General features: G+C 43.8%; 1 protein-coding gene across 2 annotated transcripts; it reads left to right on the forward strand.

Annotated features, from left to right (window-relative positions):
• The first annotated feature begins 49,253 nt into the window (after nt 1-49,253).
• On the forward strand, nt 49,254-445,251 carry LOC121534708 (protocadherin-1-like). 2 transcript variants are annotated; one of them, XM_041841294.2, is made up of 6 exons: nt 49,254-50,000; nt 69,092-69,920; nt 84,774-86,960; nt 169,118-169,186; nt 340,777-340,996; nt 444,368-445,251. In XM_041841294.2, exons 2-6 carry the CDS (start codon nt 69,120-69,122, stop codon nt 444,421-444,423), a joined length of 3,333 nt encoding a protein of 1,110 aa, XP_041697228.2. In that variant the 5' UTR covers nt 49,254-50,000; nt 69,092-69,119; the 3' UTR covers nt 444,424-445,251. The 2 variants fall into 2 exon arrangements, with proteins under 2 accessions (XP_041697228.2, XP_041697235.2); XM_041841301.2 differs by lacking the exon at nt 169,118-169,186.
• The last annotated feature ends 131,465 nt before the right edge of the window (nt 445,252-576,716 follow it).

Below are 576,716 nucleotides of genomic sequence, written 5' to 3' on the forward strand. Positions count from 1 at the left end.
GCGTTCTCACGCACGGAGTCCCGATAGGAAAGGTGTCCTCTCACATCCCAGTATTCACGGATGCGTCCCTGACGGGATGGGGAGGGACATGTCAGACCCAAGCGATAGGAGGTGTGTGGCCTCATTCAGGTCGTCATATCAACCTCTTGGAGTTGGAAACGGTTCGACTGGGTCTGACCCACTTTGCGTCTACCCCTCGGGGTCGCGATGTGCTGGTCTGGTCAGACAACCGGACCACAGTAGCTCACATAAATCGCCAGGGAGGAGTCAGGTCTCCTCCTCTCCATCGGGCGGCAGAGGAATTGTGGCTGTGGGCTCACGAGCACCTTCGCTCATTGAGAGCAGCACACATTCCGGGCTACTTGAACGTAGGAGCAGACCTCATGTCAAGAGGGGGTCCTCGAGACGACGAGTGGTGTCTGCATCCGGACATTGTTCTTCAGATTTGGGAACAATTCGGGAGAGGTGGACCTATTCGCGTCACGCGTGAACGCGCAATGTCCTCTGTGGTTCTCTCTGAGGGAACAGGACGAACCGCCACTGGGAAGGGACGCATTTGCGCACCAACCGTGGCCGAGAGTTCTCCTGTATGCATTCCCTCTGCTGTCCTGCATTCTCCCACTGCTAGCCAGGGTGAGGTCAGGGGGGCTGTCAGTGATACTGATAGCGCCCGATCGCCCGGGGGCTCCTTGGTTTGCGGAGATGAGTCAGATGTTGATTGCGCCACCTTGGCCAATTCCACATCGACGGGACGCGTTGTCTCAGGCGGGAGGCACGATAGGGAAATTGCCCATAATCGGCCAACCACTGAAGGCCTGGCTGCTGAGAGGGACAGGCTAGAGCGCTGTGGGTTATCTGATGCAGTGATCAGGACCATACAGGGTTCACGTGCCAGTTCCACTTCTAAGATGTATGCCAGTAGATGGAACGTGTTTTCACGATGGTGTGTCACACAAGGTGTAGACCCCATGAGCTGTCAGGTGGAGAGTATTCTCTCTTTTCTACAGCTCATGTTTGATAAGCAAAAATCGCCTGACACTATTAGGGTGTTTGCAGCAGCGATTTCAGCTTGTCATGAGGGGTTTGGCAGAAACAATGTCTTTAGCCACCCTCTAGTGAAACGCTTCCTATTAGGAACGCGGCGACTTAGGCCAACACCTAGAGTCACGCTTCCTCAGTGGGATTTGGCTTTGGTACTCGAAGCGCTATGTAAGTCGCCGTTCGAGCCATTGAATCAAATACCCCTCAAGATGCTGTCTATGAAGACAGCACTGTTGCTCGCTTTGACTACAGCTAAGCGGGTCAGTGATTTGTGTGCTCTTTCGACGAGACCTGACTGCCTGGCCATCAATGGTGACCTGAGCAGAGCAGTGTTACGTCCTAACCCGGCATTTGTGCCGAAGGTTATTAAGAGTTCATATAGGTCACAGACCGTGGAGCTGTGGGCTTTTTCTCCTCCTCCTCATAGAGAGAGGAGTGAGGAAAAGCTCCATCGCCTGTGCCCGGTACGCGCTTTGGCGTGTTACGTCGAGCGCACAGCAGCGATTAGGTCATCGCCTCAGTTGTTTGTGTGTCACGGTGCGGCTGCACTAGGTAGACCACTTTCAAAACAGCGGTTGTCTCACTGGCTTTGTGAAGGCATTGAGACAGCTTATGAGGCAGCTGGGCGGCAATTGCCTCAGGGTATCAGAGCTCATTCCACTCGTGGACTAGCGGCTTCTACTGCCCTTTTCAGAGGAACAGGGGTAGAGGATATCTGTAGAGCAGCATCCTGGTCGACGCCGTCTCCATTTATCCGTTTCTATCTCTTAGATATGTCTTCTAACTCTCTGGCTCGATCTGTACTCAGCGTGGCTGAAGGGAGATCTTGAGCAAGAAAGAGAGGAGAAGCAGAACTGTGGACACAGGTTTCCATCAGGTCCGCTTTGGTTAGGAAGACGTGTTTTTGACAGATATGTTTTCTAACTCTTTGGCTCGGTCTGTACTCAGCATAGCTGAAGGGAGATCTTGAGCTAGGAGGAGAGGAAAAAGCAGGACTATGGACAAGGTTTCCATCAGGTCCACTTTGGATAAGAAAACATATTTTGTGGCATGACTCCTGACTGACAGGTTCAGTACAGTAGAGGCATGTGTTGATTGACAGAATGTGAGGTCATCTATCTGCTTGTTCAGTTTAGTATGACCCATGTTTTGTTCCTGTCCACTAATCTCTGGGATTCCATTGAGTGAGTGAGGCGGTCTACCGCGTTCACAATGTAGAGTGACACTTGGTGTCATTCCATTAGTGGTCGGTAGTGTTTTCACAGGATATTGAGGCACATCTATCTGCTAGTACAGATTAGTATGGTTTCTATTCTGGTGATCTGCCCACTAGTCATTGGCATTGCCATTGGACTAGGTGGGGCGGGTCTTTAACCGATGACACGGTATATTGTGACGCCCGTATGGGTTTTTAGTTGCAGTACTGTGGGACTTGGTTGCAGCCATTGCTAGGCCTGACCTTTTCGTTTCGATGGGACGTGTTAGGCTCGGCAGGGAGTACATTTTGGAGCACTACGCTCCGCCTTAAACCACTAGGAGCAGAGCTCCCCTATGGGGCGGAGCTCCACGATATAGAACGATTAGTTACCGGAGTGTAACTCCAGTTCTATGAGTGGAGCGGAGCCCCATAGGACTTAAGGCCCTGCCGACCCTCTCTAGTCTCGCTGAAGAAAAATATCTCGGGAGGCTGATTGAGGGGAGGCATCCCCTCTTATAGGGACACCTGTACTCCTATTGGCTGCAGGTGTATGCATACTTTTGTCTCAGGCTGATGCTGCCTTAGGGCAGAGGGTAAACCACTAGGAGCAGAGCTCCCCTATGGGGCTCCGCTCCACTCATAGAACTGGAGTTACACTCCGGTAACTAATCGATCTATTGTGTATTTAACTTGAATTGATGGGTGATGATTATTGAAAAAAAAAAAACTCGCCCTCTAAGGACATGAAATAAGGTTGAGATGGCATTGTCCAGGTCCTGTTGACGGGAGGAGATTCTATTGAAGCAAATTCATTGTGATTTCACTATACCTTTGAAAGTGTGTTTTGGATGGTAGCTGTGTTTATGGAGTAGAGCATGTGTATCTTTAGGTGAGTAATGTTTTCTGTGTTGCATTGTTTTGGTTGAAGAAGGCTGTTGTATCCAAGAAATGTACTTCCATTGGATCTATTGTGTATTTAACTTGAATTGATGGGTGGTGATTATGGAGAATATTAATGAAATCTGTGAAAAGTGTGATGTAATTGGGCCAAGATCCTATGATGTCATCTAAAATAGAAGGTGGGTGGGAACGGGCACTTTGCCAGTACCTCTCTCTCCAATTCAACCATGTAAATGTTTGCATATGCAGGTGCAAATGTCTTACCCATAGTTGTTCCCTCCACTTGTAAGTAGTGCCTACCATTAAACATGAAGTCATTGCTCGTCAGGCTGATCTCTTATAGTTCTAATATGTCGTTGTCCGGTCTATCCCTATCTGGAAACCTATTGAAAAGTGTTCTATCTGCCTCTATCCCTACTACTGTGTTCAAATTGGTGAATAAGCTATCTATATCAATGGTAAATATATATATACACACACAGTGGGGAGAACAAGTATTTGATACACTGCAGATTTTGCAGGTTTTCCTACTTACAAAGCATGTAGAGGTCTGTAATTTTTATCATAGGTACAGTTCAACTGTGAGAGATGGAATCTAAAACAAAAATCCAGAAAATCACATTGTATGATTTTTAAGTAATTAATTTGCATTTTATTGCATGACATAAGTATTTGATACATCAGAAAAGCAGAACTTAATATTTGGTACATAAACCTTTGTTTGCAATTACAGAGATCATAGGTTTCCTGTAGGTCTTGACCAGGTTTGCACACACTGCAGCAGGGATTTTGGCCCACTCCGCCATACAGACCTTCTCCAGATCCTTCAGGTTTCGGGGCTGTCGCTGGGCAATACGGACTTTCAGCTCCCTCCAAAGATGTTCTATTGTGTTCAGGTCTGGAGACTGGCTAGGCCACTCCAGGACCTTGAGATGCTTCTTACGGAGCCACTCCTTAGTTGCCCTGGCTGTGTGTTTCGGGTCGTTGTCATGCTGGAAGACCCAGCCACGACCCATCTTCAATGCTCTTACTGAGGGAAGGAGGTTGTTGGCCAAGATCTCGCGATGCATGGCCCCATCCATCCTCCCCTCAATATGGTGCAGTCGTCCTGTCCCCTTTGCAGAAAAGCATCCCCAAAGAATTATGTTTCCACCTCCATGCTTCACGGTTGGGATGGTGTTCTTGGGGTTGTACTCATCCTTCTTCTTCCTCCAAACACGGCGAGTGGAGTTTAGACCAAAAAGCTCTATTTTTGTCTCATCAGACCACATGACCTTCTCCCATTCCTCCTCTGGATCATCCAGATGGTCATTGGCAAACTTCAGACGGGCCTGGACATGCGCTGGCTTGAGCAGGGGGGACCTTGCGTGCGCTGCAGGATTTTAATCCATGACGGCATAGTGTGTTACTAATGGTTTTCTTTGAGACTGTGGTCCCAGCTCTCTTCAGGTCATTGACCAGGTCCTGCCGTGTAGTTCTGGGCTGATCCCTCACCTTCCTCATGATCATTGATGCCCCAAGAGGTGAGATCTTGCATGGAGCCCCAGACCGAGGGTGATTGACCGTCATCTTGAACTTCTTCCATTTTCTAATAATTGCGCCAACAGTTGTTGCCTTCTCACCAAGCTGCTTGCCTATTGTCCTGTAGCCCATCCCAGCCTTGTGCAGGTCTACAATTGTATCCCTGATGTCCTTACACAGCTCTCTGGTCTTGGCCATTGTGGAGAGGTTGGAGTCTGTTTGATTGAGTGTGTGGACAGGTGTCTTTTATACAGGTAACGAGTTCAAACAGGTGCAGTTAATACAGGTAATGAGTGGAGAACAGGAGGGCTTCTTAAAGAAAAACTAACAGGTCTGGTGAGAGCCGGAATTCTTACTGGTTGGTAGGTGATCAAATACTTATGTCATGCAATAAAATGCAAATTAATTACTTAAAAATCATACAATGTGATTTTCTGGATTTTTTGTTTTAGATTCCGTCTCTCACAGTTGAAGTGTACCTATGATAAAAATTGCAGACCTCTACATGCTTTGTAAGTAGGAAAACCTGCAAAATCGGCAGTGTATCAAATACTTGTTCTCCCCACTGTATATCTGTGTTGTAACAGTGTTTGTGTCGCACTGCCCGTGACGTAGTATAAAATGTGTCTGAATTTTCTAATTATATTTTTAACTATTCATACATTATTCTTGCGCAATGTGACTTTCATTTAAATGTCGTATACATTTTCGGATTCTATTAAATAATTGATGTAACAGATAAATTCTTATGTTACAGAAACCGGAAAAGTTGTGAACTATAAACGTGGCGCCATTTTTTATTTTTTTCCTAACCCTAACCGGTTGATTCTTTATTAATATCTTCACCAACATCTTTCTAATTGATGTGTAGAATGATATGTACACTCATGATGACATACATAATGCTGTACTGCATCAGAACATTCCAATTCAATGTCTGAAATTTGTTTTTTTGTCCTAACTATTTAAGCTTGAAATGTTTGTTTCTTAAGATTTAATAATGTCCCCTTACTAAACCTTCACGTCAAATAACGTTAGACTATGTTAATCTATTCTTGATTAAAAAATCATCAAAGTTTGTGAAAAAGTCGACTGTGGGTGGCGCTATTGAGCACCCCATGTGCACCAGGGGTATGGGATTGCATAATTATGTCTGATTGATGCAAAATATTATTTGTGCCAAGCCATAAGACTGAGCTACGAAAAACAACAAAAATCTTTTGGGGGGGATTCCATGACCAGACCTGACCTCTTCCAAAGGTTTCCTGGTGGTGTATAAAGGTTCATGACAGAAAACAAGTGTATGTATAGAAATGCTTATGGAAACGTTGTTACATCGATATTGGCGCTTCTAGAAGCTCAAATAATAGACAATGTAAACATTCAACAGCCTATATGTGGCTTTTCAACCCCTATACCCATTACCCGCATGGCCTTATAACCGCACCTCTATTGCCATGGTCCTTGGCACATCATATTCCTATTCCTAATAAGCAACAATGATGAAAAACTCCAACCAAACAATTGGCCAAATCAGGAAGAACAAAGGAAGACAGCGCATGCGTTGCTGTATTCAGCACCGTTGAATGGACAGCACTTCTGCTTCATCTCCACTCATGAGACGGGTAATAGCGGTGCTCCGTGGTGCTGAAATGTACAGCGCCTCTGTCCAGTTGGCAAGGGATATTTCCCGTTTTAGGGAATTCTGACATGCTAAAGGCACTGTTCAGTACACCCCTCATCCAATAGACCCCAGCTACTGAATTTAGGATACTTGTTATGGTATAGGGGATGCATCTGTTACATACCGTACGTCTCTGATATGGTCAATATCAGCATTTTGCTCTACTTACTGTGAATGTCTAGTTTTAAATGTGGTACTTGGTAATAATGCTCATTTAACTCTAGCAGGGGTATATCGCCCCCCTCAGCTCCTCCTTGTACTCCATGCAAATTATCTGATATACTGTCTAACTATGCAAACTCTGAATTACTGATTTTGGGAGATTTTAACCTGGATTGGCTTTCAACAGTATCCAATAAATTAAAAGACCCGGTTTTAGCCCTTGCTTTTTTCTCTTCTATTGTTACCTCTATGTCTGATAAACATGGCCCGCTTAAGAATCACAGAGTAAGAAACCGAACCAGTTATTGGTTCTCTCCTGAATTGTCAGGTGTTTTTCTGCAAAAGAATCGGGCCTGGGCCTTGGCGAAGAAAACAGGTACTCCAGCTGATTGGCTGTTTTTTAGGCAATTGAGAAATAAATGTACTGCAGCTTTCAAAAAGGCAAAATCAAATTACTTCCTTAATGCTATGACAGATTCTGCAGGAGATCCTGCAAAATTCTGGAAAACCATTAATTCACTGAAACGGGGGTGTCACGGTTCAGACAGACGACAAGAGGACCACAATTGCGTCACACCAGAAAGTTTATTTAAACTTAAGGGAAAAGGGAAGTAGGGAGTGAGTGAAGGCTCCAGGGGTTATCCCGTCCAGTGTGCTGGGTCTGTGCCTCCCCCCAGTGGCAGCGATGCGTCCGATGACGCCGGTGGTTGGTGGTCCAGAAGTCCTGGGGGGGGAGGAAACACAGACACAACGGGGCGGATGAAAACAGGCAGAAGTACAGTTCAAGGGAAATCCAAATACGTTGTAGCAAGGCAGAAGGCTGGTCAGAGTTACCGGGGTCGAAGAGTAGTCAGGAGTCGTAATGGCAGAAAGCAGGTCTGGTTTTCCTGGGGCAGAAGAGTATCCAAGAATCAGGCAGGTCCGGGGTCACAAAACAAGGGTGAGCCAGAAGCGTGAGCACACAGGTTCGGGTGTGAGCTTTGCAGACGATCTGACAAAGGAGAGCTGAAAGACGGGACTTTAAATACTGGGAGAGGTTAGTGGGTAATGCAGCGCAGCTGGCAGAGTAATTAGAGCCGAGCAGAGCAGGGACAGGTGGAGCTCGTTAGGCTGAGTAGAGAGAGAGAGATGAGCAGAGTGGAAGATAGTGGAAACACATTAAGGTGGTAACCCGGTGGAGTGAGAGGGCTCATGACAGAACCCCCCCAAGGGACGGCCCCAGAAGTCCCAAGAGCAACACCACGCCGGGCGGGAGGAGGGGAGCCGGAGGAGGGCTAGAACTCCTCCGAACGGTCCGAGCGAACGCCCTCATCCTCGGAGGAAGCCGGAGGGCCGTGGTCGGGAGATGGGACAGGTCCCGAGACAGGATCAGGCACAGGACAGGAAGCCGAGCGGGCAGGACGGTTAGGGATCCCTCTGGGGCGGCCCCTACGGATTGCAGGTTGATCAGGATGCCGTTGGTGGAAGGCGGTGATGAGAGTCCTATCCACAATCCGACTAGCTGGCACCCAGGTCCTTTCCTCAGGTCCATAGCCCTCCCAGTCAATGAGGTACTGGAGACCCCTACCCCTCCGTCTGGACCGAAGCAGGCGGCGGACGGTGTAAACCAGACCACCATCGACGAGCCGTGGAGGAGGAGGACAAGGCGCAGCAGGGACCAGCGGACTCTCATGAATGGGCTTAATCTTAGACACATGGAAAGTGGGGTGCACCCTCATGGAATTAGGCAGTTGGAGCCGGACAGCAGTTGGGCTAATCACTCTTATGATAGGGAATGGGCCAATGAACCGAGGTGCCAACTTCTGCGACTCCACCCTGAGTGGCAGGTTCCTTGACGACAACCACACCCTTTGACCAACATGGTAGGTGGGAGCAGGGATTCTCCGACGGTTGGCCCCGGTAGTGTAGCTGGCAACGGATCTGAGAAGTGTGGCTCGGGCCTGTGACCAGGTGCGGCGACATCGACGGGCAAACGCAAGTGCAGATGGGCAAGTAACCTCCCCTTCCTGACTGGCAAATAGAGGAGGCTGGTATCCATAAACACATTGGAAAGGGGACATACCGATGGCAGAGCAGGTCAGAGAATTGTGTGCGTACTCCACCCATGTCAATTGCTGCGACCAGGAGTGGGGGTTGCGTGAAGTCATGCATCGCAGTGCCTTCTCGAGCTCCTGATTTGCCCGCTCTGACTGCCCATTGGATTGGGGATGGAATCCGGAAGTCAGACTGACTGTGGCTCCCAGCAGGTGACAGAACTCCTTCCAAAAAGCGGAGGAGAATTGTGGACCACGGTCAGAAACTACATCCTTTGGCAGTCCGTGGATCCGGAAGACGTGTTCCAGGACCACCTGGGCGGTCTCCTTGGCGGTTGGGAGCTTGGGGAGGGGAATGAAGTGTGCCATCTTGCTGAATCGGTCAACTATGGTGAGAATGACGGTCTTGCCCCTTGAAGGGGGGCAGCCCCGTGACAAAGTCAAGGGCGATGTGAGACCAGGGACGTCTGGGCACAGGCAGGGGCTGCAGCAATCCGGCTGGGGGCTGGCAGGACGACTTGTGTTGGTTGCAGATGGGGCAGGCTTGGACGAATTCCCGTACATCCTTTCTCAGAGCGGGCCACCAGAACCTCTGGGCGAGCAGGTTGTAAGTGCGGGTGGAGCCAGGGTGACAAGCTAGGCGGGAGTCATGTCCCCACTGAACGACCTGGGACCTTAGGTTTTCGGGGACAAAAAGGCGGTCAGCTGGGCAAGTGCTGGGACCGGGCTGGTTACGGAGAGCTTCCAGCACCTGTTCCTCAACAGCCCAGGTCAGAGCTGCTACGATGCAGGGACTTGGCAGAATCGACACAGGATCCTTGGAGGGGTTGTCATCCTTCTGGAATTGACGGGAGAGGGCGTCTGGCTTGGTGTTGCGTGATCCTGGCCGGTATGACAGAGTGAAATTAAACCTGGTGAAGAACAGGGCCCAGCGGGACTGCCTGGAGTTCAACCGTTTGGCCGTGCGGATGTACTCCAAGTTCTTATGATCGGTCCAAACGAGAAATGGAATGGTGGACCCCTCCAGCCAGTGACGCCACTCCTCCAAGGCAAGCTTCACAGCCAGCAGCTCTCGGTTCCCTATGTCGTAATTGCACTCAGAGGGGGACAACCGACGTGAGAAAAAGGCACAGGGATGGAGCTTCCTATCCTCCGCAGCCCACTGAGAAATCACAGCACCAACTCCCACATCCGAGGCGTCCACCTCCACAATGAATTGCCGGTCCACGTCAGGCATCTGGAGGATGGGAGCGGAGGTGAACCTTACCTTGAGGGTACTGAAGGCCTTGTCGGCTGCTGGGGTCCAGGTGAAGGGTTGCTTGGTGCTGGTTAGAGCAGTGAGAGGGGCAGCAACGGTACTGTAGTTCCGGATAAACTTTCTATAGAAGTTAGCAAACCCCAGAAACTGTTGCAGCTTCTTTCTGTTCTCCGGAACTGGCCATGACGTGACTGCTGATACTTTGGCAGGATCCATTTGGATACTTCCCTCTGCCACTATGTACCCCAGGAAGGCCACCGTCTTGACGTGAAACTCACATTTCTCTGCCTTGGCGTAGAGGGAATTCTCCAGAAGACGATGAAGGACTTGCTGGACATGGCGGGTGTGTTCAGACAGGTTTCTGGAGTAGATTAAGATGTCATCCAGGTAAACGAAGACAAACTTGTTTAACATGTCCCGCAGTACATCATTCACTAGAGCCTGGAACACAGCAGGAGCATTGGTGAGGCCAAAAGGCATAACCAGATACTCGTAGTGGCCTGTTGGTGTATTGAATGCGGTCTTCCATTCATCTCCCTCCCGGATCCGCACTAGGTGGTAAGCGTTTCTGAGATCCAACTTGGTAAAAACAGTGGCTCCCTGGAGCAACTCAAAAGCAGAGGTGAGCAGAGGGAGAGGGTAACGGTTTTTCACTGTGATGTCGTTGAGTCCCCTGTAGTCGATGCAGGGGCGAAGAGATCCGTCCCTCTTCCCCACAAAGAAGAAGCCAGCACCAGCCGGAGATGAAGATGAACGGATCAATCCTGTGGACAGAGAGTCATTGATGTAGTCCTCCATGGACCTTCTTTCAGGAGCAGACAACGAATAAAGACGGCCCCTTGGAGGAGCTGTTCCAGGGAGGAGGTCGATGGCACAGTCGTACGGTCGGTGAGGGGGCAGAGATGTGGCTCTTGCTCTGTTAAACACTTCTCTGAGACCATGGTAGCATTCTGGGACATGGGAGAGGTCAGGGGCGGAGTTAGTAGGTACTGGCCGAGGGGGTAGTGCGGCAGCAAGCAGGCAGGTTCGGTGGCAGTCCTCTCCCCACTCCCTGATCACCCCGGTCACCCAGTCGAGCTGAGGGTTGTGCCGGGCGGAGCCATGGGTAACCCAGGATGAGGGGTTGGCCTGGAGAGGGGAGCAGGTGAAACTGGATAGTTTCTTGATGGTTTCCGGACAGACCCATCAAGACCGGGGCCGTGACATGAGTGACCGATCCGAGTAAGTGTCCGTCCAGTGCCCGGGCAGGAATAGGAGGTGTCAAACGGAGGTTCTCCAGTCCCAGTTGGCGTGCCAGCTTGATGTCCATTATGTTGGCTTCGGCGCCAGAATCCACCAGAGCAGCCAGGGTGTGAGTCGAGTCAGAGAGGCGGAGGTGAACTTGCAGCAAGGGTTTGCGGTCGGAGGACTGGATGGTCATTGAGCTCAACCGGACTCCCCCTATGCCCGGTGAGCTTCGGCTTTTAAAGGGCAGGTTACCACACGATGTCCATCACCTCCACAATAGAGGCAGAGGTTTGAGGTGAAGCGGCGCTGGCGCTCTGCAGGAGTGAGAGAGGCTCGCCCAATCTCCATAGGCTCAGACTGATCAAGCTGACTTGGGTGAGTGGCAGTAGCTGACAGGAGCCCAGTCGGATCTCTCCGAATGCCGGTAGTTGGTGGACCTTGGCGCCCCCTCTCACGACGACGGGTCTGTATCCTTCTGTCGATCCGGACAGTCAGTGCGATGGCTTCATCAAGAGTGGAAGGCAGTTCATGGGAGACCAACTCGTCCTTGATATAGTCAGCCAAGCTATGGAAGAACGCGTCCACCAACGATGGTGTGTTCCAAGAACTTCGTCTTGCCAGGGTTCGGAAGTCGATGGAATGGTCTGCGACTGTACGTCTGCCTTGTCGAATACTGAACAGTTCACGAGACGCCTCTGCGGTTGGTGAATCCAGGTCAAACACCTTCAGCATCTCCTCAGCAAACAGGTCGAAGGTTGCACATGCGGGGGTTTGACGTTCGAACTCTGCTGTTCCCCAGAGTCGAGCTCGGCCCGTCAGGTGAGTGATGGCATACCCGACCCTAGCCCCCTCCGTGGCGAAGGTCCTTGGCTGCAAGGAGAACTGAAGTCGGCAGCTAGTCAGGAATGGCCGGACCTGGGTAGAATCGCCGTTGAACCGCTCGGGGTTTCCAATCTTGGGTTCGGGGCAGCGGCTGAAATGACCGGGGCAGGTAACTCGGAGGCAGGGCTGGTGGGCAGACTGGCTGGGGTAAGGTTGGTGAGGAGTTGGATGATCCTGGCGAGTTGTTGTTGCTGCTGCTGGGACTGCTGCTGGTGCTGCTGGAACTGCTGATGCTGTTGGTAGCCGACCTGAAGCAGAGAGGTGATGTCGCCGCTCATGCGGCCTAGCTCTCTCTCAGTGTGTTCCAGGCGTAGCATGGCGGTGGGTTGCTCAGGTTCTTCGGTCTCCATGTCGGGGGAAGTGTGCGCTGAGTCCATGATGGTCAGATCGTACTGTCACGGTTCAGGCAGACGACAAGAGGACCACAATTGCGTCACACCAGAAAGTTTATTTAAACTTAAGGGAAAAGGGAAGTAGGGAGTGAGTGAAGGCTCCAGGGGTTATCCCGTCCAGTGTGCTGGGTCTGTGCCTCCCCCCAGTGGCAGCGATGCGTCCGATGACGCCGGTGGTTGGTGGTCCAGAAGTCCTGGGGGGGGGGAGGAAACACAGACACAACGGGGCGGATGAAAACAGGCAGAAGTACAGTTCAAGGGAAATCCAAATACGTTGTAGCAAGGCAGAAGGCTGGTCAGAGTTACCGGGGTCGAAGAGTAGTCAGGAGTCGTAATGGCAGAAAGCAGGTCTGGTTTTCCTGGGGCAGAAGAGTATCCAAGAATCAGGCAGGTCCGGGGTCACAAAACAAGGGTGAGCCAGAAGCGTGAGCACACAGGTTCCGGGTGTGAGCTTTGCAGACGATCTGACAAAGGAGAGCTGAAAGACGGGACTTTAAATACTGGGAGAGGTTAGTGGGTAATGCAGCGCAGCTGGCAGAGTAATTAGAGCCGAGCAGAGCAGGGACAGGTGGAGCTCGTTAGGCTGAGTAGAGAGAGAGAGATGAGCAGAGTGGAAGATAGTGGAAACACATTAAGGTGGTAACCCGGTGGAGTGAGAGGGCTCATGACAGGGGGAATTCTGCTGTTTCTCTTCCTAAGCAAATTATCTCAGACTCCTGTATTCTAAGTGAAAAAAATTATATTTGTGATGCTTTTAATAAGCATTTAATCTCTGCTGGTTTTTTATTTGAAAAGAAAAGTGGCCATTGTGGTACTGGCCAGTTAGTTGATTTTTCGTCTTGCTTTTCAACTGTTACTCTGAAAAATTGTAACCCTGTTTTTACTTTCCAGAAAATAACTGAAGCAGAGGTTCTAGCTGCCCTGTGTGCCATTGATACTAAGAAATCCTTAGGCCCTGACAATTTAGACCTGTACTTACTTAAGTGTGCTGCACCTATCATTGCTGGTTCAGTGACACACATTTTTAATCTAACATTAAGCACAGGACATATCCCTAAGGTGTGGAAAGCAGCTTTTGTTCTGCCATTACATAAGGGAGGTGACGGTAGTGATTTGGATAACTATCGACCCATCTCTAGGCTCCCTTGTCTGGCAAAGATCCTAGAATCTATAGTCAACAAACAGTTACAATCTTTTCTTTCTGTTAACAGTATTTTTAGCCCCAATCAATCTGGTTTTAGATCTAAACACAGTACCACATCGGCCACTGTGCTTGTTGTAAATGATATTGCAAATGCCTTAGATGATAGAAAGCACTGTGTTGCATTGTTTGTAGATTTGTCAAAAGCTTTTGACACTGTAGACCATGCTATCCTTTTGAGTAAGCTGTCATCTATAGGACTGAGCACTGATGCCTGTCGATGGTTTTATGACTATTTTAAAGATAGAACTCAGCCCGTCATGGTCGACGGGGTCAAGTCTGACCCCTTACAGTTACTTAAAGGGGTCCCTCAGGGTTCAATAATTGGCCCACTATTGTTCTCACTTTATATAAACAACATTGGTGATGATGTCAGATATTGTAAATTCCATTTATATGCAGATGACACAGTGATGTACTCTATTGCTCCAACAGCGGACCAAGCTTTAATGCAGTTGGAGTCTGATTTTAGGATACTACAGGGGTCTCTTTTACAGCTTAAACTTGTTTTAAACGCTAAGAAAACAAATGTCATGTTTTTTTCTAGGTCTAAACTCTCAATTAGAAACACTTCTGTAATCACTAGCTTGGATGGTACTCAAATCAAACAGGTCTCTGCATATAAATACTTAGGGGTATGGTTAGATGATAGGCTTTCTTTAAAAAAAACATGTTACTGAGTTGGGAAAAAAGCTCAAATTCAAGATAGGGTTCCTTTACAGAAACAGGGCTTGTCTGTCCTCCGTAAATAGAAAACAAATTGTGCAGGCTACTTTTATGTCCATTTTAGATTATGGTGATATTATCTATATGCATGCATCGGCAAACACATTAAAACCACTGGATGCTATTTACCATTGTGCACTCAGGTTTATCACAGGTGATAGTTACAAAACTCATCACTGTATCCTATATCAACATGTGGGTTGGGCCTCTCTATCTGTGAGGCGAGAGCAACATGCTCTCTTGTTTATTTATAAAGCACTTCTTTTAAAACTACCTCCATATATCATAATTAATTTCCACTAGATATACTAATTTTAAAACCAGATCACAGATGTGGATTACATTAGAGACGTCTGTGGTCTCCACAGAGTTGGGTAGGACTGCCTTCAGTTCCTTTGCACCTTATTTATTTAACAAACTGCAGATCCAACTTAAGTTAGACACTCTGGTGTCCCTTGCCCATTTAAAAAATGTTATGGAGGATCAACATGATGTTGTCTGTGATTGTTTCTGTTGAATTGTGTTTTTGTTTTGTATGTTTGAAATGTTCTTGTCTGTATGTCTAAAACTGTACATGTCAACATGTTTACACAGGGCACAGCCATAAAAGAGATCCAGGTCTCAGTCTGTTTTTCCCTGTTAAAATAAAGATTTAAAAAAACAAAGTAAAATCATATTAGTCATCATCACAACATTAGTACATCACATTATATATCATCCCCATCCTGTAATTCTCACAGAACCCCCTTTATTTCGGCAACATTTTTTTTCAACAGTTTCCCTGGATGTCCCTAGTCTTGCTCAACAAAACATTTGATCTGTCATCTCTACTTTTTAAGTCACTGCAACAAAACGATTTTTGAGGTGCATTTACAGTGGGGAAAAAAAGTATTTAGTCAGCCACCAATTGTGAAAGTTCTCCCACTTAAAAAGATGAGAGAGGCCTGTAATTTTCATCATAGGTACACGTCAACTATGACAGACAAAATGAGGAAAAAAAATCCAGAAAATCACATTGTAGGATTTTTTATGAATTTATTTGCAAATTATGGTGGAAAATAAGTATTTGGTCAATAACAAAAGTTTCTCAATACTTTGTTATATACCCTTTGTTGGCAATGACACAGGTCAAACGTTTTCTGTAAGTCTTCACAAGGTTTTCACACACGGTATTTTGGCCCTTTCTCCATGCAGATCTCCTCTAGAGCGTGATGTTTTGGGGCTGTCGCTGGGCAACAAGGACTTTCAACTCCCTCCAAAGATTTTCTATGGGGTTGAGATCTGGAGACTGGCTAGGCCATTCCAGGACCTTGAAATGCTTCTTACGAAGCCACTCCTTCGTTGCCCGGGCGGTGTGTTTGGGATCATTGTCATACTGAAAGACCCAGCCACGTTTCATCTTCAATGCCCTTGCTGATGGAAGGAGGTTTTCACTCAAAATCTCATGATACATGGCCCCATTCATTCTTTCCTTTACACGGATCAGTCGTCCTGGTCCCTTTGCAGAAAAACAGCCCCAAAGCATGATGTTTCCACCCCCATGCTTCACAGTAGGTATGGTGTTCTTTGGATGCAACTCAGCATTCTTTGTCCTCGAAACACGACGAGTTGAGTTTTGACCAAAAAGTTCTATTTTGGTTTCATCTGACCATATGACATTCTCCCAATCCTCTTCTGGATCATCCAAATGCACTCTAGCACGGGCCTGGACATGTACTGGCTTAAGCAGGGCACTGCAGGATTTATGTCCCTGGCGGCGTAGTGTGTTACTGATGGTAGGCTTTGTTACTTTGGTCCCAGCTCTCTGCAGGTCATTCACTAGGTCCCCCCGTGTGGTTCTGGGATTTTTGCTCACCGGTCTTGTGATCATTTTGACCCCACGGGGTGAGATCTTGCGTGGAGCCCCAGATCGAGGGAGATTATCAGTGGTCTTGTATGCCTTCCATTTCCTAATAATTGCTCCCACAGTTGATTTCTTCAAACCAAGCTGCTTACCTATTGCAGATTCAGTCTTCCCAGCCTGGTGCAGGTCTACAATTTTGTTTCTGGTGTCCTTTGACAGCTCTTTGGTCTTGGCCATAGTGGAGTTTGGAGTGTGACTGTTTGAGGTTGTGGACAGGTGTCTTTTATACTGATAACAAGTTCAAACAGGTGCCATTAATACAGTTAACGAGTGGAGGACATAGGAGCCTCTTAAAGAAGAAGTTACAGGTCTGTGAGAGCCAGAAATCTTGCTTGTTTGTAGGTGACCAAATACTTATTTTCCACCATAATTTGCAAATAAATTCCTTAAAAATCCTACAATGTGATTTTCTGGAATTTTTTTCCACAATTTGTCTCTCATATTTGACGTGTACCTATGATGAAAATTACAGGCCTCTCTCATCTTTTTAAGTGGGAGAACTTGCACAATTGGTGGCTGACTAAATACTTTTTTTCCCCACTGTATGTAATATTTTGCCATTGAGTAAAAGTTGTATAGGCTAAGGATAGCCAGTATGCACATATATAAATCTTACCAAACATTGTTTTTTTGGGGCAGACAGAAATAGACATTTCCCGTAAGGGGGGCGTTTTCCCCCCAAGTTACCCTCATTTTATACTTCACAAACATACATTTTCATGATGTAGTGTTCAAAATCTGCAGTAGACAAACAAATCTGTAGGTTAACACCAAATGGTTAAGTGGTTATGAATTCATAGCAGTCGGATTAAGTAACAGTCGCATACATTTTAACAAATGAAAAAGATCCTATCAAAAGTAATGTGAGCATTAAATTGTGGAAAACAATGACTTTATAAGAACGTGAATTGCAATGGGAAGCATGCATTTATAGATGAAACACTGATTACGTTTGGTGAAAAAGTAACCGCATGATTTGGTGTGCTCTACTTGAAAATATGCTTAGAGTTTTGAAACCGCTGCCTGTTTGATGATTTGTTGTTGTTTTCCTTGCGATGATGGCTCTCTGTGGCCTTGGTGAACAGTACTTCTGATCCAGTAGGTGGCGCTAAAACCCCTCCCTTTATGACTTGAGTGATGAGTTGACTTATTCCTTATAGCTCCTAATGAAGTTAAGCTCCGTGTTGGCAACATTACATTACTTCTGATCCAGCAGGTGGCAATGAAAGCCCTCCCTATATGACTTGACTGACCATATAGTTGACTGACTCCTTATAGCTCCTAATGATTTTAAGCAGAGTGTTGGCAACATTACTTCTGGTCCAGCAGGTTGGTGGGGAAATCCCTCCCTATATGAGTTGACTTATTACTTTGAGCTTCTAAATGGGGTTAGGTTTAGGTTAAGGGGGGTAGAGTTGGGAGAGTAGGGTTTAGGTGGGGTTAGAGTTAAGGTTAGGGGTTTGTAGTCCTGTGTAGCTCAGTTGGTAGAGCTTGGCGCTTGCAACGCCAGGGTTGTGGGTTCGATTCCCACGGGGGGCCAGTATGAAAAAATAAAATACAAAATGTTGCACTGGATAACAGCGTCTGCTAAAATGTAATGTGGTTAAGGTTAGGTTTTGAATATGATTGTGTTTTAGGTGAGCTAGTTTGCTTTCCGGTGCACAGGCCTATCTCATATTTATCCCCCTCCCTGTAATAACACATCTGTTATTTTGTATGTAATACTAATCCAATTTTATTGGTCACATACACTGTCCGGTCTTCCTTGGCTGAGAATATCCTGGTTGTATTGGATTGTATTATATTAGGAAGTATTTTATTTAGTTGTTTTAGCCTCGTAGTTTAGTTAAACATATTTTTAATGTATTTTTTTGGGTCATTTAGCAGACGCTCTTATCCAGAGCGACTTACAGGAGCAATTAGGGTTAAGTGCCTTGCTCAAGGGCACATCGACAGATTTTTCACCTAGTCGGCTCGGGGGTTAGAACCAGCGACCTTTCGGTTACTGGCACAACGCTCTTACCCACCGAGCTACCTGCCGCCCTAATGAATTTGAGAAGCAAGCCATACTATAGCAGGATATCACAACCCTACACATACAAGCAGTCTCACCTATACAAACCTCCAGATGAGGAGTCTAGGCATCCTGCTAAATTATATTTCAAACTCATACAGGCAACCCAACACATGAGAAGGCCCCCTTAAAACCCATGCATTTCCTAGTGGCATGATGAGACAGGTGCATCGTGTCACCAACTTCATCAAGCCATCCTCATCCACAGACCTCACCACAGCAGAACTATCACAGTACAAACACCAGTGGATGCACAACAATATGCACAATCACCCACACCATTACACAACAAATGAACACATCCAACACTCTCACACTGACCATTGCAATGGGCTGGGCACACAAGAGGTACAAACATAAACTGACACCCACCACCATCACCACAGCTGAAACTACTTTGAAACTTCCTCAGGTCCCCCCGTCTCCCAAACAAACAACTACACGGACCCACACAATACCAGACCAACAACATACATCTCCAGCAATAGAATACACCCCACTACAAACTTCCCTGCCAACAGGACCAAATCCAGCTTCAACCCCAGTGCCCTCCCTCTCCTCAACTGAGGAATTTGCACCCGTTATCAATGCCTCTTCCCATCAAAAACACAGCAATCATACATTCGGGCACTATCCCTGGGCAGACAACCGGCCCTGAGTGAAATCTGTAACTCTCGCAAACAGACTCTCTCTAAAACTCATCTCCACTCTCCACATCCACTTTCCCTGTTTCCCCCCTCTCCAACCAAAAAGGAGAGGGAAGAATAGCAACCCCTATAACTACAGATACGAGATGGATAAGTCCAGTGGGTCCCCCTACTCCCCAAGCAGCCACCCCTATCATAGGCCAGGTTCACCACACAGTCAACAGTCAAACAGAAACCTGTACACCTACACCCCTCAAACAAAACACTGGCCGGGAAAGGTGGCTCAAAGTGGAGGAGAGATTGACTTCATCACTACTTGAATTTATGAGTGGTATTGACATGTTGAATGCATCGAGCTGTCTGTTTTAAACTACTAGCACACAGCTCGGACACCCATGCATACCCCACAAGACATGCCACCAGAGGTCTCTTCACAGTCCCCAAGTCCAGAACAGTACTACATAGAGCCATTTCTACATGGAACTCTGTTCCACATCAAGTAACTGATGCAAGCAGTAAAATTAGATGTAATAAACAGATAAAAATACATGTTATGGAACAGCGTGGACTGTGAAGCAACAACTTCTTGTCCGAATGATTTTGTGACTATTCTCTTGTCCGGATCCTCTCATATGTAGAATAAGACCGATTTCCCAAGCCCCATGTTATGGAATTGGCACAAGCTTTATATTGGTGGAAAGAGGGGATTGAGGTGCAGCCACTACAAGGTAAGTCTCTAGCATATACACACGGGGAGCTATTCAATATCTAAAATTATGTCACCGTGTGACGCATGGGTGCGTCAATCGACTCTAGGGTTTTTTAAACATCTAACATCAAATGAAGTGCATATGATGAAACATTATGAACATTCATATTCAATCATATTCAATTTTCATTGACGTGAGACAAGCATTGCATGCTTGTTGAGTAACATTATGATTCCGATATGTCTTTTTAAAGGGACGGGGTCCTGAACAACATGATCACACAAAAGAACGCTCACAATGGTCGAAAATCAGACACAGAAAACCGCATATTCAAACGTCCGTTTTAGACGTTGATAAGCAGGTTAACCTTCAAGCTAGCAACTGGTTATTTAGCAAATTGGTTAACAAGTGGTAAAGTTAGTAAGTCACTTAAGGTTATGTTTATAAGTCGCCTTGTCCAAGCCAGAATGGCCCATAGGCAGCACGCCCGTGTAGCTCAGTTGGTAGAGCATGGCGCTTGCAACGCCAGGGTTGTGGTTTCCATTCCCACAGGGGACCAGTATGAAAATGTATGCACTCACTAACTGTAAGTCGCTCTGGATAAGAGCGTCTGCTAAATGACAAAAATGTAAAATGTTGTGTTTACAACAGAGTTACTCGTCCACAAGGGGCACCAAAAACAACAACACGCCAGGATTTGTACCACTGCCACTTCTGGACTGCGAGCCCAGGGCTCTGTCTGACAATCAGTCTATTATTCTTATGGTGATTGAATAGGGAGTACTGAACGCACTCCGTAATTATTGATTCGCTATAATGCCTTAGTAAAGCATTTATTAAACTTGACCAGCAAAGATAACATTATTGCTTGTTCACAAAGCAACCCCCCCCTCCCGTCACTCTCCTATAAGGTGAACAATATTCACGTCTAGAGGTTAAGCTGACCCGCCTAGCTCTGAATGTTTGTGTGTGTGTTGGTCTGAGTGTGCGTGTGTGCTTGCTTGAGAGAGAGAGCAAGAGAGAGCGAGAGATAGAGAGAGAGAGAGAGAGTGTGTCATTAGCACAATGAATAATCCATTGTCATGAGAATTTATATCTCTAATTCAACCTAAACTTGAATCATTACCAGGGGTTGTAAAGCTCTGGTTTTAATCATAAATGATTCAAGGTCCACAACCAGCAAGAATGATCTGTATATTTAATCATGGAGAGCTCTGCCGCCCAAATACATACATACAGCTTTATACCCCTTGACACACAAAGGCACTTTGCTCCGCCCACCTTTAGGAGGCTTTTTTAAACCCGTTTTCTCAGTCCCCTTCACCCTGGAATGTTTAGTCCCGCCCACCTCTGTTAGTGGGTTGCCACTACATTATAACTCTAACACCGTCACACATTTATACTGTATTTGGGGTGAAATCCTTTAGTCATTATTCTTAAAATACTAAATAATCTATCAATCCACCCCTTTGACTAAATGTTTTCACATTCAGGATAAATGTATTTTACAAGCACGATTAATCTCAGAGATTACGTCAGAACTAATAAACATTTCATCCAATGGCGGACTTTCAGTGTCAAAATCCTTGTCATCCACCAAGCCTGGAGGATCGTTTTTCACATTCCCCTGGTCAGAGTCCGGTGTTGGTCCATCTCTCATCATTGTTGAGATACTGCAATTCACCAACGCCTGACTCACCAATCCTCGGACACAGGGAACAAGACAACAACCACATAATACAAGAATACCCATACAAACACTGACCGCTCCTAAGATGGTGGCTGCTATGGTTTTCCATTTACCAAACATTTAATCAAACCACCCCAACTTCTGAGTTCTCAGTTCATTCTTCACTTAGTGCAGTTAATTCTGCAAGAGCTCTGGTGACTGTCCCATCCAGTGTGGTGTTGTTAGGGATAAATGTGCAACAATGGCTTATCATTCTATAGACACTTTCTGCCTGATCTAGAGCCAACCTCCACTAAGTAATGAGTGGGATGGCGGATAATTGCTCGGAGATCCCCTTTACTGCATCTCTAGTCTGGTTAATAAATCGTTGTTGGTTGTAATAGATATAATTTATCCAATCCACATTCTTGTTTATTGTCACCCACCAGAAAAATGTTGTGGTAAAACCCTCCCATATTTGATTCATAGCTTTGTATTCGTCTGGAACACACCTGGGGATGCCTATACCATGTATCCAAATTGGGCTATTTCCTTCCTGACCTATATTTCTTCTCCTCCTGATTATTCTTCCTGTCACTGGTCTTTGATGACTAATTCTTACAGGTTTGGACCAACAATACTGGGCCACAAGTACCCACCCATCCTTCTGGTAATGTCTGTCGAATGCTCCCTTTGTTAGTACATGCCCACCACACATCAGTCAGAGGGATGGTAAGGTTCATAATTAAAAAAAAATCTCTCCCCTATCTAAATCAGTCAATTATCTCATTACAGCCATCAAAATCACCCAAGTTACGGGTGCCATTTCTATGTCTGTAACACTGGTATTCACCAGGAGTTAAAGTGAACCTAGGTGGGTTGGCCGAGTAAGTCAACTTTGCTAGCCCAATCCCTGTTCAATTGGCCTCTTTAGTTACCTTTACTATTGTTACTACCATCTCCGTGGGGATGTCGTTATACCTTCTTATCCTCCATCTGGACGTCCAGCCCCCCCCCGTCTCATCTCTCCTTCCCCCAGTATGTCTAAACACCTGAGCCCAGGAACAATCCGCAGAGGGAGCTGAACATAAATACAGTGGGATTTTATAATTCCACGTTGCTTGCTTATTGACATGTACCCCACCCGTTGGCTACGTCCCTAACCTTTATTTTGAATCCTACAGTCTGCCCTTCTCTGACTCCCATTTTGTAAGCCTCCCGTCCTTGACGGTCAGTATGTCGGGTCGCTTCCCTTCTCTTTTACTTCTTAACAATGGTAAGGGCATAGCGTAATTGGTGGTGGATCTTGACATATCAAGACCATTGCCGAGACTATGATGCAGCTCAAGTTATCCATATTCCCCAAAACAGCCAACCCTCTTCTGTCCTCAGTCTTTCTGCTTGGTACTACCCCATACTCACACCCTGAGAACACACTACAGTGATGATAGGTCGAGGTAGGAGATCTTCGTTAACAGAGGTGATCCCCAGACCCTATTGGTTCCAGTTCTTCTCTTTAACTCTGTGTGTGTTCAACGGTGTTGGCATGTGGGCCTACCTTTTTGCAGTGGGTAACGTTGACCCAAGTGGCTCTCTCAGCTATTCTAATGGCAAAGGCAGTGACCAATATAACCTGATAGGGCCCTTCCCAACAGGCCTGCTTCCAGTTTTACTTCTTTAGGGACTGGATGCTCACCAGTCACCTTGTTAGATAGAGTGGGTCACCTTCTCCTTTAGTTCACCTGTGGGGCACAAAACCTCTGACATACGGGTGTGGTTAATAAACTATCTTCACAAATGTTCAGCTTCTATTCCTGACTGCATTCTCTTTCTAGACTGTATCTAAAAATCTTATTATTTTTTTTTTTTTAAGTATTTTGTCCTCTCCTTCGTATATTATTTAATCCTACCATTAGCCTCTTCCCCCCTCTTGACACACAGTTCTGCTCATGTGTCAATCCTACCACCTACCTAAACAATCACTTAGGTAATTTATCATCCAATTGCCATCCCTTATTTATTTTGGAGACTGTCCCTTGCTTCTTTATTGCTCCTCCCACTTCCTTTGTCTTTTATGGCGGCTAAATTCGACTTTCATTCATTTCAGAATCAATTAGTAATCCAATCAATCAATCTCTTATCTTGTAAAAACACTTATGTTTAGTTCAAACTCTGTTCTACCCCGGCTCTCCCGGGCTTGACCTGAAGACTGATGGTTGGACATGACAGGTCCATATTTAAATCTTTCAAACCTAACACAACCCCCCGTCATGCTGTAATCAATCAAGAAGATAGCAAAGGAGAGACATGTTTTAGCCTGAACTCTGCTTAATCCTGGTGCCGCTCCCTTCACAATGTTTGAAGAGAGACAAAAGACAGCCATGGATTGAAGTAAGAGCAAGCACTTCGACCCTAGGTCACCTAAGTCTTCTGCCTAGCAACAAAGAATAAAAAACTCTATGTTCGTGATTAACCCAGTTATATCTAATAGCCCACCAAAAAAAAAAAACCCCATCACCATCTTTAAACCACGACCAATGTCATATCCCTCTTTACTCTCTACCATTTGGGTAATATCCCTGATATATGTAGGAAAAGCTAAGACTGTTTGGGAAGTGAGCAACATCATAAATTGTTCTTCCTCCTCAGAGTTCCAAATGATTTTACCATGGGCTGCCATTGCCTTCCCATAGATAAGATCACTTAATTTACCAGTATGCAGTACATAATGGAGTACCCAAGCTTTACAGCAGTCTATCATTCCCCCCCCCCCAAAAAAAAGCTCACTTTTATGACCTAAATACTGCCTAACTTCACTACTGCTCCCCCTCGCCCTCGGCAACATTCCAATGAGATAAGCTAATCTCTTTCTCCTGGTTATACATTTTGTTAACCTTCAATTACCATCTAAAGATGGTAGTACACACAAAACATGATACAGATATCCCCAGTCCTAACCCATCAATAATGTTTGTATCAATCTAATTCCTCATAACTAATCCATAAAACCACTCAAAATTCCTCGAGTATACAATTATTATTTAATTGATGGGTTTAACTGCTACATGTGATCTCATCTCAAATGATCCATTATCAATTATTTGATCAACCCCCTAGGAAAATCTGTCTCCCCTTCTATTGTTCCTGTTGAAGTGCTAAGTCAATAGTAGCCAATTCAAACACCTCACAATTTGGATCAAAGGGTTCTACTCTTTCTCCCTCAAGGACTAGTCACGCCTTCTCTTCCTCACGCTCAAAGCTGGGAAATATACGTCTGTTAGGCTTCTCTCTCTTTTCTTTCCTTCCTCCTCCCCTAGGCCTGCATTGAAAAGAGTTATGGCCTGTCTTACCACAGTATCTGCATGGGGCCTCACACTCTCTTGCGAAATGCCCTCCTTTGTTACAGTTGAAGCAATCTACCTCCCCCGCTGTAGCATTCACTTTTCCCTGCCTTATACCCGCTATTTCCCCAAGAGTGACCATTAGGTACTCTGCTCCTTTCTGCTCTTTCTTGGCTCTGTCCTGTCTGTTATTCTGCTCATGATGGATTGCATGTCTCTCTGAGGCTATTACACAATTCAGTTATTTTTACCTTTATATTCCTAATTTACTATTACTCTAATCCAGGGGTGTCAAACGTACGGCCCGCGGGCCGGATCAGGCCCGCAAACGGGTTTAATCCGGCCCGCGAGATGATTAAAAAAAATAAAATAAAAAATTTTTTTAAAAAATGTAAAATTATAAAAATGCGCTGCAATTTTTCAATAAAATAAACTGCTGTTCCAATTGCGTCCACTGGATGGCGCAATGGCAATTGTGTTAAGCAAGCAAACTGTTTATACCGGGGCAGAGCAAGTAGGTCAAGCACGTGCAGCCAATGAGCTACTTTGTTTTGCCCGCGATATTTATTACGGCTTCTACTTTTAACATTATGTGCTTTGGCACCCTCATTGCCCCAATATGTCTCTGTCAAAAAAGAGAAAAGTGGACGCAGAGTGCAGAGTGTTCCAAGAAAAATGGTCATCCTATTTAATCACGGAATTGAATGGGAAAGCTGTATGTTTGGTGTGTTCAGAGCATGTTGCAGTGCTGAAAGAATATAACCTTCAGTCGCCACTATGTGAGTCTTCATGCCGACAAATATGACAACTTTCAAGGACAGCGGAGATGAGAGAAGGTGAATGAACTGTTGGCGGGTCTGAAGAAACAGCAGTCTGTGTTTACTTACAGCCGAGACATCAGTGACGCTGCAGTGAAAGCTAGCTACCTCATTGCTAATGAAATCGCAGTGGCTTCAAAACCATTTAGTGAGGGTGAATTTGTAAAAACATGCATGATGAAGGCAGCGGAGATTGTGTGCCCTGAAAAGCGGCAGGCTTTTGCAAATATCAGCCTGACAAGAAACACAGTTGCAGACAGGATTTCCGATCTTTCAGTGGATTTGGACAGCCAGTTGAAGCAAAAAGTAAAGTCATTTATTGCGTTTTCGGTTGCAATTGATGAAAGCACGGACATTACAGATGTTGCACAACTGGCCATTTTTTCATCCGCGGAGTTGATGACACATTGACCGTCACCGAGGAGTTCGTGGAGTTGGTGCCGATGACAGATACAACGACAGCAGCTGATATTTTTACCGTACTCGTCGGCGCGCTGGACAGGGTCGGAGTGGACTGGTCCCGCGCTGTCAGCCTGGCTACAGATGGTGCGCCCTCAATGATCGGGAAAAAAGCAGGCGTTGTGACAAAGTTCAGAGAGAAAGTGCAATCTGCAAATGGAGGACGTGATTTTTTTACTTTTCACTGTATTTTGCACCAGGAGGCTTTGTGTTGCAAGTCATTAAAGATGGATAACGTCATGAAGGTGGTCATCCAAACTGTTAATTTCATCCGATCCAGAAGCCTGAATCACCGTTAGTTTGACAGCCTTCTCAGAGAGAAAGACCACATCTATGGCCTGCCATACCACACTGAGGTAAGATGGTTAAGCCGAGGTGCTGTGCTGAGGCGTTTCTTTGATTTACGAGAAGAAATTGAACAGTTCATGGAAGAAAAGGGCAAACCAGTGTTAGAATTTCATTCCGCAGAATGGATGCCGGACCTTGCATTTATGGTGGATGTTACAGAGCACCTGAATAACTTGAACAAACAGCTGCAAGGGCGCAACAAAGTTGTCACGCAGTATTATGACAGCATACGTTCTTTCAAGTTGAAGCTGTCATTGTGGGAGACGCAACTTGCCGGTGGTGATGCAGCTCACTTCCCCTGTCTAAAAAATTTGTGCGTGACCCAACATGTGGCAGACATGAAGCGGTTCAAAGATAAAATAACGGGACTGTTACGGGAGTTTGAGCAACGCTTTCAGATTTATGTTTATATGTTTTTATGTTGACGTGCTATTGTTTTTAATTGATTTTATTTTATTTGTATATTTAACCTATTCTTGACTCTGTGGTTCTTGCACTTGTTTGGGGAACAGGATTTCATTATTTTTATCTACATTTCTGCCTGAGAAATGACACCCTGATATAGTTCTGTGATCTGTGATATACTTCTGTGAATCACTGAGGCATTGTGTGTTTGTGTGTTCTTTTTCTTTAGAATTTTCAAATAAACTTGACGTGTTTTATGATTAATAGTGATGTTGTGCTTGTACTATTTTGGACACACTGTCCTCAGGCTCCAGCTTTATGTTGTATGTTGATCGTATTAAAACAAAGAAAACAATCTGAAGTTGTTGTTTTTAAGTTATATATACCATGATTTTTCCGGTCTGGCCCACTTGGGAATAGATTTTCCTCCATGTGGCCCCTGAGCTAAAATGAGTTTGACACCCCTGCTCTAATCATTGCAACCTGTTGCATTGATGTTCTTAAAATATAAACCTATTGTTTAATAACTTCATACTTATAACCAATGTTTATTCAATCCATCTTCCTAATAGTAAAAACGATCTCCCCTTGTTCATGTACCGAAACCAAATTATTTTTTTAGAATCCACCACTTATTTTCATACACCACTGTTGTTACTCAACCTATACAATAGAGTAATAACCATTTGAATTAATCAAAGCACTTCCTTCCAGTCAAGTCTTTAGACCTCTACTTGATATTTTCCAGCTCAATCTAACTCGCTGGACTGTCTCTATTTTTTCCCGCTAACCAGAGCCATAAATTATTTTCCTTTGTCCTCAACTCAATTTCCACAGCTCTATCGCCATTTCAGTTCGCTATTCAATTTTTAAAAACTCTCTTCTCTCTGATTAGGCTCTAATTAATAAAACAAATACTTGCTATCGTTGATAAGCATACATGTAATTATATTCCTATCCTTTAAACTATGTACTGTCTCTCACCCCTTCTTCCCCCCCTGCTCCTTCCTACACAACGGGGGAGGCGCGGGGACCTGCCCTAACATATTTTCATAGACCTTTCTAGAATACTTCTACTTAAGATATCTAATTCAACCTTTCACATTTCTCAATCCACGTAATAATCTAGGTCTATAGCCCCAATGCGAAAGCTTTACACACTGTCCCTACCTGGGTTCAAACCAGGGACCCTCTCCATACATTGCCAGTCACCACACACATTCCGCAATGCTTTCAAAGCATGCCAAACAACCTCTTCCATGTCGCACAACCAGCCACGTCATCACTCCCGACTAGCCAGCCCTTTCATCTCAAACACTAAATCCCCCAGTAGCAAAAATAAAACACACTCTCAAACAGCATTCTGCATTTTCCTCTATCATCGGTTTAAACAAATATTAATAATTAATATGCCATTTAGCAGACGCTTTTATCCAAAGCGACTTACAGTCATGCGTGCATACATATTTGTGTATGGGTGGTCCCGGGGATCGAACCCACTACCTTGGCGTTACAAGCGCCGTGCTCGACCAGCTGAGCTACAGAGGACCACATAAAAAAATTAAAATAACATAACAACATTAACCATCCTCTATTGCTGTAGTAACGTCTTGCTTGGTTCAGTTTATTTATTACGGAGTGTCCATAATACTTCTCTATTCTCAGTAGTTTAACTCCCACCTCATTCAGTAACACAAAAACTCTCTCCCCGCACCTATTTCAGCCGCCGAATTCACTCATACACACAGACCTCACCTTATGCCATTGAAATGCCAAATAAACCATAATAGTTCAATGGAACCCTCTGTTGGCTCTCTGCTATATTATACATTACTTCTATACCCACATTAGTCATTTAGCAGACGCTCTTATCCAGAGCGACTTACAGTTAGCGCATACATTATTTTATCGAACCCACAACCCTGGCGTTGCAAACGCCATGCTCTACCAACTGAGCTACATCCCCTGCCGGCCATTCCCTCCCCTACCCTAATTGTGCGCCGCCCAATGGCTCTCCCGGTCGCGGCCGGCTACGACAGAGCCTGGATTCGAACCAGGATCTCTAGTGGCACAGCTAGCACTGTGATGCAGTGCCTTAGACCACTGCGCCACTCGGGTCCGATTACCCATTAAACCTTATCACATGATCAAACAACGGCACAACCTTAAACTCATATGGGGCGGCAGGTAGCCCAGTAACCAAGAGCACCGTGCCAGCAACTGAGAGGTCGCCGGTGCCAATCCCCGAGCCGACCAGGTGAAAAATCTGGCGATGTGCCCCCGAGCAAGGCACCCAACCCCAATTGCTCCTGCAAGTCGCTCCGGACCAGAGCGTCTGCTAAATGACCAAAAATGCAAATGTAAATATTCTCTACTTTCTCACCTACGTTTGGGTGAGAAATTTCATACGTATATATTGTTAGAAATGTATAGGTACCTCTCAAATAATCGCTTCGTGGTGTTTTTAGCCAATTCTTAATCGACACAAATCACTTCTTCAAACATTTTACCCGTGGAACCAAAAAATAGACTGTCATTTCCCGGACATTGCCCTTTCCCTCCCTGGCCAAATGTTCCTCTTTGTTCTCTTTACTGGCCTCCCTACTCTGCCCCCCCTCTTCCCGCCCTCCCAACATTTCGGCTTGGCCGTCATATGGTGGGGGAGGAGAGGGGATCACTCCTAATTTTCTCCTACACATGAAAACGTTATCATCTGGCCTTTCTTTCCAAGCCTGTTCTACCAAAACTGGATATAACCTTTCTGCTCTCTGCTCTGGGGGAGGCACTGAAACCTCAATTTTTACGTCACTTTCTCTTTGCATATCTAATATTTTTTTTATTCATTATTTAATTTAAAAAAAAAAAAACTTTGTCCTTCCTCTCTCCTTCGCGCTTCCAAAAGCCATACCCTTCTCCCAAATGGATCCATTAAACATATTTCTTCGATCCCCCGTTAATTCTCGGACCTCTTTAGAATATTTATTTCCCATGGTGGAAAAATAAGAAATCCCCCCGTTTAGTAATAATTCAATCCAGAATTATTTTCCTGGGACTTATTATTAGGTGCGACTCTTGAGCCAATGTTTATGATCTGCTTTTGTAATTAACCATTTAAATTATCCAACCCGTAACCCAGTTTCATGAAAGGGATCGGACAACAATTTTTTTCTCACGCGACCTATTTTAGTTCCTTCCTTGAAACAATGATCACGTATTTCGATGGATCATTAAGTCTCACACGTATACAACCTTATACGCTTTTTTGCTAACACTATCCGTAACCTAGAGGTTGTAACTGCTCCAGTTTCATGAAATAGACAGAGTTAGAGCAAATCCCCAGTTGTTTATGCGATTTTCGAATATTTAATGTATCTATCTCACACAACAATAATTATCCCCCTTTCCTGTTTATATTGTAAAGACTGTATCTCGTACAATCTCAATATTAACTAGATTATTTTGGTAATAGCTATTCACCTAGGGTCAATTCCGGACCCCCCTTCCTTCCTTTAATAATTATTATTTCCTTTGAGATTTTGGTAACTATTCTCTGCCCTTCACAAGAATTACTATTCTTATACAAGTTCAAATAATTACACCAAAACCATGAATAAAAATTCCTGACCTCCTCCTTGCAGTCGGGATTAAATGCTTTTTCAATCTCGTTAACGTCTTTATCGTTCATAAGATTCATCACCGGCCTGTTTATAACCTTAACGTCGAAGGCCAGGACTATTCTCCACGGATGCTATCATCCGCCCGTGCACGGTTTCGGTGTCCTTAGAACGACAAAGACGTATTTTTGAGCTCCGCTTGAAGGATCACCGCTCTGGTTTTAATCATAAATGATTCAAGGTCCACAACCAGCAAGAATGATCTGTATTTTTAATCATGGAGAGGTCTGCCGCCCAAATACATACATACAGCTTTATACCCCTTGACACACAAAGGCACTTTGCTCCGCCCACCTTTAGGAGGCTTTTTTTTACCCGTTTTCTCAGTCCCCTTCACCCTGGAATGTTTAGTCCCGCCCCCTTCTGGTAGTGGGTTGCCACTACATTATAACTCTAACACCGTCACACATTTATACTGTATTTTGGGTGAAATCCTTTAGTCATTATTCTTAAAATACAAATTAATCTATCATCCATCCCCTTGTTTGAGTTAATAACTCAGGAGAAACTGGGGATCATATCGGATCGTTGTTTGTTCTGTGATAAGCTGAAGAAGCCTGTTATCTTAGCGGCCAGTGCTAAATTAGCCTGTTTTGCTCTACTGATTTGAATCTCCTACCGGGGTGCTTCTTTCGCCCCTATACCAAAAATGAGGTTACTAGGAATATTGTGAGTTTGATGTCGCTGCTTTGTAACAAACCCAGAAAAAAACAATTATTCCAAATTTTCACACATTTTTTATTCATTTTATTTTATTTATTTAACTAGGCAAGTCATGCCACAATGCAAATCTAATGCCAGTAATAACCCTAACATGTAATTTATATATATATATATATATATATATATATATATATATACACAGTGGGGGAAAAAAGTATTTAGTCAGCCACCAATTGTGCAAGTTCTCCCGCTTAAAAAGATGAGAGAGGCCTGTAATTTTCATTATAGGTACACGTCAACTATGACAGACAAAATGAGGAAAACAAATCCAGAAAATCACATTGTAGGATTTTTTATGATTTTATTTGCAAATTATGGTGGAAAATAAGTATTTGGTCAATAACAAAAGTTTCTCAATACTTTGTTATATACCCTTTGTTGGCAATGACACAGGTCAAACGTTTTCTGTAAGTCTTCACAAGGTTTTCACACACTGTTGCTGGTATTTTGGCCCATTCCTCCATGCAGATCTCCTCTAGAGCAGTGATGTTTTGGGGCTGTCGCTGGGCAACACGGACTTTCAACTCCCTCCAAAGATTTTCTATGGGGTTGAGATCTGGAGACTTGCTAGGCCACTCCAGGACCTTGAAATGCTTCTTACGAAGCCACTCCTTCGTTGCCCGGGCGGTGTGTTTGGGATCATTGTCATGCTGAAAGACCCAGCCACGTTTCATCTTCAATGCCCTTGCTGATGGAAGGAGGTTTTCACTCAAAATCTCACGATACATGGCCCCATTCATTCTTTCCTTTACACGGATCAGTCGTCCTGGTCCCTTTGCAGAAAAACAGCCCTAAAGCATGATGTTTCCACCCCCATGCTTCACAGTAGGTATGGTGTTCTTTGGATGCAACTCAGCATTCTTTGTCCTCCAAACACGACGAGTTGAGTTTTTACCAAAAAGTTCTATTTTGGTTTCATCTGACCATATGACATTCTCCCAATCCTCTTCTGGATCATCCAAATGCACTCTAGCAAACTTCAGACGGGCCTGGACATGTACTGGCTTAAGCAGGGGGACACGTCTGGCACTGCAGGATTTGAGTCCCTGGCGGCGTAGTGTGTTACTGATGGTAGGCTTTGTTGCTTTGGTCCCAGCTCTCTGCAGGTCATTCACTAGGTCCCCCCGTGTGGTTCTGGGATTTTCGCTCACCGTTCTTGTGATCATTTTGACCCCACGGGGTGAGATCTTGCGTGGAGCCCCAGATCGAGGGAGATTATCAGTGGTCTTGTATGTCTTCCATTTCCTAATAATTGCTCCCACAGTTGATTTCTTCAACCCAAGCTGCTTACCTATTGCAGATTCAGTCTTCCCAGCCTCGTGCAGGTCTACAATTTTGTTTCTGGTGTCCTTTGACAGCTCTTTGGTCTTGGCCATAGTGGAGTTTGGAGTGTGCCTGTTTGAGGTTGTGGACAGGTGTCTTTTATACTGATAACAAGTTCAAACAGGTGCCATTAATACAGGTAACGAGTGGAGGACAGAGGAGCCTCTTAAAGAAGAAGTTACAGGTCTGTGAGAGCCAGAAATCTTGCTTGTTTGTAGGTGACCAAATACTTATTTTCCACCATAATTTGCAAATAAATTCATTAAAAATCCTACAATGTGATTTTCTGGATTTTTTTTTCTCAATTTGTCTGTCATAGTTGACGTGTACCTATGATGAAAATTACAGGCCTCTCTCATCTTTTTAAGTGGGAGAACTTGCACAATTGGTGGCTGACTAAATACTTTTTTCCCCACTGTATATATATCAACAGTTTTAGAACACCTACTCATTGTAGAAAATAGTAAAAATAAAGAAAAACCCTTGAATGTGTAGGTGTGTCTTCTTAAATGTTAATTTGTGGAATTTCTTTCCTTCTTAATGCATTTGAGACAATCAGTTATGTTGTGACAAGGTAGGGAGGGTATACGGAAGATAGCCCTATTTGGTAAAAGACCAAGTCCATGTTATGGCAAGAAAAGCTCAAATAAGCAAAGAGAAACCACAGTCCATCATTACTTTAAGACATGAAGGTCAGTCAATCCGGAACATTTCAAGAACTTTAAAAGTTTCTTCAAGTGCAGTTGCAAAAACCATCAAGTGCTATAATGAAACTGGCTCTCAAGAGGACGACCATAGGAATGGAAGACCCAGAGTTACCTCTGCTGCAGAGGATAAGTTCATTAGAGTTACCAGCCTCAGAAATTGCAGCCCAAATAAATTCTTCACAGAGTTCAAGTAACAGACAAATCTCAAGATCAACTGTTCAGAGGATACTACGTGAATCAGGCCTTCATGACCGAATTGCTGCAAAGAAACCACTACTAAAGGACACCAATAATAAGAAGAGACTAGCTTGGCCCAAGAAACACGAGCAATGGACATTAGACCGGTGGAAATTTGTCCTTTGGTCTGGAGTCCAAATTTGAGATTTTTGGTTCCAATTGCTGTGTCTTTGTGAAACGCGGTGTGGGTGAACGGATGATCTCCACATGTGTATTTCCCACCGTAAAGCATGGAGGAGGAGGTGTTAGGGTGTGGGGGTGCTTTGCTAGTGACACTATCTGTTATTTATTTATAATTCAAGGCACACTTAACCAGCATGGCTGCCACAGCATTCTGCAGCGATACGTCATCCCAACTGGTTTTGGCTTAGTGGGACTATCATTTGTTTTTCAACAGGACAATGACCAAACACACCTCCAGGCTGTGTAAGGGTTATTGGACCAAGAAGGAGAGTTATGGAGTGCTGCATCAGATGACCTGGCCTCCACAATACACCGACCTCAACCAAATTGAGATGGTTTGGGATGAGTCGGACCGCAGAGTGAAGGAAAAGCAGCCAACAAGTGCTCAGCATATGTGGAACTCCTTCAAGACTGTTGGAAATGCATTTCAGGTGAAGCTGGATGAGATAATGCCAAGAGCGTGCAAAGCTATCATCAAGGCAAATGGTGGCAATTTGAAGAATATATATGTTGATTTGTTTAACACTTTTTTGGTTACTACATGATTCCATATGTGTTATTTCATAGTTTTGATGTCTTCACTATTATTCTACAATGTAGAAAATATAAAAAAATTAAGAAAAGCACTTGAATGAGTAGTTGTGTCCCAACTTTTGACTGGTAGTGTATGTAAACCAGACCATTTAAACGTTATATTTACAAAGAAAATATTACAAAATGTCAACCATGTATTTATTTTTGAAGCTGTTGAATACATTTGTCTGTAATATGCTTGCAGTCTTTGTGACCATTTTGAGAAACTTCTCTGAATCATACTTGACAACTTAATAATACATGATATGTGACACATTAAGTTCTCTAGAGCCTGTAAAGTACAAACACTATTGTGACCCATGGGATTAAATGGGTTGATGTAATGCCACAAACGACCAACCATTTAAAGGAAGTCTGGAGGTCCATCCCACATTAGTGCTGGATTAGCCAAGTCCCATCTTGCAGGATGTGGCTTTCTCCACATGCATGACTCCGCCTCTGTCAGAACACTTAAGGGCTTATTGCACCTTATTTCAAAAGTGAACAGACTTTCTTAGGTAGTTTAGAGCAGGGGGGTCAGTTGGGTATGGCAGGACATGACCGTCACCATACCCAAGCTCATATCTAAAAAGTCAGGCGCGAGAGGTAAAATACCGTAGTCCAGAGTTTATTCCGTTTACATAAACCAAATGCCCCAAGCGTCAAACGAAACAATTACAAGGGAAAACATCCACCTTGGCATAAACACAATGAAATATTAGCTCAACCGAGCTACACGCTCTCACAACAAACAATCACTCACAAAGACAAGGGGAACAGAGGGAACACTTCTACACATACTAATTAGGGGAATGAGCACCAGGTGTGTGTGATTGACAAGACATGACAAGTGGAGTAATGAGAATGGGATCGGCAGTAGCTCGTACTCCGGTGACGACGAACGCCGAAGCCTGCCCGAACCAGGAGGGGGGGCAGCGTCGGTGGAAGCCGTGACAGTCCTTCACGTCATAGTGTGTTACCAATTGTTTTCTTGGTGACTATGGTCCCAGCTGCCTTGAGATCATTGACAAGATACTCCCGTGTAGTTCTGGGCTGATTCCTCACCGTTCTCATGATCATTGCAACTCCACGAGGTGAGATCTTGCATGGAGCCCCAGGCCGAGGGAGATTGACAGTTCTTTTGTGTTTCTTCCATTTGCGAATAATCGCACCAACTGTTGTCACCTTCTCACCAAGCTGCTTGGCGATGGTCTTGTAGCCCATTCCAGCCTTGTGTAGGTCTACAATCTTGTCCCTGACGTCCTTGGAGAGCTCTTTGGTCTTGGCCATGGTGGAGAGTTTGGAATCTGATTGATTGATTGCTTCTGTGGACAGATGTCTTTTATACAGGTAACAAGCTGAGATTAGGAGCACTCCCTTTAAGAGTGTGCTCCGAATCTCAGCTCGTTACCTGTATAAAAGACACCTGGGAACCAGAAATCTTTCTGATTGAGAGGGGGTCAAATACTTATTTCCCTCATTAAAATGCAAATCAATTAATAACATTTTTTACATGCGTTTTTCTGTATTTTTTTGTTGTTATTTTGTCTCTCACTGTTCAAATAAACCTACCATTAAAATTATAGACTGATCATTTCTTTGTCAGTGGGCAAACATTCAAAATCAGCAGGGGATCAAATACTTTTTTCCCTCACTGTAATTCTCGGTCAGGCAGCGCATTGTACGACCGATACCTGGATGACCAGAGGAGAGTGACGTGTGTGCCCAGTAAATCAGACAATCACGGTAAGCGCAGGCACGTACTGAAGCCCAGCTGGACAATGCGGTGGAGATGGATCAGTGCGTAATGCCTGCGCTATATCTGCGTCCATCGCCCATACTACCGGCGCCACAATGCATGAGGCCGGGAGTATGGGGGTGTTGTCTCTGGGCCTCTCCTTGTGTCATACAGCTGAGCCTTCACATTCTTCGTACCTGGAATGTATGAGAGTGTGAAATCAAACCAGGTGAAGAAGAGGGCCCACCTGGCCTGCCGAGGATTCAGCCTCCTCGCTGTCCGAATGTACTCCAGGTTACGGTGGTCTGTCCAGATGAGGAAAGGGTGTTTCGCCCCTTCGAGCCAATGTCTCCACACCGTCAAAGCTCAGACAACAGCCAGCAGCTCCCGATCACCAACGCCGTAGTTCTGCTCCGCCGAGCTGAGCTTCTTAGAAAATAAGGCACAGGGGCGGAGCTTGGGTGGCGTACCCGAGCATTGGGATAATGAAGCTCCTATCCCTACCTCGGACGCATCCACCTCCACCACGAACAGTATTGATGGATCGGGGTGAGCCAGTACCGGGGCTGAGGTGAAAAGACACCGCAATCTACTGAAGGCCAAATCAGCCTCAGCAGACCAGCGGAGCCGGGACGGCCCACCCTTCAACAAGGAGATAATGGGAGTTGCGACCTTGCCAAAGCCCCGAATAAACCTTTGATAGTAGTTGGCAAAGCAAAGGAAGCTCTGCACCCCCTTTACCATGATTGGAGTCGGCCAATTACAAACGGCTGCAATGCGGTCTCCCTACATCTCCACACCTGTGGTGGTAATGCGATATCCGAGGAAGGAGATTGACTGCTGGAAAAACTCACACTTCTCTGCCTTGGCATAAAGAACATTTTCCAGCAGTCGGACAAGTACCTTGCGAACCAGGGACACATGCTCGGCGCGCGTAGCGGAATACACCAGGATGTCATCGATGCAGACCACCACACCGCGATCAAGCATGTCCCGAAACACCTCGTTCACAAAGGACTGGAAAACTGATGGAGCATTCATAAAACCGTAGGCCATCACCAGGTATTCATAATGCCCCGAGGTTGTGCTGAATTCTGTTTTCCACTCACCCCCTGCCCGAATACGCACCAGGTTGTAGCACTCCTGAGGTCTAATTTGGTGAAAAAGCAGGCCCCATGCATTGACTTAATCACTGAAGGAATGAAGGGAAGAGGATAACTAAATCGTACTGTCACATTATTCAGTGGTCGATAATCAATGCACGGGCGTAAACTGCCATCTTACTTCCTCACAAAGAAGAAACTTGAGGAGGCAGGTGAAGAGGAGGGACGTATATACCCCTGGCGCAGGGACTCGGTGATGTATGTTTCCATAGCCTCCGTTTCAGCCTGTGACAGGAGATACACATGACTTCTGGGAGGTACAGCGTCTACCCGAAGGTTTATTGCGCAATCCCCCTTCCGATGAGGTGGTAATTTAGTTGCTTGCGTCTTGGAAAATGCGAGTGCCAGATCATGGTATTCGGGGGAATGCGCACGTTGGGGGTACCGTCTGGACTTTCCACCGTGGTCGCACCAACGGAAACACCTAGACACCTACCCGGACACTCACGCGACCACCCCGTAAGAACCCTCTGCAGCCATGAGAAATTGGGGTTGTGAAGGGCTAACCACAGGATACCCAAGACTACAGGGTAATTAGGAGACTCAATAATCATAAATGTGATCTGCTCAACATGCGTCTCCTGCGTAATCATGGTGACTGGTACCGTAACTTCCTTAACCAACCCTAATGGTCGACTATCAAGTGCTCTGATTGGGAGTGGAATGGTTAGGGGAACCAATGAAATGCCTTGACGGCATGCAAATGCCCTGTCCATAAAATTCCCAGCTGCGCCTGAATCGACTTGTGCCTTACACTGGGAACCTACCAAGTGATCGGGAAAGGACATAGATAAAGTACAGCGTGCCGCAAATGGCTTTCAACAAGTTTGGGTGTTCGTTACCTGGGGTGATGCTTGAGTACCCTGCCTACCGCCTCCAGACCCAAAAGAACGTTGACTGCGACGTGAGTTGGATTGCTCCCCCCATCTCCATCTGCTCGGGGTCAGTCGTTCGGAGTGGGAACGGGCAGACCCCTACCAGGACGTCCTCTGGATGCTAGCAGATTGTCCAGCCGGATGGCCATGTCCACCAGTTGGGAGAACGATAGCATGGCATCCCGGCAGGCTAGCTCCCGTCGGACGTCCTCCCTTAGGTGGCACCCGGACCCCGCGTCCGGAACTCCAGCGCATAGTCCTGAGCGGTCCTCGTCCCCTGCCTCAGATGAACCAGTCGTTCGCCCGCCTCTCGACCCTCAGGCGGGTGATCAAAAATGGCCCAAAAGAGGCGAGCAACCTCCCCATAGTCCTCCAACATGGTACCTCCCTCATTCCACACTGTGTTGGCCCACTCCAGGTCTCTCCCACAAAGGCAGGAAACGAGGACGGATATCTTCTCCCACTCCCGGGGCGCCGGCCTGATGCTCAAGAAATACAACTCCAGTTGGAGTAGGAATTCCTTACATCGCGCTGCCATCCCATCAAACGCCGGTGGCCGGGATATCTGAATCCCTCCAGGGGCTGGGGTGTAGGTGGCTGGATCTGGACGACCAGCTGGTCTCGATAGATCGGATCCTCTCCTCTCCAGGCGTTGTACCACCTGAAGAACCCGATCCATCGCTTCCCCCAAGCTGGCCAACATCGAGGAATGCTACTGGACCCTTGCCACAACTCCAGGCATGCGGTCTTCTCCTGCTGACTCCATTTCAGATCAGGTGAGTGAATCTGTGACGAGGTGTGAATGAAGGAGTCAGGCGCAGGAGGTAAAATACCGAAGTCCAGAGTTTATTCCTTTTACATAAATCAAACGCCCCAAGCGTCAAACGAAACTATTACAAGGGAAAACATCCACCTTGGCATAAACACAATGAAATAGTAGCTCAACTGAGCTACACGCTCTCACAACAAACAATCACTCACAAAGACAAGGGAAACAGATGAAACACTTATACACATACTAATTAGGGGAATGAGCACCACATGTGTGTGATTGACAAGACATGACAAGTGGAGTGATGAGAATGGGATCGGCAGTAGCTAGTACTCCGGTGACGACGAACGCCGAAGATGCCCGAACCAGGAGGGGCAGCCTCGGCGGAAGTCGTGACAAGAGCAGAGACTTTGCCAGACAGTTTGCTTTGTTGGTCAGCTGTTTCGGCAGTGTGCTGATTGCTTTGAATTTGATGTTGGCTATTTAACGTTGCCTTGTAAGCCTCACGGCCAGCTGTTATCTAGAATTTGATGAGAGTCCACCTGTGATCAATTCAATTGATTGGACATGATTTGGAAAGGCACACAGCTGTCTATATAAGGTGCCACAGTTGACAATGCATGTCAGAGCAAAAACCAAGCCATGAGGTCGAAGGAATTGTCAGTAGAGCTCCGAGACAGGATTGTGCTGAGGCACAGATCTGGCGAAGGGTACCAAAAATGTTCTGCAGCATTGAAGGTCCCCAAGAACACAGTGGCCTCCATCATTCTTAAATGAAAGAAGTTTGGAACCACCAACACTCTTCCAAGAGCTGGCCGCCCGGCCAAACTGAGCAATCGGGGGAGAAGGGCCTTGGTCACTCTGACAGAGCTCTGGAATTCCTCTGTGGAGATGGGAGAACCTTCCAGAAGGACAACCATTTCTGCAGCACTCCACCAATCAGGCCTTTATGGTAGATTGGCCAGACGGAAGCCACTCCTTAGTAAAAGGCACATGACAGCCCGCTTGGAGTTTGCCAAAAGGCACCTGAAGACTCTCAGACCATGAGAAACAAGTTTCTCTGGTCTGATGAAACCAAGATTGAACTCTTCGGCCTGAATGCCAAGTGTCACGTCTGGAGGAAACCTGGCACCATACTAATGGTGAAGCATGGTGGTGGCAGCATCATGCTGTGGGGATATTTTTCAGCAGCAGGGACTTGGAGACTAGTCAGGAATGAGGGAAAGATTAACGGAGCAAAGTACAGAGAGTTCCTTGGTGAAATCCTAATCCAGAGTGCTCAGGACCTCAGACTGTGGCATAAATTCACCTTCCAACAGGACAGCGACCCTAAGCACACAGCCAAGACAACACAGGAGTGGATTTGGGACAAGTCCTCCTGACCGTACCCCTCCAACTCCACGAGGTGCTGAAGGCCGTACCTCCCCCACCCGACGCCTTGAATCCAGGATGGAACGGATGGAGTATGCCGGGCCCCCTCGATGTCCAGAGGAGGCGGAGGGACCTCCCGCACCTCAGACTCCTGGAGCAGACCAGCCACCATCGGCCTGAGGAGAGACACATGGAACGTGGGGTTAATACGATAATCTGGTGGGAGTAACAACCTATAGGTAACCTTGTTTATCCTCCTCAGGACTTTGAACGGCCTCACAAACCGCCCATTAGACTCGGGTGAAAACCAGAGGTCAGGCTGACCGAGACCCCCAGACGTTCCATGAACGCCTTCCAGACCTTTGATGTGAACTGGGGACCCCGGTCAGACACTATGTCCTCTGGTACTCCATAGTGCCTGAAGACATGTGTAAACAGCGCCTCCGCAGTCTGCAGGGCCGTGGGGAGACCGGGCAGAGGAAGGAGGTGGCAGGCTTTGGAAAAGCAGTCCACAATGACCAGAATGGTGGTGTTACCTTGAGAGAGGGTAAGATCAGTAAGGAAATCAATACTCAAGTGGGACCATGGCCGTTGTGGGACTGGTAAAGGCTCTAGCTTACACGCTGTGAGGTGCCTAGGTGCCTTACTCTGGGCGCACACCGAGCAGGAGGAAACATACACCCTCACGTCCTTAGCCAAGGTAGGCCACCAGCACTTTCCGGTCAGGCAGCGCACTGGACGACCGATACCTGGGTAACCAGAGGAGGGGGACATGTGTGCCCAATAGATCTACGGTCACGGACAAGAGCAGGCACGTACTGCAGCCCAGCTGGACACTGAGGTGGAGAGGGCTTTGTGCGCAACGCCTGCTCTATATCCGTGTCCATCGCCCATACTACCGGCGCCACAATGCAGGAGGCCGGGAGTATGGGTGAGTTGTCTCTGGGCCTCTCCTCTGTGTCGTACAGCCGTGACAGCGCGTCTGCCTTCACGTTCTTCATACCCGGGATGTATGATAGTGTAAAATCAAACCGGGTGAAGAATATGGCCCACCTCGCTGCCTGGATGAACTCCAGGTTACGGTGGTCCGTCCAGACGAGGAAAGGGTGTTTCGCCTCCTCAAGCCAGAGCCTCCACACGGTCAGGGCTCGGACAACAGCCAACAGCTCCCAATCACCAACGTCGTAGTTCTGCTCCGCCGGGCTGAGCTTCTTGGAGAAGAAGGCACGGGCGGAGCTTGGGTGGCGTGACCGAGCATTGAGATAGGACCGCGCCTATCCCTACCTCGGACGCATCCACCTCCACTATGAACGGTAGTGATGGATCGGGTTGGGCCAGTAACGGGGGTGAGGTGAACAAACCCCTCAGGTTACTGAAGGCCCTGTCAGCCTCAGCAGACCAGCGGAGCCGGGATGGCCCACCCTTCAACAGAGATGTGATGGGAGCTGCGACCTTGCCAAAGCCCTGGATAAACCTCCGATAGTAGTTGGCAAAGCCAATAAAGCGCAGCACCGCCTTTACCGTGGTTGGAGTCGGCCAATTACGCACGGCTGAAATGCGATCTCCCTCCATCTCCAAACCTGAGGTGGTAATGCGGTATCCGAGGAAGGAGACGGACTGTTGGAAAAACAGACACTTCTCTGCCTTGGCATAAAGGTCATGTTCCAACAGTCGGGGCAGCACTTTGTGAACCAGGGACACATGCTCGGTGCGTAGCGGAATACACCAGAATGTAATCGATGTAGACCACTTCACCGCTTCAAGCATGTCCCGAAACACCTCGTTCACAAAGGACTGGAAGACGGGTGGAGCATTCATCAATCTGTAAGGCATCACCAGGTATTCGTAATGCCACGTGGTTATGCTGAATGCTGTCTTCCACTCGTCCTGCTCTCGGACACACACCAGGTTGTACGCACTCCGGAGATCTAATTTTGTGAAAAAGCGCGCCCCATGCATTGACTCGATCACAGATGAAATGAGGGGTAGAGGATAACAAAATCGTATCTTCTCCTTGTTCAGTGATCGGTAATCAATGCAAGGGCGCAGACCTCCGTCTTTCCTCTTCACAAAAAAGAAACTCGAGGAGGCGGGCGTAGTGGAGGGACGTATAAACCCCTGGCGCAGGGACTCTGAGACTTTTGCCTCCATAACCTCAGTTTCAGCCTGTGACAGGGGATATACATGACTCCTGGGAAGCACATCCTCTACCCGGAGGTTTATCGCGCAATCCCCCGCCCGATGAGGTGGTAATTTGGTCGCCTGCGTTTTGGAAAATGTGTGTGCCAAATCAAGGTATTTGGGGGGAATGCGCTAGACACCTACCCTGACACTCTCGCGACCACCCTGTGAGAACCCTCTGAGGCCATGAAAAGGTGGGGTAGTGGAGTGCTAACCAGGGATACCTAACACAACAGGGAAATCAGGAGACTTTTCGTGACTTGCTCGTGATAAGTCTTGTGTGTAACCATAGTGACTGGTGCTGTAACCTCCCTAATGAACCCGGACCATAATGGTCGACTGTCAAGTGCTCTGATGGGGAGTGGAATGGATAGGGGAACCAATGTAATGCCTAGACTGTGTGAAATTACCTATCCATAAAGTTCCCAGCTGCGGAAGTTCCCAGAGTCCGGAACTCCAGGGTGAAGTCCTGCGTAAAGATAACCACTTTACAATGTTTTTTTTTTTTTTTTGGGGGGTAGAAGGATTACTTTATCCTATCCCAGGTATTCCTTAAAGAGGTGGGGGTTCAAATGTCTCTGGAAGGTGGTGAGTGACTCCGCTGTACTGGCGTCGTGAGGGAGCTTGTTCCACCATTGGGGTGCCAGAGCAGCGAGCAGTTTTGACTGGGCTGAGCGGGAACTGTGCTTCTGCAGAGGTAGGGGAGCCAGCAGGCCAGAGGTGGATGAACGCAATGCCCTCGTTTGGGTGTAGGGACTGATCAGAGCCTGAAGGTACGGAGGTGCCGTTCCCCTCACAGCTCCGTAGGCACGCACCATGGTCTTGTAGCAGATGCGAGCTTCAACTGGAAGCCAGTGGAGTGTGCGGAGGAGCGGGGTGACGTGAGAGAACTTGGGAAGGTTGAACACCAGACGGGCTGCGGAATTCTGGATGAGTTGTAGGGGTTTAATGGCACAGGCAGGGAGCCCAGCCAACAGCGAGTTGCAGTAATCCAGACTGGAGATGACAAGTGCCTGGATTAGGACCTGTGCCGCTTCCTGTGTAAGGCAGGGTCGTACTCTCTGAATGTTGTAGAGCATGAACCTACAGGATCGGGTCACCGCAAGCGAAGAACGACAGGCTCTTCGCACTCTGGGAGGAGGACACAACGGAGTTGTCAACCGTGATGGCGAGATCATGGAACGGGCAGTCCTTCCCCGGGAGGAAGAGCAGCTCTGTCTTGCCAAGGTTCAGCTTGAGGTGGTGATCCGTCATCCACACTGATATGTCTGCCAGACATGCAGAGATGTGATTCGCCACCTGGTTATCAGAAGGGGGAAAGGAGAAGATTAGTTGTGTGTCGTCTGCGTAGCAATGATAGGAGAGGCCATGTGAGGATATGACAGAGCCAAGTGACTTGGTGTATAGCGAGAATAGGAGAGGGCCTAGAACTGAGCCCTGGGGGACACCAGTGGTGAGATTACGTGGTGCGGAGACAGCTTCTCGCCACGCCACTTGGTAGGTGCGACCGTTCAGGTAGGACGCAATCCAATTGTACTGGTGCATGTGTGATCAAGTGTGTGTTGCTTGTGTGTTTGCCTTTTCAATGGCAGAGCTTGTTTTCAGGAGGCATGGTGTGGGTTGTGTTTGCGAACTCATTTTAGCTCACAACAAGCTTGTAGCATAGCTAATACTAGACAGAAAAATGCTGCAAAGCTCAATGCGGAAGAGGAATACATGTCAAGTTCTACACTCCATAAACTACTCGATCAACAAAAAGAGTTCTATAAAGATTTAATAGATCTGCAGGAAAATAACTAAGTACTTCCTGCAACTCTTTTTGGATTCTACCAGTAAAAGGGTTGATGATCTGTTTAAGGATGTCATGGAATTTAAACACAGGAATTTACGCAGCCAGAGGTGGAGGAGCTATAGGGCGCGAATGTCACCAGCCAGATCACATTCAAAACCATGTCTTTAGGATTTTGCAATTTTCCAAACAACACTTGACAAGCACTCTTCCAAAGGAGACCACCTCGAAAACCAATTGAAGCGCAATAACATTTTACGTAAAGACTGAAACTTGGCATGAAACAGAAGTCAAGGCCAAGAAACTCTTTGCAGATCAACTCAAACTGGACCCTAAACTCATAGAGTTGGAGAGGATACAAAGGAATGTCACTTTCTTCCCCGATGGACAGCCCAGATCTATAGTTGTGAAACTGCTCTGGTTCAAAGACATGGACGAGATTCTCAGGAGAGCCAAGTGCCTGAGGGAACCAAAATCTTAAATCAATGAAAACTTATCCGAAAAGGTATGCCTCAAAAGAAAGGAACTGCTGCAACAACTAATTGAAGAATGAAAAAAAGGCAACATCGCATACCTGAAGTATGATCAGCTGATTCCCCCCATGCCAATGGCAAATGATTTGACACACACACCCACATACACACACATACAAATATGTATTCTACTTTGTTAATTTGTTTCACCTAACCTCATGACCAAAAACACACGTTGCTCTAAATGTCATAACCCTCTGAAGTCTTAAGTGGTGTTATGGTGACTGTGTCAATGTGCATTCCATAGGAAGTGCATCCCTATTGATAAAACTTACACAAATGTATGGTTGTATTGGACATGTGAGGCATGCACTTCTATGTTTCTGTTCCATTCTCTGGATGATTTTGACTGTGTACCTCTCTTAATTGGGCAGGAAATCAACCCTGATAACATGATCTTTAACCCATTAGATATTAATGAAGCAAACAATAAATATAATGATTGTATTGATCCAGATTCAAATTTCCTGAGATTTACCAGAGATGAGTCTATCACTTGTGATTACTATAATGTTAAGCAATTTAACAACCAGCAGTTTATCTAATTCCAAGACAAGCTTATTTTCTACTTTCATTTGAACGTTCGCAGTCTTCCTAAAAATCATGACCACCTTGTACATTATCTGTCTTCTCTCAGTCATGAATGTTCCATTGTTGCCCTTTCAGAAACATGGCTGACTGAAGAGACAACCATGCTTAATGACATGTCTCCTTATAATGTTGTTCACCACTGCAGAACCTCAAGAGTGGGAGGAGGAGTGTCCATTTTTGTTCGTAAACATTTTCAATTATTTGTAAGAGAGGACATCACACTTATATCTGATAACACGGATGTTCAATCTCTTTTCATAGAAATTCCCTCCTGTTAATTTTTGGGTGGTAAAAAAGTGGCAATTGGACACCCAATTCTGCCATTGGTTGTTATATTGATATCCTTGCATGGATTTGATAAATAATGAAGATAAAATGTATTTTCTATTGGATGATTACAACATAAACTCATTTAAAACTGAGAACCACTTACTGACATCTGACTTTTTGAATACTTTATACAGCAGCTATCCGTATCCCCTCATATATAAGCCCACAAGAGTGATCAGTTGACCTGCCACCCTTATTGATAATATATTTACAAATTCTTTGAATAATGTGGCTAATACAGGTATACTTTATAGTGACATTTCTGACCAGTTTCCAATTTCCCACTTCTCTTTGGCAGCTGGAAATGAACAGATGGGAATGATTAGTAGTATTAAGGGTAGAATATTTAACAAAAGTGAGCGCTTTAAGATGTTGATTGATGATACTTCATGGAAAAATGTTTATAATCAGGCCGATGTGGAGTCTGCTTACCAGACTTTTCTCACATTTTTCAATTCTATATTTCACCAATGCTTTCCCTTAAATAAATCACGGAAGAGAGCAGCAGATGGGTTCTGGAAACCTTGGTTTACAACCGGTCTCAAAAAATCCTCAGTTATAAAAAACAAGTTGTATAAGAAGTTTCTCACAAATCCCACTCCCCTGAAATCTGCAAATTACAAAAAGTATAAGAAAACATGTACTCACCTACTTCGGATATCCAAAAAAACCTCAAGCCTTAAACTTGAAAAATCAACAATCAACTATTGAATAAGAAAAAGGCATATATAACTATCCTATCTCAATTTATTGTTGAAAATAAGACCTATAGTGATCTTGATGTTATTTAATGTGAATTTGATAACTTTCTTTGTGAAAGTGGGTTCCTCTCTGTCAAAGAAAATAGAGAAAACTAATGGAAATCCTTTGGATTACATTAAGGGACATTTCCCTTTGTGTTTTTGAACGTAGCCCTGTCTTTCATTTTTGTTAATTGGTTTCACCTGTTTTAGTTACTCCCCTGGTCTCATCAGCTCGTTATTTAGTTCAGTTCATTCTGTTTGTGCCTTGTGAGGTATTGTTCGTTTTGTCTCCAGAAAGCCTTTTCCTAGCTCGTTTGTGAGAACCAGTTATAACCTTCAGTCCTAGTTTTTGAATCTCCTGCCTGTTTGCCTTCCTGTGTATGACCATTGCCTGCCTGTGACCATGATTCCTGCCTTCTGCGAAGGCGAAATAGACACCTGCCACGCTCTGTGCGCGAATCTACACCTTATTCTCCCTTAGTATTCATTACAAGTACCAGTCAAAAGATTTAGAACACCTACTCATTCAAGGGTTTTTCTTTATTTTTACTATTTTCTACATTCTAGAATAATATTGAAAGCATCAAAACTATGAAATAACACATATGGAATCATGTAGTAACCAAAATAGTGTTAAACAAATCAAAATATATTATATATTTGAGATTCTTCAAATAGCCACCCTTTGCCTTCGCATTCTCTCAACCAGATTCATGAGGTAGTCACTTTGAATGCATTAGATTTAACAGGTGTGCCTTCTTAAAAGTTAATTTGTGGAATGTATTTCCTTCTTAATTTGTTTGAGCCAATCAGTTGTGTTGTGACAAGGTAGAGGGGGGTGTACAGAAGATAGCCCTATTTGGTAAAAGACCAAGTCCATATTATGGCAAGAAAAGCTCAAATAAGCAAACAGAAACGACAGACCATCATTACTTTAAGACATGAAGGTCAGTCAATCCAGAAAATTCCAAGAACTTTGAAAGTTTCTTCAAGTGCAGTCGCAAAAACCATCAAGCGCTATGATGAAACTGGCTCTCATGAGGGCCGCCACAGGAATGGAAGACCCAGAGTTACCTCTGCTGCAGAGGATAAGTTCATCAGAGTTACCAGCCTCAGAAATTCCAGGCCAAATAAACGCCTCACAGAGTTCAAGTAACAGACACATCTCAACATCAACTGTTCAGAGGAGACTGTATGAATCAGGCCTTCATGGTCGAATTGCTGCAAAGAAAACACTACTAAATGACACCAATAAGAAGAAGAGACTTGCTTGGGCCAAGAAACACAAGCAATGGACATTAGACCAGTGGAAATATGTCCTTTGGTCTGGAGTCCAAATTGGAACATTTTGATTCCAACCGCCGTGTCTTTGTGATACGCAGAGTAGGTGAACGGAGGATCTCAACATTAGTTTCTCCCACAGTAAAGCATGGAGGAGGAGGTGTTATGGTGTGGGGGTGCTTTGCTGGTGACACTGTCAGTGATTTATTTACAATTCAAGGCACACTTAACCAGCATGGCTGCCACAGCATACTGCAGCAATACGCCATCCCATCTGGTTTGGGCTTAGTGGGACTGTCATTTGTTTTTCAACAGGACAATGACCCAACACACCTCCAGGCAGTGTAAGGGCTATTTTACCAAGAAAGAGAGTGATGGAGTGCTGCATCAGATGACCTGGCCTCCACAATCCCCCGACTTCAACCAAATTTAGATGGTTTGGGATGAGTCGGACCGCAGAGTGAATAAAAAACGGCTAACGGGTGCTCAGCATTTGTGGGAACTCCTTCAAAACTGTTGGAAGAGCATTCCAGGTGAAGCTGGTTGAGAGAATGCCAAGAGTGTGCAAAGCTGTCATCAAGGCAAAGGGTGGCTACTTGAAAGATCTCAAAAATAATATATATTTTGATTTGTTTAACACTGTTTTGGTTACTACATGATTCCATATGTTGTTATTTCATAGTTTTGATGTCTTCACTATTATTCTACAATGTAGACAATAGTAAAAATAAAGAAAAACCCTTGGATGAGTAGGTGTTCTAAAACTTTTGACTGGTCCTGTATGTTGGGTATATTTTGTATATTTATGTTGTATATACAGGGCACATTCGTAAAAGAGCCTTAGGTCTCAATACGTCTTCCCTGTTAAAATAAAATAAAAACTGCTGGTCTTGGTAGATCTGTTTTTGTACTTGCTATGACCACACCAGAGACTCAGTCAATATTTTCCCACATCATTCCCATTTGGTCCTGCAGGTGGTGCTACAAGAACAACTAACTCCTGCTATGCTCTCCCGCGATGTCACTAACATTACATTTACATCATTTAGCAGACTCTCTTATCCAAAACAACTTACAGTTAGTGAGAGCATATATTTTCACACTGGTCCCCCGTGGGATTCGAACCCACAACCCTGGCGTTGCAAGCGCCATGCTCTACCAACTGAGCTACACGGGACTAGCATCAACATCCAGCATCAGTGTTTCTGTCAGTTGAGGCTGTTGAGGGGAGGACGGGTAATAATTATGGCTGGAATGGAGTCAATGGAATGGTATCAAACACATCAACGATGTGGTTTCCATGTTTCAATTGACTCCATTCCAGCCATAATTATGATCCGTCCTCCCCTCAGCAGCCTCCACTGGTTTCCATCTCAGCTCATCTTATGACAGCGTGTTACTTACCAACCTGAGATCTGTATACTCAGTGAATGAGTGCAGTCTACAAAATGTATAAGTGAGAGAGGTAGCCTACGATCAAATATGCATGTAGGCTATGTGATTGCTTGGATTTAGTTGACATGACTAGTAGCCTAGGCTAGCCTATAATTTTATTGAGGACGATTTGTCAAAATATTTAAATAGTTATGGTATAAAACGTTGTTCCACTGCCTTCAATGAATGATAGACACGGTGTGTCAGTGCTGAAATATGTGTCGGAGTTCATACTGGACCGAGATGAAGGTGGAATGATACCAAAATAATAAGAGATATAGGCTATGGTTTTACTGTTCGTATCATATATAATTACATATTTCGAAAATGTGCAATGAGAAAGATAATGTTTGGAAATCTCTAAACAGGACTTGCTTCCCTCTGCCTTTTTGCTGTATGTAGTATTTCGTATATATGTGTGTGTGAATGTGTGTGTGAATATGTATGTGTATGTGAATGTGTGTGTGTGTGTGTGTTTGTGTGTGTGTGTGAGAGAGAGAGAATTGCTTTTGAAATCACTTCACTCTCACACGCGCATCTTGCAGCGGCGCGAAGTGAGTGGTGGAGCAAACGAACCCGAGGCAGCCCATAGTTGTGTGACTGTAAGAGGGTGACTTACAGAGGACCAAAACGCTGGCAATTAATGTACATATTGTGGTTTTATCCTGTTTTTTTCCCCTCCATGGCATTTCACTTTGGAACCCTCTGCTACGGGAACATATTGAAGATGCTGTCATTTTAGTGTAGCAGTGGTGAGAATGTTCCAAACTAAGCACGGGATCCTGCTGTGAAACTGGTCCGGAGACCTTCTAATCTTCTATACTGGGTTGTTTCCGTATCAGATGATGGGAGAACAATCTGATGCGTGGCACTTCGGGTTCACCAAGTTGTTTTCTGACGGCAATTGGCAATTAATCCAACACACACGATTGTACAGGGAATTGATATCCGGGGGACCATCGTTGGATTTGAAGGAATAACCTTCGTTGGCCGATCCAGTGGAATGTTTTTTGTTATTTTTACAGGGAGTGCATTGTTAATGTATTGTGGATTCCTAATTGTGGGGAGATATTGAGGGCTGAAGTGGCTTCCTTCAGGAGCGGAGAGAGATCGACGCGTCTAGCCCGGCTGAAGCGCTCAGATCTGGGATAGCCTACTGAGGAGTTATCATCCATCCAAGGTATGAACTTCACTGTCACAACTCACAGCGCTCATATTATTATTTTATTGACAGTAAACACACACATATTATCCCTACCAGTCCCTTGGGTATGCGATCCATTACGCGCAACAAATGATATCCAGGTCCAATAGTGTGTATTTTCCAATTAATTGGGAACGGTAACATTATAATAACGACTGGGGGATATGTATAATGAAATATTCCACAAACGTGTGGAGATTTCGCTCCGTTTCATTCTGAGAGTGAATACTTGTTTGCTTTCCGACCGTGGGCTTGTGTGTTGGCGGTTGATATTCACCGCATGATCTTTGCACTGATGACTACTGACGTGAGATGTTTACCCCTACACTACTGGTATTGATTTCTCTATGAGGGACAGTGACCCCGTCTACCGTCGAAAATTACCATTCCATATACAATATGTCATAAATGAGCTAAAACTCACCACGAAATCTCTCCCTCTGGGGTCACGAAATGCGCTTTTTATGAGGACCTTCCAGTGAGGAATATTTTAAATAAATATATATTACTTGCCTAATGATGATTTTTTTGGTGGGGATACCTCAGCCCAACCTAGACAAATAGGCACATGGCTTGAACGTAATATGCGAATAGTAAGGTAATAAATATTCAATATTACCATTCCAATATATCAGCAGAGAATAGCCTACCCAGCAATATACTATAGTTTGAAGAATCTTAAATGGATCAATTGTAAATGTCCATTCATTTCTAAATTAGTTACTTTAAAAAAGTAGTTGTCTATTATAATTTATAAAACAGTCATATGCTTATGGGTAGCCAATGCGCCCTTCCAATTGAAGCTCTTGTAGCACCTGTAGCTTTTACACACTTTTTCAATGCACATTCCCTCTTATTCAGCCTAGGCCTCTTTATCAACAGGCAGTATGCTATAGTTTATAGCTAAATGGCAATATCTGATCATGACAGCCACACTGGCTGTGACATTACAGGGTTATCCGGTCTTTCTGGCCTCTCCTGTTCCAAGCTGTCTCCTTCCACAAAGGCGTCTAACCTGCTTTGCAATAGATGGTCTTGGCATTTACGCAAGTGAGAGGATATACTGTTGAAATATTACTGATGAATAAAGACACTTAATTGTTGAAAGTCTACAGACATGCAGTTGACATCTTACCGAGAGTATGTAGAGCATCTACAGATGGACTTTCCAAATAAAGTGTTACCCCAGCCTTCGCTGTGTTTTTGCTGGTGACTTTATTGTGGTTTCGTGGTGCGGGACACATGAAACGATGGTGTGGGACACATGAAACCATAGAGATGAAACTCACACCTCTGAGTAGTATCTCACTTAGGATGATATTGATAAAGGATTGTATGGGGAGATTGAGGGCGCATCGACACATCATTCGGTCGTTTCATGCAATTACCTCCTCTCTTCGCCCTATATAATTTACATTTTAGTCAATTAGCAGACACTCTTATCCAAAGCGATTTACAGGAGCAATTAGGATTAAGTGCCTTGCTCAAGGGGGGCACATCATCAGATTTCTCACCTAGCCGCTCAGGGATTCGAACCAGCGACCGTTCTGTTACTGGCCCAACGCTCTTAAACGCTAGGCTAGCTGGCACTCTAATTTGGCTACCATAGCTACCATCTAATTTAAGCACCTCAAAATAAATTGTCTAAACTTCGACGTAGGCCATGATGGGCAAAAACTGCACTTTATTAGCCAACCACGACTTACCCAAGCCTACCACTGTAGTCCAGCATAGGCTAGTGAAAGATGAAGCAAGCATTTGGGGGAGAATGGTTTCGGGTTCAAGGATATTCACCAAGATTATCTGCCCGCTGGTAAAATGCCAAGCTCCCCAGCTCGTCTGATTCATTTGCATGCGGGGATCACGCAATCAAAAATTATTAGATGCGAGCTAACAACGTATTTCTATTGACGTTGCTTAGGTTTAGGCCTACATAGCCTACCAGAAAAGATGTCAAAAACATGAACGTGTTGCTGGATTTTAAACTGGAGGCCTACGGTGTAGGCCTAGATTGGTCAAGCAAAATATTGTGGACTATTCCATAGAATTTACATACTCACAAGCAACAAAGTAACACAGGCCAGTTGGTTATCGTCAGCCCACCTGGTTCCATGTAGGTTGGGTTATGCATAAGCTTGATTATCAACACAATTGGCCAGTACTTCAATATCACGTGCCAAGTGGGAATCTGGGGTCGTTACAAGAGCCTGGCTCATTCAGTGTGTGTTTTCCCTTGAATGTCAAGAATCTTGCCTCATTTGAACCGTGAGTATTTTTAATAATTTCTGTATTTATTAACAGAGTAGGGTAGCCTATAGTTGTTTGCTCATATTATTGACAGTGTTCACTATGTAGCCAATTAGCCTTGAACTATTGTCGACCTACCAAAGACACTTGTGACATGTTGCAATGGAATGAGCAGGGAATGCAGAGAAAGGCTAAACTCAAAAAATAAATAGCACTTGTGTAAAATTAAAGATCTGAGTCGATAGGTTCACTGAAGCCGTAGGCTTCTTAGCTGTGTGCCCTAGACCTCATGAGAATGGGTGTGGTGGATAATGTGTCTATGCTTCAGACTATGCATTTCCATGGCCTGTTTTGGGTTCAGAAAGTCTTATTCCAACTGTAAACATAGTAAATGTGACTTCCAATTCGATATATTGCGATTTTTTTCTACCTACCCTAATTTCAACAGAATTAGACCATGTAGGTAAACAATGGATAGAATCATTGCATTCATTCAGATTCTAGCAGCTATAATAAATATGTTTTTAAAGAGATCACATCATGACTTCTGATATAGGCCTACAGATGTAGGATCTTAATTTGATCACTCTTTTGTTGCTGAGAATTTGTTACTGAGAATTGCAGGAAATGCAAACTCGTAGTGTATTGAAGGTTTAAAAAGGCTTCTAAAGTTTGTAATTTCCATTTTAAAATGTCAGACTTGATTTGCCCTAACGAAAAATTTATCAACACCTACAGAAAAATTCCATTAAGTATAATTAATATATTAATTCACACTTCCAATTGCTGAGGGATTATACCTAGGTGAACAACATCTAGCCTTCATGGTTTGACTATATGCCGCCTTGCCTTCATTTGGTGTTATCTAGCGGTAGTCAATGACATACACATACTAGAGCTAGGGCACTGGCTCTTTGGATCACAGAGGAGGAACATCTCGATGCAATTAAAGACTTTAAGTCTGGGAAAACTCCAGGGTTGGATGTCATACCAGTTGAGGTATACCAAACATTTAAATATACTCACCATTATTAGCATGTTTTAACCACTCCTATGTAAATGGTAGATTATCAGACACTCAAGAAGAAGGTCTGGGAAATATAAAGATCAAGTCCATTTAAAAAAAATTGGAGGCCCCTTACACTTCAGTGTTGTGGTGCAAAAATTCTAGCCAAATGTATAGCACATAGAATAAAAAAGGTATTGTTGGACATTATTCATTCTAATCAGACAGGTTTTTTATATGGACGATACATTGGAGATAATATAAAGCAAGTACTGGAAACAATAGAATACTATGAAAAATCTGGGAAACCAGGCCTACCATTCATAGCAGACTTTGAAAAGGAATTTGTACAACTGGAGTTTATATATAAATGCCTGGAGCATTTCAATTTTGGAGAATCTCTTATAAAATTGGTTAAAATAATGTATAGTAACCCTAGGTGTAAAATAGTAAATAATAGCTATTTGTCTGAAAGTTTTAAACTGTCTAGAGGAGAAAAACAAGGTTGTCCACTATTGTCATATTTATTTATTATGGTCATCGAAATGTTAGCTATTAAAATCAGATCCGACAATAATGTCAAGGGATTAGAAATCCAGGGCTTAAAAACAAAGGTGTCACTGTACGCTGATAATTCATGTTTTCTTTTAAATCCACAACTTGAATCCCTCCACAGCCTCATAGAGGATCTATATACTTTTTCTAACCTCTCTGGATTACAACCAAATTATTATAAATGTACTATATTAGGTATTGGATCACTTAAAAATACAACTTTTACATTACCTTGTAATTTACCAATAAAATGGTCTGGTGGTGATGTGGATATACTCAGATTACATATCCCAAATGAAATGAATGATCTCACTCCAATATATTTTAATTGAAAGTTAGCACAAATAGAAAATATCTTTCTACCATGGAAAGGTAAATACCTATCTATTTGTGGAAAAATCACACTGATTAACTCTTTAGTATTTTCCCAGTTTACCTATTTGCTTATGGTCTTGTCTACACCTAGCAAACAGTTTTTTTTTTATTATATGAGAACAAAATATTCAATTTTATTTGTAACGGCAAGCCAGACAAAATTAAATGGGACTATTTATATCATGAATATGAATTCGGAGAACAGAAATTATTAAATATTAAAGCATTAGACCTATCACTAAAAGCTTCAGTCATACAAAAGTTATACTTAAATCCGAACTGGTTCTCTAGCAAATTAGTAAGATTGTCTCACCCAATGTTCAAGAATGGCCGTTTTCTCTTTATTCAGAATACAACCTCTCCCAAATATCACTATTTCTAAAACAAGCCATAGAAAGTTGGTTGCAATTTAAATTTAATCCTCCAGAAATGGCAGAACAAAAAATGACTAAAATGTAAAAATGCAACAAATATTGTGGTTAAACTCAAATATACAAATTATTTTTTGAAAAAATGTTTTAAAACGGTATACAGTGGGGGAAAAAATTATTTAGTCAGCCACCAATTGTTCAAGTTCTCCCACTTAAAAAGATGAGAGAGGCCTGTAATGTTCATCATAGGTGCACATCAACTATGACAGACAAACTGAGAAAAGAAATCCAGAAAATCACATTGTAGGATTTTTAATGAATTTATTTGCAAATTATGGTGGAAAATAAGTAATTGGTCACCTATAAACAAGCAAGATTTCTGGTTCTCACAGACCTGTAACTTCTTCTTTAAGAGGCTCCTCTGTCCTCCACTCGTTACCTGTATTAATGGCACCTGTTTGAACTTGTTATCAGTATAAAAGACACCTGTCCACAACCTCATACAATCACACTCCAAACTCCACTATGGCCAAGACCAAAGAGCTGTCAAAGGACACCAGAAACAAAATTGTAGACCTGCACCAGGCTGGGAAGACTGAATCTACAATAGGTAAGCAGCTCGGTTTGAAGAAATCAACTGTGGGAGCAATTATTAGGAAATGGAAGACATACAAGACCACTGATAATCTCCCTCGATCTGGGGCTCCACGCAAGATCTCACCCCGTGGGGTCAAAATGATCACAAGAACGGTGACCAAAAATCCCAGAACCACACGGGGGGACCTAGTGAATGACCTGCAGAGAGCTGGGACCAAAGTAACAAAGCCTACCATCAGTAACACACTACGCCGCCAGGGACTCAAATCCTGCAGTGCCAGACGTGTCCCCCTGCTTAAGCCAGTACATGTCCAGGCCCGTCTGAAGTTTGCTAGAGTGCATTTGGATGATCCAGAAGAGGATTGGGAGAATGTCATATGGTCAAATGAAACCAAAATAGAACTTTTTGGTAAAAACTCAACTCGTCGTGTTTGGAGGACAAAGAATGCTGAGTTGCACCCAAAGAACACCATACCTACTGTGAAGCATGGGGGTGGAAACATCATGCTTTGGGGCTGTTTTTCTGCAAAGGGACCAGGACGACTGATCCGTGTAAAGGAAAGAATGAATGGGGCCATGTATTGTGAGATTTTGAGTGAAAACCTCCTTCCATCAGCAAGGGCATTGAAGATGAAACGTGGCTGGGTCTTTCAGCATGACAATGATCCCAAACACACCGCTCCGGGCAATGAAGGAGTGGCTTCGTAAGAAGCATTTCAAGGTCCTGGAGTGGCCTAGCCAGTTTCCAGATCTCAACCCCATAGAAAATCTTTGGAGGGAGTTGAAAGTCCGTGTTGCACAGCGACAGCCCCAAAACATCACTGCTCTAGAGGAGATCTGCATGGAGGAATGGGCCAAAATACCAGCAACAGTGTGTGAAAACCTTGTGAAGACTTACAGAAAACATTTGACCTGTGTCATTGCCAACAAAGGGTATATAACAAAGTATTGAGAAACTTTTGTTATTGACCAAATACTTATTTTCCACCATAATTTGCACAAAAAAAATAAAAAATAAAAAAATTCATTAAAAATCCTACAATGTGATTTTCTGCATTTTATTTTCTCATTTTGTTTGTCATAGTTGACGTGTACCTATGATGAAAATTACAGGCCTCTCTCATCTTTTTAAGTGGGAGAACTTGCACAATTGGTGGCTGACTAAATACTTTTTTCCCCCACTGTAATATTCGTAAATTATATCATTGGTAGGACTGGTGGAGTTATGTCCCATATGCAGCTAACGAAAACATATGGAAATGTCTGCTCCAAAATTACAACCAAATAATTGCAGCGTTACTGCAAATATGGAAGAGGAAAGTGGAAGGTGGAAAAACTTGTCTGTCGGCCCTGCATTAAAGAACATAATTGGATAAAGAAAATCGTGATAAATAAAAAGTATACCAGTTTAATTTCAGGACCAAAGGATTACCAGCCATCCCATATAGATTGCAAAATAGTTGGGAAGAGATTTTTGACGTACCAATTCCATGGCATAGTGTTTATAAACTGATAAACAAAACAACGCCGTATTCAGAATTTATAATTTTTCCATTTATATTATTATACAAATTTCTTGCTACCAATAGAATGTTATTTATATGGGGGATACAATCTTCCCAGCTCTGCAGATTTTGCTACGAAGTGACAGAATCATTAGATAATTTGTTTTGGTACTGTCCATTTGTAGCTTGTTTTTGGACACAGGTCCAGGAATGGCTGAAGGATTGCTATATTTACCTGGAGCTAACCCTGCAGATAGCACTACTGGGTGATCTGAAAAGTCATAGTCAATCGATCAATAATATAATAATACTTTTAGCAAAAATGTTTATTTACAATCTGTAGAAACAATGAGAATAGAAGGGTTCAGAACTTTTGTGAAACATCACAGTACAGTAGAAAAATATATGGCAAATAGAAATCCAATATGGATGGTGTCTGAGAGAGATTGGAGGTGTGGCTACAGGTTTTCGAGCATGAACTGCCTTTTGAAGGTCATGCCACAGCATCTCAATAGGATTCAGGTCAGGACTTTGACTAGGCCACTCCAAAGTCTTCATTTTGTTTTTCTTCAGCCATTCAGAGGTGGACTTGCTGGTGTGTTTTGGATCATTTTCCTGCTGCAGAACCCAAGTTCGCTTCAGCTTGAGGTCACGAACAGATGGTCGGACATTCCCCTTCAGGATTTTTTGGTAGACAGCAGAATTGATGGTTCCATTTATCACAGCGAGTTTTCCAGGTCCTGAAGCAGCAAAACAGGCCCAGACCATCACACTACCACCACCATATTTGACTGTTGGTATGATGTTCTTTTTCTGAAATGCGGTGTTACTTTTACGCCAGATGTAATGGGACACACACCTTCCAAAAAGTTCAGCTTTTGTCTCGTCAGTCCACTGAGTATTTTCCCAAAGGTCTTGGGTATCATCAAGATTTTTTCTGGCAAAAATGAGACGAGCCTTAATGTTATTTTTGCTCAGCAGTGGTTTTCGTCTTGGAACTCTGCCATGCAGGCCATTTTTGCCCAGTCTCTTTCTTATGGTGGAGTCATGAACACTGACCTTAACTGAGGCAAGTGAGGCCTGCAGCTCTTTGGATGTTGTTGTGGGTTCTTTTGTGACCTCTTGGATGAGTCGTCGCTGCGCTCTTGGGCTAATTTTGGTCGGCCGGCCACTCCTGGGAAGGTTCACCACTGTTCCATGTTTTTGCCATTTGTGGATAATGGCTCTCACTGTGGTTCCCTGGAGTCCCAAAGCTTTAGAAATGGCTATATAACCTTTTCCAGACTGATGGATCTCAATTACTTTCTTTCTCATTTGTTCCTGAATTTCTTTGGATCTCGGCATGTCTAGCTTTTGAGGATCTTTTGGTCTACTTCACTTTGTCAGGCAGGTCCTATTTAAGTGATTCCTTGATTGAGAACAGGTGTGGCAGTAATCTGGCCTGGGTGTGGCTAGAGGAATTAAACTCAAGTGTGATAAACCACAGTTGAGTTCTGTTATAACAGGGGGGACAAACACTTTTTCACACAGGGCAATGTAGGTTTGGATTTTGTTTTCCCTTAATAATAACAACCTTCATTTCAAAACTGCATTTTGTGTTTACTTGTGTTATCTTTGACTAATATTTAAATTTGTTTGATGATCTGAAACATTTAAGTGTGACAAAAATGCAAACAAATAACAAATCAGGAAGGGGGCAAACACTTTTTCACACCTTTGTATATGTATGTATGTGTATGTGTATGTATGTATGTACAGTTCTATGATAAAGTATTTGCCCCCTTTCAAATTTGCTCTACTTTTGCATATTTGGGATACTGAATGTTATCAGATCTTCAACCAAAAGCTAATATTAGATAAAGGGAACATAAGTGAACAAATAACACAACAATTACATATTTATTTCATAAACAAAGTTATGCAACACCCAATTCCCCTGTGTGAAATAGTAATTGCCCCCTTACACTCAATAACTGGTTATGCCACCTTTAGCTGCAATGACTCCAACCAAATGCTTCCTGTAGTTGTTGATCAGTCTCTCACGTTGTTGTGGAGTAATTTTGGCCCACTCTTCCATGCAGAACTGCTTTAACTCAGTGACGTGTGGGTTTTCAAGCATGAACTGCTCGTTTCAAGTCCTGCCACAACATCTCAATTGGGATTAGGTCTGGACTTTGACTAGGCCATTCCAAAACTTCCAATTTGTTGCTTTTTAGCAATTTTCATGTAGACTTGATTGTGTGTTTTGGATCATTGTCTTGCTGCATGACCCAGCTGCGCTTCAGCTTCAGCTCACAGACGGATGGTCTGACATTCTCCTGTAGAATTCTCTGATACAGAGCAGAATTCATGGTTCCTTCTATTAAGGCAAGTCGTCCAGGTCCTGAGGCTGCAAAGCATCCCCAAACCATCACACCACCACCACCATGCTTGACCTTTGGTATGATGTTCTTACTGTGGAATGCAGTCTTTGGTTTTCGCGAGGCATTACTGGAACCAGGTCGTCGATTTTTTTGTTGTTATTCTGTCTCTAACTCTTCCATTAAAATTATAGACTGATCATGTCTTTGTCAGTGGGCAAACTTACAAAATTAGCAGGGGATCAAATTATTTTTTCTCTCACTGTGTGCGAGAAAAAAAAACATATGGGGGATTGGAAGTGATGCAGACAATTACGTTGATGGAAGTTACAATCTATCTGCAATGTTAAAGCTGATCTATACCCTCAAAAGGTATAATCCATATATTAATGCTCAGTTCCTATTGCTGCAGGATTATACCTAGGTAAACAACATCTAGCCTTCATATGATTTCACTCTATGCCGCCTTGCCTTCAATTGGTGTTATCTAGCTGCAGTCAATGACATACACATACCAGAGCTAGGGCAGATTTGTATGATCTCCATAATTCCACTGGCTCTTTGGATCCTACTAAGGTGAACAATATCTAGCCTCTCAACCAGACACAGTGTTCTGGTTCCACTGTCTCTTTGGATCATACCAAGGTGAACAACGTCTAGCCTTCATATGGTTTGGCAAAAAGCAGTCCGTTGGAACGGTTAGACCACAATCATTCTCACTGCAGTTTATCTCATAGGCTAGACTGTGAGATAGAGACACTGTATCCTACTCACCTAGACTAGAGTCTTCCAGCCCTATACTGTACATTCTGCCAAACCACAAGAGACAGCTTCCCATCTCCTCATCACCCCATCAAATATTACACTAGCATACTGCTAGTACAGCGAAATAATAACAACAATATGTGGTGGTAAACTATGTCAAAGCCTGAAATTGTCCCTGATATTTTGTTTCCACCAGCAGCCACACATATTGTCCCAGCATGTTGAGTCTCACTGCACACCATCCTAGCATGCCATATCTCTGTCAGCCATCAACAGTGAGTGGTGTAGTGGAGCGCTTTAGTCTTCATCCGCCCTTAGCAGCAGCCCTGGCTTGGTGATGCTGTGACTTTGTGGATGACGCTATCCCACTATGCTCTGCCTCTTTGACCGGCAACAGTTTGCCTACTTCTGAATAAAGGGGAGAGCCAAACAATAGAGTTGAATGAAATCATTGAAGTAATCCCCTCTGTGCTATGGGGTTTTGGGACCGCCCATTCAGCATGGAAAGAAGCCTCCGTCCATGAGTCCCCAGAGCGGAGAAGAGAATCGGGCCGATTCTGCTGGACAATGGCCTGGCTGGATGGGCCGTCCAGAGTTGGGTCCACCCCCCCCTCACTTCAAACTGGAACAGATAAAAAGCCAGTGTATAAAAATGGAAAGAGTCATGTTCTATGTAATTGGTACAATGTGGTTCATGTAAGATGTACAGAAATGTGTGTGTTTGCCTGGAATAACCTACGACTTCTCTCTGTGTGGACATGACCCTGGCTGTCTGTATGGGTTTTGTTTGTGTGTGTGCATTGGGGAGGGGGGGGGTACTCTACTTATATTGTTGCCGGTAACATTGTAATAATAGTTGCTCACTTACTCCGAAACATATAAGCAAACGTTTAATTTGTTTGCCTTGAGATCTTGTGAGCAGTTGGTAAGCAATTCCTGTGTGGTGCAGTAAAAAGCCTGGTTCACCCTGTAATAGTGAGGTTACACATTAACCAGGGAGGGAAAGATGCAATCGTCCAGTGCTCTCTCACAGAGTCAATCATTCCGCTAGCACGTCTGGAACAATGCCACTTCTTAACCTCCATAAATGTCACTGTGTAATTTGATCCTTGAATTATTCGGCCTTATGCACATTCCAATGAGGGCTCGAGTGAAGTGTGTGAACGGCTTCTCGTTACCATGACGCAGCGGCATCGCAATGGTTAATTACTTGGCAAACTGGTCAGCTTGCTGTGTGTCTTGCTGTTTCTTCTGCAACTGCTTTTATGTCGCTAAATTACATTATGAGATTACATCCCAATATTACACTTTATATACATCACAGAAGACTGAAATATAAGAAAACCATCTGACATAGAAACACCGGCTATTCGTCTGTAATTTATTTTATTTTTTATTATGAAATTATGAAAAATATTACTAACATTCCACCCATGAGGACCACTAAAGGGAGATTTGGTAATTTGACTGCAGGAAAGAGAGCCAGAAAAGCTCAGTCAAGCACAGATAAAGTAAATGTATTTGAAATTATTTAAAGTAGTATTTGAACCCAGGTCTGGTAGCTAGCTGGATGGTTGAGGGAAGGTTGCTGGGGGGTTAGGATATGAATTCCTTGCCACGGGTTTGAGGTAAAACCTTAATACAATGATTGTATGCAATGTCAGCGGGAGGCCTTGGAATAGCAATTAGCCCGTTAAATCTGTTAACCTCCTTCAGTGTGGAAGCGCAATGCTCTCCAAGAGAAAGGAGGGAGAGAGGAAGATGAGAGGAAGGAGGGAGGAGAGCAAAGGAGGGAGGGAGTATAGGAGGGATAAGGTAAAAGAGAGATCTAGAGAGGTGAATCAAAGGAGGGTGGGAGTATGGAGAGACAGAGGGAGAGAGAGAGACAGAGAGATGTACAATGAGGGGATTTGTAATGGGTCTTTGTGAGCTGAATTTAGCGTGCAGCAAGCTAGCAGAGGACACAGCATCACAGGTGTAGGGCACATGTGTGGGTGTAATACCCAGTGCACAAGTCACAATGCCTTTTCATTCACAAATCCATTGGTTTCTATAATATTCACGTTGATAGAAATGGAACGAGGAAGCTACTAGTTTCCAAGGCATCCTACAACAGCAGAGGTCTCTCTCTCTCTCTCTCTCTCTCTCTCTGGCTCTCTCTCGCGTGTGATCTTCAGAATTGTCACGCGTTGCTCAGACACACATCTCTCCAGCACTGCTAATGAGGGAGGTGGGGAGAGCCGGCCTGTGTTGATCTATTAGCCGAAAAGCAGCCAAATGGCACACTATTCTCTATGTTGTACACTACTTTTGACCTGTGCCCGTAGCACTATGTAAGGAATAGGGTGCCATTTGGGACTTAACCCCAGTCTCTCACAGCCCCTTGCCCCATCCATCACAACGAAACTAGTCAAACCCCACACACTTATCATATCTCATAATATGATAATACATATTTACTACATATGTATTTACAGCCTAAAGGGTCATGTTAAACATATCTGTTACAGTGGCATAATGATACATGATTAGGTGGACACTGATGCTTCTTTCTAGTTTGTTATCTATCACCAACTCTGGCCTTTCTAGGTTTTCACTAAACAGGTCCATGATGAAGTCAGTTGGTTGGATGGGTTTTTAGTGGTGGCCTGTGTTTTTCCTCACCAGCGGTACAGAATTCAATGCAGCCTGTTCTCCCAGGCCTCCTCGGAGGGTTGAGAAATGTCTGTGGCATGACTGACTCGCTGAGAGGCGGAGACGAAAGCCCAGGTATTTTGTACCTCTGAAAAGCTCTCCACACTCTACCACACACACAAACACAGACGAGTACACAAGTACACATACATTGACACACTCAAACTACACACACACACACACACACTTTATAATTCTGCCTGTTTGGAGACCCAGAATTAGACAGCAGAACTGAGTCTCTCTCTCCCACTTGCTCACCCTTGATCGTAGATTGCAGCTGATGTTCCGTACGAGTCTCATTAGTGCATCTCTCCTGCCTGGGTATGAGTAGCATTCTGTGGGTATGCACTTGAGTACCCTATATGTCATTTATTGTGTGTGTGTGTGCACGTGTGTGAGAAAGAGTCTCTCTCACGGTATACTGGTTCAGGCTGTGGGGTTAAGTAGAGAGATCTCTCTCTGGGCCTCTGATCCGCCCCAACTCTGCATCATTAGAGTTAGAGTCAGAAAGTAAAGGATAGAGGTAGGGAGAGATAGAGAGAGGGAAAGAGAAGAGAGAAAGATAGAGGGAGAGAGAGAAACAGAAAGGCCTAATGTTCCACAGCCGTGATAGGGGCCTCTGCAATTAGCACAGCGGACAACATCAAGTACCGTGACCTTAAACAGAAATCTGTTTTATTAAATGTAGATACTTTGTTCATCTTATTCTCTCTATCCCTCTCTATCGCTCCCTCCCTCCTGTGCATGTAGAGGTTGGTACTGTGGCTGTCGAGCAGAGGGGGTTGGTTGTCACGGCGCTGCCCTCTCCTCTTTTCCCCTTCAACCCCTCTTCTCTCTTCTCATGTAGTGTGTGATGAGTTTTGAAACGGGGAAGAAATGTTAATAGCTGAAGTGGCCAGTGGAAGATTTAAAAAAGCACTGTCTCTCTCTCTCTTTCTCCTATTATTTTGCCTCATTAAAAAGACACCAGGGGACCAGACTTCCAGGAAATTAAGGTTTATTTTCCTCTTCTCTTATTTTTGCAATGCACACACACATACTGTACTCACACTCACACACATACAGTGGGGAGAACAAGTATTTGATACACTGCCGATTTTGCAGGTTTTCCTACTTACAAAGCATGTAGAGGTCTGTAATTTTTATCATAGGTACACTTCAACTGTGAGAGACGGAATCTAAAACAAAAATCCAGAAAATCACATTGTATGATTTCTAAGTAATGAATTTGCATTTTATTGCATGACAAAAGTATTTGATACATCAGAAAAGCAAAACTTAATATTTGGTACAGAAACCTTTGTTTGCAATTACAGAGATCATATGTTTCCTGTAGGTCTTGACCAGGTTTGCACACACTGCTGCAGGGATTTTGGCCCACTCCTCCATACAGACCTTCTCCAGATCCTTCAGGTTTCGGGGCTGTCGCTGGGCAATACGGACTTTCAGCTCCCTCCAAAGATTTTCTATTGGGTTCAGGTCTGGAGACTGGCTAGGCCACTCCAGGACCTTGAGATGCTTCTTACGGAGCCACTCCTTAGTTGCCCTGGCTGTGTGTTTCGGGTCGTTGTCATGCTGGAAGACCCAGCCACGACCCCTCTTCAATGCTCTTAATGAGGGAAGGAGGTTGTTGGCCAAGATCTTGCGATACATGGCCCCATCCATCCTCCCCTCAATACGGTGCAGTCGTCCTGTCCCCTTTGCAGAAAAGCATCCCCAAAGAATTATGTTTACACCTCCATGCTTCACGGTTGGGATGGTGTTCTTGGGGTTGTACTCATCCTTCTTCTTCCTCCAAACACGGCGAGTGGAGTTTAGACCAAAAAGCTCATTTTTTGTCTCATCAGACCACATGACCTTCTCCCATTCCTCCTCTGGATCATCCAGATGGTCATTGGCAAACTTCAGACAGGCCTGGACATGCGCTGGCTTGAGCAGGGGGACCTTGCGTGCGCTGCAGGATTTTTAATCCATGACGGCGTAGTGTGTAACTAATGGTTTTCTTTGAGACTGTGGTCCCAGCTCTCTTCAGGTCATTGACCAGGTCCTGCCGTGTAGTTCTGGGCTGATCCCTCACCTTCCTCATGATCATTGATGCCCCACGAGGTGAGATCTTGCATGGAGCCCCAGACCGAGGTTGATTGACCGTCATCTTGAACTTCTTCCATTTTCTAATAATTGCGCCAACAGTTGTTGCCTTCTCACCAAGCTGCTTGCCTATTGTCCTGTAGCCCATCACAGCCTTGTGCAGGTCTACAATTTTATCCCTGATGTCCTTACACAGCTCTCTGGTCTTGGCCATTGTGGAGAGGTTGGAGTCTGTTTGATTGAGTGTGTGGACAGGTGTCTTTTATACAGGTAACGAGTTCAAACAGGTGCAGTTAATACAGGTAATGAGTGGAGAACAGGAGGGCTTCTTAAAGAAAAACTAACAGGTCTGTGAGAGCCAGAATTCTTACTGGTTGGTAGGTGATCAAATACTTATGTCATGCAATAAAATGCAAATTAATTACTTAAAAATAATACAATGTGATTTTCTGGATTTTTGTTTTAGATTCCTTCTCTCACAGTTGAAGTGTACCTATGATAAAAATTACAGACCTCTACATGCTTTGTAAGTAGGAAAACCTGCAAAATCGCCAGTGTATCAAATACTTGTTCTCCCCACTGTATATACACACACCTCAACGCATTGTTAAACAGCTATGACTCAAGATTGCAGCAGAGTGATGGAGGCATGTATGAGGAGGAAGAGGAGGAGGACAAAGAGAAGGCAAATCGGTCATTCCACATTTCTTCTTTCAGCATGCCAGACCATACACAGTGTCTGAGGAGAGGGATGGGGGGGGGGCGATTAGAAGTCATCCTTTCAAAAACAAGGACGTGAGAAACTCCACAGATTAACCCCCGGTGACCTGCCTCCTTCTCCCCCCGGTTGCAGCAAGCATTAGACTTTCCACACGCAGAGAAAATATAATATACATGAATTACAGCCAGGGGAGAAAAGGGAAGGGGAAAAAACTGCCAGCTACACACAAAAAATGCGAGTTTCTCACGTCTTTGTTTTTGAAAGCAAAGAACCCTTTTGTGAACTGTAAAAATACATTGAAGAGCTCAAAGGGTTATTTAAGTCATTATGATCCCACATAGAACCATCAACCTTCCCAAAGAACCCTTTGAGCTCTTCAATGTATTTTTGGAGTTCACAAAAGGGTTCTTTAGCTTTCTTAGGGGCGTGGTTTACGTACAGGTCTTTTTGTGCAACCGTGACTGAGAGTGTTATTCCTGTTTATGTAATGTGTTGTTTTATGCCTTTACATATTACTGTATATATGATTATGGCTAGTGACGGTGCCTTGTGAAAGACTTACGTATGGCCGACTAAATCAATCATTAGTCATCAATTCTCTCCTCAGGGACCCCCAGTTGTTCCAGAGGTAGCTCACTTGATATAACTTGTCAATTAACACAATAATTAATATCTATGGAATTTTTACAACATAATATGGCTGACCAGAATAAAAAACCCTTTATGGTTCTTCAAAATGCTCCACAAAGAACCTTTTAGATTGAGAAATGTTCTTTATAGAACCACTATCCATAAAGGTTCTATAAAGAACCATGAAAAAAAGGTTCTATACAGCCCCAAAAAGGGTTGTAACTAGGGCTGTTGCGGTGACCGTATTACTGCCACACCGGCGGTCACGAGTCATGAAGGCAGTCAAATTCCATGTGACCATTTAGTCACAGTAATTAGGCTTCTCCATGCTCTGATGTTGCTGCTGGTCATTAGTAGCCTACCAGACTTGCCAACTGCCTGGTACTCAGCACTCTATTGTCCCTCTAATCACTCTGACATGTAATCAAAAAATCGAATCAAACACTTCATGAGAGCCGATGAGCTCATGTTGCGCAACATTTCTACAGGCTATGCAATTGCGTGAGAAAACAGAGTGATGGCCTCTACTAAAAAGAGGAGGATCCCTTCAGCTTTCTATAGGCTAGGCCTACTACTGTATATTTATTTCTCAACTTTCCTAATATTAAGCACATTGCTTATATTTACAACACGAGTATAGCCTATCTGGCTGGCATGAAAATGAACCACGGGAAAAGCGTCATCCATTCGCTATTTAAGTGCATAGATTACAGGTATTTTTTCCCGCTGCCCCTGTTTCGATACAGGGGCTGTCACGCCCTGACTCTGGGGACTCTTATTTGTTGAGTCAGGGTGTGATTTTCTATGTTGTATTTTCTATGTTTGGATCTAGTATGTTCTAGATCTATGTTGGCCGGTGTGGTTCCCAATCAGAGGCAGCTGTCGCTCGTTGTCTCTGATTGGGGACCATACTTAGGCAGCCTATTGGCACTAGTGGGTTGTGGGATCTTGTTCCGTGTTAGGTATGTTGTTTGTGTACCTTGGACTTCACGTTTCGTTTGTTGTTTTGTCGTTGTGTTTATTAGTCAAATAAACATGTATGCATATCACGCTGCGCCTTGGTCTGACCCGTTCATGAACGAACGTGACAGGGGCATGATAATGGTCCATTCTAAATCAAAACAAATTTCACACACATATTATTTAGTATATGTAAAGACAAGATAAAATCAAGAATAGTCCGGTGTAGAGCCTAACATAAGCAGCGAGTGGGTTTCAAGTTTGGGGAAGATAATTTTCACCATAAAAATGCACCTTTATAAAAAAAGCATTACATGCATAATTGCATTTGCGGTCACTTTTGATAATGTGAAGAAATAGCCTGATAGTTTATCAGCATTTTAAACTGAACGTTCTGATCTGTTGCATCAGCCACATTGTGTAAAAAGGTTTTTTGATGCTAGTGGTTGTATTAATTTGGGAGGTATCACATCCCACAACTGTCCCATAGTTGGCTTGGGAAAGTATTAACCCCCCTTGGAATTTTTTTCTAGTGAAACAAACAAGAAATAGGACGAAAGAAACTGAACACTTGAACGTGCATAACTATTCTCCCCCCAAAGTAAATACTTTGTAGAGCCACCTTTTGCAGCAATTACAGCTGCAAGTCTATTGGGATATGTCTCTATAAGATGGCACATCTAGACATTGGGATGTTTGCCCATTCTTCAAGACAAAACTGCTCCAGCTTCTTCAAGTTGGATGGGTTCCGCTGGTGTACAGCAATCTTTAAGTCATACCACAGATTCTCAATTGGATTGAGGTCTGGGCTTTGACTAGGCCATTCCAAGACATTTAAATGTTTCCCATTAAACCACTCGAGTGTTGCTTTAGCAGTATGCTTAGGGTCATTGTCCTACTGGAAGGTGAACCTCCATCCCAGTCTCAAATCTCTGGAAGACTGAAACAGGTTTCCCTCAAGAATTTCCCTGTATTTAGCGCCATCCATCATTCCTTCAATTCTGACCAGTTACCCAGTCCCTGCCGATGAAAAACATCCCCACAGCATGATTCTGCCACCACCATGCTTCACTGTGGGGATGGTGTTCTTGGGGTGATGAGATGTGTTGTATTTTCCTTGATGGCCAAAAAGCTCAATTTTAGTCTAATCTGACCAGAGTAACTTCTTCCATATGTTTGAGGAGTCTCCCACTTGCCTTTTGGCGAACAACAAACGTGTTTGCTTATTTTTTTCTTGAAGCAATGGCTTTTTTCTGGCCATTCTTCTGTAAAGCCCAGCTCTGTGGAGTGCATGGCTTAAAGTGGTCCTGTACACAGATACTCCATTCTCTGCTGTGGAGCTTTGCAGCTCCTTCAGGGTTATCTTTGGTCTCTTTATTACCTCTCTGATTAATGCCCTCTTGCCAGGTGAGTTTTGACGGGCGGCCCTCTCTTGGCAGGTTTGTTGTGGTGCCATATTATTTCCATTTTTTTATAATGGAGCTCCGTGGGATGTTCAAAGTTTAGGATATTTTTTATAACCCAACCCTGATCTGTACCTCTCCACAACTTTGTCCCTGACCTGTTTGGATAACTCCTTGGTCTTCATGATGCTGCTTATTTTATTTATTTTATTTTTGGTCATTTAGCAGACGCTCTTATCCAGAGCGACTTACAGGAGCAATTAGGGTTAAGTGCCTTGCTCAAGGGCACATCGACAGATTTTTCACCTAGTCGGCTCGGGGATTAGAACCAGCGACCTTTCGGTTACTGGCACAACGCTCTTACCCACTAAGCTACCTGCCGCCCTTACCCACTAAGCTACCTGCCGCTACCTGCCGCTTGGTGGTGCCCCTTGCCTAGTGGTGTTGCAGACTCTGGGGTGTTTCACAACAGGTTTATATATACACTGAGATCATGTGACAGATCATGTGACACTTAGATTGCACACAGGTGGACTTTATTTAACTAATTATGTGACTTCTGAAGGTAATTGGTTGCACAGATCTTATTTAGGGGCTTCATAGCAAAGGGGTGAATTTATATGCATGCACAACATTTACGTTATTTATTTTCTTTAATTTTTTTAAACAAGTAATTTTTATCATTTCACTTCACCAATTTGGTGGAATGTCCGAACCTTTGTAGAAGATGAGTGAGGCCTTTTCTAACCATGTTTGTTTGTTTTTTCTTTGTATTTTTTTTCATCTACAGGCCGAAGCTGTGCCAGTCGAGCGGAGTAATGGCGCTGAGGTGGGGTGCCACCCTGGTATTGGCCGCCATGCTGCTGGTTTACTGTGGCGCCTCCCCCACCGACATTCTCTACCGGATGCGCGAGGAGCAGCCTCCCAACACGTTGATCGGCAGCCTGGCATCGGATGAGGGCCTGCCTGACTCGGGCCACCTGTACAAGCTGGAGGTGGGCAGCCCTTACCTTCGTGTGGATGGCAAGACGGGTGACATCTATACCACGGATAGCCCCATTGACCGTGAGACGCTGCGGGACTGCCGCAACTTGTTCGAGGGCGACAAGTGCTTCCTGGAGTTCGAGGTGTCCATCACGGACCTGATGCAGGGCCAGGGACCGCGGCTGATTGAGGGCCTCATCGAGGTGCAGGACGTTAATGACAACACACCCCAGTTCGCCTCGCCCATCCTCACACTGTCCATCCCAGAGAACACACACATCGGGGCCGTCTTCTTCATCCCCATGGCCAGCGACAAGGACTCGGGCCACAATGGCGTGGCCGAGTATTCACTTAGTGCCGGGCCTAACGCCGACCAACTCTTCAGCCTACAGGTGGCCGAGGACACGGATGAGAAGTTGCCGCAGCTCATCGTCATGGGCAACCTGGACCGCGAGCAGAAAGACTCATACGACCTTAACATCCGCGTGGTGGACGGGGGCACACCCCCGCGCGCCAGCAGTGCCCTGCTGAGGGTCACCGTCACCGACCAGAATGACAATGCACCCAAGTTCGAGAGGAGCCACTACGAGGTTGAGCTGGCCGAGAACAGCCCAATGGGACACTCAGTTCTGCAGGTACAAGACACACATATACCTACAGCACATACACACAGACTATTTCATTTTTTTTTTTTTTTACAGTTTAGTCATTTAGCAGACCAGAGTGACTTACAGTTAGGTTGACATACACTCATAGACTCACTCACTCACTCACTCATTCACTCACTCACACACTGTCTCTCTCTCCCTCTTTCAGAGCATTTCAAACATGAAAATAACTGCCATTTCTTGCTGTGGGGCCAATTATTTTAGTAAAAAACAAAAACAAGTAGATTCAGTCCTTTATTTATTTATTTATTTATTTTTTAAACAGCCTTTAAACTCAGACTTTGTGGTTCAGCTATTCAACTCCCCACACCAAATGTATTCTTCACAAATGAGATCTGGTGGAGAGACTGGGTGAGAGAGGAGCTGTTGAACTAACTCTCACTGACATCCCAAGAGCCCGGAAGCCCCTCAAACTCCACTTGACAAACACCCTTATTACATAAGGCTCCCTCTTTCCCATGGGGCCCGTGCACCGATGCAAAACAACAGGGTTAAGGTTAAGAAAATTATTAAACCAAATCATATTCTCCTCAGCAAATAAATTGTTCTTCCTCTTCCCTCTGTCACTTAAACATCAGCTTTAGAAAACACTATTGAATTATTGACAGGTTCTGAGAATTGCATATTGGATTGCAATGCAAACACAGCCGTTAACGTGAGCCCTACAGTTGGCCGGGTTCCAGGAGCAATTTGAGGCAAAGTGTCCAGGCATGAAATTGGTATAAATACTGTTCATCTCTTAGTCAACAATTAGTCCATGTGATCATGAGCGTCTCAAGAGTATTTACTTTCATGATTATCTTGCTAAGGGAGCAGTGGCAATTGAAAGGCAAGGGAAGAAAAATTGACTAATTTGATGACTTAAAGGAGAAATCCACTCCAAAACTATCTTTTTATTTATTTTTTATTAGTCAACTGTTGATACAGTCCCAAAATGTTTTGCATGTCAGAAGTCATGTTTTCAAGATATAGGATTTTCAAGAAGCAGTGTAACTTTCCACATCATCATGATGCTGAATTTTGCATGTGTCAAGTTACACTTTGCTTCTTGAAAGTCCAATATCTTGAACACTTGACTGCTGACATGCAAAACATTTGTGACTGTATTACCAGTGGACTAATGGAAAAAATACAAAAACATTGTTTGTGAGTGGACTTTTCCTTTAAACAGGTCAGACGTGTCAATCAAGCATTTCTTCTTCCTCAATGGAAGTCTCTTCAAATTCCTGTTAACGATTCCCTTATGTTCCGGGTCAATTTGATGTAATCTTTCCACCATGACCCTTCATCTACTTACCTAAGTATGGGTCTCAAAATTGTAAAACATGTAATAAAAAACAGTATAATAATAATAGACCCAGTACCGGAAAAGTGAAGTCCATGATGTTCTGGGAAAACTGGACCTGCAATTTGACCCGTTCTATTTGACCTTGACCTTGGTCAATATACACTACATGGCCTCCTGCTCGTCGAACATCTCATTCCAAAATCATGGGCATTAATATGAAGTTGGTCCCCCCTTTGCTGTTGTAAGATCCTCCACTTTTCTGGGAAGGCTTTCCAATAGATGTTGGAACATTGCTAAAGGGACTTGCTTCTATTCAACCACAAGAGCATTAGTGAGGTCAGGCACTGATGTTGGGCGATTAGGCCTGGCTCTTAGTCGGCGTTCCAATTCATCCCAAAGGTGTTCAATCAAATCAAATCACATACACATGTTTAGCAGATGTTATTGTGGGTGTAGCGAAATGCTTGTGCTTCTAGATCCGACAGTGCTAACAAGTATATCTAACATCTAACAGATATCTAACAAGTAATATGTAACAATTTCACAACATATACCCAATACACACAAATCTAAGTAAGGAATGAATTAAGAATATATGCATATATACAGTACCAGTCAAAAGTTTGGACACACCTACTCATTCCAGGGTTTTTCTTTATTTGTGCTATTTTCTACGTTGTAGAATAATAGAGAAGACATCAAACTATGAAATAACACATATGGAATCAAGTAGTAACCAAAAAAGTGTTAACCTCTTAAGGATCTGACCTTTTTTTTTCAATTTTTGCCAAAAATGACATACCCAAATCTAACTGCCTGTAGCTCAGGACCTGAAGCAAGGATATGCATATTCTTGATACTATTTGAAAGGAAACACTTAGAAATTTGTGGAAATGTGAAATTAATGTAGGAGAATATAACATATTAGATCTGGTAAAAGATAATACAAACAAAAAAATGTGCATTTTCTATTATTTATTTAGATCCATCATCTTTGAAATGCAAGAGAAAGGCCACAATATAATATTGCAGTTTAGGCGCAATTTAGATTTTAGCCATCAGATGGCAGTAGTGGGTGTGCAACATTTCAGATTGATCCAGTGAAGCATTGCAATACTGGACTGTATTTTCGACATAAAGTCGAAAAATACAACAGAAAATATATATACAGTGTGTGCAAATGTAGCAAGTTATGGAGGTAAGGCAATAAATAGGCTATAATGCAAAATAATTACAATTAGTATTAACACTGGAATGATAGATGTGCAAGAGATAATGTGCAAATAGAGATACTGGGGTGCAAATGAGCAAAATAAATAACAATATGGGGATGAGGTAGTTGGGTGGGCTAATTTCAGATGGGCTGTGTACAGATGCAGCGATCGGTAAGCTGCTCTGACAACTGACGCTTAAAGTTAGTGAGGGAGATAAGAGTCTCCAGCTTCAGAGATTTTTGCAATTCGTTCCAGTCATTGGCAGCAGAGAACTGGAAGGAATGGCGGCCAATGGAGGTGTTGGCTTTGGGGATGACCAGTGAGATATACCTGCTGGAGCGCATACTACGGGTGGGTGTTGCTATGGTGACCAATGAGCTAAGATAAGGCAGGGATTTGCCTAGCAGTGACTTATAGATGACCAGGAGCCAGTGGGTTTGACGACGAACATGTAATGAGGACCAGCCAACAAGAGCGCACAGGTCACAGTGGTGGGTAGTGTATGGGGCTTTGGAGACAAAACGGATGGCACTGTGATAGACTACATCCAATTTGCTGAGTAGAGTTTTGGAGGCTATTTTGTAAATGACATCGCTGAAGTCAAGGATCGGTAGGATAGTCAGTTTTACGAGGGCATGTTTGGCAGCATGAGTGAAGGAGGCTTTGTTGCGAAATAGGAAGCCGATTCTAGATTTAACTTTGGATTGGAGATTCTTAATGTGAGTCTGGAAGGAGAGTTTACAGTCTAACCAGACACCTAGGTATTTGTAGTTGTCCACATACTCTAGGTCAGACCCGTCGAGAGTTGTGATTCTAGTCAGGTGGGCGGGTGCCAGCAGCGTTTGATTGAAGAGCATGCATTTAGTTTTACTAGTGTTTAAGAGCAGTTGGAGGCTACTGAAGGAGTGTTGTATGGCATTGAAGCTCGTTTGGAGGTTTGTTAACACAGTGTCCAATGAAGGGCCAGATGTATACAAAATGGTGTCGTCTGCGTAGAGGTGGATCTGAGAGTCACCAGCAGCAAGAGCGACAGCAATGATATACACAGAGAAAAGAGTCGGCCCAAGAATTGAACACTGTGGCACCCCCATAGAGACTGCCATAGGTCTAGACAACAGGCCCTCCGATTTGACACATTGAACTCTATCTGAGACGTAGTTGGTGAACCAGGTTAGGCAGTCATTTGAGAAACCAAGGCTATTTAGTCTGCCAATAAGAATGCGGTGGTTGACAGAGTCGAAAGCCTTGGCCAGGTCGATGAAGATGGCTGCACAGTACTGTCTATTATCGATCGCGATTATAATATCGTTTAGGACCTTGAGCGTGGCTGAGGTGCACCCATGACCAGCTCGGAAACCGGATTGCATAGCGGAGAAGGTACGGTGGGATTCGAAATGGTCGGTGATCTGTTTGTTAACTTGGCTTTCAAAAACTTTCGAAAGGCAGGCCAGGATTGATATAGGTCTGTAACAGTTTGGACCTAGAGTGTCACGCCCTTTGAAGAGGGGGATGACCGCGGCAGCTTTCCAATCTCTAGGGATCTCAGATGTTACGAAAGAGAGATTGAACAGGCTAGTAATAGGGGTTGCGACAATTTCGGCAGCTCTTTCAGAACATCAGCTGTCTGAATTTGTGTGAAGGAGAAGCGGGGGGGGGGGGCATGGGCAAGTTGCAGCGGAGGGTGCAGAGCTGGTGGCCGGGGTAGTGGTATCCAGGTGGAAAGCATGGCCAGCCGTAGGAAAATGCTTGTGGAAATTCTCGATGATTATAGATTTATCGGATGGTGATAGTGTTTCCTAGCCTCAGTGCAGTGGGCAGCTGGGAGGAGGTGCTCTTATTCTCCATGGACTTTACAGTGTCCCAAAACTTTTTGGAGTTAATGCTACAGGATGCAAATTTCTGTTTGAAAAAGTTAGCCTTTGCTTTCCTAACTGCTTATGTATATTGGTTCCTGACTTCCCTGAAAAGTTGCATATCACGGGGCCTATTTGATGCTAATGCAGTGCGCCACAGGATGTTTTTGTGCTGGTCAAGGGCAGTCAACTCTGAGGAGAACAGGGGCCATATCTGTTCTTAGTTCTGTATTTTTTTAATGGGGCATGTTTATTTAAGATTGAGAGGAAATTACTTTTAAAGAACAACCAGGCATCCTCTACTGACGGAATGAGATCTATATCCATCCAGGATACCTGGGCCAGGTCAATTAGGAAGGCCTGCTCGCTAAAAGTGTTTTAGGGAGCTTTTCACAGTCATGAGGGCTGGTCGTTTGACCGCGGACCCATTACGGACGCAGGCAATAAGGCAGTGATCGCTGAGATCCTGGTTGAAGACAGCGGAGGTGTATTTAGAGGGTAAGTTAGTCAGGATGATATCTATGAGGGTACCCATGTTTACGGATTTAGGGTTGTACCTGATAGGTTCGTTGATAATTTGTGTGAGATTGAGGGCATCTAGTTTGGATTGTAGGACGGCCAGGGTGTTAAGCATATCCCAATTTAGGTCACCAAGCACTACGAGCAATGAGGATAAATGGTGGGCAATCAATTCACATATGGTGTCCAGGGCACAGCTTGGGGCTGAGGGGGGTCTGTAGCAAGCGGCAACAGTGAGAGACTTATTTCTGGAAAGGTGGATTTTTAGAAGTAGAAGCTCAAACTGTTTGGGCACAGACCTGGATAGTATGATAGAGCTCTGCAGGCTATCTCTACAGTAGATTGCATCTCCACCTCTTTTGGCAGTTCTATCGAGACAGAAAATGTTGTAGTTGGGGATGGACATTTCAGAATTTTTGGTGGCCTTCCTAAGCCAGGATTCAGACACTACTAGAACATCAGGGTAGGCGGAGTGTGCTAACGTAGTGAATAACTCAAACTTAGGAAGTAGAATTCTGATGTTAACGTGAAGAAAACCAAGGCTTTTATGGTTACAGAAGTCAACAAATGATAGCTCCTGGGGAGTAGGAGTGATACTGGGGGCTGCAGGGCCTGGGTTAGCCTCTACATCACCAGAGGAACAGAGGAGGACTAGAATAATGATACGGCTAAAGGATTTAAGAACTGGTCTTCTAGTGCGTTGGGTACAGAGAATAAAAGCGGCAGATTTCCGGGCTTTGTAGAAAAGATTCAGGGCATTATGTACAGACAAGGATATGGAAGGATATGAGTACAGTGGAGGTAAACCTAAGTGTTGGGTAACAATAAAATATATAGCATCACTGGAGGCACCGATAGAGCTGGTCTCGGCGTGTATGGGGGGTGGAACAAAGGAACTATTTGAGGCAGTTTGAGAGGGACATGGGGTTCTACAGTGAAATTGTATAATAGGAACTAACTGGAACAGCAATAGGCAAGGCATATTGACATGGGAGAGAGGCATAAAGCAATCACAGGTGTTATTAGAGAGAGCTAAGACAACAACTGGTAATGGCGATAAAGTTTGGGCTGAGGCTAAACAGAATAAACAGGACAGGGTACCGTGTAAAGGAACAGTCCAGCAGGCATCAGCTGTGCAGCTGAGTGATCATAAGGTCCAGTGAACAGCAGTTCAAATTGGTGCTTCAGCACAGCGAGAAGGAAGCACGGTTGTAGTTTGTGTGTGCTAGCGGGCCGGGGCTAGCAGATGGATCTTTGTGGTCGTCGCAACGGGAAGCCTGTTGAAACCACTGACGATTACATCGGCAAACCAGTCGTGATGGATCGGCAGGGCTCCGTGTCGACTCTAGGAGGTCCCGTCCGGTTGACAGAGAGGTAGATAGCCGGGAGATCTGCTTGACTCAAGGCTAGCTCAAGGCTGATTAGCTAACAACAACGTTCATTTGGTTGGAGCTAGCTAGTTGTGATTATCCAGTGTTAAAGGTCCAGTGATTCCGGCAGAAAATCCGATAGGTTCTGGGTCGATAACTCGCTGTGCAGACAGTGCAGACTGGCCGATAACAGTCCAGACTAGAGCTGGCTGGTAGGTAGTGCAGGACATGGACAATGGAGAAAAAGCCGCTAACGGTGGCTAATAGCAAGTAGCTAGTTAGCTGGTTAGCTGGCTACTCCCGTCCGGTAGACAAAGAGGTAGATAGCCGGGGCTAGCTCAAGGCTCAAGGCTAACTGGTGCTACGAGGGCACACCTGTTAATTGAAATGCATTCCAGGTGACTAGCTCATGAAGCTGGTTGAGATAATGCCAAGAGTGTGCAAAGCTGTCATCAAGGCAATGGGTGGCTATTTTGAAGAATCTCAATTATAAAATATATTTTGATTTGTTTAACACTTTTTTGGTTACTACATGATTCCATATGTATTATTTCATAGTTTTGATGTCTTCACTATTATTCTACAATGTAGAAAATAGTAAAAATAAAACCCTTGAATGAGTAGGTGTGTCCAAACTTTGACTGGTACTGTACAAATATGGACGAGCGATGTCAAAGCGGCATGGAATAAGATACAGTAGAATAGTATAGAATACAGTATATACATATTAGATGAGTAATGCAAAATATGTAAACATTATTAAAGTGGCTAGTGTTCCATTTCTTAAAGTGGCCAGTGATTTCTAGTCTATGTCTATAGGCAGCAGCCTCTAATGTGCTAATGATGGCTGTTTAACAGTCTGATGGCCTTGAGATATAAGCTGTTTTTCAGTCTCTCGGTCCCAGCTTTGATGCACCTGTGCTGACCTCACCTTCTGGATGATAGCGGGGTGAACAGGCAGTGGCTCGGGTGGTTGATGTCCTTGATTATATTTTTGTCCTTCCTGTGACATCAGGTGCTGTAGGTGTCCTGGAGTGCGGGTAGTTTGCCCCTGTTAATACGTTGGGCAGACCGCCCCACCCTCTGGAGAGCCTTGCAGTTGTGGGCGGTGCAGTTGCCGTACAAGGCGGTTATACAGCCCGACAGGATCCTCTCAATTGTGCATCTGTAAAAGCTTGTGAAGGTTTTAGGTGCCAAGACACATTTCTTTAGCCTCCTTGAGGTTGAAGAGGCTCTGTTGCGCCTTTTTCACCACATTGTCTGTGTGGGTGGTCCATTTCAGTTTGTCAGTGATGTGTATGCCAAGGAACTTGAAGCTTACCACCTTCTCCACTGTGGTCCCGTCGATGTGGATAGGGGGGTGCACCCTCTGCTGTTTCCTGAAGTCCACGATCATCTCCTTTGTTTTGTTGACGTTGAGTGAGAGGTTATTTTCCTGGCACCACATTCCCAAAGACCTCACCTCCTCCCTGTAGGCTTTCTCGTCATTGTTGGTTATCAAGCCAACTACTGTTGTCTGCAAAGTTGATGATTGAGTTGGAGACGTGCTTGGCCACGCAATCATGGGTGAACAGGGAGTACGGGCAGAGCACGCACCCTTGTGGGGCCCCAGTGTTTAGGATCAGCGAAGTGGAGGTGTTGTTTCCTGCCTTTACCACCCGGGGGCTGCCTGTCAGGAAGTCCAGGACCCAGTTGCACAGGGCGGGGTTCAGACCAAGGGCCTCAAACTTAATGATGAGCTTGGAGGGTACTATGGTGTTTAATGATGAGCTGTAGTCAATGAACAGCATTCTAACGTAGGTATTCCTTTTGTCCAGATGGGATAGGGCAGTGTGCAGAGTGATGGCGATTGCATCGTCTGTGGATCTATTGGGGCGTTAAGCAATTTGAAGTGGGTCTAGGATGGCAGGTAAGGTAGAGGTGATATGATCCTTGACTAGTCAATGGGGTTGAGGTCAGGGCTCTGTGGAGGCCAGTCAAGTTTTCCACATCGTTCTCGACAAACCATTTCTGTATGGACTTCGCTTCGTCCACGGGGACATTGTCATATTGAAACAGGAAAGGGCCTTCCCCAAACTGTTGGCACAAAGATGGAAGTACAGAATCGTCTATAATGTCATTGTATGCTGTAGCATTAAGATTTCAATTCACTGGAACTAAGGGGCCTAGCCCGAACCATGAAAAACAGCCACAGACCATTATTCCTCCTCCACCAAACTTTACAGTTGGCACTATGTACTGGGGTTGGTAGTGTTCTCCTGGCATCTGCCAAACCCAGATTTGTCCGTCCGACTGCCAGATGGTGAAACGTGATTCATAATTTCCACTGCTCCAGAGTCCAATGGTGACGAGCTTTCCACCACTCCAGCCGAATTTTGGCATTGCGCATGTCACAAGCTGGGCTTGAACTCAGGTCTCAGATGTGGAGAGTTGGGTGTTCTACCCCTTAGCCACAGAGGAGGTATAGTAGGACCCAAACGAAACACCCAAGGCAATACTCCAGGCAAAGTAGATTTAATATAAAAAAGGTATTCTTTTGCACTTCAAAAATAATCCAACAAAAGTTCTTCTCAGAAAGAGGTATACTAACAGAGGTACAGTAAACAAAACAGGAGGACCAAACAAAATAACTCCACGAGGGGAGAAAAACAAAATAAAGATAACTTAGAAAAGCTTACTCGGAAAGACTCTGTGGGACACAGCAGGAGACACATAGCCAGGACTCAAAAACCAAGTGAGGAACAAGGGGAAAAAACACAGCTAAAATACTCTAGGGGAAACAAGGCACAGGTGACCTGGATAAAGCTAATAAGGACACACGAGGAAGAACTAAGGCAGAGGGGAACACAGATGACCTCTAGAGGCCCGGAGACAAACAGGAGGCAGGAAGCTGACAGCGCATGGGGATCTTAGGCTTGTGTGCGGCTGCTCGGTCATGGAAACCCACATCATGAAGCTCCCGACTAACAGTTATTGTGCTGACGTTGCTTCCAGAGGCAGTTTGGAACTCGGTAGTGAGTGTTGCAACGAGGACAGACTATTTGTACGCGTTATGTGCTTCAACACTCACTGTTCTGTGAGCTTGTGTGGGCTACCACTTCGCGGCTGAGCCGTTGTTGCTCCTAGACGTTTCCATTTCACAATAACAGCACTTACTCCATTTAATCCAGACAGCACACCAGATAGAGTGGGGAAAAAAAGTATTTAGTCAGCCACCAATTGTGCAAATTCTCCCACTTAAAAAGATGAGAGAGGCCTGTAATTTTCATCATAGGTACACGTCAACTATGACAGACAAATTACCTGTCCACAACCTCAAACAGTCACACTCCAAACTCCACTATGGCCAACACCAAAGAGCTGTCAAAGGACACCAGAAACAAAATTGTAGACCAGCACCAGGCTGGGAAGACTGAATCTGCAATAGGGAAGCAGCTTGGTTTGAAGAAATCAACTGTGGGAGCAATTATTAGGAAATGGAAGACATACAAGACCACTGATAATGTCCCTCGATCTGGGGCTCCACGCAAGATCACACTCCGTGGGGTCAAAATGATCACAAGAACGGTGAGCAAAAATCCCAGAACCACACGGGGGGACCTAGTGAATGACCTGCAGAGAGCTGGGACCAAAGTAACAAAGCCTACCATCAGTAACACACTACGCCGCCAGGGACTCAAATCCTGCAGTGCCAGACGTGTCCCCCTGCTTAAGCCAGTACATGTCCAGGCCCGTCTGAAGTTTGCTAGAGTGCATTTGGATGATCCAGAAGAGGATTGGGAGAATGTCATATGGTCAGATGAAACTAAAATAGAACTTTTTGGTAAAAACTCAACTCGTCGTGTTTGGAGGACAAAGAATGCTGAGTTGCATCCAAAGAACACCATACCTACTGTGAAGCATGGGGGTGGAAACATCATGCTTTGGGGCTGTTTTTCTGCAAAGCGACCAGGACGACTGATCCGTGTATAGGAAAGAATGAATGGGGCCATGTATCGTGATATTTTGAGTGAAAACCTCCTTCCATCAGCAAGGGCATTGAAGATGAAACATGGCTGGGTCTTTCAGCATGACAATGATCCCAAACACACCGCCCGGGCAACGAAGGAGTGGCTTCGTAAGAAGCATTTCAAGGTCCTGGAGTGGCCTAGCCAGTCTCCAGATCTCAACCCCATAGAAAATTTTTGGAGGGAGTTGAAAATCTGTGTTGTCCAGCGACAGCCCCAAAACATCACTGCTCTAGAGGAGATCTGCATGGAGGAATGGGCCAAAATACCAGCAACAGTGTGTGAAAACCTTGTGAAGACTTACAGAAAACGTTTGACCTGTGTCATTGCCAACAAAGGGTATATAACAAAGTATTGAAAAACTTTTGGTATTGACCAAATACTTATTTTTCACCATAATTTGCAAATAAATTCATAAAAAATCCTACAATGTGATTTTCTGGATTTTTTTTCCTCATTTTGTCATAGCTGACGTGTACCTATGATGAAAATTACAGGCCTCTCTCATCTTTTTAAGTGGGAGAACATGCACAATTGGTGGCTGACTAAATACTTTTTTCCCCACTGTATGTATATTATTTTACTTCTCTAGGGGTATAATTATTTTCTGGAGAACCTTATTTGATTGATTTTTACCGTACATTCTTTCACTCTTTATGCGATATACACTGCAGTGAACACTGGAAGAAGAATTGTCACTGAATTACCACAGTGAATTATTTTAATGTTTGTTTATGTGTCAATTAATCCCATAAGGCATGGGTTGCCAATTGGCGATTTGACACGAAAATAATATGTCATTCATACAGTTGAACATGGCAGCTCTAGCAGGGCAGACATTTGACGAACTGACTTGTTGGAAATTGGCATCCTATGACGGTGCCACGTTGAAAGTCACTGAGCTCTTCAGTACAGGCAATTCTACTGCCAATGTTTGTCTATTGATATTGCATGGCTGTGTGCTCAATTTTATACACCTGTCAGCAATGGGTGTGGCTGAAATAGCCAAATCCACTAATATGAAGGAGTGTAACTTTTGAGGCTGAGCAACACAGGTCTGAAGTCAATTTGACCAGCAATTTGACCTTGGCCTACTTAACTTTTGAACAGTGTGTCCTAGAAACAAGACATTTTCTGTACAGGAATGGTGCTACCATTCTGATCACGTATATTATGCTCAGAGGCTGAGCAACACTGATTTGAAGTCAATTTGAAGTCAACGTGACCATGACCTTTGGCCTTGACTTTTGTGCTAGAGACAAATGGTCTTCTGTGCAGTAAAGATCTATACATTATGATCACAAGGATATAAGTATGCTTTCCCTGTGATGTTCAGAGGCCGACGGATAGTGGTCAAAAGTTTGGCTAAAAATAGGCTAAACATTTCATAAAATGCAATCATTTGATTGATTTATGGATTTGGTACAGTATTCTTTTGAACAGTTGGGTTTATCAACTCAAGGGGAAAAGCATATGAAAGAGGACATTCTCTGCTACTGGAACATACATTTGTGGAAGTTATAATCATATATTTATGTACTTAACTGGTCAAATTGTCCCAGAACATAAACGGTGAAGGCCGAATTGAACATACGTACCAATCAAACGTTTGGACACACCTACTCATTCAAGGGTTTTTCTTTATTTTTACTATTTTCTACATTGTAGAATAATAGTGAAGACATCAACACTATGAAATAACACATATGGAATCATGTAGTAACCAAAAAAGTGTTAAACAAATCAAAATATTTTATATTTGAGATTCTTCAAAGTAGCCACCTTTTGCCTTCATGACAGCTTTACACACTCTTGGCATTCTCTCAACCAGCTTCATGAGGTAGTCACCTGGAATTGATTTCAATTAACAGGTGTGCCTTGTTAAAAGCTAATTTGTGGAATTTCTTTCCTTCTTAATGTGTTTGAGACAATCAGTTGTGTTGCGTCAAGGTAGAAGGGGTATACAGAAGATAGGCCTATTTGGTAAAAGACCAAGTCCATATTATGGCAAGAACAGCTCAAATAATCAAAGAGAAACGACAGTCCATCATTACTTTAAGACATGAAGGTCAGTCAATCCGGAAAATTTCAAGAACTTTGAAAGTTTCTTCAAGTGCAGTCGCAAAAACCATGAAGCTCTAAGATGAAACTGGCTCTCATGAGGACCGCCACAGGAAAGGATGACCCAGAGTTGCCTCTGCTGCAGAGGATAAATTCATAAGAGTTACCAGCCTCAGAAATTGCAGCAACTGTTCAGAGGGGACTGTGTAAATCAGGCCTTCATAGTCGAATTGCTGCAAAGAAACCACTACTAAAGGACACCAATAAGAAGAAGAGACTTGATTGGGCCAAGAAACATGAGCAATGGACATTAGACTGGTGGAAATATGTCCTTTGGTCTGTTGAGTCAAAATTTCAGATCTTTGGTTCCAACCGCCATGTCTTTGTGAGACGCAGAGTAGGTGAACGGATGATCTCCGCATGTGTGGTTCACATCATGAAGCATGGAGGAGTTTGTGTGATGGTGCTTTGTTGGTGACACTGTCAGTGATTTATTTAGAATTCAAGGCACACTTAACCAGCATGGCTACCACAGCATTCTGCAGCGATACGCCATCCCATCTGGTTTGCGCTTAGTGGGACTATCATTTGTTTTTCAACAGGACAATGACCCAAAACACACCTCCAGGCTGTGTAAGGGTTATTTTACCAAGAAGGAGAGTGATGGAGTGCTGCATCAGATGACCTGGCCTCAACCCAATTGAGATGGTTTGGGATGAGTTGGACCACAGAGTGAAGGAAAAGCAGCCAGCAAGTGCTCAGCATATGTGGGAACGACTTTTGGAAAAGCATTCCTCATGAAGCTGGTTGAAAGAATGTGCAAAAGTGTCATCAAGGCAAAGTGTTGCTACTTTGAAGAACCAAAAATATAAAATATATTTTGATTTGTTTAACACTTTTTTCGTTGCTACATGATTCCATATGTGTTATTTCATAGTTTTGATGTCTTCACTATTATTCTACAATGTAGAAAATAATACAAATAAAGTAAAACCCTTGAATGAGTAGGTATGTCCAAAACTTTGACTGGTACTGCAGGAAGGGTTAAGTTGAATGAATTCTGTTTTTTCTCTGGCAAGGATGAAATGGAATTAGTGTGTTAAAGGATAGTTAATGTTATAAAGATTACAGAAGTGGATCTTGGTGTGTAAGGTGGTAAGGTGTCAGGTGTGATGTTAAGTGTAACAGTGACACTACAAGGTTTGGTTAATCAGTTAAAGGGAATTCTTGGTTTACCATTCTCATTTGCTCAGTCCATTTACACCAGATATACTCACATACACATATATGTATACTGTGTAATAATGGGCCTATAATGGGAATAAAATACATTAGGATCCTTATGACCAAATTCACTGAGATGACATTCCCCCATGTGTAGGTAACAGAGATGTCTTGCTTGTGTCGTAATGTATTACTTCCTCTAATCCCACATGAATAAATACTAAAGTGTATACTATTGTACCAATACTATAGTATCCACTGTAGTGTTTTTGCTGACTTTGCTTTAGTTTAAAACACTACAGTGAAAACTGTGGTATACCGTAGCATTTACAGTTTACTATAGTATACATACTGTAGTAAAATAAAGAGTAGTATGTACTATAGGTATTACTGTAGTGTTTTTGCAGACTCTAGTATACTGTAGTATTTATTGTAGTGTTTTTGTCGACTGTAGTATACTGTAGTATTTACTGTCGTTTTTTGGGGGACCGTATTATTTACTAAAGTGTTTTAGTTTTATTATCTTTGAATAATAATAGAAGTGGGGTGCACATTTTTCATAACCTATAGGTAGGTAGGACTGGGTTCAGCACTTCTGCTCTTTTCTATAACCTGTAGGGAACACAATATGTGGTCTATAGCATGTAGATTTCTCAGTTACGGGTGGCACGAATTGGGATATGGAGGAGGGGAATGGGCTGGCTATATGCAAATGAAATACTGTAGTATTTACTGTAGTAAAACAAATGTAGTGTTTTAGCGGACTGTAGTGTTTTTGCGGATATTTCTGTAGTGTTTACTACAGTGTTTTTTTGTGGATAATAACTATTTACTATAGTATTCTACAGTATACTACAGTTTACTACAGAATTCTATATTAAGTACTGAAGTATTCTACAGCAAACTGTAGTATGTCTTATGTGGAATGCAAGTCTGTTCTCAGTAGCCTATGGGAAATGTCTTGTTTTGGCAAGGATTACAAAGGCAGGACAAAGACAATACATTGCCACCAATCCCTTTTGATAATGAGAGGAACATTAACACTCTCAGTAATTTAGCTGCTCACTCCATTAGCTGCCAATGACCCATGTGACAATCACTAGATGTTTATGTGGGGCTGCGCATGCTTAGTCCAAAGCTATGGGAAGAATCAATGCTTTGATAGAATCTAGGAGTGACTTTAGAGGTAATTACATAAATTACAGGGAATACAATTGTTTTGTGGTTTTGAAAGTGGTAGGTTGTAGAAGCTAAAGACTCATCTTTATGTGTGTGTGTCCCCAGGTGAAAGCCAGCGATGCTGACATGGGCACTAATAGGGAAATCGACTACAGCCTGCACCAGGCCTCCGATGCCATCCAGAGACTGCTGCACATCGACATCTCCACAGGCATCATATACGTCAAGGGCCTGGTGGACCGAGAGGAGGAGAACTTCCTCAAATTATTCGTGATAGCCAAGGACCGCGGCCCCAACTCCAAGAGCTCCAAAGTCCTGGTGACCATAAACATCAAAGACCAGAATGACAACGCACCCTCCATCGAGATCCGCGGTATCGGCCTAGTCAACCACCAAGACGGCGTGGCCAACATCTCTGAGGACATGCCCATCGGCACGCCCGTGGCACTGGTGCAGGTGTCGGACCGCGACGAAGGGGAAAACGCAATGGTCACCTGCGTGGTGGCTGGGGAAGTCCCCTTTCGATTGCGGCCCGCCAGCGAGTCAGCCAACGACCGCAAGAGGAAGTACTTCCTGCAGACAACGACCCTGCTGGACTATGAGCGCACCAAGGACTACAGGATTGAGATAGTAGCAGTGGACTCTGGAAACCCCGCTTTGTCCAGCACCAACTCCCTGAAGGTACAAGTCACCGACATGAATGACAATGCACCTGTCTTCTCCCCCACCCTGTTCGAGGTGGATTTTGCAGAGGAGAACAAGCCAGGCGATAAGGTCCTGGATGTGTTGGCCACGGACGCGGACAGTGCCGCCAACGCAAAGCTGACTTACAGCATCATCATGGATTCGGCCACTAAGGGTCTCTTTGAGATCGACCCCAAAACGGGAGAGGTGCGCGTGAGGAACACGCTGGACCGTGAGCACAGGGAGCACTACGAGTTCCACGTGGCGGCGGCCGATATGGGCACGCCTAGGCTGAGGGGGACGGCCACGGTGGTGGTCAAGGTGCTGGACCGTAACGACAACGACCCCAAGTTCATGTTGAGTGGCTACAGCTTCTCCGTCTTGGAGAACATGCTTCCGCTCAGCCCCGTCGGCATGGTGACGGTCATCGACGCAGATAAGGGCGAGAACGCCAGGGTGCAGCTATCGGTGGAGCCTGACAACGGCCAGTTTTTCATCCAGAACGGCACAGGCACTATCCTCTCCAGCATCTCCTTCGACCGCGAGAAGAAGAGCACCTACACTTTCCGCCTCAAGGCTATTGATGCCGGTGACCCTCCCAGGTCCTCTTACGTGAGCGTGACTATCAACGTCTTGGATGAGAACGATAACGCCCCCTACGTCACCAAGCCCTCCAACTCCTCCTACAAGTTCCTCCCACCTCTCACCAACCCTGACACCAGCGTGGAAGTGGTAGAGGCCGAGGACATCGACACAGGACCCAACGCCGAGCTGGTCTTTAGCATCACCGGCGGGAACCCCTACGGACTCTTCCACATTTCCCCCAACAATGGAGAGATCACCCTGGCTCAGGAGTTCACCCGCAAGCACAATGGGCTCCACCGTCTGGTGGTGAAGGTGAGCGACAAAGGCAAGCACCCGTGCCACACCACCACCCTGGTCCACATCTTCATCAATGACACCATGGGGAACATCACACTGATCGAGTCTCTGGTGGGTCACAGCCTCTACACCCCTCTGGACAGAGACATTGCCGGGGACCCCAACTACGCGCTGGCCCAGCGCAGCAACATCCTGTGCGGCAGTCTGGCGGGCATCGCCGGAGTAATTCTGGTCATTGTGGTGGTGGTGGTAATCCGCCATCGCCTGCAGAAGGACACCAAGAGTGGCTACCAAGCAGGCAAAAAGGAGAGTAAGGACCTGTACACTCCCAAAGCAGGGCCCATGAATGGCAAGGGCAAAAAGAGCAAGAAGGGCAAGGCGCACAAGCCCGCCAAGTCAGTGGAGGAGGACAAGGAGGCCAGCCTCCAGAAGGGCCTCAAGTTCAACCTTATAAATGATAATGTCAATGACAGTCCCCGGATCCACCTGCCCCTCAACTACCCCCCGGGTAGCCCCGACCTGGGCAGACACTACCGCTCCAACTCCCCTCTGCCCTCCATCCAGCTGCAGCCCCAGTCCCCCTCCGCCTCCATGAAGCACCAAGCCGTTCAGGACCTACCTGCCACCAACACCTTTGTGGGCACGGGTGACAACAACTCTACAGGCTCTGATCAGTATTCTGATTACAGCTACAAGGCCAACCCGCCAAAATACAGCAGCAAACAGGTAGGCGACTACTTCGTAAACATGGCAGGGTACAACAGGAACATTATGTAGACCAACAAGGTTTGGTAGACATTGACTGAGATCTGCTTCCAAAGTTACACTGATCACTCTTTCTCTCACAGCGACCATGGCATTACCTTTCCCCATTTAGGGAAGGCTTGCCTTTTCATCTCTCTTGTTTATTTATATTTTTTGTTATGTTTGTCATTAATTTTTTTCCACTTTAAAATGGACTCACTACACTTTAACACTAAGAAAGAAATATATTTTTTTTATTACATTTTATCGCACCTTTTCTGGAGGGGGGGTAAATGAAGGAGCTTATGTTGTTTTTTATTGTTTTTATTTTACAAGAGGCATATCTTTGATTGGGGACCTACACTGCCCCACACAGAGTCAATCCGTATATTTGAATGTGTTTGGAGAAATAATTTGGTTTTAAAGACCTTCTTTATGGCAGGATTCTATTTCCCTTCACACTGACTTTGTTCAATTGAGTTTGACAAAGAGCAAATGTGAATTCCTCAGACATGTTTATTTTCTGTTGGCTACCATTGGAGAGTAACAGCTTGGCTTAACTGCTCTTTTCACTGGGTTCAAAACAATTAAGGCCACAGGAGGTTGGTGACACTTTAATTGGGGAGGACGGGCTTGTGGTAATGGCTGGTGCGGAATTGGTGGAATGGTATCAAATACATCAAACACATGGTTTGATGCCATTCCATTTGTCCGTTCCAGTCATTATTATGAGCCGTCCTCCCCTCAGCAGCCTCCACTGACTAAGGCCGTTCAGCAAAAGGTAGAGAGCCAAGGGGGAAGAAGGGAGAGGGGGAAGGGGAAGGACAAAAAGAAGAGCACACTTAACGACAAGGGAAGTTCCTTTCAGACCCCTCGTCTTATTTTGAACTCTGCCACTGCACATCCTCAGGCCATTGAAATATGACTTTAATTAGTCCCTCTTCATTTACTGGGGCTTAAGTAAATTCTTTGCACAGAATAACAACAGGTCATTCAGGCCCACTCGTCTGTACACAGAGAGTGCCTTGCTTTATTTAATGTACATACAGTGGGGAGAACAAGTATTTGATACACTGCCAATTTTGCAGGTTTTCCTACTTACAAAGCATGTAGAGGTCTGTAATTTGTATCATAGTTACACTTCAACTGTGAGAGAAGGAATCTAAAACAAAAATCCAGAAAATGACATTGTATGATTTTTAAGTAATTCATTTGCATTTTATTGCATAACATACAGTGGGGAAAAAAAGTATTTAGTCAGCCACCAATTGTGCAAGTTCTCCCACTTAAAAAGATGAGAGAGGCCTGTAATTTTCATTTTAAAAAATCCAGAAAATCACATTGTAGGATCTTTTATTAATTTATTTGAAAATAAGTATTTGGTCAATAACAAAAGTTTCTCAATACTTTGTTATATACCCTTTGTTGGCAATGACACAGGTCAAACTTTTTCTGTAAGTCTTCACAAGGTTTTCACACACTGTTGCTGGTATTTTGGCCCATTCCTCCATGCAGATCTCCTCTAGAGCAGTGATGTTTTGGGGCTGTCGCTGGGCAACACGGACTTTCAACTCCCTCCAAAGATTTTCTATGGGGTTGAGATCTGGAGACTGGCTAGGCCACTCCAGGACCTTGAAATGCTTCTTACGAAGCCACTCCTTCGTTGCCCGGGTGGTGTGTTTGGGATCATTGTCATGCTGAAAGACCAAGCCACGTTTCATATTCAATGCACTTGCTGATGGAAGGAGGTTTTCACTCAAAATCTCACGATACATGGCCCCATTCATTCTTTCCTTTACACGGATCAGTCGTCCTGGTCCCTTTGCAGAAAAACAGCCCCAAAGCATGATGTTTCCACCCCCATGCTTCACAGTAGGTATGGTGTTCTTTGGATGCAACTCAGCATTCTTTGTCCTCCAAACACGACGAGTTGAGTTTTTACCAAAAAGTTCTATTTTGGTTTCATCTGACCATATGACATTCTCCCAATCCTCTTCTGGATCATCTAAATGCACTCTAGCAAACTTCAGATGGGCCTGGACATGTACTGGCTTAAGCAGGGGGACACGTCTGGCACTGCAGGATTTGAGTCCCTGGCGGCGTAGTGTGTTACTGATGGTAGGCTTTGTTACTTTGGTCCCAGCTCTCTGCAGGTCATTCACTAGGTCCCCCTGTGTGGTTCTGGGATTTTTGCTCACCGTTCTTGTGATCATTTTGACCCCACGGGGTGAGATCTTGCGTGGAGCCCCAGATCGAGGGAGATTATCAGTGGTCTTGTATGTCTTCCATTTCCTAATAATTAATCCCACAGTTGATTTCTTCAAACCAAGCTGCTTACCTATTGCAGATTTAGTCTTCCCAGCCTGGTGCAGGTCAACAATTTTGTTTCTGGTGTCCTTTGACAGCTCTTTGGTCTTGGCCATAGTGGAGTTTGGAGTGTGACTGTTTGAGGTTGTGGACAGGTGTCTTTTATACTGATAACAAGTTCAAACAGGTGCCATTAACACAGGTAACGAGTGGAGGACAGAGGAGCCTCTTAAAGAAGAAGTTACAGGTCTGTGAGAGCCAGAAATCTTGCTTGTTTGTAGGTGACCAAATGCTTATTTTCCACCATAATTTGCAAATAAATTCATAAAAAATCCTACAATGTGATTCTCTGGATTTTTTTTCTCAATTTGTCTGTCATAGTGGACGTGTACCTATGATGAAAATTACAGGCCTCTCTCATATTTTTAAGTAGGAGAACTTGCACAATTGGTGGCTGACTAAATACTTGTTTTCCCCACTGTAAGTATTTGATCACCTACCAACCAGTAAGAATTCCGGCTCTCACAGACCTGTTAGTTTTTCATTAAGAAGCCCTCCTGTTCTCCACTCATTACCTGTATTAACTGCACCTGTTTGAACTCGTTACCTATATAAAAGACACCTGTCCACACACTCAATCAAACAGACTCCAACCTCTCCACAATGGCCAAGACCAGAGAGCTGTGTAAGGACATCAGGGATACAATTGTAGACCTGCACAAGGCTGGGATGGGCTACAGGACAATAGGCAAGCAGCTTGGTGAGAAGGCAACAACTGTTGGCGCAATTATTAGAAAATGGAAGAAGTTCAAGATGACGGTCAATCACCCTCGGTCTGGGGCTCCATGTAAGATCTCACCTCGTGGGGCATCAATGATCATGAGGAAGGTGAGGGATCAGCCCAGAACTACACGGCAGGACCTGGTCAACGACCTGAAGAGAGCTGGTACCACAGTCTCAAAGAAAACCATTAGTAACACACTACGCCGTCATGGATTAAAATCCTGCAGCGCACGCAAGGTCCCCCTGCTCAAGCCAGCGCATGTCCAGGCCCATCTGAAGTTTGCCAATGACCATCTGGATGAACCAGACGAGGAATGGGTGAAAGTCATGTGGTCTGATGAGACAAAAATTGAGCTTTTTGGTCTAAACTCCACTCGCCGTGTTTGGAGGAAGAAGAAGGATGAGTACAACCCTAAGAACACCATCCCAACCGTGAAGCATGGAGGTGGAAACATCATTCTTTGGGGATGCTTTTCTGCAAAGGGGACAGGACGACTGCACCGTATTGAGGGGAGGTTGGATGGGGCCATGTATCGCGAGATCTTGGCCAATAACCTCCTTCCCTCAGTAAGAGGATTGAAGATGGGTTGTGGCTGGGTCTTCCAGCATGACAACGACCCAAAACACACAGCCAGGGCAAGTAAGGAGTGGCTCCGTAAGAAGCATCTCAAGGTCCTGGAGTGGCCTAGCCAGTCTCCAGACCTGAACCCAATAGAAAATCTTTGGAGGGAGCTGAAAGTCCGTATTGCCCAGCGACAGCCCCGAAACCTGAAGGATCTGGAGAAGGTCTGTATGGAGGAGTGGGCCAAAATCCCTGCTGCAGTGTGTGCAAACCTGGTCAAGACCTACAGGAAACGTATGATCTCTGTCATTGCAAACAAAGATTTCTGTACCAAATATTAAGTTCTGCTTTTCTGATGTATCAAATACTTATTTCATGCAATAAAATGCAAATTAATTACTTAAAAATCATACAAAGTGATTTTCTGGATTTTTGTTTTAGATTCCGTCTCTCACAGTTGAAGTGTACCTATGATAAAAACTACAGACCTCTACATGCTTTGTAAGTAGGAAAACCTGCAAAATCGGCAGTGTATCAAATACTTGTTATCCCCACTGTATGTGGGGTCGTTAAATGCATGCTCATAATGAGCTTTCCATGTCAGGTGCGTGGTATGGGACCTTTATAAGTAATGGTGTTGAGGCTCCGGCAAGCTGTGAATAATGTCACATCCACTTTGAAACGAGAGGCTCTGAAAAGAAAGAACAGGAGGCCGAGATAGTATCCGTTGGAGAGTATACCAAATAAAAACAGCATTGCTTTGTTCATATGGCCTCTTTCCAATGATTTCGGAGACAATCGTATGAGGTAATAATATGCAAGTGAATAACAAACAATTTTTGCTGTTGTATTTTTGTTTTTGTTTTACTCATCATGTGTTGTTTGTTCTGATTGCAACATTTCCCTGTGTGTGATTTATACTCAAATGGAGCACATTCATTTTCTGTGCCTAACTGTGGCACTCAGTTTTCCTTGTTAGTGATGCCTGCATTCACCAACAAAATGCACACACACACACGCACGCACGCACGCACGCACGCAAGCACGCACACACACACACACACACACACACACACACACACACACACACACACACACACACACACACACACACACACACACACACACACACACACACACACAGACACAGACACACAGACACACAGACACACAGACACACAAACACACAGTCTTGTGCAGCTAACCTTGTGGGGACAGTCCCATTCTAAATCCTATTTTCCCTAACCCCTAACCCGTACCCTTACCCTAACCCTATCCTTATCCTTAACCCTAACCCTAAACCTACCCTATCTTCTAACCCTAACAATAAACCTAATTCTAACGTAACACTAATTCTAACCTTAACCCTAAACCCCCTAGAAATAGCATTTGACCTTGTGGGGACCAACACAATGTCCCCAGTTGGTCAAATCTTACTTGGTTTACTATTCTTGTGGGGACTTCTGGTCCCCAAACGTATAGTTAAACACGTCCACACACACAAATACACATACACGCACACACACACACACACACACACACATTTAAATACAGGAGGTCGTACTGTTTGCCAGTAGAGTGCCCAGGAGGCATTGCGGTTCAGTGTTCCATGTTGCTTGTGTACCATCTGTGAGTTCAGCTGTATTTATAGCTGCAGTTGTCCCTATTTTGACAATACATTTTCCTTTTGCCTTAGTTTTTATTTCACCCATTTGTTTGCAAAAATAATGTACCATGAGAAATTATTGTACACCGTTTTTTACGACTACATTCAATTTTATTTCAATAAAAATGTTGTTAAAATTAAGAACTCACACTCTCTGTGCATTCCATGGGCATTGGGCTTGAGCTAAAGTAGTATTTTGGGCCGGGCCAAATGGCGATTCAAGTTACAAATGGGAATGAATGCTTAAGGTACAGTATCCCATTTTCATTTCCATCTTTCTTTGTTAACAACCTTTAACATTCCATATAGCTTACAAGCTAAATTTCACCATGGATTATATGGGTTTGACTAACAGCTCCACAATAACTAAAATGTAAATGTAATGTAAATGTACTCACCAGTGTGCACTAGCCACTGCACTTATACTTTACATTTATGACTCCCCTCTCCCAGTTAGCATTTTAACTTTAAAATTTCAAAGAAACACAATAAGGTGAACATTTATAAAGCCTTGACCTCACTCTAAATGCTAAATTAGCTCTTATAACTGCATTAGCCTACATGCCATTTATAAGATATAAACCTTAATAATTAACTTTTTTGTTGCTGCTGTTTTTGTCTTTCTGTGTTTGAGAAGTAAATCTCTGACATTTTCAGTTAAATGAAATCCCTATTCCCCATCCCTACCCAAGCTGCATTTCCCCCTCAATATGGAATGTAGACTGAGTTGACAAAACATGAACACCTGCTCTTTCCATGACATAGACTGACCAGATGAAAACTATGATCCCTTATTGATGTCACTTCTTAAATCCGCTTAAATGTAGATGAAGGGAAGGAGACAGGTTAAAGAAGGATTTTTAAGCCTTGAGACATTGTGTATGTGTGCCATTCAGAGGGTCAATGGGAAAGAAGGGGTCCCGTGTGGCTCAGTTGGTAGAGCATGGCATTTGCAACGCCAGAGTTGTGGGTTCAATTCCCATGGGGGACAGTTTCCCATGTGTTTCAAGAATGGTCCACCACCGAGGACATCCAGCCAACTTGACACAACTGTGGGAGGCATTGGAGTCAACATGGGCCAGCAGCCCCGTGGAACGCTTTCGACACCTTGTAGGGTTATGGTCAGATTTGCCAAATGGAGGGCGAGCTTTGTGTGTGAAGTAAAGGTGATCTAGAGTTTTTTTTTGCCTCTGGTTGCACAGGTGAAATGCTGGTAGAAATGAAGTAAAACAGATTTCAGTTTTCTGCATTAAAGTCACCGGCCACTAGGAGCGCTTCCTCTGGGTGAGCATTTTCTTGTTTACTTATGGCCTTATGCAGCTTGTTGAGTGAGATCTTAGTACCAGCATCAGTTTGTGGTGGTAAATAGAAAGCTACGAAAAATATAGATGTAAATAGTATGGTCTACAGCTTATCAGGAGGTACTCTAACTCAGGTGAGCAGAACAGCGCACCAGCTGTTGTTAATAAAGAGACACACAACCCTTCCTCTAAGCTTCACCAACGCCACCTTTCTGTCCTGGCCGATGAATAGAAAAAACAGCTAGATTTAAATGTACCATGTCCTTGTTCAGCCACGACTCGGAGAAACATAGGCTATTACAGTTCTTCAGATCACGTTGTTTGAATAGTCTCGAATGGAGCTCATGCAGTTTATTCTACAGTGATTGCACGTTAGCCAATAGAATGGAGGGTAGAGGCGGTTTATCCACTCTCCGACGTAGTGTCGTCAGGTATCCCGCACGCCGGCCTCTATAGCGTCGTCTCCTCCTTCTATGAGTGTCGAGGATTTGGGCCTGGTTCATATCAAACATTTCTGAAAAAAATCTAATGGTGCATTCTAACAGCCAGACTTTTTGGCAAGTCCCAACAGTTTCCCAAATGGCTGAGAATTTTAAACAAAAAACAGTGGAAAGGGGATCATGTGCTGACATAGAGGGGTCAGGTGTTGACATAGAGGGGTCAGGTGTTGACATAGAGGGGTCAGGTGTTGACATAGAGGGGTCAGGTGTTGACATAGAGGGGTCAGGTGTTGACATTGAGGGGCCCATCACACATTCAGAGTGCGGGTTAAGGGCGAGAGGTTGTCAAAGAAACTGTCTCCTGATCCTTTTGGTTCGATAGGACTACTTGTACGCCAGCGGCTACTTTAAACCCCCCACCCAGCCTAAAAACAAACACACCTCCTGTACCCTCACACTTACCCACCCTCCCAACCTCCCAGAATTGAAATTCCTCCTGCATCCATGCTGCCTAAGCACTGTCGATTCTGCCCTCAGCTTGCACGGTCACCATGGAAACGGAATGACCAGGGTGTTGTGTGTATGTGGGCTGACTCACGGAGCTGTGCGGCGTAGGTGGGGAGGGGGAGGTGGAGGGGAGAGAGACAGAGCTCTGCCTTAGCTCTCTGTTATGCCCTCATACCCAGTGCCTGTCCCTCTAATGCTCACATCATTACATCTCCTGTGGTCGTCACACAGAGATAATCAAATCATCCCTTTTCAGTCACTCTTAAATACACAGTAGGATTTTAATAGAAGAATACTGTACCTTGCGTGTTTGGGTTTTTCTCTCTGTGCTCTGCCCTTTGAGGGAGAAAAAATAGTAGGGGATACTGCAGCCTTAAGCAGTGTGTGTGTGTGTGTGTGTGTGTGTGTGTGTGTGTGTGTGTGTGTGTGTGTGTGTGTGTGTGTGTGTGTGTGTGTGTGTGTGGACGTGTTTAACTATACTTGTGGGGACCAGAAGTCCCCACAAGAATAGTAAACAAACAAAAAGTTGACCAACTGGGTACATTTTGGTGGTCCCCCACAAGGTCAAATGCTATTTCTAGGGGGTTTAGGGTTAAGGATAGAATTAGTGTTAGGTTTTCGGGTTAAGGTTATGGTTAATGTTAGGGTTAGGGTAAGGGTATGGGCAAGGGTACGGGTTAGGTTTAGGGTTAGGGGTTAGGGAAAATAGGATTTTGAATGGGACTGAATTGTGTGTCCCCACAAGGTTAGTTGTACAAGACTGTGTGTTTTTGTATGTGTTTGTATGTGTGTGTGTGTCTGTGTGTGTGTGATGCATCAGCGGTGCTTTTTGTTTGTGCTCACTGGCATTCCTGTCTTGGTGTAACTACGTGGCTTATAGCCCCACCAATATCTGTTTAGTCACAAGCTGAAATAGGTGTTCTTGTTCGTCAGAGTTTGATGGCTACAGAGATGCATTTGGACAACTACTACTTGTGGTCGCGGAACAGTTATTTCTTGTCTGCTTTCCCTTTTTAGTTTTTGTTGAAGTGGGTGTGGGAGTGATGGTTCCCGAAGGCATAATGGTGTACTGTAAAAGCACAGAGAGAAAGAAAGGAAGAAAGAGGGAGTATTTGACATGTGACATGTGTTTCCCTCAAATTGGGTCTGAAGAGCCAGAACAATGGTGAAGACCCACCGTCTATGCTTTAGACTGAAATGAAAATCTTCCTCCCTCCGAGTGGGCCTGAGAATGAGGGAATATTAATGCCCTCTCTCTCTCTGTCCATCCCTCCTGCCATCCCTCTCTCATTCACAGATTTACTGCTGTCCATTAACCTACCCCTGCCTTTCATGGCAGTCATTTCCCAAACGCTCAATCACTCTTTCTCTCGCTCTCTCTCTGTAATTTCCCCTTCTGTCACAGTGGTCAGGCCACCTAGGGCAAAAAAAGTACAGTGTCACCCTATTCATCTAAGAAGGAAGTAAATTATGCAAATGAGTCCAATGGCAGATGGTATGACAAGCCCTTGCATAATGTCCAGAGAGTTTTTAAGGCTGTCTGTCTCAGACCTGAATGTCAGACTTATCTCCCCGTTGGTCGGTTTAGCCAACGTTTCACTCCCTTTTTCATGAATCCCTCAATGAGCGTCCATCCCTAGTTAATCTTCAACTCAATGAGACTGTGATCGACATTCAATGGTGACTCACACAGGCACAACAACACAACAGATCTGTAGGTGTAGATAGATAGGAAAAAAACAAGCGAGGGGAAAAATGACCACCACAAAAGATTTGGGAATAAGAAAACTGACCAACAAGTTTTTGTCGACAATGCCGGGCTAAATACAATAAAAGGAACCCAATTTTAAGGAGCAGAATCCCGTTAAGAGTCTTATTGTTTTTCTTTTTTCGCCAGCGTTGGTCTCTTCTGACTTGGCGTGACACTGATGAGATGAGAATCATTAGCCTAGCAGTGCTCCCCACCTGTGCCAGCCCCCAGACTGATAACATATTTTGTGTGCATTTCATAGGAGAAAATTACACAAATTTTAGCACCGCCGTGGCTCTTTGTGCCTGGCAGTTTTTCATCTGTAATCAGGGATACCCGAGCCCTTTGTGTATGTGTGTCTATGTATACATTACAGTACGTGCGCTCCTGTGTGTGTATGCATTATGCGTGTGTATGTATGCTTGCGTTCATGTGTGTGTGTCTTGTGCACAGGGCTAGACTGGATAGAGAGACAAGACAGGTGAATTCATAACACAACTGAACACAATTCCCTTACTGAGGGCCTCATTCACCTTTTGACCTCATTAACAAACAACAGTATAGGAAGGTCAGGGTTATTAGCCTGCTCACGGTCGACAGTCAACAGCTCACAAAAGATGTCTCTTCTGTCAGGATAGCATGGTGATTGGTGAAAGAGACTAACAGACAAAGTCCCTTGGTTTTAGTAACACTACTACAGTCAACGGCCATGTTAAACATGATTGCATTCCAGACCTGGGATCAAGTACTATTTGAAATTCTTAAATACTGCTCTAGCTTGTCTAGAGTGCCCGATGGGAGGGTTTTAAAGTTTTGGGACTATAATGTTGGTCAATTAAGTCAGGCAAGCTCAATCAATCACAGTCAAATAAGTTGCAATTAATTTGAATAGTATTTGAGCACAGGTCTGCACTTACCGCCATGTTAATCATTATGGCATGCCTCCATTTGAGAGGATGTTAGTCACATATACAGTTGAAATCGGAAGTTTACATACACCTTAGCCAAATACATTTAAACTCAGTTTTCACAATTCCTGACATTTAATCCTAGTAAAAATTCCCTGTCTTAGGTCAGGTTTATTTTAAGAATGTGAAATGTCAGAATAATAGTAGAGAGAATGATTTATTTCAGCTTTTATTTCTTTCATCACTTTCCCAGTGGGTCAGAAGTTTACATACACTCAATTAGTATTTGGTAGCATTGCCTTTAAATTGTTTAACTTGGATCAAACATTTCGGGTACCCTTCCACAAGCTTCCCACAATAAGTTGGGTGAATTTTGGCCGATTCCTCCTCACAGAGCTGGTGTAACTGAGTCATGTTTGTAGGCCTCCTTGCTCACACACGCTTTTTCAGTTCTGCCCACACGTTTTCTATAGGAAAAGGTCAGGGCTTTGTGATTGCCACTCCAATACTTTGACTCTGTTGTCCTTAAGCCATTTTGCCACAACTTTGGAAGTATGCTTGGGGTCATTGTCCATTTGGATGACCCATTTGCGACCAAGCTTTAACTTCCTGACTGATGTCTTGAGACGTTGCTTCAATATATCCACATCATTTTCCTTCCTCATGATGCCATCTATTTTGTGAAGTGCACCAGTCTCTCCTGCAGCAAAGCACCCCTACAGCATGATGCTGCCACCCCCGTGCTTCACGGTTGGGATGGTGTCTTTCAGCTTGCAAGTCACCCCCTTTTTCCTCCAAACATAACGATGGTCATTATGGCCAAACAGTTCTATTTTTGTCTCATCAGACCAGAGGACATTTCTACAAAAATCTTTGTCCCCATGTGCAGTTGCAAACCGTAGTCTGGCTTTTTTATGGCTGTTTTGGAGCAGTGGCTTCTTCCATGCTGAGCGGCCTTTCAGGTTATGTCGATATAGGACTCGTTTTACTGTGGATATAGATCGTTTTGTACCTGTTTCCTCCAGCATTCAGTACCTTCAGGCGTTTGGAAATTGCTCCCAAGGATGAAGCAGACATGTGGAGGTATACATTTTTTTTCTGAGGTCTTGGCTGATTTGTTTTCCTTTTCCCATGATGTCAAGCAAAGAGGCACTGAGTTTGAAGGTAGGCCTTGAAATACATCCACAGGTACACCTCCAATTGACTCAAATTAGCCTATCAGAAGCTTCTAAAGCCATGACATCATTTTCTGGAATTTTCCAAGCTGTTTAAAGGCACAGTCAACTTAGTGTATGTAAACTTCTGACCCACTGAAATTGTGATAAAGTGAATTATTAGTTAAATAATCTGTCTGTAAACAATTGTTGGTAAAATTACTTGTGTCATGCACAAAGTAGATATCCTAACCGACTTGCCAAAACTATACTTTGTTAACAAGAAATTTGTGGAGTGGTTGAAAAACAAGTTTTATTGACCCCAACCTAAGTGTATGTAAATGTCCGATTTCAACTGTAGGTATGTTAATAGCTCCTGATTAAGTCTTTTAGGTTATTTGTACAGGCATGTTAGTTGTCTTAGGACCATTTTGAACAGAGCCTTGACTCCTATAGCCCTCTGCAGAAAATACATCTTCATGTTCACTTGGGAGTTAGGAAGTATGTCTGCTAATGGCGACAGACTCACTGTCCACCTACAACAGATGGTCTTTCACATGACATAATCTAATGCCACCATGCCTCTCTCGCTCTCTCTCGCTCCTGCGATTGTCAATTACTTTCCATCTTCCATCCTGTCGGCGGCACTGGTTGCCATGCCGCTCCTTGGAGACTGTACACTTCACAGACACACTCCACTACCACCCCCACCACGGTGGAGGCTTCTCAGAGGAGGAAAGGTAGGACCATCCACATCAGGTGAATTCCATAAAAATAAAAATAGTGAAACATTTATAAAGTTATCATTTTTTAGACGAAACTATATAAAATATATTCAAATGTCACCAAATAATTGATTAATACACACTGTTTTGCAATGAAGGTCTACAGTAGCCACAACAGCACTTTGTAGGGTACCACGATGGTGTAGCCGCAGGACAGCTAGCTTCCGTCTTCCTCTGGGTACATTGAATTCAATTCAAAACCTAGGAGGCTTGTGGTTCTCACCCCCTTCCATAGACTTACACAGTAATAATGACAACTTCCGGAGGACATCCTCCAACCTATCAGAGCTCTTGCAGCATGAACTGACTTGTTGTCCAACCAATCAAAGGATCAGATAATTAATCATGTACTGAAAGCATAAGCTACAGCTAGCTAGCACTGCAGTGCATACAATGTGGTGAGTAGTTGACTCAAAGAGAAAGACAATAGTTGAACAGTTTTGAAAAAATGTATTTCTAGCTATATTTTGTCATTTCTTTTTCCCATTTTCACTTTCAATTACTAATGCAGCTAGCTAGTTTAGTCTACCTAAACACCTGGCTCAAACAGAGAGATGCTATGTTAGCTAGCTGTCTATGACCATCCAACACGGAAACTCTTCCAAGTCACGGTAAGCTTTTGGTTTTACTATTTTATTTCCACTGGGGCCCGCCAGTGTAACTGCTAAACTGCTTACTGACTGTACACTGTACTGCATGATTGTAACAGGTTTACTAACGCGTTAGTTCTGTTAACTATGTTGACTATGACGTTATAATGATGTAGGCTGTGTGTAGCAGTTATGATATTAAGGTTTGGCTTGGAAAATATTTTTTGCTTGGTCACAGACAGCTGATGTGCATTGAATTCCATAAGCAAAGGGAAAAGTTGAGAGGAGGAGAGCACGTAGATGTGAGAAGGAATACAATGAGCTGTTTGTATGTTGCTGCTATGAAAGTGAACTGTGTTTACGTGTGATCAAGGGTGTACGAACAAATATGAATGTATATGAATGTATGCACTCACTACTGTAAGTTGCTCTGGATAAGAGCATCTGCACTGCCCCACCATCCCTGTGACTCACACATACTCACACACTCCCCAGAGGGCCTTCATGCACACCCTCGATTGTCAGCTAGCATCTGCTGGAATTACGTCTCGCCATCCTCCCCTCTCTCCCATTCCTCACTTTTCCCTCCCTCCCTCCCTCCATCCAAATGCCCGTCTGGTGACAACAGCTGACTTTTACAGGGGCCTAAGAGCAGGAAAATAAACATGCGTACATATTCACCCATGGGACCTTAGCAAAGAGCCTTGAATGATCATCATAATAATCGTAAAAATTAGGATTCCAATAAACCCGGGCTACTGTATTCTGCCATGTTTACACCCTCCACCTTACAAAGAGGAGCCAAAAGACACTGTCAGCTCTGTGGCGAAAACATGACGCACAGTGAGGTGGAAAAAAATGACCTCCTTAATAATTCTCCTGTAAATTAGGGTGGTTTCTGTTGAGTTTAGGGTATAGTTCTTGCTCTTCCAGTTCACCGCACACATCTTCTGCCAGCGTGAGGAATTCACTCGCCTCGCGATCTCTTTCCTTTCCTTCTTTGTTATTTCTGTTCTCGTATTAATTTGAGAGCGCAAGCACGTACCTCGTAAATGTATTTAATTCAGAACGGGAGGGGGGGGGGGGGTGAAGGAGTGGGGTATATTGCGAAGTTTGTGGGGACCTGTCAATTGGAGGAGACAGATTGGGTGAACTTTAGCTAAGTCTAGCTGCTCAGTCACCCAGTTAGGACTACCTTATCATATTCTAGCCTTAACTGATTATTTCTTGTCTCTTCTTAGGGCGGACAGGGGATCAGCAGTGTGCGCACACACACACACACACACACACACACAGAGAGATGCTCTAACACACCGAGATGAACAGACTCTTCATGTGTCACTTCTTATGTCACTGTGGTGAATGCACACACATGCTGACATACACACTTGAGTAACCTTGCTTGCTTTTAGATGTAGCTACACTCCAAGGACATAGAGTGACATTTAACTGTCAAATCTAAATGCACAGACACATATACACATTTCATACACTGAGTGTACAAAACATGATGCTCTTTCCATGACATAGACTGTCCATGTGAATCCAGGTTAAAGCTATGATCCCTTATTGATGTCACTTGTAAATCCACTTCAATCAGCATAGATCAAGGGGAGGAGACAGCTTAAAGAAGGAATTTTAAGCCTTGAGACAATTGAGACATGGATTGTGTTTGTGTGCCATTCACAGGGTGAATGGGCAAGACAAAAGTGCAGTGGGTGATTTGGATGGAGTCAGGCGCAGGGGGGTAAATCACATAATAAATTGTTTATTCGGTAAATACAGCAGTACGCAGCTATGTGTAAAACACTACAGTGCGGTAAAACAGAGCATTAGAGAAAACAAGCACAAGGGTGAATATCCCGGCGATACAAATATATATAGCTCCACCGAGCTATCGTCACCTCCACAATAACCAATCACACACAAAGACATGGGGGACAGAGAGAATACTTACACAGGTACTGAAATGAACCAGGTTTGTGTAAAAATAAGACAAAACAAATGGAATGATGAGATGAGGAGCAGCAGTGGCTAGAAGGCCGGTGACAAAAAATAGAAGTGCTTTTGAACTGTGAATGGTAGTAGGTGACAGGCGCACCTGTTTGTGTCAAAAACTGCACCGCTGCTGGGTTTTTCAAGCTAAACAGTTTCCCGTGTGTATCAAGAATGGTCCACCACCCAAAGGACATCCAGCCAACTTGACACAACTGTGGGAAGAATCGGAGTCAACATTGGCCAGCATCCCTGTGGAATGCGTTCCACACCTTGTAAAGTCCATTCCCCGACGAATTGAAGCTATGCTGAGGGCAAAAGCGGGGGTGCAACTCAATATTAGTAAAGGCGCTCTTAATGTTTTGTACAGTATATACAGTGGGGAAAAAAAGTATTTAGTCAGCCACCAATTGTGCAAGTTCTCCCACTTAAAAAGATGAGAGAGGCCTGTAATTTTCATCATAGGTACAAGTCAACTAGGATAGACAAAATGAGGAAAAAAATTCCAGAAAATCACATTGTAGGATTTTTTATGAATTGATTTGCACATTATGGTGGAAAATAAGTATTTGGTCAATAACAAAAGTTTCTCAATACTTTGTTATATACCCTTTGTTGGCAATGACACAGGTCAAACGTTTTCTGTAAGTCTTCACAAGGTTGTCACACACTGTTGCTGGTATTTTGGCCCATTCCTCCATGCAGATCTCCTCTAGAGCAGTGATGTTTTGGGGCTGTCGCTGGGCAACACAGACTTTCAACTCCCTCCAAGATTTTCTATGGGGTTGAGATCTGGAGACTGGCTAGGCCACTCCAGGACCTTGAAATGCTTCGTACGAAGCCACTCCTTCGTTGCCCGGGCGGTGTGTTTGGGATCATTGTCATGCTGAAAGACCCAGCCACGTTTCATCTTCAATGCCCTTGCTGACGGAAGGAGGTTTTCACTCAAAATCTCACGATACATGGCCCCATTCATTCTTTCCTTTACACGGATCAGTCGTCCTGGTCCCTTTGCAGAAAAAACAGCCCCAAAGCATGATGTTTCCACCCCCATGCTTCACAGTAGGTATGGTGTTCTTTGGATGCAACTCAGCATTCTTTGTCCTCCAAACACGACGAGTTGAGTTTTTACCAAAAAGTTCTATTTTGGTTTCATATGACATTCTCCCAATCCTCTTCTGGATCATCCAAATGCACTCTAGCAAACTTCAGACGGGCCTGGACATGTACTGGCTTAAGCAGGGGGACACGTCTTGCACTGCAGGATTTGAGTCCCTGGCGGCGTAGTGTGTTACTGATGGTAGGCTTTGTTACTTTGGTCCCAGCTCTCTGCAGGTCATTCACTAGGTCCCCCCGTGTGGTTCTGGGATTTTTTCTCACCGTTCTTGTGATCATTTTGACCCCACGGGGTGAGATCTTGTGTGGAGCCCCAGATTGAGGGAGATTATCAGTGGTCTTGTATGTCTTCCATTTCCTAATAATTGCTCCCACAGTTGATTTCTTCAAACCAAGCTGCTTACCTATTGCAGATTCAGTCTTCCCAGCCTGGTGCAGGTCTACAATTTTGTTTCTTGTGTCCTTTGACAGCTCTTTGGTCTTCGCCATAGTGGAGTTTGGAGTGTGACTGTTTGAGGTTGTGAACAGGTGTCTTTTATACTGATAACAAGTTCAAACAGGTGCCATTAATACAGGTAACAAGTGGAGGACAGAGGAGCCTCTTAAAGAAGAAGTTACAGGTCTGTGAGAGCCAGAAATCTTGCTTGTTTGTAGGTGACCAAATACTTATTTTCCACCATCATTTGCAAATAAATTCATAAAAAATCCTACAATGTGATTTTCTGGATTTTTTTTCCTCAATTTGTCTGTCATAGTTGACGTGTACCTATGATGAAAATTACAGGCCTCTCTCATCTTTTTAAGTGGGAGAACTTGCACAATTGGTGTCTGACTAAATACTTTTTTTCCCCACTGTACATTGGGGAGAACAAGTATTTGATACACTGCCGATTTTGCAGGTTTTCCTACTTACAAAGCATATAGAGGTCTGTCATTTTTATCATAGGTACACTACAACTGTGAGAGACAGAATCTAAAACAAAAATCCAGAAAAACACATTGTATGATTTTTAAGTAATTAATTTACATTTTATTGTATGACATAAGTATTTGATCACCTACCAACCAGTAAGAATTCTGGCTCTCACAGACCTGTTCGTTTTTCTTTAAAAAGCCCTCCTGTTCTCCACTCATTACCTGTATTAACTGCACCTGTTTGAACTCGTTACCTGTATAAAAGACACCTGTCCACACACTCAATTAAACAGACTCCAACCTCTCCACAATGGCCAAGACCAGAGAGCTGTGTAAGGACATCAGGGATAAAATTGTAGACCTGCACAAGGCTGGGATGGGCTACAGGACACTAGGCAAGCAGCTTGGAGAGAAGGCAACAACTGTTGGCGCAATTATCAGAAAATGGAAGAACAAGATGACGGTCAATCACCCTCGGTCTGGGGCTCCATGCAAGATCTCACCTCGTGGGGCATCAATGATCATGAGGAAGGTGAGGGATCAGCCCAGAACTACACGGCAGGACCTGGTCAATGACCTGAAGAGAGCTGGGACCACAGTCTCAAAGAAAACCATTAGTAACACACTACGCCATCATGGATTAAAATCCTGCAGCGCACGCAAGGTCCCCCTGCTCAAGCCAGCGCATGTCCAGGCCCGTCTGAAGTTTGCCGATGATCCAGAGGAGGAATGGGAGAAGGTCATGTGGTCTGATGAGACAAAAATAGAGCTTTTTGGTCTAAACTCCACTCGCCGTGTTTGGAGGAAGAAGAAGGATGAGTACAACCCCAAGAACACCATCCCAACCGTGAAGCATGGAGGTGGAAACATTTATTTGGGGATGCTTTTCTGCAAAGGGGACAGGACGACTGCACCATATTGAGGGGAGGATGGATGGGGCCATGCATCGCGAGATCTTGGCCAACAACCTCCTTCCCTCAGTAAGAGCATTGAAGATGGGTCGTGGCTGGGTCTTCCAGCATGACAATGACCCGAAACACACAGCCAGGGCAACTAAGGAGTGGCTCCGTAAGAAGCATCTCAAGGTCCTGGAGTGGCCTAGCCAGTCTCCAGACCTGAACTCAATAGAAAATCTTTGGAGGGAGCTATTGCCCATCGACAGCCCTGAAACCTGAAGGATCTGGAGAAGGTCTGTATGGAGGAGAGGGCCAAAATCCCTGCTGCAGTGTGTGCAAACCTGGTCAAGACCTACAGGAAACGTATGATCTCTGTAATTGCAAACAAAGGTTTCTGTGCCAAATATTAAGTTCTGCTTTTCTGATGTATCAAATACTTATGTCATGCAATACAATGCAAATTAATTACTTAAAAATCATACAATGTGATTTTCTGGATTTTTGTTTTAGATTCCGTCTCTCACAGTTGAAGTGTACCTATGATAAAAATTACAGACCTCTATATGCTTTTGTAAGTAGGAAAACCTGCAAAATCTGCAGTGTATCAAATACTTGTTCTCCCCACTGTATATACACAATACCAGTAAAAGTTTGGACACACCTACTAATTTTTGGGTTTTTCTTTATTTTAACTATTGTGAAGACATCAAAACTATGAAATAACAACATATGGAATCATGTAGTAACCAAAAAAAGTGTTAAACGAATCAAAATATATTTTATATTTGAGATTCTTCAAAGTAGCCACCCTTTGCCTTGATGACAGCTTTGCACACCCTTGGCATTCTCTCAATCAGCTTCACCTGGAATGCTCTTCCAACAGTCTTGAAGGAGTTCCCACATATGCTGAGCACTTGTTCGCTGTTTTTCCTTCACTCTGCGGTCCAACTCATCCCAAACCATCTCAATTGGGTTGAGGTTGGGGGATTGTGAAGGCCAGGTCATCTGACGCAGCACTCCATCACTATCCTTCTTGGTCAAATAGTCCTGTTGAAAACCAAATGATTGTCCCACTAAGCCCAAACCAGATGTGATGGCATAGCACTGCAGAATGCTGTGGTAGCCATGCTGGTTAAGTGTGACTTGAATTCTAAATAAATCACAGACAGCGTCACCAGCAAAGCACCCTCACACCATCACACCTCCTCCTCGCTTCACGGTGGGAACTACACATGCGGAGATCATCTGTTCACCTACACTGCGTCTCACAAAGACACAGCGGTTGGAACCAAAAATCTCTAATTTGGACTCCAGACCGAAGGACACATTTCCACCGGTCTAATGTCCATTGCTCGTGTTTCTTGGCCCAAGCAAGTCTCTTCTTCTTATTGGTGTCCTTTAGTAGTGGTTTCTTTGCAGAAATTCAATCATGAAGGCCTAATTCACATAGTCCCCTCTGAACAGTTGATGTTGAGATGTGTCTGTTAGTTGAACTCTGTGAAGCATTTATTTGGGCTGCAATTTCTGAGGCTGGTAATTAATGAATTTATCCTCTTGACATTTTCAGGATTAACGGACCTTCATGTCTTAAAGTAATGATGGACTGTCGTTTCTCTTTGATTATTTTAGCTGTTCTTGCCTTAATGTGGACTTGGTCTTTTACCAAATAGGGCTATCTTCTGTATACTTCTTCTACCTTGTCAAAACACAACTGCTTGTCTCCAACGCATTAAGAAGGATTGAAATTCCACAAATTAACTTTTAGCAAGGCACACCTGCTAATTGAAATGCATTCCAGGTGACTAGCTCATGAAGCTGGTTGAGAGAATGCCAAGAGTGTGCAAAGCTGTCATGAAGGCAAAGGGTGGCTACTTTGAAGAATCTCAAGTATAAAATATATTTTGATTTGTTTAACGCTTTTTTTGGTTATTACATGATTCCATATGTGTTATTTCATAGTATTGATGTCTTCACTATTATTCTATAATGTGAAACATAGAAAAAATAAAGAAAAACCATGGAATGAGTAGGTGTGTCCAAACATTTGACTGGTACTGACTATATAAGTCAACTAACTGTACAGTACAGTACAGTATGAAGACATGACGCTAACCCTTTGCTGGCAGTCATCTGTGGCATGCTGTATACATGGACATGAGGACCAGAAAGAGGAGGGGTGAGAGCACGGCAGAAGACATGTTGGCGTGCGTGCGTGTTTGTGTTTGTGTGTGTAAGAGAGAGAATGCGCAGAGAGGAGATGTAATCTGCACTGAAGGAACAGGCCCAGTGCAGACGTTAACTAATGGACTGACGGCATTTCCACTCCCCCCATCCTCCCATCCCTGGCACCTAGTCAGGAGGAGAGCAGATTGAAGCAGAAATAATTAAAGAGTGGCACAAGGCTGCGTCTCGTATGGGCAGAGGAGGAGAGGAAGTGACCCATCCCTACTTCGCTAAATCTATCCACCTTCTCTAGGTAAACCCCCCACTCCCCTGTGTCTACCAATGCTGGTGTCTGCATCTGATCTTTGACTTTTGTTAGCGGTGGCCCCTGTGTGGTGTGTGTGTGTGTGTGTGTGTGTGTGTGTGTGTGTGTGTGTGTGTGTGTGTGTGTGTGTGTGTGTGTGTGTGTGTGTGTGTGTGTGTGTGTGTGTGTGTGTGTGTGTGTGTGTGTGTGTGTGTGTGTGTGTGTGTGTATGTGTGTGTGTGTGTGTGTGTGTGTGTGTGTGTGTGTGTGTGTGTGTGTGTGTGTGTGTGTGTGTGTGTGTGTGTGTGTGTGTGTGTGTGTGTGTGTGTGCGTGTGTGCGTGTTTATGTGTGTGTGCGGGTGTGTGTGACAAGACAGGGTTGGTAGCAGGTGGCAGAGCTCCGAAAAGGTGCATGCTCGTTGCCTTGCCCTGCAGTGAACACATGTTGTCTAGGGTGGAGCTCACACACACACACATGCACAAACAAACAAACAAACCCACGCACACGATAGTGCACGTAACAGTAGGGTTTGTGTGTGCATTTTTATATGTCCAATATGGCTTAGGAAGACAAATGCGTTGCTCAAGCTAGTTTGTCTGTGTGAGCCTGGTTGTGTGTGTGTGTGTGTTTGTTTACGTGTGTGTGTGTGTGTTTTCGTGTGTTTTCGTGTGTTTTCGTGTGTAACAGCTTAGTAAAAAATTAAGCACAAGCTGCTTCCCACTCTTCCTTCTCCTCTTCCTTCTCCTCTTCCTTCCCACTCTTCCTTCCCACTCTTCCTTCTCCTCTTCCTTCTCCTCTTCCTTCCCACTCTTCCTTCCCACTCTTCCTTCTACTCTTCCTTCTCCTCTTCCTTCCCACTCTTCCTTCTCCTCTCCATTCTCCTCTTCCTTCCCACTCTTCCTTCCCACTCTTCATTCCCACTCTTCCTTCTCCTCTTCCTTCTCCTTTTCCTTCCCACTCTTCCTGCTCCTCTTCCTTCTCCTCTTCCTTCCCCCTCTTCCTGCTCCTCTTCCTTCTCCTCTTCCTTCCCACTCTTCCTCTTCATCCTTTCCCCTCCACAAACAGTGCTAACATATACAGTCGCTCACTGCATGTTGTTCCTGAGTACTTGAATGTGTGTATGTGGTGTGTGTGTGTATATTGAGACAGGGACTCAGCTTGTGATTCCATTCAACTTCATTTCCATCGCCGGAGCAGGTGGAAAAACTACACAAAGCAGCTCAATGACGCCATTTACATCAATTGGAAAGGCTAAGAATAAGAAAACACACACACAAACACAACTACAGTGCTTTGCAAAAGTATTCATCCCCCTTGGCGTTTTTCCTATTTTGTTGCATTACAACCTTTAATATAAATTGATTTTTATTTGGATTTCATGTAATACACATACACAAAATAGTCCAAGTTGGTGAAGTGAAAAAAAAAAAAAACTTGTTTCAAAAAATTCTAAAAAATTAATTACGGAAAAGTGGTGCATGCATATGTATACACCCCCTTTGCTATGAAGCCCCTAAATAAGATCTGGTGCAACCAATTACCTTCAGAAGTCACATAATTAGTTAAATAATGTCCATCTGTGTGCAATCTAAGTGTCATATGATCTGTCACATGATCTCAGTATCTATACACCTGTTCTGAAAGGCCCCAGAATCTGCAACACCATTAAGCAAGGGGCACCACCAAGCAAGCGGCACCATGAAGACCAAGGAGCTCTCCAAACAGGTCAGGGACAAAGTAAGCAATTACAGCTGCAAGTCTCTTGGGGTATGTCTCTATAAGCTTGGCACATCTAGCCACTGGGATCTTTGCCCATTCTTCAAGGCAAAACTGCTCCAGCGCCTTCAAGTTGGACGGGTTCCACTGGTGTACAGCAATCTTTAAGTCATACCACAGATTCCCAATTGGATTTAGGTCTGGGCTTTGACTAGGCCATTCCAAGACAGTTAAATGTTTCCCCTTAAATCACTCGAGTGTTGCTTTAGCAATATGCTTAGGGTCATTGTCCTGCTGGAAGGTGAACCTCCGTCCCAGTCTCAAATCTCTGGAAGACTGAAACAGGTTTCCCTCAATAATTTTCCTGTATTTAGCGACCATTCCATCATTCCTTCAGTTCTGACCAGTTTCCCAGTCCCTGCCGATGAAAAACATCCCCACAGCATGATGCTGCAACCATAATGCTTCACTGTGGGGATGGTGTTCTCGGGGTGATGAGAGGTGTTGCGATGGCCAAAAAGCTCAATTTTAGTCTCATCTGACTAGAGTACCTTCTTCCATATGTTTGGGGAGTCTCCCACATGGCTTTTGTCGAACACCATGTTTGCTTTTTTTTTTTTTAACAATGGCTTTTTTCTGGCCACTCTTCCGTAAAGCCCAGCTCTGTGGAGTGAACGGCTTAAAGTGGTCCTATGGACAGATACTCCAATCTCCGCTTTGGAGCTTTGCAGCTCCTTCAGGGTTATCTTTGGTCTCTTTGTTGCCTCTCTGATTAATGCCCTCCTTGCCTGGTCCATGAGTTTTGGTGGGCGGCCCTCTCTTGGCAGGTTTGTTTTGGTGCCATATTCTTTCCATTTTTTAATAATGGATTTAATGGTGCTCCGTGGGATGTTCAAAGTTTCAGATATTTTTTTATAACCCAAACCTGATCTGTACTTCTCCACAACTTTGTCCCTCAAATACTTATTTACCTCATTACAATGCAAATAAGTGTATAACATATTTGACGTGCGTTTTTCTGGATTTTGTTGTTGTTATTCTGTCTCTCACTGTTCAAATAAACCTACCATTAAAATGATAGACTGATCATTTCTTTGTCAGTGGTCAAACTTACAAAATCAGCAGGGGATCAAATACTTTTTTCCCTCACTGTATAAAATGTTTGACATACGTTTTTCTGGATTTTTTTGTTGTTATTCTGTCTCTCACTGTTCAAATAAACCTACCATTAAAATTATAGACTGATAATTTCTTTGTCAGTGGAAAACGTACAAAATCAGCAGGGGATTAAATTACTTTTTAATTCTGTCATGGAAATAATACATATTCCTCTTACCAAGTCATTTATGGTTTCAATGCCTTTAGTTTTCCAAGTGGACCAATTTATCAATGAATTCTGAAAAGCTATTCAAGGTTCACATAGAATTGGATGTAAAACTTTCCTTTTTATTCTATGAATTTTATTAGGCCATATAAAGTATTATGTCCAACAATGAAAATTCTACCAAAATATCAGATATTTCAAGCCTCATTATCCTTTATTCTTTAAAAGTGTTCTTAAACTGTGATTACACTATGATTTTGAACATACAAAGCAACTGGGAAACGTCCATGGCAGGCACTAACTTTGTTTCCATTAATTAATGATTTTTTTGTTGACATTTAGAAAGTTTGCATAGAAAATAGATGCGACGTTCGCCTACTAGGGTGAGTTTCCATTGAACTATCTGCAGTGTTGAATAAAAATGAAGTGATTGAAGTGTTTCCATTACTCATTTAGGCAAATTGCATATTAATAAATTGGTGACAGCCTGTTTGCCCTCCTAACTATCTATTTCATGTCTCAGGTAGCTTGCGAAAGCCAACATGGATAGAATGCAATAATTGACTAATATTTGCCATATTATAATAATTATCATATGCTAACATATCACCACGGTCCATGGCATGGTGAAACTTGCACTCCAATAGATCTGAAATAATTGGATGGTGAAACTTGCCAGCCAACCAGAAAAGCAAGGCGAAGCAATTCAGGTATTTGTGAACCATGTCCTGCAAAGAAACATTTTTATATTGAGAAAAAAAAGGGTTTTGCAAGCAGTATGCATTTTAGAATTAAATGTGGAAGGGAGCTTTATAGTTACGTGATGAAATCATGTGCCCCGCAATCATAATTCGAAAAACACAGTTTCCATCATGTGTAAAAAATTTCGCAAATAAAGAAAGTTTGAAAAAAGAAAAATCGACCCCTGTCGAACGGATACATTTTTTGTCAATCTTTAGAACGTTTCTCCTATACAGTGGGGGAAAAAAAGTATTTAGTCAGCCACCAATTGTGCAAGATCTCCCACTTAGAAAGATGAGAGAGACCTGTAATTTTCATCATAGGTACACGTCAACTATGACAGACAAATTGAGATTTTTTTCTCTCCAGAAAATCACATTGTAGGATTTTTAATGGTGGAAAATAAGTATTTGGTCACCTACAAACAAGCAAGATTTCTGGCTCTCACAGACCTGTAACTTCTTCTTTAAGAGAATCCTCTGTCCTCCACTCGTTACCTGTATTAATGGCACCTGTTTGAACTTGTTATCAGTATAAAATACACCTGTCCACAACCTCAAACAGTCACACTCCAAACTCCACTATGGCCAAGACCAAAGTGCTGTCAAAGGACACCAGAAACAAAATTGTAGACCTGCACCAGGCTGGGAAGACTGAATCTGCAATAGATAAGCAGCTTGGTTTGAAGAAATCAACTGTGGGAGCAATTATTAGGAAATGGAAGACATACAAGACCACGGATAATCTCCCTCGATCTGGGGCTCCACGCAAGATCTCACCCGGTGGGGTCAAAATGATCACAAGAACGGTGAGCAAAAATCCCAGAACCACACTGGGGGACCTAGTGAATGACCTGCAGAGAGCTGGGACCAAAGTAACAAAGCCTACCATCAGTAACACACTACGCCGCCAGGGACTCAAATCCTGCAGTGCCAGACGTGTCCCCCTGCTTAAGCCAGTACATGTCCAGGCCCGTCTGAAGTTTGCTAGAGTGCATTTGGATGATCCAGAAGAGGATTGGGAGAATGTCATATGGTCAGATGAAACCAAAATATAACTTTTTGGTAAAAACTCAACTCGTCGTGTTTGGAGGACAAAGAATGCTGAGTTGCATCCAAAGAACACCATACCTACTGTGAAGCATGGGGGTGGAAACATCATGCTTTGGGGTTGTTTTTCTGCAAAGGGACCAGAACGACTGATCCGTGTAAAGGAAAGAATGAATGGGGCCATGTATCGTAAGATTTTGAGTGAAAACCTCCTTCCATCAGCAAGGGCATTGAAGATGAAACGTGGCTGGGTCTTTCAGCATGACAATGATCCCAAACACACCACCCGGGCAACGAAGGAGTGGGTTCGCAAGAAGCATTTCAAGGTCCTGGAGTGGCCTAGCCAGTCTCCAGATCTCTACCCCATAGAAAATCATTGGAGGGAGTTGAAAGTCCGTGTTGCCCAGCGACAGCCCCAAAACATCACTGCTGTAGAGGAGATCTGCATGGAGGAATGGGCCAAAATACCAGCAACAGTGTGTGAAAACATTTACTTTAAATTTACGTCATTTAGCAGACGCTCTTATCCAGAGCGACTTACAAATTGGTGCATTCACCTTATAGCCAGTGGGATAACCACTTTACAATTATTATTATTTTTTTATTTTTTTTTTGGGGGGGGGGGGGGTTAGAAATATAACTTTATCCTATCCCAGGTGTTCCTTAAAGAGGTGGGGTTTCAAATGTCTCCGGAAGGTGGTGAGTGACTCCGCGGTCCTGGCGTCGTGAGGGAGCTTGTTCCACCATTGGGGTGCCAGAGCAGCGAACAGTTTTGACTGGGCTGAGCGGGAACTGTGCTTCAGCAGAGGTAGGGGAGCCAGCAGGCCAGAGGTGGATGAACACAATGCCCTCGTTTGGGTGTAGGGACTGATCAAAGCCTGAAGGTACGGAGGTGCCGTTCCCCTCACAGCTCCGTAGGCAAGCACCATGGTCTTGTAGCAGATGCGAGCTTCAACTGGAAGCCAGTGTAGTGTGCGGGGGAGCGGGGTGACGTGAGAGAACTTGGGAAGGTTGAACACCAGACGGGCTGCGTCATTCTGGATGAGTTGTAGGGGTTTAATGGCACACGCAGGGAGCCCAGCCAACAGCGAGTTGCAGTAATCCAGACGGGAGATGACAAGTGCCTGGATTAGGACCTGTGCCGCTTCCTGTGTAAGGCAGGGTCGTACTCTCCGAATGTTGTAGAGCATGAACCTATAGGATCGGGTCACCACCTTGATGTTAGCGGAGAACAACAGGGTGTTGTCCAGGGTCACACCAAGGCTCTTCGCACTCTGGGAGGAGAACCCAATGGAGTTGTCAACCGTGATGGCGAGATCATGGAACGGGCAGTCCTTCCCCGGGAGGAAGAGCAGCTCCGTCTTGCCAAGGTTCAGCTTGAGGTGGTGATCAGTCATCCACACTGATATGTCTGCCAGACATGCAGAGATGCGATTCGCCACCTGGTTATCAGAAGGGGGAAAGGAGAAGATTAGTTGTGTGTCGTCTGCGTAGCAATGATAGGAAAGGCCATGTGAGGACATGACAGAGCCAAGTGACTTGGTGTATAGCGAGAATAGGAGAGGTCCTAGAACTGAGCCCTGGGGGACACCAGTGGTGAGAGCATGTGGTGCGGAGACAGCTTCTCGCCACGCCACTTGGTAGGAGCGACAGGTCAGGTAGGACGCAATCCAAGAGTGAGCCGCGCCGGAGATGCCCAGCTCGGAGAGGGTGGAGAGGAGGATCTGATGGTTCACAGTATCAAAGGCAGCAGACAGGTCTAGAATGATAAGAGCAGAGGAGAGAGAGTTAGCTTTAGCAATGTGGAGAGCCTCCGTGACACAGAGAAGAGCAGTCTCTGTTGAATGACCAGTCTTGAAACCTGACTGGTTTGGATCAAGAAGGTCATTCTGAGAGAGATAGCAAGAGAGTTGGCAAAACCTTGTGAAGACTTACAGAAAACGTTTGATCTGTGTCATTGCCAACAAAGGGTATATAACAAAGTATTGAGAAACTTTTGTTATTGACCAAATACTTATTTTCCACCATAATTTGCAAATAAATTCATAAAAAATCATACAATGTGATTTTCTGGATTTTTTTTTCTCATTTTGTCTGTCATAGTTGACTTGTACCTATGATGAAAATTACAGGCCTCTCTCATCTTTTTAAGTGGGAGAACTTGCACAATTGGTGGCTGACTAAATACATTTTTTCCCCACTGTATCTTCCGTTTCCATTGCACATCGCAAATATTTATTTAGGTGACATTGCTTTTGTCGACTTATCCTGCTTCAATGGAATGGCAGGTTTATTGTTGTCACCTTAGCTAATTCTGAAGACGGATGCTGTACCATCATTGACAGTAGATCAGTGGATCTTGCAAGCGCTGACCATAAGTATCAGAGTTTGATAAGTCTGACACTGTGGCTGTAACTGTGGCTGTTTTGACTTGTGAACCGTATATTTTCTGTAACACCTGATAGTCACTATATGGTTTTTGTTCATCTACCCCTAAGCCCCCTACGTTGAATCTGAGAACTGCCAGCACACAGCTGACATGAATGAAGGTTGTCCACAAAAGGAGTTGCGGTGTGTATGGTATTTGTAATTTACCCCTTAAAATCATATTCTGCCTTTCCATTGTGTAGGTTGTTGTCTTACAGTTTATGTAGCTTGTGTCATTGGGGCTAATTATTCTGTTATTAGTTACAAAACAACAAAAATGCAGTTGTGTATTGCTGCTGTTTGCCTGATATCCAACAGTTCATGATAAGCTCTGCTGACCATGAGAACATTTTGCTGAGAAAATGGGTTGAGGCATACTATTTAGGCTCAGAATGACATGTGGCCCATTGTTTACCTTGTTTCCTGGCAACAACCACATGGGTGTTTCAAAGAGCTGTCAGTCTAGGCGAGCTCATGAATATAAGCTCCCCACACACTCAGCATGTTCTTTCAGGCTTCCTGATAGTTAGAGATCAGAGAAAAGGTCAATTATTTTCAATTCTGAGCATTTTAATAGTATAAAGATACTATGGTTGATGTTTTGGTCATTCAAAGGCTATTTTTACTTGGGAAATAGGATGACTGTGTGGGACATTTAAAACATTCTGCCCACACCTCTACAGAACTATGATAAAATTTGCCATTGCCCTTTCTTTTAGAAACTGACATAGCCCAGTTCCAACATCTCCAAATCATACAGCAAATTAGGGCGTTTTTGTAACCATTAAAGGTGAATGGAGGGCATTTTCCAGGGGGGTTGTACTGCTCGTTCACGAGGGCAGAAATATATTATGGCTATGATTTATCAATGAAAACTGTCGCGTGCAACAGTTTGATAAATCCCAATAATTTTGTTGTGGAAAATTCAATCCAAAGATTAAGACAGAGACCAATTCATGATATAATAGAACAATCTTTAATACAAGCAGCAGCAGGGGAGATCTATCTCTGATTTCACAGGAAATAATTCAAGGAAGAAATTGTTACATGTCCCTTATATATTGGGAGGTGATAATACAATCAATTGTTTACACAACAGTAATTTCAATACAAGCAACAGTTCTGGAACACAATGGCCTTGTGTTATTGTGCAGACATACCAGAGTATATGAAAGGCATAACATCACAGTCCAACACAGAACATATCCCTTAAGAAGTTACAATAGCTCACCCCACAATTTGTTGTGCAAGCAAATTCCAGAATCTCCACGTACGCCAGAATTTAGTGAGAAATTTACGCAGGTTGATAAATGAAGCCCCTGGTGTCCCAGGTCTGAATCAGTCCCTGATTACAAGGGCAGGCTGAAAACCAGCTGTGATGTGGACTTAAAGGGGAACTGCACCCGCTGATTTGGCCTTGGTTTTGGCTTGCTCCTCAAGAAATGCTGGCGGCCATGACAGAAGCCAAACGTTAGTTGGCTTTGGGGTGTGGTTTGATGTGGGTGTGTCCTTGCCACCACCAAGACACACCCATCTGTCAGAAAATTGCCCACAGCTGTTTCCCCCCACCCAATCACAACAAACAAACCTCCTGCAGAGGGGTATACTACAAAGCAGGATAAATGAGTTAGCCAGCTAACTTTGATAAACAACCAGAAATAACTACAGATTTTTTTGTTCATTAAGAAATCGAAACTTAGATATGTGTTTTTGCTTATTGAGTCAAATAGACCACGCTCATTTCAAGCTTATCTTTCAAAAACATTTAACGTTATTTCAGAATATTTAGGCAAGTTAGCTGGCTAACGCATTAATTCTGCTTTGTAGTTGAGTTCAATAATTACAGGCAGATGTTTGGTGAGATGCCGGAGGAAGCTTTGAATAAGCAATATGAGAAGAAGGCAATTGCTGATCTCATGTAGATATTCTAAAAGAAGTGTTTTGATAACTTTCAAATGTAGTAATAGGTCCATGTAGAATAAATAACCCATTAGATAACACCATAGAAGCAGTGTTTTGCTAATTTAACAGTGTGCACCTTTCATCTTTCATTGTCAATCCCAGCTGATACAGATACTGTGCCTATCGGCATTTTGTCTGGTGGTAATGGGGGCTACTAATCTACACAGCTACGGTACAGAGAATGAGTGGATCACACCATCTACTCACCACAGTGATTTCACCCTTGCCGTTAAGGGGCTCCAGAAGGAGGAGGGAAGCCACTACGTGCCCACCTTCCTACAGACAGCAGCTCAGACCACCATCGACCAGGCCGCTGCCAACCAGACCACCCAGACTGCCACTGCAAGCTACAGAGAGTGGTACGCTGCCCAGAGAGGACCTGCACGGTACGATTACCACTGCTCTTCAGGGAGTGGGGGTGGTGGAAAACCCCAAACCCGGAAGGTCTGAGGTCTGTAAACTCTCCAGCTTCCCTGCCAGCATGCTCCAAGGTCCTGCATAGGAGCTTTGCCTCAACGAACATGCCAGTTCACAGAAAGGCTGATGAAGTCCTCATCGTCTGTCACCTGGCCCATTCAGGCATAAGTGACTGTGTTCCGAGAACTAAACACCTGCTGAGTTACCAGTATGGACAGTGACAGTCAAAACTGTTTGTATTTGTTTTGATAATTGAAAAAATTGGAGTTTATTGCTCTAGGCCAGTGGCCTATCCACATAAGGGTACTTGATCAAAATCATGAGATGGTAGGTCTATTGGTAAAATATACATGAGGGGTTACTTCAGGGGTACTCAGGTCAGAGCGAAATTTGGTGGTACAGTAACTGAACAAGTTCGGGAACCACTGCTTGCCACAACAAAATGTTTGAATAGTTATTTACTCAAGAAAATGCAGCTTTTCATTTGTTATTAATTAAACAAAGCACCCCCACACCATCACACAAACAGCTCCATGCTTCACGGTCGGAACCACACATGAAAAGATCATCCGTTCACCTACTATGCGTCTCACAAAGACACAGCGGTTGGAATAAAAAATCTCACATTTGGACTCATCAGACCAAAGGACAGATTTCCACCAGTCTAATGTCCATTGCTCATGTTTCTTGGCAGAAGCAAGTCTCTTCTTCTTATTGGTGTCCTTTAGTAGTGGTTTCTTTGCAGCAATTTGACCATGAAGGTCTGATTCATGCAGTCTCCTCTGAACAGTTGATGTTGAGATATGTCTGTTACTTGAACTCTGTGAAGCATTTATTTGGGCTGCAATTTCAGAGGCTGGTAACTCTACTGAACTTATCCTCTGCAGCAGAGGGAACTCTGGGTCTTCCTTTCCTGTGGTGGTCCTCATGAGAGCCAGTTTCATCATAGCGCTTGATGGTCTTTGCGACTGCACTTGAAGATACTTTCAAAGTTTTTGAAATTGTCCGGATTGACTGACCTTCATGTCTTCCAGGTGACTACCTCATGAAGCTGGTTGAGAGAATGCCAAGAGTGTGCAAAGTTGTCATCAAGGCAAAGGGTGGCTATTTGAAGAATCTCAAGTATAAAATACACTGCTCAAAAAAATAAAGGGAACACTAAAATAACACATCCTAGATCTGAATGAATGAAATAATCTTATTAAATACTTTTCTCTTTACATAGTTGAATGTGCTGACAACAAAATCACACAAAAATGATCAATGGAAGTCAAATTTATCAACCCATGGAGGTCTGGATTTGGAGTCACCCTCAAAATTAAAGTGGAAAACCACACTACAGGCTGATCCTACTTTGATGTAATGTCCTTAAAACAAGTCAAAATGCGGCTCAGTAGTGCGTGTGGCCTCCACGTGCCTGTATGACCTCCCTACAATGCCTGGGCATGCTCCTGATGAGGTGGCGGATGGTCTCCTGAGGGATCTCCTCCCAGACCTGGACTAAAGCATCCGCCAACTCCTGGACAGTCTGTGGTGCAACGTGGCATTGGTGGATGGAGCGAGACATGATGTCCCAGATGTGCTCAATTGGATTCAGGTCTGGGGAACGGGCAGGCCAGTCCATAGCATCAATGCCTTCCTCTTGCAGGAACTGCTGACACACTCCAGCCACATGAGGTCTAGCATTGTCTTGCATTAGGAGGAACCCAGGGCCAACCGCACCAGCATATGGTCTCACAAGGGGTCTGAGGATCTCATCTCGGTACCTAATGGCAGTCAGGCTACCTCTGGCAAGCACATGTAGGGCTGTGCGGCCCCCCAAAGAAATGCCACCCCACACCATGACTGACCCACCGCCAAACCGGTCATGCTGGAGGATGTTGCAGGCAGCAGAACATTCTCCATGGCGTCTCCAGACTCTGTCACGTCTGTCACATGTGCTCAGTGTGAACCTGCTTTAATCTGTGAAGAGCACAGGGTGCCAGTGGCGAATTTGCCAATCTTGGTGTTCTCTGGCAAATGCCAAACGTCCTGCACGGTGTTGGGCTGTAAGCACAACCCCCACCTGTGGACGTCGGGCCCTCATACCACCCTCATGGAGTCTGTTTCTGACCGTTTGAGCAGACACATGCACATTTGTGGCCTGCTGGAGGTCATTTTGCAGGGCTCTGGCAGTGCTCCTCCTGCTCCTCCTTGCACAAAGGTGGAGGTAGCAGTCCTGCTGCTGGGTTGTTGCCCTCCTACGGCCTCCTCCACGTCTCCTGATGTACTGGCCTGTCTCCTGGTAGCGCCTCCATGCTCTGGACACTACGCTGACAGACACAGCAAACCTTCTTGCCACAGCTCGCATTGATGTGCCATCCTGGATGAGCTGCACTACCTGAGCCACTTGTGTGGGTTGTAGACTCCGTCTCATGCTACCACTAGAGTGAAAGCACCGCCTGCATTCAAAAGTGACCAAAACATCAGCCAGGAAGCATAGGAACTGAGAAGTGGTCTGTGGTCACCACCTGCAAAACCAGTCCTTTATTGGGGGTGTCTTGCTAATTGCCTATAATTTCCACCTGTTGTCTATTCCATTTGCACAACAGCATGTGAAATTTATTGTCAATCAGTGTTGCTTCCTAAGTGGACAGTTTGATTTCACAGAAGTGTGAATGAGTTGGAGTTACATTGTGTTGTTTAAGTGTTCCCTTTATTTTTTTGAGCAGTGTATATAACACTTATTTGGTTACTACATGATTCCATATGTGTTCTTTCATAGTTTTGATGTCTTCACTATTATTCTACAATGTAGAAAATAGTAAAAATAAAGAAAACCCCTTGAATGAGTAGCTGTGTCCAAACTTTTGACTGGTACTGTATATGTTGACAGATAGTGACACACATATAACAACTTCAATTCAATATACAGTATGTAACAAAAGGTTAATGTATGTCAGCAACATACAGTGTATATCAATATGTAACATACACATGACACACATTGCTATAAATAGTCCCCATAAACAGACTAATGGATTAATACTCGTCAGACCCCATATTTGACTAGTCACACAGAGCGCAGGTCAGACAATTCCCTTGAAATGCATGGCAGCTGCTGCCGTGGAGCTTACACCCGGATATTGGGCCAAACCAGGTACAAAAGCCCTTATTTACTGGTTAATCCTCTTAGCGACCGGTGCTGCATCCATATCTCAAATGGAGCTTAGCATAGATTAACCAGGGGAAGATCCTCTTTCTGATATTTAGCTCTTCTAATCGTTGCATTAGAACAAGAGGATGGGAGCCCCGGTGGCCGTGTATCAGTGTGTTTGGGTGTGCTTGGTTAACTGTGTGCATGTGCGTGTGCGTTTGATGATGGGGGGCAGAGTAGGTCTGTTTTAGCTCTGGCTAGACGACCTACCAGTAAGGTGTTTGGACAGTAAGGTCTGTTTGGGGCAATAATGTTTGACTGATGAATGAAATGTAATAGCATACAGACAACCAAATATAGCACAGGAACTGGACAGAAAGATGAACAACAGCAATAAAAAGAAGGAAATGTCTCTCTGTTTACTGTTTGCTGCTCGAATATGTGAGTTTTAATTAAGCTTACTGACTTTGTACTTGTATCTCTAAGCCTCATTACAAATCAAGTTGGAGAGCAGCTGATAGCTGATAAAGGATGACTCTCATAAGGAACAAGGTGAGGATTTAGAGCTTTCTGAGGTATGGAGAATTGAGCTTTGGTGGTTTGGAAGTTGGAGTGCCCTGTAGGGCTTCATCGTCAAGACATACTTTAAATAAGATGAGCTCGGGTCCCTTAGGGACTCCTTTCAGAGTGGCTTTAGAATGCAGTAACCTGGGATATAAGCCAGAATGGAGAACCTCCCCATCATCCCACCGACTGAGCAAGATGCTCTCCCAAAGTTTAATTAGAATGCATGGGACTGCAACTCTGCCCCTTCCATCCATATTCCTCCTCCCTCCTTGCCTCCATCTCCATCTCATCTTCTCTTTCTTGCATAAATGGGTGTGTCTGCACAGACGTAAGATTGCTGTGACAGATGAATGTGCTGTGGCTAAGCTGGTATAATTTTACTTCCCTTTATAGGACATTGGGTGCCCATGACTTCCCTTAGATGTGAGTAAACACTCTTAAAAAAAAAAAGACTGAGGAGAAAGTAGAGGGAAAATATAACCCCCCGTCAAACGAAAATAATCACGACCAAAGAAAATTTAACTAAGGGACAATTTAAATATGCCAACAACTTCAAAGTGTAAGATGTTTTTTGGACATGGAGTAAGGAAATGTAATTGCCTCTGAAAATCCCAAGGTTTGCTTGTACGTGTCTGTTGGGGAGATAGAAAACAAGGGGTGGCCATTGAAGTCGCCTGTCTGCATAAAATAACTTGCACTGTATGACTTGGCAGGAGAGACACATGGTGCATGGATTAATGTCTGATTTAAGACTTTATTTATCATTTTGGTTGCTTCGGAGAAGAGGTGAATAGAGCACGAACAGTCGTCAATACTAATGTGCTGAGCAAAAACACTGAGATCGCAGCAAAGTCTTCTCTTTTGTCAAGACAGATTTAGATCTTCTCAGATCCCTTCCCCTCTTTCAATCTCTCTCCACCACCACACCTCTCTTTCTCTCGCTGTCTCTCTCTCTCTCTCTCTTGTGCCTTCTTGCCATTCCTTGAGTAGTTAAAGGCTAATTAAAAGCAAAACAGTGTTTGCTGAAGACAAGGTGTCAATATGTGAAGTAAACAACGTGTGTGATAATCGGGTGGAACAGCGCAGAGGAATGCGCTGTCTCATCCTGGAATATCCAAGGCCTGACGTCATCTGCCTTTGGCCTAAAGAGCAGGAACCTGGACATTGTCATCCTACAAGAAATATGGTATAGAGGAGATGGGCCCACTGGTTGCCTTCTAGGTTACAGAGAGCTGGTAGTCCCATCCACCAAACTACCAGGAATAAAACAGGGAAGGGACTCATGGGGTATGCTAATTTGATATAGAGCAGACATAACTCACTCTATTAAATTAATCAAGACAGGAATATTTTACATTTGGCTAGAAATTCTAAAGGAAATTATCTCAACAGAGAAAAATTTATTCCTGTGTGCAACCTATATCCCCATACTTTACTGAAGACAGCTTCTCCATCCTAGTGGGGGAGAGCAATCATTTCCAGGGCCAGGGACATGTACTAGTCTGTGGCGACCTAAATGCCAGAACTGGACAAGAACCTGACACCCTCAGCACACAGGGGGACAAACACCTACCTGGAGGTGACAGCATTCCTTCCCCCATATGCCCCCCCATATGCCCCCCCCCCAGACATAACTACGACAACATAACCAACAAAAATGGGTCACAACTCCTGCAGCTCTGTCACACGCTGGGTATGTACATAGTCAATGGTAGGCTTCAAGGGGACTCCTACGGTAGGTACACCTATAGCTCATTTCTTGGCAGTAGTACTGTAGACTACTTTATCACTGACCTCAACCCTGAATCTCTCAGAGCGTTCACAGTCAGCCCACAGACACCCCTATCAGATCACAGCAAAATCCAAGTCTACTTGAACAGAGCAATCCTCAAATCATGAGACATCAAGCCAAAGGAATTTAATACTATTAAGAAATGCAATAGATGGAAGGAAAGTAGTGTGGAAACCTATCAAAAAACAATTAGGCAACAACAAATTAAATCCCTTTAAGACAACTTCCTGGACAAAACGTTCCACTGTAATAGTGAAGGTGTAAACTTTTCAAGCAGACAACCTAAGAAAATTAACAATGACAAATGGTTTGATGAAGACTGCAAAAACCTAAGAAAGAAATTGAGAAACTTATCCAACCAAAAACATAGAGACCCAGAAAACCTGAGCCTACGCCTTCACTATGGTGAATCACTAAAACAATACAGAAAGACACGTCAGAAATCAGCTCAATGTAATTGAGGAATCCATAGAATCTAACCGCTTCTGGGAAAATTGGAACACACTAAGGGAGATGCATGGATAATCCACTTCTCCAATCTTTTTGGCTCTATAAACAAAGAAAAAAGAACAAACAGCCAAAACATATACATGATCAAATACAAATCTTAGAATCAACTATTAAAGACTACCAGAATCCACTGGATTCTCCAATTACATTGAATGAACTAGAGGACAAAATACAAAAAGGCCTATGGTGTTGATGGTATCCTAAATTAAATGAAAAAATATACAGACCACAAATTCCAATTGGATATAGTTAAACTCTTTAACATCATCCTCAGCTCTGGCATCTTCCCCAATATTTGAAACCAAGGACTGATCACTCCAATCCACAAATGTGGAGATAAATTTGACCCCAATAACTGCTGTGGGATATGTGTTAACAGCAACCTTGGGAAAATCCTCTGCATTATCATTAACAGCAGATTCGTAAATTTCCTCAGTGAAACAATGTACTGAGCAAATGTCAAATTGGCTTTTTACCAAATTACCATACGACAGATCATGTATTCACCCTGCACACCCTATTGACAAACAAACAAAACAAAACAAAGGCAAAGTCTTCACATGCTTTGTTGATTTCAAAAAAGCTGTTGACTCAATTTGGCATGAGGGTCTGCTATACAAATTGATGGAAAGCGGTGTTGGGGGAAAAACATATGACATTATAAAATCCATGTACACAAAGAACAAATGTGCGGTTAAAATTGACATAAAACACATTTATTTTCACATGGCCGTGGGGACAGACAGGGATGCAGTTTGAGCCCCACCCTCTTCAACATATCAATCAATGAATTGGTGAGGGCACTAGAACAGTCTGCAGCACCCTACCTCACCCTACTAGAATCTGAAGTCAAATGTCTACTGTTTGCTGATGATCTGGTGCGTCTGTCCCAAACCAAGGACGGCCTACAGCAGCACCTAGATCTTCTGCATAGATTCTGTCAGACCTGGGCCCTGACAGTAAATCTCAATAAGACAAAAATAATTGTGTTCCAAAAAAGGTCCAGTTGTCTGGACCACAAATACAAATTCCATCTAGACACCATTGCCCTAGAACACACAAAAAGCTATACATGCCTCGGCCTAAACATCACCGCCACAGGTAACTTCCACAAAACTGTGAACAATCTGAGAGACAAGGCAAGAAGGGCCTTCTATGCCAACAAAAATAACATAAAATTCGACATACCAATTAGGATCTGGCTAAAAATACTTGAATCAGTTATAGAACCCATTGCCCTTCATGGTTGTGAGGTCTGTGGTCCGCTTACCAACCAATAATTCACAAAATGGACAAACACCAAATGAATAGATGGTGAATAGAGCCTCAAACTTCCAACCTCCCTTCTGTTGTTGTAAGGTTAAGGAAGGGAGAGGCAATTTAGATGCCAGCACTAATTTATCTCTCTGGGCATAAACCTAAAGAAAATATTTCAGTGGACACAAACTTTTACTGAATAGGCCTATAAAGTAAGTTTGTTTCATTGTCTTTTTTAAATGTATTTTTACAAGGGCTTCTATAATGAAACACTTGATAGAACGATAGACACATACTTTTAATTAAACTCATTCACAGTAATTTGCTACCTCTTTGGGACAGCATTAAAGGTGACCTTTACAAAAGAAATAAAACTAAAAGAACATGATATCCAACATCTGCATTGTTAAGCACTGCCAAGGGTAGTACCTGTTATAGTGTGGACACTATATCAATAATTACATTGAATATGTGTTGTACTTACCTGCAATATAGTATGATTGCTATTCATGTGTGCATGGTTATTATTGGCATTGACCGTGACCTTTCCACTTTTGATGATGTCATCACCAAGAGTCAGATCTGTACAATGTGATTCTACCACAGGTTGAGTGGGCTGTATCGTTCTGCTGTTTTTGTACCATTTGTACACCTTTTATTTATTGCGTTTAAAGTAAAGGAAAGTAATATTGAAATGGATGTTGGCATTCCTTGTCAAGTTACTACATCTTTTTGGCGACGAGGATAAAACTTTATCAACATGTACAGGGCGATGTGCTAGCTAGCTAAGTAACAGTGGAGGTAGTCAGTTAGCTAGCTAGCTTAATGAGCGACGAAGAGCAGGTGCCGCTGGACGGAAACGCAGCAAGTGAAAATCGCTAACGAGGATCAAGGACAAGTTGGCGTTATAATGGCAATGTTTGGGACTATCACTGAGTTTGTGGAAGAGAACGAGGACTGGACGGAATATATGGAAAGGTTGGGACACTTTTTCTTGGCAAATGGAATCACAGATGAGGCTAAACAGCGCTCTATTCTCTTGAGTGTGTGTGGGGCTAAAACCTACAAGCTAATGAGGAATTTGGCTACACCCCAGAGACCGGGAGAAATTGCTTTTGGGGATCTAGTTGTTCTCGTTCAGACTCACCACAATCCAAAGCCTTCAGTGATTGTCCAGAGGCTCAAGTTTAACTGCCATTTTCGGGAAAACAGGTCAGTCTGTTGCTAACTTTGTTGCTGAATTCCGTGAACTCTCTGAACATTGTGAGTTTGGGGCTATGTTAGAGGACATGCTCTGTGACAGATTAGTCTGTGGCATTAATGAGGACAGCATACAGCGCCGGTTGCTGGGGGAAGCCACACTGACTTTCAAGAGAGCATTGGAACTATCTCAAGGGATGAAGATGGCCGCTAGTAATGCGAAACATTTTCAAAAGGCCAACAGTGGAAGTTGTGCAGTGCATCAGGTGACAAAAGTGGTGGCAGGAAAAAGGGGAAAAGCAGTGGAATGTTTCAGATGTGGAGGAAAACATTATCCAAACAACTGTAAGTTCATGGATACTGTCTGTCACAATTGCAACAAAAAGGGAAATTTAGCTAAAACATGCAGGGGTCCTAGGAGCAAGCCAGAGGGTGGGCGGACTGGGCAGTCAGCAGCGCACCACCTAGAGAGCACAGAGGAGGTGGAAGAGCATTGTTCCTACAACATGTTTAATGTGAGTGAGCCGCGTGCAGAGCCTATCTATGCTACAGTGGATCTATGCTACAGTGGAGGTAGATGGAAAGCAGATGAGGATGGAGGTTGACACAGGGGCCTCTGCCTCTGTCATCAGTGAGGAGACCTACAAACAAATGTGGGGCTCAAAACAGGCTTCTGCCCTCACACCGGCAGGAATCAGACTGCGTACGTACACCGGGGAGACCATACCATTGCTGGGGGCTCTAGAGGTGGACATTGCATACAACAGCCAGGAAGCGAGAGCACGGCTCCTTGTGGTGAAAGGGAATGGGCCTAGTTTACTAGGGCGTGACTGGCTAAACAAAATACAACTGAACTGGGGTGAGATAAAACACACCCGAGTGACTGAGGATGTCATTCAAAAGTACCCAGAGATTTTCAAAGATGAACTGGGCACACTGCAGGGCACTGCAGTTAAGCTGTTTGTGGATCCTTAGGCCGAGCCTCGCTTTTTCAAGCCCAGGACAGTGCCTTACGCCATGAAAAAGAAAGTGGAAGATGAGTTGGAGCAGCTGCAGGAAACAAACATCATTACTCCCATTCAGTTCTCCCGCTCGGCAGCTCCAATCATTCCCATTCTGAAAAGTGACGGCACGGTGCGTATATGTGGGGACTACAAACTCACCATCAACAGGGCCTCTAAGCTAGACGCTTACCCGCTGCCGCGGGTGGAGGACCTGTTCGCGATACTTGCAGGAGGCAAGACGTTCTCAAAGCTTGACATGAGTCACGCCTACCAACAGCTCTTCCTGGATGAGGACTCAAAAGAGTATGTCACAGTCAACACACACACAGGCTTGTTCAGGTACAACCGCTTGGTTTTCAGAGTGGCATCCAGCCCAGCCATTTTCCAGAGGACAATGGACAATCTGCTGCAGGGGATCCCTCATGTAGCAGTGTACCTGGACGACATCCTGGTTACAGGGGAGACGGAGGAGGAGCACCTCTACCATCTGGACCAGGTGATAAAGAGAATCTCTGAGGCAGGGCTGCGCCTGAAGCGTAGCAAGTGCACATTCCAAGCACAGAGTGTGACATACCCATGTCACAAGATCACAGCGCAGGGTCTGTGTCCTGTGGAGGACAAAGTCAGGGCAATCAAGGATGCTCCAAACCCCAAGAATGTGTCCGAGCTTAGGTCGTTCCTGGGCATGGTGAACTACTTTGGTAAGTTCCTCCCTGAGCTGTCAACAGTGTTGGCTCCACTTTATCAGCTGCTCCACAAAGACTGTAAATGGAAGTGGAGGCCAGCACAAGAGAAAGCTTTCAAGGAAGTGAAAGCACTACTACAATCAGCACAACTTCTGTTTCATTTTGACCAAGACAAAGAGATCATCCTGTCATGTGACGCCTCGCCCTATGGCGTCGGGGCAGTACTCTCTCATTGATGGAGGACGGGTCAGAGAAACCCATTGGATTCACATCACGTAAGCTGACGAGTGCTGAGAAGGGTTATTCACAATTAGACAAGAAAGGCCATAGGGCCTTCAGCAAGGATACAGCGCTGGGCCCTCACACTGTCAGCTTACCAGTACACTATAGTGTATAGAGCGCTCAGCAGTCTCCCGCTATCTTAAATGGAAAGATTCTATGTTTTGAATCCGGTGTCGTTTTGCGTATCAGTTCATAAACACTATGCCATGGGATCGGTACGTCAAAAATCTCTTCCCAACTATTTTGCAATCTACAGAATATGGGACGGCTGTCAATCCTTTGGTCCTTAAATGAAACTGGTATACTTTTTTATTTATCACAGTTTTCTTTAACCAATTATGTTCTTTAATGCAAGGCCGACAGACAAGTTCCTTACTTTCTCCCCCTTCCACTTGCCTTTTCCATTTTTGCGGTAAGGCTGCAATTATTTGGTTATAATTTTGGGTAGAGCAGACATTTCCATATCTTTTTGTTAGCTGCATGTGCGACATAACTCCACCAGTCCTATCGATGATATCATTTACAAAGATTATACCTTTTTTTATTTTTTATTAAACAAAAAAAAATGGTTTTTTGTCAATTAGTATATTTGAGTTTAACCACAATATTTGTTGGATTATTTGTTCTGTCGTTTCTGGAGGATTAAATTGAAATTGCAACCAACTTTCTATGGCTTGTTTTAGAAATAGTGATATTTGGGATATTATTTACTTTTCAAATAACTGAAAGGGAGCGGTTGTAATCTGAATATTCTTGAACATTGTTCACAATTCTTGAACATTGGGTGAGACAATCTTACTAATTTGCTAGAGAACCAGTTCGGATTTAAGTATAACTTTTGTATGACTGAAGCTTTTGGTGATAGCTCTAATGCTTTATATTTAATAATTTCTGTCCTCTGAATTCATATTCATTATATAAATAGGCCCGTTTAATTTAGTCTGGCTTGCCGTTCCAAATAAAATGGAATATATATTTTTTCATTTAATTTAAAAAACTGTTCGCTAGGCGTAGGCAAGACCATAAGCAAATATAGTTGGGAAAAAAAGTATTTAGTCAGCCACCAATTGTGCAAGTTCTCCCACTTAAAAAGATGAGAGAGGCCTGTAATTTTCATCATAGGTACATGTCAACTATGACAGACAAATTGAGAAAAAAAAATCCAGAAAATCACATTGTAGGATTTTTAATGAATTTATTTGCAAATTATGGTGGAAAATAAGTATTTGGTCACCTACAAACAAGCAAGATTTCTGGCTCTCACAGACCTGTAACTTCTTCTTTAAGAAGCTCCTCTGTCCTCCACTCGTTACCTGTATTAATGGCACCTGTTTGAACTTGTTATCAGTATAAAAGACACCTGTCCACAACCTCAAACAGTCACACTCCAAACTCCACTATGGCCAAGACCAAAGAGCTGTCAAAGGACACCAGAAACAAAATTGTAGACCTGCACCAGGCTGGGAAGACTGAATCTGCAATAGGTAAGCAGCTTGGTTTGAAGAAATCAACTGTGGGAGCAATTATTAGGAAATGGAAGACATACAAGACCACTGATAATCTCCCTCAATCTGGGGCTCCACGCAAGATCTCACCCCGTGGGGTCAAAATGATCACAAGAACGGTGAGCAAAAATCCCAGAACCACACGGGGGGACCTGCAGAGAGCTGGGACCAAAGTAACAAAGCCTACCATCAGTAACACACTACGCCGCCAGGGACTCAAATCCTGCAGTGCCAGACGTGTCCCCCTGCTTAAGCCAGTACATGTCCAGGCCCATCTGAAGTTTGCTAGAGTGCATTTGGATGATTCAGAAGAGGATTGGGAGAATGTCATATGGTCAGATGAAACCAAAATATAACTTTTTGGTAAAAACTCAACTTGTTGTGTTTGGAGGACAAAGAATGCTGAGTTGCATCCAAAGAACACCATACCTACTGTGAAGCATGGGGGTGGAAACATCATGCTTTGGGGCTGTTTTTCTGCAAAGGGACCAGGACGACTGATCCGTGTAAAGGAAAGAATGAATGGGGCCATGTATCGTGAGATTTTGAGTGAAAACCTCCTTCCATCAGCAAGGGCATTAAAGATGAAATGTGGCTGGGTCTTTCAGCATGACAATGATCCCAAACACACCACCCGGGCAACGAAGGAGTGGCTTCGTAAGAAGCATTTCAAGGTCCTGGAGTGGCCTAGCCAGTCTCCAGATCTCAACCCCATAGAAAATCTTTGGAGGGAGTTGAAACTGTGTTGCCCAGCGACAGCCCCAAAACATCACTGCTCTAGAGGAGATCTGCATGGAGGAATGGGCCAAAATACCAGCAACAGTCTGTGAAAACCTTGTGAAGACTTACAGAAAACGTTATACCTGTGTCATTGCCAACAAAGGGTATATAACAAAGTATTGAGAAACTTTTGTTATTGACCAAATACTTATTTTCCGCCACAATTTGCAAATAAATTCATTACAAATACTACAATGTGATTTTCTGGATGTTTTTTTTTCATTTTTGTCTGTCATAGTTAACGCGTACCTATGATGAAAATTACAGGCCTCTCTCATCTTTTTAAGTGGGAGAACTTGTACAATTGGTGGCTGACTAAATACTTTTTTCCCCCACTGTAGGTAAACTGGGATAATACTAAAGAGTTAATCAGGGTGATTTCTCCACAAATTGACAGGTATTTACCTTTCCATGGTAGCAAGATCTTATCTATTTTTGCTAACCTTCTATTAAAATGTATTGGAGTGAGATCATTTATTTCCTTTGGGATATGTATTCCGAGTATATCCACATCACCATCAGACCGTTTTATTGCTAATCTACATGGTAATGTAAAAATGTAATTTTTTTGTGATCCAATACGTAATATAGTACATTTGTCATAATTTGGTTGTAATCCAGAGAGGTTAGAAAATGTATCTAGATCCTCTATGAGGCTGTGGAGGGATTCTAGTTGTGGATTTAAAAGAAAACATGAATCATCAGTGTACAATGACACCTTTGTTTTTAAGCCCTGGATTTCTAATCCCTTGATATTATTGTTGGATCTGATTTTAATAGCTAACATCTCGATGGCCATAATAAATAGATATGCCGATAGTGGACAACCTCTCTCGGTTCTTGTTCCAGTACTGCATCACGCCACAAACAACAACAGGACAGGCTCCAGTGGAGATGTTTAATGGGCAGAAAGCCAAAAGCTCACCTGGATCTACTGCGTCCGGACATCAAAGCACGAGTGGAACGGAAGCAGGAGAAACAGAAAGAGAGACATGACCACCACGCGAGGGAGAGACAGTTAAAACCCAATGACACTGTCTATATCCGCAACTTCACAAGCAGCCAACGCTGGTTACCAGGTATCATTCTGAGTCAGAGTGGTCCCGTCTCCTTTGTGGTCAAACTGACTGATGGTCGAGTCATGCGCAGACACCAGGACCACCTCCGCCTGCGCCATGACAAAGACAAGACCATGTTTTCAGACGGAACAGCTGTGGGTGGTAGTATACAAGTTGAAACCCCACAGGAAACAGTATCTGATTAACAGGGGCATTCAGTGGTTCCAGCAGAGGGAAATGGACATTCTCTCACAAACACCCAACCCGCTCCTGTGCCCTCAGACACAGCTTCACTGGGATACGCCTTACCTGTGTCTCATGGCACACCAGGAGTACTGCGCAGATCACAGTGTAGTCACAAGCCTCCTGAAAGACTAACTCTGTAGTTGAGACTGAGAGACTCGTAGTGTTAGTGTTTGTTTAGAGCAGCAGACCTAGTTGAAAAGAAATAAGGACTGTCATTTTTTTGTTTTGTTTACATTTACAGTAACACCAGCAGAAGTTCTACAATGTTGAAAAGAAAAGAAAACACTGATGTGGTTTACTTGTTAACCTTATGTTTTCCTGTGTTATAGTGTGGACACTATATAAATAATTACATTTAATATGCATTGTACTTACCTGCAGTATAGTATGATTGCTATTCATGTGTGCATGGTTTTTATTGGCATTGACCGTGACCTTTCCCCTTTTGATGATGTCATACCCAAGAGTCAGATCTGTACAATGTGATTCTACCACAGGTTGAGTGGGCTGTATCATTCTGCTGTTTTTGTACCGTTTGTACACCTTTTATTTATTGGGTTGAAAGTAAAGGAAAGTAATATTGAAATGCATGTGGGCATTCCTTGTCAAGTTACTACAAAACCTCTCTCTCCATTCCTCTCTCCCTCCCTCCTCCTTCTTCGGTCTCCTAGAGCAACTGTGTGTTATCAGTAGGAGGCCTACATAAAAGGTCAAGAAAAGGCTTTCTCTTTTTGTTCCATATTAATTTCTCATTCCTGGTTTAATTGGTCTTAATTAGAACATCTAGAGGACTCAAAGAAAACCCATGCACAAAAAACACAAGGCCTTTCAAAATCCACACCGACAAAGACGACCACTTCAGCGCTATCTATCGCCTGAAGGAACCTCTAAAGGTCAGACTATTGTCATCCCAGTGACCGTCTCAGACAAAATTAGCATTCATCAACCCCTCTGGTCTTCAACCTGTCTTTCTTTCTTCTGAGGACGCTTGGGAAGGATAGAAGTCAATGCTCCTGTTTTCTGCAACTCGACGCTTCAATATCGTTAGCCCGCCTTGCCGACTCCTCGTCTTGTTTCCCTTTCTCAGTTCCACCTGTTTTGTTCTCTCTCTCTCTCTCTCTCTCTCTCTCTCTCTCTCTCTCTCTCTCTCTCTCTCTCTCTCTCTCTCTCTCTCTCTCTCTCTCTCTCTCTCTCTCTCTCTCTCTGTCCATCCTATTGTTCTGTCATTTAAAAAATGTGTTTATCTCTAGGTGCTGTCTCTTCCCTCTCTGTGTCTCTGTGAGTACTTCATTCAGGTGGCCCTTTCTCAAACCCTGGAAAGCCAGGAGAGTCTAAATGCATTGCAGCGTTTCCTCTTTTTCTGTTGTTCTTTTCGATTGATGGCGACTTAGGGGTGGAAAAATTGAGCGGTCTCAGGCGAGGGGGGCCTTCAATCAGTAAATAAATGTGGTGTGTGAGAAGTGGAGTGGATGCCAGATCCCAGGCTGAGGCTCTACCTCTTGTCTTTCCTGTTACAGGGCCTTAAGCAGGTGTTAGTGAAGCGTGGCCTTCGAATCCCGGGGCCCCTCGTGGTCTGCTCTCCTGCTCCCGCTCCCGCTCTCGCATGTTTTGTTTATCTGCTCACATGAAGGAAGCACTATAAGAGCAATACAGAGGGTTCCGATATGATCTGTGGTGAGCTATTTAGAAAATGTGTGTTTTCTTCTGTTTTAAAGTCTTTGCCTCTTCCCTCATTTGGTCTGTGCTGTGTGTGTGTGTGTGTGTTTGTGCGCGTACGTGCACGTGTGCGTATAGGCCAAAGAATAAGGATAAGCGGTATACATATCATATGTGGAGCTCAGGGAGAGGCCACTCACTGTGTCACTTCTAAATGAGAATTTCCATGTCATTTGGCAAATTCAATTTCACTGTGATAAGGCTGTGGCTGCACACACAATAAGATAAGCCAAAGACATGGACCACATTCTCTCTCTCCCTCTGTCATGCTTTGCCTCTCCCCCCTCTCCCTCCCCCTGTCTCGTTCACGCTGGCCCCTCCATTTCCAATCCTCTGCTTGACCTCCTCTGATGCTCATTTCTCCCCTGCTCCCTCTCTCCCCCCCTCCTCCTACCAGCTTTGTCATTTCATCTCACCCTTCCCTCTTTCCCCTTACTATAAATAAATCCCATACATTTGCTGTGGCCTCTGAATGGGAAAAATACTTTGGGAACCTAAGCGTTATTTTCTTTAGGTGAGGGTCGAAAAGACACACCTCTGACCAACTCGTTACTTCCTTCCCAATGGCTTGTGATATCTCCTCCCCGTCTCTCATTGTCCCATACTCAGGAGGACACCTGCACAGATGCTAATGTCCTAACACCAACCAATGCTAACATGTTGCTACAGTAAATCTTAGCCCCATTTATGAATAAAAACAAGATAATTGAGAAGACACAATGGCACAGCATGGGACCTTTTTAGAATTCCAAAATATAAACAATTAAAAGATGAATTAGAGAACATGTATTAGAATGTGTTTCAACCGTACTCCCTGCTACTGCTAGGAGTAACATGCATCAGAATGAGTAGCAACTGTGCTACCTGCTACTGCTAAGAGGAACACGCATCAGAATGAGTAGCAACCGTGCTCCCTGCTACTGCTAGGAGGAACACGCATCAGAGTGAATAGCAAACATGCTCCCTGCTACTGCTAGGTGGAACACGCATCAGAGTGAGTAGCAACCGTGTTCCCTGATACTGCCAGGAGGAACACGCATCAGAATGAGTATCAACCGTGCTCCCTGCTACTGTTAGGAGGAACACGCATCAGAGTGAGTAGCAACCGTGTTCCCTGCTACTGCTACGAGGAACACGCATCAGAATGAGTAGCAACCGTGCTCCCTTCAACTGCTAGGTGGAACACGCATCAGAGTGAGTAGCAACCATGATCCCTGCTACTGCTAGGTGGAACACGCATCAGAGTGAGTAGCAACCATGTTCCCTGATACTGCCAGGTGGAACACACATCAGAATGAGCATCAACCATGCTCCCTGCTACTTCAGGAGGAACATGTGTGGTGTCGAGACAACGATGCTGATATGCTGTGTAGACAAGATATCCGTTTGACACTGTACTTGATTATAAAGGTTTATTATATCAAAGGATCCAGCGTCAATTTACAGATTTCTGCAGAAATCCGGAGAACAACTAACCCAATCTAAAAAAAAATATTCTCCCCGTCCTTTGTTGAAACATGGTATTTATATCCTATGTAACATAAGATGGGTCGTTTTTGATAGACCAATCCCTGGCCTCCACATATCTCCAAATGTCCTCTATTCCAAGGAGCCCCTGTAATAATGCTTTCCAGATGTTTCAGCAAAGCAGAGTAAAGTTCATCTATCACACCATTTGCAAACGTCAGCCAAAATTATAAACTGTTCAGACACTACTCACGCATCAGAGTGAGTAGCAACCGTGCTCCCTGCTACTGGTAGGAGGAACATGTATCAGAATGAGTAGCAACTGTGCTCCCTGATACTGCTAGGAGGAACACGCATCAGAGTGAATAGCAACCGTGCTCCCTGCTACTGCTAGGAGGAACACGCATCAGAATGAGTAGCAAGCGTGCTCCCTGCTACGAGGAACACGCATCAGAGTGAGTAGCAACCGTGCTACCTGCTACTTCAGGAGGAAAACACATCAGAGTGAGTAGCAACCGTGTTCCCTGCTACTGCTAGGAGGAACACGCATCAGAATGTGAAGCAACCGTGCTCCCTGCTTCTATTAGGAGGAACACGTATCAGAGTGAGTAGCAACCGTGCTCCCTACTACTGCTAGGAGGAACACGCATCAGAGTGAGTATCAACCTTGCTCCCTGCTACTGTTAGGAGGAACACGCATCAGAGTGAGTATCAACCTTGCTCCCTGCTACTGTTAGGAGGAACACTTATCAAAGTGAGTATCAACCGTGCTCCCTGCTATTAGGAACACGCATCAGAATTAGTAGCAACCATGCTCCCTGCTACTTCAGGAGGAAAACACATCAGAGTGAGTATCAACCGTGCTCCCTGCTACGAGGAACACGCATCAGAGTGAGTAGCAACCGTGCTACCTGCTACTGCTAGGAGGAACATGCATCAGAATGTGAAGCAACCGTGCTCCCTGCTTCTACTAGGAGGAACACGCATCAGAGTGAGTATCAACCTTTCTCCCTGCTACTGTTAGGAGGGACACTTATCAAAGTGCGTATCAACCGTGCTCCCTGCTATTAGGAACACGCATCAGAATTAGTAGCAACCATGCTCCCTGCTACTTCAGGAGGAAAACACATCAGAGTGAGTAGCAACCGTGCTCCCTAATACTGCCTGGAGGAACACGCATCAGAGTGAGTAGCAACCGTGCTCCATAATACTGCCTGGAGGAACACACATCAGAGTGAGTAGCAAACATGTTCCCTGCTACTTCAGGAGGAACACACATCAGAGTGAGTAGCAACCATGATCCCTGCTACTGCTAGGTGGAACACACATCAGAGTGAGTAGCAACCATGTTCCCTGATACTGCCAGGTGGAACACGCATCAGAATGAGTATCAACCATGCTCCCTGCTACTTCAGGAGGAACATGTGTGGTGTCGAGACAACGATGCTGATATGCTGTGTAGACAAGATATCCGCTTGACACTGTACTTGATTATAAAGGTTTATTATATCAAAGGATCCAGCGTCAATTTACAGATTTCTGCAGAAATCCGGAGAACAACTAACCCAATCTAAAAAAATATATTCTCCCCGTCCTTTGTTGAAACATGGTATTTATATCCTATGTAACATAAGATGGGTCGTTTTTTGATAGACCAATCCCTGGCCTCCACATATCTCCAAATGTCCTCTATTCCAAGGAGCCCCTGTAATAATGCTTTCCAGATGTTTCAGCAAAGCAGAGTAAAGTTCATCTATCACACCATTTGCAAACGTCAGCCAAAATTATAAACTGTTCAGACACTACTCACGCATCAGAGTGAGTAGCAACCGTGCTCCCTGCTACTGGTAGGAGGAACATGTATCAGAATGAGTAGCAACTGTGCTCCCTGATACTGCTAGGAGGAACACGCATCAGAGTGAGTAGCAACCGTGCTCCCTGCTACTGCTAGGAGGAACACGCATCAGAATGAGTAGCAAGCGTGCTCCCTGCTACGAGGAACACGCATCAGAGTGAGTAGCAACCGTGCTACCTGCTACTTCAGGAGGAAAACACATCAGAGTGAGTAGCAACCGTGCTACCTGCTACTGCTAGGAGAAACATGCATCAGAATGTGAAGCAACCGTGCTCCCTGCTTCTACTAGGAGGAACACGTATCAGAGTGAGTAGCAACCGTGCTCCCTACTACTGCTAGGAGGAACACGCATCAGAGTGAGTATCAACCTTGCTCCCTGCTACTGTTAGGAGGAACACGCATCAGAGTGAGTATCAACCTTGCTCCCTGCTACTGTTAGGAGGAACACTTATCAAAGTGAGTATCAACCGTGCTCCCTGCTATTAGGAACACGCATCAGAATTAGTAGCAACCATGCTCCCTGCTACTTCAGGAGGAAAACACATCAGAGTGAGTATCAACCGTGCTCCCTGCTACGAGGAACACGCATCAGAGTGAGTAGCAACCGTGCTACCTGCTACTGCTAGGAGGAACATGCATCAGAATGTGAAGCAACCGTGCTCCCTGCTTCTACTAGGAGGAACACGCATCAGAGTGAGTATCAACCTTTCTCCCTGCTACTGTTAGGAGGAACACTTATCAAAGTGAGTATCAACCGTGCTCCCTGCTATTAGGAACACGCATCAGAATTAGTAGCAACCATGCTCCCTGCTACTTCAGGAGGAAAACACATCAGAGTGAGTAGCAACCGTGCTCCCTAATACTGCCTGGAGGAACACGCATCAGAGTGAGTAGCAACCGTGCTCCATAATACTGCCTGGAGGAACACGCATCAGAGTGAGTAGCAAACATGTTCCCTGCTACTTCAGGAGGAACACACATCAGAGTGAGTAGCAACCATGATCCCTGCTACTGCTAGGTGGAACACGCATCAGAGTGAGTAGCAACCATGTTCCCTGATACTGCCAGGTGGAACACGCATCAGAATGAGTATCAACCATGCTCCCTGCTACTTCAGGAGGAACATGTGTGGTGTCGAGACAACGATGCTGATATGCTGTGTAGACAAGATATCCGCTTGACACTGTACTTGATTATAAAGGTTTATTATATCAAAGGATCCAGCGTCAATTTACAGATTTCTGCAGAAATCCGGAGAACAACTAACCCAATCTAAAAAAAAATATTCTCCCCGTCCTTTGTTGAAACATGATATTTATATCCTATGTAACATAAGATGGGTCGTTTTTTGATAGACCAATCCCTGGCCTCCACATATCTCAAAATGTCCTCTATTCCAAGGAGCCCCTGTAATAATGCTTTCCAGATGTTTCAGCAAAGCAGAGTAAAGTTCATCTATCACACCATTTGCAAACGTCAGCCAAAATTATAAACTGTTCAGATACTACACACGCATCAGAGTGAGTAGCAACCGTGCTCCCTGCTACTGGTAGGAGGAACATGTATCAGAATGAGTAGCAACCGTGCTCCCTGCTACTGCTAAGAGGAACACGCATCAGAGTCAGTAGCAACCGTGCTCCCTGCTACTGGTAGGAGGAACACGCATCAGAGTGAGTAGCAACCGTGCTCCCTGCTACTGCTAGGAGGAACATGTATCAGAATGAGTAGCAAGCGTGCTCCCTGATACTTCAGGAGGAACATGCATCAGAATGAGAAGCAAACATGCTCCCTGCTACTTCAGGAGGAACACGCATCAGAGTGTGTAGCAACCGTGTTCCCTGCTACTGCTAGGAGGAACACGCATCAGAATGAGTAGCAACCGTGCTCCCTGCTACTGCCTGGAGGATCACGCATCAGAGTGAGTATCAACCATGCTCCCTGCTACTGCCAGGAGGAACACGCATCAGAGTCAGTAGCAACCGTGTTCCCTGCTACTGCTAGGAGGAACACGCATCAGAATGAGTAGCAAGCGTGCTCCCTGCTACTGCTAGGAGGAACACGCATCAGAATGAGTAGCAACCGTGCTCCCTGCTACTGCTAGGAGGAACACGCATCAGAATGAGTAGCAACCGTGCTCCCTGCTACTGCTAGGAGGAACACGCATCAGAATGAGTAGCAACCGTGCTCCCTGCTACTGCTAGGAGGAACACGCATCAGAGTGAGTAGCAACCGTGTTCCCTGCTACTGCCAGGAGGAACACGCATCAGAATGAGTAGCAACCGTGCTCCCTTCAACTGCTTGGAGAAACACGCATCAGAGTGAGTATCAACCTTGCTCCTTGCTACTGTTACGAGGAACACTTATCAGAGTGAGTATCAACCGTGCTCCCTGCTACGAGGAACACGCATCAGAGTGAGTAGCAACCGTGCTACCTGCTACTGCTAGGAGGAACATGCATCAGAATGTGAAGCAACCTTGCTCCTTGCTACTGTTAGGAGGAACACTTATCAGAGTGAGTATCAACCGTGCTCCCTGCTACGAGGAACACGCATCAGAGTGAGTAGCAACCGTGCTACCTGCTACTGCTAGGAGGAACATGCTTCAGAATGTGAAGCAACCGTGCTCCCTGCTTCTACTAGGAGGAACACGCATCAGAGTGAGTATCAACCTTGCTCCCTGCTACTGTTAGGAGGAACACTTATCAAAGTGAGTATCAACCGTGCTCCCTGCTACGAGGAACACGCATCAGAGTGAGTAGCAACCGTGCTCCCTGCTACTGCTAGGAGGAACCCGCATCAGAGTGAGTAGCAACCGTGCTCCCTACTACTGCTAGGAGGAACACGCATCAGAGTGAGAAGCAACCGTGCTCCCCACTACTGCTAGGAGGAACACGCATCAGAGTGAGTAGCAACCGTGCTCCCTACTACTGCTGGAGGAACACGCATCAGAGTGAATAGCAACCGTGCTCCCTGCTACTGTTAGGTGGAACACGCATCAGAGTGAGTAGCAACCGTGTTCCCTGATACTGCCAGGAGGAACACGCATTAGAATGAGTATCAACCATGCTCCCTGCTACTGTTAGGAGGAACACGCATCAGAGTGAGTAGCAACCGTGCTCCCTGCTACTGCTAGGTGGAACACGCATCAGAGTGAGTAGCAACCGTGTTCCCTGCTACTGCTAGGAGGAACACGCATCAGAATGAGTATCAACCATGCTCCCTGCTACTGCCAGGAGGAACACGCATCAGAAGGAGTAGCAACCGTGCTCCCTGCTACTTCAGGAGGAACACGCATCAGAGTGAGTAGCAACCATACTCCCTGCTAAAAAGGTTGAAGGGGGAGGTAGACAGTCGTGAAGGAGAGGAAAGTCCTTGTTGTACATTCATCCAGTTGCATAGGTGTGCTTATGCAAAGCGGGCCTTATTGACAAGTAAAGATGGCTAGCAGATGAGTTAGCACGTGGTTAAAGCTCCATTAATTGTCCTAATTTTGTCTTGGACTCTGTCGGAGGTATGCTAACCTTGAGCTTACTCATGCCAACTGTCTTTGCTTAACAAACTTGTTAAATCACTGTGTATCATTTAATGTCATTACTGATGCAAAAACTTGGCTACTATAGGCCTGGCTTAAACACACAGTGCATATTTGAACAGGGGATATACTGTACTGTTACTGTACATGATGACTCAGTTGTCTCTATTTGCCTCTTGACTGTGTCTCTGTCTTGCTCTGTCTCACTCGTTTGTTCTTTCCCTACATCTTTCACATGCACACACACACATACTTTCGCTCTCTCACTCCCTCTCTCTCTCATATTTCCAATTTAGAGAGATTACCGGCCCGGGCGCGCCATTAATGGAGCCAAAATAAGCCTTTGAGAGCATAAACTTAACTCAGCATAAATATGTCATCGGTTGTGGTCACATTAACACACACACACACACACGCCCTAATCCAGGACCCTCAGAGTGGGGATGGATGTGTGTCACTCAGTCTCAAATCCCTGAGCGTGCACACACGCGCACACACACACACACACACACACACACAAACACACACACACAGTCTTGAACAGCTAACCTTATGGGGACAGACAATTCAGTCTCATTCAAAATCCTATTATCCCTAACTCCTAACCCTAAACCTTACCTTAACCCAAAAACCTAACCTCAACCCTAACCCTAAACCTAGCTCGTAACCCTAACCCTATAACTAACTCTAGCTCCTAACCCTAACCCTTAACGTAATTCTAACCCTAAGACTAATTCTAAACTTAACCCTAAACCCCCTAGAAATAGCATTTGACTTCGTGGGGACTAACAAAATGATCTCAACTTGCTGTGTGTTTGTTGTGCTAGACTGAACACTACTGAGAAAAGGTCCTAAAAATCAGACCAACCCTTTCAAGTTAAACCTTCCTCTTTTGACCCTATTGTCTTCTGCCCATACCTTAAAAATGCCAGCCTCCTACTGATCTAAATGGCAAAAAATAATATAGTTAAATAATATAGTTAAATCATCTAGGCTGAATGCCACATGTTAACTCCTTCCTGAGTTAGCATCCGCTTTTTGCGGATGCTAACCAATGCTAACACATTATGCTGTAAGGCACTGGCAGGCTATAGCTAACCCATGCCAACACATTCTGCTGTAAGGCACTGGCACTCCTCACTCCTCTTTATCTTCTTGTACCTCTTCTCCCTTGAAGGTGCAGAGGTGGCGGTTCCTCAAGAGAAGGTATTTTGGTTTGGGTAGGTTTTAATAGTCACAGTGGGAACAACATTCCCTATACACTTCCTGATGAACTCAGTCACCGTTTGCATGTATAAGTCATTGTTATTCTCAGAGGCAACCCGGAGCAAATCCCAGTCCGTGTGATCAAAACAATCTTGAAGCATGGATTCTGATTGGTCAGACCAGTGTTGAATAGACCTTAGCACGAGTACTTCTGGTTTTAGTTTCTGCCTATAGGAAGGGAGGAGCAGAATGGAGTCATGATCTGATTTTCCGAAGGGAGGGCAGGGCAGGGCCTTGTACCCATCCCGGAAGTTAGAGTAACTTTGGATTCTCCTATGTCATTAAAAGGGGTATAATGTTTATTTGCTGTAACATGGAATGTGTGTATTTCACCCAAGGCACTGTATGTTTGGAACCTACAGTCTACGTATTTCATCCTAGACAGTTAAACTGTTTTCTGTACAGTAGAAACATGCTGTGGACACCTACTCAGACCGAAGCAATCATCCCAGAGGGGATCCTGCGAAACACACGGTTGGCGAGAGAGCGAAAGATAACTATTTTGACTGTGAACTATTTCGGCCTGATGGCCTCAGCACTGGTGTCAAGAGATACTTCGACAACCATCCATCCCGGCTCCTTCCCATCCTAATCGGAATCCAAATGGGCAGGCAACATAGACATACAAGTAATATTACCCTGTTACATTCTTCACCTCCTCTGAAAGTGGCGTTGTTTGTAAAGTGGTGGATGTTATTGAGTATTGTAAAACGGCATGCTCTTGTTAGGGATGCTCTTGTTTGGGTGTGAGGCCTTGAACAAGTGTGTGTGTGTTATTTGTGCGGGGAGAGGGAAGAGATGTTACACTAAATTGGTTGAATAAGGTGCAAACATCTTCAGGCAGATGAGCTCTGTGCTAAGCGTGGCTCTGAATGGTTCAGTATCACGAGCTGCAGTGTGTGTGTGTGTGTGTGTGTGTGTGTGTGTGCGCGCATGTGCATGTGTGTGTTCTCTCAGTGAGGGCACTCAAGATTACATCCTGACAGCTGACAAGTCGCCACAGGACACCCAGCACCGTGTTTGTGTGTTTGATTGTACTATCCTTGTGGGGTACAGAAGGATAGTATAAGTGGGAAATACGGACAAGTGGGGACATTTCGCCGGTCCCCACAATGAAAAAGGCTTTTTTAGGCTTAGGGGTTAGGTTTAGGGTTACAATTAGGGTTAGAGGGTTAGAATTAGGTTTAGGTGTAGGGTTGGGGTTATGGTTAGGTTTAGGGTTCGGTTAAGGGTTAGGTTTTGGGTTAGGGGTTAGGGAAAATAGGATTTTCAATGGGAATCAATTGTTTGGTCCCCACAAGGATAGTAAAACAAAAGTGTATGTCTGTCTGTGTGTGTGTCCATCCATCTGTAGGTGGTTAGGTGTTAGGTGAAGAGTGAATTATTCACTCATTAATTTTGTAATTACACCTTTGCCCTAAGGACTGAACTTTGATTTGTCTAGGGTCCTCCACATGACTAAAAACCTGCATGAATTACAGTAAATTACAAGATGCAACAGTTGGGTTCAGAGCAGAATATTTACTGACTGGCTATTTGACCTTTGTCCTTTGATTTGGAGGTGAGAGTGTTATTGTATTTTGTATTTATTAAGGATCCCCATGCCAAGGCAGCAGCTACTCTTCCTGGGGTCCAGCAACATTAAGGCAGTTATATACAATACAAAATATTACATGACATTACATTTCATAACACTTTCACAACAAATTAAGTGTGTGCCCTCAGGCCACTACTCTACTACCACATAACTACAATACAAAATCCATGTGTACATGTGTGTAGAGTGAGTGTGTTAGCATATGTACAGTGGGGAAAAAAAGTATTTAGTCAGCCACAAATTGTGCAAGTTCTCCCACTTAAAAATATGAGAGAGGCCTGTAATTTTCATCATAGGTACACGTCAACTATTTGGACGTCAATTATGGTGGAAAATAAGTATTTGGTCACCTACAAACAAGCAAGATTTCTGGCTCTCACAGACCTGTAACTTCTTCTTTAAGAGGCTCCTCTGTCCTCCACTCGTTACCTGTATTAATGGCACCTGTTTGAACTTGTTATCAGTATAAAAGACACCTGTCCACAACCTCAAACAGTCACACTCCAAACTCCACCATGGCCAAGACCAAAGAGCTGTCAAAGGACACCAGAAACAAAATTGTAGACCTGCACCAGGCTGGGAAGACTGAATCTGCAATAGGTAAGCAGCTTGGTTTGAAGAAATCAACTATGGGAGCAATTATTAGGAAATGGAAGACATACAAGACCACTGATAATGTCCCTCGATCTGGGGCTCCACGCAAGATCTCACCCCGTGGGGTCAAAATGATCACAAGAATGGTGAGCAAAAATCCCAAAACCACACGGGGGGACCTAGTGAATGACCTGCAGAGAGCTAGGACCAAAGTAACAAAGCCTACCATCAGTAACACACTACGCCGCCAGGGACTCAAATCCTGCAGTGCCAGACGTGTCCCCCTGCTTAAGCCAGTACATGTCCAGGCCCGTCTGAAGTTTGCTAGAGTGCATTTGGATGATCCAGAAGAGGATAGGGAGAATGTCATATGGTCAGATGAAACCAAAATATAACTTTTTGGTAAAAACTCAACTCGTCGTGTTTGGAGGACAAAGAATGCTGAGTTGCATCCAAAGAACACCATACCTACTGTGAAGCATGGGGGTGGAAACATCAGGCTTTGGGGCTGTTTTTCTGCAAAGGGACCAGGACGACTGATCCGTGTAAAGGAAAGAATGAATGTATCGTGAGATTTTTTGTGAAAACCTCCTTCCATCAGCAAGGGCATTGAAGATGAAACGTGGCTGGGTCTTTCAGTATGACAATGATCCCAAACACACCGCCCGGGCAACGAAGGAGTGGCTTCGTAAGAAGCATTTCAAGGTCCTGGAGTGGCCTAGCCAGTCTCCAGATCTCAACTCCATAGAAAATATTTGGAGGGAGTTGAAAGTCCATGTTGCCCAGCGACAGCCCCAAAACATCACTGCTCTAGAGGAGATCTGCATGGAGGAATGGGCCAAAATACCAGCAACAGTGTGTGGAAACCTTGTGAAGACTTTCAGAAAACGTTTGACCTGTGTCATTGCCAACAAAGGGTATATAACAAAGTATTGACAAACTTTTGTCATTGACCAAATACTTATTTTTCCACCATAATTTGCAAATAAATTCATTAAAAATCCTACAATGTGATTTTATGGAGAACTTGCACAATTGGTGGCTGACTAAATACTTTTTTTCCCCACTGTATGTGTGTTCATGTTTATGTGCCTGAGTATGTCCCTGCTGTTCCATAAGGTGTATTTGTATCTGTTTTTTAAATCTGATTCTACTGCTTGCATCAGTTACCTGATGTGGAATAGAGTTCCATGTAGTCATGGCTCTATGTAATACTGTGCGCACCCCATAGTCTGTTCTGGACTTAGGAATTGTGAAGAGACCTCTGGTGATAAAGTCAATTTCTCCTCTACTTTAAGCCATGAGAGATTGACATGCATATTATTAATCTTAGCTCTCCGTGTACATTTAAGGGCCAGCCGTGATGCCCTGTTCTGAGCCAATTGTAATTTTCATAAATCCCTCTTAGTGGCACCTGACCACACGACTGGACACTAGTCCAGGTGTGACAAAACTATGGCCTGTAGGACCTGCCTTGTTGATAGTGCTGTTAAGAAGGCAGAATAGCGCTTTATTATGGACAGACTTCTCCCCTTTTTAACTACTGTTGCATCAACATGTTTTGACCATGACAGTTTACAATCCAGGGTTACTCCAAGCAGTTTAATCACCTCAACTTGCTCAATTTCCACATTATTCATTACAATTGAGGTTTAGGGTTTAGTGAAGGATTTGTCCTAAATACAATGCTTTTAGTTTTTAAAATATTTAGGACATACCTTTTTCATGCCACCCATTCTGAAACTGACTGCAGTTTTTTGTTAAATGTTGCAGTGATTTCACTCGCTGTAGTAGCTGATGTGCATAGTGTTGATTCATCCGCATACATAGACACACTGGCTTTGCTCAAAGCCAGTGGAAGGACATTAGTAAAGATTGAAAAAAGTAAGGGGCCTAGACATCTGCCCTGGGGCGAATGCCTGATTCTACCTGGATTATGTTGGAGAGGCTTCCATTAAATAATACCCTCTGTGTTCTGCTAGACAGGTAACTCTTTATCCAAAATATAGCAAGGGGTGTAAAGCCATAACATACGTTTTTTCTGCAGCATACTATGATCGACAATGTCAAAAGCTGCACTGAAGTCTAGAAAAACCGCTCCCACAATGTTTACGAAGGGTTGGTAACAGGCTCATTGGTCGGGGACTTGAGCCAGTAAAGGGGGCTTTACAATTATTGGTCGCGGAATTACTTTTGCTTCCCTCCAGGCCTGAGCACACACACTTTCTTCAGATTTCAGATTCAGATCAACTTTATTATCCCACCAGGGGGACATTCATTTGGTCAAGTGCTTAAAAAGACGGTACATAAAACATGAAAAGACAGAAGTTACTCAAAATAATTAATTCAAAGTGCTGTAGCTACACATTTAAAGTGAAAGTGCAATATGCTGTATACTGGAGGGACCAACAGACTATCTATTATACAACCTAATGGCTGTTGGAATAAAAGAGTCCCCATATCTATCTGTTTTTATTTTATTTTGAAGAAGTCTCTTTCCCATTGTACGGCTGCTGCTTTGACATAATTTTGAGTGAAGGGGATGAGTACTGTCCTGTAAAATGGTTGAAAGTTTTAGGAGGATGAGTTTTGTGTACAGGTTGGTTGATCTATACAAATTATCCTTCCCGCCATCTTAATCAAGCGCTGAAGCTTGACTTGGTCTTGCACTTGCATCTTTCCAAAGACACATATCAGACCAAAGGACAGCACACTCTGCAGGACAGATTTATAGAACATTTGTAAGGTATGGTGGTCGACATTAAAATGGTTCAGTTTGCGTAAAAAAACATTATCTGTTGCAATTTCTTTGTCTTTGCAAAGGTACAGTCAATGAATTTCAGTTTATTGTCTATTTCGATTCCCAGGTACTTATATGTGGTCACTCTATCGACTGATCTTCATAGGGGGTAGTGGAGTTTTTTTCCTTCTGAAATACATTTTCCATCTCTTTTGTTTTCTTAATGTTTATTTCAAGAATGTTATCTGCAAACCACTGGATGACTTTTGCTGTTTCTCTGTCAAAACCTTTGTGATGAGTACTGAGTATACGAAGAGGCAGGACGCAGATGCAGGAATAAAAAAGGTCAAGGTTTACTTAACAATGACAAAGAGAAATAACAAAGATAGAGTAAACGACACAAAGCTAAACAATCACACACAACATCATCCAGAACAGTCCAGGGCTAAATAGGGGTGGTGATGAGGTGCAGGTGTGCTGGAGGTGATTAGGGTGCATTGGGTTTCCATTCCGGTGTTGCCGAGGTGATGCACTCAGACCGGCGGCTCAGTAGACCGGCGAATCAGAGCGCTGGAGGGGAGCAACGGGAGTAGACGTGACAGTACCCCCCCCGGACGCGCGGCTCCAGCCGCTGGACGTCGCTGGCCAGGAGGACGACCGACGGTGGAAGTCCCAAATTAGGTTGGGGTCCAGAACGTCCCCAGCCGGAACCCAGCCCCTCTCCTCAGGACCATACCCCCCCCCAGTCCACCAGGTAATTGACCTGTCCCCCACGGAACCTGGAGTCCAGCAGGTCCCTCACCGCATACGCCGGACTCCGGTCAATGTCCAGGAGCGGAAGAGGCATACCCCGGGGGACGGCATCAGCCAGAGGACCAGGAACCACCGGCCTGAGGAGAGACATGAAAAGTGGTAGTGAAGGGGAAGGGGCAGCCGGTATGATACCTCATTTATCCGCCGGAGGACCTTAAACAGCCCCACAAACCAGGGGCTAAGTTTCTTGCAGGGCAGGTGGAGAGGGAGGTTTTTTGTGGACAGCCAGATACGATCCTCAGGCTGGAACAAAGGGGCCTCACTGCGGTGGCGGTCGGCTTGGTCCTTCTGACGATGAATGACCCTCTGGAGATGGACATGGGAGGCGTCCCAGACCTGTCCGGCCCTGTGGAACCATTCGTCGACATCGGGCGCATCGGTCTGGCTGGGTGTCCAAGGGGCCAGGGCCGGCTGGTACCCCAGGACGCACTCGAAGGGAGTGAGCCCCGTGGAAGAGTGAATGAGGGAGTTCTGGGCATATTCTGCCCAGGGAAGAAATCTCACCCACACACCCTGCCGGTCCTGACGGTGGCAACGAAGAAACCTCCCCAGCTCCTGGTTCATGCTCTCCACCTGCCTGTTCGACTGAGGCCTATACCCGGAAGTGAGGCTGGCCGTGGCCCCGATCTTCTCCAGGAAAGCCTTCCACACTCGGGAGGTGAATTTGGGTCCTCGGTCCGAGACGATGTCCTCCGGAAGTCCATAATGCCGGAAGACCTGTTGGAACAGGACCTCAGCGACCTGGAGAGCAGAAGGAAGACCAGTTAGTGGCAAAATACGGCATGATTTGGAGAACCGCTCTATGACCACCATGACTGTGGTGAAGCCGTCAGAACGTGGAAGGTCGGTGACAATGTCTATGGACAGGTGTGACCAAGGTCGCTGAGGCACTGGGAGAGGAACTAGTTTGCCTGCCGGGGCGTTCCGAGGTGTCTTTGCTTGGGCACATACGGAACAGGAGTTGACATAGCGGGAGACATCAGAAGCCAAGGTGGGCCACCAGCACAGTGACATTGCTTACTTACAAGCCCTTAACCAACAATGCAGTTTTAAGAAAAAATTGTATTAAGTAAAGAATAGATAAGTTAAAAATTAAAATAAAAAAGGAGCAGCAGTAAAATAAAATAACAGGTACCGGTACAGAGTCAATGTGCTGGGGCACAGGTTAGTTGAGGCAATTGAGGTAATATTTACATGTGGGTATAGTTAAAGTGACTATGAATAGATAATAAACAGAGAGTAGCAGCAGCGTGAAAGAGGGGGTGGGGTGATGGAACAATGCAAATAGTCCAGGTAGCCATGATTAGCTGTTCAGGAGTGTTATGGCTTGTGGGTAGAAGATGTTAAGAAGTATTTTGGACCTAGACTTGGCACTCCGGTACCGCTTGCTGTGCGTTAGCAGAGAGAACAGTCTATGACTAGGGTGGCTGGAGTCTTTCACAATTTTTAGGGCCGTCCTCTGACACCGCCTGGTATTGAGGTCCTGGATGGCAGGAAGCTTGGCCCCAGTGATGTACTGGGGCCATACGCACTACCCTCTGTAGTGCCTTGCGGTCGGAGGCTGAGCGGTTGCCATACCAGGCAGTGATGCAACCAGTCAGGATGCTCTCGATGGTGCGGCTGTAGAACCTTTTGAGGATCTGAGGACCCGTACCAAATCTTTTCAGTCTCCTGAGGGTAAATAGGCTTTGTCGTGCCCTCTTCACGACTGTCTTGTTTGTTGGTGATGTGGACACCATGGAACTCTCAACCTGTTGCACTACAGCCCCGTCGATGAGAATGGAGCCGTGCTCAGTCCACTTTTTTTTCCTGTAGTCCACAATCATCTCCTTTGTCTTGATCACGTTGAGGGAGAGGTTGTTATCCTGGCACCACATGGCCAGGTCTCTGACCTCCTCCCTATAGGCTGTTTCATCGTTGTCGGTGATCAGGCCTACCACTGTTGTGTCGTCGGCAAACTTAATGATGGTGTTGGAGTCGTGCTTGGCCATGCAATCATGTGTGAACAGGGAGTACAGAAGGGAACTGAACACGCACCCCTGAGGGGCCCCCGTGTTGAGGATCAGCATGGCAGATGTGTTGTTACCTACGCTTAACACCCGGGTGCGGCCTGTCAGGAAGTTCAGGATCCAGTTGCAGAGGGAGGTGTTTAGTCCCAGGGTCCTTAGCTTAGTGATGAGCTTTGAGGGCACTATGGTGTTGAACACTGAGCTGTAGTCGTAGTTGGCAATATCAGTGGGTTTTGTGATGAATGAGCAATCTTATTCAATGAAAAGAAATGTAATTTAAGGTGCTCCAATGCTTTTTACTATCATTCTTTATATTATTTATCTTTGTTTCACAGAATAGTTTCTTCTTTTTTTATTCAGTTTAGTCAGTCTTATTTGTAAATGTTTCAATTCCTCATCAATCCACGAGAATTTAAGAGTTTTTACAGTCATTTTCTTAATGGGTGCATGCTTATTAGTAACTGGAATAAGCAATTTCATAAATGTGTCAAGTGCAGCGTCTGTTTGCTCCTCATTACACATCACAGACGAGCAAATATGCTTTACATCATCAAGATAGGAATCACTGCAAAACTTATTTGATGACCTCTTATACACTATATTCGGTCCAGCCTTTGGTTTTCCTAGATAGGGCTACTATATTGAGATCATTATATCCAATGGATTTGGATACTGCTTTAAACAGATTTCTGTGGTGTTAGTAAATATGTTATCAATACATGTAGATGATATCATTCATGTGCTATTTGTAACTAACCTGGTAAGTTGACTGATAACATGAACCAGGTTGCAGACACAGTTTACAGTTTGAAGCTTTTTCTTGAGTTCATCCTCTCCACCTACCCGAGGACTACGACAGTGTCAGTTCCCGGCAGCTGTCGTACAGCGGTCGGAAGCAGCCTTGTAATGTCCTTTACTCGTGCTCCAGGATAGCACAGGGTTTTTGCCCCGGGAACCGAGATGTTTCTCACCATTGAGCTGCTGATGATAACACCTGGTGCAATGGCTGAGGAGGTCCAGACGTTCTTTCCCCTTAAGTGTTTTCACAAACCCCTCGAGGACCGAAGGGCGGTGGGGCCCGATAGACCCGAACCAGCTGTAGAATCCATCGAGGATGATGAAGGGGCCGGAGTATCAGACAACCTTACTGTCCGATGAGGGGGGCATCAGAATATGAGGTAGAAGCAACCGGAGAGGTTTACAGAACAGAGGACGAAGGCGCAGGTACCTCCGGATCCGATCTCGAATCGGAAGCCCCCAGGGAAGAAGGCGCCGGAACCTCTTGATCCAGGGCTGCAAAGCTGTTTTTAGTCCGTGTTCAGTCCAGGCTTACCATCGCCAAGGAGGCCCCCCTGTTCAGTTTGACACATGGAGATTATAGACCAGTGGCCTCTCTCTGGCCTCCCCTTAGTGGGCTGTCAATATGCTTACCTAACCTAATCAAAGGAGAGATATAATTTACAGAAATACAGAAACTTAATTTACATACTTACTCAACATCCTTCTTTCAACCCCTTCTCTCTCTCTCTCACACTATTTCTTTCCTCTCCTTTCTCTCTTGCTCTAATTTTTTCATTCCCACTGATAATACATTCCTCGCATAACTCTGACGGGGTTCAAATGTGGAAAATTAGATATCAGAAGAAACTGTGTGGGCCTGTCTTTGGGATATTATATTGTGTCACGTCTACTCCCGCTCCCCCCTCCAGCGCTCTATGTTGCCGTTCTACTAACCACCGGTTCTGGCAACCCATCATTACACACACCTGCACCTCATCGTTAGGCACACCTGGACATCACTGCACCTCTTTCCTGACTCCCTGCGTATTCGTTACAGAATTCTGCCTCATAAAATGGCAGCAGCAGCCAACCGAGACATCTCCCAGACGGTCGATGAAAAGGGAGACCTACATCACTAACACCACTGCCAGCTGGCACAACTGGGGACGGCGATGGATGAGGTCCTGCATGTTCTTCAACATCTAGATCTTCCTCAAGAGGCATCACCTCCAACGAGGATCCTCTACCATGAGTCGACCCAGTGAGCCAGCACCTCAGCCCATTCAGCAGTCCGCCCAGGTCAGCGATGCCCATTTGTACCACCCGGACAAATATGACAGGACTCCATTCAAATGTCGTGGCTTCCTCCTCCAGTACTCCCTCTATTTTGCTCATCAGATGGGAGCCCCCACCACCGAGAGGTCCAATGTTGCCACGGTTATTTCCCTGCTGACCAGGCGGGTGTTGGAGTGGGCTACGGCCATCTGGAAGAGAGGAGAGGAAGAGCTGGGTTCCTATGAGAGGTGCATGGCTCTGTTCAGAGGAGTCTTCGATCACCCACCGGAGGGCAGAGAGGGGTTGAGCGCCTACTCCAAGTACGGCAGGAAGGCCATACTGCTGTGGAGTATTCCCTCAACTTCCGTACAGTGGCAGCATCCAGTGGATGGAATGAACCGGAGCTCCGCACCTTATTCAGAAGAGGATTGCGCGAAGAGGTCCAGACGGAGTTGGCATGCCGAGACGACACCCTCCCCTTGGACGCACTCATCACAATTGCCAGCCGTCTGGATAACCTTCTTCGGGAGCGTTGGTACCCCCGTTGCCTCTCTCCCTCCTTCGGTGACAGTTCTGATTCAGAGCCTGAATCCATAGAGGTAGGGACCACATGCCTCCCCGCGGCTGAGCGACGCCGTCGGAGACAGCTGGGGCTCTGTCGTTATTGTGGTCAGGAGGGGCACCAGCTTCAACAGTCCACTAGAGCAGAGGGACAGCTCGTGATCATCTGTCTCCTGGGGTAGGCGTGAGTATTCTATCATCATCACTTTCCACCAAACCCTTTTACGTACCGATTTCACTAGCTGGTGGTCCCTCATGTGTTTTTTCTACAGGCCCTTGCCTCCTCCCTGAACATAACCTCATACCCGCTCTCCTCTCCGTTACCGGTTCAAGCGCTGGATAATTGACCACTGGGATCTGGGCAATCACACACATCACAGCACCACTCACCATCACCGTGGAACCTCTGCACCAAGAAAGCCTTCCCTTCCTCATCATCGAGGCACCCATACACAAAGTCATCCTCGGCCTCCCGTGGCTCCAATGCCACGACCCCACCATCTCCTGGTCGAGGATGGAGATTACAGCCTGGGCACCCAGATGTCGGAAGACCTTACCCTGTGGTTCCAGGTTGTTTGAGAATCCTGTGGTTCCCTCCAGGCTAACATCCCAGAGTTTACCAGGATCTCCGGGTGGTTTTATCCAAGATCCGCGCAACCTGTCTCCCTCCTTATCGCCCATGGGACTGTGCCATCGACCGGCTAGCAGACGCTGGATGGCCAGACTACGTCTACCTCCTGTCGATGGCTCAAACCAAGGCTATGGAGGAGTACATCCAGGAAGCTCTCCAACAGGGTTTTATCAGCCCATCCACCTCCCCTGCGTCAGCAGGCTTCTTCTTTGTGGCCAAGAAGGAGGGTGGTCTATGTCCGTGTATCGACCACAGGAGTCTCAACTCCATCACCACCATGTACCGCTACCCTCTCCCGTTGGTACCGGAATGGAATGGAAGATGACCTTCAGCACAATGTTCCATCGGTGTTCCAGGCATTCATGAACGAGGTGTTCCGGGACATGCTTGGGCATCAGGTGGTTGTGTATATCGATTACATCCTGATCTACACGGTCACCTTGGAGGATCACATCGCCCACGTCCGGGTAGTCCTGGGACGCCTCCTGGAGAACCACCTGTACGTCAAAGAGGAGAAGTGCCAGTTCCATCAGGCCGCTGTCTCCTTCCTGGGATACCGGATCAGCCTGCAGGGAGTGGTTATGGATGAAAGGAAGGTCGAGGCAGTCAGGTCATGGCCAGTTCCACTCACCATAAATGGACTGCAACAGCTTTTGAGGTTTACCAACTTCTACCACAACTTCATTAAAAACTTCAGCTCCATTGCCTCTCCACTCACCTCTCTCCTCAAGGGTTGTCCCTGTAAGTTGATATGGAGTCCTGCAGCCGATGAGGCCTTCCTCCTTCTGAAGGGGCGTTTCACCTCCGCCCTGTTGCTGAAACACCCAGATCCTACGCTGCCATTTGTGGTGGAGGTGGATGCCTCAGAAGTGGGCGTGGCAGCTGTCCTGTCACAACACCAAGGTAACCCAAAACATTTTAATCCATGTGCATATTGCTCAAAAAATCTGTCTGCTGCAGAGAGGAACTATGATTTACATTTTAGTCATTTAGCAGACGCTCTTATCCAGAGCGACTTACATGAGCAATTAGGGTTAAGTGCCTTGCTCAAGGGCACATCGACAGATTTTTCACCTAGTCGGCTCGGGGATTAGAACCAGCGACCTTTCGGTTACTGGCACAACGCTCTTAACCACTAAGCTACCTGCCGCCAGAAGTTGGTGATCGGGAGTTCCTGGTGGTGAAGTTGCCACTAGAGGATTGGAGACTGACTGGAAGGCGCCAAGGACCCATTTCTCGTCCTTACTGACCATCGGAACCTGGAGTACATATGGACATTGAGGCGGCTGAACCCGTGCCAAGCAAAGTGGGCCCTTTTCTTCACTAGATTCTGTCACGCTGCCCAGGTTCAAAGAACATCAAGGCCGATGCCCTGTCCCGTCTCCACGATTCGGGAGAGGTCATTCCACCCTCCAGAATCATTGAACCTGTGCTTTGGGATGTACACATGGACATCCGCCAGGCTCTGGAGAGGGAACCCGTGCCTGCTACCTGCCCTCCAGAGCACACCTACATTCCCATGTAGGTAAGGGATTGGCTGTTGACCTGGGTACACATATTCCTTGTCGCTGGACACCCAGGTATCACCCGCACCATTCAATCCATCTCCGGTAAGTACTGGTGGCCCATCTTGGCGCAGGACGTCGCTCGCTACATCAACTCATTCTCCGTATGTGCCCAAACCAAATCTACCCGGCACGCTCCAGCAGGGAAGCTCCTTCTCCTTCCCGTGCCTCAGTGGCCTTGGTCTCATCTGGCCATTGATTTAATCACTGATCTCCCTTCTTCTGATGGTTACACTACTATTATAGTTGTTGTGGACAGATTTTCTAAATCTTGCCATTTTATCCCTCTCTCTGGTCTCCCTACCACTTTCCAGGTCGCTGAGGCACTGTTCCAGCAGGTCTTCCGGCACTATGGCCTTCCGGAGGACATCGTCTCCGTCCGTGGCCCCAATTCACGTCACAGGTATGGAGAGCCTTCATGGAAAAGCTGGGGGTCATGGTCAGCCTTACTCCTGGGTACTGGCCTCAGTCCAACGGGTAGGTGGAGAGGATGAACCAGGAGCTGGGGAGTTTCCTTAGGAGTCCCTGCCAGAACCGGCAGGGGAAGTGGGCCCGGTTCCTTCCCTGGGCGGAGTACGCCCAGAATTTACTTAATCACTCTTCCACCAGGCTGTCTCCCTTCCAGTGCATTCTGGTGTACCAGCCAGCCCTGACTCTGTGGACCCTAAGCCAGACCGAAACTCCTGTGGTGGACGAGGGGTTCCAGAAGGAGCAGGCAGACCACCACTGCAGTGAGGCTCCTGTGCTCTATCCTGGTAATCGCATCTGGCTATAAACGAGGAACCTCTCACTCCAACTGCCCTGCCGGAAGGTGGTGAGCCCCCAGTTTGTGGGGCCATTCAAAGTACTCCGAAGGTTCAAGTGGTTAACATACCGATTACAACTCCCCACTAACTACCGGATCTCACCCTCTTTTCACGTTTCCCTCCTCAGGCCGGTGGTTCCTGGTCCCCTGGCTGATGCCGCCCCCCATGACACCTCTCCGCCTTCCCTGGACATCGAGATGAACATCGTGGTGGACTGGGAGGGATACGGTCCAGAGGAGCGGTTGTGGGTTCCTGTGGACAACATCATCCGAGATTTCCACCTTTGCCGTCCGGACCGGCCCGCTCCTCGACCTTGGGGTTGTCCTCCTGGCCGGCGTCCTCCTGGCCGGCGTCATCCCACGGCTGGACCCGCGAGTCGGGAGGGGTCCTGTCATATCTACTCCCGCTCCTCCCCTCCGGCGCTCAACGTTGCCGGTCTACTAACCACTGGTCCTGGCAACCCATCATTACGCAAACCTGCCAACCATCATTAGGCACACCTGCACCTCATCATTAGGCACACAGGGACTTCATCACTTCCCTGACTACTCCCCCTTTATCTAGCACTCAGTTGTTATCACCCATCAGGCAGCATTGTTCCTGCGTTCATGTTCAGACGCTACTTGTTTGTGTATTCACTTTATGTTCATTCATATTAAACTCACCGACTGCACCTGCTTCCTGACTCCCTGCGTCTTTGTTACGTATCGGCGATCACTCACCAGCATTCCAACCACAAATTCAATTTCCCTGTATTGGATCCTTTGTTTCAACAAACAAGGAAGTTCCATTCATCCCGGGGGCTGCTCCAAGACGGCGACGCCGGAGAAAATGAATAATGAGTGTGCTCCTAGTCAGAGTCAGGAGGCATGTATACCATTAATCGCTTCCGAGTATATTACTCACTAACGTTCAGTCCTTGGACAATAAAGTAGACAAGATCACGGCTTGGAGTAACCCTGGATTGCAAACTGTCATGGTCAAAACATATCGATACAACAGTAGCTAAGATGGGGAGAAGTCTGTCCATAATAAAGCGCTACTCTACCTTCTGAACAACACTATCAACAAGGCAGGTCCTACAGGCCCTAGTTTTGTCGCACCTGGACTACTGTTCAGTAGTGTGGTCAGGTGCCACAAAGAGGGACTTAGGAAAATTACAATTGGCTCAGAACAGGGCAGCCCGGCTGGCCCTTAAAAGTACACGTGGATCTAACATTAATGATATGCATGTCAATCTCTCATTGCTCAAAGTGGAAGAGAGATTGACTTCATCACTACTTGTTTTTGTAAGAAGTGTTGACAAGCTGAATGTACCGAGCTGTCTTTTAAAAAAACTAGCACACAGCTCGGACACCCATGCAAACCCCATAAGACATGCCACCAGAGGTCTCTTCACAATCCTCAAATCCAGAACAGACTATGGGAGGCGCCCAGTACTACAGAGACCCATGACTACATGGAACTCTATTCCACATCAGGTAACTGATGCACGCAGTAGAATCAGATTTTTTTTTAAACAGGTAAAAATACCCCTTGTGGAACAGCGGGGACTGTGAAGAGACACACAAAGGTACAGACACACGCATTCAAGCACTAACACACGCACTCTAACACACATACATTGTAATATTGTTGTATGGTGGGATTATACATTGTGTATTGTAGATATGTAGTGGTGTAATAATGTTATATGATGTACAGTTTTTTCTTTGTTTTATACGTAATGTAAGTGCCTTAATCTGATGTTTGGTGTTTGTCACACAGAGATGGCCAGTCTTTCACACCATTGGCTCCTGCCTCTACTCCCCTCTCATTGCTAGACATAAATAGTGTTGGAAAGTGGGTGATCTAATCACCCTCGGTCCTTCTCGCTCTCTCCCTATCTCTCTGCTAATACCCATCTCCCCTCAGTTTTAAAATCCTCACAAATCTCTCCTCTTCTCATCTCACCCACTTGTGCACACACACATCTACACACACCCTCACAGTGACATTCCTATTCCTGCCACACACAGGGTTAGAAAAGTTGATGTGTCTCATGCTTTTAAGACCATTCTTCTTCCCCTATCTAATGACTACTCTAAGACCATTTCTAAGCTCACAAAAAAAAGGTATGCCAGGTTATGACAGATGCTACCCATCTTGATGACATGTTTACATTATTTTTATGAATCTTTTTGGTGGTTAGTTCAAGTAAAGTGTTAGTGCAAAGTATTAGTCCGGGCTCTGGCTGGGCCACTCATGGACATTCAGAGACTTGTCCCGAAGCCACTCCTGCATTGTCTTGGCTGTGTACTTAGGGCTGTTATGCTGTTGGAAGGTAAACCTTCACCACAGTGTGAGGTCCTGAGCGCTCTGGAGCAGGTTTTCATCAAGGATCTCTCTGTACTTTGCTCTGTTCATCTTTGCCTCGATCCTGACTAGTCTCCCAGTCCCTGCCGCTGGAAAACATCCTACAGGATGATGCTGCCACCACCATGTTTCACCGTAGGGATGGTGCTAGGTTTCCTCCAGACGTGACGCTTGGCATTCAGGCCAAAGAGGTCAATTTTGGTTTCATCAGACCAGAGAATCTTGTTTCTCATGGTCTGAGTGTCACGATCGTTGGAGGAAGTGGACCAATGCGCAGCGTGATGAGTGAACATACTTTTTATTTTATTCACCACACGAAACAAAACAACAAAACGATACGTGAAATCCTAGGTAACAGACACAAACCATACACGGAACAAGATCCCACAAACAGTGTGGCAAAACAGGCTGCCTAAGTATGGTTCCCAATCAGAGACAACAATCAACAGCTGATTTACGTTGCCTCTGATTGAGAACCACACCAGCCAACATAGAAAACACATCAGCTAGATAAACAACCTAGAACACAGACACATAGAAAACTACACACCCTTGCTCAACATAACAGAGTCCCAGAGCCAGGGCGTGACAGTACCCCCCCCACAAAGGCGCGGACTGCGATTGCGCCAAACATAAACGAACAGGGGAGGGCCGGGTGGGCATTCCTCCTCGGAGGCGGTTCCGGCTCCGGGCTTGACCACCACCCTCCAACAATTCCCCCGTAGCGCCCCTGGTCCGGTCTGGCCCTGCTGGCTGGAGCTGGACTGGACATCGGTGGAGCGGATTGCTTAGGCTCCGATGTGGAGCAGCTGACCGGTACCTGACCAGGCACCGGTGACCCAGGCACGGGCTGTGCCGGACTGACGACGCGCACCACAGGCTTGGTGCGGGGAGCAGGAACGGGCCGGACCGGGCTGACGACGCGCACAACAGGCTTGGTGCGGGGAGCAGGGACGGGCCCAACCGGGCTGACGAAGCGCACCACAGGCTTGGTGCGGGGAGCAGGAACGGGCCGGACCGGGCTGACGATGCGCACCACAGGCTTGGTGCGGGGAGCAGGAACGGGCCGGACCAGGCCGACGACGCGCACCCCTGGCTTGGTGCGGGGAGCAGGAACAGGCCGGGCCGGGCTGGCGACGCGCACCATTGGCTTGGTGCGGGGAGCAGGAACAGGCCGGGCCGGGCCGGGCTGGCGACGCGCACCATTGGCTTGGTGCGGGGTGCAGGAACAGGCCTTGCCGGGCTGGCGACGCGCACCATTGGCTTGGTGCGGGGAGCAGAAACAGGCCGGACCGGGCTGGCGACACGCACCATTGGCTTGGTGCGGGGAGCAGGAACAGGCCGGGCCGGGCTGGCGATGCGCACCATTGGCTTGGTGCGGGGAGCAGGAACAGGCCGGGCCGGGCTGGCGACGCGCACCATAGGCTTGGTGCGGGGAGCAGGAACAGGCCGGGCCGGGCTGGCGACGCGCACCATAGGCTTGGTGCGAGAGGCAGGCGACGCTCATCACAGGCTTGGTGCGAGGGACAGGAACAGGCCAGACCGCACTGGGAACACACACCACTGGCCTCACACGGGGATCAGGAACGGGCCAGACCGGACTGGCAACACACCTCAGTACCTCTCGCTGTGCCTCTACATCTTCCTTCCCTCTACTCGCCAATGGCTCCCGTAACCCGGTGGCCTTCTCTCCTCGTCCACTAACTCGCCCCTTATCTGCCTCCAGCAGTCCCGTCGTCCACGGTGTGAGCCCCCCCTAAACATTTATTGGGTTCGTCTCTCCCCCGTGGCTATGGCCTCTATGGCTCTCGCCAGACTCTCCAGCCTCTGCTCCCAAGTCCAACCTCTCTCCTCCTCACGCGGCTTGACCCAGTCGAGGTGGATATCCGCTAGAGTTACCTCTGGCGTTGGCTCCTGGACACACTGCTTGGTCCAGTTTTGGTGGGATCTTCTGTCACGATCGTTGGAGGAAGTGGACCAATGCGCAGCGTGATGAGTGAACATACTTTTTATTTTATTCACCACACGAAACAAAACAACAAAATGATACGTGAAGTCCTAGGTAACAGACACAAACCATACACGGAACAAGATCCCATAAACACTGTGGCAAAACAGGCTGCCTAAGTATGGTCCCAATCAGAGACAACAATCAACAGCTGATTCACGTTGCCTCTGATTGAGAACCACACCGGCCAACATAGAAAACACATCAGCTAGATAAACAACCTAGAACACAGACACATAGAAAACTACACACCCTGGCTCAACATAACAGAGTCCCAGAGCCAGGGCGTGACACTGAGAGTCTTTAGGTGACTTTTGGCTAAATCCAAGCGGGCTGTCATGTACATTTTACTGAGGAATGGCTTCCGTCTAGCCACTATACCATAAAGGCCTGATTGGTGGAGTGCTGCAGAGATGGTTGTCCTTCTGGAAGGTTCTTCCATCTCCACAGAGAAACCTTAGAGCAATGTCAGAGTGACCATCGGGTTCTTGGTCACCTCCCGACGGGTTCTTGGTCAAGGCCCTTCTCCCCCGATTGCTCAGCTTGGTCGGGCGGCCAGCTCTAGTAAACGTCTTGGGGGTTCCAAACTTCTTCCATTTAAGAATGATGGAGGCCACTGTGTTCTTGGGGACCTTCAATGCTGCAGAATATTTTTTGTTCCCTTCCCCAGATCTGTACCTCAACATAATGTCTCGGAGCGCTACAGACAATTCCTTCGACCTCATGGCTTGTTTTTTACTCTGACATCCACTGTCAACTGTGGGACCTTATATAGAAAGGTGTGTGCCTTTCCAAATCATGTCCAATAAATTGAATTGACCACAGGTGGACTCCAATCAAGTTGTAGAAACATCTCAAGGATGATCAATTAAACAGGATGCACCTGAGTTCAATTTCGAGTCTCATAGCAAAGGGTCTTAATACTTATGTAAATAAGGTATTCCTGTTTTTTATGTTTAATACATTTGCAAACATTTCTAAAAACCTGATTTCACTTTGTTGTTATGGGATGTTGTGTGTAGATTGCTGTGGATTTGTATTTATTAAATCAATTTTAGAATAAGGCTGTAACGTAACAACATTTCTAAAAAGTAAAGGGGTCTGAATACATTTGTATTATTTTTATTATTATTTTTTGCCCATTTACCATAGGTGCCCCCTTGTTTGCGAGGCATTGGACAACCTCCCTGGTCTTTGTGGTTGAATCTGTGTTTGAAATTCACTGCTCGACTGAGAGACCTTACAGATAATTGTATGTGTGGGGTACAGAGATGATGTAGTCATTCAAAAATCATGTTAAACACTATTATTGCACACAGAGTGAGTCCATGCAACGTATTATCTGTCTTGTTAAGCACATATTTACTCCTGAAATGATTTAGGCTTGTCATAACAAAGGGGTTGAATATTTATTGATTCAAGACATTTCAGCTTTTCATTTGTAATTAATTTCTAAAGGTTTGAAAAAACATAATCCAATTTGACATTATGGGGTATTGTGTGTAGGCCAGTGACATTTTTTTTGGTAATTTCATCCATTTTAAATTCAGGCTGTAACACAAAAAAAATTGGAAAAAGTCAAGGGGGTGTGAATACTTTTTGAAAGCATTGTAATACATACAGTTCATCAATTCTACATTTACCTTTTATGTAACTTTTCACAACGAATGGCCGACTTCTTTAGTCATTTGGCTATTTATTCCCCCCAACATTTTGGAGCCACGGCGCTAAGGCACTGAAAAAGGCAGTATATTAAGTGTTGCAATTTGTACCAGCCCTGAGTCATGTCCAATTTGAGAGTTCTCTCCTCTCCTCTCCCTCTCTCCTCTGCTCCTTTATCTCCTCCAGTTTCCACCATTCAGTCGGTCCCAGCGATGGCGGTGGAATCGCCATCCGTTTGTTTGCTAGTCAACCGTCAAAAGCTTTTCTCAAACAAGATCCCTCTGTAATTACACAGTGTAAATCACAGTGTAAACCCCCCCCCCCAAAAAAAAAAATAAGTCAATACTTTGTATGCAGTATGCTTAGGGTCACTGTCCAGCTTTGCAGCTCCTTCAGGGTTATTTTTGGTCTCTTTGTTACCTCTGTGATTAATGCCCTCCTTGCCTGGTCCATGAGTTTTGGTGGACGGCCCTCTCTTGGCAGGTTTGTTGTGGTGCCATATTCTTTCCATTTTTTAATAATGGATATAATGGTGCTCCGTGGGATGTTCAAAGTTTCGGATATTTTTTTATAACCCAACCCTGATCTGTACTTCTCCACAACTTTGTCCCTGACCTGTTTGGAGAGCTCTTTGGTCTTCATGGTGCCGCTTTCTTGGTGATGCCCCTTGCTTAGTGGTGTTGCAGACTCTGGGGCCTTTCAGAACAGGTGTATATATACTGAGATCATGTGACAGATCATGTGACACTTAGATTGCACACAGGTGGACTTTATTTAACTACTTATGTGACATTTGAAGGTAATTGGTTGCACCAGATCTTATTTAGGGGCTTCATAGCAAAGGGTATGAATACATATGCACGCACCACTTTTCCGTTATTAATTTTTTAGAATTTATTGAAAAAAGTTACGTGTTTCATTTCACTTCACCAATTTGGACTATTTTGTTTATGTCCATTACATGAAATCCAAATAAAAAATCCATTTAAATTACAGGTTGTAATGCAACAAAATAGGAAAAACGCCAAGGGGGATTATCACGATCGTTGGAGGAAGTGGACCAATGCGCAGCGTGATGAGTGAACATACTTTTTTTATTAATTCACCACACGAACAAAATGATACGTGGCGTCCTTGGAAACAGACACTAACCATACACGGAACAAGATCCGACAAATACTGTGGCAAAACAGGCTGCCTAAGTATGGTTCCCAATCAGAGACAACAATCAACAGCTGATTCACGTTGCCTCTGATTGAGAACCACACCGGCCAACATAGAAAACACATCAGCTAGATAAGCAACCTAGAACACAGACACATAGAAAACTACACACCCTGGCTCAACATAACAGAGTACCAGAGCCAGGGCGTGACAGTACCCCCCAAAGGCGCGGACTGCGACCGCGCCAAACATAAACCGAACAGGGGAGGGCCGGGTGGGCATTCCTCCTCGGAGGCGGTTCCGGCTCCGGGCTTGACCACCACCCACCAACAATTCCCCCGTAGCGCCCCTGGTCCGGTCTGGCCCCGCTGGCTGGAGCTGGACTGGACATCGGTGGAGCGGATTGCTTGGCTCCGATGTGGAGCAGCTGACCGGTACCTGACCAGGCACCGGTGACCCAGGCACGGGCTGTGCCGGACTGACGACGCGCACCACAGGCTTGGTGCGGGGAGCAGGAACGGGCCGGACCGGGCTGACGACGCGCACCACAGGCTTGGTGCGGGGAGCAGGGACGGTCCGAAATGGGCTGACGAAGCGCACCACAGGCTTGGTGCGGGGAGCAGGAACGGGCCGGACCGGGCTGATGATACGCACCACAGGCTTGGTGCGGGGTGCAGGAACAGGCCGGGCTGGGCTGGCGACGCGCAGCATTGACTTGGTGCGGGGAGCAGGAACAGGCCGGGCGGGGCTGGCGACGCGCACCATTGGCTTGGTGCGGGGAGCAGGAACAGGCCGGGCCGGGCTGGCGACGCGCACCATAGGCTTGGTGCGGGGAGCAGGAACAGGCCGGGCCGGGCTGGCGACGCGCACCATAGGCTTGGTGCGGGGAGCAGGAACAGGCCGGGCCGGGCTGGCGACGCGCACCATAGGCTTGGTGCGAGAGGCAGGAACAGGCCGGACCGGGCTGGCGACGCGCATCACAGGCTTGGTGCGAGGGACAGGAACAGGCCGGACCGCACTGGAACACACACCACTGGCCTCACACAGGGATCAGGAACGGGCCGGACCGGACTGGCAACACACCTCAGTACCTCTCGCTGTGCCTCTACATCTTCCCTCCCTCTACTCGCCAATGGCTCCCGTAACCCGGTGGCCTTCTCTCCTCGTCCACTAACTTGCCCATTATCTGCCTCCAGCAGTCCCGTCGTCCACGGTGTGAGCCCCCCCCCCTAAACATTTCTTGGGTTCGTCTCTCCCCCGTGGCTATGGCCTCCATGGCTCTCGCCAGACTCTCCAGCCTCTGCTCCCAAGTCCAACCTCTCTCCTCCTCACGCGGCTTGACCCAGTCGAGGTGGATATCCGCTAGAGTTACCTCTGGCGTTGGCTCCTGGACACGCTGCTTGACCCAGTCGAGGTGGATATCCGCTAGAGTTACCTCTGGCGTTGGCTCCTGGACACGCTGCTTGACCCAGTCGAGGTGGATATCTGCTAGAGTTACCTCTGGCGTTGGCTCCTGGACACGCTGCTTGGTCCAGTTTTGGTGGGATCTTCTATCACGATCGTTGGAGGAAGTGGACCAATGCGCAGCGTGATGAGTGAACATACTTTTTTTATTAATTCACCACATGAACAAAACAACAAAACGATACGTGACGTCCTTGGAAACAGACACTAACCATACACGGAACAAGATCCCACAAACACTGTGGCAAAACAGGCTGCCTAAGTATGGTTCCCAATCAGAGACAACAATCAACAGCTGATTCACGTTGCCTCTGATTGAGAACCACACCGGCCAACATAGAAAACACATCAGCTAGATAAGCAACCTAGAACACAGACACATAGAAAACTACACACCCTGGCTCAACATAACAGAGTCCCAGAGCCAGGGCGTGACAGGGATGAATACTTTTGCAAGGCACTGTAGGAATGTCAAAGGCACTATAGCTAGACACTTTAGCCGTTATCCTCTAAAGTGGGGAAAAAAGTATTTAGTCAGCCACCAATTGTGCAAGTTCTCCCACTTAAAAAGATGAGAGAGGCCTGTAATTTTCATCATAGGTACACGTCAACTATGACAGACAAAATGTAGGATTTTTTATGAATTTATTTTCAAATTATGGTGGAAAATAAGTATTTGGTCAATAACAAAAGTTTCTCAATACTTTGTTATATACCCTTTGTTGGCAATGACACAGGTCAAACGTTTTCTGTAAGTCTTCACAAGGTTTTCACACACTGTTGCTGGTATTTCGGCCCATTCCTCTATGCAGATCTCCTCTAGAGCAGTGATGTTTTGGGGCTGTCGCTGGGCAACACGGACTTTCAACTCCCTCCAAAGATTTTCTATGGGGTTGAGATCTGGATACTGGCTAGGCCACTCCAGGACCTTGAAATGCTTCTTACGAAGCCACTCCTTCTTTGCCCGGGTGGTGTGTTTGGGATCATTGTCATGCTGAAAGATCCAGCCACGTTTAATCTTCAATGCCCTTGCTGATGGAAGGAGGTTTTCACTCAAAATCTCACAATACATGGCCCCATTCATTCTTTCCTTTACACGGATCAGTCGTCCTGGTCCCTTTGCAGGAAAACAGCCCCAAAGCATGATGTTTCCACCCCCATGCTTCACAGTAGGTATGATGTTCTTTGGATGCAACTCAGCCTTCTTTGTCCTCCAAACATGACGAGTTGAGTTTTTACCAAAAGGTTATATTTTGGTTTCATCTGACATTCTCCCAATCCTCTTTTGGATCATCCAAATGCACTCTAGCAAACTTCAGACGGGAATGGACATGTACGGCACTGCAGGATTTGAGTCCCTGGCGGCGTAGTTTGTTACTGATGGTAGGCTTTGTTACTTTGGTCCCAGCTCTCTGCAGGTCATTCACTAGGTCCCCCCGTGTGGTTCTGGGATTTTTGCTCACCGTTCTTGTGATCATTTTGACCCCATGGGGTGAGATCTCGCGTGGAGCCCCAGATCGAGGGAGATTATCAGTGGTCTTGTATGTCTGCCATTTCCTAATAATTGCTCCCACAGTTGATTTCTTCAAACCAAGCTGCTTACCTATTGCAGATTCAGTCTTCCCAGCCTGGTGCAGGTCTACAATTTTGTTTCTGGTGTCCTTTGACAGCTCTTTGGTCTTGGCCATAGTGGAGTTTGGAGTGTGACTGTTTGAGGTTGTGGACAGGTGTCTTTTATTCTGATAACAAGTTCAAACAGGTGCCATTAATACAGGTAACGAGTGGAGGACAGAGGAGCCTCTTAAAGAAGAAGTTACAGGTCTGTGTGAGCCAGAAATCTTGCTTGTTTGTAGGTGACCAAATACTTATTTTCCACCATAATTTGCAAACAAATTCATAAAAAATCCTACAATGTGATTTTCTGGATATTTTTTTCCCCTCAATTTGTCTGTCATAGTTGACGTGTACCTATGATGAAAATTACAGGCCTCTCTCATCTTTTTAAGTGGGAGAACTTGCACAATCGGTGGCTGACTAAATACTTTTTTTCCCCACTGTATATCATCTCTCTCTTTATTTCTCTCTCTTTCTCTCTCTGGGCTGATAAGGAAGAGTCAATTGCCAACCATCATGTACATAGAGAAGTAGAAGTAAGAAAAATAAAGAAAAATATGTAATAAAGGTTGTGCACTCTGTCATGTACTGCTGTTTTTTTGATGTAGGGGTGTTTTGAGTGGCAATGTCCATTGTAATTGTGGATGATGGTTGGTGCTTATTGGTTGTTTTCTCAACATTGTTTTGTTGTTGGGTGAGGGAATTAATCTACTTATGACCTTGTATGGTGTGACTGGTGCCATGCTGGCGTTTCAGACACCACGCTAGCATCTGTACAGAGATTTCAATTTAAGACGGCTCCAGAAAGCACAGCTCCACTTCTCTCCTCTATACTTTTTTTTAAACCATCTACCACCACACGCCTTCGGAGGACACGTATCTTGTTTGTTTTTTACAGCTTTTCTGCTACATATACATACATTTTACATATACATTTTGCATACACATTTTACATATGTGGTACTTTTATATAAAGCAATCACATAACAATAACACATGACCAAACATAAACTCTTTAATCCCACCCCTCAGCCCCTCTCCGCCCATCCCTATCACGATAGACCTCTCCTCAACTCTCAACCATGAAAGACAATCATGCATGTTGTTGATATTAGTTATCTGTGTGCAGTTAAGGGCAAGATGTGCTGCTTTGTTTTGAGCCAGCTGCAGCTTTGCTAGGTCTTTCTTTGCTGCACCTGACCATATTGTTGGACAGTAATCAAGATGGGCAACGTGGTCTCTGAGCATTTCGTATTACTCTGTACGGTACGTAAATCCGAGACACTCCATTTAAGGAGTGAAAGGGTTACATGGAGAAAATCGGATCTCTCTGAAATGAAAATGGATGGCCCTCCCTTCAGCAAAATGTATTTTACCTAAACCCTCCATGAACACTTGAAAAAAAACAAGTTACCCTCCCCTATACCCAAAATAATAACTCAAATAAAGTGGATGGCAAAGAACATGTTTACCATTTACCCTCCCTAATTGGACAGACCAGAGGCTTAGATACACAGTTATATAATTCTTCTTCGTCCTGTAAAAAAAAAAAGGGTTATGGGTTCGCAGACCACCATGGAAAAGAGCCCATGCGCCTGTTATCGATGTTAGTGTTTTAAAATGTATTAAATAATTTTTACATTAACCCTCCAAAAAAATCATTCATTCATAAACCTTTTACATTTCCATATGTACTAGGACGCTAAGTGTTTGTTTCTTGGGCTTCAGGAATGTGACTGAAAAATGCCCCAGGTCTTGAAAAAGAAAACATGTAACTGATTGAAAGTATAACGGGGATATCGGTGAACATATTCCATGGTCAAGGCTATGACGGCACCAGTTCAATGAGTGGAGCTTACTCTGGTGTTCAAAAGCTCATATCAGACCGAGAGCCTAATGCTTCTTATGTAGTTCTTAATGAGTTTTCGTTTAGAAAATGATCTCTCCGCAGAAGCGACAGTAACAGGGATAGTAAAAACAGATTATCATATTTAGCCGAAAAAGTTATTGATGGCTTCAACAAAAAAAGTGGTTTGCAATTTTCATTCCTACTCATGAACCGCCGTTTGAGTTGTGTGGTTGCAATATCAACAGTCCCTTATCTCTGGTATATCTTGGCATGTATCATTCAAGACTAAGTTTAAATTGTGTGCAGCGCAATGGACATGTAATGCACAATGTCTCAGGAAAGACTGTCTGCGTTGGCAATCCTCAGTGTAGAAAACAGTTGGGCCTGCAACCTGGAGATCAGGAGAGTCTCTCAAGTTGGATTTAATTTAATTTAGGACTAATTTAATTTACCTTGAATATTGCAGCCCATTTGTGTAGGCTATTAGCCAGACAAAACCAGCTGAGTTCAACAATAAATAGTGGCTGAATTTATCCTCAAGCCGACTACATTTTTCCTAATTGTTAGGCTATTTGATGTGTAATTTTTATAAAAAGTTTATAAATAGCACCTAAATCACAGCTAAAGACGATATATACTGTAGCTATAGATAGTACACTGCATAATGAAACAATCCCTAGTAAGCTAGTGTTGAGGGTGGACTGACTGCATTATTTGGCATTACAGTGCCTTACAAAAGTATTCAACCCCCTTGGCATTTTTCTTATTTTGTTGCATTACAATCTGTAATTTAAATGGATTTTTATTTGGAATTCATGTAATGGACATAAACACTCTGGGTCTGAACACCTCCCTATGCAACTGGATCCTGGACTTCCTGACGGGCTGACTTCAGGTGGGGAGGGTAGGCAACATCACCTCCGCCACGCTGACCCTCAACACAGGGGCCCCACAGTTGTGTGTGCTTAGTCCCCTCCTGTACTCCCTGTTTACCCACGACTGCGTGGCCACGCACGACTCCAACACCATCATCAAGTTTGCTGATGACACGACAGTGGTAGGCCTTATCACCGGCGACGATGAGTCAGCCTACAGGGAGGAGGTCAGTGACCTGGCAGTGTGGTGCCAGAACAACAACCTTTACCTCAACGTCAGTAAGACCAAGGAGCTGATCGTGGACTACAGTAAATGGGGGTGGGCGAGCACACCCCCATCCACATCGACGGTGCCGCAGTGGAGCAGGTTGAAAGCTTCAAATTCCATGGTGTTCCTAAAGACTTAAAATTGTATAAACACACGCGTACAGTCGTGAAGAAGGCGTGACAGTGTTTGGCATGGGCCCTCAAAAACTAAAAAAGTTCTAAAGCTGTACCATTGAGAACATTTTGACTGGCTGCATCACTGTCTGATATGGCAATAGCAACGCCCTCAATCGCATGCCGCTACAGAGAGTGGTGCGGACAGCCCAGTACATATCTGGATCCGAGCTCCCTGCCATCCAGGACATCTACAGTTGAAGTCGGAAGTTTACATACATCTTAGCCAAATACATTTAAACTCAGTCCTCTGGTCTGATGAAACAAAAATAGAACTGTTTGGAGGAAAAAGGGGGTTGCTTGCAAGCCGAAGAACACCATCCCAACCATGAAGCACGGGGGTGGCAGCATCATGCTGTGGGGGTGCTTTGCTGCAGGAGGGACTGGTGCACTTCACAAAATACATGGCATCATGAGGAAGGAAAATTATGTGGATATATTGAAGCAACATCTCAAGACATCAGTCAGGAAGTTAAAGCCTTGGTTGCAAATGGGTCTTCCAAATGGACAATGACCCCAAGCATACTTCCAAAGTTGTGGCAAAATGGCTTAAGGACAACAATGTCAAGGTATTGGAGTGGCCGTCACAAAGCCCTGACCTCAATCCTATAGAACATTTGTGGGCAGAACTGAAAAAGCGAGTGCGAGCAAGGAGGCCTACAAACCTGACTCAGTTACACCAGCTCTGTCAGGAGGAATGGGCCAAAATTCACCCAACTTATTGTGGGAAGCTTGTGGAAGGCTACCCAAAACGTTTGACACAAGTTAAACAATATAAAGGCAATGCTACAAAATACTAATTGAGTGTATGTAAACTTCTGACCCACTTGGAAGGTGATGAAAGAAAGAAAAGCTGAAATAAATCATTCTCTCTACTATTATTCTGACATTTCACATTCTTAAAATAAAGTGGTGATCCTAATTGATCTAAGACAGGGAATTTTTACTAGGATTAAATGTCAGGAATTGTGAAAAACTGAGTTTAAATGTATTTGGCTAAGGTGTATGTAAACTTCCGACTTCAACTGTATATACCTCCATCACTCCAGTATCCCTGCACATTGTACATGTAATATTGGAACTGACACTGTATATAGTATGCTTAGTTACTTATTGTGTTCATATTTCTTCTTATTTTTGTATTTTTTTGTATTACATTGTTACTGATTATTGCATTGTGATCGAGATGTAGTTGTCCCTGATTGCACTGACTTTGCTCACAGCTGCTTGTTTGAAGAAGTGTAGTTACTGTGATCAAGATGTGGTTGTCCCACTGGCTATCCTAAGTTGAATGCACCAATTTGTAAGTCGCTCTGGATAAGAGCGTCTGCTAAATGACTGAAGTGTAAATGTAAATGTAGGGTTTTGAGTTTGCAAGAAAGGTATTTCACTGTACTTGTGCAGGTGACATTCACACTTGAAACTAGAAACTAGTAGTACAGTATTGTAGGATTATTTTATGAGATATTATTATTTTCTAAGTCACTGTTGTGTAGTTCTGAAATGTGTAGAATCAGCTGATGTGAATTGTAATGTTCATGCATGATCTAACTAGCAGCTAGCATCTGCTGTATTTTGATTAGTCAGATGTTGTTAATTGTTTTGAGCAATAACAGAAAGTACTTGAGTTGATGCATGGCATTAATTAATTATATCTGCCAAAGAGTAATCTGTTTTCATCCTGTGTTTGTCTATATAGAGAGTCATCTATCCACCATATAAAGAACCCTCAAACTACACTGGTGGCAATGAGTTGGATCAACACACAGTGAGTAAAGTCTCTGAACATATTTTCCACATCATGACACAGATAACGTGATTTGAGACTTTTGTGTTGTACAGTAATTGGTGAAACTTTAATTAAAGAAGGTCAGTGTTTGGTTGGTAATCTGCCTGTGGAGTGTTTGGCCCGTGCAGTGTGAGATCACTGGTCCAGATGGCTGTGTGTGTGTGTGTGTGTGTGTGTGTGTGTGTGTGTGTGTGTGTGTGTGTGTGTGTTAATGTAGCTTGCTTCAGCTTACTGTGATTAAGGCCCACTCTACTGTTTTAGTGCTACGTGCCTTGGCTCCACAGGGAAAGTAGATGGTAGGTCACACTCTGAAAGACACTCCACATAACCAGGGTATTTCTATCAGTGGCCTAACAGCCAGGAGAGGAAAAGTGTGTGTGTGTGCTTTCATTGTAGGGCCTATATGTTTCGAAATTGATTGCAGGTGTGTGTCTTAACCTCTTAAGGATCGGACCCTTTTTTAAAAATGTTCTCCTAAAATGACATACCCAAATCTAACTGCCTGTAGCTCAGGAGGCTAACTGCCTGTAGCTCAGGAGCCTGCTCCTGCCTATTGAAATCACTGGCCACTTTAAGAAATGGAACACTAGTTACTTTAATAATGTTTACATATCTTACACTACTCATCTCATATGTATATACTGTATTGTATTCTATAATATTCTACTGTATCTTTGTCCATGCCGCTCGGTCATTGCTTGTGCATATATGTATATATTCTTAAATTCATTTCCTTACTAGATTTGTGTGTATTGGGTATATGTTGATATTACTTGTTAGATATTACTGTACTGTCGGCGCTAGAAGCACAAGTATTTCGCTACACCCGCAATAACATCTGCTAAACATGTGTATGTGACAAATACAATTTGATTTGATTTGACTTGATTTGACCTGAAGCAAGAATATGCATATTCTTGATACCATTTGATAGGAAACACATAATTTTAGGGGTATGCTTGTCATCGTCAAGGACTAGGGAGTGTTTTTTGGGAAAAAAAGAAACGGAACAGAGCTTAGCAGAGGAAAAATCCTAGAGGAAAACCTGGTTCAGTCTGCTTTCCAACAGACACTGGGAGACAAATTCACCTTTAAGCAGGACAATAACCTAAAACATAAGGCCAAATCAACACTGGAGTTGATTACCAAGACGACATTGAATGTTTCTGATTGGCCTAGTTACAGTTTTGACTTAGATGGGTAAAAAAATATAAATATCAATTTTGAATTCAGGCTGTAACACAGCACAATGTGGAATAAGTCAAGGGGTATGAATACTTTCTGAAGGCACTGTATGGAAATATGTTTTATTGTCACATAAACCGGATAAGTGCAGTGAAATGTGTTGTTTTACAGGGTCAGCTATAGTAGTACGGCGCCCGTGGAGCAAATTAGGGTTAAGTGCCTTTCTCAAGGGCACAGACAGATTTTTCACCTTGTCGGCTCGGATTTTCAAACCAGCGACCTTACTGGCCCAACGCTCTAACCGCTAGGCTACCTGCCATTTTTAGAACATATTTAAGTTTTACCCTATATTACCACAACATTCTCATTGTAGCTACTTAAAGAAAGTTTGAATACATCCCCATTAAGTTCCTCTCCAGAATTAACATATGAGGACTGTATTGTAGGTGATATAGAGACACATATTATTTTATTCATAGGACATTTGAACAACATTCAATGCTCATATCTTTACAATCTGCAAATTATTTAATTCACACCATATTTTTACACTTAATATGGTGACAGTCTGTACATATGGAGTTTGAACCTGCAATGTTTGGTTCCCAAGCAAAGTCTTTCATCATCTGCGCCACCAGGGAAGGTCTCTTAAGTCTTATTTTTTCAGTATATAGCCATGGCAGTATGGTCAATCAGGAATTCCATGCTTCCCTTTAAGCCTTCTTAGACATAACCAAGGGAAATACTGTTAACTAGGTTATTCAACATCACTTCACCCATCCTCTTTATACAGTGAGGGAAAAAAGTATTTGATCCCCTGCTGATTTTGTACGTTTGCCCACTTACAAAGACATGATCTGTCTATAATTTTAATGGTAGGTTTATTTGAACAGTGAGAGACAGAATAACAACAAAAAATTCCAGAAAAACGCATGTTAAAAATGTTATAAATTGATATGCATTTTAATGAGGGAAATATGTTTTTGACCCCTCTGCACAACATGACATAGTACTTGGTGGCAAAACCCCTGTTGGCAATCACAGAGGTCAGACGTTTCTTGTAGCTGGCCACCAGGTTTGCACACATCTCAGGAGGGATTTTGTTCCACTCCTCTTTGCAGATCTTCTCCAAGTCATTAAGGTTTCGAGGCTGACGTTTGGCAACTCGAACCCTCAGCTCCCTCCACAGGTCTAGAGACTGGCTAGGCCACTCCAGGACCTTTATGTGCTTCTTCTTGAGCCACTCATTTGTTGCCTTGGCTGTGTGTTTTTGGGTATTTGTCATGCTGGAATACCCATCCAAGACCCATTTTCAATGCCCTGGCTGAGGGAAGGAGGTTCTCACCCAAAATTTGACGGTACATGGCCCCGTCGATCGTCCCTTTGATGCGGTGAAGTTATCCTGTCACTTTAGCAGAAAAACACCCCCAAAGCATAATGTTTCCACCTCCATGTTTGATGGTGGGGATGGTGTTCTTGGGGTCATAGGCAGCATTCCTCCTCCGCCAAACACGGCGAGTTGAGTTGATGCCAAAGAGCTCAATTTTGGTCTCATCTGACCAAAACACTTTCACGCAGTTCTCCTCTGAATCATTCAGATGTTCATTGGCACACTTCAGACGGCCCGGTATATGTGCTTTCTTGAGCAGGGGGACCTTGTGGGCGCTGCAGGATTTGAGTCCTTCACGGCGTAGTGTGTTACCAATTGTTTTCTTGGTGACTATGGTCCCAGCTGCCTTGATATCATTGACAAGATCCTCCCGTGTAGTTCTGGGCTGATTCCTCACCATTCTGATGATCATTGCAACTCCCTTTAAGAGTGTGCTCATAATCTCAGCTCTTTACCTGTATAAAAGACACCTGGGACCCAGAAATCTTTCTGATTGAGAGTGGGTCAAATACTTATTTCCCTCATTAAAATGCAAATCAATTCATAACATTTTTGACATGTGTTTTTCTGGATTTTGTTGTTGTTATTCTGTCTCTCACTGTTCAAATAAACCTACCATTAAAATTATAGACTGATCATTTCTTTGTCAGTGGGCAAACGTACAAAATCAGCAGGGGATCAAAAACTTTTTTCCCTCACTATATGCTGCGTACTTCTGGGCCCATATTTAAAAGGTATCCAAGACAGTGCTGAACACTTGCTTTTCAGATCATGAAAAATAAGATAGGGGGACAATGTCAAGTGTCTCAAAATAGTAATGATATTAGGTGCATTTTTTTGGTGGCCAATATTGTCAATCAGGACACAGAACAGTGTATTAGTTATTAACATGTTCCCATCCTCTTCATACATTATGTACTTGTAACACTGTACTTGAAAGTCTTTAGAAATGTGATTTTAGTTGCATAGAGCTTCCTTTACATAACTTGTATATTCAAATGCTTCTCAAATACAGACTAAGAACCTTCAAACCAAACAAACAAAAACAATTTAAACTTTTCTCAATTTAAAATCAAAACAAATACAGATGCATGCAATACCATTCTGAAAAAATGTATGATACATACAGTGGGGAGAACAAGTATTTGATACACTGCCAATTTTGCAGGTTTTCCTACTTACAAAGCATATAGAGGTCTGTAATTTTTATCATAGGTACACTTCAACTGTGAGAGACGGAATCTAAAACAAAAATCCAGAAAATCACATTGTATGATTTTTAAGTAATTAATTTGCATTTTATTGCATGACATACAGTGGGGGAAAAAAGTATTTAGTCAGCCACCAATTGTGCAAGTTCTCCCACTTAAAAAGATGAGAGAGGCCTGTAATTTTCATCATAGGTACACGTCAACTATGACATACAAATTGAGAAAAAAAAATCCCGAAAATCAGATTGTAGGATTTTTTATGAATTTATTTGCAAATTATGGTGGAAAATAAGTATTTGGTCACCTACAAACAAGCAAGATTTCTGGCTCTCACAGACCTGTATCTTCTTATTTAAGAGGCTCCTCTGTCCTCCACTCGTTACCTGTATTAATGGCACCTGTTTGAACTTGTTATCAGTATAAAAGACACCTGTCCACAACCTCAAACAGTCACACTCCAAACTCCACTATGGCCAAGACCAAAGAGCTGTCAAAAGACACCAGAAACAAAATTGTAGACCTGCACCAGGCTGGGAAGACTGAATCTGCAATAGGTAAGGAGCTTGGTTTAAAGAAATCAACTGTGAGAGCAATTATTAGGAAATGGAAGACATACAAGACCACTGATAATCTCCCTCGATCTGGGGCTCAACGCAAGATCTCACCCCGTGGGGTCAAAATGATCACAAGAACGGAGAGCAAAAATCCCAGAACCACACGGGGGGACCTAGTGAATGACCTGCAGAGAGCTAGGACCAAAGTAACAAAGCCTACCATCAGTAACACACTACGCCGCCAGGGACTCAAATCCTGCAGTGCAAGACGTGTCCCCCTGCTTAAGCCAGTACATGTCCAGGCCCGTCTGAAGTTTGCTAGAGTGCATTTGGATGATCCAGAAGAGGATTGGGAGAATGTCATATGGTCAGATGAAACCAAAATAAAACCTTTTGGTAAAAACTCAACTCGTCTTGTTTGGAGGACAAAGAATGCTGAATTGCATCCAAAGAAAACCATACCTACTGTGAAGCATGGGGGTGGAAACATCATGCTTTGGGGCTGTTTTTCTGCAAAGGGACCAGGACGACTGATCCGTGTAAAGGAAATAATGAATGGGGCCATGTATCGTGAGATTTTGAGTGAAAACCTCCTTCCATCAGCAAGGGCATTGAAGATGAAACGTGGCTGGGTCTTTCAGCATGACAATGATCCCAAACACACCGCCCAGGCAACGAAGGAGTGGCTTCGTAAGAAGCATTTCAAGGTCCTGGAGTGGCCTAGCCAGTCTCCAGATCTCAACCCCATAGAAAATCTTTGGAGGGAGTTGAAAGTCAGTGTTGCCCAGCGACAGCCCCAAAACATCACTGCTCTAGAGGAGATCTGCATGGAGGAATGGGCCAAAATACCAGCAACAGTGTGTGAAAACCTTGTGAAGACTTACAGAAAACGTTTGACCTGTGTCATTGCCAACAAAGGGTATATAACAAAGTATTGAGAAACTATTGTTATTGACCAAATACTTATTTTCCACCATAATTTGCAAATAAATTCATAAAAAATCCTACAATGTGATTTTCTGGAAAAAAATTCTCATTTTGTCTGTCATAGTTGACTTGTACCTATGATGAAAATTACAGGCCTCTCTCATCTTTTTAAGTGGGAGAATTTGCACAATTGGTGGCTGACTAAATACTTTTTTCCCCCACTGTAAGTATTTGATCACCTACCAACCAGTAAGAATTCCGGCTCTCACAGACCTGTTAGTTTTTCTTTAAGAAGCCCTCCTGTTCTCCACTCATTACCTCTATTAACTGCACCTGTTTGAACTCGTTACCTGTATAAAAGACACCTGTCCACACACTCAATCAAACAGACTCCAACCTCTCCACAATGGCCAAGACCAGAGAGCTGTGTAAGGACATCAGGGATACAATTGTAGACCTGCACAAGGCTGGGATGGGCTACAGGACAATAGGCAAGCACCTTGGTGAGAAGGCAACAACTGTTGGCGCAATTATTAGAAAATGGAAGAAGTTCAAGATGACGGTCAATCACCCTCGGTCTGGGGCTCCATGCAAGATCTCACCTCGTGGGGCATCAATGATCATGAGGAAGGTGAAGGATCAGCCCAGAACTACACGGCAGGACCTGGTCAATGACCTGAAGAGAGCTGGGACCACAGTCTCAAAGAAAACCATTAGTAACACACTACGCCGTCATGGATTAAAATCCTGCAGCACACGCAAGGTCCCTCTCTCAAGCCAGCACATGTCCAGGCCCGTCTGAAGTTTGCCAATGACCATCTGGATGATCCAGAGGAGGAATGGGAGAAGGTCATGTGGTCTGATGAGACAAAAATATAGCTTTTTGGTCTAAAGTCCACTCGCTGTGTTTGGAGGAAGAAGAAGGATGAGTGCAACCCCAAGAACACCATCCCAACGTGAAGCATCGAGGTGGAAACATCATTCTTTGGGGATGCTTTTCTGCAAAGGGGACAGGACGACTGCACCATAATAAGGGGAGGATGGATGGGGCCATGTATCGCGAGATCTTGGCCAACAACCTCCTTCCCTCAGTAAGAGCATTGAAGATGGGTCGTGGCTGGGTCTTCCAGCATGACAACGACCCGAAACACACAGCCAGGGCAACTACGGAGTGGCTCCGTAAGAAGCATCTCAAGGTCCTGGAGTGGCCTAGCCAGTCTCCAGACCTGAACCCAATAGAAAATCTTTGGAGGGAGCTGAAAGTCCTTATTGCCCAGCGACAGCCCCGAAACCTGAAGGATCTGGAGAAGGTCTGTATGGTGGAGTGGGCCAAAATCCCTGCTGCAGTGTGTGCAAACCTGGTCAAGACCTACAGGAAACGTATGATCTCTGTAATTGCAAACAAAGGTTTCTGTACCAAATATTAAGTTCTACTTTTCTGATGTATCAAATACTTATGTCATGCAATAAAATGCAAATTAATTACTTAAAAATCATACAATGTGATTTTCTGGATGTTTGTTTTAGATTCCGTCTCTCACAGTTGAAGTGTACCTATGATAAAAATTACAGACCTCTACATGATTTGTAAGTAGGAAAACCTGCAAAATCGGCAGTGTATCAAATACTTGTTCTCCCTACTGTAAATATACAAAAACAAATTCAGGTTCAATGCAATAACCTTTTTGAAATAAAAAAGGTAAATTGCAGCCATTTTTAAATCAATATCAAATAATTTCTGGGTAACAACTAAGTACCTTACTGTGATTGTTTTCAATAAAAAGGGTCCCAAAAAAACACAATAGCAAAGAGCAAAATCATAAAATACAGTTTTACAAGTACAGAGCATATGAAGAAGATGGGAACATTTTAATAACTCACATTCTTACAACATTATAGGAATGTCATCACAACTGATGAGTCACACCTGTAACATTCTCACCCACTTAATGAGTACAAAAAAAAACTGCTAAATAGCATACGTGCAATAAGAATTCACTCAGATTAGAAAAATATATATTACACAAGAAGTGTCACACAAAAGATTAGCCCTCATAAATAAAATGTACAAACAAAGTCCCCTTGAAAATAAAGTCCTCCAATACCTGCCTGTAGCTACCCCACATGGTGTCTAGGGCAGCCATTTTGTATTTTGCCATCCTCTGCTTCCTCTTTACCTGGTCAACCTGGGGCATCAGGCTTGTGGTAGCCCCACTCCTCCATTGGGCCGGCATCTTGACTGCCAGGCAACGATGGGTGTGACATCCAGCACCTGCCCATCCCGGTCACCTCAGTCCCACCGCTTACCCACTTTGAGTGGACTACTCTGTCCAGCTGTTTTCAGCCCCCACTGCAGTGACCTGTCCTCTTGGCTGGCACATCCCACTCAGCCTCACCAGGCCACACACCTCCAGACATGTCCTTAGAGCTGCTCAGCCTTCACCCTTAGGGCACCTTAACACACTCCAGGCAAGTTAGGTCACACAAAGGTCTCTCAGACCAATAGGGGATGGCTTCCTCTTCTGCCCCAGTTGCACCCAGAACAACCCATGGGAGAGATACATGCAGCTCAAGTCAATTAACCAATACAAAAGAGTCACACCTGTGACACAAATATTATCTGAATGTCAGCACAACTGGACAGTTGTTTTGGGAACCTACACCGCATAACCAAAGGTATGCGGACACCTGCTCGTCAAACATCTCATTCCAAAATCATTGGCATTAATATGGAGTTGGTTCCCCTTTGCTGCTACAACAGCCTCCACTCTTCTGGGAAGACTTTACACTAGATGTTGGAACATTGCTGCGGGGACATGCTTCCATTTAGCCACAAGAGCATAAGTGAGGTCGGGCGAGGATGTTGGGTGATTAGGCCTGGCTCACAGTCAGCATTCCAATTCATCCCAAAGGTGCTCGATGGGATTGAGGTCAGGGCTCTGTGCAGGCCAGTCAAGTTCTTCCACACCGATTTCGACAAACCATTTCTGTATGGACCTCGCTTTGTGCACGGGGGCATTGTCATGCTGAAACAGGAAAGGGCCTTCCCCAAACTGTTGCCACAAAGTTGGAAGCACAGAATCATCTAGAATATAATTGTATGCTGTAGCGTTAAGATTTCCCATCACTGGAACTAAGGGGCCTAGCCCGAACCATGAAAAACATTGGGGCAGGTAGCGTTCTCTTGGCATCCGGCAAACCCAGATTTGTCCGTCGGACTGTCAGATGGTGAAGCATGATTCATCCAGAGAATGCGTTTCCACTGCTCCAGAGTCCAATGGTGGCGAGCTTTACATCACTCAAGCCGACGCTTGGCATTACGCTTGGTGATCTTAGACTTGTGTGCGCTGGTCAGCAATGAAAACCCATTTCATAAAGCTCCCGACGAACAGTTATTGTGCTGATGTTGCTTCCAGAGGCAGTTTGGAACACAGTAGTGAGTGTTGCAACCGAGGACAGACGATTTTTACGTGCTACTCGCTTCAGCACTTGGTGGGCCCGTTCTGTGAGCTTGTGTGGCCTACCACATTGCGGCTGAGTCGTTGTTGCTCCTAAAAGTTTCCACTTCACAATAACAGCACTTACAGTTGACCGAGGAGCTCTAGCAGGGTAGAAATTTGACAAACTGACTTGTTGGAAAGGTGGCATCCTATGAAGGTGCCACGTTGAAAGTCACTGAGCTCTTCAGTGAGGCCATTCTACTACAAATGTTTGTCTATGGAGATTGCATGGCTGTGTTCTCGATTTTATACACCTGTCAGCAACGGGTGTGGTTGAAATAGCCCAATCCACTAATTTGAAGGGGTGTCCACATACCTTTGTATATACAGTGCATTCGGAAATTATTCAGACGCCTTGACTTTTTCCACATTTTACTATGTTACAGCCTTATTCTAAAATGGATTAAATTGTTAATGAAATATAATTTGTTATTAAAAGCATTCTTTGAATGTTTTTGGGATGTTATCATCCTAATGTTAGATAAAACCCTAACTACAACTTATTGGGAATCTTTGCTAATGTTCTTGGAATGTTCACGGTTTGCTGGGTGCTTGCTAATCAGTCTCATAAGGCCCAACTTCAGATGACCGGTAAACTCCAGAAATACCATCTTCAGAAATAATATTCCAATATCCTTTCTTCTCCATACTTCCTTCATTACTCAGCATACAATTTGTAATTGGATGCAACTTGTAAAATGTGTAGTAAATGCTTGGTCTGGGCCACTAGGAATGCCTTGAACGACATGCAATCCCTTGAAACTAACAAAGTTTCACAGCAAGTGAGAGAGAGTGAAAGAGAGAGGGAGACAGAGAAATAGAGAGAGAACAAGAATGAGAAAGAGGTGAAGGAAGTATCAAGAGGAAACTGCTCTCTCTCTCTCTTTCTTCCCCCTTTCCCCTCTCCCCTTCCGTCCGCAGACCTCTCACCCGTAACCGGCATAAAACAATAGCCGGTCTCTGGCATTTAGATGGTTTAATGTAGGATTGTTCTTCATTAACTATCCTTTAGTCCTGATCTGAGGGCCGATCCATTTGCTAATAATCTCCTGCACCTTGTATTATCCATCAATGTCTTTGTTCTCCTTTCGTAATGACTTTCTTCCCCTATAGCGCGGCCATGATTAGACAGTGTTTATGAAAAAGGAACGCACCGGGCTACTCTATGGGATCGATGGCAGTGCATGTTCAAAATATCAATCACTGTCTGCTTGCGTTAGTCGTGTGTTAGCCGCCCGCAAGCTAGGCTATCAGGTTAATCAGGGGGCTGAGAGCGGGCTCTGTTTTGGGCTGTGGACCTTATGAAGGGATGTCGGAGAATACGATTATTGTCAGATCAGTGTGAGTGTGTTGGGGTGAGGGCGTGAGTGTGTGTATGAGGGTGGGTGTGGTGGGTTGTGTGTGTGTTTCCAAAAGTGTGTTGTGTGTGTTGGGGGGTGGGGTATTTCGTGGTGGTGTTGCCACAAATTGACTCAAAGAGAAACCTTCAAAATGTGTGTGTTCGCTCGCAGCCTCATCACGGCCACGCGTATGAAAGGGACGCCTGTTTGCAGAGAGCGCCATTGACATTCCTCTGATAAGAGTTCCTCTTCCTCCCCCCTTTCTTTGCCTCCTCCCTGCCTCCTTCCCTCCCCCTATCTTATTAACCGTCGTCTGGGAATGCCAGGGATCTTTATCAAAACATTCCTTGCTGTCATCTCTTTCCCCTCAACCTGCATCCTCCGTGCAGTCCCTTGCTCGCTCCCCCCTCCTCCCTCCATCCCCCTCTCTCCGCCACACAGGCCCCTTATCAGATGCATGCTGGACGCAAAAACAAAGACCGCCATGCTTTTGCCTCATTATTTTGTAATTTCACAACCCAATAACTTTGCTTCTTGCACGCCCTCTCCGAAGAGAGAAATACGTCCCACGTCGCGATGTGAGGATGCTGAAAGAGTAGAAAACAGAAGAAACAAAAGAGAAAATGGAGAGAGCAAGACAAGTGGCATGTGTTCCAGGTTGGAAGGGGAGCTGTTGGAGAGGGGTGGAGGGAGGAAGGGAGGGAAAAAAGGAGGGAAAAGGGAAGAAAGAGGATGTGATGCGTCAGATCGCTTCTAGAGTCTGGGCCTATGATTTCTTGCATGAAGGTCGAAAAACAAATGATTTTGCCTCTCTTTAGAGGTTTGTGTTTGTGTGTGTGCTTCCATCAGCATTGAGGAGTAACGGAATACATGTAAACGGATGACGTTATTGATGACAAAAATACTATAACTGTAATCCACTACTTTACCAGCAAAAATATTGTAATCAGATTACAGATAACTTTGAAAAACTAGATGATTACTTCTAGGATTACTTTTAAATTTAGAAAGGATGTTTGTGAAAACATTCTTTATGACACCTTTCTGTTTTCTATGTCTTCTAATGTTGCGACTGCTGTCGGCATCCAATAATAAGCCTATACAGTGCCTTCGGAAAGTACTCATATCTCTTGACTTTTTCCAAATTTCGTTAGGTTACAGCCTTATTCTAAAATTGATTAAATTGTTTTCTTCCCTCATCAATCTACACACAATACCCCATAATTATAAAGCATTATCATAATGGGGGTGAACCTTCGCCCCAGTCTGAGGTCCTAAGCGCTCTGGAGCAAGGATCTCTCTGTACTTTGCTCCGTTCATCTTTGCCTCGATCATAGTCTCCCAGTCCCTGCCACTGAAAAACACCCCCACAGCATGCTGCTGCCACTCTACTCCAGAGGTGACGCTTGGCATTCAGGCCAAAGAGTTGAAACTTGGTTTCATCAGACCAGAGAATCTTGTTTCTCATGGTCTGAGAGTCTTTAGGTGCCTTTTGGCAAACTCCAAGCGGGCTGTCATGTGCCTTTTACTGAGGAGTGGCTTCCATCTGGCCACTCTACCATAAAGGCTTGATTGGTGGAGTGCTGCAGAGATGGTTGTCCTTCTGGAAGGTTCTCCCATCTCCACAGAGGAACTCTAGAGCTCAGAGTGACCATCGGGTTCTAGATCACCTCCCTGACCAAGGCCCTTCTCCCCTGATTGCTCAATTTGGCTGGGCGGCCAGCTCTAGGAAGTCTTGGTGGTTCCAAACTTCTTCCATTTAAGAATGATGGAGGCCACTGTGTTCTTGGGGACCTTCAATGCTGCAGAACATGTTTTGTACCCTTCCCCAGATCTGTGCCTCGACACAATTCTGTCTCGGAGCTCTACGGACAATTCCTTCCACCTCATGGCTTGGTTTTTGCTCTGACATGCGCTGTCAACTGTGGGACCTTATATAGACAGGTGTGTGCCTTTCCAAATCAATCATGTCCAATCAATTGAATTTACCACAGGTGGACTCCAATCAAGTTGTAGAAACATCTCAAGGATGATAAATGGAAATAGGATGCACCTGAGCTCAATTTCGAGTCTCATAGCAAAGGGTCTGAATACTTATGTACATTTATTTTTTATACATTTGCTAAAATATCTAAAAATATGTTTTTAGCTTTGTCATTATGGGATATTGTGTGTAGATTGCTGAGGGTGTTTTTTTATTTAATCAATTTTAGAATAAGGCTGTACCGAAACAAAATGTGGAAAAAGACAAAGGGTCTAAATACTTTCCATTAGGCACTGTATAGGCTAATCTTTGGATACCAACTTGAATAAACGCTTGGAGCCTGGTAAGGACAACAGCAGTGGTGTAGCCTACGGGCGATAAGAATATCCTCTTTGGCCTATTATTGATATCTACAGTACATAGCGCAATAACATGAATCATGCTGCTCTCTTATGGATTGTGGTTGTTGTAGATGGATGTTCACAATTGTATAGGTTTATTTTAACTCAATAATGGTTGAAGTTTAAGCTGCCTATCAATCATTGTTTTTGCGACCAGTGGACAGCCAGTGGAAAATGTGCTCTTGCAACAGCTGCACAGTACGGATCCCAGCCTATGGAATCAAAGTTTGGAGTTCCTACCTTCTAAACACCTCCGTGGTAACCGTGGTATTGTGCCCCACACATACTGTCAAATGTACTGTTTAATTTAAGAAGTTCCCGAGTGGGGCCTTTATTGCTCAATCTAAATAGTGCTGATAAAAAAGCGTCCATAGGCTCAAACTCGCGCATGTTTGATAGACCTAAACAGTTGCACATAGAGTACCATAAGGAGATGGTCAAAGAGAGCAATGGTGGAAGCAGAAGCACTGCTTGATTCTGTTGGTGCGAGTGAAGATGAGTGGAATACTGTAACATCTAAAAATGGAGCTAAAAGGGCTAAAGTTGTAAATCAAGATAAGCCTCGGTATGATAATGCCTCATTCCTTGTTGGAGTGCGTTTCATGATCTTGTTTTTTTGGGAAACCCATTTGCGGTCATAAAGATGGTGAAGGATGCATTGGGAGAAGTGGAGTCAGTCAGAGAGACCAGGAGTGGTATGAAAGCACAGTGGATGTACAAATGTGCAAATGATCAACGCATGAAGTGGAATACTATGATTATCGATAAAAGGTGTTATATCTGGCGTCTCGATGGATACCTCGATGGATATATTGATGGATATCGCTTAACCCGCACTGTGAATAGAAAGGAGGAAAGCCTTTCTGTATTATTGATGTTTGATTAAGATTTCTCCCGACCCATGTAAAGCTGAGATATGCGGCGCATAAGCCACTTCAATGTCATAAATGTAAAATATTTGGCCACGTGTCAAGTGTTTGCAAACGGAATATCAGTCTGAGGATGCAGGGTGTTAAAATTGTGATGGGAATCACGTTCCAGATTTCCCAGAGTGCTCTGTTAGGGTGAAAATCAAAGTAGGAAGAATCAGGGCTGTCGAGAAGGTCTCCTATGCAGAGGCAATGAAAATTGTCGAAGCAGCGAGTGGAGATTATGAAGCTATGGCAGTGGATGCCCAACAGTCTGTGGATGTCAGTTAGTTGAGAGATCCTGAAACACTAATCTTGAAGAAGGTTGATTTTGTTGCGTTTATTGCGCAGGTGATTAATTGTACAGGACAAACTAACAAAAAATCGAAGAAACTGGAAATCATTGTAAAAGCGGCTAAAAGGTTCTTGAATCTCCAGGATTTCACGGCTGAAACATTGCAGGGAATACTGTCTGAAGATGCTTCCCCCTCTCAGACCCCAGAGCCTGTGTAGGGATCTGAGTACATTGACTTTTGTTTAGTTTTATGAGAATAATATGAGTGTTTTTAATTTTTTTTAGTTAAAGTATCTCGGTTTTTACCACACTGAGTAGTTGGCGGCAATACACCTTTTTGAATGTAGTCCCCCAATAAAATCTTGAAGAAGAAGAAGACCACAGTATGAGTCATAATACCAATAAAACATAGCATTCAAACAGGGAAATGGTTTCAATCGTTTTTCCATCATTCATTTTTCCCATAGTGGATTTTAGAAACACTTAAAATAAGGGCTGTGTTTCATGTAGGCTTACCCTAGCGAGATGTTGCGATAACCATGTAACAAGGTGGCTTTTATCATGGTGGTCCTCTGTAGCTCAGCTGGTAGAGCACGGCGCTTGTAACGCCAAGGTAGTGGGTTCAATCCCCGGGACCACCCATACACAAAAATATATGCACGCATGACTGTAAGTCGCTTTGGATAAAAGCGTCTGCTAAATGGCATATTATATTATATTATTATATCATTATATTCGGCTGTATTTACCCCCCAATTTCTTTTAAACACTAATTAGCTGCTAATGTGGCTATCATAAAGAACAACAAATGCCATGATGAGCTGGACGAGACTGCCGAATCAAGGCAAAAGTAAGATTATCTGGATTAACTATTTAATGTTAGCTAAATGTAGTTATTAATAAATTGGATACATTTCTTTAAATGGACAATTCTGAGAACTGTCTTGTGCAAGTTTTAAATTGACACAATAACTGTTAGCAAAGGTGTCAGCTAGAGATGACATGCAGGAGCTTGCAGGGATTTGTAGTTTTGCATGATGTCTACTTTGATGCTAATTAGTGTTTTAGAATTTGAGAGTAAATAGAGCCGAATATATTGATAAAAGTCACCTTGTCCGAGAGAGATTCACATGGTTATCAAAACGTCAAGCCAGGGTAAGCCTACACGAAACACAGCCCTTATTGTAAGTGATTCTAAAAATCTCCTATGGAAAAAATTAATGGTGGAAAAACGATAGGAACCATTTCCCTGTTTGATCACTAGGTTTTATGGTTATTATGACACCTCCATTGTGGGGCTTTATTATGGAGATATTAAAGTGTCACCAACAAACACATAAACAATAGGTCTATAGCAAATGCAGTGTATGGCATTCATTTTTCACATGCAAATAGCACTTTTCGAGAGCAGCATTTATTTTTCAACTCAAAACAATAAGCCCAACAAAATAAACAAACAACAGAGTAGGCTAATAAGTCCTTAGTTTTTGGGTTTTGCTCAGGTAAAGCAATTTGACTAATCTATGTTTCCATATTTCCAAGTCCTATTCTTGAAGATCAAAGGGTATTTAATTAATTAGAATAATTGGAAATCTAACAGACTTTGGTTTTTGATATAACGATATAATTAATTAGAATAATTGGAAATCTAACAGACTTTGGTTTTTGATATAACGATATAGCCTAATTGTATTGTTATCTGTACTGAAGTAGAAAGCAATGGGTTAGAAGCCTACATAACCCATAACATTAAATGCAACATCCATTCATGGCCAGCTATGAAAACTCTAACATTGATTAATCCTGCAATAGATGTCGTCCAATTGGTAATATTCAATTTTGTGTTCTTCTAATGCCTAAAGTAACTGAAAGTTCTCCGATTAGGTTACTGAGTTTGGGTAATCCAAAGTTATGTTACTGATGACAGTTATGGACAGGTAACTAGTAACTGTAACGGATTACATTCAGAAAGTAACCTACCCAACCCTGGCTTCCGTACCTACATATCCGTATCAGTAGGTCCCTGTGGCCATACATAGGTGTGTGTGTGTGTGGCTGTATGCTCTCCTCTTTGTTGTCCTAGGAAAATACTTGCATGATTTACATAATTGAGAGAGAGTGTTGGGACCTGTGTCAAGCTACTGGCTAACTGAACCAGATTGGGCATCATGGCAAACAAAGAGTCATTGGGAGCGTTCGTTTTGCATCGCCCGGTTCTCGCCTGATTCTCTTCAGGACCAATAAAATTGCCTAAAATGTACAAACTCAGCCCACCTGGAGCATTGGGCAATGCAAATTGAACGACTACTACTACAGCAATATGCCGCTTAGCAGACGCTTTTATCCAAAGCAACTTACAGTCATGCGTGCATACATTTTTGTGTATGGGTGGTCCCAGGGATCGAACCCACTACCCTGGCATTACAGGCGCCGTGCTCTACCAGCTGAGCTACAGAGGACCACGATACTAATACTAATACTACTAGACTAGTAGTATGAACCCCCCCCCCGTTCACCCCCCTCTTTCCACTCATTCAAACACTCTATTAAAGGTGCCAGCTAAAAACTCTAAACCTCAGAGAGATTAATTCTCGCTAGACTTCACACGGCATCGAAATTCCACGCCAAACATCACATTTTTGTTTATCCCATTTTTCTGCCATGGCTCTCTGTTATGTAAACCAGCAGACTAATAACTGTGAAATGAGCTCTGCAGGGTGGGAGTACAGAGGTAATGGTCTCTGGTAATGACATGTCCCACTGTGTTAAATGTCTAAGAAGGAGGGGGGCATGAAATGACAGATGAGCACCACCTCAACTTACATGCTCAGGATGGAGGGACAACAGGAAAGGAGGGAGGGAAAGAGAAGGGAGGAGAGAGAGAAAGAGGAGCATATTACGATAGAAAAAGCTCACACTCAGACACTGAAAAAAGGAGAAAGAGAACAAGAGCAAGAGAGAGAAGAAAGGATGGAAGTAGAAAAAGGGTCTAAGGTGATTGAGAGATTGATAGAGTTCGGGATAGGGAATGAGATAGTGCCCTCAGTGATCATTATCGGCCTTGAGAAAGGGTGCTTCCTAAAAGGTACGACCCTACTCCCTATATAGTGTAGTACTTTTGTTCAGGGCCCATAGGGCTCTGGTCAAAAGGATGGAGGATATAGGGAGTAGGCCTTCAGCCTCTAGGACTTCATACAAAGTGAAGTTTCAAGTTTTAATGTCACATGCACAAGTACAGTGAATTGCCTTTCTTGCAAGCTCTAAACTCAACAATGCAGTAATCAATAAAACATTTATAGAACAAATAACATAAGGTATAACAAAAACACACAATAAATAAATAAGAAATATACATCGTTTGAGCATAGAGCACATACAGTGGGGGAAAAAAGTATTTAGTCAGCCACCAATTGTGCAAGTTCTCCCACTTAAAAAGATGAGAGAGGCCTGTAATTTTCATCATAGGTACACGCCAACTATGTTGAATTTTTTTCTCCAGAAAATCACATTGTAGGATTTTTTATGAATTTATTTGCAAATTATGGTGGAAAATAAGTATTTGGTCACCTACAAACAAGCAAGATTTCTGGCTCTCACAGACCTGTAACTTCTTCTTTAAGAGGCTCCTCTGTCCTCCACTCGTTACCTGTATTAATGGCACCTGTTTGAACTTGTTATCAGTATAAAATACACCTGTCCACAACCTCAAACAGTCACACTCCAAACTCCACTATGGCCAAGACCAAAGAGCTGTCAAAGGACACCAGAAATAAAATTGTAGACCTGCACCAGGCTGGGAAGACTGAATCTGCAATAGGTAAGCAGCTTGGTTTGAAGAAATCAACTGTGGGAGCAATTATTAGGAATGGAAGACATACAAGACCACTGATATTCTCCCTCGATCTGGGGCTTCACGCAAGATCTCACCCCGTGGGGTCAAAATGATCACAAGAACGGTGAACAAAAATCCCAGAACCACACGGGGGGACCTAGTGAAAGACCTGCAGAGAGCTGGGACCAAAGTAACAAAGCCTACCATCAGTAACACACTACGCCGCCAGGGACTCAAATCCTGCAGTGCCAGACGTGTCCCCCTGCTTAAGCCAGTACATGTCCAGGCCCGTCTGAAGTTTGCTAGAGTGCATTTGGATGATCCAGAAGAGGATTGGGAGAATGTCATATGGTCAGATGAAACCAAAATATAACTTTTTGGTAAAAACTCAACTCGTCGTGTTTGGAGGACAAAGAATGCTGAGTTGCATCCAAAGAACACCATACCTACTGTGAAGCATGGGGGTGGAAACATCATGCTTTGGGGCTGTTTTTCTGCAAAGGGACCAAGACGACTGATCCGTGTAAAGGAAAGAATGAATGGGGCCATGTATCGTGAGATTTTGAGTGAAAACCTCCTTCCATCAGCAAGGGCATTGAAGATGAAACGTGGCTGGGTCTTTCAGCATGACAATGATCCCAAACACACCGCCCGGGCAACGAAGGAGTGGCTTCGTATGAAGCACATTAAGGTCCTGGAGTGGCCTAGCCAGTCTCCAGATCTCAACCCCATAGAAAATCTTTGGAGGGAGTTGAAAGTCCGTGTTGCCCAGCAACAGCCCCAAAACATCACTTCTCTAGAGGAGATCTGCATGGAGGAATGGGCCAAAATACCAGCAACAGTGTGTGAAAACCTTGTGAAGACTTACAGAAAACGTTTGACCTGTGTCATTGCCAACAAAGGGTATATAACAAAGTATTGAGAAACTTTTGTTATTGACCAAATACTTATTTTCCACCATAATTTGCAAATAAATTCATTAAAAATCCTACAATGTGATTTTCTGGATTTTTTTTTCTCAATTTGTCTGTCATAGTTGACGTGTACCTATGATGAAAATTACAGGCCTCTCTCATCTTTTTAAGTGGGAGAACTTGCACAATTGGTGGCTGACTAAATACTTTTTTTCCCCACTGTACCTGTTTTGCATTTTCTCTGTCTTTGTGTGTGTGTCTGTGTGTGTGTGTGTGTGTGTGTGTGTGTGTGTGTGTGTGTGTGTGTGTGTGTGTGTGTGCACACCCTTAGGGTGATGCCACAGATAAGGGACCAGGATGCAGAGCCCAAGGCCTCATGTAGCCCTGCAGACAGCCTTATCACCCCCATCATCGCACACGCACACACAGATATATATTCCAGGTCTGCTTTGCAGCGAGCGAGAGAGCGAGAAAATCGATAGCAGATCTTTGTCTTCGGCCCGAGCGGGAACATGTGGTCCCATATCATTGGAAACATTGTCTCAGTTTTCATGTTAGCATTCGTCATCGTTTGGCTGTGTTTTTAGGCCACGCCTATAGCTGTGGAGAATTCTGATGAGTCGGTGAGCGGGCTGGGGCTGTAGCATCATACACCTGAGGATTAGCCAGAGATAGGAGGAGAGGAGAGAGGAGGAGAGGAGAGGCAGAGGAGGAAAGACGAGGTAAGGTAAGGGGAAGGAAGAATAGTTCAAAGGGAGGGGAGAAGAGGAGATAAAAGATTGAGAGGGGCGAGGGAGGAAAAATAGGTAAGAGAAAGAAGAAAGAACAAAAGACAATGAGAGATGAATAGGATGACATGAAAGCAAATAACGCATGAAGATGTTTCAGAGAGACAGAGTAGGATGGAGGAGAGAGGTGAGGTCATGAAGAAAGGAGAGAAAATTAGGCTGATGAAAGAGAAGAGAAAAGGTCTACACGCATTGTAGAAAAGACAGGAAAGGGCGAGAAAATGATGAAGACAGGAGAGAAAAGAGGAGGAAAGAAGGAGAGAAGAAGGTTTACAGTGGAGGGAGGAGGGACAGGGGAGGGAAGGTGGCTGTGGAAAGAAGAGAAGAGGGGAGTGGGAGGAGAGAAGGAGGAGGGAGAGTAGCCTCCTCTCTGTAGTTATGAGGGAGGGGCAAGCAGAGCTGACACCATTTGACAAATGCATAATCCACAGCTTTTCCTCAACTGTGATCTCTCTCTGTCTCTCTCTCCCTCCCTACCTCTTCTGTTATTTTTTTTTACTAGTGTAATCCTGAAGGTAACCCTCGAAGATGTCTTCGTATATTGCAACTGCAAGTGTCTTTTAACCTGCAGAGTTGAAATACAAAAGCACATACATACACAAAGAAACCTGTTGGACCTTGGTGTAAAATTGGACAATAAAGTAATCTTCTTCATCTTATTACTCTTCAGGTAGAGTGGGCATATGCAAATATTAGTGATGTAATGATTCACCAATACGCATTGGTCCCGATTCAAATGATATGAGTGCATTTAAGATATGAGTGTATTGGTCAGCAGCACACCAAACCGATCCAAATGTAGAATGCACAGCTCAGAAAATTGATAAAACGTTACAAATCGCTGGTTCCCTAAAATGTTTTGCTCAAATTACTTTCTTTCTACCTTCTGAAAATACCTCTCATCTTTTGTGACAACTGCATCAAACTAAGTAGGTAATTATGTTGACAGTCATTGACCTACAAGTAATTTTGCATGCTGGACATCCCCAGGCAATATTACATTTTAGTCATTTAGCAGACGCTCTTATCCAGAGCGACTTACTAACTGTAAGTGCATACATTTTTTTTTTTCCCCCTGTGGGAATCGAACCCACAACCCTGGCGTTGCAAACGCCATGCTCTATCAACTGAGCTACATCCCTGCCGGCCAATCCCTCAAAGACGCTGGGCCAATTGCGCGCCACCCCATGGGTCTCCCGGTCGCGGCCAGCTACGACAGAGCCTGGATTTGAACCAGGATCTCTAGTGGCACAGCTAGCACTGCGATGCAGTGCCTTAGACCACTGAGCCACTCGGGAACATCAGTAGCCTAGTCCAACTGCAAGCTGCGCGCGCTGACCACCAAGAGGTAGGCCTATTCCTGATCTGCATGTCACTTTCAGCATTCAAATGTTTGTAAAATGGCTTGCACAATATTACGCTTTATTGGTTGAGTGAGAACCAATGTAATTTGATAGGTAATTTTATCAAACGCTTTGTTGAAAATTGTGTTTTACCAGAAAAATTTAAGTAGCCTGAACTACCGCTGGAGACACAACTCTCTTTTGGCTATATAGAATATATCAGTTCAACGTCTAGTTTTGATTTACATTTGGTTGAGTTGTCAACTAATGTGAATTAAACGTGAAATCAACAAAAAATGGCACCATGTCATTGGATTTAGGTAAAGATTTGGGTAAGAAAAATACTAAATTCCCTTGATTCTTTTGATTACTTTTTCATAATGAGGACAGCAATCACTCCAAGTCTGACAAAACTTCCAAAAGGTAAAACCATTCGATTATGAGACAGGGGTGAAATGCACAGTTGTGCTATATATTCATTGGCAATGTCATAGCTACCTTTTAAATATAAATATAGATACATTACGCAGCTCTAACACTTTTAATCTGCAAAAATGACAAATTAATTAGTTGGTGATGGTGATTTCAGATTAAAGTTGAAATCACCATCACCCACTAATTAATTTGTCTGTTTTGCAGATTAAAAGTGTTAGAGCTAGTAATGTATCAATAGTTATTTCCCCCCTAACTAATAGTGAGGTGGTAGATGCCCAGTTTCCAATAGACATATACACCATTTACACACACACACACACACACACACACACACACACACACACACACACACACACACACACACACACACCCACACACACACACACACACACACACACACACACACACACACACACACAAACACACACCAGAGCATGTGAGTGAAGTTGAGCACTCATCACTCATGGAGCGGTGCATGCGCACAGTTCTGGCGCTCCATGTCCTTTCCCACAGCCCTGCTAAAAACCGCTCCATGCTCACAGGAAAAATAAACTCCAACTCTAAATTCGCTCCATTTATTAAAATCACAATTTAACCAACAACACCCATCTGTTTTTGTGACTACCTGGACCTACCAATTGTTTTTTAAGTATTGAAACCAAACCATATGGAATTGAATGAAAACTATTTGAATAAACATGAAAAGGTGAATGTAGGAAGCAAACATAATTTCGAATACGCTACATGTCATATTAAACAGCATATACCGTAAACAGTCTAAATAGGTCAGGAGCCAGACAGGGAGCATAAGAAGGAACGAAAATAAATTATTTAGGCAATATTATTTCAGTTATTTCTAGGGTATAGCCTACAAAGAAATACATTGTGAAGCATTTGCAAGTGCGACGTAATAGGCTGGTAGGGACATAAATTAAACAACATTTCATTGTATTAAATCCTTATAGTCTAAACATTGCGCATATAGGCTGTGACTTAAATGCAAATTAAACGAAAAATGACTTATTAGTGCCTTTGAATTCATTTTTAGAATTAAGTGTTAAGAGTTTGGCCAGTCTGTGGCTTCAGGCTCCTGCGATTGTGCCTGGAGAGCCGGCCAGCAGCTGAGAAAATTCTCTCCACACTTGCAGAGCCACTGGGGATGCTAAACACCCTTTTGGCCACTCTTGCCAGGCTGGGCAAAGATGCAGAGTTGTTTTTGTATTTTTCTATAGGTAGGCCTAAAGGTCTTTAGACAAAATAACCCAATCAAAACCCAATGAACGTGGGAATATGCCAGGCCTATTGGGCCAAAATCAGTTATGGCCTATTGTATAGATAATAGAACAAAAATGAACGAAAGGTTTAAGAGATCAGATTTTTTGTTTATAAATACTTTGCTACAATGACACACTTAGTTTTCTACCCACATTGTTCCTTTCTTTTAGCATGTGCACGTAGTAAACACACCATCATGCTTTTGGGATGTGTCTTTTCAGATTCCACAATGATTCTTTAGTTGTGGACACTACATCACCGCACTACCTCTCTTGCTCTTGGTCCTCATCTTTGTAAGTCATTTCGATGTAGTACCTGTGTGTTTTATCCGTTTCTTTATGAAAATATTTAGCGAACTCCATGACAGTAGCTAAAGCAAGGGGCTGTAGCAGCACACTAGTAGACTTCAAATTCATGCTGGTGCAGGCATGCCCTGACCGGAGTGAAATTGGAGCGGGCGAGAAGGCCGACGCTCCAGCCTTTGTGAATCTCGCACCACGCTCTAGTCAAATTGGGCACGCTCTGCTCCAGCTCCGCTCCGCTCACATACACTGACACACACACACAGTCACACACACAGAAAGACAGACAGACACAAGTCAGCTAAACTCAGACAGATCCAGTTTAGAGAGGCCCAGCTCATGAGTGTTTATGTAACAAAGGTTAGTGCATCATCTCGCATCAAACCAAATCGCATCGATTCGTTCCTCAAATCAAACCGAATCGCACCGAAACGTATCAAACTAAAACGCATAGTTCCTATATGGTATCGGAGCCCATGTATCTAGATACGTACAGTTGAAGTCGGAAGTTTACATACACCTTAGCCAAATAAATTTAAACTCAGTTTTTCACAATTCCTGACATTTAATCCTAGTAAAAATTCCCTGTTTTAGGTCAGTTAGGATCACCACTTTATTTAAATAATGTGAAATGTCAGAATAATAGTAGAGAGAATGATTTATTTCAGCTTTTTTTTTCTTTCATCACATTCCCAGTGGGTCAGAAGTTTACATACACTCAATTAGTATTTGGTAGCGTTGCCTTTAAATTGTTTAACTTGGGTCAAATGTTTCGTAGCCTTCCACAAGCTTCCCACAATAAGTTGGGTGAATTTTGGACAATTCCTCCTGACATGGGCGGCGCACAATTGGTCCAGCGTCATCCAAGGTAGGGGAGGGTTTGGCCGGCAGGGATGTGGGTTCGTTTCCCATGGGGGGCCAGTATGAAAAAAAAAAAAAAAAAATTGTTTTAACTGTAAGTCGCTCTGGATAAGAGCGTCTGCTAAATGACTAAAATGTAATGTAAATGTAAATAACTGAGTCAGGTTTGTAGGCCTCCTTGCTCGCACAAGCCTTTTCAGTTCTGCCCACAAATGTTCTACAGGATTGAGGTCAGGGCTTTGTGATGGCCACTCCAATACATTGACTTTGTTGTCCTTAAGCCATTTTGCCACAACTTTGGAAGTATGCTTGGGGTCATTGTCCATTTGGAAGACCCATTTGCGACCAAGCTTTAACTTCCTGACTGATGTCTTGAGATGTTGCTTCAATATATCCACAAAATTATCCTTCCTCATTATGCCATTATTTTGTGAAGTGCACCAGTCCCTCCTGCAGCAAAGCACCCACACAGCATGATGCTGCCACCCCTGTGCTTCACGGTTGGGATGGTGTTCTTCGGCTTGCAAGCAACCCCCTTTTTCCTCCAAACATAGGGATGGTCATTATGGCCAAACAGTTCTATTTTTGTTTCATCAGACCAGAGGACATTTCTCCAAAAAGTACGATCTTTCTCCGCATGTGCAGTTGCAAACCATAGTCTGGCTTTTTTATGGCAGTTTGGAGCAATGGCTTCTTCCTTGCTGAACGTCCTTTCAGGTTATGTCGATATGGGACTGGTTTTACTGTGGATATAGATACTTTTGTACCTGTTTGCACTTTTCACACCAAAGTGCGTTCATCTCTAGGAGACAGAACACGTCTCCTTCCTGAACGGTATGATGGCTGCTTGGTCCCATGGTGTTTATTCTTGCGTACTATTGTTTGTACAGATGAACGTGGTACCTTCAGGCATTTGGAAATTGTTCCCAAAGATGAACCAGACGTGTGGAGGTCTACAATTATTTTTCTGAGGTCTTGGCTGATTTCTTTAGATTTTCCCATGATGTCAAGCAAAGAGGCACTGAGTTTGATGGTAGGCCTTGAAATACATCCACAGGTACACCTCCAATTGACTCAAATTATGTAAATTAGCCTATCAGTAGCTTCTAAAGTCATGACATAATTTTCTGGAATTTTCCAAGCTGTTTAAAGGCACAGTCAACTTAGTGTATGTAAACTTCTGACCCACTGGAATTGTGATACAGTGAATTATAAGTGGAATAATCTGTCTGTAAACAATTGTTGGAAAAATTACTTGTGTCATGCACAAACTAGATGTCCTAACCGACTTGCCAAAACTATAGTTTGTTAACAAGAAATTTGTGGAGTGGTTGAAAAACAAGTTTTAATGACTCCAACCTAAGTGTATGTAAACTTCCGACTTCAACTGTATATAATCTCCTTGCAAGGGAAAGATGCACATCCCTAGCAAATATGCAAACAAGGCCTAATCCAGCTTGCCTTAGTGTGTCAAATAAGGTTTGCTTTAGTGTGTGTGTGTGTGTGTGTGTGTGTATTCAAGGCTGTAGTCTAGATCTTGCCATTCAGATGTTTTTGGAGAGAGTAATAACTAGTTCTATGGAATGCATAAATCATAATGAAACTTTAATAGGCCAAAGCAGCTATTAAGCTATTTAGTCAGGGTAACCCCCACTGCGCACACACACACACACACACACACACATTCCCTGTCCCACCCACCGTAAACACACACACTCCTGCATTCCTCTGTCAGTACATGGTATGTGTGTTGGTTAGCTAATGCAGACACACACTTCTCTCTCTCCTCTCCCCTGGGTCTCCCCTGCTCTCAGAGTGATTGATGTTGGCTGACTGGGCCTTGGAAGGCCTGTAAACACCTCACTCTCTTCCTCCTTTCTCCTTATCCCTTACTTCCGTCTCTCTCTCCATCCCTCATTCCTTAAATCACTTTATATTGTTTTCCCTTTCTTTCATTCTTTGGTCTTCGCTCAATGTCCTGCCTCTTTTCTTGACTCACATTCCACTTTGTCGTCCCTTTCTCTCTTCTGTAAGGGGGACAAGTATGATAGGTTGTTAGTGTCCTCCATAGGATAGCACATGTTTTTGGCAGCCATTTGTTTTAACTTTAGAAGATTTGCTTTCCGAGTCCCTCTTCCTCTGTCTCTATGGCACTGTATTCTGTATGGGGTTGAATCTATGATGTTCTTAGTGAATGGCCTTGAATTGTGTGTATTCATGATCCATAATAACAAAGTGAAAACATGTTTGTTTTTTATGTTAGCAAATTTATTGAAAATGAAATACAGAAATATCTCATTTACATAAGTATTCACACCCCATAGTAATTTTTTTAATTTACAATTTTTACTTTTAATTATTCAGGGTCTGATCCCAATGGTTCCCTGAATACAAACATTTTCTCACAACAGGAAGAACACTTTATATTACAAATAAAACAAGAAGAAGAAAAAAAACACATGATACACCACAATTTCAACAAATAAACAATAAATCGAAAAAACAGCAATCCTCAATTAATTCATTCAAAACCAGAGTCCTAAACTGCCCCAGCGGCACGAAGGAATCAAGATGCAAGGAATTTTTTGGTTATTCCAACAATGGGGGTCGCTAAAATTGACAGAGGATTTACCTAAATACATGTTAGAATCACGTTTGGCAGTGATTACAGCTGTGAGTATTTCTGGGTAAATCTCTAAGAGCTTTGCGCACCTGGATTGTACAATATATTTCTAAATTATAATTTTTTTAATTCTACAAGGTCTGTCAAGTTGGTTGTTGATCATTGATACACAGTGTGACGTCACGAGAGGCTACACAGCTTTCAGCGGGATTGCTCAAGTAGTGCAAGGAGACAAGGTTCAAACAAAACAAGGATTTTATTATAGGTCTTGGGAAATTAACGAAAATATAACAAAATTCTGTTCTCTTGTGGCTCTTTAAGGGTTAACAGTTCAGGGATGTCTCTTCCACATCCAAAATCATAATTCTCACTCGCTCAGATAACTTTTCCCCAGCCTTACTGTAGTCCACGTTGCAGCTAGTGGCCAACCCAGCAAAAAGTCCTTCCAAATGTCTCTCACGTATTTCCACAGGTGCATATATCCAAAGGTGAGTATTTCCCAAAGGTAAGTATCTCCAAATCCTTATATTCCTCATGGAAGTGGACGTGCAGCACTCTTGTCCTCCAGAGAGCCCAGGTTGGAGACTGTGTCTCTTCCCTTCCCAAACCTTCAGCTCATCAGCTCCTCATTTGTTTCAGCTGCGTGGGAAGATTGGCCATAGAGGGGTGGAGTTCCCGACCCTACCGGCAGATGGAGCCATAGCTGTCTGGGTTTGCAGCCACCTCAGGGGGATGTAACGTCCCTCCAGGACACAGCCTCTCGTGACATCACACATCCCCCTCCTCGGGACCGACGTCCTCGTCGGGTAAAGGCAGCGAAGAAGGCATCACGCCGGGAGAGGGCGTCCGCATTGCCGTGGTGCTTGCCAGACTGCTCTCTCTTCAACTCCTCCAACTCTAGGACCAGGGACTCAGCCTCCTGTTGTCTCTCCTTGAGTTTCTTACTGAACGCATCAGCCTTGGTTTTAGCAGAGTTTAGCTTCTGTTGAGCAGCTTTCAGTTCCTTCTCTCTCTCTGCCTCCGCATTCTTCATCTTGTTCTCCAACACCTTGTACTTCTCCTCTGCCTTCTTCTGGACCTCCTTACTACTGCGCAGGGTCTCCTCACACTCCTCGATGGTCCTGCGCAGCCTCTCCAGCTCCTCCTGTTGCTTAGGGAAGGAGCTCTGTTGGAGTTTAGCCTGGAGGATATCTAACTCTTCTGTCTTCATGTCTAACTGTTGCTTTAACAAACGATACCTCTCAGCGGTCCCCTTCAGACCAGACAGTTCTTTGTCCAGATTCTGTAGCTCCGTCTCGGTGTTGGTCTGGGCACCTGCCATCCCTATCAGAGCCCGGGCGGGAGTGAGTAACTCGGAGGATTGCACCGGAGCCTTCCCAGGATGAGTCTTGCCTCTCCGTTTCCGAGGTACTCGGGTTATCCTCTCCTGAGACTCTCTCCAGAGTGGGTAAAAGGCTGGGCAGTCTCGTCCAATTAGGACAGGGACGGGGAGGGAATCAACCACCCCGCCGTCGTGTGTATGGTTCCCCGTGTGCTGGTCATTGTAAGTTCAGTAATGGGGTATTCTCTGGTGTCCCCATGGACACAGGAAACTGGGAGGACTTTCCCCGGGGTCAGACACGTTGGGCCCACCAAATCCTTACGCACCAGGGTGGCCCGGCTACCAGAATCCAGTAAGGCCTCCACATCATGGTGATTCACAGTTACCGGGCAGGTGGGGGGTCGATCTGGGCCGCCATCTACGACTCCCAAGAGCGAGGCAAAACGGTGTGTGGGTGTTGCGCTGGAGGACTCCGCAGTGGGCATAGGTTCATTGGCTGGTTTCCCACACTGCCAGGAGATATGTCCCATCTCCCCACACCGGTAACACTGTCGAGTTTCCCCCTCCTGGTGTACTCTTCTTGGACCCGCCTGGTTTCTGGCTCCCCCTGGAGCCGGGATAAGTCCTGACGTGGCTGGGTTCGAGACCTTGGGGTCCTTTGGACGGGTTCTTCCCATTTGTGGTGGGGCCGCACTCCTGGGGTCTTTTCGGGAAGCATTCAGCATCTCCGCTGTGGCCTGGTACTTTTCCACAGCTTCCACGGTCAGATCAGCCGTGGTCAAGGCCTGTTGACTGATGAACCGTTTTGCCTCATAAGGCAGGGCGCGTAGGTAACGATCCACCACAACGGCCTCCACCACCGCCGCTGCTGTATTCCTCTGCGGATCCAGCCATTTCCTTGCGATTCGGACAAGTTCATGCATCTGCGCCCGAGGAGGTTGGTCTGGTTGGAAGGTCCAGCTGTGAAAGCGCTGGGCCATACCAAACTTTGTGAGTCCATATCTGCTGAGGATCTCAGACTTCAGGGCATCATAGTCAGTAACCTGGTCAGGGCCCAGGTCCCGGACAGCATTCAGCGATTCCCCGGTTAGAAAGGGGGCTAACAGACCAACCCACTGTTGCTTGGGCCAGGCTTCCCTAGTGGCCGTGGCCTCAAATGCATGCAGGTATGCCTCAATGTCATCGGTAGCTCCCATCTTAGATATAAAGTCACTTGCCTTTATGGGGCGGGTATTTTGGACAACCATCTGTCTCTGCAACTGCAATTCCTCTGCCTTCAGAAGGTTGGCTTTCTTTTGCTCCTCCAAGAGAGCCACGTTTGCTTGCATCTGGGCTTGCTGGCCAGCAACAAGGGCTTTCAATATGTCCTCCATTTCAGTCGGGCGGGGGAGCCTACGGCCAACTTGGAAAACTGGGTGATCAAACCTTCGGTATCCTCCTCTGACATGCACTATTAACGCTTGAGCGTGCCCGTATTCTCCACCATCTGTGACGTCACGAGAGGCTACACAGCTTTCAGCGGGATTGCTCAAGTAGTGCAAGGAGACAAGGTTCAAACAAAACAAGGATTTTATTATAGGTCTTGGGAAATTAACGAAAATATAACAAAATTCTGTTCTCTTGTGGCTCTTTAAGGGTTAACAGTTCAGGGATGTCTCTTCCACATCCAAAATCATAATTCTCACTCGCTCAGATAACTTTTCCCCAGCCTTACTGTAGTCCACGTTGCAGCTAGTGGCCAACCCAGCAAAAAAGTCCTTCCAAATGTCTCTCACGTATTTCCACAGGTGCATATATCCAAAGGTGAGTATTTCCCAAAGGTAAGTATCTCCAAATCCTTATATTCCTCATGGAAGTGGACGTGCAGCACTCTTGTCCTCCAGAGAGCCCAGGTTGGAGACTGTGTCTCTTCCCTTCCCAAACCTTCAGCTCATCAGCTCCTCATTTGTTTCAGCTGCGTGGGAAGATTGGCCATAGAGGGGTGGAGTTCCCGACCCTACCAGCAGATGGAGCCATAGCTGTCTGGGTTTGCAGCCACCTCAGGGGGATGTAACGTCCCTCCAGGACACAGCCTCTCGTGACATCACAACAGCCATTTTCAAGTCTTGCCATATATTTTCAAGCCAATTTAAGTCAAAACTGTAACTACGCCACTAAGGAACATTAAATGTCATCTTGGTAAGCAAGAAAGGTGAATTTGTCTCTCAGTGTTTGATGGAAAGCAGACTGAACCAGGTTTTCCTCTAGGATTTTGCCTGTGCTTAGCTCCATTCCGTTTCTTTTTATTTAAAAAACTCCCTAGTCATTGCCAATGACAAGAATACCCATAAAATGATGCAGCCACCACCATGCTTGAAAATATGAAGAGAGTTACTCAGTGATGTGTTGTGTTGGATTTGCCCCAAACATAACGCTTTGTATTCAGGACATACAGTTTATTTCTTTGTCACATTTTTTGAAGTTTCACTTTAGGGCCTTTTTGAAACAGAATGTATGTTTTGGAATATGTTTTATTCTGAAGAGGCTTACTTCTATTACTCTATCATTTAGGTTAGTATTGTGGAGTAACTACAAAGTTGTTGATCCATCCTCAGTTTTCTCCTATCACAACCATTAAACTCTTTAACTGTTTTAAAGTCACAATTAGCCTCATCGTGAAATCCCTGAGCGGTTTGATTATTATTTTATTTTTTACATTTAGCAGACGCTCTTATCCAGAGCGACTTACAGGATCAATTAGGGTTAAGTGCCTTGCTCAAGGGCACATCGACAGATTTTTCACCTAGTCGGCTCGGGGATTAGAACCAGCGACCTTTCGGTTACTGGCACAACGCTCTTAACCACTAAGCTACCTGCCGCCCACTCAGTTGCCAGAGAGGTTTCCTTCCTCTCTGGCAACTGAGTTAGGAAGGACGCCTGTATCTTTGTAGTGACTGGGTGTATTGATACACCATCCAAAGTGTATTTAATAACTTCACAATATTCAAAGGGATTTTTTTTAACGAATCTACCAATATGTGTCCTTCTTTGCATTGGAAAACCTCCTTGGTCTTTGTGGTTGAATCTGTGTTTGAAATTCACTGCTCGACTGAGGGACCTTACAGCAAATGTTATGTATGTGGTACAGAGATTAAGTAGTCGTTAAAAAATAACTGTAAACACTATTATTGCAACGTATTATCTGACTTGTTAAGCACATTTTTGCCATAGCAAAGGGGTTGAATACTTATTGGCTCAAGACATTTCAGCCTTAAATTTTTAAGTAATTAGGAAATTTTTCTAAAAACAGTTTGACGTTATGGGGTATTTTGTGTAGGGCAGTGACACAATATCTCAATTTAAACCATTTTAAATTCAGGCTGTAAGACAATTTTTTGGGGAAAAAGTCAATGGGTGTGAATACTTTCTGAAGGCACTGTATATCATGCTGTTGTGCATGTATGTATGTGACTTTATTGGTATTACTTTCTCCTGCTGCCAGGCAAACTCTATTAATTGTATGTGTTATGTGTAGGCTAGATACTCTATGACCTGTATGATATTGGCTGCTGTATTGTATATGGGAGATGGCAATTTGCATTGAAGTACTAAGGTGCTGTTGTAGTGCAGCTCATGTATGATATTTAGTAATGCAGAGTATAGAGAGAGAGATACTGCAGTATATACAGAGAGATATATTACATGACTAAATGTATGTGGACACCTGCTCATTACAAAATCATGGGCATTAATATGGAGCTGTTCCCCCCTTTGCTGCTATAACAGCCTACCATCTTCTGGGAAGGTTTTACACTAGATGTTGGAACATTGCTGCGGGGACTCAGCCACAAGAGCATTAGTGAGGTAGGGCAATGATGTTGGGCGATTAGGCCTGGCTCGCAGTCGGCGTTCCAATTCACCCAAAGGTGTTCGATGGGCTTGAGGTCAGGGCTCTGTGCACGCCAGTCAAACTCTTCCACACCGATCTCGAAAAACCATTTCTGTATGGACCTTACTTTGTGCAAGGGAGCATTGGTCATGCTGAAACAGGAAAGGGCCTTCCCAAAACTGTTGCCATAAAGTTGGAAGCACATAATCGTCTAGAATGTCATTGTATGCTGTAGTGTTAAGATTTCCCTTCACTGGAACTAAGGGGCCTAGCCCGAATCATGAAAAACAGCCCAAGACGATTATTCCTCCTCCACCAAACTTTACAGTTGGCACTATGCATTGGGGCAGGTAGCGTTCTCCTGGCATCTGCCAAACCCAGATTAGTCCGTCGGACTGCCAGATAGTGAAGCATGATTCATCACACCAGAGAATGCGTTTCCAGTGCTCCAGAGTCCAATGGCGGCAAATGTTACACCATTCCAGCCGACACTTGGCATTGCGCATGGTGTCTTAGGCTTGTGTGCGGCTGCTCGGCCATGGAAACCCATTTCAAGAAGCTCCCAACGATCAGTTTTTACTTTTGTATACACAGTGCATTCGGAAAGTATTAAGACCCCTTCCCTTTTTCCACATTTTGTTACGTTACAGCCTTATTCTAAAATGGATTAAATTATTAATTTTTCTCATCAACTTACACACAATAACCCATAATGACAAAGCGAAAAACTGGATTTAAGAAATGTTAGCAAATGTATTACAAGTAAAAAAAATGAAATACCATATTAACATAAGTATTCAGATCCTTTGCTATGAGACTCGGGTGCATCATGTTTCCATTGATCATCCTTGAGATGTTTCCAAACTTGGTTGGAGTCCACCTGTGGTAAATTCAATTGATTTGACATGATTTGGAAAGGCAAACACCTGTCTATATAAGGTCCCACAGTTGACAGTGTATATCAGAGCAAAAACCAAGCTATGAGGTCGAAGGAATTGTCCATAGAGCTCCGAGAAGGGATTGTGTCGAGGCACAGATCTGGGGAAGGGTACAAAAAATGTTCTGCAGCATTGAAGGTCCCCAAGAACACAGTGGCCTCCATCATTCTTAAATAGAAGAAGCTTGGAACCACATAGACTCTTCCTAGAGCTGGACGCCCGGCCAAAATGAGCAATCGGGGGAGAAGGGCTTTGGTCAGGGAGGTGACCATGAACCCGATGGTCACTCTGACAGAGCTCCAGAGTTCCTTTGTGGAGATGTGAGAATCTTCCAGAAGGACAACCATCTCTGAAGCACTCCAACAATCAGGCCTTTATGGTAGAGTGGCCAGACAGAAACCACTCCTCAGTAAAAGGCACATGACAGCCCGCTTGGAGTTTGCTAAAAGGCACCTAAAGACTCTCAGACCATGAGAAACAAGATTCTCTGGTCTAATGAAACCAAGATTGAAAATTTTGGCCTGAATGCCAAGCGTCACGTCTGGAGGAAACCTGGCACCATCCCTACGGTGAAGCATGGTGGTGGCAGCATCATGCTGTGGGGATGTTTTTCAGTGGCAGGGACTTGGAGACTAGTCAGGATCGAGGGAAAGATGAACGGAGCTAAGTACAGAGAGATCCTTGATGAAAACCTGCTTCAGAGCGCTCAGGACCTCAGACTGGGGCGAAGATTCACCTTCCAACAGGACTGCGACCCTAAGCACACAGCCAAGACAATGCAGGAGTGGCTTCGGGACAAGTCTCTGAATGTCCTTGAGTGGCCCAGCCAGAGCCCGGACTTGAGCCCGATCAAAAATCTCTGGAGAGACCTGAAAATAGCTGTGCTGCGACACTCCCCTTTCAACCTGACAGCGCTTGAGAGGATGTGCAGAGAAGAACGGGAGAAACTCCCCATATACAGGTGTGCCAAGAGTTTAGCGTCATACCCAATAAGACTTAAGGCTGCCAAAGGTTCTTCAACAAAGTATTGAGTAAAGGGTCTGAATACTTATGTAAATGTTATATTTCAGTTTTAATTGTAATACAATGGGTCAAAGGGTCTGAATACTTTCCAAATGCACTGTAGTGTATACTGCAGTAGTGCAGTGTATACAGAGAGAAAGTGGAGAAAACAGCGGAGAAAGAGAGCCAGAGGGAAGTAGGAAAGTAGGAAAGTATGAGAAAGAGAGAGTAATTATGACAACCTCTGTTGCAGTGCAGACTACAGCCTTACCTCTAAGCTTGGCAAGCTGCATCTATTTAAAAAATATATTTTTTAAGGTATTTTCCTGAACAGACAGTGAGAGAGGATGACAGTGGGCTGGATTCAATCCCATGCCGATAATGCCATTTTACACACGCTCATACCCAGAGTGACTTACAGTTAGTGCGTGCATAAATGTTTCATACTGGCCGCCCGTGGGAAACGAACCCACAACCCTGGTGTTGCAAGCACCATGCTCTACCAACTGAGCTACAGGGGATACAGATATGTTTGAATGCCCAGTTATGTTCATATAATCTCAGACACAAATTATTGAAGTTTAAGACCATCCATAGAACGTACTATATGCCAGTGAAACTGAATATCATGGACTCAGAAATGTAATTCCTCTCCTGGAGGTGTAAAACACAAAAGGGGACATATGTTACGCTCTTGTGAAGACTGGCTGAATTCTGGCAAAGAGTATGTTATTTTATCTCAGCATGTCCCTTCTCCCTGTTTTTGTTTGCTTGGAAATGTTGATACTGGAGACTTATCAGAAGAAACTGTGTAACCTAGCATTTGTAGTGGCTAAGAAATGCGTTGCCATTAATTGGAAGGTTGGTTATCCTCCCACAATGTCACAATGGATGGCAGAAATGTCAAGTTATGTATCACTAAATTTGCTTTATTACAAGAGTAAAGGTATACTGTGCAACTTTCATAAGGTCTGGATGCCTTATATGGAATACTGTACGACAAAAGGAGTCTATTGAAAACATGCCCACGTCTCTGTTGCACTGTCAGTTGTCACTCTGGCCTTGGCCTAACACACCTGAAACCAATAATGAATGTTTCACAAAGATCCTAAAGCTGAGTGGGGTATGTTGAATTGGGGTGTTGCAGGGCGGTGGACCCTAGGGGCAGGACGGGGCATTTTTTCTTATTTTGGCTCTATATTCCAAAACTTTGGATTTTTAAATCAAACAGTGACAATGAAGTTAAAGTGCTTATGGTCAGCTTTAATTTGAAGGGGTATTTTCATCCATATCGTGTGAACCGTAGAGAAATTAGAACACTTTTTGTACATATTGGGACAAATTCACTTGTATGTGTAATAAAGTAGTAAAACGTTATGTATTTGGTCCCACATTCATAGCACGCAATGACTACATCAAGCTTCTGACTCTACAGATAATCCTGAATGAATCGTGAATAAGTTAGACGCACAAATATTATACCCCCAAGACATGTCTCTCTCATTACAATAACAGGGGAGGTTAGCACTTTTAAGGGGGTATGATATGAGTCTATAACTTTCTAACTCATCATTATTCAGTCAGGATTATACATAACCATGGTAGCATCCACATTCATTTAAAAGTGGTTAGAAACAGATTCTATTCTTATTTACAATAAAAGTGACCCTAAAAGGGTAATATTAGATTGTGTAGAAATGCAGGAAATTAGCATTAGATGCCCAATACATTTGAGGGAGGAACCCCAAACCCCCCACTTCTAAATCAGAAGTGGCAGAGGCATTACCGCTAGACCAGCCAGGCTATTGCGTGCGGCATATTGATTGATGACGCTCCTCCCAGCTCCTAATTGAAAGGAAGTGGCCACCCGCGCCCTTTGACCTGGCCTACCCCTGTCGTCCTAGGTAACAAGCTCGGTACCTGTCAGAGCAGTGCATCTGGAGTCCATTCAGACACTAATGAGGCCTCTGTACTGCCCAGTGTCTGTACTGTTTCCACCTTTCCCTCCCTTCTCCCCTCCTTTCTTCACCTCTCCTCTCCCTCTGTTTGTCCTTCCTCTGCCCTCCCCCTCTAACTCGCATAGTCCCACATGAAAAAATCCTATAGCATACTATGGTGTAAATACTGTAATATTAACTGTAGTGTTTTTGCAGACTAAAGTTAGCAAAAACACTACAGTGAATACTGTGGTATTTACTGTAGTATACTGTAGTATTTATAGTTAACTATATTATAAATACTGTAGTATACACTAGTATTTACTGTAGTGTTTTTGTGGACTGTAGTACACTGTATTCTACAGTATACTACAAAATTCTATAGGAAGTACGACTTATTCGAGGGATACTACAGTGTGTTGTATAGTATTCTACAGTATACTACAGTTTACTACTGAATTCTATAGTAAGTACTGTAATATTATATAGTCAAATGTAGTATTTTTTTCATGTGGGGTCCCAAACAACATGGTGATAAAAGTGTTGGTGTATGCTTTCTTTTGTTAGGGACATAGACGGTAGTTCCGATGTGTTTCAGTCACTGTTTCCAGCCTGGTATGACCTGATAAGTCCTGTTGTGGATGAGTGGCCACTCATAGGCAGGAACACAAACCAAACATTAACCGCCCTCTTAGTGTGAGTTAACTTATTGACCATTGGTCTTCTAATATGACTAAACTTATAAAGGTTTTACTTGGTACCATGTTACTTGGTACCCCCCCCCCCCCTGTAAAACCTTTATAAGTTTAGTCATATTAGAAGACCAGTTTTAAGACACAATATGTATATTTTAAAACTACACACAGTCAGCTAAATGAGGTTGTTACCGTTATATTCCCACTCACAGTGCTGTTCCCCACTGAGGCCATTTGAGCTGCTTTATGGATGGTTTAAGTTAGCTAATGTAATTAAGAGTGAAATGACGTCTGGAACAGTTCTCGTTGGATTTTAATGACCGTTCTATCATTACCGTGGTTCGACCGCAGTGGAGCAGCGATGCAGATTGAAATGCACACACAGAATCACACACATGCGGTGCACAATTGGCCCAGCGTCGTCCGGGTTTGGCCAGTGTAGGCCGTCATTGTAAATAAGAATTTGTTCTTAACTGACTTGCCTAGTTAAATAAAGGTTAAATTAAATTAAAATAAACATGCACACACAGGTGACACACACAGACTACACGCACACACACACACACACACACACACACACACACACACACACACACAGGCTACCTACACACACGCGCACTCACACACATTTGAAATACTTGATTTGAATCCACAAATCATACAATAAGGATTCAAACGTTTCAGGACAGCACCTTCTTCTCCACACAGCAAGGCTGCCCATTACCGCTGACACGGAGCAGTGCCTCACTAGCTGCTTCACCTTCATCTTATGTAGGCCTACAATCTGAAGGCCACGTACTGTCAGCCTGTGAACATTCCCAAGACTTCCGAATATCAGCACAGCAAGCTTGCACTGATAGCCAAAGCTGTTCAGGCATGACACAAGGAGCTGGTATTTAAACTGCTTGTCTGAAAAGGCCTGCTCCATGTAGCAGTCAAATGACGCGCACACAAAATAGCTGTGCTGCGACACTCCCCTTTCAACCTGACAGCGCTTGAGAGGATGTGCAGAGAAGAATGGGAGAAACTCCCCATATACAGGTGTGCCAAGATTTTAGCGTCATACCCAAGAAGACTTGAGGCTGTAATCACTGCCAAAGGTGCTTCAGCAAAGGGTCTGTATACTTATGTAAATGTAATATTTCCAGGGGGTTTTATAAAAACCTGTTTTTACTTTGTCATTATGTGGTATTGTGTGTAGATTGATTGGGAAATAAACAATTTAATCCATTTTAGAATATGGCTGTAACGTAACAAAATGTGGAAAAAGTAAAAGGGTCTGAATACTTTCCGAATGCACAGTACATATACCTGTGTTTTCTCAATCTTTCTGCTCTCTCTCTCGCTCTCTCTCTCTCTCTCTCTCTCTCTCTCTGTTTTCTCTAATTGCCCCATTCTCTCTTTCTCAGACTCATTTCTCTTTTCTCTTTTTCTTTTCTTTTCACTCACTCACTTTTTTCTCTTCTCAGCTCTTATCCTTTTCCCCTTCTCTCCTTTTCTTATTTTTAAGCATCTTGTCTTGTCTTGGCTGTGTTTGTGCTCAACCAGCCTGTGTGATCTGGACTGATTTGGGGGCTTGAGATTGCCTGGTCAGAGCCCATGTTTTTAATTACTCTTAAGCTCCACTATACGCGTTGCTTTGCCGTCAACGTGGCGTCAATATTACTTTTTACCTGCTACACAGAGCGCATTGTTTTGAGAGGAGCAGAGGGGAAGAGCGTCTTTATTCTATTTAGCCTACTGTACCATATTCATCGATTATGTGTAAGTACAATAGCTTTGGTCCAGTTTTCAGCAGGTACTCATTAAATTGTTGCTCATGGTTGTACTAAATTATCAGCTACATTATTAAAGTTGCTTTTGTTTACATTGTGAACCTAGCTAGTCAATGTAGCTAGCTAGCTAGTAGTAGTAGCTTCTTGACTTCATAAATCTTAGAAAAATAACCAGTGGTGTATAGTTGAGGCCATATGCAACCAAAATCTACTTTAAAAAAATAGAATGAACGCGCACGTCAGCCATCGAGAATTGACCTTCAGCAATTCTTGAGCTTGGACGCTGCCATTGGACGTGACGCAACGTGAGTGGAACACGGGCAGTGAAGCAGCTTTCATTGATTTCAAAGGAAGCATTTCCTCAACGGCTGATTGATGATGGCTATAGTGTAGCAGGGCCGTTAGCTGCCATTGTTATGCTTCCGAGCCCAGCGTTCAAACAGTCAGAGACACACACACACACAAAACACACTTACATGGACGCATGCACACACACACATACACACAGAGCGTGAGGCAAACACACGTATGGACGCATGCACAGGCACGCACACACACACACACACATTTTTTTTTTTTAGACTTAATAGAAAAGACTGGTCTTATGGCCTAGCGGCCTTAGCGAGTTAGCATGTTAGCATATGACGAAAAAGCAGAATTCTCTCACACATAAAGTCTGTTCACTTTGAATTATGTCTCTGTTTCTGTAATGAGATGCAAAGCACGGGAGACAATTAATTGCTTTTTTTTATCATTCTTGGTGAAAGACAGATAAAGGCACGAGCAAACGATTGTGGCTGCTGGGAGATTGGTACTCTAGGGTGTGTTGTTGGAGTCACATACATGATGGCTCACCGTCATCCATACTAATACTCAATCAATAGTGTAGTGAATGTCTATCCACATACACAGGGAACTGTAACTGATCAAATCAAATCAAATCAAATGTTATTGGTTACATACACGTGTTTAGCAGATGTTATCGGCGGGTGTAGCGAAATGCTTGTGTTTCTAGCTCCGACAGTGCAGTAATATCTAACAAGTAATATCTAACAATTACACAACATATACCCAATACACACAAATCTAAGTAAAGCAATGGAATTAAGAATATATAAATAAATATATGGATGAGCAATGTCAGAGCGGCATAGACTAAGATACAGTAGAATAGTATAGAATACAGTATATACAGTTGAAGTCGGAGGTTTAAATACACCTTAGCCAAATACATTTAAACTCAGTTTTTCACAATTCCTGACCTTTAATCCTAGTAAACATTCCCTGTCTTAGGTCAGTTAGGATCACCACTTTATTTTAAGAATGTGAAATGTCAGGATAATAGTAGAGATAATCATTTATTTCAGCTTTTATATCTTTCATCACCTTCCCAGTGGGTCAAAGTTTACTTACACTCAATTAGTATTTGGTAGCATTGCATTTAAATTGTTGAATTTGGGTCAAATGTTTCGGGTAGCCTTCCACAAGCTTCCCACAATAAATTGGGTGAATTTTGGCCCATTCCTCCTGACAGAGCTGGTTTAGCTGAATCAGGTTTGTAGGCCTCCTTGCTCGCACAAGCTTTTTCAGTTCTGCCCACAAATGTTCTATAGGATTGAGGTCAGGGCTTTGTGATGGCCACTCCAATACATTGACTTTGTTGTCCTTAAGTCATTTTGCCACAACTTTGGAAGTATGCTTGGGGTCATTGTCCATTTGGAAGACCCATTTGCGACCAAGCTTTAACTTCCTGACTGATGTCTTGAGATGTTGCTTCAATATATCCACATAATTTTCCTTCCTCATGATGCCATCTATTTTGTTAAGTGCACCAGTCCCTCCTGCAGCAAAGCACCCCCACAGCATGATGCTGCCACCCCCGTGCTTCATGGTTGGGATGGTGTTGTTCGGCTTGCAAGCCTTCCCCTTTTTCCTCCAAACAAAACGATGGTCATTATGGCCAAACATTTCTATTTTTGTTTCATCAGACCAGAGGACATTTCTCCAAAAAGTATGATCTTTGGCCCCATGTGCAGTTGCAAACCGTAGTCGGGCTTTTTTATGGCTGTTTTGGAGCAGTGGCTTCTTCCTTGCTGAGCGGCCTTTCAGGTTATGTCAATATAGGACTCGTTTTACTGTGGATATAGATACTTTTGTACCTGTTTCCTCCAGCATCTTCACAAGGTCTTTTGCAGTTCTTCTGGGATTGATTTGCAATTTTTTGCACCAAAGTACGTTCATCTCTAGGAGACAGAACGCGTCTCCTTCCTGAGCGGTATGACGGCTGCGTGGTCCCATTGTGTTTATACTTGTGTACTATTAATTGTACAGATGAACGTGGTACCTTCAGGCGTTTGGAAATTGCTCCCAAGGATGAACCAGACGTGTGGAGGTGTACAATTATTTTTCTGAGGTCTTGGCTGATTTCTTTTGATTTTCCCATGATGTCAAGCAAAGAGGCACTGACTTTGAAGGTAGGCCTTGAAATACATCCACAGGTACACCTTCAATTGACTAAAATTATGTCAATTAGCCTATCAGAAGCTTCTAAAGCCATGACATCATTTTCTGGAATTTTCCAAGCTGTGTAAAGGCACAGTCAACTTAGTGTATGTAAACTTCTGACCCACTGGCATTGTGATACAGTGAATTATAAGTCTGTAAACAATTGTTGGAAATATTACTTGTGTCATGCACAAAGTAGATGTCCTAACCGACTTGCCAAAACTGTAGTTTGTTAAAAAGAAATGTGTGGAGTGGTTGATAAATGAGTTTTAATGACTCCAACCTAAGCGTATGTAAACTTCCGACTTCAACTGTACATTTGAGATGAGTAATGCAAGATATGTAAACATTATTAAAGTGACTAGTGTTCCATTTATTAAAGTGGCCAGTGTTTTCTAATCTATGTATACAGGCAAAAGCCTCTAATGTGCTAATGAAGGCTATTTAACAGTCTGATGGCCTTGAGATAGAATCTGTTGTTCAGTTTCTCGGTCCCAGCTTTGATGCACCTGTATTGACCTCGCCTTCTGGATAATAGCAGGGTGAACAGGCAGTGGCTCAGGTGGTTGTTGTCCTTGATGTTCTTTTTGGGCTTCCTGTGACATCAGGTGCTGTAGGTGTCCTGGAGGGCTGGTAGTTTGTCCCTGGTAATGCGGTTGCGGGTGGTGCAGTTGCCATACCAGGCGGTGATATAGCCCGACAGGATGCTCTCAATTGTACATCTGTAAAAGTTTGTGAGGGTTTTAGGTGCCAAGCCAATTTTTTTCAGCCTGCTGAGGTTGAAGAGGTGCGGTTGCGCCTTGTTCACCACACTGTCTGTGTGGGTGGACCATTTCAGTTAGTCAGTGATGTGTACGCCGAGGAATTTGAAGCTTTCCACCTTCTCCACTGTGGTCCCATCGATGTGGATAGGGGGTGTTCCCTCTGCTGTTTCCTGAAGTCCACGATCATCTCCTTTGTTTTGTTGACGTTGAGTGAGAGGTTATTTTCCTGGCAGCACACTCACAGAGCCCTCACCTCCTCCCTGTAGGCTGTCTCGTCATTGTTGGTAATCAAGCCTACTACTGTTGTGTCGTCTGCAAACTTGATGATTGAGTTGTAGGCGGGCTTGGCCACGCAGTCATGGGTGAACAGGGATAATAAGAGGGGGCTGAGCACGCAACCTTGTGGGGCCCCAGTGTTGAGGATCAGTGAAGTGGAGGTGTTGTTTCCTACCTTCACCACCTGGGGGCAGCCCGTCAGGAAGTCCAGGACCCAGTTGCACAGGGCGGGGTTCAGACCCAGGGTCTCAAGCTTAATAATGAGCTTGGAGGGTACTATGGTGTTGATTGCTGAGCTATAGTCAATGAACAGCATTCTTACATAGGTATTCCTCTTGTCCAGATGGGATAGGTCAGTGTGCAATGTGATGGCGATTGCATCGTCTGTGAATCTATTGAGGCGGTAAGCAGGGGGACTAGTGGTTCTAGTGTGGCAGGTAAGGTAGAGGTGATATGATCCTTGACTAGTCTCTCAAAGCACTTCATGATGACAGAAGTGAGTGCTATGGGACGATAGTCATTTAGTTCAGTTACCTTTGCGTTCTTGGGTACATGTGTGGACAGCAGACTGGGATAGGGAGAGATTGAATATGTCCGTAAACACACCAACCAGTTGGTCTGTGCATGCTCTGAGGACGCGGCTAGGGATGCCATCTGGGCTGGCAGTCTTGCAAGGGTTAATATGCTTAAATGTCTTACTCACGTCGGCCACGGAGAAGGAGAACCCACAGTCCTTGGTAGCGGGCCGCATCGGTGGCACTCTATTATCCTCAAAGCGGGCGAAGAAGGTGGTTATTAGGTACATGTATCACAGTAAACTTGGTTTGACGAGAACACACACAAGCAAATTGTTCTTAAGTCCGATATACTCACCCCTTCTAAACTGAGCCCAACTGCCGATCCGGGTCACAGGCATCACTGTAACAGGGATCAGTTTCCTGCTAACAGCTTAGCTTCCTCCACTCCCCGACCGCCCCATACTGGGCTCGAACAAGTGTTCCTCTGCTTTGCAACACACGTGACCGTCCTCCTTGACAACGTGTAAACCGATTGAGCCATACAAAAGGGATCTCTTTGATGGCTCCATCGGCGACATTTCAAGCTAGCTGCGGAGTGAGCTTATGGTTCTTAACTCCATTACACATGCACACGCCACCACCGCCACCACCGCCACCCCCCTTTCTGTTTGTTTTGAGGGTTTGGTCTGCCTATGATCTAAGTGCTAGCCCCCATATTCAAATATCTGTTTTTTGTGGCTAGTCCCATTTGCCTTTCAAAGACCTCTGAAATGGAGGGTAAAGACCAGATGAATGTCTCTCCCCCTATTCCCTTCCTCCTCTTCTTTTCTATGTTCACAGCCCTCCATTCTCTCCCTCTCTTCCATTCTTCACATGGAGAGGCTGTCATTTGCATATTGTTAGAACGCCGGCTCGTTGGGAAAGGCCTCCTCAGAGAAGAAAAGGAAGAAGACAGGGAAAAGGGAGGAGAAGATGAGAGGCAGGCATTTACGGTCCACTTCACCCCTCCTCCACTCCATGCTTCTTCTCTCCATGTCTTTTTCACTTTCATGGATTCCCTTATATGAGAAGCACATTAGCATAATGGAAGCTGTCCTTGTCTTTGAGATTGTTCTGCCAAAGGGTCATTGATAGTGCTTCTGTGTATAGGGCCCAAGTCATTTAGATAAGCAATCTATACACAGTCCACATTATCCAATGCCTAGCCTATCTGTTCATAGCTGAGCATACAGTATGTCACTTCCAGAGCGATCAGAGTGCCATAGAAATTTGGTTCCACCGACCGTCGACATGGACCTGGCTGGAAGGCCATCCGTTATCCGAGTGCAGTGGAGCGGGGCCCACCATCTGATATTTGCCGTCTCGTTTTGTCATCTGACGTCTATATTTATAAACTTCATCGATCCGGTAGGGGGTGAGGGCAGGGAGGGGGGCTTTGTAAACTAAACACAGTTGACCAGTCAATAAAAAGAAAGTAATGTGGCATGCTTCTAGCCACACGTTGAAATTCCACCAGTACAAGAACATGGTGAGACACTTTCTTGCTTGTTGGTACTGGAATCGTGCAGGTTTTCAAGGATGGTACCTATGGTTACCTTTGTGTTAAATGTTTTATTCATCGACACGGTGGCTGAGTTCATCAGGAAGTGTATAGGGGATATATAGGGGATGTTGTTCCCACTGTGACTATTAAAACCTAACCAAACCAGAAACCATGGATAGATGACAGCATTCGCACAAAACTTAAAGCGCGAACCACCGAATTTAACCATGGCAAGGTGACTGGAAATATGGTAGAATACAAACAGTTCAGTTATTCCCTCCGTAAGGCAATCAAAAAGGCAAAACGTCAGTACAAAGACAAAGTGGAGTCGCAACGGCTCAGACACGAGACGTACGTGGCAGGGTCTACAGACAATCACAGATTACAAAGGGAAAACCAGCCAAGTCGCGGACACCGATGTCTTGCTCCTAGACAAGTTAAACACCTTCCTCGCCCGCTTTGAGGATAACACAGTGTCACCGACGAGGCCCGCTCCCAAGGACTGTGGGCTCTCGTTCTCATTGGCATACGTGAGAGACATTTACGCGTGTTAACCCTCGCAAGGATCCCGGCCCAGACGGCATCCCTATCCATGTCCTCAGAGCATACGCAGACCAGCTGGCTGGAGTATTTATGGACATATTGAATCTCTCCCTATCCCAGACTGCTGTCCTCACTTGCTTCAATATGTCCCCCATTGTTCCTGTCCCCAAGGAAGCAAAGGTAACTGCACTAAATGACTATCGCCCCGTAGCACTCACTTCTGTCATCATGAAGTGTTTTGAGAGGTTAGTTAAGGATCATATCACCTCTACCTTGCCTGACACCCTAGACCCACTTCAATTTGCATACTGCCCTAATAGATCCACAGAGGATGCAATCGCACTGCACACTGCCCTATCCCATCTGGACAAGAGTAATACCTACGTAAGAATGCTGTTCATTGACTATAGCTCAGCCTTCAACACCATAGTACCCTCCAAGCTCATCATTAAGCTCGGGGCCCTGGGTCTGAACTCCGCCCTGTGCAACTGGGTCCTGGACTTCCTGACGGGCCGCCCCCAGGTGGTGAAGGTAGGAAACAACACCTCCACTTCGCAACAATGACAAGACAGCTTATAGGGAGGAGGTGAGGGCCCTGGCGGAGTGTCAACAAAAGGAAGGAGCTGATCGTGGACAGCAGAGGGAGCACGCCCCTATCCACATCGACGGAACCGCAGTGGAGAAGGTGGAAAGCTTCAAGTTCCTCGGCGTACACATCACTGACAATCAGAAAGTATCCACCCACACAGCCAGTGTGGTGAAGAAAACGGAACAGCGCCTCTTCAACCTCAGGAGGCTGAAGAAATTAATCTTGCCCACTAAGACGCTCACAAACTTTTACAGATGCACAATTGAGAGCATCCTGTCGGGCTGTATCACCGCCAGGTATGACAACTGCACTGCCCACAACCGCAGGGCTCTCCAGAGGGTGGTTTGGTCTGCCCAACGCATCACCGTGGGCACACTGCCTACTCTCCAGGACAGCTACTGCACCCAATGTCACAGGAAGGCCAAAAAGATAATCAAGGACATCAACCACCCGAGCCACGGCCTGTTCACCCCGCTATCATCCAGAAGGCGAGGTCAGTACAGGTGCATCAAAGCTGGGACCGAGAGACTGAAAAACAGCTTCTATCTCAAGGCCATCATACTGATAAATAGATATCACTAGCCGGCTACCACCCGGTTACTCAAACCTGCACCTTAGAGGATGCTGCCCTATATACAGTGAGGGAAAAAAGTATTTGATCCCCTGATGATTTTGTACGTTTGCCCACTGCCAAAGAAATGATCAGTCTATAATTTTAATGGTAGGTTTATTTCAACAGTGAGAGACAGAATAACAACAACAAAAATCCAGAAAAACGCATGTCAAAAATGTTATAAATTGATTTGCATTTTATTGAGGGAAATAAGTATTTGACCCCCTCTCAATCAGAAAGATTTCTGGCTCCCAGGTGTCTTTTATACAGGTAACTAGCTGAGATTAGGAGCAGACTCTGAAAGGGAGTGCTCCTAATCTCAGTTTGTTACCTGTATAAAAGACACTTGTCCACAGAAGCAATCAATCAATCAGATTCCAAATTCTCCACCATGGCCAAGACCAAAGAGCTCTCCAAGGATGTCAGGTACAAGATTGTAGACCTACACAAGGCTGGAATGGGCTACAAGACCATCGCCAAGCAGCTTGGTGAGAAGGTGACAACAGTTGGTGCGATTATTCGCAAATAGAAGGAACACAAAATAACTCTCAATATCCCTCGGCCTGGGGCTCCATGCAAGATCTCACCTTGTGGAGTTGCAATGATCATGAGAACGGTGAGGAATCAGCCAAGAACTACACAGGAGGATCTTGTCAATCATCTCAAGGCAGCTGGGACCAAAGTCACCAAGAAAACAATTGGTAACACACTACGCCGTGAAGGACTGAAATCCTGCAATGCCCGCCAGGTCCCCCTGCTCAAGAAAGCACATATACAAGGCAGTCTGAAGTTTGCCAATGAACATCTGAATAATTCAGAGGAGAACTGGGTGAAAGTGTTGTGGTCAGATGAGACCAAAATGGAGCTCTTTGGCATCAACTCAACTCGCCGTGTTTGGAGGAGGAGGAATATTGCCTATGGCCCCATGAACACCATCCCCACCGTCAAACATGGAGGTGGAAACATTATGCTTTGGGGGTGTTTTTCTGCTAAGGGGACAGGACAACTTCACTGCATCAAATGGACGATGGACGGGGCCATGTACCGTCAAATCTTGGGTGAGAACCTCCTTCCCTCAGCCAGGGCATTGAAAATGGGTCGTGGATGGGAATTCCAGCATGACAATGACCCAAAACACAAGTCCAAGGCAACAAAGGAGTGGCTCAAGAAGAAGCACATTAAGGTCCTGGAGTGGCCTAGCCAGTCTCCAGACCTTACTCCCATAGAAAATCTGTGGAGGGAGCTAAAGGTTCGAGTTGCCAAACGTCAGCCTCGAAACCTTAATGACTTGGAGAAGATCTGCAAAGGGGAGTGGAACAAAATCCCTCCTGAGATATGTGCAAACCTGGTGGACAACTACAAGAAACTACAAGAAACTACAAGAAATTTGATCATATTACTCCAGTGCTAGCTTCCCTACACTGGCTTCCTGTTAAGGCAAGGGCTGATTTCAAGGTTTTACTGTTAACCTATAAAGCGTTCATGGGCTTGCTCCTACCTATCTTTCCGAGTTGGTCCTGCCGTACATACCAATACGTACGCTACGGTCACAAGACGCAGGCCTCCTAATTGTCCCTAGAATTTCTAAGCAAACAGCGGGAGGCAGGGCTTTCTCCTATAGATCTCCATTTTTATGGAACAGTCTGCCTACCCATGTGAGAGACGCAGACTCGGTCTCAACCTTTAAGTCTTTACTGAAGACTTATCTCTTCAGTAGGTCATATGATTGAGTGTAGTCTGGCCCAGGAGTGTGAAGGTGAACGGAAAGGCTGGAGCAACGAACAGCCCTTGCTGTCTCTGCCGGGCCGGTTCCCCTCTCCACTGGGGTTCTCTGCCTCTAACCCTGTTGCAGGGGCTGAGTCACTGGCTTGCTGGTGCTCTTTCATGCCGTCCCTGGGAGGGGTGCGTCACTTGAGTGGGTTGAGTTACTGACGTGATCTTCCTGTCTGGGTTGGCGCCCCCCTTGGTTTGTGCTGTGGTGGAGACCTCTGTGGGCTATACTCGGCCTTGTCTCAGGATTGTAAGTTGGTGGTTGGGGATATCCCTCTAGTGGTGCGGGGGCTGTGCTTTGGCGGAGTGGGTGGGGTTATATCCTTCCTGTTTGGCCCTGTCCGGGGTTTCTTCGGATGGGGCCACAGTGTCTCCCGGACCGCTCCTGTCTCAGCCTCCAGTATTTATGCTGCAGTAGTTTATGTGTCGGGGGGCTGGGGTTAGTTGGTTATACCTGGAGTACTTCTCCTGTCTTATCCAGTGTCCTGTGTGAATTTAAGTATGCTCTCTCTAATTCTCTCGTTCTCTCTTTCTCTCTGAGAACCTGAGCCCTAGGACCATACGTCAGGACTACCGGGCATGATGACACCTTGCTGTCCCCAGTCCGCCTGGCCTTGCTGCTATTCCAGTTTCAACTGTTCTGCCTGCGGCTACGAAACCCCTACCTGTCCCAGACCTGCTGTTTTCAACTCTAAATGATCGGCTATGAAAAGCCAACTGAGAGACCTGAGCCCTAGGACCATACGTCGGGACTACCGGCCGTGGTGACTCCTTGCTGTCCCCAGTCCGCCTGGCCTTGCTGCTATTCCAGTTTAAACTGTTCTGCCTGCGGTTATGGAACCCCTACCTGTCCCAGACCTGCTGTTTTAAACTCTAATGATCGGCTATGAAAAGCCAACTGAGATTTATTCCTGATTATTATTTGACCATGCTTGTCACTTATGAACATTTTTGAACATCTTGGCATGGTTCTGTTATAATCTCCACCCGGCACAGCCAGAAGAGGACTGGCCACCCCTCATAGCCTGGTTCCTCTCTAGGTTTCTTCCTAGGTTTTGCCTTTCTAGGGAGTTTTTCCTAGCCACCGTGCTTCTACACCTGCATTACTAGCTGTTTGGGGTTTTAGGCTGGGTTTCTGTACAGCACTTCGAGATATTAGCTGATGTAAGAAGGGCTATATAAAATAAAATTGATTGATTGATTGATTGAAGAAACATCTGACTATTATCTGACCTCTGTGATTGTCAACAAAGGATTTCCCTCATTAAAATGCAAATCAATTTATAAAATTCTTGACATGTTTTTTTCTGGATTTTTTTGTTGTTATTCTGTCTCTCACTGTTCAAATAAACCTATCATTAAAATTATAGACTGATCATTTCTTTGTCAGTGGGCAAACATACAAAATCAGCAGGGGGATCAAATACTTTTTTCCCTCACTGTACATAGACATAGAATCACTGGCCACTTTAATAATGGAACACTAGTCACTTTAATTATGTTTACATACTGCTTTACTCATCTCATATGTATATACTGTATTCTATTCTACTGTATTTTAGTCAATGCCACTCCGACATTGCTTGTCCTTATATTATATATTTCTTAATTCCATTATTTTACTTTTAAATTTGTGTTTATTGCTGTTAATTGTTAAATACTACTGCACTGTTGGAGCTAAGAACACAAGCATTTCACTACACCCGCAATAACATCTGCTACAAATGTGTATGTGAACAATACAATTAGATTTGATTTGATTTTGTGCCCAGTGTGTAGCCACCTCAATGGCCTATAAAATGGCTGCCATTTTGAAGGAGAGTCAATTGGCCCCCTCAGATAAACAGTTTTGCAATATTTTTGAATATTTTGCCTTAAAAATCTATGAGTGTCTAAGCTGAAGCTACAATAGGGAGTCTAATTGGCAAGCACAAGAGACTTTCACCACCAGAAGTTTGTTTTGAGCATTTTAACGTATGCGAAAGGTGTTTTGGGAAATACTGAATCTAGATTTTCATACACACTTCAAATGAAGATGCATGATATCTTTGCACAGCGTGTGTCTGGCTTGGTTGCCCGAGGGATTCATTTCACTTCTCTCCTAGCATTGTTGACAGGACAACCCAACCCCTGGGTACTTCCAAAACAGCCCCTAATAGAATTAGTTCCACTTCATTTCATTCGCAAACAAAAATAACAATAACCCTAACAGTTATGGGTGCATGCCAGCATGGCCTTAAGGTGAGCTGCAAGTCAGCTAGGATATAAGGACCTTTTCAAATGATATAATAGGCTTCAACGACTCGCTGTGTCCAACCCGGAACTACCTAGAACTCAATTCACTTCCTGTTGAACGTGGAACGAGGGAGAGCTTTGTTTGTTGTTTTGAAAAGTTTGTTGTTTTGAAAGTGTATTGGAAAGTTTCTTAGTAGTGTGACGTCACGAGAGGCTACACAGCTTTCAGCGGGATTGCTCAAGTAGTGCAAGGAGACCAGGTTCAACCAAAACAAGGATTTTATTAAAGGTCTTGGGAAACTAACGAAAGTATAACACAATTCTGTTCTCTGGTGGCTCTTAAGGGTTAACAGTTCAGGGATGTCTCTTCCACATCCAAAATCATAACTCTCCCTCGCTCAAATAACTTTTCCCCAGTCTTACTGTATTCCACGTTGCAGCTAGTGGCCAACCCAGCAAAACGTCCTTCCAAATGTCCCACACGTATTTCCACAGGTGCATATATCCAAAGGTGAGTATTTCCCAAAGGTAAGTATCTCCAAATCCTTATATTCCTCATGGAAGTGGACGTGCAGCACTCTTGTCCTCCAGAGAGCCCAGGTTGGAGACTGTGTCTCTTCCCTTCCCAAACCTTCAGCTCATCAGCTCCTCATTTGTTTCAGCTGCGTGGGAAGATTGGCCATAGAGGGGTGGAGTTCCCGACCATACCAGCAGATGGAGCCATAGCTGTCTGGGTTTGCAGCCACCTCAGGGGATGTAACGTCCCTCCAGGACACAGCCTCTCGTGACATCACACATCCCCCTCCTCGGGACCGACGTCCTCGTCGGGGTAAAGGCAGCGAAGAAGGCATCACGCCGGGAGAGGGCGTCCGCATTGCCGTGGTGCTTGCCAGACTGCTCTCTCTTCAACTCCTCCAACTCTAGGACCAGGGACTCAGCCTCCTGTTGTCTCTCCTTGAGTTTCTTACTGAACGCATCAGCCTTGGTTTTAGCAGAGTTTAGCTTCTGTTGAGCAGCTTTCAGTTCCTTCTCTCTCTCTGCCTCCGCATTCTTCATCTTGTTCTCCAACACCTTGTACTTCTCCTCTGCCTTCTTCTGGACCTCCTTACTACTGCGCAGGGTCTCCTCACACTCCTCGATGGTCCTGCGCAGCCTCTCCAGCTCCTCCTGTTGCTTAGGGAAGGAGCTCTGTTGGAGTTTAGCCTGGAGGATATCTAACTCTTCTGTCTTCATGTCTAACTGTTGCTTTAACAAACGATACCTCTCAGCGGTCCCCTTCAGACCAGACAGTTCTTTGTCCAGATTCTGTAGCTCCGTCTCTGTGTCGGTCTGGGCACCTGCCATCCCTATCAGAGCCCGGGCGGGAGTGAGTAATTCGGAAGATTGCACCGGAGCCTTCCCAGGATGAGTCTTGCCTCTCCGTTTCCGAGGTACTCGGGTTATCCTCTCCTGAGACTCTCTCCAGAGTGGGTAAAAGGCTGGGCAGTCTCGTCCAATTAGGACAGGGACGGGGAGGGAATCAACCACCCCCGCCGTCGTGTGTATGGTTCCCCGTGTGCTGGTCATTGTAAGTTCAGTAATGGGGTATTCTCTGGTGTCCCCATGGACACAGCAAACTGGGAGGACTTTCCCCGGGGTCAGACACGTTGGGCCCACCAAATCCTTACGCACCAGGGTGGCCCGGCTACCAGAATCCAGTAAGGCCTCCACATCATGGTGATTCACAGTTACCGGGCAGGTGGGGGGGTCGATCTGGGCCGCCATCTACGACTCCCAAGAGCGAGGCAAAACGATGTGTGGGTGCTGAGCTGGAGGACTCCGCAGTGGGCATAGGTTCATCGGCTGGTTTCCCACACTGCCAGGAGATATGTCCCATCTCCCCACACCGGTAACACTGTCGAAGTTTCCCCCTCCTGGTGTACTCTTCTTGGACCCGCCTGGTTTCTGGCTCCCCCTGGAGCCGGGATAAGTCCTGACGTGGCTGGGTTCGAGACCTTGGGGTCCTTTGGACGGGTTCTTCCCATTTGTGGTGGGGCCGCCCTCCTGGGGTCTTTTCGGGAAGCATTCAGCATCTCCGCTGTGGCCTGGTACTTTTCCACAGCTTCCACGGTCAGATCAGCCGTGGTCAAGGCCTGTTGACTGATGAACCGTTTTGCCTCATAAGGCAGGGCGCGTAGGTAACGATCCACCACAACGGCCTCCACCACCGCCGCTGCTGTATTCCTCTGCGGATCCAGCCATTTCCTTGCGATTCGGACAAGTTCATGCATCTGCGCCCGAGGAGGTTGGTCTGGTTGGAAGGTCCAGCTGTGAAAGCGCTGGGCCATACCAAACTTTGTGAGTCCATATCTGCTGAGGATCTCAGACTTCAGGGCATCATAGTCAGTAACCTGGTCAGGGCCCAGGTCCCGGACAGCATTCAGTGATTCCCCGGTTAGAAAGGGGGCTAACAGACCAACCCACTGTTGCTTGGGCCAGGCTTCCCTAGTGGCCGTGGCCTCAAATGCATGCAGGTATGCCTCAATGTCATCGGTAGCTCCCATCTTAGATATAAAGTCACTTGCCTTTATTGGGCGGGTATTTTGGACAACCCTCTGTCTCTGCAACTGCAATTCCTCTGCCTTCAGAAGGTTGGCTTTCTTTTGCTCCTCCAAGAGAGCCACGTTTGCTTGCATCTGGGCTTGCTGGCCAGCAACAAGGGCTTTCAATATGTCCTCCATTTCAGTCGGCGGGGAGCCTACGGCCAACTTGGAAAACTGGGTGATCAAACCTTCGGTATCCTCCTCTGACATGCACTATTAACGCTTGAGCTGCCCGTATTCTCCACCATCTGTGACGTCACGAGAGGCTACACAGCTTTCAGCGGGATTGCTCAAGTAGTGCAAGGAGACCAGGTTCAACCAAAACAAGGATTTTATTAAAGGTCTTGGGAAACTAACGAAAGTATAACACAATTCTGTTCTCTGGTGGCTCTTAAGGGTTAACAGTTCAGGGATGTCTCTTCCACATCCAAAATCATAACTCTCCCTCGCTCAAATAACTTTTCCCCAGTCTTACTGTATTCCACGTTGCAGCTAGTGGCCAACCCAGCAAAACGTCCTTCCAAATGTCCCACACGTATTTCCACAGGTGCATATATCCAAAGGTGAGTATTTCCCAAAGGTAAGTATCTCCAAATCCTTATATTCCTCATGGAAGTGGACGTGCAGCACTCTTGTCCTCCAGAGAGCCCAGGTTGGAGACTGTGTCTCTTCCCTTCCCAAACCTTCAGCTCATCAGCTCCTCATTTGTTTCAGCTGCGTGGGAAGATTGGCCATAGAGGGGTGGAGTTCCCGACCATACCAGCAGATGGAGCCATAGCTGTCTGGGTTTGCAGCCACCTCAGGGGGATGTAACGTCCCTCCAGGACACAGCCTCTCGTGACATCACAGTAGCTAGCTAACTTTTTAGTTTGGATCTCACGACGAATTTGGCATCAGTTGCTGGGACTGCTACTCTCTGTCCAGTGATCCTGCCAACCAAGGCAGTGTCTGTGGAGCTATTTCGCGCAGCAGCTAGCTTATCAAAATAGCAGGGTTTCTTGAGTTTTTTTTACTTTTATTTTTATTTTTGGGGGGTAGATCAGCTTAATATTGCAGATAAATTGTAACTTCGATCAATGTAATTGTCTGCATCACTTCCAATATACATACATACATACACATACACATATACATACATACACACATACACGCATACACATATACAGAAAGTATTTGATACACTACCGTGGTTTTTTTTGCAGGTTTTCCTACTTACAAAGCATGTAGAGGTCTGTAATTCTTTATCATAGGTACACTTCAACTGTGAGAGACGGAATCTAAAACAAAAATCCAGAAAATCAAATTGTATGATTTTTAAGTAATGAATTTGCTTTTTATTGCATGACATAAGTATTTGATCACCTACCAACCAGTAAGAATTCCGGCTCTAACAGACCTGTTCATTTTTCTTTAAGAAGCCCTCCTGTTCTCCACTCATTACCTGTATTAACTGCACCTGTTTGAACTCGTTACCTGTATAAAAGACACCTGTCCACACACTCAATCAAACAGACTCATTTACATTTACATTTTAGTCATTTAGCAGACGCTCTTATCCAGAGCGACTTACATTATTTATTTATTTTCCTACCCCCTGTGGGAATCGAACCCACAACCCTGGCGTTGCAAACGCCATGCTCTATCAACTGAGCTACATCCCTGCCGGCCATTCCCTCCCCTACCCTGGACGACGCTGGGCCAATTGCGCGCCACCCCATGGGTCTCCCGGTCACGGCCGGCTCTCCACAATGGCCAAGACCAGAGAGCTGTGTAAGGACATCAGGGATAAAATTGTAGACCTGCACAAGGCTGGGATGGGCTACAGGACAATAGGCAAGCAGCTTGGTGAGAAGGCAACAACTGTTGGCGCAATTATTAGAAAATGGAAGAAGTTCAAGATGACGGTCAATCACCCTCAGTCTGGGGCTCCATGCAAGATCTCACCTCGTGGGGCATCAATGATCATGAGGAAGGTGAGGGATCAGCCCAGAACTACACGGCAGGACCTGGTCAATGACCTGAAGAGAGCTGGGACCACAGTCTCAAAGAAAACCATTAGTAACACACTACGCCGTCATGGATTAAAATCCTGCAGCGCATGCAAGGTCCCCCTGCTCAAGCCAGCACATGTCCAGGCCCGTCTGAAGTTTGCCAATGACCATCTGGATGATCCAGAGGAGGAATGGGAGAAGGTCATGTGGTCTGATGAGACAAAAATAGAGCTTTTTGGTCTAAACTCCACTCACCGTGTTTGGAGGAAGAAGAAGGATGAGTACAACCCCAAGAACACCATCCCAACCGTGAAGCATGGAGGTGGAAACATCATTCTTTGGGGATGCTTTTCTGCAAAGGGGAAAGGACGACTGCACCGTATTGAGGGGATGATTGATGGGGCCATGTATCGCGAGATCTTGGCCAACAACCTCCTTCCCTCAGTAAGAGCATTGAAGATGGGTCGTGGCTGGGTCTTCCAGCATGACAACGACCCGAAACACACAGCCAGGGCAAATAAGGAGTGGCTCCATAAGAAGCATATTCAAGGTCCTGGAGTGGCCTAGCCAGTCTCCAGACCTGAACCCAATAGAAAATCTTTGGAGGGAGCTGAAAGTCCGTATTGCCCAGCGACAGCCCCGAAACCTGAAGGATCTGGAGAAGGTCTGTATGGAGGAGTGGGCCAAATTCCCTGCTGCAGTGTGTGCAAACCTGGTCAAGACCTACAGGAAACATATGATCTCTGTAATTGCAAACAAAGGTTTCTGTACCAAATATTAAGTTCTGCTTTTCTAATATCTCAAATACTTATGTCATGCAATAAAACGCAAATTAATTACTTAAAAATCATACAATGTGATTTTCTGGATTTTCTAAATTCTGTCTCTCACAGTTGAAGTGTACCTATGATAAAAATTACAGACCTCTACATGCTTTGTAAGTAGGAAAACCTGCAAAATCGGCAGTGTATCAAATACTTGTTCTCCCCACTGTATATACTCCCCTTCATTACTTTCCAACCCCGCCACCCTTTCCCCACTTGGAGTAAACTAATGAACAACAACGCCTAGGCCTCTACTTCCAGCCCATACCCACTATCTACATTTTATGGACACAGTCAATTTTACAGTAATTATATTTTGTTTGTTCTTTCTCCTGAACTTCTTCTACTCTCAACCTCTCCGATCATTTTCATGATGTCCATCCGGTTTGCTTCTATATGCCATATCTTTCTAACTGTGCTCCTTCACAAAAGCTCCCAACCCACAACCCATACACTTATTATGGACACAGCGTGCCTACATTATTAGTTATCATTTTATAGTTTGTTGTTAGTTGTTATTAGTCCCATCCTTCAATTCCATTCAACACCTCCCATCCATATAGGATTTCTATTTGCCATATATATTTCAACTGTACTGTGATGTCTTACAAAAGTTCTGAACCTTTCTATTCTCATTGTTTCTACAGATTGTGAATTGAAAATAAACATTTTTGCTAATAGTATTATTATGTTATTGATCGATTGACTATGACTTTTCAGATCACCCAGTAGTGCTATCTGCAGGGTTAGCTCCAGGTAAATATTGCAATCCTTTAGCCATTCCTGGACCTGTGTCCAAAAACAAGCTACAAATGGACAGTACCAAAACAAATGATCTAATGATTCTGTCTCTTCGCAGCAAAATCTGCAGAGCTGGGAAGATTGTGTCCCCCATATAAATAACATTCTATTGGTAGCAAGAATTTTATATAATAATTTAAATTGAACGATTTTAAGTTTTGAATCCGGTGTCGTTTTGCGTATCAGTTCATAAACACTATGCCATGGGATCGGTACATCAAAAATCTCTTCCCAACTATTTTGCAATCTATATGGGACGGCTGTCAATCCTTTGACCCTTAAATGAAACTGGTATACTTTTTTATTTATCACAGTTTTCTTTAACCAATTATGTTCTTTAATGCAAGGACGACAGACAAGGTCCTTACTTTCTCCTCCTTCCACTTTCCTCTTCCATTTTTGAGGTAAGGCTGCAATTATTTTGTTGTAATTTTGGGTAAGGCAGACATTTCCATATGTTTTTGTTAGCTGCATGTGCGACATAACTCCACCAGTCCTACCGATGATATCATTAACAAAGATTATACCATTTTTTTTTTTTTTGTCAAAAAAACGTTTTTTTGTTAATTAGAATATTTGAGTTTAACCACAATATTTGTTGCATTATTTGTTCTGTCGTTTCTGGAGGATTAAAATGAAATTGCAATCAACTTTCTATGGCTTGTTTTAGAAATAGTGATTTCTGGGAGATGATTTCCTTTTCAAATAACTGAAAGTGAGTGGTTGTAATCTGAATAAAGGGAAAAAGGCCATTCTTGAACATTGGGTGAGACAATCTTACTAATTTGCTAGAGAACCAGTTCGGATTTAAGTATAACTTTTGTATGACTGAAGCTTTTAGTGATAGGTCTAATGCTTTAATATTTAATAATTTATGTCCTCCGAATTCATTTTCATTATATAAATAGGCCCGTTTAATTTTGTCTGGCTTGCCGTTCCAAATGAAATGGAATATTTTTTCTCATATAATTTAAAAAAAACGTTCGCTAGGCGTAGGCAAGACCATAAGCAAATAGATAAACTGGGATAATACTAAAGAGTTAATTAGGGTGATTTTTCCACAAATTGACAGGCACCAACCTTTCCATGGTAGCAAGATCTTATCTATTTTTGCTAACTTTTTATTATAATTTATTGAACTGAGATCATTTATTTCCTTTGGGATATGTATTCTGAGTATATCCACGTCACCATCAGACCATTTTATTGGTAAACTACATGGCAATGTAAAAATTGTATTTTTTATTGATCCAATACGCAATATAGTACATTTGTCATAATGTGGTTGTAATCCAGAGAGGTTAGAAAATGTATCTAGATCCAATATGAGGCTGTGGAGTGATTCTAGTTGTGGATTTAAAAGAAAACATGAATCATCAGCGTACAATGACACCTTTGTTTTTAAACCCTGGATTTCTAATCCCCTGACATTATTGTTGGATCTGATTTTAATAGCTAACATCTCGATGGCCACAATAAATAGATATGCCGATAGTGGACAACCTTGTTTCACTCCTCTTGACTACCTACCATGACAAAGACCAAAGCTGGCGGGAGTACCGTTGAGGACAGTGGTGTCTCTCTTTCACTGGTGAAGGATCTTTTAAAATCAACAAAAATAGTTATATAATCAGTTATTACAACAACAAGAAAATAGCTTTGTCCAAATACTGGTCGATTCAACTAATAAAAGAATGAACGACCTGACCAGAGAGGTCCAGGACCTGAAGAACAGTTTGCAGTTCTCCCAGGGTCAGCTCGATGAGGTGAAACAGGAGAACGGCAAGATGTCAGCAATCTGTAAGTCAGGAACAATCAGCAAAATGAAGATCAGCATTCCCTCCTCGTCGCAAAATTGTCGCGGTAATTATTCTAATCAAAGGAGAGACTTTTAGATTTCTTCAAAACAATTGACCTTTATTATCTAATTACTGCGGTAATGGAACGTTAACGGTCACCCATTGGTGTAGAGTTAAGGCCCAAATAAGCAGGGTTAGCTTACAACTTTTTATTGTCTTTCTGAGTGCTTGTGTTGAAGAACAGATGTGTGAAATTATACAAAGGTACATCTTGCTCTAATGCAACAGACAGCAAGATTTACATGGCGCCAAATATCTGTCTCTAGTTCATTTACTACTTGTTTATACAGAAATACTAATGCAACACGGGACACTAGGTCCTTCCCTTAATTTATGAAGTCCAGTGTTCATTAATATTCTGGAGGGAAGGTTCTCCTCATCCTGGCAGACAGACCAGCATTTCACACAGACACTACTAATGGAAGGGAGTGTTTTCTTATCACCAAGCCATCATAAATAGACTGTCAGTGTTAAGCCTCAGAGGCTCTTCTCGGAAAAACAGACATTGTGAAAGTACTAATATAGGAATAGATTCTAATATAAAAGTAATGTGATTAACATAATGTTGTAATTCTACCACAAGTTGCAGTCTGTCTTGGAATAGGTGGACAGTAATATACTGGTACTGAACATCTAAAAAATTAAGAGCATTGTATTTGGGACAAATCATTCCCTAAGTTCTAGACCTCAGCTGAATCTGGTAATGAATGGTGTGGCTGTTGAACAAGTTGAGGAGACTAAATTACTTGGCGTTACCTTAGATTGCAAACTGTCATGGTCAAAACATATAGATTCAATGGTTGTAAAGATGGGGAGAGGTCTGTCCGTAATAAAGAGAGGCTCTGCTTTTTTGACACCACATTCCAAAAAGCATGTCTTATCTTGATTATTGCCCAGTCGTGTGGTCGAGTGCTGCAAGGAAAGACCTAGTTAAGCTACAGCTGGCCCAGAAAAGAGTGGCACGTCTTGCTCGTTATTGTAATCAGAGGGCTTATATAAATACTATGCATGCCAGTCTCTCTTGGCTAAGAGTTGAGGAGAGGCTGACTGGATCACTTCTTTTTTATAAGAAACATGAATGTATTGAAAATCTCAAATTGTTTGCATAGTCAATTTACACACAGCTCTGACACACACACTTACCCCACCAGACATGCCACCAGGGATTTTTTCACAGTCCCCAAAGCATACAGTATTATACGTATAGAGCCATTATTGCATGGAACTCCGTTCCATCTCATATTGCTCAAATGAACAGCAAACCTGGTTTAAAAAAACAGATAAAGCAACATCTCACGACACAACGTCTCTCCCCTATTTGACCTAGATAGTTTGTGTTCATGTATTGGTATTGATATGTAGGCTACGTGTGCCTTTTTTAAATGTATTTTTTATTGATGTAGTTCTGTCCTTGAGCTATTGTCACGGTTCAGACAGACGACAAGAGGACCACAATTGCGTCACACCAGAAAGTTTATTTAAACTTAAGGGAAAAGGGAAGTAGGGAGTGAGTGAAGGCTCCAGGGGTTATCCCGTCCAATGTGCTGGGTCTGTGCCTCCCCCCAGTGGCAGCGATGCGTCCGATGACGCCGGTGGTTGGTGGTCCAGAAGTCCGGGGTCGAAGAGTAGTCAGGAGTCGTAATGGCAGAAAGCAGGTCTGGTTTTCCTGGGGCAGAAGAGTATCCAAGAATCAGGCAGGTCCGGGGTCACAAAACAAGGGTGAGCCAGAAGCGCGAGCACACAGGTTCCGGGTGTGAGCTTTGCAGACGATCTGACAAAGGAGAGCTGAAAGACAGGACTTTAAATACTGGGAGAGGTTAGTGGGTAATGCAGCGCAGCTGGCAGAGTAATTAGAGCCGAGCAGAGCAGGGACAGGTGGAGCTAGTTAGGCTGAGTAGAGAGAGAGAGATGAGCAGAGTGGAAGATAGTGGAAACACATTAAGGTGGTAACCCGGTGGAGTGAGAGGGCTCATGACAGAACCCCCCCCCCAAGGGACGGCCCCAGAAGTCCCAAGAGCAACACCACGCCGGGCGGGAGGAGGGGAGCCGGAGGAGGGCTAGAACTCCTCCGAACGGTCCGAGCGAACGCCCTCATCCTCGGAGGAAGCCGGAGGGCCGTGGTCGGGAGATGGGACAGGTCCCGAGACAGGATCAGGCACAGGACAGGAAGCCGAGCGGGCAGGACGGTTAGGGATCCCTCTGGGGCGGCCCCTACGGATTGCAGGTTGATCAGGATGCCGTTGGTGGAAGGCGGTGATGAGAGTCCTATCCACAATCCGACTAGCTGGCACCCAGGTCCTTTCCTCAGGTCCATAGCCCTCCCAGTCAATGAGGTACTGGAGACCCCTACCCCTCCGTCTGGACTGAAGCAGGCGGCGGACGGTGTAAACCAGACCACCATCGACGAGCCGTGGAGGAGGAGGACAAGGCGCAGCAGGGACCAGCGGACTCTCATGAATGGGCTTAATCTTAGACACGTGGAAAGTGGGGTGCACCCTCATGGAATTAGGCAGTTGGAGCCGGACAGCAGTTGGGCTAATCACTCTTATGATAGGGAATGGGCCAATGAACCGAGGTGCCAACTTCTGCGACTCCACCCTGAGTGGCAGGTTCCTTGACGACAACCACACCCTTTGACCAACATGGTAGGTGGGAGCAGGGATTCTCCGACGGTTGGCCCCGGTAGTGTAGCTGGCAACGGATCTGAGAAGTGTGGCTCGGGCCTGTGACCAGGTGCGGCGACATCGACGGGCAAACGCAAGTGCAGATGGGCAAGTAACCTCCCCTTCCTGACTGGCAAATAGAGGAGGCTGGTATCCATAAACACATTGGAAAGGGGACATACCGATGGCAGAGCAGGTCAGAGAATTGTGTGCGTACTCCACCCATGTCAATTGCTGCGACCAGGAGTGGGGGTTGCGTGAAGTCATGCATCGCAGTGCCTTCTCGAGCTCCTGATTTGCCCGCTCTGACTGCCCATTGGATTGGGGATGGAATCCGGAAGTCAGACTGACTGTGGCTCCCAGCAGGTGACAGAACTCCTTCCAAAAAGCGGAGGAGAATTGTGGACCACGGTCAGAAACTACATCCTTTGGCAGTCCGTGGATCCGGAAGACGTGTTCCAGGACCACCTGGGCGGTCTCCTTGGCGGTTGGGAGCTTGGGGAGGGGAATGAAGTGTGCCATCTTGCTGAATCGGTCAACTATGGTGAGAATGACGGTCTTGCCCCTTGAAGGGGGCAGCCCCGTGACAAAGTCAAGGGCGATGTGAGACCAGGGACGTCTGGGCACAGGCAGGGGCTGCAGCAATCCGGCTGGGGGCTGGCAGGACGACTTGTGTTGGTTGCAGATGGGGCAGGCTCGGACGAATTCCCGTACATCCTTTCTCAGAGCGGGCCACCAGAACCTCTGGGCGAGCAGGTTGTAAGTGCGGGTGGAGCCAGGGTGACAAGCTAGGCGGGAGTCATGTCCCCACTGAACGACCTGGGACCTTAGGTTTTCGGGGGACAAAAGGCGGTCAGCTGGGCAAGTGCTGGGACCGGGCTGGTTACGGAGAGCTTCCAGCACCTGTTCCTCAACAGCCCAGGTCAGAGCTGCTACGATGCAGGGACTTGGCAGAATCGACACAGGATCCTTGGAGGGGTTGTCATCCTTCTGGAATTGACGGGAGAGGGCGTCTGGCTTGGTGTTGCGTGATCCAGGCCGGTATGACAGAGTGAAATTAAACCTGGTGAAGAACAGGGCCCAGCGGGACTGCCTGGAGTTCAACCGTTTGGCCGTGCGGATGTACTCCAAGTTCTTATGATCGGTCCAAACGAGAAATGGAATGGTGGACCCCTCCAGCCAGTGACGCCACTCCTCCAAGGCAAGCTTCACAGCCAGCAGCTCTCGGTTCCCTATGTCGTAATTGCACTCAGAGGGGGACAACCGACGTGAGAAAAAGGCACAGGGATGGAGCTTCCTATCCTCCGCAGCCCACTGAGAAATCACAGCACCAACTCCCACATCCGAGGCGTCCACCTCCACAATGAATTGCCGGTCCACGTCAGGCATCTGGAGGATGGGAGCGGAGGTGAACCTTACCTTGAGGGTACTGAAGGCCTTGTCGGCTGCTGGGGTCCAGGTGAAGGGTTGCTTGGTGCTGGTTAGAGCAGTGAGAGGGGCAGCAACGGTACTGTAGTTCCGGATAAACTTTCTATAGAAGTTAGCAAACCCCAGAAACTGTTGCAGCTTCTTTCTGTTCTCCGGAACTGGCCATGACGTGACTGCTGATACTTTGGCAGGATCCATTTGGATACTTCCCTCTGCCACTATGTACCCCAGGAAGGCCACTGTCTTGACGTGAAACTCACATTTCTCTGCCTTGGCGTAGAGGGAATTCTCCAGAAGACGATGAAGGACTTGCTGGACATGGCGGGTGTGTTCAGACAGGTTTCTGGAGTAGATTAAGATGTCATCCAGGTAAACGAAGACAAACTTGTTTAACATGTCCCGCAGTACATCATTCACTAGAGCCTGGAACACAGCAGGAGCATTGGTGAGGCCAAAAGGCATAACCAGATACTCGTAGTGGCCTGTTGGTGTATTGAATGCGGTCTTCCATTCATCTCCCTCCCGGATCCGCACTAGGTGGTAAGCGTTTCTGAGATCCAACTTGGTAAAAACAGTGGCTCCCTGGAGCAACTCAAAAGCAGAGGTGAGCAGAGGGAGAGGGTAACGGTTTTTCACTGTGATGTCGTTGAGTCCCCTGTAGTCGATGCAGGGGCGAAGAGATCCGTCCCTCTTCCCCACAAAGAAGAAGCCAGCACCAGCCGGAGATGAAGATGAACGGATCAATCCTGTGGACAGAGAGTCATTGATGTAGTCCTCCATGGACCTTCTTTCAGGAGCAGACAACGAATAAAGACGGCCCCTTGGAGGGGCTGTTCCAGGGAGGAGGTCGATGGCACAGTCGTACGGTCGGTGAGGGGGCAGAGATGTGGCTCTTGCTTTGTTAAACACTTCTCTGAGACCATGGTAGCATTCTGGGACATGGGAGAGGTCAGGGGCGGAGTTAGTAGGTACTGGCCGAGGGGGTAGTGCGGCAGCAAGCAGGCAGGTACGGTGGCAGTCCTCTCCCCACTCCCTGATCACCCCGGTCACCCAGTCGAGCTGAGGGTTGTGCCGGCGGAGCCATGGGTAACCCAGGATGAGGGGTTGGCCTGGAGAGGGGAGCAGGTGAAACTGGATAGTTTCTTGATGGTTTTCCGGACAGACCCATCAAGACCGGGGCCGTGACATGAGTGACCGATCCGAGTAAGTGTCCGTCCAGTGCCCGGGCAGGAATAGGAGGTGTCAAACGGAGGTTCTCCAGTCCCAGTTGGCGTGCCAGCTTGATGTCCATTATGTTGGCTTCGGCGCCAGAATCCACCAGAGCAGCCAGGGTGTGAGTAGAGTCAGAGAGGCGGAGGTGAACTTGCAGCAAGGGTTTGCGGTCGGAGGACTGGATGGTCATTGAGCTCAACCGGACTCCCCCTATGCCCGGTGAGCTTCGGCTTTTAAAGGGCAGGTTACCACACGATGTCCATCACCTCCACAATAGAGGCAGAGGTTTGAGGTGAAGCGGCGCTGGCGCTCTGCAGGAGTGAGAGAGGCTCGCCCAATCTCCATAGGCTCAGACTGATCAAGCTGACTTGGGTGAGTGGCAGTAGCTGACAGGAGCCCAGTCGGATCTCTCCGAATGCCGGTAGTTGGTGGACCTTGGCGCCCCCTCTCACGACGACGGGTCTGTATCCTTCTGTCGATCCGGACAGTCAGTGCGATGGCTTCATCAAGAGTGGAAGGCAGTTCATGGGAGACCAACTCGTCCTTGATATAGTCAGCCAAGCTATGGAAGAACGCGTCCACCAACGATGGTGTGTTCCAAGAACTTCGTCTTGCCAGGGTTCGGAAGTCGATGGAATGGTCTGCGACTGTACGTCTGCCTTGTCGAATACTGAACAGTTCACGAGATGCCTCTGCGGTTGGTGAATCCAGGTCAAACACCTTCAGCATCTCCTCAGCAAACAGGTCGAAGGTTGCACATGCGGGGGTTTGACGTTCGAACTCTGCTGTTCCCCAGAGTCGAGCTCGGCCCGTCAGGTGAGTGATGGCATACCCGACCCTAGCCCCCTCCGTGGCGAAGGTCCTTGGCTGCAAGGAGAACTGAAGTCGGCAGCTAGTCAGGAATGGCCGGACCTGGGTAGAATCGCCGTTGAACCGCTCGGGGTTTCCAATCTTGGGTTCCGGGGCAGCGGCTGAAATGACCGGGGCAGGTAACTCGGAGGCAGGGCTGGTGGGCAGACTGGCTGGGGTAAGGTTGGTGAGGAGTTGGATGATCCTGGCGAGTTGTTGTTGCTGCTGCTGGGACTGCTGCTGGTGCTGCTGGAACTGCTGATGCTGTTGGTAGCCGGCCTGAAGCAGAGAGGTGATGTCGCCGCTCATGCGGCCTAGCTCTCTCTCAGTGTGTTCCAGGCGTAGCATGGCGGTGGGTTGCTCAGGTTCTTCGGTTTCCATGTCGAGGGAAGTGTGCGCTGAGTCCATGATGGTCAGATCGTACTGTCACGGTTCAGACAGACGACAAGAGGACCACAATTGCGTCACACCAGAAAGTTTATTTAAACTTAAGGGAAAAGGGAAGTAGGGAGTGAGTGAAGGCTCCAGGGGTTATCCCGTCCAATGTGCTGGGTCTGTGCCTCCCCCCAGTGGCAGCGATGCGTCCGATGACGCCGGTGGTTGGTGGTCCAGAAGTCCGGGGTCGAAGAGTAGTCAGGAGTCGTAATGGCAGAAAGCAGGTCTGGTTTTCCTGGGGCAGAAGAGTATCCAAGCATCAGGCAGGTCCGGGGTCACAAAACAAGGGTGAGCCAGAAGCGCGAGCACACAGGTTCCGGGTGTGAGCTTTGCAGACGATCTGACAAAGGAGAGCTGAAAGACAGGACTTTAAATACTGGGAGAGGTTAGTGGGTAATGCAGCGCAGCTGGCAGAGTAATTAGAGCCGAGCAGAGCAGGGACAGGTGGAGCTCGTTAGGCTGAGTAGAGAGAGAGAGATGAGCAGAGTGGAAGATAGTGGAAACACATTAAGGTGGTAACCCGGTGGAGTGAGAGGGCTCATGACAGCTATGTTCTGTATTATGTCATGTTTCATGTTTTGTGTGGACCTCAGGAAGAGTAGCTGCTGCTTTTGCAACAGCTAATGGGGATCCTAGTAAAATACCAAATACCAAAAGTCCAATAACAAATCATATTTTATTTGTTGCTTCGTAAACAACAGGTGTAGACTAACAGTGAAATACTTATATAAGGGCCCTTCCCAACAATGCAGAGAGAAAGAAAATAGAGAAATAATAGATAAAGGTAACAACACATAATAATAAAAGTAATAATACATATACAACTACATTGTAACTTTACAAGTAAAAAAAATGTTTTGTGGTATTGAAAGAAGTTTATATTATTTGAATAGTCAAATCATTTTAAATTCCCATCGATAGTCGGTAGTGGTCAGTACATTTGGTCAATAGTTGTGGTCAGTAGTAGTGATCAGTAGTTGTGTGGTTCAGAAGTTGTGGTCAGTAGTTGTGTGGTTGTGGTCAAAAGTTGTGTGGTTATGGTCAGTAGTTAGATGTGTGGTCAGTAGTTGTGTGGTGTGAAGTTGTGTGGTTGTGGTCAGAAGTTATCAATCAATCAATCAAATTGATATTTAAAGCCCTTTTTACATCAGCATATGTCACAAAGTGCTATACAGAAACCCAGCCTAAAACCCCAAACAGCAAGCAATGCAGATGTAGAAGCATGGTGGCTAGGAAAAACTCCCAAGAAAGGCAGGAACCTAGGAAGAAACTGAGAGGGGTGGCTCTGAGGGGTGGCCAGTCTTCTTCTGGCTGTGCCGGGTGGAGATTATAAGAGTACATGGCCATTTAAGGCCAGCTTGGTCTTCAAGATGTTCAAACGTTCATAGATGACCAGCAGGGTCAAATAATAATCACAATGGTTGTAGAGGGTGCAACAGGTCAGTACCTCAGGAGTAAATGTCAGTTGGCTTTTCATAGTCAAGCATTCAGAGGTCGAGACAGCAGTTGCGGTAGAGAGAGAGTCGAAAACAGCAGGTCCAGTGAACAGGTCAGGGTTCCTTAGCCGCAGGCAGAACAGTTGAAACTGGAGCAGCAGCATTACCAAGTGGACTGGGGACAGCCAGGAGTCATCAGGCCAGGTAGTCCTGAGGCATGATCCTAGGGCTCAGGTCCTCCGGGAGGGGAGGGAGAGAGGGAGAATTAGAGGGAGCCTACTTAAATTCACACAGGACACCAGATAAGACAGGAGAATTACACCAGATATAACAGACTGACCCTAGCCCCCGGCACCTAGACTATTGCAGCATAGATACAACTTATGTTATGTGGTTGTGGTCACTAGATGTGGTCAGCAGTTGTATGATAGTTGTCAGAAGTTGTATGGTTGTGGTCAGTAGATGAGTGGTCAGCCGTTGTGTGGTTGTGGTCAGAGGTTGTGTGGATGTACTCAGTAGTTGTGTGGTTGTGGTCACTAGATGTGGTCAGAGGTTGTGTGGTTGTGGTCAATAGTTCTGTGGTTGTGGTCAGAAGTTGTCTGGTTGTGGTCAGCAGTTGAGTGGTCAGTAGTTGTGTAGTCAGAAGTTGTGTGGTTGTTGTCAGAAGTTGTGTGGTTGTGGTCAGTAGTTGTGTGGTTGTGGTCAGAAGTTGTGTGGTTGTTGTCAGTAGTAGTGTGGTTGTGGTCAATAGATGTGGTAAGCAGTTGTGTGGTTGTGTTCAGAAGTTGTGTCGTTGTTGTCAGTAGTTGTGTGGTTGTGGTCACTAGATGTGGTCAGAAGTTGTATGGTTGTGGTCAATAGTTTTGTGGATGTGGTCAGAAATTGTCTAGTTGTGGTCAGTAGTTGTGGTCATCAGTTGAGTGGTCAGTAGTTGTGTGTTCCTAAGTTCTGTTGTTGTGGTCAGTGGTTGTGTGGTTGTGGTCAGAAGTTGTGTGGTTGTGGTCAGTTGTTGTGTAGTTGTGGTCCATAGATATGATAAGCAGTTGTGTGGTTGTGGTCAGACGTTTTGTGTTTGTTGTCGTGAGTTTTGTGGTCACTAGATGTGTCTGGTTGTGGCCAGTAGTGGTGTGATTGTGGTCAAAAGTTGTGTGGTTGTGGTCAGTAGTTGTGGTACGTAGTTGTGTGGTTGTGGTCACTAGATGTGGTCAGAAGTTGTGTGGTTGTGGTCTGTAGTTGTGGTCAGCAGTTGAGTTGTCAGTGGTTGTGTGGTCAGAAGTTGTGTGGTTGTGGTCGGTAGTTATGTGGTTGTGTGGTCAGAAGTTGTGTGGTTATGGTCAGTAGTTATGTGGTTGTGGTCAGTAGATATGGTCAGCAGTTGTGTGGTTGTGGTCAGAAGTTGTGTGGTTGTGGTCAGGAGTTATGCGGTTGTGGTCACTATGTGGTCAGCAGTTGTGTGGTTGTGGTCAATGGATGTGGTAAGCAGTTGTGTGGTTGTGGTCAGAATTTGTATGGATGTGATCAGTAGTTGTGTGGTTGTGGTCAGAAGTTGTGTGGTTGTGGTCAGTAGTTGTGTGATTTAGGTCGTAAGATGTGGTCAGCAGCTGTGTGGTTGTGGTCAGAAGTTGTGTGGTTGTGGTCAGTAGTTGTGTGGTCAGTGGTTGTTTGGTCAGATGTTATGTGGTTGTGTTCAGTGGTTATGTGGTTGCGGTCACTAGATGTGGTAAGCAGTTGTGTAGTTGTGGTCAGACGTTGTGTGGTTGTGGTCAGTAGTTGTGTGGTTGTGGTCAGAAGTTGTGTGGTTGTGGTCAGTGGTTGGGTGGTTGTGATCAGTCATTGTGTGGTTGTGGTCACTAGTTGTGTGATTGTGGTCACTAGATGTGGTCAGCAGTTGTGTGGTTGTGGTCAGAAGTTGTATGGTTGTGGTCAGTAGTTGTGGACAGTAGTTGAGTGGTCAGTAGTTGAGTGGTCAGTAGTAATGTGGTCAGTAGATGTGTGGTTGTGGTCTGTATTTGTGTTCTTCAGTTGTTGTGTGGTCAGTAGATGTGTGGTTGTGGTCAGTAATTGTGGTCACTCTTCACCCTTTTCATCATTTTTGCCCTCTGTGAGTATCCATAGCAACGGCTCCGTTTGGGCTGCTCAATGATGACAGAGAGCTGTTAGTAGATGTCAGCTAGCCACTTTTCTTTCACTCTAAACTCCAACAAACAACTGTAGCTTTTTATTGGTAGAAGCTATTACTAATCCGCTCTATCCAATCAGAGGGGTACAGCCCACCCTTCTCTTTAGAGAAAGGCAAACTAGACAGTTACGTTATTTAGAGCACGGAGCATGATCCTGGAAAAGGAGGATGAAGCTAGTAAGCATTAGAAATCTTCTCTTTATCATTCCAGGTCGTCCAGACCGGGTAATTATTCTTAATCTTAGCGCTAGCTGTTCGGTATGAAACAGATTGATGAATCATGGGAATTTGAAGAGCTATGAAAAAAAAAAAAAATGAAGACATTCATTCCCGCGTGTTAAGCATTGATAGGCAACAGTAGCCTTGGCAACACTGCTCCCTTTTGGCTAAAGCAATTGTGAGAAACATGCTAGCATATAGTAAGTTTGTGCTTTAATATTAACAAAATACTGCACTCTGACCCACAAAACGTATTTGCTAGATTCATGATAGTGTTGTTAGACAAAGCAAGGAAAGTGAACTAAACATGATGTAGTTTTATTGGAATTTGCAGCTGTGTTGGTAAATAATTAATCTGCTAGCTTCTGACATGACTTACTGTAGCTAGAAAGAGAGCAGTTGATGGGTTACTAAAACAGCTCTATCTACACATTGGTAGATGCTATTCCTAATCCGTTTTTCGGATTTGACGTGCAGAGAAGTAGGGGAAGATTTCATACCCTCTTAACTTTTTGTGTAACTTGTTGGGGTAGTGGTCAAAACAGTAGTTGTTTGCAAAAACGTTACAGAAAATATTGTTAATGTGGTAACTGAAACAGCTATATTGTTAGATCAGTACTGGATATTTCTGTTATTATTTCAGATTTGAATAGCGGAGAAGTAGACCAAGATGTCATACCCTCTAACCTTTTGTCTAAATTGTTAGAAAAGTGGTCAAAGTAGATTGTGTCAAAAGTTGCATTTTTTGCATTGACAGTGAATGGCAGTTGGAAGTGATGATGTCTCAATGGGGAGCTTTAGAATATTGAGGAAAATACCATGAAAGTGAATGAAGATTGTCAAAAATAAGTACAAAAAATGTAATAACGTAAAAAGTCTAAAAGATATCAAAAGATGTATACAAGCAACTCGAGTGAGACCTTCCTGCACGTTTAAAATTTTGAACAGCGTTTCTAGCTTAAACGGCGTAGGAGGGGTAGCTTGCTAGTATAATTATAAGTATAATAATAATGACAATGAGAAAAAGAAGAAGAAGAAGAAGAAGAAGAAGAAGAAGAAGAAGAAGAAGAAGAAGAAGAAGAAGAAGAAGAAGAAGAAGAAGAAGAAGAAGAAGAAGAAGAACTTGGATATGTACACGGGGTACCAGTACCGAGTCGATGTGCAGGGGTACAAGGTCATTGAGGTAGATACACTACAGGACCAAAAATATGTGGACACCTGCTTGTCGAACATCCATTCCAAAATCATGGGCATTAATAAGGAGTAGGTCCCCCCTTTCCTGCTATAAAAGCCACCACTCTTCTGGGAAGGCTTTCCACTAGATGTCGGAACATTGCTGCATAGACTTGCTTACATTCAGCCATAAGATAATTAGTGAGGTCAGGTTTTCGATGGGGTTGAGGTCAGGGTTCTGTCAAGTTCTTCCACATCGATCTTGACAAACAATTTCTGTATGGACATTGTTTTGTACTTGGGGGCATTGTAATGCTGAAACAGGAAAGGGCCTTCCCAAAACTGTTGCCACAAAGTTGGAAGCACATAATCGTCTAGAATGTCATTGTATTCTGTAACGATAAGATTTCCCTTCACTGGAACTAAGGGGCCTAGCCCCAACCATGAAAAACAGCCCCAGACCATTATTCCTCTTCCACCAGAATTTACAGTTGGCACTATGCATTTGGGCTGGTAGCGTTCTCCTGGCATCTGCCAAACCCAGATTCATCCATCGGACATCCAGATGGTGAAGCGTGATTCATCACTCCAGAGAACGCGTTTCCACTGCTCCAGTCCAATAGCAGCGAGCTTTACACCACTCCAGCCGACGCTTAGCATTGTGCATGGTGATTGGCATTGTGCATGGGTTTCCACGGCTGTTTGGCCATGGAAACCCATTTCATGAAGCTCGACGAACAGTTCTTGTAATGAAGTTGCTTCCAGAGGCAGTTTGGAACTTCGTAGTAAGTGTTGAAACCGAGGACAGATGATTTTTACGCGCTACGCGCTTAAGCACTCGCCGGTCCCGTTCTGTAAGTCTGTGTGGCCTACCACTTCGAGGCTGAGCCGTTGTTGCTCCTAGACGTTTTCACTTCACAATAACAGCACTTACAGTTGATCAGGGCAGCTCTAGTAGGGCAGAAATTTGACGAACTGACTTGTTGGAAAGTCACTGAGCTTTTCAGTAAATCAAATCAAATCAAATCAAATCAAATTTTATTGGTCACATGCGCCGAATACAACAAGTGCAGACATTACAGTGAAATGCTTACTTACAGCCCTTAACCAACAGTGCGTTTATTTTAAACAAAAAAAGTAAGAATAAAAAAAAAAAAAAAAAAAAAAAAGTGTTGAGAAAAACAAAGAGCAGAAGTAAAATAAAGTGACAGTAGGGAGGCTATATATACAGGGGGGTAACGGTGCAGAGTCAATGTGCGGGGGGCACCGGCTAGTTGAGGTAGTTGAGGTAATATGTACATGTGGGTAGAGTTAAAGTGACTATGCATAAATACTTAACAGAGTAGCAGCAGCGTAAAAAGGATGGGGTGGGGGGGCAGTGCAAATAGTCCGGGTAGCCATGATTAGCTGTTCAGGAGTCTTATGGCTTGTGGGTAGAAGCTGTTGAGAAGTCTTTTGGACCTAGACTTGGCACTCCGGTACCGCTTGCCGTGCGGTAGCAGAGAGAACAGTCTATGACTAGGGTGGCTGGAGTCTTTGACAATTTTGAGGGCCTTCCTCTGACACCGCCTGGTATAGAGGTCTTGGATGGCAGGGAGCTTTGCCCCAGTGATGTACTGGGCCGTACGCACTACCCTCTGTAGTGCCTTGCGGTCAGAGGCCAAGCAGTTGCCATACCAGGCGGTGATGCAACCAGTCAGGATGCTCTCGATGGTGCAGCTGTAGAATTTTTTGAGGATCTGAGGACCCATGCCAAATCTTTTTAGTCTCCTGAGGGGGAATAGGCTTTGTCGTGCCCTCTTCACGACTGTCTTGGTGTGCTTGGACCATGATAGTTCGTTGGTGATGTGGACACCAAGGAACTTGAAGCTCTCAACCTGTTCCACTACAGCCCCGTCGATGAGAATGGGGGCGTGCTCAGTCCTCTTTTTTTTCCTGTAGTCCACAATCATCTCCTTTGTCTTGGTCACGTTGAGGGAGAGGTTGTTGTCCTGGCACCACACGGCCAGATCTCTGACCTCCTCCCTATAGGCTGTCTCATCGTTGTCGGTGATCAGGCCTACCACTGTTGTGTCGTCGGCAAACTTAATGATGGTGTTGGAGTCGTGCCTGGCCATGCAGTCATGGGTGAACAGAGAGTACAGGAGGGGGACTGAGCACGCACCCCTGAGGGGCCCCCGTGTTGAGGATCAGTGTGGCAGATGTGTTGTTACCTACCCTTACCACCTGGGGGCGGCCCGTCAGGAAGTCCAGGATCCAGTTGCAGAGGGAGGTGTTTAGTCCCAGGATCCTTAGCTTAGTGATGAGCTTAGAGGGCACTATGGTGTTGAATGCTGAGCTGTAGTCAATGAATAGCATTCTCACGTAGGTGTTCCTCTTGTCCAGGTGGGAAAGGGCAGTGTGGAGTGCGATAGAGATTGCATCATCTGTGGATCTGTTGGGGCGGTATGCAAATTGGAGTGGGTCTAGGGTTTCTGGGATTATGCTGTTGATGTGAGCCATGACCAGTCTTTCAAAGCACTTCATGGCTACAGACGTCAGTGCCACGGGTCGGTAGTCATTTAGGCAGGTTATCTTAGAGTTCTTGGGCACGGGGACTATGGTGGTCTGCTTGAAACATGTTGGTATTACAGACTCGGTCAGGGACATGTTGAAAATGTCAGTGAAGACACTTGCCAGTTGGTCAGCACATGCTCGGAGTACACGCCCTGGTAATCCGTCTGGCCCAGCGGCCTTGTGAATGTTGACTTGCTTAAAAGTCTTACTCACATCGGCTACGGAGAGCGTGATCACATAGTCGTCCCGGAACAGCTGGTGCTCTCATGCATGCTTCAGTGTTGCTTGCCTCGAAGCGAGCATAGAAGTGGTTTAGCTCGTCTGGTAGGCTTGTGTCACTGGGCAGCTCGCGGCTGTGCTTCCCTTTGTAGTCTGTAATAGTTTTCAAGCCCTGCCACATCCGACGAGCGTCAGAGCCAGTGTAGTATGATTCAATCTTAGACCTGTATTGACTCTTTGCCTGTTTGATGGTTCGTCGGAGGTCATAGCGGGATTTCTTATAAGCTTCCGGGTTAGAGTCCCGTTCCTTGAAAGCGGCAGCTCTACCCTTTAGCTCAGTGCGGATGTTGCCTGTAATCCATGGCTTCTGGTTGGGGTATGTACGTACGGTCACTGTGGGGACGACATCATCGATGCACTTATTGATGAAGCCAGTGACTGATGTGGTGTACTCCTCAATGCTGTCTGAAGAATCCCGGAACATGTTCCAGTCTGTGCTAGCAAAACAGTCCTGTAGCTTGGCATCTGCGTCATCTGACCACTTTTTTATTAACCGAATCACTGGTGCTTCCTGCTTCAGTTTTTGCTTATAAGCAGGAATCAGGAGGATAGAGTTATGGTCAGATTTGCCAAATGGAGGGCGAGGGAGAGCTTTGTATGCGTCTCTGTGTGTGGAGTAAAGGTGGTCTAGAGTTTTTTTCCCTCTGGTTGCACATTTGACATGCTGGTAGAAATTAGGTAGAACGGATTTAAGTTTCCCTGCATTAAAGTCCCCGGCCACTAGGAGCGCTGCATCTGGATGAGCGTTTTCCTGTTGATTAATGGCCTTGTACAACTCATTCAGTGCAATCTTAATGCCAGCATTGGTTTGTGGTGGTAAATAGACAGCTATGAAAAATATAGCTGAAAACTCTCTTGGTAAATAGTGTGGTCTACAGCTTATCATAAGATACTCTACCTCAGGCGAGCAAAACCTCGAGACTTCCTTAGTATAGCCATTCTACTGCCAACGGGTGTGGCTGAATTAGCCAAATCCACTGATTTGAAGGGGTGTCCACATACGTTTATATATATAGTGTATGTTCTTCTGAAATATGAACACAGAAATACTGGACATTTTCAACTCGTATTATAATGGCGATTTGACCAAATTACAATCATGGTCTTGAATTGGTCTGGTCTCGGTCTTGACCCCTTGTCCCACTCCCAGTCTCGGTCTCGACTCGATCTCGCCCCCTCTCTGGTCTTGGTCTTGACTCGAGCTCGATTTGCTTGAGTCTTGGTCTTGAATAGGTCTAGCTTTAGGTGGTCTCGAACACAACACTGGTGTGTAATGAGTCAAAAATGTTCGTGCAAAAAGGGTAAATGCAGATAGTCCGGGTAGCAATTTGGTGAACTATTTAACTAAATATTTAGCAGTCTTATGGATTGGGGGTAGAGGCTGTTCAGGGTCCTGTTGGTTCCAGACTTGGTGCATCGGTACTGCTTGCCGTGTGGTATCAGAGAGAACTGTCTCTGACTTGGGTGGCTGGAGTCTTTGACAATTTTTAGGGCCTTCCTTTGACACCGCCTGGTATAGATGTCCTGGATGTCAGGGAGCTCGGCCCCAGTGATGTACTGGGCCATACACACTAACCTGAGTAACGCCTTGCGGTCGGATGCTAAGTAGTTGCCATACCAAGCGGTGATGAGGCTAGTCAAGAAACTCTCAATGGTGCAGCTGTATAACTTTTTGAGGATCTGAGGGCCCATGCCAAACCTTTTCAGTCTCCTGGAAGAGGCATTGTCGTGCCTTCTTCACGACTGTGTTGGTGTGTGTGGACCATAATAGATCTTTAGTGATGTGAACACCGAGGAACTTGAAGCTCTCAACCCGCTCCACTACCTGCTCCACGTGAAAGGGGGCGTGATTGGGCCTCCTTTTCCAGTAGTCCACGATCAACTCCTTTGTCTTGCTGACATTGAGGGAGAGGTTGTTGTGCTGGCACCACACTGCCAAATCTCTGACCTCCTCCCTGTAGGCTGTCTCATCATTGTCGATGATCAGGCCTACCACCGTCGTGTTGACAGCAAACTTAATGATGGTGTTGGAGTCGTGCGTGGCCACGCAGTTGTGGGTGAACAGGGAGTACAGGAGGGGACTAAGTACGCACCCCTGAAGGGCCCCCGTGTTGAGGGTCAGCGTGGCAGTACCCTAGGGAGAGGTGCGTCTATGTACTTGTGTTGTGGGGGTGTTAGGAGTAGGGGGATAAGTTGTGAAATGGAAGCTTTTGTTGCAACACTGTTTCGGAGGAGGTAAAGGGTGGTGATGGCGTGAGGGGTGTATAGGGAGAGGCATCTTGTAGGCCATTCAAGGTCTTGAGTTACTCACACACACAAACACACACACACAGTGAGGTAACTCAATCCCGAATCAGGGCATTAAAGCCTGTCAGCCCAGTCAACCCTACTCTAATGTATAATTTAGAGGAAGGAAGTAGCAGTAATAGTGAAGACATAAACATGTTGAGATAATTGAGCAGTCACTCCTCTAATGAATGTATGTTGGACACAGGGCCTGAGTGACAGCTTCTCAGATGAAGAGGGGGAGAGAGAGATAGAGAGAGAAAGAGAGAGAGAGAGAGAGAGAGAGCAAGACAGGCTGTCTTTAAAAAATATATTTTCTTCAATAAATTGTCATGCTTACAAGCTCTCGCTCTCGCTGCCACACACACACACACACACATACACACACACACACACACACACACACACACCGGATAGTAGGCATGGCTTGTGCAGAACCGTATGATGGAGGCTTTGCTGCCCTGCGTGTGTGCTCACTCCACTCTCGCTTGTACTCCTGAGTGGCGCAGTGGTCTAAGGCACTGCATCGCAGTGCTAACTGTGCCACTAGAGATCCTGGTTCGAATCCAGGCTCTGTCGCCGCTGGCCGCGACCGGGAGACTCATGGGCGGCGCACAATTGGCCCAGCGTTGTCCAGGGTAGGGGAGGGAATGGCCGGCAGGGATGTAGCTCAGTTGATAGAGCATGGCGTTTGCAACGCCAGGGTTGTGGGTTCGATTCCCACGGGGGGCCAGTATAAAAAAAATATGTATTCACTAACTGTAAGTCGCTCTGGATAAGAGCGTCTGCTAAATGACTAAAAAATGTTTAAAATAATGAGCCCCTGTCTCCCTCCACCACAACCATCACACTGCCTGCCTGCCTCAGCCATGTCTCCTGTCACTGGTGCTCACACACTCTTGAGCAATTCATTTTCAACATGGCTGGGTTTGCTATCTCGGTTAGGGGGAAAGGGTGCCATGCCTGCGTCAATACTAATTTTGAATGGAGGAAAACAAATGTATTTAATCCTTGTTTGTCTTGTCTCGTTAGTTTCTCTCTATCTCTATCGCTCCTTTTTTCTGTCCCTTTCCTCTCCCTCCAGGCCTAGCCACCTGATATCCATCAGAGCAGCAAATGGAATTGTTATGTAGTAGCTACAATGTAATGGAAATAATATTTAAAACAGAGGCTGACTGGTGAAATAAGGGGAAATGAGGAAGGACATATTCTGCCCTCGTCGGTTTGTATTGGTGGACGCTTTGCTTTCTGTTTTCAGCAGCTCCAGGGAGGAAAGGGAGCTATTTGAGCTTGACACGCAGTATATTTACGTCTCTCATCATTGGGTGCATCTCAATAGCCTGAAGTGGCTTCCTCTCCTTGTATGCCATCCTTCATCTGCACTAAGGTTGAAAAACTAAATCCCCATTAGCCTTCCACTATATATTCTTTATTCATATTTTGTTGTCAGATCAGTAATGTGATTATAGGTATGTTGAACGCTAAATGAGAGACCTCAGTTTATTGTTTTTGTAAAGTTGTGACAGTGTCTGAAGTTGTTTGCCGTAGCTAGCTACTAGCCTAGCTGGTAGCTATCAGTATCAAGATAGCAGGGTTTTTCACAAACAGCTTGAACATAGCCCGTGGCTGGGACTGCGGCGATGTCTCAAGCTAATTGTGTCTGTATTCCCTGCTGCCTGTTGCTTTTTCCCTGCAACCTGACCTGGCTGGAACTGCGTTGTATACCGTTAACCGATGCTGCTACCAACATTACGCACAAAGACACTGCTTTCATGCAAAGAAAAAGCCATATCTCAGACTGGCCAATAAAAATAAAAGATTAAGATGGGCAGTCTGAGATATGGATTTTTCTTTGCAACTCTGCCTAGAAGGTCAGCATCCCGGAGTCACCTCTTCACTGTTGACGTTGAGACTGGTGTTTGTGAATAGTTATGCACGTTCAAGTTTTCTGTTTCTTTGTCTTATTTCTTGTTTGTTTCACAAAAAAATATATTTTGCATCTTCAAAGTGGTAGGCATGTTGTGTAAATCAAATGATACAAAGCCCCCCAAAAATCAATTTTAATTCCAGGTTGTCAGGCAACAAAATAGGACAAATACTTTCGCAAGCCACTGTATGCACAGTACCAGTTAAAAGTTTGGACACACCTACTCATTCAAGGGGTTTTCTTTATGTTTACTATGTGAAGACCTCAAAACTATGAAAAAATACATATGGAATCATGTAGTAGCCAAAAAAGTGTTGAAGAAATCAAAATATATTTTATATTTGAGATTCTACAAATAGCCAACCTTTGCCTTGATGACAACTTTGCACACTCTTGGCATTCTCTCAACCAGCTTCACCTGTGATGTTTTTCCAACAGTCTTGAAGGAGTTCCCACATATACTGAGCACTTGTTGGCTGCTTTTCCTTTCTCTGCGTTCCGACTCATCCCAAACCATCTCAATTGGGTTGAGGTCGGGGGATTGTGGAGGCCAGGTCATCTGATGCAGCACTCCATCACTCTCCTTCTTCGTAATATAGCCCTTACACAGCCTGGAGGTGTGTTGGGTCATTGTCCTGTTGAAAAACAAATGATAGTCCCATTAAGCCCAAACCAGATGGGATGGCTTATCACTACAGAATGCTGTGGTAGCCATTCTGGTTAAGTGTGCCTTGAATTCTAAAACAAATCACAGACAGTTTCACCAGCAAAGCACCCCCACACCATAACACCTCCTCCTCCATGCTTTACTGTGGGAAATACACATGCGGAGATCATCTGTTCACCCACACCGCGTCTCACAAAGACACGGCGGTTGTAACCAAAATTCTCAAATTTGGACTACAGACCAAATGACACATTTCCACCGATCTAATGTCCATTGCTCGTGTTTCTTGGCCCAAGCAAGTCTCTTCTTCTTATTGGTGTACTTTAGAAGTGGTTTCTTTGCAGCGATTTGACCATGAAGAAAGATTTGACCATGAAGAAAGATTTGACAGTACAGTTGAAATATATATGGCAAATAGAAATCCTATATGGATGGTGTTAAAAGATAGATGAGAGGTGTTTGTTGTTAGTTGTTCCTTCAATTCCATTCAACACCTCCCATCTATCTTTTAACACCATCCATATAGGATTTATATTTGCCATATATATTTCAACTGTACTGTGATGTATGCACGCACGACTGTAAGTCGCTTTGGATAAAAGCGTCTGCTAAATGGCATATTATTATTATTATTATTATTATTATATTATTATTATTATGTCTTACAAAAGTTCTGAACCTTTCTATTCTCATTGTTTCTACAGATTGTGAATTGAAAATAAACATTTTTGCTAATAGTATTATTATGTTATTGATCGATTGACTATGACTTTTCAGGTCACCCAGTAGTGCTATCTGCAGGGTTAGCTCCAGGTAAATATTGCAATCCTTTAGCCATTCCTGGACCTGTGTCCAAAAACAAGCTACAAATGGACAGTACCAAAACAAATGATCTAATAATGATTCTGTCTCTTCGCAGCAAAATCTGCAGAGCTGGGAAGATTGTATCCCCCATATAAGTAACATTCTATTGGTAGCAAGAATTTTATATAATAATTAAATTGAAAAAATCTACGTTTTGAATCCGGTGTCAAAAATATCTTCCCAACTATTTTGCAATCTATATGGGACGGCTGTCAATCCTTTGGTCCTTAAATGAAACTGGTATACTTTTTTATTTATCACAATTTTCTTTAACCAATTATATTATTTAATGCAAGTCCAACAGACAAGTTCCTTACGTTTCCCCCCTTGCACTTTCCTTTTCCATTTTTGCGGTAATGCTGCAAATATTTGGTTGTAATTTTGGGTAGAGCAGACATTTCCATATGTTTTTGTTAGCTGCACCAGTCCAACCGATAATATAATTTACGAAGATGATACCTTTTTTAAACATTTGTAAAAAAAAAAAAAAAAAAAAAAAGGTTTTTTATCAATTTGTATATTTGAGTTTAACCACAATATTTGTTGCATCATTCGTTTCTGGAGGAATAAATTGAAATTGCAACCAACTTTCTATGGCTTGTTTTAGAAATAGTAATATTTGGGAGATTATTTCCTTTTCAAATAACTTAAAGTGAGAGGTTGTAATCTGAATAAAGGGAAAAAGGACATTTTTGAACATTGGGTGAGACAATCATACTAATTTGCTAGAGAACCAGTTCGGATTTAACTTTTGTATGACTGAAGCTTTTAGTGATAGGTCTAATGCTTTAATATTTAATAATTTCAGTCCTCCAAATTCATATTCATATTCGAATTCATATTCATTATATAAATAGGCCCGTTTTAATTTTGTCTGGTTTGCCGTTCCAAATAAAATTGAATATGTTTTTCCCATATAATTTAAAAAACGGTTCACTAGGCGTAGGCAAGACCATAAGCAAATAGGTAAACTGGGATAATACTAAAGAGTTAATCAGGGTGATTTTTCCAGAAATTGCCAGGTGTTTACCTTTCCATGGTAGCAAGATCTTGTCTATATTTGCTAACTTTCTATAAAAATGTATTGGAGTGAGATCATTTATTTCATTTGGGATATGTATTCCGAGTATATCCACATCACCATCAGACCATTTTATTGGTAAACTACATGGTAATGTAAAATATTACTTTTTTTGGTGATCCAATACGTAATAGAGTACATTCATCATAATTTGGTTGTAATCCAGAGAGGTTAGAAAATGTATCTACAGTGAGGAAAAAAGTATTTGATCCCCTGCTGATTTTGTACGTTTGCCCACTGACAAAGACATGATCAGTCTATAATTTTAATGGTAGGTTTATTTGAACAGTGAGAGACAGAATAACAACAACAAAATCCAGAAAAACGCATGTCAAAAATGTTATAAATTGATTTGCATTTTAATGAGGGAAATAAGTATTTGACCCCTCTGCAAAACATGATTTAGTACTTGGTGGCAAAACCCTTGTTGGCAATCACAGAGGTCAGACGTTTCTTGTAGTTGGCCACCAGGTTTGCTCACATCTCAAGGAGGGATTTTGTCCCATTCCTCTTTGCAGATCTTCTCCAAGTCATTAAGGTTTCGAGCCTGACGTTTGGCAACTCGAACCTTCAGCTCCCTCCACATATTTTCTATGGGATTAAGGTCTGGAGACTGGCTAGGCCACTCCAGGACCTTAATGTGCTTCTTCTTGAGCCATTCCTTTGTTTCCTTGGCCGTGTGTTTTCGGTCATTGTCATGCTGGAATACCCATCCACGACCCATTTTGAATGCCCTGGCTGAGGGAAGGAGGTTCTCACCCAAGATTTGACGGTACATGGCCCCGTCCATCGTCCCTTTGATGCGGTGAAGTTGTCCTGTCCCCTTAGCAGAAAAACACCCCCAAAGCATAATGTTTCCACCTCCATGTTTGACGGTGGGGATGGTGTTCTTGGGGTCATAGGCAGCATTCCTCCTCCTCCAAACACGGCGAGTTGAGTTGATGCCAAAGAGCTCGATTTTGGTCTCATCTGACCACAACACTTTCACCCAGTTCTCCTCTGAATCATTCAGATGATCATAGGCAAACTTCAGACGGGCCTGTATAAGTGCTTTCTTGAGCAGGGGGACCTTGCGAGCGCTGCAGGATTTCAGTCCTTCACGGCGTAGTGTGTTACCAATTGTTTTCTTGGTGACTATGGTCCCAGCTGCCTTGAGATCATTGACAATATCCTCCCGTGTAGTTCTGTGCTGATTCCTCACCGTTCTCATGATCATTGCAACTCCACAAGGTGAGATCTTGCATGGAGCCCCAGACCGAGGGAGATTGACAGTTATTTTGCGTTTCTTCCATTTGCGAATAATCGCACCAACTGTTGTCACCTTCTCACCAAGCTGCTTGGCGATGGTCTTGTAGCCCATTCCAGCCTTGTGTAGGTCTACAATCTTGTCCCTGACATCCTTGGAGAGCTCTTTGGTCTTGGCCATGTTGGAGAGTTTGGAATCTGATTGATTGATTGCTTCTGTGGACAGGTGACTTTTATACAGGTAACAAACTGAGATTAGGAGCACTCCCTTTAAGAGTGTGCTCCTAATCTCAGCTCGTTACCTGTATAAAAGACACCTGGGAGCCAGAAATCTTTCTGATTGAGAGGGGGTCAAATACTTATTTCCCTCATTAAAATGCAAATTAATTTATAACATTTTTGACATGCGTTTTTCTGGATTTTTTTGTTGTTATTCTGTCTCTCACTGTTCAAATAAACCTACCATTAAAAGTATAGACTGATCATTTCTTTGTCAGTGGGCAAAGGTACAAAATCAGCAGGGGATCAAATACTTTTTTCCCTCACTGTAGATCCTCTATGAGGCTGTGGAGGGATTCAAGTTGCGGATTTAAAAGAAAACATGAAGCATCAGCGTACAATGACACCTTTGTTTTTAAGCCCTGGATTTCTAATCCCCTGATATTATTGTTGGATCTGATTTTAATAACTAACATCTCGATGGCAATAATAAATAGATATGCCGATAGTGGACAACCTTGTTTCACTCCTCTTGACAGTTTAAAACTTTCTGAGAAATAGCCATTATTTACTATTTTACACCTAGGGTTACTATACATGATTTTAACCCAATTCATAAGAGATTGTCCAAAATTGAAATGCTCCAGACATTTATATATAAACCCCAGTCGTACTTTATCAAATGCCTTTTCGAAGTCTGCTATGAATGGTAGGCCTGGTTTCCCAGATGTTTCATAGTGTTCTATTGTTTCCAGTAATTGCCTTATATTATATCCAATGTATCGCCCATGTAAAAAACCTGTCTGATTAGAATTAATAATGTCCGACAATACCTTTTTAATTTTATGCGCTATACATTTTGCTACAATTTTTGCATCACAATACTGAAGTGTAAGGGGCCTCCAATTTTTTAAATGGACTGGATCTTTATATTTTCCACTTGCATCCTGTTTCAGTAATAATGAAATCAGACCTTCTTCTTGAGTGTCTGATAATCTACCATTTACATAGGAGTGGTTAAAACATGCTAATAACGGTCCTCTGAGTATATCAAAAAAGGCTTGGTATACCTCGACTGGTATGCCATCCAACACTGTAGTTTTCCCGGACTTAAAGTCTTTAATTGCATCCAGAAGTTCCTCCTCTGTAATTTCACCTTCACATGAGTCTTTCTGTATGGTTGTTAATTTTACATTATCAATAGAAAGAAAATCTCTACAATTTGCTTCAGTTTTGAGTCCCTGGCGGCGTAGTGTGTTACTGATGGTAGGCTTTGTTACTTTGGTCCCAGCTCTCTGCAGGTCATTCACTAGGTCCCCCCGTGTGGTTCTGAGATTTTTGCTCACCGTTCTTGTGATCATTTCGACCCCACGGGGTGAGATCTTGCGTGGAGCCCCAGATCGAGGGAGATTATCAGTGGTCTTTCATGTCTTCCATTTCCTAATAATTGCTCCCACAGTTGATTTCTTCAAACCAAGCTGCTTACCTATTGCAGATTCAGTCTTCCCAGCCTGGTGCAGGTCTACAATTTTGTTTCTGGTGTCCTTTGACAGCTCTTTGGTCTTGGCCATAGTGGAGTTTGGAGTGTGACTGTTTGAGGTTGTGGACAGGTGTCTTTTATACTGATAACAAGTTCAAACAGGTGTCATTAATACAGGTAACGAGTGGAGGACAGAGGAGCCTCTTAAAGAAGAAGTTACAGGTCTGTGAGAGCCAGAAATCTTGCTTGTTTGTAGGTGACCAAATACTTATTTTCCACCATAATTTGCAAATAAATTCATAAAAAATCCTACAGTGTTAATTTCTGGATTTTTTTTTCTCAATTTGTCTGTCATAGTTGACGTGAACCTATGATGAACATTACAGGCCTCTCTCATCTTTTTAAGTGGGAGAACTTGCACAATTGGTGGCTGACTAAATACTTTTTCCCCCCACTGTATTTGCTATCTATGTGCGGCGCCATGTTTGTTGACATTATACAATGCATTCTGGGTTTCACGTAAATGGTGGGTGTCACATAAACATAGCGGTGTGCACAAACTACCCATCGTTGGGTTACTTTAGATTTTTTGAAAGTGTTTTCCTCAATTATTTTGATTAATGGTGAGCTCACTCATCATGTGATGAATTATAAATGCTAATTGCTATTAGCTAATTCATATTATGCTTTCTGTCTGCCGAGAGTTAACTAAATATGACCGCTTGTGTTACGTCAATCTTTCCTCAGTTAGCACTAGGACTAATGTAGCCTACAATGTCTGAACATTGCATCCAAAAATAAACTGGTCACATTCAGGACATGTTTCTGTGAAGAAACATTGTGGGCAGCTCAAATGCTGACTGTTGGGTCAATCAAACTGGACGTTCGAATAACGTGTCCTAATCAGACCGGTTTGAGCGTACGCTGCAGGGACCACCGTAGAATGATCACACCCATGTGTTGTTACAGTGAGGGAAAAAAGTATTTGATCCCCTGCTGATTTTGCACGTTTGCCCACTGACAAAGAAATTATCAGTTTATAATTTTAATGGTAGGTTTATTTCAACAGTGAGAGACAGAATAACAACAACAAAATCCAGAAAAACGCATGTCAAAAATGTTATAAATTAATTTGCATTTTAATGAGGGAAATACGTTTTTGACCCCCTCTCAATCAGAAAGATTTCTGGCTCCCAGGTGTCTTTTATACAGGTAACAAACTGAGATTAGGAGCACACTCTTAAAGGGAGTGCTCCTAATCTCAGTTTATTACCTGTATAACAGACACCTGTCCACAGAAGCAATCAATCAATCAGATTCCAAACTCTCCACCATGGCCAAGACCAAAGAGCTCTCCAAGGATGTCAGGGACAAGATTGTAGACCTACACAAGGCTGGAATGGGCTACAAGACCATCGCCAAGGAGCTTGGTTAGAAGGTGACAACAGTTGGTGCGATTATTCGCAAATGGAAGAAACACAAAAGAACTGTCAATCTCCCTCGGCCTGGGGCTCCATGCAAGATCTCACCTTGTGGAGTTGCAATGATCATGAGAATGGTTAGGAATCAGCCCAGAACTACACGGGAGGATCTTGTCAATGATCTCAAGGCAGCTGGGACCATAGTCACCAAGAAAACAATTGGAAACACACTACACTGTGATGAACTGAAATCCTGCAGCGCCCGCAAGGTCCCCCTGCTCAAGAAAGCACATATACAGGCCCGTCTGAAGTTTGCCAATGAACATCTGAATGATTCAGAGGAGAACTGGGTGAAAGTGTTGTGGTCAGATGAGACCAAAATCAAGCTCTTTGGCATCAACTCAACTCACCGTGTTTGGAGGAGGAGGAATGCTGCCTATGACCCCAAGAACACCATCCCCACCGTCAAACATGGAGGTGGAAACATTATGCTTTGGGGGTGTTTTTCTGCTAAGGGGACAGGACAACATCACCGCATCAAAGGGACGATGGACGGGGCCATGTACCATCAAATCTTGAGTGAGAACCTCCTTCCCTCAGCCAGGGCATTGAAAATGGGTCGTGGATGGGTATTCCAGCATGACAATGACCCAAAACACACGGCCAAGGCAACAAAGGAGTGGCTCAAGAAGAAGCACATTAAGGTCTTGGAGTGGCTTAGCCAGTCTCCAGACCTTAATCCCATAGAAAATCTGTGGAGGGAGCAGAAGGTTCGAGTTGCCAAACGTCAGCCTCGAAACCTTAATGACTTGGAGAAGATCTGCAAAGAGGAGTGGGACAAAATCCCTCCTGAGATGTGGGCAAACCTGATGGCCAACTACAAGAAACGTCTGACCTCTGTGATTGCCAACAAGGGTTTTGCCACCAAGTACTATGTAATGTTTTGCAGAGGGGTCAAATACTTATTTCCCTCATTAAAATGCAAATCAATTTATAACATTTTTGACATGCGTTTTTCTGGATTTTGTTGTTGTTATTCTGTCTCTCACTGTTCAAATAAACCTACCATTAAAATTATAGACTGATCATGTCTTTGTCAGTGGGCAAACTTACAAAATCAGCAGGGGATCAAATACTTTTTTCCTCACTGTACGTGTTGAAGTGTTAAAGATTTTTTCATTGGCAAGATATATTTAGGCATGACATGCCAGCAACAAATGCTGAACCTACACATCCAAGTATAACTGACCAAATTATGAAAGACAAGCCTTGTAATTTTGAATTCCGTAAAGTGAGTGAGGAAGAGGTGAATTTGTTTTTGTTGTCTATCAACAATGACAAGCCACCTGGGTCTGAAAACTTTGTTGGAAAATTACTGAGGATGATAGTGGACGATATTGTCACTCCTATTTGCCATCTCTTCAATCTAAGCTTACAAAAAAGTGTGTTCCCTCAGGCCCGGAGGGAGACAAAGTAATGCCGCTACCCAAGAAAACTAAAGCACCCTTTACTGGCTTAAATAGCCGACCAATCAGCCTGTTACCTACCCTTAGTAAACTTTTGGAAAGAAATGTGTTTGACCAGATACAATGCTATTTTAAAGCAAATAAATTAACAACAGACTTTCAGCACGCTTATTACATTTACATTTTAGTCATTTAGCAGATGCTCTTATCCAGAGCGACTTACAGTTAGTGAATACATTTTTTTTTTTATACTGGCCCCCCTTATAGGGAATGGCATTCAACATGCACGGCACTTACACAAATGATGGATGATTGGCTGACAGAAATTGATAATAAAAAGATTGTGGGAGCTTTTGACATTATCGATCATAGGATGCTACTTGAAAAACGTATATGTTATGGCTTTACACACCCTGCTCTATTGTGGACTGAGAGGTACCGGTCTAACAGAACACAGAGGGTGTTCTTTAATGGTATCCTCTCCAACATATTCCTGGTAGAATTAGGCATTCCCCAGGGCAGCTGTCTAGGCCCCTTACTTTTTTCAATCTTTAATAATGACCTGACACTGGCTCTGAGTAAAGCCTGATGACTCAACACTATACATGTCAGCTACTACAGCGAGTTAAATCACTGACACATTTAACAAAGAGCTGCAGTCAGTTTCAGAATGTGTGGCAAGAAATAAGTTAGTCCTAAATATTTCAAAAACTAAAAGCATTGTATTTGGATAAATCATTCCCTAAACCCCAAGCCTCAGCTGAATATTGTAATTCAACAAATATACATACAGAGAGTAGACTGGAAATGGAAAGAACCACTTTAGACTTTTCATTCAGATGAGCCCGTGGAACTGGTATTGGTGACTGTGAGTTACTGTGGTGGTCAGATGGAACAGGTTTTGCACAGACACTAAGTCTGCTTCCCAAAAGGAATAAGCTACAATTTGGTACACAACCTCAGCGTAGTGTTTTTAGAAGCAGTTGTTGATTAGGTCTAAGGCCTGTCTGTCTGTGACTGCCTCTGTGATTCACACAATGGGGAGATTAGAGTGAAATGTTGATGCCATTGCACTGGCCTTGGTGACTAAGTCTGCAGGTATGACACATTCACAAGACACTCACTCTCACAATACTATTGTGGCAATTGTAACAAAATCTTAACGGCCACCAATAATAATGGAAAGGTGACAAGAGAGACAAATGGACATGCAGGTGGTTGGACGGACAGACCAACATACGGACTGAGAGTCAGACAGGCAGACTAGTAATAGACAGACAGGCAAGCATACAGTGCACCTCTATGAATGCACCTTTTATTGTTCCTGTGTTTACTCCATATGCATTTCTCTCTCCGCATGCATGTCTGCATCTTAGAATGAAGCACCCAACCTCTCTTCTCGTCCCTTTTTGCCCCATTTTGAGTGAGATCTCTCCTTTCTGAAGTATACCTGCTCCATTTTGATGAATGTACGGCCTCACCCGCCCATCTGCAGACCCGGCGCCAGAACGAATCAGTTGGACGGGCATTTGATTTCCATAGGCGGGCTCGTTTTTTACACGGGACCTCCTATGTGTGCATGTGCTTGCGCGTTCACAATTTGTTTAATGGGTGTAGTAATAGTAAAGACCATAGGCAGCTCGTGAGTTTAAAGTTTAGGGAAGCTTACAATTTATCCTACCATTTCTACCAATCTGCGTGCCAGTTATGATTATTTTATGTGCATTTCATTTCAATAATAATGTTTTGGTTTCTCAAAATCATGATCTTGTGGTTAATCATAAAAATCTGATGTAAAATGACAAAAATAAAAAAGGTAAAAATTCAACTATGGCAAGAGCACTAGCTTCTGCCTTATGGACACATTGATACAATGTGATCTATTGGTGGCTAAAGAAATGAGAGCATAGAACTCAGAGATAGCCTATAGGCCAATGCAGCAGTAGGCCTATAACTTCCATCATCAACTAAGTAAAATACATAGGCCTAAAGCCGACAAGTAAAAATATTAGAAGATATCCTGATTCATATTCCATTTCTTCACATTCATCTCTCTTCTCCGTCTGTCTGCCTCCCTTTCTATCTGTCTTGAATTGAGCTATTGCTAGTGAAGTTCAACATTGTATCAAATCATCAAATGGTCCGGCCCGAAGCTGTTGCAAATTCTGGGCCTTCAAAGTTTCCTGCGCCAGTGAGCTCGGGACAGAATGCTGTTTTTTATGACGTTTTCACTGGATATATGGGATTATCAAATCATTATATTTTGCTCTTTCACATGCAGGCTTGGTGATTTTCAAGGCCGGAAGTGTTGGAAAGATTTTTCAAAACGCTGAGGAACTATCCCTCGCAATGGATGTTAAAAAAAAACAGATTTTGTTGACTTGTGTGAGGCGAATAAAAAATGAGTGGTGTACATAGTGATTTAAGACAAAATCAGAAATAAGACATTGACAAAAACGGCACTTTCCAACATATGCATGCATTCAGGAGAGAGGCACACCATATATTCGCCACATCCCCCTCCCCTTCTTCTTGATACAACATTTAAATTATACTCAAGGCACATTATCTTCACACATATTTTAGACGCTTTTCACTGACAGCCGTAACTCAATCAGCTAGACCTATTGCCACGCGCACTACCCAAATTGCGAGCTTCCCAAACACACTTGTGATTTGAAACAATCCACAGCTATTTTGTTAGAAAAAGCTAACGATCCTCTGTGGCTAAGTCATGCTCCCTGGTGAAGTATTTTGAATGATTATATAATTTTGGCGAAACATCAAACATTAATTTAGGGTACTCCACCATCCTAATCCACTACTGTACACCCGCCAACTTTCCTTTCCAATTCGCAAGAGGCTGAATCCAGAGATCTGTATATAATGTTGAGATGCTCATGTCTCCGCCTTAACAATGGGAGTCTTTGTCCTAATTAAGGGAAGACAGGCGGCAAGCTTAGGTCTGTATATTATTCCCATAGAAACGCATTGGGCTTACACTGGACAGATTTTGGCGAGAGTAAGCCCTCTCACTTCGCCTCTTCCTCTCTGCTGAAACTATATCACCGGAGAAAGCATCTGAGCGAGCGAAACAGCGCCCCTCTATATGTGGCCCATGTATCTGATGCTGTCTGGCCAGAAATAGTGTGACATGGCATACTATTTTGGTCCAGACAGCATCAGATATATTGTGTACACATACTGAGACAGAGGGACACTGTTTTGCTCGCTTGGATGCTTTAACTGAGATTGATGTGTCTTTCTGATGTGTCTTTCTGTCAGCGTGCGTCTCGGTCAAATAAATGATTGATAACCCTAAGGCCCGCCCATAAGGCCAGCCCTGCCCATCTGTAGGGCCCTGTAATATCAGTTGTATTTTTTACCTGATTCCATTTCATTTTTCCCCAAATTAATTTTTCTCTGTTTTGTTTTTCCAGGTTTCCATTTTCCCCTCAAACTCACACTTTTTTTAAATAGTAAAACAACAAAATTTGATGTTCTAAGTCTAGAACAATGCTTAAACCACATCAGGAGACCACATTTGAGGTTTTGGAAAAATCTAAGAAATGTAGAATCTTGGGTTAGTTACTGTAGAAACTTGGGATAGTTAACCTTTGATGCAAGTGCGCACCAGCCAGAGACCATTGTTTGGTTTAGCAGTGTTTCTGTAGCGCTCATGTGATTGCAGAGTTTGCAAAACAAATGGCTACTGGATTTATGCAAATAATCATGATAGCATTCTGCTAGGTAGGCATAGGCTACTTTGTAGGTAACATTTAATTGAGAAGGTTTTTGGGAAAGCCTTTCCCTCTACCAGCAGACGGTACATTAGCATTTTCGCTAAAAGCTACACAAAGTGTAGACTAGACATATGCGTGCACCGCACACAACACACACAGACAGGGGCATTCCTGTGCCGTTTCAGAAAGTTGCAGGAAAATACAAATCACTTATGCATTTTGTTCATGTCTTAAGATTAACTTGGGCAAATTAATGCATTTTCCGCAACTCAAATTTGATAGGGCCCTACATCTGCAGGGAGCCTTTCTCTGGACCTATTCTCCCGGCTTCTGACTCGCCAAATATAACCACACTACATCACCTCTTCAACATGACACAGACTCAATAGGATTTTCCTCTCTATTTTCTTCTACGTCTAAACAGGGGTTTATGGTGGGCAATGGGGGGTGCCGGGATTTGGCTGATTGCAAGGGCTAGGAGGGGAGGAAAAAAAGAGGCTGTGGTGGCAAGATAGACAATCGGGTGATTCATGTCTGGCTGTGCGGCCATGCGAGGGAGGGTATTAGGGTTATTATCGACATTAAGGATGCAGCAGGTGGACTTCTTCATGGTGGTACACGGAGAGCGAGGGAAGAAGGGAGGGAGGATGTGTAGAAGGTTGCTGACTGTTGACGTCTCTCTCACCCTCCTATATATTTCTCTCTCCCTCAAATGTTTATTCCTGCCTATACCTCTGTGTGTTTTTGCTCCACTCTCATTCAGTTGTTTTCTTCTTGAAAGAAAGGATACACATAGAAATAGAAATATCACATAGTATGCATATTGTACCCATATACAATCCCTTCTGAAAGTATTCAGACCTCTTGACTTTTTCCACATTTTGTTATGTTACAGGCTTATTCTGAAATTGATCAAATACTTATTTTCCCCCTCAGCAATCTACACACAATACCCCATAAGGACAAATTGAAAAAAGGATTTTAGAAATTTTAGCAAATGTATTAAAAATTAAAAACGGAAATACCTTATATACATAAGTATTAAAACCCTTTGCTATGAGACTTGAAATTGAGCTTAGGTGCATCCTGTTTCCATTGCTCATTCTTGAGGTATGTCAAGAACTTGATTGGAGTCCCACCTGTGGTAAATTCAAATGATTTCACATGATTTGGAAAGACACACCTGTCTATATAAGGTCCCACAGTTGACAGTGCATGTCAGAGCAAAAACCAAGCCATGAGGTCGAAGGAATTGTCCGTAGAGCTCCGAGACAGAATTGTGTTGAGGCATAGATCTGGGGAAGGGTACCAAAACATTTCTGCAGCATTGAAGGTCCCCAAGAACACAGTGGCCTCCATCATTCTTAAATGGAAGAAGTTTGGAACCACCAAGACTCTTCCTAGAGCTGGCCGGCCGGCCAAACTGAGCAATCGGGGGAGAAGAGCTTTGGTCAGGGAGGTGACCAAGAACCCGATGGTCACTCTGACAGAGCTCTAGAGTTCCTCTGTGTAGATGGGAGAATCTTCCACAAGGACAACCATTTACATTTTACATTTTAGTCATTTAGCAGACGCTCTTATCCAGAGCGACTTACAGTTAGTGCATACATTATATATTTTTTCATACCCCCTGTGGGAATCTAACCCACAACCCTGGCGTTGCAAACACCATGCTCTATCAACTGAGCTACATCCCTGCCGGCCATTCCCTCCCCTACCCTGGACGACGCTGGGCCAATTGTGCGCCGCCCATGATCATCTCGGCAGCACTCCACCAATCAGGCCTTTATGGTAGAGTGGCCAGACGGAAGCCACTCCTCAGTAAATGGCACATGACAGCCCGATTGGAGTTTGCCAAAAGGCACCTAAAGACTCTCAGATCATTAGTAACAAGATTTTCTGGTCTGATGAAACCAAGATTAAACTCTTTGGCAAGGATTACAGTCTCGAGTGTTCTTGGGTATGATGCTACAAGCTTGGCACACCTGTATTTGGGGAGTTTCTCCCATTCTTCTCTGCAGAACCTCTCAAGCTCTGTCAGGTTGGATGGGGAGCGTCGCTGCACAGCTATTTTCACGTCTCTCCAGAGATGTTCGATGGGGATCAAGTCCAGGCTCTGGCTGGGCCACTCAAGGACATTCAGAGACTTGTCCCGAAGACACTCCTGTGTTGTACTGTCATTATGGGGTATTGTGTGTAGATTGATGAGGAAAAAATAAAATGTAAGCCATTTTAGAATACGGCTGTAACGTAACAACATTTGAAAAAAGCCAAGGGGTCTGAATACTTTCCGAATGTGCTGTATAGGGAGACTGTTTGGTGCCAAAAATAAGGGGTTACATTTTTTTTTTTAAATACATGTATGCTATGTTTCCTGTTCTTTCTTATATCTCTCAGATATAGGACAGACACTTCAGAACAAACTTCCTGTTTCATGTAGTGAATCTGAAATTAAATGTGTTTGTATGGGCTAATAGCAGTAAGGCCAAATAAAAATATATATTGTTTTGTATGTATTTTTTTTATACTTCAAGGGGTCTTAAAATTCAATATCAAATAGCAAAATGATCATTGGTATGACCTACTTAAAACAATTCCATATAGCTTAGTAGAACCCTCTCCCCCGGCTTAGATAAGGCTTACACTGATGGGTTAAAGTTTTGAAACAGAAGATGGAGGGGAAGTATCCAGTGTTACTCTCTACGTCTGTGTCCTGTAAAGATATTGTTTCCTTCTCTCTTTCCATTTTGTTCTCTCTTTCGTTCTTTCAATGGAGTCATAAAATGCTCCAGATTCTCAGTGCGGTGAACCTGTTTCATGGTAGTGTATTCAAATAAAATTGTATTTGTCACATGCTTTGTAAACAACAGGTGAAATACAATTCTGAGTAATTTTTTATAAACAATATAAATAATGTTTACACATTGAATAATGAATACCGTAAAACTTGAATTAACACTTCAATTAATAACCTATTTAATTTGCTTAAATCACTGAACACAACAGGCACTTAGTAGAGACAGGCTTCAATTTGAACCAGGCGTCTATTTCCTTAAAATCCTTAAAAGTCTATTGACGCACCCGTAAGTAACATACACCACATGGCCAAACGTATGTGGACACCTACATGTTGAACATCTTGTTCCAAAATCATGGGTATTACTATGGAGTTGGTCCCCCCTTTGCTGCTTTAACAGCCTCCACTCTTCTGGGAAGGCTTTCCACTAGATGTTGGAAAATTGCTGCAGGGACTTGTTTCCATTCAGCCACAAGAGCCTTAGTGAGGTCAGGCACTGATATTGCAGTCGGCATTCCAATTCATCCCAAAGGTGTTTGATGGGGTTGAGGTCAGGGCTCAGTGCAGGCCAGTCAAGTTCTTCCACACCGATCTTGAAACGATTTCTGTATGGACCTTGTTTTCTGCACGGGGGCATTGTCATGCTGAAACAGGAAAGGGCCTTCTCCAAACTGAACCCGAACCATGAAAAACAGCCCAGACCATTATTCCTCTTCGACCAAACTTTACAATTGGCATTATGCATTTGGGCAGGTAGTGTTCTTCTGGCATCTGCCAAACCCAGATTTGTTCGTCGGACTGCCAGATGGTGAAGCGTGATTCATCACTCCAGAGAACACGTTTCCACTGCTCCAGAGTCGCAACGCAGCGAGCTTTACACCACTCCAGCCGACGCTTGGCATTGCGCATGGTGATCTTAGGCTTATATGCGGCTGCTCGGCCATGGAAACTCATTTCATGTTGCTTCCGACGAACAGTTATTGTTGCTTCCAGAGGCAGTTTGGAACCCGGTAGTGATTGTTGCAAACAAGGACAGACGATTTTTACGCGTTACGTGCTTCAGCACTCGGCGGTCCCGTTCCGTGAGCTTGTGTGGTCTACCACTTCGCGGCTGAGCCGTTGTTGCTCCTAGACGTTTCCACTTCACTGCACTTACAGTTGACTGGGGCAGCTCTAGCAGGGCAGACATTTTACGAACTGACTTGTTGGAAAGGTGGCATCCTATGACGGTGCCACATTGAAAATCACTGAGCTCTTCAGTATGAGCCAACATCAATCAATCAATTTTATTTTATATAGCCCTTCTTACATCAGCTAATATCTCGAAGTGCTGTACAGAAACCCAGCCTAAAACCCCAAACAGCTAGTAATGCAGGTGTAGAAGCACGGTGGCTAGGAAAAACTCCCTAGAAAGGCGAAAGCCTAGGAAGAAACCTAGAGAGGAACCAGGCTATGAGGGGTGGCCAGTCCTCTTCTGGCTGTGCCGGGTGGAGATTATAACAGAACCATGCCAAGATGTTCAAAAATGTTCATAAGTGACAAGCATGGTCAAATAATAATCAGGAATAAATCTCAGTTGGCTTTTCATAGCCGATCATTAAGAGTTGAAAACAGCAGGTCTGGGACAGGTAGGGGTTCCATAACCGCAGGCAGAACAGTTGAAACTGGAATAGCAGCAAGGCCAGGCGGACTGGGGACAGCAAGGAGTCACCACGGCCGGTAGTCCCGACGTATGGTCCTAGGGCTCAGGTCTCTCAGTTGGCTTTTCATAGCCGATCATTAAAGAGTTGAAAACAGCAGGTCTGGGACAGGTAGGGGTTTCGTAGCCGCAGGCAGAACAGTTGAAACTGGAATAGCAGCAAGGCCAGGCGGACTGGGGACAGCAAGGTGTCATCATGCCCGGTAGTCCTGACGTATGGTCCTAGGGCTCAGGTTCTCAGAGAGAAAGAGAGAACGAGAGAATTAGAGAGAGCATACTTAAATTCACACAGGACACTGGATAAGACAGGAGAAGTACTCCAGGTATAACCAACTAACCCCAGCCCCCGACACATAAACTACTGCAGCATAAATACTGGAGGCTGAGACAGGAGCGGTCCGGAGACACTGTGGCCCCATCCGAAGAAACCCCGGACAGGGCCAAACAGGAAGGATATAACCCCACCCACTCCGCCAAAGCACAGCCCCCGCACCACTAGAGGGATATCCCCAACCACCAACTTACAATCCTGAGACAAGGCCGAGTATAGCCCACAGAGGTCTCCACCACAGCACAAACCAAGGGGGGGCGCCAACCCAGACAGGAAGATCACGTCAGTAACTCAACCCACTCAAGTGACGCACCCCTCCCAGGGACGGCATGAAAGAGCACCAGCAAGCCAGTGACTCAGCCCCTGCAACAGGGTTAGAGGCAGAGAACCCCAGTGGAGAGGGGAACCGGCCCGGCAGAGACAGCAAGGGCTGTTCGTTGCTCCAGCCTTTCCGTTCACCTTCACACTCCTGGGCCAGACTACACTCAATCATATGACCTACTGAAGAGATAAGTCTTCAGTAAAGACTTAAAGGTTGAGACCGAGTCTGCGTCTCTCACATGGGTAGGCAGACTGTTCCATAAAAATGGAGATCTATAGGAGAAAGCCCTGCCTCCCGCTGTTTGCTTAGAAATTCTAGGGACAATTAGGAGGCCTGCGTCTTGTGACCGTAGCGTACGTATTGGTATGTACGGCAGGACCAACTCGGAAAGATAGGTAGGAGCAAGCCCATGTAATGCTTTATAGGTTAACAGTAAAACCTTGAAATCAGCCCTTGCCTTAACAGGAAGCCAGTGTAGGGAAGCTAGCACTGGAGTAATATGATCAAATTTCTTGGTTCTAGTCAGGATTCTAGCAGCCGTATTTAGCACTAACTCGATGCCGACACATCTTTCTAGCTGATTTACAAGCTGAAGCTATGTTGCACTTGGTGACCTCTGACTGTTTCATCCTAACATCGTTGGTGCCGACGTGGATAACAATATCTCTATACTCTCTACACTCGCCAGTTTTAGCTTTAGCCAGCACCATCTTTAGATTAGCCTTAACGTCGGTAGCCCTGCCCCCTGGTAAACAGTGTATGATCGCTGGGTGATTCGTTTTAAGTCTAATACTGCGGGTAATGGAGTCGCCAATGACTAGGGTTTTCAATTTGTCAGAGCTAATGGTGGGAGCCTTCGGCGTCTCAGACCCCGTAACGGGAGGAGTAGAGACTAGAGAAGACTCAGACTCAGACTCCGACTCGCTACATAATGGGGAAAACCGGTTGAAGGTTTCTGTCGGCTGAATGAGCGACACCGGTTGAGCATTCCAACAGTATTTCCCTCCAGAAGCCATGAGAAAGTTGTCCGGCTGCGGGGACTGTGCGGGGGGGATTTATACTAACGTTACTGTCTGTACTTACTGGTGGCACAGACGCTGTTTCTTCCTTTCCTACACTGAGATTACCCTTGCCTAACGATTGCGTCTGAAGCTGGGCTTGTAGCACAGCTATTTTCGCCGTAAGGCGATCGTTCTCCTGTATATTATGAGTACAGCGACTGCAATTAGAAGACATCATGTTAATGTTACTACTTAGCTTCGGCTGTTGAAGATGTTGATGAACCATGTCCAGATAAAGCGTCCGGAGTGAAAAAAGTTGAATAAGGGAAAAATGTTGCGATGGAAAAAAGGAAAATAACGTAAAGTTGGCAGCTAAAACGCACAGGAAAATGACTCTTCTGTCTCGGGATAAACGTCCGGGGTGAAAAAGTTTAACGAAAAAAGATGAGTGAGGACAAAACTAAAAAGTTGGTAAATTTGTTGAACACAAAGATTGATTAAACGTTTATTAAAAGTAAAACGTGAATAGTTTGGCAGGTAGCCAAGTAGCAACAAACAGCACAGCAGTACGGAGACAATGCGGAAGCGAGACGGAAGTCACGTCAAATCTCGTCAAATCTCGTCAAACATCTACTGCCAATGTTTGTCTATGGAGATTGCATGGCTGTGTGCTCGATTTTATACACCTGTCAGCAACGGGTGTGGCTGAAATAACCGAATCCATGAATTTGAAGGAGTGTCCACATACTTTTGGTGTATAAAAAAAATCCCAATCAAAATCTGTCAATTTAAGCTAGAGATATCAGTTTTTTTTGCACGGGCTTCGTCTCTCAATCCATCGCATCTGACTATGTCAGCCTTCCACATCTGATGTGGTCACTGATGTGCCAACTTCTGTCTGTAGCATCCAAACAGTTTGGGCTACAAACTAATATGATGCCACTGTGGAAAGGGGAGGCTCTCACAAACATGCTAGCTTCTCCGTTTTGCTCTACGAGTGTCATGGGACTCGTCTGAAAGTAGCCTATACAAATGATGGAAGTATGGAGGTCGTTTTGTGCCACCAAAAATAAGTGATTAAGCATTTTAATACATTTCTTCATTTCCTGCACTAATGTGTTATCATAAACACTATGTGTCATGTTTGTTTTGTCTTAGTGTGCCTCTATTTCATAAAAAAATCTTTCCTTGACAAAAGACGCATGGGGTGGCGCACAATTGGCCCAGCGTCGTCCAGGGTAGGGGAGGGAATGGCTGGCAGGGATGTAGCTCAGTTGGTAGAGCATGGCAACGCCAGGGTTGTGAGTTCGATTCTCATGGGGGTCCAGTATAAAAAAAAATATATGTATGCACTCATTAACTGTAAGTTGCTCTGGATAAGAGCGTCTGCTAAATGACTAAAATGTAAATGTTAAATACATTTTCTACTCTTTGACTGTGCATTCTCTGCAGGTCTTCCTATCGCCACTAGAGGGCAATCAGACAAGTTCTCGGGGTCTGTAGTCCCGAAGTTGTTGACTGTTTTAGTGCATTGAATTTGGCCTTACCGCTATTAGCCCACAGAAACGCATTGAATAACAGATTCATACATGGAAAAACAGACAATCAAAAAATATAGTGTCTGTCCTATATTAGAAAGAAAGATCTGGATTTATACTTTATTTTGACCCATATAGAAAAAGGCACTAAACTACTTCCATATACATTAGGAAAACCTGCTCTTTCCATGACATAGACTGACAAGGTGAATCCAGTTGAAAGCAATGATCTCTTCTTGATGTCACCTGTTGGGCTCCCGAGTGGCGCAGCTGTCTAATGCACTGCATCTCAGTGCTTGAGGCGTCACTACAGACCCTCTGGTTCGATTCCAGGCTGTATCACAACAGGCCTTGATTAGGAGTCCCATAGGGCGGTGCACAATTGGCCCAGCGTTGTCCAGGTTTGGCCGGGTTTAGGCCGTCATTGTAAATAAGGATTTGTTCTTAACTGACTTGCCAGCTTAAATACATTTTAAAAATCTCCACTTCAATCAGGTTAAAGAAGGATTTTTAAGCCTTGAGACAATTGAGACATTGATTGTGTATGTGTGCCATTCAGAGGGTGAATGGGCAAAACAAAAGATTTAAATGCTTTTGAACAGGCACCGGTTTGAGTGTGTCAAGAACTGCAACTCAACAGTTTCCGGTGTGTATCAAGAAGGGTCCACCACACAAAGGACATCCAGCCAACTTGACACAACTGTGGAAAGCATTGGAGTGAACATGGGCCAGCATCCCTGTGAAATGCTTTCGACACCCTGTAGAGTCCATGCCCTGATGAATTAAGACTGTTCTGAGGGAAAAGATTGTGCAACTTAATATTAGGAAGGTATTCCTAATATTTTGTACACTCAGTGTATACTTCCATTAATTTATTTTACTGGTATTGGGCTACCTTCAGAGGAGTTTTGTGAGGCAACCAATATGTACGTGTTCATGAGAATCTCACCTTTCCATAGAGGGGTCATATTAGTGTGTAGCCCAAACTGTTCGGATGCAACAGACAGAAGTTAGCAGATCGGCCGTCCGACTTCAGATGTGTCCCATGTCGCTTGTGGGGGTCGTAGAGCAGAACGGAGAACACCATAATGTGTGGTCATATTGTAGGCCAAATCGGCTATGTGAGAAGACGATTTTTGGGATGTCTCATGGTCTGACAAACACCACTGTAGCTCGGCCACCTTTCCATCGCAGATACTGAAGGCAACAATTGATTGAGACGCAGCCCATGCAGATATCTCTAGTTTAAACAGACAGATTTTGATGGGATTTTTTGTTTACGCTAATTAGATTTACGCGGGGTCGTGGACATCGACTATAGGGGGATTTAATTGATGTTTTACAGTAGCAATAACGTGTGTGTGTTGTCAGTATGCATGTGTGTGCCTTTTATGTGTGTGTATCAGTGGCAGTCAGTGCCTTTTAAGATGAGGGAGGACAAAACAATCTTTTATGAGCATGGCCTTCTTTCTATTACAGCATATTAGATGACTCTCATTCATATTCCATTCACCCAGTTCAATGTAACTGCGATAGGTTTAGGCTAGTACATGATACTCTACAACTTAGCCTATGAATGAAAGTTTACAACGTAGATGCACACAGGTCGAGAAACAAATTTGAGGTGACAGACAGTGACATTAAATACCGCCTTGCACACTCTTGCCTGGATCTATCTGATATAGGGTGTAATCATTAGTCCAACAGTTGCATACAAATGGACAAATGCAGGTATGTTTATCCCCGTTTCGTTCCGTTTGCTTCCCTTTAAGAAATGTTTTTCAACAGAATCGGCAGAATGAATACACCCCTGATCACACGTAAACAGAGTTCACTCTCATAATTCCACGTTGTATTCCTTCCTGCTTGTGGACTTCAATGCACAACAAATCAGCTGTATGTGACCAGGCGAAAAAATCTTTCCAAGCCAAACCTCTACAAACAGCCTACATCGTTGTCACCATATTAGCTAAAGTAACGTCATAGTCAGAATAGATAATATAGGGTGACCACACGTCCTCTTTTTCCCGGACATGTCCTCTTTTTGGACCTAAAAAAATGCGGCCGGGATTTCTAAATTGTCCAAAATGTCCGGGATTCGGCTTTTGCTTTCTACAGTCGCCATTCATTGTGTGCGTTTTCGGGGTTTTGCATTGCTTTGACCTTTCTCTTTAGGTCCCGCATTCTCACACGCCACCATTGGTCGGTCATGTAGGCCTACGCAAACATTGGTCAAACTGCATCTCAATCATTACCCTCACCATGGCAACAGCCAAGAGACAGAGCAGCAACTAGCTTGTCAACAGTGGCACATGGCTCCAGAACAGCGTAAAAATTCCCCAACGCAAATGTAAATTCACAGACTATTTAAAGAGAAAATTCCTGTGTTTTCGTCTTGGTCGGGATCCGTGTGAAGCAGAATGCATGACCTGCAAAGCTGGCACGTACGTGTGTGTGACAGTGTCAAATAAAGGTGCTAGCGACATAGAAGCCCACATAAGCTCCGCAAAACACAAAATTGCAGCTAAAGGAGAGAGTTCGTCAGGTAAATTAACTGACTATTTTGTGAGAGCAGGTAAAACAGAAGATGCTGTTACTGCTGCGGGGGGAGTTTTTGCATTCCACACCACGAAGCATCACAATAGCTACAGATCAATGGACTGCACGTCTGCCTTGTTAAAAAAGGCTTTCCCTGATTCCGAGACTGCGCAAACATTTTCAAGCGCTCGTACTAAGACCGAAGCAATTGTTAATGCTGTGATAGCACCACATTCTGTCGACATAGCTCTGAAAGCACTAGAAGACACACCCTACTGTGGTGTTTCTACTGATGGGAGCAATCACGGTGCTGTGAAAATATTCCCTCTATTTATTCAGTATTTTGATTGGAAGAATGGTGGCGTGCAAAGTAAATTTGTAAAAGTTAAAAACACTCCAAATGAGACAGCTGATACGATCGCGCAATACATCAAAGAAAGACTGGAAAATAATGGGATTTTTTCCAAATGTATTGCATTTACAGGTGACAACTGCAATACAATGTTCGGGGGAATCCGGTGTGATGAAGAAGGAAAGAATGTTTTCGCAAACTTAAAGAAGTCATTGCAGAACAAGACTTTAATCAGTGTGGACTGCCCAGCACACGTCTTGAACAATTGTGTTCATTACGGGGCAGACACACTAGATGTCGATATTGAGAACATCATCTTCAGAATATGTCAATACTTTTACATCTACACTGTGCACACAGAGAATCTGAAGGAGTACTGTGAATTTGTTGATGTTGAATACAGAAGTCTCCTTTCTCACAGCAAGACGCGATGGCTGTCATTATTCCCAGGTATTGAGAGGCTGCTACAGATGTTTCCAGCCTTGAAAGCATTATTTTTGTCACAGGAAAAAAACACCCTCCTTGATCAATATGTTTTTTGAAGATGAGTTCAGTGAAATTTACCTCTGGCACATGCATTCACTCATGTGTGTGTTTCATTCACACATTCAGAAGATGGAAAGGGAGAACAACTCAATTGTGGAAGTGAAGAACCTTTTGAACAAAGTCCACACCATGCTTCTTGAATGCAAGACCAATAACTTCATGTCCCTTAAAGTTAAGGGACTATTGGCACAAAAGCACAAGGATGAACTTGGTAAGAATTGTGACCATTTCAGTGCTCAAGTACAGGGTCTGTACAGTTCATGCCTGGAGTATCTGGAGAAATGGATGGCACCCATGGAGGAGTTCTCCTCTTTCATGTGGATGGATCTGAGTGAGACACCTGACTGGAATGACATAGAAGCCTGTATCAAACACCTGGGAGAAAAGGGGGTGCCAACTGATGATGCAAAGCGCTTTGATCAGGTCACCAACCTGAAGAAATTCACAGAAAGGTGTAACAGTGATGGAGAGTTCAGTAATCTGCAAGCACACAAGAAGTGGATCAAATATTTTGAAAGGTCCAAAAGCATAGATTTTCATTCAGAGCTACTGAAGATTGCAGAGTTTTTCTTTGCTATTCCTTCTCACAATGCAAATGTAGAGAGAGTTTTTTCACTGATGCAAAGCCAGTGGACAAAGGAAAGGAATCACTTGTCTGTTGAGTCACTGAAGGGGCTTCTGTGTACACAATACAACTTTAAAAACATGTCTTGCAAAGACTTTCATGCCTACGTGATTGGTAATCAAGGACTGTTGGGAAAGATTCGATCTTCGGGAAAGTATGCCAGAGAGCATCAGGAGGACTGACATTATTTCTGACTGAAATAGTGGATTTTTTTATGACAACTGTTTTTTATTTTTTTATTTTAACCTATGGCCATGAAAATAAACAGTGTCATGTAAAAGGTGTTAAAAGCTAAACTGTATATTTTTGTTTGTTTGTTATTATTCTATTGTTGAGGGCCAACAGTTGAATGGAAAGGATGTATTACTTTATGTATTAAAGTTCAATAACATAGTTGCATGGTTGTGAACGCATTTGTATTTACCACCCACTGCAGGTGTCCGTCTGCCTCCCGCTCCCACTGTCCTCTTCTTTGAAAACGAAAATATGGTCACCCTAGATAATAGAACTAACACATTAGTAAATCTGCCACAATCATGCAGTAATGTTAGTGTACAATCAGTAAGCAGTTACACCGGTGGGCCCCGTTGGCAATAAATTAGTAATACCAAAAGCTTACCTTGACTTGGAAGAGTTCCAGTGTTGTGTTGGAAAGTCATAGCCAGCTAGCTAACATAGCATCCCTCTGTTTGAGTAGGGTGTTTCAGTAGAATAAACTAGCTAGCTGCATTTGTTAGCTAAGTAAGTGAAACTGAAAGTGAAAAAATATGACAATCTCTCTCTCTCTATTTCTCTCTTACTTAAATTAATTTGTTAAACTGTTCAACTATTGTCTTTCTCTCTCTTTGAGTCAACTACTCAACACATTTTATACACTGCAGTGCTAGCTAGCTAGCTGTAGCTTGTGCTTTCAGTACTAGGTTAATTCTCTGATATTTTGATTGGGTGGACAACATGTCAGTTCATGCTGCAAGAGCTCTGATAGGCTGGAGGACGTCCTCCGGAAGTTGTGATAATTACTGTGGAAGTCTGTGGAAGGGGGTGAGAACCATGAGCCTCCTAGGTTTTGTATTGAAGTCAATATACCCAGCGGAGAAACAGAAGCTAGCTGTCCTCTGGCTACACTATGGTGCTACCCTATAGAGTGCTGTTGAGGCTACTGTAGACTTTCATTGCAAGATAGTGTGTTTTAATCAGTTATTTGGTGACGTGATTATATTTAGTATAGTTTTATCTAAAAATGATAACTTTTTTAATGTTTTACAATTTTAATCGTTATGAAATTCACTGAGGAGGATGGTCCTCCCTTTCCTCCTCCGAGGAGCCTCCATTGGTGTGTATGTGTGTGTTGGGGTGTCAGTGTAAGTACAGTATGTGTGTGTGGGTAGAGTCCAGTGTGTGTGCATAGAGTCAGTGCAAGAGAGTCAGTCCAAAAAAGAGTCAATGCAAGTAGTCCGGGTAGCCATTTGATTAGCTATTTAGCAGTTTTAAGGCTTGGGGGTAGAAGCTGTTCAGTGTCCTGTTGGTTCCTGACTTGGTGCACTGGTACCAATTTCCGTGCGGTAGCAGAGAGAACAATCTATGGCTTGGGTGGCTGGAGTCTGACAATTTTTTGGGCCTTCCTCTGACACCGCCTGGTATAGAGGTCCTGGATGGCAGGGAACTCGGCCCCAGTGATGTACTGGACCATACTCACCACCCTCTGTAGCGCCTTGCGGTCAGGTGCCTTGCAGATGCCATACCAAGCAGTGATGCAGCCTTTCAAGATGCTCTCAGTGGTGCAGCTGTATAACATTTTGACGATCTGAGGGCCCATGCCAAATCTTTTCAGCCTCCTGAGGGGGAAGAGGCACTGTCGTGTGTGTGGACCATGTTAATTCCTCAGTGATGTGGACACCGAGGAACTTTAAGCTCTTGACCCGCTCCACTACAGCCCCATCGATGTGGATGGGCTCGTACTCGCCCCTCCATATTCCTGTAGTTCACAATCAGCACCTTTGTCTTGCTGACGCTTTAGCTGGATTACACCGATGATGGCTGAACACCAAAAAGGTTCCTCCATTCTCTTCTAGAATGCGTATATTATTCTCAGCAACATTTAATTCCAATTTTGAGTGTGGACCTGGAACATTATTATGTTAACCCTCCCGCTGTCCTAGGGTCAAAATGACCCGCCACTGTGTTGAACCAACTTTATTTATTTTTTATTTTTTGGGGATCATTTGTGAGAAGGAGGCAGTGAGACTTTAAAGAAAGTATCACTGCCTCCTTCTCACAAATTATCCAAAAAATATAAAAATTTAATAAAGTTGGTTCAACACAGTGGCGGGTCATTTTGACCCTAGGACAACGGGAGGGCTAGAGGAGGCACATAAAAAATAAAAATAAACATTTGCTTTGATCCCGGCCACTGATGACTAACTGAAGACTTGTGAGGGAGGAGATAGGAATCCAAGTTCTACACTGGCCTTGTACCAGACCAATTGCCCCAAATTGTCCCCATTCTTCCCCACTTTCTCCTTCCAGACGCGAGTTCGGCTTACGAGTGACACAAGGTTGCGACACTTACGAACAGGGTGGGACCTCATTCCTAGGAGGCCGGGCGGGACACGTCGAAATGCTATTGTGGCTGGACACACACCCTCGTAACTGAGGCAAAGACGTCCTGTTTCTCCATTACTCTGCTACAGCCAGCTGCGCTGTGCTAACATAAGCCTGTTTTCACTTTACTATATTTGACCTAATGCTATAGCACCGCTCACAGATGACTTGCCTGGTGAGGTAAACCTGGGGAAGGACACACACACACCTGGAAGGACACACACCTGGGCTTAAACACTCACAAACAACGAGGACAGTAGTAAGCAGTGAGTTTGCTTTGTAATCTCATGCAGTTCCAATACGACAACAGTAGTACAATACAGATGTACCATCAAAGAAAAGACTACGTCTTTGACTTTCAAGCCCCTTAAATCATTCAGCACTGAGTCCTCCCACTTCAAACACGAGTTTACTTGAGCACCAACACAGACTTTTCCCCATCTAGCGTACAATACTCGAGCAGAAGAGTTGACACATTGTTTGCATTTGGTGTTGGGAGAGGGAGTGTGGGGGGGAGGAAGGGTTTTAAGAGAGGGAGAGTGGGGGGATGAGGTGTCTGGTGTTAAGAGAGGGAGAGTGGGGGGATGAGGTGTCTGGTGTTAGGAGAGGGAGAGTAGGGGGATGAGGGGTCTGGTGTTAAGAGAGGGACGTTGGGGGATGAGCGGTCTGGTGTTAAGAGAGGGAGAGTGGGGTGTGAGGGTTCTGGTGTTGGGCGACGGCGACGGCGAGGGAGAGTGGGGGTACGAGGGGTCTGGTGTTAAGAGAGGGAGAGTGGGGGGATGAGGGGTATGGTGTTAAGAGAGGGAGAGTGGGGGGAAGAGGGGTCATGTGTTAAGAGAGGGAGAGTGGAGGGATGAGGGGTATGGTGTTAAGAGTGGGAAATTGGGGGGGATGAGGGGTATGGTGTTAAGAGAGGGAGAGTGGGGGGTGAGGGGTCTGGTGTTGGGTTAGGGAAAGTGTGGGGGGTAAGGGGTCTGGTGCTGAAAGAGGGAGAGTGGGGGGGGTGAGGGGTCTGGTGCTGAGAGAGGGAGAGTGGGGGGATGAGAGGTCTAGTATTATGGGGGGGGGTGTGGAGAATTGGAGAGGGTAGGTTGTTTTAGTGAAGTCATGGACTGAGATGGTGAGATGGTCACAGATGAGAGACTTGGGCCTGAGAGCTGGACTTCTGTGGATAGGGGTGCTTCTGCTCCATTTCTATAAATGCGACACGTGAACCGTCAGAAAATAAATTCACACAGAACAAGCCGTAGATCGAGAACATATGTGCATCGATATACGTGTGTATATATGTGGCATACTGTATGCGTCTCAATGTATCCTTTTACAGTATGTGTGTGTGTGTGTGGGTGTGTGTGTGTGTGTGCGATGCACGTGTTTTTAAGACCAAAATCAAGACCATCTGTTTTAATATCCCACTGTTTTCCCTAATTATTTATCTTCATGAGTTGAAGTTTACTTTTCCTCTTTTATCTGATCCCAAACTGTGCCCCATTCGCTGCCCTCCCAACTCATCGGCTACCCACACTCATCCTGCCTCTGTGGGAGTGTAAGCTCATGGGGCAAAGGTTGTGTCACCGATGAATAATATTGATAGAGCAATGTTTGCTTTTTAAAAGTGCTGGCAGGTTGCGTAGTTGGAAATATTGATTCTGGAATGGGTGGCAGAGCAGGGTAGCAGAGTTCATCTGAATCATGAATCAATGGCTATTGGCCCCAGACAAACAGTGGACTAAACCATGAAACACACTGAGAATCTCACTGCCGATAGACTCCCAATAATTACTTATCACAGTGGGAGGACGTTCCTTCTCTTGCTAGAACAAAAGCAGTACCTGCTGCATGCCGAACCGGTAGAGACGAACCTATAATTTCTACTTGTAGAATCGTCAGTGTTCAACAACTTGACTTTGAGCCAATCAGAGAGCATGAACCCCCACGTGGCGGAGCCAACAAAAAAATTTAAAATCCGTATTTTCTCCGTACATCCACAGATGAGCCAGTCACACTTTATATCAATATAGGCTATGGGATAGTAGCTAGCTAAGTGCACAGACAAAATGCACACAACACTAAATACTTCCTCCAAGCTAGCTAACCACTGTAGCTAGTATTGACAATATAATGAAATCACAATGGATTAGCTTGTTTATATGAAACAGCTGCCTGTGTTAGCTGCTGAATATGCTAACGTTAGCTAGCTAGCTAAATATTTGGCTTAGGGCTGGCACTGGCGGTATGGGATTATTAATTCAATTGTTTCTTCGTCATCTTGAGCAGGTTGTTATCAAGCTGTGGTCATATGGCTAGTATCAACAAGGGCTTTCTACAAGATAGCAACATTTTCGCAGCTAGCTTGGAATCTAGACCATAAGCCACACACACGGACATGCATTGCCAAACAACACTACTGCCACCTTCTGGTTGGAGTATTTTAACAAGGTCAAGTGGCTGACGACTTCCAAGGTCTTTGCTGTGTGAACACAAAATAGATTTACTGCCGACACACTGTTCAGAGGTGCTAAGTACTGTTGGCAGGCAAACGGCAGACAATCCTACCACTGTGTCTGAGCTTTTAGACAGATTGGGCCTTCTGTGGGCAGCTGGGTCCTATATAAAAAGGCAGCAACACAAACACACACACACACACACACACACACACAAGCACACACACAGACAGACAGTAGACACAGACACAATATCTCACACATGTACACAAGGGATGGAGAAGGGTGTCTTGCACTAACGGCTTATTCATCAATTTTTTTTACACCAGTATCTGGATGGTTATGGGACTATACTGACTAGTCTATACACACACATATAGTTTACAACACAGGTGTACACGGATGACTTTAAACACAGTAAGAGTAATCCATAAATACACATAGGGCAAGTAATTTCCGGGCTTGCTGCTCCCACTCCCTCTCTCCCTCTCTCCCTCTCTCCCTCTCTCCCTCTGCCTCTCTTTCTCTCTCTGTCATGCACATGCACAGGGCAATGGTATGATCTCTGATTTTGTTCCCAGTCGGAGTCCTGCATTGTTGTGGTGTTTTTCTATTTTTCTCTCTTTCTCTGTGGCTGAAGTGAACATCCTCTCTTTCTCTCTCTTTCAGTCCCTCTCTCTCTTTCTTTCAGTCCCTCTCTCTCGTTCTCTTTCAGTTCCCCCTCTCTCTCTCTCTCTCTCTTTCTCTCTCTCTCTCTCTCTCTCTCTCTCGCTCTCTCTTCTCTCGCTCTCTGCCCCCCCCCCCCCCTCTCTCTTTCTCAGCCAGAGGGGGAAGTGGCCCATAAAAGTGAACTAATATCCCATCTCCCTGTGCACAAAAGGCCACCTGACGCCACAGACATTCACAGCCCTTTGAACATGACAGGGAGACCCCACGCTAAGCGCCATGGCTAGCTGCACAGGTCCAATTTGCACCGCCTTTGCCCCTGCCGCGGCTCAACGCGTCCGATTACGGCGCCTCACCTCCCACTGTAACCTCCCATCCTCCCCTCTGCCTCACCCCTCCCTCTTTCTTCTTTAAAACATACTTCCTTCCTCTCTGCAATCTTGTTACTTTTGTTGCTTCTCCCTCCCGCCACCCCGTCTCTTCTTCTTCTTTCAACACTCACAAAGGACAATGTTGGGCGATGAGGGATGTCAACGTTATCTTGGTAGCTGCTCTGGATTTTAATTAAGCAGAATTTAATTAAGCAGAATTATTCTTCTCCTTTGTTTCTCTTCCCCTATTCTCCAGCTGCTGGCTGGCTTTGTATGTGTGTGTATGTGTGTTTGTCTGTGTGTTTGTGTGTGCATGTGTGCTCTTTTGTATAATAATTAACCAACTGTATACCTGTAGGACGAGTCTCTAACATGACTCATCAAACACAGCTAGGACAAGATCGCAAAGGTCACTTTTCAACCACCCAACTGTGTGTGTGTGTGTGTCTGTGTCTGTCTGTGTGTGTGCGTGTGTGTGTGTGTGTGCACCTGCATTTATTTACACATGCACTTGTCCAAGCGCTCCCTACCCATCCCACACCCCAGCAGGCCTAACAGCTATCCTACAGATAGCACAACACAACACACTCTGCAAACCCACAGTGAGTTAGACAGTGAGATAGCTAAGTAACTATACATTTTCAATTGATTATAGAAGTTCAAAAGTTATTCTTTTGAACAAAAGTTCAGAACTCTCCGGGTAGTGGCCATCATGTATTTTTAATGGCTCCTTTTGATTAACCTACTGTATTTTATCTCCTCATTTCAATTCCACTGGAGTCGGCAGGAAGTCAAGAGAGAGGGCCAAGTCGGATTTAACAGCTGAATAATGATTGGCCCCGACTCTGCTGACTGTCGCGGTGGAATGCTAAAGAGAGTCATTCCCATCCCAGTAGCAGGTATTGGGGTTAGGGAAAAGGAGGAGGATTGGAGGGGAGTGTGCGGGGAGAAGGGACCTGTCCCTGCTTGAAATTCTGAGCAACTCTGGTCGGCCTCTGTCCAAATCCCCCTCCGGAGTAAATAGGCTTAATCTCGGAGAAGGCAATATGGGATCATTAAAAAGTGGGTTGAAGAATAGAGGCAAGGTCCACCCCTTCCTCCCTCCTTCCTACTCCTTTCCGACCAGCCTCCTCTTTCACCTGCCGTACTGATACTGTTGAATCACCAAAATCCTCCTTTTATCTCTGTCCATACCTCTTTCCCTCCTCTCTCTCTCTCTCTTTCTCTCTCGAGTCAATCCCGCCTCTTTTGCCCAGAGGGCAGCCCATCCCCTCATCCAACCGCCCTATCTCCTTCCTTGTTGGGATGTGTTTCTGGTTTGCTCTCCTTCCCTCATTCTCTATTCCCTCTCTCTCTTCCCTCCCAGAGTCCCACACACATTTATCAGATCTCAGTAGGGGTGGGCTAGATCTGCTGCTGTGGTGCTGTGTCCTCTCTCCTCCTCTTTCTCCCCACACTACTGACCTGACCTCTATAGATAGAGTATGTGGGAAGAGAGAAAGAGAGAGAGAGAAAAAGAGACTAAAAGTAACTAAAATAATTTATCAGAAACAGAACAGAGAGAGAGATAATATGGGGGAAATTGAGAGAGTGGGATGAGAGAGGAAAATAGCAGGGGAATAGATACTGTGTGAAGTGATGGATAGGCCGAGACGCAATAAATGTAATTGCAATTTTTGTACCAGATATTACGATTTTACTTGCGATTATACACTGAACAAAAACATAAACGCAACATGTAGGGTGTTGGTCCCTTGTTTCATGAGCTGACATAAAATGTCCCAGAAATGTTCCCTATGCACAAAAAAGCATATTTTTCTAAAATGTTTTGACAATTGTGTTTACATCCCTGTTAGTGAACATTTCTCCATTGCCAAGCTAATCCATCCAACTGACAGGTGTGGCACATTAAGAAGTGTGCTGTTAAAATGTGCCGGTTTGTCACATAACACAATGCCACAGATGTCTGAGCGTTCAAATGGCTTGCAGACTGCAGGAATGTCCACCAGAGCTGTTTCCAGATAATTGAATGTTCATTTCTCTACCGTAAGCCGCCAACGTCCTTTTAAAGAATTTGGCAGTACGTCCAACTGGCCTCACAACCGCAGACCATGTGTATGGCGTCGTGTGGGTTAGCGATTTGTTGATGTCAACGTTGTGAACAGAGTGCCCCATGGTGGCGGTGGTGTTATGATATGGGCAGGCATAAGCTACGGCCAATAAACACAATTGCATTTTATCGATGGCAATTTGAATGCACAGAGATACCATGACGAGATCCTGAGGCCCATTGTCGTGCCGTTCATCCGTTGCCATCACCTCATGTTTCAGCCTGATAATGCACGACTCCATGTCAAAAAGATCTATACACAATTCCTGGAAGCTGAAAATGTCCCAGTTCTTCCATTGCCTGCATACTCACCAGACATGTTACCCATTGAGCATGTTTGGGATGCTCTGGATCGACGTGTACGACAGCGTGTTCCAGTTCCAGCCAATTTCCAACAACTTCGCACAACCATTGAAGAGGAGTAGGACACATTCCACAGGCCACAATGAACAGCCTGATCAACTCTATGCGAAGGAGATGTGTTGTGCTGCATGAGGCAAATGATGGTCACTCCAGATACTGACTGGTTTTCTGATCCACGCCCCTACTTTTTTTTAAAGGTATCTGTGACCAACAGTTACATATCTGTATTCCCAGTCATACAAAATCCATAGATTAGGGCTAATAACTTCATATCAATTGACTGATTTCCTTATATGAACTGTAACTCAGTAAAATCTTTGAAATTGTTGCATGTTGCATTTACACTACCAGTCGAAAGTTTGGAAACACCTACTCATTCAATTCTCCGTTAGTTTTTCATTTGTTGTCATGCATAACAAAACTGCATTGCAAGTGCCCACTGTATTACAACCATAAAATAGAATGATCATTCTACTTCTATAATTCCAACAGTTTACCCAAGTGTTTTGATCTATACTGAACAAAAATATAGAGTACCAGTCAAAAGTTAGGACACACCTACTCATCCACTGGTTTTTCTTTATTTTTACTATTTTTTACATTGTAGAATAATAGTGAAGACATCACAACTATGAAATAACACATATGGAATCATGTAGTAACCAAAAAAGTGTTAATCATATCTAAATATATTTTAGATTTTAGATTATTCAAATAGCCACCATTTGCCTTGATGACAGCTTTGCACACTCTTGGCATTCTCTCAACCAGCTTCATGAGGTAGTCAACTAAAATACATTTCAATTAACAGGTGTGCCTTCTTAAAAGTTAATTTGTGGAATTTATTTCCTTCTTAATGTGTTTGAGCCAATCAGTTGTGTTGTGACACGGTAGGGGGGGTATACAGAAGATAGTCCTATAAAGACCAAGTCCATATTATGGCAAGAACAGTTCAAATAAGCAAAGAGAAACAACAGTCCATCATTACTTTGAGACATGAAGGTCAGTGAGCACAGAACATTTCAAGAACTTTGAAAGTTTTTTCAATTGCAGTCGCAAAAACCATCAAGCGCTATGATGAAACTGGCTCTCATGAGGACTGCCACAGGAATGGAAGACCCAGAGTTACCTCTGCTGCAGAGGATACGTTCATTAGAGTTACCATCCTCAGAAATTGCAGCCCAAATAAATGCTTCACAGAGTTCAAGTCACAGACACATCTCAACATCAACTGTTCAGAGCTGAATGTGTGAGTCAGGCCTTCATGGTCGAATTGCTGCAAAGAAACCACTACTAAAGGACACCAATAAGAAGAAGAGACCTGCTTGGGCCAAGAAACACGAGAAATTGACATTAGACCGGTGGAAATGTGTCCTTTGGGTTGGAGTCCAAATTTGAGATTTTTGGTTCCAACCGCCATATCTTTGTGAGACGCGGTGTGGGTGAACGGATGATCTCCGCATGTGTAGTTTCCACCGTAAAACATGGAGGAGGACATGTTATGGTGTGGGGGTGCTTTGCTGGTGACACTGTCTGTGATTTATTCAGAATTCAAGGCACACTTAACCAGCATGGCTACCACAGAATTCTGCACCGATACACCATCCCATCTGGTTTGGGCTTAGTGGGACTATCATTTGTTTTTCAACAGGACAATGACCCAACATAACTCCAGGCTGTGTAAGGGCTATTTGACCAAGAAGGAGAGTGATGGAGTGCTGCATCAGATGACCTGGCCTCGACAATCCCCCGACCTCAACCCAATTGAGATGGTTTGCAATGAGTTGGACGGCAGAGTGAAGGAAAAGTAGCCAACAAGTGCTCAGCATATGTGGGAACTCCTTCAAGACCGTTGAAAAAGCATTCCAGGTGAAGCTGGTTGAGAGAATGCCAAGATTGTGCAAAGCTGTCATAAAGGCAAAGGCTGGCTATTTAAATTACCATTTTTTGGGTACTACATGAGTCCATATGTGTTATTTCATAGTTTTGATGTCTTCACTATTATTCTACAATGTAGAAAATAGTAAAAATAAAGAAAAACCAGTGAATGAGTAGGTGTGTCCTAACTTTTGACTGGTACTGTATACTTTTGTTCAGTATAGATCAAAACACTTGGGTAAACTGTTGGAATTATAGAAGTAGAATGATCATTCTATTTTATGGTTGTAATACAGTGGGCACTTGGAATGCAGTTTTGTTATGCATGACAACAAATGAAAAACTAACGGAGGAGATGGCTTTGACGAAGTTGGAACCAAAGTCTTGATCAGTGTTTCCCATGGGACCCTAATTAGATTTAAATAGATAGGTACATTCAGGAAAAGATTTTAGAATCTTCTTAACCTTTTCCTCTCTGATTAAGAACAAGGTGTTGCACAAACAATTCTGATATACTCCACCACTGGTACCAGCCCTATTTCAGTGGATTTAGCTAGGCAGCTAGCTAGCTAGTGATTAGCATTAGGGGCTAACTCCATTTTCTTTGGCACATTTGCAGCTAGCTAAGACCAACTAACTAGCGTTTTGCAGAGAGCAAGTTACACTTCCAAGTAGTAATATAGAAAACATGTGGCTTTATATTAATTAAGAAGCAAAGTGGAAAGCTGCATCATTCTTTTTTGGAACAATCTATTGACTGCATGCTGTTGTTTGGTCAATGTATGCAGAGTGAATCTCAAGCACAAGGAGTTGCCTGCTTGAGTGTATGGGATTGGAAGCAGCCAAAAGTTACAGGCGGATAAGTGGCGTTTTAAAATAGCGCAGCTTCTTGCGATATGGATATTGCACATGTCAATATCGCAATTTCAATTACAATTAGATGAATCGTGCAGCCCTACTGAGAATGATCAGACAGAAAGAAAAATAAGCAGAGAGAAAGGAAAAACTAGGGACTTCAGGGCAGGCGTGCCATTCTGCCTCTCTCTGTTGAAATGAAACCGCTAGTGCACACTTCCTAGCTCGTTCACACTGATTTATTTCCTGCTGCTAATAGAGTGTATTACTGAAGCGAATAGGAACTGACTGTTTAGCATAGCTAGTAGTTCTCATTGGGAGTAAAGAAGGACGTACATGTTGTGCTTGTTGTTGAGAAAAGTACCTGTTTGTGTGTGTGTGTGTGTGTGTGTGTGCATGCATGCATGCTTGTGTGTGGCCTCAAATCCTGCACTGCTAATCAGATCTGTAGCCACAAATAAAGAGAGGACAGACGACAGATACCTCCCTCCTTCCCCCACTCTCTCGCTCATCTCTCCATCCCTCTGTCTCTGTCACTTGGAGGCTGATCTGTGCAGTCATCAATAAGACGGGCTGATTGGAGATTGATCTACCGTCGACTGATGCCAAGGTAATTCTCTCTAAGTGATTTTACCCTCCAGTGCCTGGCAAGATAGAGAGAGTGAGAGTGAGAGCGAGAGCGAGAGCGAGAGCGAGAGCGAGAGCGAGAGCGAGAGCGAGAGCGAGAGCGAGATCGAGAGAGAGAGAGAAAGAGAGAGAGAGCGCGAAAGAAAGAAAGAAAGAAAGAAAGAAAGAAAGAAAGAAAGAAAGAAAGAAAGAAAGAAAGAAAGAAAGAAAGGGGAGAGAGAGAGAGAGAGAGATAGAGAGAGAGAGAGAGAGAGAGAGAGAGAGAGAGAGAGAGAGAGAGAGAGGCGAGGGAGCAAGAGAGCAAGAGAGAGAGAGAGAGAGAGAGAGAGAGAGGCAAGTGAGACTGTCGAGGGACAGTGTGTCAGTACCATCCCAATCACCTATGAGCCAAGGGGTAGGAAAGATACAGACACTGAGGCCCAATCAAATACAGGAAAAGGAGAGACGTTCTTTCCCAATTGACCACCTGCTAGGTTTGAACAGAGAAAAGTACAGGAGTAGGACTTTGACTCTTGATGTCCCTGCTCAAACTATAGTGTTCTTTATGACTGAGAGATCGGCCAATATAAACAGTGGGCAGTGGACCCTGACCTTCTGTAAGTGTGTGTGTGTGTCCAATCCTCTCCCTTCTGGGTGTCTGCACTGTGACTGATAGCACTGCTCTGTCCACCCCAGTGCCTCCCTGAAAGTCAATGATGAACGAGATGACGTCCGCAATGCATCCACCAGCCTCACCAGAGAGCACTGGTGCCTGAAAAAGGGGTGTATAGGTGTGTGTGTATAAATGTGTGTGTTTCATTTGTGTATGTCTGTTCGAATACATCAGTATATGATGTGTGTGTATGTGCGTGCACAATTGTGCATGTGCCTGGGTGTACGTGCTTGTGTGCATGTGTGTGTGCCAGTGAATTGGGGCCAGCTTTAATCAAAGTAAGATCATACGCCAGTAAAACACAAACACCCCTGTCCTGTCTCACGCTCCACTGCTTCATGTAATGAACTGAATGGTCGGCTGGGCGGAGGCCCACTCACCACTGCCCCAGACACATAGGGACCAGACCCTAGATCTAGAGATCAATGATCGAAGTGACACACAGCAGGCCAACACTCTTAAAGTCATTGACTTCGGGGTAAGGTTGATGTTTGCACTATTTTGCACCTTGCACTTTTGCACCATGCACTTGATAAAATAGAATTGGTCTATTTTTGATAGACTTCTGAGTTTTATTTTACGCTGTTAGATTTCAGTGTGTGATGTGCATTTCTCCCTCCCCTTACCTAAACACATTGACCTCATTGAACTGATGCTAAACTCAATGACAAGACATGAGTTAGAGAGCAGAAGACACATCAGAGAAATAATGAGTAGGATCTGGGGAAAGATAGCTAGGCTAAACATGAAAACATGGCAGAACACCTATTTACTCCACCTCTCTCCCTCTATCCACACTCTCAATCTAGCAGGAGATTTCTCAGATTACCTAGGTAGCATCCCAAATGGCACCCTATGTAGTGCATAGTCCTATAGGCACTTGTCAAAAGTAGTGCACTTTGTCTTGTAGGGAATAGGGTGTCATTTGGGACACAGTCAAGTTCTCAGATTACCTGCACTCGTTTGAAACCCCATGAAGGTAATTGAAGATAATGCTATCTCAGTCTCTAGGCATTAGTGTGTCAACAGTAGTAATATAATATCTACTGTAATTTTGGCTTATTGCCAAGGCACGTACAGAGGGGTTCAGTGAGGCGTCAACAGTGACTCCGGAAACTGACGTTGGAATTGATCTATTTTTCATTTAGAAATGTGTCTCCTGAGCATTGTGTTTTAGTAAATGATTTTGATGTGCATATGGATTAAGAACGACAACAGGATGAGCAGTTTATGTTTTCACGTTAGAATCTATTAAGTTTGCCGACGACACAACAGTGGTAGGCCTGAACACCGACAACGATGAGACAGCCTATAGGGAGGAGGTCAGAGACCTGGCCGTGTGGTGCCAGGATAACAACCTCTGCCTCAACGTGACCAAGACAAAGGAGATGATTGTGGACTACAGGAAAAAAATAGGACTGAGCACGCCCCCATTCTCATCGACGGGGCTGTAGTGGAACAGGTTGAGAGCTTCAAGTTCCTTGGTGTCCACATCACCAACAAACTATCATGGTCCAAACACACCAAGACAGTCGTGAAGAGGGCACGACAAAGCCTATTCCCCCTCAGGAGACTGAAAAGATTTGGCATGGGTCCTCAGATCCTCAAAAAATTATACAGCTTCACCATCGAGAGCATCCTGACTGGTTGCATTACCACCTGGTATGGCAACTGCTTGGCCTCCGACCGCAAGGCACTACAGAGGGTAGTGCGTACGGCCCAGTACATCACTGGGGCCAAGCTTCCTGCCATCCAGGACCTCTATACCAGGCGGTGTCAGAGGAAGGCCCTCAAAATTGTCAAAGACTTCAGCCACCCTAGTCATAGACTGTTCTCTCTGCTACCGCACGGCAAGCGGTACCGGAGTGCCAAGTCTAGGTCCAAAAAACTTCTCAACAGCTTCTACCCCCAAGCCATAAGACTCCTGAACAGCTAATCATGGCTACCCGGACTATTTGCACTGCCCCCCCACCCCATCTTTTTACGCCGCTGCTACTCTGTTAATTATTTATGTATAGTCACTTTAACTCTTCCCACATGTACATATTACTTCAACTACCTCAACTAGCCGGTGCACCCGCACATTGACTCTGCACCGGTACCCTGTATATATAGCCTCCCTACTGTTATTTTATTTTACTTCTGCTCTTTTTTTCTCTACACATTTTTGTTGTTGTTTTATTTTAATTTTTTATTAAAAATAAATGCACTGTTGGTTAAGGGCTGTAAGTAAGCATTTCACTGTAATGTCTGCACCTGTTGTTTTCGGCGCATGTGGCCAATAAAATTGTATTTTATTTTATTTGATTCAGTCCACCCTTCCACAAGGTATAAACACTAATCTACACTACCGGTCAAAGGTTTTAGAACACCTACTCATTCAAGGGTTTGTCTTTATTTGTACTATTTTATTCATTGTAGAATAATAGTGAAGACATCAAAACTGTGAAATAACACATATGGAATCATGTAGTAACCAAAAAAGTGTTAAACAAATTAAAATATATTTTATATTTGAGATTCTTCAAAGTAGCCACCCTTTGCCTTGATGACAGCTTTGCACATTCTTGGCATTCTCTCAACCAGCTTCATGAGATAGTCACCTGGAATGCATTTCAATTAACAGGTGTGCCTTCTTTAAAGTTAATTTGTGGAATTGATTTCCTTCAAAATGTGTTTGAGCCAATCAGTTGTGTTGTGACAAGGTGGGGGGTATATAGAAGATAGCCCTATTTGGTAAAAGACCAAGTCCATATCATGGCAAGAACAGCTCAAATAAGCAAAGAGAAATGACATTCCATCATTACTTTAAGACATGAAGGTCAGTCAATACGGAACATTTCAAGAACTTTGAAAGTTTCTTCAAGTGCAGTCGCAAAAACCTTGAAGCGCTATGATAAAACTGGCTCTCATGAGGACCAACACAAGAATGGAAGACCCAGAGTTACCTCTGCTGCAAAGGATACGTTCATTAGAGTTACCATCCTCAGAAATTGCAGCCCAAATAAATGCTTCACAGAGTTCAAGTCACAGACACATCTCAACATCAACTGTTGAGAAGAGACTGTGTGAATCTGGCCTTCATGGTCGAATTGCTGCAAATAAACCACTACTAAAGGACAGCAATAATAAGAAGAGACTTGCTTGGGACAAGAAACACGAGCAATGGACGTTAGACCGGTGGAAATTTGTCCTTTGGTCTGGAGTCCAATTTGGAGATTTTTGGATCCAACCGTCTTTGTGAAACACGGTGTGGATAAACGGATGATCTCCGCATATGTATTTCCCACCGTAAAGAATGGAGGAGGAGGTGTTATGGTGTGGGGGTGCTTAGCTGGTGACACTGTCTGTGATTTATTCAGAATTCAAGGCACACTTAACCAGCATGGCTACCACAACCTTCTGCAGCGATACACCATCCCATCTGGTTTGGGCTTAGTGGGACTATCATTTGTTTTTCAACAGGTCAATGACCCAACACACCTCCAGGCTGTGTAAGGGCTATTTGACCAAGAAGGAGAGTGCTGCATCAGATGACCTGGCCTCCACAATCCCCCGACCTCAACCAAATTGAGATGGTTTGGGATGAGTCGGACCTCAGAGTGAAGGAAAAGCAGCCAACAAGTGCTATGCATATGTGGGAACTCCTTCAAGGCTGTTGGAAAAGCATTCCAGGTGAAGCTGGTTGAGAGAATGCCAAGCGTGTGCAAAGCTGTCATCATGGCAAAGGGTGGCTATTTGAAGAATCTCAAGTATAAAATGTATTTTGATTTGTTTAACACTGACTGGGAGCTCATTGAGCTTAATTTGTCCCGGGCCCTATTGTTGTTGTTGTTGTTGTTGTTGTTGTTGTTGTGAACCCATATGTCACCACTTTGTTTGCACTCAAGCTAAAGAGGACAAAGACAAAGGTCGCACTCGTCAACATGCTCCCTCTACAAGGTGACAACATTCCCTGACAACACAGGGGGCTGTAGTTGGTGTACGTGTGTGTGCTCTATTCATGTGTGTACTATAACTTTCTTTTTGTCTGCGTGTATGTGTGTGTGTATGTGTGTATGTGTGTGTGTGTTTGTGTCTTTCAGGTAGGGTTTGTTTGTTTGTTTGTACAGCTGGTTTGACTGACAGTTGGAGAGTGAGTCAGAGTGTTGAAGACTAGGGGAACACAGAGCTGCTCTTGTAGCTGCTGTTGTTGTCAGTGTTTGTTTGTTTGTTTGACTGGGAGACAACCCCGGGAGCGCTCTTGTGTAGCAAAGCGTGTATCTCACACACACACACACACACAGACATTCTCACTCAAAACCTGTGATCACACATGGGCCTCTTATGGTCCTGGGTTGGCTCGGTGGATAAACCAACACACACATTCAAGCACAAGCACACACACACACACACACACACAGACACAAAATAAAACCTAAAATACTTGGATAATGTGGTTTTGTCATCATTGAGTCAGAACAGCTAAAGCTAAGTTCAGGGTACTCTGCCCATATCATAAAACACTGAGTAGGCCTTGATGCCATAATACCATACTGATCTGGTTGTACTCTGCCAGGTGACAGGCGTCAGCATTCTGTTGTGGTTGTCAGAATTGTTTTCATATAGGTTGAAAGCTTACTGCTATCGTGTCTCTATGTGGACCGCCTAACCGGCAGGCAGCCCTATATCCAAATGGAACAATAAGGTCCCACATCACCAGGCACAAAGGCAAAACAAAAAATGACATATGCCCACATTTGTTTTCCTCAATTAGCGATTCGATTATTCTCTTTCCGTCACACTCTGATGGCAGATTTTGTATTTTGTACGCCTGCCGAAGCCTCTTCTTTGCAAATGACTGTCGCTCGTGCTGGCGTCTCTAGTTGAGACCATATCTCATTTTATGGCTTAATTTGATCTTTGAAGAAGCAGAACACGCCTCATAAATGCTGACTGCATGGTGTCATGTGATATGAAAGGAACCCAGCCGAAGAAGAATCGGGACAAGCCCTCCACTGCCAAGCCGGAGCACTTATTGTTGCTTAGCATTTTTAGTTTTTTCCCCCCTTTTCTTTTTTTCCTTATATTGCCTCCTTGTTAGAACATGCTAATGGTCCTTCCCCTGCATTTAGGCCCCTTGTTTTTCCTCTCTCTTTTTACTTTGTTTCACTCTCTTTCTATTTCCTTCTTTCTTTTGCTCTCTCCCGTTACAAACACTGACTCTGTACTCTTTCAATCCTTGTCTCGCTTCTCCTTCTCCAACACTCATGCTCTGTATCATGAACACTGAACACTGTATTGCCCTCTTTCCCTCCCGCTTTCTTTCTCTATCTCTCTCCTCTGCATGCACTCAGTGGTGATCATCTATGCACGGTCCGTCCCAGCATGCAATGATTTGTGAGCCAGGAGCGTGATGTTTGTGTACTGAGATAGGACCGATGTGTCTAAGTTGAAACAGAGGCTGCCAAGGCCTGTTCAAAGGGCCAATCCTTTGACCCTGAACTGGGACCTTGTCCTCCTCATAGGCTATTGTATGGTGATTTGGAGTTCATGGATAACCCTGGGAAAGGACATTCTCTCTTGCACTCGCTCACACACACACACACACACACACACACACACAACAATTCACACTCACAAGTAGGAAACTTTGCTCATCCTTTGTTGTCTCGGCCACTTCCTGGTTTGTGCTCTGAAGCGGTCATTGTTCCCGGGGTGGGCATGTTTACACGTTGGACCAAGGCCTAGTACTTCCTGTCCCGTAGCGTCCGTCTTGTCCATTCACCTTTGAGGGTTTCAGCCCAGTGGGGGCTATTGGCATGAAAGAGAGTGAGTAATGTACTCTAGCTTGTTTGATCTTCCTATCCCTTTTTATCCCTGCTGCTATTTGCATGGCGAGGTGACGTAACTGAAATATATTTTGTGTGCTGCATGATCCAAGATGGCGTAGCAGTGCGGTCGTGTACTCTGTGTGTGTCCGTGTAAATAGCCAGTTTTTTGTATTTTTCGTACATATTTCCCTATTACACTTTTCATCCTTCTACTAAATATACTTTCCTGCAACCCGCCTCACTCAATGTGGAAAGGATTCTATTATTGACTTACCTTTTATCTAGAATCTCCAGTTGAAACTAGCTAGCCAGCTAACTAGCTACTTGCTATTAGCCACCGTTAGCGGTTTTCACCCAGAACATTGGATCTTCTGCCGGAATAACTGAATCACTGGACATTAACACCGGATCGCAACTAGCTAGCCGCAACCAAATGGATGTTGCTGTTGGCTAATCACCACTGCCCCCGAAGCAAGCACCAGTTAGCCTTGAGCTAGCCTCGAGCCAGGCCCATATCCCGGCTCTCTACCTCTCGGTCTACCGGACGGGAGTAGCCAGCTAACTAGCTACTTGCTATTAGCCACCGTTAGCAGTTTTTCACCGTTGTCCATGGCCTGCACTACCTACCAGCCAGCTCTAGCCTGGACTATTATCGGCCAGTCTGCACTGTCTGCACAGCGCGCTATCAACCCAGAACATATCGGTTTTTCTGCCGGAATCACTGAATCACTGGACCTTTAACACCGGATCATCGCAACTAGCTAGCTTCAACCAAATGGATGTTGTTGTTAGCTAATCTGCCTTGAGCTAGCCTTGAGTCAGTCCCATCTCCTGGCTATCTTTACACGGTATACCCTGTCCTGTTTATCTGTTTAGCCTCAGCCCAAACTTTAATCGCCTTTACCAGTTGTTGTCTTAGCTCTCTCGAATAACACCTGTGATTGCTTTATGCCTCTCTCCCATGTCAATATTCCTTGCCTATTGCTGTTCCAGTTAGTGCTTATTATACAATATCACTGTAGACCCCCAAGTCCCTCTCAAACTGCCTCAAATAGCTCCTTTGTTCCACCCCCCATACATGCGGAGACCGGCTCAATCAGTGCCTCCAGTGATGCTATCTCTTTCATCGTTACCCAATGCTTAGGTTTACCTCCACTGTACTCATATCCTTCCATATTCTTGTCTGTACATAATGCCCTGAATCTATTCTACAATGCCCGGAAATCTGCCCCTTTTATTCTCTGTACCCAACGCAATAGAAGACCAGTTCTTAAAGTCTTTAGCCGTATCCTTATTCTAGTCCTCCACTGTTCCTCTGGTGATGTAGAGATTAACCCAGACCCTGCAGCCCCCAGTATCACTCCTACTCCCCAGGAGCTATCATTTGTTGACTTCTGTAACTGTAAATGCAAGGTTTTTTGCATGTTAACATCAGAAGCCTCCTCCCTAAGTTCGAGTTATTCACTGCATTAGCACACTCCGCCAACCCTGATGTTCTAGCAGTGTCTGAATCCTGGCTTAGGATTCAACATTTTCCGTCTAGATAGAACTGCCAAAGGGGGTGGCGTTGCAATCTACTGTAGAGACAGCCTGCAGAGCTCTATCATACTATCCAGGTCTGTGCCCAAACAGTTTGAGCTTCTACTTTAAAAAATCCACCTATCCAGAAATAAGTCTCTCACTGTTGCCGCTTGCTACAGACCCCCCTCAGCCCCCAGCTGTGCCCTGGACACCATATGTGAATTGATTGCCCCCCATCTATCCTCAGAGTTCGTACTGCTTGGTGACCTAAACTGGGATAGCTTAACACCCCGGCCAACCTACAATCCAAACTAGATGCCCATAATCTCGAACAAATTATCAACGAACCTACCAGGTACAACCCTAAATCCGTAAACATGGGCACCCTTATAGATATCATCCTGACTAACTTACCCTCTAAATACACCTCCGCTGTCTTCAACCAGGATCTCAGCGATCACTTCTTTATTGCCTGCGTCCGTAATGGGTCCGCGGTCAAACGACCACCCCTCATCACTGTCAAACGCTCCCTAAATCACTTTAGCGAGCAGGCCTTCTTAATTGACCTGGCCCAGGTATCCTGGATGGATATCAATCTCATTCCATCAGTAGAGGATGCCTGGTTGATCTTTAAATGTGCTTTCCTCTCAATCTTAAATAAGCATGCCCCATTCAAAAAATGCAGAACTAAGAACAGATATAGCCCCTTGCTCTAATCAGACTTGACTGCCCTTGACCAGCACAAAAACATCCTGTGGCGTACTGCATTAGCATCGAATAGCCCCCGCGATATGCTACTTTTCAGTGAAGTTAGGAACCAATATACACAAGCAGTTAGGAAAGCAAAGGCTAGCTTTTTCAAACATAAATGTGCATCCTGTAGCACTAACTCCAGAAAGTTTGGGGACACTGTAAAGTCCATGGAGAATAAAAGCACCTCCTCCCAGCTGCCCGCTGCACTGAGTCTAGGAAACACTATCACCACCGATAAATCTACAATAATCGAGAATTTCAACAAGCATTTTGCTACAGCTGGCCATGCTTTCCACCTGGCTACCACTACCCCGGTCACCAGCTCTGCAACCTCCGCTGCAACTTGCCCATGCCCCCCCTGCTTCTCCTTCACACAAATTCAGACAGCTGATGTTCTGAAAGAGCTGCAAAATCTGGACCCCTACAAATCATCTGGGGTAGACAATCTGGACCCTTTCTTTCTAAAATTAGCCGCTGAAATTGTCGCAACCCCTATTACTAGCTTGTTCAACCTCTCTTTCATAACGTCTGAGATCCCCAGAGATTGGAAAGCTGCCGCGGTCATCCCCCTTTTCAAAGGGGGTGACTCTCTAGATCCAAACTGTTACAGACCTATATCCATCCTGCCCTGCCTTTCGAAAGTTTTTGAAAGCCAAGTTAACAAACAGATCACCGACCATTTCGAATCACACCATACCTTCTCCGCTATGCAATCCGGTTTCCGAGCTGGTCATGGGTGCACCTCAGCCACGCTCAAGGTCCTAAACGATATTATAACCACGATCGATAATAGACAGTACTGTGCAGCCGTCTTCATCGACCTGGCCAAGGCTTTCAACTCTGTCAACCACCACATTCTTATTGGCAGACTAAATAGCCTTGGTTTCTCAAATGACTGCCTCGCCTGGTTCACCAACTACTTCTCAGATAGAGTTCAATATGTCAAATCGGAGGGCCTGTTGTCTGGACCTATGGCAGTCTCTATGGGGGTGCCAAAGGGTTCAATTCTTGGGCCGACTCTTTTCTCTGTGTATGATTGTAAGATCCACCTCTACGCAGACAAAAATATTTTGTATACATCTGGCCCTTCATTGGACACTGTGTTAACAAACCTCCAAACAAGCTTACATGCCATCCAACACTTCTTCCGTAGCCTCCAACTGCTCTTAAACACAAGTAAAACTAAATGCATGCTCTTCAATCGAACACTGCTGGCACCCGCCCACCCGACTAGAATCACCTACTCTCGACGGGTCTGACCTAGAGTATGTGGACAACTACAAATACCTAGGTGTCTGGTTAGACTGTAAACTCTCCTTCCAGACTCACATTAAGCATCTCCAATCCAAAGTTAAATCTAGAATCGGCTTCCTATTTCGCAACAAAGCCTCCTTCACTCATGCTGCCAAACATGCCCTCGTATAACTGACTATCCTACCGATCCTTGACTTTGGCGATGTCATTTACAAAATATTTACATTTACATTTTAGTCATTTAGCAGACGCTCTTATCCAGAGCGACTTACAGTTAGTGAATACATTTTTTTTTTTTTTATACTGGCCCCCCATGGGAAACGAACCCACAACCCTGGCGTTGCAAACGCCATGCTCTATCAACTGAGCTACATCCCTGCCGGCCATTCCCTCCCCTACCCTGGACGACGCTGGGCCAATTGTGCGCCGCCCATGAGTCTCCCGGTCGCGGCCGGCTGCGACAGAGCCTGGATTCGAACCAGGATCTCTAGTAGCACTGTTAGCACTGCGATGCAGTGCCTTAGACCACTGCGCCACTCCGACACTCTACTCAGCAAATTGGATGTAGTCTATCACAGTGCCATCCGTTTTGTCTCTAAAGCCCCATATACTACCCACCACTGTGACCTGTACGCTCTTGTTGGCTGGTCCTCACTACATATTTGTCGCCAAACCCACTGGCTCCAGGCCATCTATAAATCACTGCTAGGCAAATCCCTGCCTTATCTTAGCTCATTGATCACAATAGCAACACCAACTGTAGTATGCGCTCCAGTAGGTATATCTCACTGGTCATCCCCAAAGCCAACACCTTCTTTGGCCGCCATTCCTTCCAGTTCTCTGCTGCCAATGACTGGAATGAACTGCAAAAATCTCTGAAGCTGGAGACTCTTATATCCCTCACTAACTTTAAGCATCAGTTGTCAGAGCACCTTACCGATCACTGCACCTCTACACAGCCCATCTGAAATTAGCCCACCCAACTACCTCATCCCCATATTGTTATTTATTTTGCTCATTTGCACCCCAGTATCTCTATTTGCACAAATAATCTCTTGCACATCTATCATTCCAGTGTTAATACTAATTGTAATTATTTTGCACTATGGCCTATTTATTGCCTTACCTCCATAATTTGCTACATTTGCACACACTGTATACATATATTATGTTGTATTTTTGACTTTATTTTTTGTTTTACCCCATATGCAAATCTGTGTTGTTGTTTTTATTGCACTGCTTTGCTTTATCTTGGCCAGGTCGCAGTTGTAAATGAGAACTTGTTCTAAACTGGCTTACCTGGTTAAATAAAGGTGAAATAAAAATTAAAAATAAATAGGCACAGAATGTACAGTACCTAACCAATCATGGAAAAGCAGGCTAGAAAACATGAGTTTCCATTCAGGATCAGAGGAAGATTGGTTTCCTCTTGAGTTTTATTTCCTCCCAAGGTTTCCTGCTACAGAGCACATAAACTGTAGCATTTATCTTGGACCCCTTTGGTGCTATGCTAGCAAAGATAAAGATGTTGAACTGCAGAGAGGGCTGAAAGATAAGCTGACACATGGAGGTAGTAGTGCAGCACTATCATTAACATTACCTGAAACAGAGGTAGAAGTGCACAGAGAGCGATAGCGTAAGCCTCATCAGAGAGGTGAGATTGCAGTAAAAGCTAGACAAAACATTGATCGATGAGGTGAATCATGGGGTCCTTGGTCTTCTTGGGTACTGATGAGATTGTTAAGACAGTTGCAAGTGATGCTGTATTTTGTGTGTACATTTGTGTGTGCGTCCTCATGTACATGCGACTGTGTGTTCGTTAGGCCTATGTATGTGTGTGTGCGTGTGTGTGTGTGTGTGTGTGTGTGTGTGTGCAGCTGCGTGTCCACATGTGCGTGTGCTGTGCATGCAGGTGATTTGTCTAAGTCAGACTTAGCCAGGCTGGCCACCACAGTGGAATCCAAATGCAACCCCTGTACTCCCGGGACTGAAAGTGCTCGCTGTTCATTGAGAAAGTAGACAGGCAGGCAGACTGGGGAGACAGGGGAGGAAAAGAGGGGCATGACACTAGATGTCCAAAAAGTTGGACCCGGGCCCGAACGGACCCAAGGACAATCAGACCTGAATGTACCCAATCTATATTTTATTAAATAGGGAACCAGACCTGAATGGACCCGAGAACAATCAGACCCGAACCCGAATAGTCCCGAGGACAATTCGACCTAGACCCGATTGGACCTGAGAGACAAAAAAATTATGTTTGTCAGCCAAGTTGCTCTTCTGGTTAACGAATAGGTCTTTATATGTTGGCTAGGCCTTCCACAAGTCAATAAACTCACCTTATGTCACGATCGTTTACAGACGGGTCAGACCAAGGCGCAGCGTGATATACGTACATGTTTATTTAAATGAATAAACAACCGACAAAACAATAAACTAACGAAACGTGAAGTCCAAGGCAGCACAACACAACATACCTTAACCGGAACAAGATCCCACAACCCACTAGTGCCAATAGGTTGCCTAAGTATGGTCCCCAATCAGAGACAACGAGCGACAGCTGCCTCTGATTGGGAACCACACCGGCCAACATAGATCTAGAAAGAAAACATAGAACTACACAACATTGAATATACACACCCTGACTCAACAAATAAGGGTCCCCTGAGTCAGGGCGTGACAGTAACCCCCCCCCCCCCAAAGGTGCGGACTGCGACCGCACAACCTTTACTTAACAGGGTAGGGGCCGGGTGGGCATCCGCCTTGGAGGCGGATCCGGCTCCGGGCGTGACAACCACCTATTCTCCGCCTCCCTGTTGCGCCCCTGGTCTGGTCTGGACCTCGGCGCGCTGATTCCCCTCTCCTTCCTCTCACTATACTCCAAGCCCTGTCTGGACCCTGGTGTGGGAGACCCCGAACCTGGAGAGGGGCTGACGTCTGGGTCTGGACTAGAGCCGCTGACCGGAGCTGGACCGGGCACCGGTGGAGCGGACTGCTCAGGCTCCGGACTGGAGCCGCTGACCGGAGCTGGACTGGGCACCGGTGGTGCGGACTGCTCTGGCTCTGGAGTGGAGCCGCTGACCGGATCTGGACTTGACCCCGGTGGAGTGGACTGCTCTGGCTCCGGAGTGGAGCCGCTGACCGGAGCTGGATCAGGCACCGGTGGAGCGGACTGCTCTGGCTCCGGAGTGGAGCAGCTGACCGGAGCTGGATCAGGCACCGGTGGAGCGGACTGCTCTGGCTCCGGACTGGAGCAGCTGACCGGAGCTGGATCAGGCACCGGTGGAGTGGACTGCTCTGGCTCTGGACTGGAGCTGCTGACTGGTGCCGGACCAGGCACCGGTGGAACGGGCACGGGCCGTGCCGGACTGGACACACTCACCACTGGTCTGGTGCGAGGAGCAGGCACGGGCCGAACCGGACTAGGAACATGCACCACAGGCTTGGTGCGAGGAGCAGGAACAGGCCGGGCCGGACTGGCGACACGCACCACTGGCTTGGTGTGAGGAGCAGGAACAGGCCGGGCCGGCGACGCGCACCACTGACTTGGTGCGAGGAGCAGGAACAGGCCGGGCCGGGCTGGGAACACGCACCACTGGTTTGGTGCGAGGAGCAGGTACAGGCCGGGCCGGGCTGGGAACATGCACCACTGGTTTGGTGCGAGGAGCAGGAACAGGCCGGGCTGGTGACGCGCACCACTGGCTTGGTGCGAAGAGCAGGAACATGCCGGGCTGGCGACTTGGTGCGAGGAGCAGGAACAGGCCGGGCCGGGCTGGCGACGCGCACCACTGGCTTGGTGCGAGGAGCAGGAACGGGCCGTACCGGACTGTGGAGGCGGACTGGAGGTCTGAAGCGGAGAGCTGGCACAACCCGTCCTGGCTGGATGCCTACTTCCGCACAGTATGTGTGAGGCATTAACACAGGACGCACAGGGCTGTGCATGCGCACTGGCGATACAGTACGTAGAACCGGCGCAGGATATGCGGGACCGAGGAGTCGTACTGGAGACCAGGAGCGCGCATCTTTGCACGGCACGTGCGTGGTGCTAGCACAGGATGTACAGGACTGTGCTGGCACACTGGCAACACAGTACATAGCTCCGCATAACACGGAGCCTGCCCAGTCACACGCTTCCTTGCGTGAGTACGGGGAGTTGGCTCTGCTCTAACACTAGGCTCCGCCAACCACCCTTTTAGCCCCCCCAAAAAAATTAATTGGGGCTGTCTCTCGGGCTTCTTCCTCGACCGGCTTCCTTTGTGTTGCCGTTGCTCCTCTCCTGCCTGGGCATCTACCTTTGCCCATGGCCCTTTCCCCGCAAATATCTCCTCCCATGACCACCAATTGCCCACTTGTGACATGGCTACTCTCTCCGTCTGGGCACGCTGCTTGGTCCTCGTTTGGTGGGATCTTCTGTCACGATTGTTTACAGACAGGTCAGACCAAGGCGCAGCGTGATATACGTACATGTTTATTTAAATGAATAAACAACCGACAAAACAATAAACAAACGAAACGTGAAGTCCAAGGCAGCACAACACAACATACCTTAACCGGAACAAGATCCCACAACCCACTAGAGCCAATAGGCTGCCTAAGTATGGTCCCCAATCAGAGACAACGAGCGACAGCTGCCTCTTATTGGGAACCACACCGGCCAACATAGATCAAGACATACTAGAAAGAAAACATAGAACTACACAACATAGAATATACACACCCTGACTCAACAAATAAGCGTCCCCTGAGTCAGGGCGTGACACCTTATTAGCATAAAATAAATGTGCTATAGGCTATGCAGAGTTGTGGTCATGTCCATTCAGGTCCACTCGGGTCTATCAGCTGTAGTTACATAGACCCGAGACCCAATGACAATCAAACAGGACCTGACCCGGACCCGAGGGATAAGTAAGAATTTCAGACCCGAACCCGATCGGGCCCGTGTCGGATCTCGTATCTGCTGTAGTACACCTCATTACAGGGTATGTGAAAATCATATCTCATCCGACTACATTTTGGATGCCTGATCCATTTTGATGGAAATGAGATGAGGATGATGCTGATGATGATGATGATGATGATGATGATGGGTGCAAATGCTTGTTCTCCATCAACTTTGAAGGACACTATGGGATAATGCTAGAGTGATTTCTAGGAGATGATGCTAGTGTGACAGTTCTGACTTTGTTCATGTACAGTAAGTGCATACACTTTTCATGTTTGTGTACAAGTGTCCTGGTTTTAGCAAAGTCACTGGGCACTGTGAGAAATTAGATGGGACTGGATGAAATTAAGTGCTAGAAACCACTCAAGTTCACTTCTTGCACCTATAACCTGTTGACAAAAGCCCTTCAAGGAGGGTAAAAAGTGTGTGTGTGTGATGCGTGATTTGAAGGAGTCAGGCGCAGGAGGGTAAATCACAGTATACAGAGTTTATTCCGTAATACAGCGTTAACCAGTCCAGTGCACAAAAACAGGTGCACTGGAACAAACAGGCACACTGGGAAAATACACCGACAATACAAAATACACTGAGCTCAAAAAAGCTACTATCTCCTCACAATAAACAATCACCCACAAGGACAAGGGGGCAGAGGGAACAATTATACACATACTAATGAGGGTATATGAACCAGGTGTGTGTAATAGACAAGACAAAACAAATGGAATGATGAGATATGGAGCGGCAGTTGCTAGAAGGCCGGTGACGACGAACGCCGAAGCCTGCCCAAACAAGGAGAGGAGGCAGCTTCGGGGGAAGTCGTGACAGTGTGTGTGTTGTGCATGCAGGTAATTTGTCTAAGTCAGAGTTAGCCAGGCTGGTGATGATACTTTCTTGTTCAATCTCACTGTGTGACAATTCGGAAAATATTATGGAACTAGTCCCTATATGTTTTTAAAGGGTGATAATGACAGTTGGTTAGTGCTAGATATCAGAATGTCCAAGCCAAGGGACCTTGGATCTTCTCCTACAATGCATTTTGAAAAAGGAGGTGAGGAGAGAGGATGCAATGTACAGATAAGCTGAGAAAGAGCCCTGGTCTTTACTCCAGCCTCCAAGGCTAAATTAGGAAGCTCACAGTTAGTATCCATTCTCTAAAAATGTTCTGCTACTGACAATGAGGCAGAATTCAACAGTTTAAAAATATAATGTTTATGCTTAGGGATAAGCTTCATGGTGGTCTTGTCCTCCCCTGTGTTTTACCTTACTGACTTTACTTCTATATACAATGCATTGTTACAGTACATTTAGCTGTTGTCAATCGGTCTGTACCAAGTCCTGTGTTCCTCTACCCCACTCTGTGTGCTGGGTGCAGCCCGTCTACCTTGCCCAAAGTGCTTGTATGTGTTTGTGAAGTTTAAGGTTAGGGCCAGGGATTCTGTAAGCGGTGTACCGTGCACCCAAAGCAGAATGAATTTGCTGGCTTCTACTCTCAACGAACACACAAAAACATACAAACATGACCTAGACCCCTCTCCTCTCTGACACACACATAACACACACACACACACACACACACACACACACACACACACACACACACACACACACACACACACACACACACACACACACACGCATGTGCACAACCATACACACACAAACACTCACACATCTACGTAAAAGCTGTGTACCCTCTAAAGCACATACAGTACATCTGCCTTATGTTATGTATTTAAAACATGTCATAATTCATATGTCATAAGATCATAACATCCTCCGTATTCCCCATGGACTGACGCTACGATGCAAGGATGAGTGGTAGACGACTGAACATGTGGGAGAGGAAGAGAACGGGAGAGAAAGAGCGAAAGATTGGATTCTCTTCATTTATTACTTTTTTTCGTTCTGCCTTTCCCCTGCACCCCAGTTTTCTCTTTGTGTTCTAGTTTTTTTCTATTTGTTATCTGCAGAATCATCACAAGCAGTAACAAAACGTCCATTAATCCATCTAACAGAGAGAAAATTGTCTGAGAATCCCTAACACCAGCAAGTCTCAAATCCTACAAAATGTGTTGGGGTATTTTGTAAGCAGTTGTGGTTAGCACATGCAAAGAGATGCCTTTCAACATCAACAGACAGATCCTACAATTTTTTTGACTACTGCATTTTCTCCTTTTAAATAGCTGATTCCTATCAATAATTACGATTTATCTCCGAGCAAGTGCTCTGTTTGTTTTTGCGGAATATATAGGAGGAAATTCTTGCCGTCAGCATCGCATTCAGTGATTGTTCCTGCTTTGTCATTCCTAGTTAGCCCTAACAAATGGACAATGGGCAATTTCATAAGCAGCTGCTGCCATTGTTCTTCAGAGCATTGAATACTTTATGCTTCATAAAGTAGGCATACATGAGCAGTGGGTCATTAATATTAAAGTGACATGCACCTAGCTAGCGAACACATACACACATGAGTGCATGTATACACACACATGCACACACACACACACACACACACACACACACACACACACACACACACACACACACACACACATACACAGCACATACTGTGCTTAAACATTTTCCCAAGATCTAATTTGCATGACTCACTCACACATTGATCATACATAGGTCTTACTGTCTTACTGCAGTGTGTGAAGAATCCAATACTTTACCTTTGTTAGGTTCTAAATAAAACTCACAGACGATTAGGAAAAGCTCAAGTTTATTCACCCACTGGGTCAAACAGCTGCATAAGACAAAGACATGTTTACACAAGTACATACACTACCAGTAAAAAATTTGGACACATCTACTCATTCCAGGGTTTTTCTTTATTTTTAAAACATTTTACATTGTAGAATAATAGTGAAGACATCAAAACTATTAAATAACACATATGGAATCATGTAGTAACCAAAAAAGTGTTAAACAAAAGAAAATTTATTTTATATTTGAGATTCTTCAAAGTAGCCACCCTTTGCCTTGATGACAGCTTTGCACACTATTGGCATTCTCTCAACCAGCTTCATGAGATAGTCACCTGGAATGCATTTCAATTAACAGGTGTAACTTGTTAACCTTTTCACACGTACCAACAAACGGGTGTGATCATTATACAGTGGTCCCTGCAGCATACGCTCAAACCGGTGTGATTAGAACACTTATTTAGAATGTCCAGTTTTGATTGACGCAACAGTCAGCATTTGAGCTAGCCACACTGTTTTTTCACAGAAACATTTTGCACAAACACAGTCCTTACAAAGTTATGTACTGAATGTGACCAGTTTATTTTTTGGATACAATGTTCAGACATTCACAGAAGTAGCGACATCATACACAATCATCCAAATGGGAAAATGTAGGCTACATTAGTCCTAGCGCCTACTGAGGAAAGATTGACGTAACACAAGTGGTCATATTTAGATAATTCTCGGCTGTCAGAAACCACAATATGAATTATCTAATAGCAATTACTATCTATAATTCATCACATCACGTGTGAGCTCACCATTGATCAAAATAATTGAGTAAAACACTTTCTAGAAATCGAAAGTAATCCGACGATGGGTAAAGTGTGCGCGCCGCCATGTTTGTATTTTCGCCTCAACCAAAGATAATAAGAGGAGACCAGATGAGTTTGGTCTGTTTGCAGTATGCATATTGAAGGGGGTGTGTCGTCTACGATCATTCACTTCCCTTCATTCACTTCCGGAAGTTTACCCTTCACGTCATTATAACATCTTTAGTCTGACAGACGTTTACGTGACACCGAGAATGCATTGTATAATGTCAACAAACTTGGCGCCACACATAGCTGGCAAATAGCTTAGCATTAGCTCATTATAATCTGTAGAACCTTCAAAAAAGTATTTTACACACATCATAGGTGTCCATTGCAATCTATTATAATCAGAATTCATTATTTGTCACCAGTACTTGAAAACATGTGAACTGTAAATACTTTATGCTCCATACTTACAAAACATACATACAAACTGTATGCTACAGTAGAAACGACAACACGATATACAGAAAATAAGGCACTTACTATGATAGGAACGCACACATGTCCAAAGTTAATATTTGTATGGAAAACAACAAGGAAGACAATTCAAACACCAGCCAGAAAACTTTCCAATTCGTGCAAGACTGCGCAAATGTCTGCATATTTGATCTGCGGAAACATTGGTAAAAACGTGCTTGTGCTCTCCTCGAATAGAGAAGTTTGTCCGGCTCAGTAAAGCCTCAAATATAAATTGTCCGTGACACTGAAATGGGCTACTTCTATGTGAATTAATGAGGAGGCGGAACACACCTCAATTCAACCTGTTGTTAGAAAATAAAACTTGTTAGAAAATAATTTGTTGAAAGTTGAAACAGCCTATAGATAATTAGCAGAGAGCGCGTGTTAACTGTCCTGTTGCGTAACCATCACATTTTGGAACAGTGAGTGCATTCTGACATCACGTGCATAAAACAATTCACGCTGGGGCAACCGTTAGAGATATTTGGAACTCACATGTGAAAAGGTTAAAAGTTAATTTGTGGAATTTCTTTCCTTCTTAATGCGTTTGAGCCAATCAGTTGTGTTTTGACAAGGTAGGGGTGGTATACAGAAGATAGCCCTATTTGGTAAAAGACCAAGTCCATATTATGGCAAGAACAGCTCTAATAAGCAAAGAAAAACGACAGTCCATCATTACTTTAAGATATGAAGGTCAGTCTTGGTGGTTCCAAACTTCTTCCATTTAAGAATGATGGAGGCCACTGTGTTCTTGGGGACCTTCAATGCTGCAGACATTTTTTTGTACCCTTTCCCAGATCTGTGCCTCGACACAATCCTGTCTCGGCGCTCTATGGACAATTCCTTCGACCTCATGGCTTGGTTTTTGCTCTGACATTCACTGTCAACTGTGGGACCTTATATAGACAGGTGTGTGCCTTTCCAAATCATGTCCAATCAATTGAATTTACCACAGGTGGACTCCAATCAAGTTGTAGAAACATCTCAAGGATGAGCAATGGAAAGAGGATGCACCTGAGCTCAATTTCGAGTCTCATAGCAAAGCGTCTGAATACTTACATAAATAAGGTATTTAAAAAATGTATATCTATATAAATGAGCAAACATGTCTAAAAACCTGTTTTTGCTTTGTCATTATGGGTTATTGTGTGTAGATTGATGAGGAAAGATTTTTATTTAATCAATTTTAGAATATGGCTGTAATGTAAAAAAATGTGGAAAAAAGGGAAGGGGTCTGAATACTTTCTAGTATATATATATATATATATATATATATATATATATATATATATATATATATATATATATATATATATATATATATATATATATATATATACACATATCTTATTAAAATATATTTTCATTTATTATTTTCTGCTAACCCTACCACCCCTCCCCTAATTGGAGTAAATTAATGAACTACCACCCCTCCCCTAATTGGAGTAAATTAATGAACAACGACACATAGGCTTCTACTTCCAGCTTATACATACTATATACATTTTACGGACACAATCTAATTCACAATAGTTATATCCTGTTTGTTTTTAGTCCTGTCCTTCCTCTACCCTCAATCTCTCAACTATCTCTGATGTCCATCCAATTTGATTTCTATTTGCCATATATTTTTAACTGTGCTGGTTCACAAAAGCTCAGAACCTATATACATCCTACATACACAGTATATTTTACATGAGTTACCTTGTTGTTATTTGTCCCACTCTTCAGCTCCACTCAACCCCTCCCATCTATCTCTTAACACCATCCATATTGGATTTCTATTTGCCATATATTTTTCAACTCTGCTGTGATGTTTCATAAAAGTTCTGAACCTCTCTATTCTCATAGTTTCTACAGATTGTAAATTAAAGATAAACATTTTTGGTAAAAGTAATATTATGTTATTGATCGATTGACTCTGACTTTTCAAATCACCCAGTATTTTTATCTGCAGCGTTAGCTCCAGGTAAATGTTGCAATCCTTCAGGCATTCCTGGACCTGTGACCAAAAACAAGCTACATATGGACAGTATCAAAATAAATGATCTAACTCTGTCTTTTCGAGCAAAATCTGCAGAGCTGGGAAGGTTGTATCCCCTATATATACAGTAGCTATTAAAACATATATACAGTACCAGTCAAAAGTTTGGACACACCTACTCATTACCCCCTCCCCATCGGTTACTGCAGCCAGCACTGCCACTACCTGGGTGGGGGCACCCCACCGGAATCCCCACCGGCTAGGTACAAGGTCGTCAAGGTTCTCATTAGCTCTCCCGTCAGGGGGCTTTGGCTTTGTGGGACCAACCCTGCCAGGCAGGCTCAGCATCTTGAGGGGTGGTGCTGCTTTAGTAGGTCTCTGACCGCATTCATCTTTCTGATTTGGCTGTATATAGGCTACTTACAGTAGGCCCATAAAACAGATAAGGACTTCTCCTTAGTGTTTGCGTCGCTCAGGTGGGTGTCTAGGGTATAGGGTTGGGGACCATTCCATCATGATAGGACAGTAAATAAATAAACTACATTTATAATTTATTTTAAAATGTATATCCCATATCTGCACAAAAGTGAAAGCTCTCTCTCACAACCCCTGCTCACAAACACACATGGACTCTGGGATTTGCAACTGTTATCCTTTTTCACTCACTTAACTCCACACTTTTCCAAACACAAAAACACACACCCCACCTTCCATCACAATACGTCCGCACATACCCACATACTGTGCCTTCTATGTCCTCTGTTTGCTGTGTTTTAGCTCTACCATGTTGATTGAGTACTTTTGTGTTCCAGTTCGTTATATTTGAAGATGTATTATTTCGCTAATTATCCTTTCTTCTAATGCTGTCTTATAATTGATAACATACTATAAATTGAATTTCTAAAACTAATTATTTTCCGACATTCCCTATCTAGAATGGTATAGTGTAGTTGTAGTTTATTTCTTTAACCTCTAAAGGATCGGACCCTTTTTTTCAATTTTTGCCTAAAATGACATACCCAAATCTAACTGCCTGTAGCTCAGGACCTGAAGCAAGGATATGCATATTCTTGATACCATTTGAAAGGAAACACTTTGAAGTTTGTGGAAAAGTGAAATTAATGTATATGATTTTAACACATTAGATCTGGTAAAAGATAATACAAACCAAAAAACATGTGTTTTCTATTTTTGTTTTTGTTCCTTCATCTTTGAAATGCAAGAGAAAGGCCACAATATAATATTGCAATTTAGCCGCAATTTAGATTTTGGTCACTAGATGGGAGCAGTGTGTGTGCAGAGTTTCAGATTGATCCAGTGAAGCATTGCAATACTGGACTATTTTGTATCATAACTATAGAGAACATACAGAAATGATATGGTAATACAAAATGTAAGTTTACACACGCCCAGAAATGTCATACATGATGGATCATTAGCTTATACACTAACTTTCACACATCTGTGGCCTCCTTTAGCTCAGTTGGTAGAGCATGGTGCTTGCAACGCCAGGGTTGTGGGCTCGATTCCCACGGGGGACCAGTATGAAACATTTATGCACTCACTAACTGTAAGTCACTCTGGATAAGAGCGTCTGCAAAATGTAAATGTAAAATCTAGATGGCCGGGCGGGGTGGGTGTGGAGCCAGCAGGGGTTCAAACTGTAGAACCCAGTTCCTACATTTGAATATAACAATTTATTTTATCAAACAAAACTATGCTACATTTTATCTCTGGGACCATTTGGATGACAAATCAGAGCAAGATTACTGAATGTAAGTACATTATTTACCTTCACAGGTGAATGTATCAAACCAGTTGCCGTGATAATTTTTCTGTTGTTGTGCACTCTCCTTGAACAATAGCATGGTATTTTTTCACTGTAATAGCTACTGTAAATTGGACAGTGCAGTTAGATTAACAGGAATTTAAGCTTTTTGCCAATATTAGACATGTCTATGTCCTGGAAGGTTTGCTGTTACTTACAACAGTCATGCTAATCACATTAGCGCATGTTAGCTCAACCGTCCCGTATATGGGACACCGATCCAGGAGAGGTTAACAATTGTTGTATTTTATTGCTTTTCTATATTTATAACTTTTTTACAATCCCTACCATGGGTAGTATTGGGTGTTCCATTATTTGACTCCTCTATGGGAACTTTGTAATATTTAGAAAAGCCACGTAGTCTTTGTGTCTCGGATCATTTGGTTATCAATATACAGTTTATCGGCTAGGAGAGCTACACGTTTCCCTTTTAATCTATTCTCCTTGAAGATGGGGTACAGAGCTTTGCGGCGTTCTGCAATTTCCTTCGGGAACTGATCATTCATGACTATTGTCGTGCCAGCGAGTCTTTTACCCAGGCATTTAACCATTATTTTATCTTTAAAGAAAGCAAATTTGGCAACAATTGGGCGCTCATATCTCTGTCCTCTCTGTCCGAAACGGTGTACACGGTCGAGTTGGATTTTGTCGACAGCTTCGCGTGGGATCTGAAGCACTGTAAGAAGGAACTCCCTCACCACACCCCCAGGATGTTAGCTAATGTTAGCTAGGTACCTAGCTAATCAAAATATCTGCTTGCATTTATTGATTAACCTCAGCTTGAATACCACCATATAGCTAGCTATCTACAGTAGCATAAGTTTGTTTGCATACATTTGTTATGACTGACAGCATGGTGCAAGCAGCTGTGTTGTTGCTGAGCAACTGACCCGGTGCTAGATCTCTGAAGTTAAGGCTAAAAAAATATGTTAGCATTGTCAGAAATGCTACAAAAAGGTAGCACAGCATTGCTTCTTAATGGACTGAAATGTGCACGTGAGAGTGATAAATTATACATTTTATAAAAACTGTTGCATCTACAAACTTAGTCAAGCCGAAATGTTTTAAGTCCAATGGTCACTTTATGGACTCTATAGCCTCATGTTACAACTACATGTAGAATTTGAGCAAGGTAGCCACAGAAAATACTTTGAAAACTCCATTGCTAATGACCCTGTTAAAAGTCAGGTAATAACCAAGCCCCTTTTACATGCCAATAAAAATCACATTTATTTCAGTTTGGGACAGTGAGACACATGGTCATTCAATAGATGCTTTTATCTTAATCAACTCAGAATTATGCCATATATTCAGAGTCAGAATCAACAGACACTTGTATTAAAACCAAATGAGCCATCGGAACCACCATAACACCGTATAGCACCACTAATTAAAGCCAAAGGGAAGGCAGGTGAATTTAAAAAGGCCCAAATCAAGTTAAGGACAGAGGGAAAGCAAAAGCAAGAGTATGAAAAGCTGTCATTGGTGCCCCTTTTGGGCTGGCATGGACATCAAACAGCAGAGCAGGGAGCGGGCAGTGGCCCAGAACTCATCATAGCGAAGCAGGTGGAGATGAGGAGAGGAGAGGAGGAGCAGAGGAGGGTGGGGGAGGCTAATGCCGTTTGATATATTAATCATACGGAGGGGTAATTGAAAGGCTGAGCATGGATTTGGGTACCCGAGGCATCCTCAATCAATGTCTAATTTCAGTCCCTTTGTGTAAACACTCTATATTGTTTGGCGGGAATATTAAATGGGGGCTTGTGTGTGTGTCAGTGTGTGCGTGTATGCTGATGAAGGTGGGAAAGGACTTAAATGTGACTGTGTGTGTTCTTATAGGAGTTTGTGAGCAGTGGGTTTGTTTGTGTTTACGTGTTTGTGTTTTTAAGCCAGCCAGAGTCACTCACCCTTTCAGTGGCAGTATACAGTATGTGGTTGATTGTCAGAGAGCAGAAATAGGGTGACTATGTTTAGTTTAGTTTATTAGGATCCCCATTAGCTACTGCACATGCAGCAGCTACTCTTCCTGGGGTCCACATAGAACATAAAAATATATGACAAAGTACAGAACAGTAATAGACAAGAATAACATAAGATATTACATTATATTTAAAAAATATATATATATATATACAAATAAATAAATAAGAGTAGACACCAAGAGACAACAAAAATACTATTTACACACTATTCATATATACACATTCATATTCACCTCTTTAGAAAGAGGAGAGGTGATGTGATGTATAGTATGTTTTTTAAATCTATTTTTTAAAGCTAAACTTGCTTTTTGCCTGAGTAACCTCTGGTGGCAAAGCGTTCCACAATGACATGGCTCTATATAGGTCGCCTAGCGGTTAAGAACGATGGGCCAGTAACTTAAAGGTTGCTGGTTCGAATCCCTCAGCTGACCAGGTGAAAAATCTATTGATGTGCCCTTGAGCAAGGCACTTAACCCTAATTAGTTCTGTAAGATGCTCTGGAGAAGAGCATCTGCTAAATGACTGAAATGTAACTGAGCAACACATTAAATCTGGTTTGGGTAACGTGAAGAAACCCATAGTGTGTGTTTGAAGTGTATTCAAATATATTATACAAGTGGTTAGAATTTTTCAACACACAAATGTTTCCAATAACGACTAGAAGAGAAGTAGTCCATTTCTCCTCAACCCTCAACCATGAAAGACTATCATGTATGTTGTTGATATTAGTTTTGTGTGTGCAGTTAACGGCAAGGCGTGCTACTTTGTTTTTCGAGCCAGCTGCAGCTTTGCTAGGTCTTTCTTTTCTGCACCTGACCATATTACCGGACAGTAATCAAGATGGGACAAGATCAAAGCCTGAACAACTAGTACAGTTGATCTTTCTATGAAAAACGCAGAACATATTTTTATTACAGTCATACCCCTCCCCATCTTCACAATAACTTTGTCAATATGACTTGACCATGATAACTGACCATCCAATGTTACTCCTAGGAGTTCAGTTTCTTCAACTTGTTTAATGGTCACAACCTTTATGCAGAACTCCAGTTGAGGTTTACGTCTAAGAGAATGCTTTGAACCAAATACAATGCTTTTGGTGTTAGATGTATTTAAGACCAGTTTATTGCTAATTACCCATTCTGACACTGACTGTAACTCCTTGCTAAGAGTCTCAGTGAGCTCACTGGCTGTAGGTGCTGATGTGTAGTGTACAATCATCAGCATACACAGTCATTTTAGCTTCTTGTAAGACAAGTGGCAAATGATTTGTAGAAATAAAGAGTAACAGCCCAAGGCAACTGCCCTGAGAGATACCGCACTGTATATATCTGATGTTAGAGCTTCCATTGAATAATACTCGATAGTTCTATTTGATAAGTAACTCTTCAACCATTTGATGGCAGATGATGTAAAGCCATAACAAGTGACTTTTTTTTATAACAAATTATTATCAATAACATCAAAGGCTGCACTGAAATCTAACAATACAGCTCCAACTATTTTTATTTATTTTATTTTTATTTCACCTTTTTTTAACCAGGTAAGCCAGTTGAGAACAAGTTCTCATTTACAACTGCGACCTGGCCAAGATAAAGCAAAGCAGTGTGATAAAAACAACAACACAGAGTTACATATGGGGTAAAAAAACAAAGTCAAAAAATACAACAGAATATATATATACAGTGTGTGCAAATGTAGCAAGTAATGGAGATAAGGCAATAAATAGGCTATAGTGCAAAGTAATTACAATTAGTATTAACACTGGAATGCTAGATGTGCAAGAGATTATGTGCAAATAGAGATACTGGGGTGCAAAAGAGCAAAATAAATAACAATATAGGGATGAGGTAGTTGGGTGGGCTAATTTCAGATTGGCTGTGTACAGGTAAAGTGATCGGTAAGGTGCTCTTACAACTGATGCTCAAAGTTAGTGAGGGAGATAAGAGTCTCCAGCTTCAGAGATTTTTGCAATTCGTTCCAGTCATTGGCAGCAGAGAACTGGAAGGAATGGCGGCCAAAGGAGGTGTTGGCTTTGGGAATGACCAGTGAGATATACCTGCTGGAGCGCAGACTACGGGTGGATGCTGCTATGGTGATCAATGAGCTAAGATAAGGCGGGGATTTGCCTAGTAGCAGTGATTTATAGATGGCCTGGAGCCAGTGGGTTTGACGACGAACATGTAGTGAGGACCAGCCAACAAGAGCGTACAGGTCACAGTGGTGGGTAGTGTATGGGGCTTTGGAGACAAAACGGATGGCACTGTGATAGACTTCATCCAATTTGCTGAGTAGAGCGTTGGAGGTTATTTTGTAAATGACATCGCCGAAGTCAAGGATCGGTAGGATAGTCAGTTTTACGAGGGCATGTTTGGCAGCATGAGTGAAGGAGGCTTTGTTACGAAACAGGAAGCCGATTCTAGATTTAACTTTGGATTGGAGATTCTTAATGTGAGTCTGGAAGGAGAGTTTACAGTCTAACCAGACACCTGATAACTATCATCTTATTATCAATTTATTTTAGCCAATCATCAGTCATCTGAGTCACTGCAGTATAAGTTGAGTGTCCTTCACTATATGCTTGCTGAAAGTCAGTAGAAGCCACAGAGAAATTGAGAAACGCTATGGTTGCTTGCTTTGTACCATACAGTGAGGGAAAAAAGTATTTGATCCCCTGCCGATTTTGTACATTTGCCTGCTGACAAAGACATGATCAGTCTATAATTTTAATGGTAGGTTTATTTGAACAGTGAGAGACAGAATAACAACAAAATAATCCAGAAAAACGCATATTAAAAATGTTATGAATTGATTTGCATTTTAATGAGGGAAATAAGTATTTGACCCCTCTGCACAACATGACTAAGTACTTGGTGGCAAAACCCCTGTTGGCAATCACAGAGGTCAGACATTTCTTGTAGCTGGCCACCAGGTTTGCACACATCTCAGGAGGGATTTTGTTCCACTCCTCTTTGCAGATATTCTCCAAGTCATTAAGGTTTCAAGGCTGACGTTTGGCATCTCAAACCTTGAGCTCCCTCCACAGATTTTCTATAGGATTAAGGTCTGGAGACTGGCTAGTCCACTCCAGGACCTTAATGTGCTTCTTCTTGAGCCACTCCTTTGTTGCCTTGGCCGTGTGTTTTGGGTCATTGTCATGCTGGAATACCCATCCACGACCCATTTTCAATGCCCTGGCTGAGGGAAGGAGGTTCTCACCCAAGATTTGACGGTACATGGCCCCGTCCATAGTCCCTTTGATGCGGTGAAGTTGTCCTGTCACTTTAGCAGAAAAACACCCCCAAAGCATAATGTTTCCACCTCCATGTTTGATGGTGGGGATGGTGTTCTTGGGGTCATAGGCAGCATTCCTCCTCCTACAAACACGGCAAGTTGAGTTGATGCCAAAAAGCTCGATTTTGGTCTCATCTGACCACAACACTTTCACGCAGTTCTCCTCTGAATCATTCAGATGTTCATTGGAAAACTTCAGACGGGCCTTTATATGTGCTTTCTTGAGCAGGGGGACCTTGCGGGTGCTGCAGGATTTCAGTCCTTCACGGTGTAGTGTGTTACCAATTGTTTTCTTGGTGACTATGGTCCCAGCTGCCTTGAGATCATTGACAAGATCCTCCCGTGTAGTTCTGGGCTGATTCCTCACCGTTCTCATGATCATTGCAACTCCACGAGGTGAGAACTTGCATGGAGCCCCAGGCCGAGGGAGATTGACAGTTTTTTGTGTTTCTTCCATTTGCGAATAATCGCACCAACTGTTGTCACCTTCTCACCAAGCTGCTTGGCGATGGTCTTGTAGCCCATTCCAGCCTTGTGTAGGTCTAAAATCTTGTCCCTGACATCCTTGGAGTGTTATTTGGTCTTGGCCATGGTGGAGAGTTTGGAATCTGATTGACTGATTGCTTCTGTGGACAGGTGTCTTTTATACAGGTAACAAGCTGAGATCAGGAGCACTCCCTTTAAGAGTGTGCTCCTAATCTCAGCTCATTACCTGTATAAAAGACACCTGGGAGCCAGACATCTTTCTGATTGAGAGGGGGTCAAATACTTATTTCCCTCAGTAAAATGCTAATCAATTTATAACATTTTTGACATGCGTTTTTCTGGATTTTTTTATTGTTATTCTGTCTCTCACTGTTCAAATAAACCTACCATTAAAATTATAGACTGATCATTTCTTTGTCAGTGGGCAAACGTACAAAATCAGCAGGGGATCAAATACTTTTTTCCCTCTGTCAGCGTCTGCATGAAGTGGGGAATGGAATCAGGCGCAGGAAACAGAACTGAGAGATAAATGGCTTTACTAGACTCAAAGTAAACCATTGCAAACCCTCCACGCAGGGAAGAGCAAAACAACAGCTCAACAGACGACGTAACAAAGAACAATCACGCACACACCCAGGAGGGAAAATAGAGGTAATATAATAAGCCTAATGAGTAACAGGTGTGAAAAATAAAGACAGAACTAGTGAGACACAGAAACATCGATCGGTGGCAGCTAGTACTCCGGTGACGACGACCGCCGAAGCCTGCCCGAGCGAGGAGGAGGGGCAGCCACGGCCGTATCCGTGACAGCCGTGCGTCGACACCGGCCTCGGGGACGGCTAGGAGGACGCGGAGCAGGGCGAGTCAGATGACGACGATGGAACTCCCTTAACAAGGAGGGATCGAGGATGTCCCTCCTGGGAATTCAGCTCCGTTCTTCCGGACCGTACCCCTCCCACTCCACGAGATACTGCAGGCCTCCAACCCGACGCCTCGAATCGATGATGGAACGGACCGAGTACGCCGGTGCCCCCTCAATGTCCAATGGGGGCGGAGGAACCTCCCGCACCTCGGACTCCTGGAGCAGACCAGCTACCACCGGCCTGAGGAGAGACACATGGAACGAGGGGTTAGTACGGTAATTTGGGGTGAGCTGTAACCTATAACAAACCTTGTTCAACCTCCTCAGGACTTTAAAGGGCCCCACAGACCGCCGACCCAACTTCCGGCAGGGCAGGCGAAGGGGCAGGTTTCGGGTCAAGAGCCAGACCCGGTCCCCCGGTGCATAAGCCGGAGCCTCACTGCGGTGGCGGTCAGTACTCGCCTTCTGTCTCCTAATCGCCCTTTGCAGGCGTACATGGGCAGCGTTCCATGTTTCCTCCGAGCGCCGAATCCATTCATCCACCGCAGGAACCTCGATCTGGCTCTGATGCCATGGTGCCAGGACCGGCTGGTAACCTAGTACACACTGAAAAGCAGACAAGTCAGTGGAGGAGTGGCGGAAGGAATTTTGTGCCATCTCTGCCCAGGGGATGTAAACTGACCAATCCCCCTGCCGGTCCTGGCAATACGACCTCAGAAACCTACCTACATCCTGGTTTACTCTCTCCACCTGCCCATTACTCTCGGGGTGAAAACCTGAGGTCAGGCTGACCGAGACCCCCAGATGGTCCATAAACGCCTTCCAGACCCTCGACGTGAACTGGGGACCCCGATCAGACACTATATCCTCAGGCACCCCGTAGTGCCGGAGGACGTGTGTAAACAGGGCCTCTGCGGTCTGTAGGGCAATAGGGAGACCGGGCAAAGGAATGAGACGACAGGACTTAGAAAACCGTTCCACAACGACCAGGATCGTGGTGTTACCCTGTGACGGAGGAAGATCTGTAACAAAGTCCACCGATAGGTGTGACCACGGCCGCTGTGGAACGGGGAGAGTTTGTAATTTACCTCTGGGCAGGTGTCTAGGTGCCTTGCACTGGGCACACACCGAACAGGAAGAAACATAAACCCTCACGTCCTGAGCTAAGGTAGGCCACCAGTACTTCCCACTAAGACAGCGCACTGTCCGACCAATGCCAGGATGGCCAGAAGAGGGTGACTTGTGAGCCCAATAAATCAAACGATCGCAAACCTCGGACGGAATGCACGCACGACCCACTTGACACTGGGGGGGGAGTGGGCTCTGTGCATAATGCCAGCTCGATGTCCGCGTCAACCTCCCATACCACCGGTGCCACCAGACAAGAAGCCGGAAGCATGGGAGTAGGCTCCCTGGTCCGATCCTCTGAGTCATATAGCCGGGACAGAGCGTCTGCCTTAGCATTCTGGGAACCTGGTCTATATGATAGGGTGAACACAAAACGCTTGAAAAATATGGCCCACCTTGCCTGACGAGGATTCAGTCTCCTCGCTGCCCGAATGTACTCCAGATTGCGGTGGTCAGTCAAAATGAGAAAAGGGTGTTTAGCCTCCTCAAGCCAATGTCTCCACACCTTAAGAGCTTTCACAACAGCTAACAGCTCCCGATCCCCCACGTCATAGTTTTGCTCCGCCGGGCTGAGCTTCTTCGAGAAGAAAGCACAGGGGTGGAGTTTGGGAGGCGTACCCGAGCGCTGAGACAGTACAGCTCCTATCCCCGCCTCGGAAGCGTCCACCTTGACTATGAATTGCAAGGAAGGATCCGGATGAGCCAGCACGGGAGCCGTGGTGAACAGCGCCTTCAGCTGACCAAAAGCCCTGTTCGCCTCAGCTGACCACTGCAGGCGCACCGATCCGCCCTTTAGCAAATAGGTTATGGGAGCTGCTACCTGGCCAAAGCCCCGGATAAATCTCCAGTAGTAGTTGGCAAAACCCAAAAATCGCTGCACCTCCTTTACCGTGGTAGGAGTCGGCCAATTACGCACAGCTGAAATGCGGTCACACTCCATCTCGACCCCTGACTCTGACAAGCGGTATCCTAAGAAGGAGACGGACTGTTTGAAGAACAGACATTTCTCAGCCTTAACGTACAGGTCATGCTCCAACAGTCTACCAAGCACCTTGCGCACCAGGGACACATGCTCGTCGCGTGTAGCGGAGTATATTAGAATATCATCTATATACACCACTACACCCTGTCCGTGCAGGTCCCTGAAAATCTCATCAACAAAGGATTGAAAGACTGAGGGAGCATTCATCAACCCGTACGGCATGACAAGGTACTCATAGTGACCAGAGGTGGTACTAAATGCCGTCTTCCACTCGTCCCCCTCCCGGATACGGATCAGATCGCATGCGCTCCTGAGGTCCAATTTTGTGAAGAAGCGCGCCCCGTACAATGAATCCGTCATACTAGCAATGAGAGGAAGAGGATAGCTGTATTTTACGGTTATCTGATTGAGACCTCGATAGTCAATGCACGGGAGTAAACCTCCATCCTTTTTCTTCACAAAAAAGAAACTCGAGGAGGCAGGGGAAGTGGAGGGCCGAATGTATCCCTGTCCCAGAGATTCTGTGACATATGTGTCCATAGACACCGTCTCCTCCTGTGACAGAGGATACACGTGACTCCTGGGAAGTGCAGCGCCCTCACAGAGATCTATCGCACAATCCCCTCGTCGATGGGGTGGTAATTGAGTCGCCTTCTTTTTACAGAAGGCGAGAGCCAAATCGGCATATTCTGAGGGAATGTGCATTGGAGAGACATGGTTTGGACTCTCCACCGTGGTTGCTCCTACACAAACACCTACACACCTTCCCGAGCTCTGAGGTGACCATCCCTTAAGAGCCCTCTGTTGCCACGAAATACTGGGGTCATGGGTGGCTAGCCAGGGAAGGCCCAGCACCACGGGAAACGCAGGAGCATCAATAAGGAAGATACTAATTCTCTCCTCATGACCCCCCTGTGTCTCCATCCGAAGTGGAACTGTGACCTCCCTAACCATACCTGACCCTAATGGGCGACTATCTAGGGCACGTATGGGGAAGGGCACATCTAAAGGCAATATAGGAATCCCTAATCTATGCGCAACCAGTCTATCCATGAAATTCCCAGCTGCGCCGGAATCTACGAGCACCCTATGCTGGGAATGTGGGGAAAACTCAGAAAGAATAACATTTATCATCACGTGAGCAACAGGGAGCTCTGAGTGAGTTGGGTGCCTACTCACCTGGGATGGTCCCCCAGAACCCTGCCTGCTGCCTCGATTCCATGAGGGTCTTCTCCTGCACCGGCCCGCAGTGTGTCCTCTGCGGCCACAGTTGGTGCAGGAGACCACCCACTTGCTCGTTCTCTCCGCATCAGCACTTCCAAGCTCAATAGGTGTGGACTCGGAAGTGCTGGGGGATGGACTGGACGGACCCTGATCTGGACGTCCGCGGGTAGCCAACAGGTTATCCAGCCGGATCGATATATCTACCAGCTGGTCCAGGTTAAGATTATAAGATTAGTGTCCCTGCAGGCCAGCTCCCGACAAACGTCCTCCCGTAGACTACATTGGTAGTGATCAATCAGGGCCCTCTCATTCCATCCCGCGCTGGCTGCCAGTGTCCTGAAATCCAGGGCGAATTCCTGTGCGCTCCTCCCTCCCTGGCTGAGGTGAAACAGACGCTCCCCCGCCGCTCTCCCCTCAGGCGGATGATCAAATACTGCCCGGAAACGGCGGGTAAAATCCTCATAACGAACGGACTCAGCGTCTATTCCACCCCACTCCGCGTTGGCCCATTCCAGGGCTCTGCCCGACAGACAGGAGATGAGGGCGGACACGCTCTCGTATCCGAGGGAGCCGGGTGGATGGTGGCCCGGTAAAGCTCCACCTGGAGCAGGAAACCCTTACACCCGGCAGCTGTCCCATCTTATTCCCTCGGGAGCAAGAGCCGAATACCACTGGACCCAGGGTTTGAGGGTCTTGATGGAGGAGAAATCGGCGAAGGAGGAGGTGTAGAAAACCCAACTCTCTCCTATCGACCCATGGTGTTGATCACTTGATCTAGAGCTGAACCTAGTCTCTGCAGCATGGTCGCGTGCTGGTGGATGCATTCCTCCACCGAAGTGCTGGGATCGGGTGTGCCTGCTGACTCCATAAAGGGTGCGTGATTCTATCAGCGTCTGGGTGAAGTGGGGAAACGGAATCAGGCGCAGGACACAGAACTGAGAGATAAATGGCTTTACTAGACTCAAAGTAAACAATAGCAAACCCTCCACGCAGGGAAGAGCAAAACAACAGCTCAACAGACGACGTAACAAAGAACAATCACGCACACACCCAGGAGGGAAAATAGAGGTAATATAGGGAAACTAATAAGCCTAATGAGTAACAGGTGGGAAAAATAAAGACAGAACTAGTGAGACACAGAAACATCGATCGGTGGCAGCTAGTACTCCGGTGACGTTGACCGCCGAAGCCTGCCTGAGCGAGGAGGAGGGGCAGCCTCGGCCGTATCCGTGACACCCTCACTGTACCTTTTCGGAAATGTCATCCACTTTACAATTCACTGACATTCTCCAATATTTTTTTTTACAATTCTTTGATCAAGTATTGAATTTGGCATTTATTACTGTAGCCCAGAAAAATGCATTGAATAACACATTCATAAATGGCTAAAAATAAATAATAAGAAACAAGATTTTGAAGTGTTTGTCCTATATCTAGGAGACATAATAACATATATGATTGTTTTTACACATATTTAACCCCTTTTGGGGGTAGGCACAAGTCTACCTTCATACTTCCATGAATTTTTTTTTAACCGGTACCGGTTACCCAAAAGTAGACACTTGTATGGGACATAGAGCAAAAGAACACCATCGTGATCGTGAGAATCTCCCCTTTCGTTAGAGTGGTCATGATAGTTTTATAGGTCAAACCGTTCGGACGCTACAGATGTTTTCGTGAGAAGACCAATTTTCGGGATGTCTCATGATCTGACAAACACCGCTCTAGCTCTGCCACCTTTCACCGCAGATGTGGGAGTGCGACATCGGTGGATGCGGTATATTGAGATATTTCTAGATTAAACTGATGGATTTTGATGGGGATGTTTGTATTATGTTATTTTGATTGACGCACCAGTGCGTCAATTGACTCTAGGGTGTTAAATCCAATTCAATCAGTGTAGATGAAGGGGAGCAGACAGGTTAAATAATTATTTTAAAGTCTTGAGACAATTGAGACATGGATTGTGCACATGTGCCAGTGGAGGCTCCTCAGAGGAGTAAACATTAAAACAGTTTTTGTTTTTAGATAAAACTATAGTAAATATATTCACGTCACCAAATAATTAATTAAAACACACTGTTTTGCAATGAAGGTCTACAGTAGCCTCAGCAGCACTCTGTAGGGTAGCATCATGGTGTAGCCGGAGGACATCTGGCTTCTGTCCTCTTCAGGGTACAATACTAAACCTAGGAGGCTCATGGTTCTCACTCCTTTCCATATTCTTACACAGTAATTACGACAACTTCTGGAGGACGTCCTCCAACCTATCAGAGCTCTTGCAGCATGTTGTCCACCCAATCAAAGGATCAGATAATGAATCTAGTTCTGAAAGCATAAGCTACAGTTAGTACTGCAGTGTATAAAATGTGGTGAGTAGTTGAACAAATTAATTTCTTCCAAAATTAAGTGAAGCAGAGAGAGAGAGAGAGAGAGAGAGAGAGAGAGAGAGAGAGAGAGAGAGAGAGAGAGAGAGGGAGCGATAGCTATATTTCGTAGTAATTTATATTTCACGTTCACTTTTACTTACTAAGATAGTGTCAAATGCAGCTAGCTAGTTTAGCCTACTCAATCACCTGGGTCAAACAGAAAGGGATACTATGTTAGCTAGCTGGCTATGGCTATCCAACACTGGAACTCTTCCAAGTCAAGGTAAGCTTTGGTGTTATTAATTTATTGCATCCTGCTAAACTGATTGCTGCTGACTACACTGTACTGCATGATTGTAGCGGGTTTACTAATTTGTTAGTTCTAGTAGCTACAGTTGAAGTCAGAATTTTACATACACAAACGTTTTGGGTAGCCTTCCACAAGCTTCCCACAATAAGTTGGGTGAATTTTGGCCCATTCCTCCTGACAGAGCTGGTGTAACTGAGTCATGTTTGTAGGCCTCCTTGCTTGCACACACTTTTTCAGTTCTGCCCACACATTTTCTATAGGATTGAGGTCAGGGCTTTGTGATGGCCACTCCAATACCTTGACTTTGTTGTCCTTACGCCATTTTGCCACAACTTTGGAAGTATGCTTGGGGTCATTGTTCATTTGTAAGACCCATTTGCGACCAAGCTTTAACTTCCTGACTGATGTATTGAGATGTTGCTTCAATATATCCGCATAATTTTCCTTCTTCATGATGCCATCTATTTTGTGAAGTGCACCAGTCCCTCCTGCAGCAAAGCACCCCCACAGCATGACGCTGCCACCCCCCAGTCAGTTTTACGAGGGCATGTTTGGCAGCATGAGTGAAGGAGGCTTTGAAATAGGAAACCGATTCTAGATTTAACTTTGGATAGGAGATTTTTAATGTGAGTGGAAGGAGAGTTTACAGTCTAACCAGACACCTAGGTATTTGTAGTTGTCCACATACTCTAGGTCAGACCCGTCGAGAGTAGTGATTCTAGTCGGGTGGGCAGGTGCAAGCAGCGTTCGGTTGAAGAGCATGCATTTAGTTTTACTAGTGTTTAAGTGCAGTTGGAGGCTAATGAAGGAGTGTTGTATGGCATTGAAGCTCGTTTGGTGGTTTGTTAACACAGTGTCCAATGAAGGGCATTATGGCCAAACAGTTATATTTTAGTTTAATCAGACCAGAGGACATTTCTCCAAAAAGTACGATCTTTGTCTCCATGTGCAATTGCAAACCGTAGTCTGGCTTTTTTACGGCGGTTTTGGAGCAGTGACTTCTTTCTTGCTGAGCGACCTTTCAGGTTATGGAGATATACAGTGGCGAAAAAAAGTATTTAGTCAGCCACCAATTGTCCAAGTTCTCCCACTTAAAAAGATGAGAGAGGCCTGTAATTTTCATCATAGGTACACGTCAACTATGACAGACAAATTGAGATTTTTTTCTCTCCAGAAAATCACATTGTAGGATTTTTAATGGTGGAAAATAAGTATTTGGTCACCTACAAACAAGCAAGATTTCTGGCTCTCACAGACCTGTAACTTCTTCTTTAAGAGAATCCTCTGTCCTCCACTCGTTACCTGTATTAATGGCACCTGTTTGAACTTGTTATCAGTATAAAAGACACCTGTCCACAACCTCAAACAGTCACACTCCAAACTCCACTATGGCCAAGACCAAAGAGCTGTCAAAGGACACCAGAAACAAAATTGTAGACCTGCACCAGGCTGGGAAGACTGAATCTGCAATAGGTAATCAACTTCGTTTGAAGAAATCAACTGTGGGAGCAATTATTAGGAAATGGAAGACATACAAGACCACTGATAATCTCCCTCAATCTGGGGCTCCACGCAAGATCTCACCCCGTGGGGTCAAAATGATCACAAGAACAGTGAGCAAAAATCCCAGAACCACACGGGGGGACCTAGTGAATGACCTGCAGAGAGCTGGGACCAAAGTAACAAAGCCTACCATCAGTAACACACTACGCCGCCAGGGACTCAAACCCTGCAGTGCCAGACGTGTCCCCCTGCTTAAGCCAGTACATGTCCAGGCCCGTCTGAAGTTTGCTAGAGTGCATTTGGATGATCCAGAAGAGGATTGGGAGAATGTCATATGGTCAGATGAAACTTTTTGGTAAAAACTCAACTCGTCGTGTTTGGAGGACAAAGAATGCTGAGTTGCATCCAAAGAACACCATACCTACTGTGAAGCATGGGGGTGGAAACATCATGCTTTGGGGCTGTTTTTCTGCAAAGGGACCAGGACGACTGAACCGTGTAAAGGAAAGAATGAATGGGGCCATGTATCGTGAGATTTTGGGTCTTTCAGCATGACAATGATCCCAAACACACACACGAAGGAGTGGCTTCGTAAGAATCATTTCAAGGTCCTGGAGTGGCCTAGCCAGTCTCCAGATCTCAACCCCATAGAAAATCTTTGGAGGGAGTTTAAAGTCTGTGTTTCCCAGCGACAGCCCCAAAACATAATTGCTCTAGAGGGGATCTGCATGGAGGAATGGGCCAAAATACCAGCAACAGTGTGTGAAAACCTTGTGAAGACTTACAGAAAATGTTTGACCTGTGTTATTGCCAACAAAAGGTATATAACAAAGTATTGAGAAACTTTTGTTATTGACCAACTACTTATTTTCCACCATGGATTTTTTTTAAAAAATTTGTCTGTCATAGTTGACGTGTACCTATTATGAAAATTACAGGCCTCTCTCGCCTTTTTAAGTGGGAAAACTTGCACAATTGGTGGCTGACTAAATACTTTTTTTCCCTTCTGTAGGACTTGTTTTACTGTGGATATAGATACGTTTGTACCTGTTTCCTCCAGCATCTTCACAAGGTCCTTTGCTGTTGTTCTGGGATAGATTTGCACTTTTCCCACCAAAGTACATTCATCTCTAGGAGACAGAATGCGTCTCCTTCCTGAGCGGTATGACGGCTGCGTGGTCCCATGGTGTTTATACTTGCGTACTATTGTTTGTACAGATGAATGCTCCCAAGGCTGAACCAGACTTGTGGAGGTCTACAATTTTTTGTCTGAGGTCTTGGCTGATTTCTTTTCGTTTTCCCATGATGTCAAGCAAAGAGGCAAGAGTTTGAAGCTAGGCCTTGAAATACATCCACAGGTACACCTCCATGACCTCATTCTTTGGAATTTTCCAAGCTGCTTAAAGGCATAGTCAACTTAGTGTAGGTAAATGTATGACCCACTGAAAATGTGATACAGTGAATTATAAGTCAAATAATCTGTCTGTAAACAATTGTTGGAAAAATTACTTGTATCATTCACAAAGTAGATATCCTAACCGACTTGCCAAAACTATAGTTTGTTAAAAATAAATTTGTGGATTGGTTGAAAAACAAGTTTTAATGACTCCAACCTAAGTGTATGTAAACGTCCGACTTCAACGGTATGTCGACTATGACTGACAAATGATGTAGGCTGTGTGTAGTTTTTAGCGGTCATGATATGAAGGTTTGGCTTGGAATGTTTTTTTTGCCTGGTCACAGACAGCTGATACGTTGTGCACTGAAGTCCACAAGCGAAGGGAAAAGGTGAGAGGAGGAGAGAACATAGAGAGATCGGAGAAGGAATTATATACACAAGGAGCTGTTTGTATCTGTCTGGCATGAAAGTGAACTGTGTTTACGTGTGATAAGGGGTGTATTCATTGCGCTGATTCTGTTAAAAAAACGTTTATTAAACGGAAGCAAACGGAATGAAACATACCTGAATTTGTCCAATAGAAACTCTTGTTTGCAACTGTTGGACTAATGATTACACCCTAGATCAGCTAGATGCAGGCAAGAGTGAGCAAGGCGGTATTGAATGTGCCGCTGTCTGTCACCTTAAGTACTCAAAATTCTCTCGACCTGTGGACCTACGTTGTAAACTTTCATTTATAGGCTAGGTTGTAGCAATCTCATGATGGGTACAGGGAAAATGCGAGTATCATGTAGTAGCCTAAACCTATTGATGTTACATTGAGCTGGGTGAATAGAATATGAATGACAGTCATCCAATATACTGTAATAGAATATTACAACCGGCCAAACCCTCCCCTAACCCGGACAATTGTGCGTCACTCTATGGGACACCTGATCATGGCCAGTTGTGATACAGCCCGGGATCGAACCCGGGTCTAGAGTGACACCTCTAGTACTGCGATGCAGTGCCTTAGACCGCTGCGCCACTCGAGAGGCCTATTCACCATCATCTTAAACACCTCTGACTGCCACTGATGTGTGCCATTCAGAGGGTGAATGGCAAGACAACATATTTAAGTGCCTTTGAACGGGATATGGTAGTAGGTGCCAGGCACACCAGTTTGTGTCAAGATCTGCAACTTTGCTGGGTTTTTCACGCTCAACAGTTTCCCGTGTGTATCAAGAAGGGTCCACCACCTAAAGGACATCCAGCCAACTTGACACAATCGTGGGAAGCATTGGAGTCAACATGGGCCAGCATCCCTGTGGAATGCTTTCGACACCTTGTAGAGTCCAAAACCTGACGAATTGAGGCTGTTCTGAGGGCAAAAGGGGAGGGTGAAACTCAATATTAGGAATGTGTTCCTAATGTTTGGTATACTCAGTGTATGAGAGCATTAATAAGAGCTGTTTTGCCACGATCCAACCACTGCCACCATCCATCACAAACTCTACTTTTAATTAATTAATTCCACAGAGTTGCTGATTTGTCGGATCTTACAAACACATGCTCTCTCTCTCTCTCACTCTTTACTAAGCTCTTTTTTCAACAGTACACAACTCTGTCTGAGTTGCACATTGTAGCATGTGATTTGCTGTGGTGTTGTCATGCTGTTCAAAGCTGGGCAGAGAGGATAAGGAGAGGCTAGCTGATCCTTGACTGAGACTAGTCTACAGACAGACACACACACACACACACACACACACACACACACACACACACACACACACACACACACACACACACACACACACACACACACACACACACACACTCACACAAAGACCCCATGTGCCCTTTTCTACTCGTACACTTGTGTACACGCAAATACACACACACACACATATACCCACACTTCCCCATTTCACTCTGCCTCAACTCTTTATTTTGATCTAAAACTTTTCTGGCCACTCTCCAAAGTGATTTTTTGTTTACTGTACACACAGCTCTTTCTGTGTCATTGGACTGTGGCTGGCTAAGTCCAAAGTGAATTTAGCTTTGCTGACCTAGAATTTCCCTGGCTGCCCATCCATGAGTCTTTGTGCTGTGTTGTGCTAATGCCATCCATGAGTCTTTGTAATGTGTTGTGTTATTGCCATTATTTTTGCATACGGGGGCAGAGGGAATGCAAACACAATGACTTTACTGTCCGTCATGATAAGACTATGAGCAGGAACTATCTCCAGTGAGCACTTCCTGATCACCTGTCCATCAGATTTTTATCGTAGGTTACGGCTGGCTGTAGCCTATCACGGTTCACTGCTGCCGGACGATTCAGAGAGTTGAATATACAGTAACAACGGAAGGTTGATCAGAAAGCGATGGATCTATATCCATATGGATCTTTCTTTCTTTCTTTCTCTTTCTTTCTTTCTTTCTTTCTTTCTTTCTTTCTTTCTTTCTTTCTTTCTTTCTTTCTTTCTTTCTTTCTTTCTTTCTTTCTTTCTTTCTTTCTTTCTTTCTTTCTTTTTCTTTCTCTCTCTCGCTCTCTTTCTCTCTTTCTTTCTCTCTCTCTATATTCTCTCCTGAACATTGGACCCCCTAAAAATAAGAACAAAAGCAGCAGCAACACAAAAACACAGATGTTTCCTGTAACTAGGAGATCATCAGTTTCATTGTACTGATGAGAGGAAATTATGTTCTCAAGTAAATAGAGGCTTTCTCTGTTGAACATAATTTCAATTAAAACATGTAGGTATGCTGGAGACGATCATACACCAGAGGAGTCTGGTTATAGGAGGACGGTTGACAATAATGTCTGGAATGGAGTGAATCGAATGGTATCATTCACATGGAAACCATGTGTTTGATGTGCTTGAAACCATTCCGTTCGAGCCATTACTATGAGCCCTTGCTCTGATGTAAAGTGCCATGAGCCATCACTGACATACAACCATATCATTAAATGGAACATTGTATTATTGTATATCTCTTTTTATAACCTGGGTAGTTCGAGCCCTGAATGCTGATTGGCTGAAAGCTGTGGTATATCAGACCGTATACCCCGGGTATGACAAAACATTTATTTTGACTGTTGTAATTATGTTGGTAACCAGTTTATAATAGCAATAAGGCACCTCGGGGGTTTGTGGTATATGGCCAATATACCATGGCTAAGGGCTGTATCCAGGCACTCATTGTGTCGTGCATAAGAACATCCCTTAGCAGTGGTATATTGGCCATATACCACAACCCCTCAGGCCTTACTGCTTAAGTATACACCTATATAAATACACATCCTCTGACACATCCTCTCACAACTATGTCTCTATGTCTCCTGAGTGGCGCAGTGGTCTAAGGCACTGCATCGCAGTGCTAACTGTGCCACTAGATCCTGCTTCGAATCCAGGCTCTGTCGCAGCCGGCCGTGACCGGGAGACTCATGGGCGGCGCACAATTGGCCCAGGGTAGGGGAGGGAATGGCCGGCAGGGATGTAGCTCAGTTGATAGAGCATGGCGTTTGCAACGCCAGGGTTGTGGGTTCGATTCCCACGGGGGGCCAGTATAAAAAAAGATGTATTCACTAACTGTAAGTTGCTCTGGATAAGAGCGTCTGCTAAATAATAAATAAATAATATAAAATAAATAAATAAACTATCCCTACCACACACTTCCACCCTCCAACTCCCCATCCACAGTACAGTTTCATCCCTAACAGCCACAGTCACAAGCCTTTTGTGTGAGTCCTAAGAGGGTGAGTAGGTGTGACGTAACCCTCGTGTTCAATACAATATTCCCGCCCAGCAGTAGGGAATATGATGGGTCCTCAGGCACTACGAAAGCTGTGAAGGTCTATGAGAGAGTGAACTGTGCCCCCTTCAGATGTATGCTGGTAGTGGCGATGAAAGGAAAGGTGGAAATAATGAGGTATTTAATTGAATGAGGAATAAATGCAAAATTAGCAATGATAGATTGGCTATGTACATGGGCTACCAGTGCCGAGTCGATGTGCAGGGGTACAAGGAAATTGAGGTAGATATGTACATATAGGTAGGGGTAAAAGGACTAGGCAACAGGATAGATAATAGACAGTAGCAGCAGCGTATGAGTGTGAAAGTGTCGAAAGCGACAGTGTGCCTGTGTGTACGTGTTATTTGTGAGTGTGTGTGTTGGAGTGTCAGTGTAATTATGTGTGAGTCCAGTATGCGTGCATAGAGTCAAAAAAGGGTTAGTGCAAAAAGGGTCAATGCAGATAGTCCAGGTAAATATTTGGTTAACTATTTAGCAGTCTTATGGCTTGGGGGTAGAAGCTGTTCAGAAGCCTTTTGGTCCCAGACTTTGCGCTCTGGTACCGCTTGCTGTGCAGTAGCAGAGAGAACAGTCTATGACTTGGGTGACTGGAGTCTTTGAAAAAAAATTGTGCATCCTCTGACACCGCCTGGTATAGAGGTCCTGGATGGCAGGGAGTTTGGCCCCAGTGATGTACTGGGCCGTACACATTACCCTTTGTAGCACCTTGTGGTCAGATGCCGAGCAGTTGCCATACCAAACGGTGATGCAGCCAGTCAAGATGCTCTCAATGGTGCAGCTGTAGAACCTTTTGAAGATCTTGGGGCCCATGCCACCTCTTTTCAGCCTCCTGAGGGGGAAGAGGCGTTGTTGTGCCCTCTTCACGACTGTGTTGGTGTGTTTGGACCATGATAGGTCCTTAGCAATGTGGGCACGAAGAACTGGAAGCTCTTGACCTGCTCCACTACAGCCCTGTCGATGTGAATGGGGGGGGTTCGGCCCTCAGTTTCCTGTAGTCCACGCTAAGCTCTTTTGTCTTGCCCACATTGAGGGAGAGGTTGTTGTTCTGGCACTACACTACCAGGTATCTGATATCCCTATAGGCTGTCTCATAGTAGTTGGTGATCAGGCCCACCACTGTCGTGTCATCGGCAAACTTGATGATGGTGTTGGAGTCGTGCGCGGCCATGTTTTCATGGGTGAATAGGGAGTCCAGGATTCAGTTGCAGTGGGAGGTGTTCAGTCCCAGAGACCTTTGCTTAGTGATGAGCTTGGAGGGCACTATGGTGTTGAATGCTGAGCTGTAGTCTATGAACAGCAATTTCACGTAGGTGTTCCTTTTGTCCAGTTGGAATAGGGCAGTGTGGAGTGCAATAGAGATTGTGTCATCTATGGATCTGTTTGGGCGGTATGCGAATCGGAGTGGGTCTAGGATTTCTGGGATGATGGTGTTGAGGTGAGCCATGGCCAGCCTTTCAACACATTTCATAGCTACAGGGGTGAGTGCTACAGGGCGGTAGTCATTTAGACAGGTTACCTTGGCGTTATTGGGCACAGGGACTATGGTGGTCTACATGAAACGTGTAGGTATTACAGACTGGGTAAGGGAGAGATTGAAAATGTCAGTGAAGACACTTGCCAGCTGGTCAGCGCATGATCTGAGTACGCGTCCTGGTAATCCGTCTGAATGTTAACCTGTTTAAATGTTTTACTCACATCGGCTACGGAGAGCGTGATCACACAGTCGTCTGGAACAGCTGGTGCTCTCATGCGTAGTTCAGTGTTGCTTGCCTCAAAATGATCATAGAAGGCATTTAGTTCGTCGGGTAGGCTCACGTAATGGGCAGTTCTTGGCTGGGTTTCCCATTGTAATAGTTTGCAAGCCCTGCCATATACAATGAGCGTCAGAGCCAGTGTAGTAGGATTTCATCTTAGTCCTGTATTTACGCTTTACAGGTTTGATGGTTCATCGAAGGGTGTAGCGATATATATTTGAAGCGTCCGGATTAGTGTCCCGCTCATTGAAAGTGGTAGCTCTAGCCTTTAGCTCAATTCAGATGTTGCCTGTAATCCATGGTTTCTGGTTGGGATATGTGCGTACTGTCACTGTGGGGATGACGTCGTCAATGCTTTTATTAATGATGCCAGTGACTGATGTGGTATAATCCTCAATGCCATCGGATGAATCCCGGAACATATTCCAGTCTGTGCTAGCAAAACAGTCCTGTAGCTTACTATCTGCTTTATGGGACCACTTCCATATTGAGCGCATCACTGGTACTTCCTGTTTGAGTTTTCACTTATAAACAGGAATCAGGAGGATAGTGTTATGGTCAGATTTGCCAAATGGAGGGCGAGGGAGATCTTTGTATGCATCTCTGTGTGTGGAGTTAAGGTGATCTAGAGTTTTTCCCCCCTCTAGTCGCACAGGTGACATGCTGGTAGAAATGAGGTAAAACCGATTTCAGTTGTCCTGCATTACAATCACCGGCCACTAGCAGCGCCACCTCTGGATGAGTACTTTTTTGTTTGCTTATGGCCCTACACAGCTCGTTGAGTGCGGTCTTAGTGCCAGCATCGTTTTGTGGTGGTAAATCGAAAGCAAAGAAAAATATTGATGAAATCTCTCTTGATAAATAGTATGGTCTACAGCTTATCATGAGGTATTCTAACTCAGGCGAGCAGAACCTCGAGACTTCCTTAATATTATAGATGGCGCACCAGTCTTTGTTGACAAAGAGACACACATCATCCCCAAGGATCTTCCCAGACGCTACTGTTCTGTCCTGCCGATAAATGGAAAACCCAACTAACTGTATATTATCCATGTCCTTGTTCAGCCAAGTGTGCATTTGCATTGATTTAACAATGGTGGAAACTCCCTGCTTTTAAATCCATTTGGGAGAAGTGAGGAGAATTGGGATGTATAATTAGAGTGGTTGACATGGGTGGGGGGGTTCTACTAAGCTATATGGAATTATTTTAAGAAGGTCATACAAAGGATAATTTTGCTATTGGATTTGGAATTTTAAGACCCTGGAAGTATAAAAGAATTAAAGATAAAAAATATATTTGATGAAAAATGTTATTTGTCTTACTGCTATTAGCCCATACAAACGTATTGAAGAACAGATTCACAACATGGAACAACGGATAGTCCCCAGCAAAAATCTAAAGGAAGTTTATTCTGAAGTGTCTGTCCTATATCTGAGAGATATAAGAAGATCAGGAAACATTTTTTTTTTTTTTTACTTGTATTTAAACCCTTATTTTTGGCACTAAACAGTCTCCATATATACAGTTGAAGTCGGAAGTTTACATACACCTTAGCCAAATACATTTAAACTCAGGTTTTCACAATTCCTGACATTTAATCCTAGTAAAAATGCCCTGTCTTAGGTCAGTTAGGATCACCACTTTATTTTAAGAATGTGAAATATCAGAATAATTGTAGAGAGAATGATTTATTTCAGCTTTTATTTCTTTCTTCACATTCCCAGTGGGTCAGAAGTTTACATAAACTCAATAAGTATTTGGTAGCATTGCCTTTAAATTGTTTAACTTGGGTCAAACGTTTCGGCTAGCCTTCCACAAGCTTCCCACAATAAGTTGGGTGAATTTTGGCCCATTCCTTCTGACAGAGCTGGTGTGACTGAGTCAGGTTTGTAGGCCTCCTTGCTCGCACACGCTTTTTCAGTTCTGCCCACACATTTTCTATAGGATTGAGGTCAGGGCTTTGTGATGGCCACTCCAATACCTTGACTTTGTTGTCCTTAAGCCATTTTGCCACTGCTTTGAAAGTCATTGTCCATTTGGAAGACCCATTTGCGACCAAGCTTTAACTTCCTGACTGATGTCTTGAGATGTTGCTTCAATATATCCACATAATTTTCCTTCTTCATGATGCCATCTATTTTGTGAAGTGCACCAGTCCCTCCTGCAGCAAAGCAACCCCACAGCATGACGCTGCCACCCCCGTGCTTCACGGTTGGGATGGTGTTCTTCGGCTTGCAAGCAACCCCCTTTTTCCTCCAAACATAACGATGGTCATTATGGCCAAACAGTTCTATTTTTGTTTCATCAGACCAGAGGACATTTCTCCAAAAAGTACGATCTTTGTCCCCATGTGCAGTTGCAAACCGTAGTCTGGCTTTTTTTTGGCAGTTTTGGAGCAGTGGCTTCTTCCTTGCTGAGCGGCCTTTCAGGTTATGTCGATATAGGACTTGTTTTTCTGTGCATATAGATACTTTTGTACCTGTTCCCTCCATCATCTTCACAAGGTCCTTTGGTGTTGTTCTGGGATTGATTTACACTTTTCGCACCAAAGTACGTTCATCTCTAGGAGACAGGTATGACGGCTGCGTGGTCCCATGGTGTTTATACTTGCAGACTATTGTTTGTACAGATGAACGTGGTACCTTCAGGCGTTTGGAAATTGCTCCCAAGGATGAACCAGACTCTAGCACAGGCACACCTAGTGCAGTTTGCTTTCCAACAGACACAAATTCACCTTTCAGCAGGACAATAACCTAAAACACTAGGGCAAATATACCCTGGAGTTGCTTACCAAGACATTATTGAATGTTCCTGAAGGGCCTAGTTACAGTTTTGAATAAATCTGCTTTAAAATCTATGGCAAGACTTGAAATGTCTGTATAGCAATGATCACCAACCAACTTAATAGAGCTTGAATAATTTTTTTATAATAACGTTCAAATATTGTACAGTCCAGGTGTACAAAGCTCTTAGAGACATATCCAGAAAGATTCACAGCCGTAATTGCTGCCAAAGCTAATTCTAACGATAAGAGTGTCTGCTAAATGACTAAAATGTAAAAATGTGTGCACACTTATGTAAATGAGATATTTCTGTATTTCATTTTCAAAAAATTAGCAAACTTGTTTTCACTTTGTCATTATGGGGTATTAAAAGCATCTGTTTTGAGAGCAAATTGCTGCTCGTGAGTGTTGTCTCAGTTTAAGTGTTTTCTCACTTTCCCCCCAGTCGCTGCATGTCTCTCTTTCCTTCACTCCTGTCTCATTCTCTCTATTTCTCTTTCCTCCTTCTCCCTTTCAGAGTTCCTTCCTTCCTTTTGTCTGGGGAATTGGCACAGTGTTTTTTTTCAAGCTCTGTTTGCTGCTGTTAGAGAGTGCATGTGCCTGGGGGCTCTCTCTCTGGCGTCAAGCATTAAGACGTACACCACACATCCTGAGGGAGCGACAATCTTTTGCAATTCTGCTGTGATCAGAGCCCAGACTAAGGAGTGTGTTGGAGGTGTGTGTTTTAGCACCTGCAGTCCTCTAGTGTTTGTGTGGCACTGGGACTCTTATTTTGTCTGCAGTGTGTGTGCGTCTGTGTGTATGTGTGTGTGTGTGTGAATGATATTCAGCCCACTTCAGTGTCTAAAAAAATCAAAATAAGCAGATGTAATGTTTTTATTCAATTTTGATAATCTATTTATGTTATGGTGGTTATGGGCTGTTGGCTGTGTGTTGACATATTCTTCATGTTGACCTTTGCCTGTGCTGTTACTACTGCACACAGTCTGGCTTGTAATGTCAAAAATGCCCTTTGGTGTTTGTTGCATGAGCTCAGACTTGATCACTCTAAGAAAACTCTCGCTGTTTTCTTTTCTTTCTGTCGCTCTTGTTCTGGGTTTCCGCAAGTTGACAATTCTTCTGTCTCACCTCTACGTAAACCAAAACACTCCCACATGGTGTCACGAGTGTCAGTGTAATGCGGTGGAAGAAGTCAGGCGCAGGACACAGAACTCTAAGAAACGTACTTTACTAAACAAAGTAAAGAACACAACACAGAATACCTCCACACAGGGAGGGACTAACCCGCTCACCAACAACACACGTAACAATAAACAATAACACACAAATTCCAAATGAGAGACAGGGGTAAATATAGGGAATACAATCAAACATAATGGGGAACAGGTGTAAACAATAAAGACTAAACTAGACAAACACCGAAACATCGATCGGCAGCAGCTAGTACTCCGGGGACGATGAACGCCGAAGCCTGCCCGAGCAAGGAGGAGGAGCAGACTCGGCTGAATCCGTGACACATGGCAGCTTCAGGTTAAAATAATACTGCATGTCAACTAGGGGTGGTGGCTTGTTTTGTAAACAACAGTAAAGAGAAGTCAAGAACATGTTGACTTTTTTCAGAGAGAGAGAGAGAGAGATAGGGAGATATGGGTATTATACATATTATGGGATAGTGAGTTTGTCTGTCTGTCTGAAATCGGCCAATCTATCCACCTGTTAGTGTCTATCTAGCAAACCTATATTTTCTAAAACGACAGCTATAGTTATATAAATCCATATAACTATCTAAAAAGCTAGCTGTCTATTGAACAAACTGGCAGTATTGTCATAAACAAACTATTGCTTTAGACTCAGTCTTGGAACACGGGCTTCATCAATAAGTGCATAGATGACGTCGTCCCCACGGTGACTATACGAAAGTACCCAAACCAAAAACCATGAATTATAGGCAATATCCGCGCTGGGCGAAATATTTTATTTATTTTATTTTTATTTCACCTTTATTTAACCAGGTAAGCCAGTTGAGCAAGTTCTCATTTACAACTGCGACCTGGCCAAGATAAAGCAAAGCAGTGCGATAAAAACAACAACACAGACTTACATATGGGGTAAAAAAACATAAAGTCAAAAATTTTTTTTTATATATATATATATATATATATATATATATATATATATATATATATATATATATATATATATATATATATATATATACAATACAACAGAAAATATATATACAGTGTGTGCAAATGTAGCAAGTTATGGAGGTAAGGCAATAAATAGGCTATAGTGCAAAATAATTACAATTAGTATTAACACTGGAATGCTAGATGTGCAAGAGATTATGTGCAAATAGAGATACTGGGGTGCAAAAGAGCAAAATAAATAACAATATAGGGATGAGGTAGTTGGGTGGGCTAATTTCAGATGGGCTGTGTACAGGTGCAGTGATCTGTAAGGTGCTCTGACAACTGATGCTTAAAGTTAATGAGGGAGATAAGAGTCTCCAGCTTCAGAGATTTTTGCAGTTCGTTCCAGTCATTGGCAGCAGAGAACTGGAAGGAATGGCGGCCAAAGGAGGTGTTGGCTTTGGGGATGACCAGTGAGATATACCTGCTGGAGCGCAGACTACGGGTGGGTGCTGCTATGGTGACCAATGAGCTAAGATAAGGCAGGGATTTGCCTAGCAGTGATTTATAGATGGCCTGGAGCCAGTGAGTTTGACGACGAACATGTAGTGAGGACCAGCCAACAAGAGCGAACAGGTCACAGTGGTGGGTAGTGTATGGGGCTTTGGAGACAAAACGGATGGCACTGTGATAGACTACATCCAATTTGCTGAGTAGAGTGTTGGAGGCTATTTTGTAAATGACATCGCCGAAGTCAAGGATCGGTAGGATAGTCAGTTTTACGAGGGCATGTTTGGCAGCATGAGTGAAGGAGGCTTTGTTGTGAAATAGGAAGCCGATTCTAGATTTAACTTTGGATTGGAGATTCTTAATGTGAGTCTGGAAGGAGAGTTTATAGTCTAAACAGACACCTAGGTATTTGTAGTTGTCCACATACTCTAGGTCAGACCCGTCGAGAGTGGTGATTCTAGTCGGGTGGGCGGGTGCCAGCAGAGTTCGATTGAAGAGCATGCATTTAGTTTTACTAGTGTTTAAGAGCAGTTGGAGGCTACTGAAGGAGTGTTGTATGGCATTGAAGCTCGTTTGGAGGTTTGTTTACACAGTGTCCAATGAAGGGCCAGATGTATACAAAATGGTATCGTCTGCGTAGAGGTGGATCTGAGAGTCACCAGCAGCAAGAGCGACATCATTGATATACACAGAGAAAAGAGTCGGCCCAACAATTGAACCCTGTGGCACCCCAATAGAGACTGCCATAGGTCCAGACAACAGGTCCTCCAATTTGACACATTGAACTCTATCTGAGAAGTACTTGGTGAACCAGGCGAGGCAGTCATTTGAGAAACCAAGGCTATTTAGTCTGCCAATAAGAATGCGGTGGTTGACAGAGTCGAAAGCCTTGGCCAGGTCGATGAAGACGGCTGCACAGTACTGTCTATTATCGATCGCGGTTATAATATCGTTTAGGACCTTGAGCGTGGCTGAAGTGCACCCATGATCAGCTCGGAAACCAGATTGCATAGCGGAGAAGGAACGGTGGGATTCGAAATGGTCGGTGATCTGTTTGTTAACTTGGCTTTCAAATACTTTCGAAAGGCAGGGCAGGATGGATATAGGTCTGTAACAGTTTGGATCTAGTGTGTCACCCCCTTTGAAGAGGGGGATGACCGCGGCAGCTTTCCAATCTCTGGGGATCTCAGACGTTACGAAAGAGAGGTTGAACAGGCTAGTAATAGGGGTTGCGACAATTTTGGCGGCTAGTTTTAGAAAGAAAGGGTCCGGATTGTCTAGCCCAGCTGATATGTAGGGGTCCAGATTTTGCAGCTCTTTCAGAACATCAGCTGTCTGAATTTATGTGAAGGAGAAGCTGGGGGAGGCATGGGCAAGTTGCAGCGGAGGGTGCAGAGTTGGTGGCCGGGGAAGTGGTAGCCAGGTTGAAAGCATGGCCAGCCGTAGCAAAATGCTTGTTGAAATTCTCAATTATTGTAGATTTATCGGTGGTGATAGTGTTTCCTAGCCTCAGTGCAGTGGGCAGCTGGGAGGAAGTGCTCTTATTCCCCATGGACTTTACAGTGTCCCAAAACTTTTTGGTGTTAGTGCTACAGGATGCAAATTTCTGTTTGAAAAAGTTAGCCTTTGCTTTCCTGACTGCTTGTGTATATTGGTTCCTAACTTCCCTGAAAAGTTGCATATTGCGGGGGCTATTTGATGCTAATGCAGTACGCCACAGGATGTTTTTGTGCTGGTCAAGGGCAGTCAAGTCTGAGGAGAACCAGGGGCTATATCTGTTCTTAGTTCTGTATTTTTTGAATGGGGCATGTTTATTTAAGATTGAGAGGAAATTACTTTTAAAGAACAACCAGGCATCCTCTACTGACGGAATGAGATCTATATCCATCCAGGATACCTGGGCCAGGTCAATTAGGAAGGTCTGCTCGCTAAAGTGTTTTAGGGAGCGTTTGACAGTGATGAGGGGTGGACGTTTGACCGCGGACCCGTTACGGACGCAGGCAATAAGGCAGTGATCGTTGAGATCCTGGTTGAAGACAGCGGAGGTGTATTTAGAGGGTAAGTTAGTCAGGATGATATCTATGAGGGTACCCATGTTATGGATTTAGGGTTGTACCTGGTAGGTTCGTTGATAATTTGTGTGAGATTGAGGGCATCTAGTTTGGATTGTAGGATGGCCGGGGTGTTAAGCATATCCCAATTTAGGTCACCAAGCAGTACGAACTCTGAGGATAAATGGGGGGCAATCAATTCACATATGGTGTCCAGGGCACAGCTGGGGGCTGAGGGGGGTCTGTAGCAAGCGGCAACAGTGAGAGACTTATTTCTGGATAGGTGGATTTTTAGAAGTAGAAGCTCAAACTGTTTGGGCACAGACCTGGATCGTATGATAGAGCTCTGCAGGCTATCTCTACAGTAGATTGCAACTCCACCCCCTTTGGCAGTTCTATCTAGACGGAAAATGTTATAGTTGGGGATGGAAATTTCAGAATTTTTGGTGGCCTTCCTAAGCCAGGATTCAGACACTGCTAGAACATCAGGGTTGGCGGAGTGTGCTAACGCAGTGAAAAACTCAAACTTAGGAAGTAGACTTCTGATATTAACATGCAAGAAACCAAGGCTTTTGCGATTACAGAAGTCAACAAATGATAGCGCCTGGGGAGTAGGAGTGAAACTGAGGGCTGCAGGGCCTGGGTTAGCCTCTACATCACCAGAGGAACAGAGGACTAGAATAAGGATACGGCTAAAGGCTTTAAGAACTGGTCTTCTAGTGTGTTGGGTACATAGAATAAAGGGGGCAGATTTCCGGGCGTTGTAGAAATGATTCAGGGCATTATGTACAGACAAGGATATGGAAGGATGTGAGTAAAGTGGAGGTAAACCTAAGCGTTGGGTAACAATGAAAGAGATAGCATCACTGGAGGCATCAATTGAGTCGGTCTCCGCGTGTATGGGGGGTGGGACAAAGGAGCTATCTAAGGCAGGTTTAGCTGGGCTGGGGGATCTACAGTGAAATAGTAGAATTAGAAATAACCGAAACAACAATAAGCTAACCATATTGACATGGGAGAGAGGCATAAAGCAATCACAGGTGTAATTTGAGAGAGCTAAGACAACAGCTGGTAATGATGACACATTTTGGGCTGAGGCTAAACATAAACAGGATGCGGTACCGTAAAAAGGAACAGTCCAGCAGGCATCAGCTGTATAGCGGAGTTATCATAAGGTCCGGTGAACAGCAATAGGATAGTTCGGAGGTAGTTCGGGGGTTGCTAAAGCACTAGCGAGCAAGAGGCCACGGCTAGCGTGTGCTAGCGGGCCGGGGATAGCAGATGGAATCTTCATGTTCGACGTCGTAACGGGAAGCCTGTTGTAACCACATCAGACGATTTCGTCGGCAGACCAGTCGTGTAGGATCGGCAGGGCTCCGTGTCAACAAAAGGTCCAGTGATTCAGTGATTCCGGCAGAAAAACTGATATGTTCTGGGTTGATAACGCGCTGTGCAGACAGTGCAGACTGGCCGAATAATAGTCCAGGCTAGAGCTGGCTGGTAGGTGGTGCAGGCCACGGACAATGGTGAAAAACCGCTAACGGTAGCTGATAGCAAGTAGCTAGTTAGCTGGCTACTCCCGTCCGGTAGACCGAGAGGTAGATAGCCGGGATATGGGCCTGGCTCTAGGCTAGCTCGAGGCTAACTGGTGCTTGCATCGGGGCAGTGGTGATTAGCCAAACAGCAACATCCATTCGGTTGCGGCTAGCTAGTTGCGACCCTAGTCATAGACTGTTCTCTCTGCTACCGCACGGCAAGCGGTACCGGAGTGCCAAGTCTAGGTCCAAAAGACTTCTCAACAGCTTCTACCCCCAAGCCATAAGACTCCTGAACAGCTAATCATGGCTACCCGGACTATTTGCACTGCCCCCCCACCCCATCCTTTTTACGCTGCTGCTACTCTGTTAATTATTTATGCATAGTCAGTTTAACTCTACCCACATGTACATATTACTTCAACTACCTCAACTAGCCGGTGCCCCCGCACATTGACTCTGCACCGGTACCCCCCTGTATATATAGCCTCCCTACTGTTATTTTATTTTACTTCTGCTCTTTTTTTCTCAACACTTTTTTTGTTGTTGTTTTATTTTTACTTTTTTTGTTTAAAATAAATGCACTGTTGGTTAAGGGCTGTAAGTAAGCATTTCACTGTAATGTCTGCACCTGTTGTATTCGGCGCATGTGACCAATACAATTTTATTTTATTTGATTTGATTCAACAAGCCCAGCACTTACACAAAGGACTGATGATTGGCTGAGACAAATTGATGATAAAAAGATTTTGGGGGCTGGTTTGTTAGACTTCAGTGCGGCTTTTGACATTATCAATCATAGTCTGCTTCTGGAAATACGTATATGTTATGGCTTTACACCCCCTTCTATAATGTGGATAAAGAGTTATTTGTCTAACAGAACACAGAGGGTGTCCTTTAACGGAAAACTCTCAAACTTAATCCAGGTAGAATCAGAAATTCCCCAGGGCAGCTATTTAGGCCTCTTACTTTTTTCAATTTTTACTAACGACATGCCAATGGCTTTGAGTAAAGCCAGTGTGTCGATGTATGCGGATGACTCAACACTGTACACGTCAGCTGCTACAGCAACTGAAATAACTGCAACACTTACTAAAGAGTTGCAGTTAGTTTCGGAATGGGTGGCAAGGAATAAGTTAGTCCTAAATATTTCCAAAACTAAAAGCATTGTATTTGGGTCAAATCATTCACTAAACCCTAAACTTCAACTACATCTCGTAATGAATAATGTGGACATTGAGCAAGTTGAGGAGACTAAACTGCTTGGAGTAACCCTGGATTGTAAACGGTTACCCCACAAGACATGCCACCAGAGTTCTCTTCACAGTCCCCATGTCCAGAACAGACTACGGGAAACACACAGTACTACATAGAGCCGTGAATACATGGAACTCTATTCCACATCATGTAACTCAGTCAAGCAGTAAAATCAGATAACATGTATTCAGAAAACGACACTTTATGGAACAGTGCGGACTGTGAAGAGACACACACACACACACAGGCACACACACAGCATTTGCAAGCACATGCTAACACACGCACTCTACACACACACATTTTAATATTGTCATTTTGCTGTATTATTGATTTTGTATTGTAAATATGTTATGGTAGAGTAGTGTGTAATAAGGTGTTGTGTTATGTATTGTTTTATTGTATATAATTTGTGGTTGGACCCCAGGAAGAGTAGCTGCTGCCTTGGCAGCCGCTAATGGGGATCCGTAATAAATACAAATACAAAAACTGAGTGGCATGTTCTTTTTTTTGTCCTTTTTATTTCAGCACTTTGATAGATGATATGTTTGGGGCAGTGAGGCGGTAAATTGAAAATATATGTTGAAGTGTCTTGACATATTCAAGGGGGAATTTAACAGCAGTCTTGTAGCTGAGGGATGGTATCTGTGTGTGTGTTTGTCACTGCCTAATTCCTCAGTCTGTGAGTCAGTGTGTCGGTATGTCCATCACTGTAAGCAATGCTTTTACTGTGACACACACACACAAACATGGAAACACACACACACACAAACAGACTTGTCAGACGTGTTTCCCCAGTGTCTCGGTGGACTGAGGGAGGTGTGTGTGTGTGTGTGTGTGCAAGAGAGCGATACACGTGCAGTATAATGTCAATATAATATGTGTGTCTAATTAATATAATAATTTAGAATCATTCCAAGTCCGTTGTCTGTTTATGGTTGTTATTATTGTGTGTGGTTGTGTTTGTGTATTACGTGCCCCCCTGCATGTGTGTGTACACTGCAGGAGTTAAATGCTTGGTTAAGTGTGTGTCAGAGTTATGGCTGTTTGTCCTGCCAGCCACAGGGTAGATTTACTGTCAATAAGACTCTCCTGGGTCACTGTTTTTTAGGTTCTAACACACACACACACATTATTCACCTTCCCAGGGTACAGGAATGCAGAAGGAATGCTGCCACTAAAAAACAGATGCGAACAAAAAAAGACAACCTGCTAGAGATGGAGAGATGATGAGAGAGAGAGAGAGAGAGAGAGAGAGAGAGAGAGAGAGAGAGAGAGAGAGAGAGAGAGAGAGAGAGAGAGAGAGGCCAAGCCACACGACCAACAACATTAGACACTTAATGGAACACAAAGCCTTCATTATTTCATCCTGGAATATCCAAGGCCTGAGGTCATCTGCCTTTGGCCTAAAGAGCAGGAACCTGGACTTTACAAAATAAATTGAAAATATAGACATTGTCATCCTAAAAGAAACATGGTATAGAGGAGACGGACCCACAGGTTGCCCTTTAGGTTACAGAGAGCTGATAGTCCCATCCACCAAACTACCAGGTCTGAAATAGGGAAGGGACTCAGGTGGTATGCTAATTTGGTATAGAGCAGATCAAACTCACTCTATTAAATCAATCAAAACAGGAACATTTTACATTTGGCTAGAAATGCTAAAGGAAATTATCTCAACAGAGAAACATTTCCTCCTATGTGCTAACTTCAGTGGGGGAAAAAAGTATTTAGTCAGCCACCAATTGTGCAAGTTCTCCCACATAAAAAGATGAGAGAGGCCTGTAATTTTCATCATAGGTACACGTCAACTATGTCAGACAAGTTAAGAAAAAAAAAATCCAAAAAATCACATTGTAGGATTTTTTAATAATTTATTTGCAAATTATGGTGGAAAATAAGTATTTGGTCACCTACAAACAAGCAAGATTTCTGGCTCTCACAGACCTGTAACTTCTTCTTTAAGAGGCTCCTCTGTCCTCCACTCGTTACCTGTATTAATGGCACCTGTTTGAACTTGTTATCAGTATAAAAGACACCTGTCCACAACCTCAAACAGTCACACTCCAAACTCCACTATGGCCAAGACCAAAGAGCTGTCAAAGGACACCAGAAACAAAATTGTAGACCTGCACCAGGCTGGGAAGACTGAATCTGCAATAGGTAAGCAGCTTGGTTTGAAGAAATCAACTGTGGGAACAATTATTAGGAAATGGAAGACATACAAGACCACTGACAATCTCCCTCGATCTGGGGCTCCACGCAAGATCTCACCCCGTGGGGTCAAAATGATCACAAGAACGGTGAGCAAAAATCCCAGAACCATACGGGGGGACCTAGTGAATGACCTGCAGAGAGCTGGGACCAAAGTAACAAAGCCTACCATCAGTAACACACTATGCCGCCAGGGACTCAAATCCTGCAGTGCCAGACGTGTCCCCCTGCTTAAACCAGTACATGTCCAGGCCCGTCTGAAGTTTGCTAGAGTGCATTTGGATGATCCAGAAGAGGATTTGGAGAATGTCATATGGTCAGATGAAACCAAAATAGAATTTTTTGGTAAAAACTCAAATTGTCGTGTTTGGAGGACAAAGAATGCTGAGTTGCATCCAAAGAACACCATACCTACTGTGAAGCATGGGGGTGGAAATATCATGCTTTGGGGCTGTTTTTCTGCAAAGGGACCAGGACGACTGATACGTGTAAAGGAAATAATGAATGGGGCCATGTATCGTGAGATTTTGAGTGAAAACCTCCTTCCATCAGCAAGGGCATTGAAGATGAAACGTGGCTGGGTCTTTAAGCATGACAATGATCCCAAACACACCGCCCGGGCAACGAAGGAGTGGCTTCGTAAGAAGCATTTCAAGGTCCTGGAGTGGCCTAGCCAGTCTCCAGATCTCAACCCCATAGAAAATCTTTGGAGGGAGTTGAAAGTCCGTGTTGCCCAGCGACAGCCCCAAAACATCACTGCTCTAGAAGAGATCTGCATGGAGGAATTGGCCAAAATACCAGCAACAGTGTGTGAAAACCTTGTGAAGACTTACAGAAAACGTTTGACCTGTGTCGTTGCCAACAAAGGGTATATAAAAAAGTATTGAGAAACTTTTGTTATGGACCAAATACTTATTTTCAACCATAATTTGCAAATAAATTCATAAAAAATCCTACAATGTGATTTTCTGGATTTTTTTTTCTCATTTTGTCTGTCATAGTTGACGTGTACCTATGATGAAAATTACAGTCCTCTATCATCTTTTTAAGTGGGAGAACTTGCACAATTGGTGGCTGACTAAATACTTTTTTCCCCCACTGTATATCCCCCCACTAGAATCCCCATACTTGGAGGGGGAAATCAATCATTTCCAGACCCAGGGACATTGTACTAGTCTGTGGCGACCTAAATGCCAGAACTGAACAAGAACCTGACACCCTCAGCACACAGGGGGACAAACATCTACCTGGAGGTGACAGCATTCCCTCCCTCATATGTGTCGTTAGGCACAACTACGACAACATAACCAACAAAAATGGGTCACAACTCCTGCAGCTCTGTCGCACGCTGGGTATGTACATAGTCAATGGTAGGCTTCGAGGGGACTCCTATGGTAGGTACACCTATAACTCATCTCTTGGCAGTAGTACTGTAGACTGCTTTATCACTGACCTCAACCCAGAGTCTCTCAGAGCGTTCACAATCAGCCCACTGACACTCCTATTAGGCCACAGCAAAATCACAGTCTACTTGAACAGCAATACTCAATCATGAGGCATCAAAGCCAAAGAAATTGAATAATATTAAGAAACGCTATAGAAGGAATGAAAGTAATGTCGAAACCTACCAAAAAACAATTTGGCAACACCAAATTCAATCCCTTTTAGACAACTTCCTTGACAAAACGTTCCACTGTAAACTTGGCAGTAGAAAACCTAAACAGTATATTTGACCTCTCAGCTTCCCTATCAAATCTAAAAATCTCTAACAGAAAACCAAAGAAAAGTAACAATAATGACAAATGGTTTCATGAAGAATGCAAAAACCTAAGAAAGAAATTGAGAAACCAATCCAACCAAAAACATAGAGACCCATAAAACCTGAGCCTACGCCTTCACTATGGTGAATAACTAAAACAATACAGAAATACACTACGGAAAAAGAAGGAACAGCTGTTAGAAATCAGCTTAATGTAATTGAAGAATCCATAGACTCTAACCACTAAACAAACAGAGATTTTTGACGTACCGATCCCATGGCATAGTGTTTATGAACTGACACACAAAACGACACCAGATTCATAAATTTAAATTTAAATTATTATATAAAATTCTTGCTACCAATAGAATGTTATTTATATGGGGGATACAATCTTCCCAGCTCTGCAGATTTTGCTGTGAAGAGACAGAATCATTAGATCATTTGCTTTGGTTCTGTCCATTTGTAGCTTGTTTTTGGACACAGGTCCAGGAATGGCTAAAGGATTGCAATATTTACCTGGAGCTAACCTTGCAGATAGCATTACTGGGTGATCTTAAAAGTCACAGTCAATCGATCAATAATATAATAATGCTTTTAGCAAAAATGTTTATTTTTAATTCCCAATCAATGAGAAGCAATGAGAATAGAAAGGTTCAGAACTTTTGTAAAACATCACAGTACGGTTGAAATATATATGGCAAATAGAAATCCTATATGGATGGTGTTAAGAGATAGATGGGAGGTATTGAATGGAGTTGAAGGATGGGACTAATAACAAATAACAACAAATAATAACAAGATAACTAATAATGTAAGCATACTGTGTCCATAATAAGTATATAGGTTGTATGTTGGGAGCTTTTGGGAAAGAGCACAGTTAGAAATATATGGCATATAGAAGCAAACCGGATGGACATCATGAAAATGATCGGAGAGGTTGAGAGTAGAAGAAGTTCAGTAGCAAAAACAAATAAAATAGAATAGTGTCCATAAGGTGTAGATAGTAAGTATAGGCTGGAAGTAGAGGCCTGAGCATTGTTGTTCACTAATTTACCCCAAGTAGGGAAAGGATGGCAGGGTTGAAAAGTAATAAAGGGGAGTATATATATAAAAAACATGGGGGATTGGAAGTGATGCAGACAATTACATTGATAGAAGTTACAATCTATCTGCAATATTAAGCTGATCTACCCCCAGAATAAAAAAAATAATTAAAAAAAACAAAAACAAAAAACAACACGAAGAGCTATCTATCCAAAATGGAGATGTATGGGTAAACCAATTCTCCAATCTTTTTGGCCCTATAACAAAGAACCAACAACAAAAAAATATACATGATCAAATGCAAATCTTAGAATCAACTATTAAAGACTACCAGAACCCACTGAATTATCCAATTACATTGAATGAACTACAGGACAAAATACAAACCCTCCAACCCAAAAAGGCCTGTGGTGTTGATGGTATCCTCAATGAAATGATAAAATATACAGACCACTAATTCCAATTGGCTATACTTAAACTCTTTAACATCATCCTTAGCTCTGGCATCTTCCCCAATATTTGGAACCAAGGACTAATCACCCCAATCAACAAAAGTGGAGACAAATTTGACATCAATAACTACCGTGGGATATGCGTCAACAGCAACTTTTGTCCATTTGTCATCAAAAACACACAACTCAGACAGCTGCTTTCCCCCTCATATCCCCCCTTCACACACACACACACACACACACACACACACACACACACACACACACACACACACACACACACACACACACACACACACACACACACACACACACACACACACACACACACACACACACACACACACACACACACACACACACACACACACACACACACGTTAGAGAGGGACCACGCATGAAAATAACGGAGTGCAACCGACCTACCATATCCCTTCTTTTTGCTCTCCTCCTATCACAGCTTCCCCACCGCCGAGTGACCTTCTCCACAGCCAATCAGGCTCAAGACCTGCAGGACCCCTCCCAGCACAGCTACTACGACAGCGGATTGGAGGAGTCTGAGACCCCCAGCTCCAAATCGTCAATGGGGCCCCGTATCGGGCCGCTGGCCCTGCCTAAGGACCACTACGAGAGGACCACCCCGGACGGCAGTATCGGAGAGATGGAGCACCCGGAGAGCGGTAAGACCAGGTGGCGTTTCCCCCCCTCTTCCTCTTTCCCCCCCTCCTCCTCATCAATTAATCCTCTCTGAAGTGGACCCTCTACCCTAGAGTCCATCTACTGTGCACATATGGACCTGAGGATTGAACACACACAAACATATAAAAGCAATGAGAGTATGTCTAGACATGACATTAGTAGATAGACGATAAGTAGAGGCCTCCAGCACAAAGACCTCTGACAAGGCATATAGTGGATAATACTCCAATCAACAGTAAATGACTGACATGATGATTATTAAAATGAGCATGCCTTGCAGCTATATATATATAGCTATAGATGAGAGAGAGAGAGAGAGAGAGAGAGAGAGAGAGAGAGAGAGAGAGAGAGAGAGAGAGAGAGAGAGAGAGAGAGAGAGAGAGAGAGAGAGAGAGAGAGAGAGAGAGAGAGAGAGAGAGAGAGAGAGAGATGGTACAGGCTGCAGAAAGTGTGTGTGTATCAGATGCATGTTGGAATTTATTGTCATGAATCTTACCCTGGAGGCAGCTCTGCAGAGTTCTCACTAGCTGGCACAATGACAAAGACATAAATTCTGATTTTAAACCTAACCCTAACCTTAACCACACTGTCTAACCCTAACCTTAAAAGCGTATTTTTGTTTTCATGAATTTTTACGATATAGCCAATTTTGACTTTGCAGCTGGACATCGCTCAGTTCTGCCTCCAGGGCAAGATTCATGACAATAAACCTCAACCTGCATATCAGACACACACAGCCACTGTAACAGAGAGAGAGAGAATCCCCGGCCCAAATGTCAAGGCTGTCCCTAGTCATCAGAGAGGATTGTGGGCTACAGGGAGGGGAAACAGGGAGACTCTCTTTATTTCACGCTCTCTCTTTCCTCCTCTCTCTCTTTCTGTCTCTGTACCCGCACAGGTCGCACATATGCCATCTGTAAACACAATTACTCACAGCTGCACTCAGACGGCCATAGGCTAGAGCGAAAAGGGTGAAGGAGAAAAATAACTAGGGATAAAATAAAAGGAGGCTCTTCACTGTTACATTTCCTGGTATTTACAGAAAAATAAGTCCTGCATGCTTTGCTAGCAATAGACAACAAGAAATCCATAGGGCCTGACCAATTGGATCCCGGTCTGCTTAAGTGTGCAGCGCCCATCATTGTTGGCTCAATAACCCAGATTTTTTCTTTAACATTGTTATCAGGAGATATTTCAAAAGTATGGAAATCAGATATTGTGCTGCCACTCCATAAGGATGTGGATAGTAGTGATCTCAATCATTTTCGCCCCATTTCAAGGCTTCCTTGTCTAGCTAAGATTCTTGAATCCTTGGTAAATGTACAACTTTGCATTTTTTTTCTGATAAATGTATTTTGAATATAAACCAATCAGGGTTTAGGCCTGGGCATAGCACTATTACAGCAACCACTTTAGTTGTTAATGATCTTGACATGCTTTAGATACTAAAATGAAATGTTCTGCTTTGTTTGTGGACCTGTCAAAACTTTTTGATACTGTTGATTATGCTATTTTATTGAATAAGTTGTCCTCGCTAGGTCTGACCTCTGACGCCTGCTCATGGTTTCATTATTATTTTAGTGACATAACTCAGGCCATCATAGTTGATGGGGTTAAGTCCGAATTTCTTGAAATACACAAAGGTGTTCCGCAGGGGTCGATACTAGGACCTGCTCTTTTCACTATTTAAGCATCCAGGACTGTAAATAGCCTAAAACAAAAGCTTTCACTATAATATATCTGATAATTCAGCAAGTTTCACTTATCAGCATCCAGCCCAATATCATTGTGAATAGGCTTAGAAGTTATTTCAAAAAGATAGACAGAAGAAATAATGGGGATTAAATGCCTCAATGATGGGCCTCCCGAGTGGCGCAGCGGTCTAAGGCACTGCATCACAGTGCTTGAGGTGTCACTACAGACCCGGGTTCGATCCCAGGCTATGTCAAAACCGGCCATTACCGTAGGGCAGGGTTCTTCAATTCCGGTCCTGGAGGGCTGATTTCATTATTACTGAAACAGGATACAAGTGGAAAATATAAAGATCCAGTCCATTTAAAAAATTGGAGGCCCCTTGCACTTCAGTGTTGTGATGCAAAAATTATAGAAAAACGTATAGCTCATAGAATAAAAAAGGTATTGTCGGACATTATTCATTCTAATCAGGCAGGTTTTTCACATACATTGGAGATAATATAAGGCAAGTACTGGAAACAATAGAACACTATGAAAAATCTGGGAAACCAGGCCTGCTATTCATAGCAGACTTCGAAAAGGCAATGGATAAAGTACGACTGGGGTTTTTATATAAATGCCTGGAGCATTTCAATTTTGGAGAATATCTTATAAAATGGGTTAAATCATGTATAGTAACCCTAGGTGTAAAATAGTAAATAATGGCTATTTCTCAGAAAGTTTTAAACTGTCAAGAGGAGTGAAACAAGGTTGTCCACTATCGGCATGTCTTTTTATTATGGCCATCAAGATGTTAGCTATTAAAATCAGATCCAACAATAATATCTAGGGATTAGAAATCCAGGGCTTAAAAACAAAGGTGTAATTGTACGCTGATGATTCATGTTTTCTTTTAAATCCACAACTTTAATCCCTCCACAGCCTCATAGAGGATCTAGATACATTTTCTAACCTCTCTAGATTACAACCAAATTATGATAAATGTACTCTATTATGTATTGGATCACAAAAAATTACAATTTTTACATTACCGTGTAGTTTACCAATAAAATGGTCTGATGGTGATGTGGATATACTCGGAATGCATATCCCAAATGAAATAAATGATCTCACTCCAATACATTTTAATAAAAAGTTAGCAAAAATAGATAAGATCTTACTACCATGGAAAGGTAAATACCTGTCAATTTGTGGAGAAATCACCCTGATTAACTCTTTAGTATTATCCCAGTTTACCTATTTGCTTATGGTCTTGCCTACACCTAGCGAACAGTTTTATAAATTATATGAGAAAAAAAAATCCATTTTATTTGGAACGGCAAGCCATTCAAAATTAAACGGGCATATTTATATAATGAATATGAATTCGGAGGACAGAAATTATTAAATATTAAAGCATTAGACCTATCACTAAAAGCTTAAGTCATACAAAAGTTATACTTAAATCCGAACTGGTTCTCTAGTAAATTAGTAAGATTGTCTCACCCAATGTTCAAGGATGGCCTTTTTCCCTTTATTCAGAATACAACCTCTCCCAAATATCACTATTTCTAAAACAAGCCATAAAAAAGTTGGTTGCAATTTCAATTTCAATTTAATCCTCCAGAAACGACAGAACAAATAATGCAACAAATATTGTGGTTAAACTCAAATATACTAATTTATAAAAAAAACTTTTTTTTTGACAAAATGTTTTAAAAAGGTATAATCTTCGTAAATGATATCATCGGTAGGACTGGTGGAGTTATGTCTCCACATGCAGCTAACAAAAATATATGGAAATGTCTGCTCTACCCAAAATTACAACCAAATAATTGCAGCATTACCGCTAAAATCGAAGAGGAAAGTGGAAGGTGGAAAAAGTAAGGAACTTGTCTGTCTGCCTTGTATTAAAGAACATAATTGGTTAAAGAAAACTGTGATAAATAAATAAGTATACCAGTTTCATTTAAGGACCAAAGGATTGACAGCCATCATATATAGATTGCAAAATAGTTGGGAAGAGATTTTTGACGTACCGATCCCATGGCATAGTGTTTATGAACTGATAGGCAAAACGACGCCGGAATCAAAACTTTGAATTTCTCAATTTAAATTATTATATAAAATTCTTGCTACCAATAGAATGTTATTGATATGGGGGATACAATCTTACCAGCTCTGCAGATTTTGCTGCGAAGACACAGAATCATTAGATCATTTGTTTTGGTGCTGTCCATTTGTAACTTGTTTTTGGACACAGGTTCAGGAATGGCTAAAGGATTGCAACATTTACCTGGAGCTAACCCTGCAGAGAGCATTACTGGGTGATCTGAAAAGTCATAGTCAATCGATCAATAATATAATAATACTTTTAGCAAAAATTTATATTTTCAATTTACAATCTGTAGAAATAATGAAAATATAAAACATCACAGTTCAGTTGAAAAATATACAGTGGGGAGAACAAGTATTTCATACACTGCCGATTTTGCAGGTTTTCCTACTTACAAAGCATGTAGAGGTCTAATTTTTATCATAGGTACAATTCAACTCTGAGAGACAGAATTTAAAACAAAAATCCAGAAAATCACATTGTATGATTTTTAAGTAATTAATTTGCATTTTATTGCTTGACATAAGTATTTGATCACCTACCAACCAGTAAAAATTCCGGCCTTCACAGACCTGTTAGTTTTTCTTTAAGAAGCCCTCCTGTTCTCCACTCATTACCTGTATTAACTGCACCTGTTTGAACTCGTTACCTGTATAAAAGACACCTGTCCACATACTCAATCAAACAGACTCCAACCTCTCCACAATGGCCAAGACCAGAGAGCTGTGTAAAGACATCAGGGATAAAATTGTAGACCTGCACAATGCTGGGATGGGCTACAGGACAATAGGCAAGCAGCTTGGTGAGAAGGCAACAACTGTTGGCGCAATTATTAGAAAATGGAAGAAGTTCAATCACACTCGGTCTGGGGCTCCATGCAAGATCTCACCTCGTGGGGCATCAATGATCATGAGGAAGGTGAGGGATCAGCCCAGAACTACACGGCAGGACCTGGTCAATGACCTGAAGAGAGCTGGGACCACAGTCTCAAAGAAAACCATCAGTAACACACTACGCCGTCATGGATTAAAATCCTGCAGCGCATGCAAGACCCCCTACTCAAGCCAGCGCATGTCCAGGCCCGTCTGAAGTTTGCCAATGACCATCTGGATGATCCAGAGGAGGAATGGGAGAAGGTCATGTGGTCTGATGATAAAAAAATAGAGCTTTTTGGTCTAAACTCCACTCGCTGTGTTTGGAGGAAGAAGAAGGATGAGTACAACCCCAAGAACACTATCCCAACCGTGAAGCATGGAGGTGGAAACATCATTCTTTGGGGATGCTTTTCTGCAAAGGGGACAGGACGACTGCACCTTATTGAGGGGAGGATGGATGGAGCCATGATTTGCGAGATCTTGGCCAAAAACCTCCTTCCCTCAGTAAGAGCATTGAAGATGGGTTGTGGCTGGGTCTTCCAGCATGACAACGACCCGAAACACACAGCCCGGGCAACTAAGGAGTGGCTCCGTAAGAAGCATCTCAAGGTCCTGGAGTGGTCTAGCCAGTCTCCAGACCTGAACCCAATAGAAAATCTTTGGAGGGAGCTGAAAGTCCGTATTGCCCAGTGACAGCCCCGAAACCTGAAGGATCTTGAGAAGGTCTGTATGGAGGAGTGTGCTAAAATCCCTGCTGCAGTGTGTGCAAACCTGGTCAAGACCTACAGGAAAATATGATCTCTGTAATTGCAAATAAAGGTTTCTGTACCAAATATTAAGTTCTGCTTGTCTGATGTATCAAATACTTATGTCATGCAAAAAAATGCAAATTAATTACTTAAAAATCATACAATGTGATTTTCTGGATTTTTGTTTTAGATTCCGTCTCTCACAGTTGAAGTGTACCTATGATAAAAAATTACAGACCTCTACATGCTTTGTAAGTAGGAAAACCTGCAAAATCGGCAGTGTATCAAATACTTGTTCTCCCCACTGTATGTCAAATAGAAATCCAATATGGATGGTGTTAAGAGATAGTTGAAGGATGGGACTATAAGAACTAATAACAACTAATAACAGCAAGATAACTAATAATGTAAGGGTACTGTGTCCATAATAAATATATAGGTTATATGTTGAGAGCTTTTGTGAAAGAGCACAGTTAGAAAGATATGGCATATTGAAGCAAACCGGATGGACATTACATTTACATTTACATTTTAGTCATTTAATAGACGCTCTTATCCAGAGCGACTTACAGTTAGTGAGTGCATACATTTTCACACGGCTGGCATTCAAATCAAAACAATTACCAGCTAGCCAGCTGACATTAGCTAGCTTGCCAAGCAAACAAATTACTTGCCAGCATCAGTCTAGAAACTCTGTGGTGGATTCTAATGATATTAATTAGCTATATTAATTGTTAAAACAAAAAGTTTGCAGGGAAAAATGCCATAAATGTATGAATTATACAAATATTTGCAACATGTACAGTAGCCCTCTGCCTAGGTGACCACACTGCGCCATGGAAACCACGGAATGTGAAGCTAACTGAAGCTGGCTAGCTTTAGAAAACCCTGAGTAGGTCTAGCTTGGGCATCATGAAAATGATCATAGAGGTTGAGGGTAGAGGAAGTTCAGGAGTAAAAACAAACAAAATAGAATTACTGTAAAATTGACTATGTCCATAAAATTTATATAGTATGTATAAGCTGGAAGTAGAGGCCTAAGCATTGTTGTTCACTAGTTTACTCCAATTACGGAAGGGGTGGTGAGGTTGGAAAGTAATAAAGGGAAATATATATTTTTTAAAGTATATGTATGATATATATATATATATATATATATATATATATATATACAGTGGGGAGAACAAGTATTTGATACACTGCCGATTTTGCAGGTTTTCCTACTTACATAACATGTAGAGGTCTGTAATTTTTATCATAGGTACACTTCAACTGTGAGAGATGGAATCTAAAACAAAAATCCAGAAAATCACATTGTATGATTTTTAAGTAATTCATTTGCATTTTATTGCATGACATAAGTATTTGATACATCACAAAAGCAGAATTTAATATTTGGTACAGAAACCTTTATTTTAAATTACAGAGATCATGTCAGTAATGCTGTAGGTGGGTGTAGTGGTGGAATCAAGCGCAGGACACCGAAGTATAGTCCAAAAGACTTTAGTGCAATTTCCAACAAGGAAAAATCGAACAAACTTGCCCGAAGGCGAAACTACGCACGTAGGCGACAAAACAAAAGGCGCACTACACAGGTGCGTAAAACGCTCCAACACAGTGGAGTAAAGCTCAACCGAGCGAATAAGTAATTCTACAAGCAAAACACACGACAGAAATAAATCAATCACACACAACACTAGACAATCACAACGAGAAACTTATAGGACACTAATTACACTAAACGAGAACAGGTGTCACAACAAACAGACAAAAGCAAACGAACATAGAAACATGCAACGGTGGCAGCTAGTATTCCGGAGACAACGAACGCCGAAGCCTGCCCGAACAAGGAAGAGAGGCAGCCTCGGCCGAAACCGTGACAGTACCCCCCCCTTGACGCGCGGCTCCAGACGTGCGCCGACTCCGGCCTCGGTGACGACCAGGAGGACGCGGAGCAGGGTGCGTCGGGTGCCCACGATGGAATTCCGTCAGGAGAGACGGGTCCAAAATGTCTCTCCTCGGCACCCAGTACCGTTCCTCCGGACCGTACCCCTCCCACTCCACTAGATATTGGAGACCCCCCATCCGACGTCTCGAATCCAAGATGGACCTCACGGAGTACGCCGGTGCCCCTCGATGTCCAATGGGGGGCGGAGGAGTCTCCCTGATCTCACTTTCTTGGAGTGGGCCAGCTACCACCGGCCTGAGAAGAGACACATGGAACGAGGGGTTAATACTTTTATATTCAACAGGTAGTTGTAATTTGTAACACACCTCGTTCAACCTTCTCAGGACTTTAAATGGCCCTACAAACCGCCGACCCAGTTTCCGACAGGGCAGGCGGAGGGGCAGGTTTCTGGTAGAGAGCCAGACTCGATCACCAGGTGCGTACACCGGTCCCTCACTGCGGTGGAGATCGGCGCTCGCCTTATGACGACGGAGGGCCCGCTGCAGGTGGACGTGTGCAGCGTTCCATGTCTCCTCCGAGCGCCGCGCCCACTCATCCACCGCAGGAGCCTCGATCTGGCTCTGCTGCCAAGGTGCCAGAACCGGCTGGTAACCTAACACACATTGGAAAGGGGTTAGGTTAGTGGAGGAATGGCGTAGGGAATTCTGGGCCATCTCGGCCCAGGGAACGTACCTTGCCCACTCCTCTGGCCGGTCCTGGCAGTATGTTCTAAGAAACCTACCCACATCCTGGTTCACGCGTTCCACCTGCCCATTACTCTCCGGGTGGTAACCCGAGGTGAGGCTCACCCTGGAGGTAAATTGGGGACCTCGATCAGACACAATATCCTCGGGTACCCTGTAGTGCCGGAACACATGGGTGAATAGTGCTTCGGCAGTTTGCAGGGCAGTAGGAAGGCCCGGCATGGGGAGCAAACGACAGGCCTTAGAAAACCGGTCCACAACGACCAGTATAGTGGTATTCCCCTGTGAAGGAGGAAGGTCAGTAAGGAAATCCACCGAGAGGTGAGACCATGGTCGTTGTGGAACGGGCAGGGGTAGTAACTTACCCCTAGGCAGATGTCTAGGCGCCTTACACTGGGCGCACACCGAGCAGGAGGAAACATAAACCCTCACATCCCTTGCCAACGTGGGCCACCAGTACTTGGCACTAAGACAGTGCACTGTCCGGCTGATACCAGGGTTTCCAGAGGAGGGTGACGTGTGAGCCCAATAGATCAATCGATCCCGAACCTCGAGCGGAACGTACTTCCGACCCTCCGGGCATTGCGGTGGACTAGGGTCGGTGCGTAACGCCCGCTCGAGCTCAGCATCGACCTCCCACACTACCGGTGCCACCAGACACGACTCCGGCAGTATGGGAGTGGGCTCCACGGACCTCTCCTCTGTGTCATACCGCCGAGACAGTGCATCTGCCTTACCGTTCTGTGACCCAGGGATGTACGTGATCTTAAATGTAAACCGGGTCAAAAACATATTCCATCTTGCCTGGCGAGGGTTCAGCCTCCTCGCTGCCCGGATGTACTCCAGGTTACGGTGGTCCGTCAAAATGAGGAAAGGGTGTTGAGCCCCCTCAAGCCAGTGCCTCCACACCTTTAGGGCCTGTACCACGGCTAACAGCTCCCTGTCCCCTACGTCATAGTTTCGCACCGCCGGACTGAGCTTCTTGGAATAAAAAGCACAGGGGCGGAGTTTAGGTGGCGCGCCTGACCGTTGTGAAAGCACAGCTCCTATACCGGCCTCTGACGCGTCCACCTCTACCTGAAATGGCAAAGAGGGATCCGGATGCGCCAGCACCGGGGCCGAGGTAAACAGGTCCTTCAGCCTCCCAAACGCCCTGTCCGCCTCAGCAGACCACTGCAGACGCACCGGACCCCCTTCAAAAGAGACGTGATGGGAGCTGCCACCTGTCCAAAACCCCGGATAAACCTCCGGTAGTAATTCGCAAACCCCAAAAAACTGCTGCACCTCCTTCACAGTGGTTGGTGTTTGCCAATTACGCCACGGCTGACACCCGGTCTACCTCCATCTTCACCCCTGACGCAGACAACTGATACCCCAAAAAGGAGACCGACTCCTGGAAAAACAGACACTTCTCTGCCTTAACATACAGGTCGTGCTCCACCAGCCTCCGCAACACTCTGCGCACCAGGGCCACATGCTCGACTCGGGTAGGCGAGTACACGAGAATGTCATCTATGTACACAACCACCCCCTGCCCCTGCATGTCCCTGAAGATCTCATCCACGAATGATTGGAAAACTGACGGAGCGTTCATCAACCCGTATGGCATGACAAGATACTCGTAATGGCCCGAGGTGGTACTAAAGGCTGTCTTCCATTCATCGCCCTCCCTGATGCGCACCAAGTTGTACGCGCTCCTGAGATCTAATTTAGTGAAGAAACGCGCCCCATGCAATGACTCAGTCATGGTCGCAATCAGCGGGAGTGGATAACTGTACTTCACCGTGATCTGATTGAGACCACGGTAATCGATGCACGGGCGTAAATCACCATCCTTTTTCTTCACAAAAAGAAACTCGAGGGACGCAGGGGAAGTGGAAGGCCGTATGTATCCTTGTCTCAGAGATTCGTCTATGTAAGTCTCCATAGCTTTCTTCTCCTCCTGAGACAGAGGATACACATGGCTCCGTGGGAGCGCAGCTCCCTGCCTGGAGGTCTATCGCACAATCTCCCCTGCCTATGGGGCGGCAACTGCGTCGCCCTCAACTTACTAAACGCAATAGCCAAATCCCCATACTCAGGGGGAACGTGCAATACGGGCACCTGGTTTGGACTCTCCACCGAGGTAGCCCCTACGGAAACGCCCAAACATCGACCCACACACTGGGCAGACCACTCCATCAGAGCCCTCTCCTGCCACGAAATAGATGGGTTATGGGTACTCAACCAGGGCATGCCCAGCACCACCGGATACGCAGGCGAGTCGATCAGAAATAGCTGAATCATCTCCTGATGACCCCCCTGCGCACACATCCTAAGTGGCGCAGTGACCTCCCTGATCAAGCCCGCACCCAACGGACGGCTATCTAGGGCATGAACGGGGAAAGGGACATCAACAGGGAGAAGGGGAATCCCTAAGGCTAAACAAAACTTATTATCAACAAAATTCCCAGCCGCGCCTGAATCTACCAGTGCCTTATGCTGGGAATGAGGTGCTACCTGTGGAAAACGCACAGGTATACAGAAATGTGCAACAGAGAGCTCTGGGTGAGTGGGGCGCCTACTCACCTGGAAGGACTCCCCAGTGCGGGACCTGTCGTCCTCTCCCCTAGGAGGCCATCCCCAGCACCTAGCCGCGGTGTGTCCTCCCCGACCACAGTTGGTGCAGGAGATGGACCCCCTCGTAAGCCGACCCCTCCTCTCTCTAGCGCCAGCGCCCCCGAGCTCCATGGGGCACGGCTCGGAGGCGCTGGAGGGTGAAATGGACGGACCCCCTCGGAATGTCCGCGGGTAGCTAGCAGGTTATCCAGCCTGATGGACATGTCGACCAACTGGTCGAACGAGAGGCTGGTGTCCCTACAGGCCAGCTCCCGACGGACGTCCTCGCGTAGACTACATCTGTAGTGATCGATGAGAGCCCGATCATTCCACCCTGCATCCGCCGCTAGAGTACGGAATTCTAAGGCGAACTCCTGGGCACTCCTCTTCCCCTGCCGGAGGAAGACCAGACGCTCCCCCGCCGCTTCCCCTCCGGGGATGGTCAAACACCGCCCTGAAGCGGCGGGAGAACTCGTCGTAGGTGATGGTGTTCGCGTCGATCCTCCTCCACTCTGCGTTGGCCCATTCCAACGCCTTCCCGGAAAGGCAGGAGATCAGGGCGGACACGCTCTCATGTCCCGAGGGCACCGGGTGCACGGTGGCCAGGTAAAGCTCCACCTGGAGAAGGAATCCCTGACACCCGGCCGCGGTCCCATCGTAGGCCCTCGGGAGCGAGAGTCGAACTCCTCTGGGTTCCGGAGCGGGAATGGACTGACTTGCCGATGGTGCTGGCAGAGAGGATGGCGGTGGAGGAGTCCCCCAGCCTCGGATGGTGGTGATCACCTCCTGCAGTGCGGACCCCATCTGCAGGATCTGGTCACTCTGTTCATGGACCCTGTCCTCCAGCGTCGCCTGCGCTGCTGCGGCTCCTGCTGATTCCATTCCTGAAAGGTGTGTGATTTTGTCAGTAATGCTGTAGGTGGGTGTAGTGGTGGAATCAAGCGCAGGACACCGAAGTATAGTCCAAAAGACTTTAGTGCAATTTCCAACAAGGAAAAATCGAACAAACTTGCCCGAAGGCAAAACTACGCACGTAGGCGACAAAACAAAAGGCGCACTACACAGGTGCGTAAAACGCTCCAACACAGTGGAGTAAAGCTCAACCGAGCGAATAAGTAATTCTACAAGCAAAACACACGACAGAAATAAATCAATCACACACAACACTAGACAATCACAACGAGAAACTTATAGGACACTAATTACACTAAACGAGAACAGGTGTCACAACAAACAGACAAAAGCAAACGAACATAGAAACATGCAACGGTGGCAGCTAGTATTCCGGAGACAACGAACGCCGAAGCCTGCCCGAACAAGGAAGAGAGGCAGCCTCGGCCGAAACCGTGACAGATCATACGTTTCCTGTAGGTCTTGACCAGGTTTGCACACACTGTAGCAGGGATTTTGGCCCACTCCTCCATACAGACCTTCTCCAGATCCTTCAGGTTTCAGGGCTGTCGCTGGGCAATATGGACTTTCAGCTCCCTCCAAAGATTTTCTATTGGGTTCAGGTCTGGAGACTGGCTAGGCCACTCCAGGACCTTGAGATGCTTCTTACGGAGCCACTCCTTAGTTGCCCTGGCTGTGTGTTTTGGGTCGTTGTCATGCTGGAAGACCCAGCCACGACCCATCTTCAATGCTCTTACTGAGGGAAGGTTGTTGGCCAAGATCTCGCGATACATGGTCCCATCCATCCTCCCCTCAATACGGTTAAGTTGTCCTGTCCCCTTTGCAGAAAAGCATCCCCAAAGAATGATGTTTCCACCTCCATGCTTCATGGTTGGGATGGTGTTCCTAGGGTTGTACTCATCCTTCTTCTTCCTCCAAACACAGCGAGTGGAGTTTAGACCAAAAAGCTCTATTTTTGTCTCATCAGACCACATGACCTTCTCCCATTCCTCCTCTGGATCATCCAGATGGTCATTGGCAAACTTCAGACGGGCCTGGACATGCGCTGGCTTGAGTAGGGGGTCTTGCATGCGCTGCAGGATTTTAATCCATGACGGCGTAGTGTGTTACTGATGGTTTTCTTTGAGACTGTGGTCCCAGCTCTCTTCAGGTCATTGACCAGGTCCTGCCGTGTAGTTCTGGGCTGATCCCTCACCTTCCTCATGATCATTGATGCCCCACGAGGTGAGATCTTGCATGGAGCCCCAGACCGAGTGTGATTGACTGTCATCTTGAACTTCTTCCATTTTCTAATAATTGCGCCAACAGTTGTTGCCTTCTCACCAAGCTGCTTGCCTATTGTCCTGTAGCCCATCCCAGCATTGTGCAGGTCTACAATTTTATCCCTGATGTCTTTACACAGCTCTCTGGTCTTGGCCATTGTGGAGAGGTTGGAGTCTGTTTGATTGAGTGTGTGGACAGGTGTCTTTTATACAGGTAACGAGTTCAAACAGGTGCAGTTAATACAGGTAATGAGTGGAGAACAGGAGGGCTTCTTAAAGAAAAACTAACAGGTCTGTGAAGGCCGGAATATTTACTGGTTGGTAGGTGATCAAATACTTATGTCAAGCAATAAAATGCAAATTAATTACTTAATAATCATACAATGTGATTTTCTGGATTTTTGTTTTAGATTCTGTCTCTCACAGTTGAAGTGTACCTATGATAAAAATGACAGACCTCTACATGCTTTTTAAGTAGGAAAACCTGCAAAATCGGCAGTGTATCAAATACTTGTTCTCCCCACTGTATGTGTGTGTGTTTGCGAGAGAACAAAACATATGGGGGATTGGAAGTGATGCAGACTATTACATTGATTGAAGTTACAATCTATCTGCAATATTAAAGCTGATCTACCCCCTACAAAATAAAAAATAACACATGGTTTCCAGGTGTTTAATGCCATTCGATTTGCTCCATTCCGGCCATTATTATGTGCTGTTCTCCCCTTAGCAGCCTCCACTGGCTAAAATACAATCAAGGTCACTAAAATAAAGATACGTAAAAACCTGTTTACTGAAGTTTTTAAGTTCCTCTTTGTGATGACATGAGGCTAAGATGTTTGTATTCTCACATCTCTAACACAAACAACTGGGCAATGGTCACTAATGTATTGGGCGATGACACCAGCTGGGTTAGGTTTAGATCATTAGAGATCTTTTTAAGATTGTCTGAAGCCTGCATTTCCCAATCATCATTTAGGTCACCCAGTATAATAACTTCTGATTTAGTAAAAGAAGACAACAAACTAGTTAACTCCTCGAGTGCACAAATGTTAGCCGAGGAGGACGGTAGACCCCTGTAACAGTTACGTATACGTTTCCACAGACAAAGGCTTAAAGAGACAGATACATTATTTTTAATAAGAATGGCCACTCCACCTGTCTGTCAGCTCTCAACACATTATAACCCTCAATATTAATATCAGAGTCTAAAATGTCCCCAGAGATCCAAGTTTCAGTCAATACCAGAATGTCTATCTGCATAGCCCATATCTTGATGTAATCCAGTTTAAGAAGTAAGCTTGTAATGTTCAGATGCATCAACCCAAGTTAAATTCACATGGAGTCTCCAACTCAAACAACCTTCGTTCAATAGGTGGTTGCATGCCCTGTCTGATGGTTGATATTGATATAGTTGTTATGGCTTGCATAGATTGCATAGAACTGCACCATTTGGTTTATCCCTATTAGTAATAGAGGAAGGAGTAGAAATCGGAATTACTAGCACCATAGGGCCTGAGGTCGCAGCCAATGTCAATATGAGGAACTATCAGAATAACCAATGATGGAATGTTATAAACTGACTTACATGGGCTTTGGTTGCTATCGTACAACAGCCCAAGGCCTCTACTTGATTTGAAAACTGAGGGGGTATTCAAGTTTATGGAATTTACATTTGAACTAAAAGCACTGGGTGAGCAGACCACAGCACTGGGTGAGCATAACCCCTCTCACTTTTGAGCTAACAATAGCAGATCTAAGAGTGGAGTTCAAACGAATGGGTACAAGGTTACAACTGACAACACCCCTGGCAGTATAGACAGCAGTACGACGATAACGCTTAGAGAGGATGGGAGGTATTACCTGAGCGGGGCTAAGTCTCTATGCCTTGAAATTTGAAGAGATGGTCCAAGCTCCTTGATGGTTTGGGTGGTGTCCATCATCTCTGTAGAGCATCTTTTTTCTTTCCAAAAGGTGTCAAAATTGTCAATAACAGTTATGCCAACAGAGTGGCAGTAGTCTTTAAGCCAGATATTAAGTGCTAAGAGCCTGCTGAACCTTTAGCAGCCATGACCCAGCGATGGCACGGGACCAGAGATAATCAGCTGTCATTTATCTTTGTGTAGAATAAAATGAATCAACCTAATAAATATATACGCAAAAACACAGATATTACAGTAAAACAAACAATTAGAAAATCTCCCTGCAATAGAGCATGCTGGGAAGTATTATATATTGTAATATGTAGAACCCTTCTTGCCTGCCAAAGAATCGACAAAGAACCCCTTCTTCCAAAAAACGGTTCTTAGAATGTTAAAGATTCTGGGGAGAACTCTTTGCCTTATGAAGAACCCTTGTCTTCCAAAATGGGTTCTTCTGATCAAAACGGTTCTTTGTGGAAGCCTATCCCTCCGCAAAGAACCCTTTTGGAACCCTTTTTTCTAAGAGTGTAGAGATTGTGCACCAGTTGTTGTTAAAAAAAGAGACACACACCTCACCCCTTAACATTACCTGAAGCTGCAGTTCGGTCTTGACGATGCATAGAAAACCAGTTAGATGTACACTACCAGTCAAAAGTTTGGACACACCTACTCATTCAAGGGTTTTTCTTTATCTTTACTAATTTCTACATTGGCGAACATACAAACACTAGAGAAACAACTGGACGAGCGCTGTTCGAGACTATCTTACCAACGGGACCTGAATAACTATAAAATCCTATGTTTCTCTAAGTCGTGGCTGAAAAAGAACATGGATAATATACAGTACCAGTCAAAAGTTTGGACACACCTTCCAGGGTTTTTCTTTATTTTTACTATTTTCTACATTGTATAATAATAGTGAAGACATCAAAACTTTGAAATAACACATATGTAATCATGTAGTAAACAAAAAAGTGTTAAACAAATCCAAATATATTTTATATTTGAGATTCTTCAAATAGCCACCCTTTGCCTTGATGACAGCTTTGCACACTCTTGGCATTCTCTCAACCAGCTTAATGAGGTAGTCACCTGGAATGCATTTCAATTAACAGGTGTGCCTTCTTAAAGTTATTTAATGCGTTTGAGCCAATCAGTTGTTTTGTGACAAGGTAGGAGGGTATACAGAAGATAGACATATTTGGTAAAATACCAAGTCCATCTTATGGCAAGAACAGCTCAAATAAGCAAAGAGAAACGACAGTCCATCATTACTTTAAGACATGAAGGTCAGTCAATACGGAACATTTCAAGATCTTTGAAAGTTTCTTGAAGTGCAGTCACAAAAACCATCACGCGCTATGATGAAACTGGCTCTCATGAGGACCCCAACAGAAATGGAAGACCCAGAGTTACCTCTGCTGTAGAGGATAAGTTCATTAGAGTTACCAGCCGAAGAAATTGCTGCCCAAATAAATGCTTCACAGAGTTCAAGTCACAGACACATCTCAACGTCAACATTTCAGTGGGGACTGTGTGAATGAGGCCTTCATGGTCAAATTGCTGCAAAGAAACCACTAGTAAAGGACACCAGTAAGAAGAAGAGACCTGCTTGGGCCAAGAAACACGAGCAATGGACATTAGACCGGTGGAAATTTGTCCTTTGGTCTGGAGTCCAAATTTGAGATTTTTGGTTCCAACCGCCATGTGTTTGTGAGACGCGGTGTGGGTTAATGGATGATCTCCGCATATGTATTTCCCACCGTAAAGCATGGAGGAGGAGGTGTTATGGTGTGGGGGTGCTTTGCTGGTGACACTGTCAGTGATTTATTTAGAATTCAAGGCACACTTAACCAGCATGTATACCACAGCATTCTATATTTATACGCCATCAGATCTGGTTTGGATTTAGTGGGACTATCATTTGTTTTTCAACAGGACAATGACCCAACACACCTCCAGGCTGTGTAAGGGCTATTTTACCAAGAAGGAGAGTGATGGAGTGCTGCATCAGATTACCTGGCCTCCACAATCCCCCGACCTCAACCCAATTGAGATGGTTTGGGATGAGTGGACCACAGAGTGAAGGAAAAGCAGCCAACAAGTGCTCAGCATATGTGGGAACTCCTTCAAGACCATTGGAAAAGCATTCCAGGTGAAGCTGGTTGAGGGAATACCAAGAGTGTGCAAAGCTGTCATCAAGGCAAAGGGTGGCTATTTGAAGAATCTCAAATCTCATATATATTTTCATTTGTTTAACACATTTTTGGTTACTACATGATTCCATATGTGTAATTTCACTATTATTCTACAATGTAAAAATAGTAAAAATATAGAAAAACCCTTGAATGAGTAGGTGTGTCCATACTTTTGATTGGTAGTGTATATATGCACTACAGTTCGAAAGTTTGGGTCACTTCAAAATGTCCATGTTTTCGAAAGAAGAGCATTACAATTACATCAAATTGATCAGAAATACAGTGTAGACATTGTTAATGTTGTAAAGTGCTATTGTAGCTGGAAACAGCTGATTTTTAATGCAATATCTACATAGGCGTACAGAGGCCCATTATCACAACCATCAGTCCTGTGTTCTAATGGCACGTTATGTTTGGTAATCCAAGTTTATCATTTTAAAAGGCTAATTGATCATTAGAAAACCCTTTTGCAATTATGTTAGCACAGCTGAAAACTGTTGTGCTGTTTAAAGAAGCAATAAAACTGGCCTTCTTGAGACTAGTTGAGTATCTGGAGCATCAGCAATTGTGGGTTCAATTAAAGGCTCAAAATGTCTCTCTCACGTCGCTGTGGAGGAATTTTGGCCCACTCTTCCATGCAGAACTGCTTTAACTCAGTGACGTGTGGGTTTTCAAGCATGAACTGCTCGTTTCAAGTCCCGCCACAACATCTCAATTGGGATTAGGTCTGGACTTTGACTAGGCCATTCCAAAACTTCCAATTTGTTGCTTTTTAGCAATTTTCATGTAGACTTGATTGTGTGTTTTGGATCATTGTCATGCTGCATGACCCAGCTGCGCTTCAGCTTCAGCTCACAGACGGATGGTCTGACATTCTCCTGTAGAATTCTCTGATACAGAGCAGAATTCATGGTTCCTTCTATTAAGACAAGTCGTCCAGGTCCTGAGGCAGCAAAGCATCCCCAAACCATCACACCACCACCACCATGCTTGACCTTTGGTATGATGTTCTTACTGTGGAATGCAGAGTTTGGTTTTCGCCAGGCATTACTGGAACCGTGTCGTCCAAAAAGTTATACTTTTGAATCATCTGTCCATAGAATGTTATTCCAAGAGTCTTGATGATCATCCAGGTGCTTTTTGGCAAACTTGAGTCAACTTTTTGGATGAGATGGGTCCCATTATGCCTTGCGAAAACCAAACACTGCATTCCACAGTAAGAACATCATACCAAAGGTCAAGCATGGTGGTGGTGGTGTCAAAAGAAATCAGCCAACACCTCAGAAAATAAATTGTAGACCTCCACAAGTCTGGTTCATCCTTGGGAGAAATTTCTAAACACCTGAAGGTACCACGTTCATCTGTACAATCAATAGTACACAAGTATAAATACCATGGGACCACACAGCAATCATACCGCTCAGGAAGGAGACGCGTTCTGTCTCCTAGAGATTAACGTACTTTGGCGCGAAAAGTGCAAATCAATCCAAGAACAACAGCAAAGGACCTTGTGAAGATGCTGGAGGAAACAGATACAAAAGTATCTACAGTTGAAGTCGGAATTCTAAATACACCTACATTTCAACTCAATTTTTCACAATTCCTGACATTTAATCCTAGTAAAAAGTCCCTGTCTTAGGTCAGTTAGGATCACCACTTTATTTTAAGAATGTGAAATGTCAGAATAATAGTAGAGATAATTATTTATTTCAGCTTTTATTTCTTTCATCACGTTCCCAGTGGGTCAGAAGTTTACATACATTCAATTAGCATTTGGTAGCATTGCCTTTAAATTGTCTAACTGGGTCAAACGTTTCGGGTAGCCTTCCACAAGCTTCCCACAATAAGTTGGGTGAATTTTGGCCCATTCCTCCTGACAGAGCTAATGTAACCGATTCAGGTTTGTAGGCCTCCTTGCTCGCACACGCTTTTTTAGTTCTGCCAACACATTTTCTATAGGATTGAGGTCAGGGCTTTGTGATGGCCACTCCAATACCTTAACTTTGTTGTCCTTAAGCCATTTTGCCACAACTTTGGAAATATGATAGGGGTCATTGTCCATTTGGAAGACCCATTTGCGACCAAGCTTTAACTTCCTGACTGATGTCTTGAGATGATGCTTCAATATATACACATACTTTTCCTTCCTCATGATGCCATCTATTTTGTGAAGTGCACCAGTCCCTCCTGCAGCAAAGCACCCCCACAGCATGATGCTGCCACCCACGTCCTTCACGGTTGGGATGGTGTTCTTCGACTTGCAAGCTCCCCTTTTTTCCTCCAAACATAACGATGGTCATTATTGCCAAACAGTTCTATTTTTGTTTCATCAGACCAGAGGACATTTCTCCAAAAAGTACAATCTTTGTCCCAATGTGCAGTTGCAAACCGTAGTCTAGCTTTTTTATGGCAGTTTTGGAGCAGTGGCTTCTTCCTTGCTGAGTGGCCTTTCAGTTTATGTCGAGATAGGACTCGTTTTACTGTGGATATACAGTACATATCTACCTCAATTATGAGATATCCCTGCACATCGATTCAGTACTGGCACCCCATGTATAAAGTGAAGTTATCGTTACTCATTGTGTATTTACTCCTCGTGTTGTTTATTTTTATTATTATTTCTCCCTGCATTGTTGGGAATGGCCAGTAAGTACGCATTTCACTCTTAGTCTACTCCTGTTGTTTGGGAAGCATGTGAAAATTGTTTTATTTATTTAATTTAATTTTATTTGAAAAGCAACTGCTTGCTAAGGTTACTGTTATGGTTTGGTGTATGATAAGGGTACAGATTAAAGTTAGGGTTAGGGTAAGGGCTAAGTTTAGAGTTTGGATAAGGGCTAAGGTTAGTGTTAGAGCTAGGGTTAGGATTAGTAGATACAGTGCATTCGAAAAGTATTCAGACCCCTTGACATTTCAAAATTTTGTTGCATTATAGCCTTATTCTAAAATGGATTAAATAAAACATTTTCTTCATCAATCTACACACAATACCCCATTATTACAAAGTTAAAACAGGTTTTTAGAAATTGTGCAAATTTATACCTGTGGTAAATTCAATTGATTGGGCATGATTTGGAAAGGGACACACCTGTCTATATAAGGTCCCACAGTTGACGATGCATGTCAGAGCTAAAACCAAACCACGAGGTTGAAGGAATTGTCCGTAGAGCTCCGAGACAGGATTGTGTCGAGGCACAGATCTGGGGAAGGGTACAAAAATGTTTCTGCAGCATTGAAGGTTCCCAAGAACACAGTGGCCTCCAACATTCTTAAATGGAAGAAGTTTGGAACCACCAAGTCTCTTCCTAGAGCTGGCCACCCGGCCAAACTGAGCAATCGGGGGAGAAGGGCTTTGGTCAGGGAGGTGACCAAGAACCCGATGGTCACTCTGACAGAGCTCCAGAGTTCCTCTGTGGAGATGGGAGAACCTTCCAGAAGGACAACAATCTATGCAGCACTCCACCAATCAGGCCTTTATGGTAGAGTGGCCAGACGGAAGCAACTCCTCAGTAAAATGCACATGACAACACGCTTGGAGTTTGCTAAAAGACACCGAAAGGACTCTCAGACCATGAGAAACAAGACACTCTGGTCTGATGAAACCAAGATTGAACTCTTTGGCCTGAATGCCAAGCGTCACTTCTAGAGGAAACCTGGCACCATCCATACGGTGAAGCATGGTGGTGGCAGCATCATGTTGTGGGGATATTTTTCAGCGGCAGGGACTGGGAGACATGTCAGAATCGAGGCCAAGATTAATGGAGCAAAGTACAGAGAGATCCTTGATGAAAACCTGCTCCAGAGCGATCAGGACCTCATACTGGGGCGAAGGTTCACCTTACAAAAGTACAACGACCCTAAGCAGACAGACAAGACAACACTGGAATGGTTTCGGGACAAGTTTCTGAATGTCCTTGAGTGGCCCAGCCAGAGCCCGGACTCCATCCTGATCGAACATCTCTGGAGAGACCTGAAAAAAGCTGTGCAGCGACTCTCCCCATCGAACCTGACAGAGCTTGAGAGGATATGCAGAGAAGAATGGGAGAAACACCCCAAATACAGGTGTGCCAAGGTGGTAGCGTCATACCCAAGAAGACTCAAGGCTGTAATCGCTACCAAAGGTGCTTCAACAATGTACTGACTAAAGGGTCTGAATACTTATGTGATATCTTTTTAAATATAAATTTGCAAAAATGTATAAAAAACAGTTTTTACTTTGACAATATGGGGTATTGTGTGTAGATTGATGAGGGAAAAAAAACATTTAATCCATTTTGGAATAAGGCAGTTGTCACGCCCTGGCTCTGGGGACTCTTAAATGTTTAGCCAGGGTGTGTAGTTTCTATGTTTAGTTTTCTATGTTGAGTGTCTAGATCGTGTAGATCTATGTTGGCCAGGGTTGTTCCCAAACAGAGACAGCTGTAGCTCGTTGTCTCTGATTGGGGACCATACTTAGGCAGCCGTTTGGCACCAGTCTGTGTGGGATCTTGTTCCGTATAGGTATGTTATTAGTCTACCTTGGACTTCACGTATCGTTTGTTTGTTGCTTTGTTCGTGTTCAGTACGTTAATGAATATGTACGCTTATCACGCTGCGCCTTGGTCCGTCTCATCCGTAAACCATCGTGACAGAAGATCCCACCAAATGAGGACCAAGCAGCGTGCCCAGGAAGAGAGAATAGCGATGGGCAAATGGTGGTCATGGGAGGAGATATTCGCGGGGAAAGGGCCATGGGCGAAGGTAAATGCCCAGGCAGGAGAGGTGAAACGGCGCCAACCGTGCCGACGACGGACACCCGAGAGGCAACCCCAAGAACATTTTTTGGGGGGCACACGGCGTGGACGACGAGGCAGCAGGAGCAGCGACAGGGCGAATCTGCAGACTAGGAGAGGAGGCCACCAGGTTACGGGGGCTATTGGTCCAGAGGGAGCAGGTGTTATTGGGTCAGAGGGAGGAGCTACAGGAGGCGATAAGGGAGAAGGAGAGTGTAGAGGCACGGCGAGAGGAGCTGGTTAGGCAGCAGAAGGAGCGGAGGTTTATAAGGGAACCCAGTCCCGCTCCTCGCACCAAGCAAGTGGTGTGTGTCGCCAGTCCGGTCCGGCCCGTTCCTGTTCCCCGCACTAAGCCAGTGGTGCGTGTTCCCAGTATGGCCCGACCCATTCCTGCTTCCTGCACAAGGCCAGTGGTGTGTGTTCCCAGTACGGTCCGGCCCGTTCCTGCTCCCCGCACTAAGCTAGTGGTGCGTGTTCCCAGTACGGCCCGACCCGTTCCTGCTCCTCGCACTAAGCCAGTGGTGTGTGTCCACAGTCCGGTACGGCCCGTTCCTGCACCCCGCACCAAGCCAGTGGTGCGTGTTCCCAGTCCAGCCCAGCCCGTTCCTGCTCCCCGCACCAAGACAGTGGTGCGTGTTCCCAGTCCAGCCCGGCCTGTTCCTGTCCCTCGCACCAAGCCAGTGGTGCGCATCGCCAGCCCGGTCCGGCCTGTTCCTGTCCCTTGCGCCAAGCCAGTGGTGCGCGTCGCCAGCCCGGTCCGGCCTGTTCCTGCCCCTCGCACCAAGCCAGTGGTACGCGTCGCCAGCCCGGTCCGGCCTGTTCCTGCCCCTCGCACCAAACCAGTGGTGCGCGTCGCCAGTCCGGTATGGCCCGTGCCTGCTCCCCGCACCAAGCCAGTGGTGCGCGTCGTCAGCCCGGTCCGGCCCGTTTCTGCTCCCCGCACCAAGCCAGTGGTGCGCGTCGTCAGCCCGGTCCGGCCCGTTCCTGCTCCCCGCACCAAGCCAGTGGTGCGCGTCGTCAGCCCGGTCCGGCCCGTGCCTGTTCCACCGGTGCCTGGTCCGGCACCGGTCAGCTGCTCCACTCCGGAGCCAGAGCAATCCGCTCCACCGGGGTCCGATCCAACTCCAGTCAGCGGATCCACTCCGGAGCCAGAGCAATCTGCTCCAGCGGTGCCAGACCACACCAGGGGCGCAACAGGGAGGTGGAGAGAAAGTGGTGGTTACGCCCGGAGCCAGATCCGCCTCCGAGGCGGAATGCCCACCCGGCCCCTACCCTGTTATGTTTATGGGGCGCGGTCGGAGTCCGCACCTTTGGGGGGGGTACTGTCACGCTCTGGCTCTGGGGACTCTTAAATGTTGAGCCAGGGTGTGTAGTTTCTATGTTTAGTTTTCTATGTTGAGTGTCTAGATCGTGTAGATCTATGTTGGCCAGGGTGGTTCCCAATCAGAGGCAGCTGTAGCTCGTTGTCTCTGATTGGGGACCATACTTAGGCAGCCGTTTGGCACCAGTCTGTGTGGGATCTTGTTCCGTGTAGGTATGTTATTAGTCTACCTTGGACTTCACGTATCGTTTGTTTGTTGTTTTGTTCGTGTTCAGTACATTAATAAATATGTATGCTTATCACGCTGAGCCTTGGTCCGTCTCATCCGTAAACGATCGTGACAGCAGTAACAAAATGTGGAAGAAGTCAAGGGGTCTGAATACTTTCCGAATTCACTATAGTTAGTTGAAATGTTACTGACAGTCTGTAGATAGTCTGTAGAGCATCTACAGATGGACTATCCAAACAAAGTGTTACTGGATTATATCACTGCATTACATATAATTACATAACATTTCCCCATTCAACAGCCCCTCCCCCAAAACACATACACACACACACACACGCAGACAGATTCCTTTTGAAAATCCTATTTTTCTTAACCCTAACTCTACCCTTAACCCCTAACCCTAACTCCTAACCCTAACACACATTCTAACCTAACCCTAATTATATCTCTATCCCTAAACCTAATCCGTATGGCTAAAATAGATTGTTTTCCTTTGTGGACCGGCTAAATGTCCCCAATTGTCAAAAATAAAACTTCCCGGTAGGTAGCTTAGTGGTTAAGAGCGTTGTACCAGTAACCGAAAGGTCGCTGGTTCTAATCCCCAAACCGACTAGGTGAAAAATCTGTCGATGTGCCCTTGAGCAAGGCACTTAACCCTAATTGCTCCTGAAAGTCGCTCTGGATAAGAGCGTCTGCTAAATGACCAATACATTTTTTTATTTAAAATACTGACATCCTCCTAGTAGCACAGAGGTCAGCCCGATACTTACAAGACCATTACTATACAACATCCCCAGAGTCCCTGGTCTGTGTCCAGACCTCTTATTGTCCTCTATCTCTATTATCCAGCAATTATCCTATAAATGGGTTCCTCTTGGCAAGATAATGGAGTATAATTCCATTACCCCAGACCTGGATCCCTCGGGTGTGTGTTTCCGGCAGACCCCCTCCTCGCTCTCCTAATGCGTTCATTTACTCCTTCTAATAGGGATGAATGTGTCTGTGGAGCCCCTTGGAAAAACGAGGGAAGAAGAGTAAGAGAAGAGAGGGAGGGAGGTTGGATAGAAAGAGAGGGAATGGGTTTATTGCAATGATATGGGGTGATAGACAGCGAGAGAGAGAGAGAGAGAGAGAGAGAGAGAGAGAGAGAGAGAGAAGAGCGAGTTGGGGAGGATTGATTGGGCAATAGAGGTGGGTCGGCGATAGATAAAGATTGGGACGGTGTAAAGGGATCGAGTTGATGAAGGATGAAAGGAGATTGAGAGGGTGTGAATAGGCAATCGAGAATGGGATAGATTGGTGTCAGAGATGGTGTGAGTGTGTAGGGATTATGGAGAGATATTGAGCCTTCATGGAAAGGCAATAAATCGAGGGAGAAGGATGGGTGCTGCTGGCTGTATCAGATAAGTCATCTCGAGGTAATGCTCTTCCAATGCAGCAGGGATATTCAAATATTTATCCTACTACTGTTGATTTTCTGACCCAGGTCTAAATCAGTCTCTGATTAGAGGGGAAGAATGAAAAAAAAAGTATTGTAGTGGCAGAATCATGTTATGGTTATGCTTGTCACAAGCATGGTCTGGGGAGTTTGTCAGGATCAAAATAAATATGAAAGGAGCAAAGGCCAGGTAAAAAGTTACAAGAAAACCCACCATAGCCTTCTGAAAACCTAACCCTGAGATAGTTGCATTTTTCAGCAGGGCAATTACACACTTTTCCATGCTAAAGACACAACAGAATGGGTTTACAAGAGGGGTTGACTGTTCCTGAATGGTCCAGTCTCAGTCCTTACTAAAACCTGCTTGAAAAGCAGAGATAAGTTTTGAATATTGCTGTCCATCAATGATTCCAAATTAAATTGACTGACCTTGAGCAATTGACGTAACAATGGATATACAGTACACTGAGAATACTAAGCATTAGGATTCACCCTATGAATGCCACACATACACAATCCATGCCTTAATTGTCTCAAGGCTTAAAACTCCTTCTTTAACCTGTCTCCTTCCCTTCATCTACACTGACTGAAGTCGATTTAACAAGTGACATCAATAAGGGAACATAGCTTTGACCTGGATTCACATGATCAGTGTATGTAATGGAAAGAGCAGGTGTTCTTAATCTTTTGTAAACTCAGTGTATGTTGTGCAAGGTTGGTAGAATCTTAATCAAAATTATTCACAGCTGTAATATCTGCCAAAGGTGCTTCCAACAAGTATTAACTCTGGGGTGTGAAGACACATGCAATCAATACATTTAAATTTTTTTTTAAAAGTAGGTTGTAGTCTACGGTAAGAAAATCATTTAATTTAATCCCTTTTTAGATTGCTTTTAAGGAAGCAAAATGTGAAGACTTTGCAAGGTGTGTGTAGACTAACTAGTGACTGTAAAAGTTCATGTCTATCTCCAGTACACTATGTAGAGTAAACCCTGCTGTCTCAATCACATCACATCTCAATTTTCCCAAGCATAAAGTATAAATGCATTTAGAGCATGCAGGGAGGAGGGTGCACCGCCATTCAGGTAATTACATTACATTTGGGAGTAGCCTCATGCATCATCGAAGGGGAGGGCTGGCTTGTGAGTGTCTGGCTCGGCCGCTGTGTTGGTTACGGATTATAATAAGGCAGCGTGGCTCTCCCCCGTTAGTATAGAGATGAAGCCGCACTCCTCAACGTGTGGCGTGTTTGAGAGAGAGAGAGAGAGAGAGAGAGAGAGAGAGAGAGAGACTGAGCATACAAAACATTAGGAACACCTTCCTAATATTTAGTTGCACCACCTTTTGCCCTCAGATCAGCCTCAATTCCACAGGGATGCTGGCCCATGTTGAAGCCAATGCTTCCCACAGTTGTGTCAAGTTGACTGGATGTCCTTTGGGTGGTGGACCATTCTTGATTCTTCAAACTGTTGAGCCTGAAAAACCCAGCAGTTTTGCAGTTCTTGACACACTCAAACCGGTGTGCCTGGCACCTACTATGAAACCTTGTTCAAAGGCACTTAAATCTTTTGTCTTGCCCATTCACCCTCTGAATGGCACACATACACAATCCATGTCTCTAATTTGTCTCAAGGCTTAAAAATTATTCTTTAACCTGTCTCCTCCCTTTCATCTACACTGATTGAAGTCTATATAACAGGTGACATGAATAAGGATCATAGCTTTCACCTGGATTCACCTGGTCTGTCTATGTCATGAAAAGAGCATGTTTTGTACACTCAGTGTATGTTTATTAAAGGCCCAGGACAAAAGTCAAAGAGCAAAGACCCCCAGAGGAACAGAAAAAACATTGAAAAAGACAGATGGCGGCATTGCGCTCCACTCTCATGCCCACCACTGTGACCAAATTACCTGAATGGCTCCTTTCTCTCTTCTTCCTTCGCTCCCTCTCATGGGTTCATCCCATAAAGATTGGCTGTTCATTGTTTACAATGGGAAATGTCTTTGAGGGTTTGGCGGAGAAGTCAGAAGTGCGCTCAACCCAACATCCAGATGAAAATGTGCCCAGGACATGTTTTTTCAGGTGAGAGAAAACGTGCTTGTTTCTATCTGAGGGTTTGGTTGAGAGCGCTAGACTTGACCTTTGTGTGAAACTCACTGCAAACTATTCTCAACAGCTGTAATAGTTTGGTCCACCGGAATTAACACATTATCGGAGCTCTAATTCAATTGAAATTGGCAGTGTTTATGAGACCGGGGGAAGCATCCCTCATTTCCAATGAAAAGCAGGAGGAAATTAGAAAAGGAGGACAGATAATTTAATTTTTCTCCACGTTCGACAACATGGGCTCCCAGCACAGCCACAGCTACTTTGCCCTCAGAAGGGCCTGCTGAATGAAACTCTCTCTCTCACACAGAGACAACACACACACCGCAATGCACACTGACGGACAATGTTTCTGACTTCTTCAATCATATCCACATATAACTTTACGCTTGTATACACATATACACTGTCCACACAGACATACCAGCAGACACACATTCCCTCTCTCTCTCTCTCTCTCTCTCTCTCTCTCTCTCTCTCTCTCTCTCTCTCTCTCTCTCTCTCTCTCTCTCTCTCTCTCTCTCTCTCTCTCTCTCTCTCTCTCTCTCTCTCTCTCTCTCTCTCTCTCTCTCTCTCTCTCTCTCTCTCTCTCGCACTGTCTCTCTTCCTCTCACTGTCTCTCTCTCTCTCTCGCTTTCTCTCTCTCTCACACACACACAAGCACGCAAGTGGAAGAGGATGTGGAGGTAAAAAGGGATTACAGTTTTTCTCGATTGCTAAGACACATTTCTTGAAAGCTGCTCTCCTTTTCTCTTAACTGTGAACACAAAACCCAATTTTCAAGCTACATTCACAAAACCTCAGACTCTTCTTGCAAAACCAAACTTTCACCTCAAAACAGTTCAATCTGTGCTCAAAACTGAACTATGTTGTCAAATCGTGCCCCGAGTCAATCAAAATAAAAAACACTACTGAACAGTCACTAAACACTACGTAGAAAAATAGAAAACACAATGCTCAGGACATGAAGCTGGAGAAATAAATGTTTATTGTTCACTGTAGGCTAAATGCATGTTGCAAAACAAAAAAAAACTGTGCATTTAGCACTTGTACAAAAAGACAAAACAGAAATATTGTGCATTTACATGTAGCACTTGTAAAAACAAACAGAAATCTTATGCGTTTGCCACTTGTGTACAGTAAGCCCATGTAAAAAGAAAGTACAAAAATATACAAATAAGTGCATTACTCAGCCACAGCATCATGTCTCCGTACTGGGTCAGGCCACAGGACTTCATCCACATCACAGGCCACATTTTGTCTGGCCAGGCAACGGGGAAAAAACCCCTGGCATGCCGTATCCAGGCTTGGCATGCCTCCACACCTATGTCACCACAGGCAAGTCCCATGGCTTGCAGGAGATTTACCCTGGTGTAAGGTTGGCGTTCATATACCTTCCACCGCCATGAGGAGAAGAATTCCTCAATGGGGTTTAGGAAAGGGGAGTACGGTGGAAGGCAAAGATTGATAAAACCTTGGTTCATATTGTACCACTCTCTAACCTGGAGGGCTCTGTGAAAACTCACATTGTCCCAAACAACAACATAGATGGGATGCTCATCCTGCTGCCCTAACAAAGCATCTCGCATGTGATTGAGGAAAATGAGGAGCTGGTGAGTGTTGTAGGGCCCCAGGTTGGCATGATGGTGGACAACCCCATGATTGCTGATGGCAGCACATAATGTGACATTGCCACCACGCTGCCCAGGAACACCAACAATGGCCCGATGGCCAATCACATTACGGCCTCTCCTTCTCCTTTTGGTGAGATTAAACCCAGCTTCATCCATGTAGATGTATTGATGGGGTCTTTCCATTGCATCCAGTTGAAAAACCCTCTGTAGAAATAGATATAGTTTTGTAAGTGATACGGAAAAAGTGATTTAGGCCACTACAGTAAATCACTACTTAGAGTAATCAACATTGAATGTGTCTGGATATATGCCAACCTGTACATACTGGAATCTTTGCTCTTTGACTCTGTCTGAGTTGCGATCAAAGGGCACTCTGTATAGCTGTTTCATGCGCAGTCTGTTGCGCTTGAGGACACGATCAACAGTAGAGAGGCTGACACTGTTGATACCCTCAAAATGTAAATGGTCCTCAATGATCTTCTGCTGAATTTCGCTCAGTTTAATGGCATTTTTCTTACGGACCATATCAACAATTAGGGTCTCTTGGTGTGGGGAGAACATACCTGTCCTCCCACCCCCATGTGGCAGTCTTTCAATTCTACAAAAAGAGAACATGGAGTTACAAAAAAATATACATGGAATACTAGGCCTACAAACAGTTAGACCAACCCTCCATTACAATACTACAGTACATTGGTACAGTGATGTACTGAAACATATATTCACTTACAGTATACTGTGGTACAGTATATAGTATGTCATACAGTAATTGCTGTCAACATTTACATACTGTACTATAATGTCAAAAAAAGGTAATTACCTGTTCTCTTCTCTAAATCTTCGGATTATGGTGGACACAGTGAATCTACTGATGTTTGGTTGTACCCTTTGTCCAGCCTCCCTCATGCTCATACCATGGACAAGAACATGGTCAATCACAGTAGCTCTGATTTCATCAGATATTACTGTTCTTTGTCTTCACTGACCACCTCGACCACCTCGACCTCCTCTCACACGAACTCTTCCTCTCAGATTTCTATCCATTGTAGGGCCTCACAAACAAGTGCTCTCTGAACTGGCTTACTGTATATGTTCCCTCACATCATTAGCCACAAGTGTGATCAATTTTGAGTTGTTGTGTTCAAGTGGTGATACCTGTGCTCTAATTGTGTTTGACTTTTGTCACATGTGCTCACCATTATGCAGCACGGGTGCATCACAATGAAAATGTGTTGGCAAGTTGTGTCTAAACAGGTGAAAAGTGCTTATGGTTTTGCCAAAAGAGTGATTGATTCAATCAGTGGGTTCAGGCAACTGAGCATTTGGTTCAGACAATAGGGTTTAGTGTTTTAGCAATTGAGAAAAACTGTAAATGCCGAATGCCAGTCAAGATGACGGTCAGTGATTACCGCATATATTTCGCTTAATTCTTGTACAAACACTATTCACTAATGAAAAGGTGTGTGTGTGTATATGCCTAATATGACTAAATACAGTAAGCAGCCCAGTAGATTAAAAGCTCCACTGGTGGGTTGTGTTGCAATCTGGCAGGCTATGGCCATCTGTAATGGATGGTCATTGTGCTTTTGAAAGTATTGCCACTGAAAAACATCAACTCTTACACACACACACACACCCAACCCTCCCAATAGCCATAGCCGAGACCTCATCTCACCCCTCCACCATTCCCTCCAGCCCACTAACACTATCTCCCTCACAGCACCTCACAGACCTTAATAGCCTTTGTATTGGCCGTTTGGGCATGTGGGGGGGATTGGACATGTCAGGGCCCTATGTTTTGCAGTATTGAGTTCTGTGTCTCAGGCTAAGACAAGGCTGTGATACTCTTCAGCCCCCTATGCCCTCCGGTCTCCTCGTTCTGCCTGGGGGATGCATGCCCCCTTGCCCTGGGCCAGGCTGCTGCCTGCCTGCATAGGGAGAGGAGATAAACAGGGATGGAGCAAGGGGGCCTGCTACATTCCTGTCGAGGCGGAGGGTGTGTTTGTGTGTGGGGGGGGCAACACTGCCCCCCCAGTGATTCGATGACTGCAGCAGTAAATTGGAGCGCGGTGTACAGGGTCCCAAAACTGATGTTTTACAGCCAGGAGTACTGAGAACTGCATTTCTGCCAACGACAACGGCTGTGATTGTGTTTGTATGTTTATGTCTGTTTGCGTGTTTGTGTGTGTGCATGTATGTGTCTGGGTGCAAATCGTGTGTGTGTAGAAGTAGACAGGCCTACTTGTGACTGGTTTAAAGTGTGTGTGGAATAGTCATATAGTAGATACTGATAGAGGCTTGTTTGTTTGTGTGTGTGTGTATCCCTGTGTATCCCCTCTGTTGAAAGGGTTTGTGGATCCCCTCTGTTGAAAGGGTTCTACATGGAACCCAAAAGGGTTCTTCAAAGGGTTCTCCTATGGTGACAGCCAAAGTACCCTTTCAGGTTCTAGATAGCACCTTTTTTTCTAAGAGTGTACTCACTCCAATTCTCATTCAACCAACACTTGAGACATTTTTGGATTTACTGATTAACAAATCAAATGATATGATACTTAGAATTACTCTCTCAGGAGCATCTTGTTGAAGAGAAAAATAGGCTGTGGGGGGGTGTCTCGAATGGTTGCGGGGAAGCTCTCAACATTTAGGAACTGTGGGAGGATCTTGGATGGTTGGTGGCCTGGCGGTTGGGAGCTTTGGCCAGTGGCAGATAGGTCCCCGTTTTGACTTGGTGGGAGATCTGTCGACGTGTCCTTGGGCGGGGCGCTTGTCCCTGGTTGCTCCTGTGGTTCGTTGCTCTGGACAGGAGCCGGTTAGATGACTGAATAATGTAAATGTTGAGCGGCTTCACTACAGGTAGATTCTATGTTTTAATATTCAATAACAAATATATAATAAATAAATAAAATACAAGTATTACATTTCTGTAGCTTCGAATAAGATTCCTGGGTATTATCATGTGACATTCTTAAATTTGCATCTAGGAAAGGAGATGAAAGGTTTCTTTTTCTGCGGTCTGAATGGGGAATTTTTAAATGTCACTCTGTGATAAGAGTGAGTGACTCAAAGCCACAAGAGGGTAGAACATATTTCAAATGTTGCTTGTTAATGTACTTATGTGTCTCAATCAAATCAACAAATCCTTGTGGCATGAATTAGGAAATAAAACTATTAGCCTGAAATGTGAGTCAGTTGGTGAAATGTGAGGTTCACCATCAATGTCACTTGTCTCTGCTACCGGTCTCTCCTTAACTTGTTGACCGGTGTTTTGGCTCACTGCCCCCGCAATTTACTGCTTGTTTCTACAGCACCAACTTGTGAGTTGGTCATCTCCCGCTCATATAGTGAATGTGCAGCCAGGATCCATACAGTGAGCAAGTCATCTGATTGTTTGCTGTACTGGTGTGTGACTCGGTATGTGTTTGGATGTGCTTGTTTCAGGAGGCAGGGTGCATCTGTAACTTTTAGTAAATTCTTGTCAAGAAGAGAGCTACGAAAGCCCAGCTAGCCTATCTAGCCAAGCTAACCTGTAGTTTCAAAAGGAGGTCGCTTACGAACGTTTTCAACACTGCAGGAGCTGTGTTTTATTTCTCTATTTCAGGACAATGTGTTTGCTTGCGGAGTACAACAGGGGTGAATTGGCTACTCTTAGCAAACAAGTAGCAAACTTATGCAAGCTACTGGGGATTTCAGGTCTGCCTACTTTGTCTTTCTCTTAGTATTGGTATTTTATTAGGATCCCCATTAGCTGTTGTGAAAGCAGCAGCTACTCTTCCTGAGGTCCACACAAAACATGAAATATGACATAATGAGGAACATTAATAGACAAGAACAGCTCAAGGACAGAACTACATACATGTAAAAATGTATCAATATCAATACAACCTTACAACCTGGAATTAAAGTTGTTTTTTGGGGGGTTTGTATCATTTGATTGACACAACATGCCTACCATTTTGAAGATGCAAAATATTTTTGGGGGTGAAACAAACAAGAAATAAGACAAAAAAACAGAAAACTTGAGCATGCAGAACTATTCACACCCCAAAGTCAATACTTTGTAGAGCCAACTTTTGCAGCAATTACAGCTGCACGTCTTGGGGTATGTCTCTATAAGCTTGGCACATCTAGCCACTCGGATTTTTGCCCATTATTCAAGGCAAAACTGCTCCAGCTCCTTCAAGTTGGATGGGTTCCGCTGGTGTACAGCAATCTTTAAGTCATACCACAGATTCCCAATTGGATTGAGGTCTGGGCTTTGACTAGGCAATTCCAATACATTTAAATGTTTCCCCTTAAACCACTCAAGTGTTGCTTTAGCAGTATGCTTAGGGTCATTGTCCTGCTGGAAGGTGAACCTCCGTCCCAGTCTCAAATCTCTGGAAGACTGAAACAGGTTTCCCTCAAGAATTCCCCTGTATTTAGCGCCATCCATCATTCCTTCAATTCTGACCAGTTTCCCAGTCCCTGCCGATGGAAAACCTTCCCACAGTATGATGCTGCCACCACCATGCTTCACTGTGGGGATAATGTTCTCGGGGTGATGAGAGGTGTTGGGTTTGCACCAGACATAGCGTTTTAATTGATGGACAAAAAGCTCAATTTTTGTCTCATCTGACCAGAGTACATTCTTCCATATGTTTGGGGAGTCTCCCACATGGCTTTTGGCGAACACCAAATGTGTTAGCTTATTTTTTTCTTTAAGCAATAGCTTTTTTCTGGCCACTCTTCCGTAAAGCCCAGCTCTGTGGAGTGTACGGCTTAAAGTGGTCCTATGGACAGATACTCCAATCTCCGCTGTGGAGCTTTGCAGCTCCTTCAGGGTTATCTTTGGTCTCTTTGTTGGCTCTCTTATTAATGCCCTCCTTGCCTGGTCCGTGAGTTTTGGTGGGTGGCCCTCTCTTGGCAGGTTTGTTGTGGTGCCATATTCTTTCCATTTTTTAATAATGGATGTAATGGTGTTCCGTGGAATGTTCAAAGTTTCTGATATTTTTTTAGAACCCAACCCTGATCTGTACTTCTCCACAACTTTGTCCCTGACCTGTTTGGAGAGCTCCTTGGTCTTCATGGTGCCGCTTGCATGGTGATGCCCCTTGCTTAGTGGTGTTGCAGACTCTGGGGCCTTTCAGAACAGGTGTATATATTTTGAGATCAGCTGACAGATCATGTGACACTTAGATTGCACACAGGTGGACTTTATTTAACTAATTATGTGACTTCTGAAGGTAATTGGTTGTACCAGATCTTATTTAGGGGCTTCATATCAAAGAGGGTGAACACATATGTGCGCACCACTTTTCCGTAACTTATTTTTTAGAATTTGTTGAAACAAGTTATTCTTTTCATTTCACTTCACCAATTTGGACTATTTTGAAATCCAAATAAAAATCCATTTAAATTACAGGTTGTAATGCAACAAAATAGGAAAAACTCAAGGAGGATGAATACTTTTGCAAGGCACTGTATATAGATCCAATAGGGGAGAGGCATTGTGCCGTGAGGTGTTGCTTTATCTGTTTGTTTGTTTTAAATCAGGTTTCCTGTTCATTTGAGCAATATGAGATGGAAGGGAGTTCCATGCAATACTGGCTCTATATAATACTGTATGCTTTCTTGAATTTGTTCTGGATTTGGGGACTGTGAAAAGACCCTGGTAGCATGGATGGTGGGGTAAGTGTGTGTGTCAGAGCTGTGTGTATGTTGACTATGCAAACACCTTGGAATTTTCAACACAAGTGATGCAGTCAGTGTCCACTCAACTCTTAGCCAAGAGAGACTGGCATGCACAGTATTTATATTAGCACTTTGATTACAATGAAGAGCAAGACGTGCCTCTCTGTTCTGGGCCAGCTGCAGCTTAACTAGGTCTTTCTTTGCAGCACTTGACCACATGACTGGACAATAATCAAGGTGAGTCTAAATTAGAGCCTGCAGGATTTGCTTTTTGGAATGTGGGTAAAAAAAGCAGAGCATCTCGTTATTACGGACAGACCTCTCCGCATCTTTATAACCATTGAATCTATATGTTTTGACAATAACATTTTACAATCTAAGGTAACACTAAGTAATTTAGTCTCCTCAACTTGTTCATCAGCCTAACCATTCATTACCAGATCCAGCTGAGGTCTAGAGTTTAGGGAATGATTTGTACAAAATACAAGCTCTTCGTTTTAGAGATTTTTAGGACTAGGTTATTACTGGCCACCAATTCCAAAACTGACTGCAAATCCTTGTTAAGGGTTTCGGTGACTTCATTAGCTGTGGTTGCTGACACGTATATGGTTTAATCATCAGCATACATTGACACACAGGCTTTGCATAATTAGCATAATAAAAAACTCCCCATAAAAATCCATCAGTTTAAGCTAGATATATCACTATCGAAAGATGAGACTCTCACGAACAGGATGGTCTCCACAAGCGTCTTGGGACTCGTCTGAAGTCGGTACCACCGGTCTGCCAACTTCGGTCTGTAACGTCCAAAATGTTTGGGCTACACACTAATATGACCAATCCATGCAAAGGTGAGACCCTTATGAACACGTACACTATATGAACAAAAGTATGTGGACACCTGATAGTCGAACATCTCATTCCAAAATCATAGGCATTAATATGTCCCCCCTTTGCTACTATAACACCCTCCACTCTTCTGGGAAGGCTTTCCACCAGATGTTGGAACATTGCTGCGGGGACTTGCTTCCATTCAGCCACAAGCATTAATGAGGTCGGGCACTGATGTTGGGCGATTAGGCCTAATATGCAGTCGGCGTTCCAATTCGTCCCAAAGGTGTTCGATGGGGTTAAGTTTAGGTATGGGTGCAGGCCAGTCAAGTTCTTCCTCACCGATCTCAACAAACCATTTCTGTATAGACCTCACTTTGTGCACATGGGCATTGTCATACTAAAACAGGAAAGGGCCTTCCCCAAACTGTTGCCACAAAGTTGGAAGCACAGAATCGTCTAGATTTCCCTTCACTGGAACTAAGGGGCCTAGCCCGAACCACAAAAAACAGCCCCATCCCATTATTCCTCCTCCACCAAACTTTACAGTTGGCACTATACATTTGGGCAGGTAGCGTTCTCCTGGCAACCGCCAAAACCATATTAGTCCGTCGGACTGCCAGATGGTAACGCGTAATTCTCCACTCCAGAGAACACGTTACCACTACTCCAGAGTCCAATGGCGGTGAACTTCACACCATTCCAGCTGATGCTTGGCATTGCGCATGGTGATGTCAGGCTTGTGTGGGCTGCTCTGCCATGGAAACCCATTTCATGAAGCTCCCAACGAACAGTTATTGTGCTGACATTGCTTCCAGAGGCAGTTTGGAACTCGGAAGTGAGGGTTGCAACCGAGGACAGACGATTTTTACACGCAACGCGCTTCAGTACTCCGCGGTCCCATTTTGTGAGCTTGTGTGGCCTACGACTTTGCAGAGGAGCCGTTGTTGCTCCTAGACATTTCCACTTCACAATAACAGCACTTACAGTTGACTGGGGCAGCTCAAACATGGCAGAAATTTGACGAACTGACTTGTTGGAAAGGTGGCATCCCTATGACTGTGCCACGTTGAAAGTCACTGAGCTCTTCAGTACGGTCATTCTACTGCCAATGTTTGTCTATGGAGATTGTATGGCTCTGTGCTCGATTTTATACATCTGTCAGCAACGGGTGTGACTGAAATAGCCGAACCTACTAATTTGAAGGGGTGTCAACATACTTTTGCAAATATAGTGTACATGTTGGTTGTTTTGCTCTAGGATGCCCACAGGTCTCACAAGAGTTGTCTGAAAGTCCCCCAAAATATATGGAAGTACAGTACCAGTCAAAAGTTTCGACACACCTTCTCATTCAATGTTTTTTCTTAATTTTTACTATTTTGTGGATTTTTTTACTAAATTGTGGAATAATAGTGAAGACATCAAAACTATGAAATAACACATATGGAATCATGTACTAACCCAAAAAGTGTTAAACAAATCAAAATATATTTTAGATTTTAGATTCTTCAAAGTAGCCACCCTTTGCCTTGATGACATCTTTGCACACTCTTGGCATTCTCTCAACCAGCTTCACCTGGAATGCTTTTCCAACAGTCTTGAAGGAGTTCCCACATATGCTGAGCACTTGTTGGCTGCTTTTCCTTCACTCTGCAGTCCAACTCATCCCAAACCATCTCAATTGGGTTGTGGTCAGGGGATTGCGGAGGCCAAGTCATCTGATGCAGCACTCCATCATTCTCCTTCTTGGTCAAATAGCCCTTACACAGCCTGGAGGTGTGTTTTGGGTCATTGTCCTGTTGAAAAACAAATGATAGTACCACTAAGCGCAAATCAGATGGGATGGCTTATCACTGCAGAATGCTGTAGCAGCCATGCTGGTTAAATGTGCCTTGAATTCTAAAGAAATCACAGAGAGTGTCACCAGCAAATCACCCCCACACTATCACACCTCCTCCGTGCTTCATGGTGGGAACCACACATGCAGACATCATCCATTCACCTACTCTGCGTCTCACAAAGACACGGTGGTTGGAACCAAAAATCTCAAATTTGGACTCAAAGGACAGATTTCCACCGGTCTAATGTCCATTGCTCGTGTTTCTTGGCCCAAGCAAGTCTCTTCTTCTGATTGGTGTCCTTTAGTTGTGGTTTCTTTGCAGCAATTTGACCACGAAGGCCTGATTCACGCAGTCTCCTCTGAACAGTTGATGTTGAGATGTGTCTGTTACTTGAACACTGTGAAGCATTTATTTGGTCTTCAATCTGAGGTGCAGTTAACTCTAATGAACTTCATTTCCTGTGGCGGTCCTCATGAGAGCCAGTTTCATCATAGCGCTTGATGGTTTTTGTGACTGCACTTGAAGAAACTTTAAAAGTTATTGAAATGTTCCAGATTGACTGACATTCATGTCTTAAAGTAATGATGGACTGTCATTTCTCTTTGCTTATTTGAGCTGTTCTTGCCATTATATGGACTTGGTATTTTACAAAATAGGGCTATCTTCTGTATACCACCCCTACCTTGTCACAACACAACTGATTGGCTCAAACGCATTAAGAAGGAAATAAATTCCACAAATTAACTTTTAACAATGCACATCTGTTAATTGAAATGCATTCCAGGTGACTACCTCATGAAGCTGGTTGAGAGAATGCCAAGAGTGTGCAAAGCTGTCGTCGAGGCAAAGGGTGGCTACTTTGAAGAATCTCAAATATAAAATACATTTTAATTTGTTTAACACTTTTTTGGTTACTACATTATTCCATATGTGTTATTTTATAATTTTGATGTCTTCACTATTATTCTACAATGTAGAAAATAGTAAAATTAAAGAAAAACCTTAAATGAGTAGGTGTGTCCAAACTTTTGACTTGTACTGAATATTAAAGATATGACAGATAAGAGTTGCCATAGAGTCAGTTACCATCCAGCTTTCCATCTAAGGGGTCAATGCCAGGAGGTTTGTCATTATTGATTAATAACAATAATTGTTCCACCTCTGCCACACTAATGAGATTAGGAATGGTAGCTTGAAACAGCTGAAAAAGGATTTTGAAGAACTCTGCTTTAAACCAAAAACAACGTTCTGGCCCTGTGCCCTCGCTGGGTCGAGGTAGTGAATGTTTTAGCAGGCTACTGTCACTTCACAAATTGCTACGGGACTACTGCAGCTGCATGGGTGTAACTTTTGTTCACAACTTTGACACCTTTTGGAAGCAGAGGATGCTTTATAAGAAGGACGGGATCCACCCTAATGATTTGGGTGCCTGGATCCTGTCCAAACACCGCAAAGCAGCGCTGAAGCATTGACTGATCAAATCAAGCTCCTCAAAAGTATTTACTTGCAGTGATATCATTGTACCACAGCTTCCCATGTTGATAGGGGTATTGTAAATAGTAATTATGTGATAGTTCTGTTAGCTCCCGTAAGGAACCCACTGTTGTTAGTTCCACTTATGCTAATAATAGTCTCATATCAAGCTATCATATTGCTACATGTGCTCATAAGCATAGGGGTATTGTCAATAGTAATCTTGTGCACATTTACCTGAATTCTACTATTAGCTCTGCAACTTTGAATGCAGTCAATAACCCCATTGTGGCTAGCTCATCCAGTTCTATTGATTCTTGTGTCATCATGGATACTCCCGCTGTTTTAAAATCTGGCAGAGGACTTGGACTGTTACATATAAAAGTGCGAAGCCTGATGTCTAATCTTTCTGGATGTATGACACTAGCTCAGTTTTTCTGGTTATGTCAGAGACCTGGTTGAATAATTGTATTATGGATAAGGATGTTGCCATTGCGGACTACAACATTTTGAGATGTGATAGACAAAAAAGGGGGGAGGGGTGGCTAGTTATGTCAAATCTACTCTTATGGCATCATGCTTTCTTAGCATCTCTGTCCCCAAAATGTGTGAGCTTTTGGTTGTAAAAGTGCCCATAAGACAAAATATGCAAATATGTATTGCTGCGGTCTACCCTTTCAGATACCAGAAAGGGTTTTAAATAATCTGAAAAAATGCCAACAGCCTCCACCCTAGCGGTTGGGTGGAGGCTGTTGGCATTATTTCAGATTATTTAAAACCCTTTCTGGTATCTGAACGGGTTATGTTAGGAGATCTAAATCTTGATTGACTTACACATGCCTCAGATCAGTTTAAGAATATCTGTATTGAGTTCAACTTCACTCAGCTGATAACGAAACCCACTCGGATTATTGTAAAAAAAAAACAAGCAAACTCCTCATTGATTGACCTTATCCTGACTAACCGTCCCCGTAAGTATTTGACCAGTGCTGTTTTTGAAAATGATATCAACGACCACTGCCCTATTGCTTACATTAGAGATACCAAATGGAAAAACTCTGACCCTTGTATAATTGTGAAGATAATTTTTTTTAGATTCTTGGCCCAGGCGTTCATGATCTATATTATTCCAAGCTTTTTTCTTCTAGCTGCATACTAGACCCTGTTTTGGCACTTGAATTTGTCTCATCCATTTTTACCTCTCTGGCTGATAAACATGCCCCTTTCAAGTAACTCAGAGTCAAAAACTGACTAATCCATGCTACTTTCCTGTACTCTCAGACCTCCTCAAGCCTGGGCCAAGGCTAGACAAACTGGCTCATTAGCTGATTGGCAGCTATTTAGGCAATTGAGAAATAGGTGTACTGCCTCGGTTAAACAGGCCAAATCAAACTACTTCCTTAGTGCTATGATAGACTCTGTTAGTGATCCCTCTAAATTCTGGAAAACCGTTAATTCACTGAAGCAGGGTAATTCCTCTACTTCCCTGCCTAAGCAAGTAGTTTTAGACTCCTGCATCATTACTGAAAAAGTTAAGATTTGTAATGCTTTTAACCAGCATTGTATCTCAGCTGGTTTGTTTTTTGAAAGAAATGGCGGTCATACTGGCCTTGGCCAGTCAGTTGACTGTTCTTCCCACATACAATCTTCAGTTGCCTTGATGGATGATCAGTCAACCTCAAATGATTTGGGAAATGGTAGTCAGGGTTTTTCTTTTTTGCAAATCTCAATAATTATCGGCCCATTTTCAGGCTCACACAAACAGCTACGTTATTTTCTATCTGTAAATAGTAATCTTAATGTTAAAGAATCTGAATTCATACCTAAACATAGTACCACTACGACTACCATGCTTGTTGTAAATGATATTGCAAATGCCTTAGATGATAGAAAGAATTGTGCTGCCATGTTTGTAGACGGGGTAGAATCTGAGTTCATTTTTTATTAATGGATTTAATGGTGCTCCGTGGGATGTTCAAAGTTTCTGATATATTTTTATAACCCAACCCTGATCTGTACTTCTCCACAACTTTGTCCCTGACCTGTTTGGAGAGATCCTTGGTCTTCATGGTGCCGCATGCTTGGTGGTGCCCCTTGCTTACTGGTGTTGCTGACTCAGGGGCCTTTCAGAACAGGTGTATATATACTGAGATCATGTGACAGATCATGTGACACTTAGATTGCACACAGGTGGACTTTATTTAACTAATTTTGACTTCTGAAGGTAATTGGTTGCACTAGATCTTATTTAGGGGCTTCATAGCAAAGGGGGTGAATACATATGCACGCAACACTTTTCCATTATTAATTTTTTAGAATAATTTGAAGCAAGTTATTTTTTTCATTTCACTTCACCAATTTCGACTATTTTGTGTATGTCCATTACATGAAATCCAAATGAAAATCTATTTAAATTACAAGTTATAATGCAACAAAATAGGAAAAACGCCAAGGGGGATGAATACTTTTGCAAGACACTGTATCAAAAAGTGGGTTGGGCCTCTTTGTATGTAAGGAGAGAGCAGCATTGTCTTGTGTTTATTTACAAAGCACTCATGCAGAAACTTCCTACAGTATGTATCTATCATCATTATTTCAATGTAGTCTTACAATTGACAAAACCCAGTCCCAGGCTTGGATAACACTGAAGGCCCCCACAGAGTCGGGTAAAGCTGCATTTTGTTTTTTTGCAGCCTTTATGTGGAACAACTCACAGAGATCTCTGAAATTTGATGTTCTGGTCCCCCGTACTCAGTTCAGAGAAATGATCAGAGACCTCTATGTTGATAAAGGTGTCTGTTTTTCTTAATATGTTTTGCAATGTTGTATATTGTATGTTGTATATACAGTGGGGGAAAAAAGTATTTAGTCAGCCACCAATTGTGCAAGTTCTCCCACTTAAAAAGATGAGAGAGGCCTGTAATTTTCATTATAGGTACACGTCAACTATGACAGACAAAATGAGAAAAAAAATCCAGAAAATCACATTGTAGGATTTTTAATGAATTTATTTGCAAATTATGGTGGAAAATAAGTATTTGGTCAATAACAAAAGTTTCTCAAATCTTTGTTATATACCCTTTGTTGGCAATGACACAGGTCAAACGTTTTCTGTAAGTCTTCACAAGGTTTTCACACACTGTTGCTGGTTTTTTGGCCCATTCCTCCATGCAGATCTCCTCTAGAGCAGTGATGTTTTGGGGCTGTCGCTGGGCAACACGGACGTTCAACTCCCTCCAAAGAATTTCTATGGGGTTGAGATCTGGAGACTGGCTAGGCCACTCCAGGACCTTGAAATGCTTCTTACGAAGCCACACCTTCGTTGCCCGGGTTTGGGATCATTGTCATGCTGAAAGACCCAGCCACGTTTCATCTTCAATGCCCTTGCTGATGGAAGGAGGTTTTCACTCAAAATCTCACGATACATGGCCCCATTCATTCTTTCCTTTACACGGATCAGTCGTCCTGGTCCCTTTGCAGAAAAACAGCCCCGAAGCATGATGTTTCCACCCCCATGCTTCACAGTAGGTATGGTGTTCTTTGGATGTAACTCAGCATTCTTTGTCCTCCAAACACGACGAGTTGAGTTTTTACCAAAAAGTTATATTTTGGTTTCATCTGACCATATGACATTCTCCCAATCCTCTTCTGGATCATCCAAATGCACTCTAGCAAACTTCAAACGGGCCTGGACATGTACTGGCTTAAGCAGGGGGACACGTCTGGCACTGCAGGATTAGAGTCCCTGGCGGCGTAGTGTGTTACTGATGGTAGGCTTTGTTACTTTGGTCCCAGCTCTCTGCAGGTCATTCACTAGGTCCCCCCACGTGGTTCTGGGATTTTTGCTCACCGTTCTTGTAATCATTTTGACCCCACGGGGTGAGATCTTGCGTGGAGCCCCAGATCGAGGGAGTCTTCCATTTCCCAATAATTGCTCCCACAGTTGATTTCTTCAAACCAAGCTGCTTACCTATTGCAGATTCAGTCTTCCCAGCCTGGTGCAGGTCTACAATTTTGTTTCTGGTGACCTTTGACAGCTCTTTGGTCTTGGCCATAGTGGAGTTTGGAGTGTGACTGTTTGAGGTTGTGGACAGGTGTCTTTTATACTGATACCAAGTTCAAACAGGTGCCATTAATACAGGTAATGAGTGGAGGACAGAGGAGCCTCTTAAAGAAGAAGTTACAGGTCTGTGAGAGCCAGAAATCTTGCTTGTTTGTAGGTGACCAAATACTTATTTTCCACCATAATTTGCAAATAAATTCATAAAAAATCCTACAATGGGATTTTCTGGAGAAAAAAATTCTCAATTTGTCTGTCATAGTTGACGTGTACATAGTTGACGTGTACCTATGATGAAAATTACAGGCCTCTCTCATCTTTTTAAGTGGGAGAACTTGCACAATTGGTGGCTGACTAAATACTTTTTTCCCCACTGTATGTGACCAACTGCTTTGATTCGTTCTAATGTAGCAACATTTAAAATTGTGTTTTTTACATTGGATAAAAGTACAGTCTTGAAAATTGTATATCATACACTGCAGTTGAGGAACAATGGGAAAGTAATTATTTTGAGAAAATGGACCTTGAATGTTTTGGTACCCCTACTGGAGAGCTCGTCTTTGTCTACACCCATTCAGCATTGTTCACACCCTCTTAATCCTTAGCCCCACCCATCTATTTAAGGATTCACATGTGAGGCCATGTGATAAACTTAGTGAGTAGTTTAGTAAACAAGACTAAAAATTTTAAAAGTACAATAAGGAAAAACTCCAGGTAAAAATACACTTTATTTAGTCCTTGGCCTATATCCTAATCTGACTTTGGTGCAGGTTATGTTGTTCTTCACATTACTGTCTCTGGTAAACACACACTATATCAAATAAAATCAGAAGTGTATTTGTCACATGCACAGGATACAGAAGGTGTAAATGGTACAATGAAATGGTTACTTGCATAGTAGCAATTTCAGAAACAGAAAGTGTCCAGATAAAAATATTTAATAATTATTAGATTACCTGACACACTTGTCTAAATTGATGGTTCATGTGAAAGAAATGCTACGAACACCCCCCAGCCACACCTAGCTAAGTGGATGGGTCACTATTGTCTAGACATGTACACATGTTCATGAAAAACAATAGATGGCCGTAATCACCCCCAGACACACCTGGCTTACTTGATGGGTCATGTAATCATCTGGCGAAGTGGAGTATTTTGTTTAGACATGTAGCTAGCTAGCTAAACAATGGACCGGCATAATCCCAACTCATACTACTGCCAATACAAACATTGTCATAGCGGTAGTATGAATCTGCAGGTAGCGAAAGCTAACAAACTAGGTTCAATGTTAGCTACCTAGCTAACATTAGGCTTGAACTAGCAATGCAAATGTTTTTCTGATTCGAATAATATTACACTACACAGATCATACACGTAACGTTAGCTAGGGAGTCAGCAAGCTAACGTTTGCTAGCTAGCTAACATTATGCTTTAACTTGCAATGAAAACAACTTTCTGACTAAATTAGAAACATAAATATATGAAAATGTAGCTAAACTCTTGGATGAAAGCATCACGGCAGACTGGAACTATTTAACATCTTAAGGATCAGACCCTTTTTTTCAATTTTCACCTAAAATGACATACCCAAATCTAACTGCCTGTAGCTCAGCACCTGAAGCAAGGAAATGCATATTCCTGATACCATTTGAAAGGAAACACTTTGAAGTCTGTGGAAATGTGAAATTAATGTAGGAGAATATAACACATTAGATCTGGTAAAGATAATACAAACAAAAAAAGAGGCCACCATATAATATTGCAGTTTAGGCGCAATTTAGATTTTGGCCACTAGATGGCAGCAGTGCAAAGTTTCAGATTGATCCAGTAAAGTGTTGCAATACTGGACTATTAGGTATCAATTCTGCCCAAATGTGCCAAATTGGTCAATTGATACATTTTCAAGTACATAAGTATAGAGAACATACAAAAATGATATGGTAATACAAAATGTAAGTTTACACACTCCCAGGAATGTCATACATGATGGATCATTAGCTAATACACTAACTTTCACACATCTAGATGGCCGGGCGGGGTGGGTGTGGAGCCAGAGACAGCAGGGGTTCAAACTGTAGAACCCAGTTCCTACATTTGAATATAAGAATGAACTTTATCAAACAAAACTATGCTACATTTTATCTCTGGGACCCTTAGGATGACAAATCAGAGCAAGATTACTGAATGTAAGTACATTATTTGCCTTGATACCTTTTCTGTTACTGTGCACTCTCCTCAAACAATAGCATGGTATTTTTTCACAGTACTAGCTACTGTAAATTGGACAGTGCAGTTAGATTAACAATAATTTAAGCTTTCTGCCCATATAAGACATTTCTATGTCCTGGAAAGTTTGCTGTAACTTACAACAGTCATGCTAATCACATTAGCGCACGTTAGCTCAACCGTCCCATATACGGGACACCAATCTCATAGAGGTTAACTCTGTTTTATTTGTATTTACATCTTGTTTGGCCAGCATTATGTCAAGTTACTACGGTTCACAGTGACTGTGGCGTGTGCAGAAAGTAGCCCATCACTTTTTCCAACTGATTGGTCGATAGTGCCTGCTAAATTCAGGGCATCAATGTTGCTGAGAAAAGCAGCAAAACTTTTGGAGTTCTCAATGGCTAACATTATACCTTTCAAAAACAGCACGGTAGAAAGGACTATCAACACATTCTGAGTAGCTCAAGTTTATAGACAGAAGCATGCTACATGGCAGACCAATCCATACTCATCTCCCGGCATGTCCAGCCCATCCATTATCTCAGCCAATCATGGCTAGTGGGAAGGTTCCTGTCTTTTTCCGTGGCTAAACCAACTATGCTCGTAATTTAACAATTTTATTCGTATGGATGGATGGAATACAAGTTTGTTATTAAGGCACATGAAGTTCACATGTTTCAGAAGGCATTTCTGCAAAACAAAACAAAAAGTTTACGTTCAAATCTCTCTCTTGTGAAATAGTGATGTGCGACATACACCTAGTTAATTTTTAAAAAAATAATAGTTAGGGGAACAGAGGAGTATTATTCAAATGTGTTGGATTTAGAAATATGAATACATTTATTCAACTGTACTTTCAAAGAGAGAAAAAAGTATTGGAGCCAGCAGCTGTCTCTGGGTGTCTGGATGTCCACTCTAGCATCTCCAGGACAGGTGGCTGGCCACCGTCACCGCCACTACAATGTATTACATGACGGGTGAGCTAACCAGTGATTTAAAAAAAAGTCAAACACTTTCTAGATAGTTTGTGCGTGCCACTATGTTTGTTTTTCCGCGTCAACCAAAGATAAGACGAGGTGACTAGATGAGTAGGGTCTGTTTGCAGTATGCATGTTGAAGGCAACAGGGGTGTGTTGTCTACCATCATTCACTTCACATCATTCACTTCCGGAAGTTTACTCGAAAGACGAGTGAACCATCCCTTCACCTCGTTTGGCTATAAGATCTTTGGTCTGGCAGACGTTTACCTGAAACCCAGAATGCATTGAATGATGTCAACAAACATGGCTCCACACATTGTTGGCAATAGCTTAGCATTAGCTCATCATAATCAGTACAACCTTTAAAAAAGTATTTTACACACATCATATGTATCCATTACAATCTATGCAAGAATTGGAACGTATGATTTGTCACCAGAACATGTGACAGTAAATAAATAAATAATTACCACACAAACCGTTTTCTGATAGTGATTTATTGATACAAGTGGCACGTGCCGGTGTTATGATACTGATGATTTATTGCCACAGATGGTTTGTTTAAGTTTCTATCATTATGGCTAGATGGAGTAGCTAGGCTCTATCTAGTGGTCGCGTCGGAGACAACAGTTGTTGACAACTGTAGCATTGTAGCTAACCCTAACCCTTTTCCTTAACCTCCTATGTTAATTCACCTAACTTGCTTTGTTAGTTATCCTAACCTGCCACGTTAATTCACCTAACCTGCCACGTTAATTATACTAACTTGCCATATTATTTATCCTAAGCTGCTATGTAAACAAACCATCTTTGAAGACAAATCCTCAGTATTACCACAACGGCAGCCATTCACATCATCCTTGACACTCACTTTGAGCCATTCAGTGTTGTTGTTTATGCATGTAGCTAGTGGGCTAAGCTGTAGCATTTTCAAGGTCTTTCAAAAGGAGACAACTCATAAATGTGGTAATTCTCGAAATCTTTGTAAATTCTGACAATGAGTCTGAGTATGAAAGTGAGGAATCAGATTCTGACAGTGAGGAGCTGCCCCACAACCTTGAGGCCATTGAGATCCCTGAATCTGAGAAACCCAGGTCCCTCTGAAGATGCTGGTGGTGATGGAGGAAGACCAACAGTGGGGTGAAGTACAGGAGGTCTGCGGTAGCTGGAAGGCCACCAGCCATTTCACCCCTCCTGGCCCTGCTGATGGCTTTAATGAGTCCCAGTTTGGAGTGCAAAGCCCCTTGCCATCTCCCTCTGAGGCAGAGTGCTTCAAGCTGTTTCTGACAAAGGAGCTGGTGGGAGACATAGTGGAGGAGACCAATTGCTATGCCTTCGAGCTACAGGAGGAAAGAGAGCCACAGGGAAGGTGGAATACTTGACGGGAGAAGAAATATCAAACCAGACTGTGTGCTTGACTATAATCGCAAAATGGGGCAGTGGATAAGGCGGACATGATAAACTGTTTTTTGGCATGCGCCTTGAAAACCACCAAGTGGTATAAGAATATATTCTTCCATCTGATCGACACTGCTGTTCTCAATGGCCACATAGTTCACCGCCAGCTAACAAGTGAGATGATTACTGAACAAGGTTTTTTGTAATTGGACATAAAGGTCCATTATATTGACAATATCTCACCGACCTCTCCGTTCCCTCATCATCCTCTCCACTCCCTCTCCAAACAGTATGTTGCTAGCTGGCCTCAATCTTCATCAAGAAAGATGTCCAGTTCCAGTATGATGTTGGAAAATGATGTTCAATACTGTTTCTGTGTGTGTGGATTCTGAAAGTACAGAATAAAGAGGAATTATTTGTAATTATAATACAATATCAGGATATAGCAATAAAACAATATTACAATGAAGTAACATAACACTGCTATAAAAATAATATGTTGCATTGACAATATGACAATTATGAATGATGTATATGTAATAAACAGTACTGAAGAGCTCCACAAGGGCTCCACAAGGTTACAGTGCAGAGCAGATATATGCTAAACAGGCCAAATGAATACGCAGGCCAATAAATGGTCGTGATGAGGCCAGGGAAGCTTCAAAGGATAACACAAGCGAATACTTTTCTGATTACATTAGCATTATTTTACAGAACTAATAGAAGGATGTAGCTACAGTTGAAGTCGGAAGTTTACATACACCTTAGCCAAAAACTCAGTTTTTCACAATTCCTGACATTTAATCCTAGTACAGATCCCCTGTCTTAGGTCAGTTAGTTAATGTGAAATGTCAGAATAATAGTAGAGAGAATGATTTTTTAAAGCTTTTATTTCTTTCATCACATTCCCAGTGGGTCAGAAGTTTACATACACTCAATTAGTATTTGGTAGCATTGCATTTAAATTGCTTAACTTGGGTCAAACGTTTCGGGTAGCCTTCCACAAGCTTCCCACAATAAGTTGGGTGAATTTTGGCCCATTCCTCCTGACAGTGCTGGTGTAACTGAGTCAGGTTTGTAGGCCTCCTTGCTCGCACACGCTTTTTCAGTTCTGCCCACATATTTTCTATAGGATTGAGGTCAAGGCTTTGTGATGGCCACTCCAGTACCTTGACTTTGTTGTCCTTAAGCCATTTTGCCACAGCTTTGGTCATTGTCCATTTGGAAGACCCATTTGCGACCATGATTTAACTTCCTGACTGATGTCTTGAGATGTTGCTTCAAAATATCCACATCATTTTCCTTCCTCATGATGCCATCTATTTTGTGAAGTGCACCAGTCCATCCTGCAGCAAAGCACCCCCAAAGGATGATGCTGCCACACCCGTGCTTCACGGTTGGGATGGTGTTATTCGGCTTGCAAGCACCCCCTTTTTCCTCCAAACATAACGATGGTCATTATGGCCAAACAGTTCTATTTTTGTTTCATCAGAGCAGAGGACATTTCCCCAAAACAGTTGACAGTTTAGTCATTTAGCAGACGCTCTTATCTAGTGCGACTTACAGTAGTGAGTGCATACATTTTCATATTTGTTCGTACTGGTCCCCCGTGGGAATCGAACCCACAACCCTGGCATTGCAAGTGCCATGCTTTACCAACTGAGCCAAAACGTACGATCTTTGTCCCCATGTGCAGTTGCAAACCGTTGTCTGGCTTTTTTATTGTGGTTTTGGAGCAGTGGCTTCTTCTTGGATGAGCGGCCTTTCAGGTTATGTCGAAATAGGACTTGTTGTATTGTGGATATAGATACTTTTGTACCTGTTTCCTCCAGCATCTTCACAAGGTCCTTTGCTGTTGTTCTGGGATTGATTTGCACTTTTCGCACCAAGGTACGTTTATCTCTAGGAGACAGAACGCGTCTCCTTCCTGAGCGGTATGACGGCTGCGTGTTCCCATGGTGTTTATACATACGTACTATTGTTTGTACAGATGAACGTGGTACCTTCAGGCATTTGGAAATTGCTCCCAAGGATGAACCAGACTTGTGGAGGTCTAGGCAGATTTCTTTTGATTTTCCTATGATGTCAAGCAAAGTGGCACTGAGTTTGAAGGAAGGCCTTGAAATACATCCACAGGTACACCTCCAATTGAATCAAATGATGTCAATTAGCCTATCAGAAGCTTCTAAAGCTGTGACATCATTTTCTGGAATTTTCCAAGCTGTTTAAAGGCACAATCAACTTAGTGTATGTAAACTTCTGACCCACTGGAATTGTGATAGAGTGAAATAATTTGTCTGTAAACAATTGTTCGAAAAATTACTTGTATCATGCACAAAGTAGATATCCAAACAGGCTTGCAAAACTATAGTTTGTTCACAAGAAATTTGTGGAGTGGTTGAAAAACAAGTTTTAATGACTCCATTCTAAGTGTATGTAAACTTCCGACTTCAACTGTACATAAGCACAATTGAGTATAACACCATAAAGGTTATGAAATTAATTCTCGGTTATAAGGGAATACATAATGAATACATTATGCTCCATACATATACGGTGTGCTACAGTATAAATGACGTAACACGATATACATAAACTGTATTATGATAAAGTAATAAGGCACTTACTTTGATAGGAATGCAAACATGTACAAAGTAATTATTAGTAAGGAAAACAACAGTGAAGGCAATGCAGGTGCCTGTAGGGAAATACACCAGGGGGGAAAAGTTTGGGCAGGTTCTGTTCTGACTGGAGATTAGCAAATGTCTGCATACTTGAACTGGGGAAATACAAGGGGAGTGCTTGGGCCCTCATCGAAGAGAGAAGTTTGTCCGGCTCATCTAGCTAATCCTCGCACTACATGTTCATTAATGAGGAAGCGGAACCAGGGGTGTAGTGCTGCCGGAGCACGGAAGAGTGGCGCTCCCTCACATTTTTTGAATTTGAGAATACACAGAGCTAGTAAAACTATTTCTGGAAATTATATTAAATGATATTTAATAACCTCAAACATTCCATGAACATCGATAGAATGACAAACCAAATAAATATGTATAGCAGCATAAAGGTAGGTAAATGGTGGTTTCTTCTCTATCTTCTCTCTGGCAGTTGAGAGAACCAGAACTACAGTGGGGCAAAAAAGTATTTAGTCAGCCACCAATTGTGCAAGTTCTCCCACTTAAAAAGACGAGAGAGGCCTGTAAATTTCATCATAGGTACACGTCAACTATGGCAGACAAAATGAGAAAGAAAATCCAGAAAATCACATTGTAGGATTTTTTATGAATTTATTTGCAAATTATGGTGGAAAATAAGTATTTGGTCAATAACAAAAGTTTCTCAATACTTTGTTATATACCCTTTGTTGGCAATGACACAGGTCAAATGTTTTCTGTATGTCTTCACAAGGTTTTCATACACTGTTGCTGGTATTTTGGCCCATTCCTCCATGCAGTTCTCCTCTAGAGCAGTGATGTTTTGGGGCTGTCGCTGGGCAACACGGACTTTCAACTCCCTCCAAAGATTTTCTATGGGGTTGAGATCTGGAGACTGGCTAGGCCACTCCAGGACCTTGAAATGTTTCTTACGAAGCCACTCCTTCGTTGCCCGGGCGGTGTGTTTGGGATCATTGTCATGCTGAAAGACCCAGCCAAGTTTCATCTTCAATGCCCTTGCTGATGGAAGGAGGTTTTCACTCAAAATCTCACGATACATGGCCCCATTCATTCTTTCCTTTACACGAATCAGTCGTCCTGGTCCTTTGCAGAAAAACAGCCCCAAAGCATGATGTTTCCACCCCCATGCTTCACAGAAGGTATGGTGTTCTTTGGATGCAACTCAGCATTCTTTGTCCTCCAAACACGACGAGTTGAGTTTTTACCAAAAAGTTCTATTTTGGTTTCATATGACATTCTCCCAATCCTCTTCTGGATCATCCAAATGCACTCTAGCAAACTTCAGACGGGCCTGGACATGTACTGGCTTAAGCAGGGGGACACGTCTGGCACTGCATGATTTGAGTCCCTGGCGGCGTAGTGTGTTACTGATGGTAGGCATTGTTACTTTGGTCCCAGCTCTCTGCAGGTCATTCACTAGGTCCCCCCGTGTGGTTCTGGGATTTTTGCTCACCGTTCTTGTGATCATTTTGACCCCACGGGGTGAGATCTTGCGTGGAGCCCCAGATCGAGGGAGATTATCAGTGGTCTTGTATGTCTTCCATTTCCTAATATTTGCTCCCACAGTTGATTTCTTCAAACCAAGCTGCTTACCTATTGCAGATTCAGTCTTCCCAGCCTGGTGCAGGTCTACAATTGTGTTTCTGGTGTCCTTTGACAGCTCTTTGGTCTTGGCCATAGTGGAGTTTGGAGTGTGACTGTTTGAGGTTGTGGACAGGTGTCTTTTATACTGATAACAAGTTCAAACAGGTGCCATTAATACAGGTAACGAGTGGAGGACAGAAGAGCCTCTTAAAGAAGAAGTTACAGGTCTATGAGAGCCAGAAATCTTGCTTGTTTGTAGGTGACCAAATACTTATTTTCCACCATAATTTGCAAATAAATTCATAAAAAATCCTACAATGTGATTTTCTGGAATTTGTTTTCTCAATTTGTCTGTCATAGTTGACGTGTACCTATAATGAAAATTACAGGCCTCTCTCATCTTTTTAAGTGGGAGAACTTGCACAATTGGTGGCTGACTAAATACTTTTTTTCCCCACTGTATATGTGAACACTTGGTTACGGTGACACCATTCGGGCCGAGGACACCCAAACCAGAGTGACCACCGCAAAGGCCAAGGAGCCTGACCCTCTCTAGAAGTTGCTGTAGCCCTGCTTGAAATATTGAAAGTATATTGGCAATTTGTTGAGACACAGGGCCTGTTCTAGCTTGGTATGTCAGGGTGGAAATTTGGAAATGTGAATAGGGCCAAGTTGGAGGTAATAATTCATTTAGGTTATAGTTTGAGACGCAAGTACCAACAGCTTGATTTTATGGCAGTTTTAAAACAAATTTCCTGCATTTCTACGTAGTAATGATTTATGTTCACTACTTGATCAATTGATTTGTTAGTACGTAATAATAATAATAATAATAATAATAATAAATAATAATTTATTCAACGTTTAATCTATTCAAACACATTCTATGAATTGATAGTTCATCTCTCTGTTTTATTTTATTCTGTAATAGGGTATATTGTAACCATGTGTTTAAGCTAATCAAAGTTGATTTATGATACAGCATGTAAGCTACAAATACAATGAAATGCCTACTCATAATGAAGCTCTCCTTGCAAACAGTGCAATGATATTAAGCTATATGTATTTGTATTTACTTTAGGCTATAGCCTACAAATACAGTGCGTTTAGAAAGTATTCATATCCTTTGACTTATTCCACATTTTGTTGTGTTACAGCCTGATTCAAAATGGATTAAATATATTTCTACACACAATACTTCATAATGATAAAGTGAAAACATATTGTTTGCACATGTATTGAAAATTAAAACAGCAATATATAATTTACATAAGTATTTACACCATCTGAGTCAACAAAGTACATGTTAGCTGTGAGTCTTTCTGGGTAAGTCTCTAAGAGCTTTCCACACCTGGAATGTACACTATTTGCCCATTATTCTTTTTACAATTCTTCAAGTTCTGTCAAGTTTGAAAAGGAGTGCTTTAACTAATATAGATTAAAAGCTGTTTTGGCGACAGACTTTTGGTAAATGTTATGCCTCCTTGATCACTTAAGTCACACAGCTTAGTGCTCATCTCTATTAATGAAGAGCTTAGTGGCTAAAATACTGAGGGTACTGTAGCCAGGCCAGGCTTGTTCAATTACAATGACTAGCATAGCAGGGAAATGCCTTCTATTAAGCTTATAATGCAGCGAATGCTAGCTGGATTAGCATAGATGGGTAATTACACAAAATGAGTGCTGATTTGATATTTTGATATTTTAAGTAGTAAATGTACGCCAATATTGCATTTTAAAACCCTGTTACAGTAAATGAAGTGCCATCTAATATAGACCACATGGAGAATTCAGCAAACCAGATTTCTTTATTTGAATAAAGGCTTGCTAAAGTGCCAAAATTCAGCATTTTGACATGTCCATCCATCGACCCTGTGTCACTAGGAATATTTCAACCCACTTAATCTAACCCACTTTGTTGCATTGTCAAAGTCATTTCTGAATATTATTATTAATCTCATGTGATTAGTGAACAGTGAGCAATGCGCATAAAAAAAACTCATGCTGGGGGGACCGTTAGAGATATTTGGAACTCATACGTGAAAAGGTTAATGCCCAGCAGCCCAGTTACCTGACAGAGCATGAATCACACACACACACACACACCAGTGGCGGTCAGTGCTGTTTATGATGAGGGAGGATTATTTTTTCTTTCTATGAGCATGGCCTTATTTCTATTACAGCATGTTGGATTCACCCAGTTCAATGTAACATCGATAGGTTTAGTCTACTACATGATACTCTGATGTTCCCTATACCCATCATGAGGTTGCCACAACCTAGCCTATGAAAGAACGTTTACAACGTAGGTGCACACAGGTCGAGAGAATTTGAGTTGACAGACATGGACACATGGACAGACAACGACACATTCAATACCGACTTGCACACTCTTGCCTGCATCTAGATTATCTAGGGTGTAATCATTAGTCCAACAGGTATTTTTTATCCCTGTTTCGTTTGCTTCCGTTTAAGCAACGGTTTTCAACAGAATCGGCGGAATGAACACACACCTAATCATGCATAAACACAGTTCACTTTCATAGCAGCCACATTGTATTCCTTTTCACCTCTATGCACTCTCGTCCTCTCACCTTTTCCCTTCGTTTCTGGACTTCAATGAACAACACATCAGCTGTATGTGACCAGGCGAAAAAAACTTTCCAAGCCAAACCATGTCATAACCACTACACACAGCCTACATCTTTGTCCCCATATTAGCTAAAGTAACTTCCTAGTCAACATAGCTAATAGAACTAATGCGTTAGCAAACCCGCTACAATCATGCAGTAACGTTACAGTGTGTAGTCAGTAAGCAGTTACACCGGCGGGCCCCGGTGGCAATAAATTAATAAAACCAAATGCTTACCTTGACTTGGAGTTCCAGTGTTGTGTTGGGATAGTCATAGCCAGCTAGCTAACAATAGCATCCCTCGGTTTGAGCCAGGTGTTTGAGTAACTAAACTAACCAGCTGCATTTGCTAGCTAAGTAAGTGAAACTGAAAGTGAAAAAAATGACTCTCTCTCTCTCTCTCTCTCTCTCTCTCTCTCTCTCTCTCTCTCTCTCTCTCTCTCTCGCATCTCCTTCATTTTTGAAGAAATTAATTTGTTGAAAACTGTTCAACTATTGTCTTTCTCTCTCTTTGAGTCAACTACTCACAACATTGTATGCACTGCAGTGCTAGCTAGCTGTAGTTTATACTAGATGTATTCTCTAATCCTTTGATTGGGTAGACAACATGTCAGTTCAAGCTGCAAGAGCTCTGATTGGTTGGAGGACGTCCTCCGGAAGTTGTCATAATTACTGTGTAAGTTTATGGAAGGGGGTGAGAACCAAAAGCCTCCTAGGTTTTGTATTGAAGTCAATTTACCAAGAGGAGGACGGAAGCTAGCTGTCCTCCGGCTACACCATGGTGCTACCCTACAGAGTTGTAGACCTTCATTGCAAAACAGTGTGTTTTAATCAATTATTTGGTGACGTGAATATATTTAACATAGTTTTATCTAAAAATGTTAACCTTTTCAATGTTTTACCACACACACACACACACACACACACACACACACACACACACACACACACACACACACACACACACTTTATTCTACGGTTTACCCTCATTTTAAGGTGAACCCTGTTACGTGAACTGAACTCTCATTTTAATATGGGGAAACTATTCCTTAAAAAATATTTTTCAATAGTCAAATCAGTGTGAAAGCAGGTGAGCTGGTTCTAGTCTTTATGGCAAATTTCTGGTGTTGTGTGGTGGAAAACTGAGCGGTTGAGTCAACCCTGTTACCCATAGATAGACAGGCTAGAAATGTTTTAGAAATTTTATTTTGTTTCAATTGTCACTCCACGTTGCACAAAAAAAAGCTTCCAGGGGATTTATGGCTGATTTAATCCTTAACAGAGTATTGATGGACCTGTGCATCAATCTAAGTAACATAATACAAATTCCCCATCAAAAAGTTTTTTTGAGTGGTCTGTGTCTCAATTCACCACAATCACCTATGTCGACCTTCCGTATCTGCGGTGGAAGGAGGCCGATCTACAGTGTTTGTCAGACATGAGACGTTCCAGAAATCGGTCTTCTCAGAAAAACGACTGTATCGTCTGAACGGTTTGGCTTACAAACTATTATGACAACTTTATGGAAAGGTGAGACTCTCACGAACACGATGGTGTTCTCTGTTTTTTAACAGTCCGGTTGAGTAACAATAAAACAAACTAATTTAGGGGGGACCATTAGAGATATTTGGAACTCACATGTGAAAAGGTTAATGCCCAGCAGCCCAGTTACCTGTAGTCTCAATCCACCTCATCTGCCTATGTCAGCCTTCAGCATCTGCGGTGGAAGGTGGCTGAGCTACAGCGGTGTTTTTCAGAATATGAGACATCCCGAAAATGTGTCTTCTCACGAAAACGTCCTGTAGCGTCCAAACGGTTCGGCCTACAAACTAGTATGACGCCACTATGGAAAGAAGAGACTCTCACGAACAAAACGGTGTCCAATTTGCTATACGACCCCAACAAGTGTCGCAGGACTCGTCTGAAGGTAACCCATAAAAAGGCTGGGCCTAATAAAGTGTATAACAGGTAATTCAATAAGTTTTGTAGTGATTCTTATGTTGATGATGTAAAGAATATTTGCTAGTCTGTGGTGTGTAATGAGGAGCAACCAAATGCTGCAATTGACACATTTATGAAATTGCTTAGTCAAGTTACTAATAAGCATGCACCCATTTTAAGAAAACTACTGTAAAAACTGTTCAATCCCCTTGGATTGATGACGAATTGAAAAATTGTATGGTTGAGAGGGATGAAGCAAAAGGTATGGCAAATGAGTCTGGCAGCACAACCGATCAGCTAAACTGAATAAAAAGAAGAAACTATACTATGAAACAGATAAATCATATAAAGAATGATAGTAAAATGCTTTGGAGCACCTTAAATGAAAGTTTGGGCAAAAGACAAACTCAGCTCCGTCATTAATTGAATCAGATGGCTCATTGATCACAAAACATACTGATATTGCCAACTACTTTAATGATCTTTTTATTGGCAAGATTTGCCAACTTAGGCAGGACATGCCAGCAAAAAAACACTGACACTACACATCTAAGTATATCTGACCAAATTATGAAAGAAAAGCGTAATTTTGAATTCCGTAACGTGAGTGTGGAAGATGTTAAAAAATTGTTGTCTATCAACAATGACAAGCCACCTGGATCTGACAACTTGGATGGAAAATTACTGAGGATAATAGCAGACAATATTGCCACTCCTATTTAACATATCTTTAATTTAAGCCTATTAGAAAGTTTGTGCCTCTGGCCTGGAGGGAAGCAAAAGTTATTCCGCTACCTAAGAATAGTAAAGCCCCCTTTACTGGCTCAAATAGCTGACCAATCAGCCTGTTACCAACCATTAGTAAACTTTTGGAAACTATTGTGTTTCACCAGATACACTGCTATTTTACAGCAAAGAAATTGACAAGAGACTTTCAGCACGCTTATAGGGAAGGACATTCAACAAGCATAGCACTTACACAAATGACTGATGACTGATGATTGGCTGAGAGAAATTGATGATAAAAAGATTGTGGGGGCTGTTGTGTTAGACTTCAGTGCGGCTTTTGACATTATCGATTATAGACTGCTGCTGGAAAAACGTATGTGTTATGGCTTTATTGTGGATAAAGAGTTACCTGTCTAACAGAACACAGAGGGTGTTCTTTAATGGAAGCCTCTCCAACATAATCCAGGGAGAACTAGGAATTCCCCAAGGAAGCTGTCTAGGCCCCTTACTTTTTTCAATCTTTACTAACGACATGCCACTGGTTTTGAGTAAAGCCAGTGTGTCTATGTATGCAGATGACTCAACACTATACATATCATCTACTACAGCGACTGAAATCACTGCAACACTTAACAAAGAGCAGCAGTTAGTTTCAGAATGGGTGGCAAGGAATAAGTTAGTCCTAAATATTTCAAAAACTAAAAGTATTCTATTTGGGACAAAACATTCACTAAACCCTGAACCTGAACTAAATCTTGTATTGAATAATATGGAAATTGAGCATGTCGAGGTGACTAAACTGGTTGGAGTAACCCTGGATTGTAAACAGTCATGGTCAAAACATGTTGATACAACAGTAGCTAAGATTGGGAGTAGTCTGTCCATAATAAAGCACTGCTCTGCCTTAACAACACTATCAACAAGGCAGGTCCTACAGGCCATAGTTTTGTCGCATCTGGACTACTGTTCAGTCGTGTGGTCATGTACCACAAAGAGGGACTTAGGAAAATTACAATTGTCTCAGAACAGGGCAGCACAGCTGGCCCTTAAATGTACACGGGGAGCTAACATTAATTATATGCATGTCAATCTCTCATGGCTCAAAGTGGAGGAGTGATTGACTTCATCACTACTTGTTTTTGAAAGAAGTGTTTACAAGCTGAATGCACCGAGCTGTCTGTTTAAACTACTAGCACACTGCTGGGACACCCATGCATACCCCACAAGACATGCCACCAGAGGTCTCTTCACAATACCCAAGTCCAGAACAGACTGTGGGTACACAGTACTACATAGAGCCATGACTACATGGAACTATATTCCACATCAGGTAACTGATGCATGCAGTAGAATCAAATAAAAAAAAATAAAAAAATACACCTCATGGAACAGCGGGGACTGTGAAGAGACACACACACACACACAGGTACAGACACACGCATGAGCACACACACGCTAGCACTCTACACACGTACATTGAAATAACGTTGTATGGTGGTATTATACATTTTGTATTGTAGATATGTAGTGCTGTAATAATGTTATATGATGTACTGTTTTATCTTTTGTGTAATGTAAGTGCCTTAATATGTTTGGACGTCAGGAAGATAGCTGATGCCTTGGCAGCAGCCAATGGTGTTCCCTAATGAATACAAATACAAGTACAAACAAATAGAGGTAAGGAAGTAGTTTTGTGGCCCCAAAAATATGGGGTTAAATATGTGTAAAGATAAAAAAATACAGTACCAGTCAAAAGTTTGGACACACCAACAGTGAGGGAAAAAAGTATTTGATCCCCTGCTGATTTTGTACGTTTGCCCACTGACAAATAAATGATCATTCTACAATTTTTATGGTAGGTTTATTTGAACAGTGAGAGACAGAATAACAACAAAAAAATCCAGAAAAACGCATGTCAAAAATGTTATATATTGATTTGCATTTTAATGAGGGAAATAAGTATTTTACCCCCTCTCAATCAGAAAGATTTCTGGCTCCCAGGTGTCTTTTATACAGGTAACAAGCTTAGATTAGGAGCACACTCTTAAAGGGAGTGCTCATAATCTCAGCTTGTTACCTGTATAAAAGAAACCTGTCCACAGAAGCAATCAATCAATCAGATTCCAAACTCTCCACCATGGCCAAGACCAAAGAGCTCTCCAAGGATGTCAGGGACAAGATTATAGACCTACACAAGGCTGGAATGGGCTAAAAGACCATCGCCAAGCAGTTTGTTGAGAGGTGACAACAGTTGGTGAGATTATTCGCAAATGGAAGAAACACAAAAGAACTGTCAATCTCCCTCAGCCTGGGGCTCCATGCAAGATCTCACTTCGTGTAGTTGCAATGATCATAAGAACGGTGAGGAATCAGCCCAGAACTACACGGGAGGATCTTGTCAATGATCTCAAGGTAGCTGGGACCATAGTCACGAAGAAAACAATTGGTAACACACTATGTCGTGAAGGACTGAAATCCTGCAGCGCCCGCAAGGTCCCCCTGCTCAAGAAAGCACATATACAGGCCCGTCTGAAGTTTGCCAATGAACATCTGAATGATTCAGAGGAGAACTGGGTGAAAGTGTTTTGGTCAGATGAGACCAAAATGGAGCTCTTTGGCATCAACTCAACTCACCATGTTTGGAGGAGGAGGAATGCTGCCTATGACCTCAAGAACAACATCCCCACCGTCAAACATGGAGGTGGAAACATTTTGCTTTGGGGGTGTTTTTCTGCTAAGGGGACAGGACAACTTCACCGCATCAAAGGGACGATGGACGGGGCCATGTACCGTCAAATCTTGGGTGAGAACCTCCTTCCCTCAGCCAGGGCATTGAAAATGGGTCGCATGACAATGACCCAAAACACACGGCCAAGGCAACAAAGGAGTGGCTCAAGAAGAAGCACATTAAGGTCCTGGAGTGGCGTAGCCAGTCTCCAGACCTTAATCCCATAGAAAATCTGTGGACGGAGCTGAAGGTTCGAGTTGCCAAACGTCAGCCTCGACACCTTAATGACTTGGAGAAGATCTGCAAAGAGGAGTGGGACAAAATCCCTCCTGAGATGTGTGCAAACCTGGTGGCCAACTACAAGAAATGTCTGACCTCTGTGATTACCAACAAGGGTTTTGCCACCATGTACTAAGTCATGTTTTGCAGAGGGGTCAAATACTTATTTCCCTCATTAAAATGCAAATCAATTTATAACATTTTTGACATGCGTTTTTCTAGATTTTTTTGTTGTTATTCTGTCTCTCACTGTTCAAATAAACCTACCATTAAAATTATAGACTGATCATGTCTTTGTCAGTGGGCAAACTTACAAAATCAGCAGGGGATCAAATACTTTTTTCCCTCACTGTATTCATTCAAGGGCTTTTATTTATTTATTTTTACATTGTAGAATAATATTAAAGACATCAAAACTATGAAATAACACATATGGAATCATGTAGTATCATTTATTACCAAATTACAAAATTACATATTGGTTTCCTTACCCTGTAAACAGTCTAAGGACAAGGTATGACAGCAATTCATGCTTCGGTTTACTTTCTCTGCCACTGTTTCTACATCGTAATGTTTTAGTATTTGTGGCACAAATCCCATTCAACTCATGGGACCGATATTAGCAATTTTCACACATCATGTTCAAAACATCGATAAGTGACTTTGTGGAGCTTTAGAAACTTTAGGATGATTTGGACATGAAACTATTTAATATCGGTCCATGACTTGAATGGGATTTGTGCCACAAATGCTAAAACGTTAGCATGTGGAAAAAGTGCCAGAGAAACTAAAGCAAAGCATGGATTGATGTCATACCTTGTCCATAGACTGCTTACAGGGTAATGAAAACAATGTGATATTTTGTAATTTTGGTGAACTATCCCTTTAAGGAGTGTCACCCATTGCAGAGACACACACCTTACTTCCTACTTTTTTATTTTGTATAATTCCTAGTATTTATATATACCAGTCAAAAGTCTGGACACACCTACTCATTCCAGGGTTTTTCTTCATTTTTACTATTTTCTACATTGTAGAATAATAGTGAAGACATCAAATCTATGAAATAACACATATGGAATCATGTAGTAACTAAAAAAGTGTTAAACAAATCAAAATATATTATATATTTGAGATTCTTCAAAAAGCCACCCTTTCCCTTGATAACAGCTTTACACACTTTTGGCATTCTCTCAACCAGTTTCATGAGGTAGTCACCTGGAATGCATTTCAATTGACAGGTGTGCCTTCTTAAAAGTTAATTTGTGGAATTACTTTGCTTCTTAATGTGTTTGAGCCAATCAGTTGTGTTGTGACAATGTAGGGGTGGTATACGGAAGATAGCCCTATTTGGTAAAAGACCAAGTCCATATTATATATTATGGCAAGAACAGCTCAAATAAGCAAATAGAATAGACACTCCATCATTACTTGAAGACATGAAGGTCAGTCAAATTTCAAGAACTTTGAAAGTTTATTCAAGTGCAGTCGCAAAAACCATCAAGCGCTACGATGAAATTGGCTCTCATGTGGACCGCCACTGGAATGGAACACCCAGAGTTACCTCTGCTGCAGATAAGTTAATTAGAGTTACCAGCCTCAGAAATTGCAGCCCAAATAAATGCTTCACAGAGTTCAAGTAACAGACACATCTCAATATCAACTGTTCAGAGGATACTGTGTGAATCAGGCCTTCATGGTCGAAGTGCTGCAAAGAAACCACTACTAAATGACACCAATACGAAGAAGAGACTTGCTTGGGCCAAGAAACACGAGCAATGGACATTAGACCGGTGGAAATGTGTCCTTTGGTTTGTAGTCCAAATTTGAGATTTTTGGTTCCAACCACTGTGTCTTTGAGAGACGTGGTGTGGGTGAACGGATGATCTCCGCATGTGTATTTCCCTCCGTAAAGCATGGAGGAGTTGGTGTTGTGGTGTGGGGGTGCTTTTCTGGTGACAGTATCTGTGATTGGTTTAGAATTCAAGGCACACTTAACCAGCATGGCTACAACAGCATTCTGCAGTGACACACCATCCCATCTGGTTTGGGCTTAGTTGGACTATCATTTGTTTTTCAACAGGACAATGACCCAACACACCTCCAGGCTGTGTAAGGGCTATTTGACCAAGAAGGAGAGTGATGGAGTGCTGCATCAGATGACCTGGCCTCCACAGAGTGAAGGAAAAGCAGCCAACAAGTGCTCAGCATATGTGGGAACTCCTTCAAGACTGTTGGAAAAGCATTCCAGGTGAAGCTGGTTGAGAGAATGCCAAGAGTGTGCAAAGCTGTCATCAAGACAAAGGGTGGCTATTTGAAGAATCTCAAATATAAAATGTTTTGATTTGTTTAAAAAAAATGTGTTGGTTACTACATGATTCCATGTGTGTTATTTCATAGTTTTGATGTCTTCACTATTATTCTACAATGTAGAAAATAGTAAAAATAAAGGAAAACCCTTGAATGAGTAGGTGTGTCCAAACGTTTGACTGGTACTGTATATATTAAATATTTGTTAGCCTAGCATGACTCATGATTTAACAGGTCTTCTTACCTGGCTTAACTCTAGTCAGGTTGATGGGCTGAATGACTTGATGAACTGCAAAGCGTATTCAGCAGAGCAGGCCAGTTTACTCACTTGAAGAGATTCAGTATACAGCGAATTGTCTTTAGACCAATCCTCATTGTATTTTCTCCTCTCTAAATCCTCCTAGACATCTGTCCTTCCACTTCTGCAAGTCACTACAATTTACATTTACATTTTAGTCATTTAGCAGACGCTCTTATCCAGAGCGACTTACAGTTTTAGTGAGTACATACATTTTCACCCATAAGAAAAATATCTACACCTACACTATATATACAAAAGTATGTGGACAGCCCTTCAAATGAGTGGATTCGGCTATTTCAGCCACACCTGTATAACATCGAGCACACAGCCATGCAATCTCCATAGACAAACATTGGCAGTAGACTTGCCTTACTGAAGAGCTCAGTGACTTTCAATGTGAAAACGTCATAGGAGGGCACCTTTCCAACAATTCAGTTCCTAAAATGTCTGCCCTGCTAGAGCTGCCGCGGTCAAAAGTAAGTTATGTTATTGTGAAGTAGAAACGGCTAGGAGCAACAACGGCTCAACTGCGAACTAGCCCGCCTAGTGCTGAAGCGCATAGCGCTTAAAATGGTCTGTCCTCGGTTTGCACATTCACTACCAAGTTCCAAACTGCCTCTAAAAGCCACGTCAGCAGAATAACTGTTTGTCGGGAACTTCATGAAATTGGTTTTTCGGCTGGAGTGGTGTAAAGCTCACCGCCATTGGACTCTGGAGCAGTGGAAACGCGTTCTCTGGTGTGACAAATCACGCTTCACAATCTGGCAGTCCGACAGACGAATCTGGGTTTGGCAGATGCCAGGAGAACGCTAGCTACCCGAATGCATAGTGCCAACTGTAAAGTTTGGTGGAGGGGGAATAATGGTCTGGGGCTGTTTTTCATGGTTCGGGCTAGGCCCCTTAGTTCCAGTGAAGGGAAATGTTAATGCTAAAGCATACAATGACATTATAGACGATTCTGTGCTTCCAACTTTGTGGCAACAGTTTGGGGAAGGCCCTTTCCTCTTTCAGCATGACAATGCCCCCGTGCACAAACCGAGGTCCATACAGAAATGGTTTGTCGAGATCGGTGAGGAAGAACTTGACTGGACTGCACAGAGCCCTGACCTCAACCCCATCGAACACGTTTGGGATGAATTGGAATGCCGACTGCGAGCCAGGCCTAATCGCCCAACATCAGTGCCCGACCTCACTAATGCTCTTGTGGCTGAATGGAAGCAAGTCCCCGCAGCAATGTTCCAACATCTAGTGAAAAGCCTTCCCAGAAGAGTGGAGGCTGTTATAGCAGCAAAAGGGGGACCAACTCCATATTAATGCCCATGATTTTGGAATGAGATGTTCTACAAGAAGGTGTCCACATACTTTTGGTCATGTAGTGTATTTCACCCATACGAGCCGAAGGAATAGATAGAGTGACACTTTCGTTGGCTCCTATTGATAGCCTAAGAAGATTTGTCGAGGATGATCACTGACTTTAAATCTATCCCCGAAGGCTCCAATCTGTGGGTAGGCAATGTTGCACTGCAGTGTCTCGCTCAGCTATAATTGTATTGTTCTACAAACATACTCTCTCTTCTATTGTGAGGATTTTTAAAAACAACAACAACCACAGCAATGGCAGCCGTTTTGGTTAAGACATACTCAACTGAACACTGTTTTGAGTTTCTATGTTAGTGTTCTTTTTTATGCACAAACTTCTTTCTAAAGTCACTCTGAAAAAGTGTTTGCTAAATGACAAAAATGTATATGTAAAATTGAATGCCAGGCCTTATCATCCTGTTGCCATGGTCTCTGCTGCTGTTGTCAGAGGAAAGGAGTCTACTTTATTGGTGGCAGCGCTTGACGGCATGACCATCCAGCCTTGCGAGTGCCCCCACGACAAGCGTCAGAGGGCCTCACGCTCACTGGGGCCAGAATCAATATCCTGTTCCAGGTAGCAAGACTGCCTGTTGCATCATCCTGCTTCTGATTTTCAATATTTTCAATAACCCCCCCATCACGACAAGACATCTGCATCCTTTATACCTTTCCTATTGTGCTTGCCTGAGCCAGGCAATAATGTAAAAGAAAAGCTTTCATTCCCTATAAATATGAGTGGCTTTCTTTTCATATTTATCTGCTATTTGCTAATCTTTTCTCTGGTCTGTCTCAGTCAGACTGGGGATAAGGAAGATGTGCCTTGCGAGTGCACTGGCCAATTAGGAGTCTTGCCTGGTCTGTATGTCTCATACTGGGCTATTGTAACCACAGCTGGACAGCATTTGATGTTTCCTTTTATTACAAGGCTGGAGAAAGAGTCAGATACAGTGAGAGAACTGGGCAGACAAAAAGAGAGAGACTTATAGATGGAGGAGAGATAAAGACAGAAAGATTTGAGATAGGGAGTTGGGAGAAAAAGGTGAAGAACAATTACAGATATCATGAGCGAGAGAGAGAAACAGAGAGACAAAAAGAGAGACAAATCTCAGAAATTAACTTTCTAACTAACACAAAAACATCTTTCAAGGAGGAACCTTGAACCTATATCAGTTGGGACATGCCTCTTGAAAGCCTATCTTGTTCAGGTTCTCAGAAGGAAGGGGGGAGTTGCTTCCGTGTCAGACAGGTCTTAATTTGGCCCTAAGATTTTGGTTATGGGATTTAAAAAGGGCAGTGTGCGAGGGTTTGGAGAGGTTAAGGAGATTTGGTGGAAGATTTATGAGCTGGATGGTTTGGATTCTATCTCCACCCCAAACCAATGCTCTGTTTGTTGCCTGCTGGAGAAGAAAGGCTATAATTGGAGGCTTTTTTTGCAACCAACCCAGCTAGCACATTTGGTTCCTATGAAGTTGTGGACACGTATGATGTTTGTTTCCCATTGGTTCTGGGAATGAAACCGTACGTTTCCAGACCAGTAAAATTTTTGGTTTTTAAAACGTATAAAACATTTGACTGTTCTGGGAACGTTCATTTTTAGGTTGCAGGGAGGTTCTGAGAACGTTTTACAATGGTTCCCTGAAAGTTTTCCTGGGAGGTTTTATTCACGCTCTGAGAATGGAAATAAGTTATTTGGAGGTTTTTTTAATAACTTCCTTAAAACAATCACTGAATGTTTCAATAATACTTTTACATTTACATTTACGTCATTTAGCAGACGCTCTTATCCAGAGCGACTTACAAATTGGTGCATTCACCCTATAGCCAGTGGGATAACCACTTTACAATTATTATTATTATTATTTATTTTATTTTTTGGGGGGGTGGGGGGGGGTAGAAGGATTACTTTATCCTATCCCAGGTATTCCTTAAAGAGGTGGGGTTTCAAATGTCTCCGGAAGGTGGTGAGTGACTCCGCTGTCCTGGCGTCGTGAGGGAGCTTGTTCCACCATTGGGGTGCCAGAGCAGCGAACAGTTTTGACTGGGCTGAGCGGGAACTATGCTTCCGCAGAGGAAGGGGAGCCAGCAGGCCAGAGGTGGATGAACGCAATGCCCTCGTTTGGGTGTAGGGACTGATCAGAGCCTGAAGGTACGGAGGTGCCGTTCCCCTCACAGCTCCATAGGCAAGCACCATGGTCTTGTAACGTCTTTTAATGACAATACTAGCTTAATTTGGGTTAACTTTTTTGAATTCCAAACACAGACACAGCATCAGTGAGATTCTTCTGTTCTCTACCCATGGAATTAGTCTACTGTGCCACCAGGATGGAGCTAGTATGCCATCTTCTTTTACGCATACAAAGCTGTTCATTTTACTACTTAAGTAAAAATACTTTAATATACTACTTAAGTAGTTTTTTGGGGTATCTGTACTTTACTTTACTATTTATATTTTTGCCAACTTTTACTTTTACTTCACTACATTCCTAAAGAAAATAATGTACTTTTTACTACATACATGTCACTGACACTCAAAAGAACTCGTTACATTTTGAAAGGAAAATGGTCCAATTCACACACTTATCAAGGTAACATCCCTGGTCATCCCTACTGCCGCTGATCTGGCGGACTCAAATGCATTGTTTGTAAATTATGTCTGAGTGTTGGAGTATGCCCCTGGCTATCCATCAAAAAAATTTATACAAACAAAATACAAATTGTCTTGTATGGTTTGCTTAATAAAGTGCGTTCGGAAAGTATTCAGACCCCTTGACTTTTTCCACATTTGTTACATTGCAGCCTTATTGTAAAATGGACTAAATTGCATTTTTCCTCATCAATCTACACAGAATACCCCACAATGACAAAGCGAAAACAGATTTTTAGAAATTTTAGCAGATTCATAAAATAAAATAAAAAAAATACCTTACTTACATAAGTATACAGACCATTTGCTATGGGACTCGCAATTGAGCTCAGGTGTATCCTGTTTCCATGGCTGATCCTTGAGATGTTTCCATAACTTAATTGGAGTCCACCTGTGGTAAATTCAAATGATTGGACATGAATTGGAAAGGTAAAAACCTGTCTCTATAAGGTCCCACAGTTGACAGTGCATGTCAGAGCAAAAAACAAGCAATGAGGTCAAAGGAATTGTCCATAGAACTCCGAGACAGGATTGTGTCAAGGCATAGATCTGGAGAAGGGTACCAAACAAGTTCTGCAGCATTGAAGGTCCCCAAGAACACAGTGGCATCCATCATTCTTGAATGGAAGAAGTTTGGAACCACCAAGACTCTTCCTAGAGCTGGCCGCCCGTCCAAACTGAACAATCGGGGGAGAAGGGCCTTGGTCAGGGAGGTGACCAAGAACCCAATGGTCACTCTGACAGAACTCCAGAGTTCCTCTGTGGAGATGGGAGAACCTTCCAGAAGAACAACCATCTCTGCAGCACTCCACCAATCAGGCCTTTATGGTAGAGTGGCCAGACAGAAGTCACTCCTCAGTAAGAGGCACATGATAGCCCACTTGGAGTTTGTCAAAGGGCACCTAAAGGGCTCTCAGACCATGAGAAACAAGATTCTCTGGTCTGATGAAACCAAGATTGAACTCTTTGGCCTGAATGCCAAGCGTCACTTCTAGAGGAAACCTAGCCCCATCCCTACGGTGAAGCGTGGGGATGTTTTTCAGCGGCAGGGACTGGGAGACTAGTCAGGATCGAGGGAAAGATGAACAGAGCAAAGTACAGAGAGATCATTGATGAAAACCTGCTTCAGAGTGCTCAAGACCTCAGACTGGGGAGAAGGTTCACCTTCAAATAGGACAACAACCCTAAGCACACAGCCAAGACAAGGCAGGAGTGACTTCGGGACAAGTCTCTGAATGTCCTTGAGTGGCCCAGTCAGTGCCCAGACTTAAACCCGATCTAACATCTCTGGAGAGACCTGAAAATAGCTGTGCAGCGACGCTCCCCATCCAACCTGACAGGATCTGCAGAGAACAATGGGAGAAACTCCCCAAATACAGGTGTGCCAAGCTTGTAGTGTCATACCCAAGAATACTTGAGTCTGCCAAAGGTGCTTCAACAAAGTACTGAGTAAAGGGTCTGAATACCTATGTAAATGTGATATCAGGTTTTAATTTTTTATACATTTTCAAAAATGTCTAAAAACCAGTTATTGCTTTATCTTTATGGGGTATTGTGTGTAGATTGATGAGGGGAAAAAACAATGTAATCAATTTTAGAATAAGACTGTAACGTAACAAAATGTGGAAAAAGTCAGGGGGTCTGAATACTTTCTGAATGCACTGTATACGGAATTTGAAATGGTTTATACTTTTACTTTTACTTTTACTTTTGATACTTAAGTACATTTTAGCAATTCCATTTACTTTTGATACTTAAATATATTTAAAACCAAATACTTTTAGACTATTACTCAAGTAGTATTTTACTTGGTGACTCTCAATTTTACTTGAGTCATTTTCTATTAAGGAATCTTTACTTTTACTCAAGTATGACAATTTAGTACTTTTTCCACCACTGATTTTAGTCTATTCAAACAGACCCCATTTCAAAGGAAACAAGCACTCATCAAGATCAGTTGTGACCAATTAGTGGGCGCGGCCAACACACCTGAACACACTTAACAAGATAGAGGATGGAGAGAGTTTTGTTGATGCTGAGAACGGAATGTATATGTTTCAAATTAATTCTTAGAATGTTCTCTGAATGTTACAAAAGTTTTGTTGTGGTTTTTATGGAAAGTTTAACAACGTCCTCTGAACAATTTGAGAACATGATTTTAAATAGAACCATGACGAAACCTGTAGGAAACGTTCCCACAGAAGAACATTGTTTCTTAACTTCCTCTGAACTATTTGAGAACATTCCCAATGTCAAACCAGTTGGAGAATGTTCCTAGAACATTACCAAAATTGAAGTGTAATGTAACACAGCCTGCCCAGAATATTCTCACAGAGAGAACAGGCTCTACACCTCACGCAAAGAGACAAATTGCGATCGCACTCAGCAGTTTTATTTATTTATGTGTCATGCAGATGTTGCAGCACATCAGAGATTGTACTGTCGCTCATGCACACAGAAAAGGAAACAGCGCGTGGGACATTGCACTCTTGTACAATATTACTGCAGGGCATATGGCGGAAAGAGCATGTATGTGAAGTCATTTTGGTCTGATAGGTATTGGGGTGGACTTTTTCAGAGAGACCATGCCATGCAACCGCTTCAGAGAGATTATGCGACACCTGCGTTTTGATGACAAGTTTGCCACTGTCTCAGACACCTGTTGTTATTGTAAGGGAAACTAAAATAGGCTATAGGCCTACGGCTTTCACTAGGACTTTGTAGAATTATACAAAACATATCCTTGATTCTATCTAAAAAATAACTATTGTGGATATATTTCCACAATATTTCATCATGCAATTCATCCTTTACAATTGTTTATGCACTATTTATCAAGCTTTGGTGCTTATGTTTGCACACTTTGCGGGTTGATATGCATCTGATGCATATGCTAAAGGGGATGCCCGGCAACGTTCTCAACGTTCTCTAGCAGGTACTTATAGGCTGAAAGGCCAGGCGGTTCTAGTGTTAAACAGGCCAGGCAGGAGGGAGTCTGATCGGCTTAGTTGGACGCAACCCCAGAAGGTAATCCTTGAGGTGGGGGCCTGGAGCAGGAAGAAGGCCTAATTAAAAAGTGATTTTCACTACAAGGAGCTTATGGAGCGGGAACGCATTTTAGGAGCCATGGAGAGCAAAAAGTGGATCCCAAAAAAGGCTTGACCGCCATCCGTCAAAGCAAGTGTGTTTTTTCTCTCTCTCTTCCTCTCTCACTCCTTTTCCAACGTGGGATTTTCTATGTGGGTGCCGAGATGATTGACAGGCAGTAAAGTGTGAAGCCAGAGCTTTACAACAGCAGAAACAGAGATATAGTCAAGCCAAAGGTTTAAATGGGAGGCTAAAGCATGTGCTAGCCAACCGGACAGAAACTGGAGGTGACAGCCAGCTTCTCTACCAAGCAGTCTCTTCCTGCTTTGTTGTTTTCCATAAGGATGGAAAAATTTTAGTCTATGGAGATGGCCTGTTACTCTCTGTCGTTAGCGATGAAGCTTTGGCTTTCTCTGTAAATTAAAGGTTGTGACTGTAGTGGTGTTAGCTGTTTAGGGCTTTGGTATTAGCTCATTCTAAGAAAGGTATTTTCATAGAAGGTGATGATTTAATCATGTTATTGGATTAATACGGTGTGACGTTCCAGTCCAGAGTAGATAAACTGGTTGATGAGACAAAAGGGAAACAAAGGTGCTATTGTTAGATGCCGCTGACTCCTCTGACCTCTCACCTCCCTGACCTATTTACCTAGCCCACGCATGGATTCACTTAAAGACTGGCCTTAGAATCCACAGGCACTATGCGGCCTATGAGTGATGGAGACAAGGAAAAAGTGGGGAGGTGTTTTAGCCTGTCACAAAATTAAAGATTAGATGTGCCCTTTGAGACAAATAAACTCTCTGTCTTTGTGTTTTGATGTTTTTGTATGCTTAGATGTAGCCTGAATAAACAGTTTCACAACTTTGCTACATGTGTATGTATGTGTGTGCATGTGTCTGTGTGTGTCTGGGCTAGGGCTGGTAAAACACTACCCTCCTCATTGTGTGGTAAGAATGTGGGAACTGCAAAGTATTCCTTCCCCTTTACCCTATCTGGTCTGCTCTACAGTTCATCAGTGATTGGGGCGGTTTTTTGGTTTCTGAGAAAAATGTTATGAGCATTTAAGAATTCTGAGCTCTGGCTCTCCACACGTGTTTGTGTGTGTGTATGTACAGTTGAAGTCGGAAGTTTACATGCACCTTAGCCAAATACATTTAAACTCAGTTTTTCACAATTCCTGACATTTAATCCTAGTAAAATTACCAGTTTTAGGTCAGTTAGGATCACCACTTTATTTTTAGAATGTGAAATGTCAGAATAATAGTAGAGATAATTATTTATTTAAGGTTTTATCTCTTTCATCACATTCCCAGAGGGTCAGAAGTTTACATACACTCAATTAGTATTTGGTAGCATTGCCTTTAAATTGTTTAACTTGGGTCAAACGTTTCGGGTAGCCTTCCACAGGCTTCCCACAATATGTTGGGTGAATTTTGGCCCATTCCTCCTGAAAGAGCTGGTGTAACTGAGTCAGGTTTGTAGGCCTCCTTGCTCGCACACGCTTTGTCAGTTCTGCCGACAAATGTTCTATAGGATTGAGGTCAAGGCTTTGTGATGGCCACTCTAGTACCTTGACTTTGTTGTCCTTAAGCCATTTTGCCATGTCTTTGGAGGTATGCTTGGGGTCATTGTCCATTTGGAAGACCCATTTGCGACCAAGCTTTAACTTCCTGACTGATGTCTTGAGATGTTGCTTCAATATATCCACATAATTTTCCTTCCTCATGATGCCATCTATTGTGTGAAGTGCACCAGTCCCTCCTGCAGCATAGCATTTTTTATGGTGGTTTTGGAGCAGTGGCTTCTTCCTTGATGAGCGGCCTTTCAGGTTATGTCGAAATAGTACTTGTTTTACTGTGGATATAGATACTTTTGTACCTGTTTCCTCCAGCGTCTTCACAAGGTCCTTTGCTGTTGTCCTGGGATTGATTTGCACTTTTCGCACCAAGGTACGTTCATCTCTAGGATACAGAACGTGTCTCCTTCCTGAGCGGTATGACGGCTGCGTGGTCCCATGGTGTTTATACTTACGTACTATTGTTTGTACAGATGAACGTGGTACCTTCAGGCGTTTGGAAATTGCTCCCAAGGATGAACCAGACTTGTGGAGGTCTACAATATTTATTCTGAGGTCTTGGCTGATTTCTTTTGATTTTCCCATGATGTCAAGCAAAGAGGCACTGAGTTTGAAGGAAGGCCTTGAAATACATCCACAGGTACACCTCCAATTCAATCAAATGATGTCAATTAGCCTATCAGAAGCTTCTAAAGCCATGGAATTTTCCAAGCTGTTTAAAGGCACAGTCAACTTAGTGTATGTAAACTTCTGACCCACTGGAATTGTGATACAGTGAATTATAAGTTAAATAATCTGTCTGTAAACAATTGTTGGAAAAATTACTTGTGTCATGCACAAAGTCGATGTCCTAACCGACTTGCAAAACTATAGTTTGTTCACAAGAAATTTGTGGAGTGGTTGAAAAACAAGTTTTAATGACTCCATCCTAAGTGTATGTAAACTTCCGACTTCAACTGTATGTGTGCGTTTGTATGCGTGTCTGTGTGTGCTTGCGTGCACATGTGCAGGTGCATGTACAGTGTGCTTCTCTGAGGAATATTTTCAAAGGGAAATAAGTATTTGACCCCTCTGCACAACATGACTTAATACTTGGTGGCAAAACCCCCGTTGGCAATCACAGAGGTCAGACATTTCTTGTAGCTGGCCACCAGGTTTGCACACATCTCTTAATGACTTTGCAGTTCTTCTCCAAGTCATTAAGGTTTCAAGGCTGACGTTTGGCAACTCAAACCTTGAGCTCCCTCCACAGATTTTCTATGGGATTAAGGTCTGGAGACTGGCTAGGCCACTCCAGGACCTTAATGTGCTTCTTCTTGAGCCACTCCTTTGTTGCCTTGGCCGTGTGTTTTGGGTCATTGTCATGCTGGAATACCCATCCACGACCCATTTTCAATGCCCTGGCTGAGGGAAGGCGGTTCTCACCCAAGATTTGACAGTACATGGCCCCGTCCATCGTCCCTTTGATGCGGTGAAGTTGTCCTGTCCCCTTAGCAGAAAAACACCCCCAAAGCATCATGTTTCCACCTCCATGTTTGACCGTGGGGATGGTGTTCTTGGGGTCATAGGCAGCATTCCTCCTCCTCCAAACACGGCGAGTTGAGTTGATGCCAAAGAGCTCCATTTTGGTCTCATCTGACCAAAACACTTTCACCCAGTTCTCCTCTGAATCATTCAGATGTTCATTGGCAAACTTCAGATGGCCCGGTATATGTGCTTTCTTGAGCAGGGGGACCTTGCGGGCGCTGCAGGATTTCAGTCCTTCACGGCTTAGTGTGTTACCAATTGTTTTCTTGGTGACTATGGTCCCAGCTGCCTTGAGATCATTGACAAGATCCTCCTGTGTAGTTCTGGGCTGATTCCTCACCATTCTGATGATCATTGCAACTCCACGAGGTGAGATCTTGCATGGAGCCCCAGGCCGAGGGAGACTGACAAATCTTTTGTGTTTCTTCCATTTGCGAATAATCACACCAACTGTTGTCACCTTCTCACCAAGCTGCTTGGCGATGGTCTTGTAGCCCATTCCAGCCTTGTGTAGCCTTAGTAAACTGTTGGAAAAAATAATGTTTGACGAGATACAATGCTATTTTCCAGTAAACAAATTAACAACTGACGTTCAGCATGCTTATAGGGAGGGGCACTCAACATATCCAGCACTTACACAAATGACTGATGATTAGCTGAAAGAAATTGATAATAAGAAGCTTGTGGGAGCTGTTTTGTTACACTTCAGTGCAGCTTTTGACATTATCGATCATAATGTAATGCTGGAAAAACGGATGTGTCATGGCTTTACATCCCCTGCTATATTGTGGATTCAAGAGTTACCTGTCTAAAAGAAGACAGAGCGTGTTCTTTAATGGGAGCCTTTCCAACATAATCCAGGTAGAGTCAGGCATTCCCCAGGGCAGTTACCTAGGCCCCTTACTTTTTTAAATTTTTACTGATGACCTGCCACTGGCACTGAGTAAATATTGTGTTTATATGTATGCTGATGACTCAACATTATAAATGTTTACAATACCACAGCAAGTGAAATCACTGCAACACTTAACAAAGAGCTACAGTCAATTTTAGAATGGGTGGAGAATAATAAGATAGTACTACATATTTTAAAAACTTTGGGACAAACCATTCACTAAACCCTAAACCTTATCCCTATCTTGTAATGAATAATGTGGAAATGTAGAAAGTTGAGGAGACTAAACTGTTGTAATGTGTCATGGTCATAACATATTGTTGCAACGGTAGCTAAGATGGGGAGAGGTCTGTCCATAATAAAGCGCTGCTCTGCATTCTTGACATTGCTATCAACAAAGCAAGTCCTACAGGCCCTAGTTTTGTCACACCTGGAAACTGCCCAGTCATATGGTCAAGTGCCACAAAGAGGGACATAGGCAAGTTACAGTTGGCTCAGAACAGAGCAGAACGGCTGGACCTAAAATGTACACGGAGAGATAACATCAATGACATGCATGTCAATCTCTCCTGGCTCAAAGTAGCGGAGAGATTGACTGCATCCCTACTTGTCTTTGTGAGAGGTATTGACATGTTGAAAGCACCGAGCTGTCTGTTCAAATGAATAGCACACAGCTCACAGACCCATGCATATCCCACAAGACATGCCACCAGGGGTCTCTTCACAGTCCCCAAGTCCAGAACAGACACGAGGAAACGCACAGTAGTACACAGAGCCATGACTACTTGGAACTGTATTCCACATCAAGTAATTAATGCAATCAGTTAACTCAGATTTTAAAAACAGTTAAAACTACACCTTATGGAACAACGCAGACTGTGAAGAGACACACATACACAGGCACACACACACATGCATACTCACACACATGCTGGCACATGCATTCTACACGTACATTTTAATATTGTTGTATTGTGGTATTATAAATGTTGTGTTGTAGATATGTAGTGTTGTAATGATGTTATATGATCTACTGTTTTATTTTATTGTTAGTTTTTTGTGTGACGTGCCTTAATGTGTTTGGACCCCAAGAAGAGTATTTATTATGTGCATCCAAAAATATTGTAATCTACACTATTTGCCTGACAGGGAACACACCTACAGTTAAGTGCTTCTCTTGTAAGACACAGAAAACAGAAATGTCTTTGTGTTTTGTGCCAGATGATGAACATGATTACAGTCAATCCCAGAGGACTCCTGTGACTGAAAGATGGTCTGGCATTCACACGCACACATGCATGTGTGTTTTTTTTGCGCTGATCCTAACTTTTTGGTACATAATGTTTAGGCCATTGTTTTATATGAAAGAAAATAGATTCTGGACATCAGAACAGCGATTACTAATCCTCCAAATCTCCGTCACTCGAAGGAGGAGGGGCAGTGCTATATAGGTTGGCATGCGGGATATCTAATGAGACTGTGACGGCGAGTGGATAAGTCACCATTACCCTCTGTTCTATTGGCGAATTTGCAATCTCTGGAAAATAAAGTGGATGAGCTCCGTATCGAGACTATCCTATCAACGTGGTCTGAAGAACTGTAATATCCAATGTTTCACCAAGTCATGGCTGAACAAGGACATGGAAAATATAAATCTTGCTGGTTTTTCTATACATCGGCAGGACAGAACAGCTGAGGGGTGGGGGGGTGTCAACAACAGTTGATCTAATATTAAAGAAGACTCAAGGTTCTGCTCGCCTGAGTTAGAATAAGAGAGTTTTCATCGATATTTTTCGTAGCTGTCTATTTACCACAACAAACCGAAGCTGGCACTAACACTACACTCAACGAGCTGCATAAGGTCATAAGCAAAGATGAACATGCTCACCCAGATGCGGCGCTACTAGTGGCTGGAGATTTTAATGCAGGCACACTGAAATCCGTTTTACCTCATTTCTACCAGCATGCCTCCTGTGCAGCTAGAGGCGAAAAAACTGTAGATCACCTTTACTCTACACACAGAAATGCATGCAAAGCTTTCCATTTGGCAAATTGGACCACAACTCCATCCTCTTAATTCCTGTTTACAAGCAAAAACTCAAAAAGGAAGTTCCAATGATGCGCTCAATACAGAAGTGGTCCGATGAAGCAGACGCTAAACTAGAAGACTGTTTCGGTAGCACAGATTGGAATATGATACGGGATTCATCTGATGGCATTGAGGAGTTTACCACACCAGTCACCGGCTTTGTTAACAAGTGCATCGAAGACCTAGTCCCCACAGTGACCGTACGTACATATCCTAACCAGAAGCCATGGATTACAGCCACCATCTGCACTGAACTAAAGGCTAGAGCTGCCGCTTTCAAGATACGGGACAAAAATCTGGATGCTTATAAGAAATCCCACTATGCCCTCCGACGAATCATAAAATCAGGCAAAGCATCAATACAGGACAAAGATCGAATCCTACCACACCGGCTCTGACGCTCGTCGGATGTGGCAGGGCTTACAAACTATCACGGATTACAAAGGGAAACCCAGTCACGAGCTGCCCAGTGATGCAAGCCTACCAGACGAGCTAAATGCATTCTATGCTTGCTTGGAGGCAAGCAAAACCTAACCATGCATGAGAGCACTAGCTGTTCAGGACAACTGTGTGATCACACTCTCCGTAGCCGATGTGAGTAAGACCTTAAAACAGGTTAACATTCACAAGGCCGCAGGGTCAGATGGATTACCAGGATGAGTACTCAGAGCATGCCCTGACCAGCTAGCAAGTGTCTACACTGACATTTTCAAACTCTCCCTGACCCAGTCTGTAATACTCACATGTTTCAAGCAGACCTCCATAGTCCCTGTGCCTAAGAATGCCAAGGTAACCTGTCTAAATGAGGTAACCTGTATAAATCACTATGCATATCACATCTTTAATTTTGAAAGGCTGGTCATGGCTCACATCAACACCATCATCCCAGACACCCTGGACCTTTTACAATTTGCATACCACCCCCCAACATATCCACAAATGACGTAATCTCTATTGCACTCCACCTAGTCCTTTCCAATCTGGACAAAAGGAACACCTACATGAGAATGCTGTTCATTGACTACAGCTCAGTGTTCAACACCACAGTGCCTTCCATGCTCATCAATAAGCTAAGGACCCTGGGATTAAACACCTCCCTCTGCAATTGGATACTGGACTTTCTGACGGGCTGCCCCCAGGGTGTCAGGGTAGGCAACAACACATCCGCCACGCTGACCCTCAACACGGGGGCCCCTCAGGGGTGCATGCTTAACCCCATCCTGTACTCCCTGTTCACCCACGACTGCATAGCCGCACACGACTCCAACACCATCATTAAGTTTGCTGACGACACGTCGGTGGTAGGCCTGATCACCGACGATGATGAGACAGCCTACAAAGAGGAGGTCAGAGACCTAGCGGTGTGTTGCCAGGACAACAGCCTCTCCCTCAACATCAGCAACACAAAGGAGCTGATCGTGGACTACAGGAAACAGAGGGCCGAGCACGCCCCCATTCATATCGACAGGGCTGTATTGTAGATGGTTGAGAGCTTCAAGTTCCTCGGTGTACACATCATTAAGGACCTATCATTGTCCAAACACACCAACACAGTCGTTAAGAAGACACAACAACATCTCTTCCCCCTCAGTAGGCTGAAAAGATTTGGCATGGGCCCTCAGATCCTCAAAAGGTTCTACAGTTGCAACATTGAGAACATCTTGACTGGCTGCATCAGCGCTTGATATGTTAACTGCTCGGCATCCGACAGCAAGGCGCTACAGAGGGTAATGCGTACGGCCCAGTAAATCACTGGGGCCGAGCCCCCTGCCATCCAGGACCTCTATACCAGGGGGTGTCAGAGAAAGGCCCTACAAATTGTCAAAGACTCCAGCCACCCAAGTCAAAGTCGGTTCTCTCTGCTACCGCACGGCAAGCGGTACCAGAGCACCAAGTTTGGGACCAAAAGGCTCCTAAACAGCTTCTACCAAAGCCATAAGACTGCTGAACAGTTCATTTATCGTCTTCCCGGACTGTCTGCCTTTCACCCCCTACCTACAGTGGGGAAAAAAAGTATTTAGTCAGCCACCAATTGTGCAAGTTCTCCCACTTAAAAAGATGAGAGAGGCCTGTAATTTTCATCATAGGTACACGTCAACTATGACAGACAAATTGAGAAAAAAAAATCCTGAAAATCACATTGTAGGATTTTTTATGAATTTATTTCTAATTTATGGTGGAAAATAAGTATTTGGTCACCTACAAACAAGCAAGATTTCTGGCTCTCACAGACCTGTAACTTCTTCTTTAAGAGGCTCCTCTGTCCTCCACTCGTTACCTGTATTAATGGCACCTGTTTGAACTTGTTATCAGTATAAAAAACACCTGTCCACAACCTCAAACAGTCACACTCCAAATTCCACTATGGCCAAGACCAAAGAGCTGTCAAAGGACACAAGAAACAAAATTGTAGACCTGCACCAGGCTGGGAAGACTGAATCTGCAATAGATAAGCAGCTTGGTTTGAATAAATCAACTGTGGGAGCAATTATTAGGAAATGGAAGACATACAAGACCACTGATAATCTCCCTCGATCTGGGGCTCCACGCAAGATCTCACCCCGTGGGGTCAAAATGATCACAAGATGGGTGAGCAAAAATCCCAGAACCACACGGGGGGACCTAGGAATGACCTGCAGAGAGCTGGGACCAAAGTAACAAAGCGTACCATCAGTAACACACTACGTCGCCAGGGACTCAAATCCTGCCGTGCCAGACGTGTCCCCCTGCTTAAGCCAGTACATGTCCAGGCCCGTCTGAAGTTTGCTAGAGTGCATTTGGATGATCCAGAAGAGGATTGGGAGAATGTCATATGGTCAGATGAAACCAAAATAGAACTTTTTGGTAAAAACTCAACTCGTCGTGTTTGGAAGACAAAGAATGCTGAGTTGCATCCAAAGAACACCATACCTACTGTGAAGCATGGGGGTGGAAACATCATGCTTTGGGGCTGTTTTTCTGCAAAGGGACCAGGATGACTGATCCGTGTAAAGGAAAGAATGAATGGGGCTATGTATCGTGAGATTTTGAGTGAAAACCTCATTCCATCAGCAAGGGCATTGAAGATGAAACGTGGCTGGGTCTTTCAGCATGACAATGATCCCAAACACACCGCCCGGGCAACAAAGGAGTGGCTTCGTAAGAAGCATTTCAAGGTCCTGGAGTGGCCTAGCCAGTCTCCAGATCTCAACCCCATAGAAAATCTTTGGAGGGAGTTGAAAGTCTGTGTTGCCCAGCGACAGCCCCAAAACATCACTGCTCTAGAGGAGATCTGCATGGAGGAATGGGCCAAAATACCACCAACAGTGTGTGAAAACCTTGTGAAGACTTACAGAAAACGTTTGACCTGTGTCATTGCCAACAAAGGGTATATAACAAAGTATTGAGAAACTTTTGTTATTGACCAAATACTTATTTTCCACCATAATTTGCAAATAAATTCATAAAAAATCCTACAATGTGATTTTCGGCATTTTTTTTCTTCATTTTGTCTGTCATAGTTGACGTGTACCTATGATGAAAATTACAGGCCTCTCTCATCTTTTTAAGTGGGAGAACTTGCACAATTGGTGGCTGACTAAATACTTTTTTTCCCCACTGTACATGTACATAGTACATGAGATAAACAGATGTTGGACAATGGTAAACAGGAAGGCCTGCACAATGATAAATAGAGGTTGTCGACTTTAGAGAACAAGCTGGGCCAAAGCTCAGTCCGAAAACAATCCCTTCTCTATCCCATACCCCTTCTGTGTTTGTAGAACTGTGATCAAAATGGCAGAAGATCCACTAAGCCTCAAAGGGTTGTTTTCAGACTGACGTGCAGAGCTGCAATATAATAACAGTATCACAAAAGTATTATACAAGGCATTATAGTTCAGTCCAGCACCAATTCCCATCAGCCAATATGTCCCTGCCTCTGGTTGCCTCTCACCGGCTACGTTGGAACTTCTCTGTCTCTCTCTCTGTGGTTTGCCCTGAGACATGCTGTGTGGTGTCTGGCTACCTGCAGGGTTCCACTGCCCTTCCAAGGCCCTCTCACACTGGGCTCTGTTTCCCTGACCAACACACCAACACAGAGACAGACAGTCAGACAGACTGACAGGCAGGCGGCAGGTAGGAATGCATGCAGGGAGGCAGACAGACAAGCACAGACAGACAGAGGGAATGTTTTTCCTCCAACATTGTTCCCATGGCGATTGTGAGACCGCTGCAGTCTCAGCTGACCCCTGAACCACAACCACTGGTTTTAAAAAGCCCCAAAGCTGCCTTTATCAGACTAAAACATGCCCCAAAACTGCCTTTACCGGACTAAAATAAGCCCCAAACCTGCTGTAGCGGAGTGGCCTAACGTTATGATAATGTCAAATTAATAAAGTCAGATTCAAAATTTCAGAGACATTTATTATAAAAACAATGTAATACTACAGCATACATCATAAAGGAATCAGTGACAGATTATGACAAAATTATATGCAGCGGGGGGGAGTTCAGTACATCTATTTAAAGCCATCCCTTTGAAGAGATTATTCTGTACTTTTGTATACTTTCAGCCAATAGTTCTGAAAGTAGCACACACGAGCCAAAAGTGGTCCCCTAAAATTGTGTACTACGTCACATATGTGCACCACATAATATCTCTCTCTCTGGATAAGTCACTAGGTGCTTTGCACACCTGGACTGTACAACATTGGCATATTATTATTTTTTTAATTCTTCAAGCTCTGTCAAGTTGGTTGTTGATCATTTCTAGACATCAATTTTCAAGTCTTACCATAGATCGTGAAGCCGGTTTAAGTCAAAACTGTAACTACGCCACTAAGGAACATTCAATGTCGTCTTGGTAAGGCACTTCAGTGTATATTTGGCCTTGTGTTTTAGGTTACTGTCCTCCTGAATGGTGAATATATCCCCCATTGTCTGTTGGAAAACAGACTGAACCAGGTTTTCCTCTAGGGTTTTGCCTGTGCTTAGCTCGATTCCGTTTAATTGTATCCTAAAAAAACATAGTCCTTGCCGATGACAAGCATACCCATAACATGATGCAGCTACCACAATGCTTGAAAACATGAAGAGTGTTACTCAGTGATGTGTTGTGTTGGATTTGTCCCAAACATAACGCTTTGTATTCAGGACATAAAGTCAATTTCTTTGGCACATTTTTTGCAGTTTTACTTTAGTGCCGTGTTGCAAACAGGATGCATGTTATGGAATATGTTTTATTCTTTACAGGCTTCCTTCTTTTCACTCTGTCATTTAGGCTAGTATTGTGGAGTAATTACAATGTTGTTGATCCATCCTCAGTATTCCCCTACCACAGCTATTAAACTCTGTAACTGTTTTAAAGTCACTATTAGCCTCATGGTGAAATCCAAGAGTGGTTTCCTTCCTCTCCGACAACTGAGTTAGGAAGGACGCCTGTATCTTTGTAGTGACTGGGTGTATTGATACACCATCCGAAGTGTAATTAATAACTTCACCATACTCAAAGCGATATGCATTGTCTGCTTTTATTTTATTTTTACCCATCTACCAATAGTTGCCCTTCTTTGTGAGGCATTGGAAAACCTCCCTGGTCTTTCTGGTTGAATCTGTGTTTGAAATTGTATGTGTGGGGTACAGAGATGAGGTTGTCATTCAACAATCATGTTATACGTTGCTATTGCACACATAGTGAGTCCATGCAAGTTATTACGTGAGTACATTTTTACTCCTGAACTTAGGCTTGCCATTACAAAGGGGTTGACTCAAGACATTTCAGCTTTTTATTTTTTATAAAATTGAAAAAAACTTTATGGGGTCAAAGTGGAATTATGTTTTTCAGATTTTTTTAAAAACAAATTAATATATACATAAAAAGCTGAAATGTCTTGAGTAGGCCAGTGACACAAAATCTCAATTTAGTCCATTTTAAATTCACCACAAAATGTAACACAACAAAATGTGGAAAAGGTCAAGAGGTGTGAATATTTTCTTAAGGCAGGTATGGTTTGCATTCCATAATGATTGAAATAGGCTACATGTCCCAAATTATTGCACAACTTGTATTACGTTAGCCTAATATGATCCACTTTTGCTAGCGATCCTCAGGAACAACCACACAAACGTGACAGAGGAAAGAAAGGTAGAATAACTATGTAACGGAATGATGCAATATTTAAGGAAACTAACTCTAAAGTGAGAGTTGTAAATGTATGTGTATAACTGACGGTGGCTACCAGTAGAGGCTAATATTTAACACGATACAAATTGTAAAAAATACAGTGAAAAGTCTGGCCATATAATTAAAACATTCTAGAAATTATAAATCAACTCAGTAGGTTTGGCGTTATAGTGTCATTGGTTACAGAAGCCTATAGCTTGAGTCTCCATATTTCATCCTTGGAAGTTATAAGGCCAGCATCTAATAAAGGTAAAATAGATCTAAAACTATTGTCATTTATATTTACAATCCCCTTATCCAAACGGTTTACTCGTTTACCTAGCTCTTATCCTTAGGCTTTTATCAATTTGTAAATTACAGTGCATGGAGAATGGTGTTATTTCTATCGGAAAAAACTAAGTAGATGTTGTTCCACTTGGAACTGTCATGTTAATCAACCTTATTCATCGTGCAAAAAGGTGGTGGAATTATGAGAGAATTCCCAGCTTGCACATTTGGTTCCTTGGAAGTTTTGGGAACATATGTTTTTGGTTTCCCATTGGTTCTGGGAGCGAAGCCATACATTTCCTGACAGGTAAAACTGAAGATATTTTAAACATTCTGAGAATGGAAGTGAACATTTTTCCTGTTCTGGGAATGTTCCTTTTTAGGTTGCAGGGAGGTTCTGATAACATTTTACTATGGTTCCTTGAAAGTTTTCCTGGGAGGTGTTATTAATGCTCTGAAAATTGAAATTATTAAGACTTTTAATAACACTGCTAGCTTATTTTGGTTTAACTCCAAGCACAAATATGTTTCTGTGTTTTATTATCTCACTGCCATTCTGTGTTCAATCTTGCCTTGTCTCAAGAGGTCCACAATGGAAATAAGTCCCAGAATATATTGTGTGTTATCTTCAATGAATTTACTCATGTGCTTTTTCAAGTTTTATGTGTGCAAATTTTTTTTAATGGTAGAATTAATAAACTAAAACTAGGACACGTGGAAATGTATTTCCTTAGGAATTAATCATGCAAACACATTTATTTTTTATTGTGACACAGCATCAGTGAAATTCAAACCTATAATCTTCTGTTCTCTATCCATGGAATGAATCCACTGCACCACCAGGATGGAGCTAGCATGCCATGGTTTTTCACGCCTACAAAGCCGTTCATTTTAGTCTATTCAAACTGACCCTATTTCAAAGGAATCAAGCACTCATTAAGACCAGGTGTGGCCAAGTAGTGGGTGCGGCAAACACACCTGAACATAAACTCATCAAAAAAAGAAACGCCCCTTTTTCAGGACCCTGTCTTTCAAAGATAATTCATAAAAATCCAAATAACTTCACAGATCTTCATTGTAAAGGGTTTAAACACTGTTTCCCATGCTTGTTCAATGAACCATAAACAATTAATGCAAATGCGCCTGTGGAACGGTCGTTAAGACATTAACAGCATACAGACGCTAGGCAATTAAGGTCACAGTTATGAAAACTTAGGACACTAAAGAGGCATTTCTACTGACTCTGAAAAACACCAAAAGAAAGATGTCCAGGGTCCTTGCTCATCTGCGTGAACGTGCCTTAGGCATGCTGCAAGGAGGCATGAGGACTGCAGATGTGGCCAGGGCAATAAATTGCAATGTCCGTACTGTGAGACGCCTAAGACAGCGCTACAGGGAGACAGGGCGGACAGCTGATCGTCCTCGCAGTGGCAGACCACGTGTAACAATACCTGTGCACAGGATCGGTACATCCGATTATCACACCTGCGGGACAGGTACAGGATGGCAACAACAACTGCCCGAGTTACACCAGGAACGTACAATCCCTCCATCAGTGCTCAGACTGTCCGCAATAGGCTGAGAGAGGCAGACATCACTGGCAACAACGTCGCCTATGGGTACAAACCCACCGTCGCTGGACCAGACAGGACTGGCAAAACGTGCTCTTCACTGATGAGTCGCGGTTTTGTCTCACCAGGGGTTATGGTCGGATTTGCGTTCATCGTCGAAGGAATGAGTGCTACACCGAGGCCTGTACTCTGGAGCGGGATCGATTTGGAGGTGGAGGGTCCGTCATGGTCTGGGGCGGTGTGTCATAGCATCATTTGACTGAGCTTGTTGTCATTGCAGGCAAGCTCAACACTGTGCGTTACAGGGAAGACATCCTCCTCCCTCATGTGGTACCCTCCCTGCAGGCTCATTCTGACATGACCCTCCAGCAAGACAATGCCACCAGCCATACTGCTCGTTCTGTGCGTGATTTCCTGCAAGACAGGAATGTCAGTGTTCTGCCATGGCCAGCGAAGAGCCCGGATCTCAATCCCATTTAGTACGTCTGGGACCTGTTGGATCGGAGGGTGAGGGCTAGGGCCATTCCCCCCAGAAATATCTGGGAACTTGCAGGTGCCTTGGTGGAAGAGTGGGGTAACATCTCACAGCAAGAACTGGCAAATCTGGTGCATTCCATGAGGAGGAGATGCACTGCAGTACTTACTTTTGATTTTGACACCCCCCCCCCTTTGTTCAGGGACACATTATTCCATTTCTGTTAGTCACATGTCTGTGGAACTTGTTCAGTTTATGTCTCAGTTGTTGAATCTTGTTATGTTCATACAAATATTTACACATGTTAAGTTTGCCGAAAATAAAAGCAGTTGACAGTGAGAGGACGTTTCTTTTTTTGCTGAGTTTACTTAACAAGATAGAGGAGAGAGAGTTTTGTTGATGCTGAGAACGGAATTTATGTCTTTAAATAACATTCTTAGAACGTTCTCTGAACGTTTTATGTGTTTTTTAAGGAACGTTTTCTTAATGTTCTTGAGAACGTGTCTTTAAGTGCTAGCTGGGTTAAGTCAAGGTCAGAATAAGGCGTATTTGTAGTCACACCTCTGCCACACCTTCATTTATTTGATCTCCATTCCAAACGAATAGGGGGTGAATAGCATGCTATTCTCATGCTTAAGTTCAAGGTCAGAATACGTGTAGAGAGAAAAGTGCATAAAAAAAGTGAATCACGTTCCAATTTACGCACGCTTAACTCGGGACGGAATTCCCCCCATGGTGCGTGGTGCGTAAAGGAGCGAGACTGACTAGGGAGAACTCCAGGCAGTGTGAGATGAGGAGAGGGTCAAATCAAATGTTATTTGTTACATGCGCCGAATACAACAGATGTAGCCCTTTTCCAACAATGCAGAGTTAAAAAGTAAGAAAAGATTAGCATAAAAAAAAATACTGAAACAAAGGAAATAGTAACTCAATAAAATAACAATAAAGAGGTTGTATACAAGGAGTATTCAATATTCAATGTGCTGGGGTACTAGGTAGTTGTGGTAATTGAGGTAATATGTACATGTAGGTCGGGGTAAAAGTGATCAATTTTTTATTGGCGCGCTTGCCTTCTTCCCCCGCGTCCGGACTTAAGACTTTCAAATCGCTTTGAGCCCCTGTACCAGCTGTCCTTTGTCGGGGGCTTGGGTGTTCCCTCCATGGCTGTGGATGACCCTCCAGCTACCTCTCCCTGTCCTAGTCAATCAACTGCCTGGGCACAGCCTGAACCACCACTGGGCCATGCGCTCTGGATCAGAACTCTGTCCCTTTGTCGGTTGTGGCCTGCATGCAGCCGGCATCTCAGCAGCCCTCTTCTCAGGTGAGTTCTGTGGCTCTGGCCTAGTAATCTGCTTCGAGACACGACAGAGGCCGGATCATTCCGGTGATTGAGATAGGGAGTTCGATGGTGATGCAGATATCTGTACCTGGGGCAAAGACTTTGTGTTTTCCTGGGGCAAAAGTTCAGGATATTACCAGGTTGCTACCCGAGGCTGTGAGTCAGTCACCGGGGGCTGATACTGTCATGGTTCATGTGGGTTCAAATTACATTATGAAGGGCAGCTCAGAACAGCTGAAGATGGATTTTAAAGAACTGATTGGGTCTGTACTTGACACCAACAAACGCTCAATAATATCTGACCCTCTGTCCTCCCTAAATTGTGGCATTGAACGTTTCAGCAAACTTTTAGCCCTCCATAACTGGCTACGAGAATATTGCAGCTCTGTGGGTATAACATTTATTTACAATTTTGATACCTTCTGGAAACATAGCTCGTATTATAAGGAGGATGGGATCCACACAAATCATTTGGGTTCCTGGATCCTTTCACAGCATTATAAGGCTGTGTTGAGACAATTACTTATCAATGACCCAAGTCCATTTAATTTAATCCTTACCATTGTGTCGCTGAGTTGTCATAATCATTCAGCAAACGTACATTATCCTAGGGGCGTTGGAAGACACAATGTAAATAAACTAATTTATGTCCCTCTTTCTGCCCGGAATGCCTCTGCTGATAATACAGCCATTGTATGCAGTAATCATATGCCTATGAACCAGAGTAATACTGTTAGCACTGAGGTGGTGTGCCCTAGTAGGAAGTCCACTATGTTCAGCTCACCTTGCACTAATAAATATAACCTGAGTATGTCTACATCTGCTAAAGTTCCCAGTAAAGCAAGAAAAATAATCAAGCATCCCAGAAAATTGTAAAGATAGCCCACATTAACATATGTAGCTTAAGAAAAAAGGTTCATGAAATCAATAAAAGACATTTAGAAATGTCTACATTTCCCACATTCCTGTAAAGCTTGGAGAGGATTTCATGTTAAATACTGTTGAAGTAATATGGCTACAGGTTCACCTGCCTCACCTAAAGCCCATTCTGGTGGGAAGCTGCTATAGACCACTAAGTGCTAACAGTCAGTATCTGGACAACATGTGTGAAATGCTTGATAATGTATGTGATATCAATAGAGAGGTATATTGACTGGCTTTCATCAGGCTGCCCACTCAAGAGAAAGCTTCAAACTGTAACTACTGCCTGCAAGCTGGTTCAGGTTATCAATCAACCAACCCGGGTAGTTACAAACAGCACAGGAATTAAATCATCATGTATTGATCATATCTTTACTAATGCTGCATAAATGTGTTTAAAAGCAGTATCCAAATCCATCGGCTGTAGTGATCACAATAAAGTAGCCATATCTAGGAAAACCAAAGTTCCAAAGACTGGGCCTAATATTGTGTATAAAAGGTCATACAAAAGTTCTGTAGTGATTCCTATGTTGTTGATGTAAATAATATTTGTTGGTCTGTGGTGTGTAATGACGAGAAACCAGAAACTGCACTTGACACATTTATTAAATTATCTTAGTTACTAATAAGCATGCACCCATTAAGAAAATGACTGCAAAAGCTGTTTAATCCCAGTGGATTGATGAGGAATTTAAAAATGGTATGGTTGAGAGGGATGAGGAAAATGAGATGACAAATAGTTCTGGCAGTACAACCGATTGGCAAACGTACTGCAAATTGAGAAACCATGTGACTAAACTGAAATAAAAGAAAAATAAACTACACTATGAAACAAAGGTAAATGATAGAAATAATTATAGTAATATGCTTTGGAGGACCTTAAATTACATTTTGGGCAAAAAGGCAAACTCTGCTCCATCATTCATTGAATCAGATGGCTTATTCATCACAAAACCCACTTATATTGCCAAGTACTTTAATGCATTTTTCTTTGGCAAGATTAGCAAACTTAGGCATGATATGCCAGCAACAAACGCTGACACTACACATCCAAGTATATCTGACCAGACAAGAATTGTAATTTTGAATTCCATAAAGTAAGTGTGGAAGAGGTGAAAAAGTATTTTTGTCGATCAACAATGACAAGCCACCGGGGTCTGACAACTTGGATGGAAAATTACTGAGGATAATAGTGGACGATATTGCCACTCCTATTTGTCATATCTTCAATTTAAGCATATTAGAAAGTGTATGACCTCAGGCCTGGAGGGAAGCAAAAGTGATTCCCCTACCTAAGCATGGTAAAGCCCCCTTAACTGTCTCAAATGGCTGACCAATCAGCCTGTTACGAACCCTTTGTAAACTTTTGAAAAAATGATGTTTGACCAGATAAAAATGCTGTTTTACTGTTAACAAATTGACAACAGACGTTCAGCGCGCTTCTATGGAAGGACATTGAACAAGCACAGGACTTACACAAATGAAAGATGATTGACTGAGATAAATTGATGATAAAAAGATCATCAATTGATGATAAAAAGCTTTTGACATTATATATCATAGTCTGTTGCTGGAAAAACGTACGTGTTATGGCTTTACACCCCCTGCTATATTGTGGAAAAATAGTTACCTGTCTAACAGAACAAAGATGGTGTTCTTTAATGGAAGCCTCTCCAACAAAATCCAGGAAGAATCAGGAATTCCCCAGGGCAGCTGTCTAGGCCCCTTAGCTGCAGTTAGTTTCGGAATGGGTGGCAAGGAATAAGTTAGTCCTAAATATTACAAAAACTAAAAGCATTGTATTTGGGACAAATCATTAACTAAACCCTAAACCTCAACTAAATCTTGTAATAAATAATGTGTTAATTGAGCAAGTTGAGGTGACTAAATTGCTTGGAGTAACCCCGGATTGTAAACTGTCATGGTCAAAACATATTGATACAACAGTAGATAGGATTGGAAGAAGTCTGTGTATATTAAAGCGCTACTCTGCATTCTTAACAGCACTATCAACAAGGCAGGTCCTACAGACCCTAGTTTTGTTGCACCTGGACTAATGTTCAGTCATGTGGTCAGGTGCCACAAAGATGGACTTAGGAAAATAGCAATTGGCTCAAAACAGGGCAGCACGGCTGGCCCTTGGATGTAAACAGAGAGCTAACATTAATAATATGCATGTCAATCTCTCCTGGCTCAAAGTGGAGGAGAGATTGACTTCATCACTACTTGTATTTGTGAGCGGTATTGACATGTTGAATGAACCAAGCTGTCTGTTTGAACTACTGGCACAAAGCTCGGACACCGATGAATACCCACAAGACATGCCACCAGATGTCTCTCCACAGTCCCCAAGTCAATAACAGACTATGGGAGGTGCATAGTACTACATAGAGCCATGTCTACATGGAACTCTATTCCATCAAGTAACTCATGCCAGCAGTAAAATTAGATTTGAAAAACAGAAATAAATACACCTTATGGAACAGCGGGACTGTGAAGCAACACAAACATAGACACATGCATACAAACACACATTAACAAACGCGCTATACACACATGGACACATTTATTTTGTTTTAGATATATGTGGTAGTAGAGTAGAGGCCTGAGGGCACACACTTAACATGATGTGAAATCTGTTATGAATGTAGTGTAATGTTTTTTAAATGTATAACTGCCTTAATTTTGCTGGACCCTGTCACGGACTCGTTGCTCGGGCAGGCTTCGGCGTTCGTCGTCCCCGGAGTACTAGCTGCCACCGATCTATGTTTCAGTGTTTTGTACTTTCTTTACTGTGTTAAGTAAAGTACGTTCTGCCAGTAGTTCGGTGTTCTGCGCTTGACTTCGTTTCCCGCATACGCGTCACCTTGACAGACCCCAGGAAGAGAAGCTGCTGTCTTGGCAGCTAATGGGGTTCCATAATAAATAAAAATACTAGGCAATCAGGATAGATAATAAGCAGAGTAGCAGGATTCGTTGTGTTTTCAGACGCCTTGACTTTTCCCAAATTGTTTTATGTTATAGCCTTATTCTAAAAGGGATTAAATAGCCTTTTTTCCTAATCAATCTACAAACAATACCACATGACGACTAAGGAAAATTAGTTTTTTTTTTAGAAATGTTTGCAAATGTATTAAATATAAAAAACGGAAATATCACATTTACATAAGTATTCAGACCCTTTACTCAGTACTTTGTTGAAACACCTTTGGCAGCTTGGAGTCTTCTTGGGTATGATGCTACAAGCTTGGCACACCTGTATTTGGGGAGTTTCTCCCATTCTTCTATGCAGATCCTCTCAAGCTCTGTCAGGTTGGATGGGGAGCGTCGCTGCACAGCTATTTTCAGCTCTCTCCAGAGATGTTCGATCGGGTTCAAGTCCAGATTCTGGCTGGGCCACTCAAGGACATTCGGAGACTTGTCCCGAAACCACTCCTAAGCTGTATTGGCTGTGTGCTTAGGGTCGTTGTCCTGTTGGAAGATGAACCTTCGCTCTGGAGCAGATTTTCATCAAGGATCTCTCTGTACTTTGCTCTGTTCATCTTTCCCTCAATCCTGACTAGTCTCCCAGTCCCTGCTGCTGAAAAACATCCCCACAGCATGATGCTGCCACCACCATGCTTCACCGTAGAGATGGTGCCATGTTTCCTCCAGACGTGACGCTTGGCATTCAGGTCAAAGAGTTCAATCTTGGTTTCATCACACCAGAGAATTTTGTTTCTCATGGTCTGAGTCCTTTAGGTGCATTTTGACAAACTCCAAGCGGGCTGTCATGTGCCTTTTTCTGAGGAGTGGCTTCCGTCTGAGTGATGCAGAGATGGTTGTCCTTCTGGAAGTCTTCCCATCTCCACAGAGGAACTCTGGAGCTCTGTCAGAGTGACGATCGGGTTCTTGGGCACCTCCCTGACCAAGGCCCTTCTCCCCCGATTGCTCAGTTTGGCCGGGCAGCCAGCTCTTGGAAGAGTCTTGGTGGTTCCAAACTTCATCCATTTAAGAGTGATGGAGGCCACTGTGTTCTTGGGGACCTTCAATGCTGCAGACATTTTTTGGTACCCTTCCCCAGATCTGTGCCTTGACACAATCCTGTCTCGGATCTCTATGGACAATTCCTTCGACCTCACGGCTTGGTTTTTGCTCTGACATGCACTGTCAACTGTGGGACCTTATATAGACGGGGTTGTGCCTTTCCAAATCATGTCCAATCAATTGAATTTACCACAAGTGGACTCCAATTAAGTTGTAAAAACTTCTCAAGGATGATCAATGGAAAGAGGATGCAGCTGAGCTCAATTTCGAGTCTCATAGCAAAGGGTCTGAATACTTACTTATATAAGGTATTTCTGTTTTATATTTTTAAGAAATTGTTAAAAAAATAAGGTATTATTATTATTTATTTTATTTTCTTAGCAAAAAATTCTGAAATCCTGTGTGTGCGTGTTTGTGTGGCGTCATTATTAATGTGTGTGTGTGTGTTTTGTGTGTGTGAGCATATGTAGTGAGTGAGTTTGTGTGTGTATGTTAGTGTCAGTGTAGTATATTTGGGTGTGAGCATAGAGCCAGTACAAGAATGTCTGTGCAAAAAATATATATATACAGTACCAGTCAAAAGTTTGGACAATACCTACTCATTCAAGGGTTTTTCTTCATTTTTACTATTTACTACATTGTAGAATAATCGTGAAGACATGAAAACTATGAAATAACACATATGGAATCATATAGTAACCAAAAAAGTGTTAAACAAATCAAAACATATTTTAGATTTGAGATTCTTCTAAGTAGCCACCTTTTGCCTTGATGACAGCTTTGCACACTCTTGGCATTCTCTCAACCAGCTTCACCTGGAAAGCTTTTTCCAACAGTCTTGAATGAGTTCCCACATACAGTGAGGGAAAAAAGTATTTGATCCCCTGCTGATTTTGTAAGTTTGCCCACTGACAAAGACATGATCAGTCTATAATTTTAACGGTAGGTTTATTTGAACAGTGAGAGACAGAATAACAACAAAAAAATTCAGAAAAATGCATGTCAAAAATGTTATAAATTGATTTGCATTTTAATGAGGGAAATAAGTATTTTTTCCCCTCTGCAAAACATGACTTAGTACTTGGTAGCAAAACCCTTGTTGGCAATCAAAGAGGTCAGACGTTTCTTGTAGTTGGCCACCAGGTTTGCACACATCTCAGGAGGGATTTTGTCCCACTCCTCTTTGCAGATCTTCTCCAAGTCATTAAGGTTTCGAGGCTGACGTTTGGCAACTCGAGCCTTCAGCTCCCTCCACAGATTTTCTATGGGATTAAGGTCTGGAGACTGGCTAGGCCACTCCAGGACCTTAACATGCTTCTTCTTGAGCCACTCCTTTGTTGTATTGGCCATGTGTTTTGGGTCATTATCATGCTGGAATACCCATCCACGATCCATTTTCAATGCCCTGGCTGAGGGAAGGAGGTTCTCACCCATGATTTGACGGTACATGGCCCCGTCCATCGTCCCTTTGATGCGCTGAAGTTGTCCTGTCCCCTTAGCAGAAAAACACCCCCAAAGCATAATGTTTCCACCTCCATGTTTGACGGTGGAGATGGTGTTCTTGGGGTCATAGGCAGCATTCCTCCTCCTCCAAACACGGCGAGAAAGAGTTAATGCCAAAGAGCTCCATTTTGGTCTCATCTGACCACAACACTTTCACCCAGTTCTCCTCTGAATCATTCAGATGTTCATTGGCAAACCTCAGACGGGCCTGTATATGTGCTTTCTTGAGCAGGGGGACCTTGCGGGCGCTGCAGGATTTCTGTCCTTCACGGCGTAAAAGTTCTTGAAATGTTCCGGATTGACTGACCTTCAGGTCTTTAAGTAATTATGGACTGTCGTTTTTCTTTGCTTATTTGAGCTGTTCTTGCCATAATATGGACTTGGTCTTTTACCAAATAGGGCTATCTTCTGTATACTACCCCAACCTTGTCACAACCCAACTGATTGGCTCAAACGCATTAAGAAGGAAAGAAGTTCCACAAATGAACTTTTAACAAGGCACACCTGTTAATTGAAATGCATTCCAGGTGACCACCTCATGAAGCTGATTGAGATAATGCCAAGATTGTGCAAAGCTGTCGTCAAGGCAAAGGGTGGCTACTTAGAAGAATCTCAAATATAAAATATATTTTGATTTGTTTAACACTTTTTTAGTTACTACATGATTCCATATGTGTTATTTCATAGATTTGATGTCTTCACTATTATTCTACAATGTAGAAAATAGTAAAAATGAAGAAAAACCCTGGAATGAGTAGGTGTGTCCAGACTTTTGACTGGTATATATAAATACTAGGAATTATATAAAAAAGTAGGAAGTAAGGTGTGTGTCTCTGCAATGGGTGACACTCCTTAAAGGGATAGTTCACCAAAATTACAAAATATCACATTGTTTTCATTACCCTGTAAGCAGTCTATGGACAAGGTATGACATCAATCCATGCTTTGCTTTAGTTTCTCTGGCACTTTTTCCACATGCTAACGTTTTAGCATTTGTGGCACAAATCCCATTCAAGTCATGGACCGATATTAAATAGTTTCATGTCCAAATCATCCTAAAGTTTCTAAAGCTCCACAAAGTCACTTATCGATGTTTTGAACATGATGTGTGAAAATTGCTAATATCGGTCCCATGAGTTGAATGGGATTTGTGCCACAAATACTAAAACATTACGATGTAGAAACAGTGGCAGAGAAAGTAAACCGAAGCATGAATTGCTGTCATACCTTGTCCTTAGACTGTTTACAGGGTAAGGAAACCAATATGTAATTTTGTAATTTGGTAATAAATGTATATTTGGTAATAAAGTATCGCCTTTAAAGGAGGAACATCACAGGTTAAAACATTTCAACAGAGCAGACGCACTCATCCAGAGAAAGGAGAGCACAGATTGTCAGTGTGTGTGTGTGCATGCATGTGTGCGTTTGTGTTTGTTTGTGCGTGTGCTGCGTCAGTCTAGCTCTATCATGTAGTGAATCAATACACAACATTGAAATGAGTATTTACTTGCCAATTGGTCAGAGCAATATAGCTCTGCTTCACTCTATACTTCACAAAGGAATAAATTAATCAGAAAACAAAGGGCAACAAAAAACATGTTAAGCAATCAATTTCCAACTTGCACATAACGAAGTGTTCTTGTACTGATCTGCAACAATTGGTTGAAGGTAGAGCTCTGATTGAGTGTGCACTTTACACTAATCAAATTAATCTCAAACTAGGTGTGGAGTTACTTGGCCTTGGTATGCTGTTTGACCTATTCAAATATCAAATATCCTCTTGTTTAGATGACAGGGAGGTCCAATCAGTGATTTTTTGCATTGTGTGTGCATGTGTAGAGGTGTGTGTCAGAGGTAGAGGTATGTGTGTATGCATGTAAGTGAGAAAGAGGTAGGTTAAAAATAAATCAGGGAAGTGTGGGTAGGGAATGGTTTGAACCTAGTACCCCAACCTTGATTATAATTTGATTATTTCAAAAGAGTATTAGCATTTTATCACTTATAAATAGATTGCAGCAAGAGGCATAAATGGCGTTTGCAGCTGTCTCCAATCTCACAACACTAAAGCCCAACTCAATGTGGAGTTGAAATTAATTCAACAATGCAGCTGCCATTTTCTCCATGGCTGGTTTAATTGCAGTGGTATAAAGTTCTGGAAGCATAATCTAATACACGCACGCATGGGACGGGTACACACATTTGTACACATGCACGGGAACATGCACATACATGCACAAATGGCACTCAGGTGCACACAATCAAGCATGTACTCCTATAAAACTAACAAAAACATATCCTGTATACATTCTCTTTCTCCCTCTCTTAATAACACATGCATGTACGTATGTGCACCCATGCACACACACACACACACACACACATTTGACTTTCATACCTAGAAAAGCAAGAGAGTACTGGGATCTTCCATTTTGAAATACCATGTATGAGGGTATAGTACGGTACCTTTCCTGTAACTCCTGTGTCTGGCATGTCTCATGAGCCAAGGAAAGACCAAATCTGAGGAGGAGGAATTTTGTTAAGAGGATTAATTGTGAGAGGTTGGCATGCAGACCTGACCATACCGCCAAGTAACCTTGCTATTATTATTTTTCTGTGAAAATATCAGATTTTTTGTTTTGTTTTGAACTTGTAGGCTGAGAAAGCAAGGAAAATAAATAAATAAACAAATGAGTAAAAGTGCTTTTAGAGAGGAAGGATAGACGAGTCTTCAGCTTCGTCTTTTATCCTGACGCCCTCAGCCATACACACAACTCTGTGACAGTCACACCGCTGTCCCTTTGTCTGGGTGCAGCCATTCTGAGATGAGGTCAGTCCAAGCTACTGTTGTCTTTGTTTGCATCAATTGCTTGACACCATGGCCTTGTGCACCTCGTTGCACTTGAATCTAAGTTTTGGGGGCACAGGTTTTGGGGGCACATATCTATGAGGCAGAAAACCTGAAGACCAAAACCTTGTTAGTCGGGTATATTTACACCTCAAATTAGGGAATTGGGGTGTCTCCATTTACTTGGGAGTGTGTCTCTGTCTAATGTTTTTGGACAAAGTAAAAAGTCCAATAATGGTAAAAAAAAGTCAATATCTACCTCTCCTGTCTTCAAACGATCAGGAGGATAGACAGACAGCGGTCGTTGCGGGTCTTGTCTGGTGTGTCTCGCTGGTCCTGCGGTGATGACACAGCTATGCGGTAAGGCCCCATGGGATGCTCCGGGCACTGGTGGAAAGGGGGAAAAGTGGGTTTGGACAGAAGCATCTTTCATAAGGATGCCCTGTTTAGCTCTTTTACCTCAGAGACAATAACAAAGGGAGCTCCCGCCGGCTGCCCTCAGAGTCCCACTGGATAGAGTGAAACTAGCCCAGGCTCCACTGTGCACACAATATGCCTCACTCACCAGGAAAGCCCAGACTAACAGAGAGGAGAGGGTGTGAGCCAAGTAGAGAAAAAAGAGAAAGTAGAAAAGAGATGGACAGAAAGAGAAGGATAAGTATGAAGGCACAGATAGTGATACACACAAAGAACAACCGGACAAGCACAGATACTGTATGTTTACAAAAGATGGATGGAGAGAAAGAGAGTTTGGAATGAGTCAGGTTTTGGTAAAAAGTTAAAAGACATTAAAGTATAGGTGACTGGTAAGAAAGAGACTGGACACATGATTCCATTCTCCAAATGGAGCAACCTACTCTGTCTTGCGCTTGTGTGCATTTGCTAAACTGCCTCATCTACAGAGTAAATCACTCCAGAATGGCCACTTTATACAGCAAAGGAAATGTTTGCACTACAGATAAAATGGCTGGAATATACAAATTGATGGATAAATTCTCCATCAATTAGCGCTTATGTCATCACCATTACAGCCGTGACATTGGTGACACTTCTCATTCCCCCCTCATGTAGACCAAAGAAAAGCAAAAAGAAAAGCTAAAACAAAGGAAATTCTTATTATCTCGACATTGACAGTGAGCGGCGGTTCCTAACCATGGGTTCACTTCACTTAGCATAGCGTATTTATTTTTCAAGGCAAACAACAAACTGATATGAAAATTAATGAGAGGCACTTTATCTGCTTCTCTAAGCCATTGAACCTCGCTAGGAAACAAAATGTTGACTCTTATACATGTTCCAAAATGTTCTTACTTACTGCTCAGCAAGGTTTCTCGATTAGCTGTCGGAATTTTGGGATGAAAGCTCATGCAAAGCAGGTCACCAGGAATACTGTAAGACAAAGTAAATACATTAATATTACCCCTCATCTATATCAGGGTAGTGGTCAATTTAAATTCAAGACTCAATTCAGGAAGTGATTTGAATTAGAAGTAAAGAGCTTCTCCAATTAAAATTGACCCCAACCCTGATCTACAGTATGTGTGACTCGTTTCAGGAAACTAGGCGTTAGTCGCACGTCACTACTTCACAGGAGAGGCATTTGAACGTAAGCTTTTTTTTTTTTTTTATCAAAATGCGTTTTTTGGCCTTAATAACAAACTTGTATGCCATCTGTAAATACGAATAAAACTGTTAAATTACCAGCCACGGAAAAAGACAGGAAAAAGACAGGAACCTTCCCGCTAGCCATGATTGGCTGAGATAATGGATGGGCTGGACATGCCAAGAGATGAATTTGGATTGGTCTGCCATTTAGCATACTTCTGTCTATAACATGAGCTGGTCAGTATGTGTAGGTAATCCTTTCTAACGCAGCTTTTTTGAAAGATATCACGTAGTAGAACTGCAACATTTCTGCTCTCCACTTTCTGGAGGACAGAGTTGTGAAATCAGTGGAATGCCCGGTGGAATTGGAGTATGATAGCTAAGGAGATGGAGAAAATTCTGACGTTTGATTGCAAATATGCAGAGGGAGTCGAAAAGAGAACACAGAGAAGGCTGTTGTATAAAACACCTGTCTCTGCATTACATCTTCAAACTAAGGGCAACCATGACATCCGTGACAGACAAGGAGAAGCGTCCATCCAAGTATCCGGGTAAAATAGTCTAGCTAGCTATATTTTCAGATATTATACGCTTCTAATTTTGTCAGAAAGTCGTTTTCATTTCAAGTTAAAGTGTACTGTTAGCTAGTTGACGTTAGCTGGCTGGCTCACTAGCTAACGTTACGTGTATGATCTGTTTAGTAATATTATTCATATCTTAGACCCATTTCTATTGCTAGTTATTGTCTAATGTTAGCTAGCTAGCTATCATTGAACCTGGTTGGTTAGCTACCTGCAGGTTCATGCAGGGTAGTAATGTTATGATTTGGGATTATGGTTAATTGTTTAGCTAAACATGTCTAAACAAAAGACACCATTATGCAATTAACAATTTCACTACACCTTCTGTATCCTGTACATGTGACAAATAAACTTTTATTTTATTTTATATAGTATGTGTTTACCAGAGAACATGACCTGCACCAAATGTAAAACGTTAGGCCAACGAGACAGTGTCCAAATTCTAAAATTCTCCGGGAAAATGCCCTGCTATTATTTTGCCACACTCACAACCGTAAGCTATTTTCTGTAATTTGGCACACCATTAACTTGTAAATAATGATCTTGCTGTGAGTTTATTTTAATGTAATAATGAAGACAAATGAGCTAAAGTGAAGACGTTGTCAGCTATATGATATGGTCATTATTTGAACTGGCTAGCCAGCTAACTTAACATTAGCTAGCTAGCTAACAAGCTAGAAACGAACCAAAACATTGTTTAGTACATTGCTTTTAGTTGCCTGGTTTGCTAGATTGACATACAGTGGGGAAAGAAAGTATTTAGTCAGCCACCAATTGTGCAAGTTCTCCCACTTAAAAAGATGAGAGAGGCCTGTAATTTTCATCATAGGTACACGTCAACTATGACAGACAAATTGAGAAAAGAAAATCCAGAAAATCACATTGTAGGATTTTTTATGAATTTATTTGCAAATTATGGTGGAAAATAAGTATTTGGTCACCTACAAACAAGCAAGATTTCTGGCTCTCACAGACCTGTAACTTCTTCTCTAAGAGGCTCCTCTGTCCTCCACTCATTACCTGTATCAATGGCACCTGTTTGAACTTGTTATCAGTATAAAAGACACCTGTTTGAACTTGTTATCAGTATAAAAGACACCTGTCCACAACCTCAAACAGTTACACTCCAAACTCCACTATGGCCAAGACAAAAGAGCTGTCAAAGGACACCAGAAACAAAATTGTAGACCTGCACCAGGCTGGGAAGACTGAATCTGCAATAGGTAAGCAGCTTGGTTTGAAGAAATCAACTGTTGGAGAAATTATTAGGAAATGGAAGACATACAAGACCATTGATAATCTCCCTCGATCTGGGGCTCCACGCAAGATCTCACCCTGTGGGGTCAAAATGATCACAAGAACGGTGAGCAAAAATCCCAGAACCACACAGGGGGACCTAGTGAATGACCTGCAGAGAGCTGGGTGTCACGATCGTTGATGAACGGGACGGACCAAGGCGCAGTGTGATATGCATACATGTTTATTAGACTATTAAACACAACGACAAAACAAGAAACAAAACGTGACGACCAAGGTACACAAACAACATACCTAACACGGAACAAGATCCCACAACCCACTAGTGCCAATAGGCTGCCTACGTATGGTCCCCAATCAGAGACAACGAGCTACAGCTGCCTCTGATTGGGAACCACCCCGGCCAACATAGAAATACACATAATAGATCTAAACATAGAAAATACAACATAGAAAATCACACCCTGACTCAACAAATAAGAGTCCCCAGAGTCAGGGCATGACAGTACCCCCCAAAGGTGCGGACTCTGACCGCGCAACATAAACTTAACAGGGTAGGAGCCGGGTGGGCATACCACCTATTCTCCGCCTCCCTGTTGCGCCCCTGGTCTGGTCTGGACCTCGGCGCGCTGCTTCCCTCTCCTTCCTCCCACGAAGTACCAAGCCCTGTCTGGACCCTGGTGTGGGAGACCCCGAACCTGGAGAGGGGCTGACGTCTGGGTCTGGACTGGAACCGCTGACTGGAACTGGACCCGACGATGGTGGAGCAAACTGCTCTGGCTCCGGAGTGGAGCCACTGACCGGAGCTGGATCAGGCACCGGTGGAGCGGACTGCTCTGGCTCCGCAGTGGAGCCGCTGACCGGAGCTGGACTGGACCCCGGTGGAGCGGATTGCTCTGGCTCCGGAGTGGAGCAGCTGACCGGAGCTGAACTGAGCACCGGTGGAGCGGACTGCTCTGGCTCCGGAGTGGATCCGCTGACCGGAGCTGGACTAGACCCCGGTGGAGCGGATTGCTCTGGCTCCGGAGTGGAGCAGCTAACCGGAGCTGGATCAGGCACCGGGGGAGCGGACTGCTCTGGCTCCGGAGTGGAGCAGCTGACCGGTGCCGGACCAGGCACCGGTGGAACAGGCACGGGCCGCGCCGGACTGGACACACGCACCACTGGTCTGGTGCGAGGAGCAGGAACGGGCCGGGCCGGACTGGCGACGCGCACCACTGGCTTGGTGCGAGGAGTAGGAACAGGCCGGGCCGGGCTGGCGACGCGCACCACTGGCTTGGTGCGAGGAGCAGGAACGGGCCGGACCGGACTGCGAAGGCGGACTGGAGGTCTGGAGTGGAGAGCTGGCACAACCCGTCCTGGCTGGCTGCCCACTTTCGCACTACACGTGCGGGGCGCTGGCACAGGACGCACTTGGCTGTGCACGCGCACTGGCGATACAGCTCGTAGGACTGGCGCAGGATATGCGGGACCGAGGAGGCGTACTGGTGACCAGGAACGTTGAGCCGGCACACCCCGTCCTGGCTGGATGCCCATCTTTGCACGGCACGTGCGTGGTACAAGCACAGGACGTACAGGAATGTGCCGGTGCACTGGCGGCACAGTACGTAGCTCCGCATAACATGGAGCTTGCCCAGTCATACGCCTTCTCGCATGAGTACGGGGAGTTGGCTCTGCTCTAACCCTAGGCTCCGCCAACCACCCTCTTAGCCCCCCCCCCAAAAAAAATTATTGGGACTGTCTCTCGGGCTTCTTCCTCGACTGGCTTCCTCTGTGCTGCCATTGCTCCTCTCCTGCCTGGGCATCTACCTTTGCCCATGGCCCTTTCCCCGCAAATATCTCCTCCCATGACCACCATTTGCCCACCTGTGACATGGCAATTCGCTCTTCCTGGGCACGCTGCTTGGTCCTCGTTTGGTGGGATCTTCTGTCACGATCGTTGATGAACGGGACGGACCAAGGCGCAGCGTGATATGCATACATGTTTATTAGACTATTAAACACAACGACAAAACAAGAAACAAAACGTGAAGGGAAGGTACACAAACAACATACCTAAAACGGAACAAGATATCACAACCCACTAGTGCCAATAGGCTGCCTAAGTATGGTCCCCAATCAGAGACAACGAGCTACAGCTGCCTCTGATTGGGAACCACCCCGGCCAACATAGAAATACACATAATAGATCTAAACATAGAAAATACAACATAGAAAATCACACCCTGACTCAACAAATAAGAATCCCCAGAGTCAGGGCGTGACACTGGGACCAAAGTAACAAAGCCTACCATCAGTAACACACTACGCCGCCAGGGACTCAAATCCTGCACTGCCAGACGTGTCCCCCTGCTTAAGCCAGTACATGTCCAGGCCCGTCTGAAGTTTGCTAGAGTGCATTTGGATGATCCAGAAGAGGATTGGGAGAATGTCATATGGTCAGATGAAACCAAAATAGAACTTTTTGGTAAAAACTCAACTCGTCGTGTTTGGAGGACAAAGAATGCTGAGTTGCATCCAAAGAACACCATACCTACTGTGAAGCATGGGGGTGGAAACATCATGCTTTGGGGCTGTTTTTCTGCAAAGGGACCAGGACGACTGATCCGTGTAAAGGAAAGAATGAATGGGGCCATGTATCGTGAGATTTTGAGTGAAAACCTCCTTCCATCAGCAAGAGCATTGAAGATGAAACGTGGCTGGGTCTTTCAGCATGACAATGATCCCAAACACACCGCCCGGGCAACGAAGGAGTGGCTTCGTAAGAAGCATTTCAAGGTCCTGGAGTGGCCTAGCCAGTCTCCAGATCTCAACCCCATAGAAAATCTTTGGAGGGAGTTGAAAGACCGTGTTGCCCAGCGTCAGCCCCAAAACATCACTAATCTAGAGGAGATCTGCATGGAGGAATGGGCCAAAATACCAGCATCAGTGTGTGAAATCCTTACAGAAAACGTTTGACCTGTGTCATTGCCAACAAAGGGTATATAACAAAGTATTGAGAAACTTTTGTTATTGACCAAATACTTATTTTCCACCATAATTCGCAAATAAATTCATTAAAAATCCTACAATGTGATTTTCTGGAAAAAAAAATCTCATTTTGTCTGTCATAGTTGACGTGTACCTATGATGAAAATTACAGGCCTCTCTCATCTTTTTAAGTGGGAGAACTTGCACAATTGGTGGCTGACTAAATACTTTTTTTCCCCACTGTATACTAATTTAATTTTTAAACGGGTGGGTTTATTGGTGTTAAAATACACTAGTTATGTTGTTTTGGACCACCAGTGCTGTAGTTTTTGTGTTTATACATAACGACAACGACAAGTTTGATATTGTATGACAATATAATGTTCATGATGTCACTGCGACAACTGTCAATAGACGTAGTATAAACCAGCCTTTAGCCTTGAAATCTTTTGTTGTTTAGTACATGTCCTCACATGTGAATCCTTAAAGAGATGGGTGGGGCTAAGGCTTAAGAGGGTGTGAACAATGCTGAATGGGTGTAGACAAAGAAGTGCTCTCCAGTAGGTTTACCAAAAAATTCAAGGGCCATTTTCTCAAAAGTGAGGTTACAAGTTTATCAACTTTCAAAGCAGAACTACTTTCCCATTGTTCCTCAACTGTAATGTATGATATACAATTTTCTAGCTCTGAGTCTACTTTTATCCAATGAAAAAAACAAAATTTCTAATTTTGCTTCATAAAACTGAATCGAGCCAGTCGCTCACATATACCATACCAAGTCAACGGTTTCCAGTGAACTGAAGTGAACCCGCAAGACTGTAGCAATGACCAATAATGCAAGGATGAAAAAGTGTCTTTATAGCACTTTTCCAACTTTCTAGAACATTATCAAGCCGTACACTCCTCCTCCTCCTATCTCTGTGTGTCTGAGCTTTGACTCTGCTCAGTGACCCAGTTGCAAGATCAACAACTAGCGCAATCTGGAGGTGTTGGTGGGGGTGATGTGAGGTGCGGATGTTGTCGTACAAACCTGCCCGGCAGGAGGTAACCTTTAGAGTCAGGTACTGCAGATTAGGCGCTAAACGGGGACAGTGTCAGGCTATGCATCTCATTACGGCCAGATGCTGCAGAGGGCATAGAGGGGTAGGGAGGAGGTGGAGAGGGAGGGAAGTGACTGGGTCCTATCTCCCTAACAGCTGTTGCTGTGTTAGAGGTGAGGAGCAGAATTATGGAAGGGCTAATTTCCCAGCGATTAGAAATAAGGAAAACAGACTGAGCATGGCCACTGCGGGCCCTTGTGGAACCATCACAGTTCTACCTCCTGCTTGTGTGTGTGTGTGTGTGTGTGTGTGTGTGTTTGTGTGTGTGTGTGTGTGTGTGTGATGTGAGAGGGTGTTTACGTGCATGTCAACTGGCCTCCTTAGCCTACCCAGAAATAAATTGTGGCGTCTTACACACAATCACAAGCATATGCAAACACACACAACCTAACCGTGCTGAAGCTGACCTTAATATAACCCTGATTGTGCAGTATAGAGTTACAAAGAGAAACGACCCCTATACACATTCACTCTATTTGGTTGATATAACTTGAAAATCATTCATTTAAAAAACATATTTACAAACTGGTCAATACACACTGTCACACACACACACACACACACACACACACACGCACACGCACACACAAACACGAAAACGACAATGCATAATCACTGATTGGAACTCCCTGTCATCTAAAGAAGAGGAGATTAGATTTTTGATGATTGAGTACATGCACACACACACCCACCTATTTGTGCTTGCAATGTGGAAGCAGCCATGACTGTCACTCTCTGGATAGGCCCTTGCCCTGCGATTAGAGAAAGTGTCAGAAGCATTGCTCATGCTAAAGTTCTATCCTGGGGACCAGCTAGCTGGACCAATTACATGCAGAGTGAGTGGGGGTCTTTGTCTTCTTTGAGGGTGTGCATCACTCCAATTTAACCACTCCACCCGAGCCCCACTTAAATGGAAAGGCCATCTTCACAATTGGGCTATTCCCAGCAAGCATGTGGTTCTGAATATTGATCGGCGTTATCTGTCTGCTGATGCAGGGTAAAATGGTTACCCATTGTAAACTCAATAGCATTCCGTTCTGTGAATGAAGTTGGGATATGGGCAAAATGTCAGTACTGTGATTCAGCACCAGTCATTTTGAGTATATTGCATTATTCAAGTATAAACATTGTGTTATTGCCAGTCATAAGGTTTAATGATGTTATAGGGCATGCATCATATCATGATAGCATTAAACTGAAACAATTCATAAAGAATGTAAAGTATTGGAAGTAGATGTTTTTTTGACAAGTAAATTGGTTAACTTAAACTGTTTTTCGTATCTGCATTCTGTTTTTAGTAGCATACATGTATATTTTTTTTCAATGAATTTCTGTACTTTTTTTCAATTAATTCTCACATTGTTGAGACATTTTTCATGGAATGTGTTGCGTTCCATTATGTGAATGGTAAGACATATCTATCCTCTTATAGGTGCAGTATCGGGTGCAGTTCAAGAGATGGGGGCCAGACAAAAAAGACTACCTTAAGACACAAATAAGACAGAAAATCAAAATATTTTTTTCTTAAAAAGTTCTAAAAGATTTAGTGCACTCTCTTTTTCTCTGCTGCAGTTCAAATTATTTCTTCCCTCCCATCATATGCCTGTCGTCCTGAACTGCTTTTATCGCTAGATGTCTGTCAAATAGAAACTTGGTACAAGTCTGTTGTGGAGTAACGAAAGAAGGAGAAAAACTCTGACAAAGGTTGTAACTTTGTCCAAAAGTTGATAACTCAAAATAATGACTGGAACTTTTGTCTATTTGGAGGTCAAGACTGGTAGTTGAGTCATCCTCCCTAAAGTTTTCCCTCTCCTCTTCTTTTTTGATATTTTTGGAGTGGAACTCATACCTCTATGGATACTGCGGCCTTCGTCATATGGATGTAGACATTATCTAATAGATCCATTACGTTATAACTGGATTATGTCTTCATTTTTGGACTGTCTTTTTGCGGCCACTGTGCTCTCTCCCTTTTTGTGTTCCTGGAGTGGTTCCACTCTGTGTGTGGGTGTGAGGAGTGGGATTTGTATAAATTTTTTCTGCCTCCACCCGTCTTACCCCCTGGTGCCTTTCCATCTGTCCGTCTGTTCATCATCTGTGATTGACAGTCAGAGTAACCAGGACAGGGTTTGACAGGTAGTTCCCATCGGTAGCTTTTACAGAAGCAGCAGCTGCTTGTCCTTGGGTCCCCCCCCCCCCCAAAAAAAAAACAAGGACAGTCACCCAAATGTAAAATATCACAATATACACTATATAAACAAAAGTATGTGGACACCCCTTCAAATTAGTGGATTTGGCTATTTCAGCCACAACTGTTGCTGACAGGTGTATAAAATCGAGCACACAGACATGCAATCTCCATAGACAAACATTGGTAGTAGAATGGCCTTACTGAAGAGCTCAGTGACTTTCAACGTGGCACCGTCACAGGATGCCACCTTTCCAACAAGTCAGTTCGTCAAATTCCTGCCCTGCTAGAGCTGCCCCGGTCAACTGTAAGTGCTGTCATTGTGAAGTGGAAACGTCTAAGAGCAACAACGGCTCAGCCGCGAAGTGGTAAGCCACACAAGCTCACAGAACTGGACCGCCGAGTGATGAAGGACGTAAAAATTGTCTATCCTCGGTTGCAACACTCACTACCGAGATCCAAACTGCCTCTGGATGCAACGTCAGCACAATAACTATTCGTCGAGAGCTTCATGAAATGGGGTTCCATGGTCGAGCAGCAGCACACAAGCCTAAGATCACCATGAGCAATGCCAAGCATCTGCTGGGGTTGTGTAAAGCTAACCTCCATTGGACTCTGGAGCAGTGGAAACGCTTTCTCTGGAGTGATGAATCATGCTTCACCATCTGGCAGTCCGACGGACGAATCTGGGTTTGGCGGATGCTAGGAGAACGCTACCTGCCCAAAAGCATAGTGCCAACTGTCATGTTTGGTGGAGGAGGAATAATGGTCTGGGGATGTTTTCATGGTTCGAGCTAGGCCCCTTAGTTCCAGTGATGGGAAATCTTAACACTACAGCTTACAATAACATTCTAGATGATTCTGTGCTTCCAACTTTGTGGCAACAGTTTGGGGAAGGCCCTTTCCTGTTTCAGCATGACAATGCCCCCATGCACAAAGCGAGGTCTATACAGAAATGGTTTGTCGAGATCGGTGTGGAAGAACTTGACTGGCCTGCACAGAGCCCTGACCTCAACTCCATCAAACACCTTTGGGATGAATTGGAACGCCGACTGCGAGCCAGGCCTAATCGCCCAACATCAGTGCCCGACCTCACTAATGCTCTTGTAGCTGAATGGAAGCAAGTCCCCGCAGCAATGTTCCAACATCTAGTGGACAGCCTTCCCAGAAGAGTGGAGGCTGTTATAGCAGCAAAGGGGGGATCAACTCCATATTAATCCCCATGGTTTTGGAATGAGATGTTCGACGAGCAGGTGTCCACATACTTTGGGTCATGTAGTGTACAAACAATACCAAAAAATAATAATATATGTGTTAGAGTGTATCTGTGTATGTGTCCCCTCACATTCCCTCCCCTGCCCTTCCTGGATTTGGAAGGAGGTTCCATGCGATCATGGCTCTGTATCTGTATAAAACTGTGCGTTGCCGTGAATTTGTTTTGGACTTAGGGACTGTGAAAAGCCTTGGTGGCATGTCTTGTGGGGTATGTATGTGTCTGAGCTGAATGTTATTTGATTATGCAGACAATATTTTTTTTCAATTTACGTCACAATAATATTTCTCATAAAAACTAAAAGAGAAGCAATTAAGATCTCGTCAACCCTCAACCAGGAAAGACTGGTATGCATGTTGTTGATGTTAGCTCTGTATGTGCAGTTAAATGCAAAGCGTTCTGCTCTGTTTTGAGCCAGCTGCAGCTTTAATTATCATGTACCTACCCTACCAGGAGCAAGCAACTTATTTCAAAGTAAAACCCAGAGTAGGGTATATCCTTTATAATTACTATGTTGTTACAATGCATTGCAGACTGAGAAAATAGGCTAACCAGGAGAACATTAGGTATAACCCTTTTAGCTACATTGCACATTGTACTTACAATGTAACAATCTTTAACAACCAACTCTGTAAGTGCAATGTTGTAACAAGTGATATACATGCATTTACAATGTCACTTAATAGTGAACAAAAAGGTTAACTAATGATTTTACAGATTTTGTATGTGAGAGTTCACCAGGAAGTGATGTGACACTGACCTCTGACCTCTCACACTCTCCTCTGCAGCCAAAATGGAAGCCACATGCTATTTCTGTCTCTGAATTTGTTGTGTTTATAAAGGTTTCTAATGTGCAAATGTGCAAAGTAAGTCTCAAAATAGTGAACTAACATTGCTAACTAAATGTTTCATAAGTTTTATGACTTTGTCATTTTTATTGACGAGTTGGAACACGTGTTGACATTGTGCCATTGCTTAACTAGCTACATTAGTGAATGATGGGGAAATGCTAGCTAGCCAACTTTACCACCATCCTGTGTTAGTACGTTTTACAATCTAAAATAGTTATTGCTTTGAGTCTGAAATGGGGAATTGAAATGTAATGGTTTGAATTTGAATCTTTGTCAAATACATTAAAGACAATGTGAACTGAAATTCTTTCTCCTGTTGCCTTATTGTCTTCAAAGGTTGTTACATTGTAACTACAAAGTAATTAAAATGCCACTTTACTTTGCATAAAGTTGCTTGCTCCTGGGTAAGTACATTGTAAATACATGTATATCCCTTGTAACAACCTTGTAATTACAGAGTTGGTTGTTAATTATAAAGGTTATTCCCTACTGGGTTTCACTTTACATTAAGTGGCTTGCTTCTGGGTAGGTACATAATAATTACAAGTGTATCCTATGTAACTACATTCTTCTTACTTAACACTTAATTCGGTATAGCCTTTGAGCCAGGTCATGACATAGAAATAAACTAATTGAAAATGTCTGGTAGTTAATGACAGGGTGTGCTGTGTTACAATTGTTGTTACCATATCCTAGCCTATTTATCAACCCTGGTTTTACAAGTGGATTCAATGGTAGTGGCACCTTGTAACAAGGTCACATTGTGGTTTGAGTTATTAACATGGTAATTCACAGGTGACTTTCAAATGTGTAATTAAAAAACAATAGTTACATAGTGGAACAAGATAATGTGTAATAACATCAGTAGTTACACATGTGGCATAACCTTTAGCAAGTGAATGTGTAATTACACATTTCTTGTTTAAATTGTGTAATAACTGATTCTGCAACAACCCTATTACCATGTAATTACAGAGTGAAACCTATGAAATTACTATGTTGTTTACACAGTTATTACTGTGTTAGTTACATAATAACAGGGGCAACTTAATGTAAAGTGTTACCGTATGTTTATGGGACACGGTAAAACGGTGTAAAGACACATTTGCTTTTAAGACATATGAATTGATATCAGTTTTTCTTTCTTCATCTTTGATGGTTCCAGTATTGTAATGACAAAAACTGTAGTCGGGGCATCTATCAGAATCCTTGTCTCATGTATCAGTATGCTAGTGTTTGGGGTCAATGTGAGTATGTGGACAGGCCAAAGGAATTACAGTACCTGTGAATGTACTTTGTATTCAGAGACTTTTATTATATTAAAGAAAACATAAAATGCCTTTGTGCTTGTTTCTGTTTTGTGTGTAAGGACGTCACAAAGTCTTGGTTAGTTAATGCATTTAAAAAAAAATGTTTTAGTCATTTTAGCAGACGCTCTTATCCAGAGCGACTTACAGTTAGTGAGTGGATTTTTATTTTTATTTTTCATACTGGCACCCGTGGGAATCAAACCCACAACCCTGGTGTTGCAAACGCTATGCTCTACCAACTGAGCTACATCCCTGCCGGCCATTCCCTCCCCTACCCTGGACGACGCTGGGCCAATTTTGTGCCGCCCCATGGATCTCCCAGTCGCGGCCAACTACGACAGAGCCTGGATTCGAACCAGGATCTCTAGTGGCACAGCTAGCACTGCGATGCAGTGCCTTAGACCACTGCGCCAAACAAGCCTTAAAAGGGTCAATCTGCTATTGCTGCATACATTTTTGCACTTTTTAAATTAATCGTACATACCCATTGATCCTTGAAGAATATAACTTATAAATGCCTCATGAGATTAGTTCAACTGTTTTACCCAGTAAGCATATTTTACTCCATCATTTGTCAAAAAATTTTAATAAAATAATAACACTACATAGCCTCAAAACATGGTTCAAACCATAATTTTGATCTTATGGATGGTCAGTCCATATCTGTCAATACATTTGAGAGTGCTTAGATTTCTCCAGCCCTATCCCTCAGCGTTTTAACAAAAAAGGTGGGGTGTCCGCCCCCTGCTCTCTGGAACTCACTCCCCTGTGATATTCGCAAATCTGACTCCATCCAAAGCATCAAGTCCGGTCTCAAAAAATACCTTTTCATTCTAACATTCAGCCTATAACATTTGAAACCTTGGTCTAGACCTTTTTTTTTATCCACCTAAGGTTGATGTCTGCGCCCCTGCGGAAATCTAATTAGCATAAAAAAGAAATCAGCATTCAAATCTGTCAGTTTAAGGTAGAGATATCGTTTTTTTTGCATTGGATGTGTCTCAATCAGTGACGACCCATCATTCAGGGCTCTTTTGAGCCCCACATGTTTCGCCCCCCCAAAAAAGAACAAACAAAAAATACTTTTTTTGGGTGGGGGGGTTGCCTGTTTTGCATGTTATTTTGGCATTAATACATGTCACATATCAGTTTGCAAACAATGTAAAAAATAAACAATAATCATTGAGTTAATAAAGCCGAATACAAACATGGTCTCTTTTTTGCTTTTTTGAGTAAGGCAGCTCCGAAATGCAGGTCTTTCAGCCTAGCTCAGTGCTTTCTGTGGTGGTGGGGCAGCCAGTGGAGCATAGGGGTTGGTAATGTTCCCTAGTTGCGCTGTGATTGGCTCAGTTTTCTGTCACTCATGGGGACACTACATCACTGCCAAATCTAAGGGTAGAGCTCGAAAATACAAGCCCCTTGGGTGCTGCCATAGAGTTACATTAGAATTGCCCATCCAAGAAGGCTCAAGGTCATTGGACACAGATAACATGACATCAAATCACGTTATACATACAGTAGCTTTGATTGGACTGATCATGTCAACATCATACTTTCAAAATCTTAGCTAGCAGTCATCATCATGAATCAAGTTGACAATCTACTGGCAAATCCTTTTGAATCCTTGTCATATGAAGACAAATAATGAAGATCAATTATAGTGAACAAGTTGGAAATCGCAAATTCAACAATGAGTGGTTTGGAAGGAATCAGTGGCTAACTGCAAGCATTTCAAAGCAATCACTAGCCTGCTATTCAGTGGAGTGGCTGTGTGGTCCCAAGTCTGGGTTTAGGGGTCTCTTTTCCAAGCTGAAAATGATAAACATTCAACATTGGCCATGCTGTGAATCTAGCATGATTTATTCCGCGCTCAAAGCAACTGTTAACTCGGAACTGGGAAATCTGACTTCAGTGAGTTCAAGACAACTGGGAACTCGGGAAAAAACTAGCTCCAACTGGGAAAATATGTTTTGAACGGTCATCCTACTCGGAATTGTAAGTCGGGAACTCGGGCCTCTTTCTAGAGCTACGATTTGAAGATCCCTGACGTCATCATGATTCGACGTTGTTTTTTTCCAGAGTTCCCAGTTGTCTTGAAAGCACCATAAATCCAGAGAATGCCAGACTTTGATGACAAAGTTTGATGACAAAATTTGCCCACGAAGGACCGCCGTACCACCTTCCTGTTCAAGTGAGCACAGCACAACAAGGCGAGTCCAAAAATGTCTCGTATGCTGCTGCATAAATGATGTAATATGCCAGGGAGATATGTATACTGTAGCTAAGAAAATAATACCAAGTGTATATTGTCTAGTAAGCTTTTAGTAGCTCATGTGCCTCACCCTAATAATTTGTTATATTTTCCCTTGTTGATCAGTCAGAGCAAATTTGCATTGCATTGCAGAACATTGCAGAGCTTTACAGAACTATGCATCCTATATGTAAGCTATAAACGGAGCTGTAAATACAATCAAGACGGTCAAATCGCAGAGTTGTTAGTATTGCACTGTTGATCAGCACATATTTGGATTAAAGTGTCAAGAAGACAGGAGAAGGAGCATACTGGAATCTATTCTGGATCTTCGAAATTGGTGAGTTTTTCTGATGCTAGGATTTGTTTTCGTAGCTACAGTTTAAGTTGTGTCCTGTCTGACAGTGAAATATGGCTAGCTCTTACCGTATCTTGGAATATGGTGTAGCTAGCTAGCTAGCTAGGGTTGCAAAAGCCCATTGCATTGCGAGGTCAGCTGTTGTTGTCTGTCTCTAGCTAGCTTGCTAGCTAACTAATGGTTGAAGTTATTTGTGTAACAATACTTCTATAAACAAATATAGCTAGCTTCCTTTCTTTGCCTGTTCATTAGCTAACTAGCTAGCTTTCAGCTGACTGGTGTTAGCTAGCTAGCTAGCTAGAGAGGCTAGCTGCTGGACTTTAGACAAGCAAGCTAACGTTTGCCACCTAGCTAATCAAAATATCTGTTAGCATTTATTGATTAACCTCAGCTTCAATACCACCATATAGCTAGCTATCTACAGTAGCCTAGGTTTTTTCTCAGTCATTTCTTATAACTGGCAACATTCAACTAAAAAGATGTTAACATTGTCAGAAATGCTACAAAAAGGTAGCATAACATTTGTTCTTAATGGACGGGAATTGGTTCTTAATGGGCTATCGCCCCCACAATAATACAATTTCACTCAAATGTTCTAACCTTTCTCTGTAGCTTACCTTTAAACCCCATGGTTTTATAGATTACGCTTGGCTGTCTAGGCTCTCATCAAAACCTTATTTTAAAAGGAACATAACATGCTCCCTGTTGATACCTTTCATTTCACCACTTCTCATTTTACCACCTTTCATTCTACCACTTGTTTCAGCTGCATGCTTAGTATCCTTCCATGATAGTCAGTAGCCAGTGTCTATTACCACAGTGACCCTCGTGCATTACCACTGGGGCCTTCGTGCATGTATGCGTTTGCTTGTGTGTATGTACTGTATGTTAGAGACATTCCCTTAAGACTCACCTGCCTTCAGAAAGTATTCACACCCCTTGACTTTTTCCACATTTTGGACTAGACATAATACCCCATAATGTCAAAGTGGAATTATGTTTTTGAATTTTTTATAAATTGATAAAAAATTAAAAACTGAGTCAATAAGTATTCAATCCCTTTGTTATGGGAAGCCTAAACACATTCAGGAGAAAACATTTTTTTTAACAAGTCACATAATACGTAGAGGTACAGGTACAGGTAGGACAACAACAGAACTGGTGTGCCTGTCCAACTATGTTTGCTTGAATGTGGCAGTAACAGGAGTTAAAGGACAATTCCACCCATAACCTTTTTTTGGTATTTGTTTCATTAGTCCCAAAATATTTTGCATGTCAGCAATCAAGTTTTCAAGATATAACACTTTCAAAATACAGAAATACAGCCAGTATGATGCATTTAGCATCATATGATGCAAAACGCAGCATTATATGATGCAAAATGCATCATAGCGACTGTATTTCTGTATTTTGAAAGTTATAAATTGAAAACTTGATTGCTGACATGCTAAATATTTTGGGACTATATCAAAAATATAAGACAGATAGGCCTATCACGTACTTCCCCTTATATCAGTCAAAAAGAGGGTGTCTTGTCCTGCTCCTGGAATCTGCTCCTGCATTCATCCCAGTCATCAGCAACGGAGCATTGTGGTAGGTGCATTTTTGACATCAATTTGTGTGCAATTACAATTATAATTTAATACAGTCAATTTCAGAACATGTTATATAACATAAGCATACTGTTGACACAGGCTATGGTGTAATGGAATGTTTTGCCTTGTGTGGGTTTTAACACTCTTATGTAGGTGTCATAACCAGCCATAAAATAATGCAATATTTGTCACAACAGGTCTAAATATGTGTCATGACAGTGTTATGACCATATTATGACAGGTTATGACAAATTATGTCAGCTGTTATGAGTGAAGGAAAAGCAGCCAACAAGTGCTCAGCATATGTGGGAACTCCTTCAAGACTGTTGGAAAAGCATTCCAGGTGAAGCTGGTTGAGAGAATGCCAAGAGTGTGCAAAGCTGTCATCAAGGCAAAGGGTGGCTATTTGAAGAATCTCAAATATAAAATATGTTTTGATTTGTTTAACACTTTTTTGGTTACTACATGATTCCATATGTGTTATTTCATAGTTTTGATGTCTTCACTATTATTCTACAATGTAGAAAATAGTAAAAAATAAAGAAAAACCCTGGAATGAGTAGGTGTGTCCAAACTTTTGGCTGGTATTGTACATGCATTTGTTTGTATGCCATTAGAGCTGCATTCTATTCCATGACAATGGGGTTCAGCAGATGAAAATGTGGCTTTGGGCGAGTTGAGAGACTTGTAAAGCAGTGCGGAGTGTATTAAGTTCTTGTGAGTGGTTTGAGGCGACAGGGTAGAGGGAAAATGGGACAGGGGTGTAAGGTGATGGGGCAGAGTGTATTAAGTTCTTACAGAGGTGTAAGGTGATGGGGTAGATGGAAAAGGGGTGCTGAATATTTGTCCTGCATTAGGCGAGCTCAGACTTGGAGACATAATTCTCCCCGAGCCCTCTCATCACAGCGGGACACCCTGGCACGTCGGAGAGCCGGGTTATCGTCCCATTCAGAAACACACATTTAACGCCACTCTGCCTTTCATTGTGCTCAGACAAGGGGGGCTGGAAAGTGGTACATACGGCCCAGTAACTCGCATCACATCGCATTGCATCGCAGAGTTGATCTGTGAGAGTGTGTGTGTGTGGGGCATGTGGCTGCGGGGCTATGAACTGTATGTGTGTATGTGTTTGTTTGAGGACTTGTGTGTGTGCCTATGTGTGTATGTGTTTGGGTTAGCGGCCATGTAAGTGTATGCGTGCGGACATGTATGTACAGTGTATGTGGTCTATGTGATTGTGTGTGTCTGCATGCATCGGTGTGTTTGTTTGCATGTGTGTGTCTACAGTTTGCAAGTGTGTGTGTATGCTCTGCCCTTTTTGTTTTATTTTCGGATGAGGACCTCACAAGCCAGGGGGGCGTATATTTTTCTGCCCAGTTAGGCTGCTTGCCCTGGGCCTGGCGCGACAGAAACACCCCTCGGGGAGAATGAGCGAGATGTACAGTACTAGTGGATGAAAGAGAAGAGGAAAAGGATGGACAATAATATTATAAACACAGAACCTGAAAAATGCAGCATAGATCTAGTTCACCATTTTGTCTTTGTACATGCAAACTCACGTTGGAAAGCAGGTATTCAAACAGTCAGACAAACCTACCCTCTGGTAGTAGAAGAGTGTTCAATCAAGCGAAGCTCTGTCCTTGTCCGGACCTGCTAAGTTAGGGATGCCCATGACCTTAACAAGTACTGCACAGCCAGTGCTGCTGTCAATGGTCTGTCTGCGCAGAGGGAGTCGAGCTACACAGTCAGGGCTAGTCTCAGTGCTCAGTGGGGACCACGTGTTCGGACAGTAGGAGGTAGAACACCGTTGCTAGCTAACGCCATGGACTAGCCTCCTTGTTAATTAGCAACGCAGCATCTGTCATGGAGCGCAGCATCGTTCTCCAGTGCGATGTCCATGTTTGGACACCATCAATACTCCAGAACTATAGGCTACCATGGCTACTTCCCCCAGTTTACTGACACTATCCAACACACAGTGGACAGTGTGTCGTCCCTCCTCTCTCTCCCCATTTCTCTCTGTGTCTGTCTGTCTATCTGCTAGTCTCTGTTGTCACCCCCTTCATCAACATCATTGTCTCTCTTCTCCCCCTCTCTCCTTGGCATCCATCATCCCTCCTTCTCTGGTTCTCCATTTCGCTCTCTCTCTCTGGTCTTATAGTTTAGCCTTTGTAAATGCATCCTTAACCTGACCTACATTTGCATGGGTAGGCACAAAGGCACTTGGCTTGGGGGATTGCTGAAGAGGATAATCTAATTTTCATATATAATAAAGTTATTTCTTGAGGGAGAGGAGAGGATGAAAACGCATGAAAATGGCTTTATTTATGTATGGTTTCGTCATAGATTTTCCTCAGCATTTGATGTCGATCCAGAAAGGTAATCATGTGTTTGAGTGCCAGCATGAGAGTGCGTTGTTTTTAAGGGACCATGTTTCAATGTCCCTGCCTCTCTTAGGGGAATATGATAAAGAGTGGCATGTCCCGGTTTTAGCACCTTAAATGAAGAAGCTAGGACCGTTCACTCTTTTTCACTCTCTTTTCTGCTGGCAAAAACAACCCCCATCTTTTCTTCTGATGTTTTTCATTAATTCAAATGTTCGTTGTAGTCCGCAATGCATCTCCAAATAAAGCCAGTTGACTAACTGCCCTTCCTCATACAATGGACTGTCAGGAAACTTGCTTGTATCACACCTCACGCCTCACATAGCAAGCTAAGAAATGGATGACTGCATACAAAGACAAGGCATGCAAGAAACTGGTTCCTTTAGAGGAGCTGAAAGCCATTTTGAGCATGTGCAAGGAGGGAGGGGGAATGAAGGCTTATCATATTTTTGGGGTGGTTTTTTACTTTCTAATCTGCAATGCAAGATAATTAAAGTGTCGAGCAGGGCTGTTATCACTCGCACACAGAGAGAGAGAGAGAGAGAGAGAGAGAGAGAGAGAGAGAGAGAGAATAGTCTTGCGTTTAAATATTAGTCAAACATACTCCAAAGCATTCAAATTTCCTTTACTGCACCTTAAAACATTGAGAGGCCTCGTTCTCATCCCTTTATCTCTGGGAAAAGTAAAGTAACAATATGTTCGAAAATGGGGGCAGAAGGGAACACCTGCCTCTTCCCTTTGTTGACACCCACATAACCAGGCCTGGTATTCTGTCTTGTGTTGTGCCTGTTTTCTTAACACTTCTAACAAACATTTACATAACATACTGTATGTGGATGGGGAATAGTGACACTTTGGAGAAAAGGGCAGCAGTCATTTTTAGTATAGGCTTTGCAAAAGAAGTTTGGCACACACAAACAGCAGAATATCTCCCCTGTAGCTCAGTTGGTAGAGCATGGCGCTTGTAACGCCAGGGTTGTGGGTTCGTTTCCCAGGGGGGGCCAGTATGAAAATGTATGCACTCACTAACTCTAAGTTGCTCTGGATAAGAGCGTCTGCTAAATGACAAAAATGTAAAATGTAGAATCAAACCATCACATGAAACTGAGTAAAAGGTTTGGTGGGCTGCAGTGGCGGTCAGTGCCGTTTTCATGAGCACAGCCTTATTTCTATTACAGCATATTGGATCATTGTCCATTCATCCAGTTCAATGTAATATTGATAGGTTTAGGCTACTATATGATACAAAAAATGTCCCTATACCCATCAGGAGGTTGCTACAACCTAGCCTATGAATTAAAGATTACAACGTAGGTGCACACAGGTTGAGAGAAATTGTTGACACATTCAATACCACCTTGCACAATCTTGCCATCATCTAGCTGATCTAGGGTATAATCATTAGTCCAACAGTTGCAAACGAGAGTTTCTATTGGACAAATTCAGGTATGTTCATCCCCGTTTCGTTCCGTTTGCTTCCGTATAAGAAACGTTTTTCAACAGAAGTGGTGGAATGAATACACCCTGGTCATGCGTAAACAAAGTTCACATTCATAGCAGCCACGTTGTATTCCTTCTCGCATCTATGTGCTCTCCTCCTCTCACCTTTTCCCTTCATTTCTGGACTTCAATGCACAACACAACAGCTGTATGTGACCACGCGAAAAAACCTTTCCAAGCCAAACCATATCATAACTGCTACAACTGCTAACAGACTATACACTGTAAAGTTTCTGCATGATTATAGCAGGTTTACTAACACGTTAGCTAATAGAATTATGTTGACTATGAAGTTACTTTAGCTAATATGGTGACAACGATGTAGTGACGTCATAGTCAACATAGTTCGACGAGCAGGTGTCCACATATTTTTGGTCTTGTAGTGTATATTTCAGGATGTTGTGTATCCCTGGAAATAATCAGAATTCCTGTAAACAGTACAGTTTTGAAACAACACAGCTTGTCCAAAAAGGTGGTCTCTTAGCACAACTTACCCCGGGTAAGTTGAGCCACGGGACAGGGTAAGTTAAGCCGCCTACACATTTGTGTACTACATGAAATATGACCACTACCTTTTAAAAATCTTTACACAATCCAACCATGTCTATCTTTACATAATTCAACACAATTACAATAGCTTTTTTGTCTTTTAATACGCCTGGGAAGAAAACACTTCAATTTGCTCAACTTGCCATTGGCTCAACCATTGGCTCAACTTACCTCATGGCCATTGGTTCAACTTACTCCAAGGCAAACATTTTGACTACACTCACAGGCCAATGTATTAGGCAAACCAATCTTGTCGGACCCCACTTTGCCTCCAGAACAGCCTGAATTATTCGGGGCATTCTACAAGGTGTCAGAAACGTTCCACAGGGATGTTGGCCCATGCTGATGTGATGGCATCACACAGTTGTTGCAGATTGGACGGCGGCACATTCATGCTGTGAACAGCCCGTTCCATCTCATCCCAAAGATGCTCTATGTGAGGTCTGGGGACTGCACAGGCCACTCAAGTAAACTGTACTCTCTGTCATGTTCCAAGCAATGTTTTTTCCACTCCTCATTTGTCCAGTGTCAGTGGTCTCGTGCCCACTGGAGCCGCTTCTTCTTGTTTTTAGCTGATAAGAGTGGAACCCAGTGTGGTCGTCTGCTGCAATAGCCCATCCGTGACAAGGATCGACGAGTTGTGCATTCCGAGATGCCGTTCTGCACACTACTGTTGTACTGCACTGTTATTTGTCTGTTTGTGGCCCGCCTGTTAGCTTGCACAATTCTTGCAATTCTCCTTCCACCTCCTTTATCAACGAGCTGTTTTCGCCCATAGGACTGCCGCTGACTGGATGTATTTTGTTTGTTACACCATTCTTGGGAAAACCCTCGACACTGTCGTGCGTGAAAAACCCAGCATGGCGGCCATTTCTGAGATAATGGATCTGGCACGTCTGGCACTGACGATCATGCCACGCTCAAAGTCGCTTAGGTCACTTGTTTTTCCCATTATAATGTTCAATCGAACAGTAACTGAATGCCTTGATGCCTGTCTGCCTGCTTTATATAGTGAGCCACGCCCACGACTCACTGTCTGTAAGAGCCGATCCATTTTCATGAACGGTATGGTGTACCTAATAAACTGTTCGGCGAGTGTATATTAGCACACAAAACTACAAGGATGCACTTTCATGCTAGGTTTAGGACCTCATTGAAGCTTATAGAGACCCCAACTGATGTATAGAACAATCTTAAAATTATCTACTTTGGTTTAGATACAAGCATCATGAAACCTCTAACACGAGAAATGTATTTGACTTCGTGACTCCATGAAATGATGACCTCTTCCTAAATATTTGGTTAAATTATACATTCTGTGTATGGTTTCTTAGAAACAAGAGTGGCTCAACTTATCCCTTTGGCTCAACTTACCCCACTCTCTCCTACCAAGGATGATTTTACACCAATTCCATTATTTACCCGACTTTGCTCGCACCTAAATCTGTATATCGAATGAGCGTGGAGGTGTCTTAAGTCCAATGTCATTATTCACTGGGAGAGAGACAATTCTAATCACTGTCTTCACAAAAAAAGAAGTTTAGCTAGCTCAGCCCTGTAGCATGGCATGGTGTCCTTCTCATGCTCCCGATTGAATAAGGGGATGGGCGGGTGGTTAGTGGAAGAAGACACCGAAGAAAGATAAATAATAAAATGTGTGGAGCATAAAGCTCGTCCTAATTATGCTATAATCCTGGATGTTGTTTCAGCATTAGCCCTGATGAGAAATGGAAAAGAGGGAGGGAGGAATGCATGCATGAAAGACAGAGGATGTAAACAGAGTAGAGAGTTGGTAACTTATAAGGAAGGGAGAGGCAGATAATGAGAAAGGAAGGGAGGGAGGATGAGAGGGAAATGGAAGAGAGGGATGAATGAATAAATGAAAGACATAGTAAAAAGAGAAGGTGATAGAGTTGGTAGAGGAAGAGGGGTTGAGAGATCGAGTGAGAGGGGGGAGGTAGACATCGGGTAGAGGTAAGGATGGGTCAAGGGAGAGCAGGGTAACCAGATAGGGAGATAGACTGCAATAAAGAGCCAGGCCGCAACCTCATCTCAGTACCAATACACCATCCTCCCAAAAGTAAACCTTAATTGTATTCTCATTTCATTGTTGTAGCTCAGGAAGAACATGTCTGCCATAGTCTATTCTCTGAGTAATTCTCTGAGGCAGTATTAGGTTTCACTGGTGTCAAACTTATTTTGTTCACTAAGCCACTTGAGTACATGAACAGTACATTCGGAAAGAATTCAGACCTCTTCACTTTTTCCACATTTTGTTACGTTACGGCCTTATTCTAAAATTGATGAAATTATTTATTTCTAGGCAATCTACATACAACTCCATAATGACAAAGTCCAAAACAATTTTTTTGAAATTTTTGCATTTGTATTAAGAATAAAAAAAAACAGCAATACCTTATTTACATAAGTATTCAGACCCTTTGCTATGAGACTAAAAATTTAGCTCAGGTGGATCCTGTTTCCATTGATAATCCTTGAGATGTTTCCACAACTTGATTGGAGTCCACCTGTGGACATGATTTGGAAAGGCACACACCTGTCTATATAAGGTCCCACAGTTGACAGTGCATGTCAGAGCAAAAACCAAGCCATGGGGTCGAAGGAATTGTCTGTAGAACTCCGAGACAGGATTGTGTCGAGGCAGAGATCTGGGGAAGATTTCTGCAGCATTGACGGTCCCCAAGAACACAGTGGCCTCCATTAGCTTAAATGGTAGAAGTTTAGAACCACAAAGACTCTTCCTAGAGCTGGCCGCCCAGCCAAACTGAGCAATCGGGGGAGAAGGGCCTTGGTCAGGGAGGTGACCAAGAACCCGATGGTCACTCTGACAGAGCTCCAGAGTTCCTCTGTGGAGATGGGAAAACCTTCCAGAAGGACAATTTTCTCTGCAGCACTCCACCAATCGGGCCTTTATGGTGGAGTGGCCAGACGGAAGCCACTCCTCAGTAAAAGGCACATGAAAGCCCGCTTGGATTTTGCCAAAAGGCACCTAAAGGACTGTCAGACCATGAGAAACCAGATGATCTGGTCTGATGAAGCCAAGATTGAACTCTTTGGCCTGAATGCCAAGTGTCACGTCTGCAGGAAATCTGACACCATCCCTACGGTGAAGCATGGTGGTGGCAGCATCATGCTGTGGGGATGTTCTTTAGTAGCAGGGATTGGGAGACTAGTCAGGATCGAGGGAAAGATGAACGGAGGAAAGTACAGAGAGATCCTTGACGAAAACCTGCTCCAGAGCACTCAGGACCTCAGACTGGGTTACCTTCCAATAGAACGACCCTAAGCACACAGCCAAGACATTAAGGAGGTGCAGCGCTTCCTTGGCTTTGCCAACTACTATCGGAGGTTTATCCGGGGCTTTGTCAAGGTTGCAGCTCCCATTTACATCCCTGTTGAAGGGTGGGCCGTCCCGGCTCCGCTGGTCTGCTGAGGCTGACCTGGCCTTCAGGAGACTGCGGGGTCTGTTCACCTCAGCTACGGTACTGGCCCACCCCGATCCATCACTACCGTTCGTAGTGGAGGTGGATGCGTCCGAGGTAGGGATAGGCACACCACCCAAGCTCCGCCCCTGTGCCTTCTTCTCTAAGAAGCTCAGCCCGGCGGACCAGAACTACGACGTTGGTGATCGGGAGCTGTTGGCTGTTGTCCGAGCTTTGACCATGTGGAGGCATTGGCTCGAAGGGGTGAAACACCCTTTCCTCATCTGGACGGAACACCGTAACCTGGAGTACATCCGGGCAGCGAGGAGGCTGAATCCTCGCCAGGCAAGGTGGGCCCTATTCTTCACCCGGTTTGATTTTACACTGTCATACATTCCGGGTACAAAGAACGTGAAGGCAGACGCACTGTCCCAGCTGTATGACACAGAGGAGAGGCCCAGAGACAACACCCCCATACTCCCGGTCTCCTGCATGGACGCGGATATAGAGCAGGCATTACGCACAGATCCATCTCCACCGCAGTGTCCAGCTGGGCTGCGGTACGTGCCTGCTCTTATCCGTGATTGTCTGATCACGTCACCCTCCTCTGGTCTCCTCTCAGGTCACCCAGGTATCGGTCGTACAGTGCGCTGCTTGATCAGAAAGTATTGGTGGCCTACCTTGGCTAAGGACGTGAGGGTGGATGTCTCCTCCTGCTCGGTGTGCGCCCAGAGTAAGGCACCTAGGCAACTCCCAGCGGGTAAGCTACAACCTTTACCAGTTCCACAATGACCATGGTCTCACCTTAGAATGGATTTTTTGACTGATCTTACCCTCTCCCAAGGTAACACTACCATCCTGGTCGTTGTGGACCGCTTCTCCAAGTCCTGCCGCCTCCTTCCTCTGCCCGTTCTCCCCGCGGCCCTGCAGACTGCGGAGTCCCTGTTTACTCACGTCTTCCGGCACTACGGTGTGCCAGAGGATATAGTGTCCGACCGAGGTCCCCAGTTCACGTCCAAGGTTTGGAAGGCGTTCATGGAACGTCTGGGGGTCTCGGTCAGCCTGACCTCTGGGTTCCACCCCCGAGTCAAATGGGAAGGTGGAACGGGTAAATCAGGATGTGGGTAGGTTCCTGCGGTCCTACTGCCAGGACCAGCCGGGGGAGTGGTCGGTGTTCTTGCCATGGGCAGAATATGCCCAGAACTCTCTCCGCCACTCCTCTACTAACCTAACACCATTCCAATGTGTTTTAGGTTACCAACCGGTTCTGGCGCCGTGGCACCAGAGCCAGACCGAGGCTCCTGCGGTGGATGACTGGTTTCGGCCCGCAGAGGCGACGTGGGACGCTGCCCACGTTCACCTCCAGCGCGCCGTGCATCGTCAGAGGGCCAACGCTGACCGTCACCGCAGTGAGGCCCCGGTCTTCGTACCGGTGGATCGGGTCTGGCTCTCGACCCGGAATCTTACCCTCCACCTGCCCTGCCGGAAGCTGAGCCCGCGGTTTGTGGGGCCGTTCAAAGTCCTGAGGAGAATCAAAGAGGTTACATATAGGTTATTACTTCCCCCTGATTACCGTATTAACCCCTCGTTTCATGTGTCTCTCCTCAGGCCGGTGGTGGTTGGTCCACTCCAGGAGTCTGAGGTGCGGTAGGTTCCTCCACCTCCTCTGGACATCGAGGGGGCCCTGGCGTACTGTCCTTCCATCCTTGATTCGAGGCGTCGGGTGGGGGGCCTTCAGTACCTCGTGGAGTGGGATGGGTACGGTCCGGAGGAACGGTGCTGGGTCCCGGTGAGGGATAACCTCGATCCCTCCCTGTTGCGGGATTTCCACCGTTGCCATCCGGCTCGCCCTGCTCTGCGTCCTCCTGGCCGTCCCCGAGGCCGGGGTTGGCGCGCTGCTGGAGCTGCGTGTAGAGGGTGGGGGGGTACTGGTACGACTTCGGCCGAGGCTGCCTCCCCTCCTTGTTCGGGCAGGCTTCGGCGTTCGTCGTTACCGGCTTACTAACCACTGCCGCCCCAATCATCATCACATTTGTCTTGTCTTGTCAATCACACACACCTGGTTCTAAACCCCTCATTAGTTTGAATATAAGTGTTCCCTCTGCCCCCTTGTCCTTGTGGGTGATTGTTAGTTGTGAGAGTAGTAAAGCTCGGTGGGGCTACTCGTACATTTTGTTGCCAGGGTAGATTTTCTATACACCGTTACAGTGTATTTGCCAGGGATTAGAGTTTACGCTGTGCCTGTTTCGTTGATCGCTATTTGAGCGCATTTGTGTGTCAACAAAGGAATAACCTCTGTGTTCGGTGATTACCCTCCTGCGCCTGACTCCTTTCATCACACTCATCACACAAAGATGCTTCAACAATGTACTGAGTAAAGGGACAGAATATTTTTTGATGGTATTTATTTTTTGCAAACATATCTAAAAACTGTTTTTTGTTTTGTCATTATGGGATATTGTGTGTAGATTGATGAGGGGGGAACTATTTAGTCCATTTTAGAAGTTGTCTGTAATGTGACAAAATGTGGAAAAAGTGAAGAGGTCTGAATACTTTCCGAATGCACTGTAGATGCTTAATTCACTTAGTATTACTGTCACGATACGAGAATATTGACTTTGATACCGATTCCAGGTTTAGTATCACAATTCGCGATACCATCACGATACTCAATTCGATATCAAAACGATACCAAAACAAAACCATGGCAAAAAAAGAAGGCCTATTAACCAAAGTCACAGAATGGCAATTGATCCAGACAGATAAACTCAGCTGCTGCTCAATCGTTGGGCATCTTTTCAGTTCAATATCATTACATTTTACATTTTTTACATTATATATTTTTTAGAGATAGCCATGTATTTGACTTTGTTTTTACCATTCTAACTCATAACAACATAATGGTCATCATGTATTTGAATGGTAAATCTCTATTGATAAACTGGGTAAATGAAGATGTAGCCCTATTCACAATACAGGTGAATTCATATTCAATAGGAGTGGGGTGAGTTATTGAGTTATTGAGCTTGTTTTGGCTGATTTCATTGGGCTACAGATGACAAACAATCTGTTTCCCTTCCATTTGAGTCTTATTTTATTGTACTGATCAACAACATTTGCATAGCTTATTTTATAAAAGCTTGTGCTGTCCCTTTAACCAGTAGTGACATCATTCACGAGGCAAGAGGTGGCGGCCTGTCAAAGTCCTATTCACAGACAGTCAGTTCACTGAGGCAATAGATCGATAATAATTGGGAGAAATGTGAGAGAGAGACTGATTAAGTGAATGAATAGTTTTGGTGGCAATCTGCTTTGAAATCAGCATATTTTGCGTTATGGTTATCACAAACAAAGTACTAGGGTAGTGAATTGATGTTAGCTCCAGCTGTAACCTAGCAAGAAAAGTTAGCCTACAAAGGTGGAAGCTACTGGTATCTTCTTGCATTGTAAAGTGTTCTAGCCTGTCTGGACGTTGTTTTCCGAACAGTAATTAACAGTTTCAACATTTCTACATTCCGTATCACATTATTCCAGTGTGTTAAATTGTGTGCAGCATGAGTGCAGAGCTATATATTATATATCCTGATCGCCTAGTCACTTTTACCCCTACCCACATGTACATACTGTATTACCTCAATAACCTCAACTACCTCATACCCCTGCACATTGACTCAGTACCGTATACAGCCTCAGTATTGTTTTACTATTTCCTTTTTTATTTAGCAAATATTTGTCTTAATTTTTAACTCTGCATTATTGTGAATGGGCTCGTAAGTAAGCATTTCTACACCTGTTGTATTCGGCGCATGTTACTAATACAATTTGATTTGAACATGATGCAGCCCAGACACCCAGTGCTGGCTAAGTGGAGCAGGCACGGTGCTTTTGCGCTACAAAGGGATCATCGGCTGCGGTGATTGACAGACTTGATATGTGAAACACATTTGACAGAAGTACTGAAGGTAACAAAAATTGTAGTACCGAATCGTTTTTCATGTTCTAGTATCGTTCCGGTATACCATGCAACACTACTTAGTACACTGAACAAAAATATGAACACAGCATGCAGCAAATTTCAAAGATTTTCCTGCTACAGTTCATACAAGGAAATCAGTCAATTGAAATAAATAAATTAGGCCCTAATCTATGGATTTCACATGACTGGGAAAACAGATATGCATCTGTTGGTCACAGATACCAGTCAGTATCTGGTGTGACCACAATTTGCCTCATGCAGTGCAACACATCTCCTTCGCATAGAGTTGATCAGGCTGTTGATTGTGGCCTGTGGAATGTTGTCCCACTCCTCTTCAATGGCTGTGTGAAGTTGCTGGATATTGGCAGGAACTAGAACATGCTGTCGCACATATCAATCCAGAGCATCTCAAACATGTCTGGTGAGTATGCAGGCCATGGAAGAACTGGGACATTTTCAGCTTCCAGGAATTGTGTACATATCCTTGTGACATGGGGCAGTGCATTATTATGCTGAAACATGAGACGATGGCGGCGGATGAATGGCACAAGAATGGGCTTCAGGATCTCGTCAAGGTATCTCTGTGCATTGAAATTGCCATCGATAAAATGCAATTGTGTTCGTTGTCCGTAGCTTATGCCTGCACATACCATAACCCCACCGCCACCATTGGCCACTCTGTTCACCACTTTGACATCAGCAAACCACTCGCCCATACGATGCCATGTCCGGGTGGCTGGTCTCAGTCAATCCATCAGATGAAGAAGCCGGATGTGGAGGTCCTGGGCTGGCGTGGTTACACGTGGTCTGTGGTTGTGAGGCCGGTTGGACGTATTGCCAAATTCTCTAAAAAGATGTTGGAGGCGGCTTGTGGTATAGAAATTAACTTTCAATTCTCTGGCAACAGCTCTGGTGGACATTCCTGCTTTCAGCATGTCAATTGCATGCTCCCTCAAAACTTGAGACATCTGTGGCATTGTGTTGTGTGACAAAACTGCACATTTTAGAGTGGCCTTTTACTGTCCCCAGCACAAGGTGCACCTGTGTAATGACCATACTGCTTCATCAGCTTCTTGATATGCCACACCTGTCAGGTGGATGGATTATCTAAACAAAGGAGAAATGCTCATTAACAGGGATGTAAACAAATTTGTGCACAACATTTGAGAGAAATAAGCTTTTTGTGTGTATGGAAAATTTCTGGGATCTTTTATTTCCACTCATGAAACATGGGATCAACACTTTACATGTTGCATTTATATTTTTGTTCAGTGTATTATTTAGGTACGTTTTATCTGATTAATCTATTGAAAGATAAAAAAAATGCATAACTGAGACTATGTCTCTATTAAACACAGCACAAATACTAAAAGAGGTGGTGTTTTTCATCTCAGATAATGATAATGTATGTGGAGCATGAAATGCTTGGAACACAGTAGGATATGCATACTGAGGATGAGAAAGAGAGAGAGAGTGTGTGCATACCATCTTCTGCACGATCTCATTCTGTCTGAATAGCTAATGTAACTAAATGAGGAAAATAAAGGTTGTAAAAGGACAAAACTGAATTATATTTCATGCATGGTCACACCAATACAGAGGGAAACAGTGACATGTAGCTGTGCCAAATGTCAGAGTAGGAAAACCTCAATGTTCACTCACATTCAAGGTGAAATGTACCCTCGGTCTGCAATCATACACTCATAACTGTCTGCCTTGTGCACACTGATTCAAGGCACTGACCTCAGCAAGTCTAACATGCTGACTAGACCGGGCATGCGCATTCATCCGCGTGCGCTATCGCACACATGTTGATTTTGTCCATCAACACGCAGGATGAAATATCAAAACGATCTCGGAACCAACTATATTAATTTGGGGACAGGTCGAAATGAATGAAACAGTCATGGCAATATAGCTTCCTGTTGCTAGCTAATTTGTCCTGGGATATGAACATTGGGTTGTTATTTTACCTGAAATGCACAAGGTCCTCTACTCCGACAATTAATCCACAGATAAAAGGGTAAACTGAGTTAGTTTCTAGTAATCTCTCCTCCTTCAGTCTTCTTCTTCTTCTTTGGAATTTATATGGCGGTTGGCAACCAACTTTATGGTGCATTACCACCACCAACTGGACTGGAGTGTGGATCTCAGTTAATCTTTCAATCACCCGCGTGGGTATATGCTCCTAAAAACCAATGAGGAGATGGGAGAGGCGGGACTTGCAGTGCGTCAAGCGTCAAAAATAGACCCAAGTTCTGTTTTAGCGCCTGGCTACGCAGACGCTCGCAAGCAGTTTGGATGAAATGATTGAATAACATGTACAATTGAAGTCGGAAGTTTACATACGCCAAATACATTTAAATTCAGTTTTTCACAATTCCTGACATTTAATCCTAGTAAAAATTCCCTGTTTTAGGTCAGTTAGGATCACCACTTTATTTAAGAATGTGAAATGTCAGACTAATAGTAGAGAGAATGATTAATTTCAGCTTTTATTACTTTCATCACATTCCCAGTAGGTCAGCAGTTTACATACACTCAATTAGTATTTGGTAGCATTGCCTTTAAATTGTTTAACTTGGGTCAAACATTTCGGGTAGCCTTCCACAAGCTTCACACAATAAGTTGGGGGAATTTTGGTCCATTCCTCCTGACAGAGCTGGTGTAACTGAGTCAGGTTTGTAGGCCTCCTTGCTCGCACACGCTTTTTCAGTTCTGCCCACAAATGTTCTATAGGATTGAGTTCAGGGCTTTGCGATGGCCACTCCAATACCTTGACTTTGTTATCCTTAAGCCATTTTCCCACAACTTTGGAAGTAAGCTTGGGGTCATTGTCCATTTGGAAGACCCATTTGCGACCAAGCTTTAACTTCCTGACTGATGTCTTAAAATGTTGCTTCAATATATCCACATAATTCTCCTTCCTCATGATACCATCTATTTTGTGAAGGGCACCAGTCCCTCCTGCAGCAAAGCACCCCCACAGCATGATGCTGCCTCCCCCGTGCTTCAAGGTTGGGATGGTGTTCTTCGGCTTGCAAGCAATCCCCTTTTCCTCCAAACATAACGATGGTCATTATGGCCTAACAGTTCTATTTTTGTTTCATCAGACCAGAGGACAGTTCTCCAAAAAGTACGATCTTTGTGCCCATGTGCAGTTGCAAACCGTAGTCTGGCTTTTTTTCAGGCGGTTTTGGAGAAGTGGCTTCTTCCTTGCTGAGCGGCCTTTCAGGTTATGTCGACATAGGACTCGTTTTACTATGGATATAGATAATTTTGTACCTGTTTCCACCAGCATCTTCACAAGGTCCTTTACTGTTGTTCTGTGATTGATTTGCACTTATCGCACCAAAGTACGTTCATCTGTAGGAGACAGAACGCGACTCCTTCCTGAACGGTATGACGGCTGCGTGGTCCCATGGTGTTTATACTTGTGTACTATTGTTTGTTGTTACGTTCTCCCCTCGGGTGTAGTTCGTCTGAGGAGGAGACGTAAATGCCTGGGCCTGCACACACAAGGTAAACTAGATGAAGTAACCAGACAACAACCAGTTCTCAAGGTTAGCCCTCGGGGGGCGTTTAGTAATGTACTTAAACAAAAATAAACAACACCCATAAAGAAACAACAAATCAATCAAATAAACCAGGGAAGGTAAGAGAAGGGAATATTTGGGAACGGGGTCCAATTAATGAAAATAATCAAAAGGTCCCTCCTCTTCTACACACCTAAACCTTCCTATCACACTCTAACCCTAACCCACTTTCCTACCTGTTTACCAAAAATACAGGGGTGACACCCGCCCGGCTAACATTGTGTGTAAAACAATGGGTTATCTACGTGTGAATGTACACCCATGGGCAGATCTACCTTTCCCTTCTCCAGGACCCAGGTAGGGTGGAGTACATCAGGAGGACAGGCTGGAACACAAACAAAGATAAATTAACACAGCCAAATAACAAGTGTCCTCTCCCCTCCTTCTTCGAGCTCACACGGCAAACAGGTATACTCTCGTCAATCAGCTACAGCTGCCAGGACTCCGGACCGAAGCCACGCCCACCATCGTTAGCCGCAACTCAGCACACCTGTAATGCCCAGAACACACAAACACACTACAAAGGGAAATGGGGTGAAAGAAAAATACGTCACACGTAACATTTGTACAGATGAACGTGGTACCTTCAGGCATTTGGAAATTGCTCCCAATGATGAACCAGACTTGTGGAGGTCTACACATTTTTTCTGAGGTCTTGGCTGATTTATTTTGATTTTCCATGATGTCAAGCAAAGAGACACTGAGTTTGAAGGTAGGCCTTGAAATACATCCACAGGTAAACCACCAATTGACTCAAATAATGTAAATTAGCCTATCAGAAGCTTCTAAAGACATGACATCATTTTCTGGAATTTTCCAAGCTGTTTAAAGGCACAGTCAACTTAGTGTATGTAAACTTCTGACCTAATGGAATTGTGATATAATGAATTATACAGTGGGGGAAAAAAGTATTTAGTCAGCCACCAATTGTGCAAGTTCTCCCACTTAAAAAGATGAGAGAGGCCTGTAATTTTCATCATAGGTACACGTGAACTACGACAGACAAATTGAGGAAAAAAATTCCAGAAAATCACATTGTATGATTTTTAATGAATTTATTTGCAAATTATGGTGAAAAATAAGTATTTGGTCACCTACAAACAAGCAAGATATCTGGCTCTCACAGACCTGTAACTTCTTCTTTAAGAGGCTCCTCTGTCCTCCACTCGTTACCTGTATTAATGGCACCTGTTTGAACATGTTATCAGAATAAAAGACACCTGTCCACAACCTCAAACAGTCACACTCCAAACTCCACTATGGCCAAGACCAAAGAGCTGTCAAAGGACACCAGAAACAAAATTGTAGACCTGCACCAGGCTGGGAAGACTGAATCTGCAATAGTTAAGCAGCTTGGTTTGAAAAAATCAACTGTGGGAGCAATTATTAGGAAATGGAAGACATACAAGACCACTGATAATCTCCCTCGATCTGTGGCTCTACGCAAGATCTCACCCCGTGGGGTCAAAATGATCACAAGAACGGTGAGCAAAAATCCCAGAACCACACGGGGGACCTAGTGAATGACCTGCAGAGAGCTGGGACCAAAGTAACAAAGCCTACCATCAGTAACACACTACGCCGCCAGGGACTCAAATCCTGCAGTACCAGACGTGTCCCCCTGCTTAAGCCAGTACATGTCCAGGCCCGTCTGAAGTTTGCTAGAGTGCATTTGGATGATCCAGAAGAGGATTGGGAGAATGTCATATGGTCAGATGAAACCAAAATATAACTTTTTGGTAAAAACTCAACTCGTTGTGTTTGGAGGACAAAGAATGCTTATTTGCATCCAAAGAACACCATACCTACTGTGAAGCATGGGTGTGGAAACATCATGCTTTGGGGCTGTTTTTCTGCAAAGGGACCAGGACGACTGATCCGTGTAAAGGAAAGAATGAATGGGGCCATGTATCGTGAGATTTTGAGTAAAAACCTCCTTCCATCATCAAGGGCATTGAAGATGAAACATGGCTGGGTCTTTCAGCATGACAATGATCCCAAACACACCGCCCGGGCAACGAAGGAGTGGCTTTGTAAGAAGCATTTCAAGGTACTGGAGTGGCCTAGCCAGTCTCCAGATCTCAACCCCATAGAAAATCTTTGGCGGGAGTTGAAAGTCTGTGTTGCCCAGTGACAGCCCCAAAACATCACTGCTCTAGAGCAGATCTGCATGGAGGAATGGGCCAAAATACCAGCAACAGTGTGTGAAAACCTTGTGAAAACTTACAGAAAACATTTGACCTGTGTCATTGCCAACAAAGGGTATATAACAAAGTATTGAGAAACTTTTGTTATTGACCAAATACTTATTTTCCATCATAATTTGCAAATAAATTCATTAAAAATCCTAAAATTGTCACACCCTGGCTCTGGGACTCATTATGTTGAGCCAGGGTGTGTTCATTCTATGTGTGTATTTCTATGTTGGTAATTCTGTTGTGTTGATTTCTATGTTTTCCTGAGTGACTCCCAATCAGAGGCAACGAGTGTCAGCTGTTGGCTGGTTGTCTCTGATTGGGAGCCATATTTAAACTGTCTGTTTTTCCCTTTGTGTTTGTGGGTTTTTGTTCCGTGTTCGGTCATTGATACCGTGGACTTCACGAGTCGTTTCTTGTTTTGTATTTGTGTTTACACTTTAACTAATTAAAGTATGTTCGTTCATCACGCTGCGCCTTGGTCTACTCCTTACCTCGATCGTGACAACAATGTGATTTTCTGGATTCTTTTTTCTCATTTTGTCTGTCATAGATGACGTGTACCTATGATGAAAATTACAGGCCTCTCTCATCTTTTTATGTGGGAGAACTTGCACAATTTTTGGCTGACTAAATACTTTTTTCCCCCACTGTAAGTGAAATAATCTGTCTGTTAACAATTGTTGGAAAAATTACTTGTGTCATGCACAAAGTAGATGTCCTAACTGACTTGCCAAAACTATAGTTTGTTAACAAGAAATTTGTGGAGTGGTTGAAAAACGAGTTTTAATTATTCCAACCTAAGTGTATGTAAACTTCCGACTTCAACTGTATGTGTACATTTATTTTTAAACGCTCGCGCACATAACGTGAGTGGTGTGGTCAGCATGTAAGTTGAAATCCAACTTTCCCCCTCAATGGCCTTGCTTATTCTCTGTAAATCTAAATCAAACGCTATTTACTTTCACATTCTATCTCACTCAGGTACAATATGGTGTGGTTGTTAAGCAACTTGCAACTATAACAGTTACCTCTGTTTGTATGTTTTGTGATTGATTGTCAGTTAGTTATTGCGAGTACTGCTGTGAAGAGCCCAACTCCTGCTTGCCAGCCTATTTCGGTGTGTCGCTTTTTTAACGTAATTAGACTGCGTTCTCTCGCTCTCCCATTTACTGTGGCTGTCAGTGAAACCAATCATCGCCTGGCTTTATGTCTTAATGGAAGGGGATGTATAACTGACACCAGACAGATTGCAGTAATATGTTTTTATTTTCTTTCGTTTTATTTTTTCCCGTAGTCTTTTCCTTCCTTTTTTACTAAATTCAACCTTCCATGTTGTGAAGGACCGGACTGTATTTTTCCTTCGCTTTTTCACTTTGATGAATCGATATAAAAGGTTTGTTTATTACATGTGGGAACATTGATGGTTGGCAAAGAACTCACAATTTATTTGCCAATGTACATACAGCTATGACTGATAACCATGTTTATTTCTGTTGGTAAATTCCGTTTTCGGGCCTGTGCTTTCCAAATGACAAAGAGAGAACGAACGAAAGAGAGAGTTTTTGAGTCAGCGTTTAGTAGTGTTATCAGTCACAACTGTAATGAATACTCTGTCTCATTGAGAGGACAAGGCTGTGGGTTTTCTCTCCGGTGAGTCCTTCAAGCTGGGGCTCAAAGGCGAGTGCCACTCACCGGCCAGGGCTCCTATGAAGACAAATTACAGAGACGGCAACGAGGTGTCAAGAGGGTGACCCGACACGCAGGGCTGCAAAGTACCTGTCATCTGTGAGGAATGATAATGACAAGGCCAAGAGATATGTTTCTGTCGCCCAAATCCTTCCTTCCTTCCCTCCCTCTCTCTCTCTTGCCATTTGCTTTCCCTTTACCTCCCTCTCATGTCGTCTACCTTTCACACTCTTCCCTGCAACCTCACTATTCTCCTTCTCCAGTTATAGTGCCTTCAGAAAGTATTCACACTAAATATAAAGAAGTGTTCACACTTAATTTAAAAATATTAAATTGAGGTTTTGTGTCACTGGCCTACACACAATACCCCCTCATGTCAAATTAAAATAATGTTTTTTTGAAATTTTTACAAATTAAAGCTGAAATGTCTTGAGTCAATAAGTATTAAATCCCTTTGTTATGGAAACCCTAAATAAGTTCAGGAGTCAAAATTTGCTTGTCACAAAATAAGTTGCATGGACTCACTCTGTGTGCAATAATATAGTTTAACATGATTTTTGAATGACTACCTCATCACATACAATTGTCTGTAAGGTCCCCCAGTCAAGCAGTGAATTTCAAACACAGATTCAACCACAAAGACCAGGGAGGTTTTCCAATGCCTCACAAAGAAGGGCACCTGTTGGTAGATGGGTCAAAATATAAAAAAAAGCAGACATTAAAATCCCTATGTGCATGGTGAAGTTAATAATACACCCAGTCAATACAAAGATACAGGCGTCCTTCCTAATTCAGTTGCCGGAGAGGAAGGAAACCGCTCAGGGGTTTCACCATGAGGCCAATGGTGACTTTAAAACAGTTAGAGAGTTTAATGGCATCCTGTTTGCAATAAGGCACTAAAGTAAAACTGCAAAAAACATGGCAAAGAAATGAACTTTTTGTCCTGAATAAAAAGCGTTATGTTTGGGGCAAATTCAACACAACACATCACTGAGTACCACTCTTCACATTTTGAAGCATGGTGGTGGCTGCATCATGTTATGGGTATGCTTGTCATAGGCAAGGACTGGGAGTTTTTTAGGATAAAATAAATGGAATAGAGCTAAGCATAGGCAAAATCCTAGATCAAAATCTGTTTCAGTCTGCATTCCAACAGACTGTTGGAGACAAATTTAACTTTCAGCAGGACAATAACCTAAAATACAAGGCCAAATATATACTGGAGCTGCTTACCAAGACGACGTTGAATGTTCCTGAGAAGCCTAGTTACAGTTTTGACTTAAATCTTTTAGAGACTTACCCAGAAAGAGTCACAACTATAAAACGGTCAAATTTCTGAAGGGTTGCATTTCCTCCTCTCTGCCCCAACAATTTCATTCAGACTCTGGCCCCATTATGGACAAAAATGCCATAATTTATGCATTTTAATCGTCAGCGGGCTATCTTTTTGCAAGAGAGTTTAACCCTACTATCTCTAAACATTGATTCTGGAATATTGCAGATTGACTTGGAAAATGGTAGTCAAGTTTTATCATTTCGGCAATTCACAGAAAAATAAGTCCTTGATGCCTCACTTGCCATAGATACCAAGAAATCCACAGGTACTGACCAATTGCCACCGGGTCTGCTCAAGTGTGCTGCCCCCCTTATTGCTGGCTCAGTAACCCATATCTTCAATCTAATATTGTTATCAGGAAATATTCCAAAAGTATGGAAAACAGCTTATATACTCCCACTCCATAAGGGCGGGGATAGTGATCTTGATAATTATCGTACGATCTCCAGTTTTGTGGACCTGTCGAAAGCATTTGATACTGTTGTTCATGCTATTTTATTGAACAAGTTGTCCTTGATTGGCCTGGGCTCTGAAGCCTGCTCATGGTCTAATGATTATCTTAGTTACATAACTCAGGCCATCATGATTGATGGGGTTGTCCGAATTTCTTCAAAGGTGTTCCACATTTTGTGACGTTACAGCCTTATTCTAAAATTGAGTAAATTAACATTTTCCCTCATCAATCTACACACAATACACCATAATGACAAAGCAAAAACAGGTTTTTAGAAAGTTTAGTAAATGTACTTATTTACATAAGTATTCAGACCCTTTGCTATGAGACTCAAAAGTGAGCTCAGGTGCATCCTGTTTCCATTGATCATCCTTGAGATGTTTCTACAACTTGATTGGAGTCCACATGTGGTAAATTCAATTAATTGGACATGATTTGGAAAGGCACACACCTGTCTATATAAGGTACCACAGTTGACAGTGCATGTCAGAGCAAAAACCAAGCCATGAGGTCGAAGGAATTATCCGTAGAGCTCCGAGACAGGATTGTGTCGAGGCTCAGAAGGGTACCAAAACATTTCTGCAGCACTGAAAGTCCCCAAGAACACAGTGGCCTCCATCATTCTTAAATGGAAGAAGTTTAGAACCACCAAGACTTTTCTTAGAGCTGGGCGCCCGGCCACACTGAGCAATCGGGGAAAAGGGCCTTGGTCACTCTGACAGAGCTCCAGAGTTCCTCTGTGGAGATGGGAGAACCTTCCAGAAGTACAACCATCTTTGCAGCAATCCACAAATCAGGCCTTTATGGTAGAGTGGCCAAACAGAAGCCACTCCTCAGCAAAAGGCACATGACAGCTTGCTTGGAGTTTGCCAAAAGGCACCTAAAGACTCTCAGACCATGAGAAACCAGATTCTCTGGTCTGATGAAACCAAGATTGAACGCTTTGGCCTGAATGCCATGCGTCACGTCTGGAGGAAACCTGGCACCATCCCTACATTGAAGCATGGTGGTGGCAGCATCATGCTGTGGGGATGTCTTTCAGTGGCAGGGACTGAATGACTAGTCAGGATCGAGGGAAAGATGAATGGAGCAAAGTACAGAGAGATCCTTTTGGAAGGTGAACCTTCACCCCAGTCTGAAAACCTGCTCCAGAGCACTCAGGACCTCAGACTGGGGCCAAGGTTCACCTTCCAACAGGACAATGGCCCTAAGCACATAGCCAAGACAACGCAGGAGTAGCTTGGGGACAAGTATCTAAATGTCCTTGAGTGGCCCAGCCAGAGCCCAGACTTGAACCCGATCGAACATCTCTGGAGAGACCTGAAAATAGCTGTGCAGCGACGCTCCCCATCCAACCTGACAGAGATTGAGAGGATCTGCAGAGAAGAATGGGAGAACTCCCCAAATACAGGTGTGCCAAGCTTGTAGCATCATACCCAAGAAGACTCGAGGCTGTAATCGCTGCCAAAGGTGCTTCAACAAAGTGCTGAGTAAAGGGTCTGAATACTTATGTAAATGTGATATTTCAGTTATTTATTTTATATTATTTTTGAAAACATTCTAAAAACCTTTTTTTTGCTTTGTCATTATGGGGTATTATGTGTAGATTGATGAGGGGAAAAAACTATTTAATCAACTTTAGCATAAGGCTGTAACGTAACAAAATGTGGATGAATATTCCCTTATTTTATTTTTTATTTGTTTCTCCATACATTTTCCCCACTACCCTACTAGCCCTACCCTAATTGGAGTAAATGAATGGACAACAATACTTATACTGCTACTTACAGCTATTTCACTCACATCTACAGAACCTGTAGTTCAATAATTATACATATATTCCTAATTTCCTCTTTCTTCAAGTGCTGGATTTTCACCCACATCGGCCAATCCACCATTCATTCTGATTTTAACTCCAGCCCTCTGATGTCCACAGATTAACCCATCTTTCCCAGTATAATGACAATTTGATATTTCCTTTTGCAATACTTCAGTTTTCTGCTACTTTTACATTCACTGAAGCATCACCGAGGTGGGTGCTACACTTTGATAGTGGATGATCCAGCCTACATACGGATGAGGAGGAGACGACATGCTTGAGGAAGAGCTCCAGGCTGGTCTACCAGTATCTGACTGAAGTTTTCTCCCTGCCTGTCTGTATCATCAATTCTTCCTCCGCTCAAGCTACTGCTTCTGACTGCCTTTCCGAACTACCTTGACTTCTGAAGCTGTGGAACTGCCAGATCCCTACATTTGTTTTTGTTTTCAAAGCGAGATTCTTGTTTGTAATGAAAAGCGGAATATACATTAAATGTATTATTATTATTTGTATTATGCTCAGAAACACTTGTTTTGCAAACATGGTCCTGTTTATAAATTACTGTATTGATTAATGGGCAGTTATTACCTCTGTCAAATGAATATGTAGCTTAAAGTTATGTGTGTATTAGATTTTTTTTTGTGCAATAAAGATGGTGACGCTACAATAATATACATTTACAATAGGCCTATACCTAAAAATACATACAGTTTAATGATATACAAATACAGTGCCTTCAGAAAGTATTCACACCCCTTGACCTTTTCAAAAATGTGTTATGTTACAAAGTGGGATTAAAATGGATTTAATTGTATTTTTTTGTCAACGGTCTACACAAACTACTCTGTAATATCAAAGTGAAAGAAAAATTCTAACATTTGTAAAACATTCATGAAAAATAAAACACTACTATATCTTGATTAGATAAGTATTCAACCACCTGCGTCAATACATGTTGGAATCAACTGATTTCAGCTGCGAGTCTATCTGGGTAAGTCTCTAAGCGCTTTCCACACCTGGATTGTGCAACATTTGCCCATTATCCTTTTCAAAAGTATTATTTTCAGGTCTTGCCATATATTTACAAGCAGATTTAAGTCAAAACTGTAACTTGGCCACTCAGGAACATTCTTGTGTTTTAGATGATTGTCCTGCTGAAAGGTGAATTCATCTCCCAGCGTCTGGTGGAAAGCAGACTGAACCAGGTTTTCCTCTAGGATGTTGCCACTCTTCCTGTGGTCCAGCAGAAGTTAAGGCAGTAATATACATTATAATAAAACATTTTAACATTAAAATACATTTTACAACATATTTCACAATACATTAAGTGTGTGCCCCTCAGGCCACTATTCTATTACAACACACAATCCAGGTGTACATGTGTTTATGTTATGTGTGTTTGCATGCGTGTGTTTTTACCAGTGTGTGTGACTCTTCACAGTTCTCGCTGTTCCATAAGGTGTATTTTTATCAGTTTTATCAGCTGCACTAGGGAATGCCTGATTCTACCTGGATTATGTTGGAGAGGCTACCATTAAAGAACACCCTCTGTGTTCTGTTAAACAGGTAACTCTCAAGCCACAATATAGCAGGGGGTGTTAAGCCATAACACATACGTTTTTCCAGCAGCAGACTATAATGTCAAAAGCCGCACTGAAGTCTAACAAAACAGCAACCACAATCTTTTTATCATCAATTTCTCTCAGCCAATCATCAGTCATTTGTGTAAGTGCTGTGATTGTTGAATGTCCTTTCCTATAAACGTGTTGAAAGTCTGTTGTAAATTTGTTTACTGTAAAATAGCATTTTATCTGGTCAAACACCATTAAAAAAAAAGTTGACTAAGGGTTGGTAACAGGCTGATTGGTCAGCTATTTGAGCCAGTAAAGGGGGCTTTACTATATTAGGTAGTGGAATTACTTTTGCTTCCCTCCAGGCCTGGGGGCATACACTTTCTAGTAGGCTTAAATTGAAAATATGGCAAATAGGAGTGGCAATATCGTCCACTATTATCCTCAGTAATTTTCCATCCAGGTTGTCAGAACTAGGTGGCTTGTCATTGCTGATAGACAACAATCATTTTTTCACCTCACTTCCACACTCACTTTATGGAATTCAAAATTACAATGCTTGTCTTTCGTAATTTGGTCAGATATGCTTGGATGTGTAGTGTCAGAGTTTGTTGCTGGCGTGCCATGTCAAAGTTTGCTAATCTTGCCAATGAAAAAATAATTCAAGTAGTTGGCGATATCAGTTGGTTTTGTGATGAATGAGCCATCTGATTCAATGAATGATGGAGCTGAGTTTGTTTTTTTCCCAAAATATCATTTATGGTGCTCCAAAGCTTTTTACTATCATTCTTTATGTAATTTATCTTTGTTTCATAGTGTAGATTCTTCTTCTTTTTATTAAGTTTAGTCACATGATTTCTCAATTTGCAATACGTTTGCCAATCGGTTGTGCAGCCAGACATATTTGCAATTCCTTTTGCCTTATCCATCTCAACCAAACAATTTTTCAATTCCTCATCAATCCACTGGGATTTAACAGTTTTTACAGTAATTTTCTTAATGGGTGCATGCTTATTAGTAACTGGAATAAGCAATTTCATAAATGTGTCAAGTGCAGCGTCTGTTTGCTCCTCATTACACACCACAGACCAACAAATATTATTTACATCAACAACATAGGAATCACTACAAAACTTATTGTATGACCTCTTATACACTATATTAGGCCCAGCCTTTGGAACTTTGGTTTTCCTAGATATGGCTACTATATTGTGATCACCACATCCGATGGATTTGGATACTGCTTTCAAACAAATTTCTGCAATATTAGTAAAGATGTGATCAATACATGTTGATAATTTCATTCCTGTGCTGTTTGTAACTACCCTGGTAGGTTGACTGATAACCTGAACCAGGTTGCAGGCAGTAGTCACAGTTTGAAGCTTTTTCTTGAGTGGGCAGCTTGATGAAAGCTAGTCAATATTTAAATAACCCAAAAAATATACCTCTCTGTTGATATCACATACATTATTGTTATGATGAGTTTCTAGGGTACCAAGTGATTACGAATGTAAGAATGTACTTAGACACTTTTGATGGGGAGTTCATATAATATATTTAATATGGTACCATGGTTAGTTATAACAGACGAAGGACATAGCCCAGTTTCTGCCGTCTTCCTAACTCCAGAACAAAGATCCGTTCTCTCTATATATACACTCTGTTACAAGTCTCTCCACAAGCATCTGGTAAACCTCCATGGGCACTCCCATTATTTGATGTTATTACTCTTTACCCCCAAGTCATATATCCTGTCCATCAATCATTTCTAAGATCAACATCAGTAATCTCCTTTGACATAACGGAATGTAGACTCTGTGGCAGCAAACCACTTATCTACTAACTCTCCCCTGGTCCACACAATACTATGACATGACATCATTACAATTATTTCACACGTTATCCAGATACTGACTGTTAGCACTTGGTGATCTTTAGCAGCTTCCCACAAGAATGGGCTTTAGGTGAGGGAGATGAACCTGTAGCCATATTACATTTTATTAATTTAGCAGACGTTCTTATCCAGAGCGACTTACAGTTAGTGAGTGCCTCATATTTTTTTTTTTTTCATAATGGCCACCCGTGGGAATCGAACCCACAACCCTGGCGTTGCAAACGCCATGCTTTACCAACTGAGCTACATCCCTGCCGGCCATTCCCTCCACTACTATGGACGACGCTGGGCCAAATGTGCGCCGCCCCATGGGTCTCCCGGTCGCAACCGGCTACGACAGAGCCTGGATTCAAACCAGGATCTCTAGTGACACAGCTAGCACTGCGATGCAGTGCTTTAGACCACTGCGCCACTCGGGAGAACATTACTTCAACAGTATTTAACATTAGATCCTCTCTAAGCTTTACAGGAATGTGGTTCTGAATATAAACAGCAACACCTTCACCGTTGGCATTTCTGTCTTTTCTGTAAATGTTATAACCATGTATTGCTACCACTGTATCATCAAAGGTATTATCGAAGTGAGTTTCAGATAGTCAGTCAGAATATGAATATCATCTGTTACTAGCACATTTTTGATTTCATGAACCTTGTTTGTTAAGCTACATATGTTCATGTGGGCAATTTTGAGCACTTTTCTTCTAGGATGCTTACTTGTTTTCATTGCTTACTAGGGCACACCACCTCAGTGGTAACAGTTTAAATCTGGTTCATAGGCACATGATTACTGCATACAACAGTTGTAGGATCAGCAGAGGCAATCAGGGCAGTTAGACGGATATAATTAAGGTTACTTATATTGTGTCTACCAACGCCCCTGGTATAATGTACATTTGCTGAAGCATTATGATAACTCAGCATCACAATGGTAGGGATTCACTGAGCTGGGCTTGGGTCATTGATAAGTAATTGTCTCAACACAGCCTTATAATGCTGTGAAAGGATCCATGAACCCAAATGATTTGGGTGGATCCCATCCTCCTTATAAAATGTGTTTTGTTTCCAAAAGGTATCAAAATTGTCCACAAAATGTACATCCTTTGAGCTGCAATAATCACGTAGCCAGTTGTGAAGAGAAAGAATCCTGTGTCATGACTTGCCCTCATGGGCTGAGGATCAAAGATGCCGACTAGGCAAAGGTTTGAAGACCCCCTTTGCTGGGGGCCAGTTTTATGACTGGTCGTAAATTCCTTGCAGAAACTTTCTTTTCGGTGCCATGCAGTATTGGGAGATGGAATTTCCCTGTGAGACAAAGAAAGTCTTCCCGCCAAGACTCCAACATCCAAAAGTGGATAATGAAACAATATTTCTACTTAAAATAATGTAGGAAATGGTTGGTGGGGACTTAAAGAACAATTATGTCAAATGTGTTACTATGTTGTGATGTCATTAAAGACGGTGGAACTACATAACTGTATCTCTGGGGGTGTACACTTCCCAGTTAAGAAGATTGCATCTAATTGTTGTATAAAACGAATGATTAAGTATAATAATACTTTTGTGAAGATAACAATGTGATTTTAGCATTCTTGATGAGATGATTGTTTTCCATATTGATTTTTTCTCAGCCCAGATGAGCACAAACATGATGGGACACCCCTTTTACCTTGTGACGAAATTCACCTCAAACCAGGAAGCCCCACGGCTTAAAATGGTTGAAACTCTACAGACCAGCAGACGTGAAGCGTGAGCTAAACGTTACAAAATGGTTTAAAACTACAACTCCATTACCAAAGGAAGACCAAGCATACTACGGTATAAGCCGGATGTTGCATATCTAAAATAGAATGAGGCCTTACTGTTGAATTCAGACTATAATAAGTGTGCAGCTCATTACGTTATACACCCAGGTTAAATATACACCAGTAGAGCCGTAGGCAGGATTTGTTGTTGAGGTGTGTTTCCATTTGAACAAGATGCTACAGGTTGCCTCTGGTGTTGATTATCTGACGAAAAGTCAGTTCGTAGAGTGAATTACTGAATGCTACGAGCCAGAACATATTGGGCCGGCAGATTGAGGTATTCTCAGATATAGTCCCGTTGGGCCAAACGGGTACTATTTCTTCTGTTTCTCGCGTCTCAGGAGCGAGTTGACTCGGTCAGTATTAATTTCTAGAGCGAGGACATAAGGCCAGCAATGATAGAAATTTGGATAGATATATTCGTTGACCGGGCCAGAGTTATTATCTATCTGTCTATCGCGCTTTGTTAGCGTGGGTAGGCCACAGGCATATCTCTTAGGTTACCACGCGTTCCGGTAATATAGTGCTAGCAAAGAGAATGCCGAATGGGTTTGAATGTGAGTCGTCACTAATAAACCCCTTCTCGTAGTGTATGGGATCCTGTTGTGTGCTTAAAACAAGTATAAGAAAGGTTAGCTGTGCACTAGATGCTAAGATAATAAAGGGAGAGCAGCCGTTTTTCCTGTGTCATGTTGAAATCCCCGTCTTGGCCGACGGAAGTCCCACACCTCTGTACACCCGTTCGAGTTCAGCTTTCTGCGATCAGTGACCCCTTGTGGTGAAGAATCACAAGTAATTGTCTTTAAAAAAAAAATTGATTCTATTACATTTTACATTTTAGTCATTTAGCAGACGCTCTTATCCAGAGTGACTTACAGTTAGTGAGTGCATACATTTTTCATTCTATGTGAGGGCAAAACGTGTTCTTATAGTGTGTAACTACGAGCTACATTTATGATATCCAACAAATCTCAACTGATTGGATATCATTGTCTCATTCAATTTAAGAAGTTAAAATGCCAAACACACCTTTTAAGGTTGATCATTTGGATGAGATCCAAATTGATTTGGTTCAACAAAGGAGACAATTTAAACTTTTCCATATTAACCTAGATAAAGCAACACTTTCAGGTTAATTAAAGTTGAATTCCCAGATAGCCTATACAGGTATGATTAATCATTATCATTGATTAATCAACTCAATTTGCTTTTGCAAATTCATTCACATCCATCTCCCACATGACAAATCAGCTAAACTCATTGAAGCCGCTGGCAAATTAATGATGTGAGAATTCAGGTGATGAAGATGGAAATATTGATTTCTAAGCAAGCGGAGGAAATCTTATCACTGAATCTCTCGCTCCATACTCAAGCCCTCTACCTGCAAACCATGTCAGGTAAGTATGAGGCCGAACAGAGCAAGTTCGACACTCACGTGTCTGAAATAAATACTCTGCTATGCAGCAGAATACCACCCTTAGGTACCATCTGGAGGAATTCCAGAACAGTCATGCGCTACAGCGTGACTACCCAGTTAAGCAACCAAGCTCGCAACCGGAGATTGGCACACAAAGGAGTGAAGACAACAGAAGGTTTCAGACTTGGCCTCTCGCAGATGTCCCTCCGTCATCCCCTCTTGGCCATTCGGCACAGGGTAATATGGCGCCTCCTTGCCAACAAAGCCAAAGCTTCGCTTCTCCTCTTGGCCTTTCGGCCCACAATTCTCCACAGGATGAAGCCAACCCTCCCCGCGCCATTGGCATGGAACGCCTTGACAAACTCATCAAAAACATCTGCACCTTTAACCCTGTTCCAGGTAAGCCAAACAACACTGAGACGTTCCTAGCAGACATAAAGGACGCCTTGGATAGCTACCAGAATGCTACGGGTGCTGACAGGCTTTACTTGTTGAAGCAAACGTTGAATAGACACGTGACAAGGTTCATTTGTCTCCAACAGCAACAAGTGCAAAATGACTACGCTAAACTTGCCACAGCTATTGAAAATAGAATTCAGTTGTTCTGCGACTCCCAATCATGACAGCTCGCTGGCTAACACTGCCAAGCAAGCTTGGAATGAACACCCACAAGCTTACTATCATAGGCTTCGTTCAGCTTACTTTGGCCTACTCACTGAAACCGGAACGAAAGAGCTGTTAACATTATAAAAAATATTTCTGTCAAACATGTATCCCAACTTCATTACCTACTTGGGCCCTACAGCCCACGTTGGTTTGCCAATCTCAGAACTCAGAGAGCTTGACAGCACAGCTTTTGAGGCATCAAAAGTGCACAGCGCTAAGATACCTGACATCTCGATTTTGGAGTTTGAACACGAGCACTCACACCAGTTAGAGGGTACATTATCAGGTTTTGAAGCATCAAGAGATGATGTACATCAACGGTTTCTACCACGACACCACGATACCAATGCCCACCACGGTTGAAATAACTGTAAAGTACATCGCCAGCGAAACAATTACCTCTACAATTGACCAGATAGCTAAGTTTCTGCACCAAATCGACCCAAAGTGTCACAGCACAAGGGTAGCAAGGGTTAAAAATGGTTCAATGACGACAGAAGCATACGCCAATACTTGCTAAAAGCTCTGCTAAGAGAAATAAAGAACCAGAAAGAATTTGATAAACTGGAAAAAGACAAGGCACTATGACTAGACGTGAAATTGCCGGACAACAGGTCGACCAGAATTAACACCCTTTGCAAGGACGTTAACAATCAAATAACTCCCGCTCTCACTCGAGACCCTATCCAGGGCCCGCTCGATCAAGACACAAGCCCACAAGCTTTGTCTATAGTCTCTGATACAAATGCTGCGAAGAAAAAGGTCATACACATCGCAAGCGCCAATTCCACTCGAAACCCGCTAAGTCCATCTGTTTTCACAATGAACACAAATTACACATCACATCATTGCGAACGACCACTCCACTTTGTGGGGAATATGACAACAAAATGCAACTCAAACAGCCCATACCTGGAAACAGCCCTGGAAGACTGCTTAACCTGTCATGCCCTAATTGATTCAGGCTTGACAATATCGCTCATCTCTCAAACTTTGATTAATGATCTCAAAAGGGCTTTGAACCCAGCTAAATGTTTGTTGAAAATGGAATGAAGACTACCTCGCCTCTCACAATGTGACTCATGCTGAAACTACACTTCCAAGATGTATCGCTTGTTCACCCGGTGTATGTTACCAGCCTCGAAAGTGAACCCCTGCTACTCGGAGTAGACTTGATGGATTGGTTGATCCCACTGATGGATGACCAACCAAATATGTTCACAGGCAACCGTGCCATCTCCACTGACCATACTGTCGTCTCCTACCGCTGACTGCGACACAGTCATCCATAAAGAGCATCTATCAAAAGAACCCCTTTTGAAAAAGATTTATCAAAACTTCTCTGTGAAGCATCTGACCCAAGGAGATATTATGATATCTCGTCACATTCAATCAGCAAACCTGATTGACCAGTCCTTTCATGATTTCAAGCCAGCAGTCTCTGTGAATGAGCCACTTCACTACTCCTTGGAGTCATGCGGTACTGTAGCTAAAATTAACTTCTCTTGTCCTACGGACACTTCCGCAAGCACTGCAGCCATCTCAGGAACAATGGCATCGACGTGCAGAGTGTACTCTGCTTCCGATGATACATTTTCGGCTTTGAGGGGGACTGAAACCCCTTACAATGAATCGAACGGCGTCAGTCCTGCAACTGACCCGATGATTCCCACTGGTGAAACACTGTGCCATATCGCAGAATGATATCCTCGTTTCAGTTTGAAGGTACTGGAACGGTTGCCACATGCAGACGCTGTGGTGACTGACAGGTGTTTTCAAGTACAAACACCAGGAGATTTGGTTGAATCGTTACAGCCAATATACTAACCACACGGCTGCTGACAACTCTTACAAAGGGTCCAACCTTTTCGTTTGTGCCTCGGACACCAACACCCACCGCTGGTGGGGGGGTCCCACGACACAAAGGGGGGAATACTAGCCCAGACCCATGATGAGCCTTGTCGAGGCCGGTGATGGGGTCGAGACCATGTGCAACACTGTACGAGGCCGCCAGAGCAGGAAACAAATCTAGTTGTAAACTTCCCCATGAGAACAGAGAGGAGCGGACAAGCCCCTCGATGGGGATAACCTTAGAACACATCTGAGATATCACTGCGGTGTACCACACTGGTCGTAAAAGAACTCCAGTGGACTTTCCTCCTCCAAAACAAATGGCAACAATAATTTCCTTGCAATGTGCAGTTTCAACTACAATGCAAGTAGTAAAATGCTCTAATCATGTATTCCGGTAGGATAACATTTCAGAATAAATCGGTAGGATAGCTGGTCCCTTTGAGTACCAGTACCAATGCCAGCAACAGTCAGTCCAGCCACAATCAGTAAGAAGGTTAGAGACCTAACAAGTCAAATTACCCTTGACAACAGCGACAGAGGAGTTAGTAGTCACTCAGATTGCAACACGTGGAAGGGAATCTCCCAAAACACTCTTCTGATGGTTAGCATGGTTAGCACACATGCCACTAAGAAATAGAACCCTCAATTCAGGAGGAAAGTTTTAGAAGTCATTAACCATAATCACACCGCGTACGACTGGTTCAGTGCTTATAGAGTACTTCCGTCGTGAGGTTAGGTCCTCCGGGGATAACATAGCTATGAAACAGACTCCTTCATACCTATCGCCACTACAATTGTGTAAGACACCGTGACCGGTAGTAAAACCACTACAGGTTCCCTCGACACCAATTCGTACTGACCTCCCGACATTGACATGAAATTGATCTTATTACGTCAGACTCATTCTGAACAGGTTGCAGCCTACCAGGATACCTGGTTTTCTTTCCCTTGGCATGCGCGCTTGTGCACATGTACAACGGAACATTCAATGAGGATTTATGCTAGGATCACTTAAGGGTCAGAGCAAAACACCAGCCTTGGTCAAGTTCAATTTACCCTGAGGCCTTTGATTCTACAGCTACCATACTCACCAGTTTATCCATAGAAGTCCATAGGTCATCCCTGTAGACTGTCCGAAGCTAGTGCCTTACAGCTGTAGACTTATCATGTAGTTATCAATTTAGGATAGTGCCTAAACAACACACCACTAACTAGGAAATCCCTAGACATGACATTAGAGACAATGCCATGATAGTCATTTAGCTAAGACCGTGGACGTATATAGAATACAGTCCAATTAGATTATTAAGTTGTGGTAACTATATTTTGTATCTCTTTTGTTTATGCTCTTATTCATTTTGTTTCATTTTCTCTGACACTTAGGAAGTGATAGAGCCATAAACAAGATCCCCATACAACCATCAGTTAGTGCCACAACGCTGCTCATTTGGGAAAGAAATGTAATCATGTATTTCGTGAGTGTGTGTGTGCGTTGTTAACATCTGCCTAAGTTACTGCCCAGATCTACCAGCCAGGATGACCAGACGACGGGTCTGCAACGGCGATCCCCAACCAGGATATCCCCTGGCCATTCTTGTGGTGGCCTGCAGCTTGCAGAGATCCTCCCAAGGTAAACCACCAGAAGGGGACCGCAACGGCGATCCCCAACCAGGACATCCCGTGGTCATTTTTATGGTGTGTTGCAACTTGCAGAATAAAACCAAGATTGAACCACCAGAGGGGGACTGTCATGACTTGCCCTCATGGGCTGATGATCAAAGATACCAGCTAGGCAAACGTTTGAACACCCCCTTTCCTGGGGGCCAGTTTTATGACCGGTCGTAAATTCCTTGCAGAAATGTTCTTTTCCGTGGCATGCAGTATTGGGAGAGGGAATTTCCCTGTGAGACAAAGGAAGACTTCCCGCCAAGACTCCAACATCCAAAAGTGGATAATAAAAGAATGTGGGAAATGGTCGTTGGGGACCATGATGTGATGTCATTAAAGACGGTGAACAACATAACTGTATCTCTGGGGGTGTACACTTCCCAGATATGGGGTTTGCATCTAATTGTTGTAAAAAAAACAATTATTAAGTATAATAATACTTGATTTTAGCATTCTAGATGAGATGATTGTTTTCCATATTGATTTATTCTCAGTCAGTGGCCACGCCCAGATGAGCACAAACATGATGCAACGCCCCTTTTACCCCGAGTGCATAAAAAACCTTAAATTCACCTCAGACCAGGAAGCCCCATGGCTTAAAATGGTTGAAACTCTACAGACCAGCAGACGTGAAGCGTGAGCTACAGTGGGTATTCACCCCCCTTGGCATTTTTCCTATTTTGTTGCCTTACACCCTGGAATTAAAATATATTTTGGGGGGGTTTGTATCATTTGATTTACACAAAATGCCTACCACTTTGAAGATGCAAAATATTTTTAATTGTGAAACAAACAAGATTGGATTGAGGTCTGGGCTTTGACTACGCCATTCCAAGACATTTAAAGGTTTTCCCTTATGCCACCCGAGTGTTGCTTTAGCAGTATTCTTAGGGTCATTGTTCTGCTGGAAGGTGAACCTCCATCTCAGTCCAAAATCTCTGGAAGACTGAAACAGGTTTCCCTCAATAATTTCCCTGTATTTAGCGCCATCCATCATTCCTTCAATTCTGACCAGTTTCCCAGTCCCTGCCGATGAAAAACATCCCCAAAGCATGATGCTGCCACCACCATGCTTCACTGTCGGGATAGTGTTCTCGGGGTGATGAGAGGTGTTGGGTTTGTGCCAGACATAGCGTTTTCCTTGATGGACAAAAAGCTCAATTTTAGTCTCATCTGACCAGAGTACCTTCTTCCATATGGGGAGTCTCCCACATGCCTTTGGGCGAACACCAAACATGTTTGCCAATTTTTTTCTTTAAGTAATGGCTTTTTTCTGGCCACTCTTCCGTAAAGCCCAGCTCTGTGGAGTGTATGGCTAAAAGTGGTCCTATGGACAGATACTCCAATCTCCGCTGTGGAGCTTTGCAGCTCCTTCAGGGTGATCGTTGGTATTTTTGTTGCCTCTCTGATTAATGCCCTCATTGCCTGGTCCATGAGTTTTGGTGGGCGGCCCTCTCTTGGCAGGTTTGTTGTAGTGCCATATTCTTTCCATTTTTTTAAATAATGGATTTAATGGTCTCCGTGGGATGTTCAAAGTTTCTGATATTTTTTTGTAACCCAACCCTGATCTGTACTTCTCCTCAACTTTGTCCCTGACCTGTTTGGAGAGATCCTTGGTCTTCATTGTACCGCTTGCTTGGTGGTGCCCCTTGCTTAGTGGTGTTGCAGACTCTGGGGCCTTTCAGAACAGGTGTATAAATACTGAGATCATGTGACAGATCATGTGACACTTAGATTGCACACAGGTTGACTTTATTTAACTAATTATGTGACTTCTGAAGGTAATTGGTTGCACCAGATCTTATTTAGGGGCTTCATAGCAAAGGGGATGAAAACATACAGTGGGGAGAACAAGAATTTGATACACTGCCGATTTTGCAGGTTTTCCTACTTACAAAGCATGGAGAGGTCTGTCATTTTTATCATAGGTACACTTCAACTGCGAGAGACGGAATCTAAACAAAAATCCAGAAAATCACATTGTATGATTTTTAAGTAATTAATTTGCATAAATATTTCATCACCTACCAACCAGTAAGAATTCCGGCTCTCACAGACCTGTTAGTTTTTCTTTAAGAAGCCCTCCTGTTCTCCACTCATTACCTGTATTAACTGCACCTGTTTGAACTTGTTACCTGTTTAAAAGACACCTGTCCACACACTCAATCAAACAGACTCCAACCTCTCCACAATGGCCAAGACCAGAGAGCTGTGTAAGGACATCAGAGATAAAATTGTAGACCTGCACAAGGCTGGGATGGGCTACAGGACAATAGGCAAGCAGCTTGGTGAGAAGGCATCAACTGTTGGCGCAATTATTAGAAAATGGAAGAAGTTCAAGATGACGGTCAATCACCCTCGGTCTGGGGCTCCATGCAAGATCTCACCTCGTGGGGCATCAATGATCATGAGGAAGGTGAGGGATCAGCCCAGAACTACACGGCAGGACCTGGTCAATGACCTGAAGAGAGCTGGGACCACAGTCTCAAAGAAAACCATTAGTAACACACTACGCCGTCATGGATTAAAATCCTGCAGCGCACGCAAGGTCCACCTGATCAAGCCAGCGCATGTCCAGGCCCGTCTGAAGTTTGCCAATGACCATCTGGATGATCCAGAGGAGGAATGGGAGAAGGTCATGTGGTCTGATGAGACAAAAATAGAGCTTTTTGGTCTAAACTCCACTCGCCGTGTTTGTAGGAAGAAGAAGGAAGAGTGCAACCCCAAGAACACCATCCCAACCGTGAAGCATGGAGGTGGAAACATCATTCTTTGGGGATGCTTTTCTGCAAAGGGGACAGGACGACTGCACCGTATTGAGGGGAGGATGGATGGGGCCATGTATCGCGAGATCTTGGCCAACAACCTCCTTCCCTCAGTAAGAGCATTGAAGATGGGTCGTGGCTGGGTCTTCCAGCATGACAACGACCCGAAACACACAGCCAGGGCAACTAAGGAGTGGCTCCGTAAGAAGCATCTCAAGGTCCTGGAGTGGCCTAGCCAGTCTCCAGACCTGAACCCAATAGAAAATCTTTGGAGGGAGCTGAAAGTCCGTATTGCCCAGCGACAGCCCCGAAACCTGAAGGATCTGGAGAAGGTCTGTATGGAGGAGTCGGCCAAAATCCCTGCTGCAGTGTGTGCAAACCTGGTCAAGACCTATAGGAAACATATGATCTCTGTAATTGCAAACAAAGGTTTCTGTACCAAATATTAAGTTCTGCTTTTCTGATGTATCAAATACTTATGTCATGCAATAAAATGCAAATTAATTACTTAAAAATCATACAAAGTGATTTTCTGGATTTTTGTTTTAAATTCCCGTCTCTCACAGTTGAAGTGTATCTATGATAAAAATTACAGATCTCTACATGCTTTGTAATTAGGAAAACCTGCAAAATCGGCAGTGTATCAAATACTTGTTCTCCCCACTGTATGCATTCGATAACGACAAATGACAATACATCCAACAAGCATGAACGCCTTCCAACCACCGGTGTAGAAAAGGCAAACATTCCACTCTGTGCTTTCCCCAGTTTCTTACGTAGGCTGGCCACCTGCGTGATCAAGGAAGCCACCTCAAGACTATAATCCTCGGCAAGCAAACAATTGCCGCATTGGAACTCTGAGTGATCCGGTTTGTCCCGAAACAAAGCGTATTAGATACAGCTCCTACAGCGCTGGAAATTTCTCCAGACAAAGAGGGATCCATTGCAAAACCCACCGGTCTAATGTCCATTGCTCGTGTTTCTTGGCCCAAGTAGGTCTCTTCTTATTATTGGTGTCCTTTAGTAGTGGTTTCCTTGCAGCAATTTGACCATGAAGGCCTGATTCACAGTCAACTCCTAACAGTTGATGTTGAGATGTGTCTGTTACTTGAACTCTGTGAAGCATTTATTTGGGCCGCAATCTGAGGTGCATTTAACTCTAATCAACTTTTCCTCTGCAGCAGCGGTAACTCTGGATCTTCTTTTCCTGTGGCAGTCCTCATGAGAGACAGTTTCATCATAGCGCTTGATGGTTTTGGCGACTGCACTTGAAGATACTTTCAAAGTTCTTGAAATGTTCTGTATTGACTGACCTTCATATCTTAAAGTAATGATGGACTGTCGTTTCTCTTTGCTTATTTGAGCTGTTCTTGCCATAATATGGACTTGGTCTTTTACCAAATAGGGCTGTCTTCTGTATACCACCCCTACCTTGTCACAACAAAACTGATGGGCTCAAACGCATTAAGAAGGAAAGAAATTCCACAAATTAAGAAGGCACACCTGTTAATTGAAATGCATTCCAGGTGACTACCTCATGAAGCTGGTTGAGAGAATACCAAGAATGTGGAAAGCTGTCATTAAGTTAAAGGGTGGCTATTTTGAAGAATCTCAAATATAAAATATGTAACACTTTTTTGGTTACTACATGATTCCATATGTGTTATTTAATAGTTTTTGATGTCTTCACTATAATTCTACAATGTAGAAATAGTAAAAATAAAGAAAAACCCTTGAATGAGTAGATGTGTCCAAACTTTTGACTGGTACTGTATATATTTTAGTATTTTTTATTTTCACTTTCAATTACTTAGCTATCCAATGCAGCTAGATAGTTTAGCTTACTCAAACGCCCGGCTCAAACAGAGAGGGTTGCTATGTTATCTAGCTGGCTATGGCTATCCAACACTGGAATTCTTCCAAATCAAGGTAAGCTTTTGGTTATATTAATTTATTGCCAATGGGGCCCGCCGGTGTAACTGCTAAACTGCTTGCTGCTGACTGTAAGGGCTTGTAAGTAACATTTCACTGTAATGTCTACATCTGTTGTATTCGGCGCATGTGGCAAATAAAATTGTATTTGATTTGTACAATGTACTGCATGATTGTAGAGGGTTTATTAACACGTTAGTTGTAGCTATGTTGACTTTGATGTTAATATGGTGACAACAATGTAGGCTGTGTGAAGCGGTTAGCGGATGTAGGCTGTGTTTTAGCGTTTAGCGGTTATGATATGAAGGTTTGGCTTGGAAAGGTTTTGTGTTGAGCACTGAAGTCCACAAGTGAAGGGAAAATATGAGAGGAGAGCGAGTAGATGCAAGAAGGAATACAAAGATAAAAGGGATCATGCTTTTTTTTATGTGGCTGCTATGAAATTAAACTGTGTTGCCATGTGATCATGGGTTTATTCATTCTGCCGATTATTTTTAAAAATAATATCTTAAATGGAAGCAAACGGAACGAAATGGGATAAACATACCTGAATTTCTCCAATAGAAACTCTCATTTGCAACTGTTTGACTAACGATTACACCCTAGATCAGCTAGATTCAGGCAAGATTGTGCAAGGCAGTAGGTATTGAATGTGTCAATGTCTGTCAGCTTGATTACATTTTAGTCATTTAGCAGACGCTCTTATCCAGAGCGACTTACAGGAGCAAGTAGGGTTAAGTGCCTTGCTCAAGGGCACATCGACAGATTTTTCACCTAGTCGGCTCGGAGAGTAGAACCAGCGACCTTTCGGTTACTGGCACAACGCTCTCACCCACTAAGCTACCTGTCGCCCCAGCTCAATGTAACATCGATAGGTTTAGGTGTGACACTCTGGCTCCGGGACTTTTGTATTTGAGCCAGGGTGTATTTTGGTTTTGTTGGGTTTTGGTTTGGTTATGTTGGGTATTTGGGTGTCTTTCTATGTTTTGCATTTCTGTTGGGTTCATTTCTAGGTTTGGTCAATGACTCCCAATCGGAGGTAACGAGTGTCAGCTGTCGGCTCGTTATCTCTGATTGGGAGCCATATTTAATCTGTATGTTTTCCTGTGGGTGTGGTGGGTTTTTCTGTCACGATCGTCATACATAGAGGAGGACCAAGGCGCAGCGTGTCCAAGAAACATGACTTTATTAATTAAAGTTACGAACTACAAACAAAAGACGACTCATGAAGTTCACGGTTACACTGACCGAAACGGAAACAAAAACCCACCACACCCACAGGAAAACATACAGATTAAATATGGCTCCCAATCAGAGATAACGAGCCGACAGCTGACACTCGTTACCTCCGATTGGGAGTCATTGACCAAACCTAGAAATGAACCCAACAGAAATGCAAAACATAGAAAGACACCCAAATACCCAACATAACCAAACCAAAACCCAACAAAACCAAAATACACCCTGGCTCAAATACAAAAGTCCCGGAGCCAGAGTGTCACATTAGGCTACTACATGATACTCTACTTTCATTATACACATCATGAGGTCGCTACAACAATTTCTCTCGACCTCTGCACCTACGTTGTAATCTTTCATTCATAGGCTAGGTTGTAGCAACCTCATGATGTGTATAAGGAAATTAGAGTATCATGTAGTAGCCTAAACCTATCGATGTTACATTGAGCTGGGTGAATGGAATATGAATGACAGTCATCCAATATGCTGTAATAGATTTATGGCCATGCTCATAAAATACAGAAATTGTCCTCCCTCATCTTTGTGTGTGTGTGTTTGTGTAAAGTTGTAAGGGTTAGGGCCTGGGTGTATAAGGGCTTAGAAGACACATTGCAGCGTGACCCTGTCAGCTCTGTGACCTTATTACTGACCCGTTCATCACATACACTATATATATACAAAAATATGTGGACTTCAAATTAGTGGATTTGGCTATTTCAGCCACACCTGTGCTGACAGGTGTTTCAAATCAAGCACACAGTCAAGCAATCTCCATAGACAGATATTGGCAGTAGAATGGCCATACTGAAGAGCTCAGTGACTTTTAACGTGGCACCCTCATAGGATGCCACCTTTCCAACAAGTCAATTTGTGAAATTTCTGCCTTGCTAGAGCTGTCCCGGTCAACTGTAAGTGCTGTTATTGTGAAGTGGAAATGATAGGAGCAACAACGTCTCAGCCGCGAAGTGATTGTTCACACAAGTTCACTGAACGGGACCGGCGAGTGCTGAAGCGCGTAGCCCGTAAAAATTGTCTGTCCTCCGTTGTTACACTCACTACCGAGTTGCCTCTGAAAGCAATGTCAGCAGAAGAACTGTTCATCGGGAGCTTCATGAAATGGGTTTCCATTACCGAGCAGCCGCACACAAGCCTAAGATCACCATGCGCAATGCCAAGCATCGGCTGGAGTAGTGTAAAGCTTGCCCCAATTGGACTGGAGCAGTGGAAACGAGTCTCTGGAGTGATGAATCACTCTTCACCATCTGGCAGTCTGACAGACGAATCTGGGTTTGGCGGATGCCAGGAGAACGCTACCTGCCCCAATGCATAGTGCCAACTGTAATGTTTGGTGGAGGAGGAATAATGGTGCAGTTCAATAATTAATGCAGTTCAATCTACCGCAGACCTGGCTACCTACCTTACTCTCTACTTAGGAGAGCGAAAACGTCACACTTCCACATTGTCGTGCTGCTCTGCTGTTTGTTGCGACTTGGCTATCTGCCATACTTTTTGTTTTGTACTTTTATTAACCATTTCATCAAAACTCTGAATTTAACACATTTACCAACATCTTAGTTGTTTCCTTGTTCAACTTTTTTCATTCAACTTTTTCACCCCGGACACTATAATACCTGGATACCAACAACCGAGCCAGTCGACCAAGAGCTCAACTCATACAACGCTCCCTATAGAACTACTAAAGGAAAGTGCTTATTTTCAGCAGGTGAGTGTGAATTGTTGGCCAGTACATGCTGTAATTTTATGTTTTGTATCCCCCATGACTACAGACACTGGGGACACGCCCGACACAGCTCTGAGAGGCTACACCAAATGCTAACACGCAGCCGGGCCGATGCATAGCAAGGAACAGCCGGCGACCTGCCACTGACAACCGACCCAGGTATCACCCACCCCCCTGCACTTCACTCTCGCTTTTCACATTCAACGAGAGACAGACAACAACACAGTTATGCGAGGCGCTGATGGGGGCGTCTGCGGCCATGGAGGGAGCATCTAAATCCCCGGCAGAGCCGGGAGATGTTTGTTCCCTTGGACTGTCCTTTGAAAGGTCAGTTGGATACCTTCATTTGTGAAAATGTATTGAAATTGATGCAGCTAAAGAAATGAAATTTGACCAAGTGCATTGAACTGAATAAGGATTCTATGAAACTATCGGCATATTTAAATGCTTCCTATCAAAACATACAAGAGGATCATAATGGGACCTTCCTGGCCTATGATCAATTTCCGCCACTGCATCCCTCTACTAGCTTGAACCAGAAAATGGCTGGTCATTGTTCGACTCCAGGTGAGCGTAAATGACATCCGCTGGTCCGTGCTCTCTGGATCAAAGCTCCCTATGGCTTTTGTGGCCTGCATGCAGCCGGCGTCTCAGCAGCCCTCTTCTCAGGTGAATTCTGTGGCACTGGCCTCTCAATCTGTTTCAAGACACGGCAGAGGCCGGATCATTCCGACAATTGTGATAGGGTGATCGATTGTGAGGCATATATCTGTACCTAGGGCAAAGAGTTTGTGTTTTCCTGTGGCAAATGTTCAGGATATCACCAGGTTGCTTCCTGAGGCTGTGAGTCAGTCACCGTGGGATGATACTGTCATGGTTCATGTGGGGTCGAATTACATTATGAAGGGCAGCTCAGAACAGCTGAAGATGGATTTTAACGATCTGATTGGGTCACTACTTCACACCAACAAATGCCCCACAATATCTGGCCCTCTGCCCTCCCTGAATCGTGGCATTGAACGGTTCAGTAGACTTTTAGCCCTCCATAACTGGCTACGAGCCTATTGCAGCTCTGTGGATGTAACATTTATTGCAAATTTTGATACCTTCTGGAAACAAAGCTCGTATTATAAGGAGAATGGGATCCAGCCGAATCATATGGGTTCCTGGATCCTTTAACAGCATTAAAACGTTGCATTGAGACAATTACTTATCAATGACCCAAGTCCAGCTCACTTAATCCCTACCATTGTGTCGCTGAGTTGTCATAATGCTTCAGCAAATGTACATTATCCCATGGGCATTGGAAGACACAATATGACTAACCTATATATCCCTCTTACTGTCCTGAATGCCTCTGTTGATCCTACAGCTATTGTATGCAGTAATCATATGCCTATGAACCAGAGTTACGTGAGGGAAAAAAGTATTTGATCCCCTGTTGATTTTGTACGTTTGCCCACTGACAAAGACCAGAAAAAAATCCAGAAAAACGCATGTCAAAAATGTTATTAATTGATTTGAATTCTATTGAGTGAAATAAGTATTTGACCCCTCTGCAAAACATGACTTATTACTTGGTGGCAAAACCCTTGTTGGCAATCACAGAGTTCAGACGTTTCTTGTAGTTGGCCACCAGGTTTGCACACATCTCAGGAGGGATTTTGTCCCACTCCTCTTTGCAGATCTTCTCCAAGTCATTAAGGTTTCGAGGCTGACGTTTGGCAACTCGAACCTTCGGCTCCCTCCACAGATGTTCTATGGGATTAAGGTCTGGAGACTGTCTAGGCCACTCAAGGACCTTAATGTGCTTCTTCTTGAGCCACTCCTTTGTTGCCTTGGCCGTGTGTTTTGGGTCATTGTCATGCTGGAATACCCATCTACAACCCATTTTCAATGCCCTGGCTGAGGGAAGGAGGTTTTCACCCAAGATTTGACGGTACATGGCCCCGTCCATCGTCCCTTTGATGCGGTGAAGTTGTCCTGTCCCCTTAGCAGAAAAACACTCCCAAAGCATAATGTTTCCACCTCCATGTTTGAAGGTGGGGATGGTGTTCTTGGGGTCATAGGCAGAATTTCTCCTCCTCCAAACACGGCGAGTTGAGTTGATGCCAAAGAGCTCGATTTTGGTCTCATCTGACCACAACAATTTCACCCAGTTCTCCTCTGAATCATTCAGATGTTCATTGGCAAACATCAGACGGCCCTGTATATGTGCTTTCTTAAGCAGGGGGACCTTGCGGGCGCTGCAGGATTTCATTTCTTCACAGCGTAGTGTGTTACCAATTGTTTTCTTGGTGACTATGGTCCCAGCTGCCTTGAGATCATTGACAAGATCCTCCTGTGTAGTTCTGGGCTGATTCCTCACCGTTCTCATGATCATTGCTACTCCACGAGGTGAGATCTTGCATGGAGCCCCAGGCCGAGGGAGATTGATAGTTATTTTGTGTTTCTTCCATTTGTGAATAATCGCACCAACTGTTGTCACCTTCTTAGCAAGCTGCTTGCCGATGGTCTTGTAGCCCATTCCAGCCTTGTGTAGGTCTACAATCATGTCCTTGACATCCTTGGAGAGCTCTTTGGTCTTGGCCATGGTAGAGAGTTTGGAATCTGATTGATTGATTGCTTCTGTGGACAGGTGTCTTTTCTACAGGTAACAAGCTGAGAGTAGGAGCACTCCCTTTAAGAGTGTGTTCCTAATCTCAGCTCGTTACTTGTATAAAAGACACCTGGGAGCCAGAAATCTTTCTGATTGAGAGGGGGTCAAATACTTATTTCCCTCATTAAAATGCAAATCAATTTATAACATTTTTGACATGCATCTTTCTGGATTTTTTTGTTGTTATTCTGTCTCTCACTGTTCAAATAAACCTACCATTAAAATTATAGACTGATCATGTCTTTGTCAGTGGGCAAATGTACAAAATCAGCAGGGGATCAAATACTTTTTTCCCTCACTGTATACTGTTAGCACTGAGGAAGTGTACCCTAGCAGGGAGTTCACTGTGTGCAAATCACCCTGCACTAACATAAATAACTCAAGCATATCTACCTCTGCTAAGCTTTCCAGTAAATCAAGAAAAACTATCAAGGATCCCAGAAAAGTGTTAAAAATAGCCCACGTTATCATATACAGTTTAAAAAACAAGGTTCATGAAATCAATAATTTGCTAGTAACAGATGCCATTCAAATTCTGACAATCTCTGAAGCTCACTTAGATAATATTGTTGATTATACAGTGGTAGCAATACATGGTTATAAGATCTACAGAAAGTACAGAAATGCCAAAGGTGGAGGTGTGGCTGTTTATATTCAGAACAACATTCCTGTAAAGCTTAGATCTCACGATAAATACTGTTGAAGTAATATGGCTACAGGTTCATCTGCTTCACCTAAAGCCCATTCTGGTGGGAAGATGCTATAGACCACCAAGTGCTAACAGGCAGTATCTGGATAACATGTGTGAAAAGCTTGATAATGTATGTGATATCAGTAGAGAGGTTAATTTGCTTGGTGATTTAAATATTCACTGGCTTTCATCAGGCTGCCCACTCAAAATATATCTTCAAACTGTAACTAGTGCCTGCAACCTGGTTCAGGTTATCAATCAACCTACCAGGATAGTTACAAACAGCACAGGAATGAAATGATCAACATGTATTGATCACATCTTTACTAATGCTGCAGAAATTAGTTTGAAAGCAGTATCCAAATCCATCGGATGTAGTGATCACAATATAGTAGCCATATCTAGGAAAACCAAAGTTCCTAAGGCTGGGCCTAATGGTGTGTGTAAGAGGTCATACAATAAGTTTTGTAATGATTCCTATGTTGTTGATGTGAAGAATATTTGTTGGTCCGTGGTGTGTAGTGACGAGCAACCAGACGCTGCACTTGACACATTTATGAAATTGCTTATCCCAGTTACTAATAAGCATGCACCCGTTAAGAAAATGACCGTAAAAATGGTTAAATCCCAGCGGATTGATGAGGAATTGAAAAATTGTATGGTTGAGAGGAATGAGGCAAAATAAATGGTAAATAGGTTTGGCTGTACAACCGATTGGCAAACGTACTGCAAATTGAGAAATCATGTGACTAAACTGAATAAAAAGTAAAATAAACTACACTGTGAATCAAAGATAAGTGACATAAAGAATGATAGTAAAAAGCTTTGGAGCACCTTCAATGAAATTTTTGACAAAAAGGCAAACTCCGCTCCATCATTCATTGAATCAGATGACTCATTCATCACAAAACCCACTTATATTGCCAACTACTTTAATGATTTTTTCATTGGCAATATTTGCAAACTTAGGCAGGACATGCCAGCAACAATCGCTGACACTACACATCCAAGAATATCTGATCAAATTTTGAAACACATGCTTTGTAATTTTGAATGCTGTAAAGTAAGTGTTGAAGAGGTGAAAAAATCATTGTTGTCTATCAACAATGACAAGCCACCGGGGTCTGACAACTTGGATGGAAAATTACTGAGGATAATAGTGGACGATATTGCCACTCCTATTTACCATATCTTCAATTTAAGCCTACTAGAAAGTGTGTGCCCTCAGGCCTGGAGGGAAGCAAAATGTATTCCCCTACCTAAGAATAGTAAAGCCCCCTTTACTGGTTCCAATAGCCGGCCAATCAACCTGTTACCAACCTTTAGTAAACTTCTGTAAAAAATTGTGTTTGACCAGATACAATGCTATTTTTCAGTAAACAAATTGACAACAGATTTTCATCACGCTTACATTCAACAATCACAGCACTTACACTTACACAAATTACTGATGATTGGCTGAGAGAAATTGATGAAGAAAAAGATTGTGGGGGCTGTTTGTTAAACTTCAGTGTGGCTTTTGACATTATCGATCGTAGTCCGTTGCTGGAAAAACGTATGTGTTATGGCCCCCTGCTATATTGTTGTTAAAGAGTTACCTGTCTAACTGAACAGAGAGGGTGTTCTTTCATGTAAGCCTCTCTATCAAAATCCAGGTAGAATCAGGAATTCCCCAGGGCAGCTGTCTAGGCCCCTTCCTTTTTTTCAATATTTACTAACAACATGACGGCTGGCCCTTGGATGTACACAGAAAGCTAACATTAATAATATGCATTTCAATCTCTTGTGGCTCAAAGTGGAGGAGAGATTGACTTCATCACTACTTGTATTTGTGAGAGGTATTGACATGTTGAATGCACCGAGCTGTCTGTTTGAACTACTGGCACACAGTCCGGACACCAATGCATACCCCACAAGACGTGCCACCAGAGGTCTCTTCCCAATCCCGAAGTCCAGATCAGACTAAGGGAGGCTCACAGTACTACATAAAGCCATGACTACATGGAACTCTATTCCACATCAAGTAACTCATGCAACCAGTAAAATTAGATTTAGAAAACAGATAAAAATACACCTTGTGGAACAGCGGGGACTGTGAAGCAACACAAACATAGAAACAGACACACGATAACATAGCACTATACACTGACGTACACATGGATTTTGTGTTGTAGATATGTGGTAGTAGGGTAGGACACAGTATGTTGTGAAATCTGTTGTGAATGTATTGTGATGTTTTAAAAAATTTATAACTGTCTTAATTTTGCTGGACCACAGGAAGAGTAGCTGCTGCCTTGGCAGCAGCTAATGGCGATACATAATAAATACAAGTACAAATACGAATGGTCTGTGTCTGTTTTTCATGGTTCGGTCTAGGCCCCTTAGTTCCAGTTGTCGTGACGTGACTTACTTTAATGTATGACTGTGATTTATCGAATCAACTAGCTATGTTTAATTGTCACTCGATTAAATTAATAATGTAACAATTAACTCATTAGGAATTTGGGGCACATGGAATAAATTGTTTAACAAGTTACCATCTCCCGAATTAAATTCTTAGGTATATATATATATATATATATATATATATATACATATATATATATATGTTATATATCGATAACAGTCACATATTAAATAATTACCTATTATCAGTCTCATTCTGAACGTCGCATAATCCTTTAACCTGCAAGAACCCTAACCTTATTGATGAATCAGCAATACACAAATTGGCTGAATAATTTATTTGCCAACTAACTAAATAACAACACAATACAAACACACACACGCACACACATACTGGAGGTTATTGAATACTAATGTAATGCAATGAAAACAAGTCCCTATTTGACTGGACTAACAATAGCATGAACACTTGGATGGAAGAGACAGCGATTCAAACTATCATTGATACTTTGGAACCTACGCTCACGGGAATACAAAATGTTTTTCCTATTTTGTTGCATTACAACATGTAATTTAAATGGATTTTTATTTTTATTTCATGTAATGGACATACACAAAACAGTCCAAATTGGTGAAGTGAAATAATAAAAAAAAACATTATACAAAATAAATAACGGAAAAGTGGTGCGTGCATATGTATTAACCCCCTTTGCTATGAAGCCTGTTAATAAGATCTGGTGCAACCAATTACCTTCAGAAGTCACATATTTAGTTAAATAAAGTCCACCTGTGTACAATCTAAGTGTCACATGATCTGTCACATGATCTCAGTATATGTACACCTGTTCTGAAAGGCCCCAGAGTCTGCAACACCACTAAGCAAGGGACACCACCAAGCAAGCGGCACATTGAAGACCAAGGAGCTCTCCAAACAGGTCAGGAACAAAGTTCTGGAGAAGTACAGATCAGGGTTGGGTTCAAAAAAAATATCTGAAACTTTGAACATCCCAAGGAGCACCATTAAATCCATTATAAAAAAATGGAAAGAATATGGCACCACAACAAACCTGCCAAGAGAGGGCCGCCCACAAAAACTCACAGACCAGGCAAGGAGGGAATTAATCAGAGAGTCAAAAAAGAGACCAAAGATAACCCTGAAGGAGCAGGAAAGCTCCACAGCGGAGATTGGAGTATCTGTCCATAGGACCACTTTAAGCCGTACACTCCACAGAGCTGGGCTTTACGGAAGAGTGGCCATAAAAAAGTAATTGCTTAAGAAAAAATAAGCAAATACGTTTGGTGTTCGCCAAAAGGCATGTGGGAGAAGGTACTCTGGTCAGATGAGACTAAAATTGAGCTTTTTGGCCATCAAGGAAAACACTATGTCTGGCACGCTCAAGTTATGCACGCTCAAGTTTTCTGATTTTCTGATTTGTCTTATTTCTTGTTTGTTTCACAAGATAAAATATTTTGCATCTTCAAAGTGATAGGCATGTTGTGTAAATCAAATGATGCAAACCCCCCCAAAAAATCTATTTTATTTCCAGGTTGTAAGGCAACAAAATAGGAAAAATGCCAAGGGGGGTGAATACTTTCGCAAGCCACTGTAGGACTCTGGCTTGCCCACAAGATATCCCAATGTCCTTGGTAGAGTTTCTGGTCATAGTGGTGGTTAGAATGGACATTTCAGCGTATCCTGTAGTTCGTAGAGTTGATTTGTTAGTATAGATACTTCAGATGTACCAACGGTTGTTTGAGAGGGATTGTCCTTCCCAACTCGTGTCTTTAGTGAAAGTTCTCTAGACGACTATACATGCCAGCTGCAGACTGGTAATGCTTGGCTCTAGTGAGTTTATTCTTCTTGTGTAGAGATTGAGAGTTTCAGAGTTTCTCACCATTTCAAACATATGGACTAATGTCTCATGTTTTCTGGTCTTTCTGGTCTCACCATTTAAACGTTTAGCTCACGCTTCACATCTGCTGGTCTGTAGAGTGTCAATCATTTTAAGCCGTGGGGCTTCCTGGTCTTCTTGGTCTAACCATTTTAAGCGGTGTAGCTTCAGCTTCACGCTTCCTGGTCTGGTAGCAATTCATCCATTTAAAGCATCCGGCTTACACCGTAATCTGCTTGGTCTAAAGTTAATTAGTTTTTCAAGGCTTTTTATGCCCTCGGGGTGAAAGGGGCGTTATGTTTGTGCTCAACTGGGCGTGGCCACTCACTGAGAACAAATCAATATGGAAAACAATAATCTCATCTAGAATGCTAAAATCACATTGTAATCTTCATAAAAGTATTATTATACTTAATCATTCATTTTATACAACAATTAGATGCAAACCTCATAACTTGGAAGTGTACACCCCCAGAGATACAGTTATGTTGTTCCACAGTCTTTAATGACATCACAACACAATAACGAATTTGACGTGATTGTTCTTTAAGTCCCCACCGACCATTTCTCACATTCTTTGAAGTAGGAATATTGTTTCATTATCCACTTTTGGATGTTGGCGTCTTGGCGGGAAGACTTCCTTTGTTCCACAAGGAAATTCCCTCTCCCAATACTGCATGGCACGGAAAAGAACGTTTCTGCAAGGAATTTACGACCGGTCATAAAACTGCCCCCCAGGAGAGGGGGGTGTTCAAACCTTTGCCTAGCCGGCATCTTTGATCCTCAACCCATGAGGGCAAGTCATGACACATTGAAGGAATAAAATGATGCTACAGCATACAATACATTTTACATTTACATTTTAGTCATTTGGCAGACGCTCTTATCCAGAGCGACTTACAGGAGCAATTAGGGTTAAGTGCCTTGCTTAAGGGCACATCGACAGATTTTTCACCTAGTCGGCTCGGGGATTAGAACCAGCGACCTTTTGGTTACTGGCACAACGCTCTTACCCACTAAGCTACCTGCCGACCCCACAATGTCATTCTAGACGATTCTGTGCTTCCAAATTTGTGGCATCAGTTCGTGGAAGGCCCTTTTCTGTTTCAGCATGACAATTCTCCTTTGCACAAAGCGAGGTCCATAAAGAAATTGTTTGTCGAGATTGGTGTGGAATAACTTGACTGGCCTGCACAGAGCCCTGACCTCAACCCCATTGAACACCTTCGTGATGAATTGGTAAACCGACCGTGAGCCAGGCTTAATCGCCCAACATCAGTTCCCGACCTCACTAATGCTCGTGGCGGAATGGAAGCAAATGTTAGGCCTACTGCTGCTAGGTAGCTCTCTCTGCTCTCTCCCTCCCCTCTGTCTGTTTTGATTGCAGGAGTGAAGTCTGGTGTGCGGGAGTCAGGGTTCCAGCTGCAGCTCATTCACCATAATCACCTCAGCCTTAAAGACCCGGTCAAACTTGCCACTCATCGTCAGATCATAGTCAAGACGACCATGTTAGTCTCGCTGTTGACTCAACCTGCTTGTTTTCGCTCTTTGTGTTTTTGGCCTGTTCTATTTACTTTTTTCCTGTGCCACAGATTATTGGAACCTGACTCCTGCCTCCGCTTCACTCCTGCCACCACCATCCTGCTTTCCACTACCGGACCTCCCTTTTGGACTCACCACGGACACTAGGACGTTACGGTACCACTCCTGCTCAGAACCTGGATCTGTTAACCTCCCTGTAAACCTGGACTTGCTCTTCCCCTATTTTTGGAAACCTGGACAATTGCACGTTGTAAATAAACCTGTTAAACCTTCTCTGGCTCGGTGTAGTTGTCTGCATTGGGGTTCATATCTAGTTAAATCGTGACAGCAAATCCCCGCAGCAGTGTTCTAACATCTAGTGGAAAGCTTTTCCAGAAGAGTGGAGGCTGTTATAGCAGCAAAGGGGGGACCAACTCCATATTAATGCCCATGATTTTGGAATGAGATGTTCGACTAGCAGTGTCCACATACTTTTGATCATTTAGTGTATCAGCGAAAGATGGACAGGAAAGGGAGTTCAGATGCTGTGCAAGAAAAATATAGAAATGCTTGCATGCATCGTTTTCCCAGTGTGTGTGTATCTGTGTCCCTATATATTGTTTGGTGCTCCTATGCTTGTCATGCAAGTCTTGTATATTTATTTTGAATTCATGCTCGTCTAATACCGTTCCGTTCATACTTTGACTCACACTGTTTTGCATTGTTTGTCATCAATATGTCTAGGTGGATGTTGACGCCTGGAGCATATCAATCTAAGTTTGAACGACAGACAGTGGGTGAGACATGAAGAGTTAGTGAAAGCCTGTGAAATCATAAACAAACAACACATACAAAAGCCATCATAACTTATCACCAGATAAGTCGATCAACATGCAATTTGCATGCTGTCATTCATACATAGCAGTTACTGTTTTATTCAGATTACCATAAACAACAGGATTTGCTTAAAAATAGCTTATTCCTTTTATCCTCGTTTAGCCATGATGAGATTTCAGCAAGGAAAACCCCAAATGGGATCTGATGTCAGTTTCTCTCCTCATCAGAGAGCATAGGCAAACTGGATCATAACGCTCATCATTTATTGGTGAAGAAGTGTTCTGCCTACATTCTCTTGGCTCAGCAGCCAAGGACAGATGCCACAGCACAGAATGATTTGATGCACACACAAATAAACACACACTCACACACCCACAGAGAGAAACACACATTTACCAATCTCTTCTACCTGAATGTGGCTGTGAGTGTTGGTATTAGCGTGGGTGTGTAATGTACAGTTGAAGTCGGAAGTTTACATACACTCCACAACTTTTTTGTTAACAAACTATAGTTTTGGCAAGTCGGTTAGGACATCTACTTTGTGCATGACACAAGTAATTTTTCCAACAATTGTTTATAGACTGATTTATTTCACTTATAATTCACTGTATCACAATTCCAGTGGGTCAGAAGTTTACATACACTAAGTTGACTGTGCCTTTAAACAGCTTGGAAAATCCCAGAAAATGATATCATGGCTTTAGAAGCTTCTGATAGGCTAATTGACATAATTTGAGTCAATTGGAGGTGTACCTGTGGATGTATTTCAAGGCCTACCTTCAAATTCAGTGCCTCTTTGCTTGACATCATGGTAAAATCAAAAGAAATCAGCCAAGACCTCAGAAAAAAAAATTGTACACTTCCACAAGTCTTGTTGTCTGTTTAACGTCTACCTGTTTAGAATCAAAGAATATGTCTCCAGGGTTTGACCAAGATACAGCAACCTCAGCTGCCACCCATACTATGCTTTCTCAGCATAGCAAACACTGCGATGTTGAATTTTCTTTGTCAAATAACTTTACTCTCTCTCTATTCATTCTCTTTTCCATTAGGCTCCTCAAAAAATTTTTACAAATGTCACGGCGTAAGATGACATAAGTGCAACATGAACTTTTTGTTTATAAATGGGAACCGTCACAAATGAACAGAGGGAATTTCCTTGCATCCTGGGGTATAGTTCATGCTGTGGAGGCCCCTCTTGTCACTAAACCGATGTGGATGTGGTGGAGGAGTCAAGCGCAGGAAACAGAGGTTAGTCCAACAAGACTTTAATAGTCTAAATAACACGAGTGGAAAACCCCGACCTCGAAAATACACAAAGTGGCGAGGGAAAATTACGCACACGCGTAAAACACTAAACATGAAACAAAACGGAATACAAGCACGTAGCATCGACAAAGTGGCAACAAAATAACAACACACAATTACCCTAGAGCAAAACAAGGAACTTATAAGACACGTAATCAACACCCAAACAGACACAGGTGTGACAGACAGACAAAAGCAATCAAATACAGAAACATAGAGCGGTGGCAGCTAGTACTCCGGGGACGGCGAACGCCGAAGCCTGCCCGAACCAGGAGGAGGAGCAGCCTCGGCCGAAACCGTGACAGTACCCCCCGACCCCGGCCTCGGGACGGCCAGGAGGACGCGGACCCGGGCGCGTGGGATGCCCACGGTGAAACTCAGTCAGGAGGGATGGATCGAGTATGTCCCTCCTGGGCACCCAGCACCGTTCCTCCGGACCGTACCCCTCCCACTCCACGAGATACTGGAGACCACTCATCCGGCGCCTCGAGTCCAAGATGGTCCGGACCCGGTACGCCGGGGCCCCCTCGATGTCCAAAGGGGGCGGAGGGGTCTCTCCTATCTCATCTTCTTGGAGTGGGCCAGCTACCACCGGCCTGAGAAGAGACACATGGAACGAGGGGTTAATATTTTTATACTCTATAGGCAGTTGTAACCTGTAACACACCTCGTTCAATCTTCTCAGGACTTTGAAGGGCCCCCACAAACCGCCGACCCAGCTTCCGGCAGGGCAGGCGGAGGGGCAGGTTTCGAGTCGAGAGCCAGACTCGATCTCCCGGTGCGTACACCGGTCCCTCACTGCGGTGGCGATCGGCGCTCGCCTTTTGTTGACGGATGGCACGCTGCAGATGGACATGGGCAGCGTCCCACGTCTCCTCCGAGCGCCGAATCCACTCGTCCACCGCAGGGGCCTCGATCTGGCTCTCGTGCCACGGTGCCAGGACCGGCTGATAACCTAAAACACACTGGAAAGGTGTTAAGTTGGTGGAGGAGTGGCGGAGAGAGTTCTGGGCCATCTCTGCCCAGGGGATGAACCTAGACCACTCCTCCGGCCGGTCCCGGCAATAGGACCTCAAAAACCTACCCACATCCTGGTTGACACGTTCCACCTGCCCATTACTCTCTGGGTGGTACCCCGAGGTAAGGCTTACCGAGACCCCCAACCGTTCCATGAACGCTCCCCAAACTCTGGAAGTGAACTGGGGACCTCGGTCAGACACAATATCCTCGGGGACCCCATAGTGCCGGAACACATGGGTAAATAGGGCCTCAGCGGTTTGTAGGGCAGTAGGGAGACCCGGCATGGGAAGGAGACGACAGGCCTTGGAAAACCGATCCACAACGACCAATATGGTGGTATTCCCCTGGGAGGGGGGTAGGTCTGTTACGAAATCCACCGATAGGTGGGACCATGGTCGTTGTGGAACGGGCAGGGGATGTAGCTTACCCCTTGGCAAATGTCTAGGCGCCTTACACTGGGCACACACCGAGCAGGAGGAGACATAAACCCTCACATCCCTAGCTAACGTTGGCCACCAGTATTTCATGCTAAGACAGTGCACGGTCCGGCCAATACCTGGATGTCCAGAGGAGGGTGATGTATGAGCCCAATAAATAAGACGATCACGGACCTCGAGCGGAACGTGACGTCCGCCCCCACAGGACACTCGGGGGAGTAGGGTCGGTACGCAGTGCCCGCTCGATTTCCGCATCGACCTCCCATACCACCGGAGCCACCAAACAAGACTCCGGCAATATGGAAGTAGGCTCGTTGGACCTCTCCTCCGTGTCATACCGCCGGGACAGGGCGTCTGCCTTACCATTCTGGGACCCTGGGATGTATGTGATCTTAAAAACAAACCGGGTTAGGAACATATTCCACCTAGCCTGACGAGGGTTCAATCTCCTAGCTGCCCGGATGTACTCCAGGTTACGGTGATCAGTCAGAATGAGGAAAGGGTGTTGAGCCCCCTCAAGCCAATGCCTCCACACCTTTAGGGCTTGGACTACGGCTAACAGCTCCCTGTCCCCAACATCATAGTTGCGCTCCGCCGAGCTGAGCTTCTTAGAGTAGAAAGCACAGGGGCGGAGTTTAGGTGGCGCGCCGGACCGTTGTGACAGGACTGCCCCAATACCGGTCTCGGACGCGTCTACCTCAACCTGGAATGGTAAAGAGGGATCCGGATGCGCCAGCACCCCCGAGCTCCATGGGAATCGGCTCGGGGGTGCTGGAGGGTGGACTGGACGACCCCCACTCGGGAGGTCCGCGGGTAGCCAGCAGGGTGTCCAGACGGATGGAAATGTCCACCAAATGGTCAAACGACAGATTGGTGTCCCTGCAGGCCAGCTCCCGACGAACGTCCTCTCGTAGACTACACCGGTACTGGTCGATGAGGGCCCTCTCATTCCACCCCGCTTCCGCCGCTAGTGTCCGGAACTCCAGTGCGAACTCCTGTGCGCTCCTCTTCCCCTGTCGGAGGTGGAATAGACGCTCTCCCGCCGCTTTCCCTTCAGGTGGATGATCGAAGACAGCCCTGAAGCGGCGGGAGAACTCCGCGTAGGTGATGGTTGCGGCGTCTTTTCCCTCCATTCGGCGTTGGCCCACTCCAACGCCTTGCCGGAGAGACAGGAGATGAGGGCGGAGACGCTCTCGTATCCCGAGGGCGCTGGGTGTATGGTGGCAAGGTAAAGTTCCACCGGCAGGAGGAATCCCTGACACCCGGCTGCAGAACCGTCATATGCCCTCGGGAGCGAGAGCCGAATGCCACTGGGTTCCGGTGCTGAGAGAGGAGGACTGGCCGTTGGTGATGAGTTGTTGTAAGGGTCCTTGGCCACCTCTTGATTCACCAATCGGCACAGAGTGTTGGACACCTCGTCCATGGCGGTCCCGAGTTGCCGGATCATGGCGTCCTGGTAGTTGATCCGGTCCAGCAGGGATTCGGATGCCGCCGCTGTTCCTGCTGACTCCATGATGGTGTGTTGTTCTGTCACTAAACCGATGTGGATGTGGTGGAGGAGTCAAGCGCAGGAAACAGAGGTTAGTCCAACAAGACTTTAATAGTCTAAATAACACGAGTGGAAAACCCCGACCTCGAAAATACACGAAGTGGCGAGGGAAAATTACGCACACGCGTAAAACACTAAACATGAAACAAAACGGAATACAAGCACGTAGCATCGACAAAGTGGCAACAAAATAACAACACACAATTACCCTAGAGCAAAACAAGGAACTTATAAGACACGTAATCAACACCCAAACAGACACAGGTGTGACAGACAGACAAAAGCAATCAAATACAGAAACATAGAGCGGTGGCAGCTAGTACTCCGGGGACGGCGAACGCCGAAGCCTGCCCGAACCAGGAGGAGGAGCAGCCTCGGCCGAAACCGTGACACCTCTAGCTTGCACGCGCACATAGATACAATATATGTCCCCTTTCTTTATAATATACGTTTTTCTAGAGATATTAGAATATTGAGCTACACTTTAAAGATTGACTGCTTCTTAATAAGCTCCCCTTCTCTTCTGTGGCCCTAAAAGCAATGTGGGAAATGGTATATGCCAGAGCCACAGGGGCTAGCAGCACTGCTGCAAATGTATTCACTTTTCTGGCACATTATAATGTTTCCTTTGTTATATCCCAGAGGGTTGTGGGTGTGGGTTAGAAATTGGAAACCAAAAATACTCTAAAAAGCCTATTCCTTCTCCCATTCTTTGGGGGTATTTTTCCCCCAACTATAAATAACTGAGTTGGATATGTTTTCCATATACAATCACAGATGGCTCTCTTTCACCCTGTCACTGTAATATATAAATGTTTTATACATATCAAATTTCTATTAAGTGCTGTCTTTTTTTGGTTCAGTTGATTATTTTACATTGTGAGGTCAGTCAGGAAAGGGTCATATATAGTGTTGTTTTTAGACTATTGTTTCCATTTGAGTTTAATGAACATTGTTCCGCAACTATAGTGTGTGTGTGTGTTTGTGTGTGTGTGTGCATGCACGTGTGTGTGTGTGCATAAGAGAGGAACAGAGAGGTTGGGAATACACCAAAAGTCAAACAAAAGACAGCAAGAGAAAGGTAAACACAGTACACATTTTGATCCCAGTAGTGTAGGGATTGAAACAAAGAAAGCAGGGGTGGATGACTATGGTCTTCAGGGGCTGCAGTATGTGCTGGTTTTTGACCCTTCACTAAACCAGTGAAGATTTAGACTTGGGAAACCAGATGTGAGCAATGCGACACCTAAGAAAAGAGATCAAACAAGTGTCAGGAAACCAGGAGAGGAAAAAACCAGCAGATGCTGCGGACCCTGAATACCAGAGTTTCCCACCCTTGACCTAAAGTTTTGCTTGTTGTTCTTGTTTTTTTTTTCATCTTCCATAGCATCAGTGTAAAGTTATACCTACCTAAGCATCTTTCGAAAGTGAGAGCAGTCAGGTGCCTCCCAGGACATTTTTTGTGCATTTAGTGCAATCACAAGCCATGTTTCGCTACATCTTTAATGACCCATCTTACACAGACCAGCGTGCAATCTGAAATATTGATGAATATGAGATGTCAGTTCAGGTATTGTACTTGATATAGCCACGGGCTATTGTTAATAGTCATATCTTGTCAGGACCTTGACTTTACAGCATAAACAAGCTGTTTTCTCTTACAGCCTATGGGCATAGTATAACTATTTTAACTGAGAATGTACAGTATGTACCGGTATAACAAATTCAATGAAATTCGACGCATTATGTATGAACGTTCTGACACATTAATGTTACGTGGTTACATGGTTAATTATGTGTTTTTGCAGAGTTAAGACAGAACCAACTCAAAGGATAACAGTTTAGGCATTATTTCTGAGTGGTTAAGGTAAGGCTATGGTTTGGGGAAGGCTTCAAACAAAATAATAAAAATCTATTAGCTAGGTATCATCAGTTTTCATAGTATTCTCACGGCTTGCTAGAGCATTGTGAACTGCCGTAGCGTAGTAGTCTAAGCAGTGCGCTCCAGCACCAAGCCTCATGAGTATGTGCCCAGTGCTGGATAATCATTTTTCTTTTTCTTTTTGTGAGTGACATACACTACCAGTCAAAAGTTTGGACACACCTACTATTTCAAGGGTTTTTCTTAATTTTTACTATGTTTTACATTTGTAGAATAATAGTGAAGACATCAAAACTGTGAAATAACACATATGGAATCATGTAGTAAACAAAAATGTAAAAAAAAAATCAAAATATATTTTATTTATTTGAGATTCTTTAAATATCCACCCTTTGCCTTGATGACAGCTTTGCACACACTTGGCAATCTCTCAACCAGCTAGATGAGGTAGTCACCTGAAATGCATTTCAATTAACAGGTGTGCCTTCTTAAAAGTTAATTTGTGGAATTTCTTTCCTTCTTAATGCGTTTGAGCCAATCAGTTGTGTTGTGACAAGGTAGGGGGGTATAGAGAAGATAGCCCTATTTGGTAAAAGACCAAGTCCATAATATGGCAAGAACAGCTCAAATAAGCAAAGAGAAACAACAGTCCATCATTACTTTAAGACATGAAGGTCAGTCAATACGGAACATTTCAAGAACTTTTAAAGTTTCTTCAAGTGCAGTCGCAAAAACCATAAAGTGCTATGATGAAACTGGCTCTCATGAGGACCGCCACAAGAAAAGAAGACCCAGAGTTACCTCAGTTGCAGAGAATAAGTTAATTAGAGTTACCAGCCTCAGAAATTGCAGCCCAGATAAATGCTTCAAAGAGTTCAAGTCACAGACACATCTCAATATCAACTGTTCTGAGGGGATTGTTTGAATCAGGCCTTCATGGTCGAATTGCTGCAAAGAAACCACTACTAAAGGACACCAATAAGAAAAAGAGGCCTGCTTGGGTCAAGAAACACGAGCAATGGACGTTAGACCAGTGGAAATTTGTCCTTTGGTCTGGAGTCCAAATTGGAGATTTTTGGTTCCATTCGCTGTGCCTTTGTGAGACGCGGTGTGGGTGAGCGGATGATCTCCACATGTGTAGTTCCCACCGTAAAACATGTAGGAGGAGGTGTGATGGTGTGGGGGTGCGTTGCTGGTGACACTGTCTTAGAATTCAAGGCGCACTTAACCAGCATGGCTACCACAGCATTCTGCAGTGATACACCATCCCATCTGGTTTGGGCTTAGTGGGACTATCATTTGTTTTTCAACAGGACAATGACACAACACACCTCCAGGCTAGTTGACCAAGAAGGAGAGTGATGGAGTGCTGCATCAGATGACCTGGCCTCCACAATCCTCCGACCTCAACCCAATTGAGATGGTTTGGGATGAGACGGACGGCAGAGTGAAGGTAAAGCAGCCACCAAGTGCTCACCATATGTGGGAACTCCTTCAAGACTGTTGGAAAAGCATTCCAGGTGAAGCTGGTTGAAAGAATGCCAAGCGTGTGCAAAGCTCTCATCAAGGCAAAGGGTGGCTATTTGAAGTATCTAAAATACAAAATATATATATTTGTTTAACACTTTTTTGGTTACTACATGATGTTATTTCATAGTTTTGATGTCTTCTCTATTATTCTACAATGTAGAAAATAGTAAAAATAAAGGAAAATCCTTGAATGAGTAGGTGTGTCCAAACTTTTGACTGGTACTGTATGTCGAATATTGGCCTGTTGGAAATTACAACTCCCTAAAATATTGCACAGTTCAGACTGGATCTGATTTATCTCTAGAGAAACTGTGCAATGTGCGCATTGAGATCACAAAAAAAAAATGGAATTGAAATAATGTTCTTCTATTTGGTTAATCACTCAGTATTACATTGGATAAAAGTACAGAGCTTCAAATTTGTGTATCATACACTGCAATTGGTGGAACAACGGAAAGGTAATGCTGCTTTGAAAGTTGATAAACTTGTATCCCAACTTTTGAGAAATGTCCCTTGAAAGTTTTCCTAGAGAGCTCGTCTTTCTTTACGCCCATTCAGCATCTTTCACACCCTCTTAAGCCTTAGCACCACCAAACTCTTTAAGGATTCACGTGAGGCCATGTGCTAAACAGAGTAAGGTAGTATAGATAGAAGTGATACTGGTGATAGATGAGGTAGTTCTATGCATACAATCAGGGGTGAAGTGGCTGAGCAGCAGGATAAAACATTTTATTGTAGCAGCAACGTATGTGTTTCTTTGGTTTTACTATCATTAAGGGGACCAGAAGTCATAGGAACAAGGACAATTTGGACAAGTGGGGACATTTCATCTGTCCCCACAAGGAAAACGGGTATTTTAGGCTCAGGTGGTATGGTTTAGGGTTACAAGTAGGGTTAGGGTTAGGAGTTAGGATTAGGTTTAGGGTGTGGGGTTAAGATTATGGTTAAGGTTAGGTTAAGGGTTAGGATAGTAAAACAAATGTGTGTGTGTGTGAGAGAGGGTGTGGTGTGTGTGTCCGTGAGTGCTAGGAGAGAATCAAATGAATGTGCATAGAGGCATTGCAGATAGTCCGGATGACTAGGAACTCGCCCTCAGTGATGAATTGGGCCGTCGGCACCACACATGATCAAACGGAATCTATATTCTTTGGAGAGCCTGTTTCTGTCCTGCTCTCGACTTTGGTACAGGGCATGGGATGTTCATGGCATCTTCGTAACAAAACTCCCTGATCTTCTCAAAAAGAGGTGTTGTTTGTACAGGCAGACTATCTCTGGGAAGAACAACGTCAGCGTTGCGCAGCAGCTGAAACCTGGTCCTGACTGAGTCCGAACACTCCTTGGTGACACAACACTAGGTTCCAGAGCATCAAAGCTGTAAACCAGGAAAATAGACAAAAAATTAACAAGACATTTAAACCTTGCATACCAGCTATAACATCAATTCACCTCCCAAGTTTAGATACCAATAATACGCCCATACAATGCAGGTTATCAGTCAACCAACTATATTCATTTGGGGACAGGTCGAAACACATGAAACATTCATGGCCATTTAGCTAGCTAGCTTTCTGTTGCTAGCTAATTTGTCCTGGGATATAAACATTGGGTTGTTATTTTACCTGAAGTGCACAAGGTCCTTTTGTCTGGAATTGTAGAATTTGGACACATTTTGAGTCACACAAAATCGTGTGTTCTCTACTCTACGACAATTAATCCACAGAAAAAAGGGGAAACCTAGTTAGGTTCTAGTAATCTTTCCTCCTTCAGTCTTCTTCTTCTTCTTCTTCTTCTTCTTCTTCTTCTTCTTCTTCTTCTTCTTCTTCTTCTTCTTCTTCTTCTTCTTCTTCTTCTTCTTCTTCTTCTTCTTCTTCTTCTTCTTCTTCTTCTTCTTCTTCTTCTTCTTCTTCTTCTTCTTCTTCTTCTTCTTCTTCTTCTTCTTCTTCTGTTATGAATTTCAATTATGCATGAAGCAGAGGCAGTTTGGGAAAAAAATCACTTTCCACAGAGAACTGAACAGCCTGTTCCCCCCTCCCATCTCGCACCCCAGTATCAAATAATAATCTACTGTCACGCACAGAAGAAAGGTTACTTTCTGCATAGGCATTGATATATCTGCTCGGGGATGCTGACCTTTTCCATGAAGCTGTGATTTTTTTTTTATGTGACACAGTCATAGCAGAGGCGGTGTCTGTGTGTTATATTAACCTACATTATGCCATTTGTTCTAAGTAAAAAAGCAGTAGCAGCGTTATTGACTCAGCCTTAATTGACTGCGCGCCATAATTACATTTTAGTCAACCTTGAGCGTGTTTTTCTTCAAATGTATTTAATCCTGTTTCACACTCAACACCCACTATCTAATATGTTGATGCATCTCTGTTAAACATCACATTAGGCAATGTTCTTGGAGGTTTTTGCAACATGACTCTGAATATTAGATTCTTACCTAACGTATTATGAGTTTTCTTATCTTAGGTATTATGAGTTTTGTTGTTGTGAAACTTGCATTGATTGTTTACTGAATAGTTGTATGCTGGATTGGTTGTGCACAGTATGTTGGTAGATTTGGACAAACCTTTTGGCTCTGTTGTCTCTTTTCATAAGCAAAAAAGGCAATAACTCTTTCATGATATAGTCTGTAATTTCCCTTCATTGTCATCTTTCATAATAAGATGATCACTTCATGAAACATATTATAAATGTGTTTTATGCTAGTCACATGTGCCCATCTAACCCTACTTTACAAGACTCATCCTCTTTATTGTGTGTCGTCCTCCTTCGCCCTGTTATACTAACTCCTCTACCTTCTCTGTCTGCAGATCTCAGGCCTTTGCCCGATGTGGCCATGACAGGCAACTGCACTCATGAGTGTACCGAGTTCGGTCACTCCGACGCCTGCTGGATGCCTAGCCAGCCCTCCCCCAATCGTAAGAGCTCCACCAAGAACGCCCCTAAGCTCTCCACCTTCGTGCCTTACCTGGAGAGTGAGGGGCAGGAGCACCTCATGGCCAACGGCAGCCCCAAGCCCCTGACAGAGGAGTGTGGGAGTGGCAGTGGCCGCTCCAAGGTGGCTAACATCCGCTTCCTGCCCTCTTACAGCAGTGCCTATTCCGGGGGCAGCAACTCCGGCAAAGACTGCAAGGAGATCCCCCTGAGCCAGGCAGCTGAGTACTACTCTGCCACCACCCCTACCAGCCAGTGCTCCAAGAGAGAGATTTACATGTGAGGGCAATGATGTGGCCCCCTTCCTGAGAAAAAGAATAACACCCCGCCACCTTCATCCTTACCTGTACACCCACTATAACTGACCCCATGCCCCCGAGCCTGCCCCCGAGCCTACCCCCTCACTGTTCCTGTGCTTAGCTGCTGTGCCGTCTGAGAAGTGCCATAGCAGCACCATTTCCCTATTTTTTATAACCACCTCCCACCATGTGAGGCTTTAGAATCCCCAAAACCTCCAAATAAATCAAGAGTAACATTTTGTCAACAACAAATTAATAATAAACTTGGAGAGTACAACAACTACCTTAAGAATGTAAACTACACTATCGGTTGGACATTGTGATAACTTAATGGGAGACTATTTAGCTACACTTAGAAAAAAAGGTGCTATCTAGAACCTAAACGGGTTCTTCGGCTGTCCCCATAGGATAACCCTTTGAAGAACCCTTTTTGGTTCAGGTAGAATCCTTTCGATTCCAGGTAGAACCATGTTGGGTTCCATGTAGAACCCTTTCCACAGAGGGTTCTACATGGAACCCAAAAGAGTTCTATCTAGAACCAAAAATTGTTCTCCTATAGGGATAGCCGAAGAACCCCTTTGGAAACATTTTTACTACGAATGTACTATTGCATGTTCAAGTTACATTTTTTTCCATTTTTTGGGACGATGGACAATGTTGCTCAGTTGGAACTGAGAAAACAATCAGGGGGTGGGGGGGGGGAGTCTTGTAAAATAAACACATGCTCTATTTGCAATCTATTTGAGGTGTTCTCTTGGTTTTTCGGTTTGTTTACTTTTTTTTAGAAGTGAGTGTCGGTCTGTCAACTCTGGGACCTCCAATTAGAAAAAGAAAAGTGTTGCTCCTACTCAAGAGGACACAATTGACAGAGCATTTGCCAATCTTTGCACAACATAAGACAAGTCCTCAACACATTCGTTCTCTACCTACCTACCTAAAGGCAAATGTTTCCGACTTGAACATTTTTCACAGAGCTGTAAATACAATGGACATGAGTTTGACTTTGAGCATTTTATAGATTTTTTTCCTTTGGTTGTAAAGACTTTAACAAAGAACTGTAGCTGTTGTATCATTGCGTCAAGATCTCACAGTGATGTGGAACCTTTGTTGGTTGGGTGTGGTATCCATGATGTACAGGGGGACAATACCAAATGTTACACTGGGCAGACATATAACCTGTGACATCACTGAACATGGGAAGCTGTAGTACAAATATGTGACTTTGTTTTTCTCATCTTTACCCTGAACTTAAATATTGAGACAAAAACATGAGCTAGCATGAAATGTTGGCTCAGGTGGATGTCACTGTCTTCTGCTGTGTGTTTTCAAGGCCTCGCCACCACAATCTCAACCTCCTGATTGAGGTCTCACTGAAAGATCATTTCACACCAGTATCCAGTTGGAGAGCAGGGGGAAAACGGCTTGCTAAGGTGTTTTGTTCCAAGGTGTGGTTACTCCATAACTCTAACTCCCATCTGTTGCATCTCTAGTTTCTAAGTTTGACAATTTAGTAGTCGTCTTAGAGAAAACTAATGACATTTAACACCTGCTGTTCCAAGGCAGCTCCCCACTGTAGCACAGATGTTAGAGAACTTCTGTGGGTGTGAGGTGAAGGCTGGTCCTGTGGTGAGACATTGGTAGGCGTGGTAGAGATAGGGAGGGTTCACGGCTCCATTATAGACTAGCACGCTAACCCCGCAAAGCAGAGGCATTGCTCTAATTGCGCTTGGAGGCACTGTTCATTAGCAGCAATAATTTCCAGATATCAAAACCAAGCAGTGTGTTCTGGTGGTTTAGAAGTTCATTTTGAGCTTCATATTAATAGCCGCTGACAGTAATGGGGATTTCACCTGTGGCAATGAGCATCAGCCATGACAAGACTAATGAAAACACGTTGTGGAAAAAAAAATAGGGTGTTAAAAAGTCCTCCAGACTGCTACCACGACAGCTCGAGCGCTTGCACAACATACAGAACTTATTAAAGAGACGTTGTGTTTGTTATGCCTACCTAGAATACAAACAGGTGGGGTAATTTAAGGGTCAGGACATCAAAACTAAGGTCACGAGGCCTGCTATGGAGTCCTAGTGGCCAAAACAAATGTTTTATGTGTATCTGATGTTCCTTGACAATAGACTGCATTTTTTAAAAATGCAATTCTAGTGTGCTTTGACTTAACGTTCACATTCTACAAGTTCATGGCTGACTTGATTGTGCGTGTGTGCATGTGCTAATGTACAGTACCAGTCAAATGTTTGGACACACCTAGTCATTCAAGGGTTTTTCTTTATTTGTACTATGTTCTACATTGTAAAATAATAGTGAAGACATCAAAACTATATATGGAATCATTTAGTAATCAAAGAATTGTTAAACAAATCAAAATATATATAATATTTTAGATTCTTCAAAGTAGCCACCCTTTGCCTTGATGGCACCTTTGCACACTCTTGGCATTCTCTCAACCAGCTTCACCTGGAATGCTTTTCCAACAGTCTTGAAGGAGTTCCCACATATGCTGAGCACTTGTTGGCTGCTTTTCCTTCACTCTGCTGTCCAACTCATCCCAAACCATCTCAATAGGGTTGAGGTCAGGTGATTGTGGAGGCCAGGTCATTTGATGCAGCACTTCTTCACGCTCTTTCTTGGTCAAATAGCCCTTACACAGCCTGGAGGTGTGTTGGGTCATTGTCCTGTTGAAAAACAAATGATAGTCCCACTAAGCGCAAACCAGATGGGATGGCGTATCGCTGCAGAATACTGTGGGAGTCATGCTGGTTAAGTGTGCCTTGAATTCTAAATAAATCACAGACAGTGTCACCAGCAAAGCACTCCCACACCATCACACATTCTCCTCCATGCTTCACGGTGGGCCCACACATGCGGAGGTCATCCGTTCACCTACTCTGCGTTTCACAAAGACACGGCGGTTGGAACCAAAAATCTCAAATTTGGACTCATCAGAACAAAGGACAGATTTCCACCATTCTAATGTCCATTGCTCGTGTTTCTTGGCCCAAGCAAGTATCGTCTTCTCATTGTTGTCCTTTAGTAGTGGTTTCTTTGCAGCAATTCGACCATGAAGGCCTGATTCAAGCAGTCTCCTCTGAACAGTTGTTGTTGAGATGTGTCTGTTACTTGAACTCTGTGAAGCATTTATTTGGGCTGCAATTTCTGAGGCTGGTAACTCTAATGAACTTATCCTCTGCAGCAGAGGTAACTCTAGGTCTTCCTTTCCTGTGGTGGTCCTCATGAGAACCAGTTTCATCATAGCGCTTGATGGTTTTTGCGACTTCACTTGAAGAAACTTTCAAAGTTCCTGATAATTTTCTGGATTGACTGACCTTCATGTCTTAAAGTAATTATTGACTGTTGTTTCTCTTTGCTTATTTGAGCTGTTCTTGCCATAATATGGACTTGGTCTTTTACCAAATAGGGCTATCTTCTTTATACCACCCCTACCTTGTCACAACACAACAATTGGCTCAAACGCATTAAGAAGGAAAGAAATTCCACAAATTAACTTTTAACAAGGCACACCTGGCAATTGCTTTCCAGGTGACTACCTAATGAAGCTGGTTGAGAGAATGCCAAGAGTGTGCAAAGCTGTCATGAAGGCAAAGGGTGGCTACTTTTAAGAATCTCAAATATAAATATATTTTGATTTGTTTAACACTTTTGTGGTTACTACATGATTCCATATGTGTCATTTCATAGTTTTGATGTCTTCACTATTATTCTACAATGTAGAAAATAGTAAAACTAAAGAAAAACCCTGGAATGAGTAGGTGTGTCCAAACTTTTTACTGGTACTGTACACCATGATTTAAATGTAACTAAAGGATTGATCATTGTAAAAAATTGATAATTTATATTTCTCAGTCATATCTATCTATCATGGTGACAATCAATCCCTGATCCTCTTGAAAAAGTGCATGTCTTTTATTCAAAGCCAGATGATAAAGGGATAGGCTACGATAGGAACGGTAGATGTCATTGAATCTGTTTGAAATCTTCAGTACCCTTTTTTCCAGTGTTCTACTGTCTTATGTCAAAATGGTTCTATATGTTACATTTACATTACTTAATGAATTAATACAATTTTCATCATGATCACTTATTCTAATGACCAGAAAGTAATGTTCAACCAAATCCTCCCAATGACTTCTCCTCCACAAGGAGACCCATACAAAGTCACAGAAGAATCTTGGGCCTCATGTACCTGCTCATTCAAGCATGTCTGTCTCTCGACTTTGATTTAATGTCCACCGGGATCCTTGTTTGATAATATATATATCAAAAACTGGTCCGCTATGAAGTCACTGGTTTTACCTGTGGTGTTCTTTCACAGCAAACAAGTCATTGTTTTTCCATGACAGGGCCTCTAGTTCCCTGTTGACCTCTCTTACTCACCCCTGGACTGCCCCATCTTATCTGATCAGGACCTCTAGCGCTGGAGGGATAGACTCTAAGCCCTCCTGAGCTCCATCTTCCAAGTTGACATAGCTGATACACAGAGGGCTGAGGTGGACAAGGGAGGAAGGGGGGGTCCTTGAACAGCAAAGTGGGAGGAACGGAGGAGATAGCGATGGGGTGAGAGTAAATGGTTTGTGGGTGCGAGGTCATGTAGCTCCAATTAAACCAGGCTCTTTGTGGTGGTGCGGACAAGCTGACCTTTGAGATGTGACACTATTTGATTTCCTTTAACCTTTGGGGCACGATGTGAACACGGTGAAATTTGAGAGGGGACGAGGAGAGGATGTGAGTGTGTGTGTTTGTGAAGGCATGTAGGGACTGTGTGTTTGTTTGTGTGTGTGTGCACACGACTGTACAGTATGTAGCACAATGTTTTTTTTGTTGTATTTGTGGCTTTAGAGGTGCTGCCTGCATACTGTGATAAGCTGGTCCCACATCAGCAGACTCTCACTCTCTCCCACGGGAATCACCTGGAGTTCATCCCTAGAGAGGAAAAGACTGTGTGTGTGTGTGTGTGTTTGTGTGTGTGTGTGTGTGTGTGTGTGTGTGTGTGTGTGTGTGTGTGTGTGTGTGTGTGTGTGTGTGTGTGTGTGTGCCATTCAACCATCACTCGGTGGCAGTGGGTGGGACTCAATGAGAAAGAGGACAGAGAAAGGTATGCAGGGAGAAATTGGCATACTAAATCTAAAGTGATTTACATTATTGTGAACAATAGTGCATACCCCAGTCCCCCGCCCAGTAATAGTAATGTTGCTAATGTACCGAACTACTGTAATGACAAATGTCCCTGTCTGATAGTGTACCGCTGACCACGCCCCTTGGTGTGAAACTGTTGAAACGATACAACCAGACTATTTCCCAGATATATGCAATTTAACCATTGAAGAGGTAGATAATGTTTTGACTTCCCTACCAAACAAAAAGACAAATGGATCTGATGGTGTCACTTACGAGACTTTATAGGCCACAAGGCCCCAGTCATCCCATGCCCTCATGCATATCTTCAATGCCTGTCTGATTAATGGAAAGGTACCTGACTCTTGGAAGGGTGGTCTTATCCACAGAATACCCAAAAAATATAATGTTCCAGATGATCGATCTAAATGGAGAGACATCTTCCTCTTGCCCTCTGTCTATAAAGTGTTCATGAAATGCTTGCTCACCCACATACCACCATGGTTTGTAGATACAGGCATTCTCTGTCATAAATAAAAGGCATACAGCATATAGACAGACAGGGCATGAATGATCAGGTTTTCTGCCTAAAAACTGGAATTGATTACTTCAAGAATTAATCCACAAAGTTTTCCACTGTGTTTTGGACTTTAGAGATGCCTTTGGTACTTTAGCACATAGTGTAATGATCAATGACTTGAGGAAATACAACTGCTTCAGCCTTATGTGGACATTATATCTGATGTGTACAAAGGCTATTTTCTTCAAGTTATTTGTGGGAAGCAGCTGACTGAGCCAATCCCACTCAGGGTTGGCATAAAAACTGTCTGCCCATGGAGTGCCGTTAACTTCATCCTAGCCATCAACCAGTGGTTGAAATGGCTATGCCAGTGTGACTAAGCCCATGTGTGGTCACTCAACCCAGTACAGGTGTATGCTGATGACGTTCAGATCTCCTCCAGAGAGGAGAATGTTATCAAATACATGCTCTCTCGCACAGATGACTTTTTGAAATGGTCTGGGCTGGAAGTGAAAGATATAACATGTGCAGTTATCTATGAAAGACGCAGCGGAGGTAACCGCTGGTACAAGTCTAAAACACAAATGAATAAACCAATAAGAGTTTACTCTCGTCACGAAATATATAGTTATCTTGGACATACGTTTAATGTTGCTGGCGAGTGAGGGGAACAACTTGAGGAGCTCGTCCCATGAGTATTCAACCAGGCTTGATATGATTGACATTTCCCATCTGCCTGTGGTCATGAAGCTAGAAGCTGTGAGAGAGGTGGCCCTAGCAAAGATTCAACATCTGATTATAAAAGTGCATATCCCACAGAAGGTTCTGAGGGAAATGAATAACAAAACTATTCAAGTGGTGAGAAAGTGGATTAAACACACACCACACGTGACGTTGTCTTCCTGAGCCAAAGAGAGGGGGGTTTAGGTGTCCCGAATATTGAGTGGATTTACACTGCTACTAGACTGACCTGTTGAACATGCTCAACAGTGACGATGTGACAGTTAAGGAGTTAGCCAGAGCCTCCCTCCTTCTGGACCTACGGAGGAGAAAGGTTCCACTGGCCAGGGACACTGAGGACAACTTCCTGGGCTTCAGGAGGAAGGCCAATGGAAAATTTGGACACTCGTGCTGTGGGCTTTGGAGTCTGGTCAGACTGGCCGGACCTCAACGACCTATGAAACCGAACTGGAGTGGAGCTCAGGTGGACACGGACTGATATGCAAACTGAGCCAGTGACTGCCTCTGATGCAGTTGTGGCAAATTGCGGTGTTGTTGTGGAGGCTTTTATCACCCATGATGGAACATCTCATCCTACATCCAGGACCACACTATCAGATGGATGCAGCTACTGAAACACTGGACTGGCCTGAGGCTGCAGGGGAAACTCGCTGCTCTGGACTGTGCTGACCACTCTGTCTCCCATTCCATGTACTAGAATGCTGCCATTGGCGAGGACATTCTCACCTTTACTGTTAAGGCGAGGCTGTAGGTTCTACCAACCAACTATAATGTAGCACTCTGGTACCCTGCAAACCATGACCCATTTTGTATTCTACATGAGTCAAATGTAATGGAGTCCATTGCCCATGTTGTGAATGGCTGCTGTTCATACAAGGATTTGTACATTGCTAGACATGACCGCCTTGTTGACCTGATAGCTAGCGAGGTGAGACAAGTGGTCTCACCAACAGCACAAATGCATAAACATTCTTGTGTTTTCCTGTGTGCCAAATACGCCAGACATTGTTATTGTGGGGGGAGGCCAGCGAGAGGTGCTCATTTTGGAAGTGGGCTGCTCAATTCATGGCTACATGAAGCAGGCCTTTGCAGAGAAGCTGTTTAAAGACCAGCCCCTTGTTGCATGCTTAGACAGCTGTCGCTCAATTATGTCATAGATTATAGCCTAATTGTTGGATATATACAGTGCATTCGGAAAGTATTCAGACTCCTTCCATTTTTCACATTTTGTTATGTTACAGCCTTATTCTAAACTGGATTATATAATACATTTCCCTCATCAATCTACACACAATACCCCATAATGACAAAGAAAAAAGACGTTTGGAACAACCAAGACTCTTCCTAGAGCTGGCCGCCCGGCCAAACTGAGCAATCGGGAGAGAAGGGCATAGGTCAGGGAGGTGACCAAGAATCCGATGGTCACTCTGACAGAGCTCCAGAGTTCCTCTGTGTAGATGGGAGAACAAAAGGCACCAAAAGGACTCTCATACCATGAGAAACAAGATTCTCTGGTCTGATGAACACAAGATTGAACTCTTTGGCCTGAATGCCAAGTGTCACGTCTGGAGGAAACCTGGCACCATTCCTACGGTGAAGCATGGTGGTGGTTCATCATGCTGTGGGAATATTTTTCAACGGCAGGGACTGGGAGACTAGTCAGGATCGAGGGAAAGATGAATGGAGCAAAGTACAGAGAGAGATCCTTGATGAAAACCTGCTCCAGAGCGCTCAGTATCTCAGACTGGGGCGAAGGTTCACATTCCAACAGGACAACGACCCTAAGCACACAGCCAAGACAACGCAGGAGTGGCTTGGGGACAAGTGTCTGAATGTCCTTGAGTGGCCCAGCCAGAGCCCGGACTTGAACCCGATCTAACATCTCTGGAGAGACCTGAAAATAGCTGTACAGCGACGCTCTCCATCCAACCTGACAGAGTTTGAGAGGATCTGCAGAGAAGGATGGGAGAAACTCCCCAAATACAGGTGTGCCAAGCTTGTAGCGTCATACCCAAGAAGAATCAAGTCTGTAATTGCTGTTAAAGGTGTTTCAAGAAAGTACTGAGTAAAGGGTCTGAATACTTATCTAAATGTGATATTTCGGTTTGTTAAATTTTCTGAAAACCTGTGTTCGCTTTGTCATTATGGGGTATTGTGTGTAGATTGATGAGAAAAAAAGCAATTTATTCCATTTTAGAATAAGGCTGTAACGTAACAAAATGTGAAAAAAGTCAAGGGGTCTGAATACTTTCCGAATACACTGTACATTGAGTACAGCAAACATTAGGAACACTTTCACACAGCCTCAATTCGCAGGGCATGGACACAAGTTGTCAAAAGAGTTCCACAGGCCCAAGTTGACTCCAATGCTTACCACACTTGTGTTAAGTTGGCTGGAATTCCTTTGTGTGGTTGACAATTCTTGATACACACAGGAAACTGTTGAGTGTAAAAAACCCAGCAGAATTGCAGTTCTTGACACAAACCGGTACGCCTGGCCCGTACTACAATACTCTGTTCAAAGGCACTTAAATATTTTGTCTTGTCCATTCACCCTCTGAATGGCACACACACACAATCCATGTCTCAATTGTGTCACGGCTTAAAAATCCTTCTTTAGCCTGTCTCCTCCCCTTCATCTACACTGATTGAAGTGAATTTGACAAGTGACATCAATAAGGGATCATAGCTTTCACCTGGATTCACCTGGTCAGTGTATGACATGGAAAGAACAGGTGTTCTTGATGTTTTGTATACTCAGTGTATATAAAGGAAACATGCTTGTGATGCCTTGTTTCTTTGTGCAGTTGTAAGTACATGCAAGTGTTTTTTTATTTTTTTTGTTTTTTTTTTACAAGAAGGCATTGTCAAATTTAATGACAAGTTTAAATTGTAAGATATTTTTCAGATTAGGGTATGCTAGGGTGTGAGTGGTCAGGGTATTGTAGAGATAGTGAGGATGCTGATGCTGTCTAAAACCCCTTCTGTAACTACTCACTGGAATTAAGGCTTTTTACTTTGTTGAATTTCCTTTCAATTTTGTTTATTGCAAGACATTGGCTTTGAGGAAATCGGGTTGTATGTTCATTTTAGCCTCATTTGATTTATTATGTTATGATCAGTACCCGCATGTTTGAAAAATAAATGTGGTCTTCTTTTTCTGAGCACATCAAAGAAACAATATCTTGTAATTATCCTTATAGTTTTACACTAAATTACATTCAGTAAAAAAAATGTATCCGTCTTTATTGCCATTCCGTTTGCATTAGTCTGGATATAACTTCCTATTTTACAGTTTTAGTCAGTGTCTGACTCACAATCTTAAAACTTATTTCTTAAGAGTTTTCTAATAGTATATTCCACTTCAGGAAATTGGCTTATGAGTCGAGTTGCTGCTGTGCCCTAAAGCAAGACACCCAATCACATTGTTACAATACCAGTTCCAAGTGTGAAGACAAGTTATTTTAAAAAATACTTCATATTATTTTTTTATATTTCACTTGGGGTATTGTGCTTAGAATATTTCTGCAACGAGGTCATGAAAATGGAATTGGAATTAACACAAATTAATACATTCACATCATTACCACACATTTTATTCAAAGCAATTTAAAACATGTAGAATCATAATATAACATCTAATTAAAGATCATGTAGATTTGGTCATAGTGGAGGATGTATGTTTTACAGTGGACAATGCATGGCACTTGTTCAGTTGCTTTTCCTCATTGACATTTGCATACAGTACCCCTCTCTCCCCTATGTTAACATTGCCAAAGCAAGTGAAGTAGATAGTAAACAAAAGTGAAATAAACAGTAAATATTAACAGCAAACATTACACTCACAAATGTTCCAAAAGAATAAAGACATTTCAAATGTCATGTTATGTATATATACAGTGTTGTAATAATGTGCAAATAGTCAAAGTACAAATGGGAAAATAAATAAACATAAATATGGGTTGTATTTACAATGGTGTTTGTTCTTCACTGGCTGCTGTCGTATCTGATGAGTGGTGGCCATTATTGCTGTCAACAAAGAGTCCGTTCAAGCTGCATCGTGTTAGAGGCTTTTATTAAAATCACTAGGTTACAGCATAAGTACAGACCCTCGGTGTCCGGAGAGCGGCTCCTCAGATTGCCATGGCCGCTCTGCCCTTTCTGTAGTCTAGCCCCTATTTATAGACAATGCAAAAAGATGGGTGGCTCCCTCTTCTGGCCAATCACCAGTCTCCCCTGGGGCGTCACCCTCCAAACGCTACATTTGAACTAAGATCATAAAACAACATTCTTTGTTCCTCCAAAACATTTAACAAAGACATAATCTTCAGATACGATATTCCCCCCTTCGAGACGAACAGTCTCGAAAACAAACAGAATAGGATTATGACTAGTAACAATTTATCTTATTGAGTAGGTTTAACATTAAACCAAAAACATTCTCCTCTAGAGTGTAAATACCTTTCTATGAAATAACTGTTTATGAAGTGTGAATACATTACTATGAAATATGAACAAATCTCTATGGAGTGTAAGAGCGAAAAACTGTCCGGCAACCTTCCATCCATATCAATCAAGACAGTAAAATTCTCTCACGGTCCCTCTGCCCCAGGCAACCACCTTCGGTACTCCAGATAACCTCATAAACCATGTAAATGCATTTGAAACTATGATGCAATTAAATACACATGTAAGCCCCTGCAAACAAAATCCTATCCAATAAATATCCACTTGTAAGGCTGGTCAACCCATTGGACCGTACAGTGGAACTCTCCCTGCCTAATTCCCTCTGTCCCTAAGCATTCACGAAATAAACAAAAACATCTAAGATCCTCACATGTATTCAATAACATCAAACATCATTCTACAAAAATTAATCCCTAAGAATATGACACAATTATGTATTACACATGTCTATATTTCATTGCAGACACTGGAATGTAGTCCACTACACTTCATCTCCCTGTAGTCTCCTCTTCCAATGGACTTGTTGATGATGGAATCGGCCACACCCTCCTTGTTTCATCTCCTCCAGTCATATTGTCCCTCTTTTGAGTATTTCAATCTCCACATGTTCCCCCAAATGCTTCTGGAAGAAAAGAAAAAACCCAACAGTATCTTTTGCAAAACAAACACTTTCAAATTGAACATCAATATCAACTAAGAATATAGAAATGATATATAAATGATGTATGAATCACATAAACCTATTCCCCCCTTTGATTCATAAATCATACCAACATCACCCTAATATTGAGAAAAAAAAATAAATAAATTGAAAAATCATAAAATAATCAGAAATGATATTTATCCATTCTGTTCCACTGGTCCATTTTCATCCAGATCAGGAACAGTCAACACCGGCATCTGAGTGTTGTCTCCAGGCATCACTTTCCAACCTATCTCAATATCATAGCTTTCTCAAAGGTCAGTAACATATTACAAACATCACAAACAGTGTTATCAAAGCTGCCATTAAATGTAACCCATTACTGCCCCTACTGGCCTAATTGATCTTGCAACCAAATCCTTTCAGATCTCCCAAACGCATCCCTTATAATGCATATATAACCCTAGTGATAATATCTGAACTATCTGGACTCAAAGTATCTACTATTATCAATATGATCTTCCCAAATGTTACACCATACCATGGAAAAAGTCCCCCCTTCTCCCTTAGATTCATCCTTCAATGATAGACTTGAAGACTATGACATGTCGCCATGTCACCCTTTTAACCCTAGATTTAGCTGTGTCCAGTGCTATCCCTCTTATAATGGTAAAAACCTCATATGGAAGCTTCAATGTTGACATGTAACAACATCCTGTCTATCCATACTGTAAGAATATATACTTTATCACCACAAACCCTCAAAATATCTCTAAAATTCCCCATAGTCACATTGTCAGGCAAAAGCTAATCTTTTAACCATCAAAGTCCTGCTGTTCCTACTACCTGGTACATAAAAAGTTACATCATATTTATCCTCTCTAACCTTTTGTCCGTGCTTATCCAAAGTCATCATATAACATCACAATCTGATATTCCCATAAACATACCCCTTACCATATGTTTTATTAGAACAAAAACAACTTTTAACCCTCAATGGTTACACCTCAAATGCTCCAGTTACGCTGTTACCTGATTTTTCTTTACCATCCAATAAATGCACACAAGTTAATTCACTTAACCTAATAACACTTAAACCCTAGGCTTAAACAAATGTTTTGACCACGACATTATTTTATCGGTTACTGATTATTGTTGCTGATACCACAGTCATGACAAAGCATAAGATTGACACATATTTGATAGAGGTCGAACGACCGTCTCTACCATGTTTGGTGGAATTCTCACCAGACATGGACCCTCAAGATTCCTCACTGATCTTACAGCATGAGCTGCTGGAACCTGCCCATCTATCTCTAATCTTCACAACAGAAGAATCAAACCACTCCCTTCAGTTTCTCTCTTCCCTAACGAGCGGTACTGCAGATACCTCTCCTTGTCTGTCATTAAAATCAAAGACCTCATCCTGTCCTCCATGATAGTATCCTTCACTATTCTCTCTACTACTCTCTGTTCTCCTATTTTAACCCTATTCGTACTATCATTGACAGCACTCTCCATCCGTAACATAAACCCTGAGTCCTTCTTGCGACCCCCTTTAATTTCAGAAAAGTTGTTGTCGATGTCATACTCCCTACATTTGCTAATGCCATCGTATCACTAATCCCTTCCAAAGTTACCATTAAAGTAGTTGACTTAGTTGCTGTATCAACCCTAATTACTTCTAGTGCAAAAGTTCCCATTATCCTCTGTGTATTATCTACTGTTGGAGTGACTACTGTAATTACATTGGTTGTATTCGCTTGTACTTCCATCTATCACCACTAGTGTCACTTTTTCCCAAATCTCAGTCCTTTCTCTAATCCCTGATTTTCAAACTTTTGATTACACAAACAATACACCTATAATTACCTTGATCTTCCTACTCTAAAGTGTCATTCACCATTGTTCTCTCTCTTACTACTAACTTTGAAACTTAGCTTACTGTCTTAAGAGTTCCTTCAACCTAGTCCTCCTAACTTATTTTAATCTAATGTTTTCCTCTCCTAACCTTTAAAAACCTTTTCCACTGATTTATTCACAAAATCCCTTTACCACCAAATTTTTTGAATATGTGATTGGGAAAGTTCCCCACCTGCTTCTGACTCATTACACACAGACTTGGCAAAACGACTAAACACCCTTTTAGCCTAGCCTGAAATCTCTTGGTGTAAGAATTTAACCCAGAATAAACAATGCATCTCTTTCCAATACTGCAATAACAGTATTTTCTAATATTAGTATCTTAAGAGTAATTAACTGTTTTACTACCTCAAATCCCTATCATAATTAGTTATCAATTTTACATAGTGAGATGTTTAACCTCTTTAGGCTAAACACAGATAAGTTTTTCCACTATTCACCATCACTTCTAATGCTCGGTTTTTACTTCAATTGTTAGCTATTTTCTCTTCTTCTCTAATCGATGCTCTCAGCTGGCACCCCCCCTCCGAATCTTCTAGGCACTCTAGAATCTTTAGGGTTCACCTGGAGAACAGGTGATCTTGAATTGCCCCGGTATCCTAAAAATGTTCTCTGTTCTTCCTCCTGACTTGTTGCACTCAAGTACCCAATCTGTCCATAATTATAACAGTCTTCTGAAAGTTGCTGGAAGTGTAGCTGAAATCTTCCTCCTCCTATTTCTTCTCGTCCTCTTCCTCTCCAATTCTGTGTCTGTCCAGAAATTGGCTGTGGATATGAATCAACTGGTGCCGCCCTTGGTGGCTGATACAATTGCATTTGATATTGTTCAGTTGAAGCTGTAACAGTGATTGTTGATTTGGTTCATTCTGATTCCTCATAACCAAAACGTATCTTCTCCACCAATTGTATGATTGAGTTTTCTCAGAGCTTCTTCGTCCTGTTCTTTCTTCTTCTCCAATTCTTGGGATCCTTTTCTCAGCAGTTTCTCCTCTTCTGTATCTTCAGCTGTGTTACTTCTTCTAAACTATTTGCTTTATCCAGGCATGATAAACATCGGTCTATATCTCCTTCTATTTCTTCTTTGCCAGTCATTGTAGGATAACATCCTCTTGAACATAAAGCACCTTTAATCTCCCTCTTTTCTTCCAGACATCTCATTTTCTTCTTCATCGTCGTTTCTGCTTGTCCTTTATCTATTATTCGTTCATCTTCATCTCTGATGCAACAATCACCCTCCTGGATGATCACTGAAAGCTTCCTTCTCATAAGGTGGGTGTCTTTTTGCTGAATCCGTATGTGAGAAAGGTGTACTAACTTCTGCCATTAGTTTCTCCTAACACTACTTTAGTTAAAGAATTACTATTTTTTTCCCCTATATCAACCCTTTTATATTCCCTTATTGTGAACTATCTTATTTTAGACTGTATAGCCTATGGCTTCCCCCCTTAAATTATTTTTTAAATAAATCAATTAAAAATCATGAATAATTAAAACCAATTTGTATTCCTATATCACTAAGTTATCAATTAGTGTTGGCTATCTTACCACAACCCATCAAATGTAAGTAAATGTAACCATAAACTCCATTGTTTAATATGCACCCAAGTAAATGTAAGTTAGTCAACTTCAAAGCAATCCCAAAAACAAAGCCTCTAACCCTATCATTACTACAATTCCCATAAACCCCCTTGCTCTATAGGCACCTAATTATCTTAAATTTACAGAATAATGTCAGTCCTTGATTCCCAACACAACTGTAATTAACCCTAAGTCATGCACATAGCCTCCGAAATGCAATTTTTAATGAAATAGTATTTGCCAAGCCTATGTAAAATTGTCATAACATCACATACAGTGGGGGAAAAAAGTATTTAGTCAGCCACCAATTGTGCAAGTTCTCCCACTTAAAAAGATGAGAGAGGCCTGTAATTTTCATCATAGGTACACGTCAACTATGACAGACAAATTGAGAAAAAAAAATCCAGAAAATCCCATTGTAGGATTTTTAATGAATTTATTTGCAAATTATGGTGGAAAATAAGTATTTGGTCACCTACAAACAAGCAAGATTTCTGGCTCTCACAGACCTGTAACTTCTTCTTTAAGAGGCTCCTCTGTCCTCCACTCGTTACCTGTATTAATGGCACCTGTTTGAACTTGTTATCAGTATAAAAGACACCTGTCCACAACCTCAAACAGTCACACTCCAAACTCCACAATGGCCAAGACCAAAGAGCTGTCAAAGGACACCAAAAACAAAATTGTAGACCTGCACCAGGCTGGGAAGACTGAATCTGCAATAGGTAAGCAGCTTGGTTTGAAGAAATCAACTGTGGGAGCAATTATTAGGAAATGGAAGACATACAAGACCACTGATAATCTCCCTCGATCTGGGGCTCCACGCAAGATCTCACCCCGTGGGGTCAAAATGATCACAAGAACGGTGAGCAAAAATCCCAGAACCACACGGGGGACCTAGTGAATGACCTGCAGAGAGCTGGGACCAAAGTAACAAAGCCTACCATCAGTAACACACTACGCCGCCAGGGACTCAAATCCTGCAGTGCCAGACGTGTCCCCCCTGCTTAAGCCAGTACATGTCCAGGCCCGTCTGAAGTGCATTTGGATGATCCAGAAGAGGATTGGGAGAATGTCATATGGTCAGATGAAACCAAAATATAACTTTTTGGTAAAAACTCAACTCGTCATGTCTGGAGGACAAAGAATGCTGAGTTGCATCCAAAGAACACCATACCTACTGTGAAGCATGGGGTTGGAAACATCATGCTTTGGGGCTGTTTTTCTGCAAAGGGACCAGGACGACTGATCCGTGTAAAGGAAAGAATGAATGGGGCCATGCATCGTGAGATTTTGAGTGAACACCTCCTTCATTCAGCAAGGGCATTGAAGATGAAACGTGGCTGGGTCTTTCAGCATGACAATGATCCCAAACACACCGCCCGGGCAACGAAGGAGTGGCTTCGTAAGAAGCATTTCAAGGTCCTGGAGTGGCCTAGCCAGTCTCCAGATCTCAACCCCATAGAAAATCTTTGGAGGGAGTTGAAAGTCTGTGTTGCCCTAGCGACAGCCCCAAAACATCACTGCTCTAGAGGAGATCTGCATGGAGGAATGGGCCAAAATACCAGCAACAGTGTGTGAAAACCTTGTGAAGACTTACAGAAAACGTTTGACCTGTGTCATTGCCAACAAAGGGTATATAACAAAGTATTGAGAAACTTTTGTTATTGACCAAATACTTATTTTCCACCATCATATGCCAATAAATTCATAAAAAATCCTACAATGTGATTTTCTGGATTTTTTTTTCTCATTTTGTCTGTCATAGTTGACGTGTACCTATGATGAAAATTACAGGCCTCTCTCATCTTTTTAAGTGGGAGAACTTGCACAATTGGTGGCTGACTAAATACTTTTTTTCCCCACTGTATCTTGTAACAGTCTCAAAACCTTTTTTTTTTTTGACTTGATCCTCGGCCGCGTCACGTGATCACTTCCTGTATCTCCTCGCTCCCCCTCTCTCCTGTCTCTCATGACAAGGGACAAAGACACAGAAACAGCTTTTAGTAGTTAATGCAATCACTGAGTATTTCCAACCATTCAATATTCGTTCGTTCTACATTATTCACTCTAAGACTAAACTCAGAACTAAATAGATCGCTCAAAAACATTTTTATTTTATTTTAATCCGTCATTTAATTATTTAATTCAATTTATTATAATCCGTTACCATATATCTAATTTATAAATTCACTACATCTCAACAAATAGTTTAATGTTCAAACCCCAGCCGCTTTAAACTACAAGATTCGTGTTAAAATCTCTCCTCTTTGTTCCCACGTCTGTGTCTCCCTGTCTCCCCCTGCAGTGTAACAGATGTGTTGTTTAGTAAAATCCCACGCATGCGCGATACATTCTATGATACGATTCCCCGTGGAAGGTAGATTCTCTACTCCCTCCCCAAACAGACAGAATAACAGTCCCGCTTTACCTACGTTTTCCCCCTCCTAGTCAAACAACATTTAACAGCGCTCACAAAACATATAACCTGACTTACAGACAGAGACAAGTTTAAGAGACTTTAATCCATCGCAATGGCGTCTCTAAGGATACGTTAGCATGTAGCACGCAACACAATTAGCATTTAGCATTAGCATTAGCATTAGCCTTAGGTACACTGTGACACAAAACACATTTAGCATTCAGCATTAGCCTTAGCCACGAGGTAACTGCGGCCTATTACACAAAGACATATCCTGCACTGCCCTTATTCCCTTTAAACATAAATTTCTCATTGCCTATCGTTACCAATGGAATATAAATGTCTCATTGCCAACCGTTACCAATGGAATATAAATTTCTCCTACCGTTTTTGTTGCCGTGATTTAATGACATTACACCGAGAAATTAAACCCAATCAGACATCCCGTCGGACGAAAGTCAAATCATAATCACAATCAGATAAATCCCACCAAATCGAGTTCTTCCTTTAAAAAAAAAAACACCGTCTGCCCATGCTATCGTTCAAACGGATTTGCCAGCCCATTATCTAAAATGGCCCCCCATGGAGGTCTTAAAGCGGTACAGTGCCCTAAAGATGAATGCGCATATCTGCCTTAAATTGTACACTTTCAATACTTAAATCCTACCGTTTAATGCTCTAAATTTCTCATTGCCACCCGTTACCAATGGAATATATTTTAACAGACTCTAGTCAACAGCAATAACGCCACCCGAGGCAAGGTCGGAATGGTACATCTCTCCAGTGTACACAAGTCGTATCCAATCTAACAAACTCCGAAGCGGTAAGAAAAACTCACCCTTGTTTGGCCATGCTTCAAAGCGAGTTAGCTTGGCGGTTGACTGAAACAAAGAAGAGGCGCAGACCAGCCCCACGTTGGGCGCCATTATGTCGTATCTGATGAGTGGTGGCCATTATTGCTGTCAACAAAGAGTCCGTTCAAGCTGCATCGTGTTAGAGGCTTTTATTAAAATCACTAGGTTACAGCATAAGTACAGACCCTCGGTGTCCGGAGAACGGCTCCTCAGATTGCCATGGCCGCTCTGCCCTTTCTGTAGTCTAGCCCCTATTTATAGACAATGCAAAAAGATGGGTGGCTCCCTCTTCTGGCCAATCACCAGTCTCCCCTGGGGCGTCACCCTCCAAACGCTACATTTGAACTAAGATCATAAAACAACATTCTTTGTTCCTCCAAAACATTTAACAAAGACATAATCTTCAGATACGATACTGCCCTTTTCTTGTGGCAACAGGTCACAAATCTTGCTGCTGTGATGGCACACTGTGGTTATTCACTCAGTAGATAAGGGTGTTTATCAAAATTGGTTTGTTTTCAAATTATTTGTGGATCTCTGTAATCTGAGGGAAATATGTGTCTCTAATACGGTCATACATTTGGCAGGAAGTTATGAAGTGCAGCTCAGTTTCCACCTCATTTTGTGGGCAGTGTGCACATAGTGCACATAGCCTGTCTTCTCTTGAGAGCCAGGACTGCCTACGGTGGCCTTTCTCAATAGCAAGGCTATGCTCACTGAGTCTATACATAGTCAGGTATTCTGCCACTGTGTACTCTCTGTTTAGGGCCAAATAGCATTCTAGTTTGCTCAGTTTTTTTGTTAATTCTTTCCAATGTGTCAAGTAATTCTATTTTTGTTTACTCATGATTTTGTTGGGTCTAATTGTGTTGTTGTTGTTGTCCTGGGGCTCTGTGGGGTCTGTTTGTGTTTGTGAACAGAGCCCCAGGACCAGCTTACTTAGGGGACTCCTCTCCAAGTTCATCTCTCTGTAGGTGATGGCTTTGTTATGGAAGGTTTGGGAATCTCTTCCTTTTAAGAGGTTATAGAATTTAACGGCTCTTTTCTGTATTTTGATCTCTCTCACTCTCTCTCTCTCACTCTCTCTCTCTCTCGCTCTCTCACTCTCTCGCTCTCTCTCTCTTTTAATCTGGACATCGCTGGTTCATCGGTGCTCTACTGGAGGGAGACAGAAAGAGAAAGTGAAAGAGAGAGAGAGAGAGAGAGAGAGAGAGGGCCGGGGTAAGATCTCTCTCCTTGGGCCTCTGGAGTACAGAGCTTTATGCAGGGTTAAAGCAGCAGCCATCTGAATGGTAAATATTGGCTCTGGGAAGGAAGAGAGTAAATTAACTGTCTAATGACAGGGTTTGAAATAAAGCTTCACTTGAGGTCCTGCAGAGCAGTTTTGCACTGACAGCAACTGAGTTCTTGATAGAGTGGGGAAGGAGTAGTGGTGTCGGTTGTGAAAAGCAGGGAAAGAGCGGTCTGGCTTGTGCAATTGGCTTTACCCATACTGAGAGATACTGTAGATAGGAAGAGTGATGTGTTGTTGGAGGGTGGTCACCAGTGGAGGCTGCTGAGGGGAGGACGGCTCAAAATAATGGCTGGAATGGAGTGAATGGAATGGTATCAAACACATTCATGTGTCTGATACCATTCCATTCACTCCATTCCAGCTATTACACTATATTCCAGCCATTATTATGAGCCGTCCTCCCCTCAGCAACCTCCACTGGTGGTCAGGTGCTGTAGTGAGCGAGGTAGAGTGTACTTAGAGGGAGACTCAGACTCAGGTCACTAAAGGGCTTAGGAAATGTACGCATTTCCTACACATGCCTTTCCTATGCACTTCTCAGTGTATTTTTTGTTATTCAAACGTACCTTATTCAGTCGTTTTGTTCTGCAGGTGTGGCTACAGTGCCTTGCAAAAGTATGCATCCCCCTTGGTGTTTTTCCTAATGCATTACAACCTGTAATTTAAATAGATTTTTATTTGCTTTTCATGTAATGGACATACACAAAATATTTAAAATTGGTGAAGTGTAATGAAAAAAATTACTTGTTTCAAAAAATTCTAAAAAATAAATAACGGAAAAGTGATGCGTGCATATCTATTCACCCCCTTTGCTATGAAGCCCCTAAAAAAGATCTGGTGCAACCAATTACCTTCAGAAGTCACATAATTAATTAGATTGCACACAGGTGACTTTATTTAAGTGTCACATGATCTGTCTCATGATCTCAGTATATATATCCTCTGTAGCTCAACTGGTAGAGCATGGCGCTTGTAATGCCAAGGTAGTGGGTTCGATCCCCGGGACCACCCATACACAAAAATGTATGCACACATGACTGTAAGTCGCTTTGGATAAAAGCGTCTGCTAAATGGCATATTATATTATATTATATATTATTATTATATATGATTGTTCTGAAAGGCCCCAGAGTCTGCAGCACCACTAAGCAAGGGGCACCACCAAGCAAGCGGCACCATGAAGACCAAGGAGCTCTCCAAACAGGTCAAGGACAAAGTTGTGGAGAAGTACAGATCAGGCTTGGGTTATAAAAAAATATCTGAAACTTTGAACATCCCACGGAGCACCATTAAATCCTTTATAAAAAATTTGAACGAATATGGCACCACAAAAACCGGCCAAGAGAGGGCCGCCCACCAAAACTCACGGACCAGGCAAGGAGGGCATTAATCAGAGAGGCAACAAAGAGACGAAAGATAACCCTGAAGGAGCTGCAAAGCTCCAGAGCGGAGATTGGAGTATCTGTCCATAGGACCACTTTAAGCCGTACACTCCACAGAGCTGGGCTTTACAGAAGAGGGGCCAGAAAAAAGCCATTGCTTAAAAAAAAAAAGCAAATACGTTTGGTGTTCGCCAAAAGCCATGTGGGAGACTCCCCAAACATATGGAAGAAGGTACTCTGATCAGATGAGACTAAAATTGAGCTTTTTGGCCATCAAGGAAAACGATATGTCTGGCGCAAACCCAACACCTCTCATCACCCGAAAACACCATCCCCACAGTGAAACATGGTGGTGGCAGCATCATGCTGTGGGGATGTTTTCACCAGCAGGGACTGGAAAACTGCTCAGAATTGAAGGAATGATGGATGGCGCTAAAAACAGGGAAATTCTTGAGAGAAACCTGTTTCAGTCTTCCAGAGATTTGAGACTGCGACGGAGGTTCACCTTCCAGCAGGACAATGACCCTAAGCATACTGCTAAAGCAACACTTGAGTGGTTTGAGGGGAAATGTCTTGGAATGGCCTAGTCAAAGCCCAGACCTCAATCAAATTGAGAATCTGTGAAATGACTTAAAGATCGCTCTACACCAGCGGAACCCATCCAACTTGAAGGAGCTGGAGCAGTTTTGCCTTCAAGATTGGGCAAAAATCCCAGTGGCTAGATGTGCCAAGCTTATAGAGACATACCCCAAGAAACCTGCATCTGTAATTGCTGCAAAAGGTGGCTCTACAAAGTATTGACTTTGGCAGGGGGGTTTAATAGTTATGCACGCTCAAGTTTTCTGTTTTTTTTGTCTTATTTCTTGGTTGCTTCACAAGAAAAAGTATTTTGCATCTTCAAAGTGGTTGTCATGTTGTGTAAATCAAATGATACAAACCCCCCCAAAAATCAATTTTAATTTCAGGTTGTAAGGCAACAAAATAGGAAAAATGCCAAGGGGGTGAATACTTTCACAAGCCACTGTACCTTGCACGCTCTGAATAAATTGAATTCAACCGCTGAAAATCTTCCCACTTGCTGGCCAACAGATTTTCTTGAGGAGTTTAAATATATGCATATTTGTCTCTGTTTCAGCACCAATTAATGAGCCTACATGTATTTTTTTTTATATTATCAACTGTTACTAATGATCCTCAACAACAAAAACACGGCAGTGATGGTGTTTACAGAGGAAGCAAATGAAGGTAAACGATGAAAAAATGTAATTAAATGGAATGATAATGTAGGCTATAACAACTGAATGGAACTAACAGTAAATTGGTAGTTGAATATGTGTTTTTATTAGGCCTACTTACGGTTGATACTGATAGTGGCTAATATTTAACATGATAGAAATAGGAAACAGAGAAAGTCGGGGTAACCTATAATTAAGACATTCGAGAGTGCCCATCCCTGCAAGGTAAATGGCTGTACAATTTAAATTCTGCATAAATGGCACAGCATTTTCATAAACCTTACTAGGGGGAGTTGATATGTTGATATGTTTCAGTTTGCTGTCATATGACTGGTTTCAAATTTGTCTCCAGCGATTGTAAGGTAAAATATATCTAAAACAAGCTTTAAATGAATATTTACAATTCCCTTATCCAGACTAATTACTCATTTACCCAGCTTTTATCAATAGCTCTTATCAAGTTGTAAATATACAGTAGCCACAAATGATATATATAAGTGGGGAAAAAAGTATTTAGTCAGCCACCAATTGTGCAAGTTCTCCCACTTAAAAAGATGAGAGAGGCCAGTAATTGTCATCATAGATACACGTCAACTATGACAGACAAAATGAGGAAAAAAAATCCAGAAAATCACATTGTAGGATTTTTAATGAATGTATTTGCAAATGATGGTGGAAAATAAGTATTTGGTCAATAACAAAAGTTTCTCAATACTTTGTTATATACCCTTTGTTGGCAATGACACAGGTCAAACGTTTTCTGTAAGTCTTCACAAGGTTTTCACACACTGTTGCTGGTATTTTGGCCCATTCCTCCATGCAGATCTCCTCTAGAGCAGTGATGTTTTGGGGCTGTCGCTGGGCAACACGGACTTTCAACTCCCTCCAAAGATTTTCTATGGGGTTGAGAACTGGAGACTGGCTAGGCCACTCCAGGACCTTGAAATGCTTCTTACGAAGCCACTCCTTCGTTGCCCGGGCGGTGTGTTTGGGATCATTGTCATGCTGAAAGACCCAGCCACGTTTCACCTTCAATGCCCTTGCTGATGGAAGGAGGTTTTCACTCAAAATCTCAAGATACATGGCCCCATTCATTCTTTCCTTTACACGGATCAGTCGTCCTGGTCCCTTTGCAGAAAAACAGCCCCGAAGCATGATGTTTCCACCCCCATGCTTCACAGTAGGTATGGTGTTCTTTGGATGCAACTCAGCATTCTTTGTCCTCCAAACACGACGAGTTGAGTTTTTACCAAAAAGGTCTATTTTGGTTTCATCTGACCATATGACATTCTCCCAATCCTCTTCTGGATCATTCAAATGCACTCTAGCAAACTTGAGACGGGCCTGGACATGTACTGGCTTAAGCAGGGGGAAACGCTGGCACTGCAGGATTTGAGTCCCTGGCGGCGTAGTGTGTTACTGATGGTAGGCTTTGTTACTTTGGTCCCAGCTCTCTGCAGGTCATTCACTAGGTCCCCCCGTGTGGTTCTGAGATTTATGCTCACCGTTCTTGTGATCATTTTGACCCCACGGGGTGAGATCTTGCATGGAGCCCCAGATCGAGGGAGATTATCAGTGGTCTTGTATGTCTTCCATTTCCTAATAATTGCTCCCACAGTTGATTTCTTCAAACCAAGCTGCTTACCTATTGCAGATTCAGTTTTCCCAGCCTGGTGCAGGTCTATCATTTTGTTTCTGGTGTCCTTTGACAGCTCTTTGGTCTTGGCCATAGTGGAGTTTGGAGTGTGACTGTTTGAGGTTGTGGACAGGTGTCTTTTATATTGATAACAAGTTCAAACAGGTGCCATTAATACAGGTAACGAGTGGAGGACTGAGGAGCCTCTTAAAGAAGAAGTTACAGGTCTGTGAGAGCCAGAAATCTTGCTTGTTTGTAGGTGACCAAATACTTATTTTCCACCATAATATGCAAATAAATTCATTAAAAATCCTACAATGTGGGAGAACTTGCACATTTGGTGGCTGACTAAATATTTTTTTCCCCCACTGTATATATATATATAAAAAAAGATTAATAAAACATTTCTTTTTCACAAAAGTAGGGCAGCGGGCCTTTAACCCCCTAAATCAAATGTACTCACCTCAGGGCAAAACAAAAGAGAGGCCCTTTGACCTGAATTGGGGTCAAGTGCTTAAACCTATTGGGGTTAACTGCATACCAGGAATGTGCACAGATATGGCTCTAGGGATGCCTGAGGAACCTTCCCTTTTGCCCTCCAATGAGATAAGTGCCCTTTCAGATTGGTAGTATTTTTTATTTTATTTTACTGTTCTTTAAAGAATGGCCGATCAACCTAGCTAATATCTCATTTTTGAATCTTGGAAAATTCCCCCGCTTCCCTGCCCCCATTCGAGTGCCCGCTGCACTTGTCCTCCTGCTGCTGCAGAAGCAGAAGCTACCGGTGACAAGCGATAATATGTGAAGTGGCACACTGGCTACTTTTTCAATTTTATGCCATCACTCACCATCAGGGACAGGGAGTGTATTTAAGTAGACCTACAATGCAGATGTTAGCATCAGAACAAACTCCTATTACTGTTAAATAGTAGTTCAATTGTTACAACAGCATAGCTAACAGTTAGCTAGCCAACTAGTTAGCTGATTTACATAATGTCAATTTGCTATTATTATCTGATAGTCCTCTATGTGAGCTGTAGGCCTATGCTAGGTAACTTGCCTACAGTGGGATGAGTTTCAGCAAAAAAGAAAGGTCTATACAAGAAAAAATATATTGAAATTTGGCTGCCCAGTCCTTTACGGTGAGTGAAATGAAGTTGAAGTCGGACGTTTACAAACACCTTAGCCAAATACATTTAAACTCAGTTTTTCACAATTCCTGACATTTAATCCTAGTAAAAATTCCCTGATTTAGGTCAGGTAGGATCACCATTTTATTTTAAGAATGTGAAATGTCAAAATAATAGTAGAGATAATTATTTATTTCAGCTTTTATTTCTTTCATCCATTCCCGGTGGGTCAGAAGTTTACATACACTAAATTATTATTTGGTAGCATTGCCTTTAAATTGTTTAACTTGGGTCAAACATTTTGGGTAGCCTTCCACAAGCTTCCCATAATAAGTTGGGTGAATTTTGGCCCATTCCTCCTGACAGAGCTGGTGTAACTGAGTCAGGTTTGTAGGCCTCCTTGCTCGCAAATAATTTTTCAGTTCTGCCCACACATTTTCTATAGGATTGAGGTCAGGGCTTTGTGTTGGCCACTCCAATACCTTGACTTTGTTGTCCTTAAGCCATTTTGCCACATCTTTGGAAGTATGCTTGGGGTCATTGTTCATTTGGAAGACCCATTTGCGACCAAGCTTTAACTTCCTGACTAATGTCTTGAGATGTTGCTTCTATGTATCCACATACAGTTGAAGTCAGAAGTTTACATACACTTAGGTTGGAGTCATTAAAACTCGTTTTTCAACCACTCCACAAATTTCTTGTTAACAAACTATCGTTTTGGCAAGTCGGTTAGGACATCTACTTTGCGCATGACACAAGTAATTTTTCCAACAATTGTTTACAGACAGATTATTTCACTTATAATTCACTGTATCACAATTCCAGTGGGTCAGACGTTTACATACACTAAATTGACTGTGCCTTTAAACAGCTTGGAAAATACCAGAAAATGATGTCATGGCTTTAAAGCTTATGATAGGCTAATTGACATAATTTGAGTCAATTGGAGGTGTACCTGTGGATGTATTTCAAGGCCTACCTTCAAACTGAGTGCCTCTTTGCTTGACATCATGGGAAAATCAAAAGAAATCAACCAAGACATCAGAAAATAAATTGTAGACCTCCACAAGTCTGGTTCATCCTTGGGAGCAATTTCCAAACGCCTGAAGGTACCACGTTCATCTGTACAATCAATAGTACGCAAATATAAACACCATGGGACCACGCAGCCGTCATACCGCTCAGGAAGGAGATGCGTTCTGTCTCCTAGAGATTAATGTACTTTGGTGCGAAAAGTGCAAATCAATCCCAGAACAACAGCAAAGGACCTTGTGAAGATGCTGGATGAAACAGGTACAAAAGTATCTATATCCACAGTAAAACGAATCCTATATCGACATAACCTGAAAGGCTGCTCAGCAAGGAAGAAGCCACTGCTCCAAAACCGCCATAAAAAAGCCAGACTATGGTTTGCAACTGCACATGCGGACAAAGATTGTACTTTTTGGAGAAATGTCCTCTGGTCTGACGAAACAAAAATATAACTGTTTGGCCATAATGTCCATTGTTACGTTTGGAGGAAAAAGGACGTCGCTTGCAAGCCGAAGAACACCATCCCAACCTTGAAGCACGGGGGTGGCAGCATCATGCTGTGGGGGTGCTTTGCTGCAGGAGGGACTGGTGCACTTCACAAAATAGATGGCGTACTATTGTTTGTACAGATGAACGTGGTATCTTCAGGCATTTTGAAATTGCTCCCAAGGATGAACCAGACTTGTGGAGGTCTACAATTTATTTCTGAGGTCTTGGCTGATTTCTTTTGATTTTCCCATGATGTCAAGCAAAGAGGCACTGAGTTTGAAGGTAGGCCTTGAAATACATCCACAGGTACACCTGCAATTGACTCAAATGATGTCAATTTGCCTATCAGAAGCTTCTAAAGCCATGACATAATTTTCTGGAATTTTCCAAGCTGTTTAAAGGCACAGTGAACTTAGTGTATGTAAACTTCTGACCCACTGGAATTGTGATACAGTGAATTATAAGTGAAATAATCTGTCTGTAAACAATTGTTGGAAAAATTACTTGTGTCATGCACAAAGTAGATGTCCTAACCGACTTGCCAAAATGATAGTTTGTTAACAAGAAATGTGTGAAGTGGTTGAAAAACAAGTTTTTATGACTCCAACCTAAGTGTATGTAAACTTCTGACTTCAACTGTACCTTAAATTGTTTACGACTTCTATGCCTCACCCAACAGCAGGAAATCACATAACCACAGGCACTTTGTGAAATGTTAAAATGGAGATCAGCCCAGCATTGCAGATCTAAGTAGAATGATTAAAAATCATGCCTTGCGTTCCAATGGAAATACTTTTGGCTGGAAGCGTTGAGATAAGTTCCTACACTTGCTGGGAGATTCGCCCGCAAAGTACACTGTGCTTGGAAAAGGGTTGTATTTGTTTTTATAACACTACTCATTTGCAGTATTTGAATATCCCAGTGTTGCAACTCATTCCTCTTCTAGTTGGCCATAAGTCCGTTCAACATAGTCGATGGATGAGGTGAGAAGTGGTTGGATGGATGTTTATGGAGGCTGGACAGCCCCCCCAATCCCTCTCCACTTCATCCAACCCCCTGTGCCACTATGTTAGCTCCCCCTCCATCACTGTCTGCCTGGGGCAATCCACTGAGAACCCAGCAGAGGGGGAGACGAGAGCATGCTGAGGGAAAATGGGATGAAGGGAAGAAGGAAGGGGAGGGAGGAACGTTTTCCTGAGGGGCTCCGCGGCCCTTCTCATATCAATCAATAGAGGAGAGATTCAGCGGATGGTCTCTCCTTGTCCTACACCCCCCTCCACACCCTCAGCTCTTCTCCTGGATGTCCACCCCCCTCCTTCACTTGTTGAAACGTGTCAAGGATGACTATTTCTTAGTGGAAGCAACCACATATATGCATGGATCAAAAACATGCTATTGGAACCTCCTCCTCCCCTCCCTAATTTTCCTTTCACTCTGGAGATAAGTTGCATAATCAGCCGACGCCTTTGTTGGGGAGTGTTTTAATGAGGAGCTTCATATAAGAGAGAATCCTTCAGTCTGGATAGTATGCTGCGACTTGATATGGCTGCCAGCTTGACCTCAGCTGATAAATGAGATGAAAGCTCTGTTGGAGTTGGGTGTGATATGACCTGGGTTCTCCCCATCCATCCATTCTCCCCAGGATTTGAGTCCACGCCACTATCAGTGTTGAGAGGCTGTTTGACCTTCTAGTACAGCGCAATACACTGGGATACGTGTGGCGTGGTGGGGAGGAGGATGTGCATGGATATTCATTAGCAGCTAGATTGGTGGTGTGTTTACACCGTGACCTTGCTGGAAAGGGTGATTTAAAAGTCAGCCTGCCATTTTGAGCCAATGAGTTGAAAACAGGTTTTTATGGTAAATCGTTTGGATAACATGTGGTCCTAACCCCTACTGTATTTTCGAGGCCTCTTGGAAGAATGCGTTCACTTTCTAGCCAATGGAGACAAAGAAGGTGGGACTATTCATATTTTCAATTACATTTTGTTGTGGGTTATTTAAGCATACAGTATATTTATCCTATACATTGACATATACAGTGGGGGAAAAAAGTATTTAGTCAGCCACCAATTGTGCAAGTTCTCCCACTTAAAAAGATGAGAGAGGCCTGTAATTTTCATCATAGGTACACGTCAACTATGACAGACAAATTGAGGAAAAAAAATCCAGAAAATCACCTTGTAGGATTTTTTATGAATTTATTTGCAAATTATGGTGGAAAATAAGTATTTGGTCACCTACAAACAAGCAAGATTTCTGGCTCTCACAGACCTGTAACTTCTTCTTTAAGAGGCTCCTCTGTCCTCCACTCGTTACCTGTATTAATGGCACCTGTTTGAACTTGTTATCAGTATAAAAGACACCTGTCCACAACCTCAAACAGTCACACTCCAAACTTCACTATGGCCAAGACCAAAGAGCTGTCAAAGGACACCAGAAACAAAATTGTAGACCTGCACCAGGCTGGGAAGACTGAATCTGCAATAGGTAAGCAGCTTGGTTTGAAGAAATCAACAGTGGGAGCAATTATTAGGAAATGGAAGACATACAAGACCACTGATAATCTCCCTCGATCTGGGGCTCCACGCAAGATCTCACCCCGTGGGGTCAAAATGATCACAAGAACGGTGAGCAAAAATCCCAGAACCACACGGGGGGATGACCTGCAGAGAGCTGGGACCAAAGTAACAAAGCCTACCATCAGTAACACACTACGCCGCCAGGGACTCAAATCCTGCAGTGCAAGACGTGTCCCCCTGCTTAAGCCAGTACATCTCCAGGCCCGTCTGAAGTTTGCTAGAGTGCATTTGGATGATCCAGAAGAGGATTGGGAGAATGTCATATGGTCAGATGAAACCAAAATATAACTTTTTGGTAAAAACTCAACTCGTTGTGTTTGGAGGACAAAGAATGCTGAGTTGCATCCAAAGAACACCATACCTACTCTGAAGCATGGGGGTGGAAACATCATGCTTTGGGGCTGTTTTTCTGCAAAGGGACCAGGACGACTGATCCGTGTAAAGGAAAGAATGAATGGGGCCATGTATCATGAGATTTTGAGTGAAAACCTCCTTCCATCAGCAAGGGCATTGAAGATGAAACGTGGCTGGGTCTTTCAGCATGACAATGATCCCAAACACACCGCCCGGGCAACGAAGGAGTGGCTTCGTAAGAAGCAATTCAAGGTCCTGGAGTGGCCTAGCCAGTCTCCAGATCTCAACCCCATAGAAAATCTTTGGAGGGAGTTGAAAGTCTTTGTTGCCCAGCGACAGCCCCAAAACATCACTGCTCTAGAGGAGATCTGCATGGAGGAATGGGCCAAAATACCAGCAACAGTGTGTGAAAACCTTGTGAAGACTTTCAGAAAACGTTTGACCTGTGTCATTGCCAACAAAGGGTATATAACAACGTATTGAGAAACTTTTGTTATTGACCAAATACTTATTTTCCACCATAATTTGCAAATAAATTCATTAAAAATCCTACAATGTGATTTTCTGGATTTTTTTTCTCATTTTGTCTGTCATAGTTGACGTGTACCTATGATGAAAATTACAGGCCTCTTTCATCTTTTTAAGTGGGAGAACATACACAATTGGTGGCTGACTAAATACTTTTTTCCCCCACTGTAACTCATGGTTACTGTAGAGAGGAAAGATTCCAAAGATAAAAATGCATATCATATAACCACCTGTAGGATAGTGCTGCAATATACAGTAGACAAGGCTCTCAACTTATTGGACATGGGCGACTAAATCACAATATTTGAAGTGTGTTGATGTGCCTCGTCCATGGTCTCCTGCACTGTAAATTTAAACACAGCCTCCGGTAAGCGCACACACAGAGCTGGTTTCCTCACCCAAGATTTACACACCAGGGAATTTACAGTGTGTGCCATATTCCTGTGTTGTAAGAATGTACATATCCTCTCAGAAGCTGCAGGGAAAATACTTTGGCGTCACAGTCTCTCTCTTTGCCTCCCTTTGCCTGCCCGTTGATTAAGTGTGTTGGAAATTTCGCTTATAAGTTCAATGATGTCTCCGGATTCCGGCGGATGACTATCTATCGATCATCTTACTCATGCATAGGAGGACCAAGGCAGTGGAAGGCAGTGGCTCCGCCAGCAGATTTACTGAGAGATATGAATCACTGTTAATTGTGTCCCATTGTATTAGGATTGCGCTGGCTCAACATCTTATAAATATCACCTGCTGATGTTTCATTAAAATGTCGGCATAACTTTGCTGCTCGGTCAGGGGAGGGGGATTTGGCTAACTGGAATAATAAAGCAGAGAGAATGTGTGCATGCCCGCTGAGGTTTAGCATGAACCGCTGTTAATTGGAGAAGGACTGAGTAGTATGTAATTGGGAAAGCATCCCCCACTTTCCAAAGTAGGTAGGAAAAGGGGTGATGTGCTGGGCCTTGATGTGTTCGAGAGAACGCCTTATCTCAGAATTAGAGTTCTCCAAAGTCCTCCGATCTGGTGACTGATGTTTTTGTGTATTTGTAGGGAGGCTCAGCCCCCAAAGTGACTATTATCTACTGTAGGCAAGGATTCCTTTTTGTTGTCATTTTAATATCTCTGCATTATCTCACCAACCCCCTCTTGGCACACCTCTGGGTAGCAGTTGTCTTTACATCCTGTAGGTGTAATATCTGATTGGAGGTTAGCTTTACAGTAATACTATTGGTCAACAACTCAGATTTTGAATCCAAACAACTCAGATGCTTATAAAAGGGTCTTAGATTCATTGTGTCCTTTGTTCATGACCTGCACTGGTTAGATGCTCTCTCTCTCTCTCTCTCTCTCGCGCTCTCTCTCTCTCTCTCTCTCTCTCTCTCTCTCTCTCTCTCTCTCTCTCTCTCTCTCTCTCTCTCTCTCTCTCTCTCTCTCTCTCTCTCTCTCTCTCTCTCTCTCTCTCTCTCTCTCTCTCTCTCTCTCTCTCTCTCTCTCTCTCTTTCGCACCGGTGAATTATCAGACACAGACGGCAACCTGACGGCCAACAAGCTGTGGCATCACTTTGCTTTCTATGTTAGCAATCCATAGTCAAATAAAATTATATTTGTCACGTGCGCCAAATACAACTGGTGTAGACTTCACTGTGAAATGCCTGCTTACAAGCCATAACTAGCTACCAAGAAGCCATTTCAGGCTATCAATGAAGTTAGAGTAGCTAGCTTGTCTAACTATCTTAGTTGGCACACCTGCTGGCAAAATGTAATGAATAAGACTCACATTCTTTTCAAACGTTTACCTTGCCAGAAGATACTGACCCTACCGTTACGCTTGTTTACACTGAGCTGCACTGAAGTCGGAACGCAATCATGGTTAAATTGCGACACCATGGAGCCGTAGCTCAATGCAGGGATGGGTTAAGACACTGTACTCCAAAGTTTTCCAGAAAACTAGCTGTATTTCAATCTTCTCAATGTATCAGTGTGGATAAAGGTCACATTTGTAGTACAGTGGCATATCCCATCCCTGCATTGAGGTATGTTGTCTGACCCATATCTCTATCCGGCTCCACGGTGGCTTAATGTAACCATGATTGCATTCCAACCTCAGTGCAGCTCAGTATAAACAAGCAGAACAGTAGGGTCGGTATCTTCTTGCAATCTTTTACCCAGATTTTAGCAGAGATGCAAAGAAGCATATTTTGTTTCTTTAAAAAAATTACCACCAGTTAGAAGGATACAGATAGCTCAAGCGGTATTCTTAGATATGCATAAAATAAACATATTTTTGACATAGAATTAAGCATAATGATTATGGCTCTAGATTGCAGGAAAAAGGTGTTTCATGTTTGAAAAAAGCTTAATTCTATAACTTACGGACAGGGGCCTAGCCACCCTCTTGACCACCCCCTAGCCATCCTCACATAATGCCCCTGCAAAATGTATTTACCCAGATAGCACATAACGTTCCCTAAAGGTTCTCCTTTGGTTCTTAGAAACATTACTTTCACAGAACATTCTGGGAAAGTAATTGTTTTGGTGAATTAGAACTTCAAATGTTTTGTTGTTGGAAAAAGAAAAGTACTGGGAACGTTCTGGGAACGTTGCATATCTAAGGGCCATATTGGATCAAAATGTTGAAAGAGGAGATAAAGTGTGTGTGGAGGTGAGTGCATATCATTTTGTAAATAGCTAACTCGTTTTTTATTCCTCCCAAAAAAACATATTTTGAACTCTCCTTTACAATTTATTTACAAGACAACTGACTGTTGTCAAGATGGCGGATGGCATTGGAGAGGTTCCACAGGGAGAAATGTTTTGAGAACAGGAGTGATTGGAGGAGATGGCGGAAAAGGAAATAAGGAACAAAGTGGAGCATATTATGAATAAACATGGAGTGGGGAATTATACAGGCCTCATGGAATATCTGGTGAAGGAAAAGATGGTGGACAAGAAAAAAAGGAGAACAGTGGAAATGGTTATGACAGAGTATGGAATGCGGGATTTCACACAACCTTTGGAAGAACTTGATGAAATTGAGAGTGACGAGATTGAGGATGAATTAGATGTGGTGGCAGGTGCAGTGATGACTGTCGAGAATAAGTTCAGTGTGGAGGGAAGCAGTGTGTCGAGGAAGGTTGGCGTCACGTGCAAAAACAGGGATACGTGTTCCAGTAGCTCAGAGATGGAACCTGACGAGAGTGTGGATGAAGTTCCTGCAGTGAGGACCGCCGAGTTCGGGCCTCGGTCCAAGGATGTAAAGGTGTGTGTGTGTGCCAATCAGATTGCAGATTTCTCCAAACCCATTTTATAAAACAAATTGATAACTGAAATTATATAATTCTGTTCATTGTTCATATTTAATAGTGTAATCCTGGTTGTGTGCGTGTTCCCAAATTTGTAAACTTCAGAGAACGTTCCCAGAACGTTCCCCACTACCTTCATACAACCAAAAGAGAACGTTCAAAGAAAGTTAAGAAAACTATCTGTTTGAACCTATAAGGAACATTGGTGTAACGTTCAGGGAACGTTCCCACAAACTTCAACAAAATGTGTTATCTGGGTATTTAGAGACTGAAATCTGTCACAAATACATGTGAAAAGAAGGAAGCTTGCACAGAATAAAAATATGCCAAAACATGCATCCTGTTTGCAATAAGGCACTAAAGTAAAACTTCATGTTTTTTTCTAAATGTACTTTATGTCCTGAATAAAAGTGTTATGTTTGGGGCAAAACCAACACAACACATCATTCAGTACCAGTCTTCATATTTTCAAACATGGTGGTGGCTGCATCATGCTATTAGTCTGCTTGTCATCGACAAGGACTAGGGAGTTTTTTAAGGATAAAAATAAATGGAATAGAGCTAAGCACAAGCAAAATCCTAGAGGAAAATCTTGTTCAGTCTGCTTTCCAACACATATTTCTGTATTTAATTTTCATTCAATTAGCAAAAATGTCTAAAAATAAGTTTTCACTTTGTCATTATGGGGTATTTTGTGTAGTTTTTGGTGAGAAAAATAATGTGTTTAATTAATTTTAAATTCAGGCTGTAACACAACAACATGTGGATTAAGTCAAGGGGTATGAATACTTTCCGAAGGTACTGTAAGTAAGACATACAATCATATCATACAGACATATCATACAGTGCCTTCGGAAAGTATTCGGACCCCTTTACATTTTCCAAATGTTACAGCCTTATTCTGAAATGGATGAAATAATTTTGTTCCCCTCATTAATCTACACACAATACCCCATAATGACAAAGCAAAAAAAGGGATTTAGACATTATTGCAAATGTATTAAAAATACAAAAACTTAAATATCATATTTACGTAAGTATTCAGACCCTTTACTCAGTACTTTGTTGAAGCACCTTTGTCAGCGATTACAGCCTTGAGTGTTCTTGGGTATGACGCTACAAGCTTGGCACACCTGTATTTGGGGATATTCTCCCATTCTTCTCTGCAGATCCTCTCAAGCTCTGTCAGGTTAGATGGGGAGCGTCGCTGCACAGCTATTTTCAAGTCTCTCCAGAGATGTTCGATCGGGTTCAAGTCCGAGCTAAGGCTGGGCCACTAAACAACATTCAGAGACTTGTCCCGAAGCCACTCCTGCTATGTCTTGGCTGTGTTCTTAGCGTCATTGTCCCGTTGGAAGGTGAACCTTCGCCCCAGTCTGAGATCCTGAGCGCTCTGGAGCAGGTTTTCATTAAGGATCTCTCTGTACTTTGATCCGTTCATCTTTCCCTCAATCATGACTAGTCTCCCAGTCCCTGCCACTGAAAAACATCTCACAGCATGATGCTGCCACCACCATGCTTCACCGTAGAGATGGTGCCATGTTTCCTCCAGATGTGACGCTTGGCATTCAGGTCAAAGAGTTCAATCTTGGTTTCATCAGACCAGAGAATTTTGTTTCTCATGGTCTGAGTCCTTCAGGTGCATTTTGGCAAATTCCAAGCGGGCTGTCATGTGCCTTTTACTGAAGAGTGGCTTCTGGGTGGCCACTCTACCATAAAGGCCTGATTGGTGGAGTGCTGTAGAGATGGTTGTCCTTCTGGAAGGTTTTCCCATCTCCACAGAGGAGATGGGAACCATCGGGTTCTTGGTCACCTCCCTGACCAAGTCCCTTCTCCCCCGATTGCTCAGTTTGGCCGGGTGGCCAGCTCTAGGAAGAATCTTGGTGGTTACAAACTACTTCCATTTAAGAATGATGGAGGCCACTGTGTTCTTGGGGACCTTCAATGCTGCAGAACTTTTTTGGTACCCTTCCCCAGAACTGTGCCTCGACACAATCCTGTCTTGGAGCTCTACGGACAAGTCCTTTGACCTCATGGCTTGGTTTATACTTTGAAATGCACTGTCAACTGTGGGACCTTACAAGGCCTTGCAAAAGTATTCACCCCCCTTGGCCCCAGAGTCTGCAACACCACTAAGCAAGGGGCACCACCAAGCAAGCGGCAACATGAAGACCAAGGAGCTCTCCAAACAGGTCAGGGACAAAATTGTGGAGAAGTACAGATCAGTGTTGGATTATAAAAAAATATCCGAAACTTTGAACATCCCACGGAACACCATTAAATCCATTCAAAAAAAATTGAAAGAATATGGCACCACAACAAACCTGCCAAAGAGGGCCACCCAACAAAATTCACGGACCAGGCAAGGAGGGCATTAATCAGAGAGGCAACAAAGAGACCATTGATAATGCTGAAGGAGCTGCAAAGCTCCACAGCGGAGATTGGAGTATCTGGCTATAGGACCACTTTAAGCCGTACACTCCACAGAGCTGGGCACCGGACCATCGCATCTAGCTAGCTGCAACCGAATGGCTGTTGTTGGCTAATCACCACCTCCCGAGGTACCAGTTAGCCTTGAGCTAGCCTCGAGCCAGGCCCATCTCCCGGCTCTCTACCTCTCTGTCAACCGGACGGGACCTCCTAGTGTCGACACGGAGCCCCGCCGATCCATCACGACTGGTCTGCCAACGTAATCGTCTGATGTGGTTTCAACAGGCTTCCCGTTGCGACGACCACGAAGATCCATGTGCTAGCCCCTGCCCGCTAGCACGCGCAATCATCAGCTGTGCCTCCGGCTCGCCTGTGCTGTAGCAGCCTACGAACTGCTCCCGGACTTACCTATTGCTGTTCACTGGACAGTATGATCGCTCAGCTACACAGCTGATGCCTGCTGGACTGTTCCTTTACACGGTACCCCATCCTATTCATCTGTTTAGCCTCAGCCCAAACTTTTGTCGCCATTACCATTTGTTGTCTTAGCCCTCTCGAATAACACCTGTGATTGCGTTATGCCTCTCTCCCATGTCAATATGCCTAGCCTATTGCTGTTTGGGTTAGATCTTATTGTACTATTTCACCGTAGAGCCCCCAGTCCCGCTCAACCTGCCTCAGATAGCTATTTTGTCCCACCCCCCATACACGCGGACACCGGCTCAATCGGTACCTCCAGTGATGCTATCTCTTTCATCGTTACCCAATGCTTAGGTGTACCTCCACTGTACTCATATCCTTCCATATCCTTGTCTGTACATAATGCCCTGAATCTATTCTACAAGGCCCGGAAATCTGCCCCTTTTATTCTCTGTACCCAACGCACTAGAAGACCAGTTCTTAAAGCCTTTAGCCGTATCCTTATTCTATTCCTCCTCTGTTCCTCTAGTGACGTATAGGTTAACCCAGGGCCTGTATCCCCCAGTATCACTCCTACACCACAGGCGCTATCATTTGTTGACTTCTGTAACCGTAAAAGCCTTGGTTTCTTGCATGTTAACATCAGAAGCCTCCTCCCCAAGTTTGTGTTATTCACTGCATTAGCACACTCTGCCAACACTGATGTTCTAGCAGTGTCTGAATCCTGGCTTAGGAAGGCCACCAAAAATTAAGAAAAGTCCATCCCGAACTACAACATTTTCAGTCTAGATAGAACTGCCAAAGGGCGGAGTTGCAATCTACTGTAGAGATAGCCTGCAGAGCTCTATCATACTATCCAGGTCTGTGCCCAAACAGTTTGAGCTTCTACTTCTAAAAATCCACCTTTCCAGAAATAGGTATCTCACTGTTGCCGCTTGCTACAGACCCCCCTCAGCCCCCAGTTGTGCCCTGGACACCATATGTGAATTGCTTGCCCCCCATCTATCCTCAGAGTTCGTACTGCTTGGTGACCTAAACTGGGATATGCTTAACACCCCGGCCGTCCTATAATCTAAACTAGATGCCCTCAATCTCACACAAATGATCAAGGAATCTACCAGGTACAACCCTAAATCCGTAAACATGGGCACCCTCATAGATATCATCCTGACTAATTTACCCTCTAAATACACCTCCGCTGTCTTCAACCAGGATCTCAGCGATCACTGCCTAATTTCCTGCGTCAGTAGAGGATGCCTGGATGTTCTTCAAAAGTGCTTTCCTCTCCATCTTAAATAAGCATGCCCCGTTCCAAAAATTCAGAACTAAGAACAGATATAGCCCCTGGTTCACCCCAGACTTGACTGCCCTTGACCAGCACAAAAACATCCTGTGGCGTACTGCATTAGCATCAAACAGCCCCCGCGATATGCAACTTTTCAGGGAAGTCAGGAACCAATATACACAATCAGTTAGGAAAGCAAAGGCTAGCTTTTTCAAACAGAAATTTGCATCCTGTAGCACTAACTCCAAAAAGTTTTGGGACACTGTAAAGTCCATGGAGAATAAGAGCACCTCCTCCCAGCTTGCCACTGCACTGAGGCTAGGAAACACTGTCAGCACTGATAAATCTACGATAATCGAGAATTTCAATAAGCATTTTGCTACGGCTGGCCATGATTTCCACCTGGCTACCCCTACCCTGGCCACCAGCTCTGCACCCTCCGCTGCAACTTGCCCATGCACCCCCAGATTCTCCTTCACCCAAATTCAGATAGCTGATGTCCTGAAAGAGCTGCTAAATCTGGACCCCTACAAATCAGCTGGGCTAGACAATCTGGACCCTTTATTTCTAAAATTAGCCGCCGAAATTGTCGCAACCCCTATTACTGGCCTGTTCAAACTCTCTTTCGTATCATCTGAGATCCCCAGAGATTGGAAAGCTGCAGTGGTCATCCCCCTCTTCAAAAGGGGTGACACTCTAGATCCAAACTGTTACAGACCTATATCCATCCTGCCCTGCCTTTCGAAAGTATTTGAAAGCCAAGTTAACAAACAGATCACCGACCATTTCGATTCCCGCCGTACCTTCTCCGGTATGCAATCTGGTTTCCGAGCTGATCATGGGTGCACGCTCAAGGTCCTAAACAATATAATAACCGCAATCGATAAATGACAGTACTGTGCAGCCGTCTTCATCGACGTGGCCAAGGCTTTTGACTCTGTCAATCGCTGCATTCTTATTGGCAGACTAAATAGCCTTGGTTTCTCAAATGACTGCCTCGCCTGGTTCACCAACTACTTCTCAGATAGAGTTCAATGTGTCAAATTGGAGGGCCTGTTGTCTGGACCTCTGGCAGTCTCTATGGGGGTGCCACAGGGTTCAACTCTCGGGCCAACTCTATTCTCTGTGTATATCAATGATGTCGCTCTTGCTGCTGGTGACTCTCAGATCCACCTCTACGCAGATGACACCATTTTGTATACATCTGGCCCTTCATTGGACACTGTGTTAACAAACCTCCAAACGAGCTTCAATGCCATACAACACTCCTTCCGTGGCCTCCAACTGCTCTTAAACGCTAGTAAAACTAAATACATGCTATTCAATCGAACGCTGCTTGCACCCTCCCGCCCGACTAGAATCACTACTCTCTGCGGGTCTGACTTAGAATATGTTGACAACTACAAATACCTAGGTTTCTGGTTAGACCGTAAACTCTCCTTCCAGACTCACATTCAGCATCTCCAATCCAAAATTAAATCTAGAATCGGCTTCCTATTTCGCAACACAGCCTCCTTCACTCATGCTGCTAAACATGTCCTCGTAAAACTGACTATCCTACCGATCCTTGACTTCGGCGATGTCATTTACAAAATAGCTTCCAACACTCTACTCAGCAAATTGGATGTAGTCTATCACAGTGCCATCCGTTTTGTCACCAAAGCCCGATATACTACCCACCATTGTGACCTGTACACTATCGTTGGCTGGCCCTCACTACATATTCGTCGCCAAACCCACTGGCTCCAGGTTATCTTTAAATCACTTCTAGGCAAATCCCCGCCTTATCTTAGATCATTGGTCACCATAGCAACACCCACCCGTAGTCTGCGTTCCAGCAGGTATATCTCACTGGTCATCCCCAAAGCCAACACCTCCTTTGGCCGCCATTCCTTCCAGTTCTCTGCTGCAAATGACTGGAACAAGCTGCAAAAATCTCTGAAGCTGGAGACACTTATCTCCCTCACTAGCTTTAAGCATTAGTTGTCAAAGCAGCTTACCGATCACTGCACCTGTACACAGCCAATTGTAATTAGCTCACCCAACTACCTCATCCCCATATTGTTATTTACATTGTTATTTATTTTGCTAAATTGCACCCCAGTATCTCTATTTGCACATCATCTTCTGCACATCTATCACTCCAGTGTTAATACTAAATTGTAATTATTTTTGCACTATGGCCTTACCTCCATAACTTACTACATTTGCACACACTGTATATAGATTTTCTATTGTATTATTGACTGTACGTTTTTTTTTATCCCATATGTAACTCTGTGTTGTTGTTGTTTTTATCGCACTGCTTTGCTTTATCTTGGCCAGGTTGCAGTTGTAAATGAGAACTTGTTCTCAACTGGCTTACCTGGTTAAACAAAGATGAAATAAAATAATAATAATAATTAGATGAGACTCAAATTGAGCTTTTTGGCCATCAAGGAAAACGCTATGTCTGGCGTAAACCCAACACCTCTCATCACCCCGAGATCACCATCCCCACAGTGAAGCATGGTGGTGGCAACATCATTCTGTGGGGATGTTTTTCATCAGCAGGGACTGGGAAACTGGTCAGAATTGAAGGAATGATGGATGGCGCTAAATACAGTGAAATTCTTGAGAGAAACCTGTTTCAGTTTTCCAGAGATTTGAGACTAGGATGGAGGTTCACCTTCCAGTAGAACAATGACCCTAAGCATACTGCTAAAGCAACACTCGAGTGGTTTAAGGGGAAACATTTAAATGTCTTGGAATGGCCTAGTCAAAGCCAAGACCTCAATCCAATTGAGAATCTGTTGTATGACTTAAAGATTGCTGTACACCAGCGGAACCCATCCAACTTGAAGGAGCTGGAGCAGTTTTGCCTTTAAGAATGGGCAAAAATCCCAGTGGGTAGATGTGCCAAGCTTATAGAGGCATACCCCAAGAGACTTGCAGCTGGAATTGCTGCAAAAGGTGGCTCTACATAGTATTGACTTTGGGGGGTGAATAGTTATGCACGCTCAAGTTTTCAGTTTTTTTGTCTTATTTCTTGTTTGTTTCACACAAAAAAAATATTTATCATGTTCAAAGTGTTAGGCATGTTGTGTAAATCAAATGATACAACCCCCCAAAAAATCTATTTTAATTCCAGGTTGTAAGGCAACAAAATAGGAAAAATTCCAAGGGGGGTGAATACTTTCGCAAGCCACTGTATATAGACAGGTGTTTGCCTTTCCATATCATGTCCAATCAATTTAATTTACCACAGGTGGACTCCAATCAAGTTGTAGAAACATCTCAAGGATGATCAATGGAAACAGGATTCACCTGAGCTCAATTTTGAGTCTCATAGCAAAGGGTCTGAATACTTATGTAAATAAGGTATTTCTGTTTGTATATTTTATGGGAATTTAATCCATTTTAGAATAAGGCTGTAACATAACAAAATGTGGAGAATGTGAAGGGGTCTGAATAATTTCCAAATGCACTGTATGTGCTTTTTTTTTACCATGGATTTATGGCAGGGTGTGTGTGTGTGTGTTTGTGTGTGTGTGCATGAGTACGTGGAGAACACCTGATACCCAAATCATAATCCTGAAGTTATAATTGCCACTTTTCATCAGCGGGTTGTTCGTTGGCTATGCCGAAGCAGTTAAAAAGTGAAGAGGTTAGAATAATCATATTCACTGTAGTGCCAACCACCCTGTGGTCTCTCAATGGTGTGGGATACCAGCCATAAAAAAAAGCAGCTAATTAGCAAGTGATAAAAATAGTCATAGCAATATTTGGTGGTGGATAGAACTTCACCTGGCATAATTTGAGATTCCTCCCCCTGATTATTTCTCTCAATTACAATTTCATTAATCACCTGGTTGTGTTTGTGGTTACTTGGCAAAATTAGAACCAAAACTACAGTGGCTTGCGAAAGTATTCACCCATCTTGGCATTTTTACTATTTTGTTGCCTTATAACCTGGAATTAATGATTTTGGGGGGGTGTATCTTTTGACTTACACAACATGCCTACCACTTTGAAGATTCAAAATACAGAACACTTGAGCATGCATAACTATTCACATCAACAAAGTCAATACTTTGTAGAGCCACCTTTTGCAGCAATTACAGCTGCAAGTTTTTGCCCATTCTTCAAGGCAAAACTGCTCCAGCTCCATCAAGTTGGATGGGTTCCGCTGGAGTACAGCAATCTTTAAGTCATACAACAGATTCTCAATTGGATTGAAGTCTGGGATTTGACTAGGCCATTCCAAGACATGTAAATGTTTCCCCTTAAACCACTCAAGTGTTGCTTTAGCAGTATGCTTAGGGTCATTGTCCTGCTGGAAGTTGAACCTCCGTTCCATTCTCAAATCTCTGTAAGACTGAAACAGGTTTCCCTAAAGAATTACCTTGTATTTAGCATCATCCATCATTCCTTCAATTCTGAGCAGTTTCCCAGTCCCTGCGAATGAAAAACATCCCCACAGCATGATGCTTCCATCACCATGCTTCACTGTGGGGGTGGTGTTCTCGGGGTGATGAGAGGTGTTGTATTTGCGCCAGACATAGCGTTTTCCTTGATGGCCAAAAAGCTCAATTTTAGTCTCATCAGACCAGAGTACCTTCTTCCATATGTTTGGGGAGTCTCCCACATGCCTTTTGGCGAACACCAAACGTGGTTGGTTATTTTTTTCTTGAAGCAATGGCTTTTTTCTGGCCACTCTTCCATAAAGCGCAGCTCTGTGGAGTGTATGGCTTAAAGTGGTCCTATGGACAGATACTCCAATCTCCGCTGTGGAGCTTTGCAGCTCCTTCAGGGTTATCTTTGGTCTCTTTGTTGCCTCTCTGATTAATGCCCTCATTGCCTGGTCCATGAGTTTTGGTGGGTGGCCCTCTCTTGGCAGGTTTGTTGTGGTGCCATATTCTTTTCATTTTTCAATAATGGATTTAATGGTGCTTCGTGGGATGTTCAAATTCAAAATTCTTCATTGTGCTGCTTGCTTGTTGGTGCCCCTTGCTTAGTGGTGTTGCAGACACTGGGGCCTTTTAGAACAGGTGTATATAAACTGAAATCATGTGACAGATCATGTGACACTTAGATTGCACATAGGTGGACTTTATTTTACTAATTGTGTGACTTCTGAAGGGAATTGGTTGCATCATATCTTATTTAGGGGCTTCATAGCAAAGGGGGTGAATACATATGTTATTTTTTAGAATTGTTTGAAACAAGTTCTGTTTTTCATTTCACTTCTCCAATTTGGACTATTTTGTGTATGTCCATTACATGAAATACTAATAAAATCTATTTAAATTACAGGTTGTAATGCAACAAAATAGGACAACGCCAAGGGGTATGAATACTTTTGCAAGGCACTGTACTATGCTTTTTATTTGTATGGTATGTGGAGCCAAATCACAGCTCTATCTTGTTGTTTCTTTTTTTATTTAGTAATTTTAGTTGTAGGAGAGCTACATTTTCATTTCAAATGGTTTAAATAGTGGTTCATTTGAATGGTTTGCAGAGTAGCTTGCATGTTGATATAGGGTCTCCGTGTGCAGAGCCTCTGGCGTAGGAGTAATGCTCCCCGGCTATATACAGTTGAAGTCGGAAGTTTACATACACCTTAGCCAAATACATTTAAACTCAGTTTTTCACAAGCCCTGACATTTAATACTAGTAAAAAATCCCTGTCTTAGGTCAGTTAGGATCACCACTTTATTTTAAGAATGTGAAATGTCAGAATAATAGTAGAGAGAATGATTCATTTCAGTTTTTATTTCTTTCATCACTTTCCCAGTGGGTCAGAAGTTTACATATACTCAATTAGTATTTGGTAGCATTGCCTTTAAATTGTTTAACTTGGGTCAAACGTTTTGGGTAGCCTTCCACAAGCTTCCCACAATAAGTTGAATGAATTTTGGCCCATTCCTCCAGACAGAGCTGGTGTAACTGAGTCAGGTTTGTAGGCCTCCTTGCTCACACAAGCTTTTTCAGTTCTGCCCACAAATTTACTATAGGATTGAGGTCAGGGCTTTGTGATGGCCACTCCAATACCTTGAATTTGTTGTCCTTAAGCCATTTTGCCACAACTTTGGAAGTATGCTTGGGGTCATTGTCCATTTGGAAGACCCATTTGCAACCATGCTTTAACTTCCTGACTGATGTCTTGAGATGTTGCTTCAATATATCCACATAATTTTCCTTCCTCAAGATGCCATCTATTTTGTGAAGTGCACCAGTCCCTCCTGCAGCAAAGCACCCCCACAGCATGATGCTGCCACCCCCGTGCTTAACGGTTGGGATGGTGTTCTTCGGCTTGCAAGCATAACGATGGTCATTATGGCCAAACAGTTATATTTTTGTTTCATCAGACCAGAGGACATTTCTCCAAAAAGTACGATCTTTGTCCCCATGTGCAGTTGCAAACCATAGTCTGGCTTTTTATGGCGGTTTTGGAGCAGTGGCTTCTTCCTTGCTGAGCAGCCTTTCAGGTTATGTCGATATAGGACTCGTTTTACTGTGGAAATAGATACTTTTGTACCTGTTTCCTCCAGCATCTTCACAAGGTCCTTTTCTGTTGTTCTGGGATTGATTTGCACTTTTAGCACCAAAGTACGTTCATCTCTAGGAGACAGAGTGGTACAATGGTGTTTATACTTGCGTACTATTGTTTGTACAGATGAACATGGTACCTTAAGGCATTTGGAAATTGCTCCCAAGGATGAACCAGACTTGTGGAGGTCTACAATCTTTTTTCTGAGGTCTTGGCTAATTTATTTTGATTTTCCCATGATGTCAAGCAAAGAGGCACTGAGTTTTAAGGTAGGCCTTGAAATACATCCACAGGTACACCTATAATTGACTCAAATGATGTCAATTAACCTATCAGAAGCTTCTAAAGCCATGACATAATTTTCTCGAATTTTCCAAGCTGTTTAAAGGCACAGTCAACTTAGTGTATGTAAACTTCTGACCCACTGGAATTGTGATACAGTGAATTATAAGTGAAATAATCTGTCTGTAAACAATTGTTGGAAAAATGACTTGTGTCATGCACAAAGTAGATGTCCTAACCGACTTGCCAAAACGATAGTTTGTTAACAAGAAATTTGTGGAGTTGTTGAAAAGACGAGTTTTAATGACTCCAACCTAACTGTATGTAAACTTCCGACTTCAACTGTACATACATATATATACATATCCTTAAAAAAAAAAAATCCCTTTATTACTTTCCAACCCTCCCTAATTGGAGTAAACTAGTGAACAACAATGCTTAGGCCTCTACTTCCAACTTATACATACTATATACATTTTTACAATAATTATATTTTGTTTGTTTTTTCTCCTGAACTTCCTCTACCCTCAACCTCGCCGATCATTTTCATGATGTCCATCCGGTTTGCTTCTATATGCCATATCTTTCTAACTGTGCTCTTTCACAAAAACTCTCAACCTATAATAATATGCCATTTAGCAGACGCTTTTATCCAAAGCGACTTACAGTCATGTGTGCATACATTTTTACGTATAGGTGGTCCCGGGGATCGAACCCACTACCTTGGCGTTACAAGCACCATGCTCTACCAATTGAGCTACAGAGGACCGTATAACATATATACTTATTATGGACACAGTGTGCTTTACATTAGTTATCTTGTTGTTATTAGTTGTTGTTAGTTGTTACTAGTCCCATCCTTCAACTTCATTCAACACCTCCCATCTATCTATTAACACCATCCATGTTGGATTTCTATTTGCCAAATATTTTTCAACTGTACTGTGATGTTTCACAAAAGTTCTGAACCCTTCTATTCTCAATGTTTCTACAGATGGTAAATTAAAAATAAACATTTTTGCTAAAACTATTATTATATACATAGACTAGACTAGGTGAAGCGCATTGTTTGAATGACGGTGGGAGGATGGTGCGGTTTCACAGGGAATGGTTGTTCAGCTGTAGCGGGGATTCGGTCTTGTGCCTGTGTTGATATCTGGTCCGGGTCCCCGTCCCTACCTGCTGAGCTGCCGTTCAGGGGCTGCGGGCTGGAGGACATCAAACTAGATGTGTGAATGGGGTATCCAGTGGAGGTCGGTGTTTGAAGGGGACTTTGCTTCGGGATGGGCTCCGGCACCAGGGCGAGATTGGTGAGATCTCTTGCGTTTTGCAGCACATGGTTCGAGGGGGCATGGGACCGGGCGAGGCTTCGGACGTCATTGGTCATGTGGTGGTGTTGCTTCGAGGCTATCCACGCAGCGTTTCAAACACTTAAAAGACTCCCTCTCCCCTCAGCCCTCAAGTTAAGTGGACACTTCTGATGACGTATCATGATGTATGAAGAGTGGGCACTACTGATGACGTATCATGACGTATGATGAGTTGACACTTGCAGGGCAAATGGCGAGGGAAGAGTGAATGAGTTTTAAATGGACCGCCCTTGCCCAGAAATGTGTCGCTCATTTGTCCTGCGATTGTGTTTTCAGTCATCATAGCGGCCGTTCTCTCTGCATGGAGCATGGGAGATGCATGTTACATCTTCAGCCATTGTGGGAGGGATACACTTGGAACGCTCGTGACTTTTTTAATTTTATTTTTTATTTCACCTTTATTTAACCAGGTAAGCCAGTTGAGAACAAGTTCTCATTTACAACTGCGACCTGGCCAAGATAAAGCAAAGCAGTGCGATAAAAATAACAACACAGAGTTACATATGGGGTAAAACAAAACATAAAGTCAAAAATACAACAGAAAATATATATACAGTGTGTGCAAATGTAACATGTTATGGAGGTAAGGCAATAAATAGGCTATAGTGCAAAATAATTACAATTAGTATTAACACTGGAATGATAGATGTGCAAGAGATGATGTGCAAATAGAGATACTGGGGTGCAAATAAGCAAAATAAATAACAATATGGGGATGAGGTAGTTGGGTGGGCTAATTTCAGATGGGCTGCAGCTTCAGAGATTTTTGCAATTCGTTCCAGTCATTGGCAGCAGAGAACTGGAAGGAAGGTCTTGGCTTTGGGGATGACCAGTGAGATATACCAGCTGGAGCGCATACTACGGGTGGGTGTTGCTATGGTGACCAATGAGCTAAGATAAGGCAGGGATTTGCCTAGCAGTGATTTATAGATGGCCTGGAGCCAGTGGGTTTGGCGACGAATATGTAGTGAGGACTAGCCAACAAGAGCGTACAGGTCACAGTGGAGGGTAGTATAAGTGGCTTTGGTGACAAAACGGATGGCACTGTGATAGACTACATCCAATTTGCTGAGTAGAGTGTTGGAGGGTATTTTGTAAATGACATCGCCGAAGTCAAGGATCGGTAGGATAGTCAGTTTTACGAGGGCATGTTTAGCAGCATGAGTGAATGAGGCTTTGTTGCGAAATAGGAAGCCAATTCTAGATTTAATTTTGGATTGGAGATGCTGAATGTGAGTCTGGAAGGAGAGTTTACGGTCTAACCAGAAACCTAGGTATTTGTAGTTGTCCACATACTTTAGGTCAGACCCGTCGAGAGAAGTGATTCTAGTCGGGTGGGCGGGTGCCAGCAGCGTTCGATTGAAGAGCAGGTATTTAGTTTTACTAGTGTTTAAGAGCAGTTGGAGGCTACTGAAGGAGTGTTGTATGGCATTGAAGCTCGTTTGGAGGTTTGTTAACACAGTGTCCAATGAAGGGCCAGATGTATACAAAATGATGGAGGTGCTCTTATTCTCCATGGACTTTACAGTGTCCCAAAACTTTTTGGAGTTAGTGCTACAGGATGCACATTTCTCTTTGAAAAACTAGCCTTTGCTTTCCTAACTGGTTGTGTATATTGGTTCCTAACTTCCCTGAAAAGTTTCATATCGCGGGGGCTACTTGCAATGCAGTTGCCGTATTGTAGTGTATTTTAGATTTTAAAGGACTTGATTTGCCCTGACAAAAAATTTGAATGAATTGTAATCCACATAATAATTCACATTTCGCTGATAGACCGGACACTGGCTGGAGGCGGGAGTCAGAGCTAGTCTGTTTGTTGGCATCACTGGTAGACCGGGCACTGACTGGGGGTGGGGGACAGAGCTGGTCTGTTTGGTGGCATCGCTTGTGGACTGGGCACTCACTGCGGGTGGGGGACAGAGCTGGTCTGTTTGGTGGAATCGCTAGTGGACCGGACACTGGCTAGAGGTGGGAGACGGAGCTGGTCTGTTTCGTAACATCGCTAATAGACCGGACACTGACTAGAGGTAGGAGACAGAACTAGTCTGTTTGGTGGCATCGCTAGTAGACCAGAAACTAACTGGAGGCGGGAGACAGGGCTAGTCTGTTTGGTGACATTCTTTCCCCCTTCTGATAACCAGGTGGTGAATAGCATCTCTGCATGTCTGGCAGGCATATCAGTGTGGATGTCGGATCACCACCTCAAGCTGGGCCTTGGCAGGACGGAGCTGCTCTTCCTCCCGGGGAGGGACTGCCCGCTCCATGGTCTCGCAATCACTGTTGATGGCTCCGTTGTGTCCTCCTCCCAGAGTGCGGGGAGCCTTGGCGTGACCCTGGGCGGCACCCTGTCATTCTCCGCTGGCATCGGAGCGGTGGCCCGATCCTGTAGGTTCATGCTCTACAACATTCTGACCACCTTCCGGAGACACTTGAGACCCTGCCTGTCACACCCTGGCTCTGGGGACTCTATATGTTGAGCCAGGGTGTGTAGATTATATGTGTTTGTGTTCTGTGTGGTAGATTCTAGTTGTTCTATTTCTATGTTGGCCAGAGTGGTTCTCAATCAGAGGCAATGAGTGTCAGCTGTTGCTGGTTGTCTCTGATTGGGAACCACATTTAGACAGGCTGTTTTCCCACAGTAGTTGTGGGATCTTGTTCCGTGTTGGTTGTGTTTAGACCTAGGACGTCACGTTATCGTTTATTGTTTTGTTCGTGTTATCACTATTGATAATAAAGTATGTTCGCATTTCACGCTGCACCTTGGTCCTCTTCCTTCGACGATCGTGACAGAAGATCCCACCATAACAGGACCGAGCAGCGTGTCCAGGAGGAAGCGCCGGGTAAGGAGCTGGAGAGGTTGGCGATGGCCCAGGTGGGCAAATTGTGGTCCTGGGAGGACATGCTCGTGGGAAAAGGGCCATGGGCTAAGGTTAAGGCCCTGGCGAGAGAGGAGCAACGGCGTCAACAGTGTCGTCGTCGGACGGACGAGAGGCAACCCCAAAAAAATTTTAGGGGGGGGCACATGGCATGGACGACGAGGCTGCTGGAGGCAGAGAAGGGGCGAGTTCGTGGACGAGGTGAGAAGGCCACCGGGTTACGGGAGCCATTGGTAAGAAAAGGGAAGGAAGATGTAGAGGCACGGCGAGAGGTACTGAGGTGTATTGCCAGTCCGGTCCGGCCCGTTCCTGATCCCCGTTTAAGGCCAGTGGTGTGTGTTCCCAGTACGGTCCGGCCTGTTCCTGTCCCTCGCACCAAGCCTACGGTGCGCGTCGCCGGCCCGGCCTGTTCCTGCCCCTCGCACCAAGCCTACGGTGCGCGTCGCCAGCCCGGCCCGGCCTGTTCCTGCTCCCCGCACCAAGCTAATGGTGCGCGTTGCCAGCCCGGCCCGGCCTGTTCCTGCCCCTCGCACCAAGCCTACGGTGCGCGTCGCCAGCCCGGCCCGGCCTGTTTCTGCTCCCCGCACCATTAGTCGCCAGCCCGGCCCGGCCTGTTCCTGCCCCTCGCACCAAGCCTACGGTGCGCGTCGCCAGCCCGGCCCGGCCTGTTCCTGCTCCCCGCACCAAGCTAATGGTGCGCGTCGCCAGCCCGGCCCGGCCTGTTCCTGCTCCCCGCACCAAGCTAATGGTGCGCGTCGCCAGCCCGGCCCGGCCTGTTCCTGCTCCCCGCACCAAGCTAATGGTGCGCGTCTCCAGCCCAGCCCGGCCTGTTCCTGCTCCCCGCACCAAGCTAATGGTGCGCATCGCCAGCCCGGCCCGGCCCGTTCCTGGTCCACGCATCAAGCCAGGGGTGCGCATCGTCAGCCCGGTCCGGCCCGTTGCTGCTCCACGCACCAAGCCAGGGGTGCGCATCGTCAGCCCGGTCCGGCCCGTTGCTGCTCCACGCACCAAGCCAGGGTGCGCATCGTCAGCCCGGTCCGGCCCGTTCCTGCTCCACGCACCAAGCCAGGGGTGCGCATCGTCAGTCCGGCACAACCCGTGCCTGGTCAGGTACCGGTCAGCTGCTCCACACCGGAGCCTAAGCAATCCGCTCCTACGATGTCCAGTCCAGCTCCAGCCAGCGGGGCCAGACCGGACCAGGGGCGCTACGGGGGAATTGTTGGAGGGTGGTGGTCAAGCCCGGAGCCGGAACCGCCTCCGAGAGGGAATGCCCACCCAGCCCTCCCTGTTTGGTTTATGTTTAGGCGCGGTCGCAGTCCGCGCCTTTGGGGGATACTGTCACACCCTGGCTCTGGGGACTCTATATGTTGAGCCAGGGTGTGTAGATTCTATGTGTTTGTGTTCTGTGTGGTAGATTCTAGTTGTTCTATTTCTATGTTTGCCAGAGTGGTTCTCAATCAGAGGCAACGAGTGTCAGCTGTTGCTGTTTGTCTCTGATTGGGAACCACATTTAGACAGGCTGTTTTCCCACAGTAGTTGTGGGATCTTGTTCCGTGTTGGTTGTGTTTAGACCTAGGACGTCACATTATCGTTTATTGTTTTGTTCGTGTTATCACTATTGATAATAAAGTATGTTCGCATTTCACGCTGCACCTTGGTCCTCTTCCTTCGACGATCGTGACACTGCCTCTTTGGGGAATACCTGGGATGGTATGGATGTGGTCCTTCTGCCCCCTCCCCCCTACCCCACCCCCCAAAAAATATTATTAATAATATTAATAATATTAATAATAACAATAATAATAATAATAATAATAATAATAATTTTTAAAAAACAATATATATATATACAACAAATGAAAAAAAAATATATACTCTAAAAAATATTACCATGTAAGATCAATAAATAAATGAATTAAAATAATAAATATAAAAATGTAACAAATTAACAAACAATTTATAAAAATATACAAAAAAAAATATATATATATATATATATATATAAACAAAATAAAATGAAAAAATACAAATAAAAAATAAAAATTATACAAAATTTGGAGAGTGGTTGTCCCACTGGCTATCATGAGGTGAATGCACCAATTTCTAAGTCGCTCTGGATAAGAGCGTCTGCTAAATGAGGTAAATGTAAATGTAATATTATTGATCGATTGACTATGACTTTTCAGATCACCCAGTAGTGCTATCTGCAGGGTTAGCTCCAGGTAAATATTGCAATCCTTCAGCCATTCCTGGACCTGTGTCCAAAAACAAGCTACAAATGGACAGTACCAAAACAAATGATCTAATGATTCTGTCTCTTCGCAGCAAAATCTGCAGAGCTGGGAAGATTGTATCCTCCATATAAATAACATTCTATTGGTAGCAATAATTTTGTATCATCATTTTAATTGAAAAGTTATAAGTTTTGAATCCGGCGTCATTTTGCGTATCAGTTCATAAACACTATACCATGGAATCAGTATGTAAAAATCTCTTCCCAACTATTTTGCAATCTATATGGGACGGCTGTCAATCCTTTTGGTCCTTAAATGAAACTGGTATACTTTTTTATTTATCTAATTTCTTTAACCAATTATGTTCTTTAATGCAGGGCCGACAGACAAGTTCCTTACTTTTTCCCGCTTCCACTTTCCTCTTCCATTTTTGCTGTAATGCTGCAATTATTTGGTTGAAATTTTGGATAGAGCACACATTTCCATATGTTTTTGTTAACTGCGTGTGCGACATAACTCCGCCAGTCCTACCTATGATATAATTTAAGAAGATTATACCTTTTTTATCAATTAGTATATTTGAGTTTAACCACAATATTTGTTGCATTATTTGTTCTGTTGTTACTGGGGGATTCAATTGAAATTGCAACCAACTTTCTGTGGCTTGTTTAAGAAAAAGTGATATTTGGGAGATTATTTCCTTTTCAAATAACTGAAAGTGAGAGGTTGTAATCTGACTAAAGGGAAAAAGGCCATTCTTGAACATTGGGTGACACAATCTTACTAATTTGCTAGAGAACCAGTTCGGATTTAAGTGTAACTTTTGTATGACTGAAGCATTTAGTGATAGGTCTAATACTTTAATACTTAATCATTTCTGTCCTTATATAAATAGGCCCATTTAATTTTGTCTGGCTTGGCGTTCTAAATAAAGTGGAATATTTTTTTCTCATATAATTAAAAAAATTGTTCGCTAGGCGTGGGCAAGTGTCACGACTTCCTCCGAAGCTGCCTCCTCTCCTTGTTCAGGCAGGCTTCGGCGTTCGTCGTCACCGGTCTTCTAGCCACTGCCGCTCCATATCTCATAATTCCATTTGTTTTGTCTTGTCTATTACACACACCTGGTTCATATCCCCTCATTTGTTCATGTATGACTGTTCCCTCTGCCCCCTTGTCCTTGTGGGTGATTGTTTATTGTGAGGATTAGTAGCTCGGTTGAGCTCAGTGTATTTTTGGATTGCCGGGGTATTTTTTCCCTGTGTGCCTGTTTGTTCCAGTGTGCCTGTTTTGCACACTGGACTTGTTACGCTGTATTACGGAATAAACTCTGTATACTGTGATTTACCTTCCTGCACCTGGCTCCTTCAAATCACGCATCACAGCAAGATCATAAGCAAATAGGTATAGTGGGATAATACTAAAGAGTTAATCAGGGTGATTTTTCCACAAATGTACAGGTATTTACCTTTCCATGGTAGCAAGATCTTATCTATATTTGCTAACTTTCTGTTAACATTTATTGGAGTGAGATCATTTATTTCATTTGGGATATGTATTCCGAGTATATCACATCACAATCAGACCATTTTATTGGTAAACTACATGGTAATGTAAAAATTGTATTTTTTAGTGATCCAATAAATAATATACTACATTTATCATAATTTGGTTGTAATCCAGAGAGGTTAGAAAATGTATCTAGATCCTTTATGAGAATGTGGAGGTGATTCAAGTTGTGGATTAAAAAGAAAACATGAATCATCAGCGTACAATTACACCTTTGTTTTTAAACCCTGGATTTCTAATCCCTTGATATTATTGTTGGATCTGATTTTAATAGCTAACATTTCGATGGCCATAATAAATAGATATGCCGATAATGGACAACCTTGTTTCACTCCTCTTGACAGTTTAAAACTTTCAAAGAAATAGCCATTATTTACTATTTTACACCTAGGGTTACTATAAATGATTTTAACCCATTGTATAAGACATTCTCCAAAATTGAAATGCTCCAGGCATTTATATAAAAACCCCTGTCATACTTTATCAAATGCCTTTTCAAAGTCTGCTATGAATAGCAGGCCTGGATTCAAAGATTTTTCATAGTGTTCTATTGTTTCCAGTACTTGCCTTATATGATCTCCAATGTATCGTCCATGTAAAAAACCTGTCTGATTAGAATTAATAATGTCCGACAAAACCTTTTTAATTCTATGCGCTATACATTTTGCTAGAATTTTTGCATCACAATACTGAAATGTAAGGGGCCTCCATTTTTTTTAAAGGACTGGATGTTTATATTTTCCACTTGTATCCTGTTTAAGTAATAATGAAATCAAACCTTCTTCTTGAGTGTCTGATAATCTACCATTTACATAGGAGTAGTTAAAACATGCTAATAACGCTCCTCTTAGTATATCAAAAAAGGTTTGGTTTACCTCGACTGGTATGCCATCCAACCCTGGAGTTTTCCCGGACTTAAAGTCTTTAATTGCATCCAGAAGTTCCTCCTCTGTAATTTCACCTTCACATGAGTCTTTCTGTTTGGCTGTTAATTTTACATTATCAATAGAAATAAAATCTCTAGAATTAGCTTCATTTAGAGAAGATGGAGGCGACTGAAATGAAAACATATGCTTAAAGTACTTTACTTTCTCCTTCAAAATATCATTTGGTGAATCATGGGTGACTCTATCATTTGTAATCAGTTTCAGTAAATTCTTTTTGGTAGCATTTCTATGTTGAATATTAAAAAATAATTTGCTGCATTTTTCCCCATATTCCATCCAGTTAGCTTTATTTTTATAATACATTACACTTGATCTTTCTTGAATAAGTTTCTCAATTTCTTTTTGTTTTTCCTCTAATTTATTCTGAGCCTCTATGTTACAGTTTTTATTGCTATCTATCTGTTCTGTTAGACCTTCTATTTCCTTTGTTAGTATAGACTCTTTTGACCTAAATTGCTTTTGTTTTCGAGATGAGTACTGAATTGTATGGCCTCTACAGGCACATTTAAAAGTGTCCAATACAATAAGGGGATTTGCTGTACCTATGCTATGTCGGAAAAAATCAGATATAAATTCCTCTGTCCCAGTTAAAAACAAGTTATCAAACTATAGGCTTTGATTAAATTTCCAATATCCTCGCCCACGTGGAAATTCAGTAAGAGTAATGTATATGCCAATTATATGATGGTCCGACCGCATTCTGTCCCCTATCAACACTTTTTAAACTTTTGATGCCAACGAGAATGACATAAGAAAGAAGTCAAGACGACTAGCTTGATTGAGTCTCCGCCATGTATAACTCACTAGGTCAGGATATTTATGCCTCCATATGTCTACTAGTTCTAATGTATCCATGACATTCACGATTTCCTTAAGAGCATGAGGGTGATTGTTTGTAGTGTGATTTCCTTTACGGTCCATTGAGCTATTTAAAACAGTATTATAATCTCCCACCATAATAATAGAGTCTTGAATTGCTTGTCAAAGAAGTGTGGATCATCATTATTTGGTCCGTAAATGTTAATGAGCCATATCTGTTTATGGTCCAATAACATATTTAAAATAATCCATCTACCTTGCGGATCTGTTTGGACAATTTGCACATTCAGATCGAAATTACTGTTAATTAATATCATAAACCCTTTTGAGTTTCTTGCCCATGGGAGAAGTATATTTTGCCTTCATCTAGAATTGTTGAATGAGTTTCCTGTAAACAATAGATATTATATTCCTTCTCTTTGAGCCATGTAAATATTGTTCTTCTTTTGTTATTATCTGCTAAACCATTACAATATAACTGACTATACTTATTTCACCACATACCATAATGAGATACAAGTTTCAAATCTATTTATAGATTTACCAATAAAAAAATACCATAGTGATTGAGTGTCCATATAGCTGTACCATAATATTTGCATTGTTACTAAGTAACCCTCCAATTGTTCTCCACTATTCCCCCCGCTAAAGCCCCTCCCCATCCCAAGTTGGGTTGTCATCCCAGTGATCGGCATACCACCCCCGTCCCCCCGGATCCCTAGGCCCCCGAGAGGCCAGGACCCATCCATCGAAAAGAGCACACAGTGCCACCGACAAAACAGAAGCAGGTCAATCACCAAAAGCATTTCCAATGCTTTCACCTCAATTGGATATATACTGGATTGCTAAATCTAGTGGCTGAAACAGTACTGTCATGTGTCCTGCGTAGGAAGCGAACTGATGGCCTGCATCATTTGTTAGGCAGCTCTTGGTCTGAACTGTGACAGAGAGAAGCAGGCAGAACAAGCAAAGCATATTATTTGTCCATAAGGGGGAAATGGCCAAAACCATTCTCATCTGCACCATGAACTGTAGCTAAGCAAGTGTGTATGCTTGACATGGCAGGGGTTCTGTCATTTGGCATGCTCCAAGTGCATTGGAGCTCACTCATGAAGTCTTTAAACAATGGAATTGATGTCTCAGTCTTTCAATAAGTTAATTTATGAAATGTGGATGTGGACGCCATGGAAGTATGTGCATGTTCCACATTGAGGTTCCTGCTTGCCCTCTCAAAGATTTCAGACAAGGATATTTTCTGATCGACCATCACTGGCAGGCTGGCAGGCTGGGACTGGACAATGCTAGAGCTGGGGTACATAGCATCATCAGAGGCTCTTGTGCTCAGTACGTCAGTGTCATCCGATTCAACAACCACGCTCCGCTCAGAGGTAGGGGTTGGGTTTGGTACCGGCGGGGGAAGCCTGGCCAGGATGTGCTCAATGGCAGACTCAATGGTTGCCATATAACTGTCCAGTGACTTAATCTCCTTGCGCATCTCAGTGCATCGAGATTTGTGCCCAGGCAAGGATGAGCGATAGCGTTTATTGGGTGGTGGGTCACGAGGGGAGAGACCCATAATTGAACCTGGAGCATTTGAAATGATCATTGATCTGTGTGGCAGACTCATCTGATGAGAATCCGTAGGCTCCTCCCCCATCTGTATCGGCTTTGGATGCTTCGATAGAAAGTTATACTTACTGTTGGCTACGACCTGTCGGCTTCGGGGTTGAGACGCCCACCTAAATATGTATCAAGGTCCAGGCTCGAAACTCCTGCCTATGTGAAGCTATCTAACTGGCACAGTCAAGCGTGGACTGTCAGTCTAGGTATTGTTGGACTCGGGTCAAGCGAGGACCGATACCCTACAGTACTGCTGAGCTCCGTGATCACAGCAGAAATCCAAGTGAGGGAGTGGTAATGCTGAATCAACTGGCTGGTGTGGCAGTCAAGCGGGGACTGACACAATACAGAGGGTCAACAAGTGCCAACAAGAGCTACAATTAGCTAACTAGCTACGGTAGCTAACTTCTGAGGTAACGGGATAGACCCGAAGCTAACTAGCTAGTTAGCTAACACACAAGGATGGAAATGCCCGACAAAAAGCTATAAAAGTTAGCTAATATGGGCAGGCACAATAACGAGAGAGAGGGGGATAGCCCAGCGTGAAGGCTATGTATAATGAGCTCCACAACACTCTCATGGCCATCAATGAACAGGACAAACTGCACTGGTGCCCACTGACTGGCCTCAGTTCCAGGTGCAACACACGCACGCACGCACGCACGCACAGACACACACACTCACACACACACACACACACGCACGCACACAGCAGGCTAATGGAAGTTAATGGGGCCTAATGGAGTGTACTGTAAAATGGGATGATGTAGACTTCAGCCCCTTTGTTATTGTCAGAGTTAGTCTAATGTAGTGAACTGTGTTACAAGCTAATGCAGCAGAGTGTATAACAGTATGTTCAAACGTCATATGTACGGGATACACATGGTATACACTGTCCAATGAAATGCTCACTTACAGGTTCCTTCTCAACCATGCAACAACAATAATAATTAATAAAAGATAAGAATACGAAAATAAAGGAAAAGGTTCAGTTGAATATAATCATTTTTCTAGCATAGGTATAATACAGGAAGGCACAATTTATAGTCCAATATTTACAATTGTTTTCTGGAAGAGGGGATTGTTAATTGTTTGTAGATAATGTTAGTGTGGTTGATTTACAGTTATGTCTCCTCTGTCTGTCTCTGTGTGTGTGTGTGTGTGTGTGTGTGTGTGTGTGTGTGTGTGTGTGTGTGTGTGTGTGTGTGTGTGTGTGTGTGTGTGTGGATGGATGGATGCATTCACAGACACAGCGATCAGCTTGTTGGGGGTGAACTGGGAGCACAGTGCTGTAGTGGTGGGACAGAGGAGACGACTTCGTCCTGAGGGCTTCATCCTGAGCCCTATCAGGTTTGAGGAGTTAGCGAGGTAACTTTGGTCAACTGTGTTCAACTCAGGGTATCAGGTACCATGAAAGTGGGTCACCTTTTAGCCAGGTACATTTCTATGGCAACAAATCCTTCAGAACTAACCTGCTCCGGGGCAGGCTAACTAAGGGCTTACTCCATTTATCCTGAATGAAGTGTCTGAGTCACAAGTTGAGGACCAATGTAATCAGATACCCTCCCCCTCGCAAAGATTGTGTCATCATCCCCTTCATTTGAGGAGGACAACTGATTAAATATTTAATTAATTTAAAAAAATTGTAATGCTAAAATACCTATCACATTACAGGTTTAGTAAAGACAGCATTTGCTTTCCAAACTGTACGTTTTTTGTGCGATTGTATTTAGAAATTTGCGAAAGGCAAACTGACCAACAATAGACATAATCCATAAATGGCAGTTCCCATTCAAGTCAAGGCTGGCAGCTATTGCTAGCGTACCCATGAGTTTAACAGTCAAATTGCCAGGGTTATAGGTTCCAATCCCTTCTATGGATTATATGTCTATGGCCACAATGCAACAAGCTGTTCCACAGGTAGAAGGAGCAATAGGACTGGGAAAAAAAAGGTGCTTGTGCATTGATTAGCACACCAAAATACACCAAAGAGGGCATTAACGATAAATAATAAGATAAAGACGGTACTTCTAAAAGCCTATTTCACACCATAGCCTGCTGAATTTGCAAGATAACTTATTTCATTCTGATTTGGTCAGAAAAAAAAAGTGCTACTGTCATAGATGGAGCCATCCAATGGTACCTTTTGGGTGGCTCAAACCATTTGTACATTGTCAAGGAGGACAGTCATGTGTTTGTGAGCAGAGGATCACTGGTTTGATCCCAGTGATGGACAGGGACAGCGGAGGAAGGTATACTGTTTTTGAATTAGCATTACACACCCGATTCAAGGGCTGGAGTACCACGATGAGGATGACCAGATCGAGATGGAATCAACAGAGTCGACACAAGATCCAGCATGATTTGATACAGGGCTATCCTGGAGAGTTACCGTCTTGTAGGTTTTCTCCAACCCTAATCTTCTGCACCGGATTCTAATAACTAGCTGGTTGATAAGCTACAGGAGGGTAACACTGATCTGAACCTTCACCTTTTCTCTTAAAACCTCTCTCCCTCTACTATAGGCGTCTTTGGTGATTGGTGTCACGACTTCCTCCGAAGCTACTTCCTCTCCTTGTTCGGGCAGGCTTCGGCGTTCGTCGTCACCGGCCTTCTAGCCACTGCCGCTCCATATCTCATCATTCCATTTGTTTTGTCTTGTCTATGACACACACCTGATTCATATTCCCTCATTAGTACATGTATAAGTGTTCCCTCTGCCCCCTTGTCCTTGTGGGTGATTGTTTATTGTGGGGATTAGTAGCTCGGATGAGCTCAGTGTATTTTTTGATTGCCGGGGTATTTTTTCCCCTGTGTGCCTGTTTGTTCCAGTGTGCCTGTTTTGTGCACTGGACTTGTTATGCTATATTACGGAATAAACTCTGTATACTGTGATTTACCCTCCTGCGCCTGACTCCTTCAAATCACGCATCACAATTGGACTGAGAGGGATGGAAACACAGACAGCTTGCAGCTACCACATTTAACAATGTGAGATTCATTCAACATTACATAGTCTAAAATAAAGCGAATAATATTTGTTTCATATTACTCCTGAGTGGCGCAGTGGTCTAAGGCACTGCATCACAGTGCTAACTGTGCCACTAGAGATCCTGGTTCGAATCCAGGCTCTGTCGCAGCTGGCCGCGACCGGGAGACTCATGGGCGGCGCACAATTGGCCCAGCGTCGTCCAGGGTAGGGGAGGGAATGGCCGGCAGGGATGTAGCTCAGTTGATAGAGCATGGCATTTGCAACGCCAGGGTTGTGGGTTCGATTCCCATGGGGGGCCAGTATATATAAAAAAATATGTATTCACTAACTGTAAGTCGCTCTGGATGAGAGCGTCTGCTAAATGACAAAAAAATAAAATAATAATAATTCATATAAAACTAAATTTAAAAAAAATATATATATTCTTCTTTGTACTTTGCTAAGGAGGTCCAGTAGGTTAACATGAATGGCACTGATGACTGTTTTACAATCATGTTGGTGAGGTCGACTTGAGTGAAATATATATGTGGAAGCTGTACTGTCCACTAGGGGCAACGTGAGTGCCTATTACCTTCTAGTCGGTTTGCGGCTTGCTAGGGCGTTGCGTATGGGCGTTTAAGATGCCGAGCTGGCTCAGAGGGTCGTGAGTTCAATCCCAGTGCTAGGCACTTGCTTTAAGCCTTTCCCAAACCTTAACCCTAAACTTAACCACTCAGAATAAATGTTTACACTTAACCCTGACCGTAACCTTAAATTGCATTTACATTTACATTTACGTCATTGTCACACCCTGGCTATGGGACTCTAGTTGTTGAGCCAGGGTGTGTTTGTTCTATGTGGTGTGTTTCTATGTTGGGGGTTCTAGTTCGTCTATTTCTATGTTTTGCCTGAGTGACTCCCAATCAGAGGCAACGAGTGTCAGCTGTTGGCTGGTTGTCTCTGATTGGGAGCCATATTTAAACTGTATGTTTTCCCTTTGTGTTTGTGGGTTTTTGTTCCGTGTCGGTCTTTGTTACCGTTGGACGTTACGAGTCGTTTATTGTTTTGTTCGTGCTTTAATTAAATAAAGTCTAAACATGTTCGTTCAACACGCTGCGCATTGGTCTACTTCTCTCCCTGACGATCGTGACAGAAAAACCCACCAAGACTGGACCAAGCAGCGTGTCCAGGAGCCATCACCAGGGAGATCGCTAGCAGATCTCCGTGGCAACCTCGACTGGGTCAAGCCTAGTGAGGAGCAGAGAGGGTGGACTTGGGAACAGTGGAGGAGGAGTCTCGACTGGGTCAAGCCAAAGGAGGAGCAGAATGGCTGGAGTTGGAAGCAGGAGAGCGAGAGTTGGGCGAGAAATATAGAGGCCTGGCCCACGGGGAAGAGAGACCCCCAGAAATTTTTTAGGGGGGGGCTAACGCCGTGGACGACGGGCCAGCAGGAGACCGCGGCAGAGCGGCCCAGCGGATTGGCAGAGGAGGCCGCCAGGTTACGGGGGCCACTGGTCGAAGAGGGGGTGGAAGATGTAGAGGCACGGCGAGAGGTACTGGCGTGTGTTGCCAGTCCGGTCCGGCCTGTTCCTGATCCCCACGTAGGGCCAGTGGTGTGTGTTCCCAGTACGGTCCGGCCTGTTCCTGCCACTCGCACCAAGTCTACGGTGCGCATCGCCAGCTCGGCCCGGCCCATTCCTGCTCCCCGCACCAAGTCAGTGGTGCGTTTCGTCCAGCCCTGTCCGGCCCGTTCCTGCTCTCCGCACCAAGTCTGTGGTGCGCGTCGCCAGCCCAGTCCGGCCCATTCCTGCTTCCCGCACCAAGTCTGTGGTGCGTTTCGTCAGCCCTGTCCGGCCCGTTCCTGCTCTCCGCACCAAGTCTGTGGTGCGCGTCGCCAGCCCAGTCCGGCCCATTCCTGCTTCCCGCACCAAGTCTGTGGTGCGTTTCGTCAGCCCTGTCCGGCCCGTTCCTGCTCTCCGCACCAAGTCTGTGGTGCGCGTCGCCAGCCCAGTCCGGCCCATTCCTGCTCCCCGCACCAAGTCAGTGGTGCGCTTCGTCAGCCCGGTTCGGCCCGCTCCTGCTCTTCGCACCAAGTCAGTGGTGCGTTTCGTCAGCCCGGCTCGGCCCGCTCCTGCTCCCCACACCAAGCCAGTGGTGTGCGTCGTCAGTCCGGCACGGCCCGTGCCTGTTCCACCGGTGGCGGGTCCGGCACCGGTCAGGTGCTGCGTCACGCCGGAGCTAGAGCAATCCGCTCCACCAGTGTTCAGTTCAGCTCTGGTCAGCAGGGCCAGACCGGACCAGGGGTACTTTGGGGGGTTAGAGAAGGAGTGGGGGTCAAGCCCGGAGCCAGAACCGCCGCCGAGGAGGTATGCCCACCCAGCCCTCCCCTGTTTTGCTCTTTTTTGAGGCGCGGTCGCAGTCCGCGCCTTTAGAGGGTACTGTCACACCCTGGCTATGGGACTCTAGTTGTTGAGCCAGAGTGTGTTTGTTCTATGTGGTGTGTTTCTATGTTGGGGGTTCTAGTTCGTCTATTTCTATGTTTTGCCTGAGTGACTCCCAATCAGAGGCAACGAGTGTCAGCTGTTGGCTGGTTGTCTCTGATTGGGAGCCATATTTAAACTGTATGTTTTCCCTTTGTGTTTGTGGGTTTTTGTTCCGTGTCGGTCTTTGTTACCGTTGGACGTTACGAGTCGTTTATTGTTTTGTTCGTGCTTTAATTAAATAAAGTCTAAACATGTTCGTTCAACACGCTGCGCATTAGTCTACTTCTCTCCCTGACGATCGTGACAGTCATTTAGCAGACGCTCTTATCCAGAGCGACTTACAAATTGGTGCATTCACCTTACAGCCAGTGGGATAACCACTTTACAATATGATA

The sequence above is a fragment of the Coregonus clupeaformis genome, chromosome 33, assembly GCF_020615455.1.
Source record: "Coregonus clupeaformis isolate EN_2021a chromosome 33, ASM2061545v1, whole genome shotgun sequence".
NCBI classification, from domain to species: domain Eukaryota; kingdom Metazoa; phylum Chordata; class Actinopteri; order Salmoniformes; family Salmonidae; genus Coregonus; species Coregonus clupeaformis.

What these genes read in the sequence shown, in the direction of transcription:
- LOC121534708 (XM_041841294.2), top strand. Translation starts at nt 69,120, where the DNA reads ATGGCGCTGAGGTGGGGTGCCACCCTGGTATTGGCCGCCATGCTGCTG. An exon ending in TGGGACACTCAGTTCTGCAG is followed by an intron (nt 69,921 to 84,773) that starts GTACAAGACACA and finishes GTGTGTCCCCAG; the next exon opens with GTGAAAGCCAGCGATGCTGA. An exon ending in GATGGAGCACCCGGAGAGCG is followed by an intron (nt 340,997 to 444,367) that starts GTAAGACCAGGT and finishes ATCCTCTTATAG; the next exon opens with GTGCAGTATCGGGTGCAGTT.